Below are 425,816 nucleotides of genomic sequence, written 5' to 3'. Positions count from 1 at the left end.
GTGTATACAAACATATGCGTGCATATAGAGTACATATATATGCACATATGCATACCGTGTGTGTGTGTAAAGCTGTCGATGTTACTGCCATGTGCAAATTTCATCCCAATGTACACACTTACCAGCAGCCTATGAGAACAGCTGCTGACTTGAGCCCTTTCCAACACTGAGTATTAGGAATTTTTAAAGCTTTGTCAATTTAAAGAACAAAAAATTATATCTCATCATCATTATTATTTATTTAAATTCATGTGAGTTATCATATAGTGTAGTATTGATTTCAGGAATAGAACCCAGTGATTCATCACTTACATATAAACACCCAGTGTTCATCCTGACAAGTGCCCTCCTTAGTGCCCATCACCCACTTAGCCCATCCTGCACCCACCTCCCCTCCAGCAACCTCAGTTGGTATTTAAGAATCTCGGGGCGCCTGGGTGGCTCAGTCGGTTGAGCATCCGACTTCGCTCAGGTCACGATCTCACGGTCCTTGAGTTCGAGCCCCGCGTCGGGCTCTGTGCTGACGGCTCGGAGCCTGGAGCCTGCTTCGGAGTCTGTGTCTCCCTCTCTCTCTGGCCCTCCCCCCATTCGTGCTCTGTCTCTCTTTGTCTCAAAGATAAATAAATGTTAAAAAAAAATTAAAAAAAAAAGAATCTCTTATGATTTGCCTCCTTGTTTTTAATCTTATTTTTCCTTCCCTTCCCCTATGTTCGTCTGTTTTGTTTCTTAAATTCCACATGAGTGAAATCGTACTTGTCTCTCACTGACTTATATTGCTTAGCATAATACACTCTAGTTCCATCCCTGTTGTTGCAAATGACAAGATTCAATTCTTTTTGATGGCCGAGTAATGTCCATTGTGCACACACACACACACACACACACACCCCACATCTTATCCATTCATCAGTCCTCATTATTATTTTAATGTTTTTATTTGGATAGTAGTGAGTACAAAAATGCTTTTCCATGTATTTACAGGTAAGAGCTATTTTTTTTTAATTTTTTTTCCAACGTTTATTTATTTTTGGGACAGAGAGAGACAGAGCATGAACGGGGGAGGGGCAGAGAGAGAGGGAGACACAGAATCGGAAACAGGCTCCAGGCTCTGAGCCATCAGCCCAGAGCCCGACGCGGGGCTCGAACTCACGGACCGCGAGATCGTGACCTGGCTGAAGTCGGACGCTTAACCGACTGCGCCACCCAGGCGCCCCGAGGTGAGAACGATTTTTGCCATTCAATCCTTCGAGGCTTTTCCTAGCGAATCCTGTGTTTTCCTCCCTCCTCCACGTTCCAAGTCCCTCTAATCTGACGTGCCTGGCACTCTACTGGCACATCACCTCTCTCTGAACCCTCTTCTCATGCTGTTTCCTCTGCCTTGAATGCCACTCTCCTAAACTCAAACACCATCCTCCTTATGAAGTCTTTTTTTTTTTAAATGCCTGACCTTAGGTGAATTTCGTTCTGCGATCCAAGTTCTTAGCGCACTCAGCCTGGGCTATAATGGGACGCCCAACATCACAACGAAATGACTCACTGAGAAGCAGTGGGCCCCCTGCAGCATCTCGAACTGAAAATGAGCTCTCTTTCTCTCTCTTATAAAAGTCCGCAGTTTTGGGCTGATGACTGTATACAGAACCTTGTTAAGACCCACAGGAGAATCCAGAATGGAACCTTCAGAAAGTCCGTTCTGTACGGGTCACCTGAGCACTTTTTCTAGGTGGCGCTTTCTTGTCGCCTTTTCCACAGTCAGAGCATGTGGCTTTGGTCATTCACTCGGCTACACTTTGGACAACATGAACCGCCTGTCCCAGCCTGATGTTGCCCAGAAAGACTAACAGCTTAGTTATTCTTTTAATAAGAATGGGCAATATAAGCAAAGTTTGAAAATATTTTCTATAACCCAAGAGACCGAATTCAGTGAGATTCTGATGTATGTGAATGACCTACAATTCAGGGCTTGAGATGATCTGGCCTCTGGGTTGAAGGCAATCGAAGAAGTTACACTGGCAAGATCATGGGCATCCCTGTTTCTCTCCAGCAGGGACCATTCCCAGGGCATATTCCAAACTGAAAGACTGTTTCCAACTACAGGCCATAGGCAAAAATCTCCTTCCTTTGGGGAAGTTGGGAGGGATGTAGACTGCACAATTCTAAGGACCCAGGTGTAGAGAGAAAGAGGCAGAACTACCATGCTGATCACAGAACAAAAGATTGCATGAAAGGAGTGCCTTTTTCAGGGCATTTGGGGGGACAAACTTTCTTAGTATCACAGTTCATCACATTTCTGTGATGAAAATAGACTTCTGGGAATTTTCTCAGTTCTAGAATTATCTTCAAGCTACAGCAAAGATCATGATACAAGACAGTGAGTTTCCCAGCATGCATCAGCCGAGTTCAAGAGTGACTTGCCCTGAAAAAAAGGAAGTGGGGGGGTACGCCTGGGTGGCTCAGTCGGTTAAGCATCCCACTCTTGAACTTGGCTCATGATCTCGGCTCATGATCTAGGGGTTCATGAGATCGAGCCCTGCGTCGGGATCTGTGCTGACAACATGGAGCCTGCTTGGCATCCTCTCTCTCCCCCTCTCTCCCTGTCCCCCACTCACACGCTCACCCTCCCTCTCTCTCTCTCTCTCTAAATATTAAAAAAAAGAGAGAAGGAGAGCACTAGAAGAGGAACCCAAACTAGACTAGAATAGATACTTCTCTTAGTAATAATAGATACTCTTACTAATACTAGCTCAAGGAGTATCACCAGTATCTCAGTGAAGGCATGAATGACACAATCATTGAGCTTCTTGATAATTCCCCTGCGGGCTGAGCACCGTCACAGCCCTGGTGGCACCTTAGAAGCACCTGGGAAGATTTTTTTTTTCATGACTCCTCTTTAAAAATATTTGCTTATAGGGGCGCCTGAGTGGCTCAGTCAGTTAGGCATCTGACTTCAGCTCAGGTCATGATCTCACGGTTCATGAGTTCGAGCTCCGCAGCGGGCTCTGTGCTGACAGCTCAGAGCCTGGAGCCCGTTTCGGATTCTGTGTCTCCCTCTGTCTGCCCCTCCGCTGCTTGCACTCTGTCTCTCTCATTGTCTCAAAAATAAATAAACATTTAAAAATTTTTTTAGGGGCGCCTGGGTGGCTTGGTTGGTTGAGCGTCCGACTTCGCTCAGGTCATGATCTCATGGTCCATGAGTTCGAGCCCCGCGTCGGGCTCTGTGCTGACAGCTCAGAGCCTGGAGCCTGTTTCAGATTCTGTGTCTCCCTCTCTCTCTGCCCCTCTCTGTTCATGCTCTGTCTCTGTATCAAAAATAAACAAACATTAAAAAAAATTTTTTTTAATATTTGCTTATTTTATGATATAATCCATGTAAAACAAAATTCACCGTGTTAATCATTGTAAAGTACATAGGAAATACATTCTCACTGTTGCCCAACCAAGCTCCAGAATTCTCTTCATCTTGCAAAACTGAAACTCTCTATCCGTTAAACACTTTGTCAATCTCCGGTCCCCCCAGCCCCCGGCAACCACCCATCTACGTTCTGCCTCTCTCTGACCTGGACTACCCCAGGCACCTCATATAAATAGATTATACAGTACTTGTCATTTTGTGACTGGCTTGCTTCACTTAGTATAATGTTTTCAAGTTCATCGTGCTGCAGCATGCCAGAATTACCTTAAAAAATTTTTTAAAATATTTTTGAGAGAGAGAGAGACAGAATGTGAGAGGGGAGGGGCAGAGAGAGAGGGAGACACAGAATCTGAAGCAGGCTCCAGGCTCCGAGCTGTCAGCACAGAGCCCGATGTGGGGCTCAAACCCACGAACTGCGAGATCATGATCTGAGCCAAAGTCGGATGTTTAACCAACTGAGCCACCCAGGCACCCCCCTTTCTTTTTAAGGCCAAATATTTCATTGTATATACCTGGGGAGATTTTTAAACTGCCAACGTTCAGGCCCAATTCAGACCAATTCAATTAGAATGGCTGGAATTAGAATGGCTGGGGTGGCACTCAGGTGCCAGTGTTTATGATGCTGCCCAGGGGATTTTTAACTTTTATTTATTTATTTTGATATGGGGGGGGGGGGTTGGTCAGAGACAGGGAGAGAGAGAATCCCAAGCAGGCTCTGCACTGTTAGCATGGAGCCTGACACGGGGCTTGAACTCATGACCTGTGAGATCACGACCTGAAACCAAGAGTCAGGCTTAACTGCCTGAGCCATCCAGGTGCCCATCCCCCAGAGGATTCTAATATGTAGCCATGGTTGAGAGCCACTGATGGCTGGTGAACACCTAAAACTCACTAACTTGCCCACATACCTGCCCTCCTGCTGGATTCTGTCCTAAAGGAAGGGCATACTCAATGGTTCCCAAACTTTGCTGCCCATTAGAATCACCTGACGAGCTTTAAAACTCCAGCTTTAAAACATTTTCCACCAATCAAATCAGAATATCTGGGGGTGGGGTCCCAGCAACAATTTTTTTTTTTTTTTAAAGATTCTAGGTGATTCCAACGTGCAGCGAAGTTTGGGAGTCCCTGGCGTTACCATGGCCCAACTTGCTTAGCCAGAAATGTGAGGGTCATCCTCAATTCCTCCCGGTCACATTTTCAAATATACATCCGATCCCGTCTCCTTAAATGGTAGTTCTCAAAGTGTGGTCTGTGGACTTAACAAGGTGACCAGTTCGTCCCAGTTTGCCTGGGACGTTTCCGGTTTTAGCACTGAAACTTCTGAGGTCCTTGGAATGCCCTTTAGTTCTGGGCACATTCAAATGTTGGTCACCCTACTGGCTCAGCAGCATCGGTGTCACCTGGGAAATACTCAGAAATGCAAATAATCAGGATCCTGCACAGGACCCATGGATGCAGAAAGTCTAGGGATGGGGCCCAGCACTCTGCTCTAAGGAGCCCTCCAGAGGAGTCTGGTGTATGTCCCAGTTTGAGAACCACTGACCTCAGGAACTCTGGGGCGACATTCTGAAGGACAGAGATGGTGCTGTTCCTGGGGACGGCTGTCACACTTCACAAGAACCTACCCTGTGGCACGTGCATTCTTAGCTGTCTGTGTGGTCTGGGTGGCCCCCTACTTAAGGCACTGCAGGCCCAGGCTGTGGTATTGGGGGCACAGAGCAGGTGGGTGGGGGCACCCTTCACTGAGCTGTGTGTCAGCTAGACCGGGCCTGTCTGTGCATGCTCTTATTTTTTTTTTTAAACGTTTATTTATTTTTTTTTTTGAGACAGAGAGAGAGCATGAACAGGGGAGGGTCAGAGAGAGGGAGACACAGAATCTGAAACAGGATCCAGGCTCTGAGCTGTCAGCACAGAGCCCGACGTGGGGCTCAAACTCACGGACCGCGAGATCATGACCTGAGCCGAAGTTGGACGCTCAACCGACTGAGCCACCCAGGCACCCCTGAATGCTCTTCTTAGAGCTTGGTCAGTGAAGGCCTTTTTCTGGCTCTCAATATCCAAGAAAGATTTTTCCATTAGAATAGAAGCTTCTTATACTGTTAATGAGCTTCCAGACAGGAAACAGAAAAAAAAAAGTTTTCTTTCTTTCCTATAGGAGGTCTCTCCTATGAAAGTCCTCATCTGTCTGAGAGTGTGTGTGTGTGTGTGGGGGGGGATTCTAACCTCCACGGCTGTTGTGATCTCTTGTAAGACATAAAGTATATTTACTCTCTATTTTGGGGGGACACCTTTACCAAGATGACTCACATATCATAAAATTCACCCTTCCAGCGGCTTCTAGTTTTTCACAGAGTTGTGTAACCATCACCACTAGCTAACTTTAGGACATCTTCCCTATCCCAGGAAGAAACCCACACTCTTTGGTAGATATCCCCACCCCTGTCCACCTCTCCCCGAAGCCCCAGGGAACTATTAATCTACTTTCTTTCGGTGGATTTGCCCATTCTAGATACTTTATGTAAATGAAATCATGCAATATGCAGTCTTTTGTGACTGGCTTCTCTCATTTAGAATAATATTTTCTTTCTTTTTTTTTTAAGTGTACATGAATTTTTATTGTTGCAATATTTCTAACATTAAAAAATTGGATAAACTTATGTAACCCCAAAAGGCCACTAGTTAAATAATTTATGATACATTACTATAATAGAATACTATGCAGACTTTTTTTCCCGTACGTATTTTAAAAATCTAGCATAATATTTTCAAGGTATATCCCTTATTGTAGCTGGGATCAGTACTGCAATTCCTTTTTTATTCCTGAATAATATTCCAGTATATGGATATGCCATTTTGTTTATCTGCTCATCAATTCATGGACATTTTTTCCTACTTTTTGGCTATTATGAATATCGTTGCCATGAAAGCTTATCTACAAGTTTTTGTATGGATGTATGTATTTTCATTTCTCTTGGGTAAATGCATAACCATAGAAAAACATACTGTTTTCTTTCTTTTCTTTTCTTTCTTTTGTAGGCTTTATGCCCAGTGCAGACTCCAATGTGGGGCTTGAACTCACAACCCTGAGATTAAGAGTCAGACTCTTAACTGACTGAGCTACCTGGGCACCCCAAGCATTCTGTTTTCTTAAACAAATTTTATGACCTTGTCTAAACCTTCCTAGTAGATTGTAAACACTTGAAGGCAAACTTTCATCTTCTTGTCCCCAGAAGTACATAGAAAAATATCAAAAGCATTTGTTGAATCGAATTCATTGCAGCTTGCACTGGTGTTAAAATACATCACTGTCTGACCTTGACTTTAACTGCATGTGTAGCATATTGTAGCTTGATTTTTATTGCTGGATCTTCCACCACCTTCACCTCATCTGTCCTGACCTGAAGGCCTTGACTGTGCCCTGGAGGGGCCTGTCCCTGCTGGGGCTGCTTTGGCCTTGGTTTCATAATCCTCATGTCAATTCCTAATCCTGGGTGTTCGCCGGGGCTCAACTTTCTCCTGCTTCTTTCCCCACAGCCTTATTCTGTGGCTTCTAGTTCCTGACTTTTTCCCCATTTCCCCATTTCTTTGCTTTCCAGAGCCCCAGCGTGAATCTAGGGGTGTCTTTAAACCTGAAGAGTTAAATATTGTGATAGGAGGCACCTGGGAGACAAATAGGGCTATAGGTGTAATCACTCCTCCGCACTCCTAAGTTTGTTTTCATGTCACAGCTGGAAGAAACTCTAAGGGAGCTCATCCATTCTCGGTCCTCGTCTCCATTTAGAACTGATCTAGGACGATCCTTAGGGAAACAATCCTGAATCATATCCTGTGAAGGTTTTACAGCTTTCAGTCAGAAGAGCTGGCCTGGGGCCGAAGCATTCACACATGGGATTCTACAGGGCACAGAGGCATGATGGGTAGAAAATGAGCTGGAGTCCCCAGCTTTCTTTCCTCCACCCAAGTGGTGGCAACACTGGGGTTTCTTTTTTTTTTTTTTTTAATTTTTTTTGTTTCAACGTTTATTTTTGGGACAGAGAGAGACAGAGCGTGAACGGGGGAGGGGCAGAGAGAGAGGGAGACACAGAATCGGAAACAGGCTCCCGGCTCCGAGCCATCATCAGCCCAGAGCCCGACGCGGGGCTCGAACTCCCGGACCGCGAGATCGTGACCTGGCTGAAGTCGGACGCTTAACCGACTGCGCCACCCAGGCGCCCCAACACTGGGGTTTCAAATCCTTTGATCCAGCTATCTCTGAAATCCGTGAGGCACGGGCAATGAAGAGGTGAATTAGTTCTGGTTAATTTAGGCTACTAAAATTATTCTCCCTGAAGTGTCCAAGAAAATGTGGTAAAGGGTGACTGAAATCATCCTTCATTTTCTGACTTCCCTGTGTCACTTTGCAAGTGGGTTCTTGGCATCCTGTTACCAGTTAATTCCTTCTATCTCCCCTCACTCAATTCTACCTCCTGAAATAGAATCCCCTTCCTTCTCAGTGAAGGTGGATTATGGCTGATCCCTGTAATTACACTGGAAATGCCCGTATCAGCTTTCCTGCTTGTCATCCATGCAATGGTTCTCAAAGTGTTCCTTTGCTCCACAGAGAACAAAGTCTGGGGACAGTTGTGGCTGTCACATAGAGGAGGTGGGTCTACTGACATCTAGTGGGCAGACCAGGGATGCTCTAAAGAGTTTCCTACAATGCACAGAGCAGCCCCATCCCCTTAAGGAAGAATTACCAACAGTGCCCTTAGCCGGGGCCTTGTCACCCCGCATTCCATTTCCATAAGTTGCACGGCTCTGGTCTTGCTCCCAGTTTTCTGCTTCCCATTTTAGATGATCTAAGTCCCAAACTTGAGGGGTATTGGAGTATACAGTCTGGCGACATTTACAAATTCTGCTTTCTGAAATCGCCCAGTCACTGTAAAACCCACGTCTACACATACAACACATGTTTATGTTCAGCGGTCATCTTCTCTACACCCTCCTTCACCAGGCTTGCCATCTAATTAGTGCTGCTTTTCTGGCTGGTGTGCCAGGACTGAACGTTGCAAAGCTTCACAGGGGCTACCTGAAAACATTTTCTTGCTAAACCCATTGGTGAGCTTACGTGGCATTTTTAAAAGGAACTGGGATGAATAAGCAGAGTATCACCCCTCATTTGGACAAGGAGCATGAAAATATACTTACAAAGGCAGTGATTGCATTTTGGTAATTGTTTCATAGATGTTGCTACAGGATAGTGGCCTTAAACCTTACCCAGTATCGCAATCAACAGTCAAGGATGTGAAACTGACAGTAACTAATTTCCCAGCACTGCTGATCGATTTTAATTTACTGACCACGAACATTACCTCATCTGTCCTCACCTGCAGGCTGTGCTCAAGCCGACATCTTGTCAAAGAGTTTCTTATTTTGTCGTCAAAATGTGGAGGAAACAGATGAAGACATGAGAGAGATTTACTGTCAAGCTTCCCCACACAGTGCTCGACCCACACGTGCAGCCAGTTCTGGTAAACAGCCCGCCTGTAGCCTTCCTTCTGCAAATTGTACAGTAATCTCCAACACTGGGGGACATTATCATCTATATATTGATATCAGTCCTTAATTATTTTTCTGGCACACTTCGAATGGGTTATTTTACACACTTACACATGACCATTCTCATAGAAATTTTACACGTAACTTTCCCTCATCGAGTTCGTGCTTTCTTTTCCCCCACGTTACATCAGGAATCATTAGAGATTTCAACTGTGTTGCCTAAATTGCATTGCAGTGAGGAACTCAGAACGCGAAGCGAGAAAGCTCTTCCTTTCCGTGCCAGCAGACCCCAGGTTTTCCCTTAAAGCTTACGATTTATACACACCTAAGATATTAACAGTATATTTTGAAGATATGGGTGGCTCCATAGAATTGGAACTTGCCCCCCATTGTCACAAGTTACAGCACCGTGATAAAACAGGTATTCGCCTAATACACAATTTAAATTGTGCTGCTGAACATTACATCCATGGAAGCTTCCCCCAAGGAGCAGAAAAGCTCAAGTCACCGGCTGCACTGTGCACGAAGCACCACTTTTTCCCATTGGATATTGTATTGTGTATACATGTCTTCTGTATAAACGTTACCTGATTATTTATCGTTCATGTGAAAGTAATGATAATCACTCTCTGATATATGCTCTATGCTGGCTCCCCACGTACCCAACAAATTCTGAATTTGCTGATTCCTTCACTTAATCCAAAAAACCCAAAAAACACCAAGTTGTCAGTGAGACAGAAGGCGAGACTTACCGGGATTTGTGAGGCTGTGTTGAGAGGCCCAGGCAACAAACGGGGCGTGTAAAGGCACACCTGAAAGTGAGAGTCAATTTAAGCAGAAAACGTCTCCCCCGAGGCATCTGTGGGGAGGGAAGAAAAGATGAGAGATATTCTAGAACCTGCCATAAAAGGGGAGTCGTGAAGTTACTTGCCTTAGGTTTTGACTTACACATGCGCACACACGTGTGCACACACGCACGCGCGCGCACACACACACACACACACACACACACACACACACCCCTTGTGTACAGAGGGAACGAGCTTGCTTTTACAGCAAATGTCTTTAATTGATGTGCCAGAATTTTGAAAACAGTGACCCGGGAGTTATGTGGATCAGGGTTAGCAGCAATAAACTGCAACATTTCTGCCAAATTTGTAACTAAGTTCCAGTCTCCCCTTAGCGCCTCCCACAGTGTGAAATTAAGGAGAAACACTCAGACAATCAAAGGCAGGTGCCCCACTCTCTCCAGCAATGGCTTGCCTATGAGAGCAGCTCTAAATTCCTTTAGATGAAAGCTGTGGGCATATTCAAGCCCGTTTCACTTACTACTTGCAATCATAATGCTTTACAAAGCGGATCTCAACCTGGAAGAGAGTGGCTGATAAATGCAGACGTTTTTATTATTCACTAACTTGTATAGTCTGTTGCCTGCACATCCGACTTTGCCTTCAGACCCCAGGACTCTGGTGGTCTGGAGAGGAGAATCCATGTCTGATAAAACTTACAGAGAAAGAGCGAGCAACAGTCCGTGGAATATTTTGTCTCCCTCAATATAAGTAGTAAGCTTATTCCTCCAGAAATGCAACCTGTGGACAAAATTGACTAGCGTGTTTCACTGATTTATATTATTGACATTCGTCAAAGAGAAACCATGGCTCTTAAAACCATGGATTTAAAAACCCAGGAGGCTAGATCATGGCTGAGCCAGTAATTGCTGCCCACGACACAATGTGTGTTCTCTGTCAGGGTGGAAAAGGTCAGTCTTTCACGATGCACTCAGCCTTGGAAATCTCTCCGCTGTTACCTTTCTCCAGATACTTTGGTAGCGCATGCTCTAATCTGGAAGTTCTGGAAATGCTACCAAGTACCTCCCAGGTCGGGAGAGATGGGCTTTTATTAATCCGGTATTTGACTGGATGTGAATATATAAGTCATTAAGCACACAATGTTTATATCTTCATATACCAAAGAGATAAACAGAAAAAATTCCTCTCTTCTATCTTCCGCTTAAATGTAGGGGTTTCCTCTGAGCTCTATCACCTGCACAATCTCTGTGCATATTCCTCGGGCAAACTCATTCCGGTAGCTTAATGGCTTAAAACCACTTCGCTCTGTATCTCCAACCCCACATTTTTCCTGACCGTTGGCTCCATGCTTCCAACCGCCTGCTGACCGCTCTCCCTGGATGACTCACCAGGACCTCAAACATGACGCTCACCGTTCACGGTTGACGTCTCCTGTTATTCAAACCTTTCCATCTTCCTCATTTTCGTAACTTCTCCGTTAATGGCATCTTTCTCGGGTCTCTTTGTTCAAGCCAAGCCTCAGCTGTGCTTAATCTCTCCCTCTCCCATTGCCCTGAGACAGAAAATCAGAATCTCTGAGCCTGGCCTCCCTACACTTACTTGATGGGGTCCAGTGACAAAGAGGGAAGTCTGCTGCTGCTTCCCCCGGAAGTTCCCGTGGTTTTCCCCTCAGCATAGACGTGGCTGGTGGTCAGGGCAGTATTATCAACTTCCCTCAGGCCTTGGTTTTGCTGGGCTGGGACACCCTCATGTCCTTTCATAGGGCACATGCGGGGCTCAGACTGGATCTCAGAGCGTCATCAATGGGAAGACTTAAAAGCTCAGTCCTCCCAGGGCTTCCTTCCTGTTCGGGTCTATTTGGAACAGCCCCTGTTTCCCACCGTTCAATCCCCCCTGGATTGTCATTCAGCAGGTCATACGTTCCACTGGTTTTACTAAGATCTTCTCAAGTACGTTGCAGGGGGACAGGGGTGCTGGGGGGAAGAAGGCTAAATACTACTGACTGAACTATTTCATTTTGCTTAGGAAGACCATATTTAACTTAATATTTCGTGGCCAGGTCTGGATGACCAAAACAAAGTTACGTCTACCTCAGTGACTCAACATAGAACACACTGTAAAACATTACATTTTCGGTTTGACTCTTAACTTCGCTCTTCCCGGGATGAGACTCTGCAAATAATTTTATGAAGGAACTCCCCCAGTTTCCAAATGCCGATAAGTCAGCTGTTTTACTCCGCTTATTTTTTCTTCTATAGCCTTCCATCAGCGGCTTCGTTGGGGCTGTCATCATTTCTGACAGTCTCTGTGGCCTAAGTTTTATCCTTGCTTCTTCCTCACTGTCACCAGAGAACACAGATTTATACTTGTCGCTTCTTTGCTTACAAACGTACGCTGGCTCCCTTTCACTTAACAGGATCCGAGCTTCTTAGCGTGGCGGAACAAAATGGATTTACAGCCTGGCCCCAACGCCGCTTTCCACACTGCCTGCGCCAGAGCTAGGCTGTACGTGTGTTTCTTGTTTTTTTTTTTTTAATTTTAAAAAATGTTTATCTTTGAGAGAGAGACAGAGCATGAGTGGGGGAGGGGCAGAGAGAGAGGCAGACCCAGAATCCGAAGCAGGCTCCAGGCTCTGAGCCATCAGCACAGAGCCCGATGCGGGGCTCAAACCCACAAACCGTGAGATCACGAGCTGATGCTCAATCAGCTGAGCCACCCAGGCGCCCCGGTATTCGTTTCTTTATACGATATTGACTAGTGAAGGAATAGATTGAACATTCTTCAAACATTACTTTTATAGACCTTTAAGCACTTTTAGAAGCGTTTTACCAAAGTTTCTTATCTGTTGTTTAATCCTGTGTATTTATTACTATATTTTAAATTGTTGTTAGGGTCGCTTCAGTTGGTTGAACGTCCAACTCTTGATTTCAGCTCAGGTCATGATCTCACGGGTTCGTGGGTTCAAGCCCTATACTCTGCACAAAGAGTATGAAACCTGCTTGGGATTCTGTCTCTCTCCCTCTCTCTCTGCTCTTCCCCTGCTCTCTCTCAAAATAGATAAACTTAAAATAAATAAATAAATTGATGCCATTTGCTTTTAATATGTTCCCTAGAGGCCAGATTATTTGTTCACTTCTGACGTCCTGGAAAGCAAATCCTAGAAGACTAGAATCACATCTTTTCCATTTCAGGACTAAGCACAGAGGAAGCTTTTGTAGTCAGGATCTGCTGAATTGACTTGGCTCATGTCTTGCTATAAACCATCAACTGCCACAAAGCAGCAGGTGGTAGGAGACCCAGGAGTGACATTGGTTTTAGGCAGAAACTTCAGTAGGGGGGTTGAGTGAAATGGAGGGACTTCTCAGTTTGTGCTTTTGTTAATCTAATACTATTTCCCTCTGTAGTCCTTTATCTTACTGTGCAAAACATAAAGCCCTAGACCTAAACATCTATGCATATTTGAAGCTTACTGTAAACATTCGAATTCCATAAAAATGTCTTTTTTTTTTCTTTTTGAAATATGTAAATTTAAAAGGCTTGCTGCATTCTTGGGCGCTTTTATTATATCTCAAGGGTTTTCCCCGGATACTATGTATCTCCGGTTTTATAATGAAACTGAAATGACAGTATCATTCAGATTTCAGAAACTTGCTTTCAAATAACAGGGGACCATGGATCACTTTCCTGAAAAATTGATGCCGTGTTCTTAGGATATCTGCCTTCATCTCAGAATGGCTGAATTGTATACCTCTTAGGATTACGGTTAGGGTTAGAGCGTTGTCAGCCAAGAGGGACTGTCAAGAATGCTAATTTGCCCACTGAACCAAAAAGGTCAGTCTTTTAGTTCATCAGAAGCAGACTCAGATTTTCTTTAACAAAGATCTTGGCTTTGGATGTTCTCTTTTCCAAAAAAGAAAACAGCTTTGCTGCTTCTCCTAAAAAAAAAAAAAAAAAAAATGGTATATGCTCATTTACCCCATATCAGACAATATAAAGAATTATGAAAAAGAAAACAAAAATCACCTGAAAGCCTAGATTTTTTTCAAGTCATCACATTATTCACACTATTTTTTTAATTAACTTTTTGGAAGTGTGATTAACATACTGTGTTATATTAGCTTCCCTTGTACAACATGGTCATTCAACAGTTCTGTACATTCAGTGCTCGTCCTAAGTGTGCTCTTAATCCCCATCCTCTACTTCCCCCTTCTCTGACCCACCACCCCCACCAGTTTGTTCTCTAAATTTAAGAGTGTGCTTTAAAAAAAAAAGTGGGTTTGTCTCTTTATTTGTTTTGTTTCTTAAGTTCCACATATGAGTGAAATCATATGGTGTTTTTTCTCTCTCTGACTTACTTCACTTAGCATTATACCCTTTAGTTTTGTCCGTGTTGTTGGAAATGGCAAGATTTCACTCTTTTTAATGACAGAGTGATATTCCAATATGTCTTCTTAGTCTATTCATCTATCGATAGACACTTGAGTTGCTTCCTTAATTTGGCTACTATAAATAAAGCTACTATAAACATAGGGGCACATGTATCTTTTCAAGTTACTGTTTTGTTAATACCCAGTAATGGAATTGCTGGATTATAGGGTAGTTCTATTTTTAACTATTTGAGGAACTTCCATACTGTTTTCCATAGAGGCCATCCCAGTTTGCATTCCCACCAATATTGCGAGAGAATTTCTTTTTCTCCACATCCTTGCCAACATTTGTTGTTTCTCGTGTTTTTGATTTTCGCCATTTTGACATGTGTGAGGTGATATCTTATTGTGGTTTTCATTTGCCCTGCCCTGATGATGAGTGAGTGATGTTGAGTATCTTTTCATGTGTCTACTGGCCATTGGTATCTCTTCTTTGGAAAAATGTCTATTCAGTCCTTGTGCCCATTTTCAATTAGATTATTGGTTTTTTGGTGTTGTTTGATACTTGCCCCTTATTGAATGTTTCATTTGCAAATATCTTCTCTCATTCAGTAGGCTGCCATCTTGTTTTGTGGATGGTTTCCTTCACTGTGCAAAAGCTTCTTATTTTGGTGTAGTCCCAATCTATTTTTGCTTTGGTTTCATTTGGCTGAGGAGGAGATAGATCTAGAAAACTGTTTCTACAGCTGATGTCAAAGAACTGTCTATGTTTTCTTTTAGGACTTTTATGGTTTCAAGTCTCACATATTAGTTCTTGAATCCATTTTGAGTCTATTTTTGTGTACAGTGTAAGGAAGTGGCCTGTTTCCTTTCCCAGCACCATTTGCTGAAGAGACTGTCTTTTCCCCCATTGCATAGTCTTGCCTGCCTTGTCCCAGATTAATTGACCATATAAGCATGGGTTTATTTCTGGGCCTTCTATTCTAGTCCATTGGTCGATGTGTCTAGTTTTGTGTCAGTACATACTGTTTGTGATGACTACAGCTTTGCAGTAAATCTTGAAATCTGGGACTGTGATACCACCAGCTTTGTTCTCATTTCTCAAGATTGCTTTGCCTATTCGGGGTCTTTTGTGGTTCCATACAAATTTTGGTATTATTTGTTCTAGTTTTGTGAAAAACGTTGGAATTTTGATGGGGATTGCATTAAATCTGTAGATTGCTTTGGGTTGTCAAGACGTTTTAACGATATTAGTTCTCCCGGTGAGCATGGAACACCTCTCCATTTGTTTCTGTCATCTTCAATCTCTGTCATCAGTATTTTTATAGTTTTCAGAGTGCAGGTCTTTCACTCCTTTGGTTAAGTTTATTCCTAGGTATTTTGTTCTTTTGGTGCGATCCTAAATGGGATTGTTTTTCTTGACTTTTCCTTCTGCTACTGCTTTATGAGTGTGAAGAAACTCAACAGATTTCTGTACATTAATTTGTACCTTGCAAATTTACTGAATTAATTTATCAATTCTATTTATGTTTTGGTGGCGTCTTCAGGGTTTTCTACATATAGTATCACGTCATCTATAAATAGTGACAGTTTTACTTTATCACTCCGGATGCCTCTTATTTCTTCTTGTTTGAGTGCAGTAGCTAGGGGTGCCGGTACTATGTTGAATGGAGGTGGCGAGAGTGGACATCCTTGTCTTGTTCCTGATCTTACAGGAAAAACTGCCAGTTTTCCCTACAGGGTATGTGGTTAGCTGTGGCTTTTTCACAAATGGCCTTTATTATGTTGAGATATGTTTCCTCTGAACCTGCTTTGTTGAGATCTTTTATCATGAATGGATGTTGTACTTTGTCAATTGCTTTTTCTGCATCTATTGAGATGACCATATAGTTTTTATCCTTTCTTTTGTTAATACGATGTACATGTTGATTGATTTGCAAATAGTGAACCCTCTGGCATCCCTGGAATAAATCCTCCTTGAACGTGGTGAAAGCCTAAAATTTTTTGGTAAACATCTTCCCAGATACCTCCTTTCTTTCTCTTATTTCTCTTAGATACAGATGTAGGAGGGTGCTTGGGTGGCTCAGTCGGTTGGGCGACTGACTTCGGCTCATGTCATGATATCATGGTTTGTGAGTTCGAGCCCCGCATTGGGCTCTGTGCTGACAGCTCAGGTCCTGGAGCCTGCTTCAAATTCTGTGTCTTTCTCTCTCTCTGCCTCTCCTTGCTTGCATTTTGTCTCTCTCTTTCTCTCGCTCTCTCTTTAAAAAAAAAAAAAACATTAAAAAAAATAGAAACAGAGGTAGGGCAAGCTGAAGGGCAGGAGCAAGTCCCAACTCAGCAATGCGGAATCTTAGCCCTATTTCCATGGTCAGAAAACCTACAAAACTGGCAAATTTCATGAGGTATAATTTACATACCATAAATCCACTTGTTTTAAGTGCATCATTCAATGTATTCATTTGAACTCAAATTAAATGTGGGAGTAGTGGTAATAACAGAATAATAGCAGGGGACTTTAGCACATCACTTACATGAATGGACAAATCATCTCAACAGTATCAACGAGGAAACAACGGTTTTCAAGGACGCACTGGAACAGAAGGATTTAACAGATGTATTCAAACATTCCATACTAAAGCAGCACAATATACTTTCTTTTCAAGTTCACACAGAACATTCTCCAGAACGGATCACACATTAGCCCGCAAAACCAGCCTCAACAAATTCAAGAAGATGGAGTCATACAGTGTATCTTTTCTGACCACAACACTATGACCACAGGAAACAATCTGGAAAGTCTACAAATGCATGAAGATTAAATAACATGCCACAAACAATAATGGGTCAACCAGGAAATTAAAAACAATGTAAAAGTACATGGAAATAAATGAAAATGAAAACATATGGTCCAAAACCTTTGGGATGCAGCAAAAGCGATTCTAAGAGGGAAAATTATAACAAGACAGGCCTATCTTAAGAGGGAGAGAAATGTCAAATAAAGAACCCAACTTTACACCAACAGGAGCTAGAAAAAGAACAATAAACCAAACTTAAAACCAGGAGAAGAAAGAAGATGGTAAAGATTAGATATAGAAACTAAAAACAAAAGTGAAAACAAAAACCCAAAAAACAATAGGACAGATGAATGAAATCAGGAGCTGGTTCTTTGAAAAAAATCAATAAAATTGACAAACGTCTACCCAAAATTATCAAGAAAAAACGAGATAGGACTCAGATAAATAAAACCACAAATGAGAGAGCAGAAATAACAACCAAATTCACAGAAATACAAACAATTATCAGAGAATATTCTGAAAAACCATACGCCAGCAAATTGGACAACCTGGAAGAAATGGATAAGTTCCCAGAAACATATAGACTACCAAAAGCGAAACAGGAAGAAATAGAAAATTTGAGCAGACTGATAATCAGCAAAGAAATTGAATCAGTAATCAAACAAATCCCAACAAGCAAAAGTCCAGGACCAGATGGCTTCACAGGTAAATTCTACCAAACATTTAAAGAAAAGTTAATACCTATTTCTCTTAAATTATTCAAAAAAGTAGAAAAGAAAGGAAAACTTCCAAATTCATTCAATAAGGCCAGCATTATCCTGATATCAAAACCAGATGAAGGCACCATTAAAAAGGAGAATTACAGGGGCGCCTGGGTGGCGCAGTCGGTTAAGCGTCCGACTTCAGCCAGGTCACGATCTCGCGGTCCGGGAGTTCGAGCCCCGCGTCAGGCTCTGGGCTGATGGCTCGGAGCCTGGAGCCTGGTTCCGATTCTGTGTCTCCCTCTCTCTCTGTCCCTCCCCCATTCATGCTCTGTCTCTCTCTGTCCCAAAAATAAATAAAAAAACATTGAAAAAAAAATTAAAAAAAAAAAAAAAAGGAGAATTACAGGCCAATATCCCTGATGAACATAGATGTAAAAATCCTCAATAAAATACTAGGAAACCAAATTCAACAATACATTAAAAAATGCTAGAAAACCGAATTCAACAGTACCTTCAAAAAATCATTCACCATGATCAAGTGGGATTTATTTCTGCGTTGCAAGGGTGGTTCAGTATTTACAAATCAATCAGCACAGTACATCACATCAATAAGATAAAGGAAAGGAACCATATGATCATTTCAACAGATGCAGAAAAAGCATTTGACAACAAGCACAACAGCCATTCATGATTAAAACCATCAACAAAGTAGGTTTGGAGGAAACACACCTCAACATAACAAAGGCCATCTATGAAAAACTCACAGCGAGCATCATCCTCAATGAGGAAAAACCGAGAGCTTTCCCCCTAAGGTCAGGAACAAGACAAAGATGTCTACTCTCGCCACTTCTATTCAACCTAACCATAGTACTGGAAGCCCTACCCATAGCAGTCAGACAACAAAAAGAAATAAAAGATATCCAAATTGGCAAGGAAAAAGTAAAACTTTCATTCTTCACAGATGACATGATACTATATGTAGAAAACCCGAAAGATTCCACCAAGAAACTGCTAGAACTGATAAACAAATTTAGTCAAGTCACAGGATACAAATTTATAAAGAACTTCTACAACTCAATACCAAAAACCAAAGAATCCAATTAAAAAATGGGCAGAAGACATCAACAGACATTTTTCCAAAGAAGGCATCCCGATGGCCAACAGACACAAGAAAGGATTGTCACTTACTCTTACGGAAATGCAAATGACAACCACAATGAGATATCACTTCACACCTGTCCGAATGGCTAAACTCAACAACACAAGAAACAACAGGTGTTAGAGAGATGTGGAGAAAAAGGAACCCTTGCACACTGTTGGTGGGAATGCAAACTGGTGCAGCCTCTGTAGAAAACAATACAGAGGTTTCCTCAAGCAGTTAAAAACAGTACTACCTACCTATGATACAGCAACTGCACTACTAGGTATTTACCCAAAGAATAGAAGAACACTAATTCAAAAGGATACATGCCCTCCACTGTTTATAGCAGCATGATTTACATTAGACATGATATGGGAGCAGCCCAAGTATACATCAGTTGATGAATGGATAAAGAAGATATGGTATATATAAAAAATGGAATATTATTCAGCCATAAAAAAGAATGAAATCTTGCCATTTGTAAGGACAGAGAGGGACCTTGCGAGTATCATGCTCAGCGAAATAAGTCAGTCAGAGGAAGACAAATACCATGATTTCACTCATAGGTGGAATTTAAGAAAGAAAACAAATAAGAAAAGGGAAAGAGAGAGAGACAAACCAAGAAACAGACTCTTAACTACATAGAGAACAAACAGATGGTTACAAGAGGGGAGGTAGGTGGAGGGGGTGGGGGGGGGTGGGGTGAAACAGGTGATGGGAATTAAGGAGTGCATTTGTTGTGATGGGCACAGGGTGTTGTATGGAGATGCTGAATCACCTGAAACTAATATAACATTGTATGTCAACTAACAGGAATTAAAACAAAAACTTAAAAAAAAATAAAGAATATAAAGAAAAAAGAAAAACAAGAACAACTTTCTTCATATGTGTTACAATTCACCCATTTAACGTGTACAACTCATGGTTTTAAAACATATCACAAAGTTGTACAACCACCACCACAATCTAATTTTGGAGTATTTTTTCCCCACCACAAAGGTACTCCATACCCATTAGCTGTCAGCCCCCTGTTCTTCCTCTAACCCTTCCCTCAGACCCAAGTAACCACTAGTCTACTTTCTTATCCCCATAAATTTGCCTACTCAGGATGTTTCCTGTAAATGGAATCATACAGTGAAAATAAAGGTGAGGGGAGTGAACATTTCAAAGCTCTAGAACAGGGTATTTCCTTGGAAGGCAACCTGGGAAGAAGTTCCTGGATGAGCCTTGTCCAGTGGTGGCCTCCACTCCGCGGGGCTGAGCACCTACCCAGGTGTGCCCTGACTCAAGATTTCACAAGGGCTCAGAAGTCTTCACTGGGCACAAGGAGGCTTACAAGGCCTGACGGGACATGTGGAGGATTACCAAATCTCAGGAGACATCAGACAGCGAATGAGCCTTTAATAAGATTCAGTGGATCTGAAAGGAGCTCAGGTCACATGCTTAACGGAGCTGACACATGTTGCCCAAACCCTGAAAGAACAGAAGGGTGTGGGCCTGCCTACAAAGTCCTCAGGCAGCGAGGAAGCCGCAAAACCTTCCCTGACAGGACTGATGTCAACCACCCCGTGTTACCTCAGAGTGACCTCAGGCAGAGAGCCATGGGCACCTAGAGAGAAGGTAGATTTACCCTTTGGTTTCTTTTCCAACCAACTTTCCAGGTTCCTTTCCTTACAGAGGAAGATGATAGGATCCTTAAGCCTTCAGGGACCTGGGCCTGAGGTAATCCTGGGGACTCCCACCTCAGAATCTGCCCTGGGATGTTCCAGTTACCAGACTGAGGTAGATGGAGTTCACAGGGCATTCAAGAGCATTCCAGGGGACTCAAGTCCACTGAAGAGCTTTTATATTTCCTATCAGAATTTTATTTTATTCTTTTAATGTTTATTTTTGAGAGAGAGAGAGAGAGAGAGAGAGCGCGCACCACTGGGGGAAGGGCAGAGAGAGAGAGGGAGACACAGAATCCAAAGCAACTCCAGGCTCTGAGCTGTCAGCGCAGAGCCCGACGCAGGGCTCAAACTCATGGACTGTGAGTCCAAGTCAGACGCTCAACCGGCTGGCCACCCAGACACCCCATCCTATCAGGATTTTAAAACGCATTTCAATACTTACAAGAAAATGTTGAAATGTACCAAATTTTCAGTCGTCGATTACTGTGTACAAGCTGGGTCATTTCTATGCAAACATTGTTCACACAGACTACTGGATAATTGTAGTTCTAACTCTTTGCTCTCAAGATAAGGAAACTAAAATCTAGGGAGTTAGATTACTCAGATAATGCCACACTCTGGTTCACAGCCATCCTTCATCTTTCCTGCCCTAACACCCACGGTGGATGGCGTTTCTTTTAGTTCATCCTTCCGTGTGGTGACGTGGTGGCACAGTTTCACACGGGAACGCTTCAAGGTTTCAGTGAGTCCAGAGAAATGGGAGCGTTTTGTGGGAGAATGAGGCACACTCAATCACTTAAATCCCACATCAACCCTGTGAGGTCAGCGCTCAGTTATTCTCATTTTGCAAATGGGGAAACTGAGGCACAACAAAGCAACTTGCCCATGGTGACACCAACAGCAACACTGCCCTTAATTCTTCTGAAGTGAACGGATATAACCAAGAAGCAGAGGAAGGAAAGTAGTGAAGACCAGGTTGTTGACGCCTATCCTGGGTAAATATCCTGACTTTCACGTGCCTTAAACCTGAACGTCGATAGCCAAACATTCTAAATTAAAGTCAGCCGGTTCTCCCTCTTTCACTGTTGGTGGGAATGCAAATTGGTGCAGCCACTCTGGAAAGCAGTGTGGAGGTTCCTCAGAAAATTAAAAATAGACCTACCCTATGACCCAGCAATAGCACTGCTAGGAATTTATCCAAGGGATACAGGAGCACTGATGCATAGGGCCACTTGTACCCCAATGTTCATAGCAGCACTCTCAACAATAGCCAAATTATGGAAAGAGCCTAAATGTCCATCCACTGATGAATGGATAAAGAAATTGTGGTTTATATACACAATGGAGTACTACGTGGCAATGAGAAAAAATGAAATATGGCCTTTTGTAGCAACGTGGATGGAACTGGAGAGTGTGATGCTAAGTGAAATAAGCCATACAGAGAAAGACAGATACCATATGGTTTCACTCTTATGTGGATCCGGAGAAACTTAACAGAAACCCATGGGGGAGGGGAAGAAAAAAAGAAAAAGAGGTTAGAGTGGGAGAGAGCCAAAGCATAAGAGACTGTTAAAAACTGAGAACAAGCTGAGGGCTGATGGGGAGTGGCAGGGAGGGGAGGTGGGTGATGGGCATTGAGGAGGGCACCTTTTGGGATGAGCACTGGGTGTTGTATGGAAACCAATTTGACAATAAATTTCATATATTGGAAAAAAAAAAGAACCAAAATAACAACAATGACAACAACAACAACAAAATAAAGTCAGTCGGTTCTCGAATGTTCTGGGAAGGGGGAAAAAAAAAAAGAAAAGAACCAATCCTCCAGAGCCCTTCCCTCCAATTGCACTGAACTGTGCCAAGAAAAATGGTGAGAGTCTTTGAAATGAGGAAAAAAATTGCTGGTGTCCCCGGTAATAATATATCCGTCTGGATTACCTTTGTCTTTCATGGTCGTTGAGCTATTTTGCAACATTAAGTCTTCGAACACTGATAGTGATGAAAATGATTATTTTGTCCATAGAGAGGCAAACTGTGCCTTCTGAGGATACAACTGCTTCTTGCTTGTAGATATTGGCCAACTGGTTCAGCATTTCTGATGCCATATATATATATATTTTTTTAAACAAATTTTCCTGATTGTAACATTTGACTAGTTCCCTAATTAACGAGTTAATCTCTGGCACATGCTTGTTTTACATTTGTAGGAGAGTCATCACTTTTACCATTTTAAAAAAGTAATCTTAACCACAGCTTGCGGGGTCCTGGATGTGCCTCTGCGCCTTGTCAGGAGCTGTCTCCTCTTCACGTAAGTGCTGTGCTCACTTCCTCATCTGGGTCAGGTGCTGGCGATCCCCACACCACGGGCCCTGTCCCATCTGCCGCATTTGTAATGGCCTGTGAGTTAAGACTGGCTTTCACATTTTTAGGATTAAAAAGCATAGGGAGCACCTGGGTGGCTCAGGTTGCGAGGCTGAGCGTCTGAATCTTGATTTCAGCTCAGGTCATGAGCTCACAGTTTGTGAGTTCAAGCTCTACATCGGGCTCTGGGCAGACAGAACCCAGCCTGCTTGGGTTTCTCTCTCTCTCTCTCTCTCTCTCTCTCTCTCTCTCTCTCTCTCTGTCTCTCTCTGCCCCTCCCCCACTCATGCTCACTCTCTCTCTCTCTCAAAATAAATAAACATTTGAAAATAAATAAAAACGTGAAAACATCAAAAGAGGGATGATACATCAAAAGAAGAATCATAAAAGAAGAATCGCTTGTGGAACAAGACAATGGTATGAAATACACATTTTAGTGTTCACAGATGAAGCTTGATGGAAACAGCCATGCTGATTGGCTCACACACTGTCTGCAGATGCAGTGATGGAGGTCAGAAGTCGGGAAAGAAAACATATCACCCGCAAAACCCAAGGCAGTTGCTCTCTGGCCCTTTCCAGAAAACGTTCGTTAACCTCTTGCTGTGGTTTGAATCTCTGAGTTCCCCCTAAATGCCCATGAGAAGCTGGGAGAGAGGCCCGGAACACATTCGGAAAAAGCATGGGCCTGCCAATACCTTGACCTTGGAATTCTAGTTCCTAGAGCCATGAGACGATACATTTCTGTTGTGTAAGCTGCTCGGTTGGTGGTACTCAGTGCCTTGGCAAACTCACACATCTTAGCATCTATCTTACTTCATCCTTCTCTGTAACCCCAGTATTGGGAGCGGGGTTTTATCATCACTCACAAGCCACTGCCTTTCGGGTTTGTCAATCCGACTATTTTTCCAAGTTGGATGGCCCCCTATATTTGTTTCCTATCGCTGCCATAGCAAATTACCATAAATTTGGTGGCTTAAAAGAACACAAATGGATCATCTTACAGTTAGGAGTTCGCAAGTTCAGGGTCAGGGTCATCAGGCTAACATCCAAGTATTAGCTGGCCAGGCGCCTTCTGGAGACTCTGGAGACTCCATGTCCTTGTCATTTTCAGCATTGAGAGGTTACCCACATTCTGTGCCCCCTTGCTCATTTCACTCAAATCTCTTGCTTCTGTTGGCACATCTACTCCTCACCTGACCTTCCTGCCTCCCTCCTAAAAGGATGCTGTGATTATATTTGGCCCACTCAAAAATCCAAGATTATCTCCCCATCTCAAGATCCTCAACTTAATCGCATTTGCCAAGTCCTCCTGACCACATAACATAACATAGTTCCAGGGATTAGGACGTGGACATCTTTGGGGGCCAGCGTTCTGACTACCCTTGCCTCTTCCCATCCTTATCCCTTCCAAATTCCATTCATCTTCCAAGGTCCTCTTCTGGAACTCCTCTGCTTCAGCCCACAGTGAAGTCTGTTTCTGTCTCTGTCTGTCTATCCACTGGACATTGTCTCACTGGACACTGGCCATGCTCCCACCGACACAAAAATTGCTTGAGGGCAGGATCCATTCTTATGCAGAGTAACTAGATGCAGAGCAGCAAATCCAGACCTCCCAATGTGCCCTTTCTTCCTCCTCTTGCTCACTTAAGATAGAGGTAAGATTAAGCTTGGCTGAGCAAAGTAGAGGGCTAAGATCCCAAAGCCGATGTCTGCCTGTGAACTTGGTCTCCAGAGTGGAGCTGGTAAGCAGTTAGGCAGGAAGTTCATATTCATTTCCTATTGTGTCCTTCCCATCTCCATGGCAAATAATAATCATGACATGCCACTGACAACCTCTGAGTTCCAACACTGTTTAAGGGACTCTATGGAGCACTTACAAGTGTGGGGCAAGTCAAGGAAGCTGTGGTTCTGTCTTCCAGAGCATCGGGCAGCCTCACAACCAGGAGAGCTGGATTCTTCTTCAGAAATGGCCGTCCTGAAGTGTGCCCTCTATGCTCAGACCTGAAAGGAGGGAGATGTGGGTCCGCACCTGGGTGGACAGCCCCACACCCAGGTACCCAGGCAACTGGGACTCTCTCTCTCTCTCTCTCTCTTAGAGCCTTTGGATTGACCTTTAAAAACAGGAATTCTCTTCATTTTTAAACACTGGTCTTTTACAACTGGACACACCTCCATCCCTAGCCCTATTCTCCTCCTGCTTTAAACGTTGGAATTTTATTTTATGTAGTTTAGGTGCAAGGAGAAAAAAATTTAAGGAGGGGGGGAGGGGCTCGTATTTTGGAGTCAGCCATACTTGAGTTCACATGCTAGATCTCTCCTCCAGCTGAGAGATCTCTGGAAAGAAAAGCAGTGCTGCCTCACAGGACCGAGGTGAACATTAAATGGGAGTGATGTATATGTCTTGCTGCGTAGAGTACCTGGCATTTAACAGGCACTGAAGGTGGGTTAGTTCTTTTCTTCTCTGTCCTCCTTTTATTTTTTTTTAAATTTTTTTTTCAACGTTTATTTATTTTTGGGGGGACAGAGAGAGACAGAGCATGAATGGGGGAGGGGCAGAGAAAGAGAGGGAGACACAGCATCAGAAACAGGCTCCAGGCTCCGAGCCATCAGCCCAGAGCCCGACGCGGGGCTCGAACTCCGGGACCGCGAGATCGTGACCTGAGCTGAAGTCGGACGCTTAACCGACTGCGCCACCCAGGCGCCCCAGCTCTGTCCTCATTTTAACCCAACACATTCTTACTAACTCAAGAGGATTAAATGCTGAAAACGCGTATAGAGTAGGAAACCACCACAAAGATCGTTTGCGTTTGGGTGGCAAAGTGTGAAAGAATATGAAGTAATTTGCAAAGGGTTATCTCTTAGCTCAGTCTGCCATGGGAAAATGGCACAGACTGGGTGACTTAAACAACAGAAATTTATTTCCTCACAGCTCTGGAAGTCCCAGATCAAGGGGCCAGTCAGATTGGTTCCTGGTGGGATCCTTCTTCCTGGCTTCCCCCCTTCTCTCTGTGTCCTCACATGGGGTGGAGGTGGGAAGGAAGCTCTCTGCTGTCTGTTTCTTCTAGTAAGGGCACTAATCCTAGTGGATCAGGGCACCACCCTCATGGCCACGTTTAATCTTAATTACCTCTATAAACGTCTGCCTCCAAAAACAATCGCACTGGGGGTCAGGCTTCAGCATCAGAATTTGGGGGAGACATAATTCAGTCCATAACAGGTCAAGCATTTTCTTTTATTTCTGATTTTGCACTGGGCATTTTCAATTGTGTTCAGACCCATAACACCGCTTCCTGCCCCACTTCTCCATTTCTGGACGTGGCCAGAAAGGAAAGCGGAGGCTGCGGCAGCCCCCCTCCTGCTTTGGCATTTCCCCGCAGCTCTGGGGATGAGTGGGGTCTTCTCACTGGTGCCTGGATGCACCTGCCCCATGAGCATCCCCATCCCGTGGCTCATCGCAAATAAAATGGGACCACTAAGGTAACCTCAGTGACAGGATTCAGCCCTTGTGTGTTTACAGAGACATGCAGATGAGGAAGCCGTGAGAGAGACCTCAAACCCTACATCCCGTCCCAGCTGAAGACCCCATACTCTCAGCCCATATCACCCCCAACCCCCGTCCCTCCTCCCTAGGCAGGTGTCCACTGAAAGCATCAAGATGCTAGCTGCTGCTACTTTGATTTGCATTATTTTTATTTTTTATTTTTTAATTTGTGAGGGGTGGCACGAGTAGGGAAGGGGGAGAGAGAGAGGGGACAGCTCAAACCCATGGACCATGAGATCACAACCTGAGCCAAAGATGGAAGCTTAACCTACTGAGCCATCCGGGTGCCCCCAGCATCGATTATTTTGATATCTCTGTATCCTCACTTATCCTCAATAAGGCTGCAGTGCCTTATTCTGAAAATACATGGGATCACCACGTTCCTGTGAAAAGTGGCCCCATGCCTCTTTCCTTGTACAAAGTATCCAGCGATAGTCTATAAAACTACATCTTTACTATTTAGGGGATTATTACCTTTTTTTTTTTTTTTCTTTTAGCCAGAGAAGACAGAGAAGAATGGGGCTGAAGGGAAAGCCACAATCAGGTGTGGTGAGAAGTGAGTGATGCCGCCACGGGAGGGACATCTAGGTTTGCCCTGGTGATCCGGGGAAGGAGGTTTGTCGCTTTCATCAGTGAAACCACAGAGTGCAAAGCAGTACCCGAAGCCACGAGCTCTGCTGTCTGGGAGGAGGAGGAAGGAAAATCGTAATCATCTGGAAGAGAGAAGTTCCCAGGTTAGCAGAGGACCAGTCTTCCCACGGCCAGAGACTTTCCAGTCCTCGCATGGCCAGAGTCGAGCAGGCGCTCATGGCCTCCTGGGGCTTCCCGAGCCCGAGTGGGAATGTGAAAGTCCCAGCCTGCGTGGTGGTCATGTATCTTCACAAGGGGCTCTGGCGGTCCAATGCAGGCACATGTTCCAAAGTCAACAGAGAGCTCGGATGTCCATCATCAGGGTGATGGCGACATAAAGGCATTGCTTTGGAAATGCTGAAGTGTGTGGGTAGATGGCCGCATGCCTACCCCAGTGAGGCCTCCAGGAAGACTCTGGAAATGGGTAGCAGTCACACATTCTTTCCTCAATTCACTCAACGTTTATTATCCACTTTGAGCCTAGAGCATCATCTGCTACATCCTAGGCACTGAGTAAGTATTTGTGAATGAATGAGAGGATACAGGAGTCTCTGCCCTCCTAGGACTCTATCTGGGGACTGCAGACACTCAGCAAGTAACTTAATCAATACACGCATGATTTTGGAGTGCGGTCATGCTGTTAAAAAAACAAAACAAGTGGTGGTTCGTGCATCAGAGATGTGGCATTAGCATTTACCAGTGTAGAACAGAGAGAAGGCACTCTTTTCTGCTGCAGCCCACAGAATGAGAGCGAACCGCTCAGAGATCTGGAGGAAGAGCTTCCAGGCAAAGGGAACAGCAAATACAAAGGCTCTGGGGCAGGAAGGCCCAGAGAAAAGGTAGGCGGAGGAAAAGACAGGGGGCCAGTGTGGCTGGAGCACAGGGGAAGGGAAGGAGGGAGGGGCTATGGCAGGAAATTTGGATCATCTTTTAAAGGCGTACAGAAGTTAGCAAATCGGGGCCAGTCACCCTGCGGTGTAAGCACCTGACGACTGGCTTTTTTTGATTGTAACGCAAATGCCAGACATGAAGTTTTCAATCCATCGCTGGGATCTCCACTCCAAAGACATCCATCCCAAGTAAACGAGAGCCAGGCCCTCGTGCCCGTGAAGTTGCTTTCTTAGAGAGCTCTGGCTGGTTTAGATACCGGACCATCTGGCCACTTGCTTTTCCTTTCTTGAGATTTCATTCCTACTTTTAGGTTTTCAATTTACCAGTAGTGACCCCTTGAAACCCTAGGTACGCCAACCTCGGCCCCAGGAAAAGCAAAACCCCGGGTCTATGCTCTCTCTCTCCCCCCTTGATCTCCCTGTGTGGCCCTGGATAAGCTGTGTACTCTCCAGGACTTGTGAGCGATAAGCCTGGTCTTTCCAAAGTTCCATGATGGCTGTTGTGGAGACGCATCTTGCGGTCCTAATAAAAACCGAAAGGGCCAGTCCAGCCACAAGATTGGCTCTGGTGGAAATGCCTGTAGGGGCTCATCATACATCCAGGCGAGCGTCCCAGGCGTTTCTAGCCAGAGCATCACTATGGATTGGCGGAGACTGACCCAAGACAATAGGCGTGGTCAGCAGGAATGCGTAACTACCCTTGCAAGGAATTAAGGGAAGTGCCCATTAGCTGCAACTGCCAAGCTAACTGGCTAACCCAGGTGGGGAACTCTGGGAAGGAAACTCTGCTTTCTGGATGTCTGTCATGCTGCTATGTGCTTCGGAACATTGACTCTGTTGTGTGTCGCCTGCTGTATCCGTTGCAGAAATACTGCTGCTGTCCTAATAGTTTGGAGCCACAGGATCAAGGTCACATGATCTAGCATGATGATTAGTGACCATTTTGTATGTGGGGGTCCTCAGTTCCTTGAGGAGGGCTAAGAAGGGTGGCCTGGATCACAAGGCTATTGTCACCACACAAAGACAGGCTCTGGGCTAAAGGCCCAGGGGAGGATTTTCCCACAGGTGAGGCGGCTGGGAGACCTCTGTCGGAGACTAGTAGATCCGTGGGTCATGCCTGGACTATGTCCTACCCCAGAAGAGCGAAATAGCCTTGCAATAGGAAGCCAGTGACACCACCAGAGGGAAAATACAGAGGCCAAAAATCCCTCAACTTCCTGCTGTCACCGCTGAACTTCCTGCTGTTGCCTCTTGACCCTGACCTGATGGGATCTTGCAGTCAATCCTTGGCATGATATTGCTAAAACATGAATGGGCAAATGAAAGTGTCCTAAGCATCTGGTTCCAGTGTCTTCTGAGAACTATGAGGGACACACCAGCTCCTTGCTAAATGGCAAACCCCATAAGGCTCCCTGGGCAATTACACATTGCATGTGTACCAAGATGCCATGGCTCTGGCATTAAGCTCCAGAAGCCCAGGGGCTTCTCCCAAAGACCCTGTGCATATCATGCTAGTCGAGGCAGACCCCAGGCTCAGAGAGGTCTCTTGGGACAACCTGGCAAGGGAAGAAGCTGCCTATGAGGAGGGTTCACAGTGACATCATCCATATATTTTTCCAGTAACACATAAAATTAAACACGAGAAAATCAAGAAATAGAAACAGAGATTGAAAACTATACCTTAACTGAAATTCACACCTTTCTTAAAGATTTTGTGCAGTAGGAAGGAGAGTAGGGAGCCGGTTGTCTACCTTGGGTTTTTAGACCAGACCCAGAAGTGTTACTGGTTAACTGGCCAGGATCTCTAAAGACCCTAAAATCCAGAAACTTCTCAAAGATCCACCCAGGTGATATGCTCTTTCTCCTCCAAGATATCAAAGATCCTAGACCCCTCGACTTTCCCCTGAGTGGGCCAGAACCAAGAAACCTACCTCAGGAGGTGGTCCCTGACACGAAAGGATATTGAGGGTCCCAGTGAGGAGAAGGAGGAGAGGGAAGGGAAGGCAAAGTCTGCTAGAGCCTCCGATATTCATACCCTCATACCCGGGCCCTCCTTTTCCTTATCTGGGTATTTATTGCCTGGGACTGTGCACATCCTACAATCTCTGTGACCCTGCTAAGGCTCATATTCAGTGGAATACATTAGATGAGATCTATCTCCAATGAAAAATTGGCGTGCTCTGATGGGTCTGTGGTTTCCATGACCAGTGACCCAAATGACCTCGTCTTCATTTCCAACCCTGGAGAGGTTCCATCTGACCCCAAGTCCAGAGAATTCTTTCTATACTCCCCAGTTATAGGGCAATGCCACTACATTTTATTGGGATGGTGGAAACCATCCAAAAGGCACTGGAAGGTGTAGACATGGTTGCTAGACATGGAAGAGGTCCCCACCCGCACACCCAGACACTTCAGACTCCCACTCCATGCCCACTGCCCCAGGGGGGTCTTTGTCAATGGAAAGAGTTCCCTACTCTCTCCCAACCTAGTTTTTGCCCTTATGGGAATGCACAGACCAACCACAATGGGGAATTATGAAAGCTTAGGGATCCTGGCCACTTCGTCTCTGCATAGCTAGTCTCTAAACTCTAGGTCCTAAAACCAGCGTTCTCCCAGCCACTGTCCCTTCTGTCCTCTTGCTACACAGCCCCCTGGAGCCACCCCCAGCCTGTCTGCACTACTCCCTCTGTCCCCTTCCCCAGTGGGGAAGTCACCTAAGCCCTACCCAAGGAAACTGGCAGCTCCTGGGCTTGTCTCACATCCTGTGACAATCACCCCTATACCACTCTGGTGGTCCACTGGGGCAATAAAAATGCACCATTCTTTTTGGCCCTTTCAGACACCAGGGCCCAAGTCACTGTCATTCAGGGCAATCCCTCAAAATTCCCCAAAGGGAAGCCCTTCTACCTACAGGGCATCGCCAGTAAGACAATCAAAGGTGTATAACCCATTTAGATGTAACTATTAGGTCCACTCATCTCAAACCACTTCTTCTGGTGGTGGCCCCTGGCTCTTTCTTACCCTAGTGTAGGCATGGATGCACTGATGTGACATCATTACACATGGAATGAGCCCAAGTTCTTGGCCTTCCTGGTGGGACTCACCAACCAGACACTGTTGACTCTTCCTCCTCAGGTCAGGATGGAAAACCCTGCCCGGTACTCACTTAAACAGGCACCGAATGTCTGTCGTTAATGATATGCTGGAGACAGGAATCATCGAATACCCCATTTGGCAGATACTTAAGCCAGCCACTGGTGACGATGCCTCACTATTGACTATTGAAACTTAAAGGCTCAGGTTCCCCTGATTGCGGCTCCAATTCCTAATATTATGGAATTGATGGAGGACATACAATGGACCCAAGGAGAGTACTTTTTGAGGTCATTGACCTAGCTAATATGTTCTGCTCTGCTCTTGCTGTGGAGGAATCCAGGCTCAGCTGCTTTCACTTTGGAAGGGGCTCAGCAAACGTGCAGCTCCCAATGGGATATTTAGACAACCCTGCATTGTCTATAACCTCTGCCACCAGGATTTAAATACCTTACAATTGGAAAGTATGGCTTTTGGCATTACACTGATGACATTATGCTTGGGGTGGGGTCCGTTGGAAGAAGTGGTCCGACCAGATTTGCACACCTTCACAGACCATCTCCACCAATGCAGCTGGATGGCCGCCCCTCACAAGATCCAAGGCCCCACCTCACCAGCCAAGTTTCTGGTCCTCCAAGGGCTGAGAAATTCCCCCAATGGTCAAACATCAATTATTCACCATTATACCATCCACTGCACTCAGGTACAACCCATACTTGATCTTCTCATGTTCTGGAGGCAACACATCCTTCACGTTTCGCTTATTGTTTGCCCTACATGTGCAAGCCCATCCAAGTCAGCCATCTTCCACTGGGGCACTTTGGAAGCCCCTCCCCCCCACCTCCCTCTGCTTAATTCCCCTGTTCTCCCTTCATTCTGACTTGAGTTCTTGGCCTCACCTGACCATGCCTCCTGGGGTCTCTGGACCAAACAGGAGTCCACCTGGCTTCCTATGGTGTTTTGGACTAAGCACCTAACCCCAGCCCAAAACATTCCCCTTGGGCACCAGCTTTTGGTACCCTATTGGGTTCTCATAGAAACCAAGGCCCTAACTGGCCCCTACTGACTGTTATAATTCCTATAATAAACAGGGTCAGAGATGCCTCTTTGGTAAAATAGAAATGGTACCTTCAGAGAGGGCTAAACCTAATGTCAAAGGCCTTTCCAAATTATAGGAAAATGTGGCTTCCCCCATGCTCAGCCCCTTGCATGAGAGGTTGAGGAAGTGATAGCAGTGACCCCAGCTTCCTCCTCCTTTGTCTACTTGGGGAGGCCCTTGGGACCAATGGTCTGAGGTGGGCAAGAATTGGTGTTCTTACCAACAACACCACCACCATTGTACTCTATGCAGCTGGGTGGAGAGCTAGGGCATTATGCCCGGCCTCAGGCATCTCTCCAGGGGAGAAGGGCACTCCCAGCTCAGCCCATCTGGCAGAACTTATTGGCCCTTAGGGAGGCTATAATAGAGGGGCTTTCATTGCTTCACATTTTCACAGATTCCTTATGGGTTGGTTGCGCCAATGGCTAGGGGACAGGTTCCTCATACAAGACCGCAGATCTGGGGTGACCAGACAGGGACGTAATTAGCAGAGTCCCTACCACTGCTACTCCAGCTTCCACACACACTAACTGCTTTACGTTAGGTACCATTTTCAACATTGCAGACTCCCTCCCTCTACCCTCTGCCTGTTCCAGGCTCCTCAGGGTACCGACCCTTCCCATCAACGTGGAGAATGGGCCCACGCAACCCTGAGTCATCAGGGAATTCGTACCTCAACATCTTGGGCTCAAGTGAGGGGACTGACTCCCCAGTCTGGCAGCCAAGGTTATGACAAACAAGTGCATTCTCTGCTCCCAAACCAAACAGCGGAGGCGATCCAGAGGGAGATTTTCCCCAGGACACACACACACACTCTCCTACCGGCAGATTGATTTCATTAACTACCACCCCTTTCCGCTGGGCTTCCAGACACAGCATCACAATCAGGGATACTTACACAGGACTCCTTTTGGCACCCCCCACCTGGAACTCCTCTTCAAAACAGATCATCTCTTTCCTTACTAAGTTTATTCTTGTTCCCTTGGATCACCAGACATTATTGGCTCTGACCGGGGTGCCTCTCGGGAGAATCAACAGTAGGCTCTCCAACATAATATTGTTTGGAACTTCCACCCAGGTTCCCACGCCCTGGCAGCTGGCCCCACTGAGCATCATGATGACACATTCCTTAAAAAACTTTCAGGCAATTACTTTCTTCTTAAAGAGACACTCCTTAAATTACTTTCAGGTGATTAATTTCAGTTCCCCGAAATGGATCATCTCTTGCCCCTGGCACTTCAAGCTGATAGCATCACCTTGGGTAGGCTGAGATCAGCACAAAACGCACCAGTTATTGGAAATAAAGTTTTATTGGAACACAGTCACAACCATTTGTTTAAGAATCTTACACATCTTAGATCTTAAATTGGTGGATGCTTTCCTTTTACAGCAGCAGAAGTGAGTGGTTGCAATAGAGACCATGTAGCCTGCAAAGCTTCAGTTATTTGCCATCTTGAAAGAAAGTTTGCCAATCCTGCCTGGTTGTGTGGAGTTTGGCTTGCAGGAGGGCAAAAGAGTGTTGAAATAAACTTCTAGGCCCAAGATGGTGACTCTCCTGCCCCAGGGGCCACGTCAACAAGCCAGAACTTAGGTAGATAACCTCTGTGTCCCAGGAAATGTTGCGCTTGACCAGAAACAGTATATCCAATGAGCCAGTCGCCAAAGCAAAGTCAACTCTGGGCCTTCTCACCCCCAGTAAGGTTGACTAGGTGGCCCCCGCTGATGAGATGTTTTTTCTTTGTCTATTCCTTGTTCTTTACTTGTTGTCCCATAAAAGCTTCTTGCCTCCTACCCCACTTTGCAGTCCTCCAAAAGGAGACTGCTGCACGAAGTGGTAAATAAAGTTTGTACCCCCTAACTTGTCTTCATTTTCTAACAAGGGGCAGGCAACATGGCTGGGAGACTGTGGATAAATAGATGTGGATGTATTCAACATATATTTTGGAAATAACCCCAGAGACTTGGCTTAGTTTTGTTGGAGTGGGGGAGGAAAAACAATCTATTTTCCTGGAGCTGGGGTGGTAGCATTGACCAGATGGGGTGCACTGGGGGAGGGGAAGTTAAAGGGTATAAAACAGCTCAGGATTTAAATTCTCGGGTTAATCCTGAGATGTCAATTAGGTCCCATTTGCATGGGGAAGTTAGAAAACAGGATGCTGTTTAAGCCCTGGAGAGCAAAGAGAGATATGAGGAGGGATTAAGGAAGATGAAAAGTCCCGGAGAGAAAAATAAGAGAGACAGAAGAGGGATGGCAGCAAGTGCCAAGCTGGGGACTCCAACAAGCCAAGGTTTCCGAAAAGCCCCCAAAGTGGCCTTGCCCACCAGAGACAGAAGTTAGAAGGGACTGTCTCCCAGGTCTTGGGGGCTGCCCCCCATGGACATCTGGATGTGTTCTGGAACTGACTACATACTCGGATGCCTGACAGGCGGCCATTAACCCCACGACTGGTGGGGCGGGAGAGAGATGGCATCCAGCAGCTCTTCTCCAGAAAGCTGTCTGGGGGCCGGGTTCCCTGCATTTGCCACGTGGAGACAGGTGCAGAGCCAGATGTTCCCCTGCACGCTCCACTCCCCTTCGGGCAAGGTGTCCAGAGAGAAAGAGAGAATCAAGAAAGGACTCACTTAGGCCCAGTTCCTTTTACATTTTCCCCCCTTTCAAAACCAACTTAATTGAGATAGAACTTATACACAATAAAACATAGCCCATTGTCAGTATATACTTTTGAGTCCTGACCAATGAATGCACCCCTGTAAACACCACCCCAATGAAAATATAGACGGGTTCCATCAGCCCTGAAAGTTCCCTCAGCCCCTTTGTTGTAAATCCCCACCCGACCCCAGCCCCAGGCAATTGCCAGTGGGTTTCCTGTCATTATAGATTAGTTTTGCCTGCTCCAGTGTGTCCCATAAACGAAACGTTTTTCATTTGGCTTCTTCCACTCAGTGGAGTGAATTACCTGCATCAGTGGTTTATTCCTTTTTATTGTGGATTAATATTTCATTGGTATGAATATTAGTATACACACCAAAATGTGTTTATTCATTTACCTGTTGGCAGACATTTGGGTTATATCAAGCATTTTTGCTATTATTATTTATAAAAATTTTTTAATGTTTTATTTATTTTTGAGAGACAGAGAGAGAGGGAATGAGTGGGGGAGGGGCAGAGAGAGAGGGAGACGCAGAATGTGAGGCAGGCTCCTGGCTCTGAGCTGTCAGCACAGAGCCCGACGCGGGGCTCGAACTTGTGAGCCATGAGATCATGACCCGAACCGAAGTTGGAAGCTTAACCAACTGAGCCACCCAGGCATCTTTGCTATTATTAAAAGAGCCTAGTTTTTTCTCTTGATCTCAACAGATAATCACTTCCATGCCTACAGGTGGGAGAGGAGAGAGGCCAGCGTGCAAACTGAGTGCCGTGTTTCTCACACGTTAGTTCATCAGAATCTGGCTAAATGATTTAAGCTAAGAGCACGTGCTAAACGAAGCACAGGTGTCAGTCTCTACTCCCAGGAGTTTCTGATTCCGTAGATCTGGGGTGGGCCAAGAATTCACATTTCAAACCAGACAGGCTGATGGCTGATGCTGCTGTTCCAGGGAACACACTTGGAGAACCATTGGTCTTGAGGACACAGGAGGCCAGAGGGGTGAAGCGGCCTGTAATGTGGTGCTGTACTCACCATAAGCCTTATTTATACACAGTCATGATCACTTCTCAGATACATACAAGCCTAGAGATGGTTAACCTGAACAGCTTTATTGAGGTATACCTTACACACCACAAATGCACTGGTTTTAAGTATATGATTTCATGAGTTTGAATAGATTTCTCAAGTCGTGCAACCATCAACACCATCCAGTTTTAGAACATTTCCGTTATTCCTGTAAGATCCTTCCTGCTAATCCATAGTTAATCCTTGCTCCCATTCCCAGTACCAGACAACCATTGGTCTGCTTTCTGTCTTTATCGGTTTGCCTTTCTGGACATTTCAAGTAAATGGAATCATGCAGCACGAAGCCTTTTGTGATCAAGTTCTTTAATTTAGCATAACATGATGAAGGGTCCTCCGTGTTGTAGCATGTATTATTAGTGCTTAAAAAAATACCAAATAGTATTTCATTTAATTGTATGGATGTACCATTCAACTATATGGACAGACCACATTTTGTTTATTCATCAGTTCACGGACATTTGGGTTACTTTTTGGCTATGCTGATTAATGCTTCTGTGAATGTTCATGTACAGGTCTCAGTGTGGACACATTTGTTCATTTCTTTTGATATCTACCTATGAGTGGCATTTTGGGTCATATGATAAACTTGTATTTAACGTTTTAAGAAACTGCCAAAACTTTTCCAATGTGGCTGTACCATTTTGTATTCCCACCGGCAAATATGGCGTCCATTTTCCTTAGATTTTTTTTTTTTTAACGAGAGGAATACAAGAGAATTTGAGATCAACCTGTGTGTAGCAATGTATTCGAAATACTGTTCATTAAGTACCTTAAGTGCATATACAAAGAGGTGGCAACACATTGTTTCCTCACACTGCTTTCGGTCTTGGCTCTACATTAGAATCATCTGGGGAGGTTAAAAAAATCTTGCTGTCATTGAGGCTACATCTCAATGACAACAGAGAAAAGAGAGGGTGGCTGGGCGGGAGGGCAGTGGGACTTTAAAGCTCCCTGGGGGATTCCAATGTGCAGGCCCAGTCCCTCTGATTAAAAGAGAGAGAGAGAGAGAGAAAACAAAAAAAGATTGAGTCATTTACTGAGATAATAGTTGAATAGTTGCAGCTGAAGAAAGACCGTCCGCAGGACAAACTGAGCGAGACGGGGGAAGTTCGATGGCTCTCGAACACAAAGGATACGCTCTCTGGCAAATAGTCGCTTCTATAATCCTCCAACTGGTGTTATTTCAACTTTTTCAGCCTTTTGGCCATGGAGGAGAGTAGATGGCAGCAGAAGGTGGTGTATGGTGGGGAATCAAGGGTGTCGAAGTCTGTTTGTTCTAGATGGGAGAGACTTGGAATGTGTTGAAGTCACAACAGAGGGTCCAGGTGAGCAGGAGAAGAGAAAAGAGCAGGGAGGGGGGAGGTTCGCAGACCCAGGTAGAAGCCTGGTCTTAGGAGGCAGGGAAGGATGCTTCCTCTATTTTAATAGGAGATAGAGGACAGGAGAGCATTGAGGCAGGAAGGGAGCATTTGCTGGCAGGAAGATGAGGGTATTCCCATCTCTGCTTGTTTTCTTTTCTCAATGAATTGTGATGGGAGGTCACCTTGCAGACAGTTGTGAGAGGAGAGAGGATTCATTTTCAGAAATACAAAACAAAAGCTGCCCCCCTACAATGGAGTCCCAAACCCGTAGACACTTCACTTCCTGCTTCTTCCCCTCTGTTATACTAGCGGGCTTTGTGGTGAGCCTACATCAAACAACAAAGGGAAGAGGGACTGAAAGTCTCTCTGTCACCTCAGGGAACGTACATTTGTTCCAATCAGACTGCTCGTTGCCTTACATGGGCATAGGCGGCATCTGGGTAAGGCTGTAACCTCTGTCGTACTCAGCCAATGAGGAATCAGGGGAGGGAGTTGCACGCTAGGAAATAGTCTGCTGTGACTGCCCTGAGTGTGCCTGTCCATCACACACCCACTCTTGCAAGAACGTTGATTAAAGGCTCGCTTCACTGTGCTCTGAGTCTCTGTGTCTCTCCTTCGATTGGGTTGGTGGGCTTATGTCTCACAGAGTGATGTGTGAGGCTGGGTGGGGAGAGTGGAAAAGATTTGAAATGGTCCTCGCTGAATGTGAGAATAGAAGTTCACCTGAGAAAAATTAGGTCTACGGGGCAGGATGGAGAGCGTGACCACTGAAGAACGTTCTGTCATGACAAGGACACTAACGTCTATTCTATTTCTCAGCCCCTGGGGGCGGGCAGGAAAAAGCAGGCAGCAGACTTGATCTGGAGAAACATGGCACCTCCACATGTATTTAGAAAAGACAGAAGGGCAAAGAGCTTTGGGGTAAAGCAGGGGTGTTTCAAAAAGAATGGGCCTTAAAATCCATGCTGGAAAAGAAACAGAGAAAGAATAAACTGAGAGACTGAAAGGAGAGGGACACTGGGTTTGGGGAGACGTTGTGGGCGGGAGTGGGGTGCGTAGATTATGTGATTATGCAGGTAGAGACGCCAAGAGACTGAGCCCAGGGACAAGTGGACTGTCCACGTGGGTAATGGCAGATCTCTGTGTCTGTTTCCTCCCCTTCCACTCACTCCCCACCTCAACCTGACTACCCAACAGATGACCTGACAGAGACTACCCGACAGCATTTACTAATGGCTCAGATGACCCCCATGCCTTCAAATCCAAAAAGTGTTTCCCAATCCTCATGATTGCTTGATTTTTCAGCATTATGTGACACTGTTCTTGAAATGGTCTCTCTCACTGGGTCCAAGATGACACCCTCTCATTTCTTCCCAGCTTTTCTGGCTCCTGCTCACTGGTCTGCTTTAGAGGCCCATCTGCCTCCTCCTGTCCCTTACATCTGGGAGTTTCTTTGTAGGGTGCAATCCTCAGCCTTCTCGCATATATTCCCTCTCTAGGCAATCTCCTCCCCTGCCTCATGGCTTCGATTACTATTCCTCATCTTAGAAGCTTCTTTTAAGCCTTAAGCCCATACATCCAATTTCTTCTAGTCCTTTCCACTTGGATATTTCCGAGGCGTTTCAAACACATTTATTAACTTGAACTCCTGACCTAGCTCCAAGCCTGGTTCTTTCCTGATGTTCCCACCTCAGTGAACTTCACGTCTGGTTAGACAAGTCAGAAATTAAAGGGCAATCTCTGATACCTCCCCTTTCCTCAACCTCGCACATCGAATCTCTTGCTCCCATCAATTTTCTTCCCTTTGAAAAAATGTTTATTTTTGAGAGAGAGAGCATGAACTGGGGAGGAGTAGAGAGAGGGGGCACAAAGGATCTGAAGTGGGCTCTGTGATGACAGCAGACAGCCTGATGCAGGACTCAAACTCACAAACCACAAGGTTGTGACCTGAACTGAAGTCAGATGCTTAACCAATGGAGCCATCCGGGTGTCCCCCATCAATTTTCTTCCTAAATAGCTTTAGGACCCACCCACGTCTTTCCATCTCCAGTGGGATGATCCTGGATCCAAGTCCGCAACCTGATGTCTACACTACTGCGAAGCGTCCCAGTGGCTTATCAATTTCTGGCTCTCAGCCTCCAGCCCATTCCTCACACTACATCTCATGAATTAGGCCTCCTCCCCCACTACAATCTAATCATACAACCCTTTACTTCAACCCCTTCAATTACTCCACGCTTTCCACCGCTCCTTGAATAAATACAAAAACCTGTCCCGTGGTCCTCGGGACCCAGCTTGGCCTGGGTCCTGCATGCATTCCAGGCAACGCTGGTCTTTGTTTTACAGCAATGTGTCCTGACTTCTCCTCCTTGATCCTTCCAGTGCCCAGCTCCCATGCCTTAGGGGAGACTTCCCAACTGCTCCCCACCAGTCAGCCCCTCCATCGCTTGCTCTCATGGAACTTGTGCTTTCTCTTCAGGGCGCTCCTCTTGATTTGGAATTACACATTCATTTGGGTGGTTATTTGATCAGTGTCTGTCTTCTCACACCAGACTCCAGGCGCTGTGAGGGCAGGAACCAAATTCCGGTTTTGCTCGTCTTGTACCTTCCCTACTTAGCAAAATATCTGGCAGTAGTAGATGCTAAAATTTTTTTTGGGGGGGGGGTGGGGAGGAGAGGCTAATTGGGAGCCACAGGATTCAAACAGAAAAGGATACTGGAAATCATCTGCTTTCTGTCATTTTAAAGTTGGAGAAACAGAGGCCTCGAGAGGTGGGAGATGGTGAGGAGGGGTTTGTTTACTTATGCATGGTCACAGTTGATGGCAGAGTTGGAATGTGTCAATCCTGGTCTCTTTCTATCTCAACCTGAGAACTGTTTATTTACTATAAATACTCTGGTAGTATTCTCTCCCTCTTCTGCCTTTTTTTTTTTTTTTTAAGTGAGAAATAAAAACTGTCCTTAAACTATATCTTTTGTGCAATCCAATCAGAACATATCCATCCGTTCATGGCAGACAAAATGGCACACTCTCGGGGAACAGGGGAAACCATTTTTAGAACACGCCCCCGTCCTCACCCCCACCAGCATGTGGCAGTGATGGGGTGCCTCATGGGAGCCAGGGGCACGCTCCTCCTCTTCCTCCCCCCAGCTGATCGGCCACCCAGCCACGGCTGCAAACGATAAGAGGAAGATTAACAAGACTCACAGAGACACAGACTAACTTCCTGGAAGTTGTGAGCTCCTCGGAGAACATTGCAAATCTCATGTTTTCCGGCTGCAGCAGGCATCATGGCTTGTGCTGTATCTCCAGAGGCTTCATTTTCCAGCAGTTTCTTTTGCACTGAATAAAGCAAGGGGGCCCTCTGGTGGTCATTTGTAGAACGATCTCGTGACAGGGAGAAATCTGCTTAGTTTGGATGCGACTTCTTAGTTTGCATTTCTCTCCCTTGCCTCCACAAGGCATTTCCCGAAACAGGCATTAAAAGTAAGTCAGGGGGCACCTGGGTGGCCCAGTTGGTTAAGCGTCTGACTCTTGACTCTTGATCTTGGCTCAGGTCATTGTCTCGAGGTTCTTGGGTTCAAGCCCCACACTGGCCTGTGTGCTGATGGTGTGGAGCCTGCTTGGGGTTCTCTCTCTCTCTCTCTCTCTCTCTGCCCCCTTACGTTCTCTCTCTTCCTCTCTCAAAATAAACACAAAAAAATAAAAAGTAAAAGTAAATCAGGGCCATTATAAAGTGTCGGAACAGGAAGGCATCAATGGACCACTTTTGTGGTCAGGCTTTCACGGGCCGGCCCCTCCTTGCTACACAGCTGTGACTGGTGATATGGCCTACAGGTGTGGACTGGAAATCTGGCCCACAGTGTGGACGGGAGGTCCCGATCTGGTGTTCAGAGGGAACGCTCTTAGAAATGCTAAGATCTATATAGCATTTTACAGCCCACTTGTATAATGTGTTGTTATCCAAGAGTGACTATAGGGAGGGGCGGCTCTGTGCCAGCAGGCTCGTGTCTGGAAAGGCAGGACCAGGGACAGGTGCATAAGGACAGGCGGTGGAATAGAGGAACAAACCGGGCCTTGGCTATTTGCCGAGCTGGGCAGGTTGGAGACAAGGAGAACAGCGGGGGCTGGAGAGAAGGGAGTAGATGACATACCCGTACGACTTGTAAATGCACAGACCACCTCACCAAGAGGGAGAGGTGAGAGAACGCAAGTGGCCCATGAGGATGGTGGAGGTCCAGGCACGCGGAAGACAGGCTGACGGCGGGCACCGGGGAACCTGGCCCGTGGAAGTTGGGCCAAAGGAGAGGAAGCAGCACCCGAGTTCTCAGACTCTCCACCCGCTTTCCATTCGAATTCTGTTCGGCACGCCCCTATTTTATTAGCTCCGTTTTATACCGTGTTTGGTTTTGTGTTTCATTTTCTGTGCCTATAACGGCCTTTCAAAAGTAAAAATAAAAATCTGCGCTCTTTTAAAACATTAGGAAATACATGGTTGAAAAAGTTAAAGATCACAAAGAGATCAAGACTGTTTAATAGTGATTTTTGGTTTTTTTTTTGATGGAAATCCAGTCACATCCGCCTGTACTGTTACACAGACCGCTACCTGCACATTCACACTCCACGAAGAACATGACTGATTACAAAAGAGAGAGGGACTTTTAAAACCACATTTAATCTTTAATACAAAATCCGTTGCCCTATTACAGAAGTGACCCCTTCATGCACAGATAAATTTCGCGCCTACCATGATGGGAGAGTAAAAACTGTACTTGTAATGCCTCCCTCCCCCTCCCAGACATCGGCAAATGTAAAGTAACTTTTATCTTTGTGCTCTCTGATGCCAAGGCAAGCCTGGTTCGTCTTTCTGTATTTCCATTAGAACGGCTGGTCTGTGAGAAGCGAACATGGAGGCGTGGGATTATGTAGGACCATCTTTACCTGGGATTACTTCAAATTGTGCTTTACCTATAAACAGCAAACGTGCCGGAAATAGGCCTACTGAGCCCCACAGGCAAAGCCCTGAAGATTTCTAGAAACTTGCTGTCAATATGTAGCATAGATCACTATTTCAGTTTCACAGCAAAAAGGGAAAATAAAAACCCACAAGGTATTTAAGTAAATGCTTTCCAATCCCATGCACTGTATTAATTAGCTAACTTCTTATACAGTACAACATCAACATGGGCTGCAGGTTTATTTGTCTGTAACACCTCTATGCATATAGCATCTACACTTTAGGTATATTTACAAATTCAACAAAATATCTACATATAAAAAGCTTCACTTAAAATTAAACTTGATGCAAGTTATGAGAAACCAATTTATTGGCAAATGAAACGGAGCATTCCTTCAACCATAGGTTGTTAGAGGACTTCATATTTGGAGGTAAACCATTTGAGAGATCTCGTTTATGGATACGGTACAATGGGTATGTTGATGTCTGAAACTGCGGGTGGAATCCCTTTGACTGTTGGCCTCGTTAGCACGTGTCAGATTTCTGAGATTCGGAAATGTGTCCTAGCAATTTGCATACACGTTGTTTAATGCTGCAGAGAGTTTCAAAAGTTGCCCCCTACGTAAAGGCCCGGAGAATAACATTCCTGTTGGCATACTGTCCTATGCTTCTGGTGTGGGGATAGCTTATGTTTTACAAAAATTCTCTACCCAACTGACAGCCTTCTGACCGAACTGACTTTAACAGAAACCATAAAAGACCGCCGAATCGTCATGTGCTCCAGGTGGTGCTAAAGCTTTTTCTGTCTATACAGACGGGGAAATGCTCCTTAAAATAAACTGTCTTATTCATCTCATTTTCACCTCTCCTTTCTTTTGGCATTGTGGTTTTCATGGTCTCTGCTTTGGAAAAGTTACTTTTGGACACTGACAGTAAGCTGGGACTCCGAGGCGACTGTCCCGGCGGAGAAAGAAGGCAGCATGTTATGGAATGCTTGTTGTCTGAAGGCACTGTACGTGTCTCTTGCCCTGTGCTTTCTGGAGTCATTTTTGAAACTTAAGTGGAGTGATTCGTTTTTGTTTCTTTCAGCCTGGCCTAAGTGCCAAAATGCATTGCAATACACATTGCTTATGCCTAAAAACAACTGAACATGGAGATGAATGTAAAAAGTAGAACACTGTACTGCTGTAACACCCGGAGGGTTAAGAAGGCTAGGAAGTAACAGGAGCGAAGGCCGGTAACAGAGTCTCAGCAAAGCATCAGCAAATGCGACTGTCACAATTAACTCATTTAGCAAGTATATACTGTACATCCTGTTGCTAACAGTCTCCCAAAAAGACTAGACAGCTAGACACAGAGTCACCAATTTCACAACAATGTCCACAAAGACATTGAAGTTCTAGAGAATACTACAGTTACACTCTTGACAATGAAAACGGAATTCATATTTCTGGGTTCGGCCGACGATAGTATAGACCGAGTCTCCAACTATGTTTTAATAACATACACAGGTGTTCCTTTAAGTGTGTAGCATTATTTCATGCATCATATTGAACTGTGTCCTGAAGAGGAAGTAACACGATCCGTTGACGAGGCTGTGTTATTTTGATCAGTTCTGCGGAAACCAAGGATGCCTATTTTGAGTGACAAAGGATGCACTTTGCACTGCAGTTCACTTAACAAATCATCTGACGGAGTTGCGTTCTTGTTTTAGCTGTTCTCATAATATTAACACACGGCAGAACACGCACTGTCTGCCCCTGAGTTCATAGTATGAGAAGGCAGACAAACAAGTGCTTAGGATGAACATTCTAGAGAAATGGGATATTGGCAAAGGGCTTGCGGGTTAAACAAAGGAATTCATGGCATTGACAGGAGAAGGTGCCTCTGAGCTTTCGTTTCCTTCGGCGGGTTCTTTCTCCTTCTTACCACTGTATTGTCCAATAAAGGAGCCGTCCTCATTGAACTGGCCGTTCACCCCCTCTCCGTAGTCAACTAGGCTATCGTCGCTATCTTCTTTCTTCACCGTCCTGTCTGAAGGTGTTCGACTGCCCTTTTTCAAAGGCTTGTGGTCTTCTGCGTCACTGGAAGACAGAGAAAACATCTTCATCAGGATTGGCATTGAGGCGAAGTGCTTTGTTCTTACGGGTCATGCATGCAGGTTATGACAAAGCGCGCGGAGTCCTGAGCTTCTCAAGTCAAGTCTAATCGTCAGCTTGACTCCAATGACTGGGATGTGGTTGGGATGAAAATCAGGTGCAGCAATGGTTTAATCACGAAGCCTTCAGGAGGCGGATGGCTTCTCGCTGCGCATGTCAATGTCAATGATACATTCTCGCTCCTGATTTGGAAGCAGTTCAGAAACAGTCACAAGCATTAACAAAGGGAGAATGGAGAAAAGTTGAAAATCATCCCTATTTTGAATTCAAAGAAGGCGAAAGCTTATGGCAAGTAGAGTAGTTAGTAGGTTAAACTGTGTGAGATCTCTGAATTCCTTGGAGATGAATGGAGCATGATTTTGGTTAAGTGTGAAATATGAGGGTTTTTTCATTTTTTTTTTCTGAGCACGAGGAAGCAAAATCCTGCTTTTTGAATCATTTTGTTATCGAGTGCAGGCCAGACTTGTAAACTTTAACCTTACCTTTCAAGAGACCTATACATTCCATTAAAAGGATGCAGAAGAAACAAGTGAAAATAGCCTAAGAAGAAAAGCAAAATCCTTATACTGATAGTAAACAGTATTTTTTTTTTTTCTGTAAGAATTTTAGTTAATAGGTAAAGGTTGATTAATTTGGAGACTGACACAATTTCACTTCAAAGCATTACATTTGTACTATTACTGGCAGGTCAGTATATTCCTAAGGAGTATGAGTGATTCAAAAAATGTCAAAGCAAACATTTGCTGTGCTCATTTTATCTCAGTCTACTCTTCTCCCGGTGTGTTATGTAGCCTATCTGTGTTGGATGGGGATCTAAGGCTCATAATTTAAAACACATTATAGAACCCGATTTTTTTTTTCTTACATCTCTGTTAAATCCCTAAGCACAACATCTGGAAGTTGGAGAATAGGTTTTCGAACACCTGCCCATCCGGTCGTGTAATTAGGTACACACCGTGACTTACTCTTTAATAGGGAACACTGGGTTTGAAAAAAAAAAAAAAAGAAAGAAAGAAAAAGAAAGAAGGCAATGAGAGCATTTTGTTTCCTTTCCAGGAGCAAAAATGCAAGGCCAAAGAGGAGACATAAGCAATATTAGTAAAAATGAAGAGGCTTCAGGTCAAAAAGAGGCTGCCTCAGCTGTAGCATTTCACCCAGCAATTTTTGTGCCATCCAAAAATCTGTGCCACGGCTTTACTGCCCACTCCGTCTCTGACAGTGACTTTTTTCTAGGCAAGATACAAACATCTCAAGAGGCACAAATATTCTGGCGGTTTGGCCAATAATGCCTACCGGGGTTTTCAGTCTCTCTCCAAGAAGCAGATCTCAAGACTGGAAACTTATACTTGCTTAACAGGGCACTGGTGTCTGCTATTGAAAATTAGCAGTTGCAACAAGACACAAGTTCTTGTCACACACTGAACCAACAGTATTATCCGCACTGCTAATCAACAACCGGGGAGGTATCACAGGACCTCGGGGTGGCCCGTGTTTGGGGCACTTCAGGGGAGAGAGCAGCTCGTCTCCGATCTGCGAGTAATAACGTGCACATCTGTAGTCATTAACCTCTAGGCTTTGTCTGAAGACTTCCTGTGAAACATTGCTCATGACTTGGTGAGGCACTTAAGTCCATCGGAGTGTTCAATAATAAGCAGGTCTTTGTCACCTGGATTCCAAGCTCTACTTCAGAGAGCTAGTGTTCCAAGGATCACACTATGGTATTTCTTTGATCCAGCCACCTCTCCACCCATTCAACCACTCATATATCTAATAAATATTTATTGAGTGCCTACACTGGTAATGTTCTAGTCCTTGGGGATATAGCAGCAAACAAAACAGACTAAAGCCCTGAATTCATTAAGCTTACTACTACTAGGGGAAAACATGGAAAATAACGTATTGAAATATTGGTTACATAGTGTGTCAGAAGGTGATTAGTGCTATGGAAAACACGGAACTGAGGAAAGAGGATGAAAGGTGTCAGGGGAGGGTGTAGAGGTTGATGCTAAATAGGGTATCCAGGGAAGGCCTCATTAGAAGTGACAGCCGACCAAAGGCTTAAAAGAGTTGAGGTAGGCAGGTGGATAGGTGGAGGGAGAGCCATTCTGGCAGGAGTAGCAAGCAGTGCAAATGCCCTGAGGCGTCAGCAAGCCTGGTGCACTCTGGGAACCGGGAGGAGCTTGTGTAGCTGTACCGAAGGAGAGAGAGAGAGAGAGAGAGAGAGAGAGAAGAGCTAAAGTAGAAGGTGGCAGGGCTAGATCCGGGCCCTCCAGGGGACACTGGAAGGGTTCTGTCTTTAGCTCTGAGTGAGATGGAAAGCGATTGGGAGGTTTTCAACACATGAGTGACAAGAGCTGACTTAGGGTTTGAAAGGATTACAGTCATCAGTGTTGGGAACAGCCTAGCCTGGAGGGCAGGCCTTGGTAACCTACAGCAAAATTGGGTCACGCCATTTCCTCTGTATTGTGTGTGGCTGCTTCTGCACTCCCCACAGCAGACATGTAGAGTTGCAGCTTCGACCCTGTGGCCTGTAAGGTCTGAAATATTTATGAGTGGGGTCTTTACAGAAAACGTTTGCCGACCCCTGCTCAAGGGGGCCGAGGCGACTAGGGCAAAAACACAGGAGCCTGGACTGTGAGCCTGGACAAGAGCGGAACACCGAGGCGGCAGAAAGTGGCTAGATAATGGACATATTTTGCAAGTAGCACCAAAAGGATTTCTGATGGATTGGATATGGAATAAGAGAGAAAAAGAGGACACCAGGATTTTCAGTTTGAGTAACAGAAAGGATCGAATTACCCTTACCGGGGAGTACAGCGTGTTTGGGATGGAAGATCAGTGGTTCAGTTTTGGACATGTTAACTTTGCTAGATCAGAGGAACCACTCCTTTAATGATTTTACGAATCTGGTGTAACCTGATACCTAAAACCTACAAGAACACTTGGGGAAAGTGAAATTACAGGCTAATCTCATTCAGGAACAGAGATGTGAAAATCCCAAAGACATCAAGAGCAAAGGGAATTCGGGAATCTACCGGAAGGATACCATATCATGACCAAGTTGGGTTTATTCCAGGGAATGGAAGTTTGTTTCAGCATTAAAACTTCAATTCATATAGTTTTCTATTTTCGCAGAAGAACAATATATTATGATCATTTCAGTAGATTCAGGAAGAGGTGTTTGGTAAAATTCAACACCCATTCACAATAAAAATGTCAATACTCTAGGAAGAGCAAGTATCTTGAATGTCCTGGGTATTTGCAAGACACTTAGTTTCACCATCTTTGATGGTGAGTGTTGACAATTTCTGTTTGGTATCAGAAATAGTAGGGATGCGTACTATTGTCACTTTTAACCAAAACTGCATTGAAAGTACTAAGCGATGTGCGGAGAAAAAGAAATGGAAGGTATACTATTACGAAGAAAGAAAAGTGTCATTACTCATAACTGGTATGGTTACATGTATGTAAAACATCCAAAAGAATATGCAGGCGGCCATCAGAATAAAAAGAGAGTTTGGTAATGTTGCTTAATACAATACCATCATAAAAGTCCGTTTTATTCCCATGCTTGCAAATAATTGGAAAATGAAATTTAAAAGAACGATTCCAGTTATATCACACAAATATGAAGTATATGAGAACAAATCCAACAAAAATGTTTTAAGTTCCCTATGAAGAAAATGAAAGTTTTATTGTTATTAAAGAAGAGCTAAATAAATGGAGGGATTTACCATAATGGTGGACAAGAAGACTCAAAGTATCGTTACATACGTTAACCCTCTTTATATTGGTCTTTAGATTCAATTTACTGCCAATAAAAACCCAGCAGGTTTCTCTGTGGATCTTGCTTGGCAAGCTGACTCTCAGCTGCATGTGTATAAATGAAAAGGCCAGGAATACCTAAAAAATTCTTGAAGAAGAATAACAAAGTTGGGGGACTTGACTTATCAGATATCAAGGCTTATTAAAAGTTATAGTACTAAGATAGTGTAGTTTTGGTGCAGGGACAGACAAATCAGTCAGTGGACTGTAACACAGGGCCCTGAAATAGTTGGGAGATCTTTTTGCTGGCTTTATTCCTACCTACATCATATTTTTATGCTATCAAAGCTGAGATCATTTTTCAGATCCTATTTTCCATCTGTTCGCTGGTATACAGAAATACAATCGACTTCACCCTAATTTTGTGTCAGGCAACATCACTAAACTCTTTTTATTAATTGTAATATCTTCCTGCTGATTCGTTTGGATTGTTACACAAACAGTCCCTATCAGTTATGAATAATGGCGAGCCAAGAAGGAGCTCCCTCGAAGCATCCATTGCAACTTAATGATCATAGTGGATGAGAGAAAATCTATAGCAACATGGGCTGTGCTTGAAAGAAGAGAAGGAAAGGAGAGGAGTGCTCTATCCACAGAGTCTTTCTAGGAAAAGTGGTTCAAAGGCAGCTCAACATCTTCCTAAGACTGGTTTTTAAAAAGTGGTGTGATGGGGGCACGTGGACGGCTCAGTCGGTTGAGGGTCCAACTCTTGGTTTTGGCTCAGGTCATGATCTCACAGTTCATGAGTTCAAGCCCCACACAGGGCTCTGTGTTGACAGAGTGGAACCTGCTTGGGATTCTCTCTCCCTCTCTCTCCCTCTGCCTCTCACCTGCTCAAGTGCTCTCTTTCGCAAATAAACTGGAAAAAAAAAAAGTGGTGGGATGTAATGTCATACTTCAATTAGAATATGGCTAAATGGGGGAAAAATTGTACGAGGCACCAGAACAGTACTGGCACGTGATTTATGCCCCCAAAATATGAGTACTCATCTATCTGCCATCACATCTCCTCTCTCCATTCCAGGCCCCCACCTCAGAGAGATTTTTTTTTTCTTTCTAAGAAACACCTTGTGTAACACACACAACTCAGAAGTTTCCAGATGTGATGACTGTGAAAAGTTCTATGAAAGGGATACAACTCAGGTATAAGTCCGTGTTGAAGCACTGTATTAGTACTTGCTGCTTTTCAACTCAAAGATGAATTTTAAAAAAGTTTTTAAATTTTAAGTAGCCTCCACACCCAACATGGGGCTTGAACTCACAACCCTGAGATCTAGAGTCACATGCTCTCCTGACTGAGCCAGCCAGGTGCCCCTCAAAGATGAATTTTATAATGAAATAGTAAACAAACTGTTTTTGACATGATGTCAAGGGAATTGTCCCAAATGAGAGGAATTAGAGGTTACGGGGGATGATTTAAAAGCCATATACTTATTTAGCTACACAGCAGTCAGAGCTTAAAAATATTCAACCACATTTTATGAGAGATGTTAAGGACAGGAGGCATCAGATGTTAGTGAACTCTTAGCCTAGGACATCAAAGATTAAACAAATTTCAAAATATGTCATAAAATAGCCATAAGATAGCACATGTAGCTACAGAATATATTTTTGATGCTCATGGCCAAGAATGAAGATGGTTGAGCAGTGGAAAGAAAGGGTCACATCACAGCATCAAAACTCATCTCTGGGGGCGCCTGGGTGGCGCAGTCGGTTAAGCGTCCGACTTCAGCCAGGTCATGATCTCGCGGTCCGTGAGTTCGAGCCCCGCGTCAGGCTCTGGGCTGATGGCTCAGAGCCTGGAGCCTGTTTCCGATTCTGTGTCTCCCTCTCTCTCTGCCCCTCCCCCGTTCATGCTCTGTCTCTCTCTGTCCCAAAAATAAATAAAAAACGTTAAAAAATTAAAAAAAAAATAAATAAAAGAAAACTCATCTCTGACACCGCTTCCTCTGGGAAGGCTTCTCACATTACCCTCCTTCTGTGCCACCCAGTTGGCCTTGGCTTCCCGCCCCTGCTCCCCGGTACCTGAGTTATATCCCTTTCATAGAACTTTTCCCACAGTGCTCAGATTGGTCTTTTACTTTCCCGTGTCCCTTGCTAGACTATAAGCTAGGGAGGTTAACATTCTATTGTTTTTACTATCCCTACAGCCCGGCATACAGTAGGCACTCAATAAATACTGGTTGAATGAATGAATTCATTGTAAAATAACAATAAAAGACAGGTGGGCATTTTAGAAAATTTCCCAGAATTCTAACATTGGGAAATTTTCATTCCTTCTTAATGAATTTCATGATGTCAGACAAAGCACTAGATTATATATTTTCTTCCTCTCTCTTTCCCTAGGAATCAATTTGAAGGAGTTGACCTTTGTTTCAGTAATAATTCAGGGTTATGCACACAGGAGGGACCCAAGGAATGTCTATTGAGTTAAAATTCAGCAACAACAGGTACATTTGTGATCATTCGGTTTCTCTTGTGGTCACAATCCTCCTACCGCCAAATCACACTGCTGTTAGATTGACCTTCGTGACCCAAACACTCCCTCTAAAAGTCCATCACGATTTATACTGTTCACATACCAGTTTACATTTGTGAGCAGAATACATTGGAAGCAGATAGCAAATCAAACATGACACACCTTCGTATCATTCAAGTCTTAGGAGCACGGGTTAGCATGCCTGCAACAGGATCATGTTTACTCGAATGGCAAGATCCCTGTGCAGACAGCCTCCATTTATGCTATGAGTTCAAGTACCATGGCCATATGGTTTATGACCTAGGGTCATTCTGGTTTTTAAACGAATGCATCTAGACAATTAAAAAAAAATACTTACACGGTTGGTTGCATTGTTTCTTTGATTTTTCTATATGCTAGTAAGGATGCAGATCCTACTGTCTGTATAATTAAAGAAACAAACAAAGCAAGCTGCAGGCTTCCACCAGAGGGTAACTGCTTGGGGTTGGGAGTTGGAGTTAGGGCACAAGGTTACAGCTTATGGAAAAAAAAATCAAATTTGGCCATTGAAGTTCCATCCCTGTTTGCACTATGAAAAACCCTCTGGCTGAGAGCCCACCATATCGAAACTGTTTCAGCCTCACGCTGGAGAATGAGCAAATCATAAATGGAATTCATTTACATTGGGTAATAGCCCTAATTTTGTCTGCATCGGTGTGTGATCAGCGTATTAATTTGTTTTCAGAATGAAAAAGAATAAGAATCAATAAATAATACAAAGCTCAAAACTTCCAGAAGGTGCAAAACAGAGAAGGGACCCTGGTGATTTAGGAAGGAGAATGACACTTAAATGTATTATTTAAAAAAAAAAAAGGCATCTGTTGGAATAAATAGTTGGAACTATTTTCATTAATTGTAACATCCAAAAAACTAAACGACTTTTTTTTTTTTTTTTTTTTTTTTTTTAAGTAGAAAAGAATCCAAAGGGAAAAAATTCTGAGGTAGTGTCAGGAAGTCACAGGATAAAGCCATATCTGTAGCAAAGGGCAGTTGGGTATTTGGGAAAGTGATTTCACTTGTGGGCTTGTCCTTAAGGACTTTCAGTCTTGGTAAAAAAGAAAATGACTAAATTGTGTTTTCAGTTGAGACACCCGTCAGAACCTTCCTTTGGCATCTCCCACATCAGCGTAATTATATGTGTGACAAATGTTTTTGTCTTCACACACGAACCAACAGATTTGTGCTCAACAGGCCCAAAGAAAAGTCTTTCTCTTCTGAGAAACTCAAGGCATAAGCTAAAGACAGTCATGTGAAAACGCTTCACAAACATATCACATGTGCATCACCACCATGACAAAGAAATATGATAAATGTAAATGTAAAATAAAATGAATGTAAACACAGTGATAATAGGCCAGTCACCAAATACTTGCCATGTACCGCTCTGGAACCCCAAATCATATTAAAAGTTGTGAGCAGACATCTCGTGGAGGAGGTTAGAAATCATAGAACTAGAAGCCTTCGGTGATCATCTAATATTTGAACAACTGTATCATTTTACAGATGAAAGACATTGAGACCCAGACAAGTTAAGTGCCATACCTAAAGGAATCAAAGGTAATGGCTGAGTGGACAGTGAAACTAACAATTTCTTGATTCCAAGCTGGTTCTCATTCAACCTCGATTTCAATCATGTCTTGTTGGAGTAAGCAGCATGGTTGCCCTGAGAAAGTCACATGACATCAGACCGTGTAACCACGAGCTGACATTTGAGACCCACGAGGTGAGCAGTACATCGCCGGATTCACTTAAGCGTGATAATGTATGACAGGAATCCATCACCACGTGACGAATGTATGAGGGGCAAGGGTTTATTTCCAATTCATGCAAATGCGGAGTTGTTTCAGGCTACCATAAAGCTTTCACTTCATCACAATAAATAAGGGAGTGGTGTGCATAACTTGTGTAGAAATCTAGCCACAACAACTTTATCTAAAAAGAAGTTCCCTAGTAATCATCACCTCACCCGCGGTACAGGAAAAACATGTAGTAGAGTGAATGAAATCAGCCGGGATTGCAACTCATCCAGGATCAGACGTGGCTTTCCTAGGTTATGGCCCTCTGCCGGCTGCCCTACCGTGTAATCTGGAGTGGGCAGAGGTGGCCCGTGAGGTTTCCACAGACCGAGTCCCAGGGTCAACTGGTGACACCAAGACAACCCTCATTAGACATCTTTCTGTATCGTGAGATACAGACATTCTGAGAAGCTTTACGAATCATAATCATTTCTGTTGAAGAGAAGATCAGAGTGTATGAAGGCTTAGATGCCGAGACACAAAGGCTAAACTTGTGTCTGCATGGAAACTGGTACGAAACCAAATTTGTCCAAAAGACATGGTTTTTCTCAATCAGTTATCCTATTTTTGTATGCATGGCATTATTCAGCCCCTCGGGATATTGACATGGAAATGCCAAAAATGAGCTCTAGAGATGGGTGGAAATTAGCACAATTTTCTATAAATGTCACCTGGCAATCATAATAGTGAAATATTTTGTTACCTAAAAGCCTTTTCTTCTGCCAAAAAAGGCTCAGTTTGGACTCAGTGCATATTTTAAAAAATATATAATTTATATATTTTTGTATTTATTATTTTATATTTATATTAATTTATTATATTTTATATGATATATAAATATGTTTATATAATATATATATTTTATAATCAAGAGCATCATAGAAGGAAAAAGCAAGGTGTAAAAAAGCATTTTATAAATAGAAGTGTTCTTTTGGGCCACCCAAATCCCAATTTTTTAAATGAATAAATACATAGTTTCTGTTTTTAAACATTATTTTAAACTTAAAAAAATCAATTAGCTCTTTTATCTCTTTTTTAAAAAGACAAGTAACTCTTAGGCAAGAATATCTTTAAAGAGTTTCTCTTCCTGTCTCTCTTTTTTCATTACTCAGCACATAGGCTATGTTAAAAATGAAGCCAAGCCAAGAATGTATTATCAGAGTTGTGTGAGTTAACACACAGGCTAGAGGGCTATGATATTCTTAATAATTTACAGCTTCTAAAACAACCTTATCATCCTTTTATAATTAGTGGCCAGGGTATGTAGACATTTATTTTGGAAAACAAGCATCAAATCCAGGAGTAGAAAGAGTGACACCAATTTTATAAATGCACTACTTAGAAAATGACAGGTGTCGTATCCTGTGGAATGCAGGTCTTGTAGGGTCTTTATTGTTGTTTTAACTCTTATCCTAACACACCAGCTTTTCCTGGTTTGAGCAGTACAGCAGCAATGCCTCTGGGAAAATATGGCAGAGTGGAAGACACTTCATTGCCAAACCTATGACCGAAATGGAAATTTATCTCTTGATGCAAAGTGGGAATATTTTCATCGTGAGGGATGCGTAAACATTTAGACATGGAAGTGTTTCTAAACTAATATTTGAGGAAAATATGAAAGGCCACAGAACCTGTTCCTGGCCGAATCCCGTCGGATGAGGTCTGTATGAGCAGACAGTCTGTGCAGGGAAGGGAAGGTGAAGGGAGTCTGCGAAGCAGTGCTCACCTGTATTCTCCAAAAGTGCCATCGTCTTCCTTCATAGGCTGGATTTCAGGATCAGCGTGAGCATCTTCCTTTTCCTTAACTAAAACATTTCAAAGCGACAATATTATCTATTGATTCTGCGTTTCCCTATTGAAAATTTTAAAGAGTGCACTCTCTGAGATGTGTGGCGGTGGAAAATGATTCTACACACAGCGGGATGTTATACAGCCAGATGTGTTATGTGGCCACGCATATACTTTGCTGTTTTCGTCTCTCTGAGACAACCTAATAGAATGAACATTTGTTAACCTATAAAGTTGACTTCCCGTATGCATCTTACTGATGAAGGAATAAGTTTTAAGTTTCTGTGATTTCTCCCCTATTGGACTAATCTATTTATTTACAATAGTCAAGGTTACAAGTCATTTTAGCAAATCTTATTCTTTTGCAGGTGTTTTGTTTTCTTGTCACTGACGGGGAAATGGCCAGGTAAGTAGAAATTCATCGGAACCACTAAATTGAACAAAACATTAACGGGAAAGGAAAAGTAATGTTACATGTCATGATATCAAGACTCAGTTCATGCATTCCTTCCTCCAGAAGACTTCCATGAACCTTCCCCTTCAGCCTGTTGGTTGTAGGTGCGACTTTAGCACCTATGACTTTTGTGTAGCCTACGGAAGCAGAATCACTAATATCTTCAGAGAACAGCTTAATTTATTCCACCAAGCACCTTCTGATCCTTGACCATGTTTAGGCTCCCATTAAAAAAAAAAAAGGATCAAAAATTGGACAGAACATCCAAATTTATGGCTCTGGGAAAATATACTTATTACTACCTACATATTTACTCTCAACATTTCATTTTAGTTTAGGATAATGATGCAGCACTACAAGGCAATTTTACTCTTTCTCTCTTACCTGGATATTTACCACCCTTGTTTCTTCTGATGAAGCAAACGATCAGCAAAATTAAGATGAGAAGAGCGACGGCACACATCAGACCAATGAACCAGCCCTGAGTCGCAATATCCACCTGTCGGCTTGCCATTGCTGGAAAACAAATCAGTGGTGTCGGGGGGAATGGGTTAAGGGGGAGATGAGAACGGGTGTAGTCTCTTGAAGCAAAAAACTACCATAGTATACGAGCTTTTATACATTTTACCATGGCCCCACATTGCAATCTGTCAGTTATGATAAAGCAGGAGTTATATAAAAACTTTGAAAAATCTTCATGAATTAAAAAAATTCAAATAGCGAAATCTGAATGCTAATCCCATCAAATGCTAACGAATCCTGCTAAACATTGTGTTCACAGTTATTTTAACTATACATTCTCAATAGAAACATAGTCCCAAGCCAGTTTTTAATAGTACCGTCTATAGATAAATTGTACATTAAGTACAATGATAAGAATGGAAGACCGAGTTTTAAACAGAACAGAATGTATACATCTAATGGAGTATTTTTTCTTCAAAGGAACCACTTTTGGAGGCTAAAATATCATTGCAGTGATATTGCCATTTTCCAAAATGTTTTATAAATCTTCTTTTAAAACAGAAAGCTTTAACACACAAGAAACCTGTCTACATAAGATAACCAGCCTTATTATTTTATAGAACATCTCAATTTGCACCTAAAACATTCCTTAGATTTGTTATTTGTCTCGTTTACAAGAGGTGGTTCTAAAAGATTTTTGGAAATGTCTGAAAAACTCTGATTTACCCTCAAGGGATCAATATTCAATATTCATTATTGTTTAGAATCCGTTTAAAAGCCTTTGAGAGGCATCTTGATCGGGGAAATCATTACTGGAATAAATGACCAGCTTAAAGAGAAAATACTCATTCACATGTATACATACTCTTTGTCTTCATCTATTCTGTTTGAGTCAATAAATGTGAAGCCCCTTATTCAACTAGTCACAGTATGCAAATATCCTAAGAAAAACACAGAATAATTAGCATTTCTGGTATTATTCAAAAGTGTCAATCAAATGGGACAAAGTGCAGCATCAATGGCCATTCAGACATGCCCGTGAGGATTTGTTTAAATAAATTGGTACGAAACTTTTTTTAAAGGCCTTTATTATTATTTTTTTTTGACCATAATCAAAGTAAAAGGTTTTCTTCTTTTGATTCATAAGCATGCCTATACCATGCTTTCGATCTGATTGAGTTTATTTGAGTGCACTTAACGTGGTTGGGTTGGGCATATGTGATCTCTGGATGCAGAAACAAACATGGCTACACATATCCCAGGGTCAGCTCTCTGTTGCCAAAATAGCACCTCATTGCCTTATTTTCCTCCACACAAAGTAGAGGGAGAAAAATGAAATGCCTAAAAATCAAGTATGAAGAATGTGAAGAACGTGTGTATGTGTGTTTAAGAAATACAACGAGAAGTGGAAATACGTGATCTGGAATATAAATCAAACGCCAGTAGCCTTTCGCAATCTCCCTTTGTGCCTCATTGGCTAGAGGGGTTTTGAGTTGTATCATAACTAGATATAACCAAGGCAGGAGTATAGGCAGTGCCCTCCCTCCATACACACACCAGAATCATGATGACGAAGATGAAGAGGAAGGCAGTGATAACCACAGCTAACATTCTGAAACTCTTACTATTGGCTAGGCACTGTGTTGAGGGCAACACCTTTTTTAATCCTTCGAGGTGGGCATAGGGAATAAACTCATACTAGCCAGTATGCTCTACTGCTCTAATGCATTCCAGAAAACACGTCCAGACATCAACTCTGCAGAAGTCTTTCCAAACACCAAAATGCTATAGAGACTTTCCCTGAGACAGGTAAAAAGATTTTGAAAGTCTATCGTGACACGCTCCTTGGCAATACATTTCTTTCAGTTTGCACCTGGTCTTTGATGGCGTGCTTTTTCTCCAAAACGGAACCCCAAGCCAACTGGTGTAAGTCTATCGAGCATCTGATTGAAGTTAAAGAGTCCTTGTTTTTAGTATGCTCAGTCACTTCCAGCCTTGTTGTAAATAGTATCTGCTTTTACATTTTCCATCCAATTAAATACAACCAATAAGGGCAACATGCAACGAGATACTCAAGTGCCAGCACAGACATGGTCTTAGAAAGGTGGTGATTGCCGAGGCCGAACTTCCTGCTGGCAGGTGGCTATTGTGTAACTACGCAAAAAGTGGAAATGTTTCTTTGACAGTCGATGAGGGAACAGCCAAATTGATTTTGAATTTTTACCTCTATGTTCCAAAAAGAAAAGAATCAAATATTTCACAATCCCACTCTTTAAGATCAGGCAGACACAGCAGGAGCATGCGTGCGTATGCTCACCTAAACACACACTAGTGCACCAGAAGTTGGCTTAAACAAAAATTATGTAAGTGAAAAGAACTTCTACTGACTTCCCATCCACATAAGAAGGGATCTAAAGCCCAGAGTGGCTACGAGAGGCTTCAACTCTTCCTAGAACACTCTAAGATCATCTTAACTGCAGATACACGTACAAACCCAAGTCATGGCCACCACTGTGCTTCACACACACACACACACACACACACACACACACACACACACACTGAAGCCTGTGGGGCCTTTTCTTCTTGAATCCGAGTTTCAGTGGGCAGGTATTTGTAGGATTAAGTAGGAGAATGAAAGAGGATTTTCACTTTATTTAAATCTTTACAATAAAATTATGGTCACGCTTGAGTAACCCATAAAGCAATACATTAAATAAAAAGACAAATATAAAGGATATGAAAAAAGAAAATAAGCCAGAGGAATAAAATTTGCTGGTTCCTACAAGTCAGTTGTTTTTTAAAATTTACATCCAAATTAGTTAGCATATATACAAGTCAGTTTTAATAAGTGTTCTGCTAGCACATTGCTTGATGTCTCCCGGATAACCTGTGCTCTGTGGGAGTAGGTCTCTGAGGCAACGCTCATGAAGTAGAATAATAATGTGCAGGAGGCAGAGCTAATAAATAGCTATTTATGAAGAACCCATTAAGCACAAAAATGTCCTCTTGAATTAAAATAGTTAGAAATGTATAGAAAGAGCAAATCGGGGGCGTCTGGGTGGCTTAGTCAGTCTGGGTGGCTGAGCATCTGACTTGGGCTCAGGTCATGATCTCATCGTTTGTCAGTTGGAGACCCACACAGGGCTCTGTGCTGACAGCTCAGAGCCTGCTTCAGATCTTCTGTCCCCCTTCTCTCTCTGTCCCTCCTTGGCTCGTGCTCTCTCTCTTTCAAAAATAAATAAACATTAAAAACAAAAAAGAGCAAAACATTTCCTTGGCCAAAGACAGTTGACCAAAAAAACCTGTCGAGCCCAGTAAAAGCAAATCTGCGTCACATCCTTTATGATATCTGAGAAGACAGGCGCTGATGGGAGACAGAGACGACGAGGAGGTGGGGTCCTCACAGGACTGGCAAAGAACCACAGCACCCACACACCACGTATGGTCTCATCTGATTTGTTTTTCAGTTTGTGCCAGGGGAAAAAATTAAGAAATATACCTTAAGAATTCAGACTATAAAAGGCAGAGATGGTGTCATGGTAAGGAGATTCACAAAGGAGGGGCGCCTGGGTGGCTCAGTTGGTTCAGCTTTGAACTCTTGATATGACCTCATGGTTTGTGAGATCGAGCCTCACATCGGGCTCTGTGCTGACAGTGAGAACCCGCTTGGACTTCTCTCTCTCTGCTCCTCTCCTGTTCACTTGCTCTCTCTCTGTCTCTCAAAATAAATAAATGAACTTAAAAAAAAAAAAAGATTCATGAACGAAGCAGAGAGGAAAGCTGAATCAAGGTTCCTGAAGTTATTTAGCACAAGTCAGAGAGAAAAGCAGCTCATTAAGGCAGGGTTTAAACATTAGCCAGAATGGTACGCCTCCATGCCGAGCACTGACACTCATATGTCAGAACCCAGCATGGAGGGGAGGAGGAGCACGAGCGGTAGAAGGTGTGCTTTCACACTGGACTCAGTCTGGCGGCCCTACTGGACAGAGCTGGGAAAGTGGGAGGACACGGGAGTTGGATGAACGTATTTGCTCCTGGAGGGACTATGTTAACTAAGGTCACCAGGGCTTAATCACGACTTACTCTTTATCATAGCTACATCCGTGGCCTTCTCCTATCTCTCCACTGCTGGCACACAACAATGGCCCACCCGTTACGGCTGTTCACCTTGAACTACCCGCCAGCTGCAGCTGGAATTGTACGTATAGCAACACTGGAGAAAAAAAAAAATTGTTTTCTCAAGGGTTTGCCTTCTGTCCTATACAAGGACAAAAAAAAAAAAAAAAAAGCCACAATCTGATGTCACAGGTGGCATCTCGTTCTAGCTAGCCGCAAGCTGGGAGTACATCGGCGTCTTCAGGGGTCCAGAATAGCTGGACAGACGTGGCAAGTGCCAAACAAAGTGGTCATTTCCGCCTGTCTCCCTTGGGGCGTGGGCCTCTGTGACCCTGGACGTGGGTGGAGTGAGAGCCTCTCCTCCAGCACTGGGAGGCTGAGCCTCGAACCCCAGTTCTTTCACGTCCCAGCCGGGTGACACTCCAGTGACCTGACGTGTAAGTGGGTACTCACCCAGCCCACCTCACAGGACTGTGGTGAAGAAGTGAATGAGAAAAGCCATGAGAACCAGTCGCCCGGTGTAGATCCGAGGTGACTAAACGCTAGGCTGTTACTATTATTATGTATTATGTATTATGTATTCTAGCCATAAACGAACAAAATGTCTCCTTGAGCTTTTGGTATTTTGAAGTTAAAAGCCATCGATAACAAAAAGCACCCATAATAATAACTGTGAATGGATAGTCCTCTTTTCAGTTTCATGCACCACTTTCCTAGAGCTCTTTACACAAGGTCTTTACAAAAACACAAGGAACAGAATAGCAGAAGCATGGCTTTCTCTTTAAACGTTATGATTTTTGCTCATAAATAATTTAAAGTGTAGTTTAATAAGCTGCCGAATATTACCTTTGATTTCTTTTTTTAAAGCCACTCGTGATTATAGATCTTATAAATGATACATGACTTTAAAAAAACCTTTTTTAATGTTCATTCATTTTTGAGAAAGAGAGAGAGAGACACACACAGAGTGTGAGTGGGGGAGGGTGAGAGAGAGGGGGAGACACAGGATCCCAAGCAGGCTCCAGGATCTGAGCTGTCAGCACAAAGCCCGACGTGGGGCTCGAACTCAGGAACGGTGAGATCACGACCTGAGTCCAAGTCAGACGCTTAACTGACTGAGCCACCCAGGCGCCCCATGACTTTAAAAATCATAATGCTCGTGCAATGAAAGACATGCACAAAATGCATTTTGCCTATGGGTTCTGCAGCAAAGGCAGCATTTCCTCAAGAACGCACCAAGCGACTGAGCGTAAATACTACGGATGATGAATCACAAAGCGAGCGTGTGCCACACAGCCCTTCTTTAAGCAAGCAGGGATTGTTTTTCATCTTCTGCATTAATATGAATATTCTTGCATCGCCCATGAACATTTTCTTTATTTTAGAAACTTCAATCATTTCTGGTGTATCAGGATACCGTTCCAATAACGAAAATTACGCAGTCAAATTTGGTGTGGTAACAATGAAACGCACGATTTGAACAATTTATTCTATTCAAGTGCGATCATCTTCACATCAGTTGCCTAGTCAGACTGCAGGATCCTGCTGGATTCCAGTCCCCCTTGACATAAAAAATTGTGACTCTATCAGCGAGTTATTTTAGCTTGAAAAGCATTTCAAAAATTCTGTCCTAATTCCAAGGGAAAATTTACATGTGTAAATGATGTCAAAAATTGAATTACCTGAATAAAGTAGGTGAAGAGTCATTTTTCCCTCTGTTTTTGTAAGGGTTTTTGTCTATACTGTGACTAGAAGGTGATCTGCTCAATTCTATCATTCATTTGATATAAAGAGCCAAAGATGATTAAAAACCCAAACTCCCAACCCAACTGTGCCCCACACAAAGACATTCACGGTCCTATGCATAACACAACCCCACTGGCCCCCTGTTTCCAAGTGGAACGCCCCGTGGCATCACACCTAAGTGTGAGTCACAGTGAGCATGGCACACGCCTCACCCGGGCCGGTCTCAAACACATCCTCTCGACTCACAAAACCAGAGACCCCTCAGTACCAACTCAAACTGGATATGTTCCTGGCATTAGACCCTTTACCCCAAAGAAGCTCTGAGAACCATTTACAATTTCTTCCTTCCTTCATTCCTCTTTGCCTATGGGACGTTTGCAAAAACAACTAATTTAAATACCTTTAAGAACTGGAAATCACTCAATGCTTCAAGAAAGGAAAATTCTTTATATGCTAACACCAAAAACCGAGGATGCTTAGGTTTATCATTTTAGGGTATTATAAATCTAGTCATGTCAAATAAATCAATTAAAATGAAAGACCACATGAAAATATCCTCAAAGAAAACTTGAGCAGATATCCAGACTGCATAATTGTATATATTTCCACTGTAAATTTTATTTTTTAATGTTTATTCTTTGAGGGAGAGAGAGAGAGAGAGAGAGAGAGAGAGAGAGAGAGAGCGCCCAAGCAGGGGAGAGGCAGAGAGAGAGAGGGAGACACAGAATCCGAAGCAGGCTCCAGGCTCTGAGCTGTGAGCACTGAGCCGGACGGGGGCTAGAACTCACAGATTGCGAGATCATGACCTGAGCTGAAGCCAGATGCTCAACCGACTGAGCCAGCCAGGTGCCCCCATTCCCACTATAATTAAATCTTTTTCTTTATCTGCACTTTGCCTTATGAAACTACTGAGTTTCTCTAACGATGTTTATAAAAAGAATTGTTATACCTTAACAAGTTTAAGTGAACTATGGAAAGAATTGTGTTTTAAGGCTCACAAGATGAATCTCTTGGTGAACTCAAATGCCTTCAAATTTATCTAAGTTATCAATTCAAACCTCTCACCTTCAAAACCATTCCTAAAGAAATAGTTATTTCTAAACATATTTACTTGCATGATAAAGGCCTAAACAGAAAGCTGGACAACATTCCACTTGTTGTCACAAATGCTCACTGGCCACCCAATTTATCACGTACACAGCACGATGCACTGGGGTGGGGGCATGGGTTTTCATCATCTGCTAAAAATTAAAGTGGCCCCGTCTCCTGGTGGGCGTGACCAAGATGTAAGTAGAGCACCTGATTTGGGATTACATTAAATAGTGAAACATAATGGGTGCTCCCTCCAAATGTAAACGTTCTGCAATTTCTGATAAAATTCTGTCGCGCAGTAGGGCAAAATGACTACTTTTAAGTCAGTTTGACTTTTGCTTCGTTAAGGTCCAATTTGAAAAAACTTTTCGGGGCTCCTGGGTGGCTCAGTCGGTTGGGCAACCGACTTCAGCTCAGGTCATGATCTCACGGTCCGTGAATTCGAGCCCCGCATCGGGCTCTGTGCTGACAGCTCAGAGCCTGGAGCCTGTTTCAGATTCTGTGTCTCCCTCTCACTGACCCTCCCCCGTTCATGCTCTGTCCCTCTCTGTCTCAAAAATAAATAAATGTAAAAAAAAAAAAATTAAAAAAAAAAACTTTTCTTCTTTTCTGCTTGTACTTACAGGTATAACTTTCGCTATATTACTCTTGTTTACATGTTGTGGGTATAGAATAGTTTTAAGCGCCGTGGTATGAAAACAACATATGCAATGGAATGTATCATGTCCCTTGGTTTTTACCGACATGAACAAAAGCGACTCCTAGCTATGTATAAAATATGTAGTTTGGTGACTCAGTTCACTACAATTTTTTTAGATAATTATGATTTATTTAATTGGATCAAGTTATCTTTCAGAACGATCCACAGGAAATCCTTAAAATTTCCTTAATCTCTTAAAATAAGCTGCTCAAATTCACAACTGGGTAATGAAATTGTTTCTTACTGCCAGCTACATCATATTCAACATAAAAGTTTACATGCTTGGGGTGACTGGGTGGCTCAGTCGGTTAAGCGTCCGACTTTGGCTCAGGTCATGATCTCACGGTTCATGAGTTCGAGCCCTGCGTCAGGCTCTGTGCTGACAGCTCAGAGCCTGGAGCCTGCTTTGGATGCTGTGTCTCCCTCTGTCTCTGAGAGATTTTCCTCTTAACGGAATATAGAATGATAGGAATATGATCCATCACCAGACACAGTAAATACGAACATGTATGTAAAACATCAGTGACAAAGATCCCAGACAAAAAATTAATTTCTTAAAAAAATTTGGAATCACGGAACTGATGAATTTAGCCTTGGTGTATTTATTGAAGGTGTCAAGGCAGAACCACAGTGAGATACTTGCAACAGAAGAGCATTTAGCTTGTTCTTTTTTAAAATTTTTTTTTTCAACGTTTATTTATTTTTGGGACAGAGAGAGACAGAGCATGAACGGGGGAGGGGCAGAGAGAGAGGGAGACACAGAATCGGAAACAGGCTCCAGGCGCTGAGCCATCAGCCCAGAGCCTGACGCGGGGCTCGAACACACGGACCACGATATCGTGACCTGGCTGAAGTCGGACGCTTAACCGACTGCGCCACCCAGGCGCCCCTAGCTTGTTCTTAAAAAAAATTTTTTTTAATGTTTATTTATTTTTGAGAGAGAGAGAGACAGACAGAGTGTGAGCAGGGGAAGGGCAGAGAGAGAAGGAGACACAGAATCCAAAGCAGGCTCCAGGCTCTGAGCTGTCTGCACAGAGCCTGACGCAGGGCTCGAACTCATGAACCGTGAGATCATGACCTGAGCTTAAGTCGGACGCTTAACTGACTGAGCCACCCAGGTGCCCTCACTTAGCTGATCTTCAGAGAAGAGATTGTACTTTTAGTGCAGAAATTCCAACGCTCCTTGCTTTTACTCTCCACTCATCAACTTCTTTGAGATGCCAGCCAAAGGAGTAGGAGTGTCATACCTTTTTTTTTAATTGTTAGTCTCACCTGACAGATTTTCAGCATATCAAAGGCAAGACCCATCTTACTAACCTACACAGTGCCTTCAAAAAGGCTGGTGCCTTTTATGGGCCAGACAGACATCAGCTGTTGAACTGATTGAACCTTCTATATCATCCTTCTGTTGTTGTTGTTCAGGCCAAACGATAAACCTGATTTTTGTTTATTCTTTAGCTTGTTGCTTGACTTCACTGCTTGTGGTGGGACCAACTCTGGTGTAATTATTCAGTGGGAGTCTGACCACAGAGAGGACTGGTCACCAGCTCCCCGGTGCCCAACGCTGTTCAGTCCTAACTGACTGACCACAGTCGGCTGCTAATTGCATCAAGAATCACGTTCGAGGGGCGCCTGGGTGGCACAGTCGATTAAGCGTCCGACTTCAGCCAGGTCACGATCTTGCGGTCCGTGAGTTCGAGCCCCGCGTCGGGCTCTGGGCTGATGGCTCAGAGCCTGGAGCCTGTTTCCGATTCTGTGTCTCCCTCTCTCTCTGTCCCTCCCCCGTTCATGCTCTGTCTCTCTGTCCCAAAAATAAATAAACGTTGAAAAAAAAAATTAAAAAAAAAAAAAAGAATCACGTTCAGTTCCTGACCTGCCAGTTAGTCTCTCCCTATTCCTGTACCCCAACTAGTTCCCTCACAAAAGTGTTCTGATGACTGGTCCTGAAGGTGAGAAAGTAAAAGGCTATGGATAAAGCCGTGTCCATCCATCAGCAACACTGAGACCAGAACTCAAATCCATTATCCGTGTGTTTTGGGCTCATTTCTATAGATGCCTTCACAGATCTATTTCCTAGAATCCCAGGCCCCAGAACTACTTAAAAGGGACACAGAAGTTGTCCCTTTAAAAGGACACAGAAATTGAACAGACACAGCGAACCAATAATAACTCTTATACAGACGCTGAAGGCTTCACCCAAATAAGGACACAGAGCCACATAAAGGACTCCTAAAGATCTCAAGAGTGTGTCCATGTTCAAATTAAGGGTTGTTGAGGGAAAGGGTCACTATGGCGTTAGCACAGCTAACTGCATTATCCCGGACTCTACTTCTCGGTTTAAGTAATCCTTTTGTAATTATATATTTGTAGGCTTGGGTTTCATTAACATCTCTTAAAATCTGTAAGGAAATTAAAAAAAAAAAAGTAAACCCAGAGGCATCTCTTTTCCCCTTTAATCAGAGGTGAACTAAAAGCAGTAGAGGCTGATGTGTCCAACTGTGGAGGACGTCATGCATGTTTTTTCTCAGCAGTTCCTCGCTTACTGTTTTCATCTGTTTTTAAGGTAAAAACTAAAACACACATAAAAACATTAAAATTTAGAAGGATCATAGAGAACCTTCATTTCTCTCCTCGCAGGGACTATCTAACCTGCATGGAGAAGGAACAGAAAGAGAATAGAATTCATGCTTCCATTGAAAAAAAAAATATTTTTAAGGAAGGGGAGCCCAGGATAAAAATTATTCTTGAGCAGTTGAAAGTCTTATGGCAAATGCCATCCCTTTAGGCAAGCAATGTTTACTTACTAGCGCACTATTAAAAGAAACAAGGCAGAAAATCATGTTAGGTGCGGGTTTTAAAAAAATATTTAAGCACTATTTCTCTTTTTATCTGAGATACATCAGATTTCAACATTAGGGGCGTCACGATCCTTCTGACACTCCATTTTTGCTCGACTCTATAATCCTCAGTAACTCGCAATTCGAGTTAGTAACACTAAATGGTAGAGCCTAAATGATTAAAAAAAAATTTTTTTTAATGTTTATTCATTTTTGAGAGACAGAGCAGAGACAGAGCATGAGCGGGGGAGGGGCAGAGAGAGAGGGAGACACAGAATCGGAAGCAGGCTCCAGGCTCTGAGCTGTCAGCACAGAGCCCCACGTTGGGCTCGAACTCACAGACCGCGAGAACAGGACCTGAGCCGAAGTCGGACGCTTAACCGACTGAGCCACCCAGGAGCCCCAAGCCTAAATGATTTTAATAAAAATTTCTTTTAATTGGTTTTAATTCATTAACATCAGTGAGTATTCCACCCCCCCCCCCCCCCCCGGCCACCTCCGGGGAACTCATCCCCTCTTCTAACATGGCAAGTCAGTGGAAAACTAAGCCTCCCAGACAGCCCTGTTATAGCACAATTACTCAGCTACTGGCTCCAGGCAGAACCCCAGGGGCATGTCCCCTGCCTGGGGAAAGAGGCCAGGCTTTCTCTGGAATGCTTCAATGGAAGGTTACCTGGGGAACACAGCAGAGGATTATTGTAACACAACCAAGGATTTTAATTGATATGTAACGATCCCAGGCAAGGCGCCCCTACGTGTAAAAGAGAGAGCTCCATCTTTCTACGGTGTTGTGGACATTTCAATTTTTACGACCTTGTTCTTCCAAGTCTAAAATCACACGTACGACATTATTAAGATTACTGAAAATGGCTACAGTTCTTATTCAGTCACTTCAACCTCTATCTGATCTACATTTTACAATTTACCAAGGCTACGAATATAAGCAGATTTCTGCCAACACGGGAGATCTGTATCAGGCCTACGCTTACAAGACCTGAGTATTTTCAGGCAAAGCACTTATTTCTCTTGGTCTCCTTCTTCCCTATTTGCACTCAAGTGTATCAAAGTCCAAGGCAAGCCCTGGCCAGGGGATGCCACGTGATTACCGTGCCCTGTGGCAGGGACTCCGGGCTCATGAAAAACCTAACAGACCGAGGTGCCTGGGTGGCTCTGTTGGTTAAGCATCTGACTCTTGATTTCGGCTCACGTCACGATCTCACGGTCACGAGATCAAGCCCCACGATGGGCTCTGCACGACAGCACAGAGTCTGCTTGGGATTCTCTCTCTCCCACTCTCTCAGCCCCTCCCCCACGTGCATGCGCACGCATTCTCTCTCAAAATAAATACAAAAAACTTAAAAAAAAAAAAAGAAAAGCTAACAGATCAACCAATAACCAAGGGCCAAAGACTGAGGCCCTTGTGGGCCTCATGTGGAAGACCTATTACAGGGCATTTGAGTCCCGCTCTCCCAACAAACCTTTCTCACCCAGACAGCCGAGAGAAACGGAGAAGAACAAAAGTACAGGTTGGCTATCCTCCAGGGGGAAGAGATTCGTGCAGTTTGGTGAAGACGATGGAATGGAGCATGCGGGCTTGACCGGAGGACTTGCTCGGAGCGAGCCCTGGTGGTCGGAGACTGTGGTTCCTGGGCCAGTTAGAAGGTGTCCAAATGGACGGTGTAGTGTAAGGTCAGCCACGTGTACGCGGTGTCTATAAGGAGCAGAGCTAAATCAGGTGAGAATGGGCAGCTCGGTCGATCTGAGTTCTTACAGGCTGTTTCCACTGCAGGACTGATATTTCTGAACCCTGAACCTGTGGTGTGGCCACACGGAGGATTTGCGACAATGCCCAGTTTGGGTCCCGTCCGACCCAGCCACGGTCACATTGCTAGAAGCTAAGATCAGGGTTTGGACCAGGGATAGGTCTTGAGAAACAGTGTAAGTAGAATTCAGTGTGTGGCTTTCTACTTGTAAACAAAGCTAGATATTAATTTTAAAGCCAAGATCTTCTAAGACCTTCTCTTCCATTTGGTGTTTCAAAGCTCATTTTGTATCATTTTTTTTTAACCCATGCTGCACTTCGCCATGTTTAACATTGCAAATTTCACACATGTATAAAGTCATGCAGATGAATTATTTTACCTTTGCCTGCACCTACATCAGGCGGAAGAATACCAGCTTTAATGAAGGGAAACAGAAAAAAACAGGACACTATATAGTTAGAGGTAACACACCCATGAGCATGTAAAGCGATATAAAAACACTCATTAAAATGCCAAAGCATGCAAGGAGAATGAAGTGTACCATGTCAGGTACACGGGACAGAGATACGTTGGTGTCCCCGAGCTTACCCAGTAATCAAATCCACACACAACTTAAGGCGCATTATTCATATCTGTCTATTATGTAACAAGTCTTAACGGGGACTTCAAGCCAATGTTTGGGTAGAAACATCATTTCCTCATGCTATGGAAGATGATCCAATACATCACCCTTAAGGAATTCTATAATTTAGAGACGTGCAAAAATCAGAAAATCTTTTATAATGTTTTCGGTAATTTTCACTGAATCTCATCTTTTTTTGTTGTTTTTTTTCAAAATAATGTTTTAAAATATGAAAGGAAGCATTAATTCCTTTTCTAGAGACTCTAATGGGACCATTTTGCTTTCTCTGGACCAGATGGCACACCGGAATACAAAGTCCCACGCTCAAACACAAAATAAACGCGCTATTTAATAACTGTTTCATATTCCTTGCTAGACAATCTAAATTGTTATGTGGCCTAGAAGATTATTTTCTGGCAAATCAAGACCAGAACTAGAATTACATTTATTTATTTGTATACAGATGTGTATGTCAGTGGGTGCACATATCTGTATGTCACATGTATGTGTATGTGCATGCGTGTATGTATATATGCAAAGTTGTAGACAGGAAAGAACATGGCCTTGAACTTTGAATTCATGTGTGGCAAAATGCTGTAATGACATTTTAACCTAAGTTTAAAAATTTCACACAGACGTGGGAAACAAATATCAAATAGTTATCCTCATAGGAATTAAATAACTGATTGTATAGACGTCAGGGTGAGAAATCACAAACAGGTGTCTGCATTAGTTGGGAAAGATAGATACTCTGTGGGAAGAAGGAAGAAGGCGTCCACTTAGGTCACAGATTTTTATCTCGTGACACTCATAGTGACATGAACGTTATACATACCCAGCTTACCTTCATCCACAGTTGTCACTGCTTCCTCTGTGATTTGACTCCCCGATCCTGCTGCTGTTTGCGCATAGAAATAAAACTTATACCGAGTGCTGAAGTTTAAATTTTTTAAAGTCCAGCGCGTCTTGTTGGCAGGAATTTTCAGATCCACCAGTGGGCCTAACTCGTGCGTGCTGTTGACTGGCAAGAAGAAATAAGAAAAAGTGCATTCCCCGTGACGTTCTGTAGGAACAGTATCATTAATAAGTGTGCCAACCCAAAATGTCAGACTTGGATTACACTGACTTTTGTGATCCTATTTATTCTTTGCCTGACATAACTCAGCCACTTACAGCTCCTCTAATATGGCAGAACAGGGGGAAATATATCCCCCATAGAAGCTAGGGGAATTTGACAGCTAAGTTGCAATAGCGTTTATTTTGTAAGTTGGCAGGTGGAATCATGTATTGATAAGCCCAAACCTCGTCTGCAGAGGCCTTGTACCAAAGGAACCCCTTTTTTTCCTTTCTACCCTTTTCTTTTTACTGTTTTCTAATTATAGACAAGACCTACCTAATCTAACAATAGCATCCACCCCATCCTCAAAGGTCTGTATCATTCTGCAGGTTGCTTGATTTTCAATAGCGTATGTGTCTTTAAAAAATATGATGTGGGGGCGCCTGGGTGGCTCAGTCGGTTAAGCGTCCGACTTCAGCTCAGTTCACGATCTCGCGATCCGTGAGTTCGAGCCCCGTGTCAGGCTCTGGGCTGATGGCTCAGAGCCTGGAGCCTGCTTCCGGTTCTGTGTCTCCCTCTCTCTCTGCCCCTCCCCCATTCATGCTCTGTCTCTCTGTGTCTCAAAATAAATAAACGTTAAAAAAAAAAAGTTTAAAAAAAAAGTATGATGTGAATGAAGTTCCTTCTGGAATACCAGTGGAAGGTGTATGTACGTATATATTGTGCAGCATTAAAGAAATAACCAGTTTGTATTTTAAGGAAACAGTTACTTTTCTGTTTTCCGTTTTTAAGCCATATTCCCCCCTTTCCCTTCTCCCAATAACTTACTTGGCTGATACTTTAAGGTGTATTCAGTCAAAATGCCATTCGGGCGGCTTGGTGGGTCCCATTCCAAAGTGAGGGAGTCTAGCGTCGGGTTAACAATCTTCAAAGAGGACGGAGCACTGGGGACTTACAGTGAGAACACGGAATCAACGAGAAGGTTTGTGAAAGTGTCAAAATGTATTAAAATGACATAGTGTACCACATTCACACCATTCCCCAAGGTTTTCTGTAACTCACTCTTGTTCCCAATCCTGCCGAAAACACACTCACACAAACCTGTGACGAGAACCCGTTCAGCTATTCTCTTCCTCTTTTTTCTCGTCATTTCCACTGAGGCTCATTAAAACCATCCTCCGCAATACATACAGGCTTTGCCTCTCGACGGATCCGAACTAGTATTTTTAAAGGGGACGGAAATTGTCTCATGAATGGTGTCTTAATAAAAGCAAAACGGGTGGCTAAGTCAAACTACTCTGACCAGACCTTTGAGTAGACGCAGCTGCGTTCTGGGCTATTAAGGGCTGTTTTTCTCCAACAAACCAGGTGTCTCCAAGCAGCCAGGACATCCTGCCTGCTGGGCTCTGGGCATGAGCCAGCCTGCCCAGGTGCAGAGTGGTTCTCACCCGGAGAGCTGACAGACGCCCAGAATCTCATGGCGATGGGCAGAAGCCACACAGCTGGCAGACCCTTAGCTCTGGGAAGGCCCCCAGGTTCCCTGTGGCAGAGGCTGGCAAATTACCAGAGGAAACACGCCTGGTCCTCTCTCTCACTTCCTCCTGAGGATGACAAACGGAGGCAGCTCTCCCTCACGGTAGCTACCTTCTCTACATGCCCACCCTCTTCCCTACGTCCGGTAATGGCACCACTGTCTCTCCCCGACTTGGAACCAAGTCTCTCCCTTGAAACCAAGGAGTCACCCTGAATCTCTCCCTCTGCCTCATTTCTTCCATCTCCTGGGATACCACATCCTGTCAGTTCCACCTCGTACAGGTCGACCACATCCATTCCCTGCTCTCCTCTCTGCCACTGCCCCATTTGGGGCCTTCAGTGGCCTTTGCCTGGGCCTAGAAGGTTCCTGGCACACAGTTCTAAGCTTCCCCAAGGCACCCCTTTCAGAATCTGATGACAGCCAAAAACTCTCCCCAGAAAAATAAACACATATTGTATATAAAACGAGGGGGTTCTTGGAGCTCCTTAAACCCATTCGTTGACCCCCAAGAGACTGTAGTCTTCAGGTTAAGAGCCTCTGGCTTACAGGTTAATATGATATGGGTCCTCCTTGGCTGACCTTCCTCTCTTTTCTCACCATTACTGGATACACAACTTGCAGTTCCTTAAGGAGACACGCTGTTTCACACCATTGTGTCTATGGACACAAGACCTCCTCTCTTCCTTAGCCTTTAATTCACCGGTCATCGCTACTATGACACCTTCCCTGAACCATCTCTAAGAGCCGCGTGAGGTCTCACTAGTAAAAGCCTAGAGAGGAAGGAGTCTTTAACCTCTAGGGAGCAATGAGTCCAACCAAGGACAGGCGATTGTAACAAGATGGGAGCTGGGACACAGGATGGCCCTCAGAGAATGCTGGGAAGGTGCCAACATCATGAGCCTTTCAACCAGGAGCCAGGATGGGTTCGCCTGTAAACTGCTTTTATCTAAAAGACCTAAGGAATCCATTTTTAATACGGGCTTGAAGCAAAATTCAAATGCATGAATCCCCATCTTTCTTACTCTCCTGTCCCCCTCTCCCTCATTCACCAGGCCTGTATCCAAACTCCTCATGTCCCACCCCTGAATCAATGGATATTCGATCCTCCCTCCTCCTCCCTTTGCCCCTTCTTGCCATGCTTTTCCTTGTCTTCCCAACCCATTTTGTCAAGGCTTCTAACTCGGCTCAACTTCAAATTTTTTCTCTTTTAATGTTTGTTTATTTTCGAAAGACTGAGAAACAGAGCACGAGTGGGGGAGAGGCAGAGAGAGAGGGAGACACAGAATCCGAAGCAGGCTCCAGGCTCTGAGCTGTCCATACAGAGCCCGATGCGGGGCTCGAACTCACCAGCTGTGAGATCATGACCTGAGCCAAAGTCAGACGCTTAACCGACTGAGCCACCCAGGCGCCCCATAACTCAGCTCAAAGTTGGCATAAACTATGAAGGCGCCCTGGGGAAGGAAGTAAACCACGACTTACAGAATTATTTTTCTTGCCAGGTGTTTTAGGTTCTTACATGAGTTCTCATACTTTTCAGATGAAGTAACAGAGGCTTACAGAAGTTACATAACTCACTTCAGGTCAGAAAGTTAATGACCCCAACCAACATCAAATTAGCAAGGTTTCTGACAGTGGGGCTAAGGGTGGAGAAAACTTTAAGGCAGGAGAGGGGATTTGGAGGAACACTTTGTACTGGGAAGCCTTCCAAGGACCCTCAGGCCACCTAGGAGTGGACACTATGCCAGCTTTGTGGGGCCTCTTCGGTCGTGCAGAGGCTCTCAGGATGCACCACATGTTCTAGAAGCTCAGAGACGCAACCACTCCCTACCTCCTTCTGGAGTATTAAAGACTCTGTCGGGGCTGGCCGGGCCCTCCCCTTTCCCGTTGACCACTCGCACGTTCAGTGCGTAGTGGCTGAAAGGCTCCAGCCCGGGCAACATGCCGTGAGTCTTGCTGCCCTGGAAAGTGAGGATCTTTTTCTCGATGTGGCGTCTGTTTCTCTTAAGTGAACCCTCCTGTGCCTTCCAGTAGTAAATCTGAAAGAGCAAGAACAGAAGTCAGGGACGCAGAACGGGGCAAACGAGATTCCTCCTGCTCATGAAACTCAAGTCTGATAGTTGTGCCCTAGAGGATTTCCCTGGTGCATTTTAGAACTCGATTCCTGGCAAAACCGATAGACACTGATTATGAAGCAAGACAGTGGAAGCCCAGAGATAACGCGGGAAATTGCATCGAGAATGTGTGATGCAGCCTGGGCTATATACTGCGTGGTGGGAGGTGTCTAAGGGAAATAAATGGAACAGCACGATACCCGCCCAGTTCTTTCTGGAACATAAGGTAAAGGAAGATGATGGAAGGACTGAAGCGGCTTACTTGTATAAAATATGCTGAAAGTAAAAATTACTGCCAAATGTTTACATACTTGCCCAGAATACAATTTCATGTGCAACATATCATTTAATCTAAACCTCAAAGCCACAGCGAAGCTTTTATTATTATTCCTTTAGCACAGATGAACCCTGGACAACTGAGTGGCTTGTCCCCAGCCACAGGGCAATCAAAAGCCATAGTGGATCCTCTACTCCCAAGTCTAGGCCTTTATCACTATGTCAAACTGATTCACTTAATTAAAAATACTTTTTTTTAGGGGCACCTGAGTGGCTCAGTCAGTTAAGCGTCCGACTTGGGCTCAGGTCATGATCTCAGGGTTCATGAGTTCGAGCCCAGGGTTGGACTCTTTGCTGACAGCTCGGAGACTGGAGCCTGCTTTGGATTCTGTGTCTCCCTCTCTCTCTGCCCCTCCCCACTTGTGCTCTTTCTCTCTCTCTCTCTCTCTCAAAACTAAACACGAAAAAAAATACATTTTTTTGTTGTTTGGTATTAAATGGCAGGCACAGGTTTTGGAGAGGTGGATAAGCCAAGGGTTGATTAACTGTGGTTAAAAATCCAGAATTATTTATTAAGTCCTCTCAAATTCTTCTTAAAAGTTTAAAGCCATTTTCAGGAGAAGTCAACATATATACAGAATCTGGCAAACCCAAAATTCAGTGCAAATAGTGATCTCTAGAGGCCAGTTTTTCTCCTAAAAACTCTAGAGGCCAGTTTTTATCTCCTTTCTCCTACCTTTATGAATCAATTTTTCTGTGCCTCCCAAGAACAAAGATAACTGATGTTCGTGAGAATGACCCAGCTGGGACTACATGATTTTTAAGTACAATCTGAGTGGTTTTTTAAAAATGTGCCTAGTGGCACCTGGGTGGCTCAGTCAGTAAAGCGTCAGATTCTTGGTTTCAGCTCAGGTGATGATCTCACCATTTCATGGGTTCAAGCCCCACGTCGGGCTCTGTGCTGACAGCTCAGAGCCTGGACCCTGCTTCAGATTTTGTGTCTCCCTCTCTGCTCCCACGCCCCACGCGCTCACACACTCTCTCTCTCAAAAGTAAATAAAACATTAAAAAAAATTTTTTTTTAAATGTGCCTACATTATTTTCTGGACAATTTAGTGTGTTTGACATGTGTGGTCAGTATTATTATTATTTTAAAATTTATTTATTTATTTTGAAAGTGGGGGAGGGGCAGAGAGAGGGAGAGAGAGAATCATAAGCAGGCACATGCAGGGCTCAAACTCATGAACTGTGGGATCATGACCTGAGCCAAAATCAAGAGTCACGTGCTCAACTGACTGAGCCAGTCAGGCACCCCAGTCGGTATTGTTTTAAAGCTAGGTGCATTTCATTGTATTTTAGTTTCTTAAACTTTAGTTTACCCCATTTTGCCCCTATGTTAATAGCTGGAAGGATTTGAGATCACCTATGGGAAAAGTGGAGAACACCTTTTTTTTTTTTCACTTTGGATGCAGTGAGGTTTTTCTTCTGCTGTAGCTGGGGTCCTTAGATATGGCCCTGCCTGAAGGGATAAACCAGAAGTCTCAAGGCCTCAGACCAAGAGAAGTGCACCAGGCACCAGCTGACAGCCTGTTCCTACGGAAAGAGTGCAAAAAATTGGCCTTGACTTGCCCGATAGCCTTGCAGGTGTCCTCGGATACTTTTCAGAGGTACCGGGTCCCAGTGCACCTCAGCTAAGGTACTGTTCACCACGTTTACACGCACATTTCCGGGAGCCACCATTGGGACTAGGGAAAAACAGGACAGGGGGTAGAAGTATCAGTGTTATTTTGAATTTCATGCAAAAATGCCCCAAACAATTTTGGCTTGAAGTGTGACCCAGCCCTAGTCTCTGGGTTATCAAGGACTGAGAGTTCATTTGATATCTGTTCATTTGACTTGGTGAGAATAACATACCTTTTTAAAATAGCAACGCTTAACATTCTGAACCTAGTTTTTACATAGCAGGCTGTTTAAATTCAGGATGTGGAGCAAAACCGTTGCTGCCTCCGTCCCTCCCATTCTAAGTGCCCTCTGAAAATCGCCTTGGCTTGCACCTTGGTAAGTCTGTTTCGCTGGTATAAATGAAAGTATAAACGAAATAGCATCAAACACTTACGGTCTTCTCCGGAATGGCCCATGACCACAGCCGGCTCTGGAGCAAACCCCACATCATTCAGGGCCTGCACTTTTATCAGGTATGGAACAAAGGTTGGTGTGCCTGAGACAATATATTTGGATACGTTCGCCACAACCACTGACGCCCATTCATCATCGCCATCTTTCTGGAGCCAGCTAACTTTGTATTGGAGGCCTGGCCCATTAGATTCGAAACCATTCAAGGGCTACAAGAAAAGCCAAATAAATCAGAGCTTTTAAAACAGACTGTGCAACCTTTTCCCGGAACACAAAATTCAATTCCCAGACTTAAACTGAAACGCTAAAACCCGAGCTATTAACAATGTTCTCCAGGGACCTTTTATCTTTTTTTTATTCATGATGAGATTCAAAGCTTGTTTGGGATCAACATTTCAAAGGTTCTTAATTTCTTTTCTTTCTTTCTTTTTTTTTTTAAGTAGGCTTCACGCCTAGGGTGTAGCCCAACATGGAGCTTGAACTCAAGACCCTAAGATCAAGACCCAAGCTGAGATCAAGAATCAGATGCTTAACCAACTGAGCCACCCAGGTGCCCCACAAAGCTTATTAATTTCTGTCTTGAAGTAGTAAATACCACATAAACCTTTTAAACTCTGGCTCCACAGTCAAGGGTGGACAACTTAATAGTTTCCTTCATCTATTCCTGTTTGTGTGACAGCCCATAATTGTTTATTTTACTTAAGAGACTGAAACTGGTGAACTACTTCTTTCTTCATTAAAAAAAAAAAATGAAAAAATGCTGGTTGTTCTGGGCACCTGGCTAACTCAGTGGGAGGAGCATGTGACTCTTAATCTCAGGATTATGGGTTTGAGTCCCACGTTGGGTGTAGAGATTACTTAAAAATAAAATCTTAAAAAAAAAAAGTTGGCATGTCAGTCTATCCTGTCATGTCTGTATGTATATAAATGTACAAGTATGTATACATATAGGTGTGCCTGCATGGCTCTACCAAAGTTAAGTTTTAAAATCACACAAGTGAATATATGTTAATTTTTGAAGTCCAGAAAATATAGATAAACCAAAAGAGAGGGAGAGAGAGAGAGAGAGAGAGAGATAAAAGAAGAAGAAGAAGAAGAAGAACAACAACAACAACAACAACAGCAACAACAACAACAACAACAACAACAACAACCAGCAGCAGAAGTAGAAGTTGAGTACTGGGAATAACTTGGTACCCGTCTTCTAGATGCTTCTCTATGATGATGATGATACTAGCTAGCATTTATTGAGCACACATTTGTGCTAGGCACTGTTCTAAGGGCCTTATATGTATTAATTCCTTCAATTGTATGAGGTTGGTTCTATTACTAGTCCCACGATACAGATACACAATGGAGATGGTAAGCAACTGGCTTAGAGTCACACAGTTAATAAGTGACAAAGCTGGGATTTGTGCCCATTCGTTCTGGCTCCAAGAATCAAGCCTTTAACTACGACACAATAATGTTTCTTAAATATTTTTCCCCAAAATGGGTGATATGGGATTTCAATATAGACATTGTTTAAAAACAACTTTTATTCTTTCACTCTAAAATACACCAAGGGAAGTTGAAGACTTCATGGTAAGCTCACCTTCCAGGTAATCACCAAATTATCAGGCTCGGATCCTAGTCCTTCCACAGCCGTGGGATTTGTATCTGGTTCTAGAAGTTAAGCAGTCACATATGTGTAAGCTGCAGTCTTTCTCAAACAGTGGAAAGGTTTCCTATTTTATTTCCCATCACAGAAGGCACCCCCCACTCCCTGCCCCTGCCTTTACCTACCTGCAGCTTTAGTCAAATACTGTTCAGATGGCTCGCTGGGCAGGCTCCTCCCAAGGCTGTTCACTGCCATCACTCTGAAGGAGTAGTTCACATAAGGTGACAGCTTCAGCTGGGCTGTGGTCTGCGTTCCAGGAACCTCGGTTTGGTGGTGCCACAGTCCTGCCTCATGCATTGCGTCTTCATATTCAATGATGAATTCTGGCCACAATACATACATACACACACACATACACATACACACACACACACAGAACCCAAGACAATGAGGTCAGTCATGCAACGGTAGGTTGCTAGGACAATGGACAGGACAATCTAACAAGAGTAGCTGAACATGAGTTATTTCCCTTTCAAGAAAAATTCCATTAGAATAGTTTGATTTAAGAATTCTATCATTATCCTCAATACCCAATAACAAATAAGTTAAAATAAATTTAAAATAAATTAAAATAAAAATAAATAAAATACAATAAAATAAAAAATAAAATAAAATAAATTAAAATAATAAAATAAAATAAAATAAAAATAAAATAAAATAAATTAAAACCAAGAAATTAAAATAAATATAATGCAGGGCACCTGGGTGGCTCAGTTGGTTAAGAGTCTGACTTCAGCTCAGGTCATGATCTCACAGTTTGTGGGTTCGAGCCCTGTGTCAGGCTCTGTGCTGACAGCTCAGAGCCTGGAGCCTGCTTTGGATTCTGTGTCTGCCTCTCTCTCTGCCCCTCCTCCCCCCAAAAATAAAGAAACATTAAAAAAATTTAAAATAAATATAGTGAGAGATCACTTTCCACTAAACAGATAGGCAGTAATCAAAAGTTTAACAGACTTTGTTGACTATTACACAGGGAAACAAGCATTCTCATACTTTGGTTCTGGGAAGCGTAAATCGGCACAACTTCTGTAGAGGACAATTTAGAATATCTCACAATATTCAACTCTGATATCCTTTGACTGAGAGATTGTACTCCTAGCAATTTATTTTGAATGAATGTACTCATGCATATGCTCACAGACACATGAAAAAGAATCCACATTGCGGCACTGTTTGCTGTTGAAACAACATAAGTGCAAAACCTTAAACGTTCACCAATAGGACCCTGATCAAATAAATTATGGTGCATCCACACAATGGAATAATCTGCAACTGTGAAAAATGAACGGGGGTACTCCATTTGCCACTGAAATGGGATGATTTCTAAAATACACAGTTAAGCATAACCAAGTAGGGTATAGAAAGGTGTGGAACACTTATGTAAGAGCACAAAGATTTACCGTAACACATACACATACATATACGCTTGATTATACGTGTACTGCCCCTCAGAGTACCCACACTGATGACATCAGTATCATGGAGAAACGGGGAATCAGAGGGGTGCAGAAGACTTACTTTTAAGTGCATATCTTTTTGCATTTACTAAAATTTTGTGGCATGTACATGTTCTACCCTGGTAAAAAAAATCGGTATTTAGATATTTATTAATTGCCTACAAATGTGCCATGCGCCGTGATCTGAATTACAGATACAAGCACGAAGTAGAAATGTGTGTCGCAGTTCTCTGAAGCTAAGTAGCTCAAGTTTTCCTTTCAATCTCCATTGGCTTGCTGGTGATCTCCAGTCTCATGAACTGGTGCCATTTATATGGGCAGCCCCTCTCCTTCCCCTGAACTGTAGACTTGGACAGATAGTTCATTGACTCAACAACTCCACTTGTTTCTCTATTATAGCATGACAAACTGGTTACGACCAAGAGTGATCCTGATTCTCCTCCCCAAGTGACAGTGACAACTCAGGTCAAAACCCTGAAGTCCAGTTTGGATCCTCTCCCTTCATAGTTTCAGTAGTTTTGTTGGCTGTACCTTTAGAACATGCAAAATCTGACCATTTTTCAGCACCTCCATCCTCTTGGCCTATGCCAAGCCACCATTATCTCTTGTGTGAATCACTGCATAACCTCCCAACTCACGAGTTCCCAAATTTCCTCAGTTCATAGTGCACTTAGTGTCTCAGTAATTTTCTTCGCGGTTCCCTTAGGCCAAAAGAAATATCTAACGTTTCCAGGCAAGTCGTTAGGTCTATACAGCTTCGTAAATATTCATGTCTTAACAACTTAACCCATTCGGCGTTGCATGACTTCTCGAACCTTGTGAAGAGACTGGTCACCACCTTCCTCATTTTCTGTTACACACTGATTTTCACGTGGTACTGGCTTTTTACCACAGCGATAAAGGCTTTGCATATATGGCATCATCACAATATGATAAAGCAATATCATGTTGGAACTCTAGGCGGCCCCAAGCTAGTATTTCATGTGGTGTGTAACACATGTGACTGTGTTTTTTAAATTGATTTATTTTTATCTTCGAGAGTGAGCAAGTTGGGGAGGGGCAGAGGGAAAGAGAGAGAGAGAATCTGAAGCAAGCTCCATGCTTAGCATGGAGCCTGACATGGGGTTCGATCCCATGACCCTGGGATCATGACCTGAGCCAAAATCAAGAGTCAGAGGCTCAACCGACTGATCCACCCAGGCGCCCTGACTGTGTTTTTTAAACATCAAAATTTAAAAATCAAAAATTTAAAAAAATACCCCGAGGCACCCTTTGAGTTTGTTGAGGTTCTACGGGGTACTTCACGGAGAACTGCAGTCCTACCTGTCTCCCTGCATCCCCTCTTGTTCTTCTAGAGACCATCTTCAGTAGAAGAGCCACCATGATTCACTCCACTCCTCTACTTAACTCCCTCCCATGACTTCCCAGCCCTTACAACGGCCTGCAAGACCTGCACCGTTCACAGTCCACCCCTTGGTTGCTGCAGCGGCTCAGGAAGACCATGGCCTCTCATGCATACTGAAGCAGATCCTTGGGGAAGGTGCAGCTGAAGGAGCCTGATGTCAACACTCCTTGTGGCAGGTTCTTTCCTGAAGGAAGGTCTGAGTAGTGTGTGTGTGTGTGTGTGTGTGTGTGTGTGTGTTCTATACATATATATGTGTGTGTATATACATACACATATACAATGTGTATTGCATTTTACATATGTACATACACATACAATCATATTACATCCAACATGATATATATTATTAATTTTACATCATTTCTGTCCCCTCCGCTAAAATACAAGCTCCATATGGGCAGAGATTTTTGACTATGTTGTTGTAAAACAGTGCCTGACTCATAATAGGCAGTCAATCAATACCTATTGAATGAATGAATGAGTGGATGAATGAAAGAGTAGAAATGCTTTGAAATCTAATGGTCTCACTTTAACATTGGTACAAAGAGTCTGCAAGCATCCTAAGTGGCTAAATCCAGCTACTGTATTTAATTAACTGGAAGACTCAGCATGAATGGATGAGTCAAGGACTAAAAACTCAGTTGAGAAAGGAACACCATTAAATAACACAAGATAGAGAGGAGGCTTCTGTTGAATTGCACTGGAAATAGTCTGTTTTACCAGCAGGTGCAATACGTCAACACTCACATCATTTCACAGTAATCTGGGGGTAGTCATCAGAAAGGAATTTAGTTTTCCTGCAGCATATACCTGAAGGTAATAATATATCACAGGCCTGTGATACTCTCTGAAGTATCTCTTCAGTTCTAAAACTTCTAAGCACATCTAGAGTCTAATTTTATTAAGTTCTTCCAGTGTCCTTATAGTGTGGCTCCTCCTTTGACTTTAACTCCCTAGGCTAGCATCATCGCGGCGAGGATTGGACACTGTGGAATGAGCCTCTTCGCAGCAGGGGCTGATGGGAAGAAAGAGGCCCGTACTGGAAGGTGATGGACTTAATGTCCACACCCAGCTCTGTTACCAACTGTGGGTCTAAAAAGTCACTTTACTCACCAAATCTCAGTTTCCTAATATGCACACTGGCAGGACGGTGCCTGGTCCTCCTACCTTTTTCTCCCACATTAATAGGCAAAATGAGTAGCGTACATCTTCCTACTATGGTGGAAATTTACGGTGATTCTTCTTTTTTTTTTTCATGTTTATTTATGTTTGAGAGAGACAGAGAAAGAGTGTGAGTGGGGTGGGGGGGGCAGAGATAGAGACACAGAATCTGAAGCAGGCTCCAGGCTCTGAGTTGTCAGCACAGAGCCCAATGCAGGGCTCGAACCTCACAAACTGAGACCATGACATGAGCCGAAGTCGGACGCTTAACCCACTGAGCCACCTAGGCGCCCCAAATCTACAGTGATTCTTTTGGATCTCATACACAAAATGAAAGTGTATTTGCTTAGTTAGTTAACATCATCAGCAATTAAGTAACGTCTTCTACCAGAAGCTGTAACCAGGAATAACTCGGGCTCTGAAGAGAGGGGAGCTATATAAATAAAGGTTTCTGTTCTATTAGTAATGAAGCAGAGAATGCCAACAAATATCTCTGTAAAGAATTTCAATCACACATGATAAAGTACTTCAGAAATGGTCGTGAAATTGACCAGTGACAAAGAAAATGACACCACATACTTGTAATAGGGCTATTGTTGTCATCGCCTGGGGTCCACGACAGCTGAACACTTTTGTCGAGTTGATCCGTCAATTCTAAATCAAAGGGAGGATTTGGGACATCTGTAGACCGAACATACACACACGGTTAGCCATCCATCCTTATGAGGTTGTCTTTTACTTACTTGTAACACCATTCACAGGGGGTGCATCTTAAAGACACGGCACACTTAACGGTCAAGGAGCATGCAACGGAAATGAAGTGCCAACAGCCGAGGTTGCTGGGAACACACAAGCACACCCAGGACAACCCATCAATGAGTTCTGCTTGCTTCTTTTCCCAATGAAACCGAATCACGTGTGACCAAAACCAGTGGGGAGGGCCTACGTGGTTCACCAGCACCCTCGGTGTGTCTTCTCATAAACATGAAGGAGCGCAGACAGAAAAAATAACACTGAAGCTTAATTTCTAATAAATGGGAAACAGAGAATGGCAAATGCTGAAACACAAATACAGTCAAGCACAGGGACTGCTGATTAAGAAGGCTTAAATGTTCTTTCGGAAACGCGGGAAGTGATCGATTTTGGAGCTCCTGGAGAATATTTATGTTTTTAAGGGAATTCTAAGATTGCTGCTCTGTAAGTAGCCCTCAGCATGTGTACCTCATGCAGATACTCAGTACAATGGTCAGGCACATGGGGACACGGTGTGTTTACCCTCAGAGGACACTAGGGTACAGACACCTGTTGGATGAAGGTGTCCCAGAAGCATGTCCGTTTCTTCTAAAGGTACTTCCGAGATCCAGAGAATTTACATTCCCCTCTGGGCTCTTTCCTGACCTTGCTCTTGGGCATGATTGTAGCCCTTGGGGAACCAGAGGCCATAAAACTATGGGCACTGCTTTCCCACCAGTAAAGAAACAGTAAATGTCTACCAAGGGCAGTTCTACAGCATAACTAAGGATACTCTGTGAAATTCAGCTGAGTTTATGCTGTAAAATTAATTTTTGTATTTATATGCTGACTAAAGATGAGGGCTCTTTAATCAAAAAGAGTTCTGGAAATAATTTCTGATTTATTTTCCAGACTCGGAAAAATCACACAACTTGGAAGTGCCTTCATGTTGGTCCCCCTTTAGTGATTTATGTTTCTTAAACACAGTGAGTTGGTTTTCTCTAAGACAATAGTCAAATGTTGTTCCAAACAGCCATTGTTTTCCTATGAAAATTTCTCGAATATGGAATCCCAAAACATTTATGTTTCCAAAACAACTTGCAGTAGACTGAAATGAAAACCTAATTTGTGGAATGGTATTTGAGATATTTGTTTTCATTCTGTAAAACGTGGATGGCAGCTTTTGAAAAAGCACTCTGCTACTTTACAAGGGAATCATATCAAAGAGGGACTTCTATCAATTGAAATGACTTTAGAATAACACATGAAAGGGGAGCCTGGGTGGCTCAGTCGGTTGAGCATCTGACTTCAGCTCAGCTCAGGATCTCACGGTTCACGGGTTCGAGCCCCGTGTCGGGCTCTGTGCCGAAAGCTCAGAGCCTGGAGCCTGCTTCAGATTCTGTGTCTCCCTCTCTTTCTGCCCCTCTTCTGCTCATGCTCTGTCTCTGTCTCTCTCTCTCAAAAATAAATAAACATTCAAAAAAAAATTTTAAAAACTGGATGCTAAAAATTTTTTTTTAAAAAAGAACAACACATGAAATATTTAGACATGAGCGGTAATACATTCAGTGAAGCATTCCAGAGCTATCATGAAGAAATGATTCATAGCAGTGAATGGGGAATGCACCAGAACACCAGACAGAGCCCTTTTCCTTAAAGAAACACAGTGATGTGATAGAGAAAAGAAAGTATTTTTTTTTTTTGCAAATGTGGACTTGTTTGACAGAAAATAGAAAAAGAAGACTTATATTAGTTTACCGTAAATAGGAGCTGGAGTTGGAGTAGGAGCTAGAAAGGACATTAATATAAAGGATTTTAATCAAAATTAGGAATGGAAAGATATAAGATAGCACAAGAAGACAAAGACTGAACATGATTCAGATTCTAACGCTAAGATGTGCGCTTAGCTGTGGGACACAGCATCCGTAAACATGCAGTCACAACTTGGTGGGGGGGAAGGGGAAGTCCTTCAATTTTAAATAGAAGTACATTATTTCACCCAATTTTCTTATAAAAGTATCACTAATATGCGCAAGCATCATTTTATTCCAGCGCCGCTACATTGGTATATTTATACTGAAATTACTGCCTTCAAGGCCTCTTTCAAAGAAGAAAAATGTACGTATTTAACTGACCCACACAACTGTGACACTATATCGAGCAAACATTTACTACTGAGTTTTCCTTCCAGCCTAACACGGGGCAGCAGTGGTGCCCTGTGTGTCCCCACTCTTACCGACGACGCTAAGCACAGCACTGGCGGAGACCATGTCTAGAGTTGTGTTGGCCACGCATGTGTAGGCCCCACCATCGCTGTCCCTCACATCAGCTACCTCCAAATGGTCCTTGTCAACAGTGAACCTGCAAAGAAAACATGTTCAGAGCAGCTGAAACGGACCTCCAGCCACACACGACGGATGGTTGCGTTGCCGGCACGGAAGAGGCTCTGTGAAGTGGAAAACAGAGAATGATGGGGTGGCTGGGTGGCTCAGGTGGTTGAGCGTCTGACTCTGGATTTCAGCTCAGGTCATGATCCCACGGTTCGCGGGATCGAGCCCCGCATTGGGCTCCGTGCTGACGGCGCGGAGCCTGCTCGGGATTCTTTGTCTCTTCTCTCTCCCCATTCCCTGCTCGTGCTCTCTCTCTCCCTCAAAATAAATAAATAAATATTTTTTAAAAAGAGAGAAAGATGATATAGATTTGCAGCTCATTAGAGCAAAAATCCAAAAAATATGTATCACTTTGATAAAGCTTAAAGTTGGAAGACAGAGGGGATTAGAACCCTGGGTTGGAAGGGATGTCAAGTTGTCTGGTCTGAAGGCTTATCAAGCACCCTTCTGCAGTTTTAGGCACTTCCTTAAAGACCAGGGGCACCCAGAGGTGAGGTGGGGGCAGCTGCGGTTACCCTTACTAGTGGGCTTTCCCGTGGCTTCTACTGCTAAGAAACATTCAAACACCACCCATCCAGCTCAATTTCTAGCAAAGTGTGTATTTTTAAATAATTTATTGGGATGCCGGGGTGGCTCAGTCAACTGAGCATCTGACTCTTGATTTCTCATGGTTTGTGAGATCGAGCCTTACATCAGGTTCTGCGCTGACAGTGTGAAGCTTGCTTGGGACTCTCTCTCTCTCTCTTTCTCTCTCTCTGCCCCTCCCCCACTGTGCTCTCTCTCTTTCTCTCAAAATAAATAAATATTAAAAAAATAATTTATCAATAACTGAAGAAATTTTCTGCCATTTTTGCCACATGCATAAACTCTCATAGGAGACAGTAAATGCCAAGAATGGTATCGACTTTATCACAAGAAATAGGGAGACTGAGACCAACAAGCACCAGGAAGAGTTCTCTAGAGGTTACTAGCTGGCATGAGAAATTAGTAGGTCAAAAATCCATGTAAATTGGATTCATGCATGGTTTTAAGGAGGCTCCATAAATCATTAACTGTCTTTGCAGGGAATTTCCAAGTTAAAACTTTAGCCAGCTTAACGCGACAGTCATTTCTTCCTACTTTCTTCTCATCTTTAGCGACTCAGATTCCACAAATAAAACTGGCCAGCTGGAAGCATAGAATTACATGGAAATTCTGGGTATAGAAGAGAAGGCCACCTGGGTTTTTTTGGGGGGGGGCCATTAAGCGACAGGCACTGTTTGGGCACATTTGCCAGCAAACCACAGAAAGCATTCCCACCAGCACACAGCATTTCTTCCCGTAGGGGGCGATGCTTGTGGCCCCTGGACCAGCTAGGATTCACATAGTCAGCTCAGCACCCATTCTGTCAAATTGACGCTTCACCAGGAAGACAGGTATGAGTTTGATTTCATTCCAGGCTCAAGGACTGCTCAGGCTCTTTTAGATACCTGTGGGTTCCCACCCCCCCCCCTTCTCTTTCTATTGGCTTTAGGTGAAAGCAAAAGAAAATTCCCTCTCCACATAAAAACCAGTGTCCTTTAAAATACCGACAAGGATTTAGACACACTCTGCTGATTAAAGCGATCGTATTTCTGCTTATTTGTAGAATGGTAATGAAAACATCTGTCGAGACTTCACTGCACACAGTAGAAGACAATGGAAGTTATCCAAGGCCTGAAAGGTTTTTCCTGTCCTGAATTGCCCAGGAGACCAACACGCAAAGATACAACAAACATTCTCAGGGTCTATTTCAATAACTCGATGCCTTCTTAGGTCCAAGCATCTTGCAGCGGGGAGAAAAATGTACTTTTTTTTTTTTTTCTTGGAGAGAGCAGATTTCAGACACTTTAGAAACGTCTCTGCTAAGTCACTCTACAATAAACCTTTAGTTCAAAGCCGGTTAAAGAGACGAAGAAGAGAAAGGAAAGAAATGGTCTTCAAATACCTTCCGTCACTGGGCAGCTCACCGTTGTCCTTCAGCCACGTGATGGTGAGGGTCAAGGTGTGATCGTGTTTCACTTTGCATTCAAAGGACACCGTGCTCCCTCTTTGCACTACTGCATATTCAGGCTGCTTAATGATCCTGGTTGGATCTGAAATTTAACTTCCGTTATCCATCGCCAAAGCTGAAGAATTTGCTCAAAGCCACATAATACGTGAAAAAGCTTCATTACCTCTGCCTTACCTTTGATCTCTAAGTGAACTTCATTCTTTGCCATTCCTAACTTATTCCTTGCAACACACGTGTAAGTTCCTGTACTGTCCTTTTGGGCCACAGGAATTTCCAAAGTTCCATTTTCATGCAAAACATAAATATCGTCACGGAGCGCGCTACCCTTAGCTCCCTTGAACCTTCATTACAGAGAGTATCACAAAGGGAATAAAAAAAACCATAATTTGAAGTCAGACATAAAATGCTACATTCAAGGTCAACACATGATGGTCTGCATTGTAGTATCAAGTTCAGAGACGTTTGGAATCTGCACAAGCCATTCTCAATTGCATGCCTGTAAGTCAGTGGGGTCAATGTAAGGCAGGATGTAAAACGGGAAGATGTAATGAGAAATGGTGTGGAAGCATTAGGGTGACAACGCAAAATACTCAAATTCTAATTTTCAGTACCAGAGATTCATATTTCATAAATACATCACCATCTATTCTACCTCTAAACAGACGATAAAACAGGCAAAATGAAGACTGAGCTTTCTGACATCTCCTCCCTACTGGGACTTATCTGTAAGCCCGTCTACAGGCTACAATTCTAAAGTGATCTCGATTGGAAGATATTTGATTTGAATTCTAAAGAGACTTTTGGTTCGTATCAATAAGAACTTACTCGGGGAAGAAAGACAATAGAGCATGGATGCAAAGTATGTGTCCATTCAACTTCCAGGCTATTGTCAGACAGAAGTGGGGACTGATAAAAGGGGTGAGGCAAAGTCAACCTAAGCTAAGCGTGACCTCACCAGGACACCGGTAAAAGGATACCAGTGAGCGTGGATGGATCCAAATCAGGAAGCTCGGGTGGGAGGGGCACTAAAAATGAACACTGGGGAATGAATTCTGTTTTTGAGCTTATAGGACCCTTCTCTGACCCCAAATGATATTCTATTATCAAGGAATGTCCCCAACCAGCTCTCCAGCCAGCATTCCTTGTGAAGTCCCAGGTGATGTCCGTGGCATTGTAACATACGGGAGGACCTTCAATTTCTAAAAAATACATTTCCAGGGGCACCTGGGTGGCTCAGTTGGTTAAGCGTCCACTCCTTGACTTCACCTCAGGTCATGATCTCATGGTTTGTAAGTTCAAACCCCACGTCGCTCTGTGCTGACAGCTTGGGATTCTGTCTCCCTCTCTCTCTGCCCCTCCCCCACTTTCTCTCTGTCTCTCTTTCTCAAAATAAATGAAGAAATAAACCAAAAAAAATGCATTTCCAGATACCTCTGTGGTTGACAAAGTGTGCTGCTAAACAGACTGGACATGTGTTAGGTATTTAGCACACAGCAAGTAGTTATACCTGTTTATGAATGAATTTCAGAATAATAGTATGATGGAATCTGCACTGTCCGTTCTCTGACTAAATGAAAACCCAACACACAGAGAGATTTGAAGGCTTCAGCCAATGTAAATATTAACAACAAATAGATGGGTGCCTGGGTGGCTCAGTAAGTTAAGCGTCTAACTCTTGATTTCGGCTCAGATCAGGATCCCAGGGTCATGAGATCGAGCCCCACGTCGGGCCTGCACTGGGCATGGAGACTGCTTAGGATTCTCTCTCTCCTTCTTCCTCTGCCCCTCCCCTGCTCTCACTCACTCTCCCAAAATAAATAAGTAAATAAAAATAAACAGAGCCACGACTTACCACTCAATGGTAGGAAGAGGAGACCCAAAGAAGGCACAATCCAGTAAAGCAGGCCTGTTTGCAATGACCTGATAGAGTGTATTTGCAGATGTAAGGATTCGTGGTGGCTCAGCTGAAAACAGTTTAAAAAGGTAAAGTAAATATTAAAATAAACATTTCGGCCCGCCTAAATGTATTTGTATTGTATTGCAAGCTTATAGTAAAGCATTATCAGTATGCCTTTTCCTGAACATTCTCTAGCAGGACACCACCGGTCAAGGTGGAGAAATGCACATTTTCTCCTACCTCTTGTCTCATGTCTTTCTCAGGCACAGTATTTGAATGATCTATTTATCTCTATCTCCTACTGTACTGTGAGTCCCTTACGGGCAGGGAATGGGACTTTTATTGCTTTCTCCCCAGAAACTAGGTCAGTATCTGGCACTAAAATAGCAGTCAAGTACATCTTTGTTAGCTGATGGGCCCATCCTAACCTCAGGGTTAGAACGAGAATGAATGGGTAGGGGTGGTGGCGAGCAGACGAGGCGGCAGAAAAGAGCGAAGTGTGGGTGACCGAAACACAGAACCAGAAATCCAAGCTTTCTCCTAAACATCCACCAACATTGTAACTGTGCTCAGCTCTGCGTGTGATTTCCTGCCCTTCGTTTCAAGCATGAAGGACAAATACCAAGTCCTGCTTGGCTTCCTGACTTTAATTTCATTTGAAAGGGAGCCTACTACACTTAAAGAGTTGACATATAATTTCTGGCACCGTGAAAACAATCCTCACATAAATTTTTTAACAAACTTGATGTCTTGGTAGTTTTTGTCCAGCATGAGAAATATCATGATCACATAAACCAACCATTTCATGCAGCACAATCAAATTTGGAATTAGGGAGCTGGGCTGGGAGGTCGGGGGGATAGTGGGAGGGGGGTGGATGATGCACCCAATGATCATCCTTGGAGGAGGGGTTAAAAAGCCAGGCAGAAGCCCCAGGGCTCACACTGCAACAGAAATGAGAACATAAAGTGATTGAAAATTGTAAAGGCAATTTGTGTCCAGTGCCTTGTAAAAAAGAAGACACACGAATGGCCAACAGACACCTGAAAAGGTGCTCAGTGTCACTCCTCATGAGGGAAATCAAAACCACAATGAGATACCACCTCATACCCTGTCAGGGTGGCTAAAATCAAGAAGACAAGAAACAACACGTGTTGGAGAGGATGCACAGAAAAAGGAACCCTCGTGCACCGCTGGTGGGAATGCAAACTGGTACAGCCACTCCAGAAAACAGTATGGAGGGTCCTCAAAAAACTAAAAATAGAAATACCATATGATCCAGTAATTCCCCTATTGGGTATTCACCCAAGGAAAACAACAACGCTAGCTCGAAAAGATACATACACCCCTATATTTATCGTGGCACTGCTTACAATGGCCAAGACATGGTGGGGTGCCGGGGTGGCTCAGTCGGTTAAGTATCCAACTTCAGCTCAGGTCACGATTTCATGGCTTGTGAGTTTGGACCTCTGTGCTGACAGCTCAGAGCCTGGAGCCTGCTTCAGATTCTGTGTCTCCCTCTCTCTCTGGCCCTCTCCCGCTCATACTCTGTCTCTCTCTCTCAAAAAGAAATAAACATTAAAAAAAAAGACATGGAAGCAACCTAAGTGTCCATGAAGAGACAAATGAATAAAGTAAAGGTGTGTATGTGTGTATATATATATGTATGTGTGTGTGTGGAGTATTACACAGCCATAAAAAGGATGAGAGCGTGCTATTTCAGACAACATGGATGAACCAAGATGGTATTATGATAAGTGAAATAAATCAGACCGAGAAAAGACAAATACCATATGATTCCATTCATAAGTGGAATCTAAAAAAAAAAAAAAAAAAGAATCAACAAACAAAAAACAGGAGCAGAACTGTTAACTAGAGAGAGCTGATGGTTGCTGATGGGGATGGGGGTAGGGAGCCGGGCAAAATGGGGGAAGGGGAGAGGGAGATATGGGCCTCCAGTTATGGAATGGGTAAGTCACATGAATAAAAAGCTGAGCATAAGGAGCAAAATCAATGATATTAACAGCAAAGTGTCAGGACAGATGGTAGCTACGTTTGTGGTGAATAGAAGCATGAAGTATAAACAAGTATAAACTTGTCAAATCACTAAGTTGTACACCTGAAACTCATGTAACATTGTGTGTCCATGACACTCAAACAAAACAAAACACCAACCATTTCGGAAGATGTTTCAGTGTATCATAGTTTTCTAAACATATTGCTAAGAATTGATGAATAAATGTACATCTGTGATTAGGATAAAGGCCAAACATTATGATTCATGATTTATTTTTTAAAAATCAGAATCATGAAATTGTTATTGAACTTCCCAGTTCCTAAAGATGGAACAGCAGGAATATCCTGTTACTAAAAGCAGATGAATGCTATTTTCCTTTGGAGCACTGACTGGGAATGGAGCCTGACTATCTGGTTAATTATCCAATGAATATATTGTTTAATTTTTTTTAATATTTATTATTTATTTTTGAGACAGAGAGACAGAGCATGAACACGGGAGGGTCAGAGAGAGAGGGAGACACAGAATCCGAAGCAGGCTCCAGGCTCTGAGCTGTCAGCACAGAGCCCGATGCGGGGCTCGAACTCACAGACTGTGTGGTCACGACCTGAGGCAAAGTCGGACGCTTAACCGACTGAGCCACCCAGGGGCCCCTATCCAATGAATAATTAGACACTATAAGAACTGTGTTATAGGGGTGCCCGGGAGGCTCAGTTGGTTAAGTGGCCGCCTCTTAGTTTCGGCTCAGGTCATGATCTCAAGGTTCGTGGGTTCGAGTCCTGCGTCGAGCTCTGCGCTGACAGTGTGGAGCTTGCTTGGGATTCTTTGTTTCCCTCCCTGCTCTGTCTCTCAAAAATAAATAGATATATAAAAAAAAGAACTATCTTATGAAAGAACATCAAGGCCAGAGTATAATAGCCTTTGTGGCAAGGTCTGTATCTTATCCACCTTCATATACCCCATCTAGCTCTCAGTCCTCTGTGTGTTGCACATGGTAGGTACTCAGTATATTTTTGCTGAACGAATGGAAGACTACAGCAGTCATTCACTGAACTTGTCATTTCTGTAATCAAGGGAGTGCTTACCCAGCACATTTACAAATGCGTTTGCCAGTAAATATCCGTATTCATTAGAGGCGTTGCACTGATACACCGCACTTGATCTTTCTTGAACATTCGAAAAAATAATGGTATCGCCATCGATTTTTCTGCTGGGGTCATCAGGGGCAACTGGGTGCAAAAACAAAAAGCACGTATTTATTCCTCTTTGCTTAGAAGATGTGCAGTTTGAGGTCTGCATTATAGTAAGTACGACAGAAACCCACACGAATCTAGGTATGTGCAGTAAGGGGGAGGAGACTGAGAACCCAGGCAGAAACCATCATTTTTCTTCCTCAGATTTTAGTTATCACGTGTCAGCATAGGGTTATGCTCGATACTTATTTAGTCCTGAGTGGATTCAGTCCGTAAAACTGAATATCGTTTTTGAGCGATCCGGCAGTGGGGGGAAGCACAAGTTAGGTGAAAACAGCAATACAAATTCAGGAAGGCGTTGCCTTTTCACAAAGAAACTGTGGTTCTTTACGAAGAAGTGAGTTAATTTATCGAGAGGAGACAGCAAACGCTCATTGAAAATACAGAAAACCTCTAGCCCATTCAAACCTGTGTCTCTCGTTGACATAGCTAAATAATAAATACCTATAAATATAAATATTATATATTATATTACATATTATATATTATATATATTATTTGAATATACATAATATATAATATATTATTATTATAAATAGAAATATTATATATATTATTTATACTTATATATAAATAAATCAATACCTAAAATATAAATAAATATCTATTTATTTATAGGTACATACATAAATATACAGGGCCAATAATCAAATGTGCAAACATTTCTTTTCCTGAATCGGAAATTCCTGAGGCCGAAACAGATTATGTGAAACTTCTCTTAAAGAGAGTGTTTTTTAGCTAAACCTCTCAAGTATGTTAAAAAACAAAAAAACCCAAAAACCAAAACCAAAAAAAAAAACAAACAAAAAACCTAGAAACCAAAAAACCAAAGTCAGGGCCGGGGCTGATCCTTACTGCAGTGGGATGAGAGTACCATAATAGGTGAGAATTTAGTCCAGGCCATGCCTAGCAACGTAGAAGTGCGGTGCTCCTGGAGATAAATGCCCTTCTGCGAGGGCTGAACCTTAGACTGTGACCTTACACCGCATTAAAAGCACACTGAAAGGGTTGACAGGTACCGGCCTCAGCACACTGATCCAACTCAACACTCAGTGACAGCACTCTTTCTCCAAAAGCCGTTCTTGCAACTTGACCCACTTAAGAAAGAAGCCTTTGCTTCCATTCCAAACACCATTTTTTTTTTCTCTTTGATGACAGAAAAGAAGATGCGCGTCTAAGACATAGTTATCACCGCGTTCGGACACTTTGATTCCTTGCAAGTCTCAAATGTTTGGTTCATCGGTGGTTTATTAACTCACTTTCATACAAATAAACAGAACTATAGTTACTCATCCTTGTTTTAGTATGTGGATCTGGAGTGGTGTGCTCACGCATGCTGTGTTTGTTTTCCACGGCTGCTGTAGCAAGTTACAAAATTAGTGGCTTCAAACCACAGAAAATTTACCGTCAGACCGTTCTGTATGTGGTTGTTCGACACTCCGATCACAACTAATAGCTAATCTGTAAAATCACCTTAGATACTCCAGTTAACTCACTAGTGATGGGGGATGCCTGGATCCTTTGAGTTGGTTTCTTAGCTCCTTTCTGCTGCTTATGACTCTGAATATTTCAAAATTGCCTTAAGAAACATGCTCTTCCAACCAGAAGATAAATACAAGTTCTAATCCCCCTAACAGGGTGAAGACTGCATCAATACATGACAGCAGAGGACAGAAATGTCACACTGGCCTAGGAAGCAAACTATGGCTGTGGCAGGCAGCCAGGTACCCTGAGAATGCAGTATACCCCGGGGCCACCAAGGGTACACTTGTCCCAGACCCCAAGTCTAGTATCACTGGGGCCTTTCTGACTCACCCACTCTCAGTGACATCCATCCAAGCAAAGCTTTTGGAACAGAGCAGGGTTTCTAGAATCTCTTTCTTTGTCAGCTATGCTCAGCAGTTTTGGACCAAGCACTTGGGCACTCAGTGTTGGGCCACACTGGGGGACTCTCAGTGCCCACCATTCTGACGGCACCTCGGCGGACATTGTAGGTAGCAGGGGGGCCGGTTGAGTAGTGTCTGGGCATTTCAGACAGCGATGATGCTCGGGCAGAGCCCTGGCCTGAATCTGTCTGGATGTGTGAGGAGAGCTCTTCACGTTCCTTGAGTGTATGGACCTCTTAAAAGTTACACCACCATGTGATGTTTAATGGGCACAGAGCTCCAGGTTTGCAAGATGAGAAAGTTCTTGAGGTCTATTCAACAGTAATATGAATGTACTTAACACTGCTGAACTGTAGACTTAGAAATGATTAAGATGGTAAATTTTATGTTATGGTTTATTTTTTTTAAACTATAATAAAAATACATCACCACGAACTCGGAAGACCAGCTCAACCAATGAAGCCAGGAGGACAATCTTCCCTCAGTGGGAACTCATGAATCACAACATAAACCATTTTAAAAAGCGTTTTTGTAGCCCGCCCTTGCATTTTTATTTGCTGTCAACTCATCTCAATGCTATTCTTTACCTGAAAGGTATCTGACTGTACCTGCCTTGTTGCTGCTTAATGGAGCAGTTTTCAAATATTTATTTTTTGGCAAGGTGTTTAGGAATGAAATAAATCCTCTAGGTAAGAGTAGGGAATAAGCTAATATCTTGCCACGGGGATTTGGGCTACATTTTCCTTAAGTACTTTAACTAAACAAACACAAACAAACCCGGGAACTGTCGCGGTGACATATGGAGGCTCAGTCGGTACTGGATAAAGAAGAAAATTGCTAGTGTAGAGATATTGGAAGCCCTTGGATTCTGTGTGCTGGCTACTGGATAGGAGTAACTCTCCAGCAACCAAACCCCAGGTATCCAAAGGAATAACGATTAATTCTGGGAATAAGCAACTTCTTTTGCTATCAATGAACAACAAAGAAAGAAATTTGAGCATAGAGGCATCATGTACAATTTAGAGCCCCGAAGATAAGGTTCAGAACTGGGCTGATATCTTTCCAACAATACATTCCTTTATTCCAACTGTCCTGACACAGCTGGCCAAACCTAGAAATGCTTCCAGCAGTTACATAATGAGAATGATAATTATTGCCACCTCATATGTGTAGGGAGCACTATCAATTTAACAGATAGTTTTGTGTCTATTGCATCATTTTATTTCAAAAAGAACTTTATGCAGTGGATTAACTAGAAAGTACGTGCACTTTGGAGAAGAGAAATTAGAGACTGGAGCACCTGGTGGTTTAGCATGAGATGACGGCTCAGATTTTCTGAGTCTGTCTACTTTATAAACATCTCCTTGAAATCTGAACATTTGGCCATGATGGAGATTTTCCTTCGTCTGCTTACTCCATCCCCCAGAAGGGAATGCCAACTGAGCCCTTTACTTTGGAGAAAAGGGAGAAGGGAGATGCCTTGGTGGAATCTGGGGACCAGCCTGGACCAGGTCTCCATGCCCCTGGCAGCTTCTCCTGTGCTCCTGGCTTTCAATCTCTCCGTCTGATGTCAGCCAAATACAGAAGTGTGGCCACAGGAGATCTGTCTACTCTCATTCTTTTCATTCCTTCCCCTCCTCATCCCTTAGAGAAAAGGGACCTTTTAACAATGATGGTGAGATCCTGTATGTGCTCCACCTGGAAGAATCTGAGCTGTTCCACTACTCAAATAGGGGACGATTAAAGATCTACATGTTTTAGGCTCATCTGCTGACTCTTAAGACAGGGACAGGTTCACATCGTCCATGGCCTTGGCCTTGGACGTCGTCTTCCTGATTCTGGGTGCTACTTTCACACCCTCCCACACACTGCAGGTCACACAATAAAATCAAAGATCTCTTCCGGTGCCAGCTCTGTACATCTGTGTTCTTTGCTCTGACTTCTGTAGATTGTTTTAAAAAATATTTTAGGTAGTTTTAGGCAAATTCCATACTTAGTCTGGTCTGGTTTTTTGCTTCAAGGAACATTTAAAGCAACCTGGCCGGTCCTGGGAGGACAGAGCTTTGGAAGAGTTTGCGATTAGACCCCAGACACTTTTCTGAGTTAATTCTTCCAGTTTTCTAAGACAATAGATTCCAGTTCTGAAATGCAGTCACAAATCGATAATGTAGTACTCTGTTAACAGAGCCCTAGTCTTACGCCTCCCTCTCCGTGATGCTGATTCTCCTTCTGTAGGGTCCATGTGCCCTTGGCAGCCAGGGCCTGCTGAGCTAGGAGATATCACTGTCCTTAGGTGACTGTCCACAGTCAGGAGTGGGGAGGCGGTGTGTCTGGTAGTGTGGTCCCCTGTTGTGTCGCACCTGGCGGGGACACTGCACAGCTCCTTGCATGATGCTGCAGAGACACGGCCGTTCCCTGACCCTCACCCTCAGCAAATGCCTGCCCCCCCACCCCCCCGCCACAAGGTTTCTGCAGCTTCTCAGGTGGAAGGGTGTTCTTGCCAGATGGCCTATGTTCCCATTTAATGTCCGGGGTCTATTCTAGGCCCCCTTGAAGGTCAGGAATCCTCACCAGGCCCATTCTGTGCCTCCGTATACCGCAGCAGACTGCTCTCCCTTGCCAACCCTGCCTCTCTGCCACCAACCCCCTCCCACCACCGCTCCCTCGTTGCTGGAAGCATCTACAGGTGCACAGCTCAACAAGCTGCAGATGAGAAAGAAGCCTGTTTCCCATGTCCTGAATGGCTCCCAAACCTCAAAGGCAATTCTGTTTAGGGGCCTCCAGATTCATGGGCTAATTATCAACCAGGATAGAAAGGGCAGAGGCACAAAACTCCTCAAACTTCTACCGACTGTTTGACAGTTTTCTTCCTCACATACTCCTTCTGTTGGATCAGGGGAGGGCAACACAAGGTGGAGACACGTAGGGTTCGCTTTGAACTTAGCTATGCAAGACTCAGCAGAACTGGGAGATGGATCAGTTGCTGGGGGCTAGTAGGGAACAAGGGGGCCCTGTAGTATCGTTGTGCAGAGAGCTATGAGGATCCCCACCAGGTGCCTCAGGCCATCACCTTTCAACAATGAGATTCCACACAGTGACCCATGCACTTTCAGCCTGGCCACCAGATGTGGAGAGAGCCACCATTCAGACACTTCATATCACCTGGGTATAAGCATATGGCACCTGTTCCCGGCACCGCGGGGCAGCCTGGTGGGCGAGGGAGGGCCCTCGCTTTGCTGCCATGCTGCATGGTGTCTCTCCCCGCTTGTGGACCAGAGGGACTTCTCTGAGGCATGCCAGAGGTCGGGGGACCCTGGGTCTGTGGGCACCGTAGAATCTTGATCCTAACTTTGCTCAACTCCTTGCTGTCCTTCCAGTGGGGACTTGATGCATACTTTCGGGATGGAAGAAATGAACTAATTTGGAACCTGATTTGGGAGATTCTGTTCTAACTCTTTCTGCTCAGGACCTAATCAGATGGTCTGGGGTTCTAGAGGGCCTAACTTATATCTCAGGGCCGCCGAACTGCACCTCCCCTCCCCAGGCAGGCCTTTCCCAACTGCTGCTCCCCGCAGATAGCTCATTTAAAGGGGTGTCTACGAGTGAATTTCAAAGCCTTCAGTACAACTGGAGCCACAAGGCTCCCCGAGAGACGCTGCCTGTGCCAGGTTTGGATGGACTATGAACCATGGATCAGGAAGGGGTTTATCTTTCCAACCTTCCCTAGCTCCCTGGTTTTTCCGCTGGGGGGTGAGATGCACGGCCCTTGCCACTTGTCAGTCCCCCTGAGGCCAGATCTCAGGTGTGCAGTTAACCTTCCGTAAAGGGCACAGAACACCCTAGCTGCACGATGTGCCGTCACAGTACTGAGCACGCCCCGTCCTTTCTTGCCACTGTTCATGCATTCCTGAGCAAATCAGATACCGCACCATAAAACTTCTTCTTTAGGTCTGGGCTGTATGCCTACCGTCTCTGTTTTCTCTCCTGGCAACAGCTTCCCAATGCACCACCACAAGGTACTCTCTGCACTTCTTCCTGATCCTGATCGTGGTTAAAACTGGGAGTGGAAATATCCAAGCCCCAGCCCCTGGCCTCTTTAGAATCTGTGTTCTTCCTGGAACATACTTCCTTTTACAGTAACCACAGACTGTCTGTTTTAGAGTGTCTGATAAGTGCTGTGTAGTGTGACACAAATTCCTAATAAACAGCATGGAACGGGGAGCTCTTACTTGGTTTAGACCCACAGTTGCAAGACCCTGATAGTGAGAAATGGGGACTAAGCCATTTAATATCTGCTGGTAGCTCTCAGATCCATCGCAGGGTGAAGACTCTTTCAGGAAAGTCAGTTTAATGGACCTTTTGGTCAAGTAAAAGTAGAACAAATTTTTGATTCTGGCTCAGAGGTAATGAGGAGCAAAGGTGTTCTACTTCATAAGCCTGAAGGTTGTCTTCATTGTGACTCAAGAATATCGTTGCATGGGTGCCTGGGTGGCTCAGTCGGTTAAGCGTCTGACTCTTGGTTTCAGCTCAGGGCATGATCTCATGGTTCATGAGTTCGAGCCCTGCCTTGGAGCCTGCTTGGGATTCTGTCTCTCCCTCTCCCACTGTCCCTCTTGCACTTTCTTGCTCTCTCTCTCAAAATAAATAAAAATAAACTTAAGAATATCTTTGCAGATTATACTATTGGCTAGGAGGGTGATCTTTAGTCTGGGTTTTAAACAAAAGCTGATTGCCTCTCTCTCTCTCTCTCTGTGTGTGTGTGTGTGTGTGTGTGTGTGTGTGTGTAAGAGAAGGTGTGAACTCCAAGAAGGGGAAAATGTGCAGTCTCCTGAAGGCAGCAGTGGGTGGTGAGTGAGGTCGGGGGAAAAAAGAAGACCGAGTGGGATCTCTGTGGATGCCTGTGACTAAGGAATCTGTGAGCAAGGAGATACAATATCCATTTTAAGTTTGTTTGTTTGTTTGTTTCTTTGCCATAACCCTCAAGCCTTCTCTCATCTTCAAGCCTTTAACCAGGTTTTATAAAACTGGCCTTTGCTGTGCTAGAAGATCAGAGGACAGGACTGTGGCCACACTCTGGGGGACTGTTCTGGGCGGCACGGCGGCAGGCTGGGGAAGCTGGCTTGAGAGCGAGCAAGCCGGGAGCAGTCCAGGAAAGGTGGCTCACGAGGTGGCACACAGCAGCCAGTATTGCTCGAGGTGACCTCGGCATACTTGGGGAGGGAAAACTTAGCGAAGATGGAGTGTCCAGCATACAACCACGGTCGGGGGACCTGTTCTTTGAAGGGCTCTAAACAGGACAGCCTCTGAAGACCACAGAATTTAGGAACATCCTGGCTATGCTTAGGAATGAGAACTCTTTAAATGACAACAGCTGTGTTTCTTCTTCTCGCCACATCCCCCGGCTCTATCCCTAGCCTTCCCCGCATCTCCCTGGACTCCTACAACATTTCCTTGAGCCACTTGACATTTTGAATGAAAAAGATAATCTGAGCTTTTCAGTCCTGTTGATTTCTGACCCTGTCATTCTTCGTAGGGCCCACGTAGAACACAGGGAACATTGCCAAGTCCCCATCAGCACACAGCATCACGTTAAGAGCACAGACTATTCGGTCCTAAGGAGTACCCGAAGGTCATAAAATAAGCATCTAAAGGTAATTTGGTGCCTCTTTTTTAACTGCACACGGCTTCCTTCCTTAACCACCGGTATTTCATCCTCCCACTGTGTTCCCCGCTGAGACTACAACCAGAGCCAGGCGAGGAAACTTACTTTCTATTGGGACGCCATTCGATAACCAGCTGATCCTGGGCTTGGGGTTGCCGTTAGCTCTGCAGATCAGCGACCCATCCTCTCCCGGGGACAGTACAAGATTTTGAGGTGCCAGGATCCAGTATGGAGCCGCTTTATTAAGGAAAGAAAAAAAAACCCACAAAACTTTCAATCATGCAAGTATTCTAGCAAATTTAGTATGTCGAACTATTTTAATAATAAAGAATAAGTATTTTGCAAAACATCTATTAGCTTCATTTGCTTAAGAGTGGATAGATTTGTAAGCGATGTCCCAAAGAACACTTGAGATTTTCAAAAGAATGTTTAAAGGGATTCACAGACGACTGTGTATTGTTTCTAGACCCTTGTGCTATAAATGTCATCTTGTTTTACATTAAATTCATCAGGCATGAAAGAGGTAACAGGTTTCACAAAAGAGGCAGAGGAATTTACAGTACAGAGATGTGTTGAGAAGCATGAATTTAAGTTCTGAGTCCTGCAGAATACACCTAATTATAAAACCAGGAAGCAAGTCAAAAGACTTCCCACTTTCGAGAAGTCACAAAGCCAGTATAGAGTGCCCCGTGAGCCCTTCACCCAGCTTTCTCTAGCGAGGTCTTACATAACCATGGTCCAGTTATCAACACGAGAAATTAACATCGGTACAATACTATTAGCTAAACTACACCCTCTATTAGGATTTCTCCAGTTCGTCTACCAATGCCTCGTTTCTGTCTCAGGACCCTGTCCTGGACGCCACATTGTGTTTACTTATCCTGTCTCCTTACCAGTCTCTTCCCATCTGCCAGTTTCTTGGTCTTTCCTGGTCTTTCATGACCTTAATACTTTTAAAGAGTACTGCTGATCAGTTGTTTCGTAGAATGCCTTTCAACTTGGGTTTGTCTGACGTTTTCTCTACACTGAGGTTTGGGGTGATGGACCCTTCTTACTGCATCCATCTTTCAGGGAATACATGACACCAACATGACTTATCACGGCTTATGTTAACCTGGCTTACTTGGTTGAGGCCATGTCTGTCACATGTCTCCTCTGAAAGTGACTATCCACCTGCTTTCCATAATCTATTTATTAAAAGTGAGTCACTAAGTTCAGCCCCCACTCAAGGGCAGGGAAATTCAGTTCCATCTCCTACCCAAAGGAATGCTAAAGAATTTGTGGACATGTGTTAAACCCCCCTCCATAATTAAGTTTTGGGGTGTGTGTGTGTGAGAAGAAACACTTTGAGGCTATGCAGGTACCCTATTTTTCCTTCAAGTTTTATCCACTAATCTCGGCTTTCATTACTGGCTCTTGCCTGCAGCAGTTATAACCGTGGGATTTTAATGGCGATTTTCGATTTCCCTCATTCTTTCTACAGTTATGAAGCAGAATTCTTCTGTGAGGAAGATTTGAGGGAGAGAATTTTTAACTGGCTTGAGATGCATTATAAATAGTAATGTGAAGAGCGTCAAGGTATTGGGAATGTTGATATAAATTTACACTTATTACTACTGAAGAATATAATCAGAAGCATATTTAACTGAAGATTTACGAGTTCTCATGAAGGCAAGAGCAACACATCTGAAACAATTATATACCTTTGACCGTGACAGAAATGGTATGATGGATTGCTCCTAATGCATTTTTGGCTATACACTGGTAATTTCCGGAGTCTGCTTCTGAAACCTGAATAATCTGCAGAGTTTTCTTAAAGTTCCTATAAAATGTCCGGTTGGTGGGTAGCGTGCCGTCCTCTTTTATCCAGTAAATGACTGGGGTAGGCCTGAGAAAATAAATAAATGTTACAACAGAGAAGTTCACCTAATTGCTTTTGAGGGTGAATTTTCATGCAAGTTTGTAACAAACTGTTTGTATAAAGATCATGAGAAATATAAAGACACTGTAACTAGCATCACACTGTTATAAATAACTCCCCCCCCTCCCCACCCCGGGTGGAGGTGGTGGGGGGGGTGGCACCCAGGTGGCTCAGTCTGTTAGGCATCCAATTCCTGATTCTTGATCTTGGCCCACGTCAGCATCTCACAGTTCTGTCAGTTCAAGTCCCACGTTGGGCTCTGGGCTGACAGCACAGAGCCTGCTTGGGATTCTGTCTCCCTCTCTCTGCCCCTCCTTGGCTTGCCTGCTCTCGCTCTCAATAAATAAATAAATAAATAAATAAATAAACAAACGTTGAAAAAATAATGCTCAAAACCTTGTATTGGAGTCCATAAGCTACCTTTTCACACAAGCAGCCCCATGCTAATTCATGGTGCACCACAAATTTTGACTTCCCTGATTCCATGAATGGGCTGGCATAAGTGACTTCACTGAAGGGACCTAATTATTTTCTGCAAAGCTCTGATCCATGAGGCACTCTTGGAAAATTTTATATGAAGGATCAATCAAAAGTGTTACTATGAAATTAATGATACCGAGGTTTTCTTTTTTTTATCAGCTAGAGTTAAACACGCAGAGAAAGAGGACGTCTGGGTGGCTCAGGTCATGATCTCATGGTTTGTGGGTTCGAGCCCCGCGTCGGACTCTGTGTTGACAGCTCAGAGCCTGGAGCCTGCTTCAGATTCTGTGTCTCCCTCTCTCTCTGCCCCTCCCCCCCTCATGCTCACTCTCTCTTTCTCTCTCTCTCTCTCAAAAATAAATAAACATTAAAAAAATGCAGAGAAAGAGCTGACATACCTATTTGTGCCCATGAACTTTTATACCTATATCCCCATCAGATGGAAGAATTTTGACCTAGTGATTTTACAAGATTTCCATGAGGGTAAAATAAAAATCTGCTGGACACGAACATTTACTAAGCACTGAACTACAGACCAAGCACTAAGTTGTGTGCTGGGAAGATAAAGACAAAAAAAAAAAAAAAAAAAAAGGTCTAGGCCCTCAGGGAGATCATAATATTTGTCATTAGAAATTCAAGTGGGATTAATTGATTAGAGAATTGTTTTTGGTTTGCATAGTTGAATATAAATAATTGAACATGTAAATTTGATGAAATCGCTTCTAAAATAAAACATGCTGTGAATATAAAAAGAGGTATAAAATGTAAAATCATTTGAAAAGCTAAATATTCATATATATATATATACATACATATATATATATGAAGATGTGCTATCTGATAGCATATTCTGGTGTTTCTTTGTAGTCAGATAATCTGTATCTCATACGATCTGAAGGCGAGAGGGTGACAGAGATAGAAGCATGACATCAAACGAAGTCATGAATTGTTCTGGAGGCTTCCTTACTACCCAGTGGGCAGTTGTTAAGAAAGAGAAGTATTTTGATTCTGAGTCCTACAGCTATTGGCTTAGAAATGAAGAGAGCCCCACTCTTAGTTTTACAACATCCCAAGGTTTAAAAAAAAATTCTTTTGGAAGTTCGATGCAATTTCCAAATATCAATCATTATTTTAGTTTTTACGTAAAAGACCATTTGTGGGAAGGAGAATCCCAAAATTGTGAGAATGGGTACACCTACTCCCAAAAGTTAAGATTTTGTAGAGTAAACCACTTACTAACACCATGATGATGAAAATTCCAAAGTCTGTTTGTTTGTTTGTTTGTTTTTTATTCTGGTGGGCAAGATATATATTTTAGATCTTTAAAAGGGGTTGGTAGCTTTCAGGTACGGGAGGAACTGAGAAGTGTGTGTTGTGATTTCCTGACACGACCAGCAGAGGCCTCCCTGTGTCTCCCACAGTGAGCAGCGAAGCCATTTCCTGGAGACCCATTCTGGGAAGGAACTTGAGAATGCTGAGTGACCAGCATCAAGGACAGCACAGATCGGAACATGTCATCACAAGGATGTTTCTGAGATTCCGTTCAATGTTCCCAGCACATGTGCCCATATCAACAGGACCTGCTCTGTGCCAGGCCTATGAGGGAACCAGGTAGAAACTTGCCTCTTGTGTGTATCTACCAGAACTGTTGTTCTCATCTCTGAGCGAAGACCTCCCTGCAATTCCTGTCAAGGGCACATGGGTTCTGAGGGTGGCGTCAGCTCTGAGGAGGAGGAGACGTTCAGAGGAGAAGAGGAGGAGGAGGAGGAGAGACATTCATAAGGAAGCTAGGCCTGTGACTTGAAGGAGTGGAAGGGACAGTGTGCCAGTTCTGAGGCTGGGCCCTAAGAAGCCATGTGTGCTTCTGTTGTTAGGACAACGTGCCAGGGCTAGACCGCTAGAGGGACAGGAGAAACGCATGGCCAAGAGCTGTCCTGCTAGCAGCCAGAAGACCCTCAGAACTGAGAACCCACAGCTGAGCTGCCTAGCAGGTGCATGAACAAGCTCAACCTAAAATGTCCTCATCTCGCCCATTACACAATGGCCCCAAGACCTGTGGACAAAGGACTAATGATAAATAGCTATTCTTTTTAAGGTTTGAGGCTGTTTGTTACACAACAGTAGCAAAGCGATATATCCTAATTATAATCGTAAGGTGATCACGCATACTTATTTCAAGGGGAACACTATTATATTAACAGACTATTTCACTAATATGAGGTTCATATGGCCTACTTTGAAAATAACTATCATTTTTTTTTTGATGCTGGATGGGATTCGTATAAGATAATGCCTCTTGCTGTGATATTAATGCCTCTCTACCAACCTACTACGTTTTTGCAAGAAATGTACATCACGACAGAAAGCGTCAACTCACAGCCCCTCTGCGATGCATTCTAGCGAAAGGACATTTCCCCTTAATTCCTCCTTGTTACTGGTGTTGCCTTCTGGAGTTAAAAAGGTTGGTGGCCTCTCTCTATTTGGTTTAGCTGCAAACAATAAAATCATATGGATTAAAAGTTATGAATATGTATTTCTAGAACCACAGTTCACTGCCTAAGACTCTAATCCCTTTTCAAAACCACTTAACACTGTGGAATTTGTTAAACTACACATCCACACTCTGCCTTATGAACAGCCATCGCTCACTCAGTGAGGAACACAAGTAATGTGGTTACGTAAGCACGGATAGTAAGGACTATTTTAACTCTTGTGTGTTCTGTTAATTTAGGTTAGGTTTTCATGAATTTTTGGTGGGTTGGCAAATTTTCAAAATGTAGACATACAGGGGAAAGTCACGTTATCAAATTCTCCACCCCTTAAAATTAGTGCTCAGGTCAAAGGGAAAATTAACTACATTCTGGAAGGTGTTAGATTTTTTCTGAAAACTGTGACTATGATTTTGGTTTACAGTAGGGACAACATCATAGTCAATTCCATCGATTAATCCTGGAGATAAGATCTATGGTGGAGGTCTAAATGTCAAGACCCACAAACTGCAAAGGTTTATGGAAAACAAAACAAAACAAGAAACCTACTGAAAGAGGCCTGGCAAATTGTGCGCCATAAATTAAGAATAATGAATGTCAAATAAATTGCAATTGGTTTCATCAATGAAAAAATAAAGAGGGCTCAAGTCAGGCCATCTTCCTTTTTACAGAAACTTTGCCTAAATGTGGCCTTATCTTCTGATGGCCTCTCAGAAACCCTTAAGGTAGGAATTATATCATCTTAAGGTTCTATAACCATTTACAGTTTTCAACACTATTTAAGGGCATTATCTATTTGATGCTCCCAAAATCTGAGTGAAAGGTAATATATACGAGGGGTGCCTGGGTGGCTCAGCTGGTTAGGCATTCGACTCTTGATTTTGGCTCAGGTCATGATCTTGTGGTTTGTGAGTTCAAGACCCACGGTGGGCTCTGTACTGACAGGGTGGAGCCTGCTTGGGATTCTCTCTCTCCTTCCCTTTCTCTACCCCTTCCTGGTTTGCACTTTCTCCCTCCAAATAATAAATAAATAAACTTAAAAAAGGTTATATGTGAATTATTTTCATTTCTCAGAAGAAAAAAAACCTGAATACCAAGGAAGGTATTATTTGAGAGAACTTAGAATTTTCCTAGGACTTAGAAATTGTGGAGGAAACCTTATGTCTCTGAAATCGCTTTGGGGATGGTTCTGAGGCCCATCTTTATCATAAGTATATTAAAATAAAATGAAATGAAATAAAATAAAATAAAATAAAATAAAATAAAATAAAATAAAATAAAATGAAATGAAATAGTAAGGCAGGAGTTGTGATATGCCTACTCTGGTCATTGATAGTACCTTAGTATTTTTTACTTTATATCTCAAGAGTAAAAAGTTAATACAACAGAAATTCTGGCTTAGAGATAATTAAAAGGACCCGTATCCAGAAACCACCATTTTCATGGATAAACTATATTTGAGAGTCACATTTCCCTTAAGGAAATGAAATTCTTTTCTTTTTAAAAGAACCTTAATCGTAAATGCTCTATTCTTAAAAAGATGATTTCCACTGGAGACAGTGACTTGGTCTTAAACCAAACTAAGAGAAATACTATTGCTGATCAGATGACGTTGATAATGTCACGTGAAAACACATGGAAAGTGTGATGATTTACTATCAAAATCTACTTAATGTTAGTTGCTAACGATTACTTTAAGACTTTGATGAGTTAGTATTCTAGCAGGTTAATGCACCTTTATTTGATTAATGAGAAAAGTTTGTGAACAAGACACAAAATGAAAAATATAATTCTGAACATACATGAATGGTTTTTTTCCCCAAATCATGTGAAATGGTGCTTTACATAAAAACAGAGATAATAACTTTCATTATTATACATACACTGTGGAAAATGTTTTAGTGACATGACATAAGCTTATAACTAAATTTCCCAGAAAACATACATTTGTTCCAGCGGTATTAAACACATAACTAGGAATTTCATGAAGATATAAGGTTAAACAGCTATGGAGGTGAAGTTAGTGGACTAAATTCTACAATGAAGGAGAGAAATATCAGTTACAGTCACCATAACTCACCACTATAAAACTCAGTGTCACTCAAATTAGCAGCTATAGTGTCATTCAATTCATCCACTGAAATAAACAGAATATTATGAAGAATGCAAGAAGTAGGGGAGAAGGCACTACATAAAAGTATCGGGCAACAAAAGCAAACACAGACAGCCTCGCTGACCAAGTGCCGTCCCTACCAAGCAAATACAGACTTTTACATTGTACATGACTAACTGATTAATTCACTCAGCCATCCCCCCAACCAGTAACCTAGGAACACACAACTGAAGCCTCAGGACTGCCAATCAAAGGCAGCATGGATGGGGCGCCTGGGTGGCTCAGTCGGTTAAACATCCGACACTTGATCTCGGCTCGGGTCATGCTCTCATGGGTTTGTGAGTTCAAGCCCCGTGTCGGGCTCTGCGCTGACAGCACGTAGGCTGCTTGGGATTCCCTCTCTCCCTTCCTCCGCCCCTCCCCCTCTGGTATTCTCTCTCTCTCTCTCTCTCAAAATAAATAAAAACTTTAAAAAATTTTTAAAAATAAAGGCATCGTGGGGCATAATGCACACACAAACGCTCAAGATACCAAGTAGATTCAGAAAGTTACCGTGGAAACAACAACGAATGTAAAATACAGTATTTCGGTTATGCGTGCTCTTTATATATCAACACTTCTGTAACTAACTCTTCACGGGTAGTTTCCTTATCAATGACGCTGTTTACTTCAACGTCAGTAGTATTTAATAGTTAGTGTATTTTATGCATACTTGTAAACATCATTGCAAGAGAGATGCAGGAGGCTGAGCTCTTACCTGAAATCACCTTGACCGAAATAGGCTGCTTCTGCTGTATGGTTTGAGTATGATTAAATCTGGCATAACAGATATAGTCTTCACGGGTATCCTCCGGGAGAACGTTGGAGAAATAAAGGTCTCCATTCAGACCCTGAGAAACCCTCTCGCTTTGTGGAAGTCTTTGAAAGGCTGGGGAGAGGCAGAGAGAAATCCAGATCATTCCATCACAGAGTGGCCACTTTCCCAACGACCAAGACAGAGGTATCTACTAATAGTTTGGTGAACCTCAGTGGAACGTTTTCCCCTATGAAGGTCTTCAAGTAAAAGCAAGTAATGGTAAAAACAACAACAGCATGACACATGAAAACTCCAGCTGTGCCTGCCAGTCCCTAATTTCTCTGCAGCAGGGGCAGCAGGGAGATTAGAATTGCACAGTCATGTGCATTAAGCAAGTGTAAACCCAAAAACTGCTTTACAAAAGAGTTTGCGGGACTCTTCCTAATATTTGTATCAGTCCCTAAATGTTAAACACATATACACACATATCTTAGAAAACGCGTTAAAAAAGCTTGTAAGGTGGGTGGCTCAGCGGGTTAAGTGCCTGAATTCGGTTCAGGTCATGATCTCGTGTTCGTGGGTTGGAGCCCTACATCGGGGCTCCGTGCTGATAGCCAGGAGCCTGTAACCTGCCTCGGATTCTGTGTCTCCCTCTCTCTCTGCCCCCTCCCCACTCGCACTCTGTCTCTCTCATTAAAGAAAAAAAAGCCTTGTTAGAATGTTAACTTGGGCTGCCTCTACCTGCCAGGTCAGACACCGAATACTGTGAGAGCACCTAACCGTGAGCTAGGTCCCACGAGAGGCACCCTGCGTCCCAGGCTCTCTCCTTGTCAGAGCCCGTGGCCTCACTGGAGAATCAGGTAGCACATGGGCAATTAACAGCAGACTGCAGACGAGCCCCTCAGAGGCCGCCCCACCCCCACCTGAGCTACTTTTTCTTTGTGGAGTGAAATCACCTTCTACCCTGCGACATATTTTACTTGCCCTGCGTGCAGTTTATGGCGTGTCTTTGTGCCCTAGGATTTAGGTTGCAGGAGGGCAGAGACGGTCTGCTGAGTTTGCTGTCCTGGTACTGAGACCGCACTGGGCCCTTACTAGGGGCTCTGTGATTCAATAAAATTAAAGTCAGCCCTCTGACTTTCCAGGTTCATGCTTAACAGTTTATTTCCCCTCAGGGCCAGTTAAGGAACTGTCCAGCCTCAGACACTGAAGGAAGATTTTCTTTTCTTGTCTTTTTTTTTTTTTTTAAGTTTATTTTTTGAGAGAGGGAGAGAGAGAGAGAGCACAAGTGGGGGAAGAATAGATTGAGAGAGGGAGAGAGACAAAGAATCCCAAACAGGCCCCCAACTGTCAGTGCAAAGCCCTGTGTGGGGCTCGAACGCACAAGCTGTGAGATCATGACCTGAGCTGAAATCAAGAGTCGGACAATTAACTGACTGAGCCACTCGGGTGCCCCAAGGAAGATTTCCTAAGTAGGTGAAAGGTTTGGAGAAGTGGGGCCTCTGATCTATGCATGAATTTACACTGGGCTTGAAGCTTCTGCCCCAGTCCTCAGAGCCCTGAGAGTTCTGTGCCTCTGAAATGAGAGCACTAGTCAACCTGTCCATCCTCGCAGCCCTGGGCCAGGGGTTCTATCTTCTGGAGAATTCTCCAGTCTGAGCCAAGCAGTGGCTCCCCCTGCATAAGGTGTCCCACCTAACATTACACAAAATGCAGAATTCTGATTGAAGGCCTGAAGCTCCTTTGGGCAGGGAAATGAGGAGCCAGAGTTTGAAAGAACACTGGTTAGCCACGTTAGTCAAGTTCTTGGTCAAGATGGGGGTCTGGCAGGTGGTTGGAAACCCATGATTATAGGCCACGAGTCCCCACGGAAGTGATTGTTTTAAAAATAACTCAGGAAAATACGGTACATTTATTGAATGAATACAAAGAGTTAAAGACAAGCACGCATTTATTCTTTTCTAATCCTCCTGCTGTATTTTATTACGGATAGGTGTTGGCAGATCAAATTAACGGGAGCAGGCCTTTGAGAGGGTGCTAGCACTTGCCCATAGAGTGCCTTTGCCTTATACTGAGGAAAAAAAAATGCATGCAGATTGGAATAACTTGACAACGTCATCTTGCAAGAAGAATGCTACACAAATCTGATTTTTTCTCTCGTATTCCAGATGCAATTTCATTTGAAAGGTGAAGGCTTTGCCAACAGCCTAAAATGTATGTACATTACACAGCCAGCAGTGCAATATGGGGAAAAAAGACATATTCTCGTGATTGTGAAACTTTGCATGTATTTGTCTGCTTATTAAGTGAAAAGGTCATCATTTCTGAAGAAGAACCAAGTACTGGGCCTCGTTTGGACAGTTGACATTTGGATACTGTTATTTTTGAAGTCATACACCGCTCATTTATATTTGATTTGTTGCCGCTTCTTTCTAAACCTGTTAAAAAGCTGTTATGGGGATGCCTGGGTGGCTCAGTCGGTTAAGCGTCTGACTTTGGCTCAGATCATGATGTCGCAGTTTGTGAGTTCGAACCCTGTGTCAGGCTGTGTGCTGACAGCTCAGAGCCTGGAGCCTGCTTCAGATTCTGTGTCCTCCCTCTCCCCCCTCCTCCCCTGCTCATGCTCTGTCTCTCTCTCTCTCTCTCAAAAATAAACATTAAAAAAAAGCTGTTATGCAATAACAGGAAAATATGTTTGCTCATTTATGCACTTGTATGTTTATTTTTCTTTGCATTGTGAGGTTTTCTTGGAGTAATTTCATAGAAGAGTTGAATATGGCAATTAAATATCAGAGCTAAATTTTCTCTTCAGTAATGCGTAACGTCTGTGAATTCAGAGGAAATCATGTTGCTGAAAATAGACTATATTCCCTACAGATATTTTGCATTCTTTCCCACCATTCCACGTACAGGACTCTTGTCGAGGTCAACGGTGATCTCCATGTTGCCAAATTCAACAGTTGTTTTTCAGTCGGATCAGAAGTTATCTGATCTTTTGAAATGGTTGATTGTTCTGACTTCTCGACACTTGGCTTCCCTTTATCCCGAGGACCCAGCTCTATCTTCTTACCTCGGTGACTTCTTCTCATCTATCTGCTTGGCTAGTTTCTCCTCCAGGTTTCCCTGGGGGGCTCCTGGTCTCTACACCTGGCTCTCTTACAGGCCCCTCACATCCTAAACCTTGGCTTCCCTATCACCAAGCAGAACCACGTGTCCCTTTAAGAAACTATTAGCACGGGAGGTTTGGGAGGGCAGGAGAGGCAGCAAAAAAAAAAACAACTCCCTCAAGGTTAGGGGTGGAGCAGACATATATTCAAGTGCCTAATGGATGACTCCATTCTCTGTGCCCCGGTTTCCTCATCTAAAAGTAGAAAGATGAGGGGCACCTGGGTGGCTCAGTCGTCAAGCGTCCGACTCTTGGTTTCTGCTCAGGTCATGATCTCACAGTTTGTGAGATCGAGCCCCACACCCTGTCCTGCGCTGAGAGCACAGAGCCTGCTGGGGATTCTCTCTCTCCCTCTCTCTGCTCCTTCCTGGCTTGTTCTCTCTCTCTCTCTCTCTCTCTCTCTCTCTCTCTCTCTCTCTCAAAAACAAATAAATAAACCTTAATAAAATAAAATAAAATAAAATAAAATAAAATAAAATAAAAGTGAAAAGATGAGAAGATGCTCATCAGAGAAATGTAAATGAAAACCACAGGTTTAATTACCTCACACCTGTCAGAATGGCTATTATCAAAAAAACAAAAACGAGTGTTGGAGAGGAGGTGGAGAAAAGGGACCCTTCATGCATTGCTAGCGGGAATGTAAACTGGCACAGCCAATACGGAAAATAGTATGTCATTTCCTCAAAAACTTAAACACAGAGCTACTCTACAATCTAGTAATTCCACTTCTGTGTACTTATCCAAAGAAAATGAAAATCAGAGATATATACTCCCCCATGTTACTGCAGCATTATTTACAACAGCCAACATATGGAAGCAGCCCAAGTGTCCATCGACAGATGAATGGATTAGAGAAGAAGTGGTATATATATATATATATATATATATACACACACACACACACACACATATACGTGTGGCATATATATACATATATGTGAGATATATATACATATATGTGAGATATATATATATATATCTACACACACACACACACACACACACACACACACACACAGTGGAATACCACTCAACATTAAAAACGATGAGATCTTGCCATTTGCGGCAATATGGAAGGACCCAGAGAGTATTATGCTAAGCGAAATTAATCAGACAGTGAAAGACAAATACCGTATGATTCTGCTTATATGTGGAATCTAAAAAACAAAACAGATACAGGAAACAAACTGTTGGTTTCCAGAAGGAGGAGGGGTTGTAAGGTGGGTAAAATAGATGAAGGGCATTAAGAAGTACAAACTTCCAGCAATAAGTAAGTCATGGGAGGTAATGTACAGCCTAGGGAATAAGTCAGTAATATTGTAATAGCTCTGTACAGTGACGGATGGTAACTAGGCTTATCATGGGGATCATTTTATAATGTATAAAAATATGAAATCACTATAAGGTACACCTGCAACTAACAGGACATGGTATGTTGATTACGTGCCAATAAAAAAAATTTTTAAATAAAAGGTAAAAGAATATAGCAGACATGCTTCATGGGGTTGTTGTAAAAAACTGGTGAGATAACTCACATAAAGATCTCAGCAAAGGGACTGGCACTTAGTAAATACCCAATAAATATTAGTTGTTGTTGGTGATAAAAAAAAAAAAAAAAAAACTTGAAGGGGCATCTGGGTGACTCAGTTGGTTAAGCCTCCGACTTTGGCTCAGGTAGTGATCTTGCGGTTTGTGGGTTCGAGCCCTGGTCAGGCTCTGTGCTGACAGCTCACAGAGCCTGGAGTCTGCTTTGGAATCTGGGAATTTGGTTTATTTAGAGCAATGCCCGGTTCACAGTAGGTACTCAAGAAAATCATGTTGCACATGACATGTTGTTTCTTTCAATGAGTATTTATTCTGAGCATCTCTGAAACATTTTATAAATGTTTTATGAATCACAAGAGCTAACAACTTATTGTGACAGCAAATAATCATAAGAACCTTGAAGAAAGTTCATATTTTTAAAACTTACAATTATCTGGGTTGCCTGAGTGGCTCAGTTGGTTGAGAGTCTGACTCTTGATTTTGGCTCAGGTCATGATCTCATGGTTCATGAGTTTGAGCCCCACATCAGGCTCCACACTGACAGTGTAGAGCCTGGTTGGGATTCTCTCCCTCTTCTTCTGCCCCTCCCATGCACTCTCTCAAAATAAATAAATAAACTTAAAAACATTTTAAACTTACAATTATCCATCCAGAATATTATAGGTGGTGGTAATCCAAGTGGGGGTCTGCAGGGAAGGACCAGAGACTGGCCATTTCGAAGTGTTATTGGTTCAAGTTTTTCTTTGGTCCACAACGGTGACCCTAGGATATAAAATAATAACTTCTAAGTTATCTCTGCATTGAAAAATAAAAAGAGCACTGGAAAGAAAGACAAAATAAACTTTGGGGAAACAGTAACTCAGAATTTATAGGCATTAAGATAACAAGGGAATAATTTTTAAATACAATGTTAAAAGTCAAAATGTGATGATTTTCACTCACTGCCATTAATAGTATAAATGCAGACTCAGCAATTCCATGTTTAAAAATCTGTATTATTCAATAAATCATTAAGATACATAATAATTTCGCTATAAGTGTGTTCTTCACAAAAGCATGGAAAACTCTAGGGGTACCCGGGGGGCTCAGTTGATTGAGCATCTGACTCTTGATTTGGGCTCAGGTCATGATCCCAGGGTCATGGAATCAAGCCCACGCTCAGCACAGAGCGGGCATGAGATTCTCTCTTACCCTCTGCCCCTCCCCAGTGCATCCACTCTCTTTCACTCTCTCAAAAGAAAAAAAAAAAAAAAAAAAGACTAGAGAACACCAAATGTCAAAAGATTTGTTAAATAATTGTATATATACACCTGTGAGTATCATACATTATATATTAAGTATCCTTATTTATAATAAGATTGATATGAGAATATATATTATATGCAGGTAAGTCAGAATAGGTTATAAAATAGTACTTCAGAATGAGCTCATTTGGAACACATACATACATATCTGCCTAGAAAACATGGAAAGAGCAGTGGTTACTAGATTGAGTGGAAGGATTCATGCGTGATTTTTCAATTTCTTTTTTTGTTATTTGTAATTTTTTCCAATAATGAACACAGGGAATAAAAACAATGAGCAGAATTGCAAGTGGTTACTGTTCTTTAAATATGTGCTGTTTAAGTACACGTTGTTGAGACACCACGGGTAGTAACTATTGTAAAAAGAGCCATAATAATATCGAGGCTTGAGGCCACTCTATTTCCAGTGAATCTTTGACACCAAAATGTTAATTACCCTTTATCCATTTCATAACGAATTTACTTCCATCTGGCTGTCGGAAGTTGGTCCATACACAAGATACGTGGGAAATTAGTAATTTGATCAATTCAGGAAATTGATAATCAATAATTTGATCAATTTATTGTGACAGCAAACAATCAGAAGAACCTTGAAGAAAGTTCATATTTTTAAAACTTACAATTATCAGGAAAGAAATGCTTTTCTTACTACTGGTGTTTTTTTTTATTCTGGACTTGCCGAAAAGACATCCTGGGTTGGCAAAGCACTGGGCTGAGGAACTTAGGGTACAGTGGAAAGGAGCGATAATTTTCACACAAAACAAGGTGAGAGTATTAGAATCAATGGCACTGCTTTCTTGTGCCAGCATCTGGATGACGTGACAGATGCTGAGTCTCAGAGCCACCTTTTAAATAGGGTCCTGTTGGATGGACAAGTCCCACTTACTGGATGGACGGACAACAATATTATTAGAAATTGCTGCTCCGCGTTCGTTCCTGGCTGTACATTGATAAACCCCTTCGTAGGTCTCTGCTTTCCCTTCGCTCATGATGTTGATTGTGAGGGTTCCTGAGCCGGGCTGCATGGTGACCAGAGGGTCCTTATCTATGTCAAAATGAGTCCCATTTCGGGTCCAGGAGAAGCTACCCAACACATAAAGGATTAAGCTTGTTAACAGTCAAGAAAAAACAGGATTACTTACTCTTTAACAAATTCCTAGCAGTTCTGTAGGTTTCCAGAAATAGTGATTAGATGGTAATGTTCAGGAAAAGAGCGACAGTCTCCGTACCTAAAATGTTTCACTGAATCGTGACTTAGAAAAAAGTGCTGGCCATACATTTTAAGGTACATGTCTTCACTGGAACTAGCTGAAATCTGTCTCAAGGAAATCATCACACAAATTGCCTGTCATTTTTCAAAGAAAATACAGAAAGTAGGTCTCCAGGGCACGCTCTCTTAGAGTTTTATTAGCATTTTTATTGTAAACTCCATTGTTCACAGAGTTGATAACCTGTCTATAAAATTTTGCCCTGGGCTGCAACGTGACAAGAAAGGCTTTCCCAAGTACTAATACATGTGTGCGTTTGAAAGTGATCAGAGCAGTTTCAAGTTACCGAAATGCAAAGTGTAAGTTGGGGGCAGGGGGCGAAGTAGGAGGAGTTCAGTTGTGTTTTCAAGGTTGGTTATCAAAAGTGGTAACTCGATAGAAAATACATTTTGAGAATTTTCAGTTCTAGAGGTGGTTTTGTAAATTTCTTAGGAAGTATTCCAAATTGCCAACTGAAATTCTTCTTTTTCAGTTTTTTTTTTTTACCGCGCCCATGTAATTAAATACTTTATAACTAGTCATACATCAAAGTGGCCTGCTCATACCAAGGCATGAATCTCGAAACTTCACTATGTTTTCCTGGACCACTTAGATTTCTCTTCCCATCGCTTATCCTTGCGTCAGGGGTTGACCCAACATCTGGGGGGCAGGAGGTGGCAGGGGATGGGGGGGGGCACGGAGGAGGCAGGGGCCAGGAATGCTGCTAAAGATCCAACAGCCCTGTCCCCACAACAAAAAACTATCTGGCCCCAAATAGTAGTGCTGAGGGGGAGAAATCCTGCCTTACAGGGAGTCGCAGGAAGTATTATGTCAGTGTGAAACGGAAGGGGAACTCCATGAAATGACATCACATTCGGGCTCAGTGCCAGAGGTTTCCAATAATATGGCAGAACGGACTGCTTTGAAGCAAACCTCTGATGGATGTTTTTGACATACTTAAGTATTTACCAGGTAATCTTTTTCTCAGGTGCCAATCTGTGACAATTGGGTAAGCCTGGCAATAGACTCAGAATTGAAAGATCTAGAGGGCACCTGGGTGGCTCAGTCGGTTAAGCGTCTGACTTCGGTTCAGGTCATGATCTCACGGTTCGTGAGTTCAAGCCCCACGTTGGGCTCTGTGCTGACAGCTCAGAGCCTGGAGCCTGCTTTGGATTCTGTCTCCCTCTCTCTTTGTCCCACCCCTACTCATGCTCTCTCAAAAAAACATAAGCATCGAAAAAAATTTTAAGGAAATGAAAAATCTAGAAACTTTCACTTCCTTCTTACTTAAAAATTCACATTACATTTTAATAATAGTAACCCAACTCTCCTAAACTCCCATATGTTACTGCGGAAGTGACAGTATTTGCTAATCAGCTGAGGGACCTTGGCTACGTTGCCAAGCACTACCAGGCATCAGTTTCCCATCTATAAAATCTATCAGTTGGACCAGATAACCTCTCACGTCTCTCCCACCTCTAAAATGCTGTGCAATGCTCATGCCAAGATCCATATGGAGAATCCGGAGTGCTGAGCCCTGCCAAGTCTGAAAACCCACTTAGGGCTATTTTATAGACCTCTCCAGAGCAAGCACAGATCTTTGAAGTCACTAAATTCAACTTCCTTATTTTACAGATGAAGAAACGAGGCCCAGAGAAAAATGGGTGCATCCATGTTACAAGGGCAGGAGAGCCATTAGAAGAAGGCTTTCCTCCACATCTTGCTACCATTTTTTGAGCATTTTGTGAAGGGTGTGAGTACAGAAATGCAATTTACGTGGGTTTCCAAGAAGAACACTCTGACTTTTATTCATCAGAAAGACAAAACCATGAGCCTACACATGATACTTCAGAGATAGGCAGGACCTGAAATTAACTTCAATATTAATAGCGATGCTTATTTCCAGTTGTGGAACAGAGCAGAAATCACACCCACCTTGGAGGAGGCTTCCCTTTGGCCTCACACTGGATCACAATATTCTCTCGAGGGTCAATAATGTAATCTTTTGGAGACTGTTGAGTAATGGTTGGAGGCTGTACCACTTAATTGTAGAAAGAAGAATAATGTAAAGAAATCATTTAAGATCATCGTAAAAATCATTCTGTCTATATCCAAGTCACCCACCCCACACTAAATATGCTCCAAATGCTTTTAGCAATTTCTACGGTGGCAGCACAAACCTCATTAGATTTTCAGCGAAACGTCTCCTAAAACTTTGAAGTCAAGGCACAACTTCCTTTTGGTGACTTTATATGGACTCACAGAGCCCATTTTCCCCAACTAAGAGTTTGGAAAAACAATCACCAAGACAAGCTTGATATTAAGACAGTTTCTTTTCTGATGTAACAATGAGAAATTCTTCTGATTTTTTTTGGCTCAAATAATGCTTCTCAGTAAAATTTAAGTTAGGAGGTAAACGGGCATTTCTTAGGAGAGAGTAACTGACTTATAGTTCATTAGTGTGCTAGTGTAAATTAATATACATTGGGAACAAATCAATTTGAGAAGTTACCATTTAAAAATGGTTAAATCAGAGAGTCGGCATGTCTTATTAGAGGCAGGTGGTAGGTGACTACCAGCAGCAAAGATAAAACAGTCTCCTTTAGAAGATCAGCGGAATTGGGACGTGCTCTGTTACAGGAGACAGCGTTTCCGTTTTGCTCTTTAAAGGGTTATCCGATTATTCATTTCCAAATCGTATGAGGAACATTCTGAGTTCTGACCCAGAACAATTAAATCCAAAGGAAGCTGGTATCTGCACGTCCAGTGCTCAAGTTACTCGTAAGATCACCACATCCTTCGTGTGAAATCAGAATCACAGAATGTAAGAACAGGAAGGAAGTGGGGAAATAATCTATTTCAACCTCGTTTGTTGCTCAGGGCAACAAAATGGCTTGACTAGGAAGGCACATGGCAGAGAAGAGAACCAAACTCTCCCCGTAGGAGCCACTGCCTTATACGATGCCAGAGAAAACCATTTACACAGACCAGTGGTTTTCAACCTAGGGTCCCCTCGGGTGACACAGGGCCATTCTGGAGGCCATTGTGGTTGTCACCACTGGGCAGGGAGGTGGTACTGCAATCTGTTGGGCAGAGGCCAGAGATGCTGCTAAACACCTTACAGGACAGTCCACCCCACTCCCACTGCCACCTAGATCATTTCAGCTGTTCATATTCCAGCTCTTCCCTTTCCTCCGCGCCCATGCTCTGTGCTTTGTGAAACCTCTTCCACCTGCCAATCGATCACTTCCTGAAGCTTAGTAATTGCCCTCTGCCCTTGTCTTTCTTTACCGTGGTTAATTGTTGCCAGGGCTAACTTTACCACTTCTGTGCCTAATGTCCTATGCATCTGCAAACGTGTCTCTGTTCACTTGTTTTGTCTCTGGTCTTGCTGCTGTCCACCACAACAGACACGACAATGCTGGCTCTGACTAAATATCCAAATAACACCCAAAGGACAGATGAAAAGCAGAGCTCAAGACTGCCCTCTCTTACTACGCACCTACTAAATGCTGGATACTCAGCACTATCGTTTCCTCCTCCATTTAGGAAGAGCCGCCCCTGTCTCCTGCTCCCACTCAGCCAGCTGCTCGTCCTCACCTCCGCCACCTTACAAGGAACACTCACTCCTGCTGCCCTATCAGTTCCCGGTGCTGGTTAGCACTTTGGTCTGGGGGTTAAGAACCAGTCTGTTTGCTTCTTACCATCTGTGAGACTTCAAGCCAGTTTCTTAACTGCTGCAAGCCCTTAGTTCCTTAGAGGGAAAATGGGGCTTAAAAGGGGTATCTATGGTGTCTACCTCCAAGGGTCACCAGGAGGATGAACTTAAAGAACGTGTGTAAAATTCTTAGGTCATGCCAATACTGTAGTGGTTCAGCATTAGCTATGTGTAAATTATGATCACAATCATTTTTATTTGGACCAGCTTCATCTTTGAGTAATCTTTTAGGCTCCGGGAGTATAGAGTTTGGGATGATGGACAGAAGCCTGGAATTTCACACCTGAATGGTGGACACCCAGGTGGCCGATGGGGGGACTGTTGGGGTGACTCAGTCCAATTCCTTGTATTTTTCTGCAAGTGACAGAGGTCTGTCTGGTGGTTTCAGACCCAGAACTTGTGTTCACACGTCTGCAGGAGAGCCCGTTCAATGCCATTTCTGACCTGCCAGGAGTGTACTGCTTACCCACACCTCTGAACAGCGCGTAGGTCCCCTGGCAACGAACAAATGCTTCGAAGCGATAGGGGGAAAGGTGATTTTACATGGTTTTCCTGGTTAATCCAATCTCAAAGGATTTTTCAAATGCCTGAAAACTTTTTTTTTTTTTTAACTATTTTTTAGGTAGATACTAGATGCTGCCCCACTCACTGCCCAAGACAGCAGAAGTTTTGCTTAGAGCAAGCCACTCGGAGACGATGTGAGCGGGGACTGCTTATTTGTCGTTTGCACACTTGAAAACAATGTTCAAATTCACTGGAATTTGGATGGAACGCTAGTCCATACAGTCCTCAGGCCGAAGAAGTATGGCAAGGCATACATATGGCTGCTGACTTGGGTGAAGCCTATGCATATGTGCTCACCTTCTGAAAGATACCAAAAGACAAGCCTTAAGCCCAGCAAGCATTTAATGGCATTTAGAACCAGACAGTAATTTCCTTTAAATTTTGTGAATTTTCTCATTGAGTTACATCAGATGTGAATAAAGCTTGGAAGTTAGTAGAGCAGAATATCGGCAAAAGAAAGAGTAAATACCTGAGTCCTCAGAATTCATGCAGGGAACATATTAAACTTGCTTCTTGGTATTTAAATGCAATGTTTAGCCATAGTAAATGCACATGCTTAAAACGACGTTAGTCACAAATCATAAAGTTGTGCATTCAATTCACAGCATTAATTCAAAAACAAAGACATGGTCAAGTTTTCACACTGCCTAGTAATTACAGAAAGACACTTACAGTCTTCAAGAAGTTTTGCTTTTTCCCCATCAATATCAGCAGGTGAGTGGGCAAACAGGATTAAAGAAAACCAGATGTTAGTAATAAGAACGTTAGAACCCTGGAGACCAAAGGGGCATCTCGTCTATTTGGTTTGACCTAAAAAACCAGTACAGTGAAAATGGCAGTTGTGGAGTCGTAAAAGGAAGACACTCCCAATAATGGTTTTGTTTCCTCCTGTGGCAGCGATCCCGCATAAACATGTGGAAGAACAAAAGGAATGCTGTAGGCAAAAAAAAAAAAAAAAAAAAAAAAAGATTCTTCTAGGAATGGGGATGGCTAATTCCATTCCATACATGTTGTGCCAGACAAGTAATTATGTTCAATTTGAAAAATAGCTGGAATCTACAATTAATCTGAGTTGTCACATACTGCGTCGCGTCTGATCCTATTATCCTAGACACCACTATGCACGTGGTCATAATGCCTAACAATGGGACAGCACTACAGTGACAGTGCTCCATCCGTGCCAAACGCAGCACTGATTTTCAGTTGTTTCTATTTCTGTGGTTCGTCTCCAGGTCGGGAATGGAACTTTTCAGCCGGTAGCATATTTCTGCTTCAGAATCCCTCCTCACCCAAGGGCTGCTAGGACCCACATCAAGGAGCAGCTCATGCAGAAGGGGTGTAGGGGACAGGGGCAGGGAAGAAATTACATTAGCATGCAATTCAAATGATTCTGCAGTGCCGCCTGTCACTTCTACTTGTAAAGGTTAATACAGGAGCGGCATTGTCCGTGACTTTCTTTTCATCATGGTGATGCCTCTTCTCCATTAGCAGCGGTAATTGAGTTAGCCGTAGGTGACTGTTCCCCTCTGATGGTTAGATTAGGCAGTCAGATTAAGGGAGAATATATTTAACACAAGAGAGAACAAAAGCCCATTTCTCTCAAGGGCTTTTGTCTCTCTCTTGGTAGGGCAAATGCTTACTTAGGCAATCCAACTCCAATGGCCTTAGCCAATCATACGTTTTTGTTTTTGTTTTTGTTTTTAACTGAAATGAAGGGCAATGAATGAATACTTTATAATACTTTATAATACTTTAACAAATAAATAACGAGATGTTGCATTTTATCGTCCTTTAGACCATAGATGCGTGGCAAAGGAGGTCTCCAGGGAGCGGGGCAGACCACATCCCTTCTTAATGTCTTCCCACTGGCACTTGCAACATCCTTTGGCAAAAAAATGAAATTCCCGACAATGGAACGGCCCCCAAGAAAGTGCTATCTTCCTTGCACCTTGGAAAGCTTGCCAAGCAGATGTCCTATTCAGGAAGCAAATGGATTTAAAGAGGTCACGGAGATCAAGAGTAAAGGATGAATCTGAAGTACAGTAATTGTCCAAATTTGAAATTCTGCTTCCATTGCAAGAGAAGGGACCGGTTGGAATCCAGCATTATCTTTGTTGTTCACTGCCAGGCCACCCAGAGAAGGGAGAGCTCAGCATGTACTCTATTATCAGGAAGGGGTGACGGGGGTGGCTGGAGGCTAAGACAGTAGTCCCTGCTGTCCCATTTTAAATTGTTTTTTTGCAGATGACTTGTTTTCTTCTCAAAATTTACCTTTTGGTCTTTGATCACATCTTTTAAGCCAAAGATCTTTCTCTAGGCTGCAGATAAGACACACGTCCTACATCCAGACTCCTATTTAAAAGGACTTTTGCCTTGTTGGAATCAAGAGAAATGAACTGGGGCACCTGGGTGGCTCAGTCGGTCGAGTGTCCGACTTCGGCTCAGGCCATGATCTCACAGTTCGAGGGTTCGAGCTCTGCGTTGGGCTCTGTGTTGACAGCTCAGGGCCTGGAGCCTGCTTTGGATTCTGTGTCCCTTGCTCTCTGCCCCTCCCCCACTCATTCATTCTTTCTCTCTCTCTCTCTCTCTCTCTCTCTCTCTCTCTCAAAAAAAAATAAATAAAATAAACATTAAAAAAGAGAGAGAAATGAATTATGGGTAGTTTGGGGATACTGAGGAGCATGGGGTTGGCTGAGAAAACACCCCCCAATCTTTCCAGAGCACCCTGAGTGCATGACGGGAGAGGGTGGAGTAGTGGGGAGGGGATAAGTGGGGACGTCCCCATGGCCGTTTTAAAGTGATTGAGTTTTCTTGCAGGACTGCTTCGATCAAGAGTCGCCTGTTGGATCAGGGGAGCCCACGATTCGCTCCTTTTCCATCCCCAACCCCCCCCCCCCGCCCCCGCCCCCCCCCACATGTTATACAAAAGGCACCTGAGGAGGAAGAAAGATAATGATAGGGAGGGGACAATGGTCTGACCAGTTCAATGGCCATTTCTATGGTGAGACTTTTTATAAACACCAGGTGCTTGGAGGTAAAAGCCAAATTAATTTTGATTAGCTTTTCAGTATCACACAGACACCTTCTCCATTCACAGGGCTCACAGTGATGGGAAATGCTGGGGAGGCTTTAACTCCCAGGCCTAACAGCTTTGAAACGTTAATACTTACGATCAAGTGGTACTTCCAGTGCACTAATCATCTGGCACAGGAAGAGAATCAGGGCCACTCTGCCTGCAGGTAAGCGCTTCTTTTTCGGCATTATTTTAAGCTGCATTAGCTGAACTCCTGCTGAGACCCACAGACTGTATTTCCTTTTCTTCTTTCGCAGAAGATTTGCGTGCAACGTTTAAATAATGTTCATGCAGGGAACTGAAAAAGGGTAGGATAAGAATTATGGTGTATTAAAAAAAAAAAAAAAAAGAAGGCAACGAGAGGAAGTCTGCAGCACAGAAAATCAGTTCTGTATTATACATGAACTCCAAAAAGGAACTAACGTTTAAATATTTAACTCTCAAGGCTGGAATAATCATTTATTCATACGTCAGCTAAAATCAGGTCAGAAGCATTTGTAGTGATGTCAAGTAAAATCTGTCTACTTGGCCATCCTTACGGTTTTCCCATTTAAAATATCTGCATTTATATCGGAGGCCTACCATGTCATTCCTAAAAGGAAAAAAGCTGGGCGTATAAATCGATTGGCAACTGAGGGAAGAGGGAAGGCCTAATGGCTTCTCCATGCTAGAGATTATCTTTGGGAAAGTCCAGGGCACTGTGGCAAATTTGCTTCAAACCCCAAACACTCATTTACCAGGTGAACAGCCAACAATCAGGGCCTTCCCCTTCCCTCACTGAGACTACGGTGGCAGGCACACCCGAGGCTCCAAGTTCCAGGCCTTTCTCACCACAGTCACCCCCCTCAACAGTGGGATCTACCAAATAAAGTTCAATACATCCTTAAACAGAAAATAGAAAAACTTCAGCGATCTGGTCTCAATTTATCCTGCCAACCTTGTCTTGTCCTGTTGGCATAGAGCTATTTTTTTTGTTTGATAGTCGGCTTCTGCTTCCCTTTCTTGGATCCGTCCTGCAACATGCCCTGAATTTTCCCACCTTCTTGCCTTTGTTCACTCTGTTCCTTCTGCCTGGAATGCCCTCTCCACCATATTTCCCTATCAAAGTCCAAGTTATTTCTGTATAGATCACCTAATATTGAAACATTAGCTGATCAACCACACTAGAAGTCATTTCACCCCCACTAAGAATTCCTGAAATTCCTTTTTAAAAAAACTGTTTATTTATTTTTCAGAGACAGAGATTGTATGAGCGGGGGAGGGGCAGAGAGAGAGAGAGAGAGAGAGAGAGAGAGAGAGAGACAGAATCCAAAGCAGGCTCCAGGCTCTGAGCTGTCAGCACAGAGCCCGATGCAGGGCTTGAACCCATGAACTGTGAGATCATGACCTGAGCCGAAGTCAGACGCTTAAGTGACTGAGCCACTCAGGCACCCCTGAAATTCCTTGTTTTAATCATTTAATCGTGATGTATATTATACAGATAGATGCAAAGGTAAATAGACTTTTTGACACGCATGCTCTCTCCCCTACTCCTTCAGGCAAAGGCGGTGCCTCTCCCACTTCTGTATCCCTCTCCCATCACCCAACATAGTGTGCCTCACACATGAACGTGTTCGCCCCACACAGAAGAACATGAGCACACACACAATATAGACCTCTGTCCCACAGCCAACTCCTTCCTGGAATGACAGATTCAATCGTGACTTCTCATTAATGAAGACAGAGGGGAGTGACCAATGAATGGCTCTCTCGAGAACGTAGAGGGATGCTGTTATTGCAGACGACGATAGCTCCCACAGCTTAATTACCGAATGACTTGTGCGATTTTCATTGTCTGTGTAATTGTGTCTTTTTCTAATATCCATCTTCCCCACTAAACTAAAAGTCTCCTAAAGGGAGGGACTGCACCTTTCCTGTTCCCTATTGTGTCCCCAGAGCCCATCACAGTGCCTGGCACATGGTACAGAGTAAATGAGTATTTGTAGGAAAAAAAAGAAAGGTTTTGAGAAAGGGGAAAGAAATAGAGATTTCAGATCTTTGAGGATGAAGTTGTATTCAGATAGTCTGACTGCCATCTACCTAAGGCCATATTTATATTTACAGTATTGGGTATGAAAACCAAACCCTTGTCTATATGGTCAACTTAGTTCTCCTATCATGCCTGTATATGGAATACAGTTTATATGTATAAAAGAAAAATGAAACAATCCAGATAACGTGTTTTACTAGCAACTGAGTTCTCATTTGAACACGATTACAATTATAGCTGGGACACCTTTTGGTAACCAAATACCAAAAGAAGAACTTACTATACTACACAGAGACATTATATGTATATAAATCTGTTTCCTGTATGAAACATCCATATTATGTGGTTTCATTTCAGAGCCAAGAAATTTGTCTTTCCATTTACAATACATGAACAATCACGCCCATCAAACATCGAGAGGCAGATTGAGAAGCTCCTCCAACTATTTCCAACCAAAATATACACCAGGCAGTCTTTCTCTGTGTGCAAAGCATATCTGTATCATTTCATCAGATTTACTTAGGTCTCTCGTGATTTTTCTGTGGAACACTAACTGAATTTCAACATAAACTTTAGGGAAAATACAAATAAATGGCGCAAATGACTCTAAAACAAGTGGATGTTACAAACTACACAGATTGAGAGGAAACCACAGAATCCAAGGAGACAATGGCAGGTATTCCTGCTTTCTATGTCAGTTTATTTCACTTAAGTGCCTTACTCTCTGGAAGAGGTGCTGGGGAACGAAAACACTTTCTAAAAGATGCACTCACAAATTATAATGCTCACACGGTCTTAAGCAACCACCTACAATTTCTAAATTCTTAATTTATTATTTACTTTGCCTGCATGCCTTAACTCTTCATCCTTCAAAGAGAGGAAACCGCCAAGCAGTTTCATAGACAAGGAAGTATCTTTCGACCCACTCTACCTTTTCAGACGCTGTAGGGAATAAAATATTGCCGCAAAATCACAGTGTTGCATAAAGAAAAAAATTAAAATTGTAAGAGAAACTGAGAAAGGACTTAGTTGAAGAGACATGAGTAAATCCTCACAATGAGAGGGGGTCGTAAGCTAGATGAAGTGTTTCTTCGGAAGCAGTAAGTTAACTGCAACAACTGTGTCCAGTGTAGCTTCTGTTTGGAGAGGACAAAGCCACTGCCCTCCCCATCCTCAGACTCCTGCCTATGGAAAATCACTCACTCCTCCTACATATGCCATCAGAGGTGAAAAACTCCGTGCCTAAGGACAGCATTAGGTCCCCAGCACTCACTCAAAGTGAGAATCAAACACAGCTACAGAAAATTGAGCTTCCTCTCCGTAGGAGTGATGTGCTCGGCATGTCTCACAAAGAAAAACCGCTGCTTCTGTGCTCTCAGTATTGATGTCAACGCCCTGCCCTGCTAGGAGCCCATCTGCCCTGTGGTCCTACCTTGCAAGGTGACGGTCATCCTCTCTTACCCGAGAACTGTGAATCAACACTACCAGGCTTATGCAATTACATTAAAACGAGTGAAACCGCACTTGGAAGTAGCAGGCATCATGTTCAGTCAAGGCTAACGAGTATGTTAGTACAACACAGCTTGAAATTTACAAAAAAATACCTGCGCAGACATTTTAAAGCATGCTTGAATAAGACAAATGATAGGTCGGTCTTTGCAATATTATTCACCCTGATATTTAAAACCACATATACTGTTAAAATGACCCCGGAGTATTGATAAACAGAAAAGCCTTTTAATATTTCTCCTCATTTAACTCCATTCAAAGCAACTCTTTGCCTGTTGCCTACAGACGGGAAAGAAAAATCTCCCTTCTTTGGTAAACTTTTCATCATTGGAAAAGAAATACAAGTCAAGGTTCCCTTATTTCTTTTTGCCTAAAATACATATTAAATCGTACAGCAAATGCTCCCCTGCATGGTTTACCATGTATTTTAAAAGAATTCATATTGGGGCGCCTGGGTGGCGCAGTTGGTTAAGCGTCCGACTTCAGCCAGGTCACAATCTCGCGGTCCGTGAGTTCGAGCCCCGCGTCGGGCTCTGGGCTGATGATGGCTCAGAGCCTGGAGCCTGTTTCCGATTCTGTGTCTCCCTCTCTCTCTGCCCCTCCCCCGTTTATGCTCTGTCTCTCTCTGTCCCAAAAATAAAAATAAAAACGTTGAAAAAAAAATTAAAAAAAAAAAAAAGAATTCATATTAATCCCAAGAAACATAGTTCTTCTGTTACCCGCTTAAGAAGTCTTGTCATTTGAAAGAAAATAAATCTTTGTTTTTCTCTCAAGTGAAAGATGAAATTATTTTCATTAAGAAAATATATCAGCTTTTAACCAGAACTGGAAGGCCAAGCATTAATCACCATTTTATTCTGGTCCGTTTGTGCTTTTTTGGCGTCCCAACATGGGTGGTTCAATGCTGACTGTGCAACGTAACACAATCTATTCTCTAAGCCAATAAACAAATATGCTTATGCGACTGGATGCCCTTTGGCACACTAATTGTTGCTTTGGTGACCCATCAGTGTCTGGCCTCACTAACTGGCCACACTAACTGAGTGTGACATCATCTTGACTGTGAAAGGCGTTTTTCAGCAGTCAACTTGGGGATGGCTACTTTCTATATTTTGCTAAATGTTTACCATAAGAATGAGCGCATTAATGTCCATTCTAGCCCATGCTTGTGCTTTTCAATCACAGATTTTTGAGTCTGAGACTAGGGAAGGAAGGTCAATGGGAAATGGACAATGACTTTGCATAATGAACACATCAACAAAGTCACACTTAAATCTACACACAACTACATTACCATGAAAACGCCTCAGAAAAAATAGTCTGAGATTATGTGCCCACAGCAATTGTAACGGTCTCTTCAAATAACAAAGCCAACTTTGTGAAGCACCAGGAACATGTTTCTAATTTCCTCCTAGCCCAAAGGGATGTCCTATAGTAGAGTTTCAACAAGGAATCTGGTACCTAGAAGCTAGAATAGTATTCAAGGAAAGATGGACAATTAACAGGTGTTTTTACCCAAATAACAGATGATAGAACACGTCTCGATAACAGTTCAAATCTCCATTCCTCAGAGCACTATAACTGGTTCTCTTATTTGACATCAATAGAAACCCCAGAAAATAGGAAAGCAAGTATGGTGCCCACTTAATAGATGAGAAGAAAAAAAAAAAAAGCCCATCACAATGGCTGTGATTCATCGAGCACCTTCCATGTGCCAGGAATCACACGGAGTTTGCTCCACGCATTCACTTATGTCATCTTGCCAATAACCCCCAAAGGTAAACTCTATTACACCTCCCGATTTACTGATAAGGAAGCCGAGGCGCAGAAAGGTAAAGTCACCTGCTTAAGGACACACACCTGGTATGTTAAGTGCCAGACCCAGAGCTCCGGTTCCGGGAAGGTCTGGAACTTCCAGCCGGCTCACATCGCCACTCCCTGAGAAGCCCCTGGCATTTCCCTCCCTCTCGTAGTTTCTGATTTTGCATTTAACTGAGAAGCAAGTAGAATTACCAAGTTCAGTCACTGGTGCTAAAAGAAAAAAAAAAAAACCCTAATGGTTTCTGAACATAGATATACATATGGAGAGATCAGACAGAAGATCTTCACGGCACTGCCCATAGCATGACTTCGGGGGCCTCTTCATGTGGGAATCCACATGAATACTGTCAGCTGGAATTGTACCACATGCTGGCTGGGGCCTTTTCAAGGAACTGCTAGTGAGGACAATGTGGAGAAGACACGCTTCACAAAGTTAATTTTAAAAGTAGGCAATATATGCACGTGGTACAACATTCATAAGGTACAAAAGATCATAAATTCAAAGTAAGCAACCTAGTTTCTCCCTGAGAGGGTTATTACTAACCAAGCTTTGCAAATCCTTCTAGAGCTATTTCATGATAAGGATAAACATACGTAAAATGAGATCTTAAGGACCTCTTGAATTTAGAAAAATTTATCCAAGCCCTTTTGTCACTGAAGTTAGAGCATCAGAAATACCAACGCCTTTTAATGAGATCTAACCTTTTGCAACCCATGAAATGATTTGGATGCTGGCTTTTTTTCCCCACACGTCCTTTGTTTAGCATAGCCAATTACAAGAAAGGAAAGAGTAGGCAATGATATAATCGAGAGATCTAAGACAAAGGATAAAGCATGCTTAATGAAAAGTCCACGTGGGTGAGACTAACAGCGACCCTGACCAAGGATGGCACCTGTTCACACTTGTACAGCCAGTTATCTGCGGACAGCCGTCAGGATCAGCTGCAAGGGTGGGAGAGCTGACTGGAGAGGAAGGGTGGGTGCAGTGAGAAAGGGAACAGCGCCTCTCAAAGGAAGACCTTCTCCTCCCACCTCCAAATCCAATCACAATTAACTATGAATGAACGGGTGGCTGTAATGCTCTAAATGCTCACTACACTCCCTTTGTCCTTCTGCGTTGACCCCACCATCCTGACCAAGGCTAGAAGAATCAGGGGTGGGTGTCTGACCAAGGCAGCAGCCATGTTGAGCGTGTGAGATGACTGGGCTGTTTTAAAGGGCTGAACAGTGACCAACAAAGTGGTAACGAATTCGTCTCTCAGGGGGAGGGTAAATACAAGGCAGAAAGGTCGAGTGAGTCAATAGTTTGGAGCGGGAACAAAGGCCAAAGATCATACAGAGGCAAGGCAGCATGAGAAGCCCTGAGTAAGCAGAGGATATGAGGTGTCCAGAGCAGAAGGCGGCCAGTGGGCAGCCACAGGATCAGTCGAAACAGGGACAGGTTGTTGCTGAGTGACTGCAGCATCATGGAACACCTGAAAGGCGGTAACAAGTGCCTACTCCTCTTGAACCATGACAACCAGGCCTCTAACACTCCTGGTACCCCAGGCAATGTCCCAATTTTCGATGAGGTTTGCCAGAATAGTGGTTCTGGTTGAAGCCTCTTCCTGTCTTTCTTGCATCTTATAAACTGAATCAAGCCTTCGATCTAGCAGGACAGATAGACTGCTACATGGGTGGCCCACTCCTCACAGCATCCATACCCTGCAGTCACCTCTCACAAAGACGCTGGGTTTGGTCACATGACATACTTTGGCCCATGGGATTTTAGCAAGAATTGTGCAAGCAGAGGTGTGGTGAGCATTTGCACACTGGGGCTTGGGCTCTTGTAAGTTCTCTCTGGGAGGCCTGAGCCGCACTACGGAATGTTGAGAGGCCAGCGGAAAGAGACCCTGGGGGGACGAAACACCACTGTGGACTTTCTGGGCCCACCTGAATTCCCGGCTGAAAACCACCGAGCAAGTAGCTTAGTAAACCACATGCAGCAGCAGAACCATCTGAGAACAGAGAACCAGATATTAACCATCTAAGGGTTAACAAACCCTCAGAATTATGAAAAACAACAAATTGTTGTTTCAAGCCACAAAACTTTGGGTTGTTACACAGCCACAGGTATATGGAACAATTAACAAGATACACTGAGACAGGCTGTCTCTTGTAACCAGAAAGACTTTAATACACACATTTGAGAGTGCTGATGTGTCCAAGGCACAGATCTCCTTATGAGATTACGGCCGGAACCACAGGAATTCTAAATGAAGAGTCTGGCAATGTAGGTTTTTCCCTCTGAAATGAGCTATCCTTCTGTTTTCTTCTGGATATGCTTCCTTGTGCACATATTGGTACAGCCAAGAGGCACAGACTTAAGTTACATTTCTCATGCAAAACTTAAGATGGTTACCACTGACGTCAAACAAATTTCCTTGCATGGAAACAAATGTGGTTTATGCCTAATTTAGAGTCTTAGATATTGTATCAGTTTATTTCTAAGGCAGAAAAGGCAAACACGGAGCTAGAGAACAGGGTGAGAGAGACAGCTCGGTGTTGTTAGTCTACCCCTCCCACCTTCCCATGTCCATGAAGCAGACTAGGATTCTGAGCTCGGTCCTGGCTTGTATTGGATCCATTCACTCTCCTAGCAAACAGGGAATCTGAAAAAAGCGGGGAGGAGAAAGAGTGAAGCCAAGCCTGAGAGACAGGTCTACTCCTTCATCCCAAAGTCCACTCCCCATTGGTTTCCTTCAGATTAGAAAACAGAAACAATTTTAAACATTGAAAGTAGGGAACTGCTTGCTCTAACGGCGAGGTCTGAGAAATGGAAATTTAATTCTGAATACGGGTCTTGATAGTCATATATCTGGAAACTCTGTTGGGCCACGGAAACAAGCCAGGGCTCTATTTATCTTCTTGTAAAGTGAGATTTCCACAAGTATCACTGAAAAGATGTAAGGATCAGAAAGAGTTTATTAAAACCTCCAGCATAAAAGGCCTTACGGGATATTAGTATTCTAAATGGGCAACGCTTTGTCCATTTGTCAAGTAGACCACCCATGGCAAAATGGCGGCCATTTAATAGTAGATAATAGTATTTGGGATGCCTGGCAGACTGGCCACTTAACAAAAAAGTCACATTTCAAAGATAAGAATCCAGGATTTATAAACTGATATTCCTGCTAAATGGCATGAACCATTCGGATTGGAGACGCAAGGCATGGTTCAAAATCTCATTGTGTGCTCCTCTCCTGCTGGGTCTGCGGGCAGGTTTGGGGAGAAGAGTGGGAGAGAGAATTAGCCAATCCTGCAGGGAGCAATCAACCCAGTGGTTGCAATGCTTCAGCACAATATAGTTTATATCTCACTCATGCTAATGTCCAGTGTGGGCAGACTGGGGGCTCTGCTCCAGGCTGATGGCAGCACCGCCATTTTGTAATGTTGCCATCTCAACATGTGACTTCCAGAGTGCCCGTATTCTCCTGCTCTCGATGGCCTCCACCCAGAGGTGACACACACGTCTTCTGCTCACAGCCAGCTGGCCAGAAGTAGTCAATGACTCCTGAGATATCTTAGTGAGGGCCACTAGTTCTGCCACACAGAGCATGCTCGAGTCACTGTAGATCTGAAAGGTGCTTTTTCTGGGAAGGGTTTCCAAAGTGACATCATATGGGAGGGTCGTCTTAACGTTTCATCTCCGTGATCAGAGTCCAGGAGGACGGTGAGCCAGGGCTGTGGGGGCGCTGGCTGCCCGTGGCCACCTCATCTGCCTTTCTCCTCGCTGCATTTCTGAATCACTCTCTTCTATAACTTGGGCTTTCCCCAAACATGAGCCTGGGTGCGGAGGTGAGGAGGCAGAAGGCCCAGATTTCTCACATCCAAGGGATGTCACTCCTGCCATGTCACAGATGACTATAATCTTCACAGTAATGTTTCAAAATATATTTCGCTAAGGTATCCAGGCTCCGTAGAATCACAACAATACCATGGAAATGAGAAATGGAGACTGACATGACATGAAGAATTGTGTTCTCCACTTGTTATCAGTGCTAGGAAAGGTATATTATCATAAACGAACTAGCTGGAAATCCTTCATTCCAGCCAGAGGCGATTTCACGTAAAGAACAGATCTCCGTTACTTGCCGATATGCATTTTGCACTACAAAGGATTTATCAGCAAAACAGGGGAGTAATTCATGAAATATTTAACTCCTACTGCACTTCGTTTTCTTTAAACAGGCCATGTGGAAATCTGCATTTATAAAAAAAATAAATCAATAAGTGATCCTTTGCTTCCAAAAGAATTTGTCAGATTTACTCCAAACAGCATCTTGCTCCTTAGCGTTGAGAATACAATTCAGTTTCCAGGAAGTGAAATATTAGCTCCTTAGGAGTCCATATTCTCTATGAAAGCGAAGCACACAAACGCATGGATGTTAGAAACAATTTTCTCTACGATGTTGAAATTTAATCAACCCATCGATCAAAGCTTTAGAATACTCTGCTGAGTGTTGTGTGTGCTAAAAGACACTGACTTCTCAGGAACCGCTTTTTCTATGAGAAGATCACATTCTATTTCTCCTACTACTGAAAAGGGCTCCGTAGAAAGGATTTATTCCACTATGCAGTGAAAGAAATGGCATTTCCAAGAGCCGATTTAGGAACGCCAGCAAGAAGAAAGTATTTTGGGTCCAAGTGTCCTGCTTCCCGGAATAATTGGGACAGAAAAGCCTCTGGTTTCTATCAAAGTTGGTTGATAAGAACCTTACACTTAGAATTACTGCCCCTTTTGTCTCTTCAGTTCCATTTTCATGGAACCATTTTTGTGGGTAAGCTGAGCATTTATTTCCTAAAGACAAACATTTGTGCCTTTCTGGAAAGAGAGCTGGGAAATAAGAAGGGAACATGACATAGGAGGTCAAAGACAAAGCAATAAAAGATACACCGTAGGTGTAAGAAATTTCCAAGTTACATTATGAGTACCTTTTTTTTTTTTTTTTTTTGGTTTTGAAATTATGGCAATTCACCAAGAAACTAGGCAGAAAAATACCCGCAAAAAATAATTCTCTTAAGCACATGCAAGGAATCTCAAAGATTTCCAGGGCAACTTCTGTAAGGGCTCACGCTTTGAACATCTCTAAGGTCTCCTCCAGCCCTGGGCTTTGGAGTGTGAGCTCTGCACCTGTGTTAATGAAGCAGAGCCAAATAAAGCAGCCACCCAGAGTATAGCCATTGACATGCCCCCGCAGGAAAATAAAACCAAGACCAGAACTTGGAAAAAAAAGAGACCCAAGCATCAGATTCTGCGAGGCCACTGGTTATTAAATCTGATGAAGCCTGGCAAGGCAGAGATGGACACATGAGTATCAGGTGCACGTGACCATCTCAACAAAGGGCAGAAAGATGTGGGCGGGGAGGCAAGTCTGTGTCCAGTCTCTTCTCAGAGAGGAGGAGGTGTGGGGCTCCCGCAGAGGCTGAGCAGTGGTTTCTGGGTCTGGCTACCACTTGCTGAACCTCCTGTGGCCAGTGGACATCACTTGGGCAATAGGAGAGGCAATATTTTGTGGAGAAGGGATTCAAAGCCTGGAAGAGCAGCCAGCAGAACCTAGAAATGCAAGGGACGGGGGAAGAACAAAACCAGCAGAAAGGTGAGAGGCGGCGGGAAGGACACCCAGGGACACCACTAAGAATAATGCTGGAGACAGAACCCAAAGACATTCCTAGAGCTAAAAAGAGTATTAGGTGTGAGTGCAGAGAATGCTCACGTACAGGAGGCAATGAATAGTTGAAGGCCCCCTTTCTCCTGCCTGGTCAGGTGGCTCAGGATTAAGCCAGTAAACACTGAGGATCTGACACCAAAAGCAAAGGCAACAAAAGCCAGAATAAACAAGGGCGACTGTGTCAAAAGAAGACACACCGATGGCCGACAAATACATGACGAGCTTCTCACTATCACTAATCATCAGGGAAATGTAAAATAAAACCACAGTAAGCCATCACCTTACACTTGGTAGAATGGATATTATCTAAAAGACAAGAAATAAGTGTTGGTGAGGACGTGGAGAAAAGGGAATCCTTGTACACTGTTGGTGGGAATGTAAATTGGTACAGCCATTCACTTAAAGAAAGGTTGGATAGTCAGGAGAGCTTGTGACTCTTGATCTCAGGGTTGTGAGAGCAAGCCCCACATTGGGAGTGGAGATTACTTAAAAATAAATAGAAATAAATAAATGTGATGTGATTTTATATAAATATGCATATACGTACATACACACAAACAAGAGAACGCTATTTAGTCATTAAAAAATGAAATCCTGCCATTTGTGACAACACGGATGGACCTTGAGGGCATTATGCTAAGTGAACTGAGACAGAGAAGGACAAATACCACATGATCTCATTCCGTGTGGAATCTGAACAAAGCAAAGCAAAACAAAACAAAATAAAACAAAACAAAAAACCAAGCTCCTAAGTACAGCGAACAGACTGGTGGTTGTCAGAGGCAGGGGGTGGTTGGGGTGAAATGGGTGAAGGGAGTGAAAAGGTACACACTTCCAGTTATAAAGAAATAAGCCAAGGGGATATACACATGGACAGCATGATGACTGTGGTTAATAACACGGCATTGCCCATTTGAAAGTTGCTAAGAGAGTAAATTGTAAAGTTTTTAGCACAAGGAACATATCTCGTAACTATGTATGGTGACGAATGTTGGCTAGACGTTATTGGGGTGATCATTTCACAACATACACAAATGTCGATCATTATGGCATACACCTGAAACTCATAGAACGTTGTGTGTAAATTACACCTCAATTAAACGAACTGCCATCTTCTCATGCAAACAGCAAAACGTGCAGGGAATTTTAGAGGATTTAATTAAATTTAACTCAATAATCTGAGAATCAATTATGTACAGATCAATCGCTGCTTGGGGGTGGTCAGAGAGGATAGGTAGCAAACAGGCAAGGGGAAGCTGCGGTTTTGGGTTTTTTTTGTTTTTTGTTTTTAGGGGGGAGCTGTTTTGAGCAGTGCTCAGCAGAATGGATGCTATAAGGCTTCCGAAGCCAAGTTATAATTGTGTAAAATGACAATAATACACCTGCCCTCCTGACCGCGATCATCACCACAACCACTAAACCATAAAACAGGCTGCCAAGCCCCAGTTGCGGCATCCAGATGATTCTTGGTCATTTTAAAGAAATAAAAGTCAATAGTTTTCCATCCTTGTGTCAAAGGATGGAAAAGAAGAGCTCTTTGACCTTCATTAGGGAGCTTCTTAAAATATAATACTAAAAGTATAATCCAGAAAAGAAAAAATAATAAATTAAACATCATCAAAATTAAAAATATTTGTTCTTCAAAAGACAGCACTAAGAAAATGCCAAGCTAAGCCACGGACTAGGAGACCAGTATTTATAATCACAAATCTAATAAGGGACTTGTAGCCACAAAATATAGAAAACTCATACAACTCAAAAATAAGAAGACAATTCGATTTTTAAAAATGGGCAAAAGATATGGGTAGGCACTTCCCCAAGGATATACACATGGCTAATAAACCCATGAAAAGATGTTTGATGTAATTTGTCATGATGGAAATGCAAATTACAACCAGATGAGATACCACGACGCACCCACCTGAAAAGCTGTATTCAGAAAGACTGATTATATCAAGTACCAATCAAGATGGGGAGTAACTAGAATTTTGGGACATCGCTATGGGAATGTAAAAAGGTATCGCCACTTTGGAAAAAGTTTGGCAATTCTTAAAAGTTAAACATACACTTACCATACAACCCAGCAATTCCACTCCAAGGTATTTAACTAAGACTGATGAACCAGAAGTCCGCATAAAGACTTGTATGCACACGGACACAGCAGCATTTCCTATAACAACCAACAACTGGAAACAATCCGAATGTCCACCAACGGGTGAAAAGATAAACGCGACAAGGTATATTTATGTAATGGAAAACTCAACAGTAACAAAGAATGAATGGCGGATATATGTGTCAACACGGGTACAACCTGAAAATTATGCTAAGTGAAAGAAGCCTGACACAAAAATGTGTATGATTCCATGTCTATGAAGTTTCTAGAAAGGTAAAACCATAGAATCAGAAAACAGATTAGCAGCTGCCCGGGTCTGTGGGGTGGGAGGCAAGAATGGGTAGGAAGAAATTCTTTGGAAGGTGACGGTAATATTCTAAACTAGATCGGAGTGAAGTTTGCACAACGGTATTGATTTACTAAAACTCAGCAAACTACACTTACAAGGAGTAAATTTTACGGTATGTAAACTATATCTCAATAAAACTATAAAAAAGAAAAACAACTTCAGACACCTTGTGTTTTCCAAATAAAGACACACTCCAGAGGTCTTCCCCGCCCTGACACGTGCTCTCACATGTTACACTGCTTCTAGCCCCAGTATGAGTTAAATACATCTATTTCCAAACAAAGTTAAGCATTACTAAGAGAAATGGTAACCAATATATTAGTTTTTGAGGCTAACTGAATTATTGACGTGATTTCAAGAGGACAAACGTAGAGAGAGAAATTTAGAGGAAACTATTCTAACTAAACTACAGAAGGCTAGAGAAAATAGGCTACCTTTGTGATTTTCATGAAAATGGCATTTCTATCACCATCTGCAAGTTAGTTGCCTTAACAAGGGCTCAGGACAGCTTTCAGAATTTCTCAAGATGGTTTTTATGATAAAGACCCACTTTTACATAACTCTGATTTCAAATCAGAATTACTTCGGCCTCGCCCACACTTCCATCTCATGGGAAGCAGAGAGATGATTCATCAGGGAGTCTCAGAGTGAGGACACATGCCTCCTTCACAAGCCACCACGCCTCCCCCTTGTCCCCAAGTGGCTTAGTGTGCTGACGATTATGAACACTTTTAAATATCAATGGCATTTATTTCTATCTCGCTAAGCAAAAAATGAGGCGCCAAAAGCAGAGATTTAAAAAATTAAACTTCTTGGGGCTCCTGGGTGGCTCATTCGGTTAAGCATCTGACTCTTGATTTTGGCTCGGGTCATCAGGTCATGATCTCACAGTTCGCCACATTGGGCCCTGGGCTGACAGTGTGGAGCCTACTTGGGATTCTCGTTCTCCCCCCTCTCTCTGTTTCTGTCTCCCTAGCAAAATAAATAAATAAACTTCAAAAAATGAAACAAAACTTCTCAAATGCAGACTCAGTCTCTGAGAAATCCATTTCCTCGCCCAGAGGAAGATTCTGGCCTCCGGCTGCTGGAGAAGGAGCAGGCTGTCTGTCTGCTGTGTAGGATGGGAACCCTTCCAAGAGGTTCTCTCCACCAATTAACACCCTCCACTCCAGGGCTGAAAAAGCTCATGTAGTCCTCTGGCTGAGAGCCCGCTAAAATAGCATTAATCCCCTCTGACTACCACATCCTCTATGCCTGAAGCTCTTTGTCTTAATTAGTCCTACTCTACTTCTCCCATTCTCCAAGAAATCTCTTTCCTTTCCGCTCTTTCTAGCCTAGGTCCCATGGGACACCCTTCATATTTTTTTTTTTCTTTTTCAGGTCTGTCCTCTCAACTCCTTTAGCCCAGGAACAACCTGGATTCAGCACAGTCTTGCCTGCCATGACGTAAAGCCCAGATTCCCCACGTTGCACATACGGGTGGGGTAAAGTGATAAAGTGGAAAGATGGGCAGTGGAGTCAGCCCCTAGTTCAAATCCTGGCTTTGCCGCTTAGAAGCGGTGTTGCGTTGGTTATGTTAAATGAGCTCTCTGTGCCTTAGTCCTCTCATCTGTAAAGCGGGGCTAACTACCCAGCTCCAGGGCTGTAGAGACGATCAGTGAGATCGTGTCATGTGTCATGTGCACAAGCAACGTGCTAGGTGCACCCTTAGTAGATGGTGACAAGTCCATGTGACAGGGCCTGTCATACACAGCCTCTGCACACCTTCCCAGCCTCCTGTTGTGTCCCATGCTCTACTACAAGCCTAATAAACGACGCGTTGATCTCCATGTCTTCCGGACTCTTCCCCCACTGTCCTCAGGGCCTGGATAAGGCCGCCTCCTTCCCGGAGACTCGGCTCACATGCGGTCCTCTTGGACTGTCTGATGAAACAGTAGCCACTCACCACATGCGGCTACCCGGATCGAAATTAGCACTATCTACAGTGAAAAATCCAGTTCCTCCGTCACACTGGCCACGTCACAAGTAGTGGCTCCTGTGTTGGACAGCGCAGAACAGACCGTTTCCATCCTACCAGGAAGTTCTGCCGGACAGAACAGCTCCAGGGGAAAACATGTTCGCTACCCCACACGTTCTTTTATAAAAGCACTCATCGCTTCGTGCTTTGGTTGTTGAGTCTTTGTCCGTACGAACTGTGAGTTTTCTAGAGTGCCACCCCAGTCAGTGACAGTATGCTAAATGGTTTACTGAATGATTAAAGAACTTAAAAAAAAAAAAAAATCTTTTCGTTTTCCGGAGGCCCCTGACCCATGAGGAAGGAGCTCCCGATATCTTTGCCTTCGGGAGCTGGTCCTGACTGGGTTTGCCTTGTTTTGCCTCCTTGTTTGGACTGGTTTCGCCTCCTATTCCATTTCTCAATCCGCTCTAATCCTTCTTAATTCAGTTCCTGGCCTTCTTGACTCCCTGACCTCTTTCCTCTTCTCAGATGTGTGTCTTCCCAGATTGGCTGCTGTCTCTTGCTCTTGGGGCTCTGTCCCTGGCTTCCCTCCCCTGTCTCTCATTGTGCTCTTTTGTGGGATTACATTTGTTTCCAGCCCCTCTGGGTCCCTAACCTGTTCAGGCGAGCCCTGCTCTAGACTGTGTGGCCAGGATTTCCTGGCCTCCCAGAACGGGTGTCAAACAATATGGCTTCTGGGAAAATATCTGATGCCAGGTAAGTCACTGAATAGAAGACATCTCTGTACCTGCAGTACCTTGGCAGCTTCTGGCACACAACCCTCACAAACTTGTGTTGAAAGAATGAATGCGCCACGCATGTTATCAAGAGATACAATCACGGGAAGGAATGAGGCGCACAGAAGAATGGGGCTGGGGAAGGAGGAGAGCCGATATGGAGAAGAATACATCGCTGCAGAACATGACCGTTCAATCCACAGGGCACACCTCCAAGAAGCCGTATAAACCCACTCAGAAGCAGTCCTGGGACAGGGTGGGGAAAGGAGGAGGAATTTACCCCCAGGCTCCACTTGGTCGAAGGCTCACACCCTGCACCTCTGGGTCGTGCGTTCCAAAGCATGGTCACCTTGTGGGTCCTGCAGTGGCGTCAATACAGGAGCCTCCCAACGCAGGGTGGGAGACAAGAGATGCTGGCGCGAAGCTCCTCAGAGCCCACGTGGACCCGGAACATGACACAGGGAGGCTCACAGGCTCTGAAGTGGAGCATCACAGACGTCTGGCACAATGGATATAAGTTAACCTTTCAAATCATCTAGCCATCACAGGTGGGGCTGGGACACCAGAGGATGACAACAGGGGAAGATCTACAACGGGGGGTCTTCTCACACTCGATTCCTGCTGAGGTTCTAGGAACAGGGGAAGCAGCGGAAAGAACGGACCGGTTGGCAGGACAGAGGACAGTCCGGTGGGATGGTGGTTCCCCAAGGATGAATGTGATACAGGGAAAATGAGTGTAGGGATGTCAGCAGGGACCGCGGGCACAGAAAGGCTGAGGAAAACCTGATCCACTTTATAGTTTTGCCTGAGGCCAAGTCTACTTTGAAAGATTCCCACGTCTTCTCCTTTGTCCAAAACCTCAGGCCAACGAAGGGACCCTGGCACCCTTGCCAAAGTTTCACCTTTAATAAGATTTCCTCAATCATTATGAAAACGATTAAAGGCCCAGATAATGGTCTTGGCACTAAGGGTTGATACACTTGACTTCACCAGACTTTTCTCAGAGCCCAAGCACCAATTCCATTGTTTTCAGTGTGGCGACTCTCTAAATAGACACTGGGAATCGCTCTGGTTTGCTCTATACCTAGTCTACAGCTGGCAGATGTCTTTTGGAGAACAAATGCTCTTCTTGTGATTTGCTGTGTCCATTCACATCTTATTAATCAAGACATTTTCAGCAAGGTTTTGTTTCTTCTTTAAGAATCATAGACTTGAGGGGCACCTGGCTGGCTCCGGCGTCTGACTTCAGCTCAGGTCATGATCTCGAGGTTTGTGGGTTTGAGCTCCACGTTGGGCTCTGTGCTGACAGCTGGGAGCCTGGAGCCTTCTTCAGATCCTGTGTCTCCCTCTCTCTGCCCCTCCCCTGCTCATATTCTGTCTCTTAAAAATAAAGAAATGTTAAAAAAAAAAAAAAAAAAAAAGAATCATAGACTTGAGGGGTTCCTGGGTGGCTTAGTCAGTTAAGCACCTGACTTTGGCTCAGGTCATGATCTCACGGTTTGTGGGTGCGGGCCCCGCATCGGACTCTGTGCTGCCAGCTCAGAGCCTGGAGCCTGTTTCAGATTCTGTGTCTCCCTCTCTCTCTGCCCCTTCCCCGGTTGTGTTCTCTCTCTCTCTTGAAATTAAATAAAAAACAAAAGAATCATAGACTTTAGAGGCAAAGACACTCCAAGAAATTATTTCAGCACCTTCTTTCTAGGCGGAAGGACAAAAAAGGCATCCCTAGAAAAGCTGGCGTGTTCACCCTCTTCTGCACCACTCCGAAACCCTCTTAGCTGCCCCTCAGATTTCAGCCACAGCTGGGAGGGTCCTCTTCCCCTGCAGGCTGTGAGAAGCTCTGCACGGGTGCGCCTAGACTCGGCCTCACCTTGTCCCTCCAAAGGGATCCTTTGCTTCCTGCCCTGGACATCTCTAATTTCTGGCTCAATCCTCCCAGGAATCCACTCATACATGCACAACCTGGCAGGGCCAGGGAGTTAGCGCTGTAGGGTCACTCTTCCCCAACAGGAATTTAGAGTCAGTGAGTAAATAAAATACCTCCCCCATTTCGCCCCAGGCAGACAGTCCTGAGATGCATTTCATAAACCCCCCCTCAAAGGTTCCGAGGTGGAATCAAACAGCCAAAGCAATCATACATTCTTGTGTTGGCTTTTCTCCTTTTTCCATTTCACTCCCCTGTGCTGCCTTCCTGCTCCCTGAGATGACATTTCCAAACAAACTGCCTCTGCACAAGTTTTGGTCTCTGGCTCAGCTTTTGGGGGACCTATGTTAATTAAGATATCTGGGTGGCAGTCTTAGCTTGGATTTGCAAAGTCTCACACCCTGGATTCATGCTCTAGGGGTACAACACCCACGACTGGCTCCTTGGTGTGCCCACCACCCCTGCACAGCCACTCCTCAACTGCAGTGACTTGTGTCTTCTCCCCAAAGCCAACAGGGGAAACAGGAGCAGCTATCCCCTCGGCACCTGCGTCCCCAGGTGTATCCTCTTTGTATACTGAGGGAACAGGTGCAAGGAGGCCAGAGAACTCATCCAAGATCTCACAGTGCAAATTCAAATTAGGACTTGAACCCTAGTCCTGCGTAATCGTTCTAGAGGACGCCAAGAGGAGACGAGTCCTCATTACTACACGTCTTGAGCCCCTCCGTCCTCCACAGTCATTCCCTGCAGATCTAGAGGACACGACACGTAGGTCTAGATGCACAGTTTCACTCTTTCTCTGGGTCCTTTCTTCTCGGGTCCGTCTTTGGTTCTCCATCACCTCAGGGAGCACAAGATGGCCAATCAGTCATATTGACCCTCACAGTGTGAAAAGTCTTTCTGTTTCACTATCTAGAATTTTTTTTCCTTTTCTTCTTCCCTCGGGTCACATTCTTTCACCTCTTGGCTCAGCTTCTTATTTTCCTTTGCCTCGTTGGAAACACAAGTGCAGACTCCCTTGGTGCATGAGTCACAGCTCGGAGAGGCATTTTGCAGCCACCTTCAACTTCCACCTCAAGCTTGGCTACCAGACTGACTGGAGGGTGCACACTGGAAGGAAAGTGAACATGACCCAGCCCGTGGAGACCACAGAAACAGCTCTCGTCTCCCCAGGAGTTTAGAGCAGGCACCTCTTCTCTCTGGCCCCCTCAGGAACCACACTGATGGCGTGTCAGCAAACCCCAAATTTCTTCTCAGACCCTAGACTCCGAGGGGTGGGGATACCCAAATCGCATTATTTTTCTTCGCAAAAGAGAATTTCACCACATTCTTTGCTTTGTTGGTGGTGGAAATGAGAACGGATGTCTCCTCTCCCCAGGTGTGGGGACGAGAGAATAACGCTAAGTCCAAAGGTTAGAAAGAGAGAAGTTCTCTGAGCGTGAGTGACACAATAGGCTGGCTCTTCCCTAACAGGTGCGAGGTGGTAGAGGAGCCAATGCAGTTCATTGCCCTGACTCCGGGCCACCCCACCCCCCCGCCATGGCAGAGGCGAAACGGGGTGGCGCCTGCCCGATGCCCGCTTCCTGCCAGCACCATCTGCCAGGTGCTAGCATTTCCCTGCCATGAACCGCGCTGTGTAATCGCCTCCAATCATGGGGTGTTTCTCTGAGGTCCCTACCCCTGCCACGAGCACAACTGTCACGCAGAAGCCACTTAGGAAACTAGAAGTCATTCATCTCCATGAACGACCCAACTCCACAGAGCTCGGCTCACAGGCTTATGGGATGACTTAATCAGAAAAGCTCATTTTCAGGTTGGGTGGGTGCCATCAGGGAGGAACACATGTTCAACAGCTGAACGTGACCTGGGCCAGACCTCATATCAGCCCAGCAGCTTGAAGTTCACATCCTGAACCTCCTTTACCTCACAACACCATGCGGGCTTACGCGGTCTCTCCATATTGCATTGCCTGCTGTTTCTCGAACGTACCATAGTATTCATGCTACATTTAATGCTATGTATGTGAAAATATAATATGGCTTAGCATCTTTTCTACTGCCTTTTCATGTAACTAGGAAGACGTATTTAATGCTGCATTATTTCATTTCTAATCATGCTTACATTCTGTACAAACCGAGTTACATGTACATTTTGGTTTACTTGAAAAAGATAGCACACGGGGTGCCTGGGTAGCTCAACTGGTTAAGCATCTGAGTCTTGATCTGGGCTCAGGTCATGATCTCACAGTTGTGAGATCGAGCCCCGCGTCAGGCTCCTTGCCAAGCGTGGAGTCCGCTTGGGATTCTCTCTCTCCTTCTCCCTCCGCCTCTCTCCCCAGCTCACTCGAGAATGCTCTAAATAAATAAATAAATAAATAAACATTAAAAAATAAAAAGATAACACATACCTGGGACTCTTGGGAAAAACACAAGGACCTTAAGGTCTTTAGGTGTCATCAGAACCAGGATTATTCTTCTACCTTTACTTGAAATGATCACTCCAAACATGGCCCAAAGGCTGTCATAAACTGATATTTCAGAGACATATTCACGCCCCATACTGATGATACAGTGAACAAACGATACATACTGAACATGTAACTGTGACTGGCATCAATTATTTATATGGTAGCTACCTTAAAAAAATTTTTTTAATGTTTATTTATTCTTGAGAGAGAGAGAGAGAGAGAGTATGAGTGGGGAAGGGGCAGAGAGAGAGGGAGACACAGAATCTGAAGCAGGCTCCAGGCTCTGAGCTGGCAGCACAGAGCCCGACATGGGGCTCGAACTCGCGAATGGTGAGATCATGACCTGAGCTGAAGTCGGATGCCCAACTGACTGAGCTGCCCAGGCACCCCTATAGTAGTTACCTTCTTAGCAGCCTAATGGCAGCCCATTGCTTCTTATGTACTTCTCCAGAGTTAGGACTAAAAACAAAGACTCCATCTCTGTTCCTGTAACAAACACATATAAGTTTCTTTCCCAGGGTTGTCTCCTCTGAATCAGAAATCAGAGTCTGTTTCTTGTCTGATTACTTGGACCAAACCTTCATTCAGTTTCTAGGTTTCTAATTCTACGGGTCTCTAGTGGAAGAAACGTTATTCTCACTCTCCAGGTAAAGCTATAATGAAGAAAGCAATGATCTCAACACGTCCTCTTCCCTCCAACATCAGATGGACAATAAGGGTCTCCCACCAGATAGGTAATGAATGTCGACCTTGCATTTGCTCAAGAGAAGCCAAGACATCTGGGCCGGAAGATCCATCAGATGGTCCTAGAAGCCATGGTGGCACCTGTGTAACCTCTAGCAGCTGATGAGTCATCCCAGCCCCACCTTCTGAAAGATGTTCAGGGCTGGATGTATAGCAGCCGAGGCAGCCTCAGGGGACAGAGCTGTATCTAGGCAGGAAACCTACTGTGTGACAATATCCCTGGCACTTTCCCACTGTCTCTTCCTTTGGCATCTGTAGATCACTGTCCCTTTGCACAGTTCTCCTGGATCCTACAGTAAACCCTGGAGCTTTGAGATACAGGCTACTGGACTATCCCCGCCCCTGGTGGAAGGTCTCCCCAGCGCCCTCATCCTTGCTTCAGTGGTGATGGCAGGTCACCTTGTAGAAGGATCCCGAAGACCTTCTGTGAGACAGATGATTTCACAGTACAGCTCTGTTGAGACCTATGCCGTTTTGACCCAGTTTAACAAGTGGGGGAGTCCCTCTAATTCTCCCTATCACCTCCTAGAACACAGGTTCACACCAGACCTCTGGTTTATACTTTCCAAATTACACAGCAGAATTCAGCTTCCTTCTGGAAACCCCTCATGTCCCAAACGCTCATGTTTCCAACTGCTCCTTCCCTAGAATAATGGTCAACATTTGCTGAGCATTTACTATGTGCCAGGCCCTGTCTATGCTAAAAAATTTGCACATATGACCTTATTTGATCCCCACACACTTCTCTGACTTAGGTATTATTAATAACAGACAAAAGCTTGTGAATATAGTTTCACAGATGCTGAGTAGGGTTTACAAACACCTTCAAGGTTTTTCAAGAATCAGCTGGCACAGGGGCGCCTGGGTGGCGCAGTTGGTTAAGCGTCCGACTTCAGCCAGGTCATGATATTGTGGTCCGTGAGTTCGAGCCCCGTGTCAGGCTCTGGGCTGATGGCTCAGAGCCTGGAGCCTGTTTCCGATTCTGTGTCTCCCTCTCTCTCTGCCCCTCCCCCATTCATGCTCTGTCTTTCTCTGTCCCAAAAAAAAAAAAAAAAAAGAATCAGCTGGCACATTTGTACCCCCATCCGAGAAGTTCTCTTTAAGCCATGGCTTTCTTATTTGCAGGATCTCTGACATGACACCACACCATCTGCAGAGCCAACAAAAACATACCTGTCAGAGAAGGAAACTGGTGAGTCAGAAAACCAGTGGTCCTAAAAGTGTGAGATTAATATTCAGCATTTTGAGTAGTTATGCATTGTTTAAATCATTCGAAATGTTCCTTCCTCACACATCTAATCTGGTTTCCATTGTTTTTCCAAATTTTCCATTTTTTAATTCTTTTTAAAAATGTTTATTTATTTATTTTTGAGAGAGAGAGAGAGAGAGAGAGAGAGAGAGAGAGAGAGAGAGAGTGCGAGCCTGTGCACAAGTGTTGGAGGAGCAGAGAGAGAGAAGGAGGGAGAGAATCCCAAAGCAGGCTTCGCACTGTCAGCGCAGAGCCCCATGTGGGACTCGATCTCATGAATGGTGACATCATGACCTGAGCTGAAATCAACAGTTGGATGCTTAACCAACTGAGCCACCAACGTGCCCCACCATTTTTTTAATTCTTAACACTGTATGTGTGTGTCTTCAAATATTTTCCCTTATGGATGAGAAGTACCATTCCAGTGTTCTCTACAGGGTTTCCCCCACATCATTGTTTTCAGCAGGGCTGTGTGATTCTCAAACCTACTGAATCTTCAGAAGGATTTACCGAGAGGGATCCCATAGGTTTCAACTCCCAGGTCATCATGAATCACTTGGCAGTGGTCTCGTGGAGAAGCCCAAGGCTGCGGTCCAGTGCCAAGGGAGAGCAGGCCCAAATGGATCAGCCATGTCCCCCAGGGGTGTGGGTCAGGGCAATGGCACACAATGCCACAGGCTGGTCACACTCAATGTGACCTCTTTGGCTGCTTGTAAAAACTGAATTCATGAAGACTCCTGCATATCTTTTATTAGCACCTCTCCTACAGTGTTAGGTCTTTTTATCTTTATCATCATTTGTTCTGCCCAAACACACGGAAATTGACGGTCTGGGCCTTTCCCTGAATGGCATGTAAAAATCCTTTGGCTCCTTTCTGGTGAGACAACACACAACAGAAAGGCTACATGTAACTCCCCTTTGCATACCACGTGGTCTCAACTTAACCACTTTGGGTGAAGAACGAGGCATTTCTGTCTCGAAATGATCCAGCAGGATCATTTCTTAAAGCCTAGGAAGGTGGACACGAAAAAAAGTGCCGTCCTACCACTTGTAGCAGGGTGAACTTTGATATCCTGGCATGGGGAGGCCTGGGCTAGAACGAGCTGTCATCATAGGATGAGGCCTATGGTTATCCACGTGTCCAAGAGTCACTATGCATGGCATGTTCCCTAGGTAAACTTAGATAATGTTTTTCTTGAGAATCTCAGGCAAAAGAGACAAAGTCCAAATCACATCCAGCATCCTTTCTGTCCCCAGGTGCACCAAGTCTTTGTGAAAAGACAATCCCCTATACTTTTTGAGAAATACCGATTATTCCGTGGGACTCATACTGCCTTCTATATTTGGAATTGGCTGCCCTGCCATCCCACGCACTGTCCACACGCCATGCTTTAGGCCATGTTATCCCTAAACCCACCACCATCCACTTGGGATCACACAGAGAGACAGAAAAAGGCTATGATCTTTATCTGTCCTTTAACAGACATTCCTGCCAATAAGTGTGCAGGTTCTGAGATCTTTTACCTCACCCACAAGCTAAGAAGTTAGCTTGCTTTTCACAGTTTTACAGATGCCAGCAGGAGACGTGAAACTCCTTGGTCAACGACAAAGACTTTATTACATACAGCAATAGCAAGAGCCAGAGCATCTGCAGTATCAGCATTTTCCCTTTCCCTGGTTCTCAAGGTCCCAGTTCCCACAGGGTGATATGAAGAAGGCCAGGTGACACTTGTGCACACAGCCGATTGCACTACATGAGAGGAACGCTGAGCTTAGGGAACCCAACTCTTTTATAATGGACAGTAAGCATGATTGCTCTTTGCTCTAGAGGGAAACATGTTCTCTGCCTTCTGGGGCTGTTCACTGTACAAACATCATCAAGAAGAGCCTGGAACAAAGGGTAATGAGAGACTCTGCTTACAAGATGTACAAGGGGCCTGTGGAGAATTTTCTCCCAACAATCCTTTAAATTTACTGCTGCTTCATGTGGCAGAAAGGCACACTGTGTGGCCATGCAACATAGCAATACTCTTTCATTGGCAACAGCAGGCTATCCGTCAAGGCCCTTGGCTTTGAGTCCTCAGAATCCCATGGTTTCCAAAGAGAATATTAAATGCAAATTATGACTATTGGTCACTTTTGTCCATATAAAACTATTCTACTCTAAAAAGTGCTATAGGGTTTCACTACAAATACTTAAATTTAACCAAATTTTAATAGGTGTGACCACAAAACATCATCTTTTCTTTTTTTTAATTTTTTTTTCAACGTTTATTTATTTTTGGGACAGAGAGAGACAGAGCATGAATGGGGGAGGGGCAGAGAGAGAGGGAGACACAGAATCGGAAACAGGCTCCAGGCTCTGAGCCATCAGCCCAGAGCCTGACGCGGGGCTCGAACTCCCGGACCGCGAGATCGTGACCTGGCTGAAGTCGGACGCTTAACCGACTGCGCCACCCAGGCGCCCCAACAAAACATCATCTTTTTAAAAACGTTTTTAAATGTTTATTTTTGAGAGAGAGAGAGAGAGAGAGAAAGCAGGGGAGGGGCAGAGAGAGAGGGAGACACAGAATCCGAAGCAGGCTCCGGGCTCCGAGCTGTGAGCACAGAGCCCGACGCGGGGCTCCAACTCACAAACCGCGGGATCATGACCTGAGCCGAAGTCGGATGCCCAACCGACTGAGCCACCCAGGCACCCCAACAGAACGTACATCTTAAGGGGAAACATTTTCATTTCATAATGCTTTATTATTTGCATAGGTACCACTGTAATTGAGATTTAGTGTATCTGGGTTCTTTACAGGAGACAGAAAGATAACGACGTGTACCTAAAATCTCAAATAGAATATGAAAAAGCTCATCAGAGGAGAATAGTAATTCCAATCCAGTGGCCTTCTTTCTACAAGTTGTTAATTCAAAGCTTGAGGGTAAGAGAGGAAAGAACCCATTTACTCACTCTGAGATAAAGCTCATTTTTTCCATGGTGTAACATTATTTTCCCTAGGGCAGTTATATTCACACATAGAATTGACTTGAGCAAAAATATTACCTGTTTAGCCAGAAGTCTGTACAGATAATTAAATTCCTGCTTATTGCACACAATTGCCCCCCAGTCTTATGGAATAAATTAGTGCACATCAGAGTTGTTTTTTTTTATTAAAACATGTATTTAGCCATCTTCACATTAATATCTTGAATGAGCAAAATTAAATCATGCTGCATTTCTTCACTTTTTAAATTAGGAATTATATTCTGTTTATTCCTACTATGAAAGTGTAACCACAACACCCTTGTCATAAAAAAATAAGTGTACGATATTGTCTTTAAAAAAGTGCCTTTAGGGGCACCTGGGTGGCTTAGTGGGTTGAGTGACAGACTTTTGATTTCAGCTCAGGTCGCAGTCTCGGGGTCATGGGATCGAGCCCTGCGTCGGGCTCACTGCTGAGCATGGAGCCTGCTTGAGATTCTCTCTCTCCCTCCCTTTGCCCGTCTCCCCCGCTCTCTCTCTCTTAAAAAAAAAATGCTCTTACATGAATAAAAAAGAAGCGTATTAGACTTTGTAGCATCTCCATGAGTGGAATTTAAAATGACACTAGAAATAAATGCCAGCAGAAAGCTCTGTGTTTCTGCACAGACGGGAACACAATCGGTGGACTTTACGAGTGGGGATCCTGGGGACGCACTGGCCTGTTTACGCGTGTGCACTGCTCTGAGAGGCCTGCGTAGAAATGCGTTAGTAAGTGAGGGTAAGAATCTGAAAGTCGTGCTTGATTCAGCAGCCACCATGCAAGGATGGCTGGCCTGGTGTTGGTGAGAGAAACACATAAACCTGTGCCACACTCCATGTTTCTGAAACTGACTGAAAGATACAGTTGTCTGAGGTTGATGGTGGACCACAATTTCCTGGTTACTGGTGAGTTCTTCACCTTTAAACTCAATAAGCACATTACCCATAAGACTGTCCTGTGACTGCTGTTGTGTGTAAATCTAGCCAAAATGGTAGGGGGGAAGCTCGCTGATGGCAGGCTGGTGAGGACCTATGGGATCCAGCTCAGAATGACTCATTCAGTGTCTCTAATGGTCTAGAGGCATCTTCCTTTATGACATGTCTTAAATCCATACAACTTCAAATAAAGATAGTGGGTGCCTGGGTGGCTCAGTCGGTTAAGCGTCTGACTCGTGATTTCAGCTCAGGTCATGATCTCGCGGTTTGTGAGTTCGAGCCCCGCACTGGGGATGTCAGTGTGGAGCCTGCTTGGGATTCTCTCTCTCTCTCTCTCTCTCTCTCTCTCTCTCTCTCTCTCTCTCCCCGCCCCCCCCCCCGCCCTTCCCCAGCTCACTCTCTCTGTCTCTCTCTCAAAATAAATAAATAAACTTTAAAAAAAAAAAAAAAGAACTTCAAATAAAGATAAGATCAGTATTAGGCCTGCAACATGGTGCGGCACGGTTTTGCTTTGGAGTCTGAAACTAACTACGGTCCACAACCTCTTTCTGAAACATTTCCTTCTTCCTCATAGCTCTGATTTCAGATTGTAATTGTACAAACGCAGGGTGTTTATGTGTCCTCTGCCCTTTAAAATGATCTCAATATCATCTCACAGATGATAAACTGTGAGAGCAGGGGCTGGTCTGTCTCGGGTCACTGTTTTATCCCAGACAGGCTGAAAGAAGGGTCTCACTGGGGTGGTAGGAGTGTGTGATGGGGAGGCTGTCTGGATGTCACAGGAAGGGAGGGATGCACTTCCTACAGGTGACACTACTCAAATGTGATACAATTACGTACCTGACGGGAAGAACCCATCGAAACCATAACGAATACAAAGCTAGACAAAAGTGTAATGAGTAATAATACACTCCATGAAGCAGTCAGGTAAAATATAAAATTAGCAAAGGCCGTATGCCCAAATCATAACAAACAAAAAAACTGGGCTTGAAAATGAAAATAAATCAGGCTGAAAGCCAATGAGAATTTTTATTAAAGTTGAAAATCTGAGCCAGATGGCATTTCATCCTACAGCTACAGGATCCAGCCTTTAGGATCCTGTATATATAGGATCTTACAGGATCACCATACCCCTTGTGGGAGCAGGAAGGAACACATAAACGTTTGTCTCCATAGAGAAGGTTTTGAGTGTGCTAGAAGTCTCAGCAAGGTTTCTGGACATAGCGACCACATTCTACTTACTGTGCTATCGATTCTGCGTCCGAACAAGGCACTGGTTCTTTACCACTCTGTGTTTGTTAGAGGTCAAAATGTTTCAGCAGATAGAGCTTCCCTTCTCTTAGCCACCTATCACGAGCTGGGAAAATGCTAGTCTTCTCTATTTTCCTATTTTTCAAGGATCCTACCTGGTTGGTTATTCGAGGGACTGTCACAAGGGAAAAGACAGCAAGATGAAAAAGAGCACAAGTTGGAGACTCAAAAATAATGCAAGAGGAAAACCAACAACTTTCTTTACAGTATGTCCTGCGTTCTGAGGTTAGAACTGGCCTCCAGCACCTGCCATAAAGCTATCTGGTGATGCTCTTGCATGGTCCCTTAGTCAGAAAAGACCAGGCACCCCCTTTTTGCAAGGATCTCTTTACATAGAGAGTGACAACTTAATAATTCACAGGTGGACAACAGGTTAAGTATCAGGCTTTCACCATTACATTTTAAATTTAAAACTATTTATGAATTTCTGCTATCAAGATTCTAAACAGACAAGTTAGCATGCTAACAAACTTATTTTTAAGATAATATGAGCATCTAGGGGTGCCGGGGTGTCTCAGCTCGTTAAGCGTCTGACTTAGGCTCAGGTCATGATCTCACGGTTCGTGGGTTCGAGCCCCACGTTGGGCCATGTGCTGACAGCTCGGAGTCTGTAGCCTGTTTGGGATTCTGTGTCTCCCTCTCTCTCTCTGCCCCTCCCCTGCTCTCACTCTCTCTGTCTTTCTCTCTCTCAAAAATGAATAAACATTAAAAAAAATAGAGAAAAGATAATATGAACATCTCTGAACACACGTATAATAACTATACTAATTCAAGACCAGGCAGTTGTCTACACTCATGGTCTTAGCAATGCTATTCACAATAGCCAAAAAAGTGGAAGAAATGCACGTGTCCATCAATGGATGAATGAATAAACAAAATGGGTATATATACATACAACGGAAAGTTATTCGGTTTTAAATGGAAGGACATCTTGACAGATGCTACAATGTGGACGCATCTTGAGGACATCAAGCTTAGTGAAATAAATCAGTCACCAAAAGACCAATGTTGTGTGATTCTGCCTATAGTAGGCCCGCAAAGTAGTCAAGTTCTTAGAGACAGAACATAGAATGTCGGCTGCCAGGGGCTGGGGGAGGGAGGAACAGGGCGTTAGTGTTTAAGGCGTACAGAATTTCGGTTGGGGAAGAGGTAGACGTTCTGGTGATGGATGGTGGTGATGTTTGCACAACACCGTGAATGTGCTTAATGTCACTTAAAAATGGTTAAAACGGCAAATCTTTTTAAGTATACTTTACCCCAGTAAAAAAAAATCAAGCAGTTTCCAGTAAGAATTTTGAAAAATTATTCTTCCCAAATGTAACATAAAACACATAGCTAAACAAAGATGAAAATCTACAAACTTTGATTAACAGGCAGATCCACTCAAAAAGGGTTTCTCTCAGGGGCGCCTGGGTGGCTCAGTAGGTTAAGCGTCCAACTTCGGCTCAGGTCATGATCTCACGGTCCGTGAGTTCGGGCCCCGTGTCGGGCTCTGTGCTGACCGCTCAGAGCCTGGAGCCTGTTTCAGATTCTGTGTCTTCCTCTCTCTCTGCCCCTCCCCTGCTCATGCTCTGTCTCTATCTCTCAATAATAAATAAACATTAAAAAAAAATTTTTTTTAAAGAGTTTCTCTGCCGGGATATGATGGAAAACATTCATTCAAGCCACACTCCTGCACAGCCGTCTGCTCATCTTCCATTTAAGAAAGTATATTAGAACCTAAGGGGCACCTGGGGAGCTCAGCCCATTGAGTGTCTGACTTTGGCTCAGGTCACGATCTCAGGCCTGAGTTCAAGGCCCGCATCGGGCTTGCTGCTGTCAGCACAGAGCCCACTTTGGATCCTCTGTCCCCCCCTCTCTCTGCTCCTTCCCTGTTCACACTCTCTCTCTTAAAAGTGAATTACCATTAAAAAAAAAAAAAGTATTCTAGAACCTACGAAAGTGAGAGGGAGGTTATCATGGGGCAATCTGAAATAATCACTCATATATTCTGTAATTAAATAACTTACAAACTGTGGCACCTTATTATCAGTAAAACTTTTCGTGGGCCACCTGGCACACTGATCCTGGCACGCCAGTAAGCTGAAAACTGCCGGGCACAGGTCGCATCAGGCACAGATAGGCTCGCGAGCAAAATTTAGCACAGATAAACATAAATCATTCTAGCGTGTTCCGACAGGAGCCGAACTAGGGAAGTGATTGATTTTATCCCCTCAAGTAAGAATTATGGCCAAGAAAGAGAGAAAGCTAAAAATGTCTTGGTGCTAATTTTAACTGTATGTCGTGGAAATCTCATTTCCTGCTCTAAATCTATCATTCTGATCTTATCAATCACCTTTGAGCAGAGTCACAGATCTGGATCTAAAATTACCCAAGAAGGCATTTATGCCATCCTGTGAATATTTTCTGAAGAGTGAAGTTCGCCACCATTTTAAAAAATACTATATAATTGCCTTTCCGAAAATCCAACAGGAATTCAGAGGTATAGAATCCCTTTAGTTACAGTCCATTTTGTATGAGATATGAGATCCACACTATCTGCCACTAATTCAAATAAAAAACAGCACCTACCATGGGTGGGGTAGCTGCTATTTGTTGAATAAATACATCTTCAAAGTACGGGTTAATCTAGGTTCATTTGTCGAAAAGTTCTGGAAAAAATGCAAGTTTTGGTGACAAATCTGACCTGTTGATATACTTTATCCTACTAAGCGTGACTATGCATGTTTTACTGCAGAATTACTAATGTGTTTGGGGTGCCTGGGTGACTCAGTCGGTTGAGCGTTCCCGCTTCAGTTCAGGTCATGATCTCGCGGTTCCTGAGTTGAGCCCCGCATCGGGCTCTCTGCTGTCAGCCTATCAGTGCTGAGCCCACTTCGGATGCTCTGTCCCTGTCTCTCTCTGCCCCTCCCCATTTACTCTCTCTCTCTCTCTCTCTCAAAAGATAAATAAAACATTAAAAAGTTATTTAAAAAATAAATAATCACTAATGCATTTGATTATTGGATGCTGCCATAGCCCCCTCTGGGTCAGTTATAGAACATTTGCACATGCACTGTGTTATCATTCTAAAATAAAAATTCTAGGGGCGCCTGGGAGGCTCAGTCGGTTGAGCATCGGACTTTGGCTCAGGTCATGATCTCATGGTTCGTGAGTTCGAGCCCCGCGTCGGGCTCTGTGCTGACAGCTGGGAGCCTGGAGCCTGCTTCGGACTCTGTGTCTCCCCCTCTCTATGCCCCTCCCCTGCTCGCACTCTCTCTATGTCTCTCTCTCAAAAATAAATAAACATTAAAAAAATTTTTAATAAAAATTCTAAAAAAGTCCCGAATTCTAAAACTCATCTGGTACCAAGATTCCAGAAAATTAATCATGGATTTATATTCCCATTTTACAGATGAAGAAACTGAGGTTCACAGAATGGCAGTATCTTGACTAGGCCATATAGCAAGTAGGAGGCAAGGGCACTTAAAAGGGCTGTCTGCTTATAATGCTTGTATGCTTTCCATTATCCCAGACAACAGGGAAATAATATGAATAAGGAATACAAGGTTATAGATTAGATATTTGGTGTTACTCTAGATGGGCTTCCTGGCATAAACGTGTAAAACATTGGACAGACATTGGTTACTTGAGTGTGATAATGTTAAGATTTTCCTTGAGCTCAATTGTAGTGGTGTTTTTTTTTTGTTTTTTTTTTGTTTTTTTTTTTAATTTTTTTTTCCCAACGTTTATTTATTTTTGGGACAGAGAGAGACAGAGCATGAACGGGGGAGGGGCAGAGAGAGAGGGAGACACAGAATCGGAAACAGGCTCCAGGCTCTGAGCCATCAGCCCAGAGCCTGACGCGGGGCTCGAACTCACGGACTGCGAGATCGTGACCTGGCTGAAGTCGGACGCTTAACCGACTGCGCCACCCAGGCGCCCCTTTTTTTTTGTTTTAATCAATTTTATTGTTTTTGTTTTCATGAAAATTTTCCACACTCACAAATCAAGTAGAACCTTGGATTTTGTTTCACAATTGCTGTGGTTTGTTTCACCTGCTTTTAAACACTTATCTTTTTAAAATGTAAAAAAATATATATACACACACACACACACACAATTATATTTTTCCTGTCTGCAAATCTGAGGGTGGGGGAGACTTCTGTCCTCCCCCACAGGGAGATTTCAACACTACCATTCTATGCCTCCTGAAGGGGATGAATTTTCTATGTAATTTAGCAGCAGGAACGCTGGGCAGAGAGAGTTTTAAAGCACCAATGTAGAATCGAACACTGGCGTCTCGCATTTTTCGCTGCACACTCAGTCAGCTTTGGCGGCATGAATGCCAACATTCACTGTGAAAAACAAAAGGTCTTAGGTCTCTCCAGGTAATTCTGATATTTAAACAACTTAAAAGCAAATATAATAGTAATAAAAAGACCGGAATGAAAAGACAGCGGTGGAACCCTCTGGGCAAAGAGCTGGCCTCTCAACTTCAGTGGATTCGGCATTCTCTGTCCTTTGGTGGCTCAAACTACAATTATTCCTCCCATTTGGCTAATCAGCCTTGAAGCTCCAGCAATTCTTGTCCTTTCACCAGGAAGGGCGAGCTGCAAAAGGCAGGAGGAGGCCACAGCTTCCCGTATGAGAAATAAATCAGACATTTAGTAGGTGGTGTAAAACCTCTTTTTTTTTTTTTTTGCCATGGAGAATTAGTGGGATGCCCAGGACTCCTGGCATATCCAACATGGTGCCAGCCCATCCTATTTATCTGTGCCACAACATCCTTTTACAAAGAAGTATTGAAATCACAGAAGATTAAGAGTTGAAACGGAGCCCTCCCACCGAACAATAACGAACACACGCAGCTCTGTCTCTCGCTATTTTTCATTGAACTGTCTCAAAAATCATGAGGTTGGTCTAGAACTCCTACATTTAGTCCCTTTGGTGCTCCTGGAAATAGCCTGACCCCTGTCCGTTCTTAACGAGATTGATGGGAATAACAAAGCCGTATTTTACATAATGAAATAAGGGGTCTGGCAATACAGTTAGCAGCTGTTAGAAAGAAGACACAAATGCCACCTTAATATGATTTCTTAAATATTTAATAAGCTGCATTTCAGTCTGGTCTGTAGGCTCACTGACACCAGGTCAAAAAAAGATAACAAAAATAATAAATTATCTTCTGCATGAAGACAGGAAAGGTAGACAGGAAAGCAATGGGCCTATTATGCTAAAAGCTTTGAAAATGGAGGCATTAAATATAGTTAAAAATTAAATGATGAAAAACCTGTCCTTCTAAAATCCCAACAGTCTTTAGCAATGGGTCTCTTGCTAAAGGAAGTAAGTGATTTGCTGCCTCCTCTTTGGTATAACATAATAAATATGATAATTACTTCATGGAACAGCTTCAATTATTTTAGATAAATTGCTTCAAATGGTTGCATAGGTTTCTACTTTAAAATATGTGAAAAACTATAAAAAACATAAATCTACTTTTTCCCCTCAACCTCATGAAAGGGACAAAATTAAAGACACCACATCCTCCTCTCTTCAATTATACACTTGTTTACACATAGAGTAATAACTTTATATATGACAATAACCTAACTTCACGCTTTATAAGCGCCTTTTGTAAAAATGATATTTTATTTTTCTTAATCCTGTACATGGTGGGCAATGAGAAAAATGAATGACGAGAGTCCTCAAGGAGCTGTGAGTGTATCAGGGGAGCTAAGACAGGAGGCTGTCCCACCAGGTACAGGTGTAACACAAGGAATAGCCCAGGAATGGCACAACTGGCCAGGGGAGTTCTGACCAAGGCAGCATTTGAGGATTACAAATGAAAAAGGTTTCGTGGGGTAGGAAGGATTTGAATTGGATATTGGCAAGGATTTGAAAGGATGCTGGAGGTGACTTCTGGCCACCCCGGGGGGTGGGGGTGGGGGTGGGGGCTGAGGAAGGGGTTATAATCCACCCACCAGAAGATGCAGGTAATGGAGCCCAGGGGGCAGCTGGGAGGAGGGAGGGGGGCGTCTCCAGGGAACTCGGGAGCCATCGGGGTGACCTGGCTGCCCAGCCTGGGGGCTACTCTGCCCACACTTGCAGCCTGGAGCTAGGGAAGGGGCTGAGCTTTGGCTTTGAATACAGCTGGTGGTTTTGATGAACAAAGTAAACCCAACATCATGATGACAGAACAGAGAGGATTTCAGGGATTCAAGCATCTGGAAGACTTTTGATTAAACACAAGCGAGGGGCTAAATCTGGAGATTAATTTTTGTTAAGTTTATTTATTTTGACAGAGACAGAGACAGCATGAGTGGGGCTGGGGCAGAGACAGAGAGATACACACAGAGAGAGAGAGAGAGAGAGAGAGAGAGAGAGAGAGAATCCCAAGCAGGCTCCACACTGTCGCCACAGAGGCCTATGCGGGGCTTGAACCCACGAAGCCATGAGATCAGGACCAAGAGGCAGGTGCTTAACCGAAGGAGCCACCCAGGCACCCCTAAATCTGGAGGCTTCTTGCAGGAGGAGAGAAGGCCCCACAGCGTGGGCGTGCGGGGCCAACCACAGGGAAAATGAAAGCTGTCGCGTCACTGTAATGGTGCCTCTTTGACGTCACGGTCACATAACTAGGGAAATATCTTAATTCACAAGCAGCCGCACATGATAATTGACATAGTAGCACTTCTAAATACACCTAGCTCTTTATAAAGAGCTGGATACCTACACAAACTTAATACTATAAAAAGGTATATAGCACAAAGAACAGAGGATGTCACTATACTGTTTCTGATGACATGACCAAAATTGAGACTGCTAACAGAAAAAGTAAGCAGGAAATCATTTGTGCCATGAAAAACAGGCTGATGCCTGTTGTGTGTAAATCTGTAACATTATATTCCTGTTCCATTGGTGCCTTACTAGTGCCTGGGATGAACTGATCAATACCCAAGGGTTCTCTCTCGTGGTCTTTCATTGGTCTTTAACGAAGGAAATCTTTTCATACATTTATACACTTTTTTCCCCCTGGTGACATGATTATATTGTACACCTAAAATATATAGCACTTGGACAGTGGTGTTCACCTCCCTGTTTTTAACAGGAATTTCTGTCTACCTGGAACTTGGTAAGAATAAAGTTCACATGGAGACTTCGTACTGCAAAAGACACTTAATGCACCTCAAAATTTCCATATAAAATCAATTGTATTTTCTATCATGTCAGGCACGGACATTTTTATGTATTCAGGGTTTTGTTGTTTGTTGGCAACTGGCCAAGGCAACACATTTGTAATTTTTTTTAATGTTTATTTATTTTTGAGAGACAAGGAGACAGAGCATGAGCAGAGGAGAGGCAGAGAGAGAGGGAGACACAGAATCCAAAGCAGGCTCCAGGCTCTGAGCTGTCAGCAGAGCCCGACACAGGGCTCAAACTCAGGAACCGTGAGATCATGACCTGAGCCGAAGTTGAACGAACTGAGCCACCCAGGTGCCCCAACACATTTATAGAAGAGGTTGGTATTTTTTCTCCTGGCAAGAGCTCCACCAGTCATGCTTTGAGAACCGTTCTCCCATGGGTTGGGGGCAGCAGGGAGAAGGAGAGAGAGAAAGGAGGAGGGAATACTGACAGCTAAAAACAAATTTCTGCTTTCTAACTACACGTGATTTCAGTGTATGAATAATTGGTCATCACCAGCAAAAGAGTGATCTTCAAATGCAAATCGGTTTGAACAGTGGCTCTCAAACTCTGCTGTGCATTAGAGCCTTCTGAGAGGGCTTGAAGACAGCCCCCCCCCCCCGCCCCGTCCTGGGACACATGGCTTACTGATGTCCTTGGCAGCCTCCTTTAGACTTCTCTTCATCCATTCATCCTGCGTGTCTCTCATTCCCCAAATTCTGTCACACTCCTTAAACTCTCTTGTCCCAGAGTTCCACTGGAGCCTGTCTTCCCTTCTCATACTACAACAGTACAGGTTTGAACTTCTCTCATGTGCTTGAACTCCAAGCCGCAACCTGTATGCCCCCACCCTGTTCTTTCTCCTTCTTCTCCACCTTAAGAAGGCATCGCGTTCAGTGGATCTCTGTCTCCAACCTCCCTCTAATCCTCACCTTCTCCAGGTCCTACCCACCTAGATACACCCAGGTCTTACCTCACCAAGAGGGCTCTACGTAGGCTACCCACCTCCAGCATCAATACCTTCTCTTTCCACATGGCTTCCAATACTTTGTTGCAAATCCTGAGCACGGGACTCCCCTGCTCTAGTCTCCAGGGGTCCCCCAGTAATGTTCAGATTCTCTACGTAGCACGTCTGGTCCCTTCTGACTTGACACTTGCTCACTTCCGACGTGAACCCCTCCTGTACACACTCACGGTTCTTGCCATCCCCGCCACCTGCCGATTCAGCAACCGCCAGTTTACTTGTCTGTCCCCAGGATAAGATTTTCACTCGCACAGACATCTACTGGGAGCCCTCCATACATCACTACTCTCGTTTACAAGTCTGCTTCCGCCGGGAGCCTCACTGGGGAGGGCAGGGAACAGTTACCGTTCCGCTTTGTGTCTCCGGCAGTTAGCGCGGCGCCTGGCACATAATTAGCGCTCAACTGAATGAGTGGCTGACTAATCAGTTGGGTGATGCAGCGGCTCGCTCAGTCTACACACTGAGTGACTGAAACAGCAGCGTGAGCAATGGGCTAGGGGAGACTGAGAGGAACAGACGCTTCTCGGAAGAGCTGGGAGCACTCAGACAATTGATGCTGGTGTTCAGTAACTTATTAAATGCACTGGTTTGTCTAGCTGGACCATCTGAGCTTAAGTCCACCCAAAGGCTTTAGTCTTGTGTCTTTAGTCCCGGAGTCTCAGTCATTGGATACCTGGTCACATCGTGTCTTCCACATGGCTGCAGAAAAAGCCCGACCTCACACCCTCTCCTATTCAGCCGGGGCCATTCCTTTAGAGCACAACAATATACCATGAATCCTCCCAGGAATAACTGTTTGCATTTAACTGGAAAAACAATGTGCATTTGTTCACAAATGTTAGTACTGGCTCCAAGAGGGGTTACTTATCAAGGAATATGGGATCAGTTTCAATCTGTTTCTAAAAAAAAACAAAAAACAAAAAACTTTACAATGGGTTTCAAGGTGGATACTTGATCTGGGCAGTCCTTCTCCTAAAGAGATACAATAAAATTCCCAGCTTGCAGAGAAAACAATGGATTTCCCAAGGATAGTGAACTAATTGGGAGCAGGGGAGGAATTTACATTGTTATTAGATACCTTCTGAAATGCAGGTCCAAACTGTTCGTGGGGATCGTTTCAGTGAAACCTTACTGTACTGATCCCTCCCAGACCAGGAACCTGATTGCTTCATAGATAAACCTGTCTGAAGTGCGCTTGAACTCCAAGCTGCAACCTATATGCCCCCCTCTGCCCCGGTAACAAAACTCCTTTGTGTATAGTTATCATTCACGAAATTTTGTCAGGAGTTAATGGCAAGAGGAGAGGAGCAGACAGATGGGTCTGCTGCACGGGTAGGCCATCTTCAGAAATTCCATCATCCTTCTTCTCACATGCTGTCTTCCACACAGTCACCTGGGGAAGCTCACCCGTCATCCTAACCCTGCCAGGGCGGCCCCCCCTGTGATGCTCCCCTTTCAGAGCTGGCCCCAGAACCGTTAAGATCCATGCATGTTCCATTCCTTTAGAACAGAGGTCAACAAACCTTTTCTGCAAAGAATCAGATAATAAATATTTTAGGCTTTGTGGCCATACATTCTCCGTTGTAACAACACAACACTGGCATGCTTATGTAAAAGCAGCCATAAACCGTGCCAAACAAACAAGCATGGCTGGGCTCCAACAGACCTTCATTTATGGGCACTGAAATTGGGATTTCATGTAATTTTCACGTGTCATGATAGTATTCTTCTTTTGAATTTTTCTAACCACTTAAAAATGTAAAAACCATTTCTGGCTCACAGGCCATACAAACAGAGGGCCAGATTTGCAACAGTTAGTTTACAGGCCACTGTTTTAGAACAGTGCTCACCAGCTTTACCCACAGGTATAGTGTTGGTTGTAAAGGACACTGAACCATTTCAGATATTGAAAGAAAGAAGGAAAGAAAGAAGGAAAGAAAGAAAGAAAGAAAGAAAGAAAGAAAGAAAGAAAGAAAGAAAGAAAGAGGAAGGAAGGAAGAGGAAAGGGAGAAAGAAGAAAGAAAGAAGAGAGAAAGAGAGAAAGGAAGAAAGAGAAAGAGAAAGAAAGAGAGAAAGACAGAGAAAGGAAGAGGAAAGAGAGAAAAAAAGAAAAAAGAGAAAGAAAAAGAAAGAAAGAAAGAGAAAGAAAGAAGAGAGAAAGAAAGAAAGGAAGGAAGGGGAAAGAGAGAAAGAGAGAAAGAAAGAAAAAAAAGAGAAGAGAGAAAGAGAGAAAGGAAGAAAGAAAGAAAAAAGAGAGAAAGAAAGAGAAAGAAAGAAAAAAGAGAGAGAGAAAGAAAGGAAGAGGAAAGAGTGAAAGAAATAAAGAAGAAAGAAAAAAGAGAAAAAGAAGAGGAAGAAAGGAAGAGGAAAGATGGAAAGAGGAAAGAAAGAAAGAAAGAAAGAGGAAGGAAGAGGAAAGAAAGAAAGAAAGAAAGAAAGAAAGAAAGAAAGAAAGAAAGAAAAAAGAGAAAGAGAGAGAAAGGAAGGAAGAGAAAAGAGTGAAAGAAAGAAAGAAAAATAAGAAAAAGAAGGAGAAAGGAAGAAAGGAAAAGGAAAGAAGGAAACAGGAAAGAGAGAAAGAAAGAAAGAAAGAAAGAGAAAGAAAGGAGACAAAGAAAGAAAAAAGGGAAAGAGAAAGAAAGGAAGAGGAAAGAAAGAAAGGAAGAAAGGAAGATAGAAAGAGAAAGAAAGGAAGGACAAGGAAAGAGAAAGAAAGAAAGAAAGAAAGAAAGAAAGAAAGAAAGAAAGAAAGAAAGAAAGAAAAAGAAAGAAAGAAAGAAAAGAGGAAAGAGAAAAAGAAAAGAAAGAAAGGAAGGAAGGAAGAAAGGAAGAAAGAAATCAAATTCAACGTCACTGGAGAAAATGGACACAGGTTCAATGAGACGATTCCTTTGAGCAGGAGAATACTCACAGAGACAAATAAACCACAACGGGGACAGAAGAAGGAAGGGAGGCGGCAGGAGTGGACAGAGCAGGGAGAAGGGAGTAGAGGAAGAAAGAGGAGGAAAAAGGAGAGAAGGAAGAAAGAAGAGGAAGAGGAGCAGGAGGAGAAGATGGAGGAGGAAAAAAAGGAAGACTGGAGGCAGAAGAGAAAGTATTTACTGAGTGATTCACCTGTAGCAAACATTCTCCCAAGTACTCTGTGTATCTTCTTTTATTTAATCCCCCAAGTCCCGTGAACGAGGCATTACTTCTCCCCGTTTACAACCACGTGGCTATTAAATGGCAGGACGACTCTTGGAAGCCAGGTCGATGTTCCTCCATGGCCCACACCTCCATTCCACTGTAGTGTCCAGTGACTCAGATAGGTGTCATTTTTATTATTTGTATCCATGTCTCATATGGTGAGGTTCCAGTACATTGAGTTTTTAAGTCTTAAGAAATCCTAAATAGGAAACTTTTATGGCCACATAAAAAAGGTTTGTTCATTCCAACTCTTTACTAAATATGTTTTCTGACATTAAAATTCATGTATCAACAATGGGTACTCTGTGGCACATGGAAAATGTACCTCAGTTCAGTGTTTGAGAACCTGAAGTAATCTAGTGTTACTGTGCCTCTACATCCCAATTAGTTCGATTCCATAAGAAACTTTTAGTTTTAGCTCACTTTACGTAGATGCACACGTTTATTGTACTCTCCTATCTCTGCTCAATGGTGTGTTTTATTAGAGACACGAAGTCTGTCTTAGGTTGGTAGACAGCTTAAATTACACGAGAACCTGTCCCCACCTACTACCTCACCCCCTAAATGCCTCTCAGGGTACTTAGCAATCAGTAGGAGCCAGGGAGAGTTCTCCACCAGTCATGCCAACAGCAGCAGGGCAAGTGTTTTCCCTCGCCCAGAGGATGCCATGTAACTAACCACATGGGCCACCACTTCTGAATTTGCTTCTTATTTATTTATTTAGTTACTTAGTTTGTTTGTTTATTTATTTATTTATAAAGTTTATTTATTTTTCAGAGAGAGAGTACACAATCAGGGGAGGGACAGAAAGAGAGAGAGAGAGAGAGAGAGAGAGAGAGAGAGAATCCAAAGCAGGCTCTGCCGACGTGGGGCTCAAACCCACGAACCACGAGATCGTGACCCGAGCCGAAGTCAGACACTTAACTGACTGAGCCACCCAGGCGCCCCATGAATTTGCTTATTTTTATCTCTGCTGTCAGGGCCAGACACACAGCAACAGCCAAGAAATGACTGTCGAACTGAGTCAAATCAGTAGCTACCCTCACAGAAGTGAAGACTTCAGAAGAGCCTTCTCTGGGAGTTCCTCGTCAGCAGGAATTCTGACCTATGGTAGACAAAAGTCTTCTGAGTGGTTCTCAAAAGTGTGGTTTCCAGATGGCCAGCATCCACATCACCTGGTAACTTGTTAGAAAGACAAACAGACAAATTCTGGGGTCGTACCCCAGCCCCAGTGAATTAAACTCTGGTGATGAGATTGGAGTATGCACCATGAGAACCCTTCAGGTGATTCTGAAACACAGTCTGGGAACCACTCTCGCTTCATGAAGAACAGTATTGTGGGATTCCATCTTTCCTGGAAAGAAGATGCATTTCCCACACGTGGGGCAAACTTACGGTGTCCCTACACATAATTATATGTGGACGATTTTAGGTAATAGGTAGGTTTATTCATTAATCTCATCAAATGTGGAAGGCTCTACTTCATCTCAAAGTCTCAAAGGTCAACATTCCAAGCTAACCCCAATGAAGTTGTCTGATGGAAAAATAATACTGTCAGGACGCATGTATCTTTTTTGCTCTTCCCCATCTCGTGGCATAAAACGTGGGCATCCCAGCAGTCAAACTGAACGAATGAGCACTCTGGGCACAACCTGTGCAGGGTAGAACAGAAAGTAGGAAGGACGCTGTATCTTGAACATAATCTAGCAGGTGCCATATGGTCCCCAAGTCGCCACCCGCCAGACTTCTCTGTCCCGAGTAAAAATTATATTACTTCACTTAATTCATGCTTTTGTGTAATTCACTTTTTTGCAAGTTTCTGTCAGCTGCGCACCATTCCTATCGGAGACAAAAGGTAAAAACATTTCCCTCAAACATCTAGAAAGGAATCATTTATATCCTCAAAAAGTTGAATCAGCAACTCCCGGCGTAGGACAGGGAAGGGTCAACAGTACAGAACAAAGCAGGCATTTCTCCTCTTTGTGATTACAACTGTCTAAACATTTCTGACAGATTTCATGCGGTAATGTGTTTCTGAATGTCATCTTACAGAAGTTAAACAATAAAGAATTAAACTCAAAACTTGAAAAAGCTAATCAAAGAAAATGAACTGTAATTGGTTTTTGGGGGGAAGCGAAACCACATCAACATTTGAATATCCATTATTCCTTTTGTCATTTCAGCATTGTGCACCATCATTATCTATTCTTTCAGGGTTCTGAAAAGGCTTTAAAATTTGCTGATTGTCATCAACCGGCTACGGAAGCCACAAAGCTCTACAACGCCGCCGCTGGACCATGTCAAATGCAAAGAAGATAGTTAACTACTGCACATAGGGCTTCTGTCGCCAAATGGCATCGCAGGGCTGGAGTTACAGAGCTCACATCTGGGCACGTTCAGAGAGCAATCCGTATGTAAGCATGAACAAAACTGCCTGTGATCAGTCACCTTTCCAATGGTTCCACAGAGAAAGCTGGGAAACCCAGAGTCTCATCACTTAGCTGCTGGCGGATGAAATACACAAGCTCGAAAGGAAAGAGCTGTGTTTCTGGGCAGCCCCGTCCTCCATACACCTTTAATCCAACACCAGGTTAATTGGTAAACATGAGTGTTTTGAATTAAACATGCCACGGACATATTTTATTATCTCTTGCATTTACTTTGGGTAAATACTACTTAATTTGACTCCCTTCTGAGTAATTAAAAATGCATTATCTCAATGGAAAATAGAATTAGTTTCATTATGCAATTCCTTTTTGAATTAAAAATAGTCAGATAGCAAGCAAATGCTTAGAGGTCATAAGCCTGATGATATATCATTAGAAAACCAGACATTCATACAGTCTAATGATTGGCATAGCAACGCAGAGAAAGACAAGTCGATTCCAAATAAATTTGTTCTTTCTCAAAGCTGTCTTTTTTGACAGTTAAACATAGGTCGTAAGGACGGGCTAATGACAGCATCACCAGTGTTTTGATTTTTAAAAAAAGTTTGTGAAGGCTGTATATTTTTTTTAGAGTGGTTTTAGGTTCAAAACAAAATGAAGAGGAAGTTACAGAAATTTTCCATGTAGTCCTTGCCCCCAAAATGTCCAGCCTCCCCTATTATCGGCATCTTCCACCAGAAGGTGTACGTTTATTACCACTGATAAACTACACAGACGCACCCTAATCACCCAGAGTCCATAGTTCCTCTTAGGGTTCACTCTTGGTGTTGCATATTCCATAGGTTTGGACAAATGCGTAATAACGTGCATCTCTTATTATAATACTCGGAGTATTTTCACTGCCCTAAAAATCTTCTGTGCTCTATTCATCCCTCCTCCCCTCCCCCCAGTACTAACCTCTGGCAAACACAGATCTTTTTACTGTCTCCATAGTTTTGCCTTTTCCAGAATACTTGGAATCCTATACTATGTAGCCTTTTCAGATTGCCTTCTTTCACTTTGTAATACGCACCTCCTTTCAATGCGTAATAAGCGTTCTTCGTGTCTTCTCAGGACTTGGTAGCTCGTTTTTTTTTTTTAGCCCGGAATAATATTCCATTGTCTGGATGCACCACAGTTTCTTTATTCATTCACCTACCAAAGGGCACCTTGGTTGCTTCCAAGTTTGGGGAATTCTGAATAAAGCTGGCAGAAACATACGTGTAAAGGTTTTTGTGTGGACGTAAGTTTTCAGCCTATTTGGGTGAATACCAAGGTGCATGACTGCTGGGTCACATGGTAACAGTATGTTTAATTTGTAAAAACCTCCAAACTGTCTTCCAGGGTGGTTGAACCATTTTGCATTCCCACCAGTAACGTATGGGAGTTCCCAATACTGCACATCTTCATCCGCACTTGACATTGTCAGTGTTCTGCAGTTTGACCATCCTGATAGGTGTGGAGTAGTATCTCGTTGTTGGTGATTTTCTTCTTTTTGATTTCTTTATTTCTTTCTTTCTTTCTTTCTTTCTTTCTTTCTTTCTTTCTTTCTTTCTTTCTTTCTTTCTTTTTTTGAGGTATAATTCACCTACAACATTTTATGAGTTTCCGGTGTACAACACAATGATTCAATATTCGCATATATTGTGAAATGATTACCACAATAGGTCCAGTTAATATCTGTGACCCTCCACAGCTACAGAATGTTTTCTTGTCATGAGAACTTTAAAAAAATTTTTTTAACGTTTATTCATTTTTGAGAGATAGAGACAGACACGTTGTGAGTGAAGCAGAGACAGGGAAGCACAGAATCCAAATCCAAAGCAGGCTCCAGGCTCTGAGCCATCAGCACAGAGCCTGATGTGGGGCTCTAACCCACAAACTGTGAGATCGTGATCTGAGCTGAAGTCGGACGCTCAACCGACTGAGCCACTCAGGTGCCCCTTGTCGTGAGAACTTTTAAGATCTACTCTCTTAGTAACTTTGAAATATGAAATATAGTATTATTAACTACAGTTGCCACGCTGTACATTCTATCTTCATGACTTATTACTGGAAGTATGCACCTTTTGACTCCCTTCACCCATTTAGCTCTACCCACCCCCTGCCTCTGACAACCATCAATCTGTTCTCTGTATCTATGAGCTCGGGTGTTTTGCTTGGTTTTGGTTTTTTGCTTTTGGTTTCGTTTTAGATTCTAAATATAAGCAAAAAATTACAAGGTACGTGTCTTTCTCGCTCTGACTTATTTCACTTGCAATGATGCCCTCATGATAGTTACAAATGGCAAAATTTTGTTGCTTTGTAAAGATTTGGGCTGAATAATACTTCTGTGTGTGTGTGTGTGTGTGTGTGTGTGTGTGTCTGCCTCTCTGTCTCACATCTTCTTTAACTATTCATCCATCAATGGATACTTAGGTTGTTTCCATATCTGAGTGATTGTAATTAACGCTGCAACGAGAATAGGGCTATATACGTCTTTTTGAGTCAGTGTTTTCATCCTCTTCATAATGAATACCCAGAAGTGACACTGCTGTATTATACAGTAGTTCTATTGTTAATTTTTCGAGGAACTGCCATACTGTTTTCCATAGTGCCTCCACCAATTTACATTCCCAGCGTGTCATGTACACCAGTGCCCATGGATTCCCTTTTCTCCACATCCTCACCAATACTTGTCATTATTTGTCTTTTTGATTCTAACAGGTGTGAAGTGACACCTCATCTGATTTCAATTTGCATTTCCCTGATGAGTGATGTTGACCGTCTGTTCATGTACCTGTTGCCCATCTATATGTCTTCTTTGGAAAAATGTCTATTCAGATCGTCTGCCTATTTTTTTTATTAAAATTTTTTTAACATCTATTTTTGAGAGACAGAGAGAGATGGAGTGAGAGGGCGAGAGGGGCAGAGAGAGAGAGAGGGAGACACAGAATCCGAAGCAGGCTCCAGGTTCCCAGCTGTCAGCACAGGGCCCAACACGGGGCTTGAACCCACGAACCGTGAGATCATGACCTGAGCCGAAGTTGGACACTTAACCGACAGAGTGCCCCTCCCTTGCCTATTTTTTGATCGGATTTTTTTTTTTTTTTTGCTGACTTGTAGGAGTTCCTTATAAGTTTTGTATATTGACTCCTCATCACATATAAGATTTGCAAATATTTTCTCCCATTCAGTAGGCTACCTTTTCATCTTGTTGATGGTTTCCTTTGCTGTGCAAAAGCTTTTGACTTTGGTGCAGTCCCACTTGTTCATTTTGCTTTTGTTGGCTTTGCTTTTGGTGTCAAATCCAAAAAAATCATCCCCAAGATCAGTATCAAGGAATTTACCACCTGTTTTCTTCTAGGAGTTTTACAGTTTGGGGCCTTACCTTGAAGTCTTTAATCCATTCTCGGTGAATTTTGTGCATGGTGTAAGACAGTGGTCCGCTTTCATTCTTCTGCTTGTAGCTGTCTGGTTTTTGCAACACCATTCATTGAAAGACACTCTATCTTTACCCCATTGTATATTCTTGCCTCTCTTGTCATAAATTAACTGACCTTATATATGTGGGTTTATTCTCTGGGTTCTCTATTCTGTTCCAATGATCTCTGTGTCTGTTTTTATGCCAACACCATACTGTTGATCACCATAGCTTTGTAATATGGTTTGAAATCAGGGAGTGTGATGCCTCCAGCTTCGCTGTTCTTCCTCAAAATCGCTTCGGCTGTTTGAGGCCTTTGGTGGTTCCAGAGGATCCCTGTTGTTTTAACTTGCATCTCCCTGATGGTATATGACTTGGAGCATCTTTTCATATGCTTATTTGCCTTTCCATATGCTTATCCTTTGTTGTATGGCCAGTTACTAACTGTATTTGTTACATATATTTTTTATTGTATGTAAATGAGGGGAGTGATCAGTGTTTCTTTTGACCTTTCCTGAAACTAATATGTCACCACCATTCTTGGAGGGGGGTGGGGGAGAGGAAAGAACAGGAGAGAAGACGCAGAGACACGACTGTATCCCCCCATCCCGCGAGAGGAGCTGAAACCTGACTCTACTTTTAAACTAAAACATTGAAAAGAGTACCTGAATTGTAAAAATGGCCATGATTTTCTGAAAGAACAATACCCTGGTGTCTAAAGAAGATTTGACTGGAATCGGGAAGTCTGGAAATAGTGGTCTCAAACTAAAATGCTTATGGCGGGGCGGGGGGCGGGGCGGGGGGGAAGGGGGAGCAAGCAGTTAAAGAATGTGTGCCCAGTGAAGGAAAGAAGGTTCAAGTCGGCCGACCGGGCAGCTGAGAGCCCACTGCTAGTCAGCTCCAGCTGTGGTCAGGGCAATACATACCCAGTGTCGCCACATCCCCTGATTTGTTTTTAAAGCCATAAATTCAAATTTTTACATGAAGTCAACTGTTTTTAAAGTGCTGTGTGGTTCCAGGACTTCGGGGGCCAAACAAACACATTCGGGGCCAGATGTTTTCCAGCCCTTGTGATGCTAATTAGCTATGGAGCTCCTTGGGGCTGGCTCCTTATCTGAAAAACGCCTGTCCAAGCTTTTCTTGGCACCAGACGCCTATTCTGGTCCTCTTCTGTAATAAATGTCTTTACTTGTGAAGGAACTATTTAGAAACGTTCATTCTCAGTAAGTTAGAGTACCAAAATAATACCGAAGTCAAACAAGACAGTCTCAAAATGCTGCTGCAATCTGAGTCTTAGCGACTCGATTGCTAATTCAGGAGTATAATTTATCCACAGAAGTTTGTGTGGTTCAATATGCCACATTCAGTTAGGGGAACAACCGCCAAAGAAGAGACATAAAGTAAGTTTAGGTTTTTGAGAGGTAGTGCCCCCTAGTGGTCAGGAACACACACAGCACAGCCAGCATGGCCTGGGGTCAAGGCCAGGTTCGCCACTTACTGTGACTTATGCAACTTATAACTCAGGGTCTATTTGCCTTGATCTCCTCATGTGTAAAAAATGGGAATCACAGTTCCTACGTCATAGGGTAATTATGAAGGTTAAGTTAGCGTAGAGCTTAGAACAGTGTCTGACACAGAGAAAAACATCCAGAAAGAATGAGCGGTTGTTGTTACCACTAGCATAGGACAGGTTTCATGGCTAATCCACCAAATCTCCTACACCGGTTGAGCTAGCATTTTACTCTAAGATATCTAAAAGAAATCGAGCCCAATCTTTCTCCGATCAAGGCCAAAATCAATGGCCTGCCTAAACAACGCCACTGGCAACTTGTCAGGGAGGGCCTAACATGCCACAATTCATAGAAACCTGACAGAGGTCAACTTAGGAAACGCGGGTCAATGCGGTGGAACAGGGGCCATTCGGAATCAAAGGGTGTGAACGCCTCATCCTCCGTCTCCACCCCCTTGTGATTAATTAACAGCCTTACTGCATCCACCCACCAGCTGTATCCTAGCTCGTATGCCTGACCCCAACCCAGGACCACACCGTCTAATGAAAACTGTGCTTCTAATTGTCCAGCAGGCGATCATGGCTTGGCTAAGAAAGGCTCTTTTCACTCCCCTCCTTTCTGATTAACTAGATGGCTTTATAAATCCGCTTAATAAGTTCATTTGTGTAACCCAAGGCTAGCTGCCCTTCCTTCCTGCTGCGGAGAGGGCTCAGCTGCTTATCTTTGGATGTGACCCATCAAAAGAGAATTGTTAATTTTTTTTTAATCTGCTAAATTGACAGGCACCCCTGATCTCACATCTCCCCCAATTTAGTGAGGCTTCCCTACACCATAAAGGAAGTCGAAGTGTATGGAGTAAATGGAGAGACTAGCAGAAGTCTTTTCTAAGTTTATAAAAAAGCCCTTAGGACTGTCTCCTAAGCAGCGAATCCGATCATTGCCAACGGGTCTATGTAAAGGAACTAATATTTACACAGATCTTCAACATCTCTAACTGGTTTCCATATGCGGTGTCTCATTCGCCCCTCCCCCACACCCCCGCCACGTCTGTCACCTAGTGCTTAACTATTGCTAGTCTCATTTTACCAGCAAGAGAGCGCAGGTGCAGAGAGGTTAAGTAACATGCAAGATCACACTGTTAGACTTGGGCTTGGTTTCAGGTCTTGTGATTCTAGGTCGAGTGCTGTTTCCATGATAATGTTGCCTTTCAGCCCCCTCCCCATCCCCACGCTGCCCCACTGTGCTTTGTTCTCCCGGGGCCTGGAGTTTGCAAACGAAATCCCCACACTCCTTTCCCAACTGTCTTTCCATTTGGCTGTGCTAACTGGAGGTACCGGTGGGCAACACGAAAGCACGACAGACAGAAGAGTCCTGGTTCGGACCCAGAACGAGGCAGTTGATGGCAGGTGCCGCAGACACAGTGGGGCAGGTGAGATTCTGGACTCCAGCAGCCCAGGAAGGAACAGCACACTATTTACTGGTTCCAATCCTGGTCAAGACAGCACCTCTTGAGTACGTCCAGAATCAAATGCACGTGTCTGTAACCCACGTGCAAAAGCGAGAGCAAGTTCATGGGCTCCAGCCCAGGGATGTCAGCCACTTCTGGTCTAGGTATCACCTCTCAGTCCTTTTTGCACCTCCACACCCCTCCCTCTCTCTCTCTCTCTTTTTTTTTTTGCAGCTCCAGCTTTTCCAATCCATTCCCTTGTTTAAAATACCTAAAGTGGCTTCCACTTTTCTCTGTACCTTGTCTTATTTTTAAGTTTTTTTTTTAATTTATTTATTTTGTTATTTTTTTAAGTTTTTTAAAAAAATTTATTGGGGCGCCTGGGTGGTGCAGTCGGTTAAGCGTCCGACTTCAGCCAGGTCACGATCTCGCGGTCCGTGAGTTCGAGCCCCGCGTCGGGCTCTGGGCTGATGGCTCAGAGACTGGAGCCTGTTTCAGATTCTGTGTCGCCCTCTCTCTCTGCCCCTCCCCCGTTCATGCTCTGTCTCTCTGTCTCTCAAAAATAAATAAACGTTGAAAAAAAAAAGTTTATTTACTTTGGCGGGGGGAGAGTGTGTGTGAGTGGGGGAGGGGCAGAGAGAGAGGGAGAGAGAGAGAGAGAGAGAGAGAGAGAGAGAGAGAGAGACTGCGAATCCCAAGCAGGCTGCGTGCCATCAGCGCAGAGCCTGATGTGGGGCTCAAACCCACGAACTGTGAGATCACGACCTGAGCCGAAACCGAGAGTCGGATGCTTAACCGACTGAGCCACCCCCGTGCCCCCTCTGTACCTTGCCTTCATATACACATGTACCTGCTATGTGAGAACCCTTTTTGGGAGAGGGCTAAAAAGCAGAAGACACTATCTCTGCCCTTAGGAAATTTGTAATCTCCCCGGGCAACTGAACTAACACATTCGAACCAAGAGTAAACAAGACAAAATAGATGGATTCAAGGGCTGAGGCAGACGGGATGGGAAAGTGCACGGGAAGTTCATCACCAACTCTGCTTGTTCGGGGCACGGGGTGGCACAGGCACTGGTGTTCTCCCTTCAGCACGCAGGCATGTCTGTTCTCCGCCCATCCAGAAGCAGCCGCTGGGCCAGCCCACCCTCTGGTCTTCCGAATCATTTCCCCTTTTCTGGACATGCTGGGTTTATACTTCCTGCCCTGAAGCCAGCTCTGGTGCCAATTTGTCTGCTCTATTCTTGTTCAGTTTCCTGTTCATTAACTTCTGGCTCATTATAACATTAGCATCCCTTAAACCCACATTTGCATCACCATACATAAGAAACTTTTTGTCTATAGCCAAAAGGGCCACGATTACTACACATATATAATTTGGGACCGAACTATTCATTACAAGGGGGTTAAGAGTAGTAGAAAAGGTGTTTAAAGACCTGCTAGGCTTTCAAATTTTTTCCACCCTTACTACATCCACTAGTTTCACTTTTTCCTCTTCTAAAATGGGAGAATCCTGTATCACCTGGGATTCAATTGTATTTATTGTTAAATTAACATTTTTTTTTATCATGTTTATTTATTTTTGAGAGAGACAGAGACAGAGAATGAGCAGGGGAGGGCAGAGAGAGGGAGACACAGAATCCGAAGCAGGCTCCGGGCTCCGAGCTGTCAGCACAGAGCCCAAGGCAGGGCTCGAACCCACAAACCACGAGATCATGACCTGAGCTGAAGTCGGGTGCTCAACCAACCAAGCCACCGAGGTGTCCCTAGTTTTACTTTTAAAACAGCTCCTTCTTACCGGGGGCTTACTCTATACCTGGTCCTTTTCATACATTAAGTCTCTTCCGCCTCTCCCAAACCAGATGTCTTCCATCCTACAGACCGGGAAAGTGAGGTCCACGGTGGTTAAGTGACTCCTCCATGGTTCGTACGCGCTATTGGCAAAACCAGGACTCGTGCTGAGTAGGCCGTCTGACTCCTGAACCCGTGCCCTCGAAAACAAGCTAAACCATCCTTGTTTCCGTGGATGGAGAACAGCATTTGTGACACCCACCACAGTACCTCTGTGGTCAGTGTCCTGCGGTCAGTGTCCCCCACTGCAGTCAGTGTCCTATGTCGGGGCATAGCATCGTGGGGCAAAGCCTCATCAGGGCACTGAGGGGAGGCTTCAGAAAAGGGCGTCTGGAGCAGCTGGGCTCCTCTCTGGTTTATAACGTGGGATTCTGCACATGACTTTATTTGAGAAGGGCTCGCCAGAGCCTGCTGAAGGAGGGCCCCAGGATTGTGGTCCACAAGAAGCAAAGGCTAACTGTGGTTCACACGGTTACTGACAGGAATCTACGCTTCTGCCTGATACACTTGCACACACTTCCAAGCCTTAAGAAGGACTGAAAAAAACAGGCAATTAGTCAGAGAACCACAGGTTTTCAAGCAACTGGCATCCTTTCATCTTTGCAACTAGTGGACAAGACCAGATTTCCAGAAAGTTAGGAACCTGAGGAAGTTTCTCTATTGCACTTCGCGGTCGTGCACTTTTTCTTACACAGGTGCTAGCTTTTCTCTCTCCCGTCTGGTACTGGGGAGATCTTTCCCTGGAAAGAGCTGAAATATGGCACCACTGAGGCACTGCCTACAGATGAGACCCCTGAGGTTTCACTCTGGCAGGAATCAAAGCTTAAAGTCCCTGGCATATGGGACACTATATAGACTATACAAGTTGTCCCCGCCCCCCATCGCTGATAAGTGACTGAAGCTATGCAGCACAATAAATACAGAAGTGAATCAAGGGGGTGCCTGGGTGGCTCAGTCAGTTAAGCGTCTGACTTTGGCTCAGATCACGATCTCCCCGTTTGTGATTTCAAGCCCCGCATCTGATTCTGTGCTGACAGCTGAGAGCCCGGAGCCTGCTTCAGATTCTGTGTCTCCCTCTCTCTCTGCCCCTCCCCTGCTCATGCTCTGTCTCTCTAAAAATAAATAAACATCAAAAAAAAAAAAGTGATCAAGGAAACCAGCTCTGGCAGAAGTTTAGGTATTAGCCAACCGGCTGGGGTATGTTTTTAAGGGACAGGGAGGTTCTAGGGGGGCTCCTAGCATCCTGAAGTCACTGCATGAATGTGGCATCAGGGCGGGCGTTGAGGGCTGACAAAGATTTTTATTGTATTGATAGGAAGCATGCTAGTGTCAACGTTCACGCCACAAAACACAGACCCAGTGATTGGGAGGTTGTTAGGAACATTATTCTAATTCATACAGTCTCTTGTGGTTTGACAACTGGCAAATTAAATGAATTACAGAAAAAAAAACCCTCTGAAACCAAAAAATGATAATCCCTCTCCCCCAAGATATCTACTTCCCTCTGCCAGTATACAAACTACTATGTCTTTGGCAGAATCCTTAATGTTATTTATATCTTGAGCAATACATTATTTTAATCTAAAAGAGAGCACTACGCAAAAAACTGAACATCTTTGAGGACAAGGGTCTTTACTTAAAATATGTGTGGCTGGGCCAGTTCAGAGCCTCCTCTGTGTCACTGCCAGGAATTAGTCACAAGGCAAATGCCCAATCAGTTTTTGTAAACTTATGATTAGCTTTCATCCCCACAAAGCCCGTGTTTGTCACTAGGGTCCTCGCTTCTCTAGCTACTGGTTAAAGGATCAGTGACATACTTCAAAGATTTGGGGAACAGTTTCTGTTCTTTGCAGAGAGCATTTGTTCTCCCCAAAACAAATGCTAGATTTGTTCATTTGCTCCAAAAAAACGAGAGGAACATTTCTTTTGATTGTTTTCCAACTCCACCTCCGCATTTAACAATGGAAAGTCACACTACCCTCTCCTCCAGCTTAGCAGAATCTGTGAGTAAGCCGAAGTCTACACTATGACATTTCTGAACCTTGGGAAGTCACTGTTACACAAAAGCGAGGCAGGATTTATTCAGCTAATGACATTATCTGACAAAGGGCTGAAACTTTAGATTTCCGTAAGCATGCATTCCTCCCTTCATTCATTCATTCATTGAGCAAATGAAGCATCACTACATGTCAGGCAATATTCCTAGTGCTGGAATTCAGTAATGAAGGCAGCAGACAAAAGTTCCTGCCCTCATGGACTTGATGACTCCCGCGGAGAGAGACAGACAGTAACAAAACAAATTGTAAATTACACAGTTTGCTAGGTCGTAAGTGCTACGAAGAAAAAAATAAAACGAGAGAGGGAGATAGGGGGTTCCAAAGTGTGTGTGTGTGCGTGTGTCTGTGTGTGTGTGTGTGTGTGTGTGTGTGTGCGCATGCCTGTGGGGGTGTACGGGTGCCCAAGCACACTTGCTCACCACAGCATCAAGAACTAGCTCACCAGAAAGTGGTATTTGAGCAAAGACCAGAAGAAGAGGCAGCAAGCTATGGGGACATACATAGGAAGAGTGTTCCAGACAGAAGAGACCACAGCGCAAAGGCCCTGAGGTGGGAGTGTGCCTAGCTTGTTCAAGAGACGTCAAGGGGCCAATGGTCCAAGCGCAGAATCAGGGGAGAAGAGTAAGGGCGAGGACAGGGTAAGAGCTTTGGCTTTATGCAAACTTAATTAGGATACAGAAAAAGGTGAGTAATATCCAGAATGAATCACTTGGAAATAAAGAGATAATTATTAAAATGAAATAAAAATTTAAATAAAACGCATGTTGCCAAGCCATCCTTTATGACTGGTGATCATATTTAAAAAGTACATGTTTATTGTGATCGTTGTCTAAAAGGCCTCACTGAGATTATTAAAATCTAAGGAAGCAGGAGGTTTATGAGTAGTTTTACTGTGTAGTGATTTAAGGGATCTGTGGGGCCGGGCTCCCCTGTCCAAAATGGATAAAAGCTCAGTGTGGGATTATACGACTTGGGTCTAAAGAGATAAATTATTTTTCCTTCCTTTAGATCTTCAAGGCCATTTATTTCCTAGATTCTTCTGTTAAATACAAACACTAGGACAGGATGGGAAGAAGCCAGGTAAAGAGTAGGAGGAAGTGACATCTAAAGCAGGTATCGGGTAACTTCTCTTTTTGCTTTTTTTAAGTTTATTTATTTATTTTTGAGAGGGAGGGAGGGGCAGAGAGAGAGAGAGAGGGAGAGCGAGAATCCCAAGCAGGCTCCACGCTGTCAGTGCAGAGCCTGACTTGGGGCTTGAATTCAAAAACCGTGAGATCATGACCTGAGCTGAAACCAAGAGTCAGACGCTTAACCGACTGAATCATCCAGGCGCCTCTCAGGTCACTTCTTTTGAGAAGGAGCAGACAGTGATCCGCCCTTGAAATCCTGTGTGAAGGGCACATACAGAGGTTCCCGGGGAAGAGCTCTAGGAAGGGAGAGGTGTCAGCGGATGACAAGGCACAAAAAGCAAGTTCTATTAGTGTGGACAAATGTCATACCTGCGAGCAAACCACACTGCCACCAAAATTCCAAAAACATTTTGTTCCAGATATGGTCAGCCACACTAGCGAAAGGAATGCCCAGAACTATGAAGCCACCTTGTTGCAGACAGGCATTTCCAACCATATTGCATCATTTGGCCTAGAGTTGTTTTTTCTTTCTCTTTCTGTAGCAGACATTTATTACATACAAGGTGCATGAACGTGGAATGGATATTTAGAACCACAGGTGCAGTGTAACAGCCGTGACAGCTTTCAGATTTATTATTTGATGTGAATGGGCGGCAGGGTAATAGCTTTGACTTCCATATGAGACTTTATTTGTCATGTACACACAGCACACTGACCAGAGCTCCAAGGCCAAGGGCTTCCCTTGTGAGCTAATTAAGCACTCGGTGGGCACATCTCCCACTCAGACGGAGGTGTGGGTGGTGAAGCACATCGCTCTGGAATTAGACTAACCTGGTTTGAATCCCTGCTCTGCCATTCACTCGCCGTATGTTCCTGGCTATGTGAACTCCAGTTACTTCATCTATAAAATGAAGACAGTTACAGAATGATGTGGAGAGTGCTTAGAACATGTCTGGCACTTGGCAAGTCTCATCAGTGGTGACTGTTTTTACAGTCGAACATAATGGTTTTCAGAATAGGTCTTAGTGGGAACATTCAGTTCCACTAGTCATATATTAATGTCTGCGTACAAATTTAACACTGCTTGGGTTTGTCTCTCTCTCTTCCTCTCTCAAAATAAAAAATAAAATAAACTTAAACCAAACAAACCTTTATATATATATATATATATATATATATATATATACACACACACATATATATACACACATATATATATACATATATATGTACATATATATGTACATATATATGTATATATATGTATATGTACATATATATGTGTGTATATGTATATATACACACACATACATATGTATGTACATATACATATATATGTATATATATATGTATATATACACACACACACACACACTGCTTTGATTACTGTCAACTGTTATTGTAACATTGTGTTAATTTTACCTTATTAAATATTGAAAAGGGCCATCACCATTGGGAAGACATTAAAATATATGAAATTAAACTAATTTGTCTTTATGGAATATAGCCTTAGTGGATCCCAGATGCTATTTTTACAACAAACATCTATTTTCTAAAAAGGCCATCATGTCAGACACGTAGGAAACAAAACAGAGAAGCATTAGACAAACGTATCCCTGGGTAAGTTGAGACCTTTCAAGAAAATGACTTACTCCGTGTCAGGTTCACCTCGGGGCAACACTGAAACAGGAACAGGCCACATGAGTAATTTCAGAGAAGAACGGCCAAGGTCTACCCTGGTTGAGGCACACAGACCAGGAGGAAACAAAATTTGTATCCAATCCTAGCCTTACAATATAGAGGGTTTTTTTTTTCTCTTTAAATGTATTGTAAAACTGAAATTATGGTGCTCATTTTGTGGCACTAAAATGCCTTATGAGTCAATAGAAGCTCAACGGTGAAAAAGAATGTCTTTTTTTTTTTTTTTAATCTCCTAAGACCTTTAGTCTACCCGCACTGTGCCTGATGCCTTGTCCCCAAGCATCACATCCGTGACACTGGGGAACAGGCAAGAAAAAGAATTGTCTTTAAGTTCAAATACTTTTGGCCAAAATATAACACTGTCAACTCATAACAAAAACTCTTTTTTAGGAAACAAATTGCTTTACTTTACATTTTATTTAGGAAACAAATTGTACTTCCATTGAATTGTATATTTCATATAACTCGATTTCGGTAACTCATAAAATTGCATAAAAAATAATTCTTTATACAAATAAAAAAGGGAACAGCAGAAGATTCTCCATATTCTATAAATAGACGTAAAACATTAATTACAATGAAGAAGCTATATAATGCCAACAAGAGAAAGCATACTTTCGATTTAAAAAAATGAATTTAAATTGTAATGAACCCTCTAACATCACTGGCAAAGAATTCTGTATCATTTGAACAATTTGAAAAAGAGTGCCATTGTATATCCTAACAAACATCTCCCATTCCTTTTTTTCAGGAAGCACATTGTGGACTGAGGATAAATGTAATTTCACTACAGGTGCCGAAGTGTGTTATAGGCCAGCCAGATTGAAAACAAGGCAAGTAAAATGTGGAAAACAAATCAGAAGCATCTTGCCACACACAAGACTGACAGAACAATTTTAAAGTATTAGATAGTTTTCCAGAAAATAGGTTCCATGACCCACTTGGGTCACCAATGTGACTTCTAGAACAGGAACTAATGAGGAGTTGGTACGAGGCACCCGGGGGTCATTAGGAACAAGACTAGACACGGTTCAGCTACAAAAGAGAAGCAGGCTGGGTGCCCCCCACCCCTGCATGAACCACACGATTGTTGGCTATCTCACGCCACAAGCCTGGATTAAATGAAAGGAGTGACACGTCAGATTTGGGGACTCTTCTCTGCTTCTCCTGTGTAGATGAGAAATAAGAGGAAAATCAGGTAATTTTTCTATTTTTAAAAATCGATAGTTCTTTGCCATGTGATTGATTGCACAGAAGATGAATGGACAGTGGTATGAGTTTTGATTACCCAGGAGCTCAAAATAAAAAATTTATGAATATAAATTATGATTTGGGCATTTAAAATTATGATTTGAGGCATTAATTATGCCAGAATTTGTCCGTGAGTACACATGAATTCCCTCTGTGGCCAACGCATCACTTGAGGACAAAATTTCTGAGCCTTGTGATTCATCTTCGCACATGCCCTAGGGTTAAGCCGTTTTTCATCTACAAATATGAAAGAATTATGAAAATGGAAATGTTTCGTGGAAATACCACCTCAGTCATTTGGCATGTGTTGAACTGAGCACCCTTTCCAATAGTGACCGTGGGACAAACAAAGCCACCACCAGGAACACAGCAAGAACAGAAAGAGAAACAAACAATGCAGCTCTTTCCCCTTACGCTGGGCTCAAATTTGTCTGCTTAGTAATAATGACATATTGTCTCATGTTATTGCTTCAAAAAAATGTTTCCAGTGACCCTTGGGAATGCTATGTACTGTTTTCCTTCAGCTTTGCCCTTGGCAATATTTTCTTTGTTCAGATCGCTCTCTGAGAAAGTCATTTCAGTCTGAATTGTGTACATTCTAGGTCTTTCGGTTAATAAGAGTTTTTGACCTTTTGGGTTCTACAGCCAGTTCTTCTCTTGGACATGATTGATGGCATTAATTCTTCTCGCACGTGGTCTGGGGGAAACCACTCCCCCTTCCTCAAACAAGCATCCTAATTCCGAGGACAACCTGGGATGACCGCCTTTCGCTGCTGCCCACCCAGGTCTCTGAGCTCCAGAGAGGAAGCTCACCTAAGGCAGAGATGTCTCCACGAAGATTGTGTTTGTGAACAACAGGGCAAAGGCTCAGTGAAATTTAAACAAGACAACGAAAGGCAATGACTCCTGGCATGTTTGCTTGTCATTCTCCAGGCCTCTCTCCTCATTCTGGGGTCTCTGTCCTCATGTGGCCACCCCAGCACTACTCACCTTCCTGCTTTCTTCATCTTTAATGGACTTTCACTAAAGTGTCCTAAAATACTGATGCCAGGTGAACTTTCTCAAAACAATGGTTGGGCAGACGTCACGTCTCATTCAAGAACGTGACAGGTTCATAAGTGAACAGAATTCAAACTCGGCGCAGTATATTCACAATCACCCGTTTCAGACTTAGCGTATTTACAACAGAACTCTATCTTCTTCTCGAAAGCAGCCTTTCTGCCTTTTCCATTCTGCCTGAGAGCACCGCCATCCACCCCATCTCTCAAGCCAGAGGTCAGGTCTGGTTCTTTGTCATTTCTCGTTCCTAACTGGCATACAGGTCCATTCAATACACTATGAGGTGTCTTCTCCACTGGGATCCTGTGTCAGGCTCCCCCAGCTCATCACCTCTCGCCTCCTGTGCGTTTCCAGCTTCTAGTTTCACCCATCTGTGCTACATACAGTCACCAGGGTATCTGTTCTATACTCAGATCTGATCATGTGACTCCCTTACTCACGATCCTTACATAAGATCCCACGAGCTATCCCAAACTCCTGGTCCAGACAATACTCTCCATCGTGCCTTCACAGTACCTCTGACGTCTTCACTTTGGGTCACACCAGTGCACTTGAAGCGAGTGCAGCAACCACAAGGCTTCTAGTGGTATCTACTGTGCCTCTTCCCACAGCGGGGATGTCCTTCTCCACGTCTGCCTCAAGATGCCAGCTCATCTTCAGGGTTCTTGCTCAAGGATTTGCCTGCAAAGCTATCTCATTTGCCTCTGTATCAACATTACACCTTTATATGCATAGACACACAGACATAAATATATACACATATATGTAATTTTTACTCTTTTGGGGCTAATTACACCACACTGCAATTCATGTATAGTTTGCTTGTGACCCTTTGATCATACCTGAAATACAGCAGCTCATGAAAGAATGAATGAAAGAATGAACAAACAAACGTTTATTCATTCATTAAAGAAAGAAGGAAGGAACAAACACCTCTCCAAAGTCACTTTCAGCCGCTCCTTTCTTAGGTCTATTTTCTGCTTTAAAGTGGTTTACCATGGGGTGCCTGGGTGGCTCAGTCGGTTAAGCGTCCAACTTCGGCTCAGGTCATGATCTCGTGGTTCGTGGGTTCGAGCCCTCTGTCCGGCTCTGTGCTGACAGCTCAGAGCCTGGAGCCTGCTTCGGATTCTGTGTGTGTGTGTCTCTCTCTCTAGGCCCCTCCCTGGTTTACACTCTGTCTCTCTCTCCCTCTCAAAAATAAATAAACATTAAAAACATTTTTTAATAGAAAATAAAAAAATAAGGTGGTTATTTTCCTTTTGCCATGTAAACACTACATGGCAATCTCTCCCTCCTCTGCTCAAGACTTGGCTGTTTCCCCCACTCAATTTAATTTTTCTGGACTAGTTTTAGAACCATTCTTCCTTCAATGATCAGTTCAAGTTCAAATCAGGCATGATTTGAATCTTTGTCAATCTCCATCTAGTGATTGGTCACCACTCCTTTGAATTCCCAGAGCGCTTTCAGTCTGTACATTGAACAGTCAATAATGTTACTCTGTGCTTTCTTTTTATGTGTATTCCTACCACATACATGAGCATGTGAACAGTCTATTTATATGTATATAACTAAAGGGTATGAGTCACTGAGGGCATGAGCCATATTTTATAATGCAGGCTGCATTATCAGAATTTCTCATGGTTCCCTACATAGAAAAAGCAACCAATAATGTTTATTAATGAAGATGGTCACCAGACCTACTATATGTAAGTCTCATAAGTAGTATTTTATTTGTATTAATGAAGCCTAAATAACTACAGAATAAACTTTGATTTATTCTCAATAAAGTGGTGAGATTCTAGGTTCAGATGTCGGCAATGGCCCCATAGGTCATTCAGTGTTACGGAACATTCTACTAGTGAGGAACTGTGTTTGACTCTCAGCTGAGGAGAAGGTGTTTTATAAAAGAAAGTCTTCTAGTTGCTCACCAAACAAAGATCTTTCCAGGCCCTTCCCATGTTCACTCCAGCATTTACTGGATCAAGGCAGCTATATTTCAGTAATACAAATAATTTAGACAAATCAGTCTATTATAACGCAGATATTTGAAATCTACTTTCTCACTGAACTTGTGTATTGTTCGACAGAAAAAAAAAATCCTAGTGTTCAAAGGTTTGTTTTCAGGAAAATGAAAATGCCTATTGATTTCCCATAAAGTGGCTCTGGGTAACCAGAGACCTAGAGAGAAAATCAAGGACAAAGTTTTCTTTAGGGATGATTTCTGGTTTTGGTCCATAACAGGTATTTCATGTCGTTTAACAAATGTTTACAGAGCATGAACTGAGTACCCAGGATGGTGCACGAGGCTGTCTAAGACATATTTATTTTTTTCCTTTCCTTCTATGGCACGAGCACTTTTAAGAGCCTTCAAAAATATGTACCAGATAATTTATTATTTTGCACAACAAATCAACTTGAAGACCTTTTTAAAAAAAAAAAAACTATTAAACCATATCTGTAGTTGGATTCTCTAAAACAGGGAAATGGTACTCAACAAAGAAATATTTTACAGGACACCTGGAACTTAGATGCATTTTCCAGGTCCTTTGAATAATTTAATTACAGTAGTTTTGTCTAGTTACATTCATTAAATTCTTTCTCGGTGTTTTTGGTTTTTTGTTTTTGTTTTGCTTTATTTTTTTCTTTTCCCCCAGGAACAAAGCCATTTAAGAAACTACCTTAACTACGTGTTTTCTGTGCTTAGTGACAACAAAATAAATACAAACTTGCAGAAACCACTTCCCATGATCTCCTCCATGTGGATTGTTCTCTGTTTTCCATTCTCTCCTTTCATAACCTGTTCCTATGGCCTCTCCTTCACCAGGCTAACAGCTTCTGTCAGCAAAGCTTTTATTCAGTACAGTATCAAAAGCTTTGCAGAAAAACGGATTAATCATGTTCCCTGCTTCTCTTTGTTTACCCCTTCAATTCTTGTGGAACTGAAGCACACTAAGAAAATGCATGTCTAATCACAAATGGGAAGCCCCTCTTAGTTATTTTGGTGCATTTCTCTTTGAAATGTATCATATAATTAAAGGCCCTCTGAAAATCAAATTGATGAGTTTGCCCAAATATGCCTTCCACACCATTATAAGGATTTGAACACATATTCTGTGTCCCTCGAGTTTCAAACGAGAAGCTTATGTATTCCAATGCCGAGGGAGTGATTTGGTATTTTACTTCTTTATTTTCAACAGATATTCCTTGTGAGACAGACATAACTAAGCATTTTTAAAACATAGTAGATTGGGGGTTAGATGTCATTAGGCAAATAACACAAGTCACGTATTCTATGAACCGCCAGGGTAGACCTTAGAATGGTCTTGTCATTACCAAGTCTAAATGGAATAAAGCATCTTCACTCAAGTCCTATTCCTGAAAATCTCAGAATGTCATCCTTCGCCATTAATTTCATGCCAATAATTAAATGGGATAAATACTGGTGACTTCACCACTTCTGTATATCATAGTTTCATATGGTAATTCTCTCATACACAAGGCCCCACTTGCTCAGGAGGAACTCGTTCACTTGGCTTTTCCAAAGTTGAAAGTAGCTTTTCCCAATAGCACTGATGGTTTCCTCTATTAAGATGACCCATAGAGGCGCCTGGGTAGCCCACTCTGCTAAGCATCTGATTTTGGCTCTGGTCATAATCCCATGGTTTGTGAGTTTGAGCCCCACACTGGGCTCTCCACTCCCAGTGCAGAGTCCACTTCAGATCCTGTCTCATTCTCTCTCCGCCACTACCCTGTTCACGTGCGCGCGCTCTCTCTCTCTCTCTCTCTCTCTCTCTCTCTGTCAAAAGTAAATAAGCGTTAAAGAAAAATGCCTCCTAGCTGGAGCCCTCAAGCCACAGCGGGCAATACCACTGAACCATTTCTTCTACATTCAGACATTCTCGCATCATTTGAGAACATGGCTTTCTCATCATTTTTGCCGTCTTGCTGAGAATTGTAGGGTTGATCGGAAAAATTTTAAAGTAGCAATAGAATTCTTACGTCTCAAATAAACAACTAAAAGATACTAATCAAATAAAAAATTTCACAGGCTCATCTGTTTCGAACCATTAGCCAGGCAGAACCCCAAAGAGATGAGCCCTTCTGGAAACGTCTACGGAAAAAATAAGTGGTTTGATGGAATCCATAATACGGCAAGGAAAGTCACAGCCCTGAAGGAAGCCGACTGGAAAGGGAATTACCCTCGCTGGGCTAATGGGAATCCCTGTCCCTGGGAAGAGCAGGTGTCCAGCCGAGATGCCAAGTTCACCAAGTGTCCATCTGCATATATCTTCCTGCATTTATTCAAGTGAAAACTGCCCTCTCTAAGTATTTTCAGCCTTTTCCCTTTACAAAAACGTTGAGAACGACAAAAATGAAAAAGCAGGGTGGGATGATCCACAGGACACGCGGATGGCACCAAGCCCTTGTTCAGCCGGAAGGGCATTCCTTCTAGGAACTTCACAGTTTATATAGAGTCTCTGGCTAGACTGTAGGGCAGAACGCTTTTGTGAGAGGCCAGCATTTCCGGAAGAAGTCTGCTAGATCTGTGGCTGTATTCGCAACGGCACCGGTGTGAAACGTACACACGCAAGGCCCATGAGCACATGGCCCCATGCGAGTCACCCAGCCGCCGGCGAGGAGGCCCATCCCGCACACCTCAGGTGCAGTCTCGGCTTAGGACGTGCGGCAGGAACACATTAATCAGCACGTTCAAGGAATGCATTAATCAACGCCACCACGTCGGCTGGCCTGCCCTATTGTTTAACCGTGCATGCTAACGAACGCGAAGGCAGCAATATGAATGTGGATTTGCTCCGTGCCGCCAGAGACAAAACCCTTTTCACCACCATATCCTACTCGACTCTTTCAATAGCAATCATTCTCTCCTGTCTTCGTGCTAGTTTATGGACTTGCCGTCTGCAACAGTCAACCAGAAACAAAGACGCTTTACAGAGCAGCTAAGTTAGACAAAAGCCGTAAGAAACGCCTTCTGCAGATATGAAAACTCGAAGCCTCGCAAGAGATTTTTTTTTCTCTGCCTCGCAAAACAGAGGCTGTCGTGAAAAGGCAAAATAAAACAAAACAAAGCCAAGCAAAGCAAAAAAAAAAAAAAAATTAAAAATTAAAAAAAAAATAGCCTAAGCATCTATTTGTGTATGCAGTCAGATGTGACAGCAACATACTGCATCACCAGCAGGGGCCTGGGCCTGGCTTCCTGCTCCACACTGGGCTTCATTTTCCTCCTGGGTAGTTCCCTAGATAACCGTCCTGTCAGGATTCGACTCCCTCCAAAAGCAGCCAGGGATGAAATGTCCAGATGCTGGAAGGAAAGGTCTGATAAAAGCACCCGCAGTTTAGACACACATTTCTACCTTTGTGTGCGCAGCCTGTGGGCCCGAACACTCCAAGGCTTTCTGGTGTTATCCCACTCGGTTGGTGGTAGTCCAGAATGTTCAGTAAACATTAATTTTGGTCATGAGGTTGCTGGACATAAAGATCATAATTCTGAACGAACGAGGGATGCCCTTTTTTTTTAATTTAAAAAAATCTTTTTGCAATGTTTATTTTTGAGAGAGAGAAAGAGAGAGAGAGAGAGAGAGAGAGAGAGAGAGAGAGAGAGAGAGAGGCAGAGTATGAGCAGGGAAGGGGCAGGGAGAGAGAGGGAGACAAGCACAGAATGCAAAGCAGACTCCAGGCTCTGAATTGTCAGCACAGAGCCCGACACAGGGCTCAAACCCACGAACTGCGAGATCATGACCTGAGCCGAAGTCAGACACTCAGCCAACTGAGCCACCCAGGCACCCCGAGGAATACCATTTCTAATTATCATTTTGAACAGGCTTCCTCTCAGGGGCAGAGCTATTGCGGCAGAGCTTGTGTTTGCTGGGAACAAGGGTCACAGGGCAATGACCCCCGCCCTAGTGGGACGGTTCTAGGTTCTGGTCGTTTCAGTGAACGCCCAAGTTAAAGTCCCGTTGATCTGGCCTCACCTCACCACCTGCTCTAGCTCTACACATTTAAAACGAAGTGTTTTAAACATTTAAAACTAAGCCACAAGCGCACCAGGGAGAAGAAATCTGACCCAGTAAGTATCTGCAAAGAGCTATTTGCAAAGGTCACCGCACCAACCCTCTGGTGTATAAGCACTAAGTCGCTACACATTTCCTGTATGGGAGTGACACAGGCAATTTTCTCCTTCCAGATCCCAAGCAGATCTTTCTGTCCACCAGACCACAGAGAGAAGCAGAAGGGAAGAACACAGCACATTTGCAGGGTTCCCACTACTGACAACGGGCATGATTGTCACAGCCACACAAACACGATGTGACCTTTCTCACCTCTCTCCCACCCTTGTCTGATCGCCCCCTCCCTCCACCTTCCACGAGAGAATCCAGGCGTCCTTCCTCGGGTACCTTTCTGAGCCTTCGGAGGCGGCCATCAGACTGAGCAGCCGGGGTAGTGGGAGGGGGTCTAGGGTGGGTTTCCAGAGACAAATGGTTGCATCCCCTGTGAATTACGAAGATCAGGATGCAAGGGGTAAAAGGAACGTAATCAATAAAGGCATCTCCATCACAGATGCCATAACAACTGGGAGATAAACATGGGGACGTGTATTAGAATTCAGCCTCCCCACAGAAACTCTGCGGGTGAGATGTAATATGCTTTCCCCTGACCACAGGTCACAGGGAGTTACTCAGGCTCCGCATGGTAATGGCAAGTGCGGAGAATGCCGGGATGGAGAAACGGAATGTTCTCTCTCTCAGCTTCTAGGAAGGTGGCACTTCGGTGCGGAGCCAACATTCCATGCCCAAAGTGGCCGCGATCACAAGGCAGGGTCTGTCCCCTTGTGCTAAGGTCTCAAGAACTGAGGGCACCGCGCTGACACCTGGCCCTGGCCCTCAGCGTATGTCAGGGTGAAGAGGGAGGAAGGCAGCAAGGGCAAGAGAAGATCCTTCTGGTTTTCTAGCTGACCAAATTCCTGGTCAGCTCTAGCCGGTGTCAAACCATAAAGAGGGGACTATCCTTTGCTTAGGCTGAGATCCCTGGCTTGGTTTTCGTCAGCCCCAGGCTTCCCTGGGAGCTTTTCATTCATGTGCTTCATTCACAGTTGCCTGGTGTCCACTAACAAGAGACAAAACTTCTGCGCTTTCCAGTGATGCTGGAGGACAAACCTTGATAGATCTCTTTGTTGTTGTTGTTGTTTTCCAGTTATTTATTTATTTATTCATTTACTTACTTACTTACTTACTTATTTATTCAGAGTGCACAAGCTGGGACAGGTAGAGAGAGAGGGAGAGAGAGAGAGAATCCCAAGCAGGCTCCGTGCCATCACCACAGAACCCGATGCGGGGCTCGGACTCAGGAGCCGTGAGATCATGACCTGAGCCAAAATCAAGTGTCAGACGCTTAACCGACTGAGCCGCCCAGGCACCCTTTGATAGATCTCTTTATTGTTAAACAGTATTAAAAACAGTGATCCCCTTGTGCTTTGTGACAAAATATTGATGCACATTCACAAATCAACTTAATTATAAGATAAAGTCTTTTTACTGTGATCCGTTCTACTATTATCTACTCAGAATATCAATACCCTTCTCCTAATGTATATACATAATTTTGTAGAAGTTAGTACGGTGAGGCCAAGGGGAAGAACAGCTTTTGAAACATCAACCTAATCCAATCGTTAATCACTACCATAGCCTGTCAGATTTTCCTTTTTATACAGCTCGCCAAATGGGAACGTGCCTTAAAGTGGAACAGGGCACGATTCTTCTTCAGACTTATGATAGTTACAACCAGGACCACACTAACACAAATGCCAGCACGGAAAAGCAGTTCTACACAGTGATTTTGGGGGCATTTCCCCCTCTTTGCTCTGCTTCGCTTGTTAGAACTCCATCATTGGCTGTCCTGCGTTAAAATTTTTATTTATTTATTTATTTCTGAGAGAGAGAGAGAGAGAGAGAGAGAGAGAGAGGCAGAGCGTGAGCAGGGGAGGGGCAAAAAGATGGAGACACAGAATCCCAAGCAGGTTCCAGGCTCTGAGCTGTCCACACACAGCCTGACGCGGGTCTCGAACTCATGAACCGTTGAGATCATGACCTGAGCTGAAGCTGGACACGAACGACTGAGCCACCCAGGCGCCCCAAGTTGTCCTGCATCTTAGCCCAAGGTTTTCAAACCAGGCAGAGGAAATGGAGAGTATTCTTTTCCTTGGCGAGAATTTACACATCAGTGTTAATGATGGAGGTGAACACGGTTTTTCTACATGACTGGATACCAATCAGTAAGGGTAGCACTTTCCGGAAAGAAGGATGTGGGTGTGGAAGTGTGGGTTCACAAACCACAGTGGTGGTCATTCACATCTCACGGATACCACGGCACAGCAGCGAACGTGGGAAAGAATACTGAACACTCAAGTAGCTACAAAAAACTTTCTTATTCCAATGTCAGAGGCTGAATTCTTGAATAGCCGGGGGACATTCTGAATACAAGAGTGCTTCAGAATTTGGGGAAGTTTCAGGGCGCCTTTGTTTCAGGGAGACGAGGGGAAGAAATGGGGAAGACACTCCGTATTTAGTTTCGACCGGATTAAATTCTTCACAAAGATAAAATGAGATCTTTCTGTGGCTCCTGACCACGAAAAGTTCACTTCAGTCATTTAACAGAAGACTGGCCAAAAAGATCAATGAGAAGGTACCCCTAAAGGTAGAATTCGACCTTGTCGCTTGTTCCTCTCGAAGACTTTAGGTGAAATAGCCCTCACACAATGAATGAAGAGAACACAGTGCATCCAGCCAGGAAAACTTCCCTAGAAACCACATGAGAGTGCCCTTGAAAGTCGGAGAACCCCCTTTAGGGAACTCTACCACGGCCCCCCTCAAGGGCACCACACACTCCTTTTCAGTGGTCGCTTCGCTTGCCTGGTCTTCATGTATTTTCCCTTTTACTAGAAACCACCATTTACAAATAAGCTCCCGGTCTTGCTGTCTTTCTATCTCCCCTAGGTACGCACAGTTTATAACCTACAGAACTTGCCGTAATTTACCAGTGACACTAGCGATTTCTTGTAGGCTACTTTCCTTAACGACGTTACTAATGATTTCTAATTCCTAACAACTGTGATTTGGCATATCCAGACTTCCATGTCCCTGTCAGCATGGAAGGGTCTTACTTTTCCATTGTTTTACCTTGTAGGTGTTATTTTACAGACACTTGTTGGAGGACGTGTGTATAGGGGTATCAAAACTTTATAAAGTAAGTCATTTTACATTAACGAAGGGAGGTTTCTATTCAAAGAGCCATTGATAGAAAACTAGGCTCTTTTGGTATTGGTCATAGGTGTCCAACTCAGCACTTTTGCTAGTCTTTACTAATTTTCACTTTTCAAGAACTCTTCAAGCCGAACAAAATATACACTACTTGATTTACAAAGCATCGTTCTTAGTTTCCAGGCTACTGATTTGGGGATTTCTGGCGGTGTTTTGAAACACCATAGTAATTAGTTATATGAAGTCAGTTTTAATACAACACAATGGAAGCAAATTCAACTGAGGCATGAGTCATTTCCTGTTCGACAGAAAACGGCATCTGAATGGATCAATTTAGGCATTTCTCAAGGACAAGAGACAACATGCTTGCAAGATTTTCCTACCTCAAAATCTTGCAGACAATCTTCTTTTCATAATTAAAGTCCGTGAGAGTCTCTTTATTTATTAAATGAAACCTATGAGGCAGAGGACTAAGTGTCTGAACAATCACGCTCTCATAAATTCCTTATGAGACGGAGTTCTCAGAACTATGTTCCAGATCTCCAAGTAAGATACCCTACATCAAATTCAATACTGTAATAGATGGCTTTTCAGAAGGCATCACAGGCCGGGAAGAGACAGTTCTAGAGCTGATAATTCCGATCAAAATGGGAAAGTGGTGGGCAGCGGGGGTGGCAAATGGATTTACAAAGCAGAAAGCACATATCAAAGTAATATTCAAAGTTTCCAAACAGACTTTTGTATTATATGGACTTCATTGTGAGACAACAAAAAATTCATGTGCGGATAAGTATATTCTCAGGAGAGTTTTCTGATACATGATTGAATCAAAACGAAAACTCTTTTCTTGTAAATGATTCCTTAGCCTTTTAAATCTTTAATTCCTTCAGAAACATATTGCTTACTAGCAATGTGTTCACTCTGGTGTCTATTTGCTAAACTTTATGATGCATGATTTAGTAAAACAAAACTCTCATTACTATGGAAGGACACGAAGGGCTGGTTTTCTCCCCCGTATATTTCATCCATCCTCTTGGATAAGCAGTATGACTCATGTTTTCGCATCTATATTCCTACCTACCACCTTTCATCATACGCTTCGGATTGAAGAGTATTAATTATGGCAATATTACATAATCAGATCATTTTATGGTATAACTCCCTTTATACTAACTTAAACCTTTTCAGAAGACAAACCCTTACCTTTGAAGAAGGTCTTCCTGTCTGAAGTTGTTCTTTTAATTCTTTAAACCAAATGTCTTCTTAGGGTAGCCCTGTGGGTCGAAGAGTGGGGGAAATGTTAACAAGACAGTCATCGTCAATCACAGCAGATTGTCAATACATTAACTCCAACTGACTCCCTGATGGGAAACACAATTACCGGGGGAGCCCTGCAAGGAAAGACAAATTATGAATAGATTTGCCAAAACACATCTCTGCTGGTTTCAATCAAAAGTGACAGCAGAGAGGTGACTAAAAATAATTCTGGTGGCCATCCCCTTAACACAACCCAGCCGAAAGCGACATGCTTGTTCCCTCTTTCCAGTTCAGAAAATGGAAAGTTTTGTTTTGTTTTGTTTTGTTTTGTTTTGTATGCACTTATACAGTGAGGCTAAAATACTTCCTTGCTGCGGCTCCCTTATTATTGTTGCTATTCTTAAAATTTTTCATTTAGGGGGTGGTGCCTGGGTGGCTCAGTCGATTAAGTGGCCAACCCTTGATCTCGGCTCAGGTCATGATCTCATGTTTCAGGAGTTCAAACCCTGCATTGGGCTCTGCACTGACAGTGTGGAGCCTGCTTGGGATTCTCTCTCTCTCTCTCTCTCTCTCTCTCTCTCTCTCTCTCTCTCTCCCCTTCTCTTTCTGTGACTCCCCCACTTTGGCTTTCTCTCTCTCTCTCTCTCAAAATAAACAAATAAACTTCAAAAAAAATTTTTTTTCACGTAGGAGTGTAGGAATTCTTTTGACTTTGTTTGGAAGGCCCCGCAAGTTCTCAATGAAGGTCATAAAGGGATGGTGGGGGCAGCCAAGGGGGAGGATCCCTATCGGGGCTGTGACAAAGACTCAGCTATGGATGGCTCCAGAGCTCGACCAGCTCCAAACTCCCCGTGCTCCTCAGCCTGAATGCTCCCTTTGCAGATACTCCAGCTGAGAACTAGCCAGAAAAGGACAGCACGGACAGGGAAGACAATCGCAGCTGAGCCCATTAGGGCTCATTTTCTTAGACAACCAATTCAGTGACACCCAGGGCTTTCTAAGGGAGGATGTGTGGCTTTTTGGACTTTGGATTTTTGGAAACAGAAGTCATACTATCAGACCTCTGAAAAAAACCTTTCAGAGGGGAGAAACAAGTGTCAATTCAGGAACTCCCGACTGCATTGAAATATGAAGGCAACTTGTGAAGTGCAAAGAGATTCCATTAATAAGATAAAAACATGTGCAATCATCTCAGACGTTCCTGTTTACGTGTGCGCCATACAACATTTTCTGTGTAAAATTGCAAAGACCTTTACCTCAATGACATGTAAAACCACTCTTCATAGATTTTCATTGGATCTGATGCAATGGCATTTTATTAGGACAAAAAAAAATGTTGTTGAGGGGCACCTGGGTGGCTCTGTCGGTTAAGCGTCTGACGTTGGTTCAGGTCATGATCTCACAGTTTGTGGGTTTGAGCCCTGCATCGGGCTCTGTGCTGACAGCTCAGAGCCTGGAGCCTGCTTCGGATTCTGTGTCTCCTTCTCTCTCTGCCCCTCCCCCACTTGCACTCCGCCTCTGTCTCTTCCTCTCTCTCTCTCTCTCTCAAAAATAAATAAACATTAAAAAAATTCTTTTTTAAATGTTGTTGAGGTAAATGATTCCTCCCTGGAATTAAAACCAATTTTAGGAAAGAAAAAAACAAAACAAAACAAAACAATTTTAGAGTAATCAAGGATTTCTTCACTTCTATTTAGTTCCCACCTTTTTCTTTTTTAAGTAGGCTGTACGTCCAGCACAGAGCCCAGCATGGGGCTCCAACTCATGACCCTAAGATCAAGACCCAAGCTGAGATCAAGAGTGGGACGCTCTACTGACTTAGCCACCCAGGTGCCCCTCGTTCCCACATTTAAAAACCTCTTTTGAGGTGTGTAAGAAGGAGTTTGCAAGAATCTGAAGTTATGTCTACAGTAACAAGTCAATCCAACAAACATATGGAACATGTAATATATTCTGTCAATGCACTGGATAAAAGAGGATAAAAAAATATATATACGAGGATATGTGAGGATATAAGAATACAAAATAATATAAACAAGGATAAAAGTAGAACACATAAGTAAGTGCACCTTTACAGGTAAAGCTTTATCAGGTTAGCATGTAGCCCTTCCTCCCCCTTCGCCTCGCTGTCTCTCCATCTTTCCACCATTTCTCTCCCCCAGGGCAGTCTGGGTCTGCTTCTGGCTCTGCCCAGCACCATAGTGGACATGAGGGAAACCCCTCCCACTGAGGGATGTGGACCTTGGGTTAATGTCTGACCTCGGTTTGGGCCTTAGGGAATCAGACCTAAGGGAGTACTTTGCTGCCAGGTCATTTCAAGCCAACTTCACTCAGGGGAAAGGAGTCTGTCACCTCTTCTAGACCAATGTAATGGAGTTCTGCCCTGGGACTCAAGACCAAAGCCTCAGCCAATAAACGTCATTATTTGTCTTGTTTTGTCAATGTCTCCACTGCAAGTATCTCCTTTGGGAACCACAAACGTACGCATTCCTGGGTTGCTGGCCAAAACGTATCACCATCTTTCACCCCCAAACAATCAGGGTAAGGCGAATTTGCAACTCAGAAGGGTAGCTCCTTCCTTCCTTCTTCAAGTCTCTTCTAACACGAATTTTTGCGTATGGCAAAGTCAACAAAAACTCAAAGGGTGCTTTAGTTCGCCGAACCAAGTCTCTTAGGGGAATCGTCGCCCCAACTACTTGGTTCCACTCCTTGCATTTGAAGCATCTACACACGTTGCTGTGGAGCTACTGCTGAAGATCTCTATCACAGATGACTTCAGGCTACAGCTAACTACTGGGAAGTGGACCTATGAAAGACACATGTCAATAGAATTAATCTTGCCCAAATTTTACCTGGAAGAGAAAGAGACCTCACATTTTATGGGCTACTACTGTGTCCCAGGCCCTGTGTATAGACTGCCGGTGATGCACCAATTCTGTAAGTGTCATCATCACCTTGACACAGAGGCACGAACTGAAGCACAGAGAGGGTGAGTAAATGACCCTACTCCCATGACTCCCAAGTAATACATCCACTTCTGAGTCAATCCAAAACTTGTACTGCTTTTACCTCCCCGCAAAGCTTTTGAGAGAGGCCAGGATGAACCTGGAGACGGGGTGCTCCTGAGATTTATGGGGAGGAAAGCAGAAGAAGCTGTTGGAAAGGGCGGTCAGGTTGATGGGAAACACTGAGGGAGCCAAGAATCATAGGGTTGGGGAGGCAGGAGGGAGGGCCACAGGGTTGAGACCTGCAGGAAGGTCTCATGTAAATGGCATGTAAATGGGGGGCATGTAAATGGGGGACTCCATTTACATGGAGTCAGCAGGAAGCCCCCACACTACAGACAGTGCCAGTGTCTCCCATGGCCTGCAGTCTCCAATGGGCAGCGACATCTACTGCACTATCATTCCAATGACCCCCTGCCAAGAATGCCCTTTATTAGCAATGTTTCACAAAAGGGGCAGGTCTGAAAATACCACTGGGTATGGTGTAGAAGAAGACATTTTTGAACACAGGTTTTAAAGAGAAGTCCAAGGAATGGGGTGCTTTTGATAAACTTGAATTGCTTTTAGTATAATTCAATTCAGGGCAAAGTGTCCTGAAAAGAACACACACGTCTGTGGGTGTGGTTTCCCACAGACGTTGTGTGGGGAAAACTATTTCGTCTTTGCTTATGTGTATTGATATATATGTGCATTGATAGCACGTGGCCTCATTTTTAACCTCCTTGTGACGACTGAAACCCCCGAGCCTCTGCAAAGACCACCAAAAGACTACATATTAATTGTATTACCATGTCAGCAATTATGCCAAACATTTCTAGGGAATGAATTTTTGGTACATTCATTACTCTTGCTTTGACAACTGCATCAATGGGCTTTCATCACTCTGAAACACATCTAGGTTGACAGAATGGGGTAATACATCATTGCTAAAGGATTATTTTTCCAATAACAAAGTAACAACTCAATTTCCTTTAACCAAAATACAATCAACTTATCCTATTAAATAAAACCAGTCCTAAGTCAAAAGGTCAAGATGAGATCTGATGTAATTTAAAAGTGGCCTTCAGAAAAGATAAATAATATCTAGGTAAAAAATACAGAAACCCAAAGGACACGGTACACACAGTAAATCAATTACAATAAAAGGAATTCAATGGTGCATAAGTATAACATTAAAACATTCAATAATTCAAGAAAGTGCACATTTGCCTTGGCCACTCATGGAAAAATAATGCATTTCCTGATGGCTCCAAAGGAAATAGAACTATTGATCAGCATGGATGTTTTGCAGGAATTTTGTTTTTGTTTTTGTTTGTTTTGGTTTAAAATGAGAACCTATAACATTGCACACGCAGCTGAAAACCTGTTATTGCAAATGCTACGGGGTAAAAAGTAACAGCAAGCAAAAACAGTCAAAATCTCATTTGATTTAGACTCTGGCATAACTGTGAGGACATTAAAAATGCTAATATTACTCTTTGGTTTCTGCAACGTAGATTTCTAACAACTGGCTTTAATGGATGATACAGCAAAAGGCAGATTGCATTAAAATGCCAGGCATTTGACCCTCAAGCCAATTCTGTTTTCCACTGTGATGATTTTATTTCCTGTTTACACTCTTAAGAAATCAATATGGCAGAGCAATACTTTTTAGAACATTCAATTTGACAACCTTACATGTAACAACGTATTTATCCACCTGCACTGTTACGTGTTTATGGAGCATGCAAAAGTGTTTTGCGCTTTTACCATTATGAAATGATGATGATTCACAAACTTATTTTTAACATTTGGTCTTCACAAAACTTCAGTAGTATCAAAATCATGGACTAACTCCCCCCACCAGCTCTTCTTTTTCTCTCAACTTCCTGCCTTTGACATGATCCTTGGACTGAATTTGGGGTCCATTCATACTTATTAACTGGAGAGAAAAGGATAAACAAACAACCCTATTAAAACTGGCATTTATCTTTGGTTTCCCTGGGTATGCCTGCCATCCAGCAGCCTAATTCAGTTTGGCAGGGGCGAAAAGCCCAAATCATCTTGAAACCCAGTTCTCTGCACTTCAGCAGCCTCTGAAACAAAATACATTCCAAACAGCAGAGAGTATGATCTGGAATGAAGCGGGTTCAACCAGATGGCACCAGAGAGCAGCCTCGGTGGCTGGGGTTCCAAGGATACAGGGTCCTACCTTCCAGACCCAAGTTTAGCATCAAGTGCAGTTTACTCTTGCAAGACTAGTAAACCTGTTGGAACTTGGGGCCGCCTCCGTGATCTCTTAAACGTCAAGGTGGGGGCAGGGCAGGGATCCACTGTGATCAGGAACTTGGAGGTAAACCGGTGTGTCATGCTCTACCTTTCAGAGAAGTGAAACCACTCATCCCTTGATCAATCACATTATACAGATGGAAGACTGACCGCCCCCCCCCCACCCCCAGAAGCTTAACATTGTTTCAAGTAACATCACCATTCGCTACCTTGTAGACCGGTGCGAAACATCTGCGAGTGAGCAAATTACAATCATGTCTGGCATGCTGGATATATGCCATCTTGCTGTCAGTCAGGGCACTGGCAATCATGCTGTCACGTACACTGTTGCAGTATTTTATCCTACATGCATGGCACATTTCATGGTTTAACAGGAGCAACTACTATAAATAGAAACCTCGAATTCCAGTGTGCAGCGGCTAGCCTTCTACCAAAGAGCCATGCCCCCCTTTGCCATGCAGAGTGGCCATAGGGAAGAGGCCCCCGTCCAGGCTCTACCTTTCCAGCTCCCCTTGTCTCTAGGAGAGACAGTGAGATGTAAGGGAGCCAATATGTATCAATTCCTCGCCCACATGTTCAAGAAGCAAGTGTCTTTCCCATAAATCATCTCTCTACTGCTGGCTGGATGTCAAAGCCCAGTGTGACTTTGGAAGTCACATGGCATGGCCTGTGTCAACACAGGTCCCTGAAGAGGGACAAGTAGAGACCCTTCTATCCACACAAATGGTCTTACATTACCAGCACTGGACTGGTCCCAGAAAGGGAAGGGAATTCTAACCCAGTGAAGTTTCTACAATGTGGGGGTTTGTTACAACAGTTAGCTTTGCCCTATCTAATCGAGTCAGTGTGTCGTGAATATAACAGAAACCTTAAAGTTTTGTTTAAGTTTATTTGTTTATTTTTTGAGACATAGAGAGAGTATGAGCAGAGGAGAGCCAGAGAGAGAGGTAGAGAGAGAGGATTCCAATCAGGCTCTGCACTCTCGGTACAGAGTCTGACGCGGGGCTTGAACCCATGAGCCGTGAGATCATGACCTGACCCGAAATCAAGAGTGGCATGATGGGGCGCTTGGGTGGCTCAGGCGGTTAAGCATCCCACTTCAGCTCAGGTCATGATCTCACAGTTCATGGGTTTGAGCCCTGTGTTGTGCTCTGCTTCAGATTTTGTGTCTCCCTCTCTCTCTGCCCCTCCTCTGCTCGCTCTCTCTCTCTCTCTCTCTCTCTCTCTCTCAAAAATAAATAAACATTAAAAAAAAAGAAAAGAAAAGAGAGTCGAATGTTTAACCAACTGAGCCACCCAGGCACCCCAGAAACCTTAGATTAAATCTATCCCTCATTGGTCCTTTTCCCGTGTGTATAATCTAAGGGGAAAAGATTTAGTTTTAAAATAAGTTCTACTAGAGACAATTAAAGTAACAGTGCTTATTTTGCTCCAGAAAGAAAAAGCTTAAAGGAGGCTAATTAAACTGTCATTGAATAAATGAAGGTCCTGAAAATTTTACGGAGCAGATAGTTGAAAAAACTTCACTAAATACAAACCAAACAAATACAGAGCATTTACTTGATGGCACATAAAATAACACACTACCCACAACACGGGGAAGGTTGAAAATAGTTTTTGAGAGCATCTGATTCAGTAGGTGTAGGCGGGGCCTGGAAATCCACTTTTCTAACAGGCAGCCCGGGGTTTCTGATGCAGGTGGTCTTGGGCCACACTCTCAGCAACGTGGTGAAGAAGGTCTCTGATGGTTAAACCACGAAATGCACCACGTTGTGAGGCTGTCAGACTTCCTTCCTAGCGGAAAGTCAAACTGGGTAAGTTTTTTATCCACGGGGTGGAAAACATGCTGTCAACAAGCATTACAGAGCTTTAGGAATCTAGACAAGTTCGCCATGATCCCAATCTTTAAGCAGCTCACGGTCTCAGGACGGTGACTGTGAATGTATACCCGTGTGTGTGTGTGTGTGTGTGTGTGCGCGCGCGCGCACGCACGCTCACGCACACGTATGTGTGTCTGCAGAGGAGGTAGTGAAACAGAGAAGGAGGAAACAAAGATACCCTCCGGGTTTGAACTGGGGGAGATGAGACCTCATCCACGGCTGTGCAGATGGACGTCTGTGGCCCCAGGTAGCACACTCACCTCCCCTGGGCATCCCCGTCCCAGAACAGTCTCCAGATAATGTTACCACCAACACGATACAGAATGAAACGGAGGAAGGGGAGGAATCCAACCCTATTCAAGAAGCAAAAGCAGTTATGTTCACCTATTTTGCGCCTCGAACTTCTACGTAATGCGCTGGAAGAAAAGATTCTAAGGCAAACAAATAAAACTTTGTAAAACCACATGGCTACGTGGGGAGTTATTGTTTTATGAATAGCTTCAGTCAGGAATGATGAAAAAGTCCTGGAGATGGGTGAGTGATGATCACATGACTCGAAGGCACCTAATACCATTGTATGCTTCAAAATGGTTAAAATAGTAAGTTTTATGTTATATATGCTTTGCCCCAATTAAAAAAAAAATATCATGGGTATAGGCTTCCTTCCAACTCAGTAAGTTAATGAATATGATAGGGTATTTGCAGGAAAAAAAATGAACCTAACCCTACACTCTCCCGTACTTTCTATCTCCTTGAGAAGTTAGGAAACCATGAATGTATTCAACTGATGTTTAAGGAGAATTATTGTGGCCTAGGCAGGCACTGTTCTAGGCACTAAGACCTAGCAGTGAACGGAATAGAAACGAGTCCTGTCCTCAGACAGCATTTACTTATCCATCCCCTCATACACTCGGCAAATATTTATTAAATGTCTGTCGCTTGCCAAGCTCTATGCTTGGGCACCAGAAATACAACGGTGAAAAACCAGCAATGAAAACATCAGCAAACCAGACCCTTCTTCGGCCTCGTGAAGCTTCTAGCTGGCCACAGGAGACATATATGAATCTAAAATATCCACCTTGGAAAGTCATCAAAGCAGAGATGTATGTATGGACTCCTAGAGTGTGTTGTGTGGTGATGGGAACTGGCTCAGTCAAGGTCTTTGTGAAGGGACTGATGTCTGAGTTGAGATCTGACGGACGGGGTTGGGCAGGGACAGTGTGGCACCAGGGAAGAGCGGAAGGAAGTGGAGAGTGGCCACATCGAGGCTAGAAAAGCAGGCGGAGGCCCAGGGGCCACGCAGAGCCCCGTGGATCTTTCCGTTTCTGTCTTAAGAGCAATGGGGAGCCATCGATGTACTGTAATGAGGCTGGGGGTGGGAGAGGAATGATCTGATCAAAAATGATACTTCCTCGGCTGCTCTCACAATTTAAAAACGACCAACAAAAAATGAGGGCAAAGGACTATAAGTAAAGTCCTATACAGTTATGAAAATAGGTGTAACCCTTTGAAGCTCTCAGATGAAAGACAGTATTTAACATTTCAAAGAATTATCATGATCAGATAAGGAATTCTAAACAGCACGCCAAGTTTTAATTTTTTAGTGCTAATCAAAACATAGTCTCTTAAGGTTCTATTATAAAACCTACTAATGAAGTTGAATATGATTAAAACAGTCACCAGAATTTGCAAGGTTAGTAAATTAAGTTGCCCACACTTGATCAACACTGTTTAAAGTGGATACTTTGGGGGGGGGGGGAGTTAAACAATTCGATCAAAGAAATGAAGTATATTAGACTTTGCAAAATATGATTGCGTAGGCATCTTTCATTAACCAATAAGGTGACAACAGGACATTTAACCAAATGCTGTACAAATTCAATTAATATTTAAGAACTTGAACAAAGAATCAAATACATCTCATTTCTTCCTTTAAAATATGGTTATCGAGGGGCGCCTGGGTGGCGCAGTCGGTTAAGCGTCCGACTTCAGCCAGGTCACGATTTCACAGTCTGTGGGTTCGAGCCCCGCGTCGGGCTCTGGGCTGATGGCTCAGTGCCTGGAGCCTGTTTCCGATTCTGTGTCTCCCTCTCTCTCTGCCCCTCCCCCGTTCATGCTCTGTCTCGCTCTGTCCCAAAAATAAATAAAAAACGTTGAAAAAAAAATTAAAATATGGTTATCGATGCTAATATATTCTGTTGAATGGGGAACAAAACTCAGATCTGCACAATACTGCGCGTGCTAAGGGCAGATACGTAAAGTAATAACAAGGGCACCTTTTACATATAATCAAATTAGCCACAGGCTATTTTAATTTACGCAGATTAAACATTCAAGAAGTAGGTGACAGACATTTCTGCATTTCAAATTCCGGATAAAAACAGGGAGTAGGAAACATCACGCTTTTAACTGTACAGTGAGTTCATCTGACCTCAGAACAACAAAGTACTTTCTAGACTCTCTCAAAGTTCAGAAAAGTTGTATAGACTTGACCCATATAATCTACACAATTCACCTTTTCACCAAATTGTCATTTATACAATTCAGATCTGTCAATTCGTGGTTCTGCTTAAATTACCTTAAGAATGTAATGTAGCTAGCAAGAAGGCTCTCAAGGCAGCTTCGGGTACGTTTTATCATAAACAACCAAAGCCCCCTCGGTTTTATAGGGCCTGGGAACCACGGTTTATTTGCAGAGGCCTCCAACATCATCGCGTTTTGAGATTTAGCCTTACAAAGATCTTCATTTTAAAGTTTAATCTGACTCGGTTTAAAACCTATTATTGTTCTATCAATTTACACTTTGGCCTAAACAAATTTAATATACTTGGGTACAAACGCATTCCTAGATTTCCCATGCAGCATCTTTCTGATTTTTAAAATGGTGTTTTTTTAAATGCCCAGTGAAACGGCATTTGTTTCAAAACTGTAGTTCATATTCCTAGCAGATGCCACAAATAATATGTCAGATTGCAGAGAAAGGGATAAAAATGCAATAAGTCAGATTTAGCCAAAGTAAAAAAAGAATGAATACATTTACCATAAAAAGAAGGGGACAATCTCTTTTTGAAAAATTAGAAGCATCATTTGCATTTTTACTGTTGGTGCTAAACAAGTCTCACTACAAAGATGAAATGATAAGACGTCTGAAAAACTTTCAAACATTTGGATAAAGACTAGACATTTCTTCTTCTTTTTTTATTTTTTTCACTATGAGCTTTCAAAGTTGGCAAGTTATTCCTTATTCAAAATTCTCTTTAGATGCTCTGGCTTTTTAGTCTCTTCTTGATAGAGACACGAACTCACAAGTAGCCCCCACTGGTGAGTGGGGCTCTTTATTTCCCCTCCACACGTCCTAAGTAGCTGCCATGGTCATTGAACGAAATCTGAGGTCTTCTCATCATACTGCTCTGGAAGGAAAAAGGAATGAGCCACAACTGAATCAGAATAAAATGGGTTCCAAACACAACTCTGATGTAGCGTCAGTGGTGTTCATCCCGTGGTTCCCACAATATTTACTGACTGGCACCCGGGACATCCTAATAAGGTTTTATCTCCATTTCTTAGTCGTCCATGGAAGCACTGATTTTCAATTTTACTTGTACTGATTTTTTGAACCAAAAGGAATGTGATGAGTGTAAAACACACACACACACACACACACACACACACACACACACACACACACACAAAACGGCAAAAAGCAAAGAAATTCAAACGGGATTTAAATGCTAAGCCTACCGTAGTAGATTTCTCCATAGTAGTATCTGAGCAGAGTGGCCCAGTCCTGGTCAATCCCAAAATGGCTTTGGGAGTCTCAGATCTCTCTGTTCTCTAGATCAGTCTCCCAACTCGAGAATTTGAAACGCTGGTCTTATGGAAATCTGGAATACTATTAGTTCCAGGTCACTAACTAAAGTTAAGTTCAAATATGAAGCTGCCCATTTAAAAAGAGGTCATCTTTAATGCAACATGACCTGTATTAAATGAGCCATTATTTCCAAATAAAGCAATCAAGTTATGAATTCAATAGCTTACCAGGTGACATTAGGCAAATTACTTCCTCTCTGTGTACAAAATGGGGTTAATAATCCTGACCTATCTCTTAAGGTCTCTGGGGACAATTCATTTAGGAATTGTCTAAGTGCTGTATAAATGTTTCTGGTGTTATGAGAGCTTGGTTTTATTGTCATTGGAACGCCACCATCATAAAAAGGAATTGAGAGGTTTAGTCAGAGGTGAATTAACAAAGCAAGGTCTATGCTAATACAAGTGCCCTCTGACCTTGGATCACTGAGCTTGAAAAATCGCACAGATCAAAATGTAAATGAAGTTTGCATTTTCAGAGACAGAGTTTTTGTTAATTTCTTTCCTATTCAATTCCTTTGCTTTGAAAATCATTACTTTGGAAGCAAACCATTTTCAATTTCTACCTCCCCCTACCCTTTTTTTTTTCTTTCATTATTTCTCATTGCTGTTCCCAGCACCATTTGCATTAAAGCATGACATTGGAGGTATCCAAGGCCTTTCTTTCTCAATCCACTATCTGGCACACCCAGAAAACAAGCCTGTCAGGAGGCATGAGCCGTGCGGACAACAAACTTTTTTCATTTTAAGGTTTTTTAAAAAATTGTGTGATCTCCAGGGGCGCCTGGGTGGCTCAGTCGGTTGAGCGTCCGACTTCGGCTCAGGTCATGATCTCGTGGTCTGTGAGTTCGAACCCCGTGTCGGGCTCTGGGGTGACAGCTCAGAGCCTGGAGCCTGCTTCCGATTCTGTGTCTCATTCTCTTTCTGCCCCTCCCCCACTCACACTCTGTCTCTGTCTCAGAAATAAATAAACATTAAAAAAAAATTTTTTTAAATGGTGTGATCTCCAGACGTTCACTACTTTCAGAGGAAGTAAGTTCTCTTTCCCCAGCTAAATTTCCATGGTTCATTCATTTACTTGACAAATAGTTACTGAGCACCTCGTATGTATGCGCCAGCCAGGTGCTGTTGGTGCCAGAAGGAGCAGTGAATTTAAAAAGGCAGAAATTCTGGGGCGCCTGGGTGGCTCAGTCGGTTAAGCGGCCGACTTGAGCTCAGGTCATGATCTCGCAGTCAGTGAGTTCAAGCCCCGCGTCGGGCTCTGTGCTGACAGCTCAGAGCCTGGAGCCTGTTTCAGATTCTGTGTCTCCTTCTCTCTGACCCTCCCCCGTTCATGCTCTGTCTCTCTCTGTCTCAAAAGTAAATAAACGCTAAAAAAAAAAAAAAAGAAAAAAAAAGAAAAAGAAAGAAATATTGAATTAGGGGCGCCTGGGTGGCTCAGTCGGTTAAGCGCCGACTTCGGCTCAGGTCGTGATCTTGCGGTCAGTGAGTTCGAGCCCTGCGTCGGGCTCTGTGCTGACCGCTCAGAGCCTGGAGCCTGTTTCAGATTCTGTGTCTCCCTCTCTCTGACCCTCCCCCGTTCATGTTCTGTCTCTGTCTCAAAAATAAATAAACGTTAAAAAAAATTTTTTTTTAAAAAGGCAGAAATTCCTGCTCTCATGTAGCTTATGTTTTAGGGGTGAAGACAGATAGTAAGCAAAATAAATAGGTAAACAAATGTAATATGTTGGAAGGAAAAGAGGAAGTGTGGTGAAAGCAGGAAAGTGCAGAGATGGAGAGGGCTGTAATCTTAAACATGATGGTCAGAGAAAAACCTCCTTGAGAAGGCATGACGTCAGGGAAGACTTGAAGGATGTGACTGTGAGAACCATTGGGGAAGGGCTTTGCAGGCAAGGTGAGGGTTCCAGGCAAGTGCAAAGGCCCTGAGGTAGGAGATTCTGTGTTTGAGAACAGCAAGGAGGTCAGGGTGGTGAAGGAAGAGAGAAGAGCTGGAGAAGGGAGAGCAGAGAAGGAATGGGGGTAGCAGACAATTTGGACCCGGAACATGGGTGCAAGGCATCCGACTTTCACCCTTGAGAGGTTCTGAGCTGAAAAGTAACATGATCTGACTTCCATTTGAAAGGCTGGATCCGGCTGAGAATAGGCTGAAGGGGAACAAAGTTGAGACAGGAAGGCCACATAAAAGACAACTGCAGTAGTTCAGGCAGACATCAGGGGCTTGATCCCGGGGTAGCACCTGGGTAGAGTTTCACCACTTTCAGTTATGAATCACAACCTTCTTCTTCATCTCGCCGTACTTTATTTGAATTCCTTCACTCCCTAAGAATATTTTTCCGTAGAAGCCTTCCCTTGCACCCCCTCCCTGTGAATACTAAGACTTTCTCTCCCATCACACCACCTTTTGAAAGGCTCAAAGAATCCACATTTGGATGAGGTCAAATCAGCAAGGACACTACTGTCACAGGATAAGCTGAGGCATGCTGAAAAATTTTTAAAGAATTTATTTGAGGAAAAATCTATGAGAATCAAGCAGCACCCAATCCAGCAGTAGAACGGAGCTCCAAGGAGCCGCAGGAAATGAGAGGCTGCAACAAGGAAGTCATAGGAGGCAGGAAAGCTGTTTGGTTAGTACAAGGTCGTTTTCCTTTAGGAGATGGGAGGTGTCTATCAGGCGGATTTCCTCACTAGGCGATTCCTGATTGACTGGTTCAAGATTCCATGTCTGATGGTCAAAACTGTCAGTCAGTCCTGGTTTGGTGACAAGAGACATAGCATAAGTGACTCTAGTTTGGGTCTGTTGTCTTCTTTTTAACACTACTCTCCCAAAGCACAAATGACCAGATGTGTTCCACTGAAGTTCTCAGTAAAGACACCTGCCACTCATCAAGGGCAGTGCAACACAGAACTGATGACTGCGGGGAGAAAGCCTCCCTTGGAAGCGGCGTTGGGTACAAAAGTCTGGGAGGAGGTGAGGGCTTCCGTTTTCAGTAACCTCTACAAACCTGCTTCCATTTTTAGTCAGTGAAGTCCCGCCAGGAGTGCACACATTTTTGAAGTAAATTATTATCCCGTTTTCATATGCTCTTATGTCCGTATAAAGCGAAGAAATGCTAACCGTCCTCTAACTCTGGTGTGTGTGTAAAATTTAATATTTCTTCAAAAAAATTTTTGATGTTTATTTATTTTTGAGAGAGAGAGACAGGTTGGGGGGGGGGGCAGAGAGAGAGGGAGACACAGAATCCGAAGCAGGCTCCAGGCTCCGAGCTGTCAGCACAGAGCCCAACGCGGGGCTCGAACTCACAAACAGTGAGATCATGACTTGAGCCAAAGTTGGACGCTCAACCACCCAGGTGCCCCTCATACTTTCTTTTTTAATGTTTATTTATTTTGAGAGAGAGAGAGAGAGAGAGAGAGCATGCAAGTGGGTGGGGAGCAGAGACAGACAGGGAGAGACAGAATCCCAAGCAGGCTCCATGCTGTCTGCACAAAGCCAGACCTGGGACTTCATCTCACAAACCTCGAGATCATGACCTGAACTGAAATCAAGAGTCAGACGCTTCACCAGTTGAGCCACCCAGTCGCCCCCTGTACTTTATTTTTTTATCTTTAGCTGAGACCATTCCGATCAGACACCATATATCGGGCAAGCCTAAGCCCGGAGCACTGATGGCCAAGAAATAAGAACAGACTTGACTTCACTAAACAGCAAGGAGGTGGCTGCATTCCAGTACAGGTCCATGTCTCTAGAAACATGGTAGCAACAGCCACTGTCCAAGAGGAGATTCTGGAAACGGCCCTTGTGGGAAAAGAAGGGAGATACACTAATCTTTTCAACCAGCCTAGAAAAGCTCCTGGCAACTTCAGAGCAGTGATAAAGGAGCCACGTGTAACCAGAGAGATCTTGGACTCTGGCGTTCTGGGACCACGGCACCTTCTCCAGGTAGGTGGGAGGACTCTCGCTTTTTTTACCTGGGTCTCGTTTGCAGAATAAATAAGAATGCAATATTTTAATCTACAAATGAAGTGATATATGACTTCTATTAATGGATCACTACTTTAAATAAGTTATTTCTCTTTTCTTCATTTGGGGTGACTTATAGAAAAAATACCTCTTGCTAGGCCATTTATTTTTTTTAATTTTTTAATGTTTATTTATTTTTGAGAGAGAGAGAGAGAGAGAGAGAGAGAGACTGAGCATGGGGGTGGGGCAGACAGAGGAGGAGACACAGAATCCAGGCTCCAGGCTGCGCTGTCAGCACAGAGCCTGACGCGGGGCTCGAACTCACGGAGCACGAGATCATGACCTGAGCTGAAGTGAGATGCTTAGCTGAGCCACCCAGGCAGCCGTACCCCTTGCCATTTAGGAAAAAAAAAAAAAAAAAAAGTCCTGAGCTTGAGGTCCAGCAGGGGGCTCCAGTTTCTCCAAACACTTGCACTGCCCACTCTCTCACTCCTTCAGGGCGTTACTCACATGTCATTTTCTCGGTGGCTGGAGCTACCTTCTGTGGCTGCCCTCTCCCAATGGCAACATGCACCCAACTCCCAGCTCCTTTCCCTGCTTTGTTTTCCCCTGAAGCACTAATCACCACCCAACATATTATATATTTTACTAATTTATTTTATTTGTTGTCCAATGCACTAGGACCTATGCTTCATGAGGACAGGGATCTTGTCTGCTTTGTTCATGCAATACACCCTGTGCCTAGACCAATGCCTAACACACAGAGGTCATCCGTAAACATATCCCTTAAATGAATGAACTCCGCAGAGCGATCAGATTATAGGGTTAACTTGAGATGTCATGGTCACAGATCAGTTTTGGCTAGCACACGCATAGAAAGTAGTTCTGGAGAAATCCACAAGACTGATAACAGCATTTACCTTGAGGGGGAGAAATTTACATATGATTTCACAGCTGTATGTACCAGTCATATCTTTAGATCATTGGAATATTTTTCTCACTCAGAGATGTCTGGGTGATGTGAATTATGAGTCCTGGGAAATGTTTTTTTTTTTATCATCTTCAATAATAAAAACAAAAGCCTAATAAATAGCCACTTAAAAATAGGTAAGCACATACATGTTGTAAAAATCTGTACACAAACACATGCAATGTGTTGAATGAAGTATGCAAAGTTAACACAAAAAGATAATACAGCTAGTAACTCTTCTCCTTTGTTTTAAATGTTTATTTTTTTTTTAAAGTTCTTTTTCAACGTTTTTTATTTATTTTTGGGACAGAGAGAGACAGAGCATGAACGGGGGAGGGGCAGAGAGAGAGGGAGACACAGAATCGGAAACAGGCTCCAGGCTCCGAGCCATCAGCCCAGAGCCTGACGCGGGGCTCGAACTCCCGGACCGCGAGATCGTGACCTGGCTGAAGTCGGACACTCAACCGACTGCGCCACCCAGGCGCCCCTTAAATGTTTATTTTTGAGAGAGAGAGTGGGGGAGTGGTGGAGGGCGGGGAAAGAGGATCTGAAGCAGGCTCTGTGCTGACAGTGGCGAGCCCAGTGTGGGGCTCAAACTCATGAACCGTGAGATCATGACCTGCGTCAAAGTCGGATGCTTCAACTGACTGAGCCACCCAGGCGCCCCAACTTTTCTACTTTTTGAGTGCTCAAAGATCTCATACCCAACGGGATGAACAGATCTGACTTGAGTAGTATGTTGGTACCAAAGACACCTGTAGCTAACAAATACTTCCCCATAAGAGAGACACTCGGAACCCTGAAGGAGGCAGAAGAGAGTGTCTCCTCACAACATTACACCAAAGATATGGTACCAAGTATTTCGGTTGGGTCCAAGGCTTGAAAAGCATTTCAGTTTTCCTTTGAGGTTCATGGCCAAGCTATCATTATAGACTACAGTCTCCACAATGAGATTTCCTGAGAAAAATAAAAGAAACCCTGAAAACCAGAGTAACAGTCAGGAACGTCCCAGAGAAGTGAGCTGGCAAAGCAGGAGAGTTCAGCTACAAGATCACAGTTATTTACAGAGTCAGAAGATCCAGAACAGAAACAAAGCAGTCATGACCAGTGAATGCGACTCAGCAGCAGAAATCGATGTTATTCTCTCTCTCTCCTGCAGGTTACGCGCGAGAATGGGGCCATTTGTTATAGAAAGGGAAGATTTACAGAGTTGATAGTTCATTTTCTGGAAATGAGATGTACATATCAAGTCTGGGAAAGGTGCCCTACAGTCCCATTGGGGAACGAACAGTGGCCCGTGGTGACCAAGCATGGTGAAGTTCTCAGAGGGAACCAGGGACAGGGAAAGAAGCAAAAAAGGGATGGAGACTTGTTTTGAGGGACAGAAAGGAGGGACGCGTGAGCTCCATGAGTCATGTTCTCTATCCCACAGTTCTTTTAAGGATCATTCAGTTATTTGGGATCTTTTCTCTCTTTCCTCTCGCTCTCTTGATTACTCCCCCTTCCAGCCAAGGGCTTTGATTTTACTTTTAATCTACCTAACACCAGCTGTTACCAGAGCCTTCTTAGTAAAAGGGCTTAGCTCAAACAGCCTGATCATTAGAGCAAACAGCAAGTACACGGAGCCTATGCAGCGTTTTGGAAAGAGCAACTGGTCCGAACGCCTGCGTCAGACCCCAGCTCATGTTCCTAGCTCGAGAGCGAGGGTCACACTGCTGAAGCGGACTCTTCTTCAAAAGGGGGTAATAAGACTTGTCCTTTCCACAGAAGATTCTTAAGAGGATCAAACTAGACCATGCAGACTGAAAAGCACTGCATATAAACGTACAAGTTATTTCGATGGTGATGGTTATGCTCTTTCGCAGCACAGGGAAAACTGTCCTAGGAAAATAGAAGAATGTCTTTCGGTACATTTGCTCTGGGTCCAGCTGTAATAAAAGTCAGACCATGGGTATTCCGAGGTGTGTTTTTAGGGATGCAAAACTTTGCTGCATTAGTATAACCACATGGTGTTTAATTTCATGAGGTTCAAAGAAACTGAGTGACATTGAATATAATCTCACAGGTGGTCTTTGAAGATATTTCATGAGCTAAAGCTAACAAATCCAATTATGGCATTTGGCATTAAAAAAAAAAAAAAAGTGCCCCTAATCCAGCTTTCCTTATCCTCTTGACCACTAAACTCTCCAGAATGCAGAATGAATACAGAAAACTTGGGGGAATCTTTCAACCTAGTGCAGAAAGAATGAAAATAGAATCTTCTTGTAAATCAAAAACGCACATTGATAAAGCTTACGCCACACTGGAAATGAGCATTGCAGGAAGCACTGCATTACAGTATGAAACAAAACAAAACAAAACAAAACAGGAGTGCAGTAGCTAAGGGTGAGTATGCCCTGGCTGGAAAATTGTCTTCAGGTAATATAAAAATGGCCCATGAGACCCCTAAGAACAAACATCTCTATACAGAATGACAAATTATATTGAAATCACATGTCAAGACACCCTGCTGCTATATACCCTTACAACAAACATAAGCTCACTAGCTTTTATTTTTCTTTAAACTGTGTTCACATTTGCTACTGAAAATACTTGAACTAAATCTGCCGGGCACCGCCCCACCCGAGTCCCTCTTCTAAGGGTTTAACAAGCTACGTGAAAGATACTGACTTTTGATACAAACTCCACTAACCAGATCAGCACGCTAAATCAGACCAAATCAATGAACAGACAACAGAAAGCTTCGGACAAGCCCTTACGGTTGGAATACAAGTCTAATCTTGGCTTCAGTTTCAAACAAATCATTAACACGATACCTGGGAGGGGAATCAAAAATCAATGGGTCCCAGGAAGCACACATCCCTTCCCTTCACACAGAAACAAGCACAGGCATTACCTTTCGAACCAAGTTCTCCTACTGCTTACCGTTTCGCACCTGGAGCAAAAGGAAAATCTTACACAAAGTGCCCATCACGCACATTTCTGCATGTAAAACACTGGTGACCGAAATCCGCTGTGGCCGGACCATGTGCAGTAAAATGTTAAAAGTCCTCTCGACAGCCAATTCAAAGCTGCTCAGACCTCTGGGGCCTCCCAGGGTGATCAGCCGGGCTTTGTGGCAATACAATGGGGGTTAAACATTTCCTCGTATCCACTTAGAAGCAAGAAAAATCTGTTTAGTTGCTCACAACTGTTTAGCAAAATACACGCTAGCTTAGGTCTGGCGATGCTGTTTTAAGAAAGTAACTGCCGTATTTCCACCTATGGGGAGAGAAGATGTAAGGTGTTATATAATTTCTTCTTTATTTTTAGCCTAGTATAACTTGAAATGACATTTTTGACTTCCTATCTGGTTGCTGTTTTAAATATTCTTTCTGTACAGGACACAGTGATTGCTTCGGACCGGTTTGCTTAGTTTAGCATCAGAACCTACTTCACACGCATGTATAACCTGTCATCCGCCGGACTCAACAACCGTCACTTCTGCCTTTTTTCCTTTTATGGCGGCCTCGAAACTCTATTTGCTTTAAGTTTACTGTGAGATCTTACAAAAATAAATATTGCAGCTGTTTTTGTTTCTTTCCCCCTATTTCTTTCTCAATTGTATTCCTCTTTCAGGCCTCTCTGCTACCCATTATCATTAGTACTTTGCCTATCCAAGCTGGAAAAACTTTTAAATGTTGGTTACAACTATTCTTGTAAGCTAGGTGTTATTGACACATAAGTACGTACAGACAAATAGTAAATAGTGAGCAGGTATTTTCATTACAGTTCTAAATATGCCAGAGTTATATTGTAGGCTAAGAAGACCCAAAGAAAGTAGTGCGAGATGTTCTAAAGCGTACTAGATATATAAGAGGACCTCATTGTGGGGGTTGCCGCAAATCTTTAAGCCAACCTGTTTTTGCTTGAATTTCTAGTGTTTATTTTTCAAGCTTTAAGGTTCTTTGGAAAAACTTCAAGAGAAGTAGGTTTATAAGTCATTCGCTGGCTACGACGCAAGTTTAGAAAACGTCCATTTAGCATATTTTCAGTTAAAGGTCCTCGCTTCCTAAGAACAAACCTAAAAATCTGTTCCCCGCTTATTACAATGACTGGCGTGAACAATGGGTGGCTATATTTCTTCGAAGCTCTTTTCAGCACTTCTTAAGACCTGGTGGGAATAATGCCTTTTCCTCACAAAAGCAGAACCAACATGTAACACAATCTCCTTCAAAGCATATTGTCAGGAGTTCAACAATAACCACGGCCACGTGACCTTCAAAACCCAACCGAGTAGAGACATCAGAGAATCCTGACGGGGTCCTATCTCTGCACATCTGCTTCTGCTTAAAATGTCCTGATTAGTTTTGAATTGTGTTCATGAAAGCTTTAAAAATAGGAAATAATTTTCCGGTTTTTTGTTTGTTTGTTTGTTTGTTTGTTCGCTCTTTTAAAAGACGGAGCAAGCAGAGGCAGGGAAGCCTCTAGAGTTATTTCCTCCCAATTACCTACCTGCTGCTCTGTATGCGTTACTGGTGGTACCCACTCATCAGGAACAAGATAACCAGATGCTTCACCGACCAATACGGCACCCACTGCTGGTAGCAGAAACCAGGCTGGAGACTAGGATTTAGATTTGTTACACCTTTTGGTATTCCCCAATCATTTCTTTGGAGTGCCTCTTAAAAATTTAAACATTCCCACTGGAAAGGAGAATGTGCCTGTGTCTCTCTATTAATATGCTAACGTAACCTTTTCTTTTCCCAGTTAGTTATTCCCACTGGTATATAAAAAACAAAACACAAAAACAAAAAAACAGGCGCAAGCAGAAATCTGAAAGAAGGTTGTATTTTGGAGAAGAGTGTGAGGACTACTTAAAAGGGGGCTTTAAACTGCGATTGTGCTCCTCACGGTCCGGGGCTGAATGGAGGAGAGAGGAGTCTAATTATGCAGCTTGACTGACCGAGCCTAATCAGAATTATTTCGGCACACTGCTTCACGCCAGCCTCAGACCCATTAAACGCTAAATGCTGCTGCCTGCCCACTTCTCCCTCTGTCTCCCACTGTGACCTGCTACCCTTCACCAGTGGCGACTCAGTGGGCCACTCGGAACAGTTTTCGGGAAACGGAGGCACGGGGTTTAACAGGCTCCTCAAAAATCCACCAGCAAATCTGTCCTGTCATGATAGGAATGGGTGCAGTTCCACTTCGCAACAGCACCACCGAGACGGCCTGCACCGTGCTGTATTTTTTTCCTTCGGAAAAGTTGAAGTCGACAGCTGTTGCTCCCTCCGCAAGACCAGCTCGGTCTTCAGAAATCGAATTCGGGATATTTCATTTTCCACTCCTCAGGCTATTAACTCCTGCCATCCTGCTTAGCAAACACGTAGTTCCCATCACGGGGACCAGGTGAGGTGACTTATGGCACCAAAGGATGCCTTCTGCTTTCTGCTCCCCTAATTCAATCTCCCACGTCGTCCAGATTTATCCACTGCTGGTGTGTAAACTGCCTTTCTACGTGCTATGACTTATTACCCATTTTAAGTATATAAAAATGTTTAGATGTGAGCTTTTTAAAAAAAAAAAAAAGTTTGGGGCGCCTGGGTGGCGCAGTCGGTTAAGCGTCCAACTTCAGCCAGGTCACGATCTCGCGGCCCATGAGTTCGAGCCCCGCGTCAGGCTCTGGGCTGATGGCTCAGAGCCTGGAGCCTGTTTCCGATTCTGTGTCTCCCTCTCTCTCTGCCCCTCCCCCGTTCATGCTCTGTCTCTCTCTGTCCCAAAAATAAATAAACGTTGGAAAAAAAAAAATTAAAAAAAAAAAAAAGTTTATTTATTTATTTATTTTGAGAGAGAGAGAGAGAGAGGCAGAGAGAGAGGGGAAGAGAATCCAAGGAAGGCTCCTCACTGCCAGTGCAGGGCCTAATGCAGGGCTCGAGCCCACGTGAGATCATGACCTGAGCCTAAATCAAGAGTCGGGACACTTAACTGACTGAGCCACCCAGGAGGCCCTAGATGTGCTTTTTTTTTTAATTTTTTTTTTTTAACATTTATTTATTTTTGAGACAGAGAGAGACAGAGCATGAATGGGGGAGGGTCAGAGAGAGGGAGACACAGAATCCGAAACAGGCTCCAGGCTCTGAGCTGTCAGCACACAGCCCGACGCGGGGCTTGAACTCACGGACCGCGAGATCATGACCTGAGGGGAAGTGGGACGCTCAACCAACTGAGCCACCCAGGAGCCCCTAGATGTGCTTTTTAAAAGATATACCTCTTCATATAAACCTAAATCATGTATCTAACTTTTGATCGGAATAGATACAATTGCAAGTTTTCCATCTTTAAAAATTACTTTTTATACTTTATACTGTAAAAGTTACAGATTTTATACTTCTAAATATCATAATGTGTGTGTAGACGCATTATGAATATACATGATGCTATGCATTTGCACATGCAATAAATATGAATGTGTATATGCATATATGAAATAAACATGTTTATGAAATATATGTCTGCACGTATGTGAAATAAAACATACCCAAATCCTCAAAAAAAATATGTATGATGCATATTCAACCTCGGTCCCTCAGTCTCCTCATCTATAAAATGAAGATAATATAGCACCTTCTTCGCAGAGCTGCTGAGAGAATTAAATGAGTTAATGTTTTTAGTGTCCCTTAGAACAATGCCTGGCACATAGTAGATGCTGTATGCACGTGTGTGTATTAAATAACAATAAATCTGATATCATCTATGAATGAGGAAATGAGCAAATGATTCAAGTGTTCTTCCAGAGGCAAGAGTTGTACCCTGAAGTATTAGTTTACTTTCATGATCTTTGTTTTTGTCATCATTCAGCAGGCTTTTATATCTGACCAAGTTCGCATGCACCGCCAGCTTTCTGAAATATTTTGTAAGTTCTTTTCTTTTGAAAGATGCTTTTCTTTTGAATTCCTTTATAGGAACTAAAAAAAAAAAAAAAAAAAAAAAAAGAGGTCGCTTAGCTGATTGAATGAGAAATAAAGAATCTTGCTGAAGTAGACTACGAACTGGGTGGGGAAAAAAATGAGTTAACCGAGTAATTCTTTCCCTCACTCTGAAATACTATGCCATACCCACATGGTCACAGGCATCACCGGGCATGTTTCTCAAGGATGTGGATCTGCAGAGTGGAGACAAGTGAAGTGCCACTGTCATTTGGTGAAAGTGTCATAAGAGCCATCTGTTTCTGTAAATACAGTACAGAGACCCAGGAATCCAACAGATAATTTGATGGCACAGCAGACTGGCATCCTAGTGCTTTTTTATAATTTGCTGATGGTCACAACGCCAAGATTCTAGAAAGGCATCACAAGGCTGAATTAAGGAGGGAGACTGAGAGAAAATGTTTTTGTGGCGAGTTGTGTACTTTTCGATATCTCAAGAGACCAGCCGACACTACTTCTCTTTTTGAATCTGTGCACCATCGAAACCAACAAAACATTCATTAATTCTCACCCCGCACTTTCTCTTTCTTTCAATCCTCCTCTCCCTCTCACTCCTGACCCTTATTTTGAGTATGGACACATTTTACAAGCCACCGCTTTTAAAAAGGAACTCTAGTATTATTACAATTAAGAACGATTCTGTAAGAAAAGAGTTTTTGCAAATGAAAGTGGTCAAAAACTCTGATACCTTTAACAAGAGTACTAAAATAACCAGAATTTCTCGTACACTATATCCCGACAGTGATTTCATATAGAGTTATTTTATGGTTATTCATATATGTGTCAAAATATGCATTTTATTTCAAATGTATATCTTTTTATTTTTTTAATGTTTATTTAATTTTGAGAGACAGAGAAAAGGACAGAGTGCGGGTGGGGGAGGGGCAGAGAGCAAGGGGCAGAGAGCAAGGGAGACACAGAACATGGGCAGGCTCCAGGCTCTGAGCTGTTACCACTGAGCCTGACGCGGTGCTCGAACTCGCGGACCACGAGATCGTGAGCCAAAGCCTAACATTCAAGCGACTGAGCCACCCAGGCATCCCTCAAATGTATATTTAATTGCACTGCGTTTAAAGTCTTCTTAATTAGAATAGTCTTTATACACATGAAATCTATTGAACAATTCAAAGAATAGCAACGATGAAAGCATAACTGAAATTTGGAAGGATATAACAACAGGGATAGAAATGAGAACAGAAAAAAAAAAGGAGGTTGTAAGGAATAGGAAACGTATTAGGGTTCAAACTAAATAAAATTGCCTCTTTGTAGGTCACAAAGGTCAAATATCAGTAATTTCATATGATGGACCCTAACGACTTCCCTGGGACTTACCAGTTCCTGTAACATTCAAATTATTTAACAGAAATATAGTCAGGGTTCCCAGAGCAAGTAATTTCCATTTATAGGACCGGCTGTAAAACAAGACTCATCAACATTTTCTGGAAGTTTCAGTTGCTATAAGCAATGGCCTCTCCCCCTTTCCCCATCCCCTCACGGGCATTTGAGTATCAAAGTAATCCCCTACCTCTTCTTAGTTATATATTTACTAAACACACACACACACACACACACACACACACACACACACACACACACCCCTAAATATACCTTTGTATAAGAATATACTGTATTGCAAGTTCATTTTTCAAAATGGCATTACTTCTGATATCTAAAACCTCATTTGAATAATGTAGAAGTAATTCATTCATAAAAATAACAGAGAAAGAGGTTTGATAATCCTACGCTAACAAAATTCACCAAAATCACCCCGGCTGAAAGAGATCTTTTTAATCACATATTTTCAAATCTTTTCTGAACTGTACAAAGCACCACCTCTTAGAAAAATTCTTAATGGATGCTCTCATTACTGCTGTTACAATGATGTTGGTGGGTTCATTCACAACCAGACTCCCTTAGATTTATTTTAGTCGTCCAAGCATTGGATGAGTCATGAACGAGTTTATGAATCTGTTGAAAGTTATGGAACCCTACCCCAAGAAAATTCAGAAATCCCTAAGTACCAATTGTTCGTGCAATAGGAAGTTTAAGAACCCAAGAGTCCCTAAAAGGTCAATGAAATTCTTTCAACGGCTTTTACCTTTTCTGCCACAATCCCTCCTATTCATCACTCATCTGTCTTTTTCTTAGACCACACTATAGGAAACACTAATAAAATTCTTCACAATCCCCCATCTCCAATATATAAGGGTTTCCTTACAGCTCTTGTCCAAAACACGTGGGTAATTTCAACAAAGTTGCAATCTTGAAATTTTTAATTTTTGAAGCTTATAAATATTTTTTGTAATACTAACAGGATTCAGAATTATAATTTCAAGGGAACACAAATTATCATCAGACACCAAGGATTTCTGAAAACTTTTTCTTAAACTAGGGCCACCTGGGTGGCTCAGTCAGTGAAGCATCTGACTTCGGCTCAGGTCATGATCTCACAGTGCGTGAGTTCCAGTCCCGCGCTGGGCTCTGTGCTGACAGCTCAGAGCCTGGAGCCTGCTTCAGATTCTCCCCCCGTCTCTCTCAAAAATAAATAAGCATTAAAAAAAATTGAAAAATTTTTTCTTAAACTAAATGGAAGTGGAAACATCTTTATGGGTGTGCATCCCACATTTAAAAAATTTTTTTAATGTTTATTTATTATTGAGAAACAGAGAGACACAGAGCATGAGCAGGAGAAGGGCAGAGAGAGGGGGAGACAGAGAATTCGAAGCAGGCTCCAGGCTCTGAGCTGTCAGCACAGAGCCCGACGTGGGGCTCGAACTCACAAACTGTGAGATCATGACCTGAGCCGAAGTCAGTCACTCAACCCACTGAGCCACCCAGGTGCCCCCCACATTATTTTTTAAATGGCAACATCAATATTTCCAGTGCAACCAGAAGTATATGTGGCAACCTTTATAATGTTGCTGTGCTGTAAATTCTCTTAACAATTTTTGGCCATTTTCAACAGATGTCAGACATGTTCATCTTCCCAAATACCAACGTATTACCCGAATGCTAGGAGACTTCCATGGTCTCTGGAGTAAAATCCTTAGTTTGTTTTTCAACATTCTTTACAATCCAGCCCCTACCTGTGACTCCATGAGTCCGAAACACCCACAGGCCCTTCCATCTACACAGGCCTAGGGTCCAGCCCCCCCACCCCCACCCCATGCCAGGCTCGGTCCAGCTTTGCCCCTCTGTTGACTCTGTTTCCAACCACCACTCTTGGAATTTGTCCCTCACTCCCCTTCCTTTGTTTAAATCTCTCCCTTCCATCAACACCAAGATCAAATCCATTGGCCCCCACAACAATCTAACCGAGGGGCACAGTCGTATCAGAGAAGAGCCCCTCTGCCCTTAGACCTTATCATCTAGCCCTTCTCTTACATTTGCCACCTTGACTTTAGCTTTTGAAAAAGGCCATTTTGTCTTCTTCCCATCTTGAGTCATAAGCTATTTTCTGTTAACTCTAACACCAAACACCGTGCTTCGCACAGAGCAGTTACTTATTAACTGTTAGACCAGCCAGTGAATGTCTGAATATGGCTGTGTTTTCCTGCATCCGCTTCTGTATGTGAACTCGCACACAATGTGAGAAAAATATTCGTTAAATTCCAGTGGGACCGTCTTTGCCTCCTCACATACTGATTAGCGTGAATAATGAGGCCTTGGCTCCGACCCCTTCTTTCCCTGCCGCACCACCCCCCCTGCCCCCCGCCCATTCCTCCTCACCTCCTGTCTTCCCTGTAACACCCGCTCCATCGTTCCAGCATCTTCATTAAGACACTTGCCACTAGAACTTTCCTCTTCCTCAGTTATTCTGTCATGTCTCCATTTCCTTTTCAGCTCATTTATTCTATATAATCATAAAGGGGCACAGTGATAAAGAACTCTGGGGCCAGCCGCCCTGGGTTCACACTCTGGCCCTGTCCCCTCACTCATTCATAACCTTACACCTTTGTGCCTCTTCTAAGTTCACTTTCTCCAGTTGTAAATGGCCCTAAGGGTAGCAGTCTACCTCGCGGAGTCTTGAGGAAACAATATTACAGTACACACAAAGCATTATCTTATTTATTAGCAAATGCTTAATAATGTTAACTTTTAATAGTCACTGTATAGCTCACCTGCCCATTTTATAAGTTCTTTTACAATGTTGTTACTTCCCCGAATCAGGCTTATTTTCCTAATATTCATCATACAAATCCTCTCTACCTTATCTTTCCTTTATTTATTATTTAATAATTGAAAAAGGAAATAGAAAAAAGAAGTTTAATTAGTGAAAAAAAAAACCCAGCACCATGGAAATAATTTAACAAAATAGAAAAACAAAACTGGAAGCGATTTTGTTTACCTGGATCTCCTTTCTCTGGCACTCTCCATTAGCTTTATTCTTTCCAAGTTCATTGCATATCTATTATTTTATGTGTATGTGTGTGCATAAATATATCTATATCTATATACAGCTACAGGTAGCTATAGATGGTTCTGGATAAAAACATATGTGCGCCTTGAGTCCTTTTATTCACAACCACATCCGCAAATATAATGTATATTCTAGTTAGCCTTCCTAAAGCTGATGACCGTACACAAAGCCATCCTTTTTAAAGTAATGAAATATCCACAGAGAAATAGGAAACTGATGAGATGTTTGCCCGTGTCTGGGAAAAAAAACAGGGTAAGAAAAGGTGATAGGGAGGGACAGAACCTGGCCTGCGCAGGAAAGAGAGCTTATCAGTACTGGGCTTTGTCATCTGTGATCAGCGTGGAAGGTGACAGGCATGAACAGATCACCATCCTGCTGAGATGAGAAATCTAACCTGAGGCATGACTGACACTGGTCAGCTATGCCCATGAGTGGCTCACAGACACCTGAAAAAAGGCTTCCTACCAAACAGCAGACTCCTATCGGATTTCTTTCAATTATTTTAAAATAAAAATAAAACAGTATCTAGTAAGCAAGGAATGATAAAATGGGATGCCTCTGATATAGTTAATATTACATACAAGATGGGGAATGAGAAATAAGACCAATTAGAAATTGGGGAAATTTGATTATGGGGTCAGGATTCTGAAATAAAAGGTGGCGTTTACTGATTAATTTAATTCTTATTTAACTTACTCTATTTGTTTTGAGTGACAGAGAGAGAGCGAGCACATGCGCATGCAAGTGGGGAAGAAGGGCAGAAGGAGAGGGAGAGAGAGAATCTCAAGTAGCCTCAGCGTGGAGCCCAACGTGGGGCTTGATTCCCCCAACTGTGAGATCATGACCTGAGCCGAAATCAAGAGTCAGACGCTCAACCCACTGAGCCCCCCAAGTGCCCCTCTATTAACTCATCTAATCCTCACAATCACATGATGAGGTATTTCCTATTCCTGCCGCCATTTTACAGAAGAGGATGCTGAGAGTGGGAGAGGTTAAGTGACTTGCTGAACATCACACAGCAAGGAAACTGGACTCTGTTTGTGGGCAAGCCTTCGTGTTGTGTGCGGCGTGAACTCCTTCAGCCCACAGGTGTCATCGTGTCAGAATCTGAATTAAACCTCACGCTGACCACGCCATTCAACTCACAACTGGCTTTATGAGGCAATAAATGCTTCCACCAGTGACGTCTTTCCCTCCACAGGACAGGAGAGAGGAAGGAAGAGGAGAGGGGAGGAGATTCTCTGTTTGCTCCCTCATAATATGAAGAAAGCTGAAGACAAGAGAGTGGCGACCTCCCCCTTTTGATTCCTCACCTGGCCGGTTCGCGTCCCTTGAATCTGTTCCACTAGCCTTTTTTGTTCGGTTTTTGTTTTGTTTTTAAGTTTTCACTGCCGAGACAGGGGGCTGGCTGGCTGGCGGCCAAAACAGGGAAAGTAATTTGGGATTTAATTCTTTCGATTTCTCCTCCACCCTTCAGATGCGTCAAGTGCCCAGCTGCGTACCTCCCACAAAAGTCCCCACGGATGTCTCCCTAGAGCTCATTCCAGAGCGGTCATGAGCAAAATGTTCTTCAGTGGCTTTTGGATTTATTGCTTCCTCCAGCCACAGTACAGAAATCTAAGTATTGCTATAAAAGGGCTGTGCAGTGTCCCCCCACACGTCCTATTACATTCCTGGGAGAGATCACAGCTCACACATAGGGTGATGCGTGACTCAACATCTCTCTTAATGGCCCGCCGGCTCCCTCCCTGGCTTAGCTCTTCTTCCTCCTTCCGTTTTCCACAGGCAGCACAAGGGGCTACATTCGATGGGGATTAATACCAAGAACAAAAGCATATTTTCAATGATCTACCTTGAAATCAAGACCCTCATTCTCAAAATGCCTCTCTCCCTTCTAGTTGATTTGAAATGACCTCGCACCCAAAGGCAACCCTTAGACCCATTTTGTCGTGCTCCGTATGAATTGCTTGCGGCCCACGACCCCTGCTTCACTGCAATGATCTCTCTCGAGTTCAAGGTTTTTGCTGACCTCATTTTCCATAGTTAATTACTCATATGTAAAAGGTTGTCTGACACCACCCAATTCATTTACATAACTGAGGCAGGCAATCCTTGACGGGGAACCTTAAGCTTCTTCCTCCCTCCAAGTGCCCCTTCCCAGCTGTCTAATCCAATTTGAAGCTTTCTGTGGTAGAGCGTCTGTCATTTGGTATGTTTGGATCCATCTGTATGTACTCAGAAGAAAGGATGCAGTGTTTACAAAAATACAATAACGAAAAGCACGGAAGGCTTGAAAAGGTGCAAACTAGAGAGATTAGCTGATCTTAGACGATCTGCAGGAATCAACAGCTAAAACTGTCTGTCTTTCAAACAGTATTTTACATTGAGGTTTTAAAAATCCTGGGTATTGACTGCATATATACTAAACCTCACAAGATTTTCCTGATTTGTCTTCCCCACAATATTGTGCTAGCCAATCATGCAGTCTTCCAGATCCTTCTAAAGTCCCCTAGAAGTTTAAAAATGTTCTAAAGGATTTTATATGAGAAACCCAATCTAATTCTCTGGAGGCCCATTGCACTTACACTCTCCCACACATCCTGGTACACTTTTTTTTTTTTAAGTTTATTTATTTATTTTGAGAGAGAGCAAGTGGGGGAGGGGCAGAGAGAGACAGAGAAGGAGAGAGAGAATCCCAAGCAGGCTCTGTGCTGTCAACACAGAGCCAGACATAGGGCTCCATCCCAAGGACTTGTGAGATCATGACATGAGCCAAAACCAAGAATCGGACGCTTAACCGACTGAGCCATTCAGGTGCTCCACATCCTGATACATCTTAAAAATTTTCCAGAAACACTGAAAATTCAAGGAAAGAACTCAATGGAAGGGGCATCTGGGTGGCTCAGTCAGTTAAGCATCTGGCTCTTGGTTTGGGCTCCGGTTGTGATCTTACAGTTTTGTGGGTTTGAGCCCCAAGTTGGGCTCTGTGCTGACAGTGCGGAGCCTGCTTGGGATTCTCTCTCTCTCCCTCTCTCTGTCCCTCCCCCACTTGCTTGCTGTCAAATAAATAAACTTAAAGAGACAATTAAATGTCGAATCATTTTTACCTAAAAAAAGATAACTTTTGTATCTCTTAAATAATTATAAACAAATAATTTCAAGCCGTGAAACAGATTACTCTCCAAATTAAGACACACTTTTAGTTGACCTAAATAAGTCATAAAACTCTTAAGAAGGGGTGGTTCCAGTAACTTATTAACAATAAAAATAAATAATAATAAAAATCGAACATTTTGTGTTAGAGTGGAAAACTGCTCAACATCTCTGACGTTTCCATAATTCTCTTCTCCCTGCTATGGAAAGTCACAGAACATATTGCTATCCTAAAGTAGCAGAGGTTCAGGCCAATTTATAGTAAAATTCAAGAAACTACTCATACTCTTTAGTTCTGCTGACATTCTGTTCGATAAATATCAATTCCCTAAATAGTTAGGGAAAGACTATTACGTGAAATGTACCATCTTCAGGGTTGTTGAGTATATGTTGGGTATGGATAAGAAAAATTTGTAGTGGGAGGAGCTATATAAACTATTTAGCTTACTTTTCTCTTTTTATAGTTGAGAAAAATCAAAGGAGACACAGACCATCAGAAGCTGGGTCTGAGCAAAGAGGTCTTAAGCTTACTTCTCAACAAAAATGCATTTTAGAAATCAGGGTACCCATTTTGCTGTCTTTAATTAGACAAAGTAAAGAATAAAGATGAAGGAGAAGCTGAGAAGGAAAGTTTGATTTTGACTCTATCCAGAGAAAAGGATGAGCCTCAATCTGTGGAAGTCTTTTTGTTGTTGTTGTTATTTTTTAAGATTTTTAAAAATTTATTTATTTTGAGATAGAATGTATAAGTTGGGGAGGTGCAGAGAGAGAGAGAGAGAGAGAGAGAGAGACAGAGACAGAGACAGAGACAGAGAAAGAGAGAATCCCAGGTAGGCTCCACATTGTCAGGGCAGAGCCCGATGTGGGACTCAAATTCACAAATTCATGAGTTCATGACCTGAGAGGAAGTTGGATGCTTAACCACCTGAGCCACCCAGGTGTCCCTCAATCTAGGGAAGTTAATGAAACAAATTAGCAGCACCTGATGAACTGGAGACGGGGAATGTGGGCCCAACAGATTTTATGTTTTATAAAGAAGGAAAAAAATGGAATAAGGAAGGTGAATTCAAATGGAAAAACTGATCTGTTTTTACTATTGTTATAAAAAATGGACATAAACGCAAACTGAAATGAAAATATGAAAAAGTCTGGATTCCAGGTTCAGTTACGAACCTTCGTGAGCTGTGCCGTCCTGGCAAGCTACTCTACCTTTCTGGGTTAGGACTTCCTCAATTATTCAGGGAGGTGTTTGGCTAGGTAGTTATAAATCTTAAATCTAGTACAAAATCCCCAGAATTCCATGGAAAGACTTTTGTCCCCAAATAAGGAAAACCTGCCTTATGAAGCTGTCCAAAAATGACATGTACATCATTATGAAATAGTGAATTATATGTTGGAGTTTTTATAATAGCGACCAATTAATTATTCCCCAAATCTCCTTGAATGCTGATCCCTGCTATGGATTGAATACTTTGCCCCCCTCCCCCCAACTCCTGCCAATTTGATAGATTGAAGCCTGATTCCTCAGTGTGATGGTATTTGGAGGTAGGACATTAGGGAGGTAATTAGGTCACGAGGGTGGAACCTTCATGATTGGGATTAGTGCCCTTATAAGAAGACATACAAGAGAGGGATGCCTGGGTGGCTCAGTCGGTTAAACGTCCCACTTTGGCTCAGGTCATGATTTCATGGTTGTGGGATCTAGCCCCACATCGGGCTCTGTGCTGACCCTGCTTGGGATTCTCTCTCTCTCTCTCTCTCTGCCCCTCCCATGCTCACACTTTCTCTATCTCTCAAAACAAATAAATAAATTCTAAAAAGTAAAATAAAATAAAGTAAAATAAAATAAGATAAAATAAAATAAAATAAAATAAAATAAAATAAAATAAAATAAAATAAAATAAAAAGACATACAAGAGAGATCGTCTCTCTTCTGGCCATGTGAGGGAGGATACAGCAAGAAAGCAGCAATCTGCAAACCACGAGGAAACTCTCACTAGGAACCAAATCAGCTGGCCCTTTGATTTGGACTCAGCCTCTACAACTGTGAGAAAGAAATTTCTCTTGCTTAAGCCTCCCAGTCTGTGGCATTTTGTTATAGCAGCCAGAGCTGACAAAGACAGTCCCAAAACCTAAGTCACACACTGGCAGCTGCACTGGTCCCACAAAGCTAAAACCGGGGGTGTGTAGGGGAAGCCCAGGAGTCGAAACTGGGGAGCAGAGAAAAGCAGGCGGGGCCAACTGCTATAGACATGAAGCACGAGATGATGAGATTTTTTTTAGAAAGATTTCTTTGGCAGCAGTGTGGAGGGCCGGGAAGATTCCAGAAATTGCAAGAAGACTGGCTGTGGTCGTTCAGAGATGACGAGGTGGAGAGGAGACAACAAATGAAGAATGTATTTACGAGGCACAGTCAACCTGACTTAGGAGTGGAAGGAATTCAGAGATATTCCACCCAATACCTTTATTTTGTGGATGAGGAAATTGAGGTCTAGACAGACTGATTTACTTGTTTAAGAATCTAAAATTTAGTCGTGGCAGACCTAAAATCAAAGTTTCAGTCTCCGATCTCTAGCACTCCCTCCCCCAAACACAGTAGACTTGTTCATTTTTTCAGGGAAAGGAGGAATTTTATCCTCTTTAGCATTAATTTTCCTCGCTATTAAACATATCTGTACAGAATAAGTATTTTGTCATTGATTCATTCATCCATGTTTCTACTCACTACATGGTCAACTAGCTGGTGAATTCCATTAGGTTGATTAAAAAATTTTTTTTTAATGTTTATTTATTTTTTGAGAGAGAGAGAGAGAAAGAGCATGAGTGGGGGAGGGGCAAAGAGAGAGGGAGACACAGACTTTGAGCTGTCAGCACAGAGCCTGATGTGGGGCTCGAACTCACGAACTGGGAGATCATGACCTGAGCTGAAGTCAGACGCTTAATCGACTGAGCCACCCAGGTGTCCCCAGGTTGACTTTTTTTTTAAATACACAGTTTAAGGGGTACCTGGGTGGCTCAGTCAGTTAAGCATCTGACTCCTGATTGTAGCTTAGGTCATGATCTCACAGTTCCTGAAATCAAGCTCCATGTCAATCCCATGTTTGGGATTCTCTCTGTCTCCCTCTCTCTCTCTGCCCCTCCCCTGCTTGCACGCATGCCCCCTCTTTATCAAAATAAATAAATAAACACTTTTTTAAAATACACAGTTTATTGGGGCGCCTGGGTGGCTCAGTCGGTTAGGCATCCGACTTCAGCTCAGGTCATGATCTCACAGTCTGTGAGTTTGAGGCCCGCGTCAGGCTCTGTGCTATCAGTTCAGAGCCTGGAACCTGCTTTGGATTCTGTGTCTCCCTCTGTCTCTCTCTGCCCCTCCCCCACTCATGCTCTGTCTCTATCAAAAAATGAGTAAACGTTAAAAAAATTTTTTTTAAATACCCAGTTTACAAAACCATAGTATAACAAAAAGTAAGTGGTTATTGCTCAGTTTTTCATAAAAAAGTCAACACTACTGTCAGTAATTGAAATTTATCATTAAAAACTAATTACCTCAACCCCTTAATACAAAATATGTTCTCTCAATTGTAGAAGAGTCTTTTACGGTGCACCTAGGTGGCTCACTTGGTTGAGCATCCAACTCTTGATTTTGGCTCAGGTTGTGATCCCAGGGTCGTGGGATCGAGCCCCACATTGGATTCTGTGCAGAGCATGGAGCCTGCTTAAGGATTCTCTCTCTCCCTCCCTCTCTCCCTCCCTTCGTCCCTCCTTCCCTCTTTCCTTTTCCCCCACTCATGTGGTCTCTCTCAAATTAAAAAAAAAAATGAAATGCATCTTTTGGTGCATATTTTATTTGAATACTTAAAAAATGTAAAAAATAATACACACAAATTTATTTCGAGGCTTAAAACATTCTTTCATCCTACCACTTACTTATTTGTAAACAGAGTACAGAAAGTACTTGGTTTGATATCCCCTCTTACAGCGATGGTGTCTTTGTGGCCAGTTTACATGACATTTGGAAAAGTGAAGGGACAGAAAGGCTAGAGTGGAAGTGCATAAGGCTCGCTGACATCCAGAGCTGTGCCACTAGTCACACGTGGCAACTGAGCACTTGACAGGTGGCCAGTCCACAATGAAATGTGCTATATGAGCACACATATGCTGGATTCTGAAGATTTAGTCGGAAGAACAGAATGTGAGAGATCTCACGGATGGTTTCATATTCAATACAAATTGAAATAACATTTTAGACTTGCTGAGTTAAGTAAAACATAATGATTTCACCTGTTTCCTTTCCCTTTTTTAATGTGTATGCTAGAAAATTTTAAATTAAATATGTGGCTATTTCTGTATCGGACTGTGCTAATCTAGACATTTTGCAACATCGTTTGAGGCGGTAAGGCATTCATAAATAACAGCACAGCTGCCAGGTACATGGTATAAGAGGCTGGGGAGATATATTATGTCTAGACTAGTCAAGAGTCAGGCACCAAACCCCCAAAGCCTAAGGAAAAAAAAAGTCCCAATAAAGTCCTGGCTTCCATCTCAAATCCTAGAATGAAAACCAGCCCCTGAGGATTTGATCCAAGAGGATCTTCTAAGGATAGGAGTTTCTCAACTAATTTCCAATCTTCAAACCCTGCAAGTTCATAAGTTGAAGTATTATTTTCCTAACACAAAGGGATCCAGGTTATGTCTAACGAGGGCTCCCTTAAGCCAGAAACTCTTGCTTCTCAGGATAGTCTCATACAAAGTTTTGAGCTGCTTCCAAAAATGTGCAGAATGCCCCAAGGCTCCGTGCACGAGGAGCTCTCCTTGGTACTGACACCTCTGCTTTTGGTTGATCTCCGTCTTGGCTCTCTGCGCCTGCAAGCTGAACCCCTCTGCCCTGGCCCTGCCTATTTGCTCTGCCCGAACATGCCCAAACCCATACATACATATCCTGTTCATATCTCAATCATCCCCTCGCCATGTTCTATGAGGGTATGTTTCTTTCTTTATGCATTCATCTATCCCACTGGAATGAGCTCCTTGCGGCTAGCAATAACATTCTGTACCCATCTTTGTACACCAAGTACGTCACTCAATAAATGAATAAATGCCTAGCTAATACTTGCAATTGTGCTACTTTATGATCTGCTATATCTCCTCTGCTGGGCTGCACCAAGTATAGGTTAGGCTTTAAAAAAAAAAAAAAGACTTGAAGTGTAATTTTGTTGTTGTTGCAAGCAGAGATGGTGTGTGTGTGTGTGTGTGTGTGTGTGTGTGTGTGTGTGTAGGAGATACAGTGGAAAATTCCAGGGGAGAGGAAGAGAAAGAGCAGAATCAGAGCATGACAAGCTGAGGCTGAGGGTTGGGGGGGGGGCGGCGGGGGGAGGTAGGACATAAGCCTTATCTAGCAACTAAGGAGATTGTTATTCTTAGGCAAGGAATAGGAGCCTCAGAAAGACTTCATTTAGGGGACTGATAGGATAAAAAGAGTATTTTAGGGAACAGTGTGCTGTGGGGGAGAGGATCAAAGGCAAAACCAGCAATTAAGAAGCTACTGGGGTAATTAATAAGTGAGGGGGAAGGGTGTGGGCTCGATTTTGTAGGAAGAGTTTCCAGAAGTTTAGAACTGGGAAGGGAAGTGGGTGAACTATCTCATGCAAGGGATGTACTGGCAAAAGAGCATTTGGGGAAGTTCTGCTATATGATGGGCAAAAAAATTCCCATGCACAAAAACCTAAGTACGATATATGTTATTCTTCAGAAATTTCACAATTGGACACATGAATAATAATTCAGTGTTATTCTCTGGTCTAGAGACTGGCCAAGGAGAGCACTGGCCCGCCAGGTTTCAGGTTGGCTGCATTTTATTTTTATTACTGCTCTGAGCCTCAGCTCTTTCAACTATTTTCACAGTTAAGTCACTATCCTTGTTACTGCTCTTTAAGTGTGTACATAATTATCAACTCTTAGATCTTGTCCTTAGTCAACGATCCGACCTATTTTTATATCTTGTTCACTATATGTTTCATCCTTTAATTATTAATGGTTGGATACCACTTTTGCATAAGCAGTGATACTCCCCTGTATCTTAAGAACATTTCTTACAACCGTACATCTATTTCTCTGCTCTAAGCCAAAATAGTCTCTCACCTGGATTGTTAGGACAGCCTCCTAACCCACCAACTGTTCCTATTCTTGCTCGCAGTGATTGTTTAAAACAAAACCAGATTAGGGGCACCTGGCTGGCTCATCAGTCAGTTAAGCGTCTGACTTTGGCTCAGGTCATGAACTCGCAGTTTGTGAGTTTGAGCCCCGCGTTGGGCTCTGTGCTGACAGCTCAGAGCTTGGAGCCTGCTTCACATTCTGTGTCTCCCTCTCTCTCTGTTCATCCCCTGCTCTCTCTCTTGCTCTCTCTCTCTCTCTCTCAAAAATAAAGATTTAAAAAGTTATAAAACAAAACTAGGTTACACATACTGCTCAAGACCTTCTAATAGCCTCTCACCATATTCAAAATAAAATCCGAATTTCTTGCAATCGCTACAAGGTTCTACATGATCGGGCCCCCTGTCTACCCGACCAAAGGCACTGCCACCATGTACACCCTGCTGTTGACTTTGCTTCACCCATAATGGCTCCTTTAACTCCCTGGACCTAACAAACACTCTGCCCATTTCAAGGCCCTTCCACCAGCCAGCCCCTCCACTGGAGACCCTTCCCTTCGGTCTATCCATGCTTCAATTCTCAATATTCAGGTTTCTGCTCAAATGTCACTTTCTCAAATACCCACATCTCCCACCTCCTACCATACTCTAAAATTCCCTTTCTCCCCCCATCCCCACACCTTTCCTCCACTTTACTGGCTTCATGATATTTACTATAATCTAAACTTCCTGTTTAACAATCCTGAGATGCTCATTGTAACAGACATTGCTGGTGTCCCTCCAGTATCCCCGTGGTACTCATCCCTCCATGGCTTCCTGGTGTCAGGATCTGCCACTCTCCACCTAAAGGGTTGCCTTGGAGTGCTCACGGTGGGGTGCTGCCCCAGTGTGGGGCTGGCCTGAAAAACTGGGATTTGACACACTGGCTGAGTTGACACCTCGACCAATGACCAACAGGAGTTGATAGATCAACGTCCCAGCCTCTTTACCCCTTGGGTGGGATGATGATGAGATATATTCTAAACAATCTTTCAAAGTTCACAATGGGACTGAGTTCCAGTTGCCCACAGTGGTTGCCTGCTCATTATTACACCCTGATTGGCTTTCTCTCTCCTCTGTCTTACACACCTACTCCCCTGTGTGTGCTTCCTGGGACCAACTCCCCAATAAACTGCTTGCACTCAAATCCTCATCTCAGAGTCCTCTTTGGAGGTAACCCAGCTTATGCTGGGTTTTTTCTTTTTCTTTTCCTTTCTTCTTCTTTTCCTCCTCCTCCCCCTTCTCTTTCTCTCTTTTGAAATTTAAATATTTTTACTACCTTTTGAAATTAATCTCTATTCCTAAAGTGGGCTTGAACTCATGACCCCGAGATCAAGGGTAAGATGCTTTACTGACTGAACCAGCCAGGAGCCCCTCTCTCTTTTACAATTTAAAATCACTGAGGGGCATGTGGTTGGCTCAGTCGATTAAGCGCCCAACTTCGGCTCAGATCATGATCTCACCGTTTGTGGGTTTGAGTCCCGTGTCAGGCTTTATGCTGACAGCTCAGAGTCTGGAGCCTGCTTCGGATTCTCTGTCTCCCTCTCTCTCTCTCTGCCCCTCCCCCGTGTGCACTCTGTCTGTCTCTCTCTCAAAAATAAATAAACATTAAAAAAAATTAAAATCGTTGAAGGTAGAAAACCACCTTTCAGTACATGGTGTATCATAGTTCAGGTAGCATGTTTCTTTCCATGGGGTTATGTAAAATAGATTATTTGTCAGTTACTTGTTGACTGGGACCCCCAACGGAATATATGCTACCTGCGAAGCTTGTCTGTTTTGTTTTTTATTGTCTGCTATATTCCTGGTATACTGAACAGTGCCTAGCGCAGAACTGATGCTTTATTAAAATACTCGATCAAGTGTGGCTGGCGTTGAGGTGGTATCGCCTCCCTTCAAGAGCCACAGCTGACTACTCAGGGAGATGAGACATCAAGCTCTCCTATGGAGCCGACCAGCTTCATCACTGGACTGTGGAGGACCCAAAGGGAGCACTGTTCGGTTCAAGGAGCAGCAGCATTATTGGACTGACTAGATTAAGGGCTGTCTCTACCGACTACAGATTTGTAAACCGACTTTAGGAATGGGGTACATAAGACCTCCTATTTGTTTCGCTTCAGTTTGTGACAACTCAGAAGGAGAGGTGAGCCTGTGGAGGCAGACGCTAGACTTACTGCTAACGTGACAGGCTCAAACAATCAACAAAGATTTACAGAGATGCAACCAATTGTGCCTCAAGACTGCAGACCGGTTCTTTTTGGAAGAAGATGGAATATAAGTTTAACAAACAAAACCATTGGTCTTTTTGTATTTCCTGTGCAAACACCGCAGTGCAATTATGTGAATGGCACAAACCCATTAGTCATCCATAGTGAGGCCTCCAAAAGACAATGTCACATAAAGCAGAGACAGCTGGGCCATCTCCCCGAGAGTGCCTCGGGGCCTGAGGGACCCCTCTCAAAGCAGAGATTAAAAGACCACTCCCTCCCTGACTGGGGAGTTGTTAGTGCTTGAGTAGCACTAAAAATAAGGCCACCACTATAAGGATTATTATTATGATGATTTGTCAGAATGGTCTGTCCTCCAAGAATTGGTTTCAAACTACTTTTTTTCTACCCAGGTCCTCAAAAGCTTGCAAAGTTAGGCTGTCAAAGAGTCAAAACTGTGCATTTTGCTCCCTTGGAATACAAGATGTTGCGTCCCATTATCAAATCCCTGGAGCTCACCGGTCCATTAAAATAATGAGAATTGTAATGTTTCCCCTGCAATATTAAGAGCATCTTAATTACTTAATCTCCAGTGAGTAGCATACATATAAATTTTCTGCATAATCCAATCAAAGAGCTACTGAACAGTGCTCTGTGTTAAAGCCAAAGAGAATTTTCCTTCAGAGGTGACACTTGTTCGGCCAACATCAGACCCACTGAAAGAAAGCAAATGCGGACTGTCACTCTTGCCTGCATGTCAGAAAGGCTGTTCTGCCTGTGTTATATGTTTCCACATATGTGGTTCTATGGAGGAAAGGTTCTATGTTTCCACATATGTGGTTCTATGTTGGTATTTAAAAAAAACCACTTATAGAAATAATTTTATATTATCTTGTAAAAATTTTACTGATGATATTTTACTTGACAGGCACAAAAAATAAATTTATGGACAATGCTTATGTCAATGGTAATTAATGAGATGTATGTGTTTACACACATACACTTTCTTTCAGTAAGCACTGTATTTTAAAATATTCCATATTTTTATAATAAGAAAGTGTCATTGAAAATAAAGAGAGAAAACTGATTTGTCAACAATATTGCTTCACTTACATGTTGTATTTGTTTTGAACTAAAACAGATTTTACCTTTCGTTCCCTTTATGCAAATTTATACATATTCTGGCTCACCAAAAGAGAAGAAAACAGTAAGGCTCAGAATATATTGCAAAAATCGAGAATAACTGGTGGCTGACTTTTATTGACAATCAACTCATATTCCCCCTTGGGGCAAAAAATCTGTTCCTCCCCTAAACATTCGGATTTTAGTGAAGAGTACAACCCAGTTGTTCAAACAAAAAGACTAGGAGTCATCCTGGATTGTTCTTTTCCCACACCTGTTTCTCTCTAGTAGCCACACACAGCGATACAATGCAAGCTTTAAGAAAAACTCCTAATATTCACCCACGCATCTAATCCATCAGCAAATCCCACTGATTATGCTTCCAAACTATACGCCAAACTCACCCATTTCTTCCCAGTCTGCTGTTAGCACCTTAGTCCAAAGCACGGCTGTGCCGCCAGGATATAACACTGGGCCCCCCCTACAGTCTGTTCTCCACACAGCGCCAGGTAATCTCTTTAAAATATAAACCATGTTGGGGAGCCTGGGTGGCTCAGTCGGTTGAGTGGCCGACTTCGGCTCAGGTCATGATCTCGCGGTCCGTGAGTTCAAGCCCCGTGTCGGGCTCTGTGCTGACGGCTCAGAGCCTGGAGCTTATTTCAGATTCTGTGTCTCCCTCTCTCTGACCCTCCCCTGTTCATGCTCTGTCTCTCCCTGTCTCAAAAATAAATAAAAATGTTAACAAAAATTTTAAAAAATATATATAAACCATGTCATGTCACTCCTATCTGGAAATCCTTCACTGATTTCCCAGTTTCCTCTCTATGATTGATTATCTGTCCCTCCCAGTGTATCTGTCCTACACTTCTTGAAAACAAGCACCTCTTCTGTCTTATTTCCTATTACATCCTCAGCTCCTGCAACACGTGGCAGGTGTGTTACAATTATTTGCTGGATGAATGAATGAATGAGTTCTCCACCATGTGCTAGGCACTTTACATGCACTTTACTTGCTTTTTTTTTTTTTTTTTTGAGAGAGAGAGAGAGCATGGGTGCATACGAGCAGGAGAGGGGCAGAGAGAGGATCCGAAGCGGGGTCTGAGCTGACGGCAGAGAGCCCTATGTGGGGCTCAAACTCAGGAACCATGAGATCATGACCAGAGCTGCAGTCAGATGCCCAAGTGACTGAGCCACCCAGGCGCCCCCATGCATTGTTGCTTTCAATCACCAACAACTACATGAGGTAGCGGCTGTTACGATTGCCATTGTACAGAGGAACACAGGGTTCCCAAACTAGTAAGTGGCAGAGCTGTGAAAATCCAGTAAGCATAAATACTTCACGTAACTCCATTTCCAACGGTGGTGTCAGATTGCTCATTTGGTATTTCCAGGTTTCCGTTTCCTGAGGGAAAAGTATTACGTACAGGCCCTTCCCAGCATTTTATATAAAGCAGAGACTCCTTGAAACTAAATCACAGATTCATGAATTCGCAAGTCACTCTGGACAGCTTTCAAAGTTCGTCTCCCAATTCTACTAGATATTGCTAAATGAAATCTCCAACACTGCATAAAAATGTATAATACATGCATAAACTGTAAAATGCATAAAAATGTATAATGCTTAAAATGTGTAAGTATAAAATAGGTTTCCAAAGAATATATAAGTGGTTTGACATTAGAATATATATTAGGGACGACTGGATGGCTCAGTCGTTTGAGTGTCCAACTCTTGATATCAGCTCAGGTCATGATGAGATCAAGCCCGGCGCAGGGCTCCGTGTTGGGCATGGAGACTGCTTAATTCTCTTTCTCCCTCTCCCTCTGCCCCTCCCCCCTCCCCCCCTGCTCGCACACTTTCTCTCTAAAATATTAATAAATAAAATAATTTAAAGTAATAAAATAAAAAGTGTAAATTAAAATAATCTGATACCACATACAAGATACCTAAGAACAAATATGACAAAAGATGTGCAAAATTGTTGGGTATAAAATTATAAAACTTCATTTAAGAATTTTTAAGAACCCTGCTCATTAAAAGAAAGCCTCATTGTGATAAAAATATCAACTACTTCCACATTAATCTATAAATTCAGCAAAATTCCAAAGTCTCATGCAACTCATCCATGAACTTTGAAAAGCTAATTCTTTTTATTTACATTTTTTAATGCTTATTTATTTTTGAGAGGAAGAGACAGACAGAATGCCAGCAGGAGAGGGGCAGAGAGAGGGAGGCACAGAATTGAAAGTAGGCTCCAGGCTCCGAGCTGTCAGCACAGAGCCCGACGTAAGGCTCGAACTCACGGAGCGCGAGACCATGACCTGAGCTGAAGTCGGATGCTTAACTGACTAAGCCACCCAGGCGCCCCGACAAGCTAATTCTAAAATGCTTATTGAAGAGCAAAGGGACAGTGCATTTCTAAATGTACAAATAGTAAAGGTAACGATAAGATCCAGAAGAATAGATACAAGATTGATAGCAGCTGTTTTCTCTGGAGAGGAGCATAAGTTTAGAGGATGAGGGCAACAGAGGTGAAGAACTTTTATATCTCAGCTGTACGGTTACGGATGAAATATTTTTTAAATAACGGGAACACATTTACATATTGCCCAAGCAATATTTAAAATAAAGGGTGATGAAAAATGCATGTGTGATTTATAAAGTAATCGGCTAGAAGCCCAGACGTGGACAGGAACAGTGATGTATATACTTCCTTTCTGCGGATGGCACAGCCGCCAAATGTTATGTGGCTGTGTGGTCTGACAATCTGTTTAACCAGGAACTGCAAAAAGAGTGATTATTTTTTAAAAGTGATTCTTACAGCCTGTCAAAATATAATGATACTGACCAAAGAGGAGCCAGAGGGCTTGGCTCAGATTAGTTTATAAATCATGTGCACCACACGATGAGGTCTGTGGAGGCTGACTGTTCCCCGGTCAGGAAAGGACCTGGGTCTGGGGGAAGCGCCTGCAAAGCTCAGGCCTGTAATGCAGGCATCACTACTTTGCTGAGTCATCACTCTGGCCGGGCAGTGAGGGCAGAAAAACAGGGAGGAAAAAGTCTCAGTTGGGAGCTTCACTTTGCAAACAACATTGTAAGTGCAATACGAATACTTCCCCAGGCTTTGGGTCTTTTGTCTTTTTTTAAAAGCTCTTCCAAGATTTTCTTTGTTCTGAAGTCCTTTCACGATGGAATAGTACTGAAAAGTTTCCTTTCGTTAAGTGGGACCAAACATTTTGGCAAAATCAAACTCTTTTCATTGGCTTTAGAATGTACATAATATGGTGGGGCGCCCGGGTGGCTCAGTGGGTTGGGTGTCCGACTTCAGCTCAGGTCATGATCTCACAGCTTGTGAGTTCGAGCCCCGCATCGGGCTCTGTGTTGACAACTCAGAGCCTGGAGCCTGCTTCAGATTCTGTGTCTCCCTCTCTCTCTGCCCCTCCCCCGCTCATGCTCTGTCTCTCTCCTTCAAAAATAAACATTAAAAAAACTTTTTTAAATAAAAAAAAGAATGTATATAATATTGTATATGAATGAGGCTAAAATAGTATTCTTTTGTTTAGTAAGGTCTTCACCCATTTAAAAAAGTATGTATGGAAAAGAAGATTAGAGAAAGCCCTATCATCCATAAAAACTGGCTTGTCCTGACAGACTGTGTATAAAATCTCAGGAAATAATTTTATGAGTGGAATCTAAATAGGCCGATGATGAAAATCACAAATACTCTTTTTCCCCTCACCAAATGTTCTTTGGCTATACTTTCTTTTTCAGGGTTTAAACGCTTCCTGCCACCTTCTGGATATTCTTCTATTCTAATTTTTAAAAAGGGTATGGGGGAGATGTTAGCTTTAGCAGGTACGTTTCATAGGGCGGTTTTGCCGATGTCAGGTGATGTCAAGTTCGCATTCACGTAGATTCTAGTGACCCTGATGCACCAGCCTCTCCTGAAAGCCCACATCTCTTGAGCTTGAGCCAGGGTTTCACGTCCAAAGACTGCATGATGGCCAGATCTCTGCTTGCTTCAGCTTCAGTGTGTTCCCTGAACCTAGTAAGTCACTCCCTCCCGTCAAGGGAAGTTTGTTTACCCTATTAGCAAAACCAACTGAGTACTGCCTCTGGGCACATCAATGTGCCAGATGCCTTGGTTGGGAATTACTGCCTGAGGACAAAGTCTGAGGGCATTGCCAAGATGAGGACATCATAAAACCCCCAGGAGTTGGGGGATTATAATGGGGGAAATGACTTAATAGATTGCACAGAAACCTTTAAGAATCATTCCAGGGGCTGTCATGTTTTTCAGATTTGCATAGATATGTTATAAGCTCAAGACTTGGCTGACGGCCACCAAAATTTTATTGAGTTCCTGTCACATTTCATCTCGTTCATTATACCTTAGAAGTGAGACATGGGGAGATTTTTAAAGCTGCTTAGATGGCTACCCCACCCCAATATTCCCCACTGTCCCATACCCTCCAATGAATCCATGCATCCATCCATTTAATAAATGCTTATCTAGGTCTTAGGGTGATAGAAATGAAGTAAATTGAAGTCTTGCCTTCAGTGGGATTTACATGCTGAAGTGGGAATAGGATGTTCGTAAACAGTGCAAGGTACACCGTAAACACTCTACAGACATAGCAATAGAAATACTACAATAAAACCAGGGAAAAGTCAAGAGTGCCATAAGAGAGACACAAAATGTAACCAGGATGGGTGTTTAGAGAAGGGGAATGGCTTCTGATATGGAATTTCAGGGAAGATCATTTTGACACATGGTGATTGGCAGTCGGTGACTGGAGGATGTTCTTGACTGAGGGAAAAGTGATAACAAAGAATTGGGAAGACACGGTGCATGGGAAGAAGAGAGAGAGAATATTCTGTTTTGCTGGATCACCGGGCATGGAGGGGAAATGCCAAGAGATACTTGGTAAGTTATATAGATGTCAGATTTTCAAAGTCCCCAAAGACAAGTTAAAGAGTTTGAGCTGAAGGCAATAGGGAGGCACCAAAAGTTATTTTTTACTATAAAAAAGATGAAGTATGATCCTACACACGAAATGCACAGATCATCAGTATCCAGTTGAATGAGCTGTGGCAAACATCTCATCCATATTAACAAATGGCCCAATCAACATAGAACACTTCCATTACCCTAGAAAATTTCTGCTTGTCTCATTCAAGTTGGAATCCAGCAGCAAACAATGTTTTGGAGTTTATTCCTAGATATCGGTGTTCTTGGACTTTATAAAATACCGTCCTACAACAGGTACTTTTTCATGTCTGGCTTCTTTCACTCGATATTATCTTTCTGAGATTCATCCATGTTCCCAAATGTTTGTAGGAAGGAAAAATAATATGACAACTATGCTCTGGACAATTAATCTGTCCCTAATGTATGGAAGTTTCTGAAGATGGGAAAGTAATTTCAGCAGCATATTTCCGATAAATGGGATCTGTAAATATGTACAAAGGGATTTGATTCAAATGATATTGGAGTAGGTAGAGGGTTAAGAACTTGCCAATTAACTGAAGAAGGAGAGGGAAAAAGACAAACATCACTAAAAACATATCCTCCCCAGGTGAACTCTCTGCAAAGTCCAAGTTTAATCAGCTGATATGTCCAACAAGATTAACAGCTAGCTGACGGGTCCTGAGAAAGGGGCCGTGGTAAGTGACTGTGGAAGAAAGGGAAGGGGCAAATACAAATTAGCATTACATAGAAGGATAAAAAGGAAGACAAGAAATAAAATATAAATTTCAAAGGTTAAAATATTTCTAAGGCTAAAATTCACATGGAAATGCAAGGGACCCACAATAGTCAAGACAATCCTGAAAAAAGAGAACAAAGCGGAAGGAGCCATACTTCTCGATTTCAAAAGTTACTACCAAACTACAATAATCAAGATAATGTGGATACTGGCATGAAGATGGATACATAGATCAATGAAACAGAATTGAGGGTTGAGAAATAAACCCTCATGCTTAACTGATTTTTGACAATGGCACCAGAACAATTCAGTGGGGAAACAAGAGTCCTTTCACAAGTGGTGCTGGGAAAAGTGGATATCTACACCACAAAAGAAGCAATTTGAACCCCTACCTCAAACCATATGCTGGGATAAGTGGATATCTACACTGCAAAAGAATGAATTTGAACCCCTACATCAAACCACATATAAAAATTAACTCATAATGGATAATAGGCCTGAATGTAAAAGCTAAAACTATAAAGCTATTAGAAGAAAATATGGACAAAGTAGTTTTTTAGATACACACCAAAACCACATATGACAAAAAATTTTTTTAATTGGAATTGGAGTAAAAACATGTGTGTTTCAAAGAACACAATCAAGGGGCACCTGGGTGGCTCAGTCGGTTGAGTGTCCAACTTTGGCTCAGGTCTTGATCTTTGTGCAGCCAAGCCCCACATTGGGCTCACCGCTGTCAGCGCAGAGCCTGCTTCAGATCCTCTGTCCCCTTCTCTCTCTGCTCCTCCCCTACTTATGTTCTCTTTCGCTCGAAAATAAATTAAAAAAAGAAATTTTGATTTAAAAAGTAAGTTAAACAAAGGACACAATCAAGAAAGTAAAAAGGCAACTCATAGGATAGGAGAAAATATTTGTCATATCTAATAAGAGGTCTTCTATCCAGAATATATAAACAACTCTTCAAACTCAACAACAAAAAGACAAATAGCCCAATTTAAAATTGGGCAAAAAAATCTGACCAGACACCACACCAAGGAAAATATACAGATAGGAAGCAGACACGTGAAAAGACGCTCCACATCACTTGCTATTAGAGAACTGTGAAATAAAACTACAGTGAGATGCCAAATACACCAAGAGGGGGACTAAACTCCAAAAGGTTGACAATACTAAAGCTGACAAGGAGGGAGAGCAACAGAAACTTGCACCCAAAACTAGTGGGGATGCAAAATGGTAAATAAAGCCACTTTAAAAAACAGTTTGGCCAATTTTCACCAAGTAAAGCACAGTCTTCCCGCACAATGCAGCAACATGCTCCTGGGTATTCATCTGATTGAGTTGAAAACTTATGTCAACATAAAAACCTGCATACAAATGTTGATGGCAGCTTTACCCATAATCACTAAACACTCAAAGCAACCCATATGAACGGATAAGCGAATTCTACGTAACGGAATATTATTCAATGACAAAAAGAGATGAACTTATGGACAGAGAAGCAAATTCTGCATAATGGAATATTATTCAACGACAAAAAGCGATGAACTATTAAGCCACAAAAAGATACAGATGGATCTTAAATGCATAGTGCCAAGTGGAAGAAGCCACTCAGAAGAAACTACATATATATTCCGATTATATGACAGTCTCTAAAGGCAAAACTAGAGAGGCAATAAAGAGATCAGTGAAGGCCAGGGGTTTGGGAAGAAGAGAGAAAGGGCTGAATTAGTAAAGCACAGGAAATTCTTCAGGGGCAATAATACTGTTCCATGTGATACTGTGGAGAGGATGTATAACATTATGCATTTGTCAAAACCCACTGAACTTTACCAAGAGTGAACCTTAATGTAGAAAAATTAAAAAAAAAAAAACACATTTTTGAGGCCAGGGGAATCCCAGGATGAAATGCACACTCTGACAGCTGCTGTTACAAACGTGTCAACCAACCTCACTGAAGCGGGAGGAGAAAAAAGGTCTGAAGTCACTTCGGAAGTGAGTAGAATCTGCACAAGTAAAGGCATCGGAAACGGAATGTAAGTACTACCCTGTTGACAGATACATCCCAAAGGAATAGGGGTTAGAAATTCTGATACTTCTACACATTGTACACTGGAATTGGACGGTTAATTAAATGGACGGTGGATGACGGGAGCCAGGTCTCTCACTGTTGGGGTGAGTTTATGGACGAGCAGGGGAAGAGACTAGAATGAGCCACGTGGCACTGGATTAGAGCGAAAGACGTCAGTATGAACTCACGTTTGGCTTACTGTGGATACAGGTGGTTACACACAGGAACATTTACAGATGTGTAGAACACACAGCTTCCTATGCTCCTGTGTATTGCTTTGCTCTGTCACCTGAGAAGAATTAGAAGCAAGGCCACCCCTCGTGGCAGTGAGCACACCTGATGACCAGATCTTGTTTCTAATACCATCTTCTAATAAAAGGAACCAGAACTCCTGGAGAAATGGCTGATTCTAGGACAGGGACAGGAAATACAAAAGGTGAGCCTGGAGGACCTAATGGTGCCCCAAAGTAAGGAAGTCTTAAAAGAACCTGTCATGGGAGAGGTATGAAAGGGGCACAGGAACCAACTGAAAGAGCTCCCAATAGCTAAATGTGGAACGATCAGAGAGATAACATAAATAAAGTAGTGCTGGATTATAACCTAAAGTGTAAGATAAATATCCATGAGTGCACACCGATAGAAATAAGTGAATAAATCAGAACATGAATAGAAAGGCACAACTCTCTTGGGCAGAAGAATTCCAAATAATTTGTGTAGATATTCCACCCTCGAGGAGGTAGAGTCTAACTCCCCACTTCTTAAATCTGAGCTGCTCAGTGTGACTTCTTTCCAAAGAGTACAGTTTGGAAAGGGGAAAGAAGAGAGTCACTTCAACAGCAGAGAAACCTGAGAAACTCTATCTCAGCTGAGTGACGGAGGCCAGGAGCAACAGCGATGTTGCATTGATAGTACATGCTATCATACCATCACCCTTGAAATGATGTGTGACGATGGTGCTCTGCCACTGCCGTCTTCCTCCCCAAAACCCATCACCCCAGTCTTCTCGTGGAAAAACACCCCACAAACCCCAATCAGGAGAACATTTTATAAAATATCTGGCCAGGGCTCCTCAAAACTGGCAGAGCCATCAAAAACAAGAAAAGTCTAAGAAACATGACGGCCAACAGAAGCCTAAGAAGATATGACAACTAATTATAGTGTGGTATCCTAAACGGATCCTCGAACAGAAAGGGAATGTTAAAATCCAGGGCAACCTATGGGGCGCCTGGCGTGGCTCAGTCGGTTGGGCATCCGACTTCAGCTCAGGTCATGATCTTGCGGTCTGTGAGTTTGAGCCCCGCGTCGGGCTCCAGCTCGGAGCCTGGAGCCCGCTTCGGATTCTGTGTCTCTTTCTCTCTCTGACCCTCCCCCCACTTGTGCTCTGTCTCTCTATGTCTCTCAAAAAATAAATAAATGTAAAAAAAATTTTTTTTTAAATCCAGGGAATTCTAAATAAGTATAAAGTTAATAACAGTGTACCAATATCAGTTTGGTAATTGTAGCAAATGCACCATACCAATGTGAGATGTTAATAATAGGGGAAACTGGGTGTTTAGGGGAATTCTCTGTACTACTCAGTGATTTTTCCGCAAATCCAAACCTGTTCAAAAAAAGTAAAATTTATTTTTTTACGTGGGCAAAGATTTGCATAGACAATTTTTCCAACAAAGTTACACACACGGCGATAAGCACATGAAAAGGTGCTTGGCATCATTAGTCATTAAGGAAAAGCAAATCAACACTACGGCCAGATACACTTCACGTTTGCTTAGGATGGCTATAATAAAAAAAACGGGTGGTAACAAGCATTGCCACGGATGTGGAGAAAACAGACCCCTCGAACATGGCATGTGGGACTGTACAACGGTGAGGCCACTATGAGATGTAGTCTTGCACGTCCTCAAAACGTTAAACGGAATGACCCTAGGACCCACGTGCCACTCCTAGGTATAGACCCAAGAGATGGAAAAATGAATGTCCACACAAAACCCTTCCCACGAATATTCCTGGGAGCATCATTCATCATAGCTAAAATGTGAAACCAACCCAAATGTCCATCAACTGATGAATGAATGAACAAAAGGCGGTAATCCATACAATGGCGTATTACAGAGTCATGTAACCGGTACAGGGCACGACGTGGATGAACCTTGAAAACATGATGCTGAACGAAAGAAGGCAGTCTAAAAGGCCACTCCATTCATATGATGTGTCCAAAAATAGGTCGAGCCATAGAAACAGAAGGTAGATTAGTGGTGGCCAGGGGCTGGGGGAAGAGGGGGGAAGAGGGGTGCTAATGGGTATGGAGTTTCTTTGGGAGACGATGAAAATATTTTGAAATTAGATTAATGGTGATGGCTGCACAACTGAACTGTGCGCTTTCAAAGGGCGAAGCATATGGTATATGGATTTTCTCTCAATCAAGGTGTAGTTTAACAAAATACATTGCTAAGGCCGGCCAGTCGCTCGCTCACCGGGAGCTAAAAGCAGGAATATGTGCCTGGGTGCTGCTCGTGGTGCTGGAGAGGGAAATCCACGAAGACAACTATACATGCCACCCATGTCTCATAGTCAATCCAAGAGGTGGGTGTTATTATTTGCAGCTTAAAGATCCAAAGACTGCATTTTATTTTATTTTATTTTATTTTATTTTATTTATTTTATTTATTTTAATTTTAAAGAGAGAGAGAGAGCATGAGTGGGGGAGAAGGGCAAAGGGAGAGACAGAGAGAAAACCCCAACCAGGCTCCACATTCAGCACAGAGCCCTACGCAGGGCTTAATCCCACGACCCAGGGACAAAATCAAGAGTCAGACACTCAACTGACTGAGCCACCTAGGACCTCAGGACTGTCTGCATTTTAAGGAAACTGAGGCAGAGCTGGATTTTAAAACTAGGCAGAATCATTCCAAGACCAGCTCTACACCATTGTGTTTTCACTGCATCTCAATTTCTCCAACGTCAGCTTTCTCATCAGTGACCTATTCATCTCATGGAATTGTCTTTAGGATCAAATGTGATAACATAAGCATGATTTGTGGCATATGAATTATTAATTTGTTCTTCCTTTTGGTATTCAGATAAATACATATTCAGAATGAAATTATACAGATAAATCCTACAAACAGCATACCCTCGTGGTTACAGATACAAAGAGCCTCAATATGGATACTGTGAATAAAAGGGCTACAAACATATAGAACTGCTTCAAATTTAAAGATCTTATTTTCTCAACTCAGCGGTGGTTTACTTTTCTTTTGTGAAAATCCATTTTCTTGGATATTTGAATTACGATTACATAGAAGTTATATGTACCCAATTACATGTTTCATAACCCAGCCACTGAGTTACTAATGTAAAAAGCTTGTGAGATCACATACTCTGAATATCTGATTCATATGGGGTGCTGGGGCGGCTCAGTCAGTTGAGCATCCCACTCCTGATTTTGGCTCAGGTCATGATCCCAGAGTTGTAGGATTGAGCCCTGTGTCTGGCTCCACACTGAACGTGGAACCTACTTTGGATTCTCTTTCTTTCTCCCTCTGCCCTTCTCCCCGCTCATGCTCTCTCTCGCTAAAATTAAAAAAAAAATTAATAAAAGAAAACAAAAGTTACACACAAATGTGTGTTTCCTAAACAGAGGTCTGCCAGTGTAACACAGAGATTCATTTCCACAGTCAGATAACTTGAATTTAAGTTGTAGCTCTGCCCCTTTTGATCAAGTTACTTAACCTCTCCAAGTTTTGGTTCCCAAAACTAAACACATGAAATTAACTAAATAGTTACAGCGTTGGAATTCAAACCCAGATCTGACTCCAACTCACTGTCCTCTACCACACTATACCATTATGACCCTTTATTGTCTTAGAATGAAGCTTGAGAGATAATTAAGTAAACCTGGTGCAGAGACTAAAGATTTTACAATCCTAGATCAAAATGCATTATCTTCCATTTTTGTTATTTCTGTACTCTGGAGCAACCATATGAAGGATAAACAAGAAGGAAATGTTGAACTGAGTGTGGGGAGGGATGTCATATGTCTAATCCCAAATATTAAGATAACATTGGCTCGATTCTGTGGCAATCAGCCTCTTTGACGAAGATGGGAAAGAAGGCGGCGAAGGTGGTTTTCTCAACCAACAATAAGCATGGAAAAGTACATGCTTGACTCCAAGCAAATAATTTGACTACTACACCCAAAAAGCAATTGCCTTGGAATAGTATCCGGCTAAAACTCGAGGTTCCTATTTTTAACAAGTAAAATTGAATACTTGTATTATTTAGAAATTATGTACATAGCATGTTCAGCTTGAATTTATACCTGATTTTGAAGGTATCTGGTCGATTACATGGCATCGTATAGAACATCTGAGTCTTTGGGACTGCTAACTCCAAAACTCATAACTGGTTCTACTCTTACTGCACCTGCTAACATTTACTTTTTTTTTAATATTTTCAAAAGTTTATTTTTAAAAGAGAGAGAAACAGAGGGAACGAGTGGGGGGGGGCAGAGAGAGAGGGAGACAGAGAATCCCAAGCAGGCTCTGTGCCGCCAGCACGTGGGGCTCAAACTCAGGAACCGTGAGATCATGACCCCAACCAAAACCGAGAGTTGGATGCTCAACCGACTGAGCCATCCAGGTGCCCCTGCACCCACGAACATTTTAAAAACCAAATCCACTTTCTGCTCAGTAATTGAATTACCTATACTGGGAACTTCTAGGAATGTTAGACAGATATGTCATAAGTGGAGTCAGGTGAGATTTGGGAAATTTTTCATATTTAATATTTTTTGGAAGCATGATCTCATCCCTAAATTCATTTTTCTTTTCTTACATGTCTAAAGGAGATTCTTAACAGAGAGACACGTGAAAGAAAGATCAGATTTTTGTAAGTGAAACTATTTTGAGGAGTGAAAACAAAGTTCTTATTCACATGCAGGGTGCTGTATAAATATCCATTTGTCCCAAATGGTTGGGAAATGAAGAAATGCGGTTAAATCAAATATTTGCATCTCTGAGAAGTTACCACATGCACCACATACTGCTTTTCTACCGATGTCAAGCAATAACATAAAAGAGACCCAAGCACTCACATACCGTGCACCTTAATATTTGGTGCTCGCGCTTCGGGGAGTAATTGGGATCTGCACCTGCCTCAGTGCCACTATTATGCTTTTTAGTCCTCACTCTATACACTTTCGTGAAAACACACTTACTATTAAAGCTTTGAGGTTGACTCTCTTCCAAATAGAGAGGGCTTAACAGGATTGCTATTTGTATCATGCTCCTCCCCAGGTTTTTGAAGTTCTGCCTAGATCCTACTGGGGTATATTTAGCTCTCCCTGCAGCAGCCTCACCCATGGATTCACGCTTTCACACCCCCTCCTCCCTCCTGCTGCATACATAATTTAAACCCTGAAACACAGTTTCCGAAAGATTAATCTCTGCACACAGAAACATGGGGAAAATAGTGGGTTTTTTTTAATATGACTTGACTTGCCAAATGCAGTTTATTAAAACTTGTCAAAGGCCGTCTGACTTGCTAAGCACGCGCGCGCACACACGCACATTCAAGATCTCTGCGTTAAAATAAAAAAAATATTCTGCCTGATAAAGGAAAGACTGTAAGGGAACAGATGAGCAGCGTGGATTTCAGATACCCCTTTCTAGAGCACACTTACGTGTCTGTTTGGTTTGTGCCAACAGTAGCCCAGTAAATGCAACCGGACATATATTTTACTCAGATGTTGCTATGGAACCCTTTCCTAACTGAAAATTAAGTTTCTCCATCTGTTTGCATGACTTTGTATTCACGGCAGTGCCGAGGGGCAGCTGATCTAACAACATGTCACTGAACAGATTCCTCAAACCAGAAAAAAAAAAAAAAAGTGTGAACTAGAGCAAATACAATGAGAAACCATATAATTCTGAAAGATTCAGAAGTCTGGGAAGCACATGAGTGTTGATAAAAAGTGGTGCAACTTTCCTTAGGGATACACACTCACACAGGCAACCTATAATATACACTTCTCACTAGTACGCTAAACACACCCTGTTTAGCAAATGCTATAAATCCAAATATTAAATTGTCCTACGGTCAACTAAGGAAGGGACACTTAACAATTTGCTCCTGCTTTGGGCTGTATTTTTATTTTTTTTATTATTTTTTTTAAACGTTTATTTATTTTTGAGACAGAGAGAGACAGAGCATGAACGGGGGAGGGGCAGAGAGAGAGGGAGACACAGAATCGGAAGCAGGCTCCAGTCTCTGAGCTGTCAGCCCACAGCCCGACGCAGGGCTCGAACTCACGGACTGCGAGATCGTGACCTGAGCTGAAGCCGGATGCTTAACCGACTGAGCCACCCAGGCGCCCCTGGGCTGTATTTTTAAAGTACCAACAAGATAACAAACCATATTAAAGGCACTAGATTTATTCCATCTATTTCTTCCCTTTGTGAACCTGAATTAACAATTCCTCAGTAAAACAGAAGCTTGTGATACAGACAATAAAATTTTAGCTTTACTTTAATTTTTTAACTTATCACACATTTATAATGTAATTCCTGGTAACAAGTACCTTAATTTTCAAAGGCTATAAGCCTATTCCAGTTAATTCTAATTACCTGAGTACATAATTTTATATTCATAGAGTTATAATTACAAAACTATGAACTTATCTGCCCACAACCACATACATTTTGTGTAACCAATTTGCAATTGGTTATTTACATGAGTAAGTTTATAAATTTTTCAAAATACTATACAGAATGAATTACTGATAATGTTTTCTTAAAAATTTGTGTAGCATTTTATGAAGTATAGTCCACTGAAAAATCTTTGAAAGCATTTTCCTTAAAGAAACTTAACAAAGGGGCACCTGAGTGGCCCAGTCGGTTGAGCGACTGACTTCAGCTCAGGTCATGATCTCACGGTTCGTGAGTTCGAGCCCCACGTCGGGCTCTGTGCTGACAGCTCGGAGCCTGGAGCCTGCTTCAGATTCTGTGTCTCCCTCTCTCTCCGCCCCTAACCCACTCACATTCTGTCTCTGTCTCCCTCAAAAATAAATAAACATTTAAAAAAAAAAGAAACTTAACAAAATTCTAAATTGATTTGATTAAAATACATTCCTAAAGACAAATCAACAGATGCTACTAGCTCAGTACTTTCATCCTCCTCAATCACTTTTGTTACCAAATAGTTTCGTATTTATTTGTTCAAACCATGCTTACAGGATTTGTGTCCTTGCCTGAATTGCATGCAGTTGTTTTTTTAAATTTTTAAAAAATTTAATATTTGTTTTCGAAGAGAAAGAGACAGAGCACCAGCCGGGGAGGGGCAGAGAGAGAGGGAGACACAGAATCTGAAGCAGGCTCCAGGCTCTGAGTTGTCCACATAGAGCCCGATGCGGGGCTCGAACCCACGAACTGTGAGATCGTGACCTGAGCCTAAGTCGGATGCTTAACCGACTAAGCCACCCAGGTGTTCCGAATTGCATGCAGTTTTACTTCTGGGCAAGTTTTCCTTCTCCAAGTAGACTAAGAAATCCTGGGTGCAAACTATTATTGTGCCTTACCTAAAATGTTTGTTAAAACAACTTATCCATCTTCGATGCTCCCACATCAATAAACTTATTTTCTTATAATAAAATATCTATGTGCTGACTAGCTTTAACATATGCTGATATTAAATTCCCCCTCTGAATCCAAAAGAAACAAAAATTTTGAAGGAGAGTATATAATTTTTCCAAGTGGAACTTGACTGTAGGCATCATTAGAGAAAATGCGATCTGATAAACACAATAATCAATCTTACCTGATAATTTTACAGTAATTAAAACTAAGGGTTTTGGGGGTTTTTTTAGATTTCTTAACAGACTGTTAAGATTTAAAAATTCATTCCAGCGGCACTTGGGGTGGCTCAGTCGGATAAGCAAATGATTCCTGGTTTCGGCTCCGGTCATGATCTCAAGGTTTGTGGGTTCGAGCCCTGTGTCAGGCTCTGCAGCTGGCAGTGAGGAGCCTGCTTAGGATTCTCTCTCTCTCCCTCTCCCTCTTCCCCTCTCCTGCTCATGCTGTCTCTGTCTCTCTCAAAATAAACTTTCAAAAATATTTAAAAATTCATTCCAGCTATCTGAAAATATTTAGAAATAGAACCATTCATTCTGGTGGTACTATTGACTGTTCTCTACTATTGACTTGTTTTCTTGAATGAGAGATTCAATCTTATTTCTCTCTACCTTGCCCTCACTTTTCCAACATAAAATTATCTGAAAGTGGCCCAAAGACAGGATGGGATCAGGGCAAATGATTACTGAGCAGGAATTCAATATAGTACTATCTAATCTTGGGAAAGAGGCAGCCTTGAGTCAATGTTTTCCAACGTTCTAAGTTAAACATTTTCTGGATAGTCTAGGCTTGGAGTACACTATTGTATACTTGGAGGGCTTTCTTTTCATCTCACTTGCTTTGTCAAGTGTCTCGGACCTCAGAAATAAAATCAGAGTCAGGCAGCGGAGAACGTTTTCCTGTATGGCTTAAAGACTCTTGTCGTTTTCCAGTTCTGCTATAAAAGTATCATTTCCAGGGGCACCTGGGTGGCTCAGTCGGTTGAGCGTCCAACTTCGACTCAGGTCATGATCTCACGGCTCGTGAGTTCGAGCCCCGCGTTGGGCTCTGTGCTGACAGCTCGGAGCCTGGAGCCTGCTTCGGAGACTGTGTCTCCCTCTCTCTCTCTGCCCCTCCCCTGCTCATGCTCTGTCTGTCTGTCTCTCTCTCAAACATAAACATTCCAAAAAAAAATTTTTTTAAATAAATAAAAGTATCATTTCCAAAAGATAATAGGGCATGTGCGGCAAAGAAAAATTATTCTGATGAGAGTGATTAATACAAGAAGAACATTTTGTCAAAACTGCCTAGAACAATAAATTAGCAATCACCACATCACTTCCACAAACATGAATACAATCATAACACTTTTCAGAGAGCCAAATAGTTCATCTGTCAGCACCCCCCTTCCCTGCTAAATAACTCTTTCTATGTGCTCCAAAGTAGCAGCAAAAGGAGAACGGGTGAAAGTCCAGCATTTGCTGTTGCTGTTTCTGTAATAACACATCTCCCTACGAGTTAAAGCTTCAAGACTGTGGTTAATTTTAAATCTAGGCAAGATGGCAGCACACCCACGTTTCCAGGCTTAAAATATAACATCTTTCATAACTACTTCGTACCTTGCCGAACGCATATATGCTTGCAGCCACCCTAATGCTATTTCTCCAACCCTGCTTTGGCTTACATCAGCCTCCAAAGACTTGATAGGTTTTTACGCACTGATATTATCCACCGGAATTGGCTTTCCTCTTTGAAAAACTGAGAGATCTGTCACAGACTATAGACTTACATAAGATAGAACTATAGAAAGGCCTACTGCCTCCTAGAAAGACAAAATTGTGTTTTTTCAGATTAAACACCTAGTAGATGTTAGACGCCAGACATATTAGTCATAAAAATGCCTTAGTGGAAAGTTAGGGTAAGAAAACAATGAAGACAGGGAAAACTGGGCTAAAATTTATTTCCTCGGACATTTCTTCAGAAAGTGAGAAGAGGAACATTGTCGTTTTAGTTCTGGATCAGCAACACTCCCCCACCCAATTCTGCCACTACATCTGTCTAGGAGGGGGCGGGAGGAAAGGGGAGAGGACTAACAGATCTTGGCCCTCCCTACACATCTGCAGGTGGCCTGCATGAGTAATATCCTCGGAGCCTGGCATGGTAAAATTTGAAGCAACAGGCCCGTGTAAGCATGGGCCTGATCCAAAGTAGGGTAGAACTTTATTCACATGTTTTTGTTCCTTCGGCTGAGACAGCCCACAGGAGTGTCATAGGGGTGCGCCTGCATGGCTCAGTAGGTTAAGCATCTGCCTTCGGCTCAGGTCATGATCTACAGTTCGTGAGTTCGAGCCCCGTGTTAGGCTCTGTGCTGACAGCTCGGAGCCTGGAGCCTGCTTCGGACTCTGTGTCTCCCTCTCTCTCTCTGTTCCTCTCCCGCTCATGCTCTCGCTCTCTGTCTCTCAAAAATAAATAAACATTAAAAAAAATAGAAAAAAGGAAGTTTAAAAGAAAAAAGAAGGGGCGCCTGGGTGGCGCAGTCGGTTAAGCGTCCGACTTCAGCCGGGTCACGATCTCGTGGTCCGTGAGTTTGAGCCCCACGTCGGGCTCTGGGCTGATGGCTCGGAGCCTGGAGCCTGTTTCTGATTCTGTGTCTCCCTCTCTCTCTGCCCCTCCCCCGTTCATGCTCTGTCTCTCTCTGTCCGAAAAATAAATAAAAACATTGAAAAAAAAATTAAAAAAAAAAAAGAAAAAAGGAGTGTCATAGGATGCCAAGGCTATCTCGCAGTGTTCCAACATGCCAGCCATAAGCCATCAGATAGCACTCCAGTCCCTCCTATGATCAAGGAAAATAATAATTTAAAAACAAATTTTTTTAAGTTTATTTATTTTTGAGAGAGACAGACAGAACATGAGCCGTGGAGGGGAAGAGAGAGGGGAGACACAGAATCTGAAGCAGGCTCTAGGCCCCGAGCTGTCAGCACAGAGCCCAACGCTGGGCTCGAACTCACGAATGTTGAGATCATGACCTGAGCCAAAGTCGGACGTGTAACTGACTGAGCCACCCAGGTGCCCCAGAAAATAATCGTTCTTCTCTTCCCCAAATCAATATCTGTGACCATCAGTCACAAAGGCCACATGGCCAGCCAGTAGGCAGTGCAGGTGCCAGAGCACGGAAGGCGTGTTAATGCACGTAAGGGTCCCCGGGGGCTGCCCTGGAGGAAATGATATGTTTCCTTTGTGGGTTTCAAGGGAACTTGATGCTATAAAAGCATTCTTAAAAGTCTGGGGACGTAAACATATTTTTGTAAATTATTGATAACTACTTACTGAGCACCCCTAGTACAAGGCACTGGAATGACCGCTGGGCATACGCAGATGAATAAGACACCACCCCTTGTTCCAGAAGCTTATCCAGCTGCAGCAGGAGCTCCATTAATATAAGGTACATACTTTGGACAAAAGCAAAAGCTTTTAGGGCCAATGAAACAACCGTATAAACTAAACTATTTAAAATCACAGCTCAAATGCACCAAGCAGGTTCACTCTTTACAGGAACTTGTTCATGAATTTTCTGGTAAAACGCGAAACAGCCTTTTCAAAAAGAGGCGCAAGGACACTGGGTGATCAAGTATCTATCAAGGTCAGTGCACAGGGCTGGTCTAGAAATCAAGCTAGAAGGCGGGGAACTTGGCCACACAGTCCAGGCTGCCTGTACTTGGCAGGTGTGGCTCATTTTCAGTAATGATAAAACAAGGCCTCTTTTTTTTTTCTTTTCTTTTTTACTAAGGAGCGTCTAACTAACAGCGCACCGAGCTGTTTATACACCTACTTCCTCCGGGCAGACCATGAGCTACCTGAGGGCAGCGACCCACTACATGACATAGAGAACGTGCTCAAAATCAGTGTTGAATGAATAAATGACTCTCTACCCAAAGCATCATTCTCTGTCCCCCCAAAGTAATTAATACCATCTTCAAAATCTTCCAAGGGAGAATTTATCACAACTTCTATGAATCAGGATGTCTTTCCATGTGACACATCTAGAAGGAGAGATTGTTAGAACACTTCTTTGTGGTATGACGTCTATGAGTTTGAAGCTACTGCAAATGAACTTGCAAATAAAAGATTCATAACCCTGAGACACTCGTGGAGACAACACTTTTCTCTATTCTCAGATAAGTAATTCCTACTGAAAAAAAAAAAAGGCAAAAGAGATAAGTCAAGGGACAGCTGTCCCTCTGGAGACATATCAAACTCAATAATCAAACTATAGCCCATCTTGAGTCCTAGGCTGATCTGATACACAATCAAAGCAAGACTATCAAAATTAGTTGACTCCATAAATACCATTATGCTAAATAGACTCCTCATTCCACGGACCTTCAAACAGATTCTTCTATCTCATTTGCTATGCACAAACTTGTGAAGTTTAAAAAAAATGTCATCTGTCCACCCTCTTGCAGAGGAAATCACGTGACAGACGTGGCTAAAGGCCAAAAGAAACAGAGGAGGAGAGGGCACCTGGGTGGCTCAGTCAGTTGAGTGTCCGACTTGGGCTTGTGATTTCGAGCCCCGCGTTGGGGCTGATGGCTGGGAGCCTGGAGTCTGCTTCAGATTCTGTCTCCCTCTTTCTTTGCCCCTCCCCCCGCCTCAAAAATAAATAAACATTTAAAAAAAAATAGAGGAGGAGAACACAAACCTGAGGAGCATCTGAGAAACTACTGACAAACCCCAGGGACATTTAGAACTGACCTTGTTACTCAGAGGCGCTGGGCGTGGCTAGTCTGATTTTGATCTTCAACTGCCATTACACCAAACATTCTAGTGACTCATCATTAACCTGAGATGGATATCTGTTGGTGTTTGGTCGCCTAGAACCCATGCTTTGTTTCTAAGGGCACCACGAATTTCTTTCCAGGAGTGACTTCAACTTTGGATATAACCCAGACGGCCTCAGAATGCAGCTCCCAGACCCTCAGCCCCTGCCCAGGCCTGGGGCAGCTTTGTAAGGCAGCTCGATCAATCAGGCATCTATCTGCCTGGAATTCAAATCCCGCGCTGAGTGCCTGTGAGATGAAATGGTAGGTTTCTCTGTGTGACCACTCACCCTGTCCACACTGTTCCCATTGTAAGTTAATACCTACGGGCCCTGCTTCCTGCCCTCTGGAGGTGACCTGGTTCCCACCCAGAGGCAAGTCTGCTCCCTGAGCACCCTATGAATCCCGTGCCGTGCTAGCGGCCCTCCGATAAACTGCCTTTCCTTTAGTTTGGTCAAGGCTGGATTTTGTTATATGTAAGGTCAGCGCGGCCCGGCTCTTACCACCGTCCTGGGAGAGGGTGAGTGCAAGGTGCTCCTGCTGGAGAGGTGGGGCACCTGCTCTCGTCACTGCAACATCTTCTGGAAGCCTGAATCTGCCAGTGAGTACGCACCAGCCACATCAGGGGCTTTTGCCTCATCCCCCCTGCCTACTTCCCTTGTCTACCTTCTGCCCAGTAAAGGTCTAGTTAAAGAGGTCCCTGTCCAGTTAAGCAAGGTCCATACGGGGAAGCTGGTGAGAGAACAATCCTAATTTCTTCCTCACGTCTGTCTTAAATCCTAGCAAGAATCAATAGTGACATAAAAGCTACCACTGAGCGGTTCTTCCCGAAATATCCTGACTAGCGCATCTCACAAGTGAGACTTTGGAGACGACCTTACTGCGGGATTCTCAGCGCACTGAAAGCAGACAGTTAATAGAACAGCATTACTGGAAAGTGAATGGACCATACAGGCTGTAAACACATCTGCACGTCGTAATCTCAGAACAGAAAATCTGAGCATCAGGAATCTTCTAGCTAAGACAAAAAACAAAAACAAACAAAAAAATAAGCTGCTTAGTAAACAAAACAAATCCCAGTGCAGCTGCAATACTTTCACACTGGGGAACCTGGATTACAGTCCTGTGAATAGAAAGACACATGAAAAAGAATAATTAAAAGACAGCAGAGACAAGTGTCAACAAACCAGGCTATAAATATCCTCAATAAGATCGTTGAATTTCCTTCGGGAAATTATGAAATTGACAGCGGGTAGTATCAGTTAAGAATGGGGCAGATCAAAATGAAGAAAATACTTCAGAACCTAAAGCAGTCCCAGGAGTCTTACGCTATAATTATGGCCTCACCACTATTCCTAGACAGTCAAGAGGTTGGAAAGGGTTCCAGATGGATGAGAAAACTGCAGCCCTTCAAACCGCCCCAGAGCAAGCGTACCATCCTTACTCACCTTCGTTGACCAACATCAGGGCAAAACTGTTCCCAATACTGTTGAGAATTGGTAGCATTTGAAATGCTCAGAACTTTAATTCCCAATGGTATTGCAGAGTACATATTCTGGAACTCAAGTAAATACCAAAATACTCTGGGTAGAGGATAAGAGACATGTTTGTAAAAGAACAGCTGAGTTCTAATAGAAAGGGAAATATCAGAGGATAACAGTCAAGGAAAAACACTGATGGTAAAAGGCTCAGCCAGACCTGCAACCAGTAGTTACTTGAAGGGTAGTTTTCCATTGTTCATTTCTGGGGAGGCAGGGGGAAGGACAAAGTGTCAAGAGTAAAGATCTTGGCGGGGCGCCTGGGTGGCTCAGTCAGTTGAGCGTCCGACTTCAGCTCAGGTCATGCTCTGGCAGCCCGTGAGTCTGAGCCCCGCATCGGGCTCTGTGCCGACAGCTCAGAACCTGAAGCCTGCTTTGGATTCTGTGTCTCCCTCTCTCTCTGCCCCCCGCCCCCCACCCCCCCCCCCCACTCACCGCTCATTCTCTGTCTCTCTCAAAAAATAAATAAACATTAAAAAAAAAAAAAAAAGATCTTGGGCCTGTGTCAGGAGAGAAGTCTGGATAGAAGCAACTGCAGGAAGCCTGGATTCCTTAAGGGCTATGCCCTTATGACGTTAGGGGAAACAAATAAACAAACAAACAAACAAAAAACCACCTCACCCTGCAAAGCAAGATGGCCGAGAAACTGTCACTCTTGACTTTGATACTGAGTGAATGATCAATTTCCTTGACAATCTGAAATCAGAAGTCACCAGAGACACCCCCCGACTTTTGGATTTTAGGTTCTGATTTATACTCTCTGAGCATCAACCCAGTCTAAAGGCAACAAATTAACTGAAACCAGTCCTGTTTCTCTCCAGAACAAACCGAACTCCTCTATGTAGGAAAGGACTTTCAAACCAGTCCTTACTGAATTCCCATAAAGTACCAACAAATATGATATCACAACAAAGACGCTCTGGTCTCTCTCTCTCTCAAAAATAAGTAACATTAAAATTTTTTTAAACAACTGAAAACCAAAAAACGTAAAAATAAACAGATTTCCGGACCTAGAATATTGTGAAACTTCAGAATTCCAAAGGCAAGGAGAAAATCTCAAGAGTATCCAGACAAGTCAGTACCTTGAATAAAGAGAAGGCAAATGAAAAAGGAATTGGGAAGGGGTTAGAAGAACTAGAAAACAGAAGCAAGGAGCATCACACAAAAAGAACAGAGGGGTGCCTGTGTGGCTCAGTCAGTTGAGTGTCAGACTTAGGTTCAGGTCACGGTCTCAAGGTTTGTGAGTTCAAGCCCCACATTGGGCTCTGCGCTGACACCGTGGAGCTTGCTTTGGATTCTGTGTCTCCCTCTCTCTCTCTGCCTCTGCCCCTCCCCTGACTCTCTCTCTCCCTCTAAATAAATAAATAAATAAATAAATAAATAAATAAATAAACAAACTTAGAAAAAGAAAAAGACCACAGAAGGGAGGAAACAGGATGGAAGGGGCAATAGAAACCAGAATGGCGCTAATTACAAGCCTAGAAATCAGGCTCTCGCAAGGACAATACCCCTGAGATTCTGATCATAAGCCAGCAAGGTACCGTGGTTTCAGATTATTGGTACCTGGGTGCCTGACTGAAACAAATCGAAATCCTTCTTGAGGCAGGTCTCGGGATTCACAGATATTAAATTCAATCTATTACAGGCTCATAAATAATACCACCAAGCACTCAGGGGAATAGGCTACCATGAAGGAAAATCAGAATAACAGATCTAGATACTCTAGAACTTCAAATGTTAGTGTTATCAGATACTAATGAAAATTATTATATCTGAAATGGTTTTACAAAAAGCATGGTAAAGAAAATCACAAAAGAGGGGCACCTGAGTGGCTCAGTGGCTTAAGCAGCTGACATCAGCTCAGGTCATGATTTTACAGGTTGTGAGTTCGAGCCCCACATCGGGCTCTGTGCTGACAGCTCGGAGCCTGGAGCCTGCTCCACATTCTGTGTCTCCCTCTCTCTCTCTCTCTCTGCTCCTCCCCCACTCACATTCTGTCTCTCTCAAAAATAAATAAACATTAAAAAATTAAAAAAAAAGAAAATCACAAAAGAACATATAGTGGAATAGTATTCAGCCTTAAAAAAGGAAGGAAATTCTGATACATATGCTACAATACAGATGGACCTTGAGGACATTATGCTCAGTGAAATAAGCCAGTAGAAGAAACACAGACACTGTATGATTCCACTTATCCAAGATCCCCAGAGTAGTCAAGTTCATGGAGACAGAAAATAGGACAGTGGTTGCTAGAGACTGGGGTAAGGGAGGGTATGGAGTTGTTTAATGTGGATAGAGTCTCTGTTTTGCAAGGTGAAAAGAGTTCTGGAGGTTGGTTGCCCAACAGTGTGAATGTATTTAAATAAACCATACACTTAAAAATGGTTAAGGTAGTAAATTTTTGTTATCTGTATTTTACCACAATTAAAACATCTTTGTAATCACAAAAATCTAATGTTATAAAAGTGAACAGACAGATTTGCAAAATAACAAGTGAAACTTTTGAAAATGAAAAATAAAATCATTAAAAAATTTTTAAACACTTAATACGATAAACATATCAGCCACAGCTGAAGAAAGTATTATTAAAAAGAAAACAGAGCTAAATAAATGATCTGTACTATAACAGAAGCAGAAGAAAAATATGAAGGAGAGTTTGAGTCATAGAAAAATCAAATGAGAAGGTCTAAGTAAATGTAGTTAGAAGTTCAAGGGGGAAGAACAGAAGTGAGGCAATGTTCAAAGAAATAATGGCTGTGAGTTTTCCAGATTTGACAGAAGACACGAATTCAGTGCCATAGGAGCCATAATATATACGAGGATGAATGATAAAAAGAAAATACCACTTAGACATATTATAATAAAACTACAGATCTCCAATAACAAGAGAATATGTGTGTGTGTGTGTGTGTGTGTGTGTGCGCGCGCGCGCACGTGTGCACGTGCGTCAGCTTGGTTTCTTTTTGTTTTTAATTTCTAAATTTTATTTAAATCCAAATTAGTTAACATATAGTATAACAATGGTTTCAGGAGTAGAACCCAGTGATTCATCTCTTACATATAACAGCCAGTGCTCATCCCCACAAGTGCCCTCCTTAGAACCCATCACCCATTTAGCCCATCCTCCCACCCACCTCCCCACCAGCAACCCTCAGTTTGCTCCCTGTATTTAAGAGTCTCTTACGGTTTGCCTCCCTCTTTTTATCTTATTTTTCCTTCCCTTCCCCAATGTTCATCTGTTTTGTTTCTTAAATTCCACATATGAGTGGAATCATATATTTATCTTTCTCTGACTTATTTCACTTAGCATAATACACTCTAGTTCCATCCACCTTGTTGCAAATGGCAAGATTTCATTCTTTTTGATGGTCAAGTACTATTCCATTGTATATATAAACCACATCTTCTTTATCCATTTGTCAGTTGATGGACATTTGGACTCCTTCCATAATTTGGCTATTGTCGATAGAGCTGCTATAAACATTGGGGTGCATGTGCCCCTTCAAAGACCAGAGACTATCTTAAAAACAATCAAAGAGCAAAGCCTTACCTCTGCACACAGCGTAAGTTAAATTGCCTACAGACTTTGCTTCTGTTACTCAGCCTAGCTTAAGTACATATACACCGGTACATCCAACCATTTTGGAAAACAATCCTCCATTATTTGGTAAAGTCAGAGATGCACATACACTGCTACCCAGAAATTAGACACCTTAAAAAAAAGCAGCAAAAGAAAACAATGACAACAACAGCAATAAACATTGCCCGTGTGTGACAAGAGACATACACAAGAGGGTTCACAGCAGCACTGCTTGTAATCACACAAAAATTTAAAAATAGCCCAAAGGGATATAAAATTGTGGTATGTCCTATGGGTGCTATATACTGTCCTAATTTTTGACATTGAAAAACAACACCTTGAAGGAATCTCACAAACAAAATATTAAAAATTGTTATGACATTAATTACATGTGGTTCAAACTATGTAAAACGAAACGCTGATTTAGGGTCACGTTCACTTCCTGGCAAGGGGCTGTGATTGAGGAACAGAACACAAGCAAATAATAATGTTAGACTTCCTGTGTTGTTGTACCCATTTTTATTCTTCTCACCTTACGTATATGTTATATTCATTTTAAAAAAATAATAGTCAGCAGTTTACTATTTAATTCTAATAACTCCATGAATAAGTACTATCTGATCCCCATTGTACAGATGGGGAAACTGAGGCACAGAAAGATTAGCAACTTTCCCAAGGCTCCAGGCTAGCAAATGGTATAGCCAAGAGGAGAATCTAGGCGTTCAGTATCCATAGCCCCTCTCTCTTTTGTATCTATGTAATATTCCATTCTCAAGATAAAAAGAAATGAAAAGGAGAAAAAGCCTTGACATCAACACTCCAAGGACTAATGCCATTTAAAATGTTTTTCTTTTTTTTTTTTTAATTTTTTTTAAACATTTATTTATTTTTGAGACAGAGAGAGACACAGCATGAACGGGGGAGGGTCAGAGAGAGAGGGAGACACAGAATCTGAAACGGGCTCCAGGCTCTGAGCTGTCAGCACAGAGCCCGATGCGGGGCTCGAACTCACGGACCACGAGATCGTGACCTGAGCCGAAGTCAGACGCTTAACCGACTGAGCCACCCAGGCACCCCTAAAATGTTTTTCAAAAAGCTCAATATGTTGCATGTATCTATCTATATATGTGTGTGAGCGTCACAAGAAATATGCATCGAAAAGCTAATAATCATTTTACCTGTGTAAACTTTTTCTTCATTTTTTAAAATGATCTGCGATGAATCTCACTTTATACTCAAAGGAAAAAAACCAACATTATGTAAATAGACTCTTGCCCTTGGCTTTTTAAAAAAAACACATATCCTAAACCACGTGGCAAATTGCATGGTAAGCCTAATTACATCTTGCGTGGTAGATAACAGATAACTGTGTTACTGGTTCCAAAAAAGGGCCCTCATTTTATATCCAGAGGCAGCCAGTGTTCTAAATTTCGCAAAAATTTTAAGAGGCTGGTGCAGAGTTGCTTTGGGCAGGTCTGAATACGCACCTCGGCCAATTTATGTGGCTTCAGGGCAATCCCACCAGTACCCAAGGCAAGAGGGTACCCGGGCTGGGGGTGGGGGATCCTCTGTGCACAGCCCCCAGGGCTGAATGAGAGACACAGAGGGAATTTTATGCAACAATCAAGAGACAGACTCACGGTACAAAGAGATTAGCTGCCTGACTAGCAAGTTTAGAAAAACAGTCCGTCAACGGGGGTGCCAGTTTCCTGCTGACATTCAGGAAAGCAGGGGAGGCTGTGACGGGGCTGTGTGGAAACTGCTAATTGTGTAGTTGGTGCCCAGCCCGCAGGGTCGCTCAGGAGTTGCATCTGTTTTGTTTTCCAGAAGAGGGGGGAGAGAATGCATTTCTGCAGAGTTTTTGTGTTCTGAATATATAATGTAGTTTTTTGAGTACAGCTGACGCCCGATGTTACATTAGTTTCAGGTGCACAACTTAGTGATTCGACAAGTGCAAACATTACGCTTCTATTCGCCGCAAGCTTAGCTGCCATCTGTCCTGACACATCGCTCTTACAACAGCACTGACTGTATTCCCTAGGCTGTGCCTTTCATTCCCATGACTTATTCCTTCCATAACTGGAAGCCTGTATCTCCCTCCCCGAAGCTCTCTTGAAGGTGGGAGAAAGCTGTTTACAGACAGGTAATGGTAGAGTCTGGTAGACTTCGCCAGTAAAGGAATATGGAGTCAATCTCTCAGGATTCTGCAGAAAGCCAGGCTCCACACACACACCCAAGAAGTCTGGGTTTGTAAGATTTTTCTTTTAACAACTTAATATATCAAAATAGAAACGGCATTGACTTTCTAAAGGTAATTACTCCAGATGTACCCAGCACCACTGTCCACAGAACAAACCAGAAGAGCACTGTGGAACATCCGCTTTTCAAGGACATCTATCTTGACGGCTCCTTCACTTACAGCTTTGTGAACTGCAGCAGATTGCTAACTTTTCCTAAGCTTTGGTTCCTGGCTCGTGAGACGGAGATAATACCACCTGCGGATGCTCTGGAAATATCCCTTCCATTCCTGTCCCGTTTACTCACCCCAAGCCACATCACACCACACCACACACACACCATGCCTTCTCAGAATGACGTAGCCCCAGAAAACAGCCTTCAAAGGTCACTCTTGTCTGGCTCACCACCTCCCAAGTCAAGATGAACAACTCAAATGTATTAAAGTGAGAATTGGGAGTTATGTTTCACTTTAGATTTCATTTAGAAATAACAAATTACAAAACAGGAGCTGGAAAGGGAACGTGCTAATGAATATTTATGAAGTCGGCTAACCAGAAATAAAGACAAAAGCTGCCTTTTCTTGTCACATTAAAGTGAAAACAAACAAGACCTGGAGGAGGCGGCCGGAGAGCCAAAATGAAACTCCGAATGCAGGGAGGAAGACGAGGAGTGCAAGCCTGATATAACACAGAGCCAGGACTGGGTGATACGAAACCCCAGGAATTCTAATGAACACCATCCCAGGAACGTTAATGGGGTTCCGTCTTCCGCATCCAAGGGCAGTCGTTTTGGCTCGGGGTGAAAAGATCTAACTCTTGGCTTTCTAACCAGAGAAGATTGAGAAATTTAAATAAATATTAAGAACAAGAGGTTGAGAAATGTGCCTTTTTAATGAAGTACAGTCTCATACTCCTTCAACACCCGTTTTTGCCAAAGACAACTGTGTGTCACCGGGGGCAATGGCCTGGTGAAATATAATGAATAGAGGCTGAAGTTTCCTTGTTATTTTATATTGGGTATGTGCGCTTGGTTTTCACTTCCAAGTCTGGTGATGACTCGGTGGGGCAAACAGCTTTCTTATTTTGAAAAATGAACATCATCATGATATGTCGCTAAGTGTCAGAGCTTAGAGGTGGTACTCCGGCTTAGGAGCAGGGGATGTATAGGGGGAAAAAAAAAAAAAGTTGTTCAAGGGCACAGCTGGCCTGGGGGCAGGAGGAGAAAGCTTTCATTTCCATAGGAGTCTGAGGTTTTGAAAGCCAGCTAGAGTGTATTAAACTTTTAAAGCCTGAAAGTCACTAAAAATCTATTAGATCTGCTAGAGACCTCTTTCAAGGGAAGGGAGATTAGACAGAGGAGATTTGACAGCAACAATAGGACCAGAAATAAAACCCTTTCATGTTATCGCCTCAGAGGCTTACGTTCTAGCACTTCAACTTTAGAGTACATAGGAATCCCTAGGCATCTTGTTAAAATGCAGATTCTGAGGGAGCAGGTCTGGGATGGGGCCTGAACTTCTGCATGTTTAGCAAGCTCCCAGGTGATGCCCTTGCTGCTGGTCTGTAGCCCATGCTTTTAGTGTGTGGAACACGAAAATGGAAGCCAGAAGATTTGAGTTTTAGTGCCTGCGGCCACAGTAGATTTTGGAGGCCTGTCCCGGGGGCTCAGTTTTCTTGTTTGACAGACAAGAGCTTGCCCTAGTTACCTCAGGGGTCATTGTGAGGCTAACATTAAATAACATGCAAGAGTGCTTTGTAAATTGTGAAGAACAAAAGGGTGGCGGAATTATCACCGTTATTAAAAGGAAGATCACGAAGGATAAATGACTGAAGGACCAACCCAAAGAGAGAAGCGGAATTAAGCTTAAATCGTATGCCATCTGATCTTAAGCAAGTTGAAGCTTTGAGCTTCAACGTGTTGAAGTTTAAGGTCGTAGGAGTAGCAGATTATCTTTATTTCCATCCATGCTGCCGAAATTTACTCCCCACCCCTCACAAATTTACCTTCCTATCTCAATGCATATACTGTATTGAAAATTTACAATCGGGGGCGACGATTCAGGTACGTGTACTTCCCTAGGTGGGGGGCGGTCACTGCGACCGCTGTGACCTTGATGCCCCCCAGGGGACGACAATAACACTCTGTGCATGCACAGTCTCCACAGCACCAATGTTAACTGGGTAAAATGTAATGTAGGCTCATATAAATGCCCAGATGCACCAGAGAACTTCAGAGACGGGTTGGAAATGGATATGGGTTAGAACAGTCAAGAAAGGCGTTTTGGAGAAGGAGTGTGTGTTTCGAGGGGAAGAGAATGGCTTAAGGTAGCTTAGAAGCAGGGCAGGAACAATGTGGAGCAAAACCAAGAGGGAACTCCATTGCAGGAGTCCATCATGATGGCATACGGTGTCAGGCATCAGGCGTCGTACTGGATTCTCATGTGTTAGAACACTGATGCCCCTCGACAGATGTGGAGGGGAGGGTGGCACAGAATACCAGGGTAAGGACTGTCACATTCTCCTTATGAGACAGAGAGCCATCTGAAGAGTTTTAGCTTGGCACTAACAGGAGGAATGAAACTGGGTAATTTATTTTTTTTAAAAAGGCCCCACACCCAGTGCGGAGCCCATCCCAGGTCTTGAACTCACATCCCTGAGATCAAAACCTGAGCTGAGATCAAGAGTCAGACGTTTAACCCACTGAGCCACCGAGGTGCCCCAAAACTGGGTATTTTAATGAGTTCTATCAAGGAGAATACCGAAGACATGGGAACCAGTAAGAATATCTTTAAAACTCAGTTTTCTAGCAGTGGATCCATTTTTTTAATGTTTATTTTTATTTTTTAATTTCTTTTTATTTTTGAGAGAGAGAGAGAGCGAGCGAGCATGAGCAGGGGAGGGGCAGAGAGAGGAAACACAGCATCCTAAATGGGCTCCAGACTCTGAGCGGTCAGCACAGAGCCCGATGAGGGGCTCAAACTCATGAGCCATGAGATCATGACCTGAGCTGAAGTCAGACACTTAACTGGACGCCTGGGTGGCTCAGTCGGTTAAGCGTCCAACTTTGCCTCAGGTCATGATCTCATGGTTTGTGAGTTCCAGCCCTGCATCAGGCTCTGTGCTGACCACTCAGAGCCTGGAGCCCGCTTCGGATGCTGTGTCTCCCTCTCTCTCTGCCCCTCCCCAACTCACGCCATGTCTCTGTCTTTCTCAAAAAAAAAAAAAAAAGTCAGGGGCGCCTGGGTGGCTCAGTCGGTTAAGCATCCGACTTCAACTCAGGTCACGATCTCACGGTCCGTGAGTTCGAGCCCCGCATCGGGCTCTGGGCTGACAGCTCAGAGCCTGGAGCCTGCTTCCGATTCTGTGTCTCCCTCTCTCTCTGTCCCTCCCCCGTTCATGCTTTGTCTCTCTCTGTCTCAAAAATAAATAAACGTTAAAAAAAAAAATTAAAAAAAAAAAGTCAGACATTTAACTGATTGAGCCACCCAGGCGCCCCCACAGTGGATCTATTTAATCAACTGAAAACTGAAACAAAATTTCTATTTACATATATATATATACACACACACATATATGTATGCATACATATATTTTGTTGTTGTTGTTGTTTGTCTTTTGTTTTAAAGAATTATAGCACAGCACCTTTAGGTCAAGGTGCGATGGGACCCCATGCACCGAACCCTCAGATCTGCTGGGCTTATTTTTGAAGGAAAGTACTATAGTGTGAAAAGCATGGATGATAGCATGCTGGAACTAGATAGAAAGCCAAAGGAAACCTAGGGAGACATAGTTCCGGGGGAGAAGAACATTATCTGGCAGCTGTGGCAGAACAAGGCCAGGCATTCTGGCTCCTGGTCCAAGCGCTCTTTTCACCTCCACTATCCTGTCTCTGCCTCTTCGTATTGACACGACATGCCAAGGAGAAAATGCAAAATCCAATATTTTTAGTAGTAACTTAGAAACTTCTTAGTGGCTTCCCCTTATGTTCTGACACTGAGGTCTTAAAAGAGCATTTAGTTTAAAAACCTAGTCCCATATCCACCCTTTAATCTTATCTCTGAGCAATTAATTGATTGAAAAAGTTTTTCCCCAGAGCTCCAGACTTCTTGCTGTTTCTTCTAAAGCCCTTCATAGCGATTTCACATTCATGAATATTTTACCAGTGTCCTCCCAAGATCGGAGTCTCAAAATAACTTAAATTGGGTACAAATAAATTACTCAGGGTTGTAGGCTTTAATTTATTTTTACAGAGAATATAAAGAAATGGCATATAATAAGATTGAAAATTATCATAACATCTATCAGATTTTTGTAACATACGGAAAGACACCTATTCAATGAAAAAGGTTTATTACATTAGCACAAAGCCACATACTAAATGTATATGGACATTTTCCAAGATACTATAAGAAATCTTAGTTGTAAAGACAATGAATGTGGAGGCGCCTGGGTGGCTCAGTCGGTTAAGCGTCTGACTTGATTTTGGCTCAGGTCATGATGTCACCGTTCATGAGTTCCTCAGGCTCTGTGAGGACAGTGTGGAACCTGCTTGGGATTCTCTCTCTCTGTTGCTCTCTCTACCCGACCCCCTGCTCTCTCTCTCTCTCTCTCTCTCTCTAAGATAAATAAATAAACTTTAAAAAATCTTTAAACAAAAGAAAATGACTGTGGATACATGTTAGTGATCCATAAATACTCAGGGAAGCATCTCAGTGACTGAAGACTAAATGCTGTCTTTTCTTTCTTTGAAGATTTTTTTTAAGTGTATATTCTACCAGCTCCTTCCCATGCTTTATTGGCCAAGAGCAGAGGAATTCCCTTGACACAAACCCAACTATCTTCCTCCTTTAGGTCCATTTTCTCTTGTTCTGTCCCCTGTGAACGCGGACAAAACACGTCCAGTGTCTTCCCTAAAAAGAGCTCCATTAACTTGAAGATAGAAGGGAATTATGTATGCCCAAATCCCCCAATCTGAAACAATTCCAGATCTTTCACTTTTCCCAATAGAACTTTCTTTCCATCTCTTTAGTCATTTCAGGTTCCCTTTGGAATGCAGCCCAATTTCTCCACACATTTTATAGGGGACTAACAGTGTGGAAGAATTATTTCAATTTGCAGGTGATACATCTTTCATTAACCTCCGTTCTCTACCAAAGCAAATGTTGTAATAAAAATGACATAAAAATGCATTCTGTATTGGAGACAATTGGTCAGAAATTGCTGGTGATTACCATAAAGGTATAATTGAATGAGTATTTCCTGTATCCGGGCACTGAATACTTTGCTGTCAAATCCTGGCAACAGCTCTAAGGGGTAGGGGTCGCCATCCGCATTCTTCACAGAAGGACCTGGGCTAGACTGTCCGAGATCTTGATTCTTGATTCTGACCTTATCGAAGGGCTAGATAAAGATGCATAATCACAGACCCACACATACATATGCATGGCATGGACATGTACGGTGGCTGCCAGAGGTCAAGCTTCCCTAGAGCTAGATTCTGTGATGGGGATTGCCATGCAGGGATTTTATGGGGGACAGCTCTTGGGTTCAGCATGTAGGGGAGACTGAGCAAAGGAACCAAGGCAGTGGGGGAAGCTGGACTGTGGTGCAGTCACAACAAAAGCCCCAACCGACCCTACACATCTTACAGAGTTGTCCTGAATTGGGGCAAGGGTCTTTGGGTCCCCAAACTGGCCAGTCATTGAATGTGCACTGCCATCCTGGGTCAGGTGGTATAACCTTGAGGGAGGCAACTCTCTGTAGTTGAAGCCTGGGGACAACCAGCAAGGAGGGACCCAGCCCTGAGCTCTCTCCTGTCAACACTCCCAGAAGTTGGGCAAAGATTGTCTCTGTCCTAAAGGGGGCAGGGGACCTGGGTGGCACATCACACAGCTCAACTACAGTGACTATTTTGTTTTTTTAGTTTATTTATTTTGAGAGAGAGCAAGAGTAAGCTGCGGAGGGGCAGAGAGAGAGAGAGAGAGAGAGAGAGAGAGAGAGAGAGAATCTCAAGCAGGCTCTGTCCACGCTGTCAGCACGGAGCCTGATGCAGGGCTCGAACACGTGAACCGTGAGATCACGACCTGGGCCAAAGTCAAATGCTTAACTAACTGAGCCACTCAGGTGCCCCTACGATGACTATTTTCTGATCCCCAACTTAGGATATGGTTCTATGTACCTATTTATGGGTTTGTAAGGGATAGAAATCACATAGCTTTAATGCTAAAGAAATAATAATAATAATAATAATAACAATAACAATAATAAAAGATCAAGGCGGGGGAAAGAACCACAAATACTGCTTTGGCTTATGTGTAGGAAATGAGGAATCTGCCTCTATTCGGTCCCTTTGCTGTGACACAGTCTCCATGTGACACACACACACTAAAATGACTCTAAACAAAACATGGAAACTTTGCTAGCAAAGAAGGGACACAGAAAGGGCAGAGAATAATCTGAAATATCAGTAACACGATTATTACCGAAGTGGATAATCACCATTTTGAACAGTCCTGGTCAACATTAAAATACATGTCCTGCAAATGAAAGATGTTACAAGGGATAAAAAAAAAAAACCCAATTAGTGGTTGTGCATCCTCAATAATTTTTTTTTATCTTCAATCTTTCCTCACAGATTTTATCTTCTAAATGATATTAAAAGGACATAATTGCCTAGGATGGTTCTTGCTTAAAAAAGACCATACAAACAGCACAAATACTTATGCTATTGATCATGAAGTGCAAGTTCTGTTTCATTTTCCATTTTATAATGAGAACAGTCAGAAATGTTTTTAGAGTTTCAAATCAAAACTATGTATTATTTATTGTGATCTAGGTAGCCGTTATGCAGAAGCTTTTAAAAAGCTAGAAAGCAAAAATGGCTTAACAGGGCATGAATTTGAAATAGATCACCAGGGGATAACGAATCCAGCTTATATTGTGGGAAAATGCAAAGAGCCATTAATTCATATTATGCTGCCCGGCTATTCTATTGATGACTGCAAAAATAAAGTCTCCAGTCACCATTCTCGTTGAGACATGAGCAGCCAGATATCGGTGCAGAAGCTGGAGTTCAAAAAGTTAATAACAAACCTGAATCCAGAATAATTTCGAAGCGTGCAAACAACAAAAGGCAGTGGAGAGTGAAAATTCAAACGTAGCAACGTCATCTGATTAGAAATCCGTTGTCATTGTCCTCCACCGAAACGGTCCACAAATTGCTGATGTAGTCTATGACCTCTGTAGAGGAATTGAATTTAGTATCCAAAGTTGGTGGCTCAGCATTTCCTCTCCCCTTTCTTTTTAAAACCCCACACTACAGAAGGGCACAGGGTAACACATTTTACTGTTAAATATAATTTGAGCCTGCTGGAAGACGGCCCGCTCACAAGTGTCACCCTGGCAACTCACCTATGACTTCGGCTTTCTGATAGGAGTTGTTCCCAACTTTCCTCACCACCCCCCGCCCCCCTGCAGCACCATTCTGTGCTGTAGCCACAGGGTAAAGCGAGGGAGGGCGGTCTTGAATACCATTTCAAACTCGAACTACTTTTCTAAGTGGCAACTCCAAAGCTCACAGAAACTCTATCCCGTGCTTCATTTTTACATGATAGTGCTTGCAACACTCACTCTGGGTTCTGAGCAGAAAGCAGTCAGCCAATACCGTTGCACTGTGTACGTGGCCCACAGTAAGAGAGTTCAGAAGAAGACCCAACCACGAATCCAAACAGCAGTGGTGAAAAGACGTCACGCCCTTCCCTAACCATCATACCGTCTTGCACTCACTGTCTTCCGTGGCTCCCATGTCTGTCCGTCCCTGTTCATGCTGTCGTTCTGCCAAGACAGCCAAGCTAGGCGGAGGGCAAACCCGTCAATGTCTCCCTACAACTGTCCCCCACTTCCCAAATGAGGGGCGGTGCCCCAGCTTCCCATATCCGTGATCGACCTTTCCCACTGCCGGTTCCATCAACACCAACTGCCAAGGGTTGCACGTTATGGAGACATCGTGTTAGTATGTGTCTTTCACCCAGAGAATACAAGAAAGAGAGAAAAAGAAACACAGAGACAGGCAGAGGCAGAAAGAGGCAGAAAAAAAAAAAAAAAAAAACAACCAAAACAGGAAGGCTCAGTTCTTGGGTCCTGCACATAATTGAGTGTAAACTCTTCTGTTACTGGTGGCTTTCGGGATGAGTGAATCATGTTCTGTACACGCACTCTGACCACTTACAGCCCACTGCTTTCACAGCAATGACTGACCATTCTGTGAATTTCAGAGAACAATGCCTTGTCCTTGAGACCAGCTACAACTCGCATGCACGTGCCCTCATTCTAAGCTACACCAACTCAGCGTTTCCATAAATTCATTTTCTATACCTAAAACCCATTGGGTGTTGCAATGTATTTGACCAAATCAGAACTATCCCGGGCTGAAAAGAGTTGGTTTGAAAATAATTAATGAGCATCTTTTTTTTTTTTTTTTTTTCGGTATGAAAGTTGCATTTTCTCTAAAAAGGAGGAAATAAAACTGAGAAAGAAATAGGATGTTTCAGGAAACTGGGCTGGGTGGCCAGTATTTGCACTGTGTGTGAAAATGCCTAACACCCTGTTACTGAAAGTACCTAGTAGGGAAAAAGTGATGAATGGATGTTGAGGTGATTGTCCTTTTTTTTTTTTTTTTTTTAATTTTTTTTTTAACGTTTATTTATTTTTGGGACAGAGAGAGACAGAGCATGAATGGGGGAGGGGCAGAGAGAGAGGGAGACACAGAATCGGAAGCAGGCTCCAGGCTCTGAGCCATCAGCCCAGAGCCCGACGTGGGGCTCGAACTCACGAACCGCGAGATTGTGACCTGAGCCGAAGTCAGATGCTCAACCGACTGAGCCACCCAGGCGCCCCGGTGATTGTCCTTTTTTAACTAGAATTTTTTCTTTTTTTAAAAAAAGGCTTCACTCCTAGCATGGAGCACAATTGTGGAGCTTGAACTCATGAACCTGAGATCAGGACTTGGATGCTTAACCCACTGAGGCAGCCAGGCACCCCCTTTTTTAACTAGAATTTAAACATGGGTGGTGGTTTTGATTCTACACTGATCCTTCATGTCAGGAGTGGAACCAGCGTAGAGAAAACAAAAACAAAAGCCATGTTAAAACTTTAAAATCACAAAAATTAAAAATAAAACCTTGGGGCTCAGTCAGTTAAGCGTCTGGACTCTTGATTTCCGCTCAGGTTATGATCTCACGGTTCATGGGACTGAGCCCCGAGTCGGGCTCTGCACTGGCAGTGTAGACCCTGCTTGGGATTCTCTCTCCCTCTCTCTCTGCCCCTCCCTCATGTGCACACATGCTCTCTCTCCCTCTCTCTTTCAAAACAGGTAGGTAAACATTAAAAAATAAAAGTAAAATAAAACCTTAATCAGAGACTAAAATAATAAAGCCAAATCTGTTCGTTGAATATAGAGCGATTAGCCAAGGCAAATGCCATCAATGTGAACGGATTTCCTCAGTTCAAGTCTTATTATTTTAAGACATTTAGGTAACCTGACACTACAATAAAGACGTGCAATAAGAGGAAAAAAATGAATCGGTGGAAGGGGCAGCCTGAGTGTGAACAGACCAGGCCTCTGCCTCTGCCTCCTAGCATTAGGTCAGCTGCTTAATTTTGCTTCAAATTCATTTCCTTATGTGTAAAAATGCAAGTGATAGATCAGCTGTTCTTTAAAGCTTCTGGAAAGTCGGTAGAGAAACAGACTAGAAATAGTAAAAAGGGAGCATTTTGTGATCTTCCAACAGGTCTTAAGGGAAAAAGTCAGTAGGCTAATCAAGGCCACAGTAATCAAATAAAATTCACTCAAAATAGTACTATTGTCAGTATTATTTGAATTTAAAATTTTTAGCCATGCCATTCCCTCAAAGAAGGCTCTGAGTAACGTCTGACTCGGGGAGACGTCTCTGAAACAGTGCAGCCTCTGTTATAACAGGCTCACTTAATGACGTTCTGGATGATGCTGGGAAAATCCAAAGGAAGGGACCCTGATGTACCCTGAAGAATGTGGGAAAAATCCTGCTCAGTCCCATAAGCCATACTCAAGTCTGCGCAGAGCAATGAAAGTAAGGAACAGACAAGAAACCATGATTTCAACAGAAAAAGAATCATACTTTGAAAAGCAAAGCTTGTTTCTTAGATAATTTCTGTAAATACCGTGAATTAAAGTGGAGAATGGCACTGGCTTGTAACTCCTAAATTTTATGGGTTTCTTTTAAATTTATTTTTTATTTATTTTGAGACAGAGAGAGAGAGAGAGCATGAGCAGGGTAGGGGCAGAGGGAGAGAGAGAGAATCCCAAGCAGGCCCACTCTGTCAGTGCAGAGCCCGACACAAGGCTCGATCTCACCAACTGTGAGCTCATGCCCTGAGCTGAAATCAGGAGTCGGACTCTTAACCGACTGAGTCACCCAGGCATCCCAAATTTTGGAGTTTTCATTGTTTTTTAAATACTGGTTTCGATTTCCTTTCATCAAACTGACAAAGCCCCCACATTTGTCCCTAGGGAAAAAATCCCCATTTATTCCACTAAGAAGACCAACAAGCAGAGATACAAATGAAATGGTAGGCAATGTCAAAATGAAATGGACTTTGAGAATGCAGCGAGTTGTGTTTTAAGTATCTGAATGAGTAATTTTTTTGCTGAAGGACGGTGGACATATAATGTTCTCCCGGCATCAGATGTACAACATCATGATGCAACAATTACATACGGTACGAGACGCTCACCAAAATCTGTGTGTTACCATCTCTCACCGTACAACGTTATCACAATATTATTGGCTGTATTCCTTACGCTGTAATTTTCATGATCTATTTATTTTATAACTGGAAGCCTGTACCTGTCAATCCCCTTCCCCTAGGTCACCCACCTCCCCACATTCCCCCATCTGGCAACCACCAATTTATTCTCTGTATCTGTGAGACTCTTTCTGTCTTTTTTTTTTTTTTTATGTTTCTTTGCTCATTCGTTTTGTGTGTTGGAGTCCAAATCTAAGGGAAACCATATGATGTTTGCCATTTTCTGTCAGACTTCTTTTGACAGCTTAAGTACCAAATCAAATTGATAGTTCACAAAAGATTTGTAACGATCGCCTCTAGCTCCCAAATCAATGTTTCTAGCCTGGAACCCTCCCCTAACCACCACACTTAGTAACTTCCAGCTGCCCAGTGGCCTTGTCTATCTACATGTCCCATGTATACCTCAAAGTCCTTTCCTCCCCAAGAACAGGTCTGCTTCCCTCCCCTAAATTCCTAAAAATGTCACCAGAGTCAGAAACCTGAGAATCCCAGGCCCTAACATTTCTCACTTCCAAGGCCCAAACTATCACCAAATCCAGCACAGTGTAGCTCTTTCAAAGCTCTCTTCCTCTCTGTTCCTCACTGCTTCCTCCCCAATGTCAGCCCTCCCATATCTTTGCCAGGTCAGTGCAAAACAAACCTTTCTTCAATCTTGCTCACCTCCAGCTGTCCCTACACTCTCTCCAAGGCAACATACCTCAAATACCAATGACTGGGGTACCTGGTGGTTCAGTCAAGCAGCTGACTTCAGGTCAGGTCCTGATCTCGCAGTCTGTGGGTTCGAGCCCCACACTGGGCTCTGTGCTGACAGCTCAGAGCCTGGAGCCTGCTTCAGATTCTGTGTCTCCCTCTCTCTCTGCCCCTCCCCTGCTTGCACTCTGTCTCCTTTTCTCAAAAATAAGCATTAAAATTTTTTAAATTCCAATGAATGCCATCTTTAAAAAGATTTTTTTGGGGGGCGCCTGGGTGGCGCAGTCGGTTAAGCATCCGACTTCAGCCAGGTCACAATCTCGCGGTCCGGGAGTTCGAGCCCCGCGTCAGGCTCTGGGCTGATGGCTCAGAGCCTGGAGACTGTTTCCGATTCTGTGTCTCCCTCTCTCCCTGCCCCTCCCCCGTTCATGCTCTGTCTCTCTCTGTCCCAAAAATAAATAAACGTTGAAAAAAAAATTAAAAAAATAAAAATAAAAAAAAAAGATATTTTTTTGATGTTTATTTATTGTTGAGAGAGAGAAAGACAGAGCGGGAACAAGAGAGAGACAGAGAGGGAGAAGGACACACAGAGTCCAAAGCAGGCTCCAGGCTCTGAGCTGTCAGCATGGAGCCCGAAGTGGGGCTTGAACCCATGAATGGCGAGATCATGACCTGAGCTGATGTCGGATGCTTAACCAACTAAGTCACCCAGGCTCCCTCCAATGACTGTCATCTTAAAACCCCTCAGTGCTTACACTTACACACACACACACACACACACACACACACACCTTTCATACCCTGTGGTTCAATAACCCTAACAACTTATTATTCCGCATGCAGATTTCACACCCGCATCCCGCTGCTCCTGTCCACAAGACCCTAGGCCACTCCACTAGGCCAACTCCTATTCATCTTTCAAGGGCCACTTCAGGGGTTACCTCCTGTAAGCAGCCTGCTTTTTATACACACAGTCTCTGGCCCCAGGCTGCCTCAGCTTCTGTTGCACTCCTTAATGCAGTCTCAATATACTTTCATCATATTGGAATTGGCTATCTATTCATGTGCCTGTCTCTTGCACATGACAGATATTCCTTGGAGGTAAGGACTCACCACCTCTGCTCCTTGAGATCCTTGCAAAGTTTACGGAACCATATTAAAAATGAATCAAACCATATAAAGAAAAACAGATTGGAGGATATAAGGGTATTTTGGAGGATTCCACATAGTCATTGTCTTTCTTACTTATGCAAATAAATCTTCATGGTTTACAAAGTGCTTTCACTGAAGTTGTTTTGTTTTGTCCTTAAAACATTCCTAAAAGGCAAGGTAAGGCTATTATGAAGGCTCTGAGAGACACTAAATACGTAAGAAAGTCTTTTGAGAAGAGAAATGTTATTGATTTCTCAAGGTGTGCATGTGTGTGTGTGTGTGTGTGTGTTCAAATAAGTCTTGTTAGATCAGAGCCACAACATCAAATAAATTCCTGTTCTGTCAAAATAACCAAGTGATTTCCTTCGTAACTACTGAAAAAGTCTCCTGAAAAAGAAAAACTCTCAATTCTATGCAGAGAGTTTTCAGTAACCTGGTCTCTTATTCACTCTTTTCCAAGAAGTAGATTTTGGAAGACAGAACAGCTAATTTAGATTTCTAAAGACAAAGAGAGGACTGATTAACTCTCACCTTCAGAAGATCCACTGGGGCCCACAGTCTCCTGAAAGTTTCCCTGATGTGTGAAAGCTGTCCTTTCCTCAGGATGATGCCAACAGCTGAGAGCAGCTTTGGCCAAAGTCTTCAGCAAACAGGGGTAGTGGGTGCTAAGGAAGAACACCACAAGGATTCCTGAGAAAGAAAAGAAAAGAAAAGAAAAAACATAGAACAGTGTAAATTGTTTTGGGTTAGTTAATTCTATTAAGCTGATATTTCACTCTACCTACCACCTTAACATCGACAAGGGGAACTTAATACATCTTAAATTCCGTGATTCATTTTAACCACACAGTTCTGCACTTAAGACCATCAATGTCTTAAGACTTTAAGCAATTTAATGGCAACAGGCAATGAAAACAGGTAACATAATTCCAATTACATCTTAGTGTAGGATGAAAGCCCAAGTGACCCCTAAACAGCAGGAAACAACTGTGCACACAAATTAGAGGGGTGGGGGGAGAAGGCACTTGATCTTATTCTATTCTTATACTTCATGAGAACACCATGTGCTTTATAATCACATCGACACACAGGCTGTGGCCAGGAAGAATCTAACACCGACAGAAAGGAACAAACAATGAAGAATGAAGTATTTGATCAAGGTTGACGATGTCAGAGAAGAACTCAGCAATGCAATTACATTTTAGAGGTGGCTTTGAAGGCGGTAAGAAAAGAAGGCATCTGGGAATAAAGAGAGTTGCTAAACACACTAAGAAAACAAGTGTAAGGTTAAGGTAGAGCTACACATAATGAAGCCTTCGTTAAACGGAAACCAACTAACAGAAGTACTCAACTACTGTGTTTGTTTAATGCCTCACTTTGATGAGAAAGGGTAAAAATCGCAGAAGGGAGCATTCAGAAAACCTCTTTAAACAAGAACTTGGGGGTCAGTGTGTAAGGAGGAGAGCAGAAGCCAAGAGCGCTACACCTGCTCCCAGCACTAATGGTCTGACCTTGGGCTTGCTAAGTGCTTCTCTACCCTGCGGGCACTTTTAACGATACTCGAGAGCTTGTTGAAAGTATCTCTGGCTTGCCTCACCCAGGCCAAATAAATCTTCGACATGAAATCAGAATCTCAGGTGGGATGGAGCCCGAGCACAGGCATTTTTTCCAAAGAGACAAAGTCTGAGAAGACAGCTCATCTAGCTCTGACATTCTGCCTCGTCCCCATGGTTTGCACCTGATAATTCAAGTTTGCTTAAAATATTATTTTTAATGTTTATTAGTTTTTGTGAGAGAGAGAGAGAGAGAGAGAGAGAGAGAGAGAGACTGTGAGTAGGGGAGGGGCAGAGAGAAAGAGCCTGAAGCAGCCTCCAGGCTCTGAGCTGTCAGCACAGAGCCCGATGTGGGGCTCGAACTCAGAAACGGCCAAGTCTTGACCTGAACCACCCATGTGCCCCTCAAGTTTGTTTTAAAACAAATACAATTCAGGGGCGTCTGGGTAGCTCAGTCAGTTAAGTGTCTGACTCTGCATTTCAGCTCAGGTCATGGTCTCCCAGTTTGTGGGGTCGGGTCCGGCATAGGGGCTCTGCACTGACACTGCAGAGCCTGCTTGGGATTCTCTCTCTCCCTCTCTCTCTACCCCTCCCTGCTCTCTCTCTCTCTCTCTCTCTCTCAAAATAAATAAATAAACATTAAAAAATAAAATGAAACAAATACAATTTAAATTAATAGTATCCAAAGTTTAAGACCCTATAAAATCACATCGTTGCCCAATTTTCAAGAAGGGACTGATGCCCTGAGAAATACGGTGATGTAGGTAGGGTCCAAGCAAAAGAACACCACTAGGACAGAATCAAGTCTTTAGGGGAGGTAAAGTCGGATCCTGAGCTGGGGCTGGACTCGATCTCTCCCAGGCCGGGCCGTATGACCGGGAGACATGGAGTCACATGCTTGACCGGGCATCAAGGCCACGGGCTCTCTGGGCCCCCACTCCTTACAGAACAATAGAGATCAAAGCTAATCCTACTTGCTAAGTTACAGTCCTTCATATGAGCTGGACATCGTGCTTCTAAGAAGTGCTTTAATCCAAACAAACTTCTCGGACCTCACTACTGGTACCGGAACAGTTTATTTATAATTTCTAAGTGAGGCAATTGAAGCCCAGCGAGGTCAGGCTCAGCCCCAGGATGGAGGAAGTCGAGAGTTCACAAAGCTAGTCTCTCTCCTAACCGTGGGCCGGCGGGCGGGGAACACAGTGACCCGCAAGCCGCAGGCGAGGCTCCTCCGCTCTGGGTCTACTTAGGCGGCGCTTGCCCCCACGCATGCGCAGTCGCACCCTGGGCAGTGGCGCCTGAAGCATCCCGCGGGCTTCCTGGTGGCGGCAGAGCTCCTCTGATGAAATCCTACTTCCGCTGTTCCTGCCAGGAGTAACATGGTACGGAAGGATTTCCATTCTCCCTGCACAACACACACACACACACACACACACACACACACACACACAAACACACACAACCACACCCACCACACCACACACACACACACACACACACATCTACGCAGACCCACACACACACACGCACACACGACTATACCACACGTGCGCGTGCACACACTCCCGAAGACTTAATGACACTATTTTGAGGGACGTCAGCTTGGGCAACTATCTGAAGAGTCACCACTGAAATCTGCCCTAACCGCCTCAGGCCCTCACGAATATGAGTTCAAAGCCTACCCGAGGGGTATCTGGACCACCACTTACAATTCACCGAAACGTTACCGAACGTTTAAATATTTTATTTAAGAGGCTGAGGCAAAAATACTACTGTTTCTGACACCTCAGGCATATTCCAATTGTACGGTGGCAGAATTACCTTAAGTTTAATGACAATGCAAAAAGAGGGTTTTCATTAGACACGTCTGGGAAGACATGAAAGAATGATGGTCAAAATACAAGCACAAAATTTTGGGAATTGGAGGGGGCCTCGACAGTCACTGTATCCAACCACCCATCTGCCTATGTCCCTATCCATTTTAAGGGACTCCGTATGGAGACGAACGTTGCTTCCTGCAGCTTTCACTCATTGGTCTCAATGCTGGCCTTTGGAGACATATTCAGATTTGCATTCTGATGTCAACTGCCCAACCACAGCCCGCTGTTCTGAAAAGCAGGGATAAGTTGTGGTTTTAGCAAGGCGGCCGCTGACTGGATACCCCTGAGTAACCCACAGAGGCTGGCAGAGGGCCCATGAGGTGGCTCTGTGCAAGGGTCTCGCCCCAGAAGAGAGACGATGATCAGCCAAGTCCATCAAACTAGCTCTCTCTGGGATCTGAAGTGGACATCAGGTGTCAGAGGAGGACCTCCCGAATATGCAAAGGTAAGCAGAAAGGCCAAAAGAGAAACCGTGAGAGAGAAGAGTCATGCCTGAAGTTGCCTGACCCTGACAGCTTCCCCCTTTCCAGACCCAGGCAGGGGAGCTGGGTGGCAAGTCCCTGCTCCGTAGGGCACCCTGAGTCTCTGTTCTCCACAAGTCCAAATGGGCAGTACGTATGGAATAAAATTATAGCACCTCATTTCCTGGCCGTTCTTACGGCTGTTTATCAGCTTAACAATGAAGATCTCCCTTATCGTTCTGTAGGTATTGTTGTTGGGACGAACTAAAGGCTTTATTTTTACCCCATTAATATTGCACCTTTAAAAATGGAGCTCATTATTCCAGCTTGCCAAAAATTCGCAACCTCTCAATTCCGCCCCTCCAAAATATTTGTTCTGCCTTTCACCTTCATGCCGCCTGCAAATTAGACAAGCATGCCATCCAGAATGATGTTCATGCTATGATAAGAACACTGAATAAGACACTACTTCACAGAGCAAACAGTGGTATGGAAAACAGCAAAAACCAGACCGGTCAAGAAATAAAAATGAATGTAGTTTAGCATTGAGGTCATTACTTAAAATTAATAATTCCCAATTCTCCAAATTGACTGCAAATCATCTGTAAGATATAAACAGCTATGTAAACTGACGGGACCACGCAATTCATCTGCTGGATAAAGGTTTTACCATTTCCTTGGTAAAAAACCGCAAAACCCAGAAGGATTAGATTTCAGCATCATTAGAGAAAATTAGGCCATAGTTGCGATAATTGGCAACATGAACTTTGTAGTTAGAATAATTACCTGTGCAGCAGACCAAGAAGTTATGTTTGAGAAACATATTGCAAAACCAGAGCCACGTTAGTTTCATCCTTCCCAGAGGCAATCATGGAAATTAGCAGTCTGTCATTTTAGGTCATCTGGTATACCCCTGCCAAAGTGAAATTGTTCTCCAAAGATCTCAACTGCTTTGTCTAATTTAGCTTTCAGGAAGCCTCATGGGATCTCTCCTTAGAGTAAAAAGCCCCACACCGAAGAGCTTTTTAAGTTCTTGTGTCTGCTTTTCTTAGTTTTTCTGTCTGTACCCTTACGGTCAGACTGTCAAGCTCCAGTCTCTCATGGTGGTCAGTGTGCCCTCCTGGAACAACCCAACACGTCCTCACTGCTCTACCTGGGTACCCCTGGTCGTCCCAGGACTGACTGTGTAAATAAGACTGGAAATCTTCAAAGGGAGGGCTCCTTGGGCCTGTCTACAAAGCAAACACACGAGTGTGTGTGTAGATTTCCTGCCATCTCTGTTGAAGACGCAGAGGCCTTCTTGCCTTGCTTCTTTTTTCTCAGCTGTGTCGAATTGTGACACTGTTCTTTCAACAATTACCGTCTGATCCACTGGGGTCAAGGTACTGCCGTGCAAGCCACAAGAAACACAAAGACAACTAAGCAGCTTCTGCTCAAAGACAGGCAGAGATGAGAGATAATAATACCATCTTGGGTCGTATGGCATTTTGTGGTTTAGTTTTCACAAAAGTAATCTAACTTGACACGGAAAAATAGGTATTTTTCTTGCCATCTTATGGATAAAAATAAAGGTTGAGAAAGGTTGGGAAAGTTATCAATCATTCATTACAGCTAGTGAGCAGCAAAGCCAGGACTTCACAGAGACGAGCTTTGGGATTCCTAGTCTATGTTACTCGCACAACCTCACAGGTGCATTCATTGTTCACGCAGATCGAATGACTACCCACCAACATACATTGAAAGCTTACTCCATACTGGGTACTTTGGACATGTATTTGATCCATATATTCAATAACAACTTTCCGAGGTGGGCATTTTAGTGTCCCACCTAATAGGAGGGAAAAATGAGAACGAGGCACAGAATGAGAACTCATGGCCCAGCGTCGCATGGCTAGTGGGTGGCAAAGAGTAATAAACACCAAGAGAGCAGTGCCACCCGGAAGAAATGTGGAGGAAGTCACTGGATCTGTTGCTAGGAAGGACGCTGAGAAAGTTTTGGAACGTTTTCTAGCGTTTCCAGAACAGTGAGACTTTTCTTCTCTTGTGAGTCCTGTGAGAAGACACTGGCATGGGAGACGAGAAAAAGATGGCAGTTCCAAGAAAAGAAGGAAACATGGCGCTTCCCTTTCCCTCTGCTGTGGCCACGGGCACAGCCCGACCAGAGTCACCTGATGGGACAGAGAACTGCCAACCCGTGAATACCATTTGCCACTTTCATGCCTGCGATGTATATTTTCTATTATTTTAAAGTCTTTGGACAGATCACGTTGGTTAAGCAAAGCAGAGAGAAGAGACCCTTGGCATTCATGGCCTCATGTGTGTGGTGGTGATCTTACAGTGACCGCCTGGGAGGCTCATGGGATGTGACTTAGCAGTTTGCCGGGACACCAGTTTGAAACACGCAAACTCGCTAGCTGCTCCGTACTCACACCTCAGTGCAGTTTCCTTATTCTGAGCCTGATTTCAGGTTTGAAAGGAGGGAGCCAGGAAGAAAGGATGTGTGCTCCAGTATTCAGTGAGAAGCTTTCATGGCCCACAGGAGGGACTAAGAGGTTCCTACACAAACTCGTTAATCCTACAATAATCCCACAATGTGGCCATTATTATACAGATTTTCTACGTGGGCACACTGAGGCACAGAAAAGTCCAGTGATGCATCCCGAAGTCAGAGAGCTTGTCCATGTCTGAGGATTTGACATGCGGTCTGCCTAACGTGGGATTATCCCAACATGGGATTTGACTGTGGTCTGCCTAACTCTGTGCTATGGCATCCCTCTTCTATTTCTGCTGATGTCATTGAACAAGCAAACAAATACACAAAAACTTTGTGAGGAGGGGAAGACACTAGCCGAGACATAAAACCTCAGTTAACGTTGGAAAGCCAGTTAACTTCAGACATGAGGGCAGACAGTCCCTGACTTACACTGGTTCAATGTACCACGTTTTGATTTTACGATGGTATGAAAGCAATATGCGTTCAGTAGAAACTGAACTTCAAAATTTGAATCTGGGTCTTTTCCTGGGCTAGCAATACGTGGGACGCTCCTCTCGCGATGCTGGGCAGCACGTAGCAGCTCTGTGGGCCGTGGGATCACCAGAGTCAACAAGCCCCACACTTGTAACCATTCTGTACCCACATGCCCATTCTGTTGGTCACTTTAAGTACCGTATTCACTAAATTACATGAGATATTCACCACGCGATCACCAAACAGGCTGTGTGTTAGATGATTTTACTATCAGCTGATGTAAGTGTTCTGAGCACACGCAAGGTAGGCTACAGGCTAAACTGTGCTGTTTGGGAGATCAGGTGTATTAAATGCATTTTAGACTTAGGATATTCTCAATTTGCGACGGGTTCATCAGGACAGAACCCCACTGTAAGTCGAGGAAGATCCGTATATGCCAAAAAAATAAAAAATAAAAATAAGGCCACAGCACGCTTAGTGGAAGTATGCCCCATGGGAAAAGCCAAGCACCTTACAAACTTTCCATATTCTTGGATTGAGAGATGACCCGAGGTCGTAGAAATCAGTCGCCATAAGGCCTGCTGTGCTCCCGCGAATTCAGAGGCCAAGGGAGAAATGGGTCAAAGAGAGGAACGTGTCTGGCCTCACAGCGCGTGAAGCGTGTGACTGACACACATGCTGTGAAGTGCCAACAACGTGCAGACGAGTCTGGAGGTGGGAAAAAGCACCTCTGGCTGGGATGGGCCATAAACATGGCCCACCTCCCTGAATCGGAACTCTAGGGAGCAGCGGAGATGTGAGGACGTTTGTGCACCATGAGGACAGAGGGATGGATAAGGGAGACCAAGATGGCGGCCAACCGCCGGTGGCCAGAGCGGTGGCCAGAGCGCAGGCGCCGTGCAGAGGGTCGGATGCAAGGGACGCGCACGGGGCCTTGGGGAGTCCCTGCTGTACTTCAGCCACTTAACTTCCACATGAGGGGTGCGCGGACCCATGTCAGGTCTTCCCCCACGTCGGAGAGAACACTCCTTCGAAATCAGTTTTCAAGAACCGATGCCACAGCCCTTGGGCAGAAACCCGCTTATTTGCATATCGCCCAGTCCTCTTGCTAAATAACAGTTGGAGTCAAGTCAAAACGAAATGAAATGCCAACACCCTTCAACAGTAACACAAATGCTTTGCAACCTCGAACTTGAATTTAATAGAACATACAAAACAAATCTGCTTTGATGACTCTGAAAAGCAACTGAGCGAGTTCCAACTTGAGCAGGGGGTTTATTTATTTTGTGTCGCTCCTGTCATTATTCAGATCGCTCAAGAAGCACTTAGCGGGTGCCTACAGGGTAACGCACAGGAGTTCGAAGCAGGAATGCTAATGGTTTTTATTTTTGTACTTCATTTTAACTGGACTGTTTTAGGCAGTATTTGATTTTTATCTGGGGGAAACTTTGACAGCTGATTTTTAGCGGCATTTATTAAGGTGGTTTCGCTTTTCGACATATGGAAAGTACAAGAAAATTAAAGGAAAGAAATTAAAATGGTATGTTGTCTTCCACCACCAGAAATAAAAATTGTCAGGACGCCTGGGTGGCTCAGTCGGTTGAGTATCCGACTTTGGCTCAGGTCATGATCTTGCAGGTTCATGAGTTCGAGTCCCATGTCAGACTCTGTGCTGACAGCTCGGAGCCTGGAGATGCTTCAGACTCTGTGTCTCCCTCTCTCTCTGCCCCTCCCCTGCTCACGCTCTTTCTCAAAATAAATAAATAAATAAATAAATAAATAAATAAATAAATAAATAAACAAACAAACCAACAAACATTAAAAAAATAAAAACTGGCCTTTATGTCTTATGAGTGTTGTTTTTGTCTGTATGTATGTGTGTCTGTATACATTTTTCAATACAGAAGTAGTGAAATACATTATGCACTGATTTAGTAACCTGCTGTACCCACCTAACAAAATGAACATTTCCCCAAGTCATTAAATATCATACAAGATCAATTTTGGTGTCTGGGTAATAGTCTACCATATAAATAAGTCATATTCATTTAATCAATTTCCTAGTTTTGGCCATTAATGCTATTCCATTTGGCTGGGTTTTTTTGTTTTTTGTTTTTGTGTTTTTTTTTTACATCACTTTCTAAACATGTATCATTTTACTAGCACTGGCTGCACAGCAGTCAGCAGAGTTCTTACCCAGTTGATTCACAGAGCATTAGTCGATTACAAAGTTCCATCTGCCTCACTGGGATCTGTGATCCCCTGACTGCAGTCCCGGTGCCTTAGAGAGCCTGCACACATTCCTGGTGCCTTAGAGAGCCGGTTCCCCCTGGCTCCTTCACAGCCCTGCCCCCGCCCCTTGCTGTACATCTGTGGCTCGGCAAGGAGTAGTCTGCTCCATCACGTTAGCTCAGATTACTAGGAAAAGCTTGCCTTTTCCAACGAACGTATCAGAGCAGGACCCATGGACAAACGGTCCCCAACCCCAGGCTATGTGTGGAGACCGTCCTTCCGGGGCAGAAAGAGATTTTGAGGGAAACACTGTTAGCCTGACATAAAAAAATAATAATGTTTCTCACTGTCTTGTTAATGCGACTGTATCTTGTCTCAAAAGAGACAATGGGCTAGACTGGGAAATTATAAGTAACTAGTCTCATTGATGCTGTTATTATTAACTGTTAGATGAGAAGACACTACAAGTTACGTGCCTTAAGCAGCTCATGATTTTGAGCCTTTATGGTGGTCGTTCTCAGCCCTCCTGGTTCTTGGGAATCCACAGACAGTGCCGTGGTTGCCTTGATTACGGTGATGGATGCACAGGGGAATATGTAAGTCAAAACTCCTCGGACTGTCCATTTTAAATGGATGCAGTTTGTTGTATGTTAATTACACCTCAATAAAACTGTTAAAGAATTAAGACCGTCCCTCCCTGCCCCCCACAAGCGCCCAAAACCCACATCTGGAATTCTGATTTAATTGGTCTTGAGTGAGGCTCTTAATGTGAAGCCAAGAGCGATTGCTCTAATTATATACTGGGGACGAAGACAGCACTTATCGTGGTGAGCACTGAGTAATGTATAGAATTGTCGAATCATTATCTTGTACACCCGAAACTAATATAACACTGTATGTTACACACTTCAATTAAAAAAGTAAAGAAAAAAAAGTGATTCATTATATTTTACAAATGCAAAAAGAAAAAAATTGATACATTGATGTGATTCATCCGAAATTGATAAGCATCTTTTTAGAGACCTAATTTTGTCACATTCGAGTGCAAACAATAACAAATCTGTTTTTTTAAAGTGCTACCCAGCAAAGAAACTCAGAGGCTTTAATAACGTTCAGTAGTTTCTTAACCAAACTTTTAAGAGCCTACTGTATACTAGGTACGACTCTAGGCAGAGCATAAATCATGCGTATGCGTGAAACTGGTAACTTTCTATGAGCCCAACATTCTCTTAAGTGGATTTAAACTAAATTCACAAATTAGTTTAAACATTTATCTAATAAAAGCTAAGCATGGGAAATGTAAAAATGAACCTGTTCTGGCCCACGGCACAACCACAGATTCTCGGTGAGAGCAGCTCCAATCCAGGAGGTTTTGCTGTATTTGCCAAGCCGCTGAGCTACCCACAGGCTTTTAGCAAAAATGTGGGAAAAGCCGTCCCAGAAAATTGGAAGCTTCCTGCCAGAGGGCACCGGCATCCCCTCCTGACATTTGAGGCTCTATGCCAATGCCCCACCCATAGATACCAAGACAGCTTCACATCCATAATAAAATAGCCAAGGCCTTTCATTAGCGAAAATTAATATTCAATATTCACTCACATATGTCTTTACTCTGTTATTAATAAGAAACTTTGAGCATAATTAGTATTGGCTTTGAGCGCACTTTAGAACTGCACCCAGCTGGAAAGGGGCCATGGAGGATAGGGTTTCATTACTCTCCAAGGCTGAACACTCCCTCGAAGGGATTAGAAGAAAAAGAAATGGGACCATTCAGGAAGAAATGGTCTCCTTGAGTTACCTGAGATGACGGTGTGCGGCAGTGGGGACAGGACTGTGGCTGTCAGCGACATGGCCCTTCCCAGTCCCTTGTCCCCCCCCACCCCGCCCCCCACCCCCACCGGCCTCCATGATGCACCGCAAAATGAAATGTGAGCAATGAAGCCTCTGGGTCAGGGGACGTCACACACGGTTGGTGTGACATGTCCAGAGAGCAGCTCATGGTGAGGCAGGACGCGGAACACCTGGCCAGGTGAAAAAGGAGAATGAAGAGCACCAGGATTTTCCGACAGATGCAACCCATTTCATCAGGGATGAGTGTGTGAACACCGGGCAGGAAATCAGGAATAGGGCTAGCGTCGGTAAGTGCAGAGCAGTGCAAGAAATGTAACCTGGGCTGAGGTATGACTTCCGGACTGCTGACCACTATCAGCACATCAGCTAAAGTGAAGCGATACTGGACTTGTTTTTGCCTCAGTAGAAATGGTGAGATAGTTTACATCCTTTATGAGGGAAAAAGGTAAGATCAACTTGCAACTTACTCGCAAAACCAGCCTTTCACAGCTCCCTCCTCCTAACAGCCTGTGACAGCTACACTCTTCCTAAAACCTGGGGATCCCCTCCAACGCTTCCTCCCCAGATTTGCCATCTCTCCGACACCCACTTTGGGCCTCTTTACATCCGTGCCTGGATCACACTTCAATTACGTTTCTCCTCTGACACCATCTCTCACATTATGCCAGTCTCCAGGTGCCATGTTTAAGGACCAGATCAGCCCATCTTCGTCCCCGTACCCAGCTAGGGGTCCAGGAACAGGGCATTTTCTGGAAGGGGGCACAATGCCTTAGACACAAACACACACACACACACACACACACACACACGCACACGATGTTCTAAGTCTCTCTCTTATGAGAGACTGTGAAGATGAGAAAATCAATTTTAACATAATTTCCCCAGGCAAAAACAATCCTCACAAATCACAGAAATTGTGAATACAAGGGTAGGTTTATCTTAATTTGCCGTGTAAAATAATATGCACAGATTTCTGGAGGAAACCTAGATTCTACACTCTCCATATCATAATTCCTGGTTCTCACCACCAAACTCAAAACCAAATATGTGTGTGTGTGTGTGTGTGTGTGTGTGTGTATGTGTATGTGTGTGTATATATATATGTGTATGTGTGTATACACACACACACACACACACACACACACACACATGCTGTTATATCCTTCTTTTTAAAATGCAGTATTTGGTTGATTGAGTTCCCACTAAACCAAGGCAAGTATGTGTCCTACCTTTGGCTTATTTCTACCACTACCCTGGATTGGTTTTTGTTTTTATTCTTATTTTGAGAGAGAGAGAGAGAGAGAGAGACGGAGGGAGAAGGACAAAGGAAGAGAGAACCCTCTGTCAGTGCGGAGCCTGATGTGAGGCTCGATCCCATGACCCTGGGATCATGACTTGAGATGAAATCAAGAATTGGACAACTAAGCCACTCAGGTGCCACCTGGGTTGGTTTTTAAATCATTACAAAAAGCAGAATTCTTTAAAAAAAATTTAAAAGTAAAGGCAGACTCACAAGCACCTGCTCAACACATAGATTTTTGACTCCAAAAACCCCCAAATCTGTGTAGTCCTACGTTGCATTTTAGTCTACCTGCTACAACCAAGTAGACCCCGAATTTCAAGTTAACAAACTTTCTTAAAGTATAGACACACAAATACAAGCCGATGTGTACATACTAAACAGCCCATGATCAAATTTTGGTCTGTTTTCTCGTAATATGATGTACGTGGCTCTAACTGTATGTCAACCAAATGTCTTATAAAGAAAAGCCCCCTTTTTAAATTTTTTAAAAATGATTATTTATTTTCGAGAGAGAGGGAAACAGAGCAAAAACAGGGGAGGGGCAGAGGGAGAGGGAGACACAGCATCTGAAGCAGGTTGCAGGCTTTCGGCTGTCAGCACAGAGCCTGATGTGGGGCTCGAACTCACAACCGCGAGATCATCACCTGAGCTCAAGTCCCACGCTCAACCGACTGAGCCACCCAGGCGCCCCGCCAAGAGAAAAGCCTTCGTACAGTGATTTCAGTGTACGTGGATACTCACCATACAGACTTTTACAACATTACAAGCCATTTCACAAGAAGACTGGCAGGTCATTTTCTTGGAGAAGATACGAAATTCAAACAGGAGAGTGATCTTTAAAAATCTGACGGGCTTCCAGGAGTAGAGTGGTTGGCAACCCTCACGGTACAGACAACTCCCCGGGGCACTTAGAGAAACGAGCTGATGCTTGGGCCCCACTCCCAGGGACTTAATTGGTCCAGGGTGGGGACTGGGCCTTGATCAATTTTTAAAGCTCGTTCTAATGTGTATTAGAGGTAAACCTTCCCCCGAGGTAAATTTTACTTCCATAGAGTACTAAGAACTTTGTAAGGAGCAGAGCAGTCCAAGGAAAGAACAAGTTACCTCATGGGGCGGGGGGGGGGGGGGGGGGGGGGGGGGTGAGTCCCGCCTTACACAGCGTATGTAGAAGGAGGGGTTATGTGTCTGAGCCCCGATCAGGGATGGGGCAGAAAAGGGTCCTCGGCGCTTTGAAACCGATTTTTTCTACATACTTGGTCCACCTAGGTCAGTATTTAAATTACAACAAGAAAAGAAAAATGTCTCGTTTGCAATGTCATGCTTACAACAAAGCAGTTTGTATAAAAATCTTTCATCGTGCCCACAGAAAACTTGTTAATCTGCACCATAAAATCAAAATGTTTTTGTTTCCAGTATTAACCTATTTTTTAAAAAAATCTGTCTTTGCACAATGAGTTACATTATTACATTCCGATTTTCTTATACTCTTTTCTGACTTTCTACTAAAAGGCTTTTTTAGGGGCACCTGGGTGGCTCAGTTGGTTGAGTGCCTGACTTTGGCTCAGGTCATGGTCTCACGGTTCACGAATTTGAACCCCACATTGGGCTCTGTGCTGACAGCTGGGAGCCTGAAGCCTGCTTAGGATTCTGTGTTTCCCTCTCTCTCTCTTTCAAAAATAAATAAACATTAAAAAAAAAAAAAAGGTCCTTAAAATCAGTTGGCATTTGTTTTTCTTCAATTCATAAAAAAGAATTCCTCATCCTAAACGTTCTGTGAAACATCATTGCCACAGAACTACCTATGGCTTCCTTCCCCATTATCTTTCTGTTTCCTTCTCCTTTATTCTTAAGCATTGACATGGACATTTCCTCTGACCCCTTCTGGGACGTGGACTTTGGTTCTTCTTTAAAGGATGATACCTTCGAGGGGTTTTTCTGCCTTAAATTAGGCAAGGGAAAACATGCAGAAAGAAACACAATAAATGTCCCAATCCTTAGGTTGAGATTTTAATTTTTTTAGTTTTTCTTAAATGTTTTTAACGTTTATTCATTTTTGAGAGACAGAGAGAGAGAGACAGAGCATGAGGGGGGAAGGGGCAAAGAGAGGGAGACTCAGAATCCGAAAGAGGCTCCAGGCTCTGAGCTGTCAGCACAGAGCCCGTTGCGGGGCTCGAACTCACGAACCATGAGATCATGACCTGAGCTGAAGTCGGCCGCTCAACTGACTGAACCACCCAGGTGCCCCTTAATTTTTTTTAGTTTTGCCCCATGTTGTTTCTTATATCTCTGGGCTGATACATGCACGATCTCTTACAACTTGCATTTTCAGTGTGTCTTAAGATCGATCCACAGCAGTACATAGGGTCTCTTTTACCAGACACATAACATGATATGCCTGATATGCCTTTGTTCGTTATCCATCCCACTGCTGACCGATATTTCATTTGAACCCGTTTTAGCTACTAGAAACAAAATTGCAATGAATAAGCTTATAAATATATTTACGTCCGTATACACTCCAAAAAAGGGAATTTCTAGGTCATTAATTTGCATTTCAAATTTGATAAAAACATCAAACTGCCTCCCAGAGGGCTGTGATTATTTAAATGCTTCCCAGAATGTATAAGAAAACTGTCCACTTCTTTGCCAACTTAGATACCATCAACGTTAATTTTGTTCATGTGAAAGGCAAAAACCACCTTTTATGTTTTGCCAAAATTCGGATCATGAGCCAAAGTAGCGGTAGCAACTTTCTAGCTTGTTGTTACAATTATTTAAAAAATGATGAAGCTAGCAGCGCCTGGGTGGCTCAGTCAGCCTGACCTCGGCTCAGGTCATCATCTCGTGGTTCAGGAGTTCGAGCCCCGCGTTGGTTCTGCCCGGATAGCGGGCAGCCTGCTTCAGATTCTCTGTCTCCTTCTCTCTCAAAAATAAACAAAACAAACAAACAAACATTTTTAAAAATGACACAGCTCAACTATCATAGCAGATGTCTAACATCTACCCTAAAACCTAGCATTTTGCTTAGATCCTAAGATTCCAATAGACCTTTGCAGACAACTCCCTCCTCTTTACAAATCCTTACCATTACAGCCCTCAAAGACAACTCAAAACTCACCTCCTCCAGGAAGCCTTCTTCGATTAATTCCCTTGATCTCACTTTTTTTAAATCCTTCCTGTCCTCTGATCCCTCAAGACTTATGTATTTAGTTTGTGTTAACTCTTAAATCCCTCTTCGTCTATCCCAATAACACCCGTAAGGTAGAAACACAGAAAGCCAACAGAAATGAATAAAGATTTATTAAGCATTTATTCTATTTAGTTATTAGGCTAATATCTATCTATTGGCTGCTGTATTAGACCCACTTTATGTGCTTTCACACCTTTGCTTGCCCTTCCCCACGCTGTTCCTCTGGCTGCTTGCTCTATGTAAGGTCCCTGCCCTTGCTGTCCGTCCCCTTGTCTCCTAACATCGCCTGCTGCCTCAGTCTCCCTGGGGTGATGGCTCTGGCTCAGCCTCTGTCATGGTTAGTGTGGCAAGAGCTATAGCAGCGGGGGAATCCTGGTCCACTTAACTGCTATTGTGGGGGCTCTGTCTCCTCCCACCACCTGGGGATTCTTGTGGAGCACTGGGCTCTGGGGTAAAGGATCTGGCCACCCCACAGGCTAACCACAGGCGCTGGGTCACCTGGAAGCAGGGACTTAAAGCCCAATGGGGTAACCTTGGCCAATGAGAGACAGAAGACAAGAACCCCTTGCCCTGTGACAGACTGTTGTGAGGGGAGGGGTTCCAAAGACCTGTCTGCAGGACAGTGCATGTCCCAGGGCTTAACTAGCCATGTTTTTCTGAGAAGCTCCGAGCAGTGTGGTGGCTAATCATCCTGTATTTGTCTGGCCTCCCCTATTCCCTCGGCACCGCTGTTCTGGAATTGTCCCTCCTCCTAAAACCCTCCCATGTGGGTTCTGCCACAGAGTCTGTTTTCTAGAGAGCTCAAGATAAGACACACCTAGCACCCACAGAAGCACTGCACCACCCATCAGACTAGCCCCAGGAAGGGGCACAGAAGACAGACGACACCGATTCTGTCCCCAGCAACCCTACAATCTAACTGGAGAGGCAAGACATCTACACCCGCAACCCTAAGTGAAGAAGACGAGACGCAGGCTGGGAAAAACCAGAGCGAATGGAATAAAGGGATAAACGGTGCAGATGTTTGGAAAACGGGAACGGTTGGAGAGCAGTCTTTGAACAGGGCACAGTCAATACGAAAGGCATTCTCGGAAAAGAGGAAAAGCATGAGCTCTCACCGACAGCCCGTCCTAGGGAAGAGGGGGAGGCGACGTGGACAGGGTGTTCCCTGGTGAGGGCCACGCACCTGCAGGACATGTGCTGTGCCAAAGGGCCAGGACAAGGACAAGGTCCGGCAGAGCAGAGTGGCTTGGTGGGCAGTAGCGGGACAAGCCCCAGGTTCACGGCCGAGGGCTATGGAAGCACAGTACAGGGGTCTAGAGGGTGAAGGACCTTTCCCACTGTGCCTCGTCCCATGGAAGAGATGACGTTTCCATTCCTTGTCTCTGGAGGGTCAAGTGCTCGCCCCCTCTCCAGCTTCTCCCGCCCCCTCCCTCACACCTGAGCCAGCCGCAAGAAGAGTCTTCGAGATAACCTCCTGCCTCCCTTTCTGCTCTCCCAGCTGGCTAAGAAGGTGCCTGTACTGGGCGGGCTGTGCCTGCTGGGGGCTCGGGGCCGGAGGCAATGCCCCAAGGAGGGAGGAGCCTGGGAAGCCCTTGGTGGCTGTCCCTCTACCGCACTCCCCATCAGCTGGGACTGTCACAGAGCTGGCATTTCGACCTCCATCTCTCTGGTTTTGTGTCCTGCTTCCCAGCTGGCACAAACCTAGGGGGTGGGGCAGGGAACAGGACCATTATTTAAGGACTCCTTAAACGACTTTGACCTTTGAAGCATGATGCAATGAGAAAGGTGATAAAAGAGATAATAAATGCTTCTTAATGACGTGGTCGTCCCACATCCTAATTTCCACCCGCCAAAAGGAAATGAGCGGGCTCTGCGACTTCCATGTGGTTTCCCTCATGTGGTTCTTCTTACCCTCGAGTGTTTTTTTTTTACAGTGGCCTTCTCTGGCTGCCTGAATTTCCGCCACGGACTTTCTTTTTTCCTCCGAGAGACACCACAAGGGCATTTCAGAGACGTTCCATTTGTTTTCCGCACCCCCGAAGAATGGCTCTTCCCTGACCGCTCACGGGAGCCCATCCCTCCAGCCCAGCTTGACCAACATATTCGTCTCCGTCTGGCCAGGATCACTCCAGGAGATTTACATGACATATTTGCTTTAAGTAAAACTGCCAATGCAATTCTTGGAGTAAGACGGAGACACAGAAAAGACACCACATTCCTGTGATAGTACCATAGTGTCTATTTTAATCAGTATTTTACAGATGTTTGGAGACCTTCCGGTAAAATTGACATGGGTGACCACGCTAGATGGAACTGCCTTGGGGAGAAGAAAAGAAAACGTTAACCCTTAGGCGCAGAAACCTGCTTTACCAGAACTCCGCTCTGTCATCATTTCTCTGATCAGAGAGATGTTTCTATGGCAGCAGGTTACACATTCTGGCCAGAAGGCAGTCGTGGAGGGATTTTTTTTTTCCCCCTTTCATTTTGTATCTCATTGCCTTCCTCTCTGGGAAGGAAACAAATAATAATAATAATAATAATAATAATAATAATAAAAGCCTTTCGTAACTGGATAGACTAATAATCAAAGGAAAACCTTGGGTTTTTATAAATGCTTTTCAAAATTTGAATGTTAAGTGCACGTAGTTTAAGGCCTGGGACCTCCTCCCACAAAGCAGAATGAAAAAGCAGTAAAAGGGGGAAGGAAACTTGAATGAAATTTCAGGCACTGCAGAGCAGTTCATACATCCTGTTAATCACTATTGCCACTCATTATTAAGGGAGGTCCCCCATGGATCCTACTAGACCTGCTGTCACATAGCACCTCCTTCTATGAACTCTTGAAAAAGGCTGTGCTTTGTGACAGTCCCCTCTCATTTCATCTCCATGCTGTTCACTCCTCTGCTCAATTAACTGACAACATTACTTATACTCCTCCTCCAGAGAAGATTCCTAGTGTGGGGACATCCCTTTTCAGGGGCGTCTGCTGTCTCCCCTAATCATTTATTTCAGTTTCCCATCTTCCCTGAAGAGTAACTGACTGGGGGGTGCCTGGGTGGCTCAGTCGGTCGAGCGTTCGACACCGGCTAGGGTCATGATCTTGCGGTTCGTGAGTTCGAGCCCTGCATCAGGCTCTGCCGTCAGCACAGAGCCAGCGCTGGATCCCATCTGCCTCTCCCCTGCTCCCTCGCTCGCCCTTGCTCTCTCTCTCTCTCAAAAATAGGCATTAAAAAAAAAAAAAAAGAGTGACTGGATGCCTCGTGATTTCTTTGCCACACAACATGTTTCCCACAATTTGATCAAATAACACTGGTGCTTCTAGGGATAGGTCAAGATTACGGCCAACGGTAGCCTATTACAATTGCTATGGAGAAAGGAAATAATTTTCTGTCAACTTAAGTAAATATTCCAGCAATGCAATGAATTTGGGAGTTCATGTCACGATCACTTACAGAATTTTTGTTTGTTTGTTTTTTCTCAGGCATCCAGACTTTAACCTCAAAACCTCTGGGCACCTTCTTTTTTTCTTTTTTCTTTTTCTTTTTCTTTTTTTCCTTTCCTTTCCTTTCCTTTCCTTTCCTTTCCTTTCCTTTCCTTTCCTTTCCCTTCTCCTCCCCTCCCCTCCCCTCCCCTCCCCTCTCCTCTCCTTTCCTTTTCCTTTGGTCTTTTCTTTACTTTCCTTCTTTTACAACTCTCAGAGGACACACTTCTGTATGTACCTGGTTAAACACCACGAGCTGACAGCTACTCACTGCTCATCCTTCTGATATGGTGACGGCCCTTGAGCCAAGCTGACTTTCCAACAGTGTGTACATAATGCAAGCGGCAATTCTCAATGTCTCACACGGGACTACAACCACAACAGCACCAAAAGCAACCGACGCTCACGCAGGGCCAGTGGGCTCCATGCCCATTTCAGCAGAGAAACAAAAGCACGGTCCTCCGAAGCCACATCCAGAGAAGCTACCCCTGGGACACCCAGAACAAGAAACAACCTCCAGTGATTGGGAGAGGTGCGGGCACTCACCTCCTTGACAGTCATGGTACCCACAGGTCTGCACCTCACTTCTTGGGTCTTCTGAAGATTTATTTGACCATCAGTCAAACTGTGACACAAATACTTTCCAGCAGCTCAGTGGCAAACAACATTCAGCCTAAAAATTCTGCTCTGGGGGCACCTGGGTGGCTCAGTCGGTTAAGTATCCGACTTCGGCTCAGGTCATGATCTCGAGGTTCGTGAGTTCAAGCCCCGCCCGCGGAGGGCTCTGTGCTGACAGCTCAGAGCCTGGAGCTTGCTTCGGAGTCTGTGTCTCCCTCTCTCTCTGCTCCTTCCCTGCTCACACCCAAAAATAAACAAACATTAAAAAATTTTTTTTAAACTTCTGCTCTGAATTTTGAAAATTACTTTGAGTTTTCCCGAAGTGATTCTTTCCTACCCATCACCTCTAAAAATATCTCCCAGCCCTTGAGATAATACACAGGGGCTTAATTAGTTTCATCAAAGGAACTGCAGTGTGTCTATCCTGGTTAGTGCTCATCACATGGATTTTTCTTTCATCCTTCTCTGATTTATGGGTTTTTGGTTTTTGTTGGGTTTTTTTTCTTTTTAAGTAAAAGAACTGCTGTCATCCCATAACTGTTCTTACAAGATAACGTTAGTCATTGTCTTCTCACAATATGCTTCTCATCTGGCAGTTAATTTCCCCAGGGAGTGCTGGAGATGTTTTATTTTCAGATAATCTCCAATTAGCTGCTTCTCTCCATAATCCTGCTCAGCTCACATTCATAATTTTCTCCTGTACCCCCTGTTCCTCCTCTTCACGTATTTCTCCTCCTCTTAAAGAGGAAGATGGATGATTTACATGGTTTATCATTCTATCTCACTATTTGCTCGCTCACGTACTTACAAGAGATTTTAGATTTTAATGCTCAAAATCCAAATAAAATAAAACAGAACATCGGTTCTTTCAAACGTTGCTCTTTCCAGCTAAGCTCAGTCACTCAGCATTCAGTCTCTCTTTTTATGGTTTGAAAAGGTAACTTTGAGATCTAGATTGAATATGATCCTGATAAATAAAACATGGCTAAGACCCAGAGAATTGAGAGCTCACTTCAAACACACCCTTCCCCTGCCCCCCAGAAAAGTTATATGTGCCATTCCTCTGTCAACATTGACAACTTCTCTGGATAAGACAGAAACTTTTTATGCCCCAACTAGAGATATAGTTTAAAACAGGGCGCGTATAATGACTGAACTTTGTGCTAATGGATTAAAGTTGGGCCCTTTCTTGAGAATGGGTTTGAAACTGAGGGGCATGTCCAGTGGGCATGAAGTCCCTTCAGTAGTATGGCACAGGAAGAGAACTGAGTGAAGACGGGGGAAGTGGGGGGCCCGTGAATGAACTTCATTTCGTTTTTCATTTTTATGTACCATCTTCCAGTAATTCGCTAACAGATAAGGTACTTAAGTATTTATATAATGCTTCCATTTCATAATAATATATGTTCAAATTTTCAGGCACTTGCATCTACAGCAGGTATATTCTTTTATAACATCTGTGCAAGATTGAGGAATCTGGGAAAAAAGAACAGAAACTCCCTGAAACGTATCGATCGTATCTTTCTTGGGCTTTGGTCAATATTTACTTCCTCCATCAATCATTAACAACACCTGTTCTCAGTAGATACCATGACAGAGATTTTGCTTTCTGAACACACACAAAACAAATTTTGCAGACACTTAATGGCCGGTGAGCATCCTCTCCGTGCACCTGCTACTTCTTTATGCATTTCTGCATCCCCAGATAGTGAGCAATGCTTTGCCAAAAGAAGAAAGTCTGCATGTGTTGAATGAATGCAAACTTCTTAGCAATAGATGAGCTGCCCATTTTTAAAGTATAAAAGTGTACAAGTTAGACCCACGTTTCTTGTGGCCATATATTTTAAGGGTTTCCTTAAGTCCTACACAGGAGGAGTTTCTCTAAAACTATCTAAAAAAAAAAAAAACTATCTAAAAAAAGTGAGAACACTTCCTCAATTCACAAAATACTTCCTACCTCCCACAGTACCTACACCTAACTATTCATTTTACACTTATTCTGTGTGAATTTATATGGTGGCTTGACTTGTTAAGGTAACCGGGGTTCCGCTCCCCAATGATTCCACTGATCTCTTTTCTTTAGTCTCACAGAATCTCCCACAGCCCAGAGTAGAAACACAAGGAACACCTGGGTAACACAGACGTCTCCATACCCTTAGTCTCACACTTTCCATTACATGACGCTGTCTTGCAGCTCTCCAAGACTTGGGCGGGGAGCCTTTTGGGGGGACACAACGAGAAGAAACTATTCATGGTAAATATCTAAATTTGGAAAGAGCATTTTGGTAAAAGAAAAATGTCTGTTAACTAAGGGTTAATGAAAATCACAACTGTTTGAAAGTGAAAACCTAACTCAAGTCCCCCAACATACCTTAAAATAGCACATACAGAAGGGAATCCACACACAGACAGAGAAGGATTCACTATACTATGAGTTCAACATCACAGTAGGTGCCAGGAAAACAAAACTGTGTGTGTGTGTGTGTGTGTGTGTGTGTGTGTGTGTTAAACAACATTAAAGAATCATAATCTTGTGTAATATGGAGTGGAATGTCTAAAACATTATGAGAGAAGTTAGCGTGAGCTAGATATTAGCGTGCTCTGGTTTAAATAACAGAAATTCATCCTTGACATATCATACTAAGATACTGCCTACAATATCATATGCCATTTATTAATGTTTATGTGTTTCATGATCATATAGTCAAATACTTGAAAGTATGCCATATTATAGACCACTGCAACTTTATTTGTAATACACAAATGTTGGGGCGCCTGGGTGGCTTAGTCAGTTAAGTGCCAACTTCAGCTCAGGTCATGATCTCACAGTCTGTGAGTTCGAGCCTCACATTGGGCTCTGTGCTGACAGCTCAGAGCCTGGAGCCTGCTTCGGATTCTGTGTCTCCCTCTCGCTGCCCCTCCTCTGCTCATGCTCTGTCTCTCTCTTTCTCTCAAAAGTAAATAAACATTAAAAAAATTATAATACACAAATGTTACCTTTTAAAGGGTTCAAAAATAAATATTATTAAACTTTGTAATAGAATTTCCAAGGTTGTGAGCAAGTATTTATCAGTCAGCAGCAAAACACGTTAGTACTTTCTCGTGAGTTGTTTCCGTCACTGTAACAGCATTGAAAAGCAAGGAAATAGGTTAAAAAAAAAAAAAATTTCACCATTATCTGCCTGGTGGATTTCTAATACTCTACAGATTCTGCATAATGACTATAGAAAGGAAGAACACATTTATGAAATTTATTAGAAAATTACATTTCTCATTAAGAGAAATGTAATTAAAGCCTATCAACACTGGATTTCTGAAGATGAACTGAAAAAGAGTAGGAAAGCATTTTTTGGAGAGAGAGAGCATGTGCACATGAGAGAGAGCGGGGGAGGTGCAGAGGGAGAGAGAGAGGGAAAGAGAGAATCTTAGGAAGGCTCCATACCCAGCATGGAGCCCAACGTGGGTCTTGATCCCATGACTGTGAGATCATGACCTGAGACGAAATCAAGAGTTGGATGCAAGGATTCCGAACTCCTGTGGAGCAATATGACATTTCACAGATACTGAGACACTCAGGTGCCCCTGAAAGCATTTTGCAAATAGAAAATCATTTATCACAAAGTAGGTGTTAAATCATCATGGCCATTTTAGTTATAAAATTGCTTGAAAAAAAGCAGCACACAAAGTCAATATACAATCTGACCCCAATTCTGGTTTTGTTGTGTTTCTCAGTAATACTTGGGCATCATTCCCTCGGCATTCCAGATTGGGCACTGAAGCTATTCAATCCACAACTGGAGGAAAATCAATGGGGTAGTAACCCCTGACAGAATAAATCATTTTGCTCTTCAGTCAGCTTGCTTTCCAATCAATCTGCACAGCTGATTTTGAGAACTCCGCGGTTTGAGCTACCATTAGGATCTAAGAGTTTTACAGGGCCTTCTGACCTGCCCTGTGATAACTAATGACATAGGGAATCACATTCTTTCTAACAGGAGGGCAAAGATCTGACAGATAGATGGTGGCCGACCTCCCCAGAAAACGAGGCATGTTTATGTCATGTCATATGGAGTGCACCGGCAGTAAGAACAGGTGTATGGGAAGCGAGGGTCCGACTTCCTCTGCAGCAAGATGACATTTCACAGATACAGCCTCCTCCAGGGGCCACTTCAAAAGTTCTCAGGTCAGAAAAATGTTGTTTCTACGCCTGCAGGTTGAGAGCATGTCTCTCTTTTCTCCTATGCCTCCTATTGTTTCTGAGCTTGCCACAGCAACCACACAGCCTTCAAATGCTATGTTCGATCCCCAAATAAGTGCTTCTGATACATTACATCTCAACTTAATGTTCTAAGCTCAAAACCTTTGTTACTACCGCTAACATCTATTTAGTGCTATACGCCAGGCTCCACAACGAGCCCTTTACATACGCTATCTCATTTCATAAACAGCTTTGAGACCTGGTCCTCTCCTTATACCCAGTTTTACATATTACAAAAATACCAAGGCTAAGGGAAACTAAGTGATGTACTCAAGGTCATCCGACCAGGAAGTGGCTGAGCTAGGGTTCTAGCCCCGTGGGTGTATGCCTCCAGTCCAAGCTCTTTTGTGTCTGTGAAATATTTCAAACCTACTAAAAGGTAGACCAGCTTTGAACCCAGCTTTGAACACAAATACCCACAAATTGAAAGATACAGACAATCCTCGACACAAAAATATATTTTGAAGTATAATTGAGTTTCTCTATCCAAAAGAAAGGGGCAACAGGAAAGTGAATAGGGAAGTGAATCCAGGGCCCCATAAATAAAGTCCTATTAGGAATAGTGCTGATCATTGAGAAGGTGCTTACTGAAAGTTCATTGAATGCAACAGCCCTTTCTTATTCAAATATGTCAAAGAGGTGGGGACATTTCATCTGAATATAAACATGGTTCTCAAAGGGGTCACATTCAGCCACATTCTGCAGCGAAGGAGTGACCCTTTCCATCTGCCCCACTCCCCTCCCCTGGCTTCAGTGGGGGTCATTCCAGCCCCCTCGTGCCCGACCCCCTGGGCTTAGCCTCCAGCAGCCAAGAGAGGATGCCCCTGGAGAGGCTGAGTGCTGGGGACAGGGTCCTGCCTCCTGCCTCCGGCAATAGAAGAGGATGCAAAATAAGAGAGAAGACAGTAGTTACTTCTAGGTAGAAATGGGGGAATAGAGTTGGGGATAGGGATTCAATTAAATTGGTGATGTTCTGTTTCATAATTGGCGGAGAGGACAGCAATGCTCCCCTATGTATGAAATAATGACTTGTAATACGTGATACAAAAAGCAGAAGTAGGTAAGGGGAGAAAGGAATGTATAGTGGGTTAGAGGGGGAAGTAAATGAAAGCATAAAAAAGATAAAAGGTAAGAAGGAAGAGAAAGTGAGAAATCAAGGTGGACAGGATAGGGAGGGAGTCTGAGGCAAGATCACAAACCTCAGCAAGGATCTCTTAAAAGTAGGAGAGGGGCGCCTGGGTGGCGCAGTCGGTTAAGCGTCCGACTTCAGCCAGGTCACGATCTCGCGGTCCGGGAGTTCGAGTTCGAGCCCCGCGTCAGGCTCTGGGCTGATGGCTCAGAGCCTGGAGCCTGTTTCCGATTCTGTGTCTCCCCCTCTCTCTGCCCCTCCCCCGTTCATGCTCTGTCTCTCTCTGTCCCAAAAATAAATAAAAACGTTGAAAAAAAATTTAAAAAAAAAGTAGGAGAAAAAAACCAGCAAGATCAGAGAGGCAAGAAAGATATAAAGACATGAAAGTGAGGAAATTATTGGGGCACCTGGATGGTTCAGTTGGTTAAGTGTCCAACCTCGGCTCAAGTCAGGATCTCGCAGTTCGTGAGTTCAAGCCTCACATTGGGTTCTGTGCTGACAGCTCGGAGCCTGGAGCCTGCTTCCGATTCTGGGTCTCACTCTCTCTCTGCCCCTCCCCTGCTCACGCTCTGTCTCTCTCTCTATCAAAAATAAATAAACTTTTATTTTTAAGTGAGGAAATTATGAACAAATGATGGGATAAAAATAAAAATAAAATAAATTAAAATGGGGTGAAAATAAAATTTCCAAATGGGATTATGTGCTTCGAGCTTGCTTTAAAAGGGAACTTCAAAAGTGTAAACATGAACATTTTGATTGATGATGCTCCCGAACAAAATCTGGTGGTACCTCAGCCATTGCATAAGAGTCAATATTTCTATAACAGATTTATCACTTTAAGCTCTGGACCTTGTTTTTGGTGGAAAGCTTAACACACTACACTCTGCAGCCTTCTTATTTTCTTTTAATTAATTTATTTATTTTAAGAAAGAGAGAGAGAGAGCACCTGCAAACAGGGGAGGGGCAGAGAGAGACAGAATCCCAAGCAGGCTCTGCACTGCTCGCACAGAGCCCAATGAGGGGCTGGAACTCATGAACCGTGAGATCATGACCTGAGCTGAAATCGAGAGTCAGATACTTAACCAACTGAGCCACGTAGGCGCCCTACGCTGCAGCCTTCTTAAACAGAGTGTAACCTTTTCTCTATCACTCAAGGTTATCCCCAAGAACACGGGGGAATACATGCAGAGGCTACTAATGTTGGGGGGCTGGAGCCCCCTTCTTCTGGTGGGCAAGGGTATGTGACACACCAGAGAACGGAACACACTGGCTACAGGGAAGCCACATAATTGGTACGTGTTGAGGTCAAAGTGTAGAAATCCCTTTCCTGCAAACTGACTTCCAAGTCAGTTTCCTGTCAGTTTCCCAAATGGAGTGACAAGTCTCACACCTGATGTGCCACCGTCACCTCCTCTTATCCACAAGCTTGTCCCTCCCTCCAAGAGGATCAGCCAGCACACAAACCCCAAAGGTGCCCCAGGCAGTGGCTCTGACTAGCAATCACGTGCCTCTGTAAGCCCGTCAGCCTACCATTCGTGCGCTCATTTAAAGAAAAGCAGCCCACCCCATCACAGCTACAAATCTTAGGACTCCCAATTTAGCCCAGTGTTGACCAACGCGGGTAAAGGCATATTGTGTTTCCTACCAGGAATGGAGCTTTAAACCGAGTCAGTGAGGAGGGAATGAGCTGGAAACTGCTGCTTCAGCTCCACATGGGCTTTCCCGCAAAATACCCAAAGAGGAAACCATTCTGTCCACTGAGAAAAATGAAGTATTGGAAAATCTGCCTGGGCCGTGGCTTTCTAGAAGCTCTGGAGAGAATGAAGTCAGTCAGATGTACCGTTGGCATTGCAAACTGACAATTACAGCATGTCTACTAATCATTTGAATAAAGGGATGTGTAGCCTGTCAGGCAAGAAAACAAGGATGTGGGAAACAGAAAGGGGTCCTTTACTTAGTACGTGAAACACATCATTTTCAAACTTCTTAGCTTTTGTCAGCGGGATTTACACTATTATTCCGGATTCTGAAAAATCAGATGTAGGGTAGTATTATCTATAGCTAGTGTGCAATGGTTCTCAAAAGTGCCAAAGTAAATAGTCATTTCAGTGAAATTGAACATAATTTATTCTAACATGAAAATATCAGGGGGAAGAGGACATACTGGAAACTGATCCTCCTCTGAAATGTATAATTATTAAATCTCAAACTTGTGCATTATTTTGAGCAGTAGGAAGACCGTAAATTTAGCACATACACTACGTTAAGGTTTTTGTTTGGTTTCACCCACAGCTTTTCTCAATCAGGGTTCCATTTAATTTAATTCTGAGAGAATTACACTGTATAGAAAACGATCTGTGTGATTCTGTCTCAGTTCTCTCAAGGACAGTACATTCCATTCTGTTAATGCCTTAAGACATTAGGGTTTGATGAAGTCTATGAACCACCTCCAAATTTTATGGAAATATTTTGTAAGAATGGGCAGGTGAGCAATGGACTGGGGCGAAGGGTCATAGTTTTTACTAGATTCTAAAAATGATCATGACCCAAAAAATTAAGAACCACTATACCAGAATATTAGCAACATTACAAGAAAATACGATGTTTATGGTAAAAATAACTCAGACAAATGAAGCATTAAAAGACAGAGTTTTGGGGTGCCTGGGGGGTTCAGTCGGTCAAGCGGCCAACTTCAGTTCAGGTCATGATCTTGTAGTTTGTGAGTTCAAGCCCCACATCAGGCTCTGTGCTCACAGCTTGGAGCCTGGAGCCTGCTTCAGATTCTGTGTCTCCCTCTCTCTCTGCCCAACCACCCCCCCCCCCGCCCCCAGCTCACACTCTGTCTCTCTCTCACACACAAATAAACATTAGAAAGTTTTTTAAAAGCTCAGTTCAATTGAAGCCAACATATTCCTTACTGTTTCACAAACTCTCCTTCCTTCTAGAATTCCCGCTCTCTAGCTCTTTCACTCCAAACCCTAGGGCACCTCACGGCCCATCACATTTCTTTTTCTTCCAGGAAGGCTTCTCCAATCATCGCCACCTCCAGGGGTTACTCCCGTCCCTGAAGACAACAGCCTGTGTGGCCCTACCCCATGGCCAGCACGTAATTAACCAGCCATGCAAGCACAGGTAATTGTTTCAGGTGAGCTGGCTCTCTCTCTCCTCACCCAGATGAGTTCCTAGAAGGCAAACACGCCCTGTGCCTCCCACAAGGCAGCCGTAATGAATAAATAATGGATACGCTGCCTCCCCCGTGTTTTTACCGGCAAAGAAATGTATTGTTGAGGTCAGTGGTTCTCACGCTTGAGTGTACCTGCAAAGTTTGTGCAGTGTAGATGGCTTCCCCCAACCCCCCTCCCCGCCCCTCTCCACCACACACACACCAGGTTCTGAGTCAGTACGTCTGAGAGGGAGCCGGAGAATCTGCGTATCTAATAAGTCCCCGATGGTGCTGATGATTCTAGTCCTGTGACCACACTTTGAGAATGACCCCTCTGGTTTGCTGCAGACTCTGATCGGCAAGAGAAGGAATGCAGCCTAAAAAGACCGGGAAAGGCACAGGACAGGAAGCCAGGAGAACTGGCGTCTTGGCTCCTTCTGTTTGACTAGCCACTATCTGGCCTTGGCAAGTTCATGGTTTTAGTTTCCTCTCCCATCTGTCAAGTTGGGATGATACTGTTCTACCCTATTGCTTGAAACTGTCACGAGGATCAGATATGATCAGTGGAGGATAATGAGGAGCAACAGCAGGTTGTAAAAGTAAGTTACTTTACAAGTGGAGCCGGCACATAACTGACATTCAGGAAATATGTGTGGCACTTAACTAGTGTTTGGCCTGACATTTCAATTCTAAATCAAGTTCTTGAGGTATGGGCTGATTTTTGTTCTTCAGTGCAATTTCACTGGTTGCAGATATATTTTATATGAGAACTGCTCCTTATAAGTACCACCGATTTTAGCTTTGAGAGAAAGAGAAATTTATGATTACTGTGTTCAATTTACTCAAAGTATCTGAACTGTACCATATTTTCTGCATATATATACACATGTGTATATGTGTGTGTATATATATATATAAAAATATGTAAATATATAAATATATAAAAAATATATAAATATAAATACATATATAAATACATATAAATACATATATAAAATATATATGTATATAAAGTATATGTATATACTTTAAAATATATTATATGTATATTTGTATATATATATTGTATGAATGTACATTCATTATACATACATTATATGTATATTTGTATACATATGTACAAATATATTTATAAATATATAAATTTATATAAATATATAATATATAAATATATAATATAAATATATAAATTTGTATATAAATATATACAAATATATTATATGTATATTTGTATACATATATTGTATGTATGTACATTCATTATACATACATTATATGTATATTTGTATACATATATTTGTATTATATGTATATACTTTAATATATATTATAAATATATATAAGTATATAAAGTATATACATATACTTTATATACTTATATATATTTAATATACATATGTGTGTGTGTGTATGTATATATATATATATACTTTTCCAAAAAAAGAGATCAGAACTTTAGAATCCATTACTCAAACAGCAAGAGATGGCCACTTTTACAAAAAGCCTGCTAATTCTTTGTCTGGATAGAAATTATTAGCTGGCAATGAAAGCGATTTTTTAAAAAACAGACAACAAGCCTGAGAAATCCTGCCAAACGTAATCTGATCTTACTCTAGGTTTGTTGTTCTTAACTCTTTTACTGCCATGTCTCATTTACTGGCGTGATTAATCATTAATAAAATTTTAAGATTCCCCTGTGGTCTCACAACCACAAATTAGGATAATAATATGTCTCCTTTGCCACTGAATTAAGATCCATGACCTTCTTAAGTATATCTAATAAAAGGGGGTCATGGGTCATTAATGACAAATGCGTGTTGTGATGGATGGCTCCAACCAGAGAAAGGGCAAGAAGAAACACATTCTACAATTTCACAGAAATAGAAAGAATACAAAATCTCTAGGTATCTTGGCGATATTAGTAATAACTCCATCTATTCTACATACAAAAATACACATTCACGGCTTTGCTGCACACAGGTGGAAAAGGAGAAGTGGCCTTTACATCTATTTTTGCTAAATTGTAAAAATTCCTAGGACTCTAAAAATTCACTGATGAAAGAGCCCACGTGAGCTCTGCCTCAATACATTAATAAAAGTCTATAAATGTTTGCACTGTTGACCTCTTTGTTTTCCCCATGACACATATTTTAATGTCCTAATGAGGAGGAAAAGCATGTGGGCCAACCTGCTGTCCTAAGGGGTGCACATGTGACATTTTGGCTTGCAAAAGGGCTACGCAGTCCTGCCAACAAACTCAAAGGCTGCGCATCAATAGAGCTGGGATCCTTGGGCAAAAGGAAGGCAGAGGAGGAGAGGGCAAGGGAGACGGAAACAGAACTGAGCAATGATCATTACGCACTATGACAGGCTCAACAGACAGGGCTCCCCCACTGTGGGTAAACGCAACACACACCAAGGATAAGCCGCTTTTACAGGAATTGTTCTAAACATCGACGGAAATGACTTTATGTGGTCTCCACAAGCATGTTGAAAATAGGACAGCACTGCTTTCCTCTCGGACTTTGAAACATTTCGTACTCTTTCTGGTTCGCCTCACTTCATCTGTACCTGTTTTTCAGCTCCTTTCTTGGTTGGCAGAGGAGTAGAGACATTGCCTTTTTTTTTTTTTTTTTTTTTTTTTGCTCTCCCTTATAAAAATTCTTGGCAAAGACCAAGAGTAAGAAGGAAAATGGGAATTCTGACATGCCGTTTTGACCTAAATTGTATTTTCTTCTGCTTTTGAAAAGGGGCTGCAAGGATTATCAAGCAGCCCAGGCTGAAAAGAAGAGACTTGGTGGTCTCATGTAAGCTTTTTTTGTTCAGAGGGCCTAGCGAAATATGCGTTATGTTACAGGTGCTCAATTAATCACATTTAATTTTTTAAATTTTGAATTGCAAAACGAGACCATGGAGTCGATGTGAAGGAGGCTCCTGTTGAACCTGATGTGTGTGTGGTTTTTTTTAAGTTTATTTATTTTGAGAGAGAGAGAGAGAGAGAGAGAGAGAGAGAGAGAGAGAGAAGGGGAGGGGCAGAGAGACAGGGAGAGAGAATCCCAAGCAGGCTCCAGGCCTACATCACGGAGCCCGATACAGGGCTTGAACTCATGAACTGTGAGAGCATGACCTGAGCTGAAATCAAGAGTCGGATGCTTAATTGACTCAGCCACCCAGGCGCCCCAAACCTGATGTTTAGTTTTCAAATACACACTCCCCACACAGAAGAAAGACCTGAGTGCATTTTTACTTCCCCTCATTGGAGACCTTTGATGACTTCCAACTAACGACGGTACAATATTTAACTGCAAATGACCCAAGATCGTGCAGGATTGTTTCAGAGGAGGCCCCCACGTTTCCTCACATAGATAAGTCCCTCAATGACATGCGAGGTGACTTTTTTCCTTTACCCGTTCAACAGATATTTACTAGGACCCTCATATGGACTGGGTACTATGTATGCTCTTGGGATGCGAAATTGCTGGTCTTGGGAAGCTTAAATTTCTATTGGGGGAAGACAGATTGGGAATGCAGATTGTGTAGTATTTAGGAGGTAGTAAGTACCATGGAAAAGGAAAAAAAAAAAAAAACTACAGCGATTTAAAGAGAACCAGAAGCAAGGGGTGGGGAGCTGCAACTTAAGTAAGGTGACCGGATTAGCTTCATTAAAAGGGGACTTTTGAACAAAGACACAAGAGGGGTGAGGGAGTGCCTTCCAGGGAAGGGAGGTCCAGGCCCACGACCAAGCGATGCCTGGAGAGTCCTGCTTCGACACGGAGAGGAGTGGGTTGCGATTAGAGGTAACATGCCCTCACTTTGATTTTAAGAAGATACTTACGTTTACTGTGTTGGGAATAAAATGTAATGGGCAAGATGGAAACAGAACAGGAGGAGGAGGCTCGGGGGCACCTGGGTGGCTCAATGGGTTCAGCATCTGACGTCGGCGCAGGTCATGATCTCGCAGTTCGTGAGTTTGAGCCCCGCATCGGGCTACACACTGACAATGTGCAGAGCCCGCTTGGGATTCTCTGTCTCCCTCTCTCTCTCTGTCCCTTCCTCCCTCTCTCTCTCTCTCAAAATAAATAAGCTTTTCAAAAAAGAAAAGAGCAGGAGGGGGCTCTTGTGGTAATGCAGACAGCAGCTCAGTGCCGGGCAGGGCCAGTAGTGCTAAGAAGTGGTTGGATTCTGGATCTATTTAGAAGGTAGAACAAACAGGGTTTCCTGACAGATTAGACATGGGGTATGAAAGAAAGCAAGGACTCAAGCATCACTTCAAGGATTTGATTTAAGCAACTAGAAGGATCGACGGAGATGAAGCAAGTCTGGGGTGGGGAGAAGAAGCGAGCTGTACTGGGTATGAAACCCTGTTGGTAATCGCTTTGGTGCCTAGGACACAAACGAATACCATCGTCTGAATAGCTAAGACAATTTTAAGAAAGTCCATGAGAGCGAGACGCTCACTTACTCCCTAGTGGGAAACTAAAAAAACATTTGCGGAGGGAACTGATGGGCTCACTATTGGCCCTCAGACTATGTCCCCGGCCTAATCCCTGGAACCCGTAACTATGTCGCCCTACGTGCCAAAAAGAATGTCGCAGCTATGATTAAGTGGAAGACCTTGATCTGGGGAGATTAGTCTGGATTATCCAGGTGGTGTCAACGTAATCACCAGGCAGGAGAATCAGAGAGACAGACGTGATGATGCTCCACTGGTGGCTTTGAAGATGAAGGAAGGGCCATGAGCCAAGGGATGCGGGAACCCTCTAGACGTTGGAAAAGGCAAGGTTGGAAAAGGCAAGGTTGGAAAAGGCAAGGAAAATGATTCTCTTCTAACACCTCCAGAAGGAGGCAGACCCGGCCGATGCCTTGATTTTAGGACTTCTGAACTCCAGAACTAGACGGTAGTACATCTGTGTCGCTGTTAGGCCACCAAGTTGTGACGATTTGTTACAGCAGCCGTAGGGAACTAACATGCTGAACAAACAAATCCAAGAGCATGTAGGGACTCGGGACATTTTATTCACTGCTATTTCCCCCAGCTCTTAGCAGTGTCTTCAGGGAGTAGGTACTCAGTGAGTATCTGTTGGGTCGATTTTAATTTGATGATAACATTTTATGCACAATCATACCTCTGTGCCTTTGAACATGCTGGTCCTTAAGCCCAGAATGCCCTCTCACCCCCCACCCCCACCCCCCACTTTCAGTCAGGCAAACTTCTGGCAAGAGCCAGATCAAAACCCACTGTCTGTGTAATGAATATAACAGCCCCACCAGGCATACTTAGCCCAGGCCACTTTTTTTTTTTTAAGTTTGTTATTTTAAGAGATAGAGAGTGGGGGAAGGGCAGAAACAGAGGGAGAGAGAGAATCCCAAGCAGGCTCTGCACTGTCAGCAGTGTGAGTCCGACGTTGGGCTTGAACTCACACACCGCGAGATCATGGCCAGAGTTGAAATCAAGAGTCGGGCGCTTAACTAACTGAGCCACCCCGGCACCCCATCCAGGGCCACCTCTATCCTCCAGCACCATCTCAGAGCCTCCGAAGCTCTAAGTACAAACATGATGCACCATAAGGATGTGGCTGTTGGCTCACATCTCCACCACACCGAGAACCCACAAGATCCAGCTCACGGGTCATCTAAGCATCCCCTGAGGTGCGACTGGGGATAATGCGTGCCCGGCACATACACGTTTGCTAAATGAATAGATAAGCAGTGCGAGTATTTGCCAGCGTGTTCCACTTTTCCAAGGCACTTTGACTTATTATCTCATTTTATCTCGGTCATAGTCCCGAGAAGCGAGGGTAGCATTGTTTCTGTCAATGGGGAAAATGCTTGACTTGCCCAAGGTCATGTTATTCGTGGCGCACTAAACTCCAGCCAAAGCCTCCTGACTCTTCGCCCAGTGCTCTTTCCACCAGCTTGTGCTACTTCCGCCGCTACAGGGTCCTATCGGGCTGCCAACATAAGCGCCCCCTTTGTTACACGCACGTTGTGTTGGGCAAACTCAGATCCTGCACGGCACTGCGGCCAAAGGCTCCAGTGACTCAACAATTGACTACTGTCTTTAGTTTTGATCATGACTCATAATTCCTGTCAAAAGAGCAGTGTGCAAGAGTAGCATCAAGCTCGCAGGATTTTTCACAAAATGCATAGCCAAAACCTGGGCAAGGTAATATGCCAAAGGTTAGATGCCCGAGAGTTCCGCAGGGCCATGCCAGCCAGGTCAAGGTGGAGGCGAAGGTCACCTGGCTTTAGTGAGTCTTGCTGATTTATGCACCTGGCACTTCTTTGACTCAACTGGCAGTTTTGGAGTTAGCTGCCAGCTCCAGCTTTTGGCAGATGTTAAGCACCAAGTTTTGGCAGAGATTAAGCTCCAAGTTTTGGCAGATGATATGCCAGGGAGGCAAGGAGACAGGCAAGAGGAGGCCCCGCTCACAAAGGTATTCAGAATTCTAGTGGATAGCCGCTGGTCTCAGTTGCCACATTTGTTTGCAACACTGTTCTGCACATGTTGTCTTTATAGAATGTTCACCATCTCAGCCGCTAACCTTCATCTCGTGTCTACGGTCGGCTTTTCCCTAAGTTTTCTAAAAGAGTATGAGACATACTCTTACCATACATTCTAGCAATCGCACTCCTTGGCATTTATCTCAAGGAGCTGGAAACTCATGTGCACACAAAAACCTACGCGTGGATGTTTAGAGCAGTTTTATTCCTAATTTGCAAAACTTGGAAAGCAACCAAGATGTCCTTCAGTGAAGGGATAAAGAAACTGTGCTACATCCCGACAATGGAATATTATTCAGCACTGAACTGAATGAGCTTCAACCATGAGACATGGGGGAGGCCTAAATGTGTATTACTAAGTGAAAGAAACCAATCTGAAAGAGCTGTGAATGATGGGATGCCAAGCATATGACATTCTGGAAAAGACAAGACTATGGAGACAATAAAATGATCAGTGTTTGCCAGCGCTGGGGATGAACAGGCAGAGCACAGGGGATTTTCAGGGCTCTGAAAATGCTCTGTATGATATTATAATGAAAGATCCGTTGTTACACATGTATCCAAGCCCACAGAATGTACGACACCCAGAATGAACTCTATGGTAACCAACCATGGATGTGTCCACGTAAGTTCATCCGTGGTAACAAAAGTACCACTCTGGTAAGTGATGTTGATTATGGTTTCATGTGTGGGCCACTGGGTATATGGCAAAGCTCTGTACTTTCCTCTTGATGTTGTTGTAAACCTAAAACTATAAGAAGAAAAAAAAAAGTCTCTGGAAAAAATAAGGAATGAAGAAAAGATTAATGGTATTGATCTTCTCCATATGGATCACTTAAAGGGCAATTATTGGCTGTTTCCATCAAATCTTCAGAGATAACATTAGAATGCTTTAAGTAACGCCAAACGACGCGCTTCTTCATGTTCAAAGAATTGAAGTAACAAGACTATCGATTTCCACCAAACAGCAAGCACATGACATATCATCGCACCAGCTACTTAGAAAAATGGAAGATTCTCAGATTCATCAAAACACAGTGAACAAACCTGTTGGAAATCTGTTGGCCGACTTCAAGTATTCATGTGCACAGTGAAGAGAAAATAAAAGTGTTCTCTCGGACTGCAAGAGTGGCATGAAAAAAAAAATGGAATCTGCTCTTTTTGTGTTTAGGTCCAGAGATCAAATAATAAAAAATAATAATAACGAAGTTTTAACCAAAGCCTTCCTGAGGTACCCACAAGCAGGCCCACTCTTAGCCTGGAGCATGAAGAAAAACGGAGGTTCCCTTTCCTTCCCATCCCATCTCAGCCCTGCACCATGAAGGCCTTTATACTCCTGTGCATAGAGTTCTAGCCTGAAGATCCAAGCTTTGTCTTATAACCCACCCACTGCACCACACTCATATACACCCAGCGCCACCCCCTAGCTACCCTAGGGGCCTGTGGGTGTGCATACCTACAGCAATCAGTCCCCAGAGACCCTTACAGGTCTTGGATATGGGCTACAGCTCTTTAGACAGGGAATCCTAGGGTCTCTCTGGCACTAAGCTACTCAAAGTGTGGCCTGGGGATCAGCAGCATTCCTGTCCTCCAGGAGCTTATTACAAATGAAGAATCTTAGGTCCCACCCTAGACCTACTGAAATCAGAAGGATTTCCATAAGATCTCTGGGTGATTCGGGGTAAAGATGGAGAAGCAAAGTAGATATTCAGTTGGCCTATGGATCCCCCAACCCTTACAGAACAACCAGACTCAACAAGAAGCCGAACAGAGCCCAACAACCATAGGCTCAGGACACGAGTGCCGGCTGCCTAAGCCTAAGAGCCATAATGCCCATGGAGGATTTCCTCAGGATATACATTGGTAACCTACACATGCCATTTCTTAGGCTTTAGAAATACAACAGACTGCTCAGGAAAGGGGATAACTGGTAAGTTCAACGTTATTTATCATTTGGGGGGTGGGCAGATGTGTAGTTGTATGTTGGCACTTGATCCTTGACCTGCTGTTCTAATCCACATTCAATTGCTGGGGGCGGTTTATTGCATTAGCATCTGAGCAACCTCAGTCAGCCACGTTTATTGACTGTCTAGTCAGTGTGTCAGAGACACTATAATTCTTTTCTAAATTAGACTACCCAGGGAACTAGACAGTTCCAATCTTTGTTGAAAATCCTTCTAAAATTCATTAGTCCACTTTCCTGGGGGAAAAAAAAATAGGCAGCCTGCCCTGAATGTGCTCTTTGTTGGGAGGAAAGATCTTACAGAGGCTTGAACTCATCATTCGAACACCTATCATCGGTGTTTGGACCTGCTTGATAAAGACTGTGAAAATACTGCCCAAGCCGTCAGCCTGATCGTAAGGCAGATGACTTGCTCCACCACATAACTGCTCTGTGAGCTTGGGCAGTACCCTTTCTGGGCCTCAGTTCTCATCACCAGAGTCAGGTGGCCCACTGGCCATCTTTCCTGTATCTCAGTATCAGTACTCCATGGCAACACTAGAGTTGGCCAATGAATCCTTTCTCTGTGGGGAAAGAGGCTGAGAGGTGACAAGCCTGGCCTCAGAACAGAGTGTCACTCTTCATCCGTGGGGCTCATGCGGACGTCAGCTTGGTTGACAACTTTATGGAGAGCCTACACCCACAGATCCACCCTGGACTGGGAAAAGTGCCTAAGGAATGAGGAAGGAAGGCGCAGGGCAGAAGCCGCCTCCTAGGGTGGTCGTGTCATAGCACCTGCCCTGAGCACAGCACTGGACGAGGCAGTTCTGAGGAGACAAAACCTGGAAGACAGTCCTCGTTACCAGAGGATCTCCATACCAGACAGAGCTAAAGACCTGTTGGCAGACAGGTGTTATTGGTCTTTCCTCTTTGTGTCAATTCTCTGGTTTTCTTTACAACCCAATGTCCACCTCTAGCATTTCCATACATTTCTACATCTCTTAGTCAATGTCCTTCAATATTACATCTCTCCCTGCATTCTGCTCCCAATTCTTTTTTTTCAATGTTCATTTATTTATTTATTTTGAGAGAGACAGAGAGAGAGAGAGGGAGAGAGAGAGAGCACGAGCAGGGCAGGGGCAGACGGAGAGGGAGAGAGAGAATCCCAAGCAGGCTCCATGCCATCAGCCCAGAACCTTATGCAGGGCTCGATCCCACAATCCATGAGATCACAAACTGAGATGCATCGGGCACTTCACCAACTAAGCCACACAGGCGCTCCAGTTCCAATTATTTTAAAACTTTCTTCTAACAGTCTAATTTTCCAATTGTAAAAAAAAATAGGTGCTGGAGTGTTACTCTTTAAAGAACAAAAAATCTGTTCTATAAAGGTCAATGTTAAGCACTTGTCAACCCTATATAAGAGCAAGTAGTATATATTGGGCTTTGACCTATGTTCTAAGCCATGTCCTAAGTAGTTTTAATGATCTCAATGAAGCATCACAACCTTATTATAAGGTAGGTATTATAATCTCTATTTTACTGATGGAGAAGCTGAGGCTCTTAGAAGTTAAACAACTAGTCTAAGGTTATAAGAGTTGCAGCAAGCAGCAGAGATGGGCTTGAACCCACGTTTATCTACACTTAAATTCTTTTTTTTTTCTCTATTCTATATATGCCATGCTTATAAGTGCACTTTAGAAACAAATCTATCCTTTCAATAATGGGACCATGTACATGTCACAAATTTATTCTTTGGTGCATTCACTCTGATGAATGAGCCTTCCACAAACAAACAAACAAGCAATTATGATGAAGACAGTAAGGAGGTTGACAAATTCTCTCCCCCAAAAAGCAACCATCGAACTGGACAAAACTATCCAAGAACCGCAACAAGTTAAGTGCTCTGGAAATTCACCAAAGGCATACAACAATCCGAGCATTTATTCCTAACAACCTACTGAACTCAGGGTCAAAACAGTGAGTGTGTGGCAGTGTTTTTGCCTGAACCTGTCCCCATCACATGCCCCCCACTCCTCACCCTGGCTCTGCCATCATGGTAACTCATTCAGCCAGGGCAGAAAAGACTGCAAAACCCACCAGCTTCACAGCACCCGCTGGAGGGGACTCCTTGATGGGAACATTCACAATTAAAGTGGAAGTTCTTACTGGAACACAAACAGCCATGCCGGCAGTTTGGATGGCCTGACGTTTCAGTCCCATTCAGCGCACAGAACTGGTGGACCAATCAGGGATTTAACAGGGAGTTCAGTAGGTGAACCAGACATAGTGGGGACTAGAAAAATTTCTTCCCGTCGACTGGGTCGATGAGGGCTGTGCAAATAAATGCACAGGAGGGGCCGGAGGGGCCCAAACCACCCACACAACCGTGGCCAGTGCAGTGCGCACACCCACACAGCAGACACGCGAGAGTCCAGCAGAATGTAAAAGCTGGGAAAGAGCTGAAAAAAGGTCTGAAGTTTGAATGCATTCCCCAGGCACACGTAAACCCAGCAAGCAGCAGCTTCTTATTATCTGGAGATATTAAGCACATTTTCTGATCAATCATTGGCTGACTACTAAGCTATGCAGACATATGAGCGAACCCCAAGAAGCCAGGCTAAAAAAATTCTTTAAAAATAAAATAAAGCTGAGTGCAGACATCAGCAGTTGCACGTTGCTGGTGGCACATTCCACAGATTTAGCACAAATATGTCACCGGGCAGATAAACAATAACTATGCATCCCTCCTGGAGAAAAAGGCAGAATCCATGGTTGCTACCACATATCTACAATGTCACTATTCAACAACAACAACAAAATCAGAGAAAAAAAGAGAAAGAAAGTATGATCCACACATGGTGGGGTGGGGTGGGGGGACCGGCAATAGAAAATGTCACTGAGTGGTCCTAAAAGTTGGATTTAGCAAAGACTTCAAAAGCGGCTATTGTAAATATGTTCGAAAACGAAAGAAAAACGTATTTAAAAAGTTAAAGGAAAACATGATGACAATTAATCCACCAATAGAGAACCTCAATAAAATGACTGGAATTACAAAAATAAATCAAATGGGAAATGTGAGATTTGAAAAGTTCAATATCTGAAATGAAAACTTCTGTAGAGGCCCTCATAGCCAAGTTGAGAAGGCAGACGGGAATCGGTGAACTAAACCGAATCAAAATATATGATTCAATCCGAAGAACAGAAAAAAAGGATGCAGAAAATTAAGTAGAGCCTCACAGATTTGTGGGACAACATCGTGCATACCCACCCAAGTACAAGGATGGTCCCAAAAGGAGAGAAGAGGAGGAACAAAAGAGGCAGGAAAAAATATCTGAAGAAATAATAACCCCAAACGTCCCAACTTTGATGAAACGTTAATGCACACGTCAACACGTTCGATGAACCATAAGTAAAATAAACACAAAGAGATCCGCAACTAGGCATAGCGTGGTCAAACCTTTGAAAATCAAAGGCAAAGAAAACAATCTTGAACACAGCAAGAGAAAACGACTCACTACCTACAGTGAAACAATTCAAATGATCTATGACTGTCTCATCACGAACAGTGGATGTTCCTGCGGGCAGCAGAATGTCTTAGCATTCTACTAAATGAAAGAAGCCAGGCTCAAAAGGTCCCATATTGTAGGATTCCACTAATGTGAAATGTCCAGAAAAGGTGCATCTGTAGCAACAGAAAGCTGATTAGTGGTTGCCTTAGAGTGGAAGAATAGTCTGAAGCCACAGGGTCTCAAGGAAATTTGGGGGCAGTGATGGAAATACTCAAAACTGGCTTGTGGTAACAGATGCTGTATTGGCTGCTTATGCTACGCAACAAGCTACCACAGACTCAGATCCTTACAACAACACATATTAATGATCTCACAGTTTCTCACAGGTCAGAAGTCTGATTATGGCCGAACTGAGTTTATCAAGGCGTTGGTCAAGCTGCTTCTCATCTGGCACCTGGGGTCCTCCTCCAAGGTCATTCAGGTTGTTGGCTGAACTCAGTTCCTTGTGGTTGAAAGACTACGGCTACCCTTTACCATAAGTAATTCACAGCATGGATGGAAGCTGCTTCCAGGACAGCGGGAGGACAGGAGAGTGTCTCTCGTATAACTGTCCCCTTTTAAGGGCCTATGCATGATTAAGTCAGGCCAGCCAAGTTAGTCTCCCTTTCCATTCACTCATAATCGAGTGGTTTGGGAACCTTAATTACATATGCAAAAGCCCTTCACCTTTGCCGTGTAATACGTTACTCCCTGATCATGGGAGTAACATTTCACCATCTTCACAGGTACCATGCACATTTAAAGCAGGGTATCACACAGGGTATGCATCCAGGAGAAAGACTCTTAGAGGTGATCGTACAAATCTGCTTACTACAACTGCAGCATTTATAAATTTATGTTCACAAAATCACTGAATAGTGTACTTACCCTGGACAGACTTTACCATGTCTAAGTTATACCTCAAGACCGCTGTAAAAATCAAATGCCACGAAAAATAAAAAGGTGTCTATAGCACCATAATTCCATTTTTTAAATTTGGGCTACATTTTTGTTTTTCAACGAAATGAATGAAGCCTAGGACCATCTTTTCTAGGAAATGATTCAACAGAAAATTTTTTTCCACATTTATCGACCATGCCCTTTGTAATTTGTTATGCCAATTAATTCACAGTAACCACGTCCCACGAACACGCAGTCAACTTTTCCCTAGTTGGGTTTTATTCCTCCCTCAGCTTTGCTAGTGATGAATAGAGGCTCACTTAAATTCAAAGACTTCGGATTTCCAAAGACAGACTAGGGTTACCTCCCCGGGATGGTTTCCTTTCTCTGATTTCTCCACCAGGGAGTGGCTCCATTTTGAGTTGCCCTCAAACAAAGTACCAGCAACAATGTTGAGTCACATGAAGCCTCCATTTTGCCAGCTGCATACTTCCTAAAATTTCACTCACCCAGAGGTCAGGAACTGTGAGTTCTGGAGCTCTTTAGGATGTCCTGGGAACGTCTTTGAAGTCTGGCAGGTCATGGTATTTTCTGTGTGCTGAACTGAAGCCTAAAACTAAATGTTTCCTAACTTTGGTCCTTTATTCTAAGAACCTTCAGCCTTAAATAGAGCTGGCTGTATAAAACAACACAGCAAGCCTGTGTAATTCTGCTTCAGAGGCTATTTCGACACAACGACGCCCTGCAGAGTCCCTAAGGGCGTGCCCAACAATGTCAACTGGATGGTTATCTGGTAGGTGTTGTTCTCAAGTAGAAACCTAACTGTTACCATGGAAATAAAACACAAAAGGAGCTGTCTATCTCAGAAAATAAAAACTGTTTGGGAATGCAAGCTGGTGCAGCCACTCTGGAAAACAGCATGGAGGTTCCTCCAAAAACTAAAAATAGAACTGCCCTACGACCCAGAAATTGCACTTCTAGGCATTTATCCACGGGATACAGGTGTGCTGTCTGGAAGGGACACATGCCCCCCCATGTTTATAGCTGCATAATCGACAATAACCAAAGTATGGAAAGAGCCCAAATGTCCATCGATGGATGAATGGATAAAGAAGATGTGGTGTATATATATATGAATGGAGTATTACTTGGCAATCAAAAAGAATGAAATCTTGCCATTTGCAACTACGTGGATAGAAATGGAGGGTATTATGCTAAGTGAAATGAGTCACTCAGAGAAAGACAAATATCATATGACTTCACTCATATGAGGACTTTAAGAGACAAAACCGATGAACATAAGGGAAGGGAAACAAAAATAATATAAAAACAGGAAGGGAGACAAAACAGAAGAAACTCATAAATATGGAGACCAAACTGAGGGTAAGTTACAGGAGGGGTTGTGGGACGGGGGATGGACTAAATGGGTCAGGGGGACTAAGGAATCTACTCCTGAAATCATTGTTGCACTATATGCTAATTTGGATGTAAATTTAAAAAAAAATAAAATATAAAACAAGTTAAAAAAAGGAAAACTGCTTAAAATTCTCATTCAAAGGTTTTATATTAAATGCGGAAGGAACTCTTCTGCATAATTAGTTTTTGTGAAAATAAAAATCATGGGGCGCCTGGGTGGCTCAGTCAGTTGAGTCACCGACTCTTGATTTCGGCTCTGGTCATGATTCCAGGATTGTGGGATAATCAGCGTGGAGCTTGCTTAAGATTCTCTCTCCCACTCTCCCTCTGCCCTCCTCCCTCACTCACACGAACACTCTCTCAAAAAAAAAATCCTTCTTGGGACTTTGCCAAAGTTATCTTACTACACAATACATGGGACATCAATGTGTAAGCAAATTTTAAAAAGTAATAATTTTCATTTTTTTTTAAGTTAGAGTACTTTTCCTTCTGCAATCCTATTGATGACAATGGCCACAACATCAGGTCACTTGGAGAATCTTAAAAGCTTTATTCATTATTCAAGGATGTGGTCCCATTACTTGAATGTGCTATAGATTAAACAATCTACATTTACCTAAATAGCATCTTGAGGACATGGTTTGATGTTCTCCCCTACACACAATTTTTTTTTTGAAGTTTATTTATTTTGAGAGAGGGAGTGAGAGCTGGGGAGGGGCAGAGAGAGAGGGAGGGAGAGAATCCCAAGCAGGGTCTGTAAAGCCCAATGTGAGGCACGATGAGATCATGACCTGAGCCGAAGTAGAATGCTTAACCGACTGAGCAACCCAGGCACCCCCCCATACATCATTTTTTTGTATGTTCATTTTTGAGACAGAGAGGGAGAGAGACAGAGCATGAGTGGGGGAGGGGCAGAGAGAGAGGGAGACACAGAATCTGAAGCAGGCTCAGGCTCTGAGCCGTCAGCACAGAGCCCGATGCAGGGCTCAAACTCACGAGCCATGAGATCATGACCTGAGCTGAAGTCAGACACTCAGCTGACAGAGCCACCCAGGTGCCGCATCCTATACATCATTTCTAAAGGAAACAAATGTCTCTCGTAGATGTCTGGGTCATAATCTCTAACCCGCAGCATGTGGAAACTAAAATTCCACTCCTTGTCATTTCTCATGGCAGGGTAATAGTAGCTCATTGGGGTCAAGACTAAGGGATAGGGGGCTCAGACGCCTTGGGTTAGAATCCCAGTTGTGCAACTTAACAGCTGTGCTATTCTGACCCATTCCTTAAACTCCCTAAGCCTCAGTTTCCTTATCGATAAAATGGGTATAATAACATAAAGTAGGGGTTGGCAAACTATGCCCCACCAGCCAAAGCCGGCCACTACCTATTTTCTAAGGAGAGTTTTATGAAAACACGGAAATGCCCATTCATTTACATATCGTCTATGACTGGGGAGGGGGTGACATGACCTACAAAATCTAGAATATCTTCCCTGCCCTTTACAGAAAAAAAAAAAAAAAGTGCTGCCCTGGAACATCAAGGGTTGTTGTAAGGATGAGAAGAGATACTTCATGAAGGTGTTCTCTACAGTTAAGCAACCCACGAGTGTTGTGAATTCGTGTTACCGATTGGTAGAAAAGTTGTAAAATCACTGGGACCTCGTTGCCTAAAATTCGGAGAGGCCTCTCGGTCTGCACCACCTCAGGAGCAGACTGCCCAGGAAGAAATGCCCGGGGATGAGGGGGCTCGGCCCTTCTCTGGGATGGAGGTGGCTGAGGTGGTGTGACGGCAGGATGTGCCGTGCAGCTGTCAGCGCAGGGCAGGGAGCCCGCCGGGCCACAGACAGCAGCTGCCGCGAGCCGTCCATTTCAAGTAACTGATCCCCTGCTATTCCCTGACGGAGGAGCTCTCGGTCACAGGTGTGGGACACATGCATATTCATCACTGGCCCCTCTCCTGACTGTGCCAACGAGATGGGAGGAGGGGTGGGACTGGGCTCAAACGTATGCTTCGACCACGACCCCAGCACAGCCCCCTTCCATTGTCCGCAACAGTGACTGCTTTCCCGAGACGGACTCGGCTTGACCAGAGTTGGAAAATTTTCAGCGTGAGCGTGACGTAAGACAACCCAGGCTCACAAGTCAAAACTCATAAAATGGATCTAACGCCAGTCATTTATCCTGGCACTGGCGTTGCTACCTCCATAGGAGTACGTTTGCAAACAAACGTGGGTCCACACGTAATGTTACAATGGGTCCCACACATCTCACGGACAATCGTCACAAAATTGTCTTAATACAGATATTTTTTTCTAATTTTTTAAAATGTTTATTTATTTTTGAGAGAGACACAGCATGAGCGGGAGAGGGGCAGAGAGAGACACACACACAGAATCAGAAGCAGGCTCTAGGATCTGAGCTGTCGGCACAGAGCCCGACGCGGGGCTCAAACTCACGGAGCACGAGATCGTGACTGAGCCGAAATCAGAAGCTTAAGTGCCTGAGATGCCCAGGTGCCCTGAAGGCAGATATTTAAAACATCTAAAGGATTTGCACTGAGAGTGGTTTTTCAGAAAGAAACCACTGCCTGATCCCTGCTCCTGTCTAGGGTCTTAGACATTTCACCCCATCAGTTCGTGCCTCACTGCCTTGCAGTGAGGGAAGCTGTGAGGATCCGCAAAATTGAAACAGTCATGATTCCAAGTTATTTCCTGCTAGATACTGGTGGGTTTTCATTAGTCCCTCCTGACGGGATCATAAATAAAGTCGAGTCCGCAGCAAAGGAAGAACATTATCACCCGGGGAAAGCCCAAACGGGAAAATGGTTTATACATTAAAATGGAATCAATGAGTCACGCAAAGTCAGAGTCAGAAAAGTGCCAGGCGCTCACAGCAAGAACCTTCCTACCAAATCATCTCCTTGCTCTTATTTACAACAGTCGGGCCCTTCTTTGGGTGTGGCGGCTCATTAAACGCCCCACACGTGACCTTGATAGGACACTGCCGGAAGGAGCTTACGGTCTAAGACAGGCAAGGCTGTCGCCAGTGAAATTGAAAAGAAACTCACACTAAGTGGGCAGACGTCATTAAGGACCAACTAAAATGGTTTTAGAGTTTCCAATTAATTCAAACCAACATCTGAGTTGATTAAAAGCACTTGGCAACACTGCATCTCGAACAGACAGTGGTGCTGCCTGATGATAGCTGCAAACCCCCCTTCACCCTGTCCCACTAAACCCGCATCCACACCAACTAGTCAGGCTTTTCACTCATCCAAGCTTTCACTTCCCTCAGCACCAGGAAAGATCAGCAGCCGTATCATTTTCCAAGTCAAAAGACATCTTCTGATCCGCCAGGAGCAGCAGAGCCTTTAACAAAATACACCTCGTTAAGATCCCAAGTGATGACAATCTACACATGAGAAAGGCGTCAAAGTTGGGAGTTGACTTGATTACAATCAAAAAGAGTAATCAACTGTTTAAACTACCAATTTCCTACATCTGTCCAGTTAATAAAACAAATACTCTCCCTACCCACTCCCAGTATTTCTGTGCTTTAATTCAAGGTACAGAGACTTTCTAAGTAACCGATTTACACACACATACTTCTCTGGTACACAAAGTAGGCATTGATAGATATAAATATATTGATATATAGACAGAGACACAGACATCCAAACATAGAGATGTGGTGGGGAGCTCTATTTTCACCCTTCCTTTTTTTGTAAGGGACAGGCTTAGAAACAAACGGGAGACCTTTAATTGCATTGGTTTTCTACGGCTGCCATGACAAAGCATCACAGACTGGGTGGCTCAAACAAGAGGACTGTATCGTCTCACAGGTTTGGGGGCTAGAAGTCCAAGGGCAAGGTGTCGGCAGAGTTAGTTCCTACTGAGGGCCATGAGGGAGAATCTGTTCCATGCCTCTCCCCCGGCTTCCGGTGGTTGGCTGGCCATCTTGGGCGTTTCTTGGCTTGGAGATCTCTACTTGATCTCCACATGGTGTTCCCCCACTGTGCCTGTGTCCAACTTTTCTCTTTTTATAAAGACATGAGGCATATTGAATTACGGCCCACTGCAATGACCTCATTTTAGCTGTAAAGAGCCTATCTCTATATAAGGTCAAACTCTTAGGTCCTGTGTTAGGACTTCAACATCTGAATTTGGTGACACAATTCAATCCATGACATATCCCCATTTCTAAAGCTCTGTGTCTACACTCAGGTCAAAGGTAACTGTTATTTTTTTTAGCCTTATTGAGGTGTAATTGACAAACGAAAGTGTAAGATATTTAAGTACACATATCTGGTACACATATACACTGTGGAAGAATCCCATCTACTTAACACATCCGTCGCCTCACTTTTTGTTGTTGTTGTTGTTGTTGTTGAGAACATTTAAGTTCTACTGTCTTAACAAATTTTAATTATACAAAACAGTGTTATCAACAATAGTCACCAATGTTATGCATCGAATTCTCAGACATTATTTACCTTATTGCTGAAAATTTGCACCCTTTTACCAACCTCTTCCTACCTCCCCCAAGCCCCCAGCTCTGGGCAACCACCTTCGACTCTCTATTTCTAGGAGTCTGACTTTATTTTAAATTTCACATGTAAGTGATGCCATGAAGTATCTGTCTTTCTCTGTCTGGCCTATTTCACTTGGCATAATGCCCTCTGGGTTCTTCCATGTTGTCACAAATTTCCTTCTTTCTCATGGCTGAATAATACTCCGTTGTATAAATATACCACACCTTCTTTATCCGCTCATCTGTTGATGGACACTTGGGTTGTCCCCATATCTGGGCTACTGTGAATAACGCTGCAGTGGACATGGAAGTGCAGAGAGAGAGAGAGAGAGAGAGAGAGAGAGAGAAAATGAGAGAGTGGGGGAGGGGCAGAGAGAGAGGGAGAGAGAATCTTAAGCCGGCTCCACACTCAGCATAGAGCTGGATGCGGGGCTCAATGTCCACGACCCTGACATCATGACCTGAGCCGAAATCAAGAGTCAGATGCTTAAAAAAAAAAAAAAAAAAAGAGTCAGACACTTAACCTAACCGACTGAGCCACCCAGATGCCCCGCTTCCTGGTTTTAAATTAGGGACTCAAGCAGGCAGGTGAAATCATTCAATCCAGAAAAGTGCCATTTTTTAAAACTGGCAAGGTGGAGCCCTAAATGGCACCTGTGTGACTGAAAAGAGGAGGTTGCTGGATCAAATGGCAGTTTTATTCTTAATTTTTTGAGGAACTTCCATACTGTTTTCCATAGCGCCTGTGTGGCTGCTATCTTTAAGCACCTACCTCTCCTCTGGGGCACAAGGGAACAGAATAAATACAAACAATGGTATATATCCAAGCCTGCTCGCAAGCATCACGGTGTGTGTTTTTCTGTATCGAACCCCTAAGCATATGCTGTCTGTGAGCTGGATGAATTTAATATATTAAAATGGTTTCATGCTTTATTGACTTGTGGGGTTGCTAGTTAGTCATGGCTGACACAAAAGATTACTGATCGTCCTCTTGAAAATTATGAAGAGGCTATGGCTTGAAATAAAACACAATCAGATTTCAAAAGACTACTGAATACAACTGGAAAGAAGTACTCACTGAACTTACACCCTTTTTTTTATCGCATTGCCGCAGTCTGATTTTCGCATATATGTTATTATGATTTGTTGACGGTTAAGAATGTAGTTTGTGGTTTTTGAAAACAGTCCCACCGTGCATTAGAAAGGGTATCAATCTCTCAGATCGCAGTGTGAGACCCTTACGTCTGTTCAAAATCCAGCAGACAGAGTTATTGCTAAGGATGTCAGAGACACACAGATCTCTGAAGCGATCTTGTCAGAATACTCTGGTGAACACGAGACAGGTGCGTTCTACCTAAAGAGAACACGGACTGATGCCAACCTTCTGTCAGTACTTTCGTTTTTATCTTGATTCGCCATAGTTACACCCTCTTGTGCGGTAGGGTTGGACGATGACAAAGTCTATGTTTCATCGTCAGTTTCTAGCTGAAGAAGGAAACGTCCTCGAGCCTCGTTTCCAAAGCCGTACAGGACACTGAGGTTCCTTAGTCTTTGCAGAGTAGCCTGGTACTTCTCAAACTTGAATTAATTACGAATTTCACACCTATACAATTTTTCCCTACGTGTCTCTCAAACATGGTCCCATTGCCTTGAACCCAGTCCCTGTACAATCCACTAACTGGTTGGGGGAGACCATGCTGTAAGTCAGTGCACATGCAGGAATATAGAGAACTCGGCAGGTAGGAGCAGTCTGCGGCCAACCCAAAAGGAGAGAAGGTTGGCTTCCAAAGCCGCAGCCTGCGTGCTTCTCTGGTCTGGTTCACACCCCGGCCTTACCACTTTTCATCTCTGTCCTGTGTGCCCCGCTTCTGATTTCTTCACATTCAGGTGGCGGAAAGCAATCTTAGAAAGTGCTTCACTCAATCAGTGTGCAGCCACCCAGAGACCTCCAGGGGGAGGTGACAAGCACCAGCCTCAGACTCTGAAGGGAAAGGAAAGGCCTGTGCAAATCCAGAATCATCTGCCGTGAGCAAAGGTAGAAAATTACAGAGCAACTCTTCGGGGTCACAAAGATGTCACTTAGGGCTCCACGGCGGCAATTTAAAAAATGGTACCCTTCTGGATGGAATGATTTCACCTTCCTGCTCGACTGCCTAATTTAGAACCAGGAAGCAAATTACAATCATACAAAATCCAGGCCTGAAATTATGAACGTTTGATTTCCCGTGGTCTAGACAGCGTCTGTATCTTCGAACCAGGTCCGAGGACAAAACTCCCCAATTCCCTCTGACAAAAAAAAAATCCTCTTGACATTTTGCAATATTCGTGTACTCTGTCATTCATTCTTGCATTCACTCATTCATCAAATGTCGGGACCCTTCCAGACACACCACCATGCACAACAGGAAACACAGCTCAGGCTCCTCATGGAACAGAAGGGGTCTGGATTTCCACAGTCTCGAACCTGGGGAAAGCTGACAGAATTCTATTATGAGCAAGGCCAAAAATGCCTTTCTTGCCTGGATGAGTATTTTGTTTTCTGCTTCCTTTTACCAAAAGAGACTTGGTCTCTCAATGTTATCTGCCGCAAATATCAAGTATTTTCATACAAGCAAGGTACTTTTCTTCATTTACCACCTGTCCCCCTCTTTCCGGATTTGTATTTAGACACATTTGATTGGGTTTCACTTGGTGTCAATTACACTATGCTCTTTGAGGAGATAGAATAATCTGTCTACTCTGAGATCCCCGAAAAGCTGCTCCTGAAATGAACTTTGCTGAGTTACAAGTTCATATAAACCTTGTGCAAAGCAAAGAATCCTGTTTAACATGAATATCATCCCAAATGTGTTTGGCAAGTTCACATTTTTATATCTCTAATTTTCTCAAGCTGGGGCCCTCTGTATATAAAAGCACAAAATAGCTGGAGAGGTGAGATGATCTAAGAATTTTCCTGTTATTCTGAAAAAATACTAGCTTTGACTCTTAGTAAGGTCTTCTCAATGCATTTCTTTTCAGTGCATGGGTATTATCATATTTCATTTTTGCAGGGTGATTTATAAGCTATTTCTATTTCATGATGTCAAATGATTTCAATGACCTGAAGTACCACAAGAAAATATCTCTTGGATATTGGATGCTATGAAATGGAGACTATTCTCCATTTGTCAAGACGTCACCACAAACATTTTTATCCTCATCCCTTTCTCTTTCTTTCAGATTTTAAGTTACTACCTTTACAGGGGGGCTCTTTCCTCTCTCCTCATTATTTATAATCTCTCTTGGACCTTGTGCTGTAGGACACTTCTCCAGGATGTCTCATTACCCACCTGAGCCTTCCCGCCCTCTGAATCCCTCTCACCCTCACTGATCTCTGCTCCTCCAGCCCCAGTCCCAGCAAACGAAACCGACCATGAACTCACCGACTCCCTGCTGCTTAATGGGTCCCTTTATGGTCCTAGGACAGCAATCAACCCTTGATATATTTTACCTTCCACTCTAAATTGGCGTCAGGGTAACTGTTACTAGAAACAAATAGCCATGGAGTTTTAAAAACCCCATACCGGGGTGCCTGGGTGGCTCAGTCGGTTAAGCGTCGAGCTCTTGGTTTTGGGTCAGGTCATGGTCTCATGGTTCTTAAGTTCGAGCCCTGCATTGGGCTCTGCACTGATGGCCGTGAAGCCTGCTTGGCTCCCTCTCTCTCTGCCCCTCCCCTGCTCACTCTCTCTTTCTCTCTCTCTCTCAAAATAAATAAACATTTAAAAAATAAAGTATTCCAGCTATTACAATTTGTGAGACATATGATGTATCACAGTTTATGTAAACTACAACACATGCTATAAATTAAGACAGTCAATTCTGAAGTGAACTTGCTTTTGTTTAAATTACAGTTTTAATTATCTCTGAATATCTACTAATTTTTTATGTTGTTGCCATGTCAATGTTCTTTCTCTAAAAACAGAAATATTTGAATGTATTGAATGACATAAAAAGTGGCTTTTGCCCATCATGCTACCAACATCGGGAGAAAAAACTATGTCATCAAGTTATCTGAATGGTCAAAGATACCAAAGCAAAATTTTTCCAATTATGGTTTCATGGAATGCCAGGAAGCATTTCAAAGTATCCCAAATTATTTTTGATTTCGCTTACATTTCAGTAAGCTCGACCTCGCCAGGAGCTGTCTTATTATTCTGGCTATACCCACAGCCAACTTCTCTTTCAGAAATGCTTTAAATCAGATGCTGGCCTAGCGAACTGAATGGGGTACCATGTGCCGTATTAAAAACTTCAGTAGCAAGTGGAACCGTGATGGACCCCCACCGGAAGCAGAAAGGTGAAATCACGCTTCCCAGATATACTCACATGGGAAAAAACACGGCTTCGCCAATATGTGGGGCAGACTTATCTACCTTGTCATGTATCAAAACAATCTGTGGTCAATACCAAAACCCTGTAATGAGATTTTACATGGGGAGCTGACTGGGCATTTCTGTATTTATTCCAGTAGATACTCCAGGGGAAAGAGGACTATTTGCAATGCAATTAGGGGGGACAAGTGCATCCGAGTGCACGCCAGACGCAGGGGCCTCCCCGGATTCACACAGGCCAATGTCTTAATGCAGCGAACGGCACCGAACTGCACTTCCTACAGTTTTCAAACTTTCGTCGGTTAACTAGATGTTTACCGAGTGCCTCGCTCGGGCATGCCACTTTTGTGGATACGCCATCCAGCCCCTACGGACCTTGTTCCAACACCATCTGTCACTTAAGCTTGCACAGATTCAGAAATTTCAATTCACACTCATCTACTCGGCACTCAAACTGAAGCTATAATTCAAATTTCGACATGAAGCTTGAATTCCTTTTCACTGTTCTTCAACTTTGACCCGGCTCCCCCTCCTCTTCCTTCGCTGAAAAGGGCCAAGACAACAGCCCAGCAAGTGGGGCAGGCAAAACAGGCCTCTTTTGTTCACTTTTGTCCCTTCAGCTCTCTATTGAGGTGAGGGACTAAAAGGCCGCACAGGCTTTGGAAGGCAGCAGCTTTTGCTTGCAAGCCATCCTTCCTCAGGGCCCAAGAAAACTCTAGGATGAAACTCTTTTTCGACAGTCCGCTTCTACCTTACGGCATAATTAATGGGAGATTAGTCCTTTTTTTTCCTTTCCCCTCCCCTTGGAGAGAATCTGCTAATGGCGTTCAACATGAGCTTGTCGTGTTTGGCAAAAATGTATGCTTGTAAATCATGCCGTTCAAATGTCAAGGTCATCTAAAAGTGGCATGAAATTGCTTTAAAGTTGAAATTTGGAGAAAAGATCACTACATACTGAATACATATACTGAATTTTTTGAATGCTCTCAGCCCACTTGAGAAAGATAAATCGAATTCATTGCATATTACACAGTAGAAGACCTCCTACAGGATTCCCTCAGATTGCCTTGGGAATATGTGTTTGTGGTTACAGTGGGTTTCGAACCAATATACGACACACATCATAAAATTTAAATATACACATGAACAGATAGATAGAGAGATAGATAGATAGATAGATAGATAGATAATGTTCAAACGATTCTTTCCAGCCCTATCACCACTTAATAAGGATTTCAGATGTCTCCGAACATCAAATCGCTATGTTGTACACATGAAACTAATAAAATGTTGTATGTTGATTACAGGTCAATTAAAAAAAGAATTTTAGAAAGGATCCTTTGGTCTGATAATAACTACCTTTTCCACTCTCGTGTGAGTTCAACAGTGCTTTTAAGGCACGGCATTGTGGAAGCAGATCAGAGAGCTCACAAGACAAGCTGCATTCATCACTCCTGTTTCTGAACTGAATAAGCCATTTGGACAGTATGTGCAGCAGACGAGCACTAGCCTTTGTAAATTTGTTCCCTTTACCACCAGCATTTCTTAGATTCACTAGCTTTTCAGTTACTTGCGGGAAGCCCTCCATCAGACTTTTCAAAACTACCTTTTTCTAATTTGAAATTCCAATCTTGTAGGCCAGTAAAATAGGTCAATTAAGTTGACACCGCATCTTTTTTATTAGCTCAGCTAAGCAATGATAATTGGGTAGTGAGGGTTTATACTGTCATCTTTGAAGATTCAATGGTAGGGAGAAATGCCCAGTGCAGACCTGCAGTTCACAAGTCCAACACATCCCTAAATAGGATATTCCTATCTGTTTGCAGATATGAGGCGAATTTGCTCCTGATCTGGGTTAAAATGCGAATGTTATTTTTCTCTGTAAAATAAAATCATACTAGTATTTCATCTAGCCTCAGAGCAAGGCCACTTCACCCAGCTGTGCTACAGACATGTATGCTCTAATTCAACATTAAAAAAAAGTAACATGAATGTCCTTCACCAGTGCTGGCTTAGCCTGGGCGATGACACACGTGTTCCGTAGCATCTATTTCATGCTCTATGCAAAGTACGGGGTCAATCCTTACTCGTTAAAAACCATATATCTCCTGGGGCACCTGGGTGGCTCAGTCGGTTAGGCATCCGACTTTGGCTCAGGTCATGATCTCACAGTTCGTGGGTTCGAGCCCCTACTTGCACCCTATCTCTCTCTCTTTCAAAAAACATTTTTAAAAAACCATGCATCTCCTTATTAAAAAAAATTAAAACAGTAAGTTAGAAAATGTCATGAAACCCTTGTTCACGACACATAGTATATTAGTATATTAATTGGTATATTAATAGTATATTAGTAAATTAGTTAGTATATTAATTTATAACTTTAAAGAGTAACAGCTATAGTTCTTTCACCCATTAGGATGGCTATTGTCAAGAAAACAGAAAATCGGGGTGCCTGGGTGGCTCCGTTGGTTAAGTGTCGGACTTCAGCGCAGGTCATGATCTCGTAGCCCATAAGTTTGAGCCCCATGTTGGGCTCTGTGCTGACAGCTCAGAGCCTGGAGCCTGCTTCAGATTCTGTGTCTCCCTCTCTCTGCCCCTTCCCGCTCATGCTCTGTGTGTCTCTGTCTCTCTCTCAAAAATAAATAAATATTAAAAAAAATTTTAAAGAAACAGAAAATAAGGGTTGGTGAATACGTGGAGAAACCGGAACCCTGTGCTCTCTTGGTGGGAATGTAAATGGTAAATCTGCGGTGGAAAACAGTACGGTGGTTCCTCAAAAAATTGAAACAATGCCTTGACCTTACGATCCAGAAATCCCACTTCTGGGCATATATCCAAAAGAACTGAAAGCAATGACTCAAAAAGGTATTTGTGCACCCATGTTCATAGCAGCACTCTTCACGATAGCCCCAAACTGGAAACAGCCCAACAGACGAATGAATTTTTTAAAAAAATGATTGACAGATGAATGAAATTTTTTTCACGTGGTATTACATACAACGGAATATTATTCAGCTTTCAAATGGAAGGAAATTCTGACACGTGGAGGAGCCTTGAAAACATCATGCTAAGTGAAATAAGCCAGTCACAAAAGGGACACAGACTGTAGGATCCCACTCGTACGAGGTACTGAGGACGGTCAAATTCACAGACAAGAAAATAGAATGATCCTTGCCAGGGCCTGGGAGGAGGAGGAATGGGTAGTTATTGCTTCATGGGGATTGAGTTATAGCTGGGGAAGGTGAGAAAAGTTCTGGAGATGGACAGCGGTGATGGTTGTGAAACATCTTGAAGTACTTAATGCCACTAAATTACATAGTTAAAAATGGTTAGAGCCGTTATCACAATAAAAGAGTGGCTTGGCGAAACCATCACATTTTCAATAAATACATGACATTTGCTCCCCCATTTAAATCTTTTTTCTTTTAATGTATATTTATTTTTGAGAGTGAGAGAGACAAAGCACAAGCGGGGGAGGGGCCGAGAGGGGGAGACACAGAATCTGAAGCAGCTCCAGGCTCTGAGCTGTCACCCCAGAGCCCGACACGGGGCTCAAACTTACAGACTGAGAGGTCATGAGCTGAGCTGAAGTCGGACCCTTAACCGACTGAGCCACCCAGGCGCCCCGCTCCCCAATTTAAAGACAACCTGATATTGGAGGTAGAGCTGTTCCTGTAGCTTCTTCACGTAGCCTCCTCCTTCACATTTTAAACGGAAAAACGAACCGTTCGTCAATTCGTTTTGGCACATTTTCCTATTCTTAGAAACTTCAGTCCTGATGGTAAGAGAGACTCTTCAAAACTAAAGGGGCTTTTCATTTGCCTCGGCGGACAAAGGATAAAGTTAGCCACTCTGTTCTTGCCCCTAGCATCCCCAGGTGTCCTCTGTCCTCACCTGGCAGAAAGGTTCAGGGCTCCTTCAGCGGGGGAAGGAAAACACACCTAAAAAGCATTTAATAATTTTTTAATCATTTTCAAGTTACTTCCTTTTCGCCAATCACCTCAGCAGTTCAGGACTGACCTAAAGCAGCGTTTGGATGCAAACACATAAAACTTCTAGAGAAGACTACAGAAACTCTATATTTCTAGTTCACCTTGTTTTCAGCTACCATACTTGTCAGCTGGAAACTGGTCTTTGGAAGTGGGGATGAGACTCCGCAGGCTGCTAATGGAGGCGAGCAAATCAGGACTGCTATGGATTGGACTGTGAGCCCCAAAATTCATATGTGAAAGACCTAACCCCCAATGTGACCGTATTTGGAGATAAGGCTCTGGGGAGGTAATTAAGGTTCACTGAGGTAATAAGGATGTGGTCCTAATCCAATAGCATCAGTGGCCTTAGAAGAAGAGGAAGACAGAGATCTCGGTGCACATCCACCGAGGAAAGCATGTGTGAGCACACAGCAGGAAGATGGTCATCTGGAAGCCAGGGAAACAGCCCTCACTAGAGCCTGCCCATGTTGGTGCCCTGATCCCAGAATTCCCAACTCCAGAACTTGAAGAAAGCAAAGTTCTGTTCCTTACACCACTCAGTCTATGGTATTTGGTTATGGCAGCCCCAGCTGACTAGAACAAAGACCTTCTGATTTCCTGGTGAGAATCTCAGGGAAACAGCTTACCCTTCAGATAAGGCTCAGTGCTTACCCTTAAGGGAGCAAGCGATGACTGGTAGGAGCCACAAGAGGACTTTCTCAGAAGTTCACAATGTTCTATTCCTTAATTTGGGCACTGGTTACACCCGTGTGTTCAGTTTGAGCAAGTTCATCAAGCTGTACATTTATGATATGTGAAAAAAGAGTCTGTGTGCAGAAGTATGCAGCCATACTTCTAATGTTATCATTGGAACTAATCTCCCTGGGGGCACCTGGGTGGCTCAGTCAGTTGAGCACTAACTCTCGATTTCATCTCAGTTTGTGGGATCGAGTCCTGCTTCAGACTCTATGGCAGCATGGAGTCTGCTTGGGATTCTCTCTCTCTCCTCTCTCAGCCCCTTGCCCATGCATGTGCCCTCTCTCTCCCTCCCTCTCTCTCTCTCTCAAAATAAATAAAAATGAAACTTAATTAATATCTCTGAAGGCAGGAACTGCACTGTCTAGGACACTAGACTATCCATTCAGTAAATATTTATGAATGAATGAATGAATGAATGAATGACTTAAAGTATTTCTTCATCAGAAAAGCATCCTGTGGGGTTCCATTAAATAGCTCCTTCGTACATGCAAATACATTATCTGCCATTTCTGTTTCTATCCAGCCAGTTGTACAAGGAAAACTACACCTACATGAAAACGTTATTCGAAATGATCCTTTAGGAAGTTTTCTGTAGCCCAGGTACAGTACCCTCTCCTGCTTCGGAAGCACTTATACCCCCAGCTATCCTTGTCGTGGTCACATCAGCCTCACAGGAAGTACTGTTTCCAAAGAGGAGTTTGCTTTTCATTTACCGTCACTGCTGCAGTAACGAAATGATACCATGTGGGGAGACTGGTCTTCAGTCCAAAGACCTCATCACTACCCGGCATTAGGTGGCTGGGTGACCTCTCAGCACCCCATTGTACTCATTCAGAAACCAAAACATTTGGATACAGTGTTCTCTTACAGTTCTCAAATTCCTGGATGATGTGAAATGTTTTGCAACTTTCCTGCAATAAAGTACAAAGCAGGCTGAAAGAAGACCATGAGTCAGTAGGATTAAGAATGCACAATGAGGGGCACCTGGGTGGCTCAGTCGGTTGAGCATCTGGCTTTGGCTCAGGTCATGATCTCACAGTTTGTGGGTTCGAGCCCCACATCAGGCTCTGTGCTGACAGCTCAGACCCTGGATCCTGCTTCGGATTCTGTGTCTCCCTCTTTCTCTGCTCCTCCCCCATTCATGCTCTGCCTCTCTCTCTCTCTCTCCTTCAAAAATAAATAAAAACATTAAAAATTTTTTTAAAGAATGCACAATGAATTCACAGTTACAAACATGCTGAAGGCTATTCCAGGAACAGCTGATCTCACTTTAGGTCAAATTCTTGTTTCTACAAGTTAATATGCAGCATCTTTGTAAATGCACCACCAGTCAAATACTCAGGATATCAGATACTTTCCTAAGATGTCATAGTAGGGTCCTATTCAAATTCAACATCCAATTTGAGGAGTAAATCTGCAGTCAAAGGAGTGTACAAAGGAGATTCGGGACTGGGGAGCCTACTAGAAACGTTTGCCAAATGGAAATGTTTGCCTTTTCTTAAAATTAAAAAAAGAAAAAAGTTTTCTGAAGAATTGCAATGTTGCAGGAACCTCTCAGCCTCTCTGTAATCATAGAGGCATCTCATCACTAAGAACAGTCCGGTGACTGTAACTGGCTAGACAAACAGCAGGGCACTTAAAAGCTAACAGGAATAAAAGAACATGTAAAGGAATTCCAGGGCAATACGAGGCAATAAAAGGCTATTCCACAATACAATCTGCTGATTTACAGTAGCGCCTGCTACTGTGAGGTCTGTGGGAGTCAGAACTGAATGGCCTTATAATGTCCCTGATCACTAGGTGGTTTTAGGCTTCCCCTAAACTAATGCGGTAAGCCTCCAAAAAGTCCCCATTTTCACAGTCTGGGATGATGGTAAAGTGTAGGGGCAAAACTCACCCTTGCTCCTGCCCCCCGCTCCCCTCCCCTGCTTCCTAGCTATGTGGCCTTGGGAAAGTTAACTGACCTCTCAAGTCTCCGTCTCCTAATTTTAAGAAAAGGGTAGTCATATGTTGTGGAAATTAAAGAAGATGATACGTGTACCATGCACAGCGCCTGGTACATCTGAAGCTCTCAAAACAACGTGGACTCTCATTACCACTAAAGTGGAAAGTATCCAGTGGTCTAAACCCATTTCAGTACTTCCGGAAAGTCTCCTTTACTCTTCAGCTATTATTACAATATTTTAATAACAGGGCATGGTTAGCCTCAAGCAGTCCCAAACCAAAGCAGCCCAGCCTCCAAAGGTCTGCCTTCAGTAGCTGCCGCGTTGCTGACAGCCCCAGGGGGAGCTCCTGGTGCAGAACGCCAGCCTCCTGCCCCATTACACTCGCCTCCATCACTTCTCTGCAAGAGCCTCGGGCGAGGAAGGGCCCAGCCTCTCAGACCTGCATCTCTGCGCGTTAACCATGCGGGACCGAGAAGGAAAAGAACATTTCCCTGTTAGGACAAACAGCTCCGCGGAGGGCAAGAGAGAGGCTGGGTGGAAGGAGACGCCCCCGCTCGGCGCCCTCCCTCGGCGTCGGCAGCTGCGCAAGGGCGGCCCCCCGAGCGTGCGGGGGACCGAGGATGCGGCCGAGGGCCCGAAGCGGACGACAGGGGAGGGGATCCGGAGGGAAGGCCAGCGGCCGGCTCACCGGCCCCGCGGGGCCCGAGGACCCCTCTGGCGGCGCCTGCTGCCCAGGGTACACCGCTCCAGGAGTGATGACGAGTCCCCGGCTCACTCGACCGCGGCACCCCTGGTCCCCTCTGGGCGCGGGGAGTTGCGGGCCGGGAACCGCCGAGCCGGCGAGCAGCCGGGGACCAGCACTCGGCGGCGCCCACTCGCGCGGCCAGGAGGGGGCCGGGGGCGGCGCACGGCGCAGATGGCGCTGGCGGCGAGATGGATGCTCCAGAGCCGGCAGTCACTCCCGGCTCAACACAGCATCCCAGGCCAAACGGCTGCCAGAGCCCACTACCGGGAGCCCGGGCAGGGAAGGGGCTCTTCTGGGCCAGCCCCAAACCCCGGTGGGCCAGCCCCAACAGTCCCAGCCCCCGGAGGCTGGGCGGAGCGCCGGGACCCCGAGGACTCGCACCTGTAGGGCCAACAAACCCCTGGAAAGCCCCCACCCTGCTGCCTTTGCGGTCTCTCCCTTTCCCCCAGATTCCCCGAGTTCTCCCCTGGGGCGGCGAGAGTGGAGGTCGGCTCGGCCTGGAGCCCGGCGATCGGCGCAGGTGTGAGCACATCCGAACAAAGCCCACGCCCAGATGTGTCCGCGGGGACCCGGACGCGCACCCGCCGGTGCGCGCCGGCCCGGCACCTGCGCTCCACGCCCCGCCGGCACCGTGGCGTGACACCCTACGCCCCCCGCGTGCATGGCGGGGAAGCCGCCGTGCCGGGCCCCAGCAGGCTCCCCAGGCCCAACTGGCCACCCAGGGACCCCAGGCAGGGCTTCCCGGAAAGCGCGGGGCGCGGATGCAGAAGTTGTCCACAGACTGGAGGAGGTGAAGGGCCCGCCCGAGCCAGCCAGGGCTGCCGCATTTCGGCGAGTCCCCGCCCGGGCGCCCGTCCCCCTCCACCCCGCTCGGCGCCCGCGGGCGCGTCCGAGGCCTGAGGGTTGGAAGGGAGTTGGCCACCAGGTTCGCCCCGCCGCAGAGAGCGGCGCGGCGCTGCCAGCCGGGAGGGCGCTCTGCTGAACCCCGGGCCGGCGTCCGAGTGACAACACAGCAGCCCCCCGGTGCCCTCCTCCGCTCCAGCCGTCGCCCCGGAGCAGGACCGAGTGTCACCGCCGGACGCGCACGGAGCTACTCACGTTCTTCCGCCGCGCCCACCGCTCAGCCCCGGCGCGGCCGCCCGGCTCCCCGGAGCGCGGACGTTGTCCGTTCCCGACGGAGCTGTGGCCTCCGGCGGCCCCGCGGTGTCCCCTGCGCCGCGCGTCTGAGGCTCCGACTCCGGCGCGCGTCCGCCCGCGACCCGGGCGAAGCAGGGCTGGCCCCGCGTCGGCGCGCGCCCCCGCCGCTCCCGCCCCTGCGCGCCCGCCCCGCGCCGCGCTCTGCCTCCCGGTCGCTCGCTTTAGCGTCCTACCCCCGCCGCGCTCGCCTCCCCGGCGTCCCCCGCCCTTCCCCGGCTGGCCCGGCCCCTCCCTCCCCTGCGGCTGCGGCGGCGACGAATGGGCTCAGGCCGCCGGCGCCTCGGGGACCCGGTGGCCCCCTCACCTGGGATGCCGCGCCCTCACCCCGCCAAGCGTGTGTGGCGGTGGTTGTCGGGGTCGGGGGAGGGGGGGCACGGAGGGGCGGCAGGGATTTGGCTACAGGAGACGTTCCAGAAAACGGACAGTCTTTAAATGCCGCTCTCATGGGTGTGGGTTTCTGTCTGAGGTCTATGGCCTTTTCATTTTCTCCTTGTGAGAAATTCTTCGAAACTCACCAGCTGGATGGGTGAGATTGGTGAATTGGGGGGGGGGGTATTTTTATTTGTTTACTTCTAGTTATTTATTTTTTTGCAACCGTTCTTTCCAAACAGCTCCCAGAAAGGGGAGCGAGCGTTCAGTGTAAGGTAGGTGCTGTCTATTCGCGGTAGGAATTGGGTCTTCTGGTTCCAGGCAATAGGATTAGTTCACATTTGCTTAGTTTCAGATTTGGAAGCTTTATGGAGAACCATTTACAAGGAAGAAAAAAAAAAAAAAAAAAAAGAAAGAAGGAAGGAAGGAAGAAATGAAGAAAAAAGAAAAAAAGAGGGTTTTCTAAATGTGTAGTATGTTCGGGAGGCCCTTCTCCACTATACCCTAGATGGGGTCCAGAATTTCTTAGCCTGGCACTCAAGGTCATCAGTCATCTCAGGTCTGCAGCCTGACCTCTGAGAGCTTCCCTCCCAACCTCCAGGCATCACACGGCTTGACCGGTTGACCATGTACTGCGTTCTCGAACTCTCACTAAGGCTTAGCTGGAGAATGGAGTTTTTTTCCTTCTCTAGTGTCACTCAGCAAAACATTTGTGAAGCCGCTCCTCTCCTGGGCCCCAGGACTAGAGCAGGGATTCAGGAATAAAAAAGGCACAAGGGCGGTGTTCCAGGCCCTGACTACTCCTCTGCTCTACTCTAACTTGAGTTTGAACTTGCCACTTCAACCCACCCACACACACAGGGGAGCAGCCTTCTTTTCCTTCTGCTAATACCACCCTCTCCTCCTCCCACCGCCTGATATGCTCCAGGCACCCAGAACCTCCTGTTCCTGAAACCACAGTTCCTGAACCCGTGTTCTCATCGCTGACTATGGGGTCTTTGCTTAGTTTCATCCCTCTTCTGGCCCTGATCTTTACCCACTACCTCTCACCTCTCAATGAATTGTCCAAATTTCCTTCAGAATGACCTTTCAAGAAGAAGAAGAAGAAGAAGAAGAGGAAGAAGAAGAAGAAGAAGAAGAAGAAGAAGAAGAAGAAGAAGAAGAAAAAGAAGAATGTGCTTTCATGATACCCTTATTTCAAAGTTTGGCCTGGTTCTCTGTTGCCTATAAAATAAATTCCAGAACTCCTGGCAGGCTCCTTCACGATCTGCTCTAACTTCTGTCTCCATCCTCCAGTGAGAAGAATTGCTTTCATTCTAAGCCTTTGCACGGGAGACTCCTCTTACCTAGAATATTCCTCCACTTTTTTTTTCCATCTGGTAAACTTGTTCATCTCTCAGACTTGCTCAGTTGTTACTTCCTCCGTGAAGTCTTTCCTGAGTCCCTGTGTGTTTAGCTGTAATAGTACCTGTCGCATCGTTACGATTGCATGTCTGACTATACAAAATGTCCCTTCTTGGAGGACAATTTGTCATTTATTATTGTGTGACCTTATTTCCTACCCAACACAAATGGACCCACAGATAATCACAATACTCCAATCTCACCGCCTCCTCATTCCCACCCGTGTGAAGGACTTCAAGACCCATCAACCCCCTCCTCACCCCAGTCATTGCTGAGAGTCCTGGGGTTTCCCGCGTGTCCTCTGCCTTGTGCCCACCTGCCCCAAGGGTGCCCCTTCACCCCAGCCACTGTCAACGTTCTCCTTTCCAGGGCAAGGATGAGGTGGGAAGATGGCACTCTGCCATCTCCAGTTCTTGCCCTCGTTTTGGGTAGCAGTTTGTCCCAGTGGGCACTGAAGCAGGACTGTCTGTATCCTCTAGTGTGACAACCTCATAAGGACCATCCTGAAACAACAATTCCAACTTCTGCGTGGAACCGTTCCTTTCCTTCAGGCCTCAGCCCTGCAGGCAACATCAGGTCGAGGTAGACACTAAGTGGTCCCGGTGAGGTCCAGGTCGGTCCCGATGCCGTCCAGGCGGCCTGCAATGCAGAGGTACTGAGGTTCTGGAAGGGAGTCTCAGGCAAGTGGCAGCTTCTTGACTTTTCCTTATCTCGACAGGTAGAATAGCAATACTTCATACACAGAGTTATTTTAAGGGTCAACCTATATAGCACAGTAGAGTCTGGGACTCAGCAGGTACTCAGCAGATTCTAGTTGGAAAAGCAATTGTTTGATCAGGTGTTTGCTAAGTGAGTGCATACTATTCAGGAAACGAGCAAAGACAGAAGAGGAAAACAGCTCTGGGGGAAATGGGAGGTTAAATAACCTGCAGAGGTCACAAAACCGCTGGGATTCCGGCCAGGGCATTCTGTCCACGCTCTTAACCACAGCTCTCTGACCCCCTTTCAGTGACAGTGCACTCAAAGTTTGTTTTGGTGGGTGCTTCAGAATTTATCTGCCTCCAACCAGCGACATCAGAAAGCCATGGAGCCCCCCAGTGGTACCAGCAGTGAATATGTGATCAGCCTTTCCCGTTTCCTCCCATTTCCTCCTCCATAGTCCTGCTTCTCTTCCTCAGAACCCTCGCTCTCCTTTGCTCTTCCCCTGCTACCATCTCTCATTTCATTTTCCGTCCTAATTGTCCATCCATGCGTCCGGCTTCCTGCAGTAGGCAGTGCGATGGCCCTGCCCTAAAGCCAAGGCCACGTTCACTGAAACCTAACATGGACCCGGCCGTGCGTCTGGGAGTGAGTTACTTCCTCTCAGTCTGGTTCCACACTGAGAAATGAAGGAGCCAGGCTAGGTGAGGACAGATACTCTTTTTTTTTTAAGTCTGTCATTCTGTGATTCTGGTGGTGACCAGGAGCATTTCTTTGAGTCCGGTGGCCAAACTCGCAGGAAAGCTGGTGGAACTCTAGGTAGGAAAGAGTGGAACACTGGCAGCAATATAATAACGTTGTTTCCTACACGAGTGCCTCGCACCGGTATCATCTCTGTCTTAATAGCCTGTGGCTGTGCAACGTGAATCGGGGTATTCTAATCCAATATGGTCAAACAGCAGAGTCGTTATTGTGGGCAGCTTCTTAGATGGCACCCAGTGATCCTCTCTTCCTCGTTTATATGTCCTGTGTAGTCCCCTCCCCTTGAGCATAAACTGAACTACAGACTCACTTCTTTTTTTTTTTAATGTTTATTAATCTATTTTGAGAAAGACAGAGTGAGTGTGCACGCATGCGTGAGAGGGAGACAGAGGATGCCAAGCAGGCCCACGCTGTCAATGCCGAGCCTGGAGCAGGGCTCGAGCTCACAAACCATGAGATCGTGACCTGAGCAGAAATCAAGAGTTGGATGCTTAACCGACCGCGCCACCCAGGCGCGCCAAGACTCACTTCTAATGAACGTAATATGGCAAAAGTAGTGGGATGTCACAAAAAGACTGAGGCTCCTTCTCTCTTGCCATTTTGCTTTTTCCCTTGCTTGCTGGGAGGGAAGCCAGCTGCCATGTTGTGAGCCCTCCACACGGCAGGGACCTGAGGGAGGCTTCTGCCCAATAGCTTGTGAAGAGCGGAGTCTTGCCTTAGCCATCTGAGCGTGCTTGGAGGCAGGTCGCCCCTAGGGAGCTTCAGGGTGACTCCAGCCCAGGTGTTGGGAGAGATGTTGAGTCAGAGGACCCAAGTCATCTGCCCCTGGTTTCTCAACCCACAGGAACTGGGAGACAATAGGTGTTTCTAGTTATAGCTATAATTTCGTCACTGAGACGATTGTTTAAGTGCACTTCAGAACTCTGAATTCACATCTGACCATGCATATCATATCTGTTTTCTGGATGGGAGAGGGGAAACTGGGTCAGCTGGTGGTTGGGATAAGATGCAGATACAGTCTGGGCAAAGAAGCAAGTGTGGAAAACACGTTAGACAACAGTGTGCCTTGTCCAAAGGTCAACCCCACCAGTGCCACAACCCAGAGCCACACTTTGCTCCTATAGCCGAGCCCGGGCTTGGACATGCACCGTACCCCCCCTCCCCCCCCCCCCCAGGCTGTGCTACTCTCTCCTCTTGGATGTTAGCCACAGCCTCAGCTGGACCACACCCCTTGCAGCCTCACAGTGGGTGCTTATTACCCACCATGGATAATAATAAGATGTGCAGTTATGGATGAAATATAAATAATCACAGGCTGTGTAGTTTCATGCCATCACCTAACCAGTAAGCAGTAGAAAGTCTCCGCAGATGCAAAACACCAATAGCTCTCATGCCATCTGCCACACGACCACAGAATTCACTGTCCCTGCCTGGTGCCGTGTGGCACCACAACAGAAACCAGAAATGTGCAACCCAGTCATTGCCTGGTGCTTAGCAACACAGTATCCCTGCACCTATCTAAAGAGTGTACTGCTTAAGCAATTGGAGAAAAATGTGACCTTAGTGGTTGCCATCTGTGGATTTCTTCTCCGGAAGCTTGTGAGTCACTAGGACCTTCTGCTTGGCTCAACCCACCCCCATGGTTGGGAAACCGGCTTGGAAAGAGGAGAACATTTTCAGTGGTAATAAGTATGTTCCTTATAGCCAACTTCTCCATCTGTTCCTACAGTTTCTATCCATAGGAACGTACATAGGTTCTGCGGATTGGATTTCAGACTAGCCAAGGTCAGCGTGCAATCAGCCACTGTAGATGGGGTCATTAGTGACAGCGAACTGTTGCTCTGGAAAATAGAGATGCTGAGAAACACTCTTGATATGTGCCCTTCATTGCTGGCTTAAGAGGGAACAGATGACAGGTACAATAAAGATGAATTCACCGCGGAGAAACAAAAGGAAATGGCTTCAGAAATGATACTCTGGGGTCTAAATGAAGGGTTGATCCAAAGGCTTTCTCATTTGGTGTTTCGTTGAATTTATTTAAGAAGAAAAAATGGTGTTAGGTTGATGGGCATGTTGTATTTCCTTTTATATTTTTCTTTTAAGCCTCGACTTAAATTTTACTTTAAAGCCTTCCAATATTTTTAAACGCCAGATAGCGACAGGAGACAAGCAAGTTCAGTACCGCCGTGCCCTGGGCCTTGTGCTTTCGAAGGCCCTGCTCTGGTCCACAGAGCCCCCTGTCACCCCTTCCTCCTCCTGGACCACATCTGGGTACAGAGGATCCCTGAATCTCATCAGGACTTGCAAAGTGTCTGCTCCTCATGCTCCTAACAGAGGACTTTCTGGGGGTGGGCAAAACTGCAGGCCTGACGCATAGAGATCTTAAAAGTTCTCATCACAAGAAGAAACGAAACGAAACAAAGCTGTAACTGTGCATGGCGGTGGATGATAAGCAGATGTAGTGTGGTGACCATTTCACAAGATATACAGATGTTGAGTCATTGTGCCATCCACCTGAAACTAATAGGTGTCAATTATATCTCAGTGGAAAAAAGTAACTAACTGAAGCGATGGACGGGTGAACCATCATGTGATCGTGTGACAAGCAGGTGGTAATCGTGTCACCACAGATACGTATAGAAAATCATCTCCTTGTACACCTGAAGCAGACACAATGTTATGGACCAAATATACCTTAGGAAACCTGGAAAACAGGAACAAAAACAAAGAAACAAACCAACAAAAAACCCTGGAAGTCTGGTAAGTGGCTGATGCAGCAGTGTGGACAGGATATGGACACATGGATTGGGGTGTTCACCCAAGTCGGCTCGAGGCCCTCGAAGCTTTATGACTACACCAGGGATGGGCCATGGGCTGGGGTGTGGGGCTGTTTTCATCACCATATTCTCACACGCAACTACAAGAACTCTAAAGTTCAAACGTGGACGTCAAGATCTTTATGAAGGTATCTTTGTCAAAATAGGAAGGCAGAACATATCTTAAAACTTTTAAATATTTACACATGTGGTGTGGACCTCCAGTTGTATTCTTTCCCCAAGCGTCCCCTCTCCCCCATTTATTATGGAAGACCCTAAAAGAATCCGTTTCTTACTATGATGAATATACTGATGTATTAAAACATACTGTTAGAATAATAAGGTTACGTCTGGATTTAAGTGATTTTGGTTTGTAATAGTTCGTACATAAATGGATCTCATCTTAATTTTTTTTTTTTTTTGGTAGGGGAGGGGAGAAGAGAAGCAGGGTTATTAGTGTAATAAAATTGTCTTGAATTGACTAATTTGATATCGGTACAGAAAGTGCTTTCCTACCGTTCTCCCCTAGTTTGAAAAACTTACCGGATTTTCATTCAAAACCTACATTGGAGATAAATGTGTTTTGATTATTCAGTTCGTTCATTGTTCAGCATTGTTGGTTTCTTCTCGTTGTTGCCGTTTGTTGTTTTATTTGAGCTGTTTTCATTTACCAAGAATTTCTTTGATAATGGAAGGGGTGGCAAAAATCAAATCACGTCACTTCCTGCTTGATTCCACTTGCTAAAATTAGAGGACGTTTATATTAATAATTTAACGACTTATGGTATAACACAACATGAAAATATCATGCTATAGGTTAAAATAAGGAGAAGACTGAGAAATGAGGAAAATATTTATATGCAATATGGAAGAGTGGAGCAGAAAATGATACATGTGCTATTATTGCAACTCTAAAAGGCATAAAAGAGAAAGATATATATTTATTTGCATATATGCAAATAAAAAGTTCTATTAAGGTGACAGAATTATGGGAGATTTTTAAATTGTGCATGTAAAGTTTGACCAGACATACCTTTCCAAAAAAATATTTTTATTTAAAATCTCAGACTCGATTGGCGGCAAGATGGCGGCTTAGGAGGACGCTGGGCTCACCGCACGTCCTGCTGATCACTTAGATTCCATCTACACCTGCCCAAATAACCCAGAAAACCGCCAGAGGATTAGCAGAACAGAGTCGCCGGAGCCAAACGCAGACAAGAGGCCCACGGAAGAGGGTAGGAAGGGCGGCGAGGCGGTGCGCGCTCCACGGACTGGCGGGAGGGAGCCGGGGCGGAGGGGCGGCTCGCCGGCCAAGCAGAACCCCCGAGTCGGGCTTGCAAAAGCGGAGGGGCCGGGCGGACTGTGTTCCGACAGCAAGCGCGACTTAGCGTCTGGGAGGTCAGAAATTAACAGCTCTGCTCGGAAAGCGGGAAGGCTGGAGGACAAAGGGAGGGAGAGCTGCTGAGCCCCCTGACAACAGAGCTCAGTTTGGTGGGGAACAAAAGCGCTCGCCAGCGCCATCTCCCCCGCCCATCCCCCAGCCAAAATCCCAAAGGGAACCAGTTCCTGCCAGGGAACTTGCTCGCTCCGTGCAAACACCCAACTCTGCGCTTCTGCGGAGCCAAACCTCCGGCAGCGGATCTGACTCCCTCCCGCTGCCACAGGGCCCCTCCTGAAGTGGATCACCTAAGGAGAAGCGATCTAAGCCTGCCCCTACTGCCCCCGAGCACCTTGCCTACCCACCCCAGCTAATACGCCAGATCCCCAGCATCACAAGCCTGGCAGGGTGCAAGTAGCCCAGACGAGCCACACCACCCCACAGTGAATCCCGCCCCTAGGAGAGGGGAAGAGAAGGCACACACCAGTCTGACTGTGGCCCCAGCGGTGGGCTGGGGGCAGACATCAGGTCGGACTGTGGCCCCGCCCACCAACTCCAGTTATACACCACAGCACAGGGGAAGTGCCCTGCAGGTCCTCACCACTCCAGGGACTATCCAAAATGACCAAACAGAAGAATTCCCCTCAGAAGAATCTCCAGGAAATAACAACAGCTAATGAGCTGATCAAAAAGGATTTAAATAATATAACAGAAAGTGAATTTAGGATAATAGTCATAAAATTAATCACTGGGCTTGAAAACAGTATACAGGACAGCAGAGAATCTCTTGCTACAGAGATCAAGGGACTAAGGAACAGTCACGAGGAGCTAAAAAACGCTTTAAACGAAATGCATAACAAAATGGAAACCACCACAGCTTGACTTGAAGAGGCAGAGGAGAGAATAGGTGAACTAGAAGATAAAGTTATGGAAAAAGAGGAAGCTGAGAAAAAGAGAGATAAAAAAATCCAGGAGTATGAGGGGAAAATTAGAGAACTAAGTGATACACTAAAAAGAAATAATATACGCATAATTGGTATCCCAGAGGAGGAAGAGAGAGGGAAAGGTGCTGAAGGGGTACTTGAAGAAATCATAGCTGAGAACTTCCCTGAACTGGGGAAGGAAAAAGGCATTGAAATCCAAGAGGCACAGAGAACTCCCTTCAGACGTAACTTGAATCGATCTTCTGCACGACATATCATAGTGAAACTGGCAAAATACAAGGATAAAGAGAAAATTCTGAAAGCAGCAAGGGGTAAACGTGCCCTCACATATAAAGGGAGACCTATAAGACTCGTGACTGATCTCTCTTTTGAAACTTGGCAGGCCAGAAAGAATTGGCACGAGATTTTCAGGGTGCTAGACAGAAAAAATATGCAGCCGAGAATCCTTTATCCAGCAAGTCTGTCATTTAGAATAGAAGGAGAGATAAAGGTCTTCCCAAACAAACAAAAACTGAAGGAATTTGTCACCACTAAACCAGCCCTACAAGAGATCCTAAGGGGGACCCTGTGAGACAAAGTCCCAGAGACATCACTACAAGCATAAAACATACAGACATCACAATGACTCTAAACCCGTATCTTTCTATAATAACACTGAATGTAAATGGATTAAATGCGCCAACCAAAAGACATAGGGTATCAGAATGGATAAAAAGACAAGACCCATCTATTTGCTGTCTACAAGAGACTCATTTTAGACCTGAGGACACCTTTAGATTGAGAGTGAGGGGATGGAGAACTATTTATCATGCGACTGGAAGCCAAAAGAAAGCTGGAGTAGCCATACTTATATCAGACAAACTAGACTTTAAATTAAAGGCTGTAACAAGAGATGAAGAAGGACATTATATAATAGTTACAGGGTCTATCCATCAGGAAGAGCTAACAATTATAAATGTCTATGCGCCGAATACCGGAGCCCCCAAATATATAAAACAATTACTCCTAAACATAAGCAACCTTATAGATAAGAATGTGGTAATTGCAGGGGACTTTAATACACCACTTACAGAAATGGATAGATCATCTAGACACATGGTCAATAAAGAAACAAGGGCCCTGAATGAGACATTGGATCAGATGGACTTGACAGATATATTTAGAACTCTGCATCCCAAAGCAACAGAATATACTTTCTTCTCGAGTGCACATGGAACATTCTCCAAGATAGATCATATACTGGGTCACAAAACAGCCCTTCATAAGTTTACAAGAATTGAAATTATACCATGCTTACTTTCAGACCACAATGCTATGAAGCTTGAAATCAACCACAGAAAAAAGTCTGGAAAACCTCCAAAAGCATGGAGGTTAAAGAACACCCTACTAACAAATGAGTGGGTCAACCAGGCAATTAGAGAAGAAATTAAAAAATATATGGAAACAAATGAAAATGAAAATACAACAATCCAAACGCTTTGGGACGCAGCAAAGGCAGTCCTGAGAGGAAAATACATTGCAATCCAGGCCTATCTCAAGAAACAAGAAAAATCCCAAATACAAAATCTAACAGCACACCTAAAGGAACTAGAAGCAGAACAGCAAAGGCAGCCTAAGCCCAGCAGAAGAAGAGAAATAATAAAGATCAGAGCAGAAATAAACAATAGAGAAACTAAAAAAACTGTAGAGCAGATCAACGAAACCAAGAGTTGGGTTTTTGAAAAAATAAACAAAATTGACAAACCTCTAGCCAGGCTTCTCAAAAAGAAAAGGGAGATGACCCAAATAGATAAAATCATGAATGAAAATGGAATTATTACAACCAATCCCTCAGAGATACAAACAATTATCAGGGAATACTATGAAAAATTATATGCCAACAAATTGGACAACCTGGAAGAAATGGACAAATTCCTGAACACCCACACTCTTCCAAAACTCAATCAGGAGGAAATAGAAAGCTTGAACAGACCCATAACCAGCGAAGAAATTGAATCGGTTATCAAAAATCTCCCAACAAATAAGAGTCCAGGACCAGATGGCTTCCCAGGGGAGTTCTACCAGACGTTTAAAGCAGAGAGAATACCTATCCTTCTCAAGCTATTCCAAGAAATAGAAAGGGAAGGAAAACTTCCAGACTCATTCTATGAAGCCAGTATTACTTTGATTCCTAAACCAGACAGAGACCCAGTAAAAAAAGAGAACTACAGGCCAATATCCCTGATGAATATGGATGCAAAAATTCTCAATAAGATACTAGCAAATCGAATTCAACGGCATATAAAAAGAATTATTCACCATGATCAAGTGGGATTCATTCCTGGGATGCAGGGCTGGTTCAACATTCGCAAATCAATCAACGTGATACATCACATTAACAAAAAAAAGAGAAGAACCATATGATCCTGTCAATCGATGCAGAAAAGGCCTTCGACAAAATCCAGCACCCTTTCTTAATAAAAACCCTTGAGAAAGTCGGGATAGAAGGAACATACTTAAAGATCATAAAAGCCATTTATGAAAAGCCCACAGCTAACATCATCCTCAACGGGGAAAAACTGACAGCTTTTTCCCTGAGATCAGGAACACGACAAGGATGCCCACTCTCACCACTGCTGTTTAACATAGTGCTGGAAGTTCTAGCGTCAGCAATCAGACAACAAAAGGAAATCAAAGGCATCAAAATTGGCAAAGATGAAGTCAAGCTTTCGCTTTTTGCAGATGACATGATATTATACATGGAAAATCCGATAGACTCCACCAAAAGTCTGCTAGAACTGATACAGGAATTCAGCAAAGTTGCAGGATACAAAATCAATGTACAGAAATCAGTTGCATTCTTATACACTAACAATGAAGCAACAGAAAGACAAATAAAGAAACTGATCCCATTCACAATTGCACCAAGAAGCATAAAATACCTAGGAATAAATCTAACCAAAGATGTAAAGGATCTGTATGCTGAAAACTATAGAAAGCTTATGAAGGAAATTGAAGAAGATTTAAAGAAATGGAAAGACATTCCCTGCTCATGGATTGGAAAAATAAATATTGTCAAAATGTCAATACTACCCAAAGCTATCTACACATTCAATGCAATCCCAATCAAAATTGCACCAGCATTCTTCTCGAAACTAGAACAAGCCATCCTAAAATTCATATGGAACCACAAAAGGCCCCGAATAGCCAAAGGAATTTTGAAGAAGAAGACCAAAGCAGGAGGCATCACAATCCCAGACTTTAGCCTCTACTACAAAGCTGTCATCATCAAGACAGCATGGTATTGGCACCAAAACAGACACATAGACCAATGGAATAGAATAGAAACCCCAGAACTAGACCCACAAACGTATGGCCAACTCATCTTTGACAAAGCAGGAAAGAACATCCAATGGAAAAAAGACAGCCTCTTTAACAAATGGTGCTGGGAGAACTGGACAGCAACATGCAGAAAGTTGAAACTAGACCACTTTCTCACACCATTCACAAAAATAAACTCAAAATGGATAAAGGACCTAAATGTGAGACAGGAAACCATCAAAACCTTAGAGGAGAAAGCAGGAAAAGACCTCTCTGACCTCAGCCGTAGCAATCTCTTACTCGACACATCCCCAAAGGCAAGGGAATTAAAAGCAAAAGTGAATTACTGGGACCTTATGAAGATAAAAAGCTTCTGCACAGCAAAGGAAACAACCAACAAAACTAAAAGGCAACCAACGGAATGGGAAAAGATATTCGCAAATGACATATCGGACAAAGGGCTAGTATCTAAAATCTATAAAGAGCTCACCAAACTCCACACCCGAAAAACAAATAACCCAGTGAAGAAATGGGCAGAAAACATGAATAGACACTTCTCTAAAGAAGACATCCGGATGGCCAACAGGCACATGAAAAGATGTTCAGCGTCGCTCCTTATCAGGGAAATACAAATCAAAACCACACTCAGGTATCACCTCACACCAGTCAGAGTGGCCAAAATGAACAAATCAGGAGACTATAGATGCTGGAGAGGATGTGGAGAAACGGGAACCCTCTTGCACTGTTGGTGGGAATGCAAATTGGTGCAGCCGCTCTGGAAAGCAGTGTGGAGGTTCCTCAGAAAATTAAAAATAGACCTACCCTATGACCCAGCAATAGCACTGCTAGGAATTTATCCAAGGGATACAAGAGCACTGATGCATAGGGCCACTTGTACCCCAATGTTCATAGCAGCACTCTCAACAATAGCCAAATTATGGAAAGAGCCTAAATGTCCATCAACTGATGAATGGATAAAGAAAGTGTGGTTTATATACACAATGGAATATTACGTGGCAATGAGAAAAAATGAAATATGGCCTTTTGCAGCAACGTGGATGGAACTGGAGAGTGTGATGCTAAGTGAAATAAGCCATACAGAGAAAGACAGATACCATATGGTTTCACTCTTATGTGGATCCTGAGAAACTTAACAGGAACCCATGGGGGAGGGGAAGGAAAAAAAAAAAAAAGAGGTTAGAATGGGAGAGAGCCAAAGCATAAGAGACTGTTAAAAATTGAGAACAAACTGAGGGTTGATGGGGGGTGGGAGGGAGGAGAGGGTGGGTGATGGGTATTGAGGAGGGCACCTTTTAGGATGAGCACTGGGTGTTGTATGGAAACCAATTTGTCAATAAATTTCATAAAAAAATAAATAAATAAAATAAAATAAAATCTCGGACTCTTCATCGGAATTGGTAAGGAGAGAGTAAAACTTTCACTATCAGCAGATGACATGACTCTATATATATATATGTGTGTGTGTGTGTGTGTGTGTGTGTATACACATATATATATATGAATATATATATACATATACATATGTATATATATATGTACATTTATATATATATATATATATAAAACCCTAAAGATTCCACCAAAAAGCTATTAGAACTGATAAATGAATTCAGTAAGGTCACAGGACACAAAATGAATATACAGAAAGCCATTGCATTTCTATACACTAACAATGAAGCAGCATAAAGAGAAATTAAAAAAAAATCCCATCGAATTGCACCAAAAATAACAAAATATCTAGGAATACATTTGACCAAAGAGGCAAAAGATCTGTGCTCTGAAAACTAGAAAACATTGATGAAAGAAATTGAATATGACACAAAGAAATGAAAAGACATTTCATACAAACGATCCTAAAATTGGTATGGAGCCACAAAAGACCTCAAATAGCCAAAGCAATCTCGAAAAAGAAAAATAAAACTGCAAATACCACAATTCCAGACTTCAAGTTGTATTACAAAGCTGTAGTCATCAAAACAGTATGGTACTGGCCCAAAAACAGACACATAGATCAATGGAACAGAATAGAAAACCCAGAAATAAACCCACAGCTATATGGTCCATTAGTCTTCAACAAAGCAGGAAAGAATACGCAATGGGAAAAAGACAGTCTCTTCAACAAATGGTGTTGGAAAAACTGGACAAGCAACATGTAGAAAAAAGAAATGGAGGAGCGCCTGGGTGGTTCAGTCGGTTAAGCATCTGACTTCGGCTCAGGTCATGATCTCATGGTTCGTGGGTTTGAGCCTCGTGTCAAGCTCTGTCTTGACAACTCGGAGCCTGGAGCCTGCTTCAGATTCTTTCTTTCTCTCTCTCTCTCTCTGTCCCTTCCCCAGTCATTCTCTGTCTTTCAAAAATAAATAAACGTTAAAAAAAAAAAGAAGAAGAAAGAAATGGAACCACTTTCTTACACCATACACAAAAATAAATGGATTTATCCTCAAAATGGATTAAGAATCTCGATGTAAGACCTGAAACCATAAAAATCTGAGAAGAGAGCACAGGCAGTAATTTCTCTGACATTGGTCATAGCAACATCTTTCTACATATGTCTCCTGAGGCGAGGGAAACAAAGCAAAAATAAACTATCGGGATTACATCAAAATAAAAAGCTTCTGCACAGTGAAGGAAACAATCAATTAAATTATAAGGCAACCTACAAAATGGGAGAAGATATTTGCCAATGACATCTCTGATAAAGGGTTAGTGTTCAAAATATGTAAAGAACTTACACAACTCAACACTGAACACCTAAATAATCCAATTTAAAAAATGGGCAAAAGATATGAACAGACATTTCTCCAGAGAAGATATACAAATGGGCAACAGACAAATGAAAAGATGTTCATCATCACCACTTACCATCAGGGAAATGAAAATCAAAACTGCAATGGGGTATCACCTCACACTTGTCTGAATGGCTAAAACCAAAAACACAAGAAACAACAAGTGTTAGCAAGGATGTAGAAAGAAAGGAAACCCAGTGCACTGCTGGTGGGAATGCAAACTGGTGCAGCCACCCTGGAAAACAGTATGGAGCTTCCTCAAAAAGTTAAAAATAGAACGACCTATAATCCAGGAATCGCATCACTCCGTATTTACCCAAAGAATATGAAAACACTAATTCAAAGGGATACAAGCACACCTGTACTGATTGTAGCATTATTTGCAATAGACGAACTGTGGAAAGAGCCTAAGTGTCCATTGATAGATGAATAAAGAAGATGATGAGGAGGAGGAGGATGATGATGATGATGTGTGTGTGTGTGTGTGCACGTGTGCGCGTGTGTATAAACACAGTGGAATATTATTCAGCCACAAAAAAGAATGGAATCTTGCCATTTGCAACAATATGGATGGATTTAGAGGGTGTAATGCTAACTGAAATAGGTCAGACAGAGAGAGAAAAATGCCATATGATTTCATTCATATGTGGTATTTGAGAAACAAAAAAAGGGGTCCCTGGGTGGCACAGTTGGTTAGGCATCCTACTCTTGATTTCGGCTCAAGTCATGATCTCACACTTCGTGGGATCAAGCCCCCCCATCGGGCTCTGCGCCGATGGCGTGGAGCCTCCTTGGTGCTCTCTCTCTCCCTCTCTCTCTGCCCCTCCCCTGCTCTCTCTCTCTCTCAAAATAAATAAATAAAAACATTTTTAAAAAGAAGCAAACAAAACGAACAAAGTGAAGAAAAAGAGAATGACAAACCAAAAAACAGACTCTTAACTATAGAGAACAAACTCGTAGTTACCAGAGGGGAGTTGAGTGGGGTGATGGGTCCAATTGGTGAGGGGGATTAATTAAACTTATAATTAATTAAACTAAATAAAATTATCTTGATGAGCACCAAGTAGTAGATGAAAGTGTTGAATCACTATGTTGTACAACTGAAACTAACATAACACTGTGTGTTAGCTCCGCTGGAAATAAAATTTTTTAAAAATGTAAGTCAACAAAAAGTCTCTTTTCTCATTCCCCCACCCCCGTCCCTTCTCTACATCATGCCATAGACCAGACTGTGGTACCTGGTGGGCTCCTGGGCACTGCTTGGCCTTGGCACTGAAACTTGGAGCTAAGGCAGCTAGTATTTTCACTCGAAGCCCAGGGACAGTGTGTCCCATGAGTGTGCCCTGAGGTTACAGGGTCCTCTGCATTCTGGTGATGTTCAAAAGATGGTCCAGACAGAGAAGATACTACAGTCATCTGACCCCACAATACGGGAGGCATACATTGGTGAGGCAAAGACCACGCGCTTGCTTAACAAATTCCTGGACATTTGGCCCTTCAGCGATTGCCTTTGGAAATACATGGTATTTTGAAAATGAAAAACCTAAAGGAAGAAATAAAACCCCCAAACGCTGTATACTTTGGTATACTTTGGTCATCGCTGCATGCTTCTGCGTAAGCACACAAAAGTTCTATGTAATACAGAAGGTATTTCTGATTCAAAAGCAGTACGATTGAGGCTTAATTTTTTTAAACGTCCAGAGAGACTTTTCTGTCAATTAAGCTAGGTGTTCAAAGTCCCTGATACAATTTTGGGTTAATTAAGTAAATTCTCACAGCCATATGATTTTCCATTGTTAATCCTGTCTTGCAGGTGAAGAAACCGAGCCTTGGAGGCGTTAATAACTTCCTGAAAGATCATGAATTTGAAGTTTGTTTTGTTCCAAAGACTCAGTGATTTCCACCACAGTATTAATAAAGAAATTATTTCTAGAAAAGTAAACATAAATGTATATATCAGAAATTGCATATTTTCTATAATAGAAATTACATGTTTTAGATACATAGCAGAATTTATGGATTATATATATAAAAAACTGAAATTATATACATAAACATATACTGTCCCAGGAGAACAGTTCCAAAAGAGAGGTCCCACTGGGAAAATCACTGATAAAACTGCAAAGCTTCCCATAGCAACTGCTTTAAAGGCCAAGAAACTCTCTTTTAGATGCACAAGGTCTGGGGTGCCTGGGTGACTCAGTCGCTTGAGCATCTGACTTGAGCTCAGCTCATGACCTCGCAGTCTGTAAGTTTGAGCCCCGTGTCAGGCTGTGTGCCGACAGCTCAGAGCCTGGAGCCTGCCTTGGATTCTGTGCCTCCCTCTTTCTCTGCCCCTCCCCTGCTCTCTCTCTCTCCCCCCCGACCCCCAAAAAATAAACATTAAAAAAAAGTATAGACGCACGAGGTCTGGTACTTTGGTGTTTTCATCACTCTGCCTGTTTTATTATAATTTCTTGAATATGTCTGGTGCGTATTAGATGTTTAACAAATATTCGCTCAGTGAACAAATTGAATCATCAGCGCAGAGAACTCATGGGACTCTGGAACCGTGGTGTGTGTATGTCAAGGGGAGGGGGGTATGCAGCATAAAGAACAATGAAGACACTCTGTGAAATAACAGTAAATTTAAAAACATGTTAACGTTTTTTTTCAGCTACAGGGCACCTGAGTGGCTCAATCACTTAAGTGTCTGACTCCCAATTTCGGCTCAGGTCATGATTTCATGGTTCATGAGTTCGAGCCCCGCACTGGGCTCTGTGCCAACAGCTCAGAGTCTGCTTGGGATTCTCTCTCCCTCTCTCTCTCTGCCCCCTCCCCCTGGCTCATGCTCTCTCTCTCTCTCTCTCTTTCAAAAATAAATAAATAAACGTTAAAAAGAAACAAACAAAAAACATCTTTCCTCAGCTACAAAGGAAGGTTAAATCCCCAGACCTAGGACAACAAAAATCAATCTCTGGAAACTCTTCCTTTCCTGCCAGCCACATTCCTGCCAGGGAAGGTGGACTAAACTCTCTCTTCTATATTTTTTGAAGGAGGAGACTCTGTGCGAAGGGAGTACACTCCACAGTCGGGATCTGACATGCTAACAACAGGAATGCCCATGATGGATTTCTTCACAGCTACCTGGTTTCATTTGCACAGTTAGTAACTATTGCAACCTGCTGGAAATGTAATTTGCTAAATATCTTAAAGCATCTTTTTAGGCATATATAAGACCTGTAGGGTCTACAGTTCTCATGCTTGTTACTCTGTTTTATTTTATTTTTTGTTGTTGTGGTTGTGTTATTTTAAAATCAATTTCAGGAAATTGTTTTAAAACCATTTGGAAGCAAATAACAAAGATGTAATAATTCACGTGCAACAAGAGCATTTGTATCCTCGATTTTTATCCCAAAGTACAATACTAAGTGTAATAGCATTAATGTGTTTAGCAATGCAACACATAGTACGATTTAACAATAATAAAAGATAATGCAGAAAACTAAAAAGACGCCCTGCCCTGTCAAATGATTCTATGATCCTTACAAGGTTTGGAGGGGAAGAATGTTGCACAACTTCGGGCTAAGATATTGTGTTTGAGAAACACACACTTAGATGTTGGAACTAATGCATTTCCGGGAAAAATAATATTAACTGAATGTACTTTCCCTCAGTACCTTAATTTCCCAGAACACAAAAATAATAGCAATTACCGATTGAGTGCCGACTATATTCCAGGCACTTTGACTTCTGTTATTCTTCCTGCTCACAACACGGCACTTTTCGGGTGAGGAAACTGTCAGGGAGGTGAAGGAACTTGGCTCAAGTCTCACTTGGAACCACAACAAAGACCTTCATCTTAACACAAAACCTATCACCACGCACGAGCTATGACGGGACTCTGGGGAGACTAGACAGACAACTGGACAACACAACACCATTTGTGTACTTCCAAAGCATGTAGGCTATCACTCCCTGTATTATTTTTCTGACATCCAGATCTTTCGCATCCAGATCTTTTAGGACAAGTTTCTCGATGTACCGAAACAGCATTAAGAGTTAAAGGCAATGAGGGGCGCCTGGGTGGCGCAGTCGGTTAAGCGTCCGACTTCAGCCAGGTCACGATCTCGCGGTCCGGGAGTTCGAGCCCCGCATCGGGCTCTGGGCTGATGGCTCAGAGCCTGGAGCCTGTTTCCGATTCTGTGTCTCCCTCTCTCTCTGCCCCTCGCCCGTTCATGCTCTGTCTCTCTCTGTCCCAAAAATAAATAAAAACGTTGAAAAAAAATTAAAAAAAAAAAAAAAAGAGTTAAAGGCAATGATACAAAAGGGCCCTTACTAAATGTCATTTAGACGATGAAGCCTTCCCCTTTTAGAAAAATAAAAGCAAATGTCACAGAAACACAGCTCTTGCGCGATACCGGGCAAGAATACAAGTCACTACCACGACCAAAACCTATTAATTGCATCCCATCCAGCCCCCCTCACTCCGCCCCCCCAGCTATTATTGGCGAAGCAGTGGAAAGAGTCCTGGACTAGGAGGCCACTGGCTCAAGCCATCATATTGAACAGGGTGAGGTCACGCAAGCCTTTGGATTTGCTGGTGATGCGCTTTTCATATATTCCTTGTGGGGTACACGTGCTGGCCCGGCCAAACCCACAAGACGGTCGTTAGAATAAAAAGAAGAAGTATATTTGCAAGTGTTTGGGAAAGGCTAGAAATGCTGTCTGCAACCACGAATAAATGTATACGGATGTGTGACTATAGTTACTGTCCATTGAAGACACAGAGCTCCCTACCCATAAATTTACTAAAACAAGGTGCATCTTTAAGGATGTAGACAGCCCAATAAAAAGACTCCATCTGCAAAAAAAAAAAAAAAAAAAAAAAAAAAAAAAAAAAAAAAAAAAGACTGAGACCCCAAGTGAGGGGAGCAGCTAGGATGAACAGGTACATGGTTTTCGAATGAGAAGATACTGGTGAGATAGAGGTAGATAAAAGCTCACGTTTCAAACAAAAGGAATCTGTCTTCTGTGCCCAGAAGGGTTGTATTTGAGCCCCTGTCAAGATGAGAGGCACACAGACCGATGCAGCAGCGTTTACCCCAGGCGCCAGGCGACAGGAAATGCCAGGCTTTGTCATCTGTGCCATTTCTATGATCTGTAAAGGGCCCCACTCACCCTGAGGAAAATGGTACCCGCCAAGAGCCTACCTACCAGACAGGGAACGGCCCCGTGTTCAGATTTCAAAGGTCAAGGGTTTCAGACAGTACTTTTGAAAGCAGTTGCCTTTCCCCCACCTCCCCATAATGGTTTCAGGGAGATCAGTCAGGTTAGCCTCATTTAAGAAAAATATTAAGGACCTCTAATGTATTGAGCAGGGGGCCGGAAACCGTGAGGTATTCGCAAGAGAAGCGTATGATAAGCTGAGTTGGGAATACATAATGTAATTAGTTAAAAAGAAAGAAAGTTACGTTACTTCAATTATGGGACCCCGTGAGAATGTTCCTTCCTTTCTCTTTCGTGCTTCAAACAGAAGCACGTATGATAGTTTCATTTACGTGTTTTAAAATCACAATCGTGGCTCGCAGATATTTGCAGATGACTGCAGTGCCTACAAGACACTTGTTTTTAAAAGAGTGACTCTGGTTGTGAAAATCACCCTAAAGAGATGTGGAGTTGAGTGGGTAGATCACACTTGTTGAGCTGGGCGTGGCAGTATTTTTCCACACACTATTGCCCACATTCAGGACACTGCGTCTGAAGATCAGGTTCACCACGTAAGAATGGTATAAGCCCGTATCACAAAATTCTCTGCTCTCTAAACTTCATCAAAAACTTTGAAGCGCATGTTTCCTTCTTCTGTGTGCATATATAAACAGATATTTTCACTATATACACTCAGCAAACATGGCCTAAAATCCAATGCCTCTACAGTTTCTGAGGATCAGACTGGATACGTTTCACGTAATTCAACATGGGAAGTGTATGCTTAAGGGCATGTTTAGATATGTATGGATTATTTGTATCCTGATACCAAGGGTGAATTCAAAATTAGCAAAATAACAGCACCTGTGATTTACAAAGAATGTGGCTTTAAGGATTGAGACACACACACCCCCCCACACACACACACCCCATGTGATTTTGAAATGGTTCTTAGTTCTAGTATTATTTTGAAAATTTGAGTGTTTTAAGAACAAATTTGAAAGGCAGAGAGAGAGGTTGAGTTACAAGAGCCTTTTCAATCTGAGTCTTTAAAAAATCTCTTAGATGGTTGATGTATGTTACCACAAACACAAAAGCACAATGCCTAATGTTTGTTACCCCAGAACATTTGTTTTTAACAGTGTGGTCCAATTGTACGAAACATAACAAGAATGATAAGGCACTTTCTTTTGCAAGATTCCTATAGAGTGAATCCCAAGGACTGTGTTGAATATAGAACGTAGCGTATTTGGTGACTTTTTGGTTTTTTTCTTTTTAATATTCTGTTCTGTTTGGTCCAGGTATGGGTTATTTTCAATTGCTGTCACGCTTCTTTCTACATTATTTGCAGAGGTAATTTAATTCAAATGTACATTAAATACTATGTTGGAGCAAGGTATGCTTGGAATACAATGTAATGTGATTAATATAAGATGACATAGCTTTCCTTTCTCAGATAACTGGATGGACTTTTGGATTGCTGTTAATCACTTTGTTTTTTTACAAACACCGTCAGTAGAGGGATATGCTATAAGAGAGTGTTTCCAACTAGTAATTGTTAGACTATTTTGTTCTATAAAAGAGTACATTTAGGGGCGCCTGGGTGGCTCAGTCGGTTAAGCATCTGACTTCGGCTCAGGTCATAATCTCATGGTCCGTGAGTTCGAGCCCCGCATCGGGCTCTGTGCTGACAGCTCAGAGCCTGGAGCCCATTTCAGATTCTGTGTCTCCCTCTCTCTCTGCCCCTCCCCTGTTCATACTCTGTCTCTCTCTGTCTCAAAAATTAAAAAAAATAAATAAATAAAACGTTAAAAAAAATTAAAAGAGTACATTTATCTTGGGTTGATCCTTGAAAATTGTCTAAACAATACCAATCTGGCATTTACATGTGATAAACCTTAGATTAAAGTATGTGAGGGGGAGCTCGAGGGAAGATGGCGGCGTAGGAGGACGCTGGGCTCACCGCGGATCCTGCTGATCACTTAGATTCCACCTACACCTGCCTAAATAACCCAGAAAACCGCCAGAGGATTAGCAGAACGGAGTCGCCAGACCCAAGCACAGACGAGAGGACCACAGAAGAGGGTAGTAAGGGCAACGAGGCAGTGCGCGCTCCACAGACTGGCGGGAGGGAGCCGGGGCGGAGGGGCAGCTCGCCGGCCAAGCAGAGTCCCTGAGTCTGGCTTGCAAAAGCGGAGGGGCCTGACTGACTGTGTTCCGACAGCAAGCGCGACTTAGCGTCTGGGAGGTCATAAGTTAACAGCTCTGCTGGGAAAGCGGGAAGGCTGGAGGACAGAGGGAGGGAGAGCTGCTGAGCCCCCGGACGACAGAGCTCAGTTTGGTGGGGAACAAAGGCGCTCGCCAGCGCCATCTCCCCCGCCCATCCCCCAGCCAAAATCCCAAAGAGAACTGGTTCCTGCCAGGGAACTTGCTCGCTCAGCACAAACACCCAACTCTGTGTTTCTGCGGAGCCAAACCTCTGGCAGCGGATCTGACTCCCTGCCACTGCCACAGGGCCCCTCCTGAAGTGGATCACCTAAGGAGAAGCGAGCTGAGCCTGCCCCCCCTGCCGCCGTGCACCTTGCCTACCCACCCCAGCTAATACGCCAGATCCCCAGCATCACAAGCCTGGCAGTGTGCAAGTAGCCCAGACGGGCCACGCCACCCCACAGTGAATCCCGCCCCTAGGAGAGGGGAAGAGAAGGCACACACCAGTCTGACTGTGGCCCCAGCGGTGGGCTGGGGGCAGACATCAGGTCTGACTGCGGCCCCGCCCACCAACTCCAGTTATACACCACAGCACAGGGGAAGTGCCCTGCAGGTCCTCACCACGCCAGGGACTATCCAAAATGACCAAGCGGAAGAATTCCCCTCAGAAGAATCTCCAGGAAATAACAACAGCTAATGAGCTGATCAAAAAGGATTTAAATAATATAACAGAAAGTGAATTTAGAATAATAGTCATAAAATTAATCGCTGGGCTTGAAAACAGTATACAGGACAGCAGAGAATCTCTTGCTACAGAGATCAAGGGACTAAGGAACAGTTACGAGGAGCTGAAAAACGCTTTAAATGAAATGCAAAACAAAATGGAAACCACCACGGCTCAGATGGAAGAGGCAGAGGAGAGAATAGGTGAACTAGAAGATAAACTTATGGAAAAAGAGGAAGCTGAGAAAAAGAGAGATAAAAAAATCCAGGAGTATGAGGGGAAAATTAGAGAACTAAGTGATACACTAAAAAGAAATAATATATGCATAATTGGTATCCCAGAGGAGGAAGAGAGAGGGAAAGGTGCTGAAGGGGTACTTGAAGAAATAATAGCTGAGAACTTCCCTGAACTGGGGAAGGAAAAAACATTGAAATCCAAGAGGCACAGAGAACTCCCTTCAGACATAACTTGAATCGATCTTCTGCACGACATATCATAGTGAAACTGGCAAAATACAAGGATAAAGAGAAAATTCTGAAAGCAGCAAGGGGTAAACGTGCCCTCACATATAAAGGGAGACCTATAAGACTCGTGACTGATCTCTCTTTTGAAACTTGGCAGGCCAGAAAGAATTGGCACGAGATTTTCAGGGTGCTAGACAGAAAAAATATGCAGCCGAGAATCCTTTATCCAGCAAGTCTGTCATTTAGAATAGAAGGAGAGATAAAGGTCTTCCCAAACAAACAAAAACTGAAGGAATTTGTCACCACTAAACCAGCCCTACAAGAGATCCTAAGGGGGACCCTGTGAGACAAAGTACCAGAAACATCACTACAAGCATAAAACATACAGACATCACAATGACTCTAAACCCGTATCTTTCTATAATAACACTGAATGTAAATGGATTAAATGCGCCAACCAAAAGACATAGGGTATCAGAATGGATAAAAAAACAAGACCCATCTATTTGCTGTCTACAAGAGACTCATTTTAGACCTGAGGACACCTTTAGATTGAGAGTGAGGGGATGGAGAACTATTTATCATGCGACTGGAAGCCAAAAGAAAGCTGGAGTAGCCATAGTTAGACAAACTAGACTTTAAATTAAAGGCTGTAACAAGAGATGAAGAAGGACATTATATAATAGTTACAGGGTCTATCCATCAGGAAGAGCTAACAATTATAAATGCCCCCAAATATATAAAACAATTACTCATAAACATAAGCAACCTTATTGATAAGAATGTGGTAATTGCAGGGGACTTTAACACCCCACTTACAGAAATGGATAGATCATCTAGACACACGGTCAATAAAGAAACAAGGGCCCTGAATGAGACATTGGATCAGATGGACTTGACAGATATATTTAGAACTCTGCATCCCAAAGCAACAGAATATACTTTCTTCTCGAGTGCACATGGAACATTCTCCAAGATAGATCATATACTGGGTCACAAAACAGCCCTTCATAAGTTTACAAGAATTGAAATTATACCATGCATACTTTCAGACCACAATGCTATGAAGCTTGAAATCAACCACAGAAAAAAGTCTGGAAAACCTCCAAAAGCATGGAGGTTAAAGAACACCCTACTAACGAATGAGTGGGTCAACCAGGCAATTAGAGAAGAAATTAAAAAATATATGGAAACAAATGAAAATGAAAATACAACAATCCAAACACTTTGGGACGCAGCGAAGGCAGTCCTGAGAGGAAAATACATTGCCATCCAGGCCTATCTCAAGAAACAAGAAAAATCCCAAATACAAAATCTAACAGCACACCTAAAGGAACTAGAAGCAGAACAGCAAAGGCAGCCTAAACCCAGCAGAAGAAGAGAAATAATAAAGATCAGAGCAGAAATAAACAATATAGAATCTAAAAAAAACTGTAGAGCAGATCAACGAAACCAAGAGTTGGTTTTTTGAAAAAATAAACAAAATTGACAAACCTCTAGCCAGGCTTCTCAAAAAGAAAAGGGAGATGACCCAAATAGATAAAATCATGAATGAAAATGGAATTATTACAACCAATCCCTCAGAGATACAAACAATTATCAGGGAATACTATGAAAAATTATATGCCAACAAATTGGACAACCTGGAAGAAATGGACAAATTCCTGAACACCCACACTCTTCCAAAACTCAATCAGGAGGAAATAGAAAGCTTGAACAGACCCATAACCAGCGAAGAAATTGAATCGGTTATCAAAAATCTCCCAACAAATCAGAGTCCAGGACCAGATGGCTTCCCAGGGGAGTTCTACCAGACGTTTAAAGCAGAGAGAATACCTATCCTTCTCAAGCTATTCCAAGAAATAGAAAGGGAAGGAAAACTTCCAGACTCATTCTATGAAGCCAGTATTACTTTGATTCCTAAACCAGACAGAGACCCAGTAAAAAAAGAGAACTACAGGCCAATATCCCTGATGAATATGGATGCAAAAATTCTCAATAAGATACTAGCAAATCGAATTCAACGGCATATAAAAAGAATTATTCACCATGATCAAGTGGGATTCATTCCTGGGATGCAGGGCTGGTTCAACATTCGCAAATCAATCAACGTGATACATCACATTAACAAAAAGAAAAAGAGAAGAACCATATGATCCTGTCAATCGATGCAGAAAAGGCCTTTGACAAAATTCAGCACCCTTTCTTAATAAAAACCCTTGAGAAAGTCGGGATAGAAGGAACATACTTAAAGATCATAAAAGCCATTTATGAAAAGCCCACAGCTAACATCATCCTCAATGGGGAAAAACTGAGAGCTTTTTCCCTGAGATCAGGAACACGACAGGGATGCCCACTCTCACTGCTGTTGTTTAACATAGTGCTAGAAGTTCTAGCATCAGCAATCAGACAACAAAAGGAAATCAAAGGCATCAAAATTGGCAAAGATGAAGTCAAGCTTTCGCTTTTTGCAGATGACATGATATTATACATGGAAAATCCGATAGACTCCACCAAAAGTCTGCTAGAACTGATACAGGAGTTCAGCAAAGTGGCAGGATACAAAATCAATGTACAGAAATCAGTTTCATTCTTATACACTAACAATGAAGGAACAGAAAGACAAATAAAGAAACTGATCCCATTCACAATTGCACCAAGAAGCATAAAATACCTAGGAATAAATCTAACCAAAGATGTAAAGGATCTGTATGCTGAAAACTATAGAAAGCTTATGAAGGAAATTGAAGAAGACTTAAAGAAATGGAAAGACATTCCCTGCTCATGGATTGGAAAAATAAATATTGTCAAAATGTCAATACTACCCAAAGCTATCTACACATTCAATGCAATCCCAATCAAAATTGCACCAGCATTCTTCTCGAAACTAGAACAAGCCATCCTAAAATTCATATGGAACCACAAAAGGCCCCGAATAGCCAAAGGAATTTTGAAGAAGAAGACCAAAGCAGGAGGCATCACAATCCCAGACTTTAGCCTCTACTACAAAGCTGTCATCATCAAGACAGCATGGTATTGGCACAAAAACAGACACACAGACCAATGGAATAGAATAGAAACCCCAGAACTAGACCCACAAACGTATGGCCAACTCATCTTTGACAAAGCAGGAAAGAACATCCAATGGAAAAAAGACAGCCTCTTTAACAAATGGTGCTGGGAGAACTGGACAGCAACATGCAGAAGGTTGAAACTAGACCACTTTCTCACACCATTCACAAAAATAAACTCAAAATGGATAAAGGACCTAAATGTGAGACAGGAAACCATCAAAACCTTAGAGGAGAAAGCAGGAAAAGACCTCTCTGACCTCAGCCGTAGCAATCTCTTACTCGACACATCCCCAAAGGCAAGGGAATTAAAAACAAAAGTGAATTACTGGGACCTTATGAAGATAAAAAGCTTCTGCACAGCAAAGGAAACAACCAACAAAACTAAAAGGCAACCAACGGAATGGGAAAAGATATTTGCAAATGACATATCGGACAAAGGGCTAGTATCTAAAATCTATAAAGAGCTCACCAAACTCCACACCCGAAAAACAAATAACCCAGTGAAGAAATGGGCAGAAAACATGAATAGACACTTCTCTAAAGAAGACATCCGGATGGCCAACAGGCACATGAAAAGATGTTCAGTGTCGCTCCTTATCAGGGAAATACAAATCAAAACCACACTCAGGTATCACCTCACGCCAGTCAGAGTGGCCAAAATGAACAAATCAGGAGACTATAGATGCTGGAGAGGATGTGGAGAAACGGGAACCCTCTTGCACTGTTGGTGGGAATGCAAATTGGTGCAGCCGCTCTGGAAAGCAGTGTGGAGGTTCCTCAGAAAATTAAAAATAGACCTACCCTATGACCCAGCAATAGCACTGCTAGGAATTTATCCAAGGGATACAGGAGTACTGATGCATAGGGCCACTTGTACCCCAATGTTTATAGCAGCACTCTCAACAATAGCCAAATCATGGAAAGAGCCGAAATGTCCATCAACTGATGAATGGATAAAGAAATTGTGGTTTATATACACAATGGAATACTACGTGGCAATGAGAAAAAATGAAATATGGCCTTTTGTAGCAACGTGGATGGAACTGGAGAGTGTGATGCTAAGTGAAATAAGCCATACAGAGAAAGACAGATACCATATGGTTTCACTCTTATGTGGATCCTGAGAAACTGAACAGGAACCCATGGGGGAGGGGAAGGGAAAAAAAAAAAGAGGTTAGAGTGGGAGAGAGCCAAAGCATAAGAGACTGTTAAAAACCGAGAACAAACTGAGGGTTGATGGGGGGTGGGAGGGAGGAGAGGGTGGGTGATGGGTATTGAGGAGGGCACCTTTTGGGATGAGCACTGGGTGTTGTATGGAAACCAATTTGTCAATAAATTTCATATATATATATATATGTAAATAAAAAAAATAAATCACAAAAAAATAAAGTATGTGAAAGGATATTACAGTATTTATTTTAGGTGTATAATTTTTAACAGAATGGTGTCATTCGTGTTCACACTGTGATCTTTAATTTCCCATTGATAATGAGAAGGTTATTTGTTTTTCTTTGGCGAAGGACATAGAGCCTGCGCAGCGCTCAGGAAAGAGAAGCCCTTACTCACCGTCATCATCATCTCATGCTAGTATAAAGCAGAGATAATGCTAGCACCTACCTCACAAGGTTAAATGGCAATAAATGTTAGCCACAGCTATTACCAGAACCCCCAATCATTTTGGAACATGTAACCTGTTCATATTAATCAGACTGAAATCTTTAAATTATATGTCAACTATTATATGGTCTAGAGGCGAGGAATGAATCTGTATCAAGTTAAAAGAGTCTTATCATGAAGGTAAGTCAATGTTTCGGTCAATATTTTAACCAATTACAGAAACTAATAGTTCCTACCTGTGGAATGTGATGAATTTCAAACCGCATGCATCGGTCTGAATAAAGGTTACAATGAACAAGGCAATCAGTGTGACTTCTGAGACAGACACATTTATCAAACCCTTGGATCAGCGCATGCAAACAGTTCAGTCCAGGGACATCTGTACTCTGTGAATCTTTTTTGGAGGGTAGATAGCTCCTGCCAGGAACAGAACAAACTGTTTTTTAATGTGATCTCCCTCCTTCCTATTTCCTAGTCATGAAAAGAGCAATTGCCATAGATGTGGTCCAAAAAAAAAAGTGAGATGAAGTGAACAGCTCAGTTGTTTTTCAACTTGGCATTAAAAAAAAAAAAAGAACAAGAAGCAACGAATGCAGCAAGAATTCCTATTGGGATGAAACGGGAATGGAATTTTGCACACGGTGGGTGCACCCTAACTCTGGGTCTAAGTATACCCTCAATTTCTTGTGGAAGAAATTTGTTACTTGCATTTTGTGGATATCGTGGTGAGTTTGAGCCCCGCGTCGGGCTCTGTGCTGACAGCTCGGAGTCTGCAGCCCGCTTCGGATTCTGTGTCTCCCTCTCTCTCTGCACCTCCCTTGCTTGCACTCTCTTCCTCTTGCTCAAAAATAAATAAACATTAAAAAAATTTTAGAAAATGGATTCCTCTTAGCTTTCCCATGTCCTGCCTGTGGTATGTTGTGCAACTTTTTCTTACCAAGGAAGGGATGATGATAATACGCACCTCACAGGCTTTCTGTGAGGATTAAAGGTGCTAACAAGTGTAGCTTGCTTAGCTCCTTTCCGGGTACAAGCACTCAAATGTTACAGCTGTGAGGCATAAAGGTAACAAACTGGGAGTTCATGCATTTAAAGGAGCAAGAATTTGTCAGAATAACATACACCCGAAGGAACAAAGGTCAATTATGACAGCCTCACAGAAAAACCTAAAAAGTGGCACCTGGGTGGCTCAGTCGGTGAAGCATCCGACTTCGGCTCAAGCCATGATCTCATAGTCCGTGAGTTCAAGCCCTGCATCAGGTTCTGTGCTGACAGTTCGGATCCTGTGTCTCCCTCTCCCACTCACACTCTCTCTCTCTCTTAAAGATAAACATTAAAGACATTAAAAATAAAACTAAAAAAATAAGGCAAATGGCAATTTTCTACCGTTAGAAGCATGTCTTATTTGTTGCCCTGTTAACTGGTAAAGAAAAAATAAGAAAGTGTGTATTTTCATAAATTCACAAGGCGTGAGATGAGCTTTTGTGTTTATTATTTTGTGCCATATTTTAAATTCATCATGGACTCCTGTTCAAATTTGTAGAATTCAGGAACTCTACACTCGATGGCTCACAATTGCTCAGCCTATGTCAAAATGTTTTGTTTCATTTGTTCATTATGAATTTAGTGTAGGAATCCACAATGAACACATGAAAACAAAGAGAACAGGCACTCTAATTCCTAAATTCGTAACCTAACAAATAAATGGATGGAGCACCTAACATGCTGTTCTCTAAATTAGCCTGTAATTCATATTTTTACTGATTGAGACTGAACTCTAATCCAATTAACACATTTAATCAGATATAAATTCAAAACATCTTAGATAAGAATAACATAGAATGCTAAAATGTGACTCCGTAGCTGGTGAATTACTCAGTGCCTGCAACAATAAAATATCATCTGACCCAGAATCCAGGATCTGACTTTTTCTAAATGAATAAAATTCCAAGAGATTTAAATCCCTTTATGCCAAAGTAATGCAGTAATGTAAATGTGATATTTAATACATACACATGCTGTTGCACAATGAATACCGAACACTTTAAAATATGTGCTCACTGCCCAAAGATAAAAATAACCCAGAACTATCACAGTCATGTGTTACCAGTAAGACCACTATGAGAATACTGGGATGATTTTTCACGATCTGTAACACCCTGCCCGTACTTCATGGGCCAGGCTACTGTGACATTACTAGGTTGGTAATTCACAAACTGGAAAATCACGCCATCACCAGAGGTGCGATCACCATATGTATGTATTTCTACAGGCCAGCATCAATTACAAAATGCAATTAAAAAGACATTCTGTTCACAATGATATCAAAATGAATAAAATACTTAGAAATAAATTTTCCAAAAGGAGGGCAAGAGTTGTACGCTGCAAACTGCATAACATGGCTGAGCTCAAATTTTTTAAATATCCAAATAAATGGAGAGATAGTCCTTATTCATTGCATGCTTTGAAAGACAGACACTACTGAGACGCAATGTTGTTAAAATGTCAGTTCTCTCAACATTACCTATACATTCAATGCAATCCCTATCACGTTCTAGCAGTTGTGTGTGTGTATGTGTGTGTGCGTGTGTGCATGTATCTAAAATATATATGGAAACACAAAGGAACAACAAGCGCTATAATAATTTTTAAAAAGAACAAGTTGGAAGAATTATACGTTGCTTTCAAAACTTCTTATATAGCTATAGTAACAAGGACAGTGAGTTACTGATACAGGAATACCATACAGGCCAATGGGACAGAGTAGGGTCCAGAAAGAGACTCACAAATTTAAAGACAACAGATTTTTGACAGAAGTACAGATGCAATTCAATGGCGAGAGGATATTTTTTTCAACAAATGATGTCGGGGCAACTGGATATCCCTACACACACACACACACACACACACACACACACACACACACACATACTTTGACCATTATTCATATCATAAACAAAATTAACTCAAATTGGCAAAATGATAAATTGACGCTCATCAAAATTAAAAACTCGTATGCTTGCTTTCAAAGACACCATTGAGAAAGTGAAAAGACAAGCCACAAACTAGGAGAATAGAGCTGCAGATCATGTATCTGGCAGGAGACTTGTATCCAGAATATAAAGAACTCTTACAACTCAAAAGGAAGTCAGATAAATCAACTGGGAAATGGGCAAAACATTTGAACATTTTAACCAAAGAAGATACACAAATAGCTAATAGGCACCTGAAAAGATGCTCAACATCAATAGTCATTGGAAGGCCACAAATTAAAACCACAATAAAATGCCATTACATGTGCCCTTGCATGGCTATCATCAAAATGACAAACATTACCCATGTCTGATAAAGATGTGCAGACTGGAACACACACACTGCTGACAGGGACGTAAAATGGTATAGACACTTTGGAAAACTGCACGGCTATTTCCTGAAAAGTTACACATACACTTACCACACAATTGCAACAATTAACTTCCAGATATCTATTCAAGAAAAATGACAACATAGGTCCTCAAGGAGGCCTGTACGCGAATTTCACAGCAGCATCACTCCTCGTAGGTAAACACTGAAGACAACTCAAATGATCATCAACTTTGAATGGATAAATGAATGTGGTATATCCATACAATGGAATACCACACAACAATAAAAAGAAGTCAACCACGGACACATGCCACAACGTGGATGAATCTCAAAAGCATGCTAAGGAAAGAAGCCAGATGCAAGAGATTACATACCGTATGATGATATGTATGTGAAATATCCAGAAATGGTAAATCTGTGCTGACAGAAAGATCAGTGGTTGTCTGGGGCTGGGGACAGGAGCCGGAAATGACTACAAACGCGCATGAGGGAACTTTTGAGGGCTAATGGAATTGCTCTAAGATTGGATTATGGTGATGGTTATGTAACTGTATAAATGTGCTAAAAGTGACTGAATTGTATAGTTACAAAGGGTGGCTTTTTGGTATGAAAATTCTAGTTCAATACACTGTAAAAAAATAATGGAAAAAAAAAAGACACTTCACATGAAAGTGGGAATTGGGGCACCTGGTTAGTTCCGTCCGAGGAGCGTGCGATTCTTCATCTTGGGGTCACGACTTCAAGCCCCATGTAGGGTGTGGAGATTACTTAAATAAATAAAACTTTAGGGGGGAAAAGAGAAAGAGGCATTGATCCTCAAATATGGGTGATGGAAAGGGTGAAGTCCATTCTGGCATAAAGATGGCAGTCGAAAAACATTTGTACAATGAATAATGAGCTTCTGAACTTGGCTAACTGGGAGAGAGAGAAAAAAACGTTACAATATTTACGATTTTCTTCATTTCACTATTATGTAACTTTCTAACCGCCTTGGTTTCCTTTGCTGGAAAATAAGAATAATAATAGTACCTCCTTCACAGGGATAGAATGAGGCCTAATGAGATGATGGACACAGCGCTTTCAGTATAACGCCTGGCATGTAAGTGCTAAATATTAACTATTAGTCGGGGCCCCGGGATGGCTCAGTCGGTTAAGCGTCCGACTTGGGCTCAGGTCATGATCTTGCGGTTTGTGAGTTCAAGCCCCACGTCGGGCTCTGTGCTGACAAGCTCAGAGCCTGGAGCCTGCTTTGGATTCTGTGTCTCCCCATCTCCCCGTGTCTCAGCCCCTCCCCTGCTCATGCTCTGTCTCTCTTTGTCTCTCAATAATAAATAAATGTTAAAAAAAATTAAATATTAACTATCAGCAATAATAAAAATATTCAGATTGCCTCTCTAGATGTTAAGATACTTAACAAAACACATTGATTTGCTCTACTTCCACGGCTATGAAATTTCCCTAAAAGTAAAAATAGAACCACAATGAACTTTGTCAACCTTAGTTGTAATAAAATTATTGACACTGGAGAAATTTTGGTTTTCCAATCAGATTTTAAAAGATAAATCCATTTGCAAGGACCACAGTGACATATTTTAAAAACACAAAATGAGACATATCCATTGGCATGCACAAAAACTAGCTGATTTAAATACATGTTTATCAAGAAGCATAATGGTTTTATGGAAACCAATTTGACAATAAATTTCATATATAAAAAAAAAGCATAATGGTTTGCTAAAGACATCAGTTAAATCTTACGCAGTAAATAGGAAAAAAATGTAATACCCTAACTTCCTGGTTTTTTTGTAACTTACCTATTGTTAATAAGTTATCACAGAATTACAGGATTTAAGGAATCCAACTAGGCCAATGATCTCTTTTTAAGAATTTTCTCTCATCAAGAACCTATCCTACTTTAAAAATAGTGAAGAATCCATAACCTACTTGGTAGCAAGCACTTATCTTTCCGAAGAGTGTTCTTTACTTCTGTTCTTTCCTGAAAAGAAATCCACTTTGCTTTTGGAGAATGCAAAGCACTGGCTTCATTATAAGATGAGGGTTATCTCAGGTGAATTACACAGTTGCTCAGATAACCAGTTTCAAGGACAAATGGGGACAAGAATGACTGAGAATTGGTACACCGCACACCTGGGTGTGCCTCCTGTTGGAGAGCGAAAAGAGCTCAAGAAACAGGGACAGGGACATGGGGACACACTTAGGTGCCGTGCAACGTAGCGTAAGAGAGAAGCTATGGCCAGAGGACACTTGTCTATTTTGTAGTGCTCAAGAGGGAAATAATCAGCGAGGCAAAAACAAGGACAGAGAGTTAACTTCAGCTGGAAAAGAGGTGGGCTGCATTAACATGCTCTGTCTTCACATTGATAATAGTGACCTTAGGAGAAGGTGTGAATAGGTCAACTGCATTAAGTATTACTTTACTGGGCTTGAAATGTTTTATTAGAAACAAAGTATTTCTGGGGACTCCTTCTGACTCCCAACTGTTTGCGTTTTTCTTATGAGTTGCTTCAGTTGCATAGCAATACGCAATGATTTGTGGTCTGAAAGGACGACTTTACATCTTTAGAGATCATTGGTATTTGGGCAGACCAAAACCCTGGAAAGCCAAGTCCCTTGCCTATAGTCCTTGGGCCCTTTCGAATGCTCCCTCTCTGTAAAGCGAGCTTTCATGCTACTTTAACTTCCCAATCTCATACGCTGATAAACTTTTGCCTGCTGCTCACTTAGAAAAAAGAAAGAAAAGAAACCATTGGTATTTTCATACTTACTTACACTGGGTCTAAAACTGTGTAATCTGCATCTCACAAACCTATCATTTTAGTCACATTACTAGCACTGACACTTGTGATATATTCAAAACTGTGACAAGAATTATTGCTAGAACATAGCAGATTAAGTAAAGTTTTGAGCTTCGAACTTTCGGGATCCTCGCTGCTTCAGTAAGTAGCAGCTCCATACAGGGTGAGCGGTCAGCTGCTGGCAGGGGCGGGGAAGCTCAGAGGAAGCCCATCTGTTCTATCACCAGAACAAAGTCATAAGACTCCCCTCTGTCGCCCCAGACTGCATGCTGTTTGTGACTTCCTTCTCTCTAGGAAGATTCCTTGGGAATCTACTTTCTCCTGGATAAAATGGGATGTGGGAGGAGCGAAGGCTCACAGTGTCAAGTTAACCCAGGCCGGGCTCTCTCCTGCCTCTAGGGGAAATCCCACACAGCCCATTTGCCTCTAGAGACAGCTCTACCTGAGCTACTATTTTTAATAAAGATTAGTATCTGTAGCAAGAACAGAACTGAAACATGGCCAGCATACCTTTTATTACAGAAATAAGAATGTTGAGACACTCAGAGAGACCCGGGCGTCAAAACCACTTCTATTCTCTGTGTTTTTTATATGATGTGTTGGAGAATTAACTACATTTCTAAAATCGATGATTTTTCCTCTTTGCTGCTTTGAAAAGAGCAGGTAATTCTACCAAGCATTAAGACTGAAAGCTCATTTTCACATCTCTTCCCATGGTTTGCTTGTATATTTGCAGAATTTGGATTGCCGTAAAAGAGGACGTAACATCTTAGAGCCAGCTTTTCTCATTCGATCAATAAAATATCCGAAGCCCGGAGTGCCTGTCCCCCCTCCTCCAGGTTACAAACAGGACTCTGCATCAGAGGTGGGATTAACATCCAGACTCTCAGCTCCCCCCAGCACTCTGAACCATGCCTCACTGCCTCTGTGAATTCACGTTACATAGAAGCCAGAGCCATGTCCACGCAATGGGGTTTAGCTTTAGTTGATGTGTACACAAAGCAAAAGGCATTTACCTTTTTACATTTTTCTGGACAAATCTAAACATGATGGAAGGCTTTACATGGCAGATGGAGAGACAACAAAGCAAAGATGAATTTGGTTGGCATAAACAATGATTCGGATCGGTACACCTACAACCTCCGTGAAATCCGATGGTTAAAGGAGTTAATCAGGTAAAACAAAACATAATTTTTTAAGCACACTGTGGACAGGTATATTCAAATGCTTACAAAAGGTGGGAAGAAGCTACGTTACGAACAATAAAAACTTTACAAATGACATTAGCCTTTCAACAATACATTATTTCAATAGTTTATTTTTGTTAAGATAGGGATATTTTCTCAGTAAATTCAAATAGTTAATTTTATAACAGTGAATGGATAAGCTAGAGCTAGAAAAGTTAACACCCAGCACTATCTTTAAATTTCAGGTGGAAAAGTGGTTGATTGGAACTGCTCCTCTCTTTATGAGCCAAACAGTGTTGAAAGAAACAAATTTTGAATAGAACTGTGTATCTGGTTCTTTCATGTTTCAAATGTGAAAGTCCTCTGATAGAGAAAATTCCACGTTTCTGCACCTGTTTTGATGTCATTACAGTCAAAGGCAACATTTGGATCCTAGAATGCAGCTGGTCAAAACATCAGTGATGGAAATTTAAGAAATTGGCTTTTCCACTAACAGAAAACCAGTCATCAAACAAATTCAACATGATTATGGTGACTAAAGCAAAAACATCACGTGTAGTGGTGTCACAGCTCTTGCTTGGCACATATATTAATAAATTTTCAAATATCAAACAATATAACACCAAGATCTACTAAAACCAACTAGCACAGAAAGATTCCTAAAGCACTGTTAATTATGAACATCATAAAAACCGAATCCCATATGAATTCTGTAACCAAGCACACCCTCTGTGCTGCACAAGCCGGTCCGAGCACGTCTTTCTTCAGGAATTCTCCGGCATCTCAGAGCAAACTCGGGCCGAAGCCCCCAATTCCTTACTGAATTCACTGCATCTTCTGAACAGGCCCTCACTTAGGGAGATGGACACACACACACTTCTCACAATTTTGAAAAAAATGGAAGGCCTTCGTACATGTCAGTTTTTAGTTTTATCCAATCGTTAATTTTCTGCAGAGTTGTTTTTTCTTGACTTAGTATTTTTGCAAGTTTTTTCATTTTTTCTTCGTTTCTTTCGATGTACTTCAACCCTTCCAGCTGCAGCTGATTGAGCTTTTCATTTCGGCTTTCGTCTAGAGGTATGTTTTCACACATCACAGGATTAAATCTAAAATAGGTGTCAGGAGGTAACAGACCATCAAGCATCACATGGACTTCTGTTAAAACAAAGAGAGAACAGGGTAGTTGAGAAAATTGACTTACTCTGCAATGATCTAATTTTATCCTTATTTAAAATTATCTTCTTTTAAGGCAAATTACAAAGCCTTCCTTATTTCATCACTCCAGCCCATTAAAAGTAGGTTTAAGGAACCCATAATAACGAATCTAAGGAAATTCATCTCCCAAGATACTTCTTCCTGTAATTCTGCTACTTGCTCCTTTACGCTCTTGTCGCTGTTTTCGGTCATACTGTTAGCCACTGCTGAAATGCCTTTCCAACTTGTTTTGTTTTTAATGTTTATTTATTTTGTGAGAGAGAGAGAGAGAGAGGGAGGGAGGGAGGGAGGGAGGGGCAGAGAGAGAGGAGAGAGAATCCCAAGCAGGCTCCACACTGTCAGCACAGAGCCAAAAGCGTGGCTCCATTTCACAAACCTTGAGATCATAACCCGGGCCGATATGAAGAGTCAGATGCTTAACTGACTGAGCCACCCAGGCGCCCCTCTTTTTGTTTTTAATTTTGGGTATCATCTTTATGGAGGTATAATCTATCTATGATAAAATTCACCAGTTTTAAGTATATAATTTGAGAAGTTTTGACAAATGTATACCTTTGTGTAATCACAACAATCAGGACATAAAACATTTCTATCACCCCCCAAAGTCCTTAATGCCTTTTTTAGAGTTCCTCCTCTCCTTACTCTTTGGCTCTTCTAGAATTTCATACAAATAGAATCAGAAATACACAGTTCTGTGTCTGGCTTCTTTTACATAGCAACACGCTTTGGAAATTCATCCCTGTCATAGTATGTATCATAGTTCCTTCCTTTTCACTGGTGAGTAGAATTCCATTGCACAGATATACACCACAGTTTGTTCTTTCCAGTTCTGGTTCTCTCCGGTTTTTAGCTAGTTGGAACAATCCTACAGTAAGAATTTACATATAAGTCTTCTTGTGGATATATGATTCCATCTCTCTTGAGGGAATACTCTGGGATGAAATTGCTCCATCATATGGGAAAAGTGTGTTTATCTTTTTTTTTTATATGAAGCACAGTAGACAATGTTACATGTTTACCTTTTTAAGAACTGCAACACCGTTTTCCAAATGGCCACAGCATTTTGCATTCCAACCATTAACATATCAGAGTTCCCACTGTTCACATCTGCCAAAACTTGGTATTGTCAGCCTTAATTTTAGCCATTCTAGAGAATGTGTGGTGGTATTTTGTGGTTTTACTTTTCATTTCTCTAATGACTAATGATGTAAAGTCCTTTATGTACTTTTTAGTCATCTGCGTATGTTCTTCTATAAAGTGTTCAGATATTTTGTCCATTTTTTTCTGAATGTTTTCTTTTATATGTTATATTTATATATGTATATATATAATTCTCTATACAGTTTAGATCTGTTTATGTATTTGGTTCTGATAATGGATCAGATACATGTTTTACTAGTATTTTATTTCAGTCTACAGCCTATCTTTTCATTTTACTAAGACTGTCTTCTGAAGAGCAAAATCTGTTATTTGATAAAGTCTATTTTTTTTTTTTTTTGGTTCATGTTTTTTGTGTCCTATCTAAACAATCTTTACCTAAACTAATGTCATTTAGATTTTCTCCAGGGTATTCTTCTAGAAGTTTTGTAGTTTTAACTCTTATATTGAAATCTATGATCCATTTCAGATTTTTTTTTTTAAATTTTTTTTTTTCAACGTTTATTTATTTTTGGGACAGAGAGAGACAGAGCATGAACAGAGGAGGGGCAGAGAGAGAGGGAGACACAGAATCGGAAACAGGCTCCAGGCTCTGAGCCATCAGCCCAGAGCCTGACGTGGGGCTCGAACTCACGGACCGCGAGATCGTGACCTGGCTGAAGTCGGACGCTTAACCGACTGCGCCACCCAGGCGCCCCATTTCAGATTAATTTTTGTATATGGTGTGAAGGGTCAAGGTTCACTTTTTTGACTACAGCTACCTAACTGTCCCTATACTATTGGTTAAAAAGACCATCCTTTCCCCATTTAGTTACCTTATTAAAAATCTTTTGAGCTTACATGTATGGATCAATTTCTGTACTATTATGTACCATTCATTGATCTAAAGGTCTAACCTTATGCAAATACACAGTCCTTTGCTTACTGGAGTTTTATGGTCTTGAGATCAGAGGGCAGAAGTCCTCCAACTTTGTTCTTTTTCAAAATTGTTTTGGCTCTTCTAAGTCCTTTGCACACCCATATAAATTTTACAGTCATCTTGTTAAATCTCCACCCCAGAAAAAGGCTGTCTGCGTTCTCATAGCAATTGCATGGTGTCTATAGATCTATTTGTGGTGTGCCACTGAAACAACACTGAGATTTTCCAATTCATGAATACGGTATATCTACTGATTTACTCAGTATTTCTTTAATTTCTTCCAGTAATATAGTTTTTAGTGTTCAGGTCTTGCACATTATTTGTTAAATAATTCCTTCAGTGTTTAATATTCTCATGCTATTATAAATGACGTCTATCTTTGTATATATTTAATTTCAACTTCCAGTTGTGAGTATGCAGAAATATAATTGATTTTTACTGACCTTGTGTTCTCCAACTTGTTGATTCTAGGAGATTTTTAATAGATTCCTTGGGATTGTCAACATAGACCATGGTGTTATCTATAAATATTTACTTCACATCTAATCTATCTGCTTTTTATATCCTTTTATTGCCTTGTAGTACTGGAAAGGACCTCCAGGACAATGCCAACTGGAAGTGACGAGAGACATCTTACTCTGCTCCTGATCTTAAATAGAAAGTATTTAGTCTTTCACCATTAAATATAATGCTAGCTCTAAGTTTCTTGGGTTTTTTTTTTTCATTCTTTATAAATGTCCTTTGTCAGGCTGAGGAAGTTTCCTTCCGTTCCTAATTTACTATGAGTTTTTATCATGAATGGATGTCAAATTTTGTCAGAGTCTTTTCCACATCTATTGTAACTACCACAAATTTTTCATGTTTTAGTCTATTAATATGGTAAATTATATTGATGTTTTTAAATGTTAAACCAACTCTGTATTCTTGGGATGAATCCTACTTGGTTATGCTGTATTCTCCTTTTTACGTATTTCTGAATTCAATTTGTTAGAATATATTAAGAATTTCAGCATGAGGAAACTAATCAGGAATTGGTATTTTTATGTACTTTACAATTTTTTTTTTTTTTTTTTGCCTGGTTTTGGAGTCAGGGTAATGCTGGCCTTATAGAATGAGTTGGGAAGTATTTACCCTTCTTCTAGTTCTTGCAAGTGTTTATGTAGATCTTGTCAGCTGCATCTTTTTCATTTCAGATAGTGTATTTTTCATCTCTAGAAGTTTGATTTGGGTCCCTTTTGTATCATTCATTACTCTCCTTATCATGTTCAAGTCTTCCTCCAGCCCACTATACATGTAAAGCCTGCTTTTAATACCTACTGTAATGTCCTTATCTGCTAATTGCCTATGTATCATCTGATTCATATCTAGGTCTGTTCTCATTGATTGGATTTGCTCTTCTTGGTGAAGGGTGTCTTTTCTTTGTTCATTGTATGTCTGGTAATTTATTGGATACCAAACACTGAATTTTTGGTTTTTTTCTGTACTGGAATTTATTGTATTCCTTTAACAGTGTTTGATTTTATTCTAACAATGGATGCTGTTAATTGGATTCAATTTGATCTTTTTGAGGATTGCTTTTAAGCAGTGTTAGAGTGGATCCAGAGCAGCCCTCAGTCTAGAACTAATCTGATGCCACTACAGAAACAATGCTCTTCTGAGAGCCCCACTGCATGATCTCCTGTAACACAAGTTCCTTCTATTCTATTGATAAAAATCCCCAGCTATTCTGGGTCCTATGTGAGCTCCAAGAACTGTTCTGTCTAACCTTCCTGGTGGTTCTTCCCCTGCCTTGGGTAGTTTCCTCACAGGTATGCACCGATCAGTACTCAAAGGGACTCCCCTGTATGTCTGGAGCACTCTCTCTGTGAAGCTTCCTCCTGTTATATTTTGCCCCAAAATTCTAGTTTCCTTGGCCTCCATGAACTATAGTTCTGTATCCTGTTCTGCTTTTTCAGGTTCACCCCTCACTGTGCTGTAATCTAGAAATGCTTTTTAGGTAGCAAGCCGCACAACTGCAAAAATTACTTCATTTATTTTCCTTCTCTCAGGGATCACTGATCCATGACACCTCTAGAAGTCTGATTTGGGTCCCTTTTGTATCATTCATTTCAGACATCTAATGTCGGTTTGGTTCAGTTTGCTAATGGTTTAAGGTGAGAGGAACTGTATGGTTTCTATTATTTTATCATGGCCAGCAGTGGAAGTCTTAACCCTCTTTTAAAATGTCTAAACCCTATCCTATTATTAAGACCTGTATCTAGTCTAATTCACTTCTTTTTAAAAAAAATTGTTTAAATGTTTTATTTTTGAGAGAGGGCGAGTGGGGCAGGGGCCAACACAGAATCTGAAGCAGGTTCCAGGCTCTGAGCTGTCAGCACTGAGCCCAATACAGGGCCCAAACTCGTAAACCCTGTGATCATGACCTGAGCCGAAGTCGGACACTTAACTGACTGAGCCACCCAGGCGACCCTAGTCTAATTTACTTATTGTAAAATCTCCACAATAACCTATTTTAGTTTTCTTAGTCCCCTTCTTAATTCATAGTTTTAATCATTTACAACTATTCACCATTTATTAATTGATAATACATTAGACTGAGCTAAATGGAATTGCATTTTTTTAAACCTGGAAATATTTTTATTAATAAATGTTTCACATACTTCTATAATACCTTGTTTTTCTTTTCTTTTTACCATTTTGTTTATTTTAATTTACATCCAAGTTAGTTAGCATATGGTGCAACAATGATTTCAGGAGTAGATTCCTTAGTGCCCCTTACCCATTTAGCCCATCCCCCCTCCCACAACCCCTCCAGTAACCCTCTGTTTGTTCTCCATATTTAAGAGTCTCTAATTTTTGTCCCCCTCCCTGTTTTTATACTATTTTTGCTTCCCTTCCCTTATGTTCATCTGTTTTGTATCTTAAGTCCTCATATGAGAGAAGTCATATGATATTTGTCTTTCTCTAATTTCGCTTAGCATAATACCCTCTAGTTCCATCCACGTAGTTGCAAATGGCAAGATTTCATTCTTTTTGATTGCTGAGTAATACTTCATTGTATACATATACCACATTTTCTTTATCCATTCATCCGTCGATGGACATTGGGGCTCTTTCCATACTTTGGCTCTTGTTGATAGTGCTGCTATAAACATGGGGGCGCATGTGTCCCTTTGAAACAGCACACCTGTATCCCTTGGATAAATGCCTAGTAGTGAGTTGCTGGGTCGTAGGGTAGTTCTATTTTTAATTTTCTGAGGAACCTCCATACTGTTTCCAGAGTGGCTGCACTAGTTTGCATTCTCAGAAACTGCAGTTTTTATAGTTCAAGAACCATCTAGTACCAGCAATTACATACGTTTCACTCAATTTTTTCATTAACTAGAGTGTAAGCACACTAGAGTGGAAGCAGCATTACTTGTTCCTTGAAAATTCCAATTAGTCCATCACATGGTTTGCACGAGATACATAGAAATATTTTGAGACTGGCTGATTAGGGCTTCTTTTTCTCAGCAGATTATACAATCACAATATTGTATAGACCTAGATATATGCTTCTTGATAAGAATGGTGGTAATTTCAGAGTCTGATGAAAAATAGTAAGAAATTTTCTTTTACTATTTTTAAATCACAGATCAAGCACCATTCTGTTTTAACTTCTCACTTGCATGTCCATAAAAATATGCCACATGTATCGCATCGCGGAAGCAGTCTCATGCCATCCTTAAGAAAGTTGTTTTATGCCACCACAGGCACTTATTTCAATGCAAACATTCGGAAGTTTAGTATTCCGGGTGTAAGTCAAATGCATTTGTGCCGTGATCGAATACAGTAAAAATGTAATGGGGGAAAAAAAAAAGAGAGAAGAGAGTATTTTATTGATTTGATGACAAAATTTCAGATAGTGAAAAATCCAGTATATAAGCTTCTCTTGGGTTGTCATTAATAGATAAAAGTCCTTAGTGGGGAGTTTAAGATCCTCATGTAGGCTAATGACTTGACGATATGGAAAGAATGAGATTCAGAAGCAAGGTGCTGTTAAATGGTGACAATTCTTTTTAAGAACTGAATAACGGATTTATAAAAGACTTAAAATAAAATAGTAAAATAAGAAGATCTACACCTCAAGGCCAAAACTGGACACTCAACATATACTCATTGACTGCCTACTATGTGGTGGGCATTGCAGTCAACATAGTCAACTGGAGAAGTTTCCACCTTGTATTCTTGCAGGATAGAGAGACTATAAGCAACCACACAAGCAAATGTGTAATCCACATCCACACAATGAGAGAATGCTCTAAGTTGGAAAAAAAGAGAGAGAGAAAGAAGCAGGGTAAAGAGGTTAGAATGACATGGTGAGGGGGTGGAAAGGAATCAGGAACAGTCTCTCCGAGGAAGTGACATCTGAGCAGAGACCTGAATGAAACAGGGAAGTGAATCAAGAATAAATGTGGGAGAAGACCTCACAGAGAGAGCACAGCAACTGTAGAGGTCCCGAGGCAAGAGACTTCCTAGCGAGTCTGAGGACAGCAAGAACTAAAGTGCGGCTGGACGACTTGACAGAGGGGGGCCATGCAAGGAGAGGGGGAGGGACGCAGCTCTTAAAGGACCTGGTATATTTCAGTGATTGAGGCTTTGGGATTTTTTTTTTTTTTTTTTTAATTTTTTTTTTTCAACGTTTATTTATTTTTGGGACAGAGAGAGACAGAGCATGAACGGGGGAGGGGCAGAGAGAGAGGGAGACACAGAATCGGAAACAGGCTCCAGGCTCTGAGCCATCAGCCCAGAGCCTGACGCGGGGCTCGAACTCACGGACCGCGAGATCGTGACCTGGCTGAAGTCGGACACTTAACCGACTGCGCCACCCAGGCGCCCCGAGGCTTTGGGATTTTGGTCTAAGTGTGATGGGAAGCCTAGAGGGTTCGGAGCAGGCTAAAGACAGGATTTAATTCACATTTTAAAAGTCTCCAACCAAACCTTTGTGCTAATCCTGCTTCAGATACTTCTCCAACTGTACCCAGGCAAAGGTAACACACCAGGGCCCAGGTGAAGAACAGTCTCTCTTCTGGGGTCACTGAGAAGAAATGAGTGAGGAGAAATGGAAACATAAGATTTGCTCCCCTACATTCGTGAGCCTCCCGTGTAGACACAACACACTCTTTTGTAGTCGGCAGCGGCATATGCTACCCAAAAGTGAACTTGAGACGTTACGGTGCTTTAAGGTGGCAAACAGACTAACCTTCTGTATCCGTAGCACTGTTGATAACATTCGACAGCTTGGTTTTCAAGCTCGTGTACGTCACAGAGTTTCTCACATCACTCTCGTACCGCCCGGTGCCCAGAGACACGATGCACTCCAAGGGCACGTCCGGCCAAAGACATTTACACTCGTGCATGGCGAGCGCTGAGGGGTTATTCAGAAGCAAGCCTCCGTCCTGCAAAACAGGAGTCAAGAAAATATAGTGCAGAACTCTGAAAAGTGAAATTCCATTTTACAAACATGAAAACAAAAGCTGTATTTTAAACAGTTTGAAATTTACTCACAAGGAGAGTAGTGAACGGAACAAATTATTTAAAGACAAGAAGTTCCCTTAGAGTATTTATTTTGTATACCACAGCTTCAAAAAAGACAATGGGAAAATTCACTGGCCTTATCACACTTTCCCTTCCTATTATGAAAGTTCTTTTAACTTCTTCCTTGATCGCTTTGCATATTTTTCTCAAAACTACTAAAACGAACAGAATTACCTTTTAAAGGTAATTTAAAAGGTAATTTAAACAGAATTAACCTTTAAAGATATTATCCTTGTTCAGTGGTCGCTATAGAGTCTACATAAAAACTAACAAAAAAATTGCGGTTCTACCAATCGATTAAAACTAGCTTTTTGTTCATAAGTCAAATAGAAACAAATTAATTCAACTAATTTCACTGCAACTCTGTGAACAATACAATTTCAAAGTATCACATTCATTAAAACACACATATCATCTAAACAAAGTAGGCAAACCTTGTAATGCTAAGCATTTATCAATCATAACTATTATTTTGAAGAATTCAGAAGGAGGACTAAACATGCCAAAAAAATACTGTAAAACTGTAGAATAAAAGTATATAGCCAGCCTTGCATTACTGGGATAAACCTCTCTTGGTATTAGTGTATCCCTTCAATCCTGAAAAACTATAAACTGTCGGAAAAGTTACTCCTTCTAATACGCCCATATCGCCCTCTCTGTAACTGTCTCCCATTAATTCCAGATAGTGCCACACAGATTTGGTCAGCTTCTAAGCCTACAGTCCAGTCATTCATTAATTATTTGCAGGTTTTTGATAACCCACATCCCCTTGCCTTTGTGCCTTTGGACATGCTATCTCACTCAGAACACTTTCCCCAGCCCCCTTCTTAGCTCAACTAACTCCCATTTACTCTTCAAAACATGGGCCAAGAGTAATCGATCCAGCAAAAACCTAAGTGAAATAATCCTAACATGTTGAGCTGAAAACAGTCCGTCTCTACTGGAAGATAAGAGACTGCCTAATTCTGTACTAGTACACTGAAAAAGAATTTTGAAAAAAATAGGTTTTCCTCAAGAATAGGAAGAGGAGATACAAGCTTAAATTGGCGTGTCCTAAGGCAGTACACACGTGAAATACAGGCACTGAGATTACAGTGACACAAATATTACGGGATAAAGATCTATAAAGAAGTAATAGTTTTCCTTAAGACCTGTATTTTCAGAATTCTTTTTCGTTTTTATTTTTTTTTTTTGATGTTTTATTTATTTTTGAGAGAGAGAGCATGAGAGAGAGAGCAGGGGAGGGGCAGACAGAGAGGGAGACGCAGCTTTCAAAGCAGGCTCTAGGCTCTGAGCTGTCAGCACAGAGCCCAACGCAGCGCTCGAACCCAAGGACCGTGAGACCATGACCTGAGCCAAAGTCGGAGCCCCTCAAAATTCTTTTTTAGTGTACTACAGCAAAATTATGGCAAACTAGGATCTTAGGCAAATGAGCCACTTTGCATGGCTAAGTTCTCCTTAGGAAAGAGTGTGTGTACAGGGGTGTGCATTTAATAAAAACCCTTTCTGCAATAAGCCATATGCTTTTCAAAAAAGAATATAATGATGGTGCTTCAATTTTCTCTTGATGATTCAGAATTGTGGGGGAAAACACAGATCAGAAATATTGCTGCTTCTAATTCCAATCTCAGCTTAGCTTCTACTTCCTAGCTCTTTGGCAGAGGCATCACGACTTTTAAAAATAAGATGTGACTTGATAATTTCTAAAATTTTAGGATTAGGTACTACATTGAGTGTATAGGCTCAACGGCAACTTATTTTAGTACCGGCCCTAGAACTTCAAGAAGTGTTTGCCGACAGCCTTTCCCCCTGGGGAAATCTGCAGGTTTCTCACAAAGGTAAAAAGCAGTACATGCGGCGATCCAAGCTCCAGTGAGGTAGTGATTTGACTGTCTTTTTACAAAACTGGGGACTCAAAGGATCAGAGACTTCTGCTAAGTGGCTTCCTTTCCTTGTGAAAAATCACACCCCCCCACCTCCCCCACTGCCAACACTAGTGTTCTCTAGCTTCAAGGCCCCATTAAAAACATGCAGCATTTTGCCTTGGTAACGAAGTAACCGGTGTCACTAAAATTTCTCACGGACCACGAAAGAGAAACGCACCTTACCTTTTGTGAATTTATGTTCCGTTATCTTAGGGGGAGGGGGAGGATTTATTTCATAGATCACAGATAATGACAACTCTTCATTATTTTAAGCGTTGCCAAAACAACTTTTCAGAAACACGTATCTCAAGTAACACCCTGCGTCGGTGAGATTACACTAGAAGGCAGCAGCACAGAAATGTCCCAGAGGTAACTGGCTCTTTAGTTATGGAACAGCCGATGCGAGCCTAACGGTCCTTTATTACGGCCCACGTCATTCATCCCCAGGGTGTGGCCTCAGGATTCCTCTGGGGTAACAGGCATACGCGGGGCTGTGTGGATTCGCAGAAAAACCGTGGGGTCACGTGTTTTCACTGCTCGTTTTGGTCTCCATTTCAGGATGGGTTGTTTGCTGCCACTTCGGATCTGATCTCTACCTTCCCCCGAGGCGCTCATCTCCATCACTCTCTAGCGTCATCTCTTCAAAAGAATGTGTTTTAGGTATCCACAGGTGTTGACTTTCATGAGAAAAGGCTATTCTTTCAAAAGACATTTCCAGTCAACAGGGGCCCGTTTATTCGCAAGCCCACCACATTTCAGCTCTTTGGCTGTTTTCAGAAAGTCCCTTTGTGGCTGATAGAGGCTCGAGTTTGGACTGTCGCTGAAACCTACAGACTGCAGAAAGCTGGCCTGTGGACGGCCTCAGGTCTGGGACCCAAAAAAGGGGGAGACTGGGTTCTGTCATTTGTCACCCGACTGGCAGGAGGTGTCCTAAGGAGGGGGAAGCTTCCCTCCCTCGTCTAGACTAAGGAAGAGGGACATGTGTGACTGAAGCACACACGCCAGCATCATGCTTACCTTTATTACAGATCCCACAGGCCTAATTTTCAGGGTGCGTGTTAGGAAAACAGTTAAGTCATTCCGAAACCCAAAACAGCATGGCAGAGAATACACACAAACGATGAGAATCTTAAACGGATCAAAGTGCCAGTTAAGACCGGGAGAAGTAAACCTTCTGTGCCACCGAGTACGCCGCCTCGGTTCATCCAGCAGAAACTCGGATGTCCGTCTACGCCACGCCAGGCCAAAAGGCGTGCCAGCCTCGAGTGTGCCGAGCCTGAAGCAGGTGAACCGACACTGTGTCTCCTGGAAATGATCGCCGCGGAGGGTGGGATGGCTTTTACGGTTTTTAGAGCTACTAGGCTCACTTTCCTCAGACCCGATAGGGGCTAAATTCACATGTTATTCTAAACTCCAGCGTCTTTGCACCATTCAACATTGCCACTCAAGTCCCTGAGCTTGCTTGCCACGGACACAGTCTTTCACTCCTCCCGGACGTCTCCCACTGTGCTGTACGGGACTGCTCCACAGTTGAAACCGCCAAAGTCATCTCACCTTCTTCTGAAAGTGCTCTCTTTAACAGAAATGTGGCTCTTCCCCAATACTGTTTCCCAGGTAGCTGTTGATTCTTTCATATCTCCTATACTTTAGTGGTTAGGAGGACGGTGTCCTATTTATTCTTTAGTGTTCCTTCTAGACCATTATTAGTCTCAATCGACTTGGAAAATTCATGTGCTTTAACGGTTCTGCTATTCCCCCCAGCCACCACCACTGTTGTCACCTGTCACCTCCCCATTCAACAAACTGGTGAGCACCTGGTTCAAAGGCTTCCTTGCTATCCCATGTAGGAAGGGGTAGAAATTCTTTATCACACCCCACGTGACTTCACAACTTTCTAACACCCTAGACTCTCAGATGCTCAATCCTCTTATCTTCAAAATCCATTCTTCCATCTACTCTCCAAGGTCACACATTAGCTCTTGTTATCAAGATAGATGGAATCATATGGTATTCAGTGTTTTGAGTCTGGCTTCTTTCACCTAGAATAATGCTTCTGAGATTCATCTATGTCACTGCACATGTCCATAATGCATTCCTTTTTATTGCTGAGTTGTATTTAATTATTTGGATGTATCATAGTTTATCATTCACCAGTTGAAAGGAACTATTTTTAAATTTAGCTATCTTTAGGGTGCCTGGGTGGCTCGGTCGGTTGAGCATCTGACTCTTGATTTTGGCTCAGGTCATGATCCCAGGGTCGTGGGATCAAACCCCATATGAGGCTCTGTGCTGAGTGCAGAGCCTGCTTAAGATTCTCTTTCTCCCTCTGTCCCTCTGTCTCTCTCCACTGCTCACGCTCTCTCCCTCTCTAAAAGAATTTTTAAAAATTAGCTATCTTTATACATCTGTTGACAGTTTTACATCGGCAATTTGTACTGTTTAACTTTGTGAAAGCCTACTAGGATTCCTTGAATGTAGGTAGCATTAATTATTTCGTAAAGGCTTCTCAAATATAAATTTTAAGACTTTCAACTTTTTCCTTTGTTTTCAATTAATAGGACATTAGAACAATACCTATCACATAACAGAGACATTTCAGAACAGAACATTTCACTTCTAATTCAGCAAGTAAGTTACCTCTTTTAAAACTTTTATTTTAAATTCTGGTTATACTGTCTGTAACTTCTAATCATCTCAGTATTTTAGATGGAATACTTCACTATTATAAAAGCCCATAAAGAAGGGTCATAAAAGACAAAAAAGGGAGAAAAGATAAGAAGGGGCAAGCAAGGTGTAGCAAAAATTGATAATAACAAAACCACTCCCAAAATAAAGAGCTGCCAGGTTTCTAAAGGTTTTAATAGTCATGCTTTAAATTCCCATTCCTTTACCTTTACCTATTTTCCATCAAATACATGCAGAAGTTAAGATTTTTGTGTTCACTCTAGTCCACGGAGAGGCACACCGTCCCTTGAGCCCTGTTATACTTAGCCCACTCCTGTCAAATGCCTCTTCTATCAGGAAGTCATCAGGCTAATGTTACGACTGTGGTATTTCCTTTAACCTTTCCATTCATTTAAGTATTCATATTTACAGTTATTTATTTATTGTGTATTTGCCAGGCCCACTGCTAGATGCTCACGTAAAAAAGACTTAAAAAATGAACTGACTGCAGGGCGCCTGGGTGGCTCAGTTGGTTAAGCCTCCGACTTCGGCTCAAGTCATGATCTCAGCTCGGAGCCTGGAGCCTGCTTTAGATTCCGTGACTCCCTCTCTCTCTGCCCCCTCCCCCACTCATGCGCGTGCACGCACGCGCGCGCTTTCTCTCTCTCTCTCTCTCTCTCTCTCTAAAATAAAAAATTTAAAAAAATGAACTGGTTGAATAATTTGCTACTTATCTCCGAGATACACGCAGGATTGTGTTTTAATAGCAGTACATCATACATGCACTTAACAGCCTAAAATTTAAATACTTTTGATTGATTTTAATGTACATTTAATCATTTCAAATCATACGGAATCCCATCCAGGAAATAACCATTGCACAATGTGAATGTCTCCTAATCATCTCATCTCAGCTTATTCTTTTTTGAGTTTAAAAAAACTTTGTTTCTTATTATGGTAAAATTCACCAAACATAAAATTGGTCCTTTTAAGCATTTTTAAGGTAACAATTCAGTGGCATTAATTACATTCAGAATGTTTTACAACCATCACCACTGTCTATTTCCAAAATGTTTTTATCACCCTCAAGAGAAACTCTAAAAGCATTAAGCTCTCCTTATTTCCCTCCCAATCCCATTTCTATCGTGCCCAACTACTCATTCTTTACCTCTCAACTGCAGTGGAAACGTCTTTGTAAAGCCAGTCCTGATAGAATAAACCACTTCTTCTACGCTACTTCTTACCCCTGTACATATTTTCATTATTGAGTTTATCCTGTTATTATTTTCCTGTGCTTATATTCCCCTAGCTTGAGCTATTCGAGGGTAGAACCCAGGAAACGCAAGCAATAAACTGGCACTTATTAAAACCTTTAGGGTCTTCAAGGTTAACACAGTTTCTGGCACTGAGCAAGCAGTCACTACATTTTTGACCAGTTACACTGAAAATTAATAGTTGTGGCCTGACGCAGGCACAATCTGCCAGGTGCCAGGCTGGTTCTTTCTGCTGAAGATACTATTTACCTGGAACATTTACATGAAATATCACAATCCCCTTTAGGTTAATGTATTCTGAGTTCTGGACATAACCTTTCACAATGTAAATTAGGCCTAAGACAAATAATATATGAAAATCTGTCATGAAAACCTTTAGAGCAAATGAATTTATCAGGGTCTTTCTCCAAAGGGAGAGAATTAATGATTCAATTCTGGAGGTGGAGATGGGAAAAGGTAAGAGAGAAGGGACATGCATATGTCCAAACTCATCAAACTGTATACATCAAATACGCTCACTTTGGGGTATATCAATTGTATACCAATAAAAGTTAAAAAGAGAGAGAAGGGATAATTTTATGTAAAACGCACTATTTCAAGATAGATATGATGCTACTTGGGCAGGGGGGAGAGAAATAATAGATTAGAAAACTACTCAAAAAGAATTCCTCTCACTTTATAATTTTCTAAGACATGTAATAAACCTTGTAAATGTTACCATATTCTTTTCTTTATAGGCAAAGGCAAATGTAATCCATACATCTACCTACTCGCACCTCTTAATTATAGCACTGCTTTCAATAACTGCTCAAACAGAATGTTAGTCTATAATTTATACTCTACGTGGTTCCAAAAGGATATGAAGTAACTTACATTAAAACATATGTCAGACATGACAGTTAAAAGAGATTTTAAAGATGAGTCTGGAAATAACTCAATTATTCAAAGAGCTCGGGATAAGAGGACTGTAATAAGTAAGCACCATATTTTAGTTTTAAACTTCGTAACAAGTTCTGAAGGGTTGGAAAGGAACTTCATTTGAATGTTTTCTTTGTTTAAATGATCAAGATCATTCACATCTTAGAATGTTCTAATCAATCCTTCACGGTGTCCTTTCAGTAGAAAAATATCCCATTTCTTCCTCATGTTTGGAAGAGAATAAGAAAAATATTCTTAACAATAGGGCTTGCTTAGAATCCAGATTTCATTAAAATATGATTAATTAGATGTGCAAATCTTCCCGAGTCAAGTCACTGATTTACATCCAAGTATATTCTCTGTACACGTGATTACATGCTTTACATAAATTTTGTACAATAAGTTATTTTAATCTGTAGCTCAACCTAAATTCAAAGATTATGGTCATCAATATAAAAATGGCTAAGCATGAAAAGAAATATCACTAGTCTAAATGAAATGGAAAGAGAACCACTTGGATTATTTTGGTTTGTTATTATGTATTCTCCAGGACTGAATTAAACTTTAGAGCTACCTCCTCTCAGATGAAAAAAATAAAGAGAAAATGAGATAACTTCTTTGGAAGTCTGGAACACATGGTCCTGAAATGCAGTAACTTATCATTTGAGACTTCTACTAATATTTGGCATAACTGTGACTTTGTAACATGACAATCATCTTAAAGTTATGTTATAAACCTTAAGTACTATGTTTTGAACACATGGTCTAAATTTATCTCCGTTTGTGACATGGTGAGAAGAATATGCAGAAATCATTGTTAGGACAGCAAGGTACATATTAAAGTAAGAATTTTATTTTGACCAATAAGTCTTGAAACCAATGTCAGAAGGACTCTCCAGCTAGCACTTTCTGCCCTGAGTGGGTGGAAGAAAGAAGAAAGGCGAGCAGGGGAAGTGCCTTACATAATTCAACAATGACTGATTTGACAAAGTAAGAAACAGTCTGAAGTGGCTCCAAAGACAAAAGGAATCCTATGTTAAATTCATGATTGCAAAGATTGTGACACTACTTCTAGAAAGACAGGGGAAAATGGGATAGTTGACCATAACATTTTAAAATATGTGTAAGGTACTATAAAAACATAAGAGAAAATGAAACTGATAAAAGTATTTGTTATTATAACATTGACACATGTAAACTGAAATTATATAGTTGATGTGTAGTTCATATAGACAAACGATGTATGTAGGAGCTTCTGAATGACATCTGAAAATCTTTATCAAAATAGTTTTCCTCTCAACATTTATCCAAATACCAAATACATAGAGCACAACAAATACTTCACTGCTAGAGAGTAAAGTTAAGGTTAGTAGCTCTATGGAATGAGATTGACTTTAAGTGGGATATCATCTAAAAAATTAAGGATATATAAAACATATTTTGGTAGTATCAGCTGAAGAGTTTTCGTCACTTTTTTATCATTTAGTGTAAGTTAGGAGTTAAGATTTCCATGAATAATGGGAAAAACTTGACAGAGGAAAGATTCATGATAAATAAGTCTACATTACAGAAAAAGAATAAATTACCAGAAATAATAGTCAATGTTATACATCAATTAGCCATAAACTTCGAAATAGTGTAACTATAGACAGCTTCCTGATCCTGCCGCTTGCTAGCTGTGATCCTACTCGTTAGTGAACATTTCTCAAGACTCCAATATCTCATCTGTAAAAGGGGAATAACTCTATCCACCTCACAGGCAGTGATAATTAAGTGACACAATGCATGCCAAGGACTATGTAAGGGTCCAGCACATAGCTAACTTATTATTTTATATCATCTCCTTCAAAATATGTCCACCAAAACTGTCAAACAGATTGGGTTCCGCGTGCCCAGGGACCATGTTTCACTTTGAATTTTTATTTCATTTTATTACATTTGAATGTTTTCTTTTTAATTTTTATTACATTTGAAAAGCCACACATTTTTCCATCAATAAGCGATCATAATTAGTTATGAATCACATTATGTAAAATACACACACACACACAAAAATCTTTCCTAAAATGTGTTCTCAAGCCAGAAGGCCTGTTGATTTAAGGAAAACAAGCAACAAATAAAAACATTCCGTGTGGCACATCTTTTACCACACGGAAACATGAAGAACAAATGTGACATTTGATAAGTGCCGATTCTATAATCACGTGAACGTTTCAAAGGTAAGCCACGGTCAACTTACTTGGTGAAGATCGTTTCCCAGTGCATACTCCGCAAAGTAGCCGGGCGCAGCAGACGAGGCTCTGATGGCCTGCCACATTTTGTACTGACAGCCTCCCAGGTAGTGAGAGTTGATGCCAGGGAAGTGACCATAGTTTCTGAACACAAAAGCCTTCGGCGTTATCCCTCTGTTCACTATGGTACTTACTGCAGCTACCTAGTAAATTAAAAAGTGAACAAGACCCACTGTAAACAGTCATATTGGGGATCTGTGAAAAATTAAGTATTATTTAGTAGTGTATGAACCACCTACAATTCTACCCATCAAGATAAACGTATAACATAAATATGATGTTCAGCAAAGGGAACCAGATGTTTCTAACTAGGTAGTTCTTTACGGGAAAATAGATACAAGGACTGAGATAATTTTGAGAAATGTATTATAAGACAATAATAGTGAGGTCCTGCAGCTCAGGGGTTAGAGCCCAGGTCTTGTAAGACAAGAATAAGATATTTTTGACTACATGATTTGATCAGCTATGTAAAAAGACATTAAGAAGACATAAACTTGCAAATCTTTGGATAATAATCAACACAGCAGTAATAGCAATGAACACAAACTACTTGAAGAATAAATACATTATTTTCACAGTATTTACGGATTAGTCTGCTTCTGTTCTCTTTGAAGGCACTATGACTTTAGTAACTGAAACTAACACTATACAAACTCTCAGGGCTTTCTTATAGTTAATAACTGGTAGCTGGGTAATTTTTTATTGAAATAACTAACAATGACCATCTTGGGTCTCGGATTTCATTGATATCAGTTGAATTTATGTAAAATGTGTTGTACTTGTTAATGACTTATAATATAAACTGAAGAAGGTGAAAGGTATTGAGGAGGCCAAAGTTATTAGGATTCTGTGCCAAGCTCTGTCAGGGGCCTGTGTGCTTTGTTATTTTATAAACCAAATGGGATATCCCTAGATCCCACGAGTGATCTGAGTGTGTCTCTAGGCCACCGTGGGTAAGAGTCATCATACACCAAAATCCAGGGGGGCCTATGGATTGGTCGATAGGCTGAATTAAGAATCATGTGGGAAACACGATAAACCCTTTTATCACAAGTGAATTACTTTTTGAGGTGGCTGAAGTCCCTTACACCTACTCTTTTATTTAAAGTTGGCGAGTCCTAAGACTTAAAAACAAACAAGCAGAAAGCTCTGAAGACATACAGGGGAACCAACGAGAGGTGTAGGGCACACCCGGGGGTCTTCTCCAAAAGAGCAGTGTTCGTCTCGTTATGACATGGCCTCCAAGGCCCGGCTGGTCTGATTCACCTGCCACTTCAGTCTCAACTTGCACGATGCCCTTGAATCCTCAGGCTCCAGCCTTCTGGAACTCTCAGTTCCTGCACTTCTCCATGCCTCCTCCCACACAGGTCCTTCCCTTTGCCAGCAATGCTCCTACTCATCAGCCTCCACACTAAGATCTCAAACCTCATGTCCTTAGAATAGCCTTCCTTCGTGTCCCTGTAAATACATGCGTTCAGAGAACTGTTTTTGTTGTCCATAGCATTTATTTCAGGGAAACTATATGTCATTTGTGTGATTACCTGATTAATGCCTACTTGCCCTACTGGACTATAAACTCCATGTCTGCATTTACTCACTAAGGTCTTCAAAGTGCCTAGCACAGTGTTGACACATTGGGCTTATAGTTAATATCTAAAGAATGAATGAGGGGGACCTGGTGGCTCAGTTGTTAAGCGTCCGACTCTCGATTTTGGCTCAGGTCATGATCTCAAGTTTCATGAGATCAAGCCCCGTGACAGCCTCTGGGGTGTGCTGCTTGGGATTCTCTCTCTCTCCCTCTCTCTCTCTGGTGTGCCCTCTCTCTCTCTCAGAAATAAATTTCAAAAAAGAAAAAGGAATGAACAAAATTTAAATAAGCAAGAGAAATAAAGGGAGCTGTATTTGATTTTTCATGGGTACAGATTATTATCCAAAGAATAAATACAAGCTGCAAGGGATTCTGAAATACATAAATCCTATTCCTTCTTCAGATAACAAGTATTATTAAAGAACACAGAACTCAAGCAATACTCAGACCACTGGGTTTCAAACAAAACAAATAAAAAGAGCAGCCACACTGAAACATATCCTAGTGGCATTAACACTTTTAAAATTTAGGTTCCATTCGTATGTTAACCTATATCTACAGGCATATAAAATTTCTTTTAAAAATCTTAGAGGAGGAAATGCCAGACTTTCTTAAATCACTAGATTTGATTAACCTTATGATAAAATAATTCTTCCTTATTTTTAGTCCTAGTCTTTCATGTTCTTAAACTTCTGTTGTACTCTTACTGGATATAGAAGACGTCTATCGGGGTGCCTGGGTGGCTCAGTTGGTTAAGTGTCTGACTTTGGGTCAGGTCATGATCTCATGGTCTGTGGGGTTCGAGCCTCATGTTGGGCCCTGTGCTAACAGCCCAGAGCCTGGAACCTGCTTCAGATATTGCGTCTCCCCCTCTCTCTGTTCCTCCCCTGCTCACACTCTGTCTCCCTCTCAAAAATAAGTAAACATTAAAAAAAAAATTTGTTTAGAAGAGGTCTAATGAACACATCCTGTATCTTCACAGAATGGCCCAAGATGTAAGAAATTAATATAATCTATTAAAAGAGGTTCCTAAGAAATGTTTCCCTTAATAGAGAAAGGGCCTCCAGAATAAGTGCTTTCAACCTGACCTTGAATTCCAAATTGGTATTATATTTAAGACTCTAAACTTACCTTAGGACATGTAGGGTTTCTCGCTGTTTCAATCATTAGTGAGGATCCCATTCTATCCCTTTATAAAGGAGAAAATTAAATTGTATCAAAATGATTTTATCTCCTAACATCAAGGAACATACAATATGAAAACACTGTTTGCTCAGGGCTTTGTCAAAGTACTATGAGCGACAAACAAGAAATATAAAAATAAGAAATATAATAAATTAGGCACCTCTAGGTGCCTTATAGTACAATTAGTGCACACAAAACAATATATAGTTATTTGTTAAGCTCTGATTTCAACTGCTGGTATCTATAGTATGGGGAGGAATCAGCCCAGGCTGCAAGGAGGGGTGGCTTGAAAAGGGCAGCAGGGGATGGCAAGGAAACACATCCAATGCCAGGATGTGGAAGGGGTAAAGGCACGGAGGCAGAATAAACCTGTTGTCTTCAGGGTCCTCCTGACAATATAGAGGAACTGTGCTGAGATAAAGCTGCCTAAGTATATAGCGTAGTTACAGAGGGATCTAAAAACCAGAGCAGAGCATTTAGACTTTAAACCTGTTTTAGCAATACAGAGCCAAAGTCACTCCTAAAAAATGCTTTGGAAATCATCTGAGTTGGCACCTGAATTACCGCAACATTACAGATATTGTCCTTGGGCAACAATTCCCACAATTCCATTATAAGGGAGTTTTATTTCAGAGCACATTTTTTCCCTGGCTTAAAAATAGGTAATTGTCCCCTCTATTGAATATAAGGACTATGTTCTCTGCCAACTTGCCTCAAAAAGAAAAAACATGTTTCTGATACTTTTTTTTTCAAACAATATTCATGATTTTCAAATACAGTATTAGTGAATTTCACATGTAGGTAGTATGCACAAATTAGGTGGTGATCTACCCTGTATAATCTTTTATAAATATTGATGTCAAATACTTTCTAAAGCGGACAAGATCTTTGTCTTTCCGAACCTGATCTATAGGTTTCATCTGCATGAAGACCAATTCAATTGTATTCTTCTAATAATCTTTTCATAGAAATCTTGCTGTAAAATTGGGACAGAGTTCCTGGGAACATGCTGCTTTTACAGTTTAAGCAAAGTTCACATTTGTGGTTTTTTTTTTTTTTTTGAACCTTGATTTTATAAACAGAGGTAATATGCTTTAGTGAAGTTATGAACATAAATTCAAAGAGAAAGTCAGGAACACTAATTGCTTATTTCAGATGGATGTGAAAATACAAAAAAAAAAAGTCACTATTCGTAGATTCTACTGATGGTATAATTGAAGTGTCCCTAAAATAACACAAAATGATCTCAGAAAAAAAAAAAGCAGAAATATGCTTTCAATAAATAAGAGAAACAAAAGACAAAAAAAAAAAAAAAAAAAAAAGCCAGAGAGCAGATGGCACTTCTTGATGTCCATATCCTCGTATACAGTCCCTTCCCAGAGACCTTAGGTTTCAGTGGCTGTGGTCAAGGGGACATCAGCAAACATGCCATTAAAGTGAGGCTTGATAAGTATTCATGCACTGGGGCTTGCCCTTTTGAAACTCAGACCACTCTAATGGGATGAAGTCCAGAATGAGAGTGACCGCGTAGAGAGAGACCAGCACGGGAGCCATCTCAGCCGTGGTGTGAGTGTGAGTTCAGTCAGGCAAGAACAGAAGAAATCACCACACCACAGAATCAGGTTGTTTTAAACCACCATGTTTTGGGGCACCTGGGTGGCTCAGTCAGTTAGACATCCTACTTTGACTCAGGTCATAATCTCTTGGCTTGTTAGCTCGAGCTCTGTGTCAGGCTCTGTGCTGACAGCTCAGAGCCTGGAGCCTGCTTCGGATTCTGTGTCTCCCTCTCTCTCTCTGCCCCTCCACTGTTTGCACTCTGTTTCTCTCTCTCTCAAAACTAAACATTAAAAAAAAATTTTAAAAATAAGTCATTAAGTTTTGGAGTGGTATGTTTTGCAGCACAAGCCAAGTGAAAAAGTAGGGAAAGAAAAAAGCAACTAATCACACTTAGAAAGGTCATTAATGCTGTGATTAAAAATAAGGAAGGCTTTGAAGAACCTTCACTGAAACAGCAGTAAGCAAATATATGAAGATACCCTAACGAGTAACAAAAGGAAAAACCACTTCATAACAGAGAAACTGGCTTACAGTCTATTTTATAGTCTTATTATATAGATATACCTACTGAAGCACTGTTCATAATCACAATAAATTAAGAACATAAATATCCTAAATGTAAATGGTACAGAAAATATGGTACCATCACACTGTGGAGCATAGTCTTTAAAAATTTGTCAAGAGATTTTCACAAAGTTGGAAATAGGGAAAGGATATGATATTGAAACTACAATATAATCTCTGCTATATAAAATACGTATGAGAATGTATACAGTGTAGAAAAAAAGACTAGAAGAAAATATAAGGTCCACAGCTCTGAATGGTATTGTGGGTGATTTTAAAGGTTTCAATTTTATGCTTATATTTTTGGAAAAGTGAGTATAAAGCCTTTGTAGTACCCTGGAAAAAATGTTTAAAAATTATTAATGTTTTAGAAGAATATTTGTTAATGACTTGAGAAAGACTAACATGTTAAGTAAAAACAAGGTGCAAACATGTCGATCTATAAGATGGTCTCAATTCTTAGAAAGAATTGAAACTTCTACATGCGAATCTCACACATGAAGTCAAAAAAAATGGTGACTGGAATTACACACCAAAATAGTAACAGTAGTCATCTCTAATTAACTGATACCAATAATTTAATATTCTTTTTTAATTATGTGCACATGTTATTTATATAATCAAACATTTAAAAATAATTGTAACTTACTTAAGAATATTTTCCCAGGTTTGACTGTCATAAAATGCATGGCTCCAACTCATTTTGACTGTTCCAACAATGACATTTTGTGAAAACACATCGGATCCTAATTTTCGGTACAGTTCTTCACATTCATCCAAGGGCATATGAAACAATCCCAACATGAATGCTAATATAGCACCTGGAAGAAAGAATGCTTGGTTTTTCCAGCATTGACATTACAGTACTTATAAGACTTCCCAACTCACAGATTTGGTTAAAATTCTAGCTCCAACACTCCCTGTGTCACCTGGGACAAACTACTTAACCTGCCAGAGCCCTGATTTCTTCATCTACAAAATAAAGATAACTAAAAAATGTATAATAACTAAAGATGATAACTAAAAAATAAATTTAAAAAAATTAAAAATGTATACATGTTTTTATATCAGGATTAACACAGGTAAAGGTCTTTACCCAGCCTCAGTAAGGACTAAATGTCAACCAATGATGAGGAGGATCAATTTTAAAATATAAAAAATGGTTGTTTTAAATCAAATAACACACAATTAAGTTGTGGTCGATGATGTTCTTTCTAACCTTCATAGATTCCTTAAAACTTAACAATTCATTAAAATAATTACTCCTTCAAGTTGGTCCAGGGAATTAAAATAATGAAAGAAATTAAGTCTTGGGGCACCTGGGTTGCTCAGTCGGTTGGGCATCCCACTTCAGCTCAGGTGACGATTTCAGGGTTCATGAGTTCGAGCCCCACATCGGGCTTTGCACTGATAGCACAGAGCCTGCTTTGGATTCTCTGTCTCCCTCTCTCTCTTCCCCTCCCCCGCTAGCTCTCTCTTTCTCTCTCTCTCAAAAATAAACATTAAAAAATTTAAAAAAAAGTAATTAGGTCTCTGGGATATCCTTTTAAATAGCCGATTTCATATCCTAGCTGCACGTGGCAGGACACACTGCCACCTAGTGTATCTAACTGGCCTAAACCTGAATTAAGGAGAAAAATAGGCGAGAAAGCTTTGGGGGGTTGGGGGTAAAGACCTATACAGAATGACGGTTTATTTTGACATTATAAACAGAATAAAAACAGCAACTCATTATCATAATGAGTTTTAAATATTTTATTATATTCAGTGTTATTCTAGTAAAAGATAAAACAGCTTATGTTTTAAATTAAATTGTATGGCATCACTATGTAATAGAAACTATTTTTTTCAATTTGCAGCAAATCTCTAACACAAGAAATAACCTGCCAAAAATTAAGTTCCTTTCAAGTACAGCTACTATAAACATGAGCAGATTATTTTAAAACTAAATTTTACTGAACCAGTAAGGATATTACCTTTAAATTAAATATATTTATTAAGTTTATAAAAATTCTAAGTGCAAAGAAAATTTCTATGTTAGAATATACAAAATGGAAAGAAGAAAGGAAAACTATAAGCACTGTATTCGAAGTTACGGTTAACGTAAGCCAGAAGAGACAATGGAAAAGACAGATCATGATAAATACAGAAATGTACATATCACATAAACGGATACCCTGCTTCATGGATGATGAACCTCTGTGATTTAAAATTCTCTTTATTGAGCATCCACCTACTAACAGTGGTGCCAAAGCAGGAAGTTTGCTTGTTTAAATTTGTGAATTGCTAAGAACTACTACAAAATTTAACAGAAATGGTCAGGGTAAAGCTGTAAAACAAGTGTCAAGGAACATTAGCCCTAGGAAATGTCTCTTTAGGAAAAGTTTCCATAGTTAAATCAAATTGGGAAATAAATATTATTTTCCTATTCTGAGAGTCCCAACGCACTTTTACTGCACTCAACGCAGAGCCTGCAGAGGAGCTCGATCCCACAACCCTGGGATCATGACCTGAGCCAAAACCAAGAGTTGGACACTCAACCGACTGAGCCACCCAGGTGTCCCCAATGCATTTTTAATATACTAAAGTATCTCTGAAGTCCTCTGTAAAGAAACCTGTAATAACTTCCTATAACCCAACAACTTTCTGTAACCTAATATCTTGGGGAATTAGTGTTCATCTCATGGAATATCATAAGAATCACCGATTCCTTATGTGTTTGAATCATTCCTTTAACTGCTCATTAAGCTTTCAAAACTGAACGTTAATTAACATGCCCTTTGAGCATATTGGGCATACTGGACACAAGTAATGTGGAGAAGTCATTTGATTTTGTTACTAGTAGTCTTTAGTACTATCTTAATTCAAGAGAATGAGAAAAAAGAAATAGAAATAAAAGCCTATGAAGATCAACTAACATGAAGTGAGAAATTATCAGGTCAAACAGTAAAATACACAGCAAGGATCCACAATCCTAATAGTTCTTGAGTGTTACCTCAGGGGTAAACAATAGCTATGTGTATCCCGAGGGGCTTAATGTATACATGGGGTGGGCACGGGTGGATGTATGGGTGACAGAGCTCATGGAAGGAAACAGAAAAACCAACAGAAAAAACAAAAATTTATCTGATGGTGACTCAAGGAAAACTACGAAATTATTCAGTAACAATCATATCCTAAGTTGCCAATTTATTCTATACACATATGAAACTACAACTTTAAATGTACCTAGCAATATTAAGAAGCAGGCTTTAAAAAACACGCATTCTCACGTTTATCAACTTAAATTCGGGTTTTAAACAACCAGACAAAAAAATGTTATAAAAAGCAATTTCCTCACAGAGGGACACGTCTCCCCAAAAAATAAAATCGTATCCATCTTTAACACTCCATTGGTTCAAGTACAATTTTGGTCCCTACCTTCCTTCCACTTTATCACTTTCCTTGAGGTGACTACACCATAAAGCAATAATTCGTAATTTGTATTTGTCACTGTGGCTTATTTAAAACGTATTAGGAAAGCACATTAAAAACCACTTTTGAATGTTACCTTACTCCCAATAAGTATTTTATAAAGCTCATTAAGCCAATCAAAGGATTATCCATCATTAAAACATAAAACTAATACCCACCACTTCAGAGAATAACCAGAATTTTAAATGCATACTGCTGGGAGGCAGGGCTTCCATATGCCAATAATTACCTGTGCTCACACCACAAATGTAATCAAAGAGCTGATGAACTGGCTTCTGAGTAAGTTCAACCAATTTTCGCAGTGTCTGAAGAGCAACCACACCCCTACAGACAAAAAGGAAGATAAAAATTCCTGTTTCAAGGAAATTAAGTATTGAATAAAACAAGCCTACAAGTTGCTTTTCTAGCTTAGATGCAAACACAAAAATTAGTAACCTAAATTAGCATCAGTAAAAACTGCCTGTTTTTAAGATTACTTTCAAAACTCCAGTACTAAATAATGGTATAAAACCTGTGTCATAGCAACGCATTTTTAAATTTACGCTAGTATCTCTTTGAATAAGACTACAAAGATATGCCAATGTAAAATATACTTTTTTAACACGCCAACTGTGGAAAATACTTAAAACCTCCATTCACCAGTTTTGGAACGCCGTATACTGGTGGTTTCTTCTCCCTCCACTACAAGTTGGTTATCTATGCTTCTATATATATTTTCGTTGTCTCTACTTTGCTAGTCATACTTTTAAGTTTTCTTTTAGTCATTATTTTTTTTAAACTTTCAACAACTTTAAGATAATGCCCTACATTTAAGATAATTTATGCTGCTGACTTTGCTCATCTCTCGATCTTTGCCAAGGCAGCAAAATGTGTGATGATAAATGTGAAAAATGAAACAGGCTAGAAGGTGTAGGCCAATTCAGGATGTGTGTAACACGTGGACAATTCTTAACACTAGGAAAATATACAGACACAGTGAAATGGTCTAAACCCAATACAAGATGTGGGGCAGAGAATCGTGGTGGTTAGTCAGGGACCACCAAATAAAATTTAGAGTGTCAAACTAACAGGAAATCACTAGAAAATATTCTAAGATTAAAATAGAAAACCAAACAAACAGAGGGTTACTGGAGGGGTGGTGGGAGGGGAGGTGGGCTAAATGGGTAAGGGGCATTAAGGAATCTACTCCTGAAATAACTGTTGCACTATATGCTAACTAACTTGGATGTAAATTAAAGAAATAAAAAATAAATAAAATAAAAATAAATAAAATTTAAAAAACGTATTTTAAAAAATAAAATAGAAAATGAAAGATGCTGATTTTTTTTTAATTTTAAGAAATAATGTGGATTTAAAGAGAGGTAAGAGAAGATAAGATGGCTTATTAAAGAGATACATTATAAAATCAAAGTGAGGGGACATGAAGAATTAGAGATAATGCTGGATAAATATATTTAACAATATGACCACCACTATGATATAAAAAGAAATAAACTTGCACATATATATACTTGTGCAAGAAAAAAAGATTTGAAAAAATCAAAATATTAAAAATAATCTAGGAATTGTGAGCTACAATTTTTGTTTGCTTTTCTTTACTTTTTTTCCCTCCCAGGTTTACTTGTATAATCAGGAAGAAAACTATTTTAAAATGCTGTTATTTATAAACTACTTCAGGACAAATTTAAAAATAAGTATACCTGCCAGGTTGATTCTATCAGCCTAACAGCCTACGGGCTCTCATATACAAAAGAAATAAAAGATCTGGGTTCTTTTCCTCACAAGCCCTCACGCCTTCCTCCTTCCAACATAAACTTCCCATTCTGGCTGCTTTCTCACGCTCCCCTACACCCAGCTGTCCCATCGGCAGCACGAGTGACACCTGGGGCCGGACAACTGTGCTGTGGGGGCTGTCCTGTGTGCCACAAATCATTGTGTTGTACACCTGAAACTAATATAAGTTAGTATCTCGATAAATTTTTTTAACCGGAAAAAAAGAAGTCCTAGTCATGATCACTCTTTAAAATAGTACTGTTACTCTTTTTTTTTTTCGTTCCAAGATTTTATTTAAATTCAAGTTAGTTAACATACAGTGTAGTATTGGTTTCAGGAGTAGAATCCAGTGATTCATCACTTACATACAACACCCAGTGCTCATCCCAACAATTGTCCTCCTCAATGCCCCCCACCCACCTCCCCTCCAGCAACCCTGTTTGTTCTTTGTACTTAAGAGTCTCTTCTGGTTTGCCTCCCCATTTTTCCTTTTCTTCCCCTATGTTCATCTGTTTTGTTTCTTAAATTCCACGAGTGAAATCACATGGTATTTATCTTTGACTGACTTAATTCGCTTAGCATAATACATTCTAGTTCCATCCACATCACTGACATATACATATATATACACATGTATATATATATATGTATATATACATACACACATATACCCACACACACACGTATCTTTTTTTTTTTTTTTTTTTCTTTAGAGACAAAGGGCATTGAGCAGCAGATAGGGGCAGTGGGAGAAAGAGAATCCTAAGGAGACTCCATGTTCAGTGTGGAGCCTGGCACTGGGCTCAAACCCACAATCCTGGGATCATGACCTGAGCACACCAAGAGTTGGACTCGTCACCAACTCAGCCACCCAGGCACCCCTATAGCACATCTTCTTTGTCCATTCATCAGCTGATGGACATTTGGGCTCTTTCCATAATTTGGCTTCTGTTGACAGTACAAAATAGCACTGCTACTCTTTATCACTTTGCTTTGTTTTTCTTCATAACACCCATTCCTACTCAAAAGTACATTTTTTCCCCCCTATTTGTTCTCTTTCCTCCCCTGGAATGCAAGTACCATGAAGACTTGGATTTTGCTTACTGAGTGACCCCAGGATCCAAATCACCGTGTAGAGCATGGCAGGCACTCAATATGTTAGCTGACTCGATAAATGATACCATCCTTCCCAAATACTCTGAACTTAATGGCAGAAGAGGACTGGCTTCTTCCTGCTCCTCGGTGAAATTCCTTACTCATTCAACTGCCATTCTCCTTACTTCTCATTACTTGGAACCAATTCTATGCACTAGAATGATTCTCTCTAACTCATTACCACTTTATCATATGACTAACGTTCACTTTCTTGAATTTCACTTCTGTAAGAAACATCCAAAAGATCGTCTAAGACTTTTCTCTCCTCAATCAATTCCACCTTCACTTGCCAAATTAGCACTTCTATATTGCTGCGTGAAGCCTTATAGTCAACATGTGCAAAACAGAACTGTCTTTCTCAATAGCAACCACCTCCTCCCATTTCCCTGCAATTCTGTCCCAATCATCCATAGGGTCTACACTTAAGAGTGACCTTGACCTCTTTCAACTACATCCAAACCCCTTTTTCTTCAAAGTTTTCTTACATATTTTTCCTTCCTCCTGCTTCCCACTGCCATCATCTGAAGTTATTATTTTATTGTCCTCTGCCTAGATTATTAGTCTCTTCTCTCATCATCCACTCCTTCATTCACATTGTGTCAAAATTAAAAGAATCTGGCTTGTACACAGGACTTTAGAATTTAACAAAAAGGTCAGGGTAGTACTTGGACATACAAAACAGTAACTGGCAAGGCAGGACTATCAGAGAACAAAATCAGAGAGGCAAAGTAAGCTAAGAACAACGCACAGGGCACGTACTTTGAATTTAAGAGGTAAGAGCAGAGATGGCAGGAAACTAGCACCCAAGCTAGAAAATTTGGGGCGAAAGGCTAACATCAAAGAATCTAACCAACAAGTAGTAGGAACTAAGAACAAGAAGTATGGATGAACTGCCAGCAGAAAGAATGGACTTTGATGGTGAAATGACCTCCTGAGCTGAGAATGCTTAGATGGCGCCTGTAGCACCAGAACTGGCATCTACAAGTGAAGATGTAGGGAGTCAGGAAGTTACTGATACAGACTCCTTTTCTAACCATCACTTAATTAAGTGACTAGCTGACTGGTAAACATGGGTAAGATAAATATAATGAAGGAAAGCCGACATTATAAAACATTGCCAAGATTTTAAGAGAATCATGGTTGGTAAATTGTGCTAAATTACCAAAAAGGTCTGAAAAGACCAAACTGAAATAAATACTGGATCAAATTAAACTAAAAGAATATCCAGGTATATATTCTCTTAGACGGTAAGTAACAAGTTAAGAAAAACTATTTACTGTTTTATTTCAAAAATTTGGTTTTATAACAAAGTAGTTACTATAATTACACAGAATTGGTTAAAAAAATTCCTAAGGCTGAACTGGATCAGCAGATTTAAAACATCATTTTTCTGTGGTGCCTGGGTAGCTCAGTCAGTTAAACATCTGACTCTTGATTTCAGCTCAGGTCATGATCTCACAGTTTGTGGGTTCAAGTCCCATGTTGGGCTCCGCGCTGTCAGCACAGAGCCTGCCTGGGATTCTCTCTCTCCCTCTCTCTCAAAATTAAACTTAAAAGAAAAATCATTTTTCTAGCCTCACCTTGTCCCTCCACCATCAATTGTAAGAATTCGGATTCCTCTTCCTTTCACTGGATCCACGTAGCCAATTAAGGCCAAAATTTCTCTAACTGCAGCCTGAAGAGTTTCATCCTTAATTTGTCTCAATCGTAATAAATATGGAATAATTTTTTCCTGTATTGAGAGAAAAGATACTTTATTGCTTTTGTCAAATGAAGAGTGAAAATGTATGATTTATTTTTAACCAACACATATAGATCAGCACATATAATCACAGTGCCAGTGTTTATTAATTTCTCAGTAATCTTAAATGACTTTTTAACATATTATTAATGTCAATTAATATTCAAGACATATTTTTTCTAATATCTAGGTTAAAAATTAACCTCGAGCCAAATGCTTTCTTTAAAAAATACAATGCTTAATAATTAGAAAAAATATAATTTGCTTAACACAAATTTATGTAGTATTAATTGTTACCGCAAAAGGTTAATAACATTCTAATTACATAAAATATTTTATCCAAATCCTAAAGAAGATGAAACTGCTTCATAGTAATTACTGGAAATTAAACTTGTTATCAAAAGAAAAACATAAACCATCTTGTGTACATGGGATATAAGGGTAAGTCATAGTGAAATATAAATAAATGTCAGTTAATAAATCAAACTAAGGTAGAAGGCAGAAACTTCTATCCCATTACAATAAGTTCAAATTTAAGTTCATTATATAATATGTAAATAATCCATTTAAACAAAACTAGGACTTCAAGATTCCACATGTTCATAGTGTTGACCAGAGGCCAAGAGCCTAGATTGTAGGGTTCTACATTGAGTTTAGCAAAGATTCACTAGGTTCTGTACAGAGAAAGATCTCACTCATCAGTACCCCAGGTACTGGGGCAAAGTTGAGTAGCAGCTACACTAGTGCTACGTAACCTTCAGTAAATTAAAAAAAAAAGGAATCCCAATGTTTCACTCATTTTATTTCTTTTGTATGATATGTCAAATCTGAACTACTATTGTTCTAAATTCTTTTCGGTTGTGTTTCTGCCCTGGCTAATGTCAGGCTTCAAGGCCCCACTAGAAGAACCTGAACAATGGTAGAGCATGGGAATGTAAATTTCCATTTCTGGTTAGGGTAGGACAGTTTCTTTCCAAGAACTAGAAAAGTTTAATAAAATACAAAAAAAAAAAAATCTGTTTAAAAGCTGCAGAAGCAATGAGGGCAAGGGAGGCTAAGAATCTGGAGAAGAGATCATGATTCAAAGGGGCACATGCACCCCAATGTTTATAGCAGCGCTATCGACAATAGCCAAATTATGGCAAGTGTCCAAATGTCCACTGACTAATGGATGAATAAGATGTGGTACACACACACACACACACACACACAAACACACACACACACACAATGGAATACTACTTGTATTTCTGGAGAGGAAAAAAGAATTAAAACTTGCCATTTGCAACAACATCAATGAAACTACAATGTATTATGGTAAGTGAAATAAGTCAGGCAGAAGAAGACAAATATCATATGATTTCACTCATATGTGGAATTTAAGAAACACAACAGATGAACATAGGGGAAGGGAAGGAAAAATAAGATAAAAACAGAGCAGGAAGCAAACCAGAAGAAACTTAAATGCAGAGAACAAACTGGGGGTTGCTGGAGGGAAGTTGAGTAGGGGGATGGGCTAAATGGGTGATGGGCTTTAAGGAGGGCATTTGTTGGGTTGAACACTGGGTGTTATATGTAAGTGATGAATCACTGGGTTCTATCCTGAATACTATGTTGTATGTTAACTAACTTGAATTTAAATAAATAAAATTTTAAAACGTGAGCTGACTAACTATAGCTTTTCTTCTCTAGAGGCATTTGATCATTGGGGAAAGAAACAGAAGACTGAAAAACTGGGATTGGTTCAGATAGAGGGCCATAAATGGAAGACAGAGAAACTAGCTGAGTTAAAAGGTAACTCAGAGTGGGAAAATACACTTACAAAAAAGATATATGTAGCTATATTACTATTATATACATTACACGCTATGTTATATTATATTTAATATATACTATACATATAAAAACTTCTATCCATAATATATAAAGAAATTCTCCAAATCATAAGAAAAAGCTAGTCAACCCAATGGAAAACGAGAAAGAGCTGGAAGAGGCACTTCACAAAGGAGGTATACAAATGGCCAATAAACAGTGGAAATGGTGCTAAACTTCATAGTTATTGGAGAAACACAATCCAAAGCCACAATTTAATATCGCTAAACATCTAACAAAATGGCTAACAACCAGAAAGCTGATATAATTTTGGCAAAAGTATAAAGTGCTATAAACACTTTGCAAAACCATTTGGCAGTACCTGCTAAAGATGAAAAGAGGCATACTTCGTGACCAGGAAACTCCTCTTGGGTATACACTCCCAAAGAATAAAGACCTATATTTTCCAAAAGATATGTCCCAGAAGCACTATTCCTAAACATTCCCAGACTGAAAACTATCCAAAAATGTCCATCATCAGTAATATGGATAAATACATTGCACCATATTCATACCACAGAACACAGCACAGTGAGTGTGTTTCACAACCATACCATAGAAGGTTCTCACAAATAACGTCAAGTGAAAAATACCTAAAAAGCACGTGCCGTATCATTCCATTTGTACAACATGCAGAAAAAAAGGCAAAACTAATCAATAGTGCTCAAACTCAGGAAAACTTGTCAATCCTTTTGGAGACGGTGACTGGAAGGGGGCACAGAGGGGCTTTTGGGAGTGCTGCTACCATTCTGTTTCTTATATTGGGTGAGGGTTATACGGATGTTCTCAATTTTTGAAGATTTATGGAGCTGTATGCTTACATACAGTTTTCTGTCCGTGCTATTTTTATAAAAAGTTAAAAAAGGTCACATGAATGAGCTTAGGGCCCCTACCAGTCAAAGCAGAGATGAATTCAGCATTCAAAAAAATGGAGGGGGAGAAAAAAATTTATAGTAACACAATTTATGAAAAACTAGTTCATAAGGATAGCTTTTTAAAAATGCCAAAAAACATTCTTGTCACCAATGAGGCAGCTTTGAAAGCATCTCTTTACTTTGAAAATTGGTGACTTAAGTAGAAAGAAATTAAGCATTTTTCTTGCTTATCCTGTAAAATTGGTCTTTGAGAGTAACCAAATAGCTTTAACTGGTAAAGGAAAGCTCTACTTTTACAAAAGAATGTCAATTACAATGCAGAAACAGTGACAGAATTAGACATTTATCATTCTGCAACCCTAATGAATTGACTAGTTCTGGGAACAAGCAGGTTAATGGGTAATGGGATCATGGTTCCAGCCTAAATGTCCAATGAGAAGATCAGACTGTTTCTCTCTGATCTGGGGGTCAACATTAGCATTACTAATGGTTTTTCAACCAATTATGTTCTGATATGATACAAGATGAGGCACATGACATCACATACAATGTTCTCTAACAAAAAAATTGTTTAACTCAATCAATTCTTTATATTTAAATGCCAGCGTTCAGGAAATAAAAGGGAAGGAGGAATACGTCAAATAACACCAATGAGCAGGAAGCCAGGCAAATCCAGAAAGCGAGCCATTCTACAAGATAACCAGCCTGGTCTCTTCAATTAGTTTTGAAAATGAGGGAAAAAAGAATAGCGCTATAAGTGACCTGGGGGAAATAACCAAATGGCATGTATGGTCTAGACTGGACCCTCGTTTGGACACTATCAGTTATATAAAGAACCTTTTCAACCTGGGTATAGGATGAGATGAAAATTTACTGATACAGAAAGGTGTACACTATGAACAGAAAAAAAAAAATTTAATTTTAAAAAAGGCTATAAAACAGTACATATACAACGACTTTATTTTGGTATATTAAATATACACAGAACAATTTCTAGAAAAATACTGTGGTAGGCCTTACTAACACTCCCCAGTATCCAGTTTGCTCCTCCTTCCTGGCACACAAAGGCAGTACTTCTAAAGCAGGATAAGTAAGTTCTGAGTAGAAGAAGCCTGTGGCACTTTCTGCTGAAATACTCTCTTACCTGCTAGAGTCATCACGGAGGAGGCCTCATATGGAGACAGAGAACAAGATCAAAGTAGCCACCACCCGCACGTTCACTGTCCTGGAGAGTCACCTAAACCCCCAGGCGACGTTGCACAAGGGACAAGTAAGTTTCTGTTGTGTTAAACCACTTAGGTTTTGGTATTGTTTGTTATTAAGTTTAACTCAGCTTCCTCTGATTAATACAAAGTGACATCAATACACTTACAGCAGTAATCTCTGGGTAGCAGAAATATGTCATTTTTTTTTTTAATGTTAAGGAATGCCTTTTTTTTTGTTTATTTACTTTTTTTTTTGCAGTTTTTTTTTTTTTTAACGTTTGTTTATTTTTGAGACAGAGAGAGACAGAGCATGAATGGGGGAGGGTGAGAGAGAGGGAGACACAGAATCTGAAACAGGTCCCGGGCTCCGAGCTGTCAGCACAGAGCCTGACGCGGGGCTCGAACTCACGGACCGTGAAATCATGACCTGAGCCAAAGTCGGCCACTTAACTGACTGAAATTTACTTATTTTGAGAGAGAGAGAGAGAGAGACAGAGAGAGAGACAGAAAGAGAAAGAGAAAGAGAAAGAGAAAGAGAAAGAGAAAGAGAAAGAGAAAGAGAAAGAGAGTGGGGGAGAAACAAGGAAAGAGTGAGAGAGATTCCTAAGCAGGCTTCACACTGTTGCCACTGTTAGTGCTTTTTTCCTTATTTTTTACAACGTTTACGCTGTCTTTTTTTTTTTTTTAATAATAAAAGGTCTAACTTGACAATAAATTTCATGTTAAAAAATAATAATAATAAAAGGTTACTTTTTTATTTATCTCATTGGGAAAGTTCACATGGAAGTGTAGGTATGAACATGTCTTAATTTATCAAGTTCATTCTTTTTGAGATACTTATTATGTATACCAAATGATACATGATAAGAACTTTTTTCAGACCATCCAGCTTTTCATTCATAATTGATCTGAATATACACTCCTATATCACACTACCCCTTGGTATTAAAAGGTCCTCAGATTTGGGATCAGTAATGCAAAATAAAAGAGCCCTCAAAATTTCTATTAGCATGAATATTCATAGTAGACCAAAACTGGAAAACATCCATCAGGGGTATGTAAGTAAATAAATTGTGATACATTCACACCATGGAACAAAAAAGCTTGTTCTACAACTACCCCTAACCATGTGAATGACTATTAACAACATGCTGAGTGAAAAAAAACCAATCACAGTGGTTTATATAATGTACAAAAGCAAGCAAAACTAATCTAATCTAAACTAATTTGGGGAGACTGTGACTGAAGAGGGGCACAAGGCAGGTTTCTGAAGTGCTGGTTAATTCTGTTCTTCATCTTGGGCATCACTTACACGGATGCATTTAGTTTGTGAAAAAGTCACTGAACTTTATACCAATAACTGCATGTGTACTATACTTCAATAAAACATTTTTTAAAAGTTCTTTAAAGTATGCAATTCTACTTCAGATCTCAGCTTTCAGTATATCACTGAAATGTTAATTGGACTTAAAAGCATACCTATATTTGGGAGATTTGTCTTTTAGGTAAGAGATTAAATATCTATGAAAGATAATCCCCAATTTTATTACCATGAAATTCTAAAGTTTAGCTTACATACATCATAAGTATGAATTATACAACTGCAGAAGGCCAACTTATTTAAAGACTTAGATCATTCTTCAGCAAGTTAACTGTCAAAAAATGGAATAAATATGAACTAGTTAACTTAAAATTTTCTGAATGGCAAGTCAGATCTCTAATCAAATGTTAACATTATCTATTGATTATGTATTTGTAAATTGTTCATTAGATAATACAAATAACCTTAGCAGTACAGATGTAAAGAGACTCAACCACATCACTCATATTTTATAGTATTTCTCTGGAAACAGTCTATTTAAATGGGTCTAATTTAGCTTCACTATTTTATATTTGAAAAAACTGAGGCCGAGAAAAGCTAACTTTTTATTAAAATAATTACCAATTCAATTATCATTGATCATTAAAATTTTTAGATCTGCAAATACAAAAAGATCATGAAATAAAAATTAGCAATGGTATTACTTATGAATTACATCTCCTGTCTTAAAAGAGTAGACATCTGGTATAAACACCTACATTGCATTTTAGAAAAATTTGGCAACTATTAGGCAATTCAATGAATGCACTGAGTTATAGCTTCTATTTTAAAATGTTTAATCTCAAAGTATAGATAGCAGTACCGACAGCATAATTCATCGTCACAGAGTAACAGAGTATTTAGCGTAATATTTATCACTGAATAATTGGGACAATTAATCTATAACACAACATGTGCATGATAAAAACCACAAAAATATTTACTTTTTAATGTTTTTTTTAAATTATTATTACTTATTTTTGATGGAGAGAGACAGAGCGTGAGCAGGGGAGGAGCAGAGAGAGAGGGAGACACAGAATCCAAAGCAGGCTCCGGGCTCCGAGCTGTCAGCACAGAGCCCGACATGGGGCTTGAACCCACAAACCGCGAGATCATGACCTGAGCCGAAGTCGGACACTCAACCGACTGAGCCACCCAGGCGCCCCTTAAGCCACAAAAATATTTAAATAAAAAAAAAAAAATGAACGGCTTTGCTTTCTCCATCTTAGAAAGTGTATTAGTATTCTTATTCTGAGACAAAACCAGATTCAATAAATTAGAGTTACCTTGACAGCCACTCCTTTTCCCTCAGGAAATTCTAGGAGATGAAAAGTCAGTTCTTCAACCCTGTTAATGCAGAGCTTTGGGTCAGCTGTTCTTCTCAATGCTTGGACTAATGCCCGGGTTCTGTTATCAATACTCACTCTTGCAATAATCTATAAAAACATGTTAAAATATAGATGAGTAGAATATGAAACTGCTCTAGTAATATCAACAAATGACTTAAGTTCCTTAGGTCCATTTCCTAAGGTTCCTAAGGTTCCATAGGGAAATGAAACTTAGGAATTGGACAAACATGAGAACTTCAAGCGACACTGGTAACAACTTGCCTTTTCTCGCTGAAGAGATAACCGCTTTTTCTCCTCTGCATTTTTGTCTTTGCTGACAGGTTGCTCGGCTTTAACAGCCTCCTCCTGTTCTTCCGGCTGACTCTTCGAATCATACTTCAATTTGGGGACAAGTCCACCAATATAACCACCTACTAAAGCTTGTACACCTTCAGTGGGACGAGAAAGAAAGTTAGCAATACTTTGTTTAGTAGAAACTGGAAGTGCCTCGGGTGTGCCACCGGGACTTGCAGGCTTGTCCTCAGAACATAAGGAAGATTCTGAATCTAGCTTATCCCTCAGGGAGCCAGGATCTGCAGAGCTAGATTTCCCTTCTTCAACCTTTGTATCTTCAAGTTCCGATTTGTCCTGGAAATGTTTACTTTCTTTTTTTTGAGGCATTCTTTCCTCACGTTTGAAGTATGAATTAATATGACTTGATAAAAAGTAGAATGACTCTCCAAATTTTGTGGTTATACTACGCGTGTAACGAAACAGGCTTTGTTTGCCTAGATCTTCATCTAGAACACGACTTTCCTTTTCCGAAAAAGAAGTATCTTCTGATTTGTTGCTATACTTTTTCAGAGATTTGATGGCTTGTTTAATGTTTTTCTGTTTTAACCAGCCACCATCCGATACTTTTCTTAATATTCGAGAACTTGGCTTAAATTGAGCTAAACGTGAGATCATTTCATTCTGAGTGCCAAAAACAGCCTTTGAAACAGAGTTCAAAGTACTTTTAATACGGGACATACGAATGCTCACTTTTGTTAGTCCCTTGGGGGCAGAAGTGCTAAGTTTCAAAATCCCAATGTGTAAACCATGGTGGCTTGGAGAGGAACAGTGCTTGCTGCAAGAATGTGCTTCACTTTTGGTCCATTTACATCTTATTTTGCTTGTATGAAAACCTCTTTGTAGACTGATGTGGCTTATCCTCCAGTAATGTTTAGGTGAGCACAAGAAATGCAGTTGCTTGCTTCTCTGCTTCCCACAAAGACTTCTTGCATTACTAAGGAGGTAAATATAATATATATCTGTAGTCAAATTAATAGACATAACTTACAAATCATTTATTTTCTATATGTTATGATTTTCACTTCATTCCTGAATGCTTCATTTAAGAAATGCCATAATTCATGGTCTTACCTGAAATGGCAAGAAAAAAAAATTAGGATTCAAGGTAAAATGGAAACCAGGTGTAAGATAAAATACATTTCTGCTCGAACTAAACTCAGCAGCTTGTCTCAAAAGAAGACAGAGTAATGCATTTCCATTACAGATAGCGCAGATTTGACTTTTAAGCTAACCGAAAACAATTCATTTGTCAGTGCAGCAATCAAAGAAAGAAGAAAGTCAATAGTAGGATGTTTGATAAGAACTAATTTAGGGAAGCTACCCAATAGATAAGTTTTCCTACAACACATAACTGAATATGCAGTTTAGATACTATGCTGTTTTTCTTCCTTATTGTTAAAGTCTTGACTGGTTTACGTGACACTAGACATTGAGTTCTTTTAAAGAGTCAAGTCTTGGGGCGCCTGGGTGGCACAGTCGGTTAAGCGTCCGACTTCAGCCAGGTCACGATCTCGCGGTCCAGGAGTTCGAGCCCCGCGTCAGGCTCTGGGCTGATGGCTCAGAGCCTGGAGCCTGTTTCTGATTCTGTGTCTCCCTCTCTCTCTGCCCCTCCCCCGTTCATGCTCTCTCTCTGTCGCAAAAATAAAAATAAAAATAAAATAAAATAAAAATAAAGAGTCAAGTCTTCTACTACCTCGTTCATTGCAAACATTTATAGAATATTTGATCTACACCAGACATGGTGCTAGATGCTGAGACCACAAAGACAAACAGGATAAGAGGGAACTCTCGGTCTAGAGATACAGATAGCCATGTAGAAAACACTTCACTCTCTAGTTATGTTTATTAAATCAAAGAAGTTTGACTAGAAGAAGCTATGTGCCACATCTAACGACCAGGGGTCACCGAAGAATAAATACAAACAGTGAAATTACAAAAACATCCTCACCACCTCAAATAAAAATACCAATTTTAAACAGATTATTTTGTTCTTTTAATTGGTAAAAATGTAAATGGTTGATAATATCCAGCATCAATAGTGGCCTGGAGAAATGGGACACATAGGGCTATTTGACAGTATCTAATGAAATTTTAAATACTATCTATAGAAATTTTAAAGGCACAAATTTCTTGACCAGCAATTCCTATATTAAAAATCTATTTAGAATCCTACAGAAATACTTGCCTAAGAGTGCCAAAGTATGTAAACCCTTTCTCTAATGCATTGCTTGAAATAATAAAACAATGAAAAACAACTCTAAAGGTCTTCTAACAAGGGATGGTTAAATAAATTAAGTCGCATACATACAACAGAGTGGGTACCATATAACGTGATGCAGCAGTTAAAGGAAACCAGGTGACCTGCATATCTTCCATAAGCACTACAGTGAAAAAGGCAAGCTGCTATACACGTGCTATACATACGTGGAGATACAAGGAGGCAGATACGTAGCTACTATATAATGAAAGAAAATAAAACCTATAGTGCCATTTAAATCTGTGGCTACACACACACACATACACACACACACACACACGCACACGCACGCACGCACAGAGATTCTGAAAGGATAGGTACCAGTTTAATTTTTTTTTTGACATTTATTTATTTTGAGAGAGAGAGAGAGAGAGAGAGAGAGAGACAGAGCATGAGTGGGGGAGGAGCAGAGAGAGAGGAAAACATAGAATCTGAAGCAGGCTCCATCCAGGCTTTGAGCTGTCAGGACAGAGCCCGACGTGGGGCTCGAACCCACAAACCATAAGATCATGACCTGAGCCGAAGTCAGGCTTAACCGACTGAGCCACCCAAGCGCCCTGAGCACCAGTTTATTTGTGAGATTCAAAGAGAACAAGGAGAAGCGCTTTTACTTTTTCCTTTTGTGTTGTCTGAATTTTTCTTACAATAAGCATGTATTGTTACTTTTGTAACCATGTCAATGGTGAGAAGAGATATCCAGGTAAGGGGGTGGGGACAAAAAAAACACAATAAAAACTGGACAAAGGTAAAAAGGAATACATGAAGTGGAAAGCTGAGAAAGAGAGAATTTTAGATAATGTGAAAAAATAAACACAAACACAAAAAAAGCATTTAAGAAAGCATATACAGGGACTCCTTTGTGGTTTAGTTGGTTCGGCGTCTGACTCTAGATTTTGGCTCAGGTCATGATCCCAGGGTTATGGGATTGAGCCACGCTGGGCTCCCCGCTGAGCTTGGAGCCTGGTTAAGATTTTTTTCTCTCTCTCTCTACCCCTCTCTTCTGTTCACACACTCCCTCTCTCTCTCTCTCTAAAATAAAAGAAGGAAGGAAGGAAGGAAGGAAGGAAGGAAGGAAGGAAGGAAGGAAGGAAGGAAGGAAAAGAGGAAGAAAGGAAGAAAACAGTATAAGCAAAAATGGCAAGCAGTCTAGTTTCACTTCAGGACCTACAGAGAACAATGAGAGAGAGGTAGAACATGACATTGCAAAGATAGTTTGGGCCAGATTATGCAAAGTCTTACAAATCTTGCCAAGGAGATTAAAGATCAAACTGTCAGTAAAGTATTTTAAGCAAAGGAAGGACACTAGAAGGGTGATTCCAGCAGATCTCTGAAAGAATGGAATAGACAAGACTGAGAAAGATAGAAACCCAGAACCTACTGTTGACTGTTCAGATTACAGTCTGAACTGCGAACTTCCTAAATCCCATCTGAACATATTATTTTAAAATACCCAATTTTACAGAGAGGAAAAGAGAAAAGAAACCAACCTGTCTGCCTCCCAGGTTTTCCTGAAGTCCTCAGGACTTGCAGTCAATGAAAGCTGAATTAACACAAAATACCCACAATCCCCAACACAGAAAAATACTTGATAAAATGCAGTTAAAGTCATTGTGAATAAAACGCCATGCTCAAAACCGATAATGGACTCCTCCTACTCAACAACACAAAATAAAATAACCCAGTTAAAAAATGGGCAAAGAACTCGAATAGACATTTTTCTAAAGACCATATACAAATGGTCAACAAGCATAGGAAAAGATGCTCAACATCACTGATCATCAGAGAAATGTAAATCAAATGAGATATCACTTCAGACGCATTTGGATGGCTAGGATTAAAAACAAACAAACAGAAAATAACAAGTGTTGACAGAGACGTGGAGAATTCAGAATCCTTGAGCACTGTTGGTGGGACCGTACAATGGAGCAGCTGCTACGAAAAACAGTACTCTGCTTCCCCAAAATATCAAAAATAGAAGTATCCTCTGATCCAGCAAACCTACTTCTCGGTATATACCCAAAAGAATTGCAAGCAGGGTCTCAAAGAGGTATTTGCACACCTCTGTTCATAGCAGCACACAACAGCAGAAGTGGAAACAACTCAAACGTTTATGGACAGATAAAGAAATAGACAAAATGTGGTATTTACATACAATGGAATATTATTCGGCCTTTAAAAAGAAGGACATCCTATCACATGCTATAATAGGCATGAACCCTGAGGACTTTCGAAGTAAAATAAGCCATCACAAAAGGACAAATATGATTCCACTTATATAAGTATCTAGAGTTATTCAAATTCACAGCTATGAAAAGCAGAATGGTGGTCCCTAGGGTTTGGGGGAATGTGGTAAAAGGGGATGTTCAATGGGTACAGAGTTTCAGTTCTGCAAAACAAAAAAGTACTGGAGATCTGTTTTGCAACAGTATGAATGTACTTAATGCCACTGGACCATACACTTAAAAATGGTTATGATGGTAGATTTTATAATATGTGTTTTTATGATAACATAAAACAACCCCAATAGTGGTAAATCCATAATTGAGAAATCACAAGCCTGGATCTTCTTCAGTCACATTGCCTTGAAAGGTACACAGACCCCAAGCAAATGAAAACTAGTCAGAGCAGGTGAACCCCAAGGGGCCTCAGCAGAGTCAACTAAAACTACCATGAAAGGACACTTCCACAATCAGGGCAAATGGGCTATTTTACTTGATGTGATCAGGAGAACTGAGCTGGCATTTTACTGGAGACCTGAATTAAGGAAAAAAGCAAATCAGTAAGAGTATCTGAGAAAAAAGCATTCGAGGCAAATGAAAAAGTAACCAAGATTTTGGAGACAGTAATAAGTTCTGTCTACTCAAGAATAAGCAAGAAGGGGCACCTGGGTAGCTCAGTTGGTTAAGCATCTGACTTGGGCTCCGGTCATGATCTCATGATTCATGATTTCAAGCCCCACATCAGGCTCCCTCTCTCTCTGTCCCTCCCCTGCTCTCTTTCTCTCAAAAATAAACAAACATTAAAAAAAAAAAAAGAATAGCGAGAAGAACCAGGTGGCTGAAGCAAAAAAACAAAAACAAAAACAAAAACAAAACAAACAGGGAAAATGGTGGAAAAATGGGCCCAAGAGTCAAACAGAAGGCAGAGCTACAAGCCTAGACCACGGTAAGGGGTCTGCATTGTTTCTTTCCAATGCTCTCTCATGAATTATGAATACACCTAACAGTAAGGCACCAAAATACAGTATATGAAGCTTAAAAAAAAAAAAAAAGAGGAACAATTACAGGAAGACTAGACAATTTCATGATCATAACATTTTAATACACCTCTCTAGATACCACAAATATCAAGCAAAAATTAATAAGCATACAGAATTGTCAACAAAATCAACAAGCTTCATTTAACTGCTCCCAAACCACAACACTAGTAAATGCAGATCAAAGTTTTGGGAGTAAATTTGGCCAGAACAAAAGTTAGACTGGAAAAAGGTAAAGAGAAGAATGTCAAGTGGGCGGTGCCATCATTTACTGAGAAAAGAGAGGGAAAGACTTGAGTACCTATATATAGGGTAGAATAAATTCAGTGGAGGAATAAATAGAATAGAAAGGTTTAGACCAACCTCTAGGATACGGAACCGCATTTCAACTAGAGGAAATAAGGGAATTGCTAGGTGGAGGCTCGACTGAGGATGGAAAGAATGAATCTACACAGGATTTCCCTTAGTTATTGTAATAATGCAGTCATAAAGGGACAAGGATTGAATTAAGGTAATGGCACTGCACTGGACAAAGGGTTGCTGGAGAAAGGACTCGGTAACAGGGAAGAATGGGGGAAGAAGATGTCAAGACAACTCAAGTGTTTTCACTCAGAAACACAGAGAGAATACCATTAGTGAATACGAGATAACTGGGAAGGGAGCCAATTTAATATGAGAGGAAAATCTCTGGGATTTACAGGGTGAAGTAACAGTGGAACATTCAAACAGAAATGTACTACAGGAACACAGGCTGGAGTTACCAGCACGGTGACAGCTGAAAACATAAGACTGGATTTACCAAAAAAAGGTTTATAGTAATAATACTTGAGAATTTGGGATTCACAGAGCCTGATTAAATTTCCTCTTCCTTGAAAACTGGTTATTTGCATATATATACATATATATGTATGTATATATATATATACTACATTCTCCATAATGGTTCAGGATATTTATGAACCTACTAAAGAATTCCCTGGATTTGAAATTTTATAACTCGGGGCACCTGGGCGGCTCAGTCAGTTAAGTGGCAGTGAGTTCAAGTCCCACATCAGGCTCTGTGCTGACAGCTCAGAGCCTGGAGCCTGGAGCCTGCTTCGGATTCTGTGTCTCCCTCTCTCTCTGTGTCCCTCCCCTGCTCGCGCTCGCTCGCTCTCTCGTTCTCTCAAAAATAAACATCTAAAAAAACCCTGAAAGTTTAAAACTCTGGTTTTAGTAGTTTCTTTAGAGAGAAGAACAAGGGTAGAGCCTTGACTGTGAGGAAATCCTGTAGGAAACAAAAAAAAAACGCAGGAGAAAAGATACCCTGAAAAAACCAGGGTAATGGAAACCAATACAACATCAAGGCATAAAAAGAACTGGATGATGCACAAAGTAAAATATAAAACATAGGAGTGAGAGATTATAACTATGACATGGCAGGAAGGTGTCCAGGCCTAAGAGTTCTAACTCTGACCTTTTTACAACTATGTGTCCCACAAGGGAGGCAATATGTACCCTACAGCCCAATTCCTTTCTCATTACTGAGCAAAACAACTCAGGACAAGCTGTACTTTTACCAACTTTGCACGTGAACCCGATAAATACATAGTCAACTGATCTTTTCCCTCAACGTCCCTATAAAAAGATACTCTCTCAAGATTTTAATATAGATCGACGGCAGAAATGCAAAAAAAAAAAAAAAAAAAGCAAGACAACACTGATAAAAAGTCTGACCAATAAAAATTATGAAATAAGAACATGTTCTTATGTTGAAAGCACACATAAATTACACAATTGAACAAAACAACGTCAATGGGCTTGAAACAACGGCCTTGTAAGAGGCATAAACTCTCACTCACAGTTTAATATACTTTTTTTTAACGGTCGGATTTAAAAATTCTTAACTTTCCAGTTTCCCCGATACAATGAAGCATACTTTTGTCAGTCTGAAATCCCAGCAACTAGGACTAGAGAACCAAAAAAACACCACCTTCAATAAGACAGTCCCTTCCGGGCATTTCTTCTATGTTTCTCCTAGAAGGCCCCACTTTTCTTTAAAGTTATCACTGTACTAGGTGTAGAAACCAGGTTTCTCCCAGCATAATGACAGAAATGACAATGACGAGGAGCGCTGCAACACAATGATTCATACAGTTTCGTCTTTTAAAGGGCACACACCTGAAAGTGCCGAAGCAACGGCAGTGGAGGGAGGGAGTTAAATGCGGATGGGGTTAAAAAGAAATCGCTGGTAAATAAAAATATCACGCAGGAGAATGAGCCGGTGCACCGACAGTCGAGAACGGTGCAGAACAGGGAAACCGTTTTGACAGTCCCCAGCGAACTGATGGACAACCCTACAGTCCAGGGGCAGCCGAAACCCACTCGGGGTCACCAGGCTGGGAGCGGTGGGGGTGGGACAGGAAGCGAGGGGCGGGACCAGGGAAACCAAAACAGTTCGCGGGTCCGTGCCAGCAAAAACCGCGGGGGCCGCAGGGGCAGGCACCGCGCACCAATCAGCCCGGCGTCCGCGGCTCCTTCCGGTGCCCGGCCGCCTTTTGGAACCTCACTCCCGGGAAGCTGGGCGTCTCCCCGCCGTCTTACTCTGCAAGTACCCTCCGAGGACCGAGAAGGGCCGGACAAGTGCCCCGGGGCGACCAAACTGCCCTCTTCCCTATCCGGTCGTCCCGCCTCCGTCCCCCAGCCGCCACTTACCGGGATGCAGGCCGCAACTACTTGGGCGGCAGTGGCGACGCGCCTCTTCCCGGCGAGGACGTCCACTCCGGCCGGCCAGCATCAGCTGAGCTTCCAACACAAACAGAAAAGCAGCGGCCGCGGCGCCACCCCCACAGCTCCGTCCCGCCCCTGCGGAAGTGACGCACTCGCGGGCAGCGTCTACCCGCCGGTCCGGGAGGAGCCCCTTCGCAGGGCTCGGGCCTCGGCCTCGCTGTCAGTCGCGGGTCCCCTCTCCGAGGCATGCGCAAGGGAGCAAGAATGGGCGCGGGGCGGGAGACGTGCGTGCGTGCACGCGCCTGCGTGTGCTGGGGGAGGCGGAGCTGGGTGGTGGGCTTGGGGTTTGTCCCTGTGCTCGGTGTGCTTCTCTGCGGATCTAAGCTTCCATCTCCAAGTCCCTGAGGGTCCTTTCCGCGCGCTGTCCAATCCGCGGTGCTGGGGGCTACGTTACCAGCTGCCGGGAGGGTGGTGAGCGGCGTGGGCCGCGATTCTTTCCCTTCCTACTCGCTGTTCCTGGGCTTGGCCACCGCGTGAAGTACTGGAAAACGCTTCCACCTAATACTATCATTTTGGAAGTTAGCCTGGGACGTTAGCATATGCATCCCACAAAAGGTCCCACGCTTCACGCTTCTGTTTTTCGAATTCTGACATTGTATGCCTGCCACGGGAGCGAGCAATCTGCAGCCCTTAGGGCAAATACGGACCCCTGGCTGTTTTTGTACATCCGTGAGCTGAAATGCCTTTTACATTTGATGGTTAAAAAATTAAAAACATTTTGGAACACATGGCCACAACATGAAATTCAAATTGAAGTGTACATTAAAAAAAAGTTTTAGGAGAACACAGTCGTGCTCGTTCCTTTGTATGTCAAGCAGCTTTCATGCTACAGCAGTGAGTGTGGGTAGTCACAACAGCTTCCTTTATTCTCTTGAACTGATTTTGCAATTAAATTGAGGTTAGGAAACACAGAAAGTAGGCTGTATTGGACTCCAACCTTAAAATGTTACAGACTTAGACTCTTCCCTTCTGGCTCACCATGTTTCAGCTTGCTGTAAAGCTATTGTAAAATCTTTAAGGAAAGAATTGTATGAGCTGTCAGACATAGTGGGTGTGTGTGTGTGTGTGTATACACACACACACACACACTGTGTGTGTATACACACACACACACACATATATATATATATATATATATATATATATATATATATATACACACACACCCGAAAATAATTTTTTTTTAGTTAAGGCAAGGAAGCCATCTTGCTAGGCTCTTGGGGCACAGTTAGCTGGGTTGCCTACATCACAACGCGTGGTAAAACCCCTGAAGCACATAATCCACGTTATTTAGCTATACAGTAGTTAAAAGATGTATGTGACACATCAAACTTTAGAGGTGTTTGGAAGTAACTTTAGTTCTGGAGCGATGTTTCTCCCCATTGTTAAAAAAACAATGATTCTTACACTTCCTCTGTAAGGAGGACTTTATTCAGGGCTATTGCTGTAGGTGTCAAGACTATTGCAATAGCGGGAGAGAGATTGGGCTCAACTATGAATACAACAAAGACAGCTGAAGATGTATAGCCAAGGAGCAGAGAGAGGGGTCAGTGGATAGAAAATTACTAAGGACATCAAGGTTAGAGGTGATTCTTGCTAAACTGATTTCACAGGATTCTTGCTGAAGACAGACCATTGAGGTCATAGAGCAAAGGTGAGGGATGAGGAATTTGATCAGATATCAAGTGTGATAAGATATAAAGCCTAGGAGATTCTCTCCAAACTGCCTTAGGATTCTGACTAAAATTGGACTTGGCAGGCCAAAGATGGGGCCCAGGTAGGAAGCCTAGATGAGAGGAGGGCTCACAGACACCTAATTAAAGTTTGGTCAAACAGAGTCTTGGTCACCATCTATTCTCCCCTTGTTTTCCTTTATTCCCCAATTTAGTCAGACTTCATGATTTCAGATTTTCCTCCCACATCAGAAATTTTCAAGTAACTCTCAAGTCCTTCTTTGCCCTTCCCGTCCCTCCATTGTCTACCCCCATAGCTTTAACAGCCATGAATGAATGATGATTCCTACTGCCAAATCTCTCTACTCTTGCCACTGCTCTGCACTGTCATTTCCAAGGCATTGGTTTAGGCTTTCATCATTGGGACGCAATATAATCTAAACTGGTTTTCCAGCCTATAGCTGGCCTCTAACCCAGACCCATTCTCTTCTGTGCAGCCAAAGTAATCTTTCTAAAGTGCAGTCCAATCGTGTTTTCCTTGAGTACAAAGTTTTTGTTGGCACTTCATCTCCGTAGAAAAAATGCATAGCATGATAGACTCTGACACTTGCCAACCTTCTAGCCTTAATTTCACCGCAGGACCCTTGCTGTTTACCTTCCAGCCATACCAATAGTTCTCCAAATACCTGTGCCTTTCTGTACTTCAGTGCCTTTGTTTACGCCTCCTTCAAAACCAGAAAAACCTACAAAACCTAAACAACTTAAACATACTATTACCATATGACCCAACAATTGTGCTCCTTGGTATGTATCCAAAGGAGTTGAAAGCTTATGTCCACACATAAACCTACACACAGAGGTTTATAGCAGTTGTATCAATAATTATCAAAACCTGGAAACAACCAAGATGTCCTTCAGTAGATGAATGAACAAATTGACTGTGATACATCCCAAGAATGGAATATTAATCAGCGATAAAAAGAAGTGAGCTTGAAGCCATAGAAAAGTGTGGAGGATACCTTAAATGCTTCTGACGAAGTGAAAGAAACCAATCTAGAAAGGCTACATACTATATGAGTCCAACCATACAACATTTTGGAAAAGGCAAAAGTATGGAGACTGTAAAAAGACCAGAGGTTGCTAGGGGTTGGGATGGGCAGGCAGGGATGAGTAGGCAGAGCCCAGAGGATTTTTAAAGCAATGAAAATGCTCTCTATGATACTATGATGATGTTACATGTTATTATACATTTTTCCAAACCCATAGGATGTACACCACCAAGAGCGAACCCCAAACTACGGACTTGGGGTTATTACGATGTGTCGATGTAGGTTCATTGATGTAACAAATGTACCACTTTGGTAGATGTTGATAAGGGGGCAGGCGATGCATATGTGGGGTTGGAAGGCATATGGGAAATCTCCGTACCTTCCTCTCAATTTTTCTGTGAACCTAAAGCTTCTCTAAAAAATTTAACTCTTTAAAAATTTAAAAAGGGGCGCCTGGGTGGCGCAGTCGGTTAAGCGTCCGACTTCAGCCAGGTCACAATCTCGCGGTCCGTGAGTTCGAGCCCCGCGTCGGGCTCTGGGCTGATGGCTCAGAGCCTGGAGCCTGTTTCTGATTCTGTGCCTCCCTCTCTCTCTGCCCCTCCCCCGTTCATGCTCTGTCTCTCTCTGTCCCAAAAATAAATAAACGTTGAAAAAAAAAATTAAAAATTTAAAAAGAAACACCAGAAAAGTCTGCTCTTATTACTTCATAGAGTAAACCATTCCTTCTGGTTGCACTTGCTTCTCCTAGTGCCCTGACAGCACAGTCTTGTAATTTATTCATTCATATGCCTATGAATTTCCTGTAAGCAGGGAGTATAACATCTATATTTGTGTCTTCAGGATCTAGCATAAATTCCCAGTGGAGGAGGTGCAGAGAGCGAGGGAGACACAGAATCCCAAGCAGGTACCAGGCCCTGAGCTAACACAGAGCCCGATGCGGGACTTGAACTCACGAACCACGAGATAGTGACCTGAGCTGAAGTTGGCTGCTTAACCGACTGAGCCACCCAGGCACCCATCATATTATTAATATACAAGTTGTACCCCAGGTTTTAGCACGAGAGTAACAACACGAAATTAAAATCTTAAGGACACACGTAATTACATTTTTTAACTTGATTTTGAATATAAGTTACATTTTACCTAATACTTTTGTAGCTTATTCCTTGCCTTAATACTTATTTGTAGGATATTGAGTTTTACTGTCAATTTTTTGTAGTCAAATGTCAGTATTTGGGTCGCTTAACTTCAGAGTTAATACAGGATCGGAGTCCTAGCCTGATCAGTCACTGGTTGTGAGACCTTGGGCAAATTTAACCCGTGCAAGCCTCCCTTTTCCCATCAGTATAAGTTCTCAGAATCTCAGTTCAATCACCTAAGGGCATTATGATCTATGGCCAGGGGCTGAGGTAGTTTGACTGGACAGCATGATCAAGCTCCCTCTGACCCCTCAGTTGTTGCATCTTTCAAGAGGACAGCAGCTCCCACAGAACCACAGCATTTGTCTTGGAGAAAAGATTTTTCCAGAAGCCGGGGAACATGGGGAAGAAAAGCGAAAAGGCTACGGGCAATACAGCAGGCACAGGAACACCGGTTGGAAGGATGGATGAATCGGCACCCAGACATAAGACAGCAAGTAGCTCTTTCCTTTCGGTAGTTTTGTATAGATAGTCTCTGAGAGTTTAGGGGTTTGTCAGGGACCAACACTGGGAAGTTCTGTGCTTGTGGCAAGCAGGGACTCTGAAGTCAAGCAGACTTAGATCACTCCAGGTCTAGCCTCGCCACTTACCTGAGCAAATTGCCTGACTTCTAAGACTCAGTTCCAACATTTGAAAAGCACAGTCTCCTGTTCACAAGGACCTTTTCAACGGTGCTTGAGTCCGGTTTGAGATAGAATGTCAATCTTTTTTTTTTTTTTTTTTTTAATTTTTTTTTTCAACGTTTATTTATTTTTGGGACAGAGAGAGACAGAGCATGAACAGGAGAGGGGCAGAGAGAGAGGGAGACACAGAATCGGAAATAGGCTCCAGGTTCTGAGCCATCAGCCCAGAGCCCGACGCGGGGCTCGAACTCATGGACCGCGAGATGGTGACCTGGCTGAAGTCGGACGCTTAACCGACTGCGCCACCCAGGCGCCCCAGAATGTCAATCTTTAAAAGGCAGCAATACTTGCGTGTATCATATCATAAAGTCCTTAAAAGTATGGATTTCAGAGATATAGCAGCCAGAGTTATTATTTTGTGTCTCGTGACCTCTTTATTTTTTGATTTCTAAAATTTTTAAAAATTTCATTTATTTATTTTGAGAAACAGAGAGGGAGAGGGAGAATCTTAAGCAGACTCCATGCCGTCAGCACAGAGCCTGATGCGGGGCTCGAACTCATGAACCGTGAGATCATGACTTGAGCCAAGATCAAAAGTCAGATGCTGAACCAACTGAGTCACCCAGGCAACCCTCATGACCTCTTTAAATCTTACTTTTCTCATCCTCTGCCAAAAGTGAGTACAATAATACCGACCTCGTAGGGTTTTACAGAGGCATAATGCATGTGAAATGCATACTTACAAATATTTATTGTACACTTTTTATGACCTGGTCGTTGTGGTAGTCTTTGAATATATGCTGGCCAATAAAAGAGTGTGGCCCCAGTCCTTGTGAACTGAGCATTTCAGCAGTATGCACACAGAGAATATCCTGAGTAAATTTTGTTGCTATTATCAACATATCGATACCAAATTTTAGGGCTGAAAAGAAGTGCATAGGATTCTAGAAATATTATCTGAAGTTTGAGGCTAGCCTGGACCAATGTAGTAGAATGCCTAATTCTATTCAATAAAAATGACATTTATGAGCACTGACTATTTGCAAAAAAGGGAGCTAGGTGCAATTCTTGCCCTCAAAATGTTTTTAGAGTTATAGAAGAGGCAGATCTCTAAGTTTACTGTAAAACAAGGAAGGATGAAGTATGTTTTATAACAAAAGAACCAACAAAGTGATGTGAGAATTCAGAGGGAGCGATGGATTCCAATCCAGTTAGGAATAGGATTGCCAGGTTTAGCAAAATAAATATTGCTTGGGACATACTTATGTGTATATATATATATATATATATATATTATATATATATAATATATATATATAATCTATCTGAAATGTGAATTATGTATATATATATATATATATATAATCTATCTGAAATGTGAATTTAACTAGGAATGTTGTATTTTAGAAAATAGGTTGTATGCCAAAGGTTTAGGTGACGGGATGGGAGGTAAAGCTGTAAATGTTATAAAAAGCTAAATTGCAAACAACCTTGACTGACCTAGGAATTTGCTCCTTTTGATGATGATGCTTACTTATAGTGGGATATAATTCTGGTGAAATGGAAATCTTTTTAAGTTCACTTATTTATTTTGGGAGAGAGAGAGAGAGAGAGAGAGAGAGAGAGAGAGAGAGAGAAAGAGAGCTGGGGAAGGGGCAGAGAAAGGGGGAAAGAGAGAATCCCAAGCAGACTCCATGCTGTCAGCCCAGAGCCTGATGCAGGGCTTGAAGTCACAAACCCAGAGATCATGACCGGAGTCCAAATCAAGAGTCAAGTGCTTAACCACCTGAGCCACCCAGGTGCTCCCTGGCGAAATAGAAATTCAACATTTCACTCCATTTTTGAATATCTAGGTTGTAGATGTAATGAAGCTATAATAGCAGAAAGTACTATAGTGAGGGCCAGGTATGGGGGGGCTGCTCTGGAAGAGGTCCTGTGTGATTATTGGAGAAGAGTGGGATCTTAAAAGAAGCTGGAAGTGACTTCAGATGAATTAATTGAAAACAAACAGATACTTTTTTTTTTAATTTTTTTTTCAACGTTTATTTATTTATTTTGGGACAGAGAGAGACAGAGCATGAACGGGGGAGTGGCAGAGAGAGAGGGAGACACAGAATCGGAAACAGGCTCCAGGCTCTGAGCCATCAGCCCAGAGCCCGATGCGGGGCTCGAACTCACAGACCGCGAGATCATGACCTGGCTGAAGTCGGACGCTTAACCGACTGCGCCACCCAGGCACCCCAAACAGATACTTTTTAAATGAACTCAGATTAAATAAAGAATCAATCAGAGCACCTTGAACACCTAGAGAAGAAGAGGAAAAGACCTGTCTAAAAGAAATGGGAAATGAGTTCTCTCGAGGAAAGTTAGCAGATGCTTTTAGACATGTGACTCAGCAGAGTAGGAGAAGCAAGCCCGTTTGGGATTGAAATATTCCGAAACTATGATGCACCTTACAAATCCCCAAAGATCAGGAAGTGAAACAATGCAAGGGAATCACAACCTGTGAGTCAAGAGAACATCTCATCCCAGCGAGGAAGCCCAAACGCAAAAGCTTCCTTATTTTTCAGCCAAACACGTACAAAGCCAGGAATTTGGCTGCATGGGAGAAGGGGGTGCTTTGCTGACTAATATGCCAACCACGATAATTCCAATTAACGATTAGTTCATTAGACGGTAGGGGGAAAAATTCCTAAACGGAAGTAAAATTGTCCCAAAAATGTGATCTGCGATATAGGAAGAGATGGGGTGGGGGCAGACATGTTCTATCACACTGATTACCTGATGGAAACCATATAAGGATATTGGTGTTACTTTCTTCTTTCTCCCCTTTTGGCATTACATAAGTAATGTTAACTTCATGACATATTTGTTGTATAAATAGAAGGAGAAATGAAGACAAGTAAAACCTGACTCCAACCTCCTCAAGCAATTCTATTTCGAATATTTTCAAACGTCTCAAACAATAATTTTAAAAGTTGAAAAGGCACATTTCATACCATTTTCTGTGTTTAAGAAAGCTGCATCTCCAAATAACAATGATAAAAAAAGACTACCAGCATCATATGAGTGTGGCTGTATGGTCTATAAAGGTCATTATATTTATAGATTTTTTTTTATCTGTACCAAAACTTCATGGTTTTGCTTTATGCCCAGTAGAAAACTGAGCTATATATATTCCATATAATGCATCTTGAATCTAGAGAACTCTACATACTTTGACTAGAGTGATTTAGTTAGCCTTATGATTCTTATATAGATATCTTAAAATCTCTTTTCAAGCATAATGAATGAGTAGCATTTATTACTAAAAAGTGAATATGGTAAAGATTGAATCATTTCTCAAAGGCCATCCAATCAGACTTTAGAATTCCTTGGTATAGTCCTAATATCTGAGTTAAAAACTCAGGTTTAGGCAGATTGTGATTCTGTATAAACTCAACTATTTTCCAATAATTGCAAAACAACTTATTGTACAACTAGATGTAAAGCCTCCTTGCCTCCACACTTCCCTTCCAGCTGATAGTACTGTGATGCATAAAGTGGCAAATTGTTTCAGAGTGGGCTTCTGGTGGTTGCTACATACAGTCTTCGAATATGTGTTTTCAAAAACCACTTTTATGATTTTCCAGGTATGAACTCATAAACTAATTTAGTAAATTTCCAGGATACAAAATAATATACAAAAATCTGTTGTATTTCCATATACCAGTAACAAACATCAGAAAGAAAATTAAGAAAAGAAGCCCATTTTTAATTGCATCAAAAAACCCTAGGAATAAATTTAACCTAGAAAGTGAAAGACTTGTACACCAGAAACTATAAGATACTGATGAGGGGCGCCTGCGTGGCTCAGTTGGTTAAGTGTCCGACTTCGGCTCAGGTCATGATCTCACAGTTCATGAGTTCGAGCGCCGTGTTGGGCTCTGTGCTCACAGCTTGGAGCTTGGAGCTGGAGCCTTCTTCGGAGTATGTGTCTCCCTCTTTCTCTGCTCCTCCCCTGCTTGCGCGCTCTCTCTCTCCCTCTCTCTCTCTCAAAAATAAATAAACATTAAGAAAAAAACTCTTAAAAGATACTGATGAAAGAAATTGAAGAAGATACAAATAAAATGTATTTACAGATACACAGAAAATGTATTCTGTGCTCATGGAATCAGAAGCATTAACATTGTTAAAAAGCTCATGCTACCACAAGCAATCTACAGATTCAATACTGTTGCTATCAAAATTACAATGCCATCTTTCATAGAAATAGAAAAAAAACCCTAAAATTTGTATAGAGCTATAAAAAAAGTGCAAATAGTCAAATCAACCTTGAAAAGGCAGGGGGAGGCATCATTCTCCTTGATTTCAAATTATATTATGAAGCTATCATAATCAAAACAGTATGGCATTGGCATGAAAACAGACACATAGGTCAATGGACTAGAATAGAGAGCCCAGAAATAGAACCATGCATATATGGTCAGTTAATTTATAAGAAAGGAGCCAAGCATACACAATGGGGAAAGAGCAATTTCCAATAAATGGTATTGAGAAAACTGGACAGTTTCATGGAAAAAAAATGAAACTGGACCACTAACACCATATGCAAAAATTAACTCAAAATAAATTCAAGACTTGAACATAAAACCTGAAACTGTTAAACTCCTGGAAGAAAACAGAGTATAAGCTCTTTGATGTTGGTGTTGGTGATGATTTTTTTGGGGATTTGATACCAGACCAAAAGCAACAAAAGCAAAACTAAACAAGCGGAACTACTTTAATCTAAAAAGCTTCTGCACAGTGAAGGAAGTCATCAACAAAACGAAAAGGTGACCTATGGAATGGGAGAAAATATTTGCAAATCATATATCTGATGGGGGACTAATACACAAAATGTTTAAGAACTCATATAATTCAATAGCAAAATGTCAAATAATCTGATTAGAAAATGGGGGAAGAACTGAATAGACATGTTCCAAAGAAGATCTACGGATGGCAAACAGACACAGAAAAGGTGCTCAACTTCACTCAACATCAGGGAAATTCAAATCAAAACCACAAGGAGATATCACTTTCACACCTGTTAGAATGGCTGTTATCAAAAAGACAAGAAATAACAAGTGTTGGAGAAAAGGGAACACTTGTGTGTGGTTGGTAGGAACGTAAATTGGTACAAGTCACTGTGGAAAACAGTGTATGGAGGTTTCTCAACAAATTAAAAATGTAACTACCATATGACTTTTAACACCTACTGCCTTAGCAACTTTCAAATATGCAATGAATACAGTATTATTATGTATAGTTGCCACGCTGTCCATTACATCCCCATGACTTTTTTTCTTTTATAACTGGAAGTTAAAATTTAGTAAATTTTAGTAAATTTATAACTGGAAGGTAAAATAAATTCCATTTCTGGATATTTACCCAAAGACAGAAACACTAATTCTAAATGATGTATGTATGCACCCATGTTCGTTGCAGCATTATTTATAGTAGTCAAGATAAGGAACCTAAGTGCCCACTGGTGGATGAAGGGACAAAGAAAATGTGGTATTTACATACAATGAAATCTTGCCATTTGTAACAACATGGATAGAGCCTGAGGGCGTTAGGCTAAGTGAAATAAGACAGAGAAAGACAGTGTGTAATCTCACTTATATATGGAATCTTAAAACAAAAACCCTATCTCAGCCCTCCAAATAACCCCTAGATACAGAGAACAGATTGGTGGTTGCCAGAAGTGGGGGGCAGGGGACAGGTGACCTGAGTGAAGGGGGTCAAAAGGTACAAACTTCCAGTTATAAAAGAAATAAAGTCATGGGGATGTAATGGACAGCGTGGCAACTATACTTAATAATACTGTATTCATTGCATATTTGAAAGTTGCTAAGGCAGGAGGTCTTAAAAGTACTTATCACAAGAAAATAACTTTGTAACCAAAAAAAAAAGAAAAAAGAGAAAACAATCCATTCGATCTTGGAAAAGGTAAATTTACAAGTGAAATGGCTTCTTGTGGAGAAAAATGAAAAACAAAGTTGGAATAATGTCAGTCTTGAGGTCATCTCATTCTATTTGCAAAGAGGTTTTGAGGTGAGGGCTAGGGGGTTAGCGTCAGGAAATGCCAGCCACAGCTGAAGAAAAGTGTTGGTTTTCCAGCTGGAGCAGGTGGAGTCCCATGGCTGCCGTTGGTTAGAATGAGCGAGAATGAATCTCACAGAGAAGGTTGAGTTTTGAAGTAGAACTAGATTGAATACAGTTTTTTCATTCTGATTTTTTTTTCTTCCTTAAGTAAAATATTCTCCCAGTGCTTAACTGAACATACTCAGAGGACAAAAAAAAATTGAAGTTCTAAAATTGGGATATATAAGCTTAATGTTTAAAAAGAAGTTTATTTTAAAATCCTAGAAGGTTAAAACTCTTTCTTTCGTTCTTTCTGTCTGTCTTTCAGTTTTTAGAGACAGAGGGTGAGAGAGCGCATGCATAAGAAGGGAGGGGAGAGGGAGAGCAAGAGAATCTTAAGCAGGCTCCACACTCAGTGTGGAACCCCATGTGGGGCTGGATCCCACCACCCTGGGATCGTGACCTGAGCCGAGATTAAGAGTTGGACGCTTAGGCCACAGAGCCACCCAGGCGCCCCTAAAATTCTTTGAATATAGCTCCTTTCTCTCCGAAAACTGTGAGTGTAAGGCATTAGCCTTAGTGATTATCCGAAATTGTTTGTCAGAAGACAAAGTCAACCTGTCCTGTGCAGGAGCAGCTCCGAAGTCGATGCTGCTGGAGATGCCGCCATCTTGCCTACTCTTCCTCCTCCAAGGAAGGTGCCATCTGAGAAAGCGGTTGGTGGGTAATCCCTGCTCCTGGAAGGATGTGGTTGGGTCGTTTGTCATTCTACAGTTGTTAAATTGCACCTATGAAATATCTTTAGGAAAGTAACAAAAGGTAACAAAACATAACAAAATCTGCAAATGCTAATGCTCAAACCTATCTATGCTCCTATGTCATGAACCAAGACCTTAAGGGCCAGGCACGATGCCCTTTTGGACACCAAACACCCAGAGGCTAGGCCCACCCAGATACTGGAGGCAGCACCTGGGACTTGGCCCTCTCCCAACTCTGGGCATCTGTGTTCTTGGTCCTTCTCTTTATCTCTGTCTGTGAATCCCTGTGGGTGGCTCCCTCTGTCTCACTCTCCCCCTGGGGCAACATAATTTTCTTCCAGGGAGGCATGGGATTTGAAACCAGAAGGGGCCAGGCAGACCACCCCATCCCACCCCTCCATTTCAAAGACAGAAAGGAGCTGGAGGCCCAGGCGGGCCATTCTGTCCCTCTCACGTTCCCCCCTGTGGAAAGTGACCCAGGCAGCGTTTCTGAACAACTTTAGGTGCCAACCAGACTGAAGGGCATCAAACAAGCAGGTTGCAAGAGACCCATATTTTTAAAAAATTGAATATTCTCTGTCCTTTATTTCTAGTATGGCTCAAATAAAATCTCAAATGATGAAACAAAAGTCTTAGATGGCTGAGAGCCAGAGACAAGTCTTAGTAACAGGTCAGGAGGCTGGAGGCTGGGGGACAGTCCCTCTGCTCTAGCTTTAACTCTACACATTCGTCTCCCATTCAAGGGAACATGGGGGAACACACAGAAAGGCCATCATGCTAGGTAATCTCAAATGCCGAAAACCTCCAATTTCCGAGGGCGCGTTCTCCCTAGGGCCTGGGAGAATGAGATTTTATGTTTTGGTGAGATAGAGGACTGTGGTTTTCTGTATCTACTGATAGAGATCCTTTTGCCCTCAATGGCCCCTCTTAGTGATGTAAGTCAAACCCACTCACTGTTCTGAAAGAAGAAATGTGTCACACTTTTGTGACTCAGCAAAGGCCCAGAACTTAGAAATCTGTAAAGATCTGTAAAGATAGACAAAATGCATCCCTTGTATATCATTTTAAATCTGCAGAATTTTTTCTAGGAGCCAAAGACTTTTCAGGGAGGAAGGTAAACGGAACACAAATATCTCTGAGGTTTAAAGCTTTTATTTTATTTTATTTTTTTCAACGTTTTTTATTTATTTTTGGGACAGAGCGAGACAGAGCATGAACGGGGGAGGGGCAGAGAGAGAGGGAGACACAGAATCAGAAACAGGCTCCAGGCTCTGAGCCATCAGCCCAGAGCCCGATTCGGGGCTCGAACTCACGGACCGCGAGATCGTGACCTGGCTGAAGTTGGACGCTTAACCGACTGCGCCACCCAGGCGCCCCATAAAGCTTTTATTTTTTAATGTATTTTTTAAAGTTTTTTTTTAAGTTTTTTTTTTTTTTTTTTTTTTTTTTCATTCTGAGCAAGAGCACAAACACAAGCAAGGGAAGGTCAGAGAGAGAGAGAGGGAGAGAGAGAATCCCAAGCAGGCTCGGCACTGACAGTGTGTGGCCCAATGTGGGGCTTGAACTCATGAACCTGTGAGATCATGACCTGAGCTGAGATCAAGAGTCAGACGTTTAACCAACTGAGCCATCCAGGCGCCCCAAGGTTTAAAGCTTTCAAATAAAACATGTTTGATGGATTGGAGTGGTCGCAAATAAAACCCGCTATCAGAAAAGGCCAACAAGGACGCCTAAGAGGAAACTCGTTGTCCGGGAAGGATCTAAACGGGTGATCTGGCTATAACACCAGAGCCTAGATATTCTCGGAAGAGGGCTGAATCAGGGCATTGATTTAAGGCGGAGACTGTGCCCCCTCCTGATACAGATCCCATTTATTTTACTGTTTATTTCCATGGGAGGATGATGCATGTGTACCAACCCAAAGAGCTGGTGTCTAAAAGCCTGAAGTTGTGTTCAGCCACTGTGGTTGTCGCCGCCGGGGCCTATGCCTGACGGGGCATAGATCGGAGAGTGGAACACCGTCATCTGGCAGTAGGGAAGCTTTGCAGGATCAACAGCTGTAAACACCACACTAAGCAGGACTGCTAGAGCCCCCGGTTTCTAAGGAAGGCTGGTCCTTGGTTCCCAGGGTGATTCCTCAGACTAGCAGAGCCGTGCTCAGGAGCTGTGCGATCCTGGAGGTTTATGACACGCTGGATCTCGGCCACCACAGCACACCTGCAGAGGGTTGCACCTGCATATGCGTCCAGAAATGAGCAGTTGTAGAGATCAGCAGTGATGGGGACAGCTGGTGTCGTGCTCTCTGGACAGATGGTGGCAGCAGGCAAGCACCAAGGAGGACTGACTAAATATAGGAGTATAAGCTACTCTTGAGGCTCTCTAAATGGCCTGGGGTGGGGCTTCAGAATAAAATCTGTATTTCCAACAACGTGAGTATTTGCGGCTTCATCATCGTAGTTTGAACATTGAAAACAATATGATAATGTTTTGTAAACCTGAATTGTGGAGTGGGACATACTAGTTATATATATATTAAAAAAAAAGCAAGTCCCGGGGCACCTGGGTGGCTCAGTCGCTTAAGCGTCCAACTTCGGCTCAGGTCATGATCTCACGACTTGTGGGTTCGAACCCCGCTTTGGGCTCTGTGCTGACAGCTCAGAGCCTGGGGCCTGCTTCAGATTCTGTGTCTCCCTCTCTCTCTGCCCCTCCACCACTCGCACTCTTTCTCTCAAAAATAAATAAAAACATTAAGAAAAATTTAAAAAGCAAGTCCTTGCAAACTAGAGTACTTACTTTACCTGTCATAATTAGTAAATTACTTCTTATGTAGTTTTGAGCATGTTTTAGCCCAAGTGAACCCCATGCATGGATGCTAGCCTATTGTTCTGGTCTGCTTTTCCTAAATATTGGGGTACATGGCAAGGCATATTTTTACTGCCTGGAGCTGGCTTCCTGCCTGGTTGACTCCTACTTGGGCCTTTCCGGGTTTTCCTCTCCCTCGTGCTGTGGGTGCACAGTAGGGATGTGGCAGGACAGACAGAACTTGGGAGATCTTTTTTGTTGTTGTTAATGTTTATTTATTTTTGAGAGAGCAACAGAGTGCAAGCGGGGAAGGGGCAGAGAGAGAGGAAGACACCATCCGAAGCAGGCTCCGGGCTCTGAGCCATCAGCACACAGCCCGATGTAGGGCTGTACCCCACGAACCATGAGATCACGACCTGAGCCGAGGTCAGACGCTTAACCCACTGAGCCACCCAGGCGCCCCAGGACTTGGAAGATCTGAGTGAGGATGACAGAAGGAGGACTGTAGTGACACCCAGGTGCACACCCAGGTGCAGAACAGAGACAGAGGCTGTGCTAAGAGGTGATGTGAAATGGTCTCAGATGTGAAATGGTCCGATTGCCTTGGAGATGCTCGACTCCGAATCGAGAAGGAAGGCCTGCTTTCCTTCAGCCACTCCTGCAACCACACAATTCCCTCTGGGGGAGAACCAGACAGGCCTTCCATGTGTGACAGCAGAGGGCGATGAGAAAGGGAAATAAAAGGAGGAATCCTGGAGGGAGAGGCTCTGGATGAGGCAGTGGGGGGGGTGGGGGTGGGGTAAATGGGCAAGACAATGGTGTGAAGAAGTCCCCCAGGGAGAAGGTGGCCATGGCACCAACCCAACAGTTGAGAACAAAACCCCTTTCCCCTCTTTTAAGAAAATTAAAGGCAATTCAAAAGAAAATTAAAGCTGCTACTTATCAATCTCTCTAGGGATTCAAGGAGGTCACTGTCTAAACAGAGGCTTGTTTTACATCATTTCCTGAACAGTCCATGTGTGCTAATCAGCTAGTCGTAAGGCCCCCGCCCACGTGTGCCCTGCCCCCCGAGAGATGGTTGTTAATATCCCATCCCATCTGAAGCCAAAAGCACAGTAAGGGCTACAGAGAATTTTGATATCTTACTGGTCTGCAGCCTGATTTGGGCTACGCCACACAGATTTAGTATGGCCTCTTTTCTTCAGAAGCGAGGGGATCCTAAGGATACTGAGCCTTATCTCAGTGTCAGAGCTGAGTGTCAACCCACATTCATGTCTGGGCCTGGGATGGGTGGAAATGGGCCTGAGGGTGATCTGATTTGGGGGCAAAATGACACTTCTCTAAAACATTTGAGCTCATGACAGTTCTAGTTTGG

At 42.7% G+C, this 425,816-nt stretch overlaps 2 protein-coding genes and 2 long non-coding RNA genes across 36 annotated transcripts; all 4 read right to left on the bottom strand.

The window, feature by feature from the left end:
- Positions 1-41,799: 41,799 nt before the first annotated feature.
- Positions 41,800-328,974, bottom strand: NRCAM (neuronal cell adhesion molecule). 31 transcript variants are annotated; one of them, XM_043588558.1, is made up of 32 exons: positions 328,758-328,909; positions 269,468-269,626; positions 188,637-188,707; positions 121,153-121,353; positions 118,655-118,672; positions 115,636-115,741; positions 113,340-113,536; positions 111,789-111,911; positions 106,400-106,570; positions 105,610-105,666; positions 103,418-103,529; positions 100,343-100,527; positions 98,745-98,876; positions 90,924-91,067; positions 87,779-87,890; positions 86,101-86,267; positions 85,861-86,008; positions 83,741-83,865; positions 83,263-83,292; positions 81,352-81,453; positions 76,878-77,075; positions 76,687-76,757; positions 75,076-75,301; positions 74,589-74,704; positions 72,401-72,608; positions 69,867-69,989; positions 68,817-69,002; positions 67,739-67,774; positions 55,025-55,156; positions 54,125-54,203; positions 44,742-44,753; positions 41,800-44,184 (listed from the first exon to the last, which is right to left on the bottom strand). In XM_043588558.1, exons 4-32 carry the CDS (start codon positions 121,256-121,258, stop codon positions 43,947-43,949), a joined length of 3,660 nt encoding a protein of 1,219 aa, XP_043444493.1. In that variant the 5' UTR covers positions 121,259-121,353; positions 188,637-188,707; positions 269,468-269,626; positions 328,758-328,909; the 3' UTR covers positions 41,800-43,946. The 31 variants fall into 31 exon arrangements, 29 of the variants coding, with proteins under 29 accessions (XP_043444493.1, XP_043444494.1, XP_043444506.1 ...); XM_043588559.1 differs by having other exon boundaries at positions 68,826-69,002; XR_006298454.1 differs by lacking the exon at positions 44,742-44,753 and adding an exon at positions 50,922-50,983 and having other exon boundaries at positions 44,078-44,184.
- LOC122487735 lies at positions 62,387-62,965 on the bottom strand. Its single transcript, XR_006298456.1, has 2 exons — positions 62,657-62,965; positions 62,387-62,423 (listed from the first exon to the last, which is right to left on the bottom strand). It is a non-coding gene; the product is annotated as an uncharacterized LOC122487735 (long non-coding RNA).
- A 5,552-nt stretch (positions 328,975-334,526) lies between the features above and the next one.
- LOC122486435 lies at positions 334,527-345,261 on the bottom strand. Its single transcript, XR_006298160.1, has 2 exons — positions 345,112-345,261; positions 334,527-335,647 (listed from the first exon to the last, which is right to left on the bottom strand). It is a non-coding gene; the product is annotated as an uncharacterized LOC122486435 (long non-coding RNA).
- An 18,490-nt stretch (positions 345,262-363,751) lies between these two features.
- PNPLA8 (patatin like phospholipase domain containing 8) lies at positions 363,752-410,268 on the bottom strand. Of its 3 annotated transcripts, none has more exons than XM_043588557.1 (10): positions 410,158-410,268; positions 401,879-402,884; positions 401,555-401,704; positions 394,796-394,947; positions 390,517-390,611; positions 387,463-387,634; positions 384,639-384,696; positions 381,868-382,062; positions 372,513-372,708; positions 363,752-365,133 (listed from the first exon to the last, which is right to left on the bottom strand). In XM_043588557.1, the coding sequence occupies exons 2-10, from the start codon at positions 402,626-402,628 to the stop codon at positions 364,859-364,861; spliced, it is 2,043 nt and encodes a 680-aa protein (XP_043444492.1). In that variant the 5' UTR covers positions 402,629-402,884; positions 410,158-410,268; the 3' UTR covers positions 363,752-364,858. The 3 variants fall into 3 exon arrangements, with proteins under 3 accessions (XP_043444492.1, XP_043444489.1, XP_043444491.1); XM_043588554.1 differs by having other exon boundaries at positions 401,879-403,021; positions 410,158-410,264; XM_043588556.1 differs by lacking the exon at positions 363,752-365,133 and adding an exon at positions 370,475-371,086 and having other exon boundaries at positions 401,879-403,021; positions 410,158-410,264.
- Positions 410,269-425,816: the final 15,548 nt, after the last annotated feature.

The sequence above is a fragment of the Prionailurus bengalensis genome, chromosome A2, assembly GCF_016509475.1.
Source record: "Prionailurus bengalensis isolate Pbe53 chromosome A2, Fcat_Pben_1.1_paternal_pri, whole genome shotgun sequence".
Classification (NCBI taxonomy): domain Eukaryota; kingdom Metazoa; phylum Chordata; class Mammalia; order Carnivora; family Felidae; genus Prionailurus; species Prionailurus bengalensis.
Note: the sequence above shows the minus strand (reverse complement) of the source record. Positions and strands in the feature narration are given on the sequence as shown.

Coding starts and splice junctions, on each gene's coding strand:
- NRCAM (XM_043588558.1), bottom strand. CDS start 121,258: ATGCAGCTTAAAATAATGCCGAAAAAGAAGCGCTTACCTGCAGGCAGA. Junction 83,293..83,740: donor TGCTGTGCTTAGCGTCGTCG/GTAAGAGTGGGG, acceptor TGTCCTTTCTAG/CTCCTACTCCAACTCCAGCT. Junction 81,454..83,262: donor AACTCCAGCTCCTATTTACG/GTAAACTAATAT, acceptor TTCGGTCTACAG/ATGTCCCAAATCCTCCCTTT.
- PNPLA8 (XM_043588554.1), bottom strand. CDS start 402,931: ATGTCTATTAATTTGACTACAGATATATATTATATTTACCTCCTTAGT. Junction 394,948..401,554: donor GAAAAGGAGTGGCTGTCAAG/GTAACTCTAATT, acceptor CTCTCAATACAG/GAAAAAATTATTCCATATTT. Junction 390,612..394,795: donor ATTGATGGTGGAGGGACAAG/GTGAGGCTAGAA, acceptor TTTTGTCTGTAG/GGGTGTGGTTGCTCTTCAGA.